Source organism: Lithobates pipiens, unplaced genomic scaffold (assembly GCF_037356315.1).
Source record: "Lithobates pipiens isolate NorthernLeopardFrog02 unplaced genomic scaffold, aLitPip1_a1.2 Scaffold_22, whole genome shotgun sequence".
In the NCBI taxonomy this organism is placed as follows: Eukaryota; Metazoa; Chordata; class Amphibia; order Anura; family Ranidae; genus Lithobates; species Lithobates pipiens.
In genome coordinates, this window is record NW_027507784.1 from 118902294 (window position 1) to 119479009 (window position 576716).

Here is a 576716-nt window from a genome sequence, read left to right on the forward strand (position 1 = left end):
CCCCCTCAGTGAACCACCAGGCTTTCGAGGAAAACGTCTATGGAAATCCTAGAGGAGAACAGAGGCATGTACGTCTGAGGATGAGACCCAAGAGCATTCCTCCAGATGGTACCCTTTCCGTGCACCTGGTACTGTATGAGCCCACGGAACCTACGGGATTCAACCACTGGACTGTAGTTCATACTCCTCATGGTTCTCAACCTGTACAGTGTGAGGACGAGGGACCGAGGTGGTAAAGCAGTTGCGGACCAAAGGTTTTAATAAGGAGACATGAAATACATTTGAGATGCGCATATTAGAAGGAAGGTCCAATGCGTAAGCCACTGGGTTAATCCTGCAAAAAATACAGAAAGGCCCAATAAACCGAGGTGCGAACTTCAGAGAGGGAACACGAAGTTGGGGGTTGCAAGATGACAGCCAGACCCTGTCCCCAACCTGATAGGAAGGCGCAGGCAGGTGTCTGCAGTCAGTATGGAGTCTCTACCTATCATTAGCATGTCGCAAAGTCTCCTGGACTTGTGCCCAAGTGGAACGAAGACCACGGAGATGCTCCTCTAATGCAGGAATACTCTGCGGAACAAATGAATCGGGCAACATTGAAGGTTGGAAACCATGATCCACCATAAACTGGGACAATCGGGAAGCAGAATTCAAGGCACTATTGTGAGCAAACGCCGCCCATGGTCAGAAATATAGAAACGTAGGAATTGGCTCGTTTTGTGGTCCCATTACACTGCGGGTGATACATAAAAGAGAAAGCAAGCTAAATTCACTGTGCACAAAAGACTCACTAGAACTGGGACACAAACTGACTACCCCTGTCTGAGACAATCACCTTGGGTAGCCAATGTAAGCAAAAGATCTCCCGAGCAAAAATGGAAGTCAGTTTCTTAGAAGTAGGCAACTTCTTAAGTGAAATACAATGGGACATTTTCAGGAACTGATTAACCACCATAAGGATAACTGTGTTGCCCTAGGAGTTGGGTAACTCCACAATGAAATCCATAGACAGGTAGGTCCATAGCCTCTCTCCATTGGGTATGGGTTATAGGAAGCCCACTGGAAGCACACACGGAACAGGCAGCTACGAATGCGGTTACATCAACACGTAGAGTAGGCCACCAGAATTATTGAGAAATGGCCCAAAAGAGTTGATTCTTCCCAGGGTGGCTAGTAGCCTTGGGAGAATGGTAAGTCTGGAGCACGGCAGTATGGAGACTCTCTGGGACAAAGCAGCAGTCACAAGGTTTCTCAGGAGGAGCATGGACCTGAGTGGCAAGAATTTTGTCCCCCAAAGGAGAAGTGAGACTGGTGCGGACCATAACCAGAATATGATCAGTAGGAATCACACGAACCGGAACCATCTCAATCTTGGAAATGGAGGAAAATTGTTGTGACAAAGCTTAAGCCCTTACCTTCTTAGTACCAGGGAAGAATGAGACAATGTAATTGAAACTAGACAAGAAAAGAGTCCATCGCGCCCTTCTGGGAGAGAGGCATTTAGCCTCAGACAAGAATGTGAGATTCTTATGGTCAATAAGAATGAGAACTGGCACAGTGGTACCTTCGAGGAGATGCCTCCATTCTTTCAGGGCTAAAATTATCACTAAAAGCTCTCTGTCACCAATCTCGTAATTGCACTCCGCAGGTGACAATTTCTTGGAAAAGTAGCCACAAAGATGCATAGCGCTCTCAGAGGTGGGACATTGAGACAGAAGGGTACCAACTCCAGGAAGCATCAACCTCAAGGTTTAGATTAGAGCCTGTATCTGTTAGAAAGTTTCTTTAATCTAATATCTAATATTTATATTTATTAACAAATAATAACAAATTAATGAATGGATTAGAGCTTTACGGAATAATTGAGATGTGTGTGTGAAAATATACATTTTGTCATAATTCCATAAGCATTCCTATGGAGAGCCAACATGTGGTAGTAGTTAAGGTTGAGCTGGTTTCTTACCATTCTCCCATCAGAAAATATATAAGGTTACACTTTTCTTGAAGATACATTGAGATATATAGTTCTTTATACTACAAAATTTATTGATTAGGATATTAATAAGAACATTGGGTTTTCAATGAATATATATATATATATACCGTATTTATCGGCATATAACGCGCACTTTTTCGCCCTGAAAATCAGGGGGAAAATGTGTGTGCATGTTATACACCAATCCTTGCTGTCTCTGAGGGAAGAGGAGTGAGCGCAGCTGAATTACATACCCGCAATCTCTGTACCCAGCACTCTATCATGCACAGCCCCTCCTCCTGACGCCGCATTGGGCCACTGTTCTGTCTATCATATGAGCGGCATGGCTGTGAGTGACGGAGCGCTGGGCACACAGGAGATTGTGGCTCTGTGTAATTCCGCGGCGCTCCCTCCTCCCCTTCCCTTCGAAGACAGCAGGGTTAATCCAACACTGTGTAATCCAACACTGGCGAGACTGCAATGATGGGAAAGGTGAGACTACACTGAACAGGCTGCATTGTTGGGCAATTTAATGGCTGTAGATGGGCATTGAGTAAGCTGCATTTTTGGGCAATTTAATGGCTGCAGATGGGCACTGAGCAGGCTGCATTGATGAGCTATGACCCTAATTTCTTCATTTAAAATGTACGTTTTTTTCCTGTAACTTCCCTCTTAAAATGAAGGTGCGTGTTATATGCATGTGCGTGTGATACACTGATAAATACGAGATACATATTGGTATATGTAGTATTTGATTTAGATGCTAAAGAAAGTTATATCGTATAAGCTTAAAACTTTTAAAGCTTAACTTAAAGCTCTTCTTGCCCATCCCCATGGAATGTTGTGAATAGAGGTGGTGTTGTATTTCAACATCTTCCGTTAGACTGAAAGTTCGAAAACCATTTGCCACTAAGTCTGTGGGACTATAAGACAAAGCAACCCTTTTTAGGAAGGTGGGGGCTATTTTCATGGGTTTGATTTGTGGAGTAAAAGCTTTAGAACAAAAGGTTTGTTGGGCAGATTGATTCAGACTGATTTTGCTGCAGACACACCACGAGAAATTGTAGGAAGCTGCCACAGCTTCACACACACACACAAAGATACACATCTGATTCAATCTTCATCTTAAGAATATAATAAATTATTGATGTTATTTTTTACATTATTTTGATACTGTTCTTGTAATATGTTGCTATTTTATTATTAAATCAATTTTTGAGTTTTTACACGAGAACTTGTAACTTTCCTCATCGATATAATTTACAGAATATCGGTATTAATACCATAATAACGGTATTTCAACAGTGGCGATCTTTAGTCAGTTTCATTTTGTCTGACTAGCGAACATTTTTGATTTATTTCTCCTTCCGCTTGAAAAGAGGGAAGATAAGCAAGACAAGCATTGATTATGCAGTCAAGCTTCCAGGAGAAATAGAAATAGCAAATTACCTTTCGGCATCATTGAATGAACCTGGAATCATAAAATCATCAGTATTGGTGAGACGTTTGTGCACGTGCAAGAAAACTCTGTTTCTTGATGACTTCATTTCCTGCCAAGAGAGGGAACGCGTGTTACAGGAAGGAAATCTGTCCTAAATTGGTAAGTAAATTATTTTGATTTTTAAATTTATTAGTGAGAGTAAATTAGAATTCAAAAATCTGTCAAAATTTGTTAAAGATGATGAATTATGGTGTTACATGTTCAATGAATGCTTACAGGCTAATATTAAGATACAAAAATCAAAATGTACTTTTAAGAGATTCAGCAAATAGGTTAGAAATGTGGTTAAGTTAGTTAAAGTTTTTGACACAATGATATTAGAAGTGTTTGTACAAAAGGGGGTTTCAAATGACGGATTTAATTTATGAATTACAGAATAATGTAAAAAGGATTCGTGTAAATTCTAAAGCACAGTCAAGCAAGTGTTTAGAGATTAATGATAGTGCAGACAGAAGTCTTTTGTACCAGATGTGCGGTCAATAGAGATTGATGACCAGGATCAAGTTTTGCTTAAAACAAAATTAATGAATAAAGATTCAGTATGCTCACAAAGTTTCAATGGACAAAAGCCAAATGGTGATCAGAGAGTTGCCACGTGTGTGGCCACACCCAGATATGGTGAGATACATGTCACAGGCAGAACCAAAGTTTCAGAGCAGACAGGAAATGTTACTTGCTTACATTGTAAGAAATGTGACCATGTACAGAAAGAATGTTTAAAATATATATTAGATTCCCAAAGAAAAACTTTGGAATTAGAAAATGAGGAAATTTCCGAGCAATTTATTCATCCTTGTCCAAACAATAGGTTGATTGATTTGCCTTATGCCTCCAAAGTCAAACAGATCAGTACACTCACTATTAATGACAGTTCAATCAATATGGCTAGCAATGCTGTCAATGAGAGAGGTGGATTACTTCCATTGCCAAAATCGGGATTAAAAAAGTATTGACTTTTCCAATTGTCGCTGACATGTCTTCAGATTATAATTGGCCACATACAGGAGCCAATCTCATATTGGAACAATTGGCTTGATCACATTAGTCTTTGGAGTCAGACCAAAATTGATACAGGTTTGTTTAAATATATTGAAATAAAAATTGAGGGAAGAACTTGAACCTCAAATTCAATATAAATTGCCACAAGAATCAATAGGTCCAGTTTCTGACATTGCACAAGAATTTTTACAACAAGGAAAATTAACCACTTCAGCCCCGGAAGAATTTACCCCCTTCCTAACCGGAGCACTTTTTGTGATTTGCCACTGCATCGTTTTAACTGATAATTGCGCAGTCGTGCGATATTGCACCCAAACAAAATTGTACTTTTTTTCCTCCACAAATAGAGCTTTCTTTTGTTGGTATCTGATTACCTCTGTGGTTTTATTTTTTGTGCTAAAAACAAAATAAGAGCGACAATTTCGAAAAATACACAATATGTTCTCATTTTTGCTATAATATCCCCATTTTTTTTTTTTTTTAAAGCACATTTTTTCTTAGTTTAGGTCAATATGTATTCTTCTACATATTTTTGGTAAAAAAATTGCAATAAGCCTACATTAATTGGTTTGCGCAAAAGTTATAGCATCTACAAAATAGGGGATAGAATTATAGCATTTTTGTTATTATTTTTTTTACTAGTAATGGCAGCGATCTGCTATTTTTATCATGACTGCGACATTATGGCAGACACATCGGACAATTTTGACACATTTTTGGGACCATTGACATTCATACAGCGATCAGTGCTATAAAAATGCATTGATTATTGTAAAAATTTCGCTGGCAGTGAAGGGGTTAACACTAGGGGCGATCAAGGGGTTAACTGTGTTCCCTGGAAGGGGATTCTAACTGAAGGGGGAGGGGACTGATTAGAGAAAGTGACGGATCGTGGTTCCTAGCTAATAGGAACACACAATCTGTCACTCCTGTCAGAACAGAACAGGGAAGTGTGTGTTTACACACACTAATCCCTGTTCTGTGTCTCCTGCTGATGATCGCCCCTAGCCAGTGGTCATCACGACCATCGCTACGAGCATCAGCACCCCTGCTGTGCAGGGTGCGCCTGCTATCCCGCCCTCACGAGCCGATTGTATAGCTACGACTGGCTCGTGCAGGGGAGCCAACCTGCCACAGTAAAACTGAGGCGGCTGGTCTGGAAGCAGTTAAAGAAAGCACAATTAGTGGTAAATAATTGTATTTGGCCTATCAAGAATGATGATGATTCATATTCTTTATCAGTTGGTTTAAGATCACTGAATAAATGTATTACAAATAACAAACCTATTGTTCCTAATTTAAATTTAATGTCACACTTGGATGCCAAGCCCAAAGTATTTTCTGTACTGGAAATCGCCAATAGTCATTTTTCTATATCATTAGCTAAAAGCTGTCAATATAAACTTGCCTTCAGCTTTAATAAAGAAACCTATGCATTCACTAGAATAATTCCAGGATTGGACATTAGTGACAGTATAGTGCATGAGTGTTTAAAGAAAGTATTATCAAAATTCTCTAGACCAGAATGTATTTTCCAGCATGTGGACAAGTTTTTGTTGTCTACACAGAGTATAGAAGAACATGTCACTCTTTTGTCTGAGTTATTTACTATTTTACAAACAGCAGGGCTGAAACTGAACACAGGGCCAGTTCAGTTGATGAAAAGTCAGGTAGAATTTCTTCATATGCAAATTATTCATGGACAGACAGTTATTACAGGAAAAAGTTAGAAACATTTCTGCTATTCCAATTCCAACATCTTAAAAGGCATTATATCAATTTTTGAGCAAAGTAAATTGTTGCAAAGAGTTTTTACAGAAATGTGATGACAAAGGTAAACCATTATTAGATTTTTTGAGACAAAAAGATGTTGTGTTTGATCAATAGGGTCTAACCCAGACAGATGCCTTGGAAATGTTGAAAAGGGATCTGCAGAATGTTCCTTCATTGAATACAATTGAAGTTGGTCCATCAATGCCTGAGAATTCGATTTCAGTAACTTTGTCTCAATTAAGAGAAGGTGATCAGAAAATAATAGGCTTTTTCTCCAGAGGTTTGACAAATATGGAAAAGGCCTTTGACACACATATTAAGCAATATTGTTAAAGCAGTGCTCCGCTTAAAAAAAAAAAAATAACAGTCAGCAGCTACAAATACTGCAGCTGCTGACTTTTAATAAGTCCTACATGTTACCCAAAGAATGGTTATGCTATTCAGCAAAGATTCTACAGAAAATGCTGAATTGGAAGATGCCAAAAATTTGAGTACAGCACGCATGATTCTAAATCTTAAAAAGGAGAAGTGAATGGACACAGCTTTAATCTTCTGGGTTGATTTGAGACCTTTCTTTGTGTAAATTAGGTTTCAAATCATGACAAAAAGGAGAAATTGCGTCCTGTTATATTTAAACTTCACAGAATAATAGCATAAGGAGTATAGGCCAGTTTAAGAAAAATAGAGCAGGTAAGGTAATTAGAGATGTTATTACAAAAAAAGTCTTTGATGTCATAATATAATATTAGGATTGTGGTATGTAAAAATGAATAAGTAAATGAAGGTATATTTTGCATAAGTAAATTCAAAATAATGATCCTGCATTCTGTTTCAGGATCTGACTTATACCTCACAGAAAAAAATTTATTGGATGCCTGGATCAACCAAAATTAGTAATTATCAAAAATGTATTAATTTAATCAAAAACTTAATTCTGAAATAAATTCATCAGAAACGCACCCCTCCCAACCTTGCAGCATACTGAACAACACAGGGAGAAGGAAAGATCCCCCCAAGAAAGGCAAGGAGGGTCCTGTAATTGATTGTTAAATTTTTTTAAAATTTTTAATAAGTATCAAAAAACCACAAAATCACCTCTATAACACAAACACCAGAGACAGCAATAGATGTATACCACAAAGGGTTAAAAAAGACAACGTCGTCTGATTAAAAATGGGAAAGATTCAGCTGCACTACACACATACCTCACCGACACTCATCCACATTAGTAACTATAAATTACATCAATTTTAATTATTAATTATCAATGGTAACTTTCCAATGTATAGGTGGTTGGAAAGGGCGGTCAAGACAAGCAAAGCAGATGGACAGTCCAGCAGACTAAAAGCAGAGGATAGAGCACAGTCCAATACTTGTTTAAACTGTATTAATAATTCCGTCATAATTTGCAAGTCAGCTTTATTTAGTAGGTGGCTACACAGCGGAGTGTGTGTTTCAGCCCACAGAGCAATCAAACAGCGAGCAAGCACAATTGCTATAAGAAATTAAAGTAGATCCTCAGTTAGGTAGAGCAAAGTGGAGGAAAAAGCAGAGGCAAAGCGTTATAAGCAATTAACATCTATGTCCATAATGCTCTCACACCAGTTCAATGGCTTCTCACCTCTCTCTGCCATCCAAACCTCTACCCATCCATCACTCCACAGCCAAGTTGTATAATCAAACATGAAGACCGCTGTAGAAGCATTCAGTGGCAGTAATGAACACTCCAGTGTATTTGAAGTTCCCGCTGTCTGTCTGCATAGGGCTGAGGGCTTCCGCTCTGCAGACCGCGCTAGTGTGGTGAGCTTGCAGGCCCCCTAGGTGACGCATTGACGCGTTTAGCTAGCCTATGGGTCACTAGCTTCCTCAGAGCTAATATACATCACAGAAAGAAGAGAAATGTAATAATTCTAGACCTTCCAGATGAAAAACAGACCCTTGAAGCTTTAAGAATATCAGTTGTGGGAGAAGGTTTGAAACAAGAGATTCAATCGTTATAATTATTGTTGTCTCTTTATGTTCAATAAAGTTTTTCCAATCTTACAGAAACATGAAGACCTCTAATAAGAGAGACACTTATAAAAAAACAACTGATTTGTGATTTTTGACTACTGGCGAAATAATTTATCCATCAGATATATTGCATTTGATTTGTAGCTGTGAAGTGTCCACGTGGTCAAGCACTCTCTCCTGAACAAACAGGATTAACTGCATTCTTGTTCACCTAAATTAGGACACTATTTCATGCTTTGGAATTTCTGGTCACATGTAAATGCACTGGACTTTTGGGAAAGATGTCAATTCTGTCAACTAACAAATAATTTTTTTATATAAATTGTTCACTTTATTTGGATTCACTAAACACTTAGGTTTTTTTATGATAGTTTATTCATTTATACTTAGTCACACGATACTTTACTTAGTGATAAGCGCTGCACTTTCATTCTTTATTTTGTTGTGCCCAGTATCCTGGTTATGGTGTTCAGCTGCTGTTTTTTAATTTGATTTTAAGTTTTTTACCAAGCGCAGATTTTTTATAATTTTTCTAGTTAAATGTATATATACATTTTTCTGTGACGTGATATGTTTATCATATCAAGATGAGTTTTTTTACACATCAGCTTTTACAGTCACATATAGTGTATTTTCAGAGTTGAAAGGGTTAAACATCCTTACAATAGAGTCATTTTGGTTAGGAGGAACATCTGGTGTTAATTAAGAATATATATGTATATATATATATATATATATATATATATATATATATATATATATATATGTATATGTTGTTCTTTATATTACAATATTTCTTGATTAGGATATTAATAAAAACATTGGGTTTTAAATGACTATATATATATATATATATATATATATATATATATATAGTATTTGATTTGGATGCTAAAGAAAGTTATATCATATACGTTAAAAACTACACATAGCTCATCTTGCCCTTCCCCATGGAATGTTGTGAATAGAGGTGGTGTTGTCTTTCAACATCTAACGTTAGACTGAAAGTTAGAAAACCATTTGCCACTAAGTCTGTGGAACTATAAGACAAACTAAGCCTTTTTAGAAAGGTGGGGGCTATTTCATGGGTTTGACTTGTGGAATAAAAGCGTTTAAACGAAAGGTTTGTTGGGCAGACTGATTCCGACTGATTTTGCTGCAGACACACCACTAGACATTGTAGGAAGCTGCCACAGCCACACACACAAACAAAGATACACCTCTGATTTAATCTTCATTTTAAGAATATAATCTATTATTGATGTTGTTTTTACATTCTATATTTTGATATTGTTCTTGTAATATTTTGCTATTTTATTATTAAATCAATTTTTGAGTTTTTACACGAGAACTGAACAGATTTTCTTGGAACTTTCCTCATCAATATAATTTACAGAATATCAGTATTATTACCATAATAACAGTGTTTCAACAGTATCTCAACAGTATCTCGACGGATGACTCAGGCCAAGAAAGGGTAACCAAAACCAGGGGCTTATCCTTCTGGATAACTGTACTATTATTTTATTTTTTTCAAAATTCTTGGTCTATTTTTGTTTATAGTGCAAAAAATTAAAACTGAGGTGATCAAATACCACCAAAAGAAAACTCTATTTGTGGGAAAAAAAACAACATCAATATTGTTTGGGTACAGCGTCGCACGACCGCTTAATTGTCAGTTAAAACGGCACAGTGCCGTATCGCACAAAAATGGCCTTGTCAGGAAGGGGGCAAATCTTCCAGTCCTTAAGTGGTTAAAAATGATATAAGCACTATTTGGAGCTCGTTTTCTCTACTATATATTGAGTCATAATGGAGGCACAACAATGGAGCAGGTGAATAGATACAAAGCACGGATTTTTGAGAGTTTGTGAAGACAAGTTACAACTTTTTTCTGACATTTTCATTAATTAAATATTTGACTGCACTCAAGCACGGGATTTATATTTTTACAAAAAGAAATATACATGAATGTATCATATTTTTGTATATTCACATGTTATTATGTTGCCACTCATACTGTATTTGCACAGGAGAATTGATACACTAAGTGGTTGTTTATTATCACTAGCGCAGCATTATTTTTTGTAGTTAAAATCCATTCTTTTAATAAATCCCTAAAATCTAATTGTATTTTTCTTGCAGCAATACAATTTCAAAGCAGATATATGAAAGCCCTTTATTCAACATGTTTCATGGTCAGTTACTGCTTTCCCAGGACCGAGTACTTGATAATATGTATTTGCAATTTATTGTACATTGCATACTTCATCCATTTCCTCAACAGTTTCTGGTTCCAAAGCACAGAGCATACATCATGGAAGTGTTTCATTTTTTATTTTTTTTTCTAGAAATTTCATTTTAAAAGAAAATATGGGTACAAAAAACTGGGATATGTGAACCATTCATACAGCAACTGGGTTCATGTTTTATTTAACTATGGCTATTAAAGCCTCACCAACTGTTGTTGCAATTTGGCTACACCTAATATCTCACCACAATTAATTGATACTCTCCTTGTATAGTCCAAAGATTCCCCAGGTCTTTTACAATCCTGCCAACACCCCTGTAAAAACGAATACAACCTTTATCTTCCTTTTATTTGCAGTAAAGTGGGGCCACATTTTATTTGTTGTCTCAAACCCAGAAATATATATTGTCTATACCCTATTCCTCCTACATCATGTTGTCTGAGAGCACTTTTAAAGCACAGCAGGGTTGTGAACACTCCCACTGCACCATACTTTTTTTTTTGTACCAATTAGCAGTTCTCATCTTTTTATTTCTCCGTATGTATCTCTTAGAAAGGTAGGCGCCCCATAAAAAGCATTTTTTTTTTATTTTACTTAATTTTCTTTTAAGTTGCATTGTTTTTTCCTATGTGGCCATTTTAGATGCAAATGCGGCTTAGCAGAGTTTAAATCTAGCTGATTATCCACTTCATATATTGCTGTAACTGGCATATTTTATTGTCTGTTAGTGCCTATTAAACAACGCCTGGTCTTTGCTCTGCATGTTTCCTTTCAGGTGGCCTCTGTCCAAAATATCCATCTAATGTCATAAAAGCAATTTGAATTGCAGGTTACGAATCTTTCACTGTGAAGTCTGACTCATGAATTTTACCTTCTAAACAGCATCACATTATGTGCAGTGATAAATCATTATAAGTAAGTATAAGTATTGCATGCATCTCAATCATGAATTATTGCAATGTCTGCATTAAATTTCACGGTGCTTAAAGCCCAACTCCAGGAAACTTAGAACCGATTCCCTTACAGTGGGGTTGTGCCTGCACTGCCTGGGTTAATTCCTCCTTTAGGTCTAGGGGGCAGTGTAGAATAGAAGATTTATTTATCTGATCCTCTGCTCTTCCATGCTGTTAGACCAGTCCCCACACCATAATGTCCCATAGGCCTCTCTTACATGGCCTTCTGATCAGGTCCGTATGTCAGTTTTTCAGGTGGACCTGATCGGAGTCTCCATCACTGCTATGGAACGGTGGATGTCAGCGGTGATATGTCCGCTGACACCCGCTGCTATCCAATCCGAACCTGTCCATGAGATCCAGATGGATGGTGACCCCATTTTCCATCCGTTTGGTGGATCTGGTGGGCTCAAATTAGCGTTGCCACCTTTCCAGAATTCACCCGGACAGTCTGGCTTTTGAATCATGTGTCCAGGTCTGAAACCTGGACACATGATTCAGACTGGGCTGTGGCTCCCCAAGTAGATGAGATAGTCACACATAAATCTGTTGCCTTCTGGAAGCTGCTGGTGGCTGTCTGGAGGCAGGTTTAGTATCACTGAAGGGATGTCAGCAAGAGAAATTTAGTCACACTCACTGTTTGCCACATTACTACTCTCATTGGGGCACCCAAATATGTCCCAGGTCTTTTATAATGCTATAGTATTTACTGCAAAAAAAAATAAAAAATTGCCCTGTGCTGCTAAAGTGTTTAAGTTTGGCTTGAAGTAAAGATGGCAACCCTAGATCAGATGAAAACGGACAGGCGGTCCATTTTCATCCGATCTCCCCATAAAGGAGAGAGAGGCTCTGACAGGTCCGTCTCTGCACGGTGAGCGGAGAGGGACCAGTCATGCACCTGCTCAGTGAGGATTAAAGGGGTTGTAAACCTTCTTGTTTTTTTCACCTTAACCACTTAAGCCCCAGGCCATTTTGCTGGCCAAAGACCAGAGCACTTTTTGCGATTCGGCACTGCATCGCTTTAACTGACAATTGCGCGGTCGTGCGACGTGGCTCCCAGACAAAACTGACATCCTTTTTTTGCCACAAATAGAGCTTTCTTTTGGTGGTATTTGATCACCTCTGCGGTTTTTATTTTTTGTGTTATAAACAAAAATAGGGCGACAATTTTGAAAAAAAAACACATTATTTTTTACTTTTTTGCTATAATAAACATCCCCAAAAAATATATAAAAACATTTTTTTCCTCAGTTTAGGCCGATAAGTATTCTTCTACATATTTTTGGTTAAAAAATCGCAATAAGCGTTTATTGATTGGTTTGCGCAAAAGTTATAGCGTCTACAAAATAGGGGTTAGTTTTATGGCATTTTTATTATTAATTTTTTTTTTTACTAGTAATGGCGGTGATCTGCAATTTTTATCAGGACTGCGACATTATGGCAGACACTTTGATGCATTTTTGGGACCATTGTCATTTTTACAGCGATCAGTGCTATAAAATTGCACTGATTACTGTAAAAATGACACTGGCAGTGAGGGGTTTAACCACTAGGGGGCTAGGGAGGGGTTAAGTGTGTCCTGTGGAGTGATTCTAACTGTTAGGGGGCTTGGCTACGAAGGACACTTCACTGATCATAGCTCCCGATTACAGGGAGCAGAGATCAGTGACAGTGTCATTACCCTGTTTCCCCTAAAATAAGACCTAGCGTGATTGTCGACGATGGCTGCAATATAAGCCCTTCCCCCCAAATAAGCCCTAGTTAAAGTCCTTCTATGTCTTATTCTCAGGGTAGGGCTTATTTTCGGGAAAAGAGGGTGGGGTTTATTTGGGGGGTAGGGCTGATATTGCAGCCATCACCGACACTCACGCTAGGTCTTATTTTAGGGGAAACAGGGTAGGCAGAAAAGGGGAGATGCTTGTTTACATTAGTATCTCCCCGTTCTTCAGCTCCGTAAGACGGTCACGGGTATCCCCGCGGAGATTGAGTCCATAGGCCCTGCGATACTACTCACGGAGCTCCCTGCAGGGTCGGGGAGGAGCTACTAGCGCCGCCGGAGGACCCCAGCAGAGGATAAATGACGGCGGCAAAGTGGTTTTGATATCCTGACTGGATGTCATATGACGTCGCCAGGATATCAAGCAGCTGAGTCCCCCCGGGGGGTGCGCATCACAGCGATCGTTGTTGCAGTGTGTCAATCTGACACACTGCAACGCCGATCTAGGTAAACAGCCTCTGACGAAGACTCTTTACTACATGATCAGCCATGTCCAATCACGGCTGATCACAGTGTAAACAGGAAGAGCCGTTGATCGGCTTTTCCTCACTCTTGTCTGTCAGACGACACAGAAGAGAGACGATCGGCTGCTCCTCTGACAGGGGGGTCTGTACTGATTTATTATCCCCCCTGCTCCTCTGACAGGGGGGTATGTGCTGATTTATTAGCCCCCCTGAGGATGCCCACACTGGACCACCAGGGATGTCACTAGGATCACCAAGGATGTCACCACCAGGTATGCCACCCTAGACCACCAGGGATGCCAATTAGTGCCCACAATGGATGTCAATCAGTGCCCACAATGGATGCCAATCAGTGCCCACAATGGGCATCACTGATTGACAGGCATTATTGTTTGACACTGATTGGCAGCCATCAGTACCATCTATTAGTGTACATCAGTGCCACCTATCAGTGCCCATCCATGCCCATCCGTGCCACCTTTCAGTGCCCATCCATGCCACCTATCAGTGCCCATCTGTGCTGTCTATCAGTGCCCATCCATGTCTCCTATCAGTGCCCATCTGTGCTGCATTTCAGTGCCCATCAGTGCCACCTATGTGTACCCATGAGTGCTGCATATCAGTGCCACCTATCAGTGCCCATCCATGCCCATCCGTGCCACCTTTTAGTGCCCATCCATGCCACCTATCAGTGCCCATCTGTGCTGTCTATCAGTGCCCATCCATGTCTCCTATCAGTGCCCATCTGTGCTGCATTTCAGTGCCCATCAGTGCCACCTATGTGTACCCATGAGTGCTGCATATCAGTGCCACCTATCAGTGCCCATCCATGCCCATCCGTGCCACCTTTTAGTGCCCATCCATGGCACCTTTCAGTGCCCATCTGTGCTGCCTATCAGTGCCCATCCATGTCTCCTATCAGTGGCCATCTGTGCCGTATTTCAGTGCCCATCAGTGCCACCTATGTGTACCCATGAGTGCTGCATATCAGTGCCACCTATCAGTGCCTATCAGTGCCGCCTATCAGTGCTCCATCAGTGCCACATATTAGTGCCCATCATCAGTTCCACCTCATCGGTGCCACCTCATCAGTGCCCATCATTGCCTCCTTATCAGTGCGTGTCAGTGAAGCCCCATCAGTGCCCGTCAGTGAAGGAGAAAACGTACTTATTTACAACAAAAAACAAAAAAAATGTTTATTTTTTCAAAATTTTCGGTCTTTTTTTTATTTGTTTAGGAGAAAATAAAAATCCTATAGGTGATCAAATACCACCAAAGGAAAGCTCTATTTGTGGGAACAAAATGATAAAAATTTAGTTCGGGTACAGTGTTGTATGGCCGCGCAATTGTCATTCAGAATGCGTCAGCACTAAAAGCTGAAAACTGGTCTGGGCAGGAAGGTGTATAAGTGCCCTATATTGAAGTGGTTAAATAAAAAAAGGGACAATGCATTTTCCTTACTAACTGGACAATGTAGCAGTTAAAGTAACATAATATTAATATAGTAACTACTAGCCTACCGCCCACCGTCATATGACGACGGGACGGTAAGGCTCTTGTTCTGGGAGGACGTCATATGACGTGATCCCATTTAAACAGGGCATGCGCGCGATCGTGTGCATGCAGCCCTGTACTGTCGGCGGCGTGTCACCGAGACACTGCTCGTCACCATCAGGGGTGAACAGCCACTGGGCGTAGCTGTTTACCATGTGATCGGCCGTGATGAAGTCACGGCCGACCACAGGTGGTACCGCCCCACTTTGCACGGCGCAAGTGCGATCGGGAGCGAGCGTGAACGGGAGCGAGCTGCGCATGCACGCCGGTGGCGGCGTGTTCCCGGGAACACTGCTTGTCATCGACGGTGGTAAACAGCCATTGGCCGGTGGCTATTTACCACGTGATTGGCTGTGATCCTTTCACAGCCGATCACTAAATGTCAACAAACCGCGGTAACTTGATGTTACCAGGTTCTCCTCCTCACACATTGATCGTGTGTATGAAGGAGATTGCGGTAACATCTCGTTACTGCCTACAGTGTACACCAACACACACTGATTGCCCCCCATAAAGAAGACCTGTCACCCCTCATCAAAGTACTTGTCACCCCCATCAAAGTACCTGTCACCACCTATCAAAGTACCTGTCACAGTTCATCTGAGTACCTGTCACATTCCATCAGAGTACCTGAGTACCTTACACAGAGCATCAAAGTACCCGAGTACCTGTCACAGTCCAACAGAGTACCTGAGTACCTGTCACTAGGCCATCAGAGTACCTGGGTACCTGTCACCAGGCCATCAAAGTACCCGAGTACCTGTCACCAGCCCATCAGACTAACCAAGTACCTGTCACCAGCCCATCAGAGTACCCGAGTACCTGTCACCAGCCCATCAGAGTAACTGAGTACCTGTCTCCAGCCCATCAGAGTACCCAAGTACCTGTCACCAGCCTCACAGAGTGCCTGAGTACTTGTCTGCAGCTCATCAAGTTACCTGAGTACCTGTATCCAGCCCATCAGAGTACCCGAGTACCTATCTGCAGCCCATGTCTCATAGAATATACATTGGGGTGTTTGCTTTCCAAAGGGGGTAATTTCCAAGGACCTTCAAAAGTGTGAATGAAATGAGATGTGTAATTTATGCTCCTAGAACGCCTGAAGGTACTACTTCAATGTTGGTCCTCTGTATGTGGCCAGGCTGTGTAAAGTCTCACACATGTGTTATTGCCATACTCGGGAAAAGTAGCAGAATGTATTTTGGGGTGTAATTTTTGCTATATACATGCTACGTGTTGGAAATATCTTATAAATTGACAACTTTGTGTAAAAGAAAATGCGTTTTCATTTTTTTCCACATTTTCCAAAAACTTCTGGAAAAAAATGAACCGTTCAAAAGACTCATTCTGCCTCATAGATTAAATGTTGGGGTGCTTGCTTTCCAAAATGGGGTAATTTTGTGGGCAATTCCATTGTCCTGGTGCTCCAGGGCCTTCAAAAATGTAATAGGTGGTTGAGAAATGAGATGTGTCATTTATGCTCCTAAAACGCCTGAAAGTGCCACTTCAATGTTGGGCCTTTGTATGTGGCCAGGCTGTGTAAAAGTCCGACGGATTAATTCCGGAAGAGGTCCGGAAGTGATGTTGCATACACACGGTCGGACTAAGTTGTCGGAAAATCTGATTGTACATAACGTGATAACGTGATGAGGTTATTTCGTTACGACGGGACTACGTTCAGGCTAGTAGCCAATAGCTTTGGTCTAGGAATTTGATCTGAGCATGTGTGGCACTTTGTCCGTCGGAGTAGGCTACACATGATCGGAGTATGTACAATAGGAGCATTTTGTCAGAAAATTTGGAAAAGTTGGAAAACTTGGAATATCCGACAAAACGGTCCGATAGGAAACATTCCGGCGGAATCTCCGACCATGTGTACAAGGGCTAACACACTGTACTCAGGAAGAGCAGCAGAAAGTATTTTGGGGTGTAATTTGTTGTATGCATATGATGTGTGTGAGAAATAACCTGATAATATGACAATTTTGTATAAAAAAAAAAAGAAATCTTCATTTTGCAAAGGATTGTGGGAAAAAATGACAACTTAAAAAAACTCACCATGCTACTTACTTAATACCTTGGAATGTCTACTTTCTAAAAAGGGGTCATTTGGGGGATATTTGCTCTTTCCTGACATGTTAGTGTCTCTAGAAATGAGATAACCTGATGTACTGAAGGCCTGATCAGATGTGATACATTTTCAGTGATTGGCACCATAGTTTGTAGACTCCATAACTTTCACAAAGGCCAAATAATATACACTAATCTGGGTTATTTTTACCAAAGATATGTAGCAGTATTTTGGCCAAAATTTATGAAGAAAAATTACTAATTAGCAAAATTTTATGACAGAAACAAAGAAAAAAGCATTTTTTTCACAAAATGGAGTATTTTCTTATTTATAGCACAAAAAATAAAAAACCCACTGGTGATTAAATACCACTAAAATAAAGCTCTATTTGTGTGAAAAAAAGGATGCAAGTTTCATATAGGTACAGTTTTGCATGATTGAGTAATTGTCATTCAAACTGTAAGAGCTCTGAAAGCTGAAAATTGGCCTGAGCAGAAAGGGTGTGTAAGTGCCCTGTAGTATTGAGGTGGTTAAAGGAGACGTTTGGGGTATATAAAAAAACAAACATCCATATTCACCCCTAAGCTGTAGGATCTATGTAATGCTGGAGCTGCCCCACGATAGCTCTAAGGGTTGGCTCACACTAGATGTGGTGTGAATTCACAGCCAATTTGCAACAAAACTGCACCGCATCTAAATCGCAACCTGTACATGTGAACTGATTGCGGAGTGTATGTTAAAGAGGGGGTCCAGCCTTCGTAAAAAAAAATTAAAGTCAGCAGCTACAAATACTGTTGATTTTTAATATTAGGGCACTTACCTGTCCAGGGAGCCCACCATGTTGGCACCCCAGCCAATCTTCGGATCGACTCCTGGGTACTGCCACTGCCATTCCTGGTAAGGGAACCCGGTAGTGAAGCCTATTGCGCATGAGTGGAGCGTGCTGGGCTTTCGAATTGGCCTGGTGGCGGGGGAAGGAGAAGGGGAGCCGAACTTCTGGGCAATCGGGCCACGGGCCATCTTTGGAAGTGGGGGAGGGGACAAGTCTAAAACAGGTCCCCCATTCCCCCCTCCCTACTGAAAGGTGCCAAATGTGGCACTGGAGGGGGGAGGATGCGTATAAGTTCCACTTTTGGGTGGCACAGCATTGCGGTGCAATTCACATGCGATGTCTGGCATTGCATTAGTGTGAACTGGCCCTAAGGCCTGGTTCACACCAATGCAGGTTGCAGTTGATGCATATTCTAGGTGCATTTTGTGTTTTTAAATACACATTTTTGACCCATTGAAGTCTATGGAACCAAAAACACAACCTGTAGCGTGTTTCTGCAAAACTGAAAACGCACAAAAAAATGCATACAGTAGGTGCAAACCAGGCCTTAGATCAAGAACTGAGTGGTCACATGACCGCTGATCGCTCAATTCTTGGTCCACCCAAGCAGAGAGCAGTGACTGTCAGTCACCTGCTTTCCAGTGTTCACTGGAGTGGCCGGTTAGAAATGGGGCGGACACAGCTGGCTTCAGCTTTCAGCCGCATGCTGGTTAAATTAAATGGAGAACTACACCTTTAAATAAACTGTAAAGAGAGGAATACTGAGATTAGACATGTGCAGTTTGTTTCATTCTGCATTGAATTTTTGAATGATAATAGTATCGAATTTAAACAAATTTGAAATAACGAAAAAAAATTGGACAAAATCCAAATTTGGATGGATTCAAATCAATTTCAAATAGTTTTCAAATTTGAAAAGGTTTTCAACTTGAAAAGTTTTCAAATTTGATTTGTTTTCAATTTTTTTTTCCAATTTCCAAAGAGAATAAAATAGAATAGACAATGAAGGAATAGAATAGAAAAAAATTGAATAGAATCGAAAATAATAGACTAGAATAAAAAATAGAATAGAATAGAATAAAATAGAATAGAAAATAGAATATAACCATCTTCTGAAATTCGAATTTCAATAGAATAAATTTGAATACATAAGAAAAAAAATTAATAGAAAGAAAGAATAGAATAGAATAGACTATAATAGAAAAGAAAAGAAAAGCATTCAAAAAACAATAGAATAGAATAAAATAGAATATAACCATTTCTCTAAAATTCAAATAGAATCAATTCAAATTTCAATAGAATAGAAAAGAATAGTTTAGAATAGGAAGCTGGTTATATTCTTTCTTTTCTATTAAATTTTGTTGTTTTTTTTTCTATTCTGTTATTAGAATCTATTCTTTTTTATTCTATTCAAATTCAAATTGATTATATTTGAATTTTTGGAAATGGTTATATTCTTTCTATTCGATTCTATTTTTTTTGTAATTCTGTTTTTTTGTATTCTATTCCTTTCTATTCAAATTTCAGAAGATGATTATATTCTTTCTATTTTATGCTATTCATTTTTACTCTATTCTATTTGTTTCTATTCTATTCTGTTCTATTCTATTTCTTTTATTTTCTGTTATATTCTTTTCTATTTTGTTCTATTCTAATGCCACTTTCACACTGAGGCGCTTCTAAACTGCCAGTAAAAACACTGAGCGCTTTTGAAGAGCTTTTCAGGCGTTTTTGAAGAGCTTTCCATTCATTTTAATGGAGAGGGGAGTTTTTTTCACAGCCTTGCCAGCACACTGCCCCAGTGTGAAAGCGTTCATTGATTTCAAGGGAAATAAGTTTCTGTGAGCATGAAAGCGCCTGCAAAGCACCTCAGTGTGAAAGTGGTCTTACTCTTTATCTTCTTTTCTATTTTATTCCCTAATTGTAAAACAAATCAAAAACTATTCAAATTCAAAAACTTTTCAAATTAGAATTTGGAAACTTTTCAAATTAGAATTTGGAAACTTTTCGAATTAGAACTTGAAAACATTTCAAATTTGAAAACTTTTCGAATTTGAAAACAATTCAAATTCGAAAATTATTCAAATTCAGGAAATTCGAATTGATTTGAATACGAATAAACAAAATAATTCTTAAAATAAATTAAACATATTTAACTAAACTAATTTATGTAAATAATGAAACTAAACGGAACAAAACAATTTTTTTTGTTCTGCACATCCTGTTACCTGGAGCCCAGGACCACAGCTGCTGGCTTCTGGAGGAAGAGACATGTGAAAGCAAGGTATATCCATTGCAGGAGCTGGCTAATATCGCCTGTCTTACCAGGAGACATTTTGCAGTACTTACTGTAGTGAAACTGTTCCTCTCTAGTGCCCAGCTTAGATTCTTTGTTATCACATTCCTGCCAGATCCTGCTGGGCAGCAGCGCAGCTTCATACAAGAGCACCATCCCTTGAGCCAGGCACTGCAGAGGCCAGTTGTGGAGTGTTCACATCTCTTCCCATCATGAAAGATTGTTTTCGGAATTCGTTTAGTTTATTTGTATTCTAATCAATTAGAATTTTTGAATTCAAATTGATTTTAAAATATTTGGAATTTGAATATTTTTGCAATTTCCAAAGAGAATAAAATAGAAAATAATGGAATAGAATTGATAAAGATATTATAGTATAGAAAAGAATATAACAGAAAATAAAAGAATAAAATATAATAGAGTAAAACAGAACAAAATAGGATTGAAAATAAAAGAAAATAATATAATTGAATAGAATAGAAAGGAATAGAATAGAATAAAAAAATGACATAGAAAGATTATAACAATCTTCTGAAATTCGAATAGAATAGAAAATAATATAATAAAAAAAATAGAATAGAAGTAATATAACCATTTTCCAAAATGTAAATAGAATCAATTCAAATTTGAATAGAATAGAAAAGAGTAGAATAGAACAGAAAATAACACAACAGTATAGTAAAAACCACAAACTAGAATAGAATTGAATGAATATAACTAGTTCCCTTTTCTAATATATTTTTTTCTATTCTGTTTAAATTTTAATTGATTCTTTTTAAATTTTGGGAGTTATATTCTATTGTATTTTTTTTTAATTATATTATTTTTCTATTTGTTTATGCTATTCTTTTTTATTATATTCTATTATTTTCTATTCAAATTCAAATGTATTCTATTTGAAATTCGAATTTCGGAAGATGGTTATATTCTTTCTATTCTGTTGTTTTTTTCTATACTATTCTGTTCTTTTCTATTCTATTCAAATTCAAATTGATTCTATTTAAATTTTAGGAAATGGTTATATTTTTTCTATTCTATTATAGTTTATTCTATTCTTTTTTTTCTATTCTATTCTATTCTTTTCTTATGTATTCAGATTCAAATTTATTCTTTGAAATTTGAATTTCAGACGATAGTTATATACTTTCTATGTTATTCTTTTCTATTCTATTTATTTCTATTATATTACAGTCTATTATGTTCTTGTATTTTCTATTCTATTTTGTTCTGTTTTACTCTATTATAGTCTATTTATTTTCTGTTATATTTTATATTTCTATTCTATTATTTTTTTTCTATTCTATTCCTTTATTTTCTATTCTATTTTATTCTCTTTGGAAATTGCAAAACTATTTTTGCACATGTTTAATCGTTAGGACTGGTGAGCGGGCACTTGTCCACCCTCTTATAACAAGGGACACTGCATGCAGACAACGTTGTCTTCCTATTTGCCTAAACCTGTAGAGCCCTGTGCTACACATATACTCCCTGCCACGCAGCGCCAGTGTTCATTCTGCTTCAGTACACCACAAGCACACTTTACAGGACACAACCACTTGCCGACCAGCTACCGCAGTAGTACTGTGGCAGAAACTACATCATGTAACTTCGCTTCGCTCTGTGGCCACTAGGGGCACACGTGCCCCCACTTGCCCCCGATCACACTCACGGTCCCGCGATCGCCGTTGACACACGGAGAACTGGGATCTGAGTGTGTAAACTGACTCTTCTCTGAGGGGAGAAGTGACAGATCATCTGTCATCTCACCTGTACAGTCCCCCCCTTCAGTTAGAACAAACACTAGGGAACACATTAACCCCTTGATCGTCCCTAGTGTTAACCCCTTCACTGCCAGTGAAAATTTTACAGGGCACTTTGGGAGAGGACAGAGCTAGATCTAGCAGGGCAAACTTAGATATGTGGTGGGGGTGCTTTGGGAGGAGAGAGGGCTAGTGCTAGCAGGGGGGTTGGATGTGTTCTGGGGATGCTTTGGGAGGGGAAAGGGCTAGTGCTGCAGGGGGGTCAGATATGTGCTATGTGGTGCTTTGGGAGGGTTGAGAGCTAGCGGGGGGGTCAGATATGTGCTGGGGAGGCGCTCTGGGAGGGGAGAAATCTAGAGCTAGCAAGGGAGGGTCAGATATGTTCTGAGGGGGTGCTTCGGGAGGGAAGAAAGCTAGTGATAGCAAGGGTGGGTAAGATATGTACTGGGGCACTTTGGGAGGGGAGAAAGCTAGAGCTAGCAAGGGCGGGTCAGATATGTGCTGGGGAGCTTTGCGAGGGGAGAAGGCTAGAGCTAGCAAGGGCGGGTCAGATATGTGCTGGGGAGCTTTGGAAGGGGAGAAGGCTAGAGCTAGCAAGGGCGGGTCAGATATGTGCTGGGGAGCTTTGGGAGGGGAGAAGGCTAGAGCTAGCAAGGGCGGGTCAGATATGTGCTGGGGCGCTTTGGGATGGGGAGAAAGCTAGAGCTAGCAAGGGAGGGTCATATAAGTGCTGGGGGGCACTTTAAGAGGAGAGAGGGCTAGTGCAAGGGGGTCAGATATGGGCTGGGGGGCACTTGGGCATTTGATATGTACTGGGGGGGCGCTTTGGGAGAAGAGAGGGCTAGTGCAAGATGGGGGTGGGGTCGGATATGTGCTGGCGGGTGCTTTAAGAGGGGAGAGGGCTAATACAAGGGGGGTGAATATGTGCTGGGGGGTTGGAAGTCTGATATGTGCTTGGGGGGTGCTTTCTGAGGGGAGAGGCCTAGTGCAAGAGGGTGAGGATTAGCTATATGCTGGGGGGAGCTTGGGGGTCTAATATGTGCTGGGGGCACTTTGGGAGGGGAGAGGGCTAGTGCAAGATTGGGTGGGGGGTCGGATATGTGCTGGGGGGGCGCTTTAAGAGAGGAGAGGGCTAGTGCAAGGGGGGATCGAATATGTGCAAAGTGCACCCCCCCCAGCACATATCCGACCCCCCCCCCCCCCTTGCACCACACTTTACATTTTTCTCCTTCTCAGCCACTCTCCCCCTCCTCCCTGTCCATCTACAGAGCATAGACAATTATCTTTGGTCACCACAAGAATTTCTGAACCAAGGGTGTCAGAGAACCAAGGTCAGGGCCCTCACGGGGATAGCGCTACACATGAAAGCAATGAAACTGGAAGTGAATATGATTTTATCACTTCTGGTTTTAGATCCACCATTTCCTCTCTGGTACAGCCAGGGGACACATTTAGCCATGCAGATCTGTACCTGATTAGATCCTGTAAAGGGCTGGGGAGAGATTGGGGGTCTATTAGACCCTTAACGTCTCCATAAAAAGTACCTGTCACCTGCCCAGTGCTATCACATAAAGGTTTATTAACCCCTTTTAATAATAATCAAGTAAAAAGAAAGAAAGAAAAAAGTAAAAAAAGGAAATATAATTACAATAAAATTGCCATAACCCCTGTTGCCCCGCACTCATGTGCAAATGTAAACACACATCTAGTGTACACACACATACAGTATCTCACAGCGCATCATTTTAGTGTTAAACAGGGACTCGTGTGCTAGAAATATCGTTCACCCTCTGATGTCCATGGAGATGTGTCACACGCGTGGTCTCCACAGTCTACATGCAGTATCTCACAAAAGTGAGTGCACCCCTCAAATTTTTGTTTATATATTTTCATGTGACAACACTGAATGACACTTTGCTACAATGTAAAGTAGTGAGTTTACAGCTTGTATAACAGTGTACATGTCCTGTCCCCTCAAAATAACTCAACACACAGCCATTACTGTCTAAAACAAAACAACAAAAGTGAGTACACCCCTAAGTTAAAATGTCCAAATTGGGCCCAATGTTTAAATATTTTGTGTGGCCACCATTATTTTCCCAGTACTGCCTTAACCCTTTTGGGCCTCCAGTTCAACAGACCATCACAGGTTGCCACTGGAGTCTTCTTCCACTCCTCCATGATAACATCACGGAGCTGGTGAATGTTAGAGGCCTTGCGCTCCTCTGCCTTCCGTTCGAGGATGCCCCCCAGATGCTCAATAGGGTTTAGGTCTGGAGACATGCTTGGCCAATCCATCATCTTTACCCTCACCTTCTTTAGCAAGGCAGTGGTCATCTTGGAGGTTTGTTTGCGGCCATTATCATGTTGGAATACTGCCCTGCGGCTCAGTCTCTGAAGGGAGGGGCTCATGCTCTGCTTCAGTATGTCACAGTACATGTTGGCATTCATGGTTTCCTCAATAAACTGTAGCTCCCCAGCACCGACAGCACTCATGCAACCCCAGACCATGACACTCCCACCAACATGCTTGACTGTAGGTAAGACACGCTTGTCTTTGTACTCCTCACCTGGTTGCCGCCACACACTCTTGACACCATCAGAACCAAATAAATTTATCTTGGTCTTATCAGACCACAGTAATCCATGTCCTTAGTCTGCTTGTCTGTTTGTGGGCTTTCTTGTGCATCATCTTTAGAAGAGGCTTCCTTCTAGGACATCTTCACTTAGGGGTGTACTCACTTTTGTTGCCAGCGGTTTAGACATTAATGTCTGTGTATTGAGTTATTTTAAGGGGACAGCAAATTTACACTGTTATACAAGCTGAACACTCACTACTTTACATTGTAGCAAAGTGTAATTTCAGTGTTTTCACATGAAAAGATATAATAAAATGTGTACAAAAATCTGAGGGGTGCACTCACTTTTGTGAGATACTGTATATAGACCGCGGACGCACCACGCATATGACACATCGCCATGAACGTCAGAGTGAGAACGATATTTCTAGCACACTCTAAGCGGATGAGCTCTAAAAGCCTTTAAAGTGGAAGTAAACCCATCGATTTAAACAGTTTAAAAAAACAGCATGCCGGGAATGCTAACTGCTGGCTGTGCTCTCAACCAAACTGTCAAAACCACCCAATGGCTGGTGTCATAACGGATCACATGTGCAGCACCGTGGCAGCTGAAGATTAAACAGAGGCAAAGATGGCAGCTTACATGGATGAAAACGACAGGGGAGTTGAGACTTGGCATGTTTGGTATCTGTTTTCTTGGCGACACCTTATCTTTTATATTTTACCAACAACTGGGTAGTATATTGTGTGTGCTTTCACTAAATGTAACTTTATTACATTTATTTCAGAAAATCTGCATTTGATAAACAGTTGTGCAAATATTTGGCATAAAAATTTGCAACGATAACCTTTTTTTTTTCTACAAGGCCTGCTTTCAGAAAATATATAATGTTCTTGGTATTTAGGTAATTATATTGCCAAAAAAAGTTTACGCGTGTGCAAAAAAACTAGCTCTAGAGCCAAACTGGTTTAAAGTGCTATAGCTAATGGAGCATCATAACAGCCAGGAAATTGGTATTTTGATTTTAGCAGCACAAACAGAGCTGAGTGTTCCATGGGGCATCCCTGGTTAAGTGGATTTTAGGATAGATTGTAGAAGCAGCCAGCACAGCCACTGTCCATATCTACTGTACATATCCACTTTCAGTATATTTTTAACTGATTAAGCCTGTTTTTTAAAAGGGCAGGGCATAGAGTTTGGTGGAAGGTCCACTGTAACGGCACCCCTAATATAAAGGGGGTTAACGCCATTTACGATGTTCCCTCTCCTAGACACACATCCACTCGCTACCAATATCCACAGCTAAACGACCCTTTCCTATAGGAGCCGACCCCTTTGGCAAAAAGACGAGACGCACTCTGTCTCTTCTGTAGTAGGAATGACTTTATTAATGAGAAACATTGTACCTTTATACACAATTCAAGGCACATGCTTTAACATGAACAAGGGCCCAGCTCCACCCACACATCCCAAGACTCAACACCTCATCCTGACGTCTGCTAGGCTTCAAACGATCCCACCCAATACACATCTTTTCACAAAGGGTTGGCAGCCAGTCTGTCTGGCACTTTACAATACACACAAGGACAGACTTAAATGAACAATAGAAATGCAAAACAACTTAATTCCTCACAGCAATGATACTTAACCCCCATATACAGTATACATCCAATCTATATACAATGTATATACAGCCTTGAATATGGCTATCACAGACCATATCGGGGGTTTCTTTTATTCACCCTGTGTCCAAAGTGACCCCACTGTCACATCCACTTTAAGTAATTTTTAATCTTTGTACTATGTTTTGTTCATGTAAGTCACGGTGTCTGTAAAGCGCAAAGCCCAGACAGACGGGGAGAGGTGATTGCTGACTGGTTTCTATGAGTACTTTGTATTACAAGATGTCACATTGATGCCCAAGGTTATTAGACCCAGTAACCAGAGGGCAAAGACTGTTCACTGACTAGCCGACTGAACCCCTTAGCTTGGTTTTTTCATGTTAAAGCTGCTACTAAGGATTGACTTTTCTGTGCATGAAAGTGATCTGATTCATCAAGTTGGCATGTACTGCTGATATCTAAGCCCTAGTGAACTTAAAGAAACAGATGAGACATTCGAAGTTCTTTGTAGAATCAACAGTTTCACTTTTATGTTTTTTCCTTTTTACAGTTTCTTACTGCATTACACTAGATTTTACCTGACCGTTTTATCTTTTGTCTGCATAGTCTTTTGTCTAATATTATTTCATACTATGTTATTTCATACTTTTTCATACTTTTATTCAACTTTTTTTATGCTTTTTCATAGAACAGGAAAGGTCAAACTTTGTTTATTTTTGCTGTGTCCCATTATAAAGATTTATTTTCACTTCTATTTCTGGAAGCCACAATTGCCAAAAAGCCAGAAAATTTGATTTCTTTTTTTTTATAGGTGAGAATTCCCCTCTTAAGCTGGCCATATAATTTTGTCTCGTTCCTTAAAGCGGGAGTAAACCCAGTTTCAAAAAAACTCTTACATTCCCGGCATGCCGGAAATGCTAACTTTCACATTGGTTGTGCTCTCAACCAAACTTTCAAACCATCCAATGGCTGGCTTCATAACTGATCACATGTGCAGCATTATTGCAGTTGAAGAATCATTAGAGGCCAAGATGGCAGCTTCCTTGACTGAAAATGATAGAAGGGTTTACTTACACTTTAAATATGCTTCTCCCACCCCATATGTCCCGTCGGCCTCTCTCCTCCAGACATCATTTGTTTGAAAAAAATTGAAGGAGCCAGGGTGGAAAATTTTCATCTGAACAGCTTCCAATCATTTGCCACCATTGTTTGAGCATTCTGAGAGCCACTGGCATTGACTATCAGTATGATCTTCAGCCTGTAGTGTGTCTTCGGAAGCCAGTGTGCAGATGCCACTGTCATGAGCTGAAACAAAATCGGAATTCCCAGAGCTGCCACAGAGCCCATAATCTACGGAGGATCGGAAGTGATGTCATACATAATGTAGTGCTATTCTTGTCATTCCCTAAAGCCACTGATGTATGATGGCACCACCTGTATAGTAGTTAGGAGCAGTGTCTTTATAATCTGTGTGATCAGGCAGGATCTTTAACAAGCGCCAGTGCCTCCACTCATTTGGGGCTTATGAATAGCAAGTAAAATCCCAATTGACAAATGTATCATCCACATAGACAGTAATCCACATAGTATTGTATTTGAAAGTCCATATATTGAAGAAATAATATTCATTGAACCATCCAACATAAGGTAATTTTCCAAACAGAAACATGAAATCATTAACAGTCTCTATGTATGTCTCAGTGAGGGGAAGCTGCAGCACTTACAGTCTATTTTCTCAGCAGGAATCCACTGTTCTCTCTGCCACATGTGCTCTCTCCTCCTCCCACTTACCCAATAACCCTTGCTATGCTTCTGCTGTTCTTGATGACCTCATCCTTGGTGAGAGAGAGAGACAGAGAGCATAGCAGCCATATTGGGAAAAGGCAAAACAAACACTGCATAACTAGGGTTGCCACCTGTTCCGGGATTCACCCGGACAGTCCGGGTTTAGAATCATGTGTCCAGATTTCAGACTGAAACCCAGACACATTATTCAGACTGGACTGTGGCTTCCTTAGTAACCAAGATAGTCACACAAAAATCTGTTGCCATTCTGGGAGCTGCAGGCTGCTGTCTGGGGGGCAGGTTCGGCATCACTGGGGGAAGGGATGATGATGATGATGTCAGCAAGGTCAATTTGGCAACACCCAATGTTAGCTGCGGCATGCTATGCGCACAGCATTACTTCTGTCCCTGGGGCACCCAAAGGTGTCCCAGGCCACTAAAGTGTTCGGGCTTGGCTTGAAGGAAAGGTGGCAACCCTATGCATAACAGGAGTATATACTTGGCAAAATGGGCAAAGAAATTACCACATCACTACTATAGGAAGGCCACAACCTGGGATGGGGGGGGGGGGGGGGGCGACTGGCTTCTTAAGGCACATTGCAGGCTGAACATCATACTGCACTGCGTGGTTTACATGATTTTATTGTCATACAGTATTTTCTGTGAATTTCCACTTGTTATTTTTAATAAAGTCTTCTTTTATATGCTACACTTAGTTGGCGCCCCTCACCACCTCCTCTCTTTGTGTATGACCTGTATTGGCTGTATCTAGATGACGATTGCCAAGCTCCATGTTTTAACTACCTTAAAACCAGCATGTCTCCTAATTTCACCAAATTTTGGGCAAAAAATTAGCTCACTTTTGGCTGTCTACTTTCCATAAAGGGGTCATTTTAGGGGTGTTTGCAATGTCCTGGCATTTTTATTTTAAAAGCGTTACTAAACCCAGGACCCTGCATTCACCATATCTGGTCTACCACAGTACACAGAACATGGAAATGCAATTATTTTAGTAAAAATAAACTGCTAAATACTAGACATGTGCATTCGTTTTCGTCCGAACGCATTTTCGTCCGAATTTCAGCTATTTTCGTTTTCGTTTTGACAAACGATAACGAAAGCACAAAATCCGAAAAACGAAAATCCGACATAAATAAATGCTTTATTTTCGTTCGTTTTCGTTGTTACAACAGTTCGATATAGAATAGGAGATTGGGTCCTGCCCCAGGGGACATGTATCAATGCAAAAAAAAGTTTTAAAAATGGCCGTTTTTCGGGAGCAGTGATTTTAATAATGATTAAAGTGAAACAATAAAAGTGTAATATTCCTTTAAATTTCGTAGGGGGGGGTTGTCTATAGTATGCCTGTGAAGGGGCGCATGTTTCCCGTGCTTAGAATTGTCCCTGCACAAAGTGTCATTTATGCAGGAAAAAAAGTCCTTTAAAATCACTCGCAGCTATAATGAATTGTCGGCTCCGTAATACAGAGAACACTCATTGAAAGTCATTGATAAAAAAATAAATAAATAAATAAAAAAAGCGTGGGGGTCCCCCAAATTCAATTACCAGGCCCTTCAGGTCTGGTATGGATATTAAGGGGAACCCTGCCTCAAATTTAAGAAAAAATTTGACGTGGGGTTCCCCTAAATATCCATAACCAGACCCTTCAGGTCTGGTATGGATATTAAGGGGAACCCCGCATCAAATTAAAAAAAAAATTGACGTGGGGTTCCCCCTAAAAATCCATACCAGACCCTTTATCCGAGCACGCAACCTGGCAGGCCGCAGGAAAAGAGGGGGGGACGAGAGAGCGGCCCCCCCTCCCTCCTGAACCGTACCAGGCCACATGCCCTCAACATTGGGAGGATGCTTTGGGGGTCTGTGACCCCTCAAAGCACCTTGTCCCCATGTTGATGAGGACAAGGGCCTCATCCCCACAACCCTGGCCGGTGGTTGTGGAGGTCTGCGGGCGGGGGGCTTATCAGAATCTGGAAGCCCCCTTTAACAAGGGGACCCCCAGATCCCGGCCCCCCCCCTGTTTGAAATGGTAAGGGGGTACAAAAGTACCCCTACCATTTCACAAAGAAAGTGTAAAAAATTGTTAAATAAAACAAACACACTTTTGAAAAATTCCTTTATTAAAAATAAAAAAATAAAAAAAAGATTCCAGCGGCGGTAATCCACTCTTGCTATCCAGTGATGGACGGTCATCTCTCCAGCGATGTCTCATCTCATCCAGCGCAGCGATCCATCCTTCTTCTGTCTCCTCCACGGAGACACTACAGGCATTCCGGCGGCTGACGTTTCTTATATACGGAGGGCGGGGCCACCCGTCACCTGACCCCGCCCCCCTCTGACGCAAGGGGAAACCCGGGGTTCCCTGTGACGTAGGGGTGACCCGCACCCCTCTGATGTAACACAGGCAGGTTTCTGTTACATCAGAGGGGGGGCGGGGTCACCCATACGTCACGGGGAACCCCGGGTTTCCCCTTGCGTCAGAGGGGGGCGGGGTCAGGTGACGGGTGGCCCCGCCCTCCGTATATAAGAAACGTCAGCCGCCGGAATGCCTGTAGTGTCTCCGTGGAGGAGACAGAAGAAGGATGGATCGCTGCGCTGGATGAGATGAGACATCGCTGGAGAGATGACCGTCCGTCGCTGGATAGCAAGAGTAGATTACCGCCGCTGGAATCTTTTTTTTATTTTTTTATTTTTAATAAAGGAATTTTTCAAGTGTGTTTGTTTTATTTAACCATTTTTTACACTTTCTTTGTGAAATGGTAGGGGTACTTTTGTACCCCCTTACCATTTCAAACAGGGGGGGGGGGGCCGGGATCTGGGGGTCCCCTTGTTAAAGGGGGCTTCCAGATTCTGATAAGCCTCCTGCCCGCAGACCTCCACAACCACCGGCCAGGGTTGTGGGGATGAGGCCCTTGTCCTCATCAACATGGGGACAAGGTGCTTTGAGGGATCACAGACCCCCAAAGCATCCTCCCAATGTTGAGGGCATGTGGCCTGGTACGGTTCAGGAGGGAGGGGGGGCCGCTCTCTCGTCCCCCCCTCTTTTCCTGCGGCCTGCCAGGTTGCGTGCTCGGATAAAGGGTCTGGTATGGATTTTTAGGGGGAACCCCACGTCAATTTTTTTTTAAATTTGACGCGGGGTTCCCCTTAATATCCATACCAGACCTGAAGGGTCTGGTTATGGATATTTAGGGGGAACCCCACGTCAAATTTTTTCTTAAATTTGAGGCAGGGTTCCCCTTAATATCCATACCAGACCTGAAGGGCCTGGTAATTGAATTTGGGGGACCCCCACGCTTTATTTATTTATTTATTTATTTATTTTTTTATCAATGACTTTCAATGAGTGTTCTCTGTATTACGGAGCCGACAATTCATTATAGCTGCGAGTGATTTTAAAGGACTTTTTTTCCTGCATAAATGACACTTTGTGCAGGGACAATTCTAAGCACGGGAAACATGCGCCCCTTCACAGGCATACTATAGACAACCCCCCCCTACGAAATTTAAAGGAATATTACACTTTTATTGTTTCACTTTAATCATTATTAAAATCACTGCTCCCGAAAAAACGGCCGTTTTTAAAACTTTTTTTTGCATTGATACATGTCCCCTGGGGCAGGACCCGGGTCCCCAAACACTTTTTAGGACAGTAACTTGCAAATTAGCCTTTAAAATTAGCACTTTAGATTTTGAACGTTGGAGTCCCATAGACTTTAATAGGGTTCTAAAGTATGCTATGTAGTTAGCTCCGTCAAATCTTCTTTATACATTGACAGACACCATAAGCCTTCCAAGACAGATTCGAACGTAATTCATGTGGATTTTCGGACGAATGCAATTTTTGAACGAAAACGAAATAAATAAAAACGAATTTCGGGAGTAACTAAATAAATTAAGTTTTCGGACGAAAACGAAATTCCGAAACGAAATATTTTACTCTGCACATGTCTACTAAATACCTTTTATCATCAGCACAGTAGTATATAACAGTCTTGTAACTTCTATCAGTGTCTGGCTGAGCACTGGTTAAAGCTTATAGGAGGAGTTTTCATTCTCCTCTGACTGCATAACCCCTGACTTTCTGTCTGGACAGTGCTGATTGGCCCTTTGCTGATCACATGCACCCTCCCAAAAAACCTCTCTAGCAATACACACCAAATTGAGCATGTGCAGAGTGCCCCTAAGGATCTGTGCTATCAGCAGATGGATTGGGGTCTGTGGAAGAAAGAGAGGATTAGAAAAGACAGGATCAAACAGCCTTTTTACAAAATGCGGACGATTAACCATTTAGGTTCCACAGTGAGTATAACAAGCATGCTGTATGGCATATACAGACTGATTTTACTTTTGGGGGTTTAATAACACTTTTACAGAAAATGAGGGAATTTGTTTTTTTACTTTTATTTAAAATGTGAAAATAAAAAAAACTCAGCAGTTATCAAATACCACCAAAAGGCTCATTTTGGGTACAGTGTTGCATGACAGAGCAATTGTCAGCCAAAGTCTCCCAGTGCTGAAAACTGAAAAATGGCCTTGTAATGAAAAGGTTTCATAGGCTGGTAAACAAAAACAATAATTGCCACACTGAGGATCATTAAATTTGAGTTTAACAGTACTTTTGTTTATTGTAGGCAAACATGTTTTTCTTTCATGTCTCTGCTATGCTTTCACATAAAATAGAGTTCAGACTCTACTTTTCGATCTCATCATCTCTTACCAAATTTAAAGCTACTTGAATCTCACACCAACAGACCGCTTTCCTGGCAAAATACTGGATGCAGCTGATTGGCTATGATTGGCTATGTGATATCCCTGTCTCCTGCAATCTCTTTATCCCCATGACTGTCTGTCTGTGATTGGTGGAGGAGAATCTAGTCACTGAAGTCACCAATCATAGGGAACTAACAGAATCTTTCTAGAACTCTAAAACGATTGCCATGTAGAGCTGCATTAAAAGTTATTATGCTTTTCTGATAGAACCTGCCAAGCTCATGAGTAGCTATGGAGGTAAAATATATTTTCTTATACACACAATATTCAAAGAAATGTTGGGCCGATGCCCTTACAACTGCAATCCATTGACAAGGCATGATTCATGTATACAATTGCTAGGTAAAGACATCTTGCTATTCTTCCACAGTTTACAAAGTATTTTGGGGAAAGTTGCCAAGGCAACAGACTAGGTGAAAGAACTGAAGTCATACATAGAGCTTAGGTGTTGTGGGAGAAGTACTGATAATGAAATGAATGGATATAGTACTGCTTAGATTTTATAAGCATATCCAGTCAAGCAGGCTAATTTGCAGAACATCCGAAGCGAATATAGAATCCTTGTTTATATCGGGCTATAATGCAAACATCTTGTTGAGCATGAAATTGGAATTTTGCCTTTTGACTCCAAGCAGAGTGATGCTATTTAAAAATGACATTATTTTCTAGTCAACTTTGTCTGAATGATCTAAATACAGTGCCTTGCAAAAGTATTCACCGCCCTTGGCTTTTTACCTATTTTGTTACATGACAGCCTTTAGTTCAATGTTTTTTTTTTATCTGAATTATATGTGATGGATCAGAACACAATAGTCTAAGTTGGTGAAGTAAAATTAGAAAAATATATACATAAAACTATTTTTCAGAAATAAAAAACTGATAATAGGCATGTGCGTATGTATTCACCTCCTTTGTTATGAAGCCCATAAAAAAGCTCTGGTGCAACCAATTATCTTCAGAAGTCACATAATTAGTGAAATGAAGTCCACCTGTGTGAAATCTAAGTGTCACATGATCTATCATTACATATATACACACCTTTTTGAAAGGCCCCAGAGGCTGCAACACCTGAAGGAAGAGGCACCACTAACCAAACACTGCCGTGAAGACCAAGGAACTGTACAAACAAGTAAGGGACAATGTTGTTGAGAAGTAAAATTCAGGGTTAGGTTATAAAAAATATCCAAATCTTTGATGATCCCTAGGAGCACCATCAAATCTATCATAACCAAATGGAAAGAACATGGCACAACAGCAAACCTGCCAAGAGATGGCCGCACACCAATACTCACACACCGGGCAAGGAGGGCATTAATCAGAGAGGCAGCACAGAGACCTATGGTAACCCTGGAGGAACTGCAGAGTTCCACGGCAGAGACTGGAGTATCTGTACATAGGACGACAATAAGCCGCACGCTCCATAGAGTGGGGCTTTATGGCAGAGTGACCAGAAGAAATCCATTACTTTCAGCAAAAAACAAAATGGCACATTTTGAGTTTGCAAAAAGGCATGTGGGAGACTCCCAAAACTTATGGAGGAAGGTGCTCAGGTCTGATGAGATTAAAATGTAACTTTTTGAGCACATGCGTGGCTCGTAAGATGGTGGACGCATAAGATCAGAGCTCCAGCCTTCGTTCCTTAATCCGTAGCTCCCACTCCGCAACAACAGCATCCACAGCCCCGGGAGCCTTCTCACTCGACCCAGGAACCATCCAGCTATCCCGAAGACACTTTAGGGGTAAGATTGGTGATCAGAGACACATCTACCAGAGGCACAAGTTGCAGGCCACACTCAGGCCTTCCCAACTTATGGATCGTTACCTGCGTAGACAGCAATCCCCGGCCTCAGGCACTCCGGTTGATGCCGCGGAGTTAGCAGACACCCTCCCGCTCGTCAATCCCTCCTTGTTCGCTGAACGGCCCCCACACAAACCACAATCACCCGATCAGCCTGCTACAGCAATGATGTTGACTGTGGAGGTTCTAGATTTAAAGATGCAGGCCCTACTTCATATTTTAACCCAAAACATCGCCAAAGAGGTAGGAAAGATTGCACGTGAACTCAGGGGGGAAGTTGATCAACTGGGAGAAAGCACAGACACACTGGAATCCAAATTTGAAATCCAAATTTGATAACATGGTACAGTATGTCCATGTTTTAGAGGAAAAAAATGCTAACCTCAAAAATGCAGTATCTCAATTGCAAATGCAACATGAAGATTTTGAGAATAGGGAATGCCCCCAGAACCTGCGGAACCTGCTTTTATGAAAGAAAATAAGCTCTCACTATAGCCACCGGCAACAGAACAAGGGTTGATTTTAAAGGTGCAAAAATCCAAATCTTTAGCGACTTATCACCCATCACCCTGGCTATATGGCGTAACCTGCGCCCTGTCACCACACATCTATAAACCACCAGGTTCTATACTGCTCGGTATCCAAAGATGGGACACAATTCTCCATGAGAGATCTCCTGGAAAGTGAGACTTTTATTCGGAACCTGGGTCTTCCACCTGTTCCTGAGGAGGACCTACAGGCACACGCTCCAGCTTCCAGACCACTCTCTACCCCTGGGAAGATCTGGACCCCAGCTCGTCAGAGATCACGGAAAGCTCCCCTCACTCCCCAAAGAGCTGAATCATCCAGAGACCCCACCAGAGGATCATTACTGGACTGCCTCACCTCTTTACCCCACACAGAAGTCTTGGTTTCTACCTCTGTGTTACAGGACTCAGGGTCTGGACCTCATCCCTACTCTGTTTTGAGAAAACCACCCTTATTATCATATCAATGTACTCACTGAGGCCAAGCTGCCGAGAGTAGTCACTGTTGCGACTCGGCGCAGACCACCCCTGAAAGTGGCACAGAGGGTGGTTGCACCAAGAGGCACAAGCTACCAGTAGGACAGTCACTTGCTAGAAGATCAGCAGGTAGCTTGAGCAGAGCTGAAAGGTGATGTCCCGTGGGAAGGTCCAGAAGCAATGGTAGCAAGTCCGTAAGGCAAAGGCAGAATCCAGGAGGCAATCCAGGGGTCAAACACAGTCCAGATCAGAAGACAAGAAGTACCAGGAACACTGAGACAGAAGGATAATCCAAAGACAAGCCAGGGGTCGAACACAGGAGATAGCAGGTAAGTCCAGATGCAGGCTGAGGGTCAAACACCTTCAGAAAGCGGGAGTCCAAGGTCAAGCCAGAGGTTGGGTCAGGAGAAGATCAGCGAGGTCGATGAGGCAATTTGGGTCACAACGGGTAATACAGATCACAGGAACAGACATGGGAATCACAGGAAGCTGAAGACGAACCAGCAGTGTGTTTGGATGACCACACTTCCTTTATAGGTCAGCGAGGGGTCACACCCTGTGAGTGTGTGCTTGTGTGCTTTAGCTTATTCCTATTGCACACAGCTGTGCGCCAGAGTGCTTTACCCGTGCGCATCTTATGACACTTATTGACACCTATGAGAAAGTTACCAGTTCAGATGCTTCCTACCTACCTCCTACATAGGCTACTCGGATTGGAATGAGGCCTGTGAGTCGGATCTTGCGGGCTGGACCCCTGAGGTGCTCGCTCTACTCAGTCCTTACACCTAAATGGTCTATGTTTTTTGTTTTTCTACCATGGATCCTTTTTGATCCTGGCTATGTTTCTATTTCTACTTTTGATCTTTTTACTTTTACTTTTCTTTTTTTTTATTAGATCTTTTTTTTATCTATTCTGGAATCACAATTGTGTTCTAACTACAATGTCTCAACTCTTTTTGGTTATTTGTTTTATAATGGTTTATATGTTCCATACATCATGGTATATGCATATTCTCCGGTCTACCTATGCAATGTATGCATTGTCTACACGGCTCAGTTATGGCTGTCAGTATTGTCTCATGTAATGAGCCTAAACTTTATTCATATACGCTAGTTGGCACTGAGGGAGTTCAGATCCTCAAACGCAGATGTGGTCATAATTCAGGAGACACATTTCAGAGCAGAGGGATCATTCAAATTTGCATCTTAATACTTCCCCACTGCCTATGTAGCCTCTGATCCTTCTGATAAAGTTGGAATAGCAATCCTTTTCAAATGTTTATCCTCCATACGAGTCAAATCTTCTCCCTTAGACCCTCATGGCCATTATGTCCTCCTGAACTGTGATTACATGAATACCTCTTTTACCCTTGCTAACATTTATGCACCCAACTCGAGACAAATTGGGTTCCTTGAGGAGGTTTTTGAGAAAGTTCAATCTTTCTCTCAACCCTTCATGATCATAGGTGGTGATTTTAATCTATGCATGTCTCCGACTAAGGATAGATTTGCCTTATTTTAAAATACCCCATCTTTCCAAGTGCTAATAATTTCCTCCTTGTTTCGAAAACGAGTCCGAGCCCACAATTTATTTGACACGTGGAGGGTGAAACATCCCACTGCCAAACAATTTACGTTCTATTCCTCACCTCAAAAATTATACACAAGACTTAATCACTTCTTTGTTTTTGCAACTACTGACACATGTAGTTAACTCTGACATAAACTCAATCACCTGGTCAGACCACGCACCCATAGTACTTGATCTTCTCTTTTCTGCTCCAACCCCCAGGAAATGTCACTGCCACCTTAACAAATCCCTCCTCAATACCCCTAATGTCAATCTCCACATACAACAAAAATGTACTAAATTCTTTCAACTCAACGAGGGTACAGTATCTAAAATCTCCACTCTGTGGGAAGCCCATAAACCCTTTTTCTGGGGAAAATGTATCTCCTCTGGTTCTCGCCTAAAGGTGGACTCCGCCCTCCAACGCTCATCTCTTTTAACTCAATTATCTACAGAAGTGAAATGCTTATTCAACTCTCCCACAGTGGATTGTCTTTGTGCTGTAATTGCCCTGCGTAATCGCATTAAATCCCTAGACATGAACAAAATCTCTAAATCATTGCTATGGTCCAAACAAAAATTCTATGAATATGCTAACAAGCCTCATAGAATGCTGGTCAATATACTGAAACCAGGACCCTACGCTTCTGTCCCTGACTTTCTGCTACAACCCCATGGCAACCCAACTTACTTCCCTCAGACTATGTCTTAAGTCTTTGGTAAATTCTACCAGAAACTTTATAATTGCTTATCCACAGACTCAGACTCTCAGTTCACTCCGGAGAAATTTAACGCTTTTGTTGATTCCCTAAACCTTCCCATCATTATCCCTGGACAATCGCTATGGGTTAACAGTTATATAACAGCTGAGGAAGTCACAGAGGTTAATAATCACCTCCCATCACATAAATCCCCAGGACCTGATGGACTCCCCTATTCATACTATAAGACGTTCCTCCAGACCCTCGCTCCACACACAGTAAAACTGTACACTTCGCTGATGAAAAGGAACACCCCCCATACTCAATTTTTACATTCTTTGATAACGGTTAAACAGACAAGGATCCAACGATACCTGACAACTATCGTTGCATAGCCCTTCTAAATTCTGATTATAAAATATTCACGAAAATATTGGCAAATAGACTATCCTTACTACTCCCCTCGCTAATACACAAAGATCAGGTTGGTTTTGATCCCACTAGACACACAGGGCACAACACCAGATGCACTATTGCCCTTATTGACCTTTTGACCAAAACCAAGAGACCGGCAATAGTGTTGAGCCTAGATGCTCAGAAAGCATTTGACTGCCCAAACTGGTCATTATGTTATGTGTCGGGGCCGGCAGGCCCGAGGCCTCGTCACTGAAAGTAGGCCCAGAAGTTCTGGGGCCTTCTGATCCAGGGGTGGTCCTGTGCAGTCTTGCCTGGGGGGAGAAGCCGAGCAATTGGAGAAATCAGGGGAGGACTTTTCTCAGAGAGGACTGAGCAACATGGCTGGTATCTCAAGAAGAGGCCTGGTGACTCAATTGGAGGACGCATCCTGGGTCATCTACCTCACAGTACCGCTGGCTTGGCTGAGAGAAACTGGTACCGCGTGACTATACTTTGCAAAGGTTATTGGTTACAATATCCTGTGGCAGAAGATTGTGCAACGATTCTACTATATTTCTTCAAGTCTGTGGCAGAGACTATGACCGAGCATTGTACCGGCTGCTAGGTCAGTGAGAGACGCCTATCCGGTGGTTGCTAGATCCAGTCTGTGGAAGCTGTTTGTCCTCTGGATCAAAGAAGTACCCTAGATCCGCAATACAAGGTACCTGAATCTCCCTAACCCTCCATCCCTAAACTTGAATTTTGTTAATGAAAGCATTGAAAAAAGAAACTGTTTGGAGCTGACATCTGTGAACAACTTTCCAATGGGACCCCTATGATGGACACGGTGGAACTGTGAGGTAACGGTAAGCCCAAAAGAATTAAAATATCAACAGCTCCTTCGGGGGTAAGTGCTACACTAGGTTTGCCTCTCCCGAATGAATGCTGGGGTAAAGGGTGCTCTCAATGCAATCATTAGAATGCAAAAAGTGATTTATACAAATAGTATGTACACATTCAAAACTGTGTATAAACATGTATTAGTGAATGGCTTCACTTTATGTGCACAAATGTCTCAGAAAAAATTATTAATATATTTATGAGTGCTCAAACAAATATATCATGAAAAGTTCAAAACAGCTCCAAAATTCTTTCTAGATGATTCCACTCCAACACCATGTGAGAAATAAAATCTGTGTTCCAAATAATATTTGTGACTTTTCACCCAAAGTGACTACAAATTGCGCTCACCAGATGTGATCATAAAGCCCCGTACACACGAGCGGACTTTTCAACATCCAAAGTCCGACGGAATGATTCCGTCAGACTATTCGATCGTGTGTGGACTGCAACGGACTTTTGATTCGCAAAAGTCTGACAGACTTTAGAAAATGGAACATGCTTCAAATTTTTCCGACGGAACTCCGCCGGACCCAGTTCCTACCGAAAAATTCGCTCGTGTGTATGCTATTCCGACGGACTAAAACCGACGCTAGGGCAGCTATTGGCTACTGGCTATGAACTTCCTTATTCGAGTCCAGTCGTACGTCATCACGTTCGAATCCGTCGGAGTTCGGTGTGATTGTGTGTGGCCAAGTCCGCTCAGTCGAAAAGTCCGTCAGAACTCTGTCGGAACTCCGGCAGAACTCCGGAAGAACTCCTTCGGAAGTCTGTCGGACATAAGTCCTCTCGTGTGTACGGGGCTTAAGACATGAAGTACCTCCTTGAATCCTGGAAACCGCTCAGCGACCTTTTTCCAATCGATCATTCACATGTATGGTGAATTTGGTCGAATGAGCCCGGGAACAGCCAGATCAAATCTTTGTTATCTATCCTCCGCTTCAATTTCCCACATCTGAAAATCAAGCTCCACCAAAAAGAGCCAGGGAAGGCAGATATAGTGCATCAATATATCGGAAATACCTAGTGCAGTGGAAGTCCGTTCAGACAGCGCTATCTGACCAGCGGTGTATGCTATGCATTAGGCAACCCCCCAGCGGAAGTGACGTAGAGTGTATGTCAGACCTAGCTTCTGTGCATTTCACGTTCCAGCGAGCGTCTGATGGTTTTATCTCTGTTTTCAGAGAACTTGTCAGACCGAAACGGCAGAAAGACACAGGATTCAGGGCTTTGGAGAGAGATAAGTAAACACTACAGATATATGTGCATAGGTCAAATTTTATGAATCGCGTTTACATCCACTTTAAGAAAATGGGAAGGGATAGCACTGACGTCGCTTTCCAATTATGACAACTGTCAGTGGGCATTGTGATTGATAATGGATTTATGACAAGAGACTTTTTCAATTCTAGATTTTTTTTAAATAACGGCCTTGTCAAAATTTTTGTTGTCTTTATTTCTTGGTTACAATTCTTTTTTTTGTGTAAAAGTAGGGGTATTCTGTACCCCTACTCATTCACATGGGGCTTCCAGATTCCAAGAAGTTTCCCATCTTCAGACCCCCTCAACCCCCAACCGGGGCTCTGTTCAAAGAATTGTAATATTGTTTATCATTATGTTGCAATTTTATTCTTTAACCATTTCGATGTCACCTCCCTGCCTCTGCACCTTATCCAAACAGAGAATACCTAGTGTCCACTGAAAGAATTCAAGGATTTTTGTGCATGGAACAAGCAACCACCCGTGGTAAGTATGCAGCGGGAAGCCAATTGAGACAGGACCCTGGAAGATAGTGGCAATTACTTTAGTAGTGCCAACTACTACTGAGATTGTCAGCTTCCCTAGCAATCTATCGTGTATGATATACTGTATGCATACTTACATTGGTCCAAGCTAGACCAATGTAACTATGACATTAAAGTGATTGTAAATGATCACCTTGAAAAACAACCCATTCAGTTTAAAATAGAAATGAAAGGCAAAACATTTTTGTACAGATATACAAATACATTATAAGTACCCTTTTTACCTTTTTTATCAGTGATCACATGCTACAACAGCCACATATCATGAACAAGAAATTTTTGGGTAACAAACGCTTTAAGATCATACCTGGTGTTCAGCATTAATCTTTTTTTTCAGAATACAGTGATTGCTTAATAAAATTTTATGTCATTTAACCCTTTGAGAAAGTCACGTGACTGTGACGCAATGTGTGAGGGAGAGGAGACTGTGACAGCACAGATCATTTGGTGATCTGACCATTTCAATGCGCTCTGATATTACTCTACATGTAAGTGGCTTTGTTTATGCTGATCCTGCCTTTCTCTAGCAATACTGTGCAATGTTTTCTTTCTTCCTTCCTTTATGAAATATTCGGATTTAGAGTGGAAGAAGCAGGAATATTCTCCCCTTTGTTTGGTCTAACCTTACTGAAGGAAGAAAAGTGTGACAACCTTTCCTGGGGTATTCTGATTTATTTGAGGCCTTTCATGTGCCCAGGACGAGTCACCCCCCTTTAGTTTGGATTCCTTTGGATAAGTGCATTCTATGCAATACCTTATTAATATACAAATATCTTTTTTTATATTAATGTGGACCTTTTCTGGACGATTAGTACCTATTATTTTATTTTAGTCGTATTGATCATTTATCTGGTACCTTGATTAATTGAGCTGCATCTATTTATCTGGCACACTGGTTGCGTGGCTTTTTACACCATTAATTCATTTATTCTATTTATCTCATCTGATTAACTACTTAATTGGTGTCTCTTTTAATTTAATTTATTTTATTACATATATTTTGTTTTGTTTACTGCCCTTATTTATTATTATTTAATTTTTGGTTAATATTATTAGGCTGCTTTCACACTGCAGCGGGAGCGGTGTCGGCGGTAAAGTGCCGCTATTTTTAGCGGCGCTTTACCGTCGTTTTAGCGGCGGTGTGCGGGCGCTAGCGGGGTGGTTTTAACCCCCGCTAGCAGCCGAAAAGGGGTTAAACCCGCCCGCAAAGCGCCGCAGCAGCGGCGCTTTGCCGGCGGTATTGCCGCGGTGTCCCATTGATTTCAATGGGTAGGAGCGGTTTAGGAGCGGTGAATACACCGCTCCTTCACCGCTGCAAAGATGCGGCTAGCAGGACTTTTTTCACCGTCCTTCCAGCGCATCGCTCCAGTGTGAAAGCCCTCCGGCTTTCACACTGGAGTTAAAGGGGCCGGTTTTTTTCAGGCGTTACACAGGCGCTATTTTTAGCGCTGTAACGCCTGAATACCGCCCCAGTGTGAAAGCAGCCTTAATGAATTCATGTTGTTTGTAAGGGGCTGTTTTTTTATATATTGATATATATTAACACATTTAATTCCGTTTTTTTTTCACATTTATTAGAAGAGTGGAATTTTTCAGGGAGACATGTTTGCTCCTTGTCATCTTTGAACACTTAACCACTTTCAGACCGGACCATTTTGCTGGTCAATGACCAGAGGTCTTTTTACAATTTGGCACTGCGCTGCTTTAACTGGTAATTGCGCGGTCATACAATGTTGTACCCAAACAAAATTTGCGTCCTTTTTTTCCCACAAATAGAGCTTTCTTTTAAAGGTATTTGACTGACTCTGCGATTTTTATTTTTTGCGATATAAACGTAAAAAGACCGCAAATTTTGAAAAAAAATGATATTTTCTACTTTTTGTTATTAGAAAAATCCAATAAACTCAATTTTAGTCATACATTTAGGCCAAAATGTATTCAGCCACATGTCTTTGGTAAAAAAAAAGTCAATAACTGTATATTTATTGGTTTGCGCAAAAGTTGTCACATCTACAAACTAAGGTACGTTTTCTGGAATTTACGCAGCTTTTAGTTTATGACTGCCTATCTCATTTCTTGAGGTGCTAAAATGGCAGGGCAGTACAAAACCCCCCCAAATGACCCCATTTTGGAAAGTAGACACCCTAAGGAAATTGATAAGAGGCATGTTGAGCCCATTGAATATTTTATTTTTTTGCCTCAAGCGATTGAATAATGACAAAAAAAAAAGTTGTCACTAAATGATATATTGCTCACACATGCCATGGTTATATGTGGAATTGTACCCCAAAATACATTCTGCTGCTTCTCCTGAGTACGGGGATACCACATGTGTTCGACCTTTTGGAAGTCTAGCCGCATACGGGGCCCCAAAAACCAAGCACCGCCTTCAGGATTTCTAAGGGCGTACATTTGTAATTTCACTCCTCACTACCTATCACAGTTTTGAAGGCCATAAAATGCCAAGATGGCACAAAACCCCCACAAATGACCCCATTTTAGAAAGTAGACACCCCAAGCTATTTGCTGAGAGGCATGTTGAGTCCATGGAATATTTTATATTTTGCCACAGGTTGCGGGAATATTACAAACTTTTTTTTTTTTTTCACAAAGTTGTCACTAAATGATATATTGCTCATACATGCCATGGGCATATGTGAAATGACACCCCAAAATAAATTCTGCTGCTTCTCCTGAGTACGGGGATACCACATTTGTGGGATTTTTTGGGAGCCTAGCCGCGTACGGGGCCCCGAAAACCAAGCACTGCCTTCAGGATTTCTAAGGGTGTACATTTTTGATTTTACTCCTCACTACCTATCGCAGTTTTGAAGGCCATAAAATGCCAAGATGGCACAAACCCCCCCCCAAATTACCCCATTTTGGAAAGTAGACACCCCCAAATTTAGGGGTACACTAGTGAGACTCACAGGTAAAAAAGCACCTAGGCTGTCAGCGACTGTATCAAAACGCTACAAAAAAAACTGTTAGCGATCGCAGGGATCAAGCCTGACTCTGCGAATGCTGCAGTTATGTGTGTTGTGTTTTGTAAGTGACAGTGATCGATCGATACTGCACTTGGGTGGGCTGGTCTGGGCTTGGCGGAGGGGCTAAACGCAGGTGCTAGCAGGTATCTGGGCTGATCCCGCTAACAATGCGTTTTGGGAAACCTAAACTGCTGGCGACGCTAATATAGATCTGATCAGATACTATATTACTAAGGGAGGTGTATGCTTTGCGCGTGGGTGTTAGCGGTACTGGCACTAACCTGCCGCTGCCTGGGGAGACGCAGACCTTATCTGACCCTCAAACTTATATCACCCGCCGGGTGATCAGGGGGTTAAACCTTTATTAGGTAATAATGGCGGGTGCCCTGAAACTATAAAAAAATAACTAACCAACCAGCGTCACCTGTAACGGTTATATGGTGATCACTGGTGAAAGGGTTAACTAGGGGGCAATCAGGGAGCCTTTATGCGGTAGTATATGGGGGTCCCTGGCGCTATAAAAATCTGCGGCGAACCTAAATACCTACCTGCCTAACTAGCGTCACCTGTGACACTAATACAGCGATCAGAAAAACGATCGCTTATTAGGCTGGGTTCACACTGGAGCGATGCGGGAACGCCACGAATCCGCGGCGGGTTCCCGCATCACACTGTCCTATGCGAACTGCTGGGAGTGTCAGTGAAATGTTAATGACACCCCCAGATCAGTTCGCATATCGCAGTGCGATCTGCAAACTCGGACAGGAATCGGATCGCATGGTGTGAACACCCATGCGATCCGATTCTGCTGCGGACCAAAAAAAGGGTCCCGTGCGAGTTTGCGGCGGGTGCGACGCGAATTCAGCCATACTATCTGTATGGCTGAACTCGAATCGCACAGAGATCGGATGTGATTTGCACTGCAGTGCGGTGCGAATCACATCCGTTCTCATAAACCGCTGCAATGTGAACCCAGCCTTAGTGACACTGGCGACGGGGGGTGATCACGGGGTTAAACCTTTATTGGGGGGGTTAGGGGGGTACCTTAGAACTAAAGGGGGCTAACCCTAACTGCCCTAACAGTTATTACAGTCACAAATGACACCAATGCAAAAAAAAAAAATGCAATTGGTGTCACTGTGACTGGGGGTGCAGGGGTGATTGGGGGGGTGATCGGGGGGTGAAGGGGGGGGTGAGAGTATGCCTGGCATGTTCTACTGTACGTGTGGTGTGTTGGTGCTACTCACCGATCCTCTCTCCTCGGTGCCGGAACGAAAAATACCGACACGGAGGAGAGATTACATCACTTCCTCTGCCTGTGTTTACATTACAGGAGAGGAAGTGATGTCACGCTTCACTTCCATTCGTCAGGAGCGATCGCGAGGGGGTGGCCATAAACGAATGGCCGCCCCCTCATCCCGGATCGCTGCTGAATGGATACCGACCGCCGCTGGCACCGGGGGGGGCCCGATCGGGCCCCCCACCCACGGGAAGGCAGGGACGTACATGTACGCCCATATGCCTGCCCGTGCCATTCTGTCGACGTACATCGTCGTGCGGCGGTCGGCAAGTGGTTAATATATAACTTAAGCTTTTTTCCGGTACATGATACTTTCACTGTATATTTAGCCCTTTCCCTTAGCACTTTAGTAGGGCAATATATCATAATTTATAATTTATTAATTTATATTTATATTTTATTATTGGATATATATTTTTCAATTTGTGATAATTAGGCACGTGGCACTTTGTTAGGGGATTTGATTACGGAAGAGAGCACAACACTATTTATAGTATTATTTTCATTTACTATTGTCTGTCTCAGAATTGTGAGGGTGTCACAAGACCTGCATACTTAAAGTGATTGTAAAGCCTCTTTTTTTTTTTATAAAATAACAAACATCTTATATTTAGCTGCTTTGTGCAGTTGATTTTGCACAGAGCAGCCTGGATCCTCCCTCTTCTGTGCTCCTGGCTCCTCCCTCCTGTTGAGTGCCTATACAGCAAGCAGCTTGCTATGGGGGCACCCGAGCTTAGCACCGCAGCATTACAGACCTCCTCAGATGACCGTTCAGAGCACTGTGCAGAATTTATAGGCCTCCCAAGAATCCAGAGCACTGTGTGTGGCATTATTACAGGCCTCAGACAGACAACTATCCAGAACACTGTGTGCGCCATTACAGGCCTCCTTAGATGATGTCCAGAGCATTGTGGGCATTACAGGCCTCCTCAGACCACCGTCCAGAGCACTGTGTGCATTATAGGCCTCCTCAGTGTTGTAATATGTTGGCCGATTTATGTAGGATATTATATGATTATATATATATATCTACACATACAGTACAATATTGACATACTGACCAGGCCAGAATTCAGTTGATAATAGTTGAGTTGTCCAAGCCAACTCAATTTGAACACATCAAAAGGATAGCCGATGACCCTTTGATATGTTGATCTTATGCAAGTCTACCTAGATATGTGAGCAATGGCCTAATAATCAAAGGGTACATTGTTTACATACTTAAGGATGATAAAGGACCATAGAAGAAGTATTTATTGATGGTAATTAGACTTGAGGGGGTATCCATGGGAAATGGTTAACCTAGGTGGTAGTTTTATGACTGCAGCTGTTTACAGCTAGGGGTCATTATCTGTCACTCTGAAAGACAGAAGAAGATCAAAGGCCTAATAGAAACAGCCAATCAAATTGCTCAGCTCTTGTCATCCATGGGGTGAGGAAAGGTGTATAGGAGCCTTTAGGAGCTTTTTTGCCTTAGTTGTGTGGTTTAGTTGTGGAACATACTAAAACCCTCCAGAGTAACACCATGTTCATGCCCTTGCCTTCTTTGAGCTATTCAGCCACCTTGAGGACTTTCAACAGACCTCTAGCTACCAAGACCTTGCCACAATTATACAGAAAATGAAAGGAAATATTAACCATCGTTTTGCTTCATTCTTAGATCCAACTGAAATGTTCTAGCCACTTGCAGCAGCTGCTTGTTTTGTAAACCCTACTGTCTGTGATGCGGCTGATGATAATATTCAGGAACTGCTTAAAAAGGCAGAGGTGTATGCCCTAAGAAAATTCCCATTGCCCCACACACAAGATGAGGATCTGTCTAAAGATGATGTGTAAGAGGATAATATTGAAAAATAACAGGATGTAGAAGAAGCACCATTCACATCAAAGCAGCCAGTCTTTCGGTTTCTTTCAAAATGTTGCAGAAGACCAAGCCAGAGGATCTCCCCAAACAGCATAGCACCACAGCAAACCAGAAACCTCAGAAAATAAGAAGAGAAGGCACCTGTGCAGCACTCCTCTATGGAGGGCGCTTAGGCACGTGCCTACTCTCTCTTATTATAAATCTGGCCCTCCCGCTTATAGGTTTGTGGAGTGCTGTCAATAGCAGTAAATACTCTTCACTGCTATTGACAGCATTCATAGCAACAATATGCATCTAATTGACAGTTACTGGACTATTTTTATTTTTCATTAGTGTGATATTTACCTCTATTGTCAGATTTGTCAATCCCAAGAGAGAGACAAGAGTTGATAAAAAGTGGTGGTTGTTATAGTTCCACATACTAATGGCATTTGTAGCCTGCACATTTTTTTGAATGAATTTAACCACTTCAGCCCGGAAGAATTTACCCCCTTCCTGACCAAAGCACTTTTTTGCGATTCTGCATTGTGCCGCTTTAACTGACAATTGTGCGGTCATGCGACGTGGCTCCCAAACAAAATTGACCTTGTTTTTTTCCTCACAAATAGAACTTTCTTTTGGTGGTACTTGATCACCCCTGAGGTTTTTATTATTTGCGCTATAAACAAAAAAATGCGAACATTTTGAAAAAAAATACATTATTTTTTACATTTTGCTATAATAAATATCCCCCAAAAATATTTTTAAAACATTTTTTTCCCTCAGTTTAGGCCGATACGTATTCTACATATTTTTGGTAAAAAAATCGCAATTATCGTTTATTGATTGGTTTGCGCAAAAGTTATACCGTCTACAAAATAGGGGATAGTTTTATGCCATTTTTATTGATAATTTTTTTTTACTAGTAATGGCGGTGATCAGCAATTTTTATCATGACTGCGACATTATGGCAGACACATTGGACAATTTGACACATTTTTGGGACCATTGGCATTAATACAGCGATCAATGCTAAAAAATTGCATTGATCACTCTAAAAATGTCACTGGCAGTAAAGGGGTTAACCACTAGGTGGCGCTGTAGGGGTTAAGTGTGTCCTAGGGAGTGTTTCTAACTGTGGTGAGGAGGGGCTGTGTGTGACACGTCACTGATCAGCACTCCCGATTACAGGGAGCTGTGATCAGTGACACTGTCACTAGGCAAAACGGGGAGATGCTTGTTTACAATAACATCTCCCTGTTCTTCCTCACCGTGAGACAATCGCGGGTATCCCCGTGGACATCAGGTCCGCGGGACCCGCGATTGCGGTCACGGAGCTCCCGGCCACCTCTTAAAGGGCAGCATACAGGTACCTTAATCTGTCTGTATGTACCCTTCTGCCGCAGTATATCTGCGTGACACGGTCAAGAAACGGTTAATTGACAATTAGAACTGTTGTTGAGTTATTGATTCTTCCTACCGCTATAAGCACAACTCACAAGTATTACCGTATTTATGGGCGTATAACATGCACTTTTTCCCCCTTAAAATCAGGGAGAAATCGTGGGTGCGTGTTATACGCTGTTCCCCTTCTGATTGTGAGCTTCTCAGCGGCTTTCAGCCGCCCTCGGCGGCTTTCGGGCGAGAACAACAGAGTTCGGCCGAGGGCGGCCGAAAGCCGCCGAGAGCTACCAAGCGCCACCGAGATACACAGGACATCCGCTCTGTATCTCGGCGGCACCATTTTTAAATGGCAAGGCTACAATTCAAGCCTACAACGACACTAACAAGGTTGCAATCAGAGGCGGCTCTTTAATTAGGCAAATTAGGCGATTGCCTTAGGCCTCGCCCTCAGAAGTGTGCGGACTCGGGAGTGGAACGGCCAGTGTGTTGCCGGGTGAGCGAGCGGGCGGGTGCTGCACATAGACGCCGCGCCGGCTGTCTGAGCTGATGAGCCTCCACCGTCGCCGCTGCGGACGAGTTAGATGACATCAATCATCTCGGCTCAGTCAGGATGCATCCAAAACACAGCTCCACCGCTGCGGCGCTGTCCTAGCCTTTTCCCAGTCGGCGGCCCCAGTGCATGGCGGGAGTTGTAGTTCTTCACAGCACAGACAACAGACTTGGGCCTCTGGTGCCTGTGCTGTGCAGAGACTACAACTCCCAGATTGCATTGCATGAGGCCAGGGAGCGCAAAGACAACATCACCTGTCGCCGGCTTCGTTCTTATGCTGCCTTTAGTAGTATAGAAGACTGAGGAGCAGGTATAGTACATGCATCTTCATGCTGTCAGCTGTCTGTACATAATACATTACCCAGTCTTGCTATGGTCTCATGGCCAGTACCCTGACTGTCACAGTCTCATGGTCTGTCTCTGTCTCACAGTCTACCCCCAGTACCCTGTCTGTCTCACTGTCTACCCCCAGTACCCTGGCTGTCTCTCACTGTCTACCCCCAGTACCCTGTCTGTCTCTCACTGTCTGCCCCCCAGTACCCTGTCTGTCTCTCACGGTCTGCCCCCCAGTACCCTGTCTGTCTCTCACGGTCTGCCCCCCAGTACCCTGTCTGTCTCTCACGGTCTGCCCCCCAGTACCCTGTCTGTCTCTCACGGTCTGCCCCCCAGTACCCTGTCTGTCTCTCACGGTCTGCCCCCCAGTACCCTGTCTGTCTCTCACGGTCTGCCCCCCAGTACCCTGTCTGTCTCTCACGGTCTGCCCCCCAGTACCCTGTCTGTCTCTCACGGTCTGCCCCCCAGTACCCTGTCTGTCTCTCACGGTCTACCCCCAGTACCCTGTCTGTCTCTCACGGTCTGCCCCCCAGTACCCTGTCTGTCTCTCACGGTCTGCCCCCCAGTACCCTGTCTGTCTCTCACGGTCTGCCCCCCAGTACCCTGTCTGTCTCTCACGGTCTGCCCCCCAGTACCCTGTCTGTCTCTCACGGTCTGCCCCCCAGTACCCTGTCTGTCTCTCACGGTCTGCCCCCCAGTACCCTGTCTGTCTCTCACGGTCTGCCCCCCAGTACCCTGTCTGTCTCTCACGGTCTGCCCCCCAGTACCCTGTCTGTCTCTCACGGTCTGCCCCCCAGTACCCTGTCTGTCTCTCATGGTCTGCCCCCCAGTACCCTGTCTGTCTCTCACGGTCTGCCCCCCAGTACCCTGTCTGTCTCTCACGGTCTGCCCCCCAGTACCCTGTCTGTCTCTCACGGTCTGCCCCCCAGTACCCTGTCTGTCTCTCACGGTCTGCCCCCCAGTACCCTGTCTGTCTCTCACGGTCTGCCCCCCAGTACCCTGTCTGTCTCTCACGGTCTGCCCCCCAGTACCCTGTCTGTCTCTCACGGTCTACCCCCAGTACCCTGTCTGTCTCTCACGGTCTGCCCCCCAGTACCCTGTCTGTCTCTCACGGTCTGCCCCCCAGTACCCTGTCTGTCTCTCACGGTCTGCCCCCCAGTACCCTGTCTGTCTCTCACGGTCTGCCCCCCAGTACCCTGTCTGTCTCTCACGGTCTGCCCCCCAGTACCCTGTCTGTCTCTCACGGTCTGCCCCCCAGTACCCTGTCTGTCTCTCACGGTCTGCCCCCCAGTACCCTGTCTGTCTCTCACGGTCTGCCCCCCAGTACCCTGTCTGTCTCTCACGGTCTGCCCCCCAGTACCCTGTCTGTCTCTCACGGTCTGCCCCCCAGTACCCTGTCTGTCTCTCACGGTCTGCCCCCCAGTACCCTGTCTGTCTCTCACGGTCTGCCCCCCAGTACCCTGTCTGTCTCTCACGGTCTGCCCCCCAGTACCCTGTCTGTCTCTCACGGTCTGCCCCCCAGTACCCTGTCTGTCTCTCATGGTCTGCCCCCCAGTACCCTGTCTGTCTCTCACGGTCTGCCCCCCAGTACCCTGTCTGTCTCTCACGGTCTGCCCCCCAGTACCCTGTCTGTCTCTCACGGCCTGCCCCCCAGTACCCTGTCTGTCTCTCACGGTCTGCCCCCCAGTACCCTGTCTGTCTCTCACGGTCTGCCCCCCAGTACCCTGTCTGTCTCTCACGGTCTGCCCCCCAGTACCCTGTCTGTCTCTCACGGTCTACCCCCAGTACCCTGTCTGTCTCTCACGGTCTGCCCCCCAGTACCCTGTCTGTCTCTCACGGTCTGCCCCCCAGTACCCTGTCTGTCTCTCACGGTCTGCCCCCCAGTACCCTGTCTGTCTCTCACGGTCTGCCCCCCAGTACCCTGTCTGTCTCTCACGGTCTGCCCCCCAGTACCCTGTCTGTCTCTCACGGTCTGCCCCCCAGTACCCTGTCTGTCTCTCACGGTCTGCCCCCCAGTACCCTGTCTGTCTCTCACGGTCTGCCCCCCAGTACCCTGTCTGTCTCTCACGGTCTGCCCCCCAGTACCCTGTCTGTCTCTCACGGTCTGCCCCCCAGTACCCTGTCTGTCTCTCACGGTCTGCCCCCCAGTACCCTGTCTGTCTCTCACGGTCTGCCCCCCAGTACCCTGTCTGTCTCTCACGGTCTGCCCCCCAGTACCCTGTCTGTCTCTCACGGTCTGCCCCCAGTACCCTGTCTGTCTCTCACGGTCTGCCCCCAGTACCCTGTCTGTCTCTCACGGTCTCATGTACCTTGTCTCAGTGCTGTGTCTTGGCCTAGGCCGACAAGGCCCAGGCCTAGGGCAGCACTTTGCAGGGGCACCAAAATAGCCGCCCCGCACAGTGGCGGCTGCATTTGATGGGGCACAGCGGCGGCTGCATTTGATGGGGCACAGCGGCGGCTGCATTTGATGGGGCACAGCGGCGGCTGCATTTGATGGGGCACAGCAGCGGCTGCATTTGATGGGGCACAGCGGCGGCTGCATTTGATGGTACAGTGAGGCTGCAATTTGTTTTTGTTTTTTTAAATTTGAGCACCAGCCGCTACTGGGTGGGATCATCATTGTGCCGCTTCTCCTTACTCACACAGTCTCTGACCGTCTCCTGTATCATTGTCTGCACAGTCTCTGACCATCTCCTGTGCACAGTCTCTGTAGATCAAACAGAAGTATCTTCCTTGGCTGTAAAAGATAGGAGAGTTTAATTCCACTTTAAGGCTGTCAGCAGATTGGCCTCTACAAACTGTAGAGTGAATGGGGCCTCATGCCTAAGTTTTGCCAAAGTTTTGCCTAAGGCCTCACAAAGTCTAGAGCCGCCTCTGGCTGCAATGCAAGCCTGCAACGACTCTGACAAGACTGCAATGACAAGGCTGCAAATGACACTGACAAGTCTGCAATGACAAAGCTGCAAATGACAATGACAAGGCTGCAAATGACACTGACAAGGCTGCATATGACAGTGACAAGGCTGCATATGACAGTGACAAGGCTGCAAATGACACTGACAAGGCTGCAATGACAAGGCTGCCAATGACACTGACAAGGCTGCAAATGACACTGACAAGGCTGCAATGACAAGGCTGAAAATGACACTGACAAGGCTGCAGATGGACACTGATAAGGCTGCATTGATGGGCATTTAAATGTAAGTTTTTTTCCTTAAACTTCCCTCCTAAAAGTTTTTTCCTTAAAATTCCCTCCTAAACTTGGGGTGCATGTTATACAACGGTGCGTGTTATACGCTGATAAATACAGTAGGTATGTTTCTTATGTTATAAATAATTGAGGAATAAAACACTTCTATTTGGTTTGATTAATTTTAGGGGGAGCACTTAGTTCCTACATGACCCTTGCTCTATTCCATCAGCCTCTAGAGAGGCACCCGTGACACTGAATACCCTCTCTGCAAAGGCTTAAGAAGCTGGCATAGCCAACAGTTCTAATGCAAAATGTTTTAACTGATGATAAAATGCGTCAATCTTTGCCAGCCAAAAATCTGTTCTGGTGTCCTCAGTGATGGCATCTTGTTGCAAAAGCCCTTCCTTATATTTTGTGATCTGGTGCTCATTGACAGGACACCCAGTGACGGGACAAGGTCATCTAGAGCCTAGGGCACACATGCTAAATTGTTCCCCTCGAAGATGAATGACCATTATGTGCCAACAAAAATCTCCCCACAAAAACACTGAAAAATAATCTGCAAGTTTACTCCGTAAGCATTTAATCCCCTTCCTCCCAGTACAAATACATCCCCCCTGCTAAAATCCTCCCTCTCAGCATAAATCTCTGCCCCTCTTCCCCCAAATACCCTCCCCCCTCTCCTAGCACAAATACTCTCCCCCTAAAAATATCCCCTTCTAGTACACATCTTCTCCCCACCACTTCAAATCCCCCCCTCCCAACACTATTCCCCCCAAATCCCCCTCCTAGCATGAATCTTTTTTCCCACCACCCCCCTCCAAACACAAACACCATTAAATCACCACTCTTACCACTCCCCCCCACCAAATTTCCCCAACTAGAACACTATTTACCCCCTTTGGCCCCACCTCACATTATACCATAGCACCCAGGGCAGCTGCCCCTCCTGCCTACCCCTTGTCCTGGCCCGGAGGACACCACATACCTCAGCGTAAGGCTGCCCTAAACAATGTCTGCCCAGCATGTTGTATAGCGCAGCCTTACGTCGGGGTCCTGCCCTTAGTGGAGCCGGAAGGACATGAGCTTTACACCTGTTAATTGTGTCCACGATGTGGTGCCAGAAATGTAAATCCAGAAGTAGCAGTGGCTATAGGTACTCTTCCTGTGCTGTCAATACACTGAATGATATTCTCTGCTATCGACAGCAACACTTCCTATAGCAACAATAATCATCTCACTATACAGTAAGTTAATGGGGTGTTCTTAGTGTGATATTTACCTCTATTGTCAACGCTAAGATAAAGATGTTGATATAAAGTTGTGATTGTTATAATCCACACATTAATGGCATTGTAGACTGTGCACTTTTTTCTTTGAATGTATCTGAGAATTAGAATGGTTGAAATAATAAACTGTGAACAGCAAATGGATTCTTATTGTAGAAATAAGCATTACCCTTGAATATTGGTTTTTATATGCTGTGCCAGTGGCAGTGCTTGTGCTTGTAGCTGCTGAATTTTTTGTTGTGTTTAGTTACTTAAACTGTTAAAGTTCAGGTAAATGTGCTTGGAGGCATCACAGGCAAAGAATTGTATTTTTTTATTTTTGTTTATTTTAACGTTACACTTTTGTTATAAAAGTAATAATCTTGTAACAAAACTTGGTTTTACAATTTAACTAAACCAAATTGATTTTAGTTGACTAAAATGTACAGGCGATTTTAGTTGACTAAAATGTACTGGAAATTTTAGTTGACTAAAATTTACTGGAGATTTTAGTTGATTAAAATGTAGGATATATTAATTGACAACTAAATACCACAAAAACAATAACAATTCAGATGACTAAAATATGACTAAAAATAAAATGGCATTTTAATCAAAAGATTATAACTAAATCGAAATTTGAAAAGTCAAAATTAACACTACCAGTGCCGACCCCATGTGCACACACTATTAACTCTTCTGTACCATACAGATAGGTCCCTAGGGTCTCCGTCACAAGGGTCAAGTCCCGGTTGTTGATGCCAACTGGCTGTCATATCATCTTGCACTTGTCACCATTATATTACAGGCCCTATTCTTCCATATGCCATTACTACCATGCACCCCTTTAAGTAACTTCAGACCAGACATGGACAAATTTCAACATTTTACTTGATTGGTGCAGTATGATGAAACATACAAGTGTAGCACTTGTATAAAGGAGCGGCTGATTTTTTTCTGGGCTTACCGATTACCTCCTCCAGCTCGTAACTCGTGGTTATTGTCTAGGGGTTCCCAGGGTTGATGGCCCAGTAACTGCAGAGACCACACTTGATTCCTTTTTTTTTCACACAGTTAACCCCAAGACTCAACTACAGTCTTGGGGAAAAAAATGTATTTACATACATACCACGTACTCATCAGGTGTACCGACGCTACACACTACCCCAGGTCATTTAGACAATGTCCTCATCGCCTCGCTAAAAAAGCTCCTAACACTGCAAAAAATGTTTAAGTACCTGAGCTTTTTGGGGTGTTAGGATTAGGAAAGGAAGGGAAATAACAAACATATTTTAAAATTCGTCACATAAACAGTTCACATTAATAGACTGCACACATACCACCCAATCCTATCTATTTACACCACCCATTCTCCGGCAGCTTGACAGATGATCTCAGTGCATCCTGAAAAGAAAACACGACAGCAATAAAACATATATTACACTGTTTGTTAGAAGGCAGAATTCTATCCCAGACTCAATAGAACTCTCTCTTCTAAGTCTAAAACTTTTTTCCCTAAAACGACTAAGTGCTTTACTTTTTTTTCCCAAAAACAATAGAACCACTGCGCTTTGCGCCGACCAATGCCACCTAGTGTTCAGAGCCACTGTAACTGCGAGTCCTTCCCTAAAAGTAAGTACTGTGACCCATGCGGTAATCTTGACATGCAGCTCTCTGGTAACTGACCTGTCTAAATACCCACAGTCCTTATACTTTCAAGAAAAAGTGCAACAAAGAGGGAGAGAAACTCTTCTTGCATTCAGGGACTCAGTTCAAAGAGCGGTTCACCAGTAAAATCGGGGATCTGGCAAAACTAAATCTCTTCCATGTTCATCCACAGTAGTGATAAAGTACACTTCATTGTTTTTATCTGGCCTGCAAATGACAAACTTGTCTGCGTAGATATGCCGACCATAGCTCCAGTGTTGTGGACATCCCAGAAAACGTTCATACATCTCCCGGTAGAATGGCTTCTTACGAAGTGACTTTGGAACTTTAAGGTAGTCCCGAACATCTTCCTCGTACCACTTCTCACGATTTTCCTCAATAATGTCCACGATCTCCCAGGGCACATAAGGAAACTCTAGTCCATACTCTGTGCCACCCGTTTGTTCAAGAGTCTCTGAGACCTGGCGAGTCTCGTCATTATCAGGCATTTTTATCTTTCTCAGGCAAGTACTATTCTGTTAAAAATAGAAAACAACTCACGGTAGCCGAGGCTCAAAGTACTCATCATCTCCCGCATCGGAATTGGAGACTATGTCCAAATCCTGTAACTCCTCTGCTGGCAAATAATTCTTGGTAGTGGTGCTCACGGCTCTCCAATGCTTCTCTGTAGCTACCATTTTCCACTTGTTGGGTCCAGCAGGGCTTGGCGGTGGCCTGCCACCTCGACGATAGGGGGTTCTTTGCTGTTCTCCCTTCTCTGGACCAGGCACAGCGGCAGCAGTACCTACAACCGAAGCCATATCCACGACTTTCGGGTTAGACTCTCAGAATCGAGAGGGGGTAATATCCTTGATTAAGGTGCCGGCAACAGTGGATGATGCCAAAGCCTACTCACAGCTGGAGCAAAAAGGATAGCCTCCTTGGTGGCCACGCCCATGGCCCAGTCCATATGGTAAGCCTGAGGCGATTCAGTAGGCTGCTCCACCTTGAAAACATAGTCCCCACATCTCTAACACCGAGCAAACGGTCAAGGACTTGCAATCAGACCGTCACATCCTCCACAGAGCATACCGAGGGCCTCAACGTCCCCAGCGGTGTAGAGTATAAACCGCCCCTGCGGCAGCAGGCAGATTCCCGTGTCGGTCAACACTGTGCCGGGTATCTGCATACTCGTAGGACCTCTGACCAATGGCATCCTGGGTCCTGGAACAGATTGTGCACCCGGAACACGAAACATGGTCACTCAGAAACGTCCTTTTCCGCAGCAAAGAAAACATGACTAGCTTCTCTCTCCTCCTACACGGTGCCTCGTGTAGGAAGACAAAACAGGTGTAGACTCCTCTGGTTGCACAATTTCGCTGGCTTTCGCGTCCTCCCACGCTTATGCACCACAGTGAAAGTCCTTGCCTTAGTCAAAATGACGCAGTCCAAAAAAACTTCACCCTCTATTCCAATAAACTCACGTGTATGTCCTTTCGATTGTGAGAGGTAGCGGAAAATCCCGAACGAGCCCCCACGTGTAGCACTGACCCCCGAAGGAGTAGCTGATTTTTCTGGGCTTACTGATTACCTCCTCCAGTTCATAACTCGTTCTTGTCCAGGGGGTTCCCAGGGTTGATGGCCCAGTAACTGCTGAGACCACACTTGAATTCCTTTTTAGGGTTTTTATATGCATAAAACAGTTGAACAGAACTCAGTCTCTCAGTTAAGAATGGAGGGTATAAGGATGAAGTATAGCTCAGGTACTTTGGAACTGCTGACTTCAATAAAAGTCTCTCTTTACATAATCCAGGTAATAGCCACTCGCAACTGGATTCTTTAACTGTTGGATAAATCCTTGGTTTTGGATACTAGCAGCCAACAATACATTTTAGCTTAGCAAAGTCTCTGCCACAGACTTGGTTGAAAAACTTAGTTGCAAACGGAACGATAGAGGTAGAACTTTCTTACTGTACTAGTATCTTGTAGCCGGTCCTGTGATACCATAAGAAATACAAATTCAATTAGTGTCCTTAACAGCTCAGCTTCCAGGCTCTTACCAAGCAGCCAGCCTCATGCGTGGCCCTCTTACTGTAGAGTACTCCTCTGGTCGCATGTAGAGTTGCTGGGCCTCTCCAAACCCGAGACGGCATCAGAACACCTTAGAATCATCCTTCCAGTTACTGTGCCTTGGACTAGCCAGTTCTGAGGCTCTGAAACTAATGGATCCACACCCCAGGCCATGAGGGCCTCTGTGACAGTACTAGAATCCCTTTAGGACCCAGCACAACTCACCTGAAACAGCCTTTGCCTGGGAAATAACAGTGATTGGCCAACTCACCCATAAATCACCTGTATCAGAATTCAGTCAGTGCTTGTGTTAGAGTCCAATCACACAGGGGCAACATGACTTCGAGCGAGACTTTGGGAGGCAACTTGGGCACGACTTGAGTATGAATCATAGCACGACTTGAGGCAACTTACAAGGCAACTTGAAGTTGCTTCCAGGACAGGGGACTTTACCAGTGGTCAATCACATAATAATCAGCTCTGTGGGAGGGAGGGGTTTGCCTAGAAAACTATTTTTACTTCCTGGAAAGTTGCTTCAGTTAAGACAGGGGATCAGACTTGGAGGCAACTTCTATTGAAATCAATGGGTATAAGTTGCCTAGAAGTCAGATTGAAGTAGTACAGGAATCTTTTCTGAAATCGGAAGCGACTTCAGTAGTGTACATTAAGACAGCTCTCATTCACTTACATTGATTTTATCATGTTGCGCGACTTGAGGCAACTTGGGATGACTTCAAGTCAGATCCAAAGTTGCTCCTGTGTGAATGGACTCTTAGAGTTTATGTTTGATCCAGCTGATATCTGCTCTGTCTCTTTCGTGTATGACCCAGCTTGTTTGACCCTCCTTGCTCGCTTCTGATTCGGTACCGTTTTGGACTCTGATCTACCTGTGTATGACCCAGCTTGCCTAGACTACGCTTTGCCTGATTCTACTGTAGTACCCTCATCTGCAGCAATGAACTACAAGGTCCAGCAAACATCTACCTTCATCTGCAGCGGTGAACTACAAGCATCAGCAAACATCTACCTTCATCTGCAGCGGTGAACTACAAGTATCAGCTAACATCTATCCTCATGTGCAGCGGTGAACTACAAGGTCCAGCAAACATTTACCTTCATCTGAAGCGGTGAACTACACGTCCCAGCTGAACTGCTCTGCTTAGACCTGCTCATGGTATGTGCTCTTTGTTCTTTGAACTCTTGTATAATCAGCACACCTGAACTGTTACCTGTTATCTACTCCTAGCCTGACACTTTGGGGGTTGGTCAGGAGTAGGGATGAGCCGAACACCCCCCAGTTCGGTTCGCACCAGAACTTTCGAACAGACCCCAAATTCGTACGAACTTTAGAACCCCATTGAAGTCTATGGGACTCGAACGTTCGGAATTAAAAGTGCTAATTTTAACAGCTAATATGCAAGATGCTGTCCTAAAAAGGGTTTGGGGACCTGGCTCCTGCCCCAGGGGACATGGGTCAATGCCTAAAATGTTTTTAAAAATGGCCGTTTTGGCGGGAGCATTGATTTTAATGACGATTAAAGTGAAAAAAAAAAAGTGAAATATTCCTTTAAATATCGTGCCTGGGGGGTGTCTGTAGTATGCCTGTGAAGTCCCACGTGTTTCCCATGTTTAGAACAGTCCCTGCACAAAATGACATTTAACGGAAATAACATCATTTAAAACTGCTTGCGGTTTTAATGTTATATCTGGTTCCTGCAATATGGTTGAAAATCATTGAGAAAAATGGCATGGGTAGCCCTCCCTGCCCATTACCAGCCCCTTTGGGTCTTGTACGCATATTAAGGGGAACCCCGTACCCATATTAAAAAAAGGAAATGCGTGTGGCCCCCAGGCCCTATATACTCAGAACAGCAGTATACAGGCGGTGCAAACAAGACAGGGACTGTGTAGGTTTGTTGTGTTAAGTTGAATCTGTTTGTAATTTTCAACTGGTACATTTTTAAAGTGTAGCTCCAGTCAAAAAAACTATTTTTAAGCTTTTTGGAAAACATAGGGAAGGGTTATCACCCCTGTATAATTTGTTTTGTCGTCCATCTTTTTTCATCTCACTTGCTGTTGTCTCCTTCCGTTTGCAAGTAGGAGATGTTTGTAAGTTGGATGTTTGAAAGTAGGGGCCTGCCCTATATGCTCTGCAGAAATGGCGGAACAAGGTGTTGGTTTTGCCACAACATTGTAAGCCCTGAAAGTGACTCTTGGTGGGCGCTGGAGCGCCCTGCTGTGAACGATTATATCAAGAATTGTAATTACATGCCATTGTTGAACAGTGGTAGAAAAATTGACCTTTGGTGGTTGTGGTGCTGGTGCCACAACACTATAAGTCCTCACAGTTACTCTGGGTGGGCACAGGAACGGGCCCTCCTGTGAAATATTATATCAAGAATTGTAATTACATGTCCCTGTTAAACAGGGGCTGAAAAATTGGGCCTTAGGCACTGGTGCTGGTGCCACGACACTGCAACCTCTCCCATATACTCTAGTTTTATTGCAGGAATTAGCCCTGCTGCAAAGCATTGCATCAAAAATTATAACTAAACGCCCCTGTTAAACAGGGGCAGAAAAATTGGGCCTTAGGCACTGGTGCTGGTGCCACCACACTGCAACCTCTCCCATATACTCTAGTTGTAGTGCAGGAATTAGCCCTGCTGCAAAGCATTGCATCAAAAATTTTAATTAAAAGCCCCTGTTAACCCAGAACCAGAAATGTTCTTCCAACATATCAGCGGAGGAGGAAGAGGATAGACAATCAACATAACAGGACAGTCACTCAGCATCAGCATAGGCAGTCTTGAAGGGATGTGATATTTCCAAAAAAATTATTCCGTTACATCAGCTTCAGGTGCTTGGTAGCTGTGGGTGATCCAAGACTGATTCATCTTGATGAAGGTCAGTCGATCAACTGATTCGGTGGACAGGCACACCCTGTGATCGGTAACAAAGCCACCAGCAGGACTGAAGGTGCGTTCCGAAAGAACGCTGGATGCAGGACAGGCCAGTAGCTCAATTGCATACTGTGCAAGCTCTGGCCAGTGATCCATCCTCAAGACCCAGTAAGCCAGAGGATTTTCGGTGGGAAAGGTGTCCAAGTCTGACCTTGCCCCTAGGTATTCCTGCACCATGTAAATCAGACGCTGGCGATGGTTGCTGGAACCGATCATACCTTGGGGCTGCGAACTAAAAAATTGTCTGAAAGCATCCTCCTTCTGACCGATGCCTCAGCAACACGTTGTCCAGGACCAGGCGTTTGTAACCTCCCAGTCTCTGGGAACGCGTTGCACAGACCTTTCTGCAAGGCCTCCCGGAGATGTCTCATCCTCTGCTCCCTCTGCGATGGCAAGATAAGGTCGGCAACCTTACCCTTGTACCGTGGTTCAAGGAGAGTGGCCAGCCAGTAATAGTCCCTCTCCTTGATCCGAAGAATACGAGGATCCTTCCGCAGGCTTTGCAGGATCAGGGAGGCCATGCAGCGTAGGTTAGCTGAGGCATTCGGTCCGGAGTCCTCTGGGTCACTAAGGACAACATGATCCACAGCTACCTCCTCCCAGCCACGTACAAGTCCACAGGTTTCTTGGGCCTGTAAATCATCCCTACAAGACTGCTGCTGCTGTTGATGCTAAGTGCCAGCCTCCACCTCCATGCTGACACAATCCTCCTCCTCCTCCTCCTCCTCCTCCTCCTCCTCCTCCTCCTCCTCATCCTCTTCCTGTGTGATGGGTGGCACAGCAGGAACACTGTCTGGATAAAGGGGGCCTTGAGAGGCAAGGAAGTCCTCCTCTTCCTGCCTCTGTTCTGCCTCAAGTGCCCTGTCCATTATTCCACGCAGCGTATGCTCCAAGAGGTGGACAAGAGGTACAGTGTCACTGATGCATGCACTGTCACTGCTCACCATCCATGCCATAGTCGCACAGGTACTCATTGATTGCCCTCTGCTGCGTGTGCAGCCGCTACAGCATGGCCAACGTTGAGTTCCACCTGGTGGGCATGTCACATATAAGGCGGTTCTTGGGCAGGTTCAACTCCTTTTGGAGCTCAGCCAGCCGAGCACAGGCATTAAATGATCGGCGGAAATGCACACAGACTTTCCTGGCCTGCTTCAGGACATCCTGTAAGCCCGGGTACCTGCCCAAGAACCGCTGCACCACCAGGTTAAGGACATGAGCTACACAGGGCACATGGGTCAGTTGTCCCTGTCGGAGGGCGGAGAGGAGGTTGGTGCCATTGGCGCAAACCACCATTCCTGGCTTAAGCTGGCGTGGCGTCAACCACCTCTCGGCCTGCCCCTGCAGAGCTGACAAAACATCCGCCCCAGTGTGGCTCCTGTCCCCCAAACAAACCAGCACAAGCACGGTATGGCATAGTTTTGCCTGCGTACTTGCGTAGCCCCTGGAACGCCTACGGAGCACCGCTGGTTCTGAGGACAGAGCACTGGAAGAGGCCATGGAGGAAGAAGAAGAGGATGGGGTGGAGGAGAGAGGTGTGTCACAACCAATAGTAGCATTTTGGAGGCGTGGTGGCGGAACAACCTCCAACACTACTGCACCTTGTCCTGCATCCTTCCCAGCTGCCAGAAGAGTGACCCAATGGGCCGTGAAAGACAGGTAACGTCCCTGTCCATGCCTGCTGAACCATGAGTCAGTGGTAATATGCACCTTACCGCTGACCGCCCTGTCCAGCGAGGCAAGGACATTGCCTTCCACATGCCGGTAGAGAGCCGGAATTGCCTTCCGTGAGAAAAAGTGGCGTTTGGGGACCTGCCACTGAGGAATCGCACATTGTACAAACTTACGGAAGGGGGCCGAGTCTACCAACTGAAAAGGCAGCAGTTGAAGTGCTAGCAATTTAGCCAAGCTAGCATTCAACCGCTGGGCATGTGGATGGCTGGGAGTGAACTTCTTTCGCCGGTCCAGCAGCTGGGGCAGGGACATTTACCTGCTATAATCGGACGTGGGTGTACTGCTAGCAGAGTGCCCGGAAGCACTTGGCTGTGACACACCTAATTCTACACCTTCATTCTTCTCAGAGCAGGTTTCAGAGAGGACTGAAGGGCTAGTGGGGTTGGAGATCCCAGCTGATGAGGAGCAAGGAGAGGTCCGCTTTGTTCTTTGGTGTGGGTCTTTGAGGTACGCTTGCCAACGAGCTGCATGGCAGGTCAACATATGTCTGGTCAAGCATGTGGTGCCCAAGCGGCTGACGTTTTGGCCACGCGAGATACGCTTGAGACATATGTTGCAAATAGCGGTGCGATCTGATGCACTCATCTCAAAAAAGGCCCACACCAAAGAACTTTTAGAATAACGCGCAGAGGCAGCGCCCTGCACAGGCGGAGCTCTGCGGTGTGATTCAGTCGGTGTGCTGCCCCTAAGCTGGCCCCCGAAGGGCATCCTGCCTCGTTGGACATGTGCCTCCTCCTCTTCTCTCCTACCAGGCACCCACGTGGAGTCAGTGCCCTCATTATCCCCTCCCTCTTCATCACTGGAGCAAACCTGGCAGTATGCTGCAGCTTGTGGAACATGACTGCCAGATTTCTGTCCTTCTTGAGCATCCCCTCTCTCTGCATTCACGCTACTGCCTTCCTCTAGCTGAGTATCATCATCAGAGCCTACAAAACACTGGGCATCCTCCTGGAGCATGTACCCAACACTGTGCTCAAAGAGTTCAGGAGACTCCTCAGGAGGACGGGGTGGGTCTAGGGAAGGAGTCACTGATGATGACATTGAGAGGAGGGAAGATGATGCGTTTGCAGCTGCTTTGCTAGTACCCTGAGACTGGGTGAGAGAGGATGAGGAGGATGAAGAGGGCTTGGTCATCCACTCTACCAAGTCGTTGGCATGTTGTGGCTCAACATGTCCAGCTGCTGAAAAGAAGGACAAGCGTGTCCCATGGCCACGTGCTGATGATGACGATGCACCGCGTCCACGACCAACACTGTTGTCTCTAGACACAGAATCTGATTGCCCTCTTTTTATCGGTTCGCGCCTGTCTGCCTCTCCTTGCTGGCCTTCCAGACATGGTAATGGCCTGAAGGGAGTTGGGAAAAACAGCAATTGGGTAGTGTATATTGTGCTGGAGGCACACACAACTTTCACTAACTCCTGCAGATGGCAGATGGCTCAAATAGAGAAGAGCTATGTAGGTGGATATAGCGGTGTATACTGGGTTCAGAGCACCCAGACAGCACGCACAAGCTCCTACCGCTGACTGCAAGCTCTATTTAAAACGAGCAAGATAGTTTGCTATATAGGTGGATATAGCGGTGTATACTGGGTTCAGAGCACGCAGACAGCACGCACAAGCTCCTACCGCTGACTGCAAGCTCTATTTAAAACGAGCAAGATAGTTTGCTATATAGGTGGATATAGCGGTGTATACTGGGTTCAGAGCACGCAGACAGCACGCACAAGCTCCTACCGCTGACTGCAAGCTCTATTTAAAACTAGCAAGATAGTTTGCTATATAGGTGGATATAGCGGTGTATACTGGGTTCAGAGCACGCAGACAGCATGCACAAGCTCCTACCGCTGACTGCAAGCTCTATTTAAAACGAGCAAGATAGTTTGCTATATAGGTGGGTATAGCGGTGTATACTGGGTTCAGAGCACGCAGACAGCACGCACAAGCTCCTACCGCTGACTGCAAGATCTATTTAAAACGAGCAAGATTGTTTGCTAAATAGGTGGATATAGCGGTGTATACTGGGTTCAGAGCACGCAGACAGCACGCACAAGCTCCTACCGCTGACTGCAAGCTCTATTTAAAACGAGCAAGATAGTTTGCTATATAGGTGGATATAGCGGTGTATACTGGGTTCAGAGCACGCAGACAGCACGCACAAGCTCCTGACACTGACTGCAAGCTAGATATATCGCTAGCTATATAGGTGAATATAGCGGTGTATACTGCGGTCAGGGCACGCAGACAACAACCACTACAGAAGAGCAAGAACGAAAAATCGGCCGTTAACGATCAGTGTATACTGTGTTGAAGGTACACAGAACACCCACTAACTGCTTCAGACGCCAACACACTACACAAGGCCGCCGCGCTGGCGGCCTTATATAGTGTGGGGCATGTACTATACAGCCTGAGCTATGATTGGCCACAGGCATCCTGCCTGTGGCCAATCATGGCTCTCCTCGCTGCCGTGTGATTGGCCAAGCATTCGGGGTCACAGTGCATGCTTGGCCAATCATGATCCAGCAATGCACTGCGCCATCGCAGTGCATTGTGGGCCGTGAGCGCCACACAAATTTGGCGCGAATGGCCCATAACGTTCGGAATTCGCCGAACGGGCAAACAGCCGATGCTCGACTCGAACACATGTTCGACTCGAACACGAAGCTCATCCCTAGTCAGGAGGACCAGGACCATGGAGTCAGCAACAATTTCTGGACTGGAACCCAGAACCACGTGACTTCAGCACCTTAAGTACCCTCTGGAATACACAGTGAAACAAACGCGCCCACTGATAGGCTCAGAGAGAGAGATTGTTACCCAATGCGTCCAACCAGACTGCCTTCTGATGCCTATCAAAGGTGCAAACCCCACCTATGACCAGACAGAACCTTGATACAGCCCAGCCAAACTGATGCCAAAGCATAATTTCACACAATTAACCCCAAGACTCAACTACAGTCTCGGGAAAAAAAATTATTTAAATACATATCGCGTACTCAAGACAGCAGCAAGACAGCAGTTCAGTCTTTTCCTAACATCCCTAATCCCTAACTGTCCATTTCTGACATCTTCTAGGGATTGCAAGTCCCAACAACCCATACATGGAAGACTCCAGGACATAGAGAGCCCACGTGCTTTCGCACTGGGGCGGTGCGCTTGCAGGACCTTTTCTAACGTCCTGCAAGCAGCATCTTTTGGGCGGTGTGGGAGCAGTGTATACACCACTTCTCCACCGGCCCTGCCCATTGAAATCAGCGCCAGCTGCGCTTTGCGGGTGCTTTTAACTGCTATAACAGCCACCCCAGTGTGAAAATAGCCTAAGTGAAAATTTACAAATATTTTGTGTGGCCAAAATTATTTTCCAGCACTGCCTTAACCCTCTTGGGCATGGAGTTCACCAGAGCTTCACAGGTTACCACTGGAGTCCTCTTCCACTCCCCTATGATGACATCATGAAGCTGGTGGATGATAGAGACCTTGCGCTCTGCCACCTTCCATTTGAGGATGCCCCACAGATGCTCAATAGGGTTTAGATCTGGAGATATGATTGACCAGTCCATCCCATTTACCCTCAGCTTTTTTAGCAAGGCAGTGGTCATCATGGAGGTGTGTTTGAGGTTGTTATCATGTTGGAATACTGCCCTGCGACCCAGTCTCCGAAGGGAGGGAGTCATGCTCTGCTTCAGTATGTCACGGTACATGTTGGCATTCATGGTTCCCTCAATGAACTGTAGCTCCCCAGTGCCAGCAGCACTCATGCAGCCCCAGACCATGACACTCCGACCACCATGCTTGACTGTAGGCAAGACGCACTTGTCTTTGTAGTCCACACCTGAATGCTTGACACCATCTGAACCAAATAAGTTTTATCTTGGTCTCATCCAGTTCCAGAAATCCTTAGTCTACTTGTCTTCAGCAAACTGTTTTCCGGCTTTCTTTTGCATCATCTTTAGAGGAGGCTTCCTTCTGGAACAGCCATGAAGACCACTTTGATACAGTGTGCGGCGTATAGTCTGAGCACTGACAGGCTGACCCCCCCACCCCTTCAACCTCTGCAGCAATGCTGGCAGCACTCATATGTCTATTTCCCAAAGACAACCTCTGGATATGACGCTGAGCACGTGCACTCAACTTCTTTGTTCGACCATGGTGAGGCCTGTTCTGAGTGGAACCGGTCCTGTTAAACCACTGTATGGTCTTGGCTACCATGCTGCAGCTCAGTTTCAGGGTCTTGGCAATCGTCTTATAGCCTATGCCATCTTTATGTAGAGCAACAATTCTTTTTTTCAGATCCTCAAAGAGTTCTTTGCCATGAGGTGCCATGTTGAACTTTCATTGATCAGTATGAGAGAGCGATCACGCCAAATTTAATACATCTGCTCCCCATTCACACCTGAGACACTAACGAATCACATGACACTGGGAGGGAAAATGGCTAACTGGGGCCAATTTGGACATTTTCACTTAGGGGTGTACTTTTGTTGCCAGCGGTTTAGACATTAATGGCTGTGTGTTGAGTTATTTTGAAGGAACAGCAAATTTACACTGTTAGGCTTCATTCAGATGAGGCGGATCTGCTTGCACGGAGTCCGCCTCTGTCCGCCGGCTCAGCGGGAGTTCTCTCCGTTGATCTCCGCCAAACCGGCAGATTACAGGTCCGTTTCTGCTCACTGAGTGGGGAGGAACTTGTCGAGCGCTGCAGGATTCTATGGAGAGATCGGATGAAAACGGACAGCATGTCCGTTTTCATCAGATCTCACTTGATCCGATCCGCCAGTGACGGATCCGGACGTAGGACCATCCGTCTGCTTTTGGCGGATCGGACCGGGTCAGATGTCAACGGACATGTCACCGCTGACATCCGTCGCTCCATAGACTAGCATGGAGCGCCCGTTCAGGTCCGCCTGTCAGTCCGACAGTGTGAAAGGGGCCTTATACAAGCTGTACACTCACTACTTTATATTGTAGCAAAGTGTCTTTAGTGTTGTCACATGAAAAGATATAATAAAATATTTACAAATATGTGAGGGGTGTACTCATTTTTGTGAGATACTGTATGTAAAGTCCATCTAAATCTACTACTCCATCTAACACTACCCTCTTCAGACAGTGCTGCTGTCCAAGGGTGACTCAGTTGCTCCTCCACAGATAGAGGTGACACCCTAATATAGGAAGTCTGTTGCAGGCCGAATCTACGAGTGCAAATTTGAGGGTTTAATATTGCTTTAAGCTTACATTGGTTACATCTAATTCTCCATATTTTACATCTGGAGGGCTGCTTGGAACTTTTTTCAACAAATAGAAGGTTTTCACTGAGTGGACAAAGGAGAGAGGAGGGGTGGATGATGTCACAATCTTTGCCTCATCCGATTATAGAACACCTTATATTATTTGAAAAAAAAAATGTTTTCCGAATGGTGGAAGTGGCAAACGAGTCACTCTTTGTGTTTATACAGATGACAAGTTGCTCAAACATTACCCAGGGAGAGACCAGCGCTGACAGTGGGTAGTACAGGCTACTAAAGCAGCTCTCCAGATCTCAGATATAAAGAATTCTATGTAGCAAAGCTGGACCAATGTATGTTTAAAAAAAAAAAGATAGTTCTTGGGGTTCACCTTTAATTTGTCTACTATAGTACAGATTAACTTTAAATACGTACACCTACGCTGTACTGACTTTATACTACTCAGCTTACAAATGCTGACTGTTATATTAAAAATGAATCTTTAAAACACCAGTCCTCTGACATAATAAATTATAATCACAAAGGTCAGTTTGAACATCTTTTAATCTCAACTTCACATCATTATGTCTAGGGTCAAAATTGCATTCAGCGGGAATAAGTACCATGATGAAAGCCTTTACTGGCCTTCTGCGAAGAGCAACTTCATAAAATGAGGCACTCTGTAAAAATAAATATGTATTCCATTATTTCTTCAAAAGAATGTAATATTAGAGAGGATTCAGTGAGAACAAACATCTTGGACAACAAAGAATGATAGGATGATGTGCATTTTGTTTTTATCTTTTCTCTATTGTTTAGGTTCTTTTTGTAAATGATTGTTTCTTTTGTAATCCTGAATATATAATATATATATATATATATATATATATATATATATATATATATATATATGTGTATGTATGTGTGTGTGTGTGTATATATATATTCAGGATTAAAAAAGAAACAATTATTTACAAAAAGAAACGAAACAATAGAGAAAAGATAAAAAAAATACATATATATATGTAGCGCCCTGCTCCTGATGAGCAGACGCTATTGCCTTTTTCAAATTTAATTATCTGAAGCTGTAGTTTGGCTCAGACTCATTTCTCTAAAAGTTCTGGTTTCTGTACCAATCCAGCTGGGTTGCACTGATTCCCACCTGACAGTAGGTGTCGCTGTCACCGTCAGTGGGTGTGGAACAGCAGCAGGTTGGATGCATTGAATTCCGCCTCTTGCTCGGAAATGGTTCAGTGGGTGTGGTTTCCCTACTGTGCATTCTGGGAGAGAGCATTTAAGGTACCTGCGCCATTTTTTTGGGTTCGTTTTCCGGGGTCCGTGATCCCAACCCCAGGGCCCTCCTGGGCTGGAGTCTTTGTCGCATGGTCTTTTTTGCATCTCAGGCCGGCTGGCCTGAGGCCTCGCAACTGAGAGTGTAGGCCCAGGAATGTCTTGGGGCCTACTGATCCAGGGGTGGTCCTGTGCTGTCTCGCCTGTGGGGAGAAGCCAAGAAAAGCTGGAGGATCCAGGGGATGACTTCTCAGGTGGAGCACTGAGTACAAGGCTGGTGTCTCTGGAGGAGCCTGGAAACTCAGTTTGAGGACGCAACCCGGATCAATGTCCTTACAGTATCGCCGGGTCGGCTGAAAGAACCTCTTACTGTATGGTACCCTGTTTCCCCTAAAATAAGACCTAGCGTGATTGTCGACGATGGCTGCAATATAAGCCCTACCCCCCAAATAAGCCCTAGTTAAAGTCCTTCTATGTCTTATTCTCAGGGTAGGGCTTATTTTTGGGGAAAGAGGATGGGGTTTATTTGGGGGGTAGGGCTTATATTGCAGCCACCACCGACACTCATGCTAGGTCTTATTTTAGGGGAAACAGGGTAGTTCTTCCTAAAAACTCTCAAAACCACTAAGTTCAATTAACAAGTCTGTGACAGAGACTTTGTTGAGCATCTACTCTCAAAAATCTCTAAGTTCGGTTAACAAGTCTGTGACAGAGACTTTGTTAAGTTCATCGGCTGCTAGGTCAAGTGAGAGGGGCCTATCAGGTGACTGCTGGATCCAGTCTGTGGAGTTGTTTGTCCTCTGGATCCAGGGCTCAAGTCCTGCGGGAACGCATGGGAACGGAGTTCTTGTACTTTTTCCACAACAGGAACTCAGTTCCCGTTAGCAGCCATGTTCTGCAAGACTTTGAAGTATGCGAGCTGTGTAGCAGGTACTGACACAGCTCACAATAGTAAGTGCCACACACCTGACCATTCAGGCATTGCCAGTAGGGGGCCCATGACAGCTTCCGCTTCAATCTACCTGTCAATCACAGCTAGCTGGTGAGTAGATCAGGTCCCTGCGGCTAAGAGATTGTATTTAGTCAGACCTCTCATAATGCGCTCCTCCCCTCCGGCCCTCCTGATTTTCTGTCTCCTCACCCCCCCCCCCAGTCTCCTGCATTCTTGCTCTGTGTGTCCTGCTGAATCCCCCCACCCCCTCTCTATCTTCAATGCCATATGATGAGAGAACCTGCAGGAGCACAGCTATTCTGCTCACAGGACATGCAGGGAGAGAGGTTAGCTGAGGGAGGAACATCAATTTGGGGTGGTAAGCTGAGCACAATACCTGGCAAAGTTTAATGCCAGAAGGGAAGTTTATGTGGAAATATGTGAAGGGTTGGAATAGCAGCGAGTGTGTGTTGGAGCCCTGCAGAGTTTGCAGCCCCCCAAGCTAACATACATCTCCTAAGCAGGAACACATCACTATCTCCCCAAGCATTCTGTCCAGATAATGTGCAGTTCATTTATGACCTTTCCGTTTAACCCTGTGTTATCCAAACTCTGTTCAATGAAAAGTGTAAACTCACCACATACACACTCTATAAACACTCTATACACAAAATAAAATTCCCCAATAAAGATCAGAACATGAACACATTTGCATGGAAGCACAATTGAATGAATGCTGATTATTCAGAGAATTACCGTATTTATGTTTATTGATGATTGTCTTTTTATGTACTGACAGTTAAGCTTCATACACACAATACGAAAATTGGATGAAAAATACCACTTTTGACGCGTTCGTGGATATGAGCGTATCATTTTAATTTTTTTGGTGGGGGAGTGGATCTTGGGTGGGAGTTCCCACACTTTTTTCCCCAGGACTTGACCCCTGTCTGGATCTGACTGATACCTCTAACCCACAATTACTAGGTGCCTGAACTCCCCCTTATCCTCTAACCCTCTATTGAAAGACTGTGTCCTGTGTCTTTCTTTCGTGTTACCCCTAAATAAATCTTCAAAAAGGACCAGGTGTCTGATCTATCATCATTTGGGCTACTTTCCAATGGGACACAACACCGGAGCCCGCAAACCCAGAAGAAACACCAGAGAAGATGTTAGCTGTCTCAGTGGTGTGTGGGTGCCGTTGGAGGGCTTCGTTCTAGGGTAAATATTTCATAATGAGCTAGTATGCCTATGCAAAGCATACTAGCTCATTATGCCTTTGTCTTACGAGTTTTTTATATTGAGGTTTGCAATCTCTTTAAAGAGAAATGGGTTTGAAGCACAGAGAATAATATTTATTGTTTATTGACCTGTTCCCGCTGGCATAACACATTAATACGGCAGAACTGTCACTCAATTTGCATCCAGCTGGCACGCTATTCCCAACACAGTGACTGAGCTGTCACTGGCAGCTCCCGGTCACTGTTTATAATCAGGAGCCAGTGGGATGGTCTTTTGATCATGTAAACACTGTGACAACCAACCACCGGTGCCAAGAGATCAAACAGCATAATAATGGAGCAATGTTTCAGCCACCCCTTATCTTTAAAAAGCTGACGTTAACTTAAATGTTTCTAGATTTATATGCTGTTATATAATGTGCCCTCTGCTGCAACTCTTCTTTCTTTTTGTTTACTTCTGGTAACTGCCGGGAACACACCTGGTTGCATGCATGGATTTTACGTGGTTATCTTGCTGGTCTGTCCACTCTCATAATCTATATGTATATATTTTTGGAAGAGATCCAGAGCTTAAAAATGAAACCATGTACTGTACATTTTGTGAATAAAATGATAAAATATTACAATCATCAGGGTATGAGGATGGAAGTGAAAGTGCACATGTACCCATAGCAACTATCATTTTTTGTAATACAGGTTAGATGAAACCCATGCCAAATGTGGCTGGCTGCTCTTGGAGCCGCATATAATATCTATTTTATGATACCCAATCATATTAGGTATCTGGATATTTTATGATATTTTATGATATGATATTTTATGACACTAATATGCATGTTATGGTTAAAAGCAGTGATTTTGTAAAGATAATCGACTTTTTGAATTTTTCATTTAAATGTTTGTGTAAATGAGCTCGGTAGAAATAATGTTCTCAATCTGTGTTAATTTTTTTTTTTTTTAATACCTTGTTTATGTTGTGAGGCACTGGCTGCCAGGATTGTGCCAGGATGCCAGGATTGTGGCTAATGTGTATGTCTCATGCACACATGGTGAGGATTAATGACTGATATGGAGAAAAGTGCTTGTTGTTTCTCTGAATTTTAATATTTTCTGTTCTAAGTCCTGGAGCTCACAGGCTTTGTAGCAGAGGCATAGCTTGAAGCTTGTGGGCCCCGTTGCAAAAGTTGACATGGGCTTCCCCCCACTACCACCCACCACTTCCGCCGTGCTTGCAGATACACCCACCGCATGCTCAAAGTGGCTTAAGAGTTTTGAGTTCCTCCTTACATCAGAGCACAGGGATCACCGCTGAAGAATCAGAAGACAGGGATCACCGCTGAAGAATCAGAGGACGGGGATCACCGCTGAAGAATCAGAGGACGGGGATCACCGCTGAAGAATCAGAGGACGGAGATCACCGCTGAAGAATCAGAGGACGGGGATCGCCGCTGAAGAATTAGAGGACGGGGATCACCGCTGAAGAATCAGAGGACGGGGATCACTGCTGAAGAATCAGAGGACAGGGATCACCGCTGAAGAATGAGAGGACAGGGATCACCGCTGGAGAATCAGAGGAGAGGGGCCCCTAGCAGGTCATTTGGCAGAGCTCCTTTCCCATCACAGCACTGTCGGGATGGCAGTGTAGTTGCAGTAGGGAGATACACCCTGTGAAGGTGGCTGACTGGCTGTGTTGTAAAGGAATGCGATTTCAGCCCTGCAGGGAAGGAGCAGTATAGAGTGCTGTATTGGGAAAGGAGCTCAGCAGCAGGGCATAGCATCCTGGGTGGAGGGGGTGGTCAGATGGCTTTGTAGCCTGCAGCCTGCAGCCCCTCAGGGCACCCTTAGGAGGTGTTAAGGGATTTGTTTTAGAAATTTTTGAAGGTTTCTTTGTCAGTGTTGGCAGGTGTGGGGGGAAGATCACCTCACAGGGGTGTGTGTCTTTTTCCCAGTTGTCAGGGAAGTGGGGTAAGCAGACATCTCTGGGTGGGGGGTACAAAGAATCCCAACTGGTGACTGGTGTCTTACCTCACCAGTAACATCCGTCCCATGATGGCTACCGGACGGCACTCTTTTCCTCTTAACTCGCTGAGCTTGGTTACCATTCCATGTTGCCAGTACACAGCAGAGATACTTTACTCATTCTAGGCTGTTCTCGCCCCATGCTCCTCTCCATTCAGGAAAAGGATCACAGCTTCACCCCAGGCAATGAGAACAAAGGGGTGTTGCCAACAAAGGGGTGTGGACTGTGGAAGGCAAAGTGGAAGCCCAGTATGGGAGCATGGCTGTAGGGCCCTAGGGCAGGTTGGAGCTGGACTTTGTGGAGGATATGATAATATGACTGGGAGGCTGCAGGGGCCCCTGGAGGTAGGGGCAGGTTTGTAAATGTGACCCCTGCAACCCCCCATGCTTTGTAGAGCTTTTGGATGAGAATAAGCTTTTGTGGCTACTACATTTCTGTTGTAGTAGCCAGACCTCACTATTAGTCTCTGCACAGGCCTTTATATACTGTATACATGAGCTGACCGCTGCTAAGGGCTCTATTCCTTGCTCTCTTTGCTGTACTGAGTGAAAAGGCTGACTGTTGACAGAACACTAAAAGGTATGTGTTCTGCTTTTTTGCTTTGTGGAAATTATTATGGAGTACCCAGCTAGACAGGGAATGACTTGGATTTAGTTAGTTAGTTACTTGGACAAGCAGATGTTTTGCTTGCTTTATGCTATAACTTCCTGTACACAGCCCTCCTGCATTGAAACTGTGTTTCCTGCCTAGCTGTATACAATGCAGGAAAAACCTGTTTGGACTGTTCCTGGGTGCCCCAACTCTTGTATGGTTTGCCAATGCCACTACCAGGTGTACCTGTTCCCCTTAATACTTGGTGGAGGAGGAAGAGAAGGCACACAATCGAGACGGATACAGGAATCCTCCAAGCTCAGACATTGTTTTCTGACAGCAAGGACTCTGCACTGTCAAAATACACTGATCAGTGGCTGCATCTCATTGGCTACAGCCGCTAATCCAGAAATATTTTCCAACATGCCTGTCAACAATCAACTTCTGTCCACACATGATCATGCTTGGATCAAAATTTGGCTGATCTGCTGAACTGGCTAAATTTTGGTACATCTATGGCCAACTTAAGTCTAGGAAGGAGACAGATGCTTCATAATGGGGTACCCGCACATCCTCCCCAAAAGTGGCACCAGAGAGGGAGGGGAGACAGATAATTTTTTCTTATTTTGATAACAATTTAGGCTATACAATCAATTTAACCAGGAGTTCAGTAGTCAATAAACATGAGGCCAGTAGTGAGTAACACAAAGTTCAGGAGTCAGCAAAGAATAACACAGAGTTCAGAGGTCAGTAGCAAGTAATTCAGAAATCAGTGGTAAGTGACATTAAGTAAGTAAGTAGAGTAAGTAAGTAACGTAGAGTAAGTAGCGTAGTAGTGAAAAAACCCAGAGAGTTCAGAGGGCAGTATTTAGTAAGTAACTCAGGGGTCAGTATTTAATGATGCAGAGTTCAGGTGGCTGTTGTAACTACATTACTACTAGAGGTCAGTATTAAAGTAGAGTACAGGGGTAAGTAGTAGGGATCGCCCGTTTTTATGGTGCCGATACGATACTAATATTTTGACCACCTTTTCAGGCCTATAGCCAATATTCTCTGCCGATATTCTGTACATTTAAAAAAATATATTTTTACACTGTCCTTTTACATTTTTTTTTTTTATCACTGTTATTGCTGTCACAAGGAATTTAAACATCCCTTGTCACAGTAATAGGTAGTGATAGGTACTCTTTATGGAGGGATCAGGGGTTTATAAAACCCCAAACCCCTCCTCTGCTCTTGAAAGTATTCAAAACGTCAAGATCGGCTTTCAGGTCTTTGGGCCAGCCAGCGGACGTTGCGGCTGGTCACTCGGGCCTCTCGGTGGGATGGAAGAGCCTGGGCGAGTGGGAGGGGGGCTGTCCCCTCTGGCTGCTTGCAATACCAGCCGAGCAGCTGCTGAGCCGCATTGGTTGTTGTTATAATAAAGCTGACTGTCCACTCTAAAGAATGGTATTAGTGTGATGCATGCAGCTGCATGCATCACCCCAGTAAAACCCCTTGAAGCAATAACGGTAATATCGGGCACGTTTGTGACCGATACCGATGCCTCCAAAAAAAGTAGATATCGTCCGCCGATAATCAGCCGCACCATTAATCAGTCAGTCCCTAGTAAGTGGTGAGCAATGCAGTGTTCAGTATCAATCAATGTAGAGTTCAGAAGCCAGTAGTGAGTGTTGCAGGTCAGCAGTAAGTAATGCAGAGTTTAGAAGTCAGTAGTTTAAGGTGAGCCAGTATTAAGTAATGCATAATTTAGGGGTCAGTAATAAGTAATGCAGAGTTTAGGAGACAGCAGTGAATAATGTAGAGTTCAGAGGTCAGTAGTAAGTAATATGGAGTTAAGGTGTCAGTAGTTAGTGATGCAGAGTTCAAGGGTCAGTAGGAAGTAACACAGAGTTTAGGGTGAGTCAGTATTAAGTAATGCAGAATTTAGGGGTCAGTAGTAAGTAATGCAGAGTTCAGGAGACAGCAGTGAATAATGTAGCGGTCAGAGATCAATCGTATGTAATGCAGAGCTCAGAGGTCAGGAAAAAGGAGCATAGAGTTCAGGGATCAGTAATGAGTAACAAGTTTAGAGGTCAGTAGTAAGTAACACAGAATTCAGAGGCCAGTGGTACGTAATTCAGAGTTCAGAGGTCAGTAGTAAATAATGCAGAGTTCAGAAGCTAGTAGTAAGTCATGCAGAGTTCAGAGGTCAGTGGAAAGTAATGCAGAGTTCAAGGGTCAGCTATGATTAAGTACCATTAACTGTGCAAAACGCGTCAGTATCATCTGGACCTGTGTCTCTGATTGATGTATGGATCAAGCTTCATTTAATAAAGGCAATTATTTCGGAGTGTGGCCGTCCTTTCTCAGTAGTAAGTAATGTAACATTCAGAGGTCAGTAGTAGGTGACACAGTGTTCTGAAGCCATTAATATGTAATGTATAGTTTAGAAGCCAGGAGTAAGTAATGCAGAGTTCAGGGGTAAGTAATAATTAATGAAAAGTTGAGGTGTCAGTAGTAACACAGAATTCAGGGATCAGTACTAAGAATCACAGAGTTTAAGGGTTAATAGTAGCGTAGAGTACAGGGGAAAGTAATAAGTAATGCAAGGTTCAGTAGCAGCTAATGCAAAGTTCATAAGTCAGGAGTGAGTATTGCAGAGTTCGGAGGACAGTAGTAAAATACAAGGGTCAATAGTAAGTAATGCAGAGTTCAGAGGTCAGTAGGAGGTAATGCAGAATTTAGAGGTCAGTAATACAGAGACCAGAGGTCAGAAGAAGGTAAAGCAGGGTTCAGGGATCAGTAACAATAAAGTAACATTCAGGGGCAATAGTAAATTATGCTGGGTTCAGGAGTCAGTAGTATATAACGCAGAGTTCAGGATTCAAAATGAGTGTGTCATATGATGTGTTTCTGGTTCCTCACTTCCACGGGCCCTGGAGCTCAGTGTATAAAGTTCATTAGCAGGCCAAGACAAGCGGACCCCTTGCAGTGTGCAGACATCCCTGCAAGAGTTACTCCCTTCATCCATCTAACCACCCACAGCTGCTTCCACACCTCATAACGGTCAGTCACCCAAAGCTGGGGGGGGGGGGGAGCAGTGTTCTACTCTAGGGTTCCTGGTGATGTCCCTGGTGGAACATAAGGAAAAAAATGTGATAAAGGAGCAGCTGCCTTCATTTGACTGACCCTCATTCACTGCTCCAGGGGACACTTGTTTGCCATAAACAGAACTTTCAAAACAGGGACAAATGGTAACTGTACGTGGGGACACTTGTTTTCTGGAGACAGGCCTGTGAAAACAAGGACAAATGGTAACTGTACGCTACATTAGACTAGTTACCTTTAGTACCACAGTATAACAGGAGTGGACATCATAACCACACAAGGCATGCTGAGGCTGGTGGTGGAGTGGCTGAGACAGCTTGTCCACTCTACATGAGTACATCCGGGGCATTTCTTTTTTTTTTTCTTGAGGTTTTGGACTTTTTTCTGGAGGTTTTGGACTTTTTCTGGAGTTTTGGGACTTTTTACAACTTCTTTTTTTGTCACTGACCCTGTTCAATTTATCACAATAGCCAGCAGATGGCAGAACATTTTGTAGTTCCGTAACAGTTAGAGCTGCAGAGGCAGTTATATCTACTATAATAACTGCTCTGTGAAGAAGTGTTTCTGCATTAGCTTAGTAGCAGCTTCTAACTCCCAAGAGGTTAAGTCTGTAACTGCCAGTAAGGAATTTACTTGGCGGGCAATGAAAATAATAGTAACTGTGAAACCAATGACTTGGCAAAAAGCTTATTGATTTGCTATTCTTCTTGCAGTCTTTTAACGTATTGCACTTCATGGTAAAGCTGATTTTATCACAATACACATACATCTAATGTGTTTAGTGTAATAAGCTAAATTACTGGTACCAGGTAATATAAGGTCAGACAAGACAGTGAAACAAAAATATGACACTCAAAGGAAAAAGATATGTTTTCTCTCTTTGCTAAATGATGTATTCTGTGCCTCTCTGAATGCTGATTCTGTAGCTATTGCTTTACACCACACTGGTTTTCCATTCTTCTAAAGAGCGGTGGAGAATACCCACTGTTGCTAATGGAATGAACATCCAGAGGAGTTAATCGTCTCGCATGTCAAAGCTATTGTTTCTTGTGTTCAAAATTATTTTGTCATCCGCAGTTATTCATTTCAACCAGATTCCCTGCAATTGTTGTCAGTAGATTTATTATATCAGTTCTTAGTGTTGTTGGAATGAAGGAGGGAGAGGGAGATCGTCAGGGACATAAAGAGAAAGAGACGTGGGTGGGGGTAGAAGGCCCAGAAGAATAGATGGGGAAAGAAGATAAGAAAGAGAGGGTAGAAGAGATACAAGTAGAATGACAGAGGAACAGAAATACAGAGAGAGAGAAATTAAATATATTGTTACACTTAACAGTATGGTTAGAGAGGTAAAAAGAGAATTAAGTAGAAAGTGAGAAAGACAAGGAGAAAGTGATATATCCCCCACTAATATAATTAAATCCCTCGCCATCACTACCATTATAATATCTCCTATCATCACAATGATATCCATCAGTAGCACAATGCTATAACAAAGTAGAATATTTTAATATATTTAATCCCATACCTAATATTATATTATTATACCTCCTGGTAGCATAATACAATTATATTGCTCTATAAAATCCTTATTATATCCCCCAGCTCTCAAAATCCCCATAATATTCTATTTCAGGGTCAGAATAATAGTCATATGCCACCCAACAACAGCAATATAATAACACTTATTCCACAGCCAGGGTTATATTAAATCCTTCACCCTCAACCACCATTATAAACCAGAAAATCAGTCCACCCAGAATTGACAACACTTAGCACTTGAGTCTAGGATTGTATGATTATGAAGTGTTTAGTAGGCTTGGCTTGGACTACTAAAGATACTATAGATGTTGCCTAATTTCATTGTGGCCCCCAACCGGCTACCAAATCACTGTGGCTTGGGGTTAATTTTCAGTACCAAAAGCGGTAACCATGTGCCACACTTGGGATTACACCGCAGTAACCCTATACTGTTACTTATATTGTCCCTACGATCCCCTGTTGTTTTCCCGCTGTGTCCACTGGCCGTGTCCTCTGGTCGATGCATCCGTCTTCTGGGCTCCCTTCCCTGTGAGCATCGAAACGCAGGGCGGCGGAGCAGGCGAGAAATTCAAAAAAGTTCAAAACATAGCATACACACAATATATTGTAATCTGTATATTACATTACTGTATCAAACCATTTCATCTTCATTTTGTCCCTAGTGCTTTGTCCAGTGCCCTACTTGTACGTTTACCATTCTTTTTGCCTGGAAACTTGAGAACGTCCATGGCATCCAAAAAGCGTCCCTTTAGGTCAAAATCGGTTTTAGACCAGCTAGAAAACAGTGATAGTGAATTAGAATCACTTGCAGAATTATGCGATAGTGATTCTTGGGGAAATTCGTCATCGGACACTGAAAGTGACAACAGCGTTGATTCTGCGATTGAGCTGAAGTGATGTGTGAACTTGGTGCTCTATTGACTGTGGTACGAAATTATGCTTGTGGTTGTGGCATGAAAGTAGACATTGAACACGACAACCCCTTTGCATACTTACAGTTATTTCTGACCGATAAGGTTATTGAAGAAATTGTTACTGAGACAAACCGGTACAAAGAGCAACACTTAGCTACTACACATCGGAAGTTTCCAAGAAGCAGAAAGTGGAAACCAGTGACCAAAGATGACATTTGGAAACTTCTGGGCCTAATAATACTTCAGGGAGTGATGAGGAAACCCCTGCAGAATGTTGGACAACTAATAAATTAATTGCCACTCCATTCTTTGGCCTGGTCATGTCAGAGTACAGATTTTCCCTGATCATGAAATATTTACACTTCGGAAACAACGAAAAATTTAATGAAACTACTAATTTTGCACCAAAATTAAAGAAAATTTGGGAAGTATCAAAAATTATTCTAAAAAATTTCCAATGGAGCTATGTGCCAGAAAGATATCAGAGTAGATGAAAGTCTAATGGCCTACAAGGGAAGGCTCCACTGGGTACAATACATTGCATCAAAGAGAGCACGATTTGGCGTAAAATCCTACATGCTATGCAACTCGTCAACTGGCTACATTTGGAATTCAGTCATATACATTGGAAAAGGAACAAAATTAAATCCAAAATACAGCAACTATGGAATGGCAACATCTTCCATTCTTTCACACATTGAGCCATTGCTAAATCAGGGCTATTGATTAACAACCAACAACCTTTTTTATGTCTCCTGAGCTTTATGAGTTTCTTCTGCAAAACAGATGCCTATGGAACCGTTAGAGCTAACCGAGGCGACATGCCACCAATGTTTGGCAATAAGAAGCTGAAGACCGGAGAAATGGTTGCCTGGCAGAAAGGCAAAATGATGGCACTGCGATGGCGTGACAAGAAAGATGTGTGTCTAATCAGTAAAGTTCATAATACCTCCACTGTTATGGTACGCACGAAAGGTGGGAAAGGAATAATGAAGCCACAAGTAGTGATAGACTACAATAACACCATGTGAGGTGTCGACATAGCTGATGTCAGGGCTGGCTTAGCCCTTCCTTCTCTGGGCTGGCTGCTCAGCTGTCGGCTAATTTCCAGCTCTCATCTCTCTCCACAGTTACCAGCTGTTCCTTATCCAGCTCGTCTGACCTGCCTACTTAAAGCTGTCCAGCTCACTTCATATCTGCCTTCGCCTTGGTCACATCACAAGAAACCATCTCCTGCGGTTCTGTTTAAAGACTGGATTGCTGACATCCCTTCTGGCTCCTTATCCTGCTTGCTGTTGCTCTACTTGGATCCCTGACTTCTGGCCTGGCTGATTACCCGATCTGGTTATTGAACTCTGGATTGGCTGACTACTCGATCCGGTCACTGGACTCTGGCTATGCTTTGAATACGCTAAATCTATTTATCTTTTTATTTTTATTAATAAACAAGTGTGATTTAATTGTACTTCTGTCTCGGTCTGATTCTGACAGCTGACCAAGCAATGACAATCTACCCATCAATGAGGAAACAGCAAAAGAATTATTACAAGAAAATCTTCAGTCATCTTCTTGAGCAATGCTTATGGAATGCCTACATTTTGCTCAAAAAAAAGAGGGACAAGCCTGTGATTCATTCTGACTTAATTTTCAAAGTTGCCGAACGTATCTTTGTGAACCACCAAACACCATCAATGGCTGTGAATAGAGCTGAATGTCATGCTGTTGGTGTTGTCAACCTGGAACGCCTGAATGGTCACTTCATGGCCTACATCCCACCAACCAAGAAAAAGTCAGCACCTACAAGGATGTGCGTGGTTTGTTACTCGAAGCGAGATGACAGTGGAAAGAAAGTCAGAAAGGAAACCAGGTTCCATTGTCCTGATTGTGATGTCGGACTTTGTGCAATCCCATGTTTCAAAATTTTTCATACCCGGGATTCTTTTTACTAAACCAATATATGGTGTCTAGTATTACAGTGACTAGTAATATTGCACCCTTGTTTGGACAAATTTCAGTGCTTTGGTTTGATTACATTATTGAATAAAATGTATTATTATTATTATATTATTATTTTTTTATAATTATTAATAATTATTTATTATATTATAATTTATGATTTGATTCAAACTTTATCATACGAGATGTCTACTAGACTATTGTTTGGACAGATTAAATACGTTATTCCTAGGAATTACAGGCCTACAATATAAAACAACAAATTTCCATGCAAAACAATGTACCGCAATTCAAAAAAATAACATAATCAGACCACCAGGGAGGTTAAATGACCCTTGTTTTCAAAAGATTCAGCACCCCTGCTTTAGTCCAAATGTTTCCTCCCATGACACAGTGAACCACAGAAAAAGGGAAAAATAGTTTCAAGCATCCCTGGCCTTCCTCAAATTTGAACTTTGCGGAAGGGCAGTGCCTCTACCATATGTAGCACCCTCTAGAGTGCAACTAGGATAGGTAAATTTGTTTTTGTGAGTTGTGTGAGTCTGTAATTGGGTTGGGTTACTCTAGGTCAGGCTGGAGGGCTCTACAGGGCAGGTCTATGGTACCTCCCCCTGGTTTTAGAGGCTTAGTGAACCTTCTGGAAGATAGTGAGTTGAGGCCAAAGGGTCCTGATCTACATACTTGGGAGAATTTACCAAATCCCCAGGCATTAGCAGGGTAGCTGGGTCAGCCCTTAAATATGGTGGAGCCTGTCCAGAACAGGGAGTCGGATGGAAAATGGAGTGAGGAAACTGTGTCGTGTGGCCGGGGCGCGGGGGGGGGGAGACCCTGGGTTGAGAGAGGCTCTACCTCCAGACTGGGAGCTGAGAGATGAAGGAGTACTGAGGGATCTCCACTATCACATGGTCTCGGTTGGGGGATACCCTGGTTTGTGGAGAAGGACCTGTAGAGTAGGAGGCCTGAACAGCCGTCTCTTCTAGGGCAACAGGATTTCTGGGGACAGTGTGAGTACTTCTACACCACAGGGCAGAAGGAGTTAAAGCTGCCCGATGTTAGAAAACTTTTCTGGGACTGTGCTAGCAAGCTGTGATTCAATCCCTTGTTTTGGGACATTTCGCTAAGCAGACAGGTGGGCTGGTATTTTCAAGAAAGGATTCAAAGGGCTCCTGTAAATGAGATTTTGCTGCAATTCTACTCTGGGAAACAGAGCTCCTGAAAAGGGGGATTCTTTGCCAAGGTCATGGAGACTGTTCTCGTTTTGAAGAGAATACAGCCAAGTGTTAATTTTTCTGGATCACATAGAGAAGGAAGTTGTCCCCATCATTGTTCTTCAAGTTGATTTGGGCATTCGATAAATCTTATACCCTATCCAAGTTGTTTTCCTCAATAAAACCAAGTTCCTGGACTTTTTGAATGAAAGCTGAAGGTATATGTTGTCTGGCTGTGCAGGAATAGGGAGACCCAAAATTCAGCAGCTCATGCAGGGGTAGGTAGAGCTTCACTTACATTTATATATTTCATTAAAGAACATCTTGAAAGACTGTTGTTTTCATAACCAGAACTCTGAGTAAAGTAATTCACCTGTAAGAAAAATCTTTGTAAAGTAGTTATTTCCCTGGCAGACAGGCAGAGTTTGTTTCCTATCTTTCCCACTCTTATGTTACTTTTAGATTCAGTATGTCTCCTGATGGGTTTATCCTGTTAATGCTGTATCCAGATCAGATTGGGAGGTTTGGGGATTATAGACTGCCAAGCAGCAAAGAGATTAAAAATCAGAAAAGATAGATAACAGATGTCAAATACACTATGATTTACCAAGGGGAGGAGTGCGGCTCACAAATCAGTTTTACCAGGAATCAGGCATCCAACACTCTTATATGATCATCCTTGCTTGACTTTAATGGGCTGTTTCTTTTGTTTTGATTTATTTTGGTTGGAATATTTCTCTTTCACTCTCATAGATTTACAATTCATATTTTTAAATAACTTGCATTAAGTGAAAAAAATTGACTTTGCACAGCAGTAGTGAACTAAACTAAATTTGCAAGCATGAACGTGAAAAATCACTCAACGTGTAAAATAAATTGGATATGCTAAAAAAAAAAAAAAAACAATAACATAAAATTCCAAATTAACATAAATCAGAATTGTGCTAGTATAAACGTGTGTAATTATAATCTGTCATCACCGCATAACAGTCCTTCATCTAAATATCCATGACTAAAACTGATCAATTTTGACACTGACAATCCACCAACTGTGATCAAGTCCACATAGACAGTTCAATTCAATGATCAAATTGCGTGATAGCTAGAAATTCCCCCCACTGATCATGGGATTGAAGATGTAGAGGCAGAAGGACATTAGTTCCACAAGGATCACTGAGAAACTACTAGAAAACCTCTGGGTCCTCTATTTTTAATAGGTAACCCCATTGCAACATTTTTTGCTCTGTCACTTTTCTCCTTACACTAACTATATTATCTATTTAGTAGACATGTGCTTCTTTTTTCTTTTTGCCAATGCCAGGTGATCCCAGTGTATGTCTTTTTGAATCACCCTGCTGTACAAGGAGGCCATCATTTATATGCTATGTATGGACATTTTTAATTGCACTTGCTTTTTAATAATTTTTTGATACCAATAAATATTGAATTATTAATATTTTATAGGTTTGTACACTCATTGAGCCTGTTAAGTCCCGTGATCGGTGGGGGATATTTCTATCTTCTACAAACATAAGGGATGTGGCCGTAATAAGCAGGTCAATTAAACCTCACATTTTTGTACATTGTGTAATAGCAGACACCTCCAACAGCTTTTGGGCACAAGCTCAACTCATGGATTGACCCTCATTAACCACTTAAGGACCAGCCCACGTATATATACTGTAGCAAGGTGGCCCTTAAATGCAAAATCACGTACCTGTACATGATTCTTTCCTTCGGCTCTTGGGTGTACGCGCGTGCCGCTGAGTCCCGTTCTGCCTGTGATTGTACACAGCGGGAGCGAATCAGCGGGTTTGTTAGATGCCAAGTACACAGAACCCACCAATCATTCTGAGGAGAGGCAGAGCGGCGGTCAGCATATGTAAACAAGGCAGATCATCGTTCTGCCATAGGGGAAAATGGAGATCTTGTGTTTCTGCTAAGCAGAAACACGGATCTCAGTTTTCCTTTAGTCAAAGCATGTCCCCCACAGTTAGAGCCCCCTAGGGACACACTTAACCCTTTAATCACCCCAGAAGTTAACCTCTTCCCTTTCAGTGTCATTAATACAGTAACAGTGCTTTTTTTTAGCACTGATCACTGTAATAATGTTACTGGTCCCCAAAAAGTGTCAGTTAGGTGTCCAATTTGTCCACCGCAATGCTGCAGTCCTGCTAAAATTTGCTGATTGCTGCCATTATTAGTAAAAAAAAAAAAAATTACATAAAAATATCCCATAGATTGTAGACACTATAACTTTTGCGCAAACCAATCAATATACACTTATTGGGATTTTTTTTACCAAAAATGTGTAGCAGTATACATATTGGCCTAAATTGATGAAGAAATTAGATTTTTTTTTTAAAATGTATTGGGTATGTTTTATATCAGAAAGTAAAAATTTTTTTTTTTTTCTAAATTGTCACTCTTTTTTGTTTATAGCACAATAAATAAAAGCAGCAGAGCTGATCAAATATTGTGGGGAAAAAGGAGACATCAATTGTATTTGGGCACAGTGTCGCACAACCACATAATTGTCAGTTAAAGCAACGCAGTGCCGTATAGCAAAAAGTGGCCTGGTCAGGAGGGGGGGGGGGGTAAAACATTCCAGAACTGAAGTGGTTAAAATGTTTTATTTTGCCTTTAACCAAATAAATCAGACTCCATAAACCCAACTTGATTCTCCCAGGGCTCACCAACCCCCCTAGAACTCTTCACTGGTAGCTTCAGCAATCCTCCCCGCTCAGGGGATAAAGCATGGATCAGTGCTCAAAAGGATACAAAAGCTCACATAGTTCTCACTGAGGTATTTTTATTAACCACTTCCCGACCGGCGCACGCCGATGTACGTCGGCAGAATGGCATGGGCAGGCATATTGGCGTACAGGTCCGTCCATTTTTATATGCTACCCTGCCAACGCGTGCGCGCCGCCGGCGGCACGCTCGCATGCTGGTCGGGACCCCCGTGAGTCTGGTCGCGGGTCCCGACCAGCGGACTCGATCGCCGTTGGGATACCCGCGATCGTCTCATGGGGCAGCTGAACGGGGAGATGCCGTTGTAAACAGCATCTCCCCGTTCTGCCTAGCAACAAGTGACAATGATCTTTGCTCCATATGATTGGAGCAGAGATCAGTGTTCACTAACACAAAGCCTAGCCCCCCACAGTTAGTAACACACCCCTGAGAATACTTAACCCCTAAACTGCCACCCCCTGGTTAACCCCTTCACTCCCAGTGTCATTTACACAGGAATCAATGCATTTATATAGCACTGATTGCTGTATAAATGACAATGGTCCCAAAAATGTGTCAAAAATGTCTGGTGTGTCCTCCATAATGTCGCAGTCACAATAAAAATCCCTGATCGCCGCCATTACTAGTAAAAATAAAATGATTAATAAAAATGCCATAAAACTATCCCCTATTTTGTAAACGCTATAACTTTTGCGCAAACCAATCAATAATCGCTTATTGCGATTTTTTTTACCAAAAATATGTAAAAGAATATGTATCGGCCTAAACTGAGGGAAAAATGTTTTTTATATATTTTTGGGGGATATTTATTATAACAAAAAGTAAAAAATAAATTTTCCTGCTCCTGACAATTACAGAGTTGTGTATATTATTTGTTGGTTGTACCTGTAGCAGAGCCCAGAAACAATAGGGAGGATTTTGCTTTATTTTATTCTATCTAAAACATGGAGACACTAACATTAACCTCCCTGGCGGTATGATTCAGTCTGGAATTAGGTGCTGAAAGCGGTACAATTATTTTGCAAGGAAATCTGGCGTTTTATTTTGTAGTCCTGTAATTTTTAGGAATAACGCTCTTAATGCAGGCCATACACGGTCGAATTTCGAACAAATTTTATTTTCAAAATCAGAAAATTCATTTTTTTTGTGATCCGATGATGCCACCATTGATTTTCGAAATTCGGCCGACCAAGCCTTCAATTTTACCTCATGTTGCTACAGAAAATAATTTTCTTGGCTGGGAATCTTCTTTTCTCTCCGTAAATTTTCTTTTCTTATTACGTTTCTCGCACGATTCTCCCATCATTGATTAGAAAATCATTAGTTTTTCTAAAAATTTCCAACATGTCCGATTCCTCAAATTTTATTTCCGCATGAAAATCGGCTGTTGCTGCAGCCCACTAATGGTGCGAAATTCATACGAAAATTCTTAGATACGATTTTTGAAAGAAAATTCTTTCGAAATTCGAACCGTGTATGGCCGGCATAAATCTCTTCAAACCAGAGTCTAGCAGACATCCCGGGTATGATAAAGTTTATAATATAATAAAAAATTATTCAATAATGTAATCAAATCCTAAAACACTGAAAAAGGGACACTTTCTGGTTGCTATGGACAATCTCCAAATTCCAGGCAGAAAAAACTGTATTTATAATATAAAAGTGCATGCAGGGCACTGCACAGACCACTAGGGACAAAGGGGGTGTGTAATTTTGTAATACAGTACTGTAATCTGTAAGATTACAGTGCTGTGTGTGTTTTGTGTGTTTTTACTTTTTTGAATTTGCTGCCGTTCTCCGCTCCCGTGCGCCGTAACGCCGCAGGGAACGGAGCTCGGCGGCATTCGGCACTGTGAATCGAGCGGAGGACAACTCGATCACACAGTGCGGGGAACATCGCTGGATCCAGGGGACAAGGTAAGTAAGTCTCACTATGTCCTCTCTGCATCCAGCGGTGCGATCCCGAGTCTGGCTCGCTAGTAAATTCCCAACCCGAGCCAGACTCGGGATTACCGCTAGGGAGGTTAAATAAAAAAAAGTTTTTGTTTAACCACTTTAATACTGAGCACGTTCGCCCCCTTTCTGGCCAGGCCAATTTTCAGCTTTCAGTGGTGTTGTACTTTAAATGACAATTCTACAGTCAAGCAACACTGTACCCATATCAAACTGTTGTATTTTTGTTAACACAAGTAGAGCTTGTTTGGGTGTTGTTTAATTAGCACTGAGTTTTTTATTTTTTGCTAAATTAATTTTAAAAAAAAGACAGAAAATTTTGAAAAAAAAAATATTTTCTTTGTTTCTGTTACAAAATGTAAATACATAATCTTTCTTCATAAATTTAAGCAAAAATGTATACTACTAAATTTATTGGTGCAAATAACCCAAATCAGTGCATATTATTTAGTCTGTAGGATAGTTATGGAGTACACAAACTATAGTATATACAGTATCTGAAAATGAATCAATCCTGATGTACTGACAGCCTTGCCTCATTTTTTAAGGCCCAAAAAGGACAGGACAGTACAAATATCCCTCTAATGACCCCGTTTTGGAAAGTAGACAGTCCAAGCAGTGGTGGCTGGTGCTCAAAATTTTTGGGGGGGGCGCAAACAAACTGAAAGATGCTGAAAAAAAAACCATCAATTGCAGCCTCGCTCTGCCCATCAAATTCAGCCACTGTGCCATCAATGGCAGCCACTGTGCCCATCAAATGCAGCCACTGTACCATCAAATGCAGCCACTGTGCCCATCAAATGCCGCCACTGTGCCATCATATGCAGCCACTGTGCCATCAATTGCAGCCACTGTACCATCAAATGTAGCCCTAGTGCCATCAATTGCAGCCACTGTGCCCATCAATTGCAGCCACTGTGCCCATCAATTACAGCCATTGAGCCCATCAACTGCAGCCATTGTGCCATCAAATGCAGCCACTGTGCCCATCAAATGCAGCCACTGTGCCCATCAAATGCAGTCACTGTGCCATCAATGCAGCCACTGTGGCCATCGAATGTAGTCACTGTGCCCATCAAATGCAGCCACTGAGCCCATCAATTGCAGCCACTGTGCCCATCAAATGCAGCCACTGTGCCCATCAAATGCAGTCACTGTGCCCATCAAATGCAGCCATTGTGCCCAACAAATGCAGCCACTATGCCCATCAATTGCAGCCACTGTGACCTTCTGGTGGCATTTAACCAGCACCCCCTCCACCAGCTCGTTGTCTGACCATCACTTACCCCATCTTGGTGGCGGGTCAGGCAGTGGGTGAAGGGGGCGAGCTGTGGAACAGGCAGCAGGTCAGGCGGCGGCTCCTGTGTCCTCCATGCTTCCGCTGTGCATCTCTTCTTTCCTCCTGCTAGGCGTCAAATAGGATTGCCTCCCCTTTCAGCCAATCAGGTGATGGATAACAGACCTGCGTTTCCTGATTGGCGGAGAGGCAGTTCAGTGTTAGAAAAGTAAATATTGATTTGCTTATCTTACACACATGGCTGGGCTACGAGCTCAATGCTGTGCGCTCCGAGTCCACCCTATTTTGAAGCCTATTAGAGCATATGGCTCTAATCAGGTGCTTTGAAAAAACACCCCTGCTGCTGTAATTCACGTGTCCGGCGTCCTGAAAGGGGCTGGACGCATGAATAGGGGGTGGCCGTGGTGGCCATGGATAGAGTCGTGCTATGCATGATCCTATACAATACTCATATAATGGACAGGCCGCCACTGCCTGTACCCAGCATTCACTGCGTCATACACTCCTGGGCTTTACATTCTCTGTGTTACCTAGTCCAGGTCCCTGTACTCTGTGTGTTACGCACTCCTTAGCCCTGCATTCTTTGTGTTACAAACACCTACACCTGTGCCCATTATTCTCTGCATTACACTCTTCTGTGCCCTGCATTCTCTGCATTACAAACTTTTGAGCCCTGCATTCTCTGTGTTACGCACTCCCTAGCCCTGCATTCTCCGTATTATGTTCTCTTGTGCCCTGCATTCTCTGTGTTATGCACTCTTGTGCCCTGCACTCTCTGCATTTCCCACTCCTGAGCCAAGAATTCTGCATTATCCACTCTTGAGTCCTGCACTCTAAGTTACCCACTCTTGAGCTATGCACTTAGTGTGTTAGACACTCCTGAGTCCAGCATCATCTGTATAGTGCACCCTGAGCCCTGCAGTCTCACACACTTGCACACTCTTGAGTCAAGCACTATAGACAATGTTGTACAATTCATACTCCTGCCTACTGCACCCTGTATGCTGGGCTTTATATGACATACTCCTGGCCACTGCACTCTAAATATATAAGTACTAAGTTCTATTTTAAGGTAGACCGTATGTAGAAAAGCATATGTAACGGAACGGTTCTATTTTTTTTTAAATGAGTGTGCAGGAGCCCACAATTTGGCATGGTGCAGCTTTATTACTTTTTTATGGGTGGAAGGATGTTAATAAATGATCTACCCCAGGTGCCAGATATGCAAGGTATGCCACTCCTTTTTTTTTTTTTGCATTGTTACAGTGGCACAGCTTGGACCAATGTACAGTAAGTGTAGATATTCTATACCTGGGTAATCCCTGTGGAAGCAGAGAATCAATGTAGTAACCTGGGCTTCTATAGTGATCTTTGCTGTTTCCAGGTTACATGCTGAGTGACTGCTCTGAAACATAGTAGCCACAGGTGGTTACTCAATCTGGCACAGTGCCATTCAGAGAATACCTTTCATTTTCCTCAAAAAATGCAAAAGCGTTCTCGAATTGGACAAGGTGGGGAGTCTCCTTCCCATCCCTCCCTCTCTCTTCCTTCCTCGCTTCATCTCATCTTGATTGCTACACACTATATATTGAGTCATCTGTTACATACACCTGCCCCCCTGCGCATTATACACTATGTTGTTATGTTACATAGGGGTTTATTTACTAAAGGCAAATCCACTTTGGAAGCGCAGTCACTATAAATCCGAGGGGGACATGCAAGGACAATAAAAAACAGTGTAGCGGATGACATTTTGGACAAAGTGTCATATGCATGTAATTTTAGTTTTTGCCTCAGAACAGTAGGGGTTCTGATGGTTAATTACATAGGTTGGCCTTGACATCAGTCTGGCTGGGCTGTGTTAGAAGTTCTGCCTGGTCATGTGAACAGTGAGGTGCACATAACAGGCCAGAACCAGGCCTGGTTGGACGTTTTGAGTATCAGCCTTCTCAGAACCAATCAGTGGAAGTGCGGGGCCCCGCTGGGGAGTCTGGGAAGGGGTACTTAAGATGTGTGGGTCACGTGGTAAAAGAGAGGAGTTCGTGAGGCCCGTGTGGTCTGGTCTTGTTCCAGGACCGGGGTAGCCCCGTGAGGGGTCCCGCTCATGGGGTGTTCGACATCCCGCAACATGTTCCTGTTAGAGGCCCCTAATAGACCCGTCTGGTCTGGGGTAGGGATCCGTCTGTTCCCGAGTCTTGGAAGCGGCTGGTCCTAGGTGCAGTAACTGAGGTAGGATTCAAGGTGTCCGGGTGTGCTTTCAGCTTGGAGGGGTACCACAGCTCGTGGAAGTGACCGGGGGAGGACTCTTCGGAGGAGTGCCGACAAGTGGCATCCTGAGAAGTGCCTGGTTACTGAGTTGGGAAGGACATTGACGAATCCATGCTTTTTCCAGTACTATTAAGGAGACAGAAAACGTTCCAGGTACTGAGGAAAAAGGTTCCTGTTCACCCTTAGTTACAACCTGTACACGTTCATAGGATTGTTTCAAGTTTTGAGTCAACGTACTGACTGCCATGATCTCTGGCTAGAGGTCTGTTCAGCCTTGAAGTACCCAGCTGCGAGTGGCTACTCTCTGGGTGGAATTGGAGACTTTGTTAGATCTGCAGTTCAAGGTGCCTGAGTTCTTCACCCGTGCCCTCTGTTCCCATGAGTGACTGTGTTATTGGATGTTATCACTGCAAAATAAAACCTTTCAAAAGGACTTTATTTGTGTCAGCATACAAGTTGTTGGGTATCAACCCTGGGAACCCCTAGACGTGGAAGAACAAGCCAAGTGGAGGTAACTGGTAAGCCCAGTAAGTTAAGGCTGCCCTACAACAGCATTTTTGCTTGCACATGATTGGATGATAAAATCAGCAGAGATTCCCCTAATTTCAGATCTTCCCTTTTACAGCAACTGCACTTTCAAGTGCACTTGTAGTGTAAAGTGGAGCTGCCTTTAGTAAATAAACCCCATAGTCTTGAACAAAGTGTTAATTGTTTCAACAATTGCTGCTTTTAATATAGTTGATTATATTTTTTATAAAATAAAATTATCCTTTGTTCTGAGGTTTATATGTGTCTGTGAGACTGTCATTTGTAGCACAGTAATAAGGAATATTTTGTGGTATAAAGGCTGTTGATCTGTGTGTTTTTTAAATCCTCCACTTTAAGCCACTACCACTGTTACGTACACTTTGACTATGTCTCCTGTTCACCATGGCATGCTCTGTGGCAAATCATGTTTCTTTATGTATCCCTGGGGGGCCCCAGGTCATTCATAATCATTTCAATGCTCACATTTTTTTACACTCTATTGGCTTTTTTTAACTGAAAAAGCAAGGAAGATTACCTATGGGTATTGGTAACATTATTATATAGTTTAAATGATTTACATTTTGTTTGAAATGAGGGTAGTGGTTTTGTGGGTGTGGTTAACCACTTGCTGCCCGCTCCTGCAGATGTACTGCAACGGGGTGGCACAGGTAGGTTCAGTTGTGTATATTTATGGGACTGAGCCTCTTCCGGGTTATGTATGTGTAAATAGCCCAATCAGGAAAATGCTGCATTATTGCCACTATATGGAGCAGATAATCATAGGAAATACCCATATTAGGCACATTACAGGGATTACTTGCAATGGCTGTGCCAATACTGTGACATTTGGACAGCTACACTATATTGTCAAAAGTATTGGGATGCCTGCCTTTACACGCACATGAACTTTAACCACTTCCCGACCAGCGCACGACGATGTACGTCGACAGAATGGCACGGGCAGGCATATTGGCGTACATGTACGTCCAATATTCGTTGCCGCCGTGCCATCGGGAGCGCGCCGCCGGCGGCGCGCTCCCGCGCTGGTCGGGACCCCCGTGAGTCCGGTCGCGGGACCCGCGGACTCGATCGCCGCGGGCATCCCCGCGATCGTCTCACGGAGCGGCCGAATGGTTACTGAGTTGGGATTGGAGCAGAGATCAGTGTACACTAAATGAAAGCCCAACCCCCCCACAGTTAGTAACACACCCCTAGGAACACTTAACCCCTACACTGCCACCCACTGGTTAACCCTTTCACTGCCAGTGTCATTTACACAGGAATCACTGCATTTATATAGCAGTGATTACTGTATAAATGACAATGGTCCCAAAAATGTGTCAAAAATGTCCGATGGGTCCCCGACAATGTCGCAGTCACAATAAAAATCGCAGATCGCCGCCATTACTAGTAAAAAAAAAATAATAAAAAATTATTAATAAAAATGCTATAAAACTATCCCTATTTGTAAACGCTATAACTTTTGCGCAAACCAATCAATAATCGCTTATTTCGATTTTTTTTACCAAAAATATGTAGAAGAATACGTATCGGCCTAAATTGAGGGAAAAAAATGTTTTTTTATATATTTTTGGGGGATATTTATTATAACAAAAAGTAAAAAATAATGCGTTTTTTTCAAAATTGTCGCTCTATTTTTGTTTATAGCGCAAAAAATAAAAACTGCAGGGGTGATCAAATACCACCAAAAGAAAGCTCTATTTGTGGGAAAAAAAGGACGTCAATTTTGTTGGGGAGCCACGACGCACGACCGCGCAATTGTCAGTTAAAGCGACGCAGTGCCGAATCGCAAAAAGTGGTCTGGTCTTTGACCAGCAAATTGGTCCGGTCTGAAAGTGGTTAATGACATACCAGTCTTAGTTTGTAGGATTCAATATTGATTTGGCCCACCTTTTCAGTTATAACAGCTTCAACTCTTCTGGGAAGGCTGTCCACAAGGTTTAGGAGTCTGTCTTTGGGAATGTTTGACTATTCTTCCAGAAGCACATTTGTGAGGTCAGGCACTGATGTTGGACGAGAAGGCCTGGCTTGCAGTCTCCACTCTAATGCATCCCAAAGGTGTTCTATCGGGTTGAGGATAGGACTCTGTGCAGGCTAGTCAAGTTTGTCCACCCCAAACTCGCAGGGTGGAGGAATTTGACTGGCCTGCAAAGAGACCTGACCTCAACTCGATAGAACACCTTTGGAATGAATTAGAGTGGAGACTGCGAGCCAGGCCTTCTCGTCCAACATCAGTGCCTGACCTCACAAATGTCTGGATGAATGGTCAAACATTGCCATGGACACACTCCTAAACCTTGTGGATAGCCTTTCCAGAAGAGTGAAGTGGTTATAGCTGCAAAGGTTGGGCCAATATTGAACCCTACGAACTAAAACTCGGATGCCAAGCTGTTCATGTGCGTGTAAAAGCAGGTGTCCCAATACTTTTGGCAATATCGTATATGTTTCAGCAGATGTAATTTATTATAATTTTTTTTTAAATGATCCTTTGTTCTGAGGTTTATACTGTTTGTGTATGTAAGCCTGTCATTTGTAGCACACTAATAAGGAGAATTTTGTGGATGCAAGGGCTGTGGATATGTGCTTTTTTTTTAATCCTCTGCTTTAAGCCACTACCACTGTTAAGTGCAATCTGGCTATGCCTACTGTTCACCATGGCATGTTGATCTTGTTTCTTTATTTTATGCCTGGGGTCCCCAGGTCTTTCACGTTCACTGCCATGCTCACATTTCGTCACGCTTTGTTGACTTTTTTTAACTATCAAGCAAGGAAGATTACCTTTATGGGTCTAGTTAACATGTTTAAACAATTGAAATTTAGATTGAAATGAGGGTAGTGGTTTTGTGGGTGTAGCTAACCACTTTCTCCGCCCCCTTCCTGCAGATATACTACTGAGGGGTGTAGCACGGGCAGGCTCAGTGACTGGTTATGTACAGTGTGTAAGTACCTCAATCAGGAAAATACTGCATTATGGCCACTAGATGGAACAGATGATCAAAGGAAATACACAAATTAGACACATTAGTGGGATTACTTACAATGACTGTGCCAATGCTGTGACATTTGGACAGTTATGTTGTAAATAGTCCCATACTGCATCATCAATTGATCTTGAACTAATACAACCGATTTAATTGAAATAATTCTGCTAGGTCTGACTGTCTGATTCATCAGAATGAATGAAAATCCAGTTTTTGGGAAAGCAGCTAAATTAATAAGAGTGCAGGTTTGAATTAAAACCCCCCCTTTTTTTATAAAGAAATCCAATTCCTAAATGCAATCCAACAATCCAAAAAATAAGGCGCCACATGCCATTTTGGTAATATTTTTAAAGGGTGTGAATTAACTATTATTATTTGAAGTTACGTGAGTATGCGATTGTTCAGAAAGGCTAGATTTAAATTTTTATTATAATCAATGATAATAATTGTATGCTATTATATTTTTAGCGTTTCATTGTAGGGTTCCATTACTTTTATCCAGCATTACCTGTATTGATTGCCTTTAAAGACAAAGTCAATTTAGAAAGTAATACTGTTGCTGCTGTGGAATCCCTGTTCATAATTAACGAGTAAAGTTCAAGAGTAGCAGGAAGAATAGCAAACATTCATAACGATCGTTTAATGACAGCGCTAAAGAAGTTACTTCGTATACCACTGATAGAAAAAAAAAACTGTTATGAAGCTGCTGATGATGCACTTTCTAATTATTGCAGCTTTGGCTTGCATTAATGTTCATCATTAGCAGGAGGAGAGGATGGATCGCATTGAGTGTGGTATGTGTTATTAACCTGTGGGTGAAGTCCCACAGTAAAACGTGGGTCATCACGATCCCCCCTCCTATAAATAAAAATTGTATGGCGCATCAAATTTTTCTCCCGGATAGTAAATTGAGCGAAAATGTGATCAAATATAAAATCATTCCATGTATGGCCAACGTAAAAGTAATATATTCTTGTTATTGTTTTTGCTGCAATCATTTCGGAACATGTGGCAGGGGTGGAATTCAGAGAGGGAATTATGCAAAGCTCTGTGTTCTATCAGGTTTAAAATCCATAAAGAGACCGTTAAGAAGAGATTAGTTACATGGGTATGCAGATACGGGTAATGGTAATCTTTTAGCCATCATTAGGAAATGAGTATATTTGCAATGGTTGGATAATAGTGCCCCTTTAAGCAGAATGGCTGTTTGAGATGAACACGAGATCACTTGGCCAGCCTTAAAGAAAATCCCTTCGTAAATTAGCTTCAATCTCTCCTTAACTGGTGCTGTAAATCCAGCACGCAGCTAACAGACTGCGAGAAAATGCTCTGCTAGCATCTTTGCCTTGTGCAGACTCCCCACAGCAGCATCCAGCATTGTCCTACCGAGCAACACATACATCAAAAAGCTTTACTAGAAGACGCATGTGATGGATTGATGAAGCTTCTTAGTAGTAATAATAGGATGGGGGAAAAAAAAAAAAAACATGCTTAATGCACAGATGCATGAGCACGCCAGCTGTAGTGAAATAAACATGGAGCTACAGTGCCTCTTAATCTAAAGTGGTGAGGGAAAATCAAAGCAACGTGTGACATAAGCTCTTTCCTGACGGCTCTCGTTTTTAGCTAAGGCGCCTCCCTTTCATTGGCTATGTGCAATGAAGCGACAGAGCCCTCCTGTATAATAAGCAATTCAGGAGCTCCCAGCCCATCAGAAAGAGAGAAATCCTCATGCAGCCACTGATGTGAGGCATCTTCTCCGCACGCTGCTAGAGACTTTTTGTTTTTCTCTTTTTTTTTTTTCCTGCCAGCAGACACTACATAGGATCCCACCTTCCCTCAGTATATGGGCATTAGGATCCGTCTGCCTGGCAGCAATCACTGCATGCTCTTTTGCATGAGAAACCCAATCTAATGGAGTGCTACTACATAGTCATCAGCTCCGCACACCTGAGCAAAGGCCACTTCCGAAACATCAAAGGAGTTTTTAGAGGACCTCTCACTGGAAGCAAAAGTCTGGTGAGCATTATGATCTCGCTGTTCTACCCTGCATGCTTCTGTCTATGTTTGCTTTTGATGTGTAGATCACTGGACTTCCAGGATGCAGGTTTGAATTAAAACCCCCCCTTTTTTTATAAAGAAATCCAATTCCTAAATGCAATCCAACAATCCAAAAAATAAGGCGCCACATGCCATTTTGGTAATATTTTTAAAGGGTGTGAATTAACTATTATTATTTGAAGTTACATGAGTATGCGATTGTTCAGAAAGGCTAGATTTAAATTTTTATTATAATCAATGATAATAATTGTATGCTATTATATTTTTAGCGTTTCATTGTAGGGTTCCATTACTTTTATCCAGCATTACCTGTATTGATTGCCTTTAAAGACAAAGTCAATTTAGAAAGTAATACTGTTGCTGCTGTGGAATCCCTGTTCATAATTAACGAGTAAAGTTCAAGAGTAGCAGGAAGAATAGCAAACATTCATAACGATCGTTTAATGACAGCGCTAAAGAAGTTACTTCGTATACCACTGATAGAAAAAAAAAACTGTTATGAAGCTGCTGATGATGCACTTTCTAATTATTGCAGCTTTGGCTTGCATTAATGTTCATCATTAGCAGGAGGAGAGGATGGATCGCATTGAGCGTGGTATGTGTTATTAACCTGTGGGTGAAGTCCCACAGTAAAACGTGGGTCATCACGATCCCCCCTCCTATAAATAAATTGAAATGTACTGTAAATGCATGAATTATTTACCATGTCAATACCTTGTGTATGTCCCTGATGTTTTATGCCTTTGACACTAATATACCTGAGTTATTCAACAGAATAAATTGCTAGTAATGAGTTCACACACTTCTCGAATACGTGCTCTGTTCAGTTGTCTATTCAATCTAAAGGATTGCCTCTAGTGAGCATGTCCTTGCTATAAAGGAAATAACTTTACTTAAAGGACAAGTGTACTTTTAACATACAATCCTCCAACCCACTCCTCCTGAACTAACCTGCACTAACTCCGGCCACCCGAACCTCTTCCTTACCTCTGTAGTAGAGCTGTCTCCTTTTTTTTTGTTTTTTTGTTGTTGTTCTTCACCATTAGGTAGAAATTCTCTAAGTATTGTGCCTGCGTACTGACCCTTATAAACTTGTTTAGGACTTATCTGAATGCCGGAGCTACATCTTGTGTAAACATTGCACGGACACTGCTCCGCTACAGAGTAAGGGTCTGGGGTTGGTTATTTCAGGAGATATAGGGCGGTGGGTTTGAGTTTTTTTTTAAATTAATTTAAACAGGGAATGTTTTATTAGGCTTCCTTAGATATACAGAGTGCAAAAGACATCAAAGAAAAGTCAGGATCACTTCACGACATGCAATACAGTGTACAAAGTAGTACATTTCAAGTAAGCAATTCAATAAAGCCAGAGTGATGGGCATATTGGTGTAACATTTTGCATTGTGCTTTGGCACCCAGAATGGTAGACTCGGGCCACCAATGTGAGCAGATGGTTGGGCGCTCTCAAGTGACCCATAGGAACTGGGTAGATAGAGAAAAGGGAAAAAAAATGGAAGGGGGGGGGGCAGGATTTTATCAGGAAAGTACAGTTGTATATACAGTAAATGAAGGCCACTGCTAAATCCTACTTACCGTACATTCAACTGGTAACTTAACCTAACTAAAATGCGTTCAGAATAAAGAAAACATTTCTTTATTTATTTTTTTGTAAATCTTATGACTCATTATATATTTACCTGTATGTGGCAACTCCTAAGCCCCAGATTTATTTATTTTTATTTATTTAAGGTACTTATATAGCGCTGTCAATTTACGCAGCGCTTTACATATACATTGTACATTCACATTGGTTCCTACCCTCAAGGAGCTTACGATCAATAAATAAAAAAAATTGAGAATGCATTCGGGGTTCTCCTGTTTTCTATGTGTACTCAACATAGGGTTGTGTATAGGATGGTCTAGGCTTAATCTAACATCTGTCTTAACTATCTCCTGGTGGCAGGATCTCCAGTTCATATAGGCTTATCATCATTATGGTATAGCTTTGTATCAAGTAGGAAAATCCCTATCAAAAGCGTGCTTCCGAAAATGTTAACTAGCTGCTTACTTCATATGTTTAGGTAGACCTCTGCCTGTCAAGTATTTTTTCTGTCAGGGCTGGGGAGATTTCCCCTCAACTCTCCCCAAAGAGAGCAATATAGAAAGAAAAGTTTACAGGAATTCGACTTTAAAATTGTACTTACTTACCTTTTCTGCACTGAGGGTAAATCCCAGTTGCCTTGCTACAGTTTGACTGTGTAAGGAGAGCCCCTGCTAATAGTAGTGTGGAAGCCATTTAGTAGAACAAGAGCTGCTGCAAACAGTGGCAGATCAAGTATACCTTGGGCCCTGGGTTGTTTCTGATTCAAGTAACATCCTCTATGTTACCCTCAGACATGTTAGAATGATTATTTGTGTCTGTCACATACTACTTACAAATTAAGTATTTATTGCGAGATACTGAACAATAGCAACTTCCTAGCATGTTACTGGACTACTAGCACCAGCATTATATGCTATCACAGTTAATTAAAAAATACAATGCCATAATTGTTTAAAAACTAGTGTGCTACTTTCCAACTCGGTTTCCAAATGCAAATCCATGTGCCACCTCCTTCACCCCACTTTCGCTCTCTGTGCCTCCTCCTGCACCCCACTCTTGTCCTCTGTGCCTCCTCCTGCACCTCACTCTTGTTCTGTGGGCCTCCTCCTGCACCCCACTCTTGTTCTCTGTGCCTCCTCCTCCACCACACTTCAATACTCTGTGCCTTAGCCCTAACTCCACTCTAACTCTTTGCTCCCTTTTGCACTCCTCTCTAGCTCTCACTGCTCTCTCCTGCACCTCATTTTATCATTTCTTTTCCAACCCTTCGTTCTAGCTCTATCTGCTCTCCACACTAAAGCCTAGTACACCCTGCTAGTTTTTGACAGCTCAGGTTGAAACCACTGTACTAACTATGCGATGTTAGTACAGTGATCTCCCCTGCTGTTCTATTGTGTTCTGACAGTGGGATGACCCCTCGCCAGAACACTTTGGTAAATGCTCTCAGCCATTGGCTGAGAGCACTGAGCAGGAGCCAGTCGGCAGACCTTTTTCAGTCATGCCCCTTTGACAGAAGCCGGCCGAACAGCTGTCAGACCAGTTACAGTACACATGGGCCGAATGTCGGGCGGTTTCTATTGAACCGGCCGATGCAGCCCGACATGTGTGTACAGTGCTTAGCTCTTCAGATCCCCTCTCCTTGACTTCCATTCTCCATCCTTATTCACTTCCACAGAATGGGGTTGATTTACTAAAGGCAAATAAGCTGTTCAGTCTATCTGAGGTGAAGCTCTGCTGACATTCATCATCCAATCATGTTTAAGCAAAAATGCTGTTTTTTATTTTCCTTACATGAGATTGCTTATTCTTTGCAAACTGAAGTTTCAACACATTCATTAGGCTAAAGGGAAAAGTCATCTTTCAAAGTGAACAGTCTATTTGCTTTTAGTAAATCAACTCCAATGTTTTAATCTCAATCCTAGCCATTTAAAAAACGCCCAATTGCCACTGCATGATATAATGAAGCAAGTAGTTGGGCAGGTATTGCATAAATCATGGTATGCAGATTTCTCTCTTTGAGCTTATGTTACTTCCTCTCTGATTGACTGGTTGCATAAAGACCAAGTTTTACAGTTACACTAGAGACAAATTAATGTAAGTCCAGGGAGAAAAGCAGATAGCTCACTAACCTTTCTGCCTTCTTGTATATGCCAGAGAGGTAATGCATTTTTCATTAATGGGTAGCACCAGACAAGGGTACTAGTGAATATTAATAAGTAAGCATGGGCTAATTTTGAGTTGAGTCTTGGACCATTGGTCATCACTGCAAACATTCCTGATAATGATAATAATGTTTCCAGGACCTGACTTCCTACAATCTAAAGGTGTGCATGCTCTTTTGACCTCTTACAAGCTGCCATACCAAAGGACATCTGCACAGATATTGAATGACCATGATGGAAGATGCAGTTACATAAAGGGGTCTCACTGGCACATTGCTTCTATTACTCTCTGAACAGTTGGTGCCAAGCACCTCTATTTGTAATATTTGTCGCTTTCCATCACTTGAGGCTTGGAGAATTTAATCAACCCAGATTAACAAACTATGAGCAACTTAGTTGCAAGGGAAGTGGTGGAGTTGATGGCATTGTATGCACTTGTATCTAGATCTATGTAATCATCAATACACTTATTAATAATTTGTTATTTAAAAAGTATATAGAAATATGGAAACCGGCAATTAAAAAAAAAGTGGTGGGTTTTAAAATGTGCATGCCACCAGATGTCACTAAGTAGGATACTGCCATAGGTCCATAAAAAAATCCTATGGGATTATACTATCAGATTTAAAACTGCAAATGCTAAAGTGGGTTTGATCGACTGGTAATGCTTTACAAGTGCTGGCAATTCGGGGACTGGCAGTTTTTTCCACCTATCCGCCTTTTATGCTTAACAAGTTTCACTTTAACCTTACTGCCATTACTAACAACAACAAATTAATTTCTCAGAACTGAGTAAGAATGTCTCTATAATTTACCTGGGAATGGTAATCGCTGAAAACCATATTCAAAAATAAAAGCCATAAACCGGTTGGCAAGCCAGATGGAAAATTAAAAGATTTAGAATCCTATGCACCTTCATGTTTGAAAATATTCAAGAATCAATAGTAAGGCATTAAAGACCAGATCCACATTACTCATATTAATGATAAGATGAAACAATCAGCGCCAAAAGTAAAAAATATTGTGATGTTTAAATAAGATAACCTAATAATCAACATGCACAGCTGCTAAACATTCCAAGTGGTACACAACACTAATTTCAAAATAGATAGTAAATAAATTAATGTAGCGCTATGTGTAAAAAAAAAAAAAAAAAAAAAAAAAAAAATATATATATATATATATATATATATATATATATATATATATATATATATATATATATATATATATATATGCAAATCTCTAAAACAAATAAATCCTACATATAAGTGAATAGTCCATAAAATGAAAAAATGAAGAAATAAAACATGAAAAACTCCTCCTGTGATCAGTGTATCCACTCAATTCCACCACAGTGATTGTTCGTCCTCAAAAGGGGTGCACACCATCACCAGTAAAAATGCCCGCTCACCTCCCATATGAGTCAAAACTCATATGCGGATCTCCCCACGAGCTCTTTGCTCTCACTTCCTCTTCCCAATCAGTGGTGGGTAATCCAGATGGCTCTTTTCTCAATGGTAACTCAGCTCATTAACATCCAAAGAATCTTGATCTACTGAGGAAGGCCTGCGATTGGCTGATACGCAGAAGGGAAGTGCTGATAGTGATGTCCAGCCAGGCACTGTGCACGCGGACACAACGGTGCTACTCTGGAGGTTTATATGTGATTTTAAAAGTTTTTATCTTGTAAGTGCAACTTGTCTGTTTGGGGGCTTTGAATAAATTTGTATACGGAGAACACTATGGTCTCTATACTTATTAATTACATGTCCTGAACTCATGGAATCTTGAGCCAAGCTGGGAGGTGATTTGTTTCTTTGGATGTTAATGAGCTGATGATTTGGAATATTGACTTGGTTAATGAACTGATTGGGAAGAGGAAGTGAGAGCAAAGAACTTGTGGGGAGATCCGCATATGAGTTTTAACTCATGTGGGAGGTGAGCGGGCATTTTTACTGGTGGTGGTGCACTCCTTTTGAGGACGAACAATCACTGTGGTGGAATTGTGTGGATACACTGATCACAAAAAGAGTTTTTCATGTTTTATTCTTCATTTTATGGACTATTCATTTATATGTTGGCTTTATTTATTTTAGAGATTTGCACTTTATATTTATATATATTTTTACACATAGCGCTACATTAATTTATTTACTATACATTACTCATATTGTCTACTTGGTTGTTCCCTGATGAAGTAGTGCTAAAACATTCGATTTTACTGGTCACAATTTTTTTTTTTTTTAATAGAAACTGGTCACAAATTAACAGATGTGCTGAATTCGGCTATTCAGGCTTCTATCTGGCTTGCCAATTCGTTTTCAGTACTTGCATAGTTGGTTTGATTGATTATGTTTGGAATTCCAACTGCTCATTTAATGCGCTATATGTCAATCATGAGTCAATCATGAGTGGAATGCAGTGTGTGCAAGGGCACCCATAGATATGAGATGGGGATCTTCTATTGTGGCAGTTCTTAGATGCATGAAGCAGCAAATTCATGTCCATAGAGGCAGGTTACAAAACTGTTGTTCCAAGTGATATACGGTAAGTGGCACCTTCGATGTCTGACTTATGCCTTCCCCTGCCATAGACATGACCATTAATGTTTTCCTGAAAACATGAACATTGTTCATGGATTTCCAGCTAATGCTTCTGCCTGAGGGCGGCCACATTTTTCCTGCACATCCACCTGACCTGTAAATCTTACGGCCGTCCTAAGTGGTGGTCCATTTTATTTGATGATATGTACATTTCAATGATGACTTCTATTCTGATTATTGAGATTTTATTCACATGGTAAAAGCAAAGTATACTAACCCAGAGCAACCAGTAAGAATGAATCTCTCATTGATCTGCCTTTGGTAAACTGAAATCTGTTGATTGCTAAGTGATATTACACTTTGCATTTTGCAGTATAGCTTTTCTGAATAATACCATACAATTATTTTCTTTTCTAATGTGGATTAACCTTTAGACTGGTGGTCAGTGGGTTATTCTATAGCACAGTGAAGACCAACAACCTGAAGCAGGCCAACCTTTCATCGCTATAGTGATAGCAAAAGTAATCTTCCCTTCTAAACTTCCTTGGCCTTTTATGAAAAGCAATTTTCCAGGAATGAATATGCATTTCTGTTCATATATTTTTCAGCTCTTTTTCTTGGCTTTGCTCCCCTAATGACTGCTAAATGCCTTTGACAATATAAATCGCACATTTTCTGTTACTCTCGGGGGATTGGCTAATGTGCTATTTGCATTTATGTAACACTAAACAATGTCAGTATTAGAATTAGTGGGTGTTATTTGCCTCTTGAAATATTAAATATGTTCTGTGGTGCATTAGTTTCAGGCAAATGTTTGTCAAAAGTGCTGCACAGTTGGTCAGTGGGATACTTGTGGTTAATTATCCATTTCATTTATTCATAAAGCCAAAGCTAAGGAAGAGATATTTGAGTTGTTTCTGTATAATTGCTCAAGATAAACACTTCAGTAGAACCGTTACTTTCCATCTTAAGGCAATTATTTTCCGTTAAGAAGATTCTATATAGTGTTTCTCCAGCCAGCTAATAGTTGCTTTTGATTCAAGCTCAGTTTTCTGTAAATACTTAGTCCTGGATGAGAGTGATATTTCATTTATAGGTGGAGTCTGGCGGGCTATGTCACCCCTTCGCTTTTCATATCACTTGGGGGCTCCAGAGAAGAGATCTCTTTGTAGTCTTATATTATAAGGTAAATTAAAACCTCACAAGAACAGAATAACTATGTTACAGAAGCATGTAGATCTCACACCAAGAGCCCCGGAGAGTTATAGGAAGCTGCTGAGTTGCTTGAATCTGTAAAATTTGCCAAAATCTGAAATAGAGCTTGTGCAGACGGCCTTCAAATGCATCCTTTTCCATTTGAACACAGCACTGCTGAAAATCATGCATTTGAATACAAAATGCAGCATTTGACAAGAACCCGCTGCATTTAACCTGCAATCCAAATATATCTTAATAGGGCCTGCTGCATCCAAAGAAACACAACGCCATGTATTGTAGGTCAAATGCAGTATCTGAACTTGTCATCCTCACTACTGCATTGAAGTCAATAGTAATCTGCTGACCTGCATTTGATGGGCATTGAAAATGCATGTCAAATGCAGGAAAACAACACCTGTATGCACCAACTTAGTCTTGTTTTATTTGTGCTGGGAGCCCTTGGATTGAGACTTTCAATACCAAAACAAGCAATAACTTACAGTGCAGAATAATGGCCTTGAGCTTTTCAACAGAATGCAACACTGAAGCTAAACCCTAAAATGAAACCTTAAAAACACTTAACCTAGCCTTTAAAATGAACCCTCAGGACTTAAGTTAGCTAATAACCTGACGTTCAGGACTCTAAATCTTCAAATTAGTCCTTAACCATTAACCTAAAACTTGGCACTTAACCTAACCATTCAAATTAAAGGACATGTTAATCTGATTTACCAGTGGCAGAATCAATGAAGTGTGACTGACACTTTATTTTATTAAAGTTCCTTCCTGGGTGAAATGCTGCATTATCACAATTGCTAACAAGCAAGCAGTGGTTGAGTGACATCACACCAGCAAGGCAGCAACTCCCTAGGACATGGGGGCTTAACCTGTGGCATTCCAGCTATTGCAGAACTACAAGTCCCATGAGGCATTGCAAGGCTCTGACAGTTACAAGCATGACTCAGAAAGGCAGAGGCATGGTGGTATTCCCGAAACAGTTGGAGGGCCACAGGTTGAGCACCCATGACTTAGGAGAATGTAAGTGAACTCTAAGCATGTTATCGCCAATCAGCACCATGACTTGGCCTAAGGACATGTAAGCCCCTGTACACACGGTCGAAAATTCAGACGGAAAAGATCCGATCGGTCCATGTTGTCGGATAATCCGACCGCGTGTAGACTACATCTGACTTTTTCCGTCGGAATGTCCGACCAACAAAGTTTGAGAGCTGGATATAAAAATTTTCGTCAACATGATCCGATCGGACTTTGTCCGATCGTTTGTAGAAAATTCCGATCAGACAAAGTGCCACGCATGCTCAGATCAAATTACGAGACCAAAGCTATTGGCTACTTGCCGTAACGTAGTCCCGTCGCAACGAATGAACGTCATCACGTTCCGAACAATCGGATTTTCCAACAACTTTGTCCAACCGTGTGTATGCAACACCAGTTTCGGCCAAAATCCGTTGAAAGGATTTTGTTGTCAGAATGTCCGACCGTGTTTACAAGGGCTAAGACCTTCGCAATTCAACTTCTACTATACTTTCTCAAATGTTTTGCTTATTTGAGCAATTTCAGCATATTTTGGAATCACTTGCTCATTGTCAGGTATGTTCAAGTGTCCACAGGCATTTTGACCCTTTGTTAGAAACAACACAACTCTTCTTTAAATGCCATAAATCTTTTAAAGTAGTTTTCCACAGTGCTTGAGATGGTGTGGCACCAGTGATATCTCTCATCTTCAAGAAAAAAATGTTATTCCACAGATGGTAGATTGTTATACAGAATTATTTGCTTTCCTGGTCTTCCAGCTCACAGGTGTAAAACAATGTTCTCAGTCATGACATTGTAGGTATTTTGCTGTAGAGCTGTTTTAGATACTTTACAATGTTGTGGTTGTCTTGGTAGGCAGCAAAAAGAGGACATCTTGCATCTCCTTCTAAAGACTATCACATTCGATTAATTTTGTAGGCTTTAGGAACTTGATAGTCTAGCGGAAATTCTCAATCTTTCAGCCTAGTTGCCAGAGAATTTTTATTGTAGCCATCAAACTTAAGGATAGAAGCTTTGATGTTATCCATGAGCATGTCTGACACTGTGATTCACCCGAATTATCACATGGTACAACTGAGATTAGAATTTCACACATATTTCATACACAATTTAAACATATCACAAGTACCCTCTGAGGTGCGTCTTCTCCCATTCTCTCTGGAGACTTGGTATTGATAAATTGGCTCAATTTCTATATCACTTCTAAAGGAGGCTAAGGCTGCTTGAGGAGTCTCCAGTGTCCACCCCATACCAGAGTTTGGTTCCTAAACCTGGCCATACACTAGTAGATTGCTGAACGAAAGTTTGTATTAAGATTTACAAGGAAATTCAGATCAGTAATTTTGGAATGGATGCACTTTCACAAATGAAAACCATATTCATTGTTTGAAATGTGTTCATTCAAAATGTTTTTTCCATCCTGTTCCTTCAATATTTCTTGTCACTGTGGTCAAAAGCAAATATCGATTTGACCCCACTTACCATTAAAAAAAATCAAAATTTTCTAACAAAAGTCTACTAGTGTATAGACAGCTTAAGGCCTTCTTCTCCATTCGATAAAATAACATAATCCCAAAGGTGATTCAATTATCATTCTTATTATTGCACTCCTTCCTCAACCTCGGGCTGTCACAGAGAATCTGTAAAATTGTACCTGCTCACTGAGCAAGCAGCTAGGTCTGATTGGCCGACAGGTATCCAATCAGCACCCTGTTGCTAAATCTTCACAGAACTGCCTGCGCAACTAGTTTCTCTACAAATGGGTCCCCAAAGCTTATTCGGTATCACATTGTAATGGCGATGTGCAAGTCTCCAGTTTACAGTGGTCCAAGGCATCAGGAGGCCACTTATATTACATGAAAAGCCCTATTAGGCGATAGACATATTTTAATGCCTTTCTAAATCACTGTGCTGTGTTCAAGCATTTAGTGACTTTCGAGTCACGTTAGTAAAAATTAATTTCCAGCTGTTTTCATCATCATCAATTTGCGCTTGATGGAATTTTACTTTAATTACTGTCGATTTAACATCTTTTAATTAGCACATATTACACTTCTAAATAAAGCAATAATACAATGGAAGAAAGGGAAGCAACAAAGAAGATTACACAGTAAATGTTCACACTTGGAATTTGAAATTTTTTATTTTTAGCCGTACACGCCTGAACATCTCCTAGCCCAATATTCACACATGAGTCGTTTTTATAATTTTCACACTTGTCAGAGCCTCAACGCAGTTCCATTTGTTAAATTAACATAGTTTTCAGTTGGGACCCTTTGACATGCTATGTGTTAGACTGCTTGTCTGGGCAAAAAAATGCAGATCTGCTGTGCTCAGCATGAATTGGAAAATTGTTTTGATATAATTACTGGAGATAGACACTTTATGTAATTAAGGGGTTTCAAAATTGCACATGTAAGCTTTAATAGTGCAATAAAATATAATGTGACAATGCAGCAGTAGTATGAAATGTAAGAATGATGTAAAGACATCCGTTCAGGAGGGAGGGTGATTGTTTCTGGATGAGCACACATAGGGCAGACACACGTGAGATTATTTCATAAAGCAGCTAAACTAAACTGCAAATTTAAGATTTTCTGTTGATGTGTTTACATTGATTACTGCTGGGTACTTTTAAGAAAGCCTTTGGTTATACCATCTACTCTAACTGACTTGCCTTCATGTCCTGTAAAGGGTTGGTGTTTCTGGTCAGACCATTCTGTCTTAACAAAAGGTAAAGGTTTAGGAACTTAGCTTGTCCATTATAAGTTGACGAGAAATTTTGGGACAGATCTTGGCCTTGACACCTTCTCATCAGCAACATCTAAAAGGTAAGAAATGTATGAAAAAAAAGAAAACATTTTTAGGATTGTTGTATGAATAGGAACACATAAGAGTTGATTTACTATAGGCAATAGACTGTGCACTTTGCAAGTGCAGTTGGACTCTTTCTTCTTAGTTGATGTCAATGTAGTAAAGGTTCACTTTGTAAAGAATAACCCAAGTCAGGTACAAGGAAAAGTATAAAAAAAAACATTTTTGCTTGCACTTGGCTGGATGATGGAAATCAGCAGACATTTACGAAGCTCTGGGGAAAGTGAATGCAACTGCACTTGTAGTGTGCACAGTCTATTTGCCTTAGTAAATCAACCCTATAACAAACATCTATTGTAATTTTCTCAAATTTAACTGAAATAAGGGAAAATACTAGTAAGCAACAAACAAATTAAAGCCGAACTCCAGCTTACAATTTTCTAGCAGTTACAGCAAACGTTTTTTTTTTGTTTTTTTTGCAGTAGTCATGGTAGCATGCTTCAATGTTTCATTTAGACAGGTATTATGCTTAAGGTAATTGTAGCTATATTAGTGCACTTGCCACAACCACTTGTTCAATACTGTCTGTGATACTTTGTTTCTGTACTAACAGTTTTATTTTTAAGCTTTCAGGGGTCTAACCCCTTCTTTTTGGTCCAGATACACAAGGTTTAGTAAAAACAAAAACAAAAAAAAACATATACGCATTGTAACAAAGTACTGTATGATAAATTAGTAAAGACAAAGAGTATGGTGGGCTTTGGAATTTCAGGGGTGCGGTTCAAAAATGTGATAGTGATTTAGAAAGTTGAGGTCCACATTCAGTATGTTATCTATTGTGTCAAATGTAATCATCATTGTAGTTCAAAGGCTTTCCTTTCTTGACCATTTTTAACACCTTCCCACCTGGCCAATAGCAGAATGAGGGCCTGGCGGTGGCTTTCCCATCCTGAATGGACATCATATTTTTCTATTTCTTAATTTTCGAAAAAAATGATGACAAAAACTACAACTTCAAAAAAACTCACCGTGCCTCTTACTAACTACCTTGGACTGTCTACTTTCCGAAAAGGCATCATTTAGGGGGTATGTATACTGTACTGCCATTTTCAGGCCTCAAGAAATGAGATTGATCATCAGAGGTTTAGATATATACCATAGTTCCTACAAACTAAATACTATACACCAGGGATATGCAATAAGCAGACCTCCAGCTGTTGCAAAACTACAAGTCCCATCATGTCTCTGCCTCTGGGTGTCCTGCTTGTGGCTTTCAGAGTCTTGCTATGCCTCATGGGACTTGTAGTTCTGCAACAGCTGGAGGTCCACTAATTGCATATCCCTGCTATACACTGATTTTGGTTATTTTTACCAAAGAAATGTAGCAGAATACAATTCGGCCTAAATTTTTGAAGAATAATTACTTATTTGCAAACTTTTATAACAGAAACCAAGAAAAATGTGGTTTTTTTTGTTTGTTTAATTAGCAAAAAAAAAAAAAAACCCAGTGGTAATTAAATACCACAAAAATAGAACTCTAGTTGTGCGAACAAAATGATAAAAATTTAGTTTGGGTACAGTGTTTCATGACCACTTAGGTTTGGGTGACAGTGTTGCATGACGCAATTGTCATTCAAACTGCGACAGCGCTAAAAGCTGAAAACTGCCCTGGGCAGGAAGGGGGTAAAAGTGCCCGGTACTGAAGTGGTTAAAGCCCCATTTAACCCTTCTCCTGCCAGAAGGGTTATTATGGAGGGATTTCCTCTCACTTCATGTTTTGCCTGTGATTACTGGAGGTACTTGCCTGTTAGTTTTTACTCTTTGTATTTAAGAAATTTTCTGTTTGGATTTTCAAGGCCGCTTTATTACTTGTACCGATGGTTTTGTTGTTGTAACCTTTCTTTTGGAAATATTTAGCTAGGCTGTTTATTTCTGTCTTCTGGTACATATGTGGTGTTATCTAGTGGCCTGGCTGTGTTTGATGATTCATCTTGTGTGGTGCGGGTGAAAGCTGGGACTGTGGAGATGATTGCATTGGTTAATAGATTTCCTGTATATTAAGGAGTGCATTGTGTTATTCCTAATAGATATAGTGGTAACATTTATTAGGAAATGAGTAACCTTTTTCAGATTTGTTTCCTATTCTGTCCATTGATGTAAATATCATATCAGTATAGTGGTAGTATGTGCAGGTCTGCCATTAATAAGTTAGAATATTATGATGCCATCTTACTCCCTATAGCAGTATCCATACATTGAAGATAAATGTTGTTATCAAAAGTGAAATAGTTGTATGTGAGAATGACTTCAATGAGCTGTTTATAATCCTCAGTACTGTATTTGTGGCTTAGTGAGAATGATACAATTCTGTGACTTGCAGCAATCCCATCCTTGTGAGGTATGTTGCAATACAGAGATTCTACACCCATAGTTACTAGAAGTTTATTTGGTGGTTGGTGCTTTATATTGTCAAGGAAATCAGTTATATTTTGCAAGAAACAAGCAATACTGTATGTGACTAACAAAATTGCAAAAAAAAAGTTATATATAAAAAGTTCTGTACTTTCTACTGTTTTTGTTGACTGAAAATATAGAACATCAATGCAAACATTTCCAAACTTCAAACTTTAAGTGGTAGTAAACTGCACCAATTTTTTATTTTTTGTAAAACCCTGCAGAGTAAAGGCATAATGTGCTAGTATGCATCGCATACTAGCATGTTATGAAATACTTACCGTAAAGTGAAGCACGGAAGTGCCACGCTATCAACTCTGACAGATGCTTCCATCTTCACCTGGTCTTCCATCTAAGATCACGTCTTCCGGCAGTCTGGCGCGGGAGTCACAGACCACGGTACGGAGCTCTAAAGGAGCGTCCCTTCAGAGCGAGGTGACATGCCCGGCTGCATGACGCGTGAATATCTCCTAAACCATGAAGATTTAGGAGACATTCACAGTACCTACAGGTAACCCTTATTATAAGCTTACATGTAGGTACAAGTTTACAGAAAGGGTTTACTTCTTTAAGCACTTGCCGACCAGCCACTGTCATTATACGGCGGCAGGTCGACTCGTTCCTGCAAATTGCCGTACTGGTATAGTGGCTCCTTTAAACGCCATTGCAGGGGCATGCGTGTGCGCCCACTGCACGCCACGGGACCTGGTGTGTGTGGTCGGCAGCCATGGTGTCCACCAGGTCACCCACGATCGCAGGCACGAGAGCCAGATCAGGGATCTGTGTATGTAAACACACAAATCCCTGTTCTGGCAGGGGAGGAGAGACAGATCTGCTGTTTCTGATAATTACGGACAGCAATCTGTCTCCTCCTCCAGTCAGCTCCATCCCCCAAAGTTAGAAACACGCATTAGGGAATGCATTTAAGCCCTTGATTGTCCCCTAGTGTTTACCCCTTCCCTGCCAGTGACATTTACACAGTACTCAATGCATTTTTATAGCTCTGATCACTGTATGAATGTCAATGGTTCCCAAAGAGTGACAAAAGTGTCCAATCTGTCCGCCGCAATCTCGCAGTCCCACTAAAAATCTCAGATCACCACCATTACTAGTAAAAAAATAATAATAAAAATGCCATAAATCTATCCCCTATTTTGTAGATGCTATAACTTTTGCACAAACGAATCCATATACCCTTATTGCGTTTTTTTATATATGTAGAAGAATACATATTGGCCTAAACTGATGAAGAAATTTGTTTTTGTTTTTTTTCAATTTAAGCAAAAAGTTAAAAATATATATTTTTTTTTTAAATTGTTCCTTTTTTTGTTTATAGCGCAAAAAATAAAAACAGCAGAGGTGATCCAATACCACCAAAAGAAAGTCCTATTTGTGGTAAAAAAGGGCATCAATTTTATTTGGGTACATAGCTGCACGACTGCTCAATTGTCAGTTAAAGCGATGCAGTGCCGTATCACAAAAAATGGCCTGGTCATTAAGGGGCAAAATCCTTTCAGGGCTGAAGTGGTTAAATTGGCTTATTCTGTGGCTGCTTAAGGTTCCAGAGGTCTTTCTTTATGTATCATTTTATGGATCTGTCAAGCATATTATTATTTCATGCCGCAGTTTGTTCCATTAAGCTGGCCATAGATGGTTCAGTTTTTTTTCAGTTGAGCCAGCAGGCTGAATTAGAAAAGCAATCAGGTTCCCCTATCCACACAAACAAGGTGGAAAGGGGAATCCCTCGACCAGGACATTGTATTCCAACAGCAAAACTATCTACTGTCAGAATACACTGATCAGTACTACTGATCAATAAAAGCTCTCTAGTTTGCCTGTTCAACAGAAATGATTGACTTTTGTCAAACAGGAACAGCATCACAAGAATCGAAATTCAGCTGTCCCCAACTGAACCTGTTGAATTTCGATTCTGTCTATGGCCAGCTTTACTCTCTTAAAGCGGAACTACACTGCATCGGAGCACCACAAACCAAAAACACGAATTAATTTAAATTATTTAAAGCAAACTAACCCATTCATATCTCCATCCATGTCACTGCCCCCCTCCCCCCCCAGCCATCTTGAGTAAGGGCAGATTATTCTTGTAGGACTTTTTTTCCGAAATCCATCTGCCATTAGCTCAGGCATGCATGTAGGAAGGTGTAAATTGCTGAAAAAACCCCTCCTCCCCTCCTGAAGACTCCTGGGGTGTATGAGTAAATGTTAATGAATACTAATTTAATAATAAAATGTTAACAGCATACATATTGACAATACTAACCATGGTGTAGTATTTATTGGTGACTCCAAAAGAACATTAAAGCGGGATTCCGCTGCCGAATCTTTTTTTTTTATTCTGTGTCTTTGTTATGCATTTACTAATGTGTTTTTGTACTCACTACTTGTGGCTTTTTACTCCCCGGCTTGCCGATTTCTTGCAGAAGAAACAGTTTTAAAAATTCATGCCGGCTGTTTCCATGTTGCTTGTGGGCATTTGAAGCCTACAAGCATTTCCTTCCGGGATGCAGTGATGCTGTGCTCCCAGCATTCACCGCTCGATCCCACGCATGCTCATTGTTAGCAGCGAGCAGCGCCGTAAAACTTCGGGTTGCCATCACAACGGGCGGCGTCCTTGGAAGTTCCCGCCCTGTTGTGATGGCAACGAAATAAACAATGGTGCCTTCTGACACGGCCTCGTCACATGACTGGCGTCATGTGACGCCGAAATCTCACGAGATTTCGGCAGGACAGCGTTCCCCACTGATTCATGGGAACAATGTGAGAAACCTCCCAGGGGACTTTGCGGAGCTGGGGAAAAGCGGTAACCACGCCTACTCCCACGGGAGGAGAGCCTGGAAGTCACCTTTGAAATGTAAATTAAAAGTTAATTACGGCGAACGGATTTTTATAAAGGTACGTTTTGGCATCTATGGGAGAAACACTATGGCCTGTGAGGTTTTTAAATTGTACAACACCGCTTTAACAAGATGAAAAAGAGTAAAAGCAATAAAAAGTCTCCTCAGATATTATAAACATATACATATATGCCGCTTGTGTAACTTACATCCTCAGCCGCCATGACAAATCAAAGTGGCGGCGGGACCTCAGGCAGATAACCTCACTTGCTCTAAAGTGCATCCTGAACTGATTTTGGGGTGCTGTTAACTTACCATACACACTCGCAACGGCTTGCATGAAGAGGTGCGATTTGGATGAGAAGCGGAATCCGCACTGAATTTGCAGCGAATTTGCACCGCAATAAGAATGAACTGGGACTAAGTCTTTCCTCTGCTAGTGCAACTTGCGTCAGTGTTTTTGTTTGCTTTGCTATGCTAAGTCAGATGCTTCTGCCCCTGCTCTTGCCTTGCATACTGTACCCTGCACACCACTACCTTGTATCTGCTCCCCCTGTTTCTGATCCCAGTCCTGATTCCCCCTTTCCTTGCATCTCCAGTATTCCCTGTCACCTGTGTTCCTCATCTTGTATATATTCTATTATAGTTAGGCTTCCTGTCACTTAGTTGGGCATTCTGGTTATATGGCTGTTGTTCATCTTCATGTTTTCTTGCTTTCTATTTGCCGGCGTTTGGATGTCTTTTGTTCTACTATTATTAAATTCACTTTATTATATATATATCTCTCTCTATACCTCTTCCCTGGGTCAGTTGATAACCTCCCATGGCTTCCAAAACCATCTGTATGCTGACGACACCCAGATCTATCTCTCCACTCCTCAAGTTATTCCCTCAATCTCCTCATGTATCACAAACTTACTGAAAGACATATCAGTATGGATTTCACGCCACTTCTTTAAATTCAACCTCTCGAAAACTGAGCTTGTAATATTTCCTCCTCCCTGATCCCCTCCCCATAACTTTGCTATTAAGATCAATGGCACAACCATTGGTCCCTCCACACAAGTCAGGGTGCTGGGTGTAATCCTTGACTCTGACCTTTCCTTCAGCCCCCACATCCAATCACTGGCTACATATTGCTGCCTTAACAACAATTACAGAATCTGCCCCTTCCTGACTAACGACAGCACAAAACAACCTATTCACTCCTTGGTTATTTCCCGCCTTAACTACTGCAACTCCCTCCTCACTGGCCTACCTTTACACCTTTACTTTTCCCCTTTCAGTCTATTGTGAATGCTGCTGCTAAACTAATACACCTTACTAACCAATGTATGACTGCTGCCCCTCTCTGCCAATATTTTTACTGTCTTCCGCTACCCCACTGTATAAAATTCAAAATTCAAAATACTAACCACAACATACAAGGCCATCCACAACATCGCCCCAGGCTACATCACCAACCTCATCTGCCGATATCGCCCAATTCGTCCTTTCCGCTCCTCCCAAGACATCCTGCTCTCCCTTGTTACCTCCTCTCATGCTCACCTCCAGGACTTTTCCAAAGTCTCTCCACATCCTCTGGAACTCACTGCCCCAGTATGTTCGGTCAGCTCCTACGCTGTCCGTCTTTAGGCGATCCCTAAAAACTCACTTATTCACCTTCACCTAAGAATTGTACCTAAGCCACCTCCATCAGATCATCCCTGGCAGTTATTACCTTTTATACCACCCACCCCCTTTAGATTGTAAGCTTCATGAGCAGGGCCCTCCTATTCCTTCTGAACTGTATTGTAATTGTACTTTTCACCCTCTACATTGTAAAGCACTGTGCAAATTGCTGGTGCTTTAGAAAATCCTGTATAATAGTAATATTATTCGGTTTGGTCTAAGTTTCTAAGTGTAGCCATGCAGATCTGGTCATCGCTGCTGCAGCTTCCTGACAACAGGAGAGCAACTGGGAAGCAGAGAGGGATCTATGTTACCCCATAACAGGAAGTGCCTAAAAGAGAACTTTCATGGTAGAATCACTAGGTAATAGTTTAATGAAAGCTGTAAAATTTTTAAAATTACTTTTGAAATGACGGTAACATATTAAGAATTTTACTGTGTAGACTTTATTTACTGGGATTACATCTACATTTAAAAAATCTTTTTGTCATCTGCTGCTGTTTTGGTGCTTTTCTATTTTGTAAATGATGATACCTGTGTGCCATTGCATCTCAGAAGTAATATTTTCAGAAGACAAAGAATTTTATATTAACCTTATTCTCCATCTTTAGCCTCCCTGACTGATAGAATACACCAGTTCTGTTGTAGTAGTGTTGTATCTCTGGGGAAAGAAAGAGTCACATCAAAGAATTCCAATTTTGTCACCTACACCGCCCTGTCCATGATCCTATTAATGCATTGCTGCATCTTGGAAAAGAAAGAAAACAATATTCTAATTTGGACTTCTTTATTCTTTTTCTGCCTGTTTGGACTGTGAACCATGCTGCTTAATCTGCTGTGGCGCTGCTGTGTCCAAGAATTTTAACATCAGCCTCCCATCGTGGTCCAATATACCGATACTGCTGGCTATCACATCCAAACAAAACAATACAATATATCTCTTTAACTGGTTATATTAAGGGCAAATTTTTTATTTAAAAAAAAATAACAAACATGTTATACTTACCTGCTCTGTGCAGTGGTTTTGCACAGAGGACCCCGATCCTCATTCTCTTGGGTCCCCTGCCAGGACTCCTGGTCTCTCCCTCTTGCCTAGTGCCCCCAGAATAAGCAGCTTGCCAGGTAGTCACACTCCTGAGCCACTCTATTTGTCCATTCACACATAGATACAATGAAAATATTTGCCAGCACACCACTGATCTTCAATCAAGTTGCAACGTTTTTTATGGAAGCGTGCTGGTGTGCTGATGAATATTTACATGTGTTGTGTATCCTCCAGTATCTAGCTAGTGGCCGCTGCAGCACCCAATACTTTTGAGAGCCCAATCCAGAAATTTGTGTGATGGGAATATTGACTGCATTCACACACAGAGCCGTAGCTTGGTCCCATCCCCTCTCCCTTCTCATTGGCTCACTGGCTGTGATAGACAGCCATGGCTTATGCTGCTTTCTCAGCCAATGAGGAGGGAGAGTCCCCAGTGAGCCGAGGCTCTTGTGCACATCAAGCCTTTACAACCACTTTAAGTCTGCTACATTTTTAGATAAAAATGTAAATGATCAATTATTTTTCATCTCTTCATCACAGGTGCTGTTGCCTGATGTTGATCTTGATGCTGTCTGGAACGAATTAGTGCTACTTACATGTTTGGTTTCCTTCTCATGCTATTTCAGTTCTACTGTTTTAAACTAACATTTAAAAACATTTTCCCTTGTCAGTTAATGAATTGCACGCTACGTGTTCCTTATAAAAAGTCCTTAAAATAGTTGCAAAAAATGTGTAATCTACCAATGCCCTTATTAAAACTTGCCTTGCATTTGTCCTATATAATTTTCTAGCGGGCATCTGCCAAAGCAGAGAAGGATTGCAGAATAGGACTCAAGGCAAACCAGCAGCTTTGACCCCATATCCTTTTGATTGACAGTCATTAAGAATTGTAAAAGACACAGAGGAGCCACCTAATCTACATTGCCGTTAACAAGGAGATTGTGTTTCAAAAAGAAAAATAATTGTTAAAAAATCCTATAGTGGGAAAGTTCACAACATGCAGAAAAAAAGAAGAAAAAATGCACCGCATTTGGGTCGAAGAGGTGAAGAGCATCTTAAGTGACTGTCATTAGTGGGGCACTAACTGCAGATTTTTTTCCCTTTTCCTAACCATGTCTATCACTCATAAGAAATATGTTTACAAACATATATTTCACAAATTTACAGTTTATCAGTAAATATAAGTCTCGGGTTGCCTTTTTTTCTTTTTTGCTGCATACGGAGAACTCTAAACCACTTTGGCCATAACCTTACCTAATTCCCCCTGCCCCTGCGATCTTTCACACATCTATTGCTACTAGGCCACATACCCAAAATAGTGAATTCCAACCTTGTAAAACTGCACACTGCAGCACTCTTGGTTATTAGAAAATAATGAGATGACAATGTAAAATTAGTGGAGTATCCTGATTTCCACTGAGAGGTGGTAAGTTTTGATCACACTTATTACTGGAAAGACTTCCACAACATGCAACATAACAAATCTCTTATGTAGGTACAAAGGTCCAAGACTGCAACTTTTGTTACCCCCCAGCTTTTACACCCCTGTGCAAAAGGACACATACACTGGCAATTTTAAGTTATATGCATAAGTGTCACAAATGCTTTTGTTGTGTCAAGCATTTGGCAGTTCAAAAGAACAATGTCTGGGTTAGACGTGGTAGGTCCAATACATATCTTCGAAAAACAGGCACTGGAAAAATTACAGCCAGATAATTTTATGAATTTGAACATTAATATTACTACTGCTTACTTTTTTTCTGGCTGGAGTTTTGCTTTAAGGATTATGCACTTCTTGGAAATGTTGGCAGCAAGTTCTGGATTAAGATAAAGAGATTATAGAGGAAAAAATTAAAACTATGGATTTTTGAATTAACACACATTTCCAAAGCCGAACGTGCAGCCACATATATGTTTACTAGCTACAGCTGCATTCACTTATTTCTTCTTGGCTAATCAAAGTAGTGCAGTAAAATGTAGTTTAGCCTTAATTTTCTCCTTTTTGTATACTGCTAAATGATGTCCTTAATTATCAAAAGCCCTGGTGCACAGCTCTCTACATGTATAGCAAGCACTATAAAATAGAAATTATACGATCCACAATTTAGAGTATATTGTGAACTGACTATCTGTACAGTAAACTTTGTATTTTCTCTGTGTACATTTAAACCAGGCATGTCCAAAGTCTGGCCCACTGGCCAATTGTGGCCCACGTGTTGGTTTCAAATGGCCCCACTTGTATTTTGGCTATATTTATCAAGGGGCCCACAAAAGATATATATGCCAATTCCTGCTGTCATTGAGTGGAGGGAAGGGGCGGGCGCCACCAGATTACACAGAGTGGTAATCTCCTGTGTACCCAGTGATCAGTCACACACAGCCCCTCCTCCTGGCCCAGGATTGGACCACTGTTCTGTCTATCACAGGCGGGACTGTGTGTGATTGATCACCGGGTACACAAGCGCTGTGTAATCTGCCACTGACGAGGCTGCAGATGAGCAAGGCGGATTCATTTACAATGGTGAGGCTGCATTAATGGGCAATGGAGAGGCTGCTGATGGGCACTGTGCAGGCTGCATTCATTTGCAATGGAGAGGCTGCTGATGGGCAATGTGCAGGCTGCATTCATTTGCAATGGTGAGGCTACTGATGGGCAATGTGCAGACTGCATTAATTTGCAATGGAGAGGCTGCTGATGGGCACTGTGCAGGATGTATTAATTTGCAATGGAGAGGCTGCTGATGGGCACTGATTAGGCTGCATTGATGGACTGTGACCCTTATTTTGATTCAAAGTTCTTTATTTAAAATGTAAGTTTTTTTTCTGAAACTTCCTGCTTTAAATGAAGGTGCGTGTTATACGCCGAAAAATACGGAATATCCAAATAACACGCCCAAGCTCATCCTTAGTCCTGAGCCAAAATATATAAATATATATATATCCAAATATCACACTTGAGCTCATCTCTATACCACACAGCCACAAAGGCAAAATAATTCTTATTGGGCAGTGTATTAGTGCTGGGATTAACACACTTAGACTAAATTTTAATGTTTCAAAGAATGTCAGGCAAAATTGTCGGCCCTCACGCATGTTCACTTCATCAAATCTGGCCCTCTTTGAAAGAAGTTTGGACACCCCTGATTTAAACGGTAAATGCGTTATAGTTGATGTACAAAAAGACCCTGATCATTTTGACAAATATTCCCAGATCAACATATTTTTGCTATATCCTTGCCTTTAGCCTCAACAAATAAATATATTTTTTCTCAATCAAAGGTTTTATTGAAAATAAGATCAGGTTTACAGTCAAAGTCTGAATACAAATATCATTGCAGTCAATCTGTAAACAGTAAAACACATAAATACATCTCCACTGTGTTCAAATGTGGTTAGCGGATAAGTTGAAGTAAGTACACAATTGAAGACGCTAAGTAGCGTATGATGTTTGGGGACAGGTGAGTATGGTGTGGAGGGTGTGGGGGGGGAGGGGGAGGTAGGGGGCAAGGGGGGGGGGGTGTGGGGTGTGATCAGCCTATTGCTATCATTCATAACTCCGTTAATTAGAAAGGTTCTATGTTGGTTTAAGCTTTGCTCCCACCATGATGAGGGTCAAAAGATGCGAAAGATTTTAATCTCTAAGCGTGCGGAATTCAGGGGAGAGTGTGAAGATCAGCCATGGTTGCCATGTTTTGATAAAGTTTGTGCTATTTTCATGTTTGGTAGCCACGATCTCCTCCATCTTGTAGATATATTGTACTCTGTCTAACCAGTCTGTAATGCTCGGTGTTTTGGTTGTTTTCCAGTGGATTGGTATCAGTGTTTTAGCGGCCGTGAGTAAGTGTCTGGACAATGATTTTTTGTAGCGGCTTAAATTGGTGGGGACCAGATTGATCAAGCATGTGGCCGCAGTCAATTCTAGGCGAGTTTCTGTTATGTGTTTTATTCAGGATTTGATTGCATCCCAATAGGTTTGTATTTGCGGGCATTCCCACCATATGTGCAGGAAGGTACCCTTGTGTGTTTTACATCTCCAGCACATGTCTGAGGTGGAGGGAGACCATCTCCTGGTTTTTTGTGGCGTAATATACCATTGAGCTAAAATTTTGTAGGATATTTCCTGGTATTTGGAGCTTAAGGAGCACTTGTGTGCCAGCACGCATGCCTTATTCCATTGCTCCTCAGATATGCTTGTCTTGAGATCACGTTCCCACTTTGTTTTGAATTTATTTTTGTCAGCTTGTGACGCTTGAATTAGCATTGAGTATGCAAGAGACGTGGTGTCCGTTATTGGTGATCTCTGTAGACATATATTCTCAATCTGAGTCAATGGGAGGCGAAATAGATTTTTGTGTTTGTTGTTTACCAGGAAATCCTTTAGTTGAATGTAAAACCAACTTCCAGGAAACAGTTCCCCCACCTCCTTGTCAATGTTTTGAATGACTTAACTTGTGTACCTGATATACAAGTGTGCACTAGAAAGTCTTGTGGTAGGTTGTGGTGCAGGCCAGGGATGAATTCGGGGTTATTCGCGAGGGCGTCAGGGGACCTGGGCTGTCTGGAATGAAGCGACCATGGGAGGTAGAGGGTGCCGCGTTTTGCCAAATTGTTTTCTATTTGAACCCAGTCCTTATTCAGGCCATGGCAATGCCAGTCTATTACTCTTGTGACATGGGTAGCCTGGTGGTACTTTTTGAAGTCCGGCATTCCTATACCCCCATCTCTTTTAGCAAGTGTTAAATGTCGGAATTGGATTCTAGGTTTCTTATCAGCCCACAAGAATCGCCTCTGAATTTGGTTTAGTGTTTTAAAAAAGAGTTCTGGGATTTTAATTGGTAGGGCGTTAAATACATACAGAAGTTTAGGGAGTACCGTCATCTTTAATATGGCGGCCCTCCCAAACCAGGAAAACATTTTTGCATTCCACTTGAGGAGGTCCTTTTTGATCGTGGCAAGTAGGGGTTTATAGTTTGCATCATATAGTTTTTCAATATCACTGGATAAATTTATACCCAAATACTTAAGGGCACCCCGTTCCCATTTATAGGGGTGATTGGTTTGTAGATTTTCGAGGAGGTTCTGTGGTAGGGTGAGATTCAGGGCTTCTGATTTGGACTGGTTTATTTTAAAGTTGGATATGTACCCAAAGGTTTGAAATACTTTGTGTAGATTGGGTATCGAGATGTGGGGGTTGGTGAGAAAGAACAGGAGGTCATCAGCATAAGCAGCAATTTTATATTCTCTATCCTTTAACGTAAATCCCTGGATGTCCGTGTTTAGGTTAATAGTAATTAAAGGCTCCAGGGTTAGAATAAAGAGGAGGGGTGACAAGGGACAGCCTTGGCGTGTACCGTTATGGATGGATATAGGTTCCGAGAAAATATTGTTAATTTTGATTTTGGCTTGGGGGTTCCGATAGAGAGCTGAGATCCATGACAACATGTTTCCTCCAAGGCCAATGTGCGAGCATGTAGCCATCATGTACTCCCAGGAGACCCTATCAAAGGCCTTCTTGGCATCGGTAGAAAGCAGCATGCCCTTGGTGCCGGATTTGCGCGCAAAATGTATCAAGTTCAAGGCCTTAATGGTGTTGTCACGGGCCTCCCTCCCCGGCATGAACCCCACTTGTTCAGGGCCGATTATGTTCGCTAAAAAGGGTTTTAGTCTATTGGCTAGGATTTTGGCTAGGAGTTTGAGGTCTATGTTAAGGAGTGAGATGGGTCGGAAGTTTGCGCAGTCTGTGTGTTCTTTGTTGGGCTTGGGAATCACAGCTATATGCGCCATGAGGAAAGATTGGGAGTCGTGTTGGTTTTTTGCCAAGAAATTAAAGGCTGAACGGAGGGGCTTTATTAGGGCAGTGGTGTAAGTTTTATAATATTGTGACGTGAAGCCGTTGGGTCCGGGGCTCTTCCCTGCTTTCAGGTCTGCAATCGCGTTTGAGATTTCAGTGGCAGTTATGGGGTCCTCAAGTGCGTTTGTATCCTCTACTGTCAGTGATGGAAGTCCGCTACAAATAAATATATTATGCTCTTTTTTAACTTCAGTAAGGTAGGCTAGCTTAAAAAAAAAATGTTAAGGGGCTTAAGTACCTTTTGTAGTTTGATTTTACAATGGTCACATGACCTCTATCACTGCATTGAGTTTTGAGCTATAAGGGGTGTAGGCAGAGATTACAAGCTTCTTGCACCTTTATCACAGCCTTGTACAACTGATAGCTTTAAAGTCGATATATGTGAACAAAGACATCAGAATAAATGTACTAAATGTCAGTGTGTTTTTTATATTTTTGCAAAGTAGGAAAAAATATGTATGGAAGAATTATGTCATTCACCCTCTTGGTGGGATCCTGGAAAAGCATAGGTCGGCTTTAATGTTTTTATGTAATTAATACTTTTAAAACTGCAGCTTCCACTAAAAATAATATATGTTGATCCTGCCATCAAATACCTTGTTCTGGCACTTCCTGTTGGGCTTCTGTTTTTCATCCCATGGGATTCCAATGGACCATTTCAACAAACATTACAAGTTATCCATTGCTGTCACTATCAAGAAATCTACCCTTAGATATCATCGGAGCATTTTGTTTTATAAATGGCAACTGTTTATCATACACAGTGCTTTTACAATCTTAATGTCATTTAGTTACTACTATTTAGTTTACTACTTTAAAGCAAACCTGCCATTAATGAATTATGAGCCAGGGAAGGGGGTCTGTGGGCATTTCTGACCCCTGCTAAAAATTTTAGATGCTTGGCTAGGTAGACCAGCTTGTTTTTATACTCTAGGAGTTACAGACCTGAACAGGTATATAGCTTTGGAAAGGTCTATATATGCATCCTTGTTTTGGGTTATTGATTCAGAGCAATTAAAAGAAGGTCTCTCATGATTTAATTTTTCTTTTTACAATGGGAACCAGGAGTTGGAGTGATCTTGCTATAACATCGAGCTAGATGTGTTTAAACATATCGGGAGATGCAAAGAGTTAATTAATGTTGTATATTGCATAGAAAAAGCAATATCTCTTTATTAGGAAGTTCCATATTAGCTCATAAAATACTGTAAATGTTCTATAAAGACATTGTACTTGTTGCTTTGTTAGTAAAACCATTAAAAGCTACAAGAGTCGAACGTCTGGTTTTCAAGCATTGATTATTTACATTCACAGACAAGGATGCTGTCTGAGACTTGGCTCTAATGATTCAGTATGAAGCTGATTTTTCCTGTTTTCCTGTCAATTGGTTGCAGAAACTGCCAGTGGCAAAACTCTGTACACAGAGATAATATGAAATTCTCTTGTGCTAAGCTGGTAGAGCATAATTCACTACAGGTTGGTATTAGATTTTTTACTTGTATCCTCCTGTAATGTAAGCAAATGTATTGGTTTACATTAATGGTTGAATCTGGAATTCTGGAAGTAATAAGAGACTTTTTACTTTTCCACTTTCAATTTTCAATATTCTCAATTTTGTAGAATGCTGTTCATATGCTAAACTACATATTTTAATTGGGTGCTTACTATGTCAGCTTTTAGTTGCTAAATCTTCTAGGAAAATTAAAGAACAGGTTTTGTTACATGTTACATAGAATTGCCCTGGTTATTTGTAAGTTAGCTGGTCTTGCATGCATAGTCATTGGCCATAAGGGTTCCGGCATTTGACATTTGAATTGTAGGGGGTATGGCTAAGTACTGGGAGGGGTGGGGCTTAATCTTGACTAACAAAGAAGTTCAGGTAGTATCCACAGTCTGTCAAGACCACAAAGAAAACAATTTAAAAGCATGACAGGTTACCAATCAGATTCCAACCTGAACTGAAAACAGTTTTGCGACAGATAGAGAATCTACTTGTGAAAGTGATTGCAAGCTGCGGGGAAGCAGAACAATTTTCTGTACTATAGACAAGTCAATGCTTAATCAACTCTACTGTAACTCACACAGGAACTATCTTAATAGCATATTTTCCAACATATAGTTACTATTTACCCCCTAGGGATAGTCCCTGTTTTTAGGAATCTGTCCCTGTACACTGTGCAGGTGCCTTGGTCACGCCAAAATGGAAGCACTCCACTCTGTAGCCAGGTGCACATTAGTGACAATACTACAGCAGAAAGACAGCTTTCCTTTTACAACTTTTGGTCACAGAGCCCAGTAGCAACATTCTGGGGTGGCCTAGGTACTGGCAGGTCAGTCTACAGATGAGGAGATTGATCAGGTCGTCAGGAGGATATCTTAGTCCATGAGTGAATCAGAGTAAATAAACTAAATATATTATAAACAGCATAGAGCTGGTTACTACTTGCATTCTTACTGGTATCAACAAAAATGAAGGAAGCATTTTTGCTGCAGAGGCAAGATCCTGGACCTAGAGCTGTCTGTAGCAACCAATCAATTTACAGCTTTTCTTTTTATCTCGTTTATGTGGGAAAGTGAAGACCAGCAAATGGTTACTTAATAACTCAGAAGACAGTTACTGAATAACTGTAGGCTGATCTTCACTTTTCTAACATGAACTAAGAAAACAGAAGTGTTATTATTTGATTGGATGCTACAGATAATTCCAGGAGCTTGTCTCTGCAGCAAACAAATGGCAGTGAAAACAGGAACATTATTGCCAATAATGTGTAAACTGCCACTGTTTCAAAGGTGACAGCCAAAGGTGTCATGTGTAGGAACCTGAACGTGCATGCTATGTACTATATAAGTACCAAAAACACAAATTTTGAGCCCCTCTTACACCTTACCTCTGCAAACTGTGTTACTTACTTCTGACCTCTGCTCTCCATGCATTACTAACTCTTGACCTCTGCTCTCCATGCATTACTAGACATGTGCATTCGTTTTCGTCCGAATGCATTTTCATCCGAATTTCAGCTATTTTCGTTTTCGTTTTGACAAATGATAACGAAAGCACAGAATCCGAAAAACGAAAGATCCGACATAAATAAATGCTTTATTTTCGTTTTCATTGTTACAACAGTTCGATATAGAATAGGAGATTCGATGTGACTCTGAACATAACAATCTGTGTCTATAGAACCTGTGGTCGAATGTGCCTAACCTTACCTCTATTAGTCCAAGATTATATAGAGAAAATATTCGACAGAGAAAAAGGATTTGACAGAGAGAAAAGATTCTGCAAGTTACTGTCCTAAAAAGTGTTTGGGGACCCGGGTCCTGCCTCAGGGGACATGTATCAATGCAAAAAAAAGTTTTAAAAACGTCAGTTGTCTATAGTATGCCTGTGAAGGGGCGCATGTTTCTGGTGCTTAGAACTGTCCCTGCACAAAGTGTCATTTATGCAGGAAAAAAAGTCCTTTAAAATCACTCGCAGCTATTATGAATTGTCGGCTCCGTAATACAGAGAACACTCATTGAAAATCATTGATAAAAAAAAAAAAAAAAAAAAGCGTGGGGGTCCCCCAAATTCAATTACCAGGCCTTTCAGGTCTGGTATGGATATTAAGGGGAACCCCGCGTCAAATTAAAAAAAAATTGATGTGGGGGTCCCCCTAAAAATCCATACCAGACCCTTTATCCGAGCATGCAACCTGGCAGGCCGCAGGAAAAGAGGGGGGGCGAGAGTGCGGCCCCCCTCCCTCCTGAACCATACCAGGCCACATGCCCTCAACATTGGGAGGATGCTTTGGGGGTCTGTGATCCCTCAAAGCACCTTGTCCCCATGTTGATGAGGACAAGGGCCTCATCCCCACAACCCTGGCCGGTGGTTGTCCTAAAAAGTGTTTGGGGACCCGGGTCCTGCCCCAGGGGACATGTATCAATGCAAAAAAAAGTTTTAAAAACGGCCGTTTTTTCGGGAGCAGTGATTTTAATAATGATTAAAGTGAAACAGTAAAAAAATTTTTGATGTGGGGTACCCCCTAAATATCCCTCTCAAAGCACCTTGTCTCCATGTTGATGAGGACAAGGGCCTCATCCCCACAACCCTGGCCGGTGGATATAGGTTCCGTGGGGGTCTGCGGGCGGGGGGCTTATCAGAATCTGGAAGCCCCCTTTAACAAGGGGACCCCCAGATCCTGCCCCCCCTGTTTGAAATGGTAAGGGGGGGTACAAAAGTACCCCTACCATTTCACAAAGAAAGTGTAAAAAATAGTTAAATTAGACAAACACACTTTTGAAAAATTCCTTTATTAAAAATAAATAAAATAAAAAAAAGATTCCAGCGGTGGTAATCCACTCTTGCTATCCAGCGACGGATGATCATCTCTCCGGGGTCCAGCGATGGCTCATCTGAATCAGCGCATTCCGGCGGCCTGACGTTTGTTATATGTGGAGGGCGGAGCCACCCATCACCTGACCCCGCCCCCTCTGACGCAAGGGGAAACCCGGCCTTCCCCATGACGTATGGATGACCCCGCACCCCACTGATGTAACACAGGCAGGTTTCCGTTACATCAGAGGGGGACGGGGTCACCTATACGTCACGGGGAAGCCCAGGTTTCCCCTTGCGTCAGAGGGGGGTGGGTCAGGTGACGGTTGGCCCCGCCCTCCGCATATAACAAACGTCAGGCCGCCGGAATCCCCGCAGTGTCTCCTCCGTGGAGACAGAAGAAGGATGGATTTGCTGCGCTGATTCAGATGAGCCATCGCTGGACCCCGGAGAGATGATCATCCGTCGCTGGATAGCAAGAGTGGATTACCACCGCTGGAATCTTTTTTTTATTTTATTTATTTTTAATAAAGGAATTTTTCAAAAGTGTGTTTGTCTTATTTAACTATTTTTTACACTTTCTTTGTGAAATGGTAGGGGTACTTTTGTACCCCCTTACCATTTCAAACAGGGGGGGCAGGATCTGGGGGTCCCCTTGTTAAAGGGGGCTTCCAGATTCTGATAAGCCCCCCCGCCCGCAGACCCCCACAACCACCGGCCAGGGTTGTGGGGATGAGGCCCTTGTCCTCATCAACATGAGGACAAGGTGCTTTGAGGAGTCACAGACCCCCAAAGCATCCTCCCAATGTTGAGGGCATGTGGCCTGGTACGGTTCAGGAGGGAGGGGGGGGCGCTCTCTCACCCCCCCTCTTTTCCTGCGGCCTGCCAGGTTGCGTGCTCGGATAAAGGGTCTGGTATGGATTTTTAGGGGGACCCCCACGTCAATTTTTTTTTACATTTGACGCGGGGTTCTCCTTAATATCCATACCAGACCTGAAGGGTCTGGTATGGATATTTAGGGGGAACCCCATGTCAATTTATTTTTTACTGTTTCACTTTAATCATTATTAAAATCACTGCTCCCGAAAAAACGACCGTTTTTAAAACTTTTTTTTGCATTGATACATGTCCCCTGGGGCAGGACCCGGGTCCCCAAACACTTTTTAGGACAGTAACTAGCAAATTAGCCTTTAAAATTAGCACTTTAGATTTTGAACGTTGGAGTCCCATAGACTTTAATAGGGTTCTAAAGTTCACACGAAGTATGCTATATACTAGCTCCGTCAAATCTTCTTTATACATTCAACAGACACCATAAGCCTTCAAAGACAGATTCGACCATAATTCATGTGGATTTTCGGACGAATGCAATTTTTGAATGAAAAACGATATATATAAAAACCAATTTCGGGAGTAACTAAATTAATTAATTTTTCGGACGAAAACGAAATTCCGAAACAAAATATTTTACTCTGCACATGTCTATACATTACTGACTCTTGACCTCTGCTCTCCATGCATTACTTACTCCTGACCTCTGCTCTCCATGCATCACTGACTCCTGACCTCTGCTCTCCATGCATTACTGACTCCTGACCTCTGCTCTCCATGCATTACTGACTCCTGACCTCTGCTCTCCATGCATTACTAAATCCTGACCTCTGCTCTCCATGCATTACTGACTCCTGACCTCTGCTCTCCATGCATTACTGACTCCTGATCTCTGCTCTCCATGCATTACTGACTCCTGAACTCTGCTCTCTGTGCATTTTGTTTTCTGGATTCATACTTACCTTGGGGGATACAGCATTGGTCCGATCCTGCATCTGGCCCCCGCCACCTCTGCACTGAGAACTGAGCGATCGAACAACGCTGATGGCTTGATTCTCACAGCTCCCCGAGCTGAGAGCTGCTGACTGCCAATCAGCAGCTCTCTGCTCTACCACCCCACGCTCACTGGAGTGCTGAGCTGTGGAGGGCCGGGAAGCTCTCAGGCTCTCAGCGGCTTGTTGAGAGGCTTAGATGGGTATCAATCCAGGCACCAGACTTCCATTGTCATGATGACGCAGTACCTGTACTGATTCCTGTGACGTCAGCAGAGAGGGGACTTCAGTCCCCTCTCTGCTGAAAACGTGTTGCAGGAGTGCAAAATGAATTGCACTCCTGTGACCCATAGGAGTACCTCAGCCAAATGAGCTCAGGCTGGACTTCTCCTTTAATTGCTCTTGTCTTGTACTCCTGAACACTTAACTCTGTGCATTGTGTAATCTTCACCCATAACAAAAGTATGTTCAGGTCTTATTTAGCCTTACCCGCTTAAGATGACCCCACTGTTACTTTAATTTAGCCACGCCCACAATTTGCCATGGCACGCATACTTCTTGACTTCAAATGTCTGCCTCTTGTTTCAAAAGTCTGTTAAGAATTTTTTCAGTGCATGTTAAAAATTGGGGTGTGATTTTGTGGGTGTGGCTACAAAGGGCAGTGCCATTTTGTGGGAGTGGTTAAGTAGGCTGTCCCCAAATTTCATTTTGAAAATCTGGTAGCCTTACTTTAGCAATGTGATCTCACCATTTGCGTCAAGTTTACAGAATTCTATCATCTAAAGTAGCAATACCTTAGTTTGAGCCAGACAAGATGATCTAATAGTAGTGCTGAAAAGAGCTGTTAAATTTATTGCATCTGGCCACATCATCCTCTATTAGCATGCACTATAAGAGTGATTGCTTACCCGACACCCATAGCACTTAGGAGGTGGCCTGAGGTCTAACAACAATTCTGCTCAGAGAAGGTTCAAAATAAGTAAAGAAAAAAAAGGTTTAAATCTTTACTTGGCAACTTTGAAAGAGATTTGAGCCCCAGGGGAGGAGTGAAGGACAAATGTACCTCCATACAGACTGTGCCCAGGAAATGGAAACTAATGGTAACCCTTAGCAAAGAAATCACATTATTCCTAACTCAGTGAAAGACTGAAATCGTTTAAGCTACTTGGAGTCTAGATAATAATTATACTTTATAATTTAGTGTAACAAAAGAAAAAAATCCAAAGACTGTTCTGAAGTTTGATGCATTTTCATGTTTACTGGCAAAGTACATTAGCATAATGCATTGTAAAAAGTGGTTATTTGTATAGATTACACAGGAGAGCTAATTATTTTGGCTGTTTTTGGCATAAAATGAATGGGCAGAAAAATGCCCTATTAAAATATAAATAATGAAAATGGACACGTTTTTAAATTCAGGATCTCAATTAGGAAAATAATCTTGGTTCATAATATATTATATGTCACAAATATAATGCAGCATGTGTTGCTGTTGGCAAATCTTTAAAGTCTCTTAGGTAATCTATTTAAATCCCTGTAAAGAAGGATATGAAGTATCACTGGATGCTTATGATTCGAGCGCTTATGCTGTCCTGTTTCTATAACCCCGTTAAAGAATTTGGTTTAATTAAAAAACATAATGAGAAGGCAGCTGATAAAAATGTTCCCATTTAGCACTTTCCCATACTTTACAGTTAGGGCAAAGTCCTTTCGGCACATTTGCGCATTTTTGTATGTGCATTGACGTGGATTACTTTAAGAGTGCCCATTTCACAGGCTAAATAAATACCCATTAATAATTTTTTACAGTGCACCTAAAGGTAACAAAAGCAATAAAAATACACACTAAGGGGCAAGTATTTATCTTTTGTTTATGTAAATATAGTACATTAGTGTGCCATTAATAATTAGTGGCACCGAATATCATAGCACATGTGATCGTAGCAATGAAAATTATATTCTACTTGCAGTCCAACCAAATGACAAGGTAAAATACCTTGTTCCCTTTACGCTTGGTTCACACCCCTATCTTGCAGGGGTGTGCGGGTGGTGTGCACTGAAAAAAAAATACTGCATGCAGTTCAACAGAGGACATATCTCATGACTATCATAGCCTGGTTGTATCAAATGTTACCACGTTTTAGGTTCCTTAATATGCAACACATTACTTTAAATGTGTATGTTATATTACCAGATTTTTTTTTTTATTCTTGTGGTTCCATGAAAGGATAGATTCAATTTGAATAGTTTACCTCTTTTCTCCCTGGGGACTCCCTGGGCACTTTATCCACTTTTGGGGTGGCTAGTGAGTCAAATGTATTTGGTGCACCTAGTATAATATCATGTTTGGGGCAATATGCATACCATTAGACATGTGCATTTGTTTTCATCCGAATTTCGGGTATTTTCGTTATTGTTAAAACAAACGATAACGAAAGTGTAGAATACAAAAACCGAAAGATCTGACACAAACAAATACTCTATTTTCGTTGTGACAACAGTTCGATATAGATAGGAGATTCGACATGATGCTGACAATAACAATCTGTGTCCATCGAACCTGTGGTCGAATGTGCCTAACCTTAGCTCTATTAGTCCAGGATTATTTTCTAGAGAGAAAAGATTCAACATAGAGAGAAAAGATTCCTCATAGAGAGAAAAGATTTGACATTATAGAGAAAATAGCAAAAAAGGTTGAATGTGCCTAACCTAACTCTATCAGTCCAAGATTATTCGACATAGAGAGAAAAGATTTGACATGAAGATTTTACGAAGCAGTTACTGCGAGTGGACATTTATGGTCAAATGCTCTGCCCATAGGCTATAGAAGAATTCTAATGTTGGTTGACTAGTAATAATAATTAATAAATATAATTATTACTAGTGTCATACAACATTAGAATTCTACTATAGCTTGTAGGCGGAACATTCGATTGCAATGTACGATTCCAGCGTTGTACAGTTTTAGCTGCTTCCATCGAATCTTCTTAGAACATTCGACAGACACCATAAGCCTTCAATGACAGATTCAATCTTAATTATTTCGGATTTTCGGATGAATGTACCTTTTAACTAAATTAAATAAATAAAAACGAATTTCGGGAGTAACTAAATAAATTTATTTTTTGGATGAAAACGAAATTCCGAAATGAAATATTTCAGTGTGCACATGTCTACCTACCATCATGCCTTTGTAGCATGGAAGAAGTCAGAGAGGAGATCTACACAAGCACAAGGAGAATATGCAAATTCAGGGCAGCCACTGCGCTGCCAAAGTACTTACAAAGTATCTGGTTAAGAAGTCCTTTGTAACTTAAAGCGTAGTTACACCCATAATATCATGTTTACATCAATCAGCAGGTTTCTGCATGAACAACAACAACATTTGGGCCAAATTTTAATTTTTTTACTTACTCTGTCTGCATGGTTACCATGGGGTGCCTTCTAATCTGCCACTTCCGAACAGTGGAGATTTACTTTATATCATGTGGCACCTGTGCTCCTGGGAGATGTGTGTCATTGCTTCCCAGCAGTCAGTGGGCAGCGCCGAAGAATAACATTATGTTCTTTCAAAACAGGAAATTACACGATCAAAGGTGGATTTACACACTGTCAGCTGTACGGCTACCTTACAATGCGCATGTGTGAGATCGGGATGTCGGGAGGTGCATGCTAGGTAGCCAGCATGCACCTTATCCTGGAAGAGAGTCTTAGTGGGCTTCACATGCCCACAATCAAGATGGAATCACTCAGGAAGACAAAAATAAGGTAAGTAGAAAAAATGTACTGAGAACGAGATTGAAATATATACATGCGTTAATGTATATTATCACGTACAAGCAGAGGGGATCCCGAAAAAAAAAATGTAACGCTAAATTCCAGACAAAGAGCAAATGCACCCAAAAAACAGATAATGGAGGTACATTACCTCCAAAAGGAATTGTATTTATTTCCATCCAGTTCCAGAACACAGCATACCCAGGCTGCTGACCTGACTTTTCTCTTCTGCAGTTAATGTGATTGTAAACCTCTGAGATGAAGAAGGAACAAAGCACATACTTCTGTAGTGTATACTCGTCTCTATCCAAAACAGAGTGTAATTTCTGGTATTTCTCTCCTCCTTCTGCTATCTGCAGAGTCACTACTAAACATTTATCCTGACACACAGCAGGTCTTAGCTTTGCATGGTTCCCTATGTGACTTTTAGGAAGGGTGTGCCCATTCCCTCCTCTCAGATTACATCACTTCCCTGCCCTCTGCCTGCCAAAGCTCAAAAATGCCTTGAAAACGATGCACTTTGAATATCTGTAGATGAGAGAGGGCTGCAGATAAACTGGTCCAATTTATGTAGGAGGACTTGTTTTAATCTCTGTGTATAATCTGAGGCTAGTTGATTTATTGGATATATGTAACGTTTTACAACCACTTTAAGAAAAAATGCAGCTAGGTCATATTCCTGCCTATGATTGGGCAATCCTTTGCCTATGACCTTCCCTATGATCCCTCTGTTTTGGGAAACAGTGGCTGATGCTCTTAAAGCAAAGTTCCACCCTAATTTACAGTAATGGCTGCAATTATTGCTGACCCCATTCATTTTCATTTTTTTTCAGCTTTTACTTTTTGTTGAGGGAAAATGCTGTCCTTCCGTCCATCCTCACCATCACGAGGTACTTAATTTTCCTTTTCCCATTGGCTCCTGGGATAGCAGTGTCATCAATCCCAGAAGTCAATAGGCATTCCCCGTTGGTAGCACAGCGTTATTTCACAACCGTAAATGACGCAATGCTAGGCAGAGATAGGCAACTGTTGCACCTAATCCCGTGGGGTTGGTGAGTACCAGCAGATTTCAGATGCCCACAGTCAGGACGGCTCCTTGCTTTATTAGGACTTCCAAGAAAATCCTAAGATGTTCACAAAGGCGGGAAAAACGATATAATATATAGCACAAGCCGATTTTTAATGCACAAGCAGCGACTGTCACTGGGGTTATTTAAAAAAAAAACAACCTGGGACTCCGCTTTAATGATACATGTGACTTGGCCTTGATACCTGACCCACTCTTTCTTTTACTAGATATAATGGCGGACACGGAGACAATCAGACATACTAAGTTATTTCTCACCTATGTGACTTTTTACGCAAGACAGGAAATCTTGTTGCACTGGAAATTGCCCAGGCCTATGACTTTGTCTACTTGGAAAAAGGCTATTAACTCGGTTATGCCTCTTTAAGATAATGTTTGGAAATAGAAACTGTCCTAAAAAATCTGATAAGTTATGTTTGGTTTGGATAGATACCAAACAGACAAGATGCGCCTGCTGAAATGTAATTTAATTGAAACCCCCGTCCCCCCTTCCCTTGCCCATCCCTATCTTCCCTGCTCCTTCCCAGACCTATGTATAACTGAAATGGCTACCTCACACTTGCTTTTGGCCTCAGAGCGCTCTGCCTGGACAACTAAATTACCTTTCCACTTCCCTATTACATATGTATGTTTATGTATGGTACCTACTACTGTTTATGCCTAGTTGCCCCCCCCATGCACAATCCTCTGCCTCAATCCATTGTAGTATCATATCTAGTAGTAACATATCCCACTGTACCAGCTGAATTATTCTTGTCTTTTACACTGTTGACTGTAACCTTGCAAAACATTTATTAAACCTTCTTCTGTTAAAAAAATAAAAATAAATACACTGCACAGTACACCAGGGATGGTCCTGGGTGGGAGATATGTGTCCCTCTTATTTGGGTTATGGACCCTTTAAAGCGGTAGTAAACCCGCAATTTATTTTTATTTTTTTTAACACCTGCAAAGCAAAAGGTATAATGAGCTAGTATGCACCGCATACTAGCTCATTATGAAATACTTACCTTAGAACGAGGCCCCGACATCTGGCCCGATCCACGCCGAGGGAGCTGACATGCTCCCTCGGCATTTCTTCCGGGTATCGCGGTTCCGGCGCTGTGAGTGGCCGGAGCCGCGATATCGTCACTCCCGCGCATGCGCGTGGGAAATTTCATTCCAGCCGGCCGGCCACTGACGGATTTTCAGGCCGAGAATCCCCTTGTGCGCATGCGCCGCTGCAGTCAGCGGCGCATATGGAGGGGAATATCTCCTAAACCGTACAGGTTTAAGAGATATTTTTTTTACCTACAGGTAAGCCTTATTATAGGCTTTCCTGTAGGTAAAAGTTAAAAAATTTAGTATACAACCACTTTAAAGAGGATGGCTTGAATACAGCAACAAAAAATTAAAATATCAGTTTTGGTTAAATTGTTTGCAAAGGCAGAAGTTTTTTTTTACCTTAATGCATTCTCCGTATTAAGTTTAACCACTTACGGACCGCCCGCCATAAAACGTTTTACGGCCGCTGTTGGAAGGAGGATATTGTTGTTATGGCAGCAGCTAGCTGTCATAACCCCGGTATTCCCTTCTTCAGCGGGTGGTCTGCTACAAGATAAAAGTGGTCCCTGCGGTGGATTCGCCGCGAGATACCTTTTATCGGTGGCGGGAGAGGGCCCCCCCCTCCCGGCGCAATCCGGTGCCTTCCGCCGCTTACCGAAACTGTCGGCAGCGGCGGAGGTGATCACGTCCTCTTGATGGCTCAGTATGGAGACGAGTGAGGGGATGATGGCCCCCACCCGTCTCCATACAATTGCTGGGCGGAAGCGACGTCAAAACGGCTCTTAAAGGGCCAATTTTTTTAAATTCATTTTTTAAATTACAAAATTAAAAAAAATTTTTATTGCATTTTAGTCTAAATATGACATCTGAGGACTTTTTGACCTCAGATCTCATATTTAAGAGGACCTGCCATGTTTTTTTCTATTACAAGGGATGTTTACATTCCTTGTAATAGGAATAAAAGTGAACAGTGTAAAAATAAAAATAATAATAAAAAAATTTAAACGTGCACTGTCTCGTCAAGCTCGCACGCAGAAGCGAACGCATACATGAGTAGCGCCCCGCATATGAAAATGGTGTTCAAACCACACATGTGAGGTATTGCCATGATCGGTAGAGCAATAATTCTAGCCCCAGACCTCCTCTGTAATGTAAAACATGCAACCTGTAGAATTTTTTAAATGCCGCCTCTGGAGATTTTTAAGGGTAAACGTTTGTCACCATTCCACGAGTGGGCGCAATTTTGAAACATGACATGTTGGGTATCAATTTACTCAGCATAACATTATCTTTCACAATATAAAAAATTGGGCTAATTGTACTGCTGTCTTATTTTTTTATTAAAAAAAAGTGCATTTTTTTCAAAAAAACTGTGCTTGTAAGCCCCTGTACACACGGTCGGAGATTTCGACAACCAAATCCGTCGGATTTTGTCCGACGGATTTTGTCCGTCGGATTTTGTCCGTCGGATTTTGTCCGTCGGATCTTGTCCGAAACTGTTGCATACACACGGTCGGACTAAGTTGTCGAAAAATCCTATCATTCAGAACGTGATGACATAATTTCGTTACGATGGGACTACGTTCAGGCTAGTAGCCAATAGCTTTGATGTAGGAATTTGATCTGAGCATGCGTGGCACTTGGTCCGATACAATTTCTCTACACATGATCGGAGTATGTCCGATCAAACCAGTTGGTCGGGAAATATTTCCAACATGTTGGAAAATTGGGTCCGACGGATATTCCGACAGAATCAGTCCGATGCATACTACACACAGTCGGATTATCCGACGACACGGTCCGATAGGACACATTCCGACGGATTCTCCGACCGTGTGTACAGGGGCTAAGACTGCTGCGCAAATACGATGTGAAAAAAAGTATTGCAACAACCGCCATTTTATTCTCTAGGGTGTTCTAAGTAATGTTGGGGGTTCTAAGTAATATAAGTAACTTTCTAGCAACAAAATCAGTTTTAAACATGTAAACACCAAAATCTCAAAACGAGGTTGGTCCTTAAGTGGTTAAAAACCTTCTGTGATCAGTTTCCCTTAGACCCCCTAAATACTTACCTGATCCTGATCTTGATCCAGCGCTGTGCCCGAGAGTACCAACGCTACTCTCTCTCTCCTCACTGGACATAGAGGCAGCAGTGGGAGCCATTGGCTGCAGTCAATCAAATCTTGTGAGAAGGGATCTGGGGGAGGGGCTTACCTACCCTGTGTGTGACAATGGACACACATAGCCCACGTCAGGATCAGCTTGCTATGGGGAAGGGAGGAGGAGCCAGGAGCACTGGTAGGAGACCCAGAAGAGGAGGTTTGGGTTGCTCTGTGCAAAAGCATTGGTAGACAAGTATGAACTGTTTATTATTTTAAAAGAAAGAACCGATAGAATCACTTTATTATGGTCTATAAAACCAGCAGTATCACCAACTTGATTTGGTTTATAAAGTTTGGACAGAGGCATCTTAACTGATCCTATTTATGCCAACTTTAAGAGCATGTGATCAATTGCCATAATGCTGTAGAATTCCACATGCCCTGACTGGTATTAATTGTGAAAAATATAGCAAAGTTTATGATTCGGTAGATCAGAAACCGTAGAATGACTAGCACAGTTAACATGCACTAAAAAATACTGAAATGTGTGGGAGTAAGTTATAGCAGAGATAAAAAGTCACAATTATTAAATGCTTAATATAAGTATTTTGCAAGCTATAAACAGAAAACTTATACAAATCAGGTCAGACATTTGTCACTAATATTGCATTAACAGACAAAACTGGAGGAACGCTACACAATAGGATGCTGCAATTATAAGACAATAGCAAAATAAAACTGAAGCTTTTGGGGCCTCCATATAATCCATGGTGTTGTTGCTTCAAGGGCTGTTTTAAGCAATGAAATTGAAAATTAAGTACAGTCATGTAATATTAATGTGTGACTCTTTTTTCATTTTTCTTAAATTGTGTTAATAATTTTAGATGATTTGTGTTAATACTACAGTTATGAATTCAGATTAATATATTTTAGTATAATGTTATAGTATTATTGTTGTTCACCCCTCATCTTTGTAGATAATGTGATTTTTTTATTTTTTATTATTAGAGTCACTTTTTTTAAAAAAGCCAACAGACTCAATTCTCCAAGATGTATTGGTTTAATTTAAAGGCCCAGTATTTTCAAAAGTATATGTTAGCTATTGGTAGAACATGGTGGACATATGAACCCTTGGCTTTACCCCAAAAGTGCAATATCCCTGCCACAGTTTGTAGCAGAAATAGTGTTAAACTCCTGCAAAGGCAATGATTTATTAACATTTGAGCCTAAGCAGCTCATGACATAAATGTATGAGAAATGTCTTTTTCTTTTGTCATCTGCCTCTAGAGCAGCAAACCATCCTTGTTTTCTCACCCAACCTTCAGTCTGTCTGGACATACCATACTTTCTATGGCTGTGATTTCACTCAGTGTCAGAATCAGGGGTCAGGCTGAGACCAATAGGTATAGCAGTGGAGAGGCTCCCACCGACCAGCTGAACAAATTAACTAGCAGGTCACCCTGGCAGAAGATGCAAGCTCACTTGAGGTGTGCGGTCTAAGCCAGTGATGGCGAACCTTGGCACCCCAGATGTTTTGGAACTACATTACCCATGATGCTCTTGCACCCTGCAGTGTAGGTGAGCATCATGGGAAATGTAGTTCCAAAACATCTGGGGTGCCAAGGTTAGCCATCACTGGTCTAAGCACTAACTGGTGTTCACTAGATCTCCGGATGGTGGAGATGGGTTTTGCTTCATGTTATTACCAGGCCGTGGTCCTCAGGCTTCCCCCACCAGGAGATGAGCAAGCTGGTGTCCAGTAACAGATATAGCAGGTAGGGATCAGGCAGAAGCTTAGTCAGTAAACAAGCCAAAGGTCGGTAACAAGTGTTTGCATGTTGGGCTCAAGCAGAAGCATAGTCAAGAAACAAGCCAAAGGTCAGTATTGAGTGGTAGCAAAGACATGGAGGGCAGCAGGAGTGACAAGAGTGAGATATTGGCTGCAGAGAGTACAATAATCTGGCAAACAGTGCAGAGACATGGCTTAAATCAGGAAGTTCATTGGAGGAGCAAAAAAGTTCAAGGTTCATGAGGAGCAAGTCATAAGGCAAGGTTGTCTAATCAATCAGGCAGAGAGCTGCCCAGCTTCTCAGCGAGAAGAGTTACTGCCAGATACAGCAGAGATCCCGGGTTAAGGTCCATGCCCTGACACTCAGTGTTACACCACTAGGGTTAGTGTAACAGCCCAAGGCAGTCAGAGACTTGTCAACGGGAGAGGAGTCAGGTTTAATTTACCACTACCACTTCCTGTCTCATAGCTAAAGCAGGAAGTGAAGATAAACCCCTCCAAAGTGAGGGAATCCTGATGAGTCACCATGATCAACAGAACTAGTGTCCACATTGGAAGATTTCCCCTCTATAAGAGTTCTGATGTCAACACAAAATTTTACATTTTCTTTGACTTTTGCTGTCAGGGCCGAAACTAGCGGGGGAGAGCATGTGCCCCAGGCGCCGCATTAAGAAGGGAGCTACTGGTCTTCTACCACTAACACTCACCTAGCACCCAATGTCCTCCACATCACAAGTGCTAAAGCTGCAGCAATAATTCATGCAGGGGAGATTGGGCACCAGGGGACATTGTAGTTACAGTACGTTCTTCTTTCACTGACATATAGTGCAGATCCTTGAACACGCACTGGACTGTCAGTAATGGCCTGCCCCACTTTCCCTCACAACACAAGCCCCACCCCTTCTAGAATGTCTCTCTGTGAACCCTGTGGCAGTACCACCATTAGCCGGGGCAATGAGGCAGGAAGTTTGCCTGTTACCTGGCTTCCTCAGCGAGTGTCCTGGTGGCTTGGGGAGGATGGGAGCACCACATAGCAGGAGCACTAGAGGACAAGGGTGGTGCCCAAGAAAAGAGAGGTCATGTTATGTTAAGAAATCCCAGCCAGCTGAGATGAAGTCACGGTACTAGGAGGAGCTATGTTTCTGCAGGCTTAACCAAGAGAGAAACCTTCAAATCTCACAATCTTTTCACACTTTTATGTTTTAGTCCAGTGTGTGTTCACCAACCTGCACTGGATGTCTGTAGAAGGACATGGCGCCAATGTTGCTAAAGACTTTGTTACACCTGCTTGCCTATAAAGCACCATAGCAACCTGTTCTAATACTGACACTATCCACTGCCCTACTGACACCAACCTCTGCCCTACTGACAATGTCAACTGCCCTACTGACACCAACCTCTGCCCTACTTGCAATGTCCACTGCCCTACTGACACCCTCAACTGCCCTACTGTGGGGGGGGGGGCCTGCTGAACTAAATCCCCCCCCCCCTCCCGGGTGAGGGAATGTCTATCTTTGCTACTGTTCTCAATGGTAAACAGGACATGAGATGAAGAATCTCCTTAAAAGGGGCACAGACAGCAAAAAAAAAAAAAACTGACAGGTATTCTAATCCCTCTCCACTGTCCTAAACTAATGAAAAAACTTACCTTTAGTTACACTTTAATTTGTTAGTTAAGTCTAAGTCGGCATTTGCATGTTTGCATCATGTGAATGTGTATATTTTTTACATTTAAATGGATTACCCTACACACTGCACCTTTTTAAGCACTGAGCTTTGTGTGTTTTCATATGTGCAAAACTGCGTTTGGGCTGCATTTGGGGTGCCATTAACAATGAACAGCATGTTCATGGAATGCTTACATATGAATGGAGCCTTAGGCTGGATTCACATATATGCGAATTGGATGCCGGCTTCCAATTTGCATGTCAGTAGATTGTGACCGACTCTCTATAGAGCTGGTTCACACAGCTCCTGGAGGGCTTCGGAGTGAATTGCACAGGAGTCCTGTGCCTCTTCTGGTCTGTTTTAGGTCAGCCAAAAATTCATACTGAAATCAGACCTGAAACGGTGAACAGGGATGCTGCTGTGAGCCGATCCACGTGGCAGTGTGAAGCCAGCCTTAATCTGCAAGTACACCTAATGCCATGTACACACGGTCGGACTTTCTGGCAGCAAATGTCCGACAGGAATCATTTCATTGGATATTCCGATAGTGTGTGGGCTGCATAGTACTTTTTCTTTCAAAAATTCTGATGGACCTAGAAATAGAACATTTAAATCTTTCTGACGGAATCAATTCCTATTGGGAAAACCGTTTATCTGTATGCTATTCCGACTGATCAAAAACGACACAAGGGCAGCTATTGGCTACTGGCTATTGAACTTCCCTTTTCTAGTTCCGTCTTACTTGTTGTACGTCAACGCGTTCTAAATGAGCGGACTTTGGTGAGATCATGTGTAGGCAAGTCCGTTTCAGCGGAACTCCGTTGGAAAGACCGTCAGAGTTTACTCTGATGGAAAAAACGGTCGTGTATATGCGGCATAACACTACCCTCCCCTCAGACTGACAATGCTGCTGTCCAAAGGTTGCATAGTTAGGTTGAAAAATAACACAAGTCCATCTAGTTCAACCTCTGTTAGGCCCCTTTCACACAGGCTTTCTGATCAGGTCCACCTGTCAGTTTTTCAGGAGGACCTGATCGGACGCTCCATTTACCTCTATGGGACAGCAGATGTCAGCGGTGACATGTCCACTGACATCCGCCAATATGGCCCTGTCCATGAAATCCAAACTGATAGTGACCCTATTTTCCATGAGTCTGGTGGATTGGATCGGATGGGAATCGGATGAAAACACAGGCAGTCCATTTTCATCCAATCTCCCTATAGAGGACATCGGGGCTCTGACAGGTCTGTCTCTTCACAGTGAGTGGAGACTGACCTGTCATCTGCCTGCTCAGCAGGGATCAATGGAGCGATCCCCCACTGAGCACAGTGGAGTCCGCCGGGTGGAGCACTTGTGTGAAAGGACCCTACTTCTCCATCCAGATTGGAGACACCCTGAAAATAGTTAAATATAAAAATAAATGAAAAAAGCATAAAAAAAATAACACTGATGCAGGCTTTTGATTTAAGGATTGGTAAGCATCAATTTATTATTATTTTTTCTTTTTGGGTTTAATGTTACTTTAAACCACTAACCAGGAACAAGTTTGCAGCAATTGAAGTTAAGATGAAGTTATAACTGCTGACAAACTTGTTCCAGGTCAGTGACAGCGGATATATTAAAGCTAATGGATTGACCTGATGGCCATACATTTTCAAGGGATGAGCTAAGCGATGGCAGCTTGGATATTTCTATTAGTAAATGAGTTCCTTTGAAAAGTAGTCAGAGATGTTTTATATTGATGCAGTGCTACTTTGAGCAGCACAAGGAGTAATTGGTAATTGTGTAGAAAACTTTTGCAGCAAAGTTGATATATCGCTCTTCAGAAGGTGCAGCATCAAATATATAAATAATGTAAATAATGCTTTGTGGCATAGTTCTGAATTCAAATTTTAGGTTTTCAATGCTTGGGGGCTAAGAAAATCACAAGAAAGTTAACAGAAGGTACTCTGGAATGCTATCTAGGTCAGGTTTATGTAAAGCACATTCAATTCCCATAATCCTTGAGTTTCACAAAACAAGCAAAGTATCTAGGGATGAGCCGAACACCCCCCGGTTCGGTTCGCACCAGAACTTTCGAACGGACCCCAAATTCGTACGAACGTTAGAACCCCATTGAAGTCTATGGGACTCGAACTTTCGAAATTAAAAGTGTTAATTTTAACGGCTAATATGCAAGATACTGTCCTAAAAAGGGTTTGGGGACCTGGCTCCTGCCCCAGGGGACATGGGTCAATGCAAAAAAAACTTTTAAAAACGGCCGTTTTGGCGGGAGCACTGATTTTAATGACGATTAAAATGAAAAAAAAAAGTGAAATATTCCTTTAAATATCGTGCCTGGGGGGTGTCTATAGTATGCCTGTGAAGTGCGATGTGTTTCCCGTGTTTAGAACAGTCCCTGCACAAAATGACATTTAACGGAAATAACGTCATTTAAAGCTGCTTGCGGTTTTAATGTTATATCTGGTTCCTGCAATATGGTTGAAAATCATTGAGAAAAATGGCATGGGTAGCCCTCCCTGCCCATTACCAGCCCCTTTGGGTCTTGTACGCATATTAAGGGGAACCCCGTACCCATATTAAAAAAAAGAAATACGTGTGGCCCCCAGGCCCTATATACTCAGAACAGCAGTATACAGGCGGTGCAAACAAGACAGGGACTGTGTAGGTTTGTTGTGAATCGGTTTGTAATTTTCAACTGGTACATTTTTAAAGTGTAGCTCCAGTCAAAAAAAATATTTTTAAGCTTTTTGGAAAACATAGGGAAGGGTTATCACCCTTGTATAATTTGTTTTGCCGTCCGTCTTTTTCAGAGCATGCAGACAGCACGCACAATCTCCTACCGCTGACTGCAAGCTCTATTTAAAACGAGCAAGATATTTAGCTATATAGGTGGATATAGCGGTGTATACTGCGTTCAGAGCACGCAGACAGCCTAACACTGACTGACAGCTCTATTATAAAAGATAGATATATCGCTAGATATATAGGTGAATATAGCGGTGTATACTGCGGTCAGGGCATGCAGACAACAACCACTACAGAAGAGCAAGAACGAAAAATCGGCCGATAACGATCGGTGTATACTGTGTTGAAGGTACACAGAACACCCACTAACTGCTTCAGACGCCAACACAGTACACAAGGCCACCGCGCTGGCGGCCTTATATAGTGTGGGGCGTGTACTACACAGCCTGAGCTATGATTGGCCACAGGCATCCTGCCTGTGGCCAATCATGGCTCTCCTCACTGCCGGCGCTGTGATTGGCCAAGCATGCGGGGTCACAGTGCATGCTTGGCCAATCATGAGCCAGCAATGCACTGCGCCATTGCAGTGCATTGTGGGCCATGAGCGCCACACGAATTTGGTGCGAATGCCCCATAACGTTCGGAATTCGCCGAACGGGCGAACAGCCGATGTTCAAATCGAACGTATGTTCGACTCAAACATGAAGCTCATCCCTAAAAGTATCCAACAGATGTGCTCTGTGGTGTATATTTGGTACAAGTCAGGCCTGCAATGTATATTACTACCCTCAAATAGTACCAGACACTAAATTATTACATACAATCCTTTTGCTTTTGCTAGAAAGCCTAATCAATGAGGCAAGTGCCTGTATCCTTTGCTGTACATGACACTTGGGGGGCCCCAAGGGATTCCCTACATTTGTAGGGATTTCCTCTCACTTCCTGTTTTGCCTTTGGGACAGGAAGTGAAGGAGAATCTCCCCAATGGAAAATAGATGGCAAAAAAATTGGACAGAGGTAATAACCTCTTTTACTCTATCCAACAAAAAAAAAGCCTATATTCCCTTTAGCATACAAGTTTGGAAGGCCATCTCACTAAAGTGTCAGAAAACCTAGACGTGCACATTGGAACATTGGCGACAAATGCTGGGGCATTGGTACAGTGATAGCGAGCTAACAGGCTGGCATTGAAGGTCGGGGGTGGTTGCAGATGGTGTAGGCCACTGGGTTTAAGATTACAGTGCCCATGTAACCTGCAAAAGAACCTAGAGTGTAGGGGGGTAGTGTGAACTGATGGGACCAGAAACTGAAAGTCATGTCCCATGACCTGCTGCAGGGACCATTGATGTGCTTCCCAATGTGTATGCAATAAACAGAAGTTGTAGCGTTCCAGGTGTCGGTGTCACTCACATGATGTCATCCCCATTGTGGGTGCTTGCCCAGTGTGTATGGCTGCTGTGGATGGTGCTGGCCTACATTTAAATGTTGCTTTGCACGAGTAGTAGCTACTGCACCAGGTATTGGTGCCACTTTGGCTGTCATCCGAAGACTATTAATATTGCCACAGCAGACCTGGCATTCAATAACAGTGTGCTGATCTACTCCAACCTGCAACATTCTTCTCAGATTGCAGCAATTGGCTCCTAGCATAGGAAATCTCCCAGGACTAATAATTTATTTGTGATTTCTACATGTCACATGATGTGCCAAGAAAGCTGCAAATAAGTTATTATTGATGGGAGACCTTTTGCACCAGCAGCTGATTCCTGGAGGTTAGAGGAGTTTAGCAGCACTATTACTATATGCTGGGTTGGGGTTCTTCCTATACACTTGCAGTAGAAGCTCAAACACATATGCGTGTATATATACTGACAGTGTCAGTAGAGCAATGAATGGTGTCAGTGGTACAGTGGACCGTGTCAGTAGTTTTTATTAAATTTTTTACAATTTTTTTTTCTTCATTTAGGCGCCCCATTAGGGGGCTTTGGTGAAATATCAGGGGTCTAAACAGGGGGAATCTGGGCCACACTGAGTGATTAGGGTAAGCCCGGGCACACATGGCACACATGGCTGACCGGAATCCTTCAGATAATTCGATCGTGTGTTGGCTCCAGCGGACTTTTTTTTCCCAAAAGTCAGACGGACCTAGAAATAAAATAAAATCCATCCGACGGACTAAAAATCGGGAAAACCGTTAGTCTGTGTGCTAGTCCGTTCAGAAAATCCGTCGGACCTCCGCCGAAAGTCCGTCAGGAAGTCCGGTTGTGTGTACGCGGCATAAGGCGTTCTACTACATATGCAAAAGCCATAGGTAAATGCTGTGGAAGGATGCTGGTGAACTCAGTGCCAAAGCTGTAGGAGGGCAGTGGAGGAGGGGTAGGGTGGGTTAGATCAGCACAGTGGAGAGGGGTGAAATGATATGTATATACAGAAAGAGAGAGAAACAGGGAGAGGGAGTATAGTCTTTACCACTACGTTATTTTATAGAGATTGATGGGCAGAAAAAAGAGACGTTAGCTTACGCCAGGGGCGTTGCTAAGTCTACAAAAGATCTGGGGCTAAAGCCCATAGCAGCGAAGTAAAGAAAGGCTTATGCTTGGGCGGGCATACACATGTATATAATATATGTGTGTCTATATACACAGCTGTGAAAAAGTATTTGCCCCCTTTCTGATTAAAATTTCTTTGCATATCTGTCACACTTAAATTACTCAGATCAGCAAACAAATTTAATTACTACACAAAGATAACCCAAGTAAACACAAAATGCAGTTTTTACGTAATTGCCCCTTAAACCTAATAACTGGTGGTGCCACCCTTGGTGGCAACAACTGTAATCAAGCATTTGGGATAATTGGCAATTACTTTTTCACATAGTGCCAGGCATGTTTGAGCAGCTTTTTTTCCGTTAATAAATGAAATAATAATTAAAAAACTGCACCTTGGATTTTCTCGGGTTATCTTGTGTAATATTAAAATTTGTTTGATGATCTAAATCATTTAAGTGTGAGAAATATGCAAAAAAATAAAAAATCAGGAAGGGGCAAATACTTTTTCACAGCACTGTATATATATTACATTATATATTATCATTACATCAGGGTCCCCAGAGAGCCCCCCCCCCAGGGTGGAACCCTACGGACTCAGACTGGGATGCCATGTAAATTTCATGTGTGTGCAAAGGCAGGCATCCCAATACTTTTGGTAATATAGGGTATCTATCTATCTATCTATCTATCTATCTATCTATCTATCTATCTATCTATCTATCTATCTATCTATCTATCTATCTATCTATCTATCTATCTATCTATCTATCTATCTATCTATCTATCTATATATCTATATATCTATCTATCTCTGCCTTAGCTGTGTTTTTCATCTATAACATTAGGTAACAAAGTGAAGTAAAAAGTCAGCCTCTACCTTTGATTAGTAATTTATTGGAAGAAGATAACCTTGTCAAAAACAAGACAGGAAATAAATCTAAGTTAATAATGAAATCATAGAATTGACTACTGCAGCAATATCCTTTCACAGTGATAACCTTTTGAAATCAATAAACTGACTCTGACCTGGTATTTCATATGCAAATAAGTTTATAAATTTAACAATGCAAATGTAGAATTTTATAACGTACATTATGTGAGCTGATGCAGGTGACCTGTTGATATGGACTGACTTGAATACAAAGGCAACGAAGATGTAGATTTATATTATGGCATACACATTACACAACAAACATTGTACTGATCTGCACAATGGTTATTGATAAAAGTTTGTATATCTGAGAAGAGAATTAAATATAGTAGATTTGAAGTGAATCTATGCCTAGGACATTCACGAATTGCACTGTTCTGAACAAAAGGTAGACTACTCATAAAACAAGCCCACACTGACAATTGTAGCTGAAGGCACTGTGGAGTAAATCATCCCCAAAGTTCACTGCAGAATCATTGAAGTCATTAAATTTTCTCTGTCAGTGGATCATTCCGCCCTGGTCTTTACTTTCCTTTCCCTATGTTCCCTTTCCAGCAGTGACTCAGTAGTCTTACATACAGTATCTTTAATCCCGTGGTGCTCAATTTTAGTAAATATAGGGAGACTTAAGTGTAGCTCCTAACAAGAACAGAGGGCCACACAATTGTAAAATATTAATATAATGTTAAAATAAAATTGACAGGTACAGAAAGTAGCATAATAGTGACATTTTCATGGGGGGGGGGGGGGGGGGGGCAGAGGGGAGGGGGGAAGGGAGGGAAAGGGAAGAATAAGGAACAGAGGCACTGGGAGGGGAAAGGGAACAACAATCCAATCAGAAGATTAACCCACCTGATAGATAGCATGTAAGTAGCTAGCGCCTGACATCACCGGGTCCATCTCGCCCACTGCGCATGCGCGATGTGCGCATGTGCGTGCCAGCGCAACCTGTGTTGTGTCTTTTTGACCCCGCATCTCTCCATAAAGAGGACATGTCATGCACCATTCCTATTACAAGGGATGTTTACATTCCTTGTAATAGGAATAAAAGTAATCAAAAGTAAAAGAGAAAGTATAAAAATAAAAAAAAATTATCACCACGTGCATAGAGCACGAGCAACAATTCTAGCACTAGTCCTCCTCTGTAACTCCAAACTGGTAACCTGTAAAGAATTTGAAAGCATCGCCTATGAAGATTTTTAAGTACCGAAGTTTGGCCCGATTCCCTGAGTGTGCGCAACTTTAAATCGTGACACGTTGGGTATCTATTTATTCGGCGTAACATCATCTTTCACATTATATAAAAAAATTGGGCTAACTTTACTGTTTTGTTATTTTTTAATACATGAAACTAAAAAAGGGGATTAAAAAATTATTGTTCAAAGACCGTGCAAGATAAAAATTCGCAACGACCGTCATTTTATTCCCTAGAGTGTCTGCTAAAAAAACACATATCATGTTTGGGGGTTCTGAGTAATTTTCTACCAAAATAAAATGATGATTTTTACATATAGGAGAGGAGTGCCAGAATAGCCCCGGTATGGAAGTGGTTAAAGCTGATATCCATAAAAAAAATAAAAAAAATGGAGCTCCCTTTGGACTGCAAGGATTAAATGTTTGTTTAATCTAGAGGAAATAAAAAAGCAACCATATTTATCTTATTCCTCGCCTTTCTCCTTTCTCTGACACTCATGGTTATGGGCAGTCTGGTTTCTGCAATGTACATAATGACATTGGAGTGCCTATGACTAACAGGGCTAGGAAATCTAGATTCATAAAATTTCTAGTTCATTTTAACAGCCTTTTCAACCAGCTCACACCGATATATGTCGGCAGAAGGGTGCGTAAAGGCATATTAATGTACCTGTACGTTGCCCCTTAAGAAGCGGTTTGCGCATGCGCAGCGCCCACCATGAGCTCCGTGAGTGTGATCGCTGTAATCGGGAGCGGTGATCAGTGACGTGTCACACATGACCCCTCCCCCCACAGTTAGAATCACTCCCTAGGACGCACTTAACCCCTACAGCAACCCCTAGTGGTTAACCCCTTCACTGCCAGTCCCATTTACACAGTAATCAATGCATTTTTTATCGAACTGGTCGCTGTATAAATGTAAAAAAAATCGCCAAAGGTTTATGATCTGTCCGCCATAATGTCGCGGCCACGATAAAAAGCGCTGATCGCTGCCATTACTAGTAAAAAAAAAAATATTAATAAAAAGGCCATAAAACTATCACTTATTTTGTAGACGCTATAACTTTTGCACAAACCAATTAATAAACACTTATTGCGATTTTTTTACCAAGAATATGTAGAAGAATACGTATCGGCCTAAACTGAGGGAAAAAAGTTTTTCTTTATATATATTTTTTGGGAGATATTAATTATAGCAAAAAGTTTTAAAAAAGTGTGTTTTTTTTCAAAATTGTCACTTATTTTGTTTATAGCGCAAAAAATAAAAACCGCAGGAGTGATCAAATACCACCAAAAGAAAGCTCTATTTGTAGGGAAAAAAGGACGTCAATTGTGTTTGGGAGCCACGTCGTAAGACCGCGCAATTGTCAGTTAAACCGACGCAGTGCTGAATTGCAAAACGTGCTCTGGTCTTTTGCAGGCCAAATGGTCCGGGCTGAAGTGGTTAAGGATTAACATTCCACATCATACTTCACGTGGTATTAAACACAAAAGCAAACATTTATTATATTGCAGCTTACCAGTTCTTAGATGTGATGACTGCATTCGTCTTTTTTTCCTTTATTTTCACCACGTGATCTAACCAGTAAGTCTGTTGTTTTTAAACAGAGCAAGCAGTCTGCAGATGTAAAAGAACAGGCACTTTCCAACAAGCCCTCATTCACCTCTGTAGCTAAAGGCATTGTGGAGAAATCCAGCTTAAAATTCACAACAGAGGCACTTAAAGTGTCATTAAAACCCCAAATAAAACATTTATTATATTACAGCTTACCATTTCTTAGATGTGATGAGTGCATTTGTTTTTTTGTTTTGTTTTTTGGGCTTTCTTTCTTCTATTTGCACCTGGTAATCCAGCCAGTAAGTCTGTTTTTTAAAGTGTTAGTAAAGTCTCCTGATCTACTCTGCACCTTGAAAAGCATTGTGACATGTCTTTCATAGTATCCCAATCTTTATGGTTTAGGAGATTTCATCTGATTTTTGATGGAATGACATCACTGGCGCATTCTGGCCACCACGTGATTGAGCACGCTCAGAGTACCATCAGTCTCTTCATACAGATGCTGTGCCTTCATCATTAGCAATCCACAGCATTGCATAGCAATCCCACGGGAGTTCAGACCCATCTCTTTTACTGGTCACTGCGCATGTGCGATATTATGTCTTAGATGCAGGAGGAAAAGCGGAAGTATACCGCTGTAGAAAATCAGTAGACCACCGCAAATATGGTGCCAGCTTAGTCTGGAATACAGGCCGAAGAAATCAAGCAGAAAAAATTGTAAGAATACTTTGGGGATAACTACTGTTAATGTGTGTGCGGAAATGTTTAGCGTAGTGGTCCTATGATTTCTAAAGATTTTTAGTTTACTACCGCTTTAACGGATCAAGCTCTCCAGGGGAACGTAGTATTTACAAAGATTAGACAAACCATTTATCACTGACTGATGGCCAGATTTTACTTATTTATGTAAAACCTTTATCCGGAAAGGAACAAAAAGAAAAAAAAATGCTGTAACTGCTTATTAAGGCCTCATGCACACTGGACGTTTTTGGACGTTTTTACAGCAGCTGTCTTTGGCAGTAGACGTTTTTTCTACAGTCATTAAAATCCCCATCATGTTATCCTATGTGCCCATGCACACATAGGCTGTTAGCAGCAGTTTTGGGCAGTGGTGTTTTTGAGCAGTAAAAAAACCCCAAAACTAGTGGGTTCTAAGAGACGCGATAAATGCTCAAAAACATCGCTCACTAACGTTTTTAAACGTTTTTTGATCCACTGAAAAATAAATAAATAAAATTTTTCTTAAAAAAAACAAAACGCTAAAAACTGCTAACGTGGAAAAAACGCTATTGAAAAAACGTTGAAAAAAGCTGAAAAAAGTTGAAAAAAGTTGAAAAACTCACTGCAAAGCTACTGCCATTTTTATAATGTTATTTTAACGTCCAGTGTGCCCCAGTTGAAGACTTAGCAGTCAAAACGCGTTGGTCCAGCACCTTCTGCTTCCCATATTGCTTTTTAAGATTATTTGTGATCACAATTTTTATCTATACCTGCATTTCATTGTGTGGTATTTTTTAAATAAACCTTCTTTGGTTGATCTACGCCATGTGGAGCGTTTATTCTTTTTCCTCCCTCATGTTTGAGTACTGATGAATGCCTTCTGACCATCATTCTGCGGTTTGGTTCGGCTGTCTGTCCGTTTTGAAACCATTGATTTTGAATCACTATCCATCTGCTTGCGGATTGGAGTTCCAGCCTTCATGCTACCATCCAGTTGGGCACTTTCCATCATCGGTTATCCAGCACTATAAGCCTGTATGACGCACCGCCGTATGGTTTGTGCATCCACCTGTTGTGGTAAGAGTACCCACCCTCTTATCAGTTTATGCTTGTTACACCATTACAGTTTACTTGGAATATATGTTCCCTGCTCCAGCTTGGGATTGAAGAACAAGTTATCCATTTTTTGGCCATTTGACCCTCGTTCATTGCTGATCTACTGTATATGCCACATGGTTTGTTTTGTTCACAGTATGTTTAAATGTATTTTATTGTGATTTTATTACTCACTGTGGCCTTTGTTTTGTGGTCCTATTGTAGCGCTACACTATCTTGCTTCATCTGCTTATATGAGGCCTCAAGTGTTAGCTGGAGTCTGGCTTCAATTTGCTGGTGTATCTAAATTTGCTTGTATATCTAACATTCCCTTCCCATCCCCAGACTGACAATGTTGCTGTCCAAATATATCTATGTTGCTCCTTCATCCAGAGTTGGGGCACCCTAATACGCAAAGTGGATCACCAGGTAAAAACAGAGGGAAAAGGCCTAAAAAAAAGAAAACAAATGCAGCCACCACATCTAATGATTGGTACAGTAAACTGTAATAGACATTTTTGGTTTTGGGTTTACTACCGCTTTAATACTCATTTATATTTAGGTAAAAAAAATATATATTTTATTTTGTATGTTTCATTTATTTCAGCTTTTGGACTTTTCCCCTTGATGCGGGTATAAGGAAACATGTTCTAGTCTTTTCCAATGTAAAAAGTACGGTATGTCAGGAAGTATAACCTTAATAGTCTGTAGTGCAGATTGGATTCTCCTTCAATTTAAATTTCTAAACTAGCTGAGAGCTGCAAGGAATGAGTAAGACAAAACACGCTGTCACTTTTAAAGCTTTCATTGGCCTAAAGCGAAACTAATGTGCAATAAAGTTATATAAATGTCAAATAGCTAATATTACTCTGCAGATTTAGGCATATCACATACATGGCAGTGATACATTTGTTCCCGGCATTGTAAGTCCATCGCTGTTCGTTTTCTTCACCATTTCTTGGCATACCGAAAAAAAAAACAGCAGCCTCCAAAGACTTTTTTTTTTTTTCAAATTCTTTGTGTTTTGGATGGAAGAGGGTAACGTTACAATTTCTGTAGTTTTTTTTTCCCCCTTTCTGTGACCCTGTCAGACTATTAGAAACATTTATCTTACTTTCTTTTCGTGATGCTTCAGCAAGAAATGGGGGATGCCGATGTCACCAGGACAAGAGCGATTTCCCATCACTTCCTGTCCTGAGGAAATCACACCAACAATGACAAAAACCTGGCAGAGGCTCCAGAAAGCTTTGAGCTTTAACCTAGTTATCAAAGTGTTTGATTAACTACTTGAACTCTGGAGGATTTACCCCCTTCATGTCTAGGCCATTTTTTGTGATACAGCACTGCGTTACTTTAACTGACAATTGTGCGGTCGTGCGACGCTGTACCCAAATAAAATTTATGTCCTTTTTTCCCACAAATAGAGCTTTCTTCTGGTGGTTGATCACCACTGGGTTTTTTATTTTATCTCGGCGGCGCCATTTTTAAAAATAGAATCACTGAGGGGACAACGATGCACAAGGCTGCAATGACGGACAGGCTGCATGACGGACAGGCTGCATGACGGACAGGCTGCATGACGGACAGGCTGCATGACGGACAGGCTGCAATGACGGACAGGCTGCATGACGGACAGGCTGCAATGACAAGGCTGCAATGACGGACAGGCTGAAGGCTGCAATGATGGACAGGCTGCAATGACAAGGCTGCATGACAAGGCTGCAAATGACACTAACAAGGCATTTAAATGTAAGTTTTTTTTTCTTAAATTTCCCTCCTAAAAGTTTTTTTCCTTAAAATTCCCTCCTAAACTTATACGCCGGTGCGTGTTATACGCAGATAAATACAGTATTTATTTGATTTTATATACTAGTAATGGCAGTAATCAGAGACTTATATCAGGATTGTGATATTACGGCGAACAATCAAACAATAACTGACACTTTTAAAAACTTTACTTAATCCAGTGACACTAGTACAGCAATCAGTGCTAAAAATATACACTGTCACTGTACTAATGACACTGTCTGGGAAGGGGTTAAACATCTAGGGCGATCAAAGGGTTAACTGTTTGCCTAGCCAGTGTTTATGTGTACTGTATATACTTATTTTACTAGGGAAAGTAATAGATTCTAGTCCCTGCTTTTCAGGAACACAGCCCTTCCACCCTGTTAGAACGGCGATCTTCCTTGTTTACATAGGCAGATCCCCATTATGTGTAATTTACCAATGATTGGTGGGTGCTGGAGGACATAGAGTGCCCAACACCCGCAGATTGACTTCTGCAGTGAATTATCACAGCAGAAGTGACCTGTCCGTGGCATGCATGCCCCCTGCAGGCTGAAGTGCAGGATCATAGATATATACCTGATCCTGCACAGAGCTGCCCACCTGTAGCAGTAAAAATGCTAAAGGGTGGTTAGCTAGTGGTTAATTTCCCAACTTAAAGGCATGATAAACATTCCTACCTGCACTTTGTGTTTTTCACCTTCATAAGATCTGCATTGACCATGTAGTTTCATGGTGTCATGTGTTATCCTGTACACACAGTCTATAGCAGAGTAAATCTTCACATTATTGAGTCAGCAGTTTCAAACTGCAGAAACATGACACTTCTTGTACAAAAACTACATATCCCACAATCCATGGGTCTTTCAGTCTAGCACTGGCACAGGTGAGAAATAAACTGTAAGTAAAGCTGGCAGACATGAGCAGGCAGAATATTCACAGACATCCAAAAGCAAAACAAAAAATAAGTGAACACACAAAGGTTACCTCATATTGTTTTATTGAGTTAGTAGAACAGCATCACAGGGTATATATAGTGTAATCCACAGTGTCCATTTCCACTCCGCAAAACCTCCCACCCCCCCACTAACCAAAAATACACCCCAGGACCTACACCATCAGACTCCCCATCTAGTTACCCCCCAGGGCCCACACCCACTATTTCCCCATGGGACCCCTAATCAAATAGAACAGCCAGCAGGGACCAACCCTAGGAGCTGGGACAGCTTTGCTGCAACTATCTGCCCCCCCCCCCCCGATGTAACCCAGGTAAGTCTAGGAGTGCAGGGACTCCAGGAACTCCAATGGCCACCCAGGATCCTGCCACAATTGGCAAATGCAGTGCAATCCATTATACCAGGTATCCCTGGGATTAGAATATAGCCCCACTGGTGACTGTCCTTGGAGCAATATATTGATCAAAAATACCAGGCCCATAATGTCAGGTAATGGTAAGTGCCTGCAGAACCTGGTTGGAGAGATAAATGGTACTATGGAAATTTGCGTGTCCAACAGTCTGCTAAATCGATGTATATAAGTAACCACTCCATAGATGAAAGAACCCTACTGATCACTCCATATCTGTGTAATGTCATATAGTAAAGGAAATAAAAGGACATCAACCATGCATCTCAGCAAGACCTAGGACAGTGCGAACATGGAGATATCTGTAAACTGCATTTTATCTGACCAGTGATAGGAATACTGGGTCCCATACAGTCTGGGTACCCACGTAATACCGCCTATGAGATCAATGTGCATGTAGTTAATTTACTCACTGACAACACAGAGGGTATGACAAGAAATGCATTAGATGCTGTGTGACCCAGAACAGGAAGTTGTCTTGTCTTCTTGGCAAAAAGGGACAAGCTAGCTGAAGCAATACATGAACACAGGGGAATCAATCTGCCATGGCACAACAAACTGCCACCAAGTAATACCAAGTTAAAACAACAAAAACATTTGAAAGTTTACAATGTTTCTTGAACTTAAAAGAGAACTGCACTTTCATAAAATTAGAAAATTAATATAACATATAAGATTGCTAAACAAACCATTGTTGTATTCTATGTTCTTAAAAATGACATTTCTAGTTCAATCTTAGGCCTTTTCAGTTTTTTACAACTATCACAAAAGTCAATGCCTATGGCAAACTGAAGGTGTTGTCTACACAATTAGTGTACAGAACACCCCCCAGAAATGTAATTTCCTGCCTGTGTGATTGGCTCATTGATTTTGCCCGAAGTCTGCACTAAGGTACAAGAAACATTTTAGGCTATCAATCAAAATCAAATTTTGGTTAAATGCTTCCTAAGGGTTAAATGCTTCTAAAGTAGTGCAGCCACTGTAATTTTCCTCATTAGAACACTTAAAGCGTAACTCCACTTTTGTTGAGAAAATAACATTCACCCCTGGGTGATGTACATTGCAAGGATTATAACAACCTTTGTTGCCGATTCCTACCTTTTGTTATTCTGAAGTAATCCATGTGTGTTTGTCTGTACCAAGTGGGTCTAATGGGAGTGATTTCATAATTATCAGTCAGCTGTGGCAGCTGCAGAGCACTTATGATGAAATCCGCTGGCCCTGCATCCCTTTAGATGTGTTCCTATTGGAAAGATCTCACCAAAAATGACATTTTTGTTGCAGGGAATGCCTGAAATCTGACTTGTAGCTTAGGCAGACTTCTGCGAAAATTGGTGAGCCAATCACACAAGCAGCAAATGATTTTTCTGGGGAGTGGTCAGCAGGGGCGGACTGACCATTCGGTCACTCGGTCGCCGACCGAGGGCCCCGAGGTGGGGGGGGCCCGGCTCCGTCTGCCCCTTGAGGTGCCCGCATGATCGCATCTTAAAATGCAGAATTGGAGAGAGAGTGAGACTAAGACTATACCCCCGAGGAACCAGTGTGAACACATCCTTGCTAGCACTGGCATTTGCTCATGCAGAGCGAGAGGAGAGGAGCGAGCTGGCCGGGAATGGAATAGATGATCTTAAGACTTAGTGCCATGATGGATGATGGATCCCTATCACGTCAGCCGTGCGGGGATAATTGCAGAGACAGGCGCTCTGGCCACCTCTCTCCCCCGAGGAATTCAGCAGAGGGGGCGGGGCCACACACATCACTGCCGCACGGGAGATATGGAGCTGGAGCCTGCAGAGTGCACACAGAGGACAGAGCCCACAGGCACACTGAGTTAACTCCTCGTGGAATTGGCCACCCACACTGACCTGCCTTGTGCACAGCAGCAGGTCAGTGTGATAATGACAGCACAGACAGCAGTTACAGTTAGTGTAGTATGAATGTGTTCTTTTTCCTTTCCTCTTGCCATGTGCCTATTTACCAGGTGCTATTCACTAGTGCACACTGATATCTGTTACACTGAATACCACTCAGTGTATAGATATCAGTGTTATATATAGCGAATAGCACTTAGCCTTGGTTCACATTGTAGCAATTTGGCATGCGATTTAACATGTGAAATTGCATGCCAAATTGCCGGCAATGGCACTACCTGAATCAGTGTGACGCTGCATTTGCAGCGTCACACTGATTCCCAAAAGTATTTTCTGTACTACTTTGGGTGACTTCTGGGTGCGATTTCCATAGACATCTGTGCAGCAACCCGCACAGATGTCTTTGAAATCGCTGCCAAACTCATACTGACATGCGGTTCTGAAATTGTGCGAGTTAAGCTGAACTCGCACACTTTCTTTCCCGCTGTCAGTGTGAACTTGGGCTAAGTGAGTGTTATTCCATATATATATATATATATATATATATATATATATATATATATTCACTGAAATGTATACACTGGGTGCTTATCCCTAAGACCCCTTTCACACTGGTGTGCTCTGCAGGCGCTATAACGCTAAAAATAGTGCCTGCAAAGTGCCCTGAAAGAGCCGCTCCTCACACTCCAGTGTGAAGCCCCGATGGCTTTCACACTGGAGCAGTGCACTGGCAGGACGCTAAAAAAAGTCCAGCTAGCAGCATCTTTGGCGCGGTGAAGGAGCAGTGTATGTACTGCTCCTCCACCGCTCCTGCCCATTGAAATGAATGGCACAGCACAGCTATACCGCCAGCATAGCGCTGCTGCAGCAGCATCGCTTTGTGGTGGTTTTAACCTTTTCGGCTGCTAGCAGGGGGTAAAACCCCCCCAGTGGCGGGCAAATATCGCTGCTAAAACGACGGTGCAGTGGTGCTAAAAATAGCACCACTTTACCGCCGGCGCGCCCACGCCACCCCAGTGTGAAAGGGCTCTAACACTGTCATCTGTACACTAAGAATGTCTCTTAAATTGGTGGTCAGTAGAAGAATGTTCCTTACATTGGTGGTCAGTAGAAGAATGTTCCTTACATTGATAGTCAGTAGAAGAATGTTCCTTACATTGATAGTCAGTAGAAGAATGTTGCTTACATTGATAGTCAGTAGAAGAATGTTCCTTACATTGATAGTCAGTAGAAGAATGTTCCTTACATTGGTGATCAGTGAGAAGAATGTTCCTTACATTGGTGATCAGTGAGAAGAATGTTCCTTACATTGGTGATCAGTGGGAACAATGTTCCTTACATTGGTGATCAGTGGGAACAATGTTCCTTACATTGGTGATCAGTGGGAACAATGTTCCTTACATTGGTGATCAGTGGGAACAATGTTCCTTACATTGGTGATCAGTGGGAACAATGTTCCTTACATTGGTGATCAGTGAGAAGAATGTTCCTTACATTGGTGATCAGTGAGAAGAATGTTCCTTACATTGGTGGTCAGTGAGAAGAATGTTCCTTACATTGGTGATCAGTGAGAAGAATGCTCCTTACATTGGTGATCAGTGGGAAGAATGCTCCTTACATTGGTGATCAGTGAGAAGAATGTTCCTTACATTGGTGATCAGTGGGAAGAATGTTCCTTACATTGGTGATCAGTGAGAAGAATGTTCCTTACATTGGTGATCAGTGGGAAGAATGTTCCTTACATTGGTGATCAGTGAGAAGAATGTTCCTTACATTGGTGATCAGTGGGAAGAATGTTCCTTACATTGGTGATCAGTGGGGAAGAATGTTCCTTACATTGGTGATCAGTGAGAAGAATGTTCCTTACATTGGTGATCAGTGGGAAGAATGTTCCTTACATTGGTGATCAGTGGGAAGAGTGTTCCTTACATTGGTGATCAGTGGGAAGAATGCTCCTTACATTGGTGATCAGTGGGGAAGAATGTTCCTTACATTGGTGATCAGTAGGGAAGAATGTTCCTTACATTGGTGATCAGTGGGAAGAATGCTCCTTACATTGGTGATCAGTGGGGAAGAATGTTCCTTACATTGGTGATCAGTGGGAAGAATGCTCCTTACATTGGTGATCAGTGGGAAGAATGCTCCTTACATTGGTGGTCAGTGAGAAGAATGTTCCTTACATTGGTGATCAGTGGGAAGAATGTTCCTTACATAAGTGATCAGTGGGAAGAATGTTCCTTACATTGGTGATCAGTGGGAAGAATGCTCCTTACATTGGTGATCAGTGGGAAGAATGCTCCTTACATTGGTGATCAGTGAGAAGAATGTTCCTTACATTGGTGATCAGTGAGAAGAATGTTTCTTACATAAGTGATCAGCGGGAAGAATGTTCCTTACATTGGTGATCAGTGGGAAGAATGCTCCTTACATTGGTGATCAGTGGGAAGAATGCTCCTTACATTGGTGATCAGTGAGAAGAATGTTCCTTACATTGGTGATCAGTGAGAAGAATGTTCCTTACATTGGTGGTCAGTGAGAAGAATGTTCCTTACATTGGTGATCAGTGAGAAGAATGCTCCTTACATTGGTGATCAGTGGGAAGAATGCTCCTTACATTGGTGATCAGTGAGAAGAATGTTCCTTACATTGGTGATCAGTGGGAAGAATGTTCCTTACATTGGTGATCAGTGAGAAGAATGTTCCTTACATTGGTGATCAGTGGGAAGAATGTTCCTTACATTGGTGATCAGTGAGAAGAATGTTCCTTACATTGGTGATCAGTGGGAAGAATGTTCCTTACATTGGTGATCAGTGAGAAGAATGTTCCTTACATTGGTGATCAGTGGGAAGAATGTTCCTTACATTGGTGATCAGTGGGGAAGAATGTTCCTTACATTGGTGATCAGTGAGAAGAATGTTCCTTACATTGGTGATCAGTGGGAAGAATGTTCCTTACATTGGTGATCAGTGGGAAGAGTGTTCCTTACATTGGTGATCAGTGGGAAGAATGCTCCTTACATTGGTGATCAGTGGGGAAGAATGTTCCTTACATTGGTGATCAGTAGGGAAGAATGTTCCTTACATTGGTGATCAGTGGGAAGAATGCTCCTTACATTGGTGATCAGTGGGGAAGAATGTTCCTTACATTGGTGATCAGTGAGAAGAATGTTCCTTACATTGGTGATCAGTGGGAAGAATGTTCCTTACATTGGTGATCAGTGGGAAGAGTGTTCCTTACATTGGTGATCAGTGGGAAGAATGCTCCTTACATTGGTGATCAGTGGGGAAGAATGTTCCTTACATTGGTGATCAGTAGGGAAGAATGTTCCTTACATTGGTGATCAGTGGGAAGAATGCTCCTTACATTGGTGATCAGTGGGGAAGAATGCTCCTTACATTGGTGATCAGTGGGGAAGAATGCTCCTTACATTGGTGATCAGTGGGAAGAATGCTCCTTACATTGGTGATCAGTGGGAAGAATGCTCCTTACATTGGTGGTCAGTGAGAAGAATGTTCCTTACATTGGTGATCAGTGGGAAGAATGTTCCTTACATAAGTGATCAGTGGGAAGAATGTTCCTTACATTGGTGATCAGTGGGAAGAATGCTCCTTACATTGGTGATCAGTGGGAAGAATGCTCCTTACATTGGTGATCAGTGAGAAGAATGTTCCTTACATTGGTGATCAGTGAGAAGAATGTTTCTTACATAAGTGATCAGCGGGAAGAATGTTCCTTACATTGGTGATCAGTGGGAAGAATGCTCCTTACATTGGTGATCAGTGGGAAGAATGCTCCTTACATTGGTGATCAGTGAGAAGAATGTTCCTTACATTGGTGATCAGTGAGAAGAATGTTCCTTACATTGGTGGTCAGTGAGAAGAATGTTCCTTACATTGGTGATCAGTGAGAAGAATGCTCCTTACATTGGTGATCAGTGGGAAGAATGCTCCTTACATTGGTGATCAGTGAGAAGAATGTTCCTTACATTGGTGATCAGTGGGAAGAATGTTCCTTACATTGGTGATCAGTGAGAAGAATGTTCCTTACATTGGTGATCAGTGGGAAGAATGTTCCTTACATTGGTGATCAGTGAGAAGAATGTTCCTTACATTGGTGATCAGTGGGAAGAATGTTCCTTACATTGGTGATCAGTGGGGAAGAATGTTCCTTACATTGGTGATCAGTGAGAAGAATGTTCCTTACATTGGTGATCAGTGGGAAGAATGTTCCTTACATTGGTGATCAGTGGGAAGAATGTTCCTTACATTGGTGATCAGTGGGAAGAATGCTCCTTACATTGGTGATCAGTGAGAAGAATGTTCCTTACATTGGTGATCAGTAGGGAAGAATGTTCCTTACATTGGTGATCAGTGGGAAGAATGCTCCTTACATTGGTGATCAGTGGGAAGAATGTTCCTTACATTGGTGATCAGTGAGAAGAATGTTCCTTACATTGGTGATCAGTGGGAAGAATGTTCCTTACATTGGTGATCAGTGGGGAAGAATGTTCCTTACATTGGTGATCAGTGAGAAGAATGTTCCTTACATTGGTGATCAGTGGGAAGAATGTTCCTTACATTGGTGATCAGTGGGAAGAATGTTCCTTACATTGGTGATCAGTGGGAAGAATGTTCCTTACATTGGTGATCAGTGAGAAGAATGTTCCTTACATTGGTGATCAGTGGGAAGAATGTTCCTTACATTGGTGATCAGTGGGAAGAATGCTCCTTACATTGGTGATCAGTGAGAAGAATGTTCCTTACATTGGTGATCAGTAGGGAAGAATGTTCCTTACATTGGTGATCAGTGGGAAGAATGCTCCTTACATTGGTGATCAGTGGGAAGAATGTTCCTTACATTGGTGATCAGTGAGAAGAATGTTCCTTACATTGGTGATCAGTGGGAAGAATGTTCCTTACATTGGTGATCAGTGGGAAGAATGCTCCTTACATTGGTGATCAGTGAGAAGAATGTTCCTTACATTGGTGATCAGTAGGGAAGAATGTTCCTTACATTGGTGATCAGTGGGAAGAATGCTCCTTACATTGGTGATCAGTGGGAAGAATGTTCCTTACATTGGTGATCAGTGAGAAGAATGTTCCTTACATTGGTGATCAGTGGGAAGAATGTTCCTTACATTGGTGATCAGTGGGGAAGAATGTTCCTTACATTGGTGATCAGTGAGAAGAATGTTCCTTACATTGGTGATCAGTGGGAAGAATGTTCCTTACATTGGTGGTCAGTGGGAAGGAGGAGGAGGACACACCCAAAGAGCTCTCTGTGAGAACCACCCATTTTTCAAGCCTGGGCCTTGCCTGCTAGCTCGGCCCAGGAATAATGCCTGATCCTGGGGGAGGCCCTGAGATGGATCCCCCTGATGACACGGGGCCCAGTGAGGAGGAGGTGGAGGATCTGTCTGTGGGTCCGGGCCCTGGTATGGATGCCAGCGTTTTCAGCCTTAAGGTTGTTAATCGCTTTAGGGCGATTGGGAGAGCGGAGGAGAAACTTAAAGTTTTGAGAGTGGAGCTTAAAAACTTCAAAGCCAAATACTTCCAGGCCTGGAGTAAGAATCGCACCGCCATGAAGCCTGAGCTACAGGAATTAGAGGAAAAAGTAAAGCAGCAAACTTTATTGTTGGGAAAACTAAAAGAAAAAAGTGGAGCATTTAAAGAAAAGTTTGAAAACGAGAGAAGGTTTGTCAGCCAGTCCTCAGCGTGTTCAGTGGATCAGCCTCAGCATATGGATGACCCGGGTCCATCTGCCTCTGCTCCTCTCCCCCCATGTAAGGCCTTGGAGTCGCCGGCGGCAACCAGCCAGGGGGTTGAGAGTGAGAATGGCACCCTGACCTTCATCCAGAGGATGGAATCCCCCCTGAGAGGAGACAAGCTTGTAATGTCTGATAATCCATCAGAGGTCCCGGAGGATGTTCAGAAGAATCAGCCAGGGAATGAGGATGAACCTGCACCAAATCCCCTGAACATGGATGTTGCTGCACCCGCATGTGCTGAGACCTGTAGTTCCACTACCACATTTGCTGCATGTGTTTCACACACTGTGTCTGACACCTGCAATGTGATTGCTTCACCTGAGCCTCTCTGTGTTCCAGCAGAGCTGATTGATGCTGGTGGGGGAGGGGGTCAGAATACTGCACCATGTGCAGTGGAAGCCATGGATGTGTCAGTCCAGCCTGCACTGTCCTCTGCAGAAAGTCCTGTCCTGATGGAAGAGAACAGGCCAGCTGAAGATTCCACCAGCACAGCAATGGGAACTGACACTGCTGGGAAGACTGCAGGACATGTGAATATACCAGCAAGTATTAACAATGGCAGTCATGATAAAACAATGAATGTGGTGGGTGGTGGTGGTGATGGTGGAGGGGTTAATACTGCTGGGAAAAGCAAAGATGACATTTCTCTCTCTGCTCAGAGGAAAGACTCATCGATTGTACGGACCAAATCTGTACAATCGATATCTGCTAAAGATGTCTCAGACAGTTCAAAACACACAAATATCTCTTCTGCTGGGAGGAATATGGGGAGTTATGCATCTGTTGTGGGGAGTCGCACCAAGGAGGGTGGGGGGAATACTGTAAATATTGGTGGTCACAATATAGGGGGGTTTGGTGGTGGGTATAGGAGGAGGAATGTGGTTCAGTTCAAGTGGGAGGGGGAGGGGACCCCACCAGTGAGGGGGAGGGTGGCAGAGTTGATTTTGGAAATGGGGTTTAAAGCTGTGGATATTTTTGCTTTGATTTGCCCAGTGGGGAGTTATGAATTTGATTTATCTTTTGTAAAACCTGAGGGGTTGGATTTATTTTGGGAGCGACATAGGAGGTGCCAGGGCCTTTCGCAGTGGAGTGGTTTGGTGCCAAAGGTGATTTCCAGGCAGCCTCTGATAAAATCGGTGACCATCCTGGTGCGTAACGAATCCATACCAGAGGCTGATTTGATAGTATGGCTACGCCGATATGGTGAGGTCCTCACTCCACTGCGGAAGGTCCTGGATGAGCATGGGATATGGACAGGGGCCTGGACGGTGTCACTAAAACTGGGGGTGCTGGGCAATGTAGTCCAACATCTGCCCTGCTCAGCTTTTCTGGGAAGAGATCGGCTGACTATTTTCTACCAGGGACAGCCCAAAGTCTGCAATAAATGTGGTGAAAAGGGCCATTTTGCCTCTACCTGCACCCGTAAAAAGTGTTCGCTATGCCAGGGTCTGGACCACTTGGCGAAAGATTGTACCCAAATTCGGTGCAATCTGTGCCAACAGCTTGGCCATCCTTACAGTAAGTGTCCAGAGGCTTTACATAACCTGCAAGGATTGGAGGCTGAGCTGCAGAGGCTGGATAAGGAGGATCAGGCCGCTGTAACTGTTGTTGTCCCTCCTGTGTCAGTTCCATCTGTTTCCCCTGGTAATGTTGTCCCTGAGTCTGTCCCTCCTGTGTCTGTTCCATCTGTTTCAGGTTCTGTTCCCCCTGGTAATGTTGTCCCTGAGTCTGTCCCTCCTGTGTCAGTTCCTTCTGTTTCAGATTCTGTTCCCTCTAGTGATGTGGTCCCTAAGTCTGTCCCCCATGTGGTTGTCCCTATTCCTGCTGTACGTAGGTCCTCCAGACTAGCGGAGGCTGCTGGGGGGGCAGGTTTAGCGGATCTTCCTTCTCAGCCTCCAGTCCCTGTCCCTCGGCAGCGCAAACGTGGTCAGGGGAATGTGGGGGTGCTGGATGGGGGTGGGGCGGATGGAAGGGTGTCCATATCCCATGTCTCACCCTCTGTTGAGGGGGATTCAGATGATGAGGGGTGGGAGACGTTTAGGAGGAAGAAAAAGAAGAAGAGGAAGACAAATAAAGTAGTTATTTCTTCCTCAGAGTCGGACCCAGGAGGGGTTCCTCCTGGTAACCCTTTTTCAGTTTTGTCAGGTGATGGGATGTCTGATATATCTTTTTCTTTATCATCCATGGATGAGGGGGAGTCACATAGTTTGAAGAGAGTTGTTTCTGGTGATGAGAGTGTGGCAAAGGTTAAGAAACGACTACCCCAATCATCCTGATGGCAGTTCCCACTCCGATAAAGGTGGCGACCATTAATGTCGCCAGCATGAAATCTGCAAGAGCTCGTGATATTGCCTTATTTTTGCTCAGCGAGTTTGATGCCGAGATTTTATTTTTGCAAGAGACCTGGCTCAATACTTTGGCCGATGTCCATCTAGCAAAAAGGGAGTGGAGATGCGGTCCCTCCTTTTGGTCTCTTGCGGCAGAGCCCTGCAGCGGAGTTGCGGTCCTTTTTAAAACCGATATGGTAACGTGCCGGCGGGTAATTGAGGTAGAGATTGGGAGATGCATGGTCTTGGACGTCTCTGTTAGGGGGCAGGACTTGCGTCTGATTAATATCTATGGACCGCAGTCAAGATGGGGCAGGAAATGCCTCCTCACAGAGATCAAGCCCTTCCTTTTTACATCCCAGCAGGTTGTCTTTGGAGGTGATTTTAACACCATAATTAGGCCTGAAGACAGGAGAGGCTCCATAGACAGGCTGGCGTACGATAGCGTTTTTCTTAGAGATATGGTGAGACAAGCAGGCCTGGTAGATGTGCATATTAAGCACTGCCCTGGCAGCACGGGATTCACATTTCAGAGAGGGAATAGTCAGAGTAGGATAGATAGGTTTTTTTTAAAGGAGAACTCTGCTTTCTCGGCTCCTGAGTTGAGGGCGGTGGAGTTCTCTGACCACTGTATGCTGTCTGTGACTCTGAATGCCTCGGACACTCCACCCAGGGGAAGGGGTACCTGGAAACTGATTTCGGCTCTCCTGGAAGACGTAGAGGTAAGACAATCCTTTGAGGATTTTTTCCAGGCACAGGTTTCTATTCTGGACTTTTGCAGCACTAAGTCAGAGTGGTGGGAGCTTGTGAAACAAAGGGCGATTGGACTTTTCAAGGCCATAAGTAAGAAGAAGCAGCTTGGTATGTACATTGCCTACCAGCATTTGCGGAGGAAGCTTGATCGTCTTGTCTCGTATAGAGGAGATCCAGGGGAGATCTCTGAGGTCAAGTTTCTTCTTAGAAAGTGTCAATACGACCGGCATGCCTCCTTGGTTCTGGAGAGGGATTATGGAAAATATCACTCGCCTGATCCTTACCAGAACTGTAAGCAAGGCATAGCAGTTAAGACGGTCATAGGCCTGAGGGATAGTACGGGTTCCCTGGTGAAGTCCAGATCAGGGATCCTGGAGATCTTCAGATCATATTATGCAGACCTTCTGGGAAGAAAGGACCTTTGTCGGGACAAGATGGAAAGCTTTCTGGATTATACTCCAGGATTGGGAAATGGTACATTGCCTTTGATGGATTTGACAGAACCAATTTCAGTGGATGAGGTAGTTCATGCTATAGAGAAGCTGGCTACCAAAAAATCGCCTGGGCCAGATGGGTTGACAGCTGAATTCTACAAGTGTTTTAAGTCCATTCTGGCTCCCTTTTTAGCGGAGGTTTATAACAGCTGTCTAGAAGAAGGTTCGCTCCCTCCCTCCATGAGGCAATCCGCTGTGATTCTTCTGTCAAAAGGTAAAGACCCCTCAATGATTGAGAACTGGCGCCCCATCAGTCTTCTCAATGTTGATAGAAAGATCTTGGCGAAGATTCTTTTTTGGCGCTTGTCGTCAGTGGCAGGCGATTTGTTGTCCAGTCATCAGCACTGCTCGGTCCAAGGTAGAAGTACCTTTTCAGCGGTTTTAGCTGTCCGGGAGGCTTTGGAACGATGCAGGGCTGCTGGATGGAGAAAGTACTTGCTGGCATTGGATCAGGCGAAGGCTTTTGATAGAGTCAATCACGAGTACCTGTATTTGCTACTTGGTAGATACGGCCTGCAGGGGAGGTTTATAGATTGGCTGAAGACATTATATAAAGGGGCTGAGAGCTTCCCACTGGTTAATGGTTGGGTTGGACGGCCTTTTGAGGTTGGCTCTGGTGTGCGCCAGGGATGTCCTCTGAGCCCCCTGTTATATGTATTCGCAATCGACCCCTTCATAAGAAGGCTAGAGAGTGGATCTTTGTGCGGGGTGCCTTTGGGCATTGCTGGTGTGCCACCTTTGAAGGTCGTGGCCTATGCCGATGATGTGTCTGTTATTGTCTCTGGAACGGAGGAGGCGCAGGAGGTGGTCTCTATGATAGAGCAGTACACGGAGGCTTCTGGTTCTAAAGTCAACCATGAAAAGAGTGAAGTTTTCTGGATGGGTGAGGAAGGTGAAAGCTTCGAACTTCCGGATGCCTTCCCAGAGCCCCAGCAGGAAATTAAAGTGTTGGGCATCAAATTTGGTCCTGGTGACTATGGTCATCGAAATTGGGAAAGCAGGTTGGTGTGTGCCAATGCCAAAGTAGCAAGTTGGAAGAAATGGAAGCTTTCATTGAGGGAGAGGGTTGACTTGATCAAAACGTACCTGGTCCCAATTTTTTTATATGTCAGCTTCGTCTGTATCTTGCCAGTATCTCTCTATGCAAGGGTGTACAGCTGCTTTTTCCAACTGTTATGGGGAAGTAGGCTGAACCTGATCAAACGCAATGTAACTTACCTGTCTAGGCGGGAGGGTGGCCTAGGAATGGTCAACCCAATAGTTTTCTTTTCTCTGCTGTTTTTAAAGTACAATCTTGGTAACATGCTAGCAGAGAACCCGCCGGGATGGGTGGGTATTTTTCAATCTTGTTTTAGGCCTTTTCTGCGATCCTGGGAAGATGGCGGGCCAGTGAAAAGTCTGAGAGTCCGACATGGCAAGCTCCCGGCTTATGTTGCCCCGTGTCTGAAAATACTTCGGCAGTGGCAGGTGACAGTGGAGGATATCAAGTCCCTCCCCAGGAAGCTTCTGGAGAAGAGGATTTTGGGCTCTGCTTTCAGTGTGTCACTGGCCTTAAGGGATTGCCCAGGCTCTGTAATGAGGGAAGGGTTGCGTTTAATCAATTTAGAAAGAATCCCCTTGAAGTTTAGGGATCAAGCCTGGCTCGCCTTCCATGGAAGGCTCTATGTGAGAGGGAACTTGAAGCATCGCCCTGTGGATGATCGGGATTGTCCTAGAGCGGAGTGTGTTGGTAAAGTGGAGTCTATGGACCACTTTTTGCTCCGGTGTCCCTTTAACATAGAGGTGTATAAAAGGGTGGGGAGGGCTCTAGGCATCCCCTTTTTCTATCGCATGAGTTATGCGGAGTGGGTGTATGGGGCATTCCCGACTCACTGGGATTTTGATTTGGATACACTGTTTTTAGTTAGTATAGTTGTCCGTTACTTCACATGGAATGCACGGTGCCAGATTACCCTGCGGAAGAAAGTCCTCTCTGTTGAGGTGGTGGTGCACGATATTCTGGGTGAGGTTGGGAAAATTCGGGGTCTTGAGAAGGGCAGGGAGCCTCGGGCAGTCTGGATAAGGGCGTGGAGGAATATCAGACCTGCCTTTGGTGAACTGCCCATCTCTGGGTGAGGAGCTCTTTTCTTTTTCTGGTTCTTTCACTCCCTTAGCTTTTTTTGGTTAGTATCTTCTTTTTGAAGAAGGGCTGCATGCATAATGGGTACAGGTTTGTTTCTTAACCTCACAAGTTTGATGTCTGGTGTAATGGTGTGAGTCGTAATAGGATTTATGTTATTGCTGTAAAGTATTTTTTTTTTTGGTTTGAGAGCAGTTTTGCTATATTCATTTTAATTTATGTAAATATGTATATATTTATGTATATTTATATATTGTGATTTTATGCTTAATGATTGCAAGACTTTTAATAAAGAAAAATTGGGAAGGAGGAGGAGGACACACCCAAAGAGCTCTCTGTGAGAACCACCCTTTTTTCAAGCCTGGGCCTTGCCTGCTAGCTTGGCCCAGGAATAATGCCTGATCCTGTGGGAGGCCCTGAGATGGATCCCCCTGATGACACGGGGCCCAGTGAGGAGGAGGTGGAGGATCTGTCTGTGGGTCCGGGCACTGGTATGGATGCCAGTGTCTTCAGCCTTAAGGTTGTTAATCGCTTTAGGGCGATTGGGAGAGCGGAGGAGAAACTTAAAGTTTTGAGAGTGGAGCTTAAGAACTTCAAAGCCAAATACTTCCAGGCCTGGAGTAAGAATCGCACCACCATGAAGCCTGAGCTACAGGAATTAGAGGAAAAAGTAAAGCAGCAAACTTTATTGTTGGGAAAACTAAAAGAAAAAAGTGGAGCATTTAAAGAAAAGTTTGAAAACGAGAGAAGGTTTGTCAGCCAGTCCTTAGCGTGTTCTGTGGATCAGCCTCAGCATATGGATGACCCGGGTCCATCTGCCTCTGCTCCTCTCCCCCCATGTAAGGCCTTGGAATCGCCAGCGGCAACCAGCCAGGGGGTTGAGAGTGAGAATGGCACCCTGACCTTCATCCAGCGGATGGAATCCCCCCTGAGAGGAGACAAGCTTGTAATGTCTGATAATCCATCAGAGGTCCCGGAGGATGTGCAGAAGAATCAGCCAGGGAATGAGGATGAACCTGCACCAAATCCCCTGAACATGGATGTTGCTGCACCTGCATGTGCTGAGACCTGTAGTTCCACTACCACATTTGCTGCATGTGTTTCACACACTGTGTCTGACACCTGCAATGTGATTGCTTCACCTGAGCCTCTCTGTGTTCCAGCAGAGCTGATTGATGCTGGTGGGGGAGGGGATCAGAATACTGCACCATGTGCAGTGGAAGCCATGGATGTGTCAGTCCAGCCTGCACTGTCCACTGCAGAAAGCCCTGTCCTGATGGAAGAGAACAGGCCAGACCAGCACAGCAGTGGGAACTGACACTGCTGGGAAGACTGCAGGACATGTGAATATACCAGCAAGTATTAACAATGACAGTCATGATAAAACAATGAATGTGGTGGGTGGTGGTGGTGATGGTGGAGGGGTTAATACTGCTGGGAAAAACAAAAATGACATTTCTCTCTCTGCTCAGAAGAAAGACTCGTCGATTGTACAGACCAAATCTGTACAATCGATATCTGCTAAAGATGTCTCAGACAGTTCAAAACACACAAATATCTCTTCTGCTGGGAGGAATATGGGGAGTTATGCGTCTGTTGTGGGGAGTTGCACCAAGGAGGGTGGGGGGAATGCTGTAAATATTAGTGGTCACAATATAGGGGGGTTTGGTGGTGGGTATAGGAGGAGGAATGTGGTTCAGTTCAAGTGGGAGGGGGAGGGGACCCCACCAGTGAGGGGGAGGGTGGCTGAGTTGATTTTGGAAATGGGGTTTAAAGCTGTGGATATTTTTGCTTTGATTTGCCCAGTGGGGAGTTATGAATTTGATTTGTCTTTTGTAAAAGCTGAGGGGTTGGATTTATTTTGGGAGCGACATAGGAGGTGCCAGGGCCTTTCGCAGTGGAGTGGTTTGGTGCCAAAGGTGATTTCCAGGCAGCCTCTGATAAAATCGGTGACCATCCTGGTGCGCAACGAATCCATACCAGAGGCTGATTTGATAGTATGGCTACGCCGATATGGTGAGGTCCTCACTCCACTGCGGAAGGTCCTGGATGAACATGGGATATGGACAGGGGCCTGGACAGTGTCACTAAAACTGGGGGTGCTGGGCAATGTAGTCCAACATCTGCCCTGCTCAGCTTTTCTGGGAAGAGATCGGCTGACTATTTTCTACCAGGGACAGCCCAAAGTCTGCAATAAATGTGGTGAAAAGGGCCATTTTGCCTCTACCTGCACCCATAAAAAGTGTTCGCTATGCCAGGGTCTGGACCATTTGGCAAAAGATTGTACCCAAATTCGGTGCAATCTGTGCCAAAAGCTTGGCCATCCTTACAGTAAGTGCCCAGAGGCATTACATAACTTGCCAGGATTGGAGGCTGAGCTGCAGAGGCTGGATAAGGAGGATGAGGCCGCTGTAACTGTTGTTGTCCCTCCTGTGTCAGTTCCATCTGTTTCAGGTTCTGTTTCCCCTGGTAATGTGGTCCCTGAGTCTGTCCCTCCTGTGTCTGTTCCATCTGTTTCAGGTTCTGTTTCCCTTGGTAATGTGGTCCCTGAGTCTGTCCCTCCTGTGTCAGTTCCATCTGTTGCTTCAGATTCTGTTCCCTCTAGTGATGTGGTCCCTAAGTCTGTCCCCCATGTGGTGGTCCCTATTCCTGCTGTACGTAGGTCCTCCAGACTAGCGGAAGCTGCTGGGGGGGCAGGTTTAGCGGATCTTCCTTCTCAGCCTCCAGTCCCTGTCCCTCGGCAGCGCAAACGTGGTCAGGGGAGTGTGGGGGTGCTGGATGGGGGTGGGGCTGATGGAAGGGTGTCCATATCCCATGTCTCACCCTCTGTTGGGGGGAATTCGGATGATGAGGGGTGGGAGACGTTTAGGAGGAAGAAAAAGAAGAAGAGGAAGACAAATAAGGTGGTAATTTCTTCCTCAGAGTCGGACCCAGGAGGGGTTCCTCCTGGTAACCCTTTTTCAGTTTTGTCAGGTGATGGGATGTCTGATTTATCTTTTTCTTTATCATCCATGGATGAGGGGGAGTCACATAGTTTGAAGAGAGCTGTTTCTGGTGATGAGAGTGTGGCAAAGGTTAAGAAACGACTACCCCAATCATCCTGATGGCAGTTCCCACTCCGATAAAGGTGGCGACCATTAATGTTGCCAGCATGAAATCTGCAAGAGCTCGTGATATTGCCTTATTTTTGCTCAGCGAGTTTGATGCCGAGATTTTATTTTTGCAAGAGACCTGGCTCAATACTTTGGCCGATGTCCATCTAGCAAAAAGGGAGTGGAGATGCGGTCCCTCCTTTTGGTCTCTTGCGGCAGAGCCCTGCAGCGGAGTTGCGGTCCTTTTTAAAACCGATATGGTAACGTGCCGGCGGGTAATTGAGGTAGAGATTGGGAGATGCATGGTCTTGGACGTCTCTGTTAGGGGGCAGGATCTGCGTTTGATTAATATCTATGGACCGCAGTCAAGATGGGGCAGGAAATGCCTCCTCACAGAGATCAAGCCCTTCCTTTTTACGTCCCAGCAGGTTGTCTTTGGAGGTGATTTTAACACCATAATTAGGCCTGAAGACAGGAGAGGCTCCATAGACAGGCTGGCGTACGATAGCGTTTTTCTTAGAGATATGGTGAGACAAGCAGGCCTGGTAGATGTGCATATTAAGCACTGCCCTGGCAGCATGGGATTCACATTTCAGAGAGGGAATAGTCAGAGTAGGATAGATAGGTTTTTTTTAAAGGAGAACTCTGCTTTCTCGGCTCCTGAGTTGAGGGCGGTGGAGTTCTCTGACCACTGTATGCTGTCTGTGACTCTGAATGCCTCGGACACTCCACCCAGGGGAAGGGGTACCTGGAAACTGAATTTGGCTCTCCTGGAAGACGTAGAGGTAAGACAATCCTTTGAGGATTTTTTCCAGGCACAGGTTTCTATTCTGGACTTTTGCAGCACTAAGTCAGAGTGGTGGGAGCTTGTGAAACAAAGGGCGATTGGACTTTTCAAGGCCATAAGTAAGAAGAAGCAGTTTGGTATGTACATTGCCTACCAGCATTTGCGGAGGAAGCTTGATCGTCTTGTCTCGTATAGAGGAGATCTAGGGGAGATCTCTGAGGTGAAGTTTCTTCTTAGAAAGTGTCAATACGACCGGCATGCCTCCTTGGTTCTGGAGAGGGATTATGGAAAATATCACTCGCCTGATCCTTACCAGAACTGTAAGCAAGGCATAGCAGTTAAGACGGTCATAGGCCTGAGGGATAGTACGGGTTCCCTGGTGAAGTCCAGATCAGGGATCCTGGAGATCTTCAGATCATATTATGCAGACCTTCTGGGAAGAAAGGACCTTTGTCGGGACAAGATGGAAAGCTTTCTGGATTCTACTCCAGGATTGGGAAATGGTACATTGCCTTTGATGGATTTGACAGAACCAATTTCAGTGGATGAGGTAGTCCATGCTATAGAGAAGCTGGCTACCAAAAAATCGCCTGGGCCAGATGGGTTGACAGCTGAATTCTACAAGTGTTTTAAGTCCATTCTGGCTCCCTTTTTAGCGGAGGTTTATAACAGCTGTCTAGAAGAGGGTTCGCTCCCTCCCTCCATGAGGCAATCCGCTGTGATTCTTCTGTCAAAAGGTAAAGACCCCTCAATGATTGAGAACTGGCGCCCCATCAGTCTTCTCAATGTTGATAGAAAGATCTTGGCGAAGATTCTTTTTTGGCGCTTGTCGTCAGTGGCAGGCGATTTGTTGTCCAGTCATCAGCACTGCTCGGTCCAAGGTAGAAGTACCTTTTCAGCGGTTTTAGCTGTCCGGGAGGCTTTGGAGCGATGCAGGGCTGCTGGATGGAGAAAGTACTTGCTGGCATTGGATCAGGCGAAGGCTTTTGATAGAGTCAATCACGAGTACCTGTATTTGCTACTTGGTAGATACGGCCTGCAGGGGAGGTTTATAGATTGGCTGAAGACATTATATAAAGGGGCTGAGAGCTTCCCACTGGTTAATGGTTGGGTTGGACGGCCTTTTGAGGTTGGCTCTGGTGTGCGCCAGGGATGTCCTCTGAGCCCCCTGTTATATGTATTCGCAATCGACCCCTTCATAAGAAGGCTAGAGAGTGGATCTTTGTGCGGGGTGCCTTTGGGCATTGCTGGTGTGCCACCTTTGAAGGTCGTGGCCTATGCCGATGATGTGTCTGTTATTGTCTCTGGAACGGAGGAGGCGCAGGAGGTGGTCTCTATGATAGAGCAGTACACGGAGGCTTCTGGTTCTAAAGTCAACCATGAAAAGAGTGAAGTTTTCTGGATGGGTGATGAAGGTGAAAGCTTCGAACTTCCGGATGCCTTCCCAGAGCCCCAGCAGGAAATTAAAGTGTTGGGCATCAAATTTGGTCCTGGTGACTATGGTCATCGAAATTGGGAAAGCAGGTTGGTGTGTGCCAATGCCAAAGTAGCAAGTTGGAAGAAATGGAAGCTTTCATTGAGGGAGAGGGTTGACTTGATCAAAACGTACCTGGTCCCAATTTTTTTATATGTCAGCTTCGTCTGTATCTTGCCAGTATCTCTCTATGCAAGGGTGTACAGCTGCTTTTTCCAACTGTTATGGGGAAGTAGGCTGAACCTGATCAAACGCAATGTAACTTACCTGTCTAGGCGGGAGGGAGGCCTAGGAATGGTCAACCCAATAGTTTTCTTTTCTCTGCTGTTTTTAAAGTACAATCTTGGTAACATGCTAGCAGAGAACCCGCCGGGATGGGTGGGTATTTTTCAATCTTGTTTTAGGCCTTTTCTGCGATCCTGGGAAGATGGCGGGCCAGTGAAAAGTCTGAGAGTCCGACATGGCAAGCTCCCGGCTTATGTTGCCCCGTGTCTGAAAATACTTCGGCAGTGGCAGGTGACAGTGGAGGATATCAAGTCCCTCCCCAGGAAGCTTCTGGAGAAGAGGATTTTGGGCTCTGCTTTCAGTGTGTCACTGGCCTTAAGGGATTGCCCAGGCTCTGTAATGAGGGAAGGGTTGTGTTTAATCAATTTAGAAAGAATCCCCTTGAAGTTTAGGGATCAAGCCTGGCTCGCCTTCCATGGAAGGCTCTATGTGAGAGGGAACTTGAAGCATCGCCCTGTGGATGATCGGGATTGTCCTAGAGCGGAGTGTGTTGGTAAAGTGGAGTCTATGGACCACTTTTTGCTCCAGTGTCCCTTTAACATAGAGGTGTATAAAAAGGTGGGGAGGGCTCTAGGCATCCCCTTTTTCTATCGCATGAGTTATGCGGAGTGGGTGTATGGGGCATTTCCGACTCACTGGGATTTTGATTTGGATACACTGTTTTTAGTTAGTATAGTTGTCCGTTACTTCACATGGAATGCACGGTGCCAGATTACCCTGCGGAAGAAAGTCCTCTCTGTTGAGGTGGTGGTGCACGATATTCTGGGTGAGGTTGGGAAAATTCGGGGTCTTGAGAAGGGCAGGGAGCCTCGGGCAGTCTGGATAAGGGCGTGGAGGAATATCAGACCTGCCTTTGGTGAACTGCCCATCTCTGGGTGAGGAGCTCTTTTCTTTTTCTGGTTCTTTCACTCCCTTAGCTTTTGTTGGTTAATATCTTCTTTTTGAAGAAGGGCTGCATGCATAATGGGTACAGGTTTGTTTCTTAACCTCACAAGTTTGATGTCTGGTGTAATGGTGTGAGTCGTAATAGGATTTATGTTATTGCTGTAAAGTATTTTCTTTTTTTGGTTTGAGAGCAGTTTTTCTATATTTATTTTAATTTATGTAAATATGTATATATTTATGTATATTTATATATTGTGATTTTATGCTTAATGATTGCAAGACTTTTAATAAAGAAAAATTGGGAAGAATGCTCCTTACATTGGTGATCAGTAGGGAAGAATGTTCCTTACATTGGTGATCAGTGGGAAGAATGTTCCTTACATTGGTGATCAGTGGGGAAGAATGTTCCTTACATTGGTGATCAGTGGGAAGAATGCTCCTTACATTGGTGATCAGTGGGAAGAATGCTCCTTACATTGGTGATCAGTGGGAAGAATGCTCCTTACATTGGTGATGAGTGGGAAGAATGCTTTTTTACATTGGTGATGAGTGGGAAGAATGCTCCTTACATTGGTGATCAGTGAGAAGAATGCTCCTTACATTGGTGATCAGTGGGAAGAATGTTCCTTACATTGGTGATCAGTGAGAAGAATGTTCCTTACATTGGTGATCAGTGAGAAGAATGCTCCTTACATTGGTGATCAGTGGGAAGAATGTTCCTTACATTGGTGATCAGTGGGAAGAATGTTCCTTACATTGGTGATCAGTGGGAAGAATGTTCCTTACATTGGTGATCAGTGAGAAGAATGCTCCTTACATTGGTGATCAGTGAGAAGAATGCTCCTTACATTGGTGATCAGTGAGAAGAATGTTCCTTACATTGGTGATCAGTGAGAAGAATGCTCCTTACATTGGTGATCAGTGAGAAGAATGTTCCTTACATTGGTGATCAGTGGGAAGAATGTTCCTTACATTGGTGATCAGTGAGAAGAATGTTCCTTACATTGGTGATCAGTGGGAAGAATGTTCCTTACATTGGTGATCAGTGAGAAGAATGTTCCTTACATTGGTGATCAGTGAGAAGAATGTTCCTTACATTGGTGATCAGTGGGAAGAATGTTCCTTACATTGGTGATCAGTGAGAAGAATGCTCCTTACATTGGTGATCAGTGAGAAGAATGTTCCTTACATTGGTGATCAGTGGGAAGAATGCTCCTTACATTGGTGATCAGTGAGAAGAATGCTCCTACAGGGGCGGACTGACCATTCGGGCATTCGGACGCCGTCCGAGGGCCCGCGGCCAGTAGGGGGCCCGTGAGAAGCTCCTATGCTGCTGGCAGTGCTGCGGTGGAGCCGTTCTGCCGCTGCGGGGAGGGGGGGGGGCGGCGAAGACACAGCATCTCCCCTGCACCTCTGGCTTTCAGTTCAGTAGGGGCCCGGGAGATGGGAGGCGGCGATCGAATATGTCGTTACAGCGGCATCTCCCTCGGGCTTGTGTTTCTCCATTACAGTGTATAGAGTGGAGAGGGGAGGGGCCTCTGACCTGGGCAGCTACAAGTTTCACTCTTCAGTGAGTTGCTCGGCTTGTACACTGTTGCCGACTGCTGCCCGGGTCAGAGGCTCCGCCCCTCTCCACTCTATACACTGTGAAGGAGAAATACAAACCCCAGGGAGATCCCGCGGTCCACAGGCACCATAGAGCTGCCAATCGCCCCTCCCACCTCCCCGTGCTGGGGGTTGGATGTGCACAGCCAGGTACAGGGGAATCTGGGGGGGGTTTAAGTCTGGGGACCCTGAAATATGGAGGGGGGCTCTCTGGGGACTCTGATGGAGGGGGGCTCTCTGGGGACCCTGATGGAGGGGGGCTCTCTGGGGACCCTGACATATGGAGGGTGCTCTCTGGGGACCCTGACATATGGAGGGTGCTCTCTGGGGACCCTGACATATGAAGGGTGCTCTCTGGGGACCCTGATGGAGGGGGGCTCTCTGGGGACCCTGACATATGGTGGGGGGCTCTCTGGGGACCCTGATGGAGGGGGGCTCTCTGGGGACCCTGACATATGGAGGGGGCTCTCTGGGGACCCTGATGGAGGGGGGCTCTCTGGGGACCCTGACATATGGAGGGGGCTCTCTGGGGACCCTGACATATGGAGGGGGCTCTCTGGGGACCCTGATGGAGGGGGGCTCTCTGGGGACCCTGACATATGGAGGGTGCTCTCTGGGGACCCTGACATATGGAGGGTGCTCTCTGGGGACCCTGACATATGGAGGGGGCTCTCTGGGGACCCTGATGGAGGGGGGCTCTCTGGAGACCCTGATGGAGGGGGGCTCTCTGGGGACCCTGAAGTATGGAGGGGGCTCTCTGAGGACCCTGATGTATGGGGGGCTCTCTGGGGACCCTGAAGTATGGAGGGGGCTCTCTGAGGACCCTGATGTATGGGGGGCTCTCTGAGGACCCTGATGTATGGGGGGCTCTCTGGGGACCCTGATGGAGGGGGGCTCTCCGGGGACCCTGAAGTATGGAGGGGGCTCTCTGGGGACCCTGATGTATGGAGGAGGCTCTCTGGGGACCCTAAAATATGGAGGGGGCTCTCTGAGGACCCTGATGTATGGGGGGCTCTCTGGGGACCCTGATGGAGGGGGGCTCTCTGGGAACCCTGACATATGGAGGGGGCTCTCTGAGGACCCTGATGTATGGGGGGCTCTCTGGGGACCCTGATGGAGGGGGGCTCTCTGGGGACCCTGCAGTATGGAGGGGGCTCTCTGGGGACCCTGCTGTATGGGGGGAGGGGCTCTCTGGGGACCCTGATGTATGGGGGGTTCTCTGGGGACATTGATGTATGGAGGGGGCTCTCTGGGAACCCTGATGTATGGAGGGGGCTCTCTGGGAACCCTGATGTATGGGGGAGGGCTCTCTGGGAACCCTGATGTATGGGGGGGCCTCTGGGGACCCTGATCTATGAGGGGACTCTCTGGGAACCCATATCTATAGGGGGGGCTCTCTGGGACCCTGATGTATGGGGGGGCTCTCTAGGGACCCACATCTATGGGGGGCTCTCTGTGGACCCTGATGTAAGGGGGGATCTCTCTGTGGACCCTGATGTAAGGGGGATCTCTCTGGGGACCCTGATGTAAGGGGGGCGATCTCCGGGGACCCTTATGTATGGAGGGGGCGATCTCCGGGGACCCTGATGTATGGAGGGGGCGATCTCCGGGGACCCTGATGTATGGAGGGGGCGATCTCCGGGGACCCTGATGTATGGGGGGCTCTCTGGGGACCCTGATGTAAGTGAGGGAGGCTCTCTGGGGACTTGTTTACATCGGAAGAACCCCGTTCTGCCTTTGTTGGAAACAATCGTCGGGGCCCGCCGGACCCACTGATTAGCTCTCGGTGTGTCCAATCAAACAGCGTGCAGACCCGCAAGTGCAGAATCAAGTACCTGTATGTGATTCTGCTCACAGAAGACGCAGCCCCGCAGTAAATGTACGTGGTTAATGTGAGTTTATTTTTCTTTATTTTCCTAACTCTTTAAACCTTTATTTTGAACATACAGTAGAGAAATTCTGTCACCGATGCATATGATGCACCAGTGCAATATATACGTGGTGCTTTGTGAGGGTGTGGCTTGTGTTTGGGTGGGGACAAAGGGGGCCCCATGATCCCCTACTGCCCGGGGGCCCCATGAGTTGTCAGTCCGCCCCTGGTGGTCAGTACACATTCTGTGTACAGAACAATTTCATGTAGCCATATTGCTTTGCATTTATAGAAAATTACACAGGCTGCAGATTGAAAAGGAAAGGTCATTTTTAATAACATTCAATTACAATATGACTTGTATCGCAATTATACACGTTATATTATTTTTTTACTTACTTGCTATTTTTTCCCCCACAAAAGTGGAGTTACCCTTTAAAATTCACCAACTTATAATGAACACAGACTCTCCCTTTCAGGAATTAGTCTACAAAGGGCATACAGTAATGATACAAACAGTTTTATCCTCAGAACAGAAAAAGGTAGGGATCCGATACAAAGTTGGTTAACACCCTACATTGATCCCCCTAGGGGGGGTTGTTTAAAAAAAAAATACACTTTAACTACCCTGCTAAAGTATAACCTTAACCCTCTGATTACTGATCCTAACAGATAACCTAAAACCTAACATAAGCCATAACATAAACTAACCCCATTCTGCAGTTTACTCACCTTCTACAACAGAGGTAGCCTCGCTGAAACCAAGCCTGTCCTGCCCCGTCTGCAAGCATCAATTAAACTGACATACTTGAACATAAATGGTGCTTTTGGACAAGATAACTTTTTTTATTTAGTTACCACTAAAACTGATATTTCATTTGTGGGAAGAAACCAGCTGCCTGCCAGCTTTTTATATCTCTCCAGTGGTGATATTTCCCTTTCCCCCCTCTTGCACAGTATGTGGAGGCATCAAATATATTGTAAATACACTTCTAGTGTCTATTAATACAAAAATAAATGGCATAGTTGTTAGTCCAGCGATTCTGAATGTACATTTTTGTGCTAATTGGATAGAAACGAATGTACTTTATTTCTATTTTCTCTTATGAAAGATTGTTCTTTTAATATGGGTATACTTAACACTTTTGTATCTCTTTATTTAAAAAAATACATAGCAATTCTTCCAGCATATTTGCCAATTGGGCAAAAACAATTTTTTTTTAGGCTATTTTCTCTTCTGAATGAATGTTCTTTTATTATGGGCAATAGTAAAATACCAGTAAACTATTGTATTATGGCCACTAGATGGAGTTGAGGAGCATAGGAAATACATATATCTTTATACCAACATAATCTATGAACTCTAGAGAACATTAGGTGAAATTAGCAAATACATGTAACCAATGTTTATATTTATTTGCTAATTCTCTCTAGCAATCTTTAGAATCTTTTGTTACAAAGACGTATGCTCCCCAGCTCCATCTAGTGGCTGTAATGCAATATTTTACTGGTATTTTACTATTGCCCATAATAAAAGAACATTCATTCAGAAGAGAAAATAGCCTAAAAAACACCATTTCTTTTTTCCCAATTTGCAAAGAACGAATGCATATATGCTGGAAGAATGGCTGTGCAATTTTTTTAAATAAAGAGAGACAAAACTGTTAAATATGCAATATATAAATAAATATAAATATTTATATTATATTTATAAACAGACGCCCTAACCCTTTCTTATACCTGTATTTTATACTGTACTTAAAGTGTATTTAAACTCATAAATAAACATTTTGTATGTAGTGCTGGCTCCCGACGAGCATGCGCTATATGTTTTTCAAAGTTAATTCTCCTGAAACCACAGTTGGGTTTTGGGGCTAATTTTACTACATTCATGGTTTCAGTACCAGTCTGGCTAGGTTGCACTGGGTTCTCCTTGACTACAGGTGTCGCTGTCACCGCCGGAAAGTGTGAGAATGCAGTCTAGGTGAGTGTATTGAATGCCATGTTTTCTTTCAGAACCAGCCCAGTGGGAGTGTTCTCCTGCTGTGCATTCTGGGAGGTGGTATTTAAGGTACTGACATGACGTGGTGCGGGGTTCCGGTCCAGAGAGGGTTTTCTGTCTGTTTGGTTCTGGTCCTCCTGACCAGCCCCCATGGCCCTCCTGGCCTGGGGTGCTGAATCATGCATTTCCAAGTCTCTGGGCTGGCTGGCCCGAGGCAAAGCAACTGCAGGGACAGGCCTGAATGGATATCGGTATCCTATTGATTCAAAGGTGGTCCGGTGTCGTCTCGTCTAAGGGAGAGGCCCAGCAACTGGAGAAGCATCCAGAAGAGGACTCTTCAGGAGAAGGCTGTGCACAAGGCTTGCTTCTCTGAAGGAGCCTGGAGGCTCAGTTGAAGGACACTTAATGGATCTACACTCATACGGTATCGCCGGACTGGCTGAGAGATACTGGTACCGTATGATAGCTCTTTAAATCTGTCTACATCCCTCAGTTACATTCAAGTCTGTGGCAGAGACTTTTTCTCAAGTATTCTACATTCAAGTCTGTGGCAGAGACTTTACTCCTTAAGTGTTCTACATTCAAGTCTGTGGCAGCGACTTTACGTAGCACCCCGATGGCTGCTAGGCCTAGTGAGAGGAGGTCTATCCAGGGGTTGTGAAATCCAGCTGTGAATCGATCATTCTCTGGATTTCTTCTATAAAAGACTTATCATATTTTTTGCAGTCCAAAGTATCTCTACCCTAAACTGAGAGACTCTGTTTATACTTCAAATAAATAACCCAAAAGAAGATTCAGTGTCAGTTTCCACATTTCTTTGGGCCATCTACCACGGGAAACCCTAGACGGAGAAACAGTCAAGAAGGTAACGGTAAGCCCAATAACACCAGCAGCTCCTTCGGGGGTCAGTGCTACATATATATATCTTGGCAATAATAAAAAACATTCATTCAGACGAGAAAATAGTCTGAAGAACATTTGTTTTTGCCCAATTTTAAAAGAACGAATGTACAGATATGCTGGATGAATGGCTATGCAACACCAAAGTGTTGAGTATGCAAAATAAATATACATAAATAAATAATAAAGCTGTTTATGAACAGAAGCTCAAAGCCTTCTATATTCCTGTATAGCGATGAGCTCCGAGTTCGAGTTGAACTCATGTTCGACTCGAGCATTGCCTGTTTGCCTGTTCAGCGAACAGTGAACAATTTGGGCTGTTCGTGGCAAATTCGAAAAGCAGGAACACCCTGTACAGGTCTATGGGAGAAATCTAAAGTGCTAATTTTAAAGGCTAATATGCAAGTTACTGTCCTAAAAAGTGTTTGAGGACCTGGGTCCTGCCCCAGGGGACATGGATCAATGCAAAAAAAAGTTTTAAAAACGCCCCCTTGTTAAAGGTGGCTTCCAGATTCTGATAAGCCCCCTGCCCGCAGACCCCCACAACCACCGCTCAGGGTTGCGGGGATGAGGCCCTTGTCCCCATCAACATGGGGACATGGTTCTTTGAGGGGTCACAGACCCCCAAAGCATCCTCCCAATGTTGAGGGCATGTGGCCTGGTACGGTTCAGGAGGAGGGGCACTCTCTCGTCCCACCCTCTTTTCCTGCGGCCTGCCAGGTTGCGTGCTCGGATAAAGGGTCTGGTATGGATTTTTAGGGGGACCCCCACATCAATTTTTTTTTTTAATTTGACGCGGGGTTCCCCTTAATATCCATACCAGACCTGCAGGGCCTGGTAATTGAATTTAGGGAAACCCCATGCTTTTTATTTTTATTTTTTATCAATGAATGAATTGTCCGCTCCGTAATACAGAGAACACTCATTGATTGTATTAAGGGGGCCGACAATTGAAAGTGATTTTAAAATACTTTTTTTCCTTGCGAAATAACACTTTGTGCAGGGAGAGTTCTAAGCACGGGAAACATGCACCCCTTCACAGGCATACTATAGACACCCCCAGGTACGAAATTTAAAGGAATATTACACTTTTATTGTTTCACTTTAATCATTGTTAAAATCACTGCTCCTGAAAAAACTACAGTTTTTAAAACTTTTTTTGCATTGATCCATGTCCCCTGGGGCAGGACCCAGGTCCCCAAACAATTTTTAGGACAGTAACTTGCATATTAGCCTTTAAAATTAGCACTTTAGATTGTGAACGTTCGAGTCCCATAGACTTTAATAGGGTTCTAAAGTTCACACAAAGTTTAGGTCTGTTCGCAGGTTCTGGTGCGAACTGAACAGGGGGGTGTTCGGCTCATCCTTATTCCTGTACTTACCATGTACCTGTACCATTTTAGTGTACTTAAAGTGTATCTAAACTCATACACAAAAATGTAATATATATTGCAGCTTGCAAGTCCTTATACAGTATCTCACAAAAGTGAGTACACCCCTCACATTTTTGTGAATATTTTATTATATCTTTCCATGTGACAACACTGAAGAAATGGCACTTTGCTACAATGTAAAGTAGTGAGTGTACAGCTTGTATAACAGTGTAAATTTGCTGTCCCCTCAAATAACTCAACACACAGCCATTAATGTCTAAACCGCTGGCAACAAAAGTTACGTGAAAATTTCCAAATTGGGCCCAAATTGTCAATATTTTCTGTGACCACCATTATTTTCCAGCACTGCCTTAACCCTCTTAGGCATGGAGTTTACCAGAGCTTCACAGTTTGCCACTGGAGTTCTCTTCCATTCCTCCATGACAACATCACAGAGCTGGTGGATGTTAGAGACCTTGAGCCCCTCCACCTTCTGTTTGAGGATGCCCCACAGAGGCTCAGTAGGGTTTAGGTCTGGAGACACGCTTGGCCAGTCCATCACCTTTACCCTCAGCTCCTTTAGCAAGATAGTGGCCGTCATGGAGGTGTGTTTGAGGTCGTTATCACGTTAGAATACTGCCCTGTGGCCCAGTCTCCGAAGGGAGGGGATTATGCTCTGTTTCAGTATGTCACAGTACATGTTGGCATTTATGGTTCCCTCAATGAACTGTAGCTCCCCAGTGTTGGCAGCACTCATGCAGCCCTAGACCATGACACTCCCACCACCATGCTTGACTGTAGGTAAGACACACTTGTCTTTGTACTCCTCACCTGGTTTCCACCACACACACTTGACACCATCTGAACCAAATAAGTTCTTGATCTAATCGGACCACAGGACATGATTCCAGTAAGCCATATCCTTAGTCTTGTGCATCATCTTTAGAAAAGGCTTCCTTGGGGGGCGACAGTCATGTAGACCAATTTTATGCAATGTTCTGACCATACCCCCCCCCCTGCCCGTCAACCTCTGTAGCCATGCTGGCAGCATTCATATGTCCTTTTCCCAAAGACAACCTCTGGATATGATGCTGAGCATGTGCACTCAACTTCTTTGGTTGACAATGTTCTTAGGAAAAATAAAAATTAATGCATCCTCCACATCTAAGGAGTGGTAGGCTAGAATATATTACATGCTTGTTTTTGGATTTAGAGATCTTTTAAACTCTTTGTCACTCTTCCCTGTTCGGCTACCAGGAGCAAAGAGACATGCCCGAAGCTTCTAAGTATTGAGAGCATGTTGCTCACTTTTCTTCCTCCCTTTATGTAGCACTGGTTTTTGAATTCTTCACATGGAGGATGGGGGAGAGACCTTAGCCCTGTGTAAGCTCTGACCAAAATAACTTGGAGCTTAGACAGAGCGCCTTATCCTCATTCCAAAGGCTGAACAACAGGCATGGGGAGTGAAGAGGAGGCAAGTAGAAACATACTACTAATTAACAACAATACAGACCTGATCACGGATGTGGAAATATGGGGCAATTTAGGAAACAGCGATCACATGTCAATTAGTTTCAGCATAAATCACACTAATAGGAAACATAAGGGGAATTCAAAGACACTGCATTTCAAAAGAGCCAACTTCCCTAAGCTGTGAGCCTTGCTAGAAGATACAAATTGGGATAAAATCTTAGGAACAAGGAACACAGAGGAGAAATGAGAATGTTTTAAGAGTATATTAGATAAGGGCATCAGCCAGTGCATCCCAATGGGAAATACATTTAAATGAGCTAAAAAAAAAGTCCCAGGTGGCTTAACTCCAACGTAAAAATGTATATAAAAGCAAAGGAGAAGGCCTTAAAAAAATACAAGGCTGGGGGATCATCATCAGCATTACAACTTTACAAAGAATGCAACAAGAAATGTAAGGGTGCAATCAGGGCAGCTAAGAAAGGCACATAGCGGAGGAGAGTAAGAAAAATCCCAAGAAATTCTTTAATTACATATATAGTAAGAAAGGGTATCCCACACCCACCTAACAACTGTCCCTGAGCCACCCCCATCAAATCATTCTCTGCAGCTATTACCTTTTGTATCACCACCCCATACCTTTAGAATGTAAGCTCTACAAACAGGGCCCTCCTGTACCTTTTGTATTGTACTGTAACTGTGTTGTCCCCCCTAACAACCCCTAACAACCTGCAGGATGGGATAAACAATTCAATCTCTGTATTTGCGGACGATACTAAGTTAAGCAGGGCAATAATTCCTCCACAGGATGTGGAAATCTTGCAAGAAGATCTGAACACATTAATGGGGTGGGCAACTACATGACAAATTAGGTTTAACATGGAAAATGTAAAATAATGCATTTGGGTGGCAAAAATATGAATGCAATCTACTCACTGGGGGGAGAACCTCTGGGGTAATCTAGGATGGGAAAGGACCTGGGGGTCGTAGTAGATGACAGGCTCAACAATGGCATGCAGTGCCAAGCAGCTGCTGCAAGCAAAGCAAACAGAATATTGGCATGCATTAAAAAGGGGATTAACTTCAGAGATAAAGCGATAATTCTCCCATTCTACAAGACTCTGGTCAGGTCGCACCTGGAGTATGCTGTCCAGTTCTGGACACCAGTCCTCAGGAAGGATGTGCTGGAACTGCAGAGAAGGGCAACAAAGCTAATAAAGGGACTAGAGGACATTAGGTATGAGGAAAGATTACGAGCACTGAACTTGTTCTCTCTGGAGAAGAGACGCTTAAGAGGGGATATCAATTTACAAATTCCATACTGGTAACCCCACTATAGTAATAAAACTTTTCCACGTAAGGGAGTTTAATAAGACACATGGCCATTCACTAAAATTAGAAGAAAAGTGGTTTAACCTTAAACTGTGTAGAGGGGTCTTTACTGTAAGAGCTTTAAGGGTGTGGAATTCCCTTCCACAGGCGGTGGTCTCAGTGGAGAGAATCGATAATTTAAAAAAAACTATTAGATCAGCACCTGAACGACCACAACATACAGGGATATACAATGTAATACTGACATAAAATCACACACATAGGTCGGACTTGATGGACTTGTGTCTTTTTTTTAACCTCGCCTACTATGTAACTACTACGCAACTGGTGAGGTTGGCCCATATCCACTTTAAAAGCCATGTGAGTACTTGTGGATTCATCTGCTTATTTTCCAATTATAAATTAAATTTATTTTTATGAAAATAAAACTGCACTTAGTATTCCAGGTAATAAAAAAAAGTATGGTTCTTTAAGAGAAATATCAAACATACCCGACTCAATCATAAATAAATCATTATCTCTCCGACATTAAAGAAGATTGTTTTTGTTGGTTCAGCAATTAAATCAAAGCAGATGCTTTATTTCTTAAATAGGAAGCGTTTGACACCAACACCATAAGCTTGTTTTGCTGGATTTTATTTAGCAGTCATTAACTACTGCAGTGGAACTACTAATTACTACACTTCAATATGCTATATTTATCATTCTCATATTTAGCTGTGATAACTTCACCAAGTGCTATTTTAGAAAATATTTAAGTTTTTACAGCGCACGCTTTTATTTTATTTAAGTGTTATAAGAACTCAATCATGGAAGAAGGGTTATTAGTAAAAAACAAATCTCAGTTACTGAACCATCTGGAATATTTAAAGACGGCTTGTACTTCATTCTTTATTTAATATAATTAGGACTAAGAGCTGGATCTCACCAAAATTTCTGTGTTCCTGATATGTTTTTGCATATACATTTACATGCATTTTCAATACGTTCGTGTGTGTTTTTTCTTCCTTTGACACTTGCAGAAAAAAATGCAGCAGGCTCTCCTTTTGTTGACTGCACTGAAACTAACTGCACTGCTGTGAACTATGGCCATTGAATGGCATGGAAAACATTGTGCACGCATTTTGATGCAGATTAAAAACGAATTGGACTGCATCTGGTATGAACCAGCCTGAAATGTCCATCCATTCATCCCTTTCCCCCTGTCAGAATGAAGATCTTGCTGTCAGAATTGAGATCTGCCTTGTTTACATAGGCAGATCCTCATTCTGTGTGTTTTACTGATGATCAGTGGGTGCCAGAGGACATCCAGTGCCCGGCACCCCCAGATCGGCTTCTGCTGTGAATAATCACAGCAGAAACCACCCGCCGGCAATGCGCATGGGCCCCCTGCAGGCAGAACTGCAGAATCACACACATATATATATATATATATATATATATATATATATATATATATGATTCTGCACAGGAGAGCTGCCCTGTAGCAGTAAAACTGAAGTGGTTAAGGTACATGGGATGGATCTGAGATGAGACGCAAGGATGAAAAAGGAAACTCGGAGCCCCCAGCAGGATGATGGGCTTCTGCCAAGCTGCAGACTCTCTGGGAGCACCTGCTCTCCATTAGGTGATGGTGAGAATGGAATGCAACAAACGCTCCAAGAATGTAGTCCCTCGGATGGCTTCACATTTGGTGAAAAATAGCTAGACAATCTAGGCATCCTATGGAGCCTGGTAGAAGCAATATAGGAAGGTGGGGGAGGGTGACATACCATGCTGATCCCTAAATGTAGTGAAGCAGCCAGCACAGCAAAAGCCAAAAGTGTGTAAGGTTGGAAAAGGTATGTACAGCACTTAATAAAAATGCCAAAATTAAATACTCGTGTGGCTACAGGATGATCTAGTGAATAAACCAAACATTAAAATTCAAAGTGCCTTGTGCAATCACTGTGTCCATGTGAAAGACATATACAGTACCATACAAGATATACAGTATGACCTTATGTTATATATATATATATATATATATATATATATATATATATATATATATATATATATATATACAAACATGTGGTCTAAAAGGAGTTGACCTCAGAAAAAATATGAGACAAAAGTGCAAAAACACAAAGAAAAAATGTCCAATGAATCCACAAAGTGAAAAACAAATGTTCTATTAAGTGATCCAAAAGAAAGGAAGGTGAGTCCCAATGCCAGCAACAGGAATCACATGAGTGAAATGGATCCACCACCACCAATATTGAAGAGGCTTACCGGAATATGTGGACTCAATAAGGCTTATACTCAATGAGTCAACCAGGCAGGAGATGTAAAAACATTGATATGGGAAGCTGCCACACCACTTCTTCTTGGCCACAATAGGAGATGATCTTTTCGTCCTTGATACAGCTCAGTTTTTGATGACTGGATAGGACCGGCAACCTGGACAAAAAGGGGTGGACAGTGTCTCCTGGTGACACTCAAACAAGAAAGCTCCACATAGCGTAAAACCATAAGGTATAAAATGTATTGTAAAAATTAGGAACACTCACATGTCCACGGATAAAAAAAGTGCTTGTATACAAATGACAGTCAGTATAACGCAATGGCACCAACAGTGCCATGCCCCTGAAGGTAAACAGGACACCTGCTTGCTAATTCAGAGAAAGGAACTGAAGACTAGTAAAACCAAGAAAGTGAACCAGAGTAGAGGGAACGGCTGGCAGAGTTCCAAAGAATAAACTGGCAAAAAGCAAGCATTTCATGGCCAGAATCCAGCTGTCTGGATAGATATGAGCCCTGCAGATGAGTTCATGACAGTAGACTTTGATAGTCAAGTCTATTTAGAGGATGAATTGATTAGCTATGATGTTTTTTTCCCAGCAAATAACTATTGCCTCTCCCAATAACCTTAGCTGGCTTCTGAATCTTCTAATTCATCTTCTCTAAATGCTCAAACTTCTATCTTTAATTCATGGGAAAATGTGTGCTGCATGGTGTTCATTCATTAGAAAGCTTGTTCCGCATTCAGATCATGCATGCGTAGCTGGCCCCCATCCAGCATCAACACCAACCGTTACTCATCAAAACTTAAACATAGCTGGATGCTCTCTGGATCACTACAATCTGATGGTATTGTCCACACAAGGTACGTCTGTGGTGATCTGATGTTGTCATGTAATCGCAGATCAGCCCTGCAATGTACTAAATAGACTCAGCTATACAGTATATTATTTTATCTGCTAACGTATGATGGGTACAATAATGTATCAAAGAGTACAGAAATGTCAAACCTTGTCATATGCTTTGATAATTTTTTTGATTATCTATGTGAATAAGCCACAGAAGTGGACAATCAGTGGAGATCTTGATGGTTGTCTTAAACACTCAATGCAGAGTAAAATACAGTTGTGCTCATAAGTTTACATACCCTAGCAGAATTATTCATTTCCTGGCCATTTTTTAGAGAATATGAATAACACAAAAACTTTTCTTTCACTCGTGGTTAGTGTTTGGCTGAAGCCATTTATTATAAGTCAACTGTGTTTACTCTCTTTATATCATAATGACAACAAATAAAGAAGGTTTTTTTTGGGAAACAAAGTGATTGACTTTATAGGCATATATAAAATTATAACAAAATGTATTCAGAGTTCACACATTTATACACATAGATAAAAAGGGGTTCCATATAACTTATAAGAAAAAGACAATAAACGTCAAAAAATGAAAAAAGAGAAGAAAATGAAAAAAAAGGGGACCCAGGGATAACCCCCAAGAACACAGAAAAAGCCACTTTGTAGTCCTTCCTGTGGAGTCCATAGCTCTACTTTGCAAATGCCTCCACTGGGATGTGGCATAACATAGCGGGTGTCCACTTGTCCCGTTGATTAAAAAGCGCAATATGCTCTGCTCAACATGTTTTGTGATTACAGAATTGCTTCTTCAAGAGCTTCTATGCAATTTAGAAAGAAAAACAGTGTATATAATTTGTAAGTCTATTTATACAGTACCATGCAAACACTCACATCTTATCCATGTTATACGTCATATTGGAACTCACCACTCTTAATATTTGGTGCGCTTCATGGAAAACCCCATATCAGAAAGGCCGCCGCTGCCATCCCCATAGGCCACCATAGCCCACTGCCAGGAGGACCAAGGAAGGGAAAGACCCCCCAGCGGACCCCCAAGGAACAGGGGGGTGGGGGGGAGAAAAGGGGATGTTTTTAATTATCTATTTTGCAGATAAGCAATGTGGGGATGTGTCGGGTAGCTAAAAATAGAAAAAAGATACAAACAAAAACTCCTTTAAAAAATTCTCAAAAGGAAAGATAAACAGGCTATGGTTGTAGAAGAAAAATGTAAGTACTTATGCCTACCTGAAAGACTCACTCTCCGACCCAAGGGAAAGGTCCTTCCGCATTTGATATTGGCGTGCGTTCCAGGCCTACAGACCGACGAACCAGAGGGCTGGAAGTAGCATCGAATAGCGTGACCAAGTACCGCTCAGACGTACATTTAGTTATTAACGTTATTAACGTCTTCAGGAAACGTTAATAACGAAACATACATCGGAGTGGTACTTGGTCACGCTATTCAATGCCACTTCTGGCCCTCTGGTTCGTCGGTCTGTAGGCCTGGAACGCACGCCAATATCGAATGCGGAAGGACCTTTTCCTTGGGTCGGTGAGTGAGTCTTTCGGGTAGAGCGAGTAGTCCCAGTGCCAGGTCAGGCACCTAACCATGTAAGGAGCCTTTTGGCTGTCTGTTTTTTACTTATTTTGTATTAGACCCCTTTCACACCAGGGCGTTTTGCAGGCGCTATAGCGTTAGAAATAGCGCCTGCAATCCGCCCTAAAGAAGCTGCACCATTGTCTGTAGTGTGAAAGCCCTGAGGGCTTTCACACTACAGCGGTGCGCTGGCAGGACGTCAGAAAAAAGTCCTGCCAGCAGCTTCTTTGGAGCGGTGAAGGAGCGGTGTGTTTACCGCTCCTTCACCGCTGCTGCCCATTGAAATCAATGGGGCAGCGCTGTAATGCCGCCGGCAAAACGCCGCTATTGCGGCGTATTGCCGGCGGGTTTAACCCTTTCGCGGCCACTAGCAGGGGGTAAAAGTGCCCCGCTAGCGGCCGAAATCCGCCGCAAATCCAGCGGCAGAACGCCGCTAAAAATAGCGGCGTTTTACCGCCGACGCAAGGTGCGGTGTGGTGTGAAAGGGGTCTTAAAGTCAGTATTATGCTATGGATCTTTTTGTATTTTTCCACATTTACCGCTTGAGTCTGTGAAGAGAGACATACCATCTACTATCATTTGCATCAGTATCCATATGAGCAGGCATTATCCTGTACAAGCGTTATTTGACTTACTTTTTAATTAAAGTTGTCAAACGGATCTGGTAAGCAGTTTGGACTTGCATCTTCACAACTGGTGTAGTGCTGCGTGTATGGTGGAGGGAGTCGCAAGCCTTTTTCCCGACTTGTTGCTATATCAGATTAATACCTGTTTTCCACATGCTGGATTGGTAGAATTCATTTTTGTAGAGACACGTCATTGGGACTTTACATTGCTAATTATTATAATGATTTTTGGTGGTTCACCAATGTTCACAATTTTTTCAGTGTAATTATTGTCATCATATATGTGCATATTTTTACTCTGGTGATTATTATATTGTTTTAAGCATTTTTGCCACAGTTATTGTAAATTAGTGGTTTAGAAAATATTTTTTGCAGAGCGCCCCTAATTATTGTTATCACTCTATAGGTGTCTTTTTCACTTTTCCAGGGAGCTGCTTTTTGTGTTTGTTTTTATTTGTTTTTTCACATGGCGCAGAATTTGAGCAGTTGAATTTCAACTGTTTTGTCCACTGCTCATAGGTATGTGATGGAAGATGTTCCTCTGGTAATGCAGATTCACACCTATGTGCATTAGCTTCTTGTATGATGTAGGGAACAGAACTAGTTAAACCTTTGACATTTGTTATATATTTCTTTCTGCTACTGCAAATGACATTGAATTCCACATGTTGTCATCTTTCCTTAGTTACAATGCCATCCCTTTCATCTAAGTCACATAATCAGTGTTGCTAATTTGCAGTAAATAGATTACATAATACTTAGTCAACAGCGTCTTGTGATATTTGCAAATACGCACACCTTTTGCCCACTTCAAAAAGAGTCTGGAAGTGTGAAATTATACAGTATATGTGTATTAATTATTATTCAGAGCTGAAGAAAACTTCACATTGTCTTTCTTAAAGTGAACCTATGCACAGATTATGCAAAGTATTTACACATTCTAAACAAACATCAAAAGCTCTTAAAAAACAAGTCCCCATTCATCTCTGTATCTGTAAGCATTGTGACTTCAGAGTCTTTGTTGTCCTTTTTGAGAAAGAATATTTTCACATTAAAAGCAGCTAGAGAGGTCAGGGGTGGCTATTTTCCTGTTTTCCAAGCTGCACATCATAGTGATGGGTAAAACAGAAACTGGAAGCTGCCTTGTTTAACACATATGGCAGCACACAGCTGTGGTCTGCACATACTAAGGCCAGCCATACACGGTTCAAATCTCGGCCAGTTCAGCAGGAACCGGCTAAGGTTCGAACCCATATGGGCATACTGAATGTACCAAGTTGGTTGATCAATCAACCAGCCTACCAGATTCTTTTGCGATTAGGGCTAGTGGCTGTTATAGCGGCTAGCGATAATCACTGTCTTCTCCTGGTGGGGTAGGTTTCCCCTGCCGAGAGCAGACAATTGCTCGGGAGGAAGGATTCCCCCAGTCAGCACTGTCTGTGTTGATGGGAGAATCATGTGAATTTCTTTCCAGCAAACCTGTAGCTGCAGGAAAGAAATTTGCACTGTGTATGGCTGGCCTAAGGTGACAACACTACCCCTGCATATGCACAGGCTCTGACAGCGTTGTCACCCTAGGACAGAAAATATTTACTGGCAAGATCAATAGGAGGTCAAAACCAAGAGAATAAAAAACAATTTAAAATAGGGTGTAGTTTCCTTTAGTCAGCAGTGGCGCTTGGTGTTTTTTTGTTTGGGGGGGGGCGACCCCGCTGTTTGGCGGGGATCATCGGGCAGGGGGAGACAGGCTGCAGCAGGATGGCGTCTTCCTCTGAGATCACGGTGGCTTCCGCCATGCCTCTCCTTCCATTCTCCTAGGCATCCAATACGATCGCCTAAGCTTTCAGCCAATGGAGAACCACGTAACAGACTCACGCTTCCTGATTGGCGGAGAGGCAATTCAATGTTAGAAAAGCAAATATTCATTGCTTCTCTAACACATCTGGATGGACTGCAAGCGTAATGCTCTGCGCTCCAAGTCCATCTTTTTTGAAGCCTAGTAGAGCCCATGGCTCCAATGAGGTGCTTCAAAATAACACCCCCACCACTATAATTCAGGCACCGAAAATGGGCCGGATGTCTAAATAGGGAGTGGCAGCAGCGGCCATGGATAGATTCATGCTATGCTTGAATCTATCCATTATACATAGAGGGGGATGGCTGGAGAAAGGGGGCAACGCCCGTGCACCCTTAATGCACTGCCTCCATTGATAGCCAGGATTATCTGCCTTACAGAGTGATGTCCCCTGCCACTCAACTGATTTGGCCAGGAGGAAACTTACAGTGATTGTAAAGGCAGAAGGTTTTTTTATCTCAATGCAGCTCAGTGCTCAGTATCCCTCCAAAGCGAAGCCAAAGGGAGCAGCAATAGTGTTATACCATAATTAAAGTGGTTGTAAACCCTTACAACCAACTTTGACCTACATGTAAGCCTAGATTAAGGCTTACCTGTAGGTCCAAGAAATATCTCCTAAACGTATACGGTTTAGGAGATATCTGACGAAAGACAGCCACCGCTGTCTACGGCGCATCAGGGTTTACTTCCTCTTTAATACTTTTTATTAAAAACAGACAGGTACTTACAAAAATTAAAAGATACAAGAACACAATAATACAAATGCTGAGACCGAACTCAGCATGCAAGTGGCATCACCGGTTACGTCCCGCCCAACATGTTTCGCCACCAATCAGCCAATCAGGGGATGTGGAGTGTGTGTGGTTATTGTGGTTACTCTACAGTTAAAGTGAATGGTGTTGGTTATATTTTATTTCTTAATTACAGTCAGTATTACAATTTTCAGGAATTAAATAGTACAAGGTTATATAGCAGGGTGAGGAAAGACACCTATCCAGGGAGATTTTGAAAAACTGCATATAAATATTTAACATTGTCTCATGCAACCAGCAGCTGGAACTAGTTAGAGTGGTTTTCCAGCCAGCAGTCCACATATCCTAAGCTGACAATGCTACCCCTGCAGAGGTACAGGGGCTCAGTCAGCATTGTCATCCTAGGACAGGATGTTTTTTCTGGTCAAAATTGAGAGAATACATACCTCCTACAAAAAAAATACTCCTTCCGTGCCATCAAGGAAAATTAAGCTACCAGACATTTTTGAGGTGATGGCGGTGGGAAAGGGGGGGTTACATAAACTTTTATGTAGTTTAACCACTTAATGACCAAGCCTCTTTCTGAGACTTGTTGTTTAAAAATTTAAAAAAAATTTTGCTAGAAAATTACTTTTCTAACACCCTAGAGAATAAAATGACGGTTGTTGTAAAACTTTCTGTCACACCATATTTGCGCAGCGGTCTTACAAGCTCACTTTTTTGGGAAAAAATACACTTTTTTGAATTAAAAAATAAGACAACAGTAAAGTTAGCCCAATTTTTTTTAAATTGTGAAAGATAATGTTACACTGAGTAAATTGGTACCCAACATGTCATGCTTCAAAATTGCGCCTGCTCGTGGAATAGAGACAAACTTTTACCCTTAAAAATCTCCATAGGCGACTGTTAAAAAATTCTACAGGTTGCATGTTTTGAGTTAGAGGAGCTCTAGGGCTAGAATTATTGCTCTCACTCTACCGATCGCGGCAATACCTCACACGTGTAGTTTGAACAACGTTTTCATATGCGGGCGCTACTCACGTATGCGTTCGCTTCTGCACACGAGCTCGTCGGGACGGGGAACATTTAAAAAAAAAAAAATATTTTTCTTTAAATGTGTCACATTTATTCCTATTACAAGGAATGTAAACATCCTTTGTAATAGAAAAAAAAGCACGACAGGATCTCTTAAATATAAGATCTGGGGTCAAAAAGACCTCAGATCTTATATTTACACTAAAGTGCAATAAAAAAACAAAAAAACAAACAAATTGTCATTTAAAAAAAATATTTAAAAAATGTCCCTTTAAGAGCTGTGGGCGGAAGTGATGTTTTCACGTCGTTTCCGCCCTGCATTGTTATGGAGACGGGTGGGGGCCATCTTCCCCTCACTCGTCTCCATGCCCAGCAACTGCCGACAGCTCCAGTAAGTGGCGGAGGGCACCGGCGCCGCCGATAGAAGTGATCATGCGGTGAATCCGCCACAGAGACCACTTTTATCTTAAACCGGACCGCTCACAGAAGTAGAGGATACTGGGGTTATGGCAGCTAGCTGCTGCCATAACAATGATATTCCTCTTCAAACAGCCAACGTATAACGGCGGTGGGCGGTCTGGAAGTAATTAAGATATGTCTCCTGCATAAAATATCCCTAGCTATAAACCACCTTATTATCCACTGCTTAAGATCAAAGCACAGGAATACCCTACAATATGGTTTTCATCCTTGGTGAAATATTTTCAGTCCTACAATCTACATAGATACTGGAACCGCAGCTTTTCCTGTAATAACGTTTCCTGAAATCCTTGCACTGTACCAAGCTGTAGATGAGTGGATTGTCTTTTCTCACAATACCTTGAGAATGCTTTAATTATGTTTTAGTCAGTTCTTTCCTCAAGCTTTCTTCTCTAAAGCTGAATCAATAATGCTATGGATGATTAATAAACCCTTGATCCAATGTAGAAAAACAAAAAAGTTTAAGGGGTATAAAATGGCATGATGGTACCTCCTGGGGTTCATCAATGCAACAATGCAAAGATGGATATCGCCATGCACTTGTGGTCCTAAAATTCATATTAGTACTAACCTACTTTGTGTGCAGAGAAGTTACATGAACAATAATATTGTGTGTGTGTGTGGATAGCTTATATACATCAGATGTCCAATATCTATCTTCAGTTCTGACAAATTCTGGCAGTTATTGGACCGTGAGCTATGAAAAGCTTTGTCCTCTCGTGACTGCTGTCAGGGGATTGTCAATTATCTTGCCTAGAAATTTTTGGATGCCAGCCTATTGTTCATCATTAACATTTCAAAGATAAGCAAACCACCATGGTACACACAGAACATGCTCCCTCATTGCATAGGATGTCAATGCAAGATGCAAGTTTTAGGAGAGAAAGGAAGATATTTGGCTGATTGGATAATTGCACTCTGTCTAACTGCCATCTATTATCCATTGCCAATTTAGTGCGTGTTTACTGAGCATGTACCATGCAGCGTGTTTAATATACAGCTAGGACTCATTTACGCTTGCTTCAACTTTAACATACATTAAAGCGCATACCTCTTCAACATGCTTTTTTTTATTTGTTTTTTTTTGTTTCTCTGGTGCTTTTTTGAAGCTTGGAAAAATGTCCTATGTGTGTTGAATTTTCTATTTATTTTAAAGGGGTTCAGTAGTACCCCCAACCCAGTAATGCTCCCATCTCATTAGTACCCCTATTCAGCAGATCCCAAGAGCATTAGTACCCCCATTCAGCAGCAGGGCCGTCTTTTTTTTTTTTTTTTTGCCACGTCAGCAAGTTTTTCACGAGGCGCCAATCAACTTTACGTTCATTTACATCTTCCTCGTCTTCACATCATTGTAGCATTATATTTTTACATTTAATAATCTTTATTCCATTTTTTTTTTTCTCCCTTTTTTTCCTTACGTCTTAGTGTACATAAACACTTTAAAAAGACAATAATATGTCACAATTACAAAAATAATTTCTCATGCAATTTACTGTTATCCTTATTAGTGATGGCCGAACGGTTCGCCCGGCGGTCGTTTCGCGGCGAATTTCCGACTTTCGCCGTCCGCGGGTTCGAACGCCTTTTTCCGTCGTTCGCCCCGGCGGACTTACGTGTTTAATGTATACAAGAACTTTAACCTTTCGTGACACGTTTATCATGTGTTACAGGACAACCAATTGAGACATGACAGCTCATGGACACTTGGACATTCCCCCTAACCTATAAATACACCCGATCCGGTGGCCATTTTACATTCTTTCTTCTGTCACTGTAGGGAAAGGATCCTGTGTGGAGTAGGGACAGAGAAAACGCTAGCTATTTGGTACACAAAAGTTCTTTTCAGGACTGGTATAGGTGTTAGGTCAGCAGCCTGAGTTTCTTTTGTCAGTTTAGATAAAGGGACAGAGCGCTGTATGCTGCTATTTTAGGGACAGCTCAGCCAGATTAGTCTTTCTTCATCATCATCATCATCATCATCATTAGCTGTTACTATCAGGTCCACAAAAGAGCTGTTCCAGCTAATCGTTCCAGCCTACTCTTTTTTGCCAATTTGTATAGGGACAGGCAGGAAGCAGTGTGTCAGGCAGTGAGGATAATTTTAAAGACTTGCTGTTACTATTAGTTCCACAAAGGTTCTTTTCAGGACTGGTATCAGTGGTACGGTAATAGGCTTGTACACGTATAATATTCTTTCTTCCAAATATAGAAAGAATATTATACTTGACTGCTGCCCTTCTGCTGCAGTCTGCTAATCATTCACAACTCACTTGTTCCACAAAGCTCTTTATCAGGACTGGTAACTTGGTCTGTCTAGGGTGCTACGGTACATAGGCTTGGGTGCGGTACAGTCTGCTGTTCTGTAAGGACCGCTATCGGTCCACAATACATAGGGTTGCCGTGCACTACTGCTGACCGCTGCCCTATACTGCAGCAGTCCTTCAGCGGTATAGGGACTGACGCACAGTCTGCTAAACACTAATACACAACCTGCTTGGTCCACAAAAGTTCTTATAAGGACTGGTAACTTGGTATAGGGTGCTACGGTACATAGGCCTGAGTGCGTTACAGTCTGCTGTTCTGTAAGGACCGCTATCGGTCCACAATACATAGGGTTGACGTGCACTACTGCTGACCGCTGCCCTATACTGCAGCAGTCCTTCAGCGGTATAGGGACTGACGCACAGTCTGCTAAACACTAACACACAACCTGCTTGGTCCACAAAAGTTCTTATAAGGACTGGTAACTTGGTATAGGGTGCTACGGTACATAGGCCTGAGTGCAGTACAGTCTGCTGTTCTGTAAGGACTGCTATCGGTCCACAATACATAGGGTTGCCGTGCACTACTGCTGACCGCTGCCCTATACTGCAGCAGTCCTTCAGCGGTATAGGGACTGACGCACAGTCTGCTAAACACTAATACACAACCTGCTTGGTCCACAAAAGTTCTTATAAGGACTGGTAACTTGGTATAGGGTGCTACGGTACATAGGCCTGAGTGCAGTACAGTCTGCTGTTCTGTAAGGACCGCTATCGGTCCACAATACATAGGGTTGCCGTGCACTACTGCTGACCGCTGCCCTATACTGCAGCAGTCCTTCATTGGTATAGGGACTGACGTACAGTCTGCTAATCACTAACACACAACCTGCTTGGTCCACAAAAGTTCTTATAAGGACTGGTAACTTGGTATAGGGTGCTACGGTACATAGGCCTGAGTGCGTTACAGTCTGCTGTTCTGTAAGGACCGCTATCGGTCCACAATACATAGGGTTGCCGTGCACTACTGCTGACCGCTGCCCTATACTGCAGCAGTCCTTCATTGGTATAGGGACTGACGTACAGTCTGCTAATCACTAATACACAACCTGCTTGGTCCACAAAAGTTCTTATAAGGACTGGTAACTTGGTATAGGGTGCTACGGTACATAGGTCTGAGTGCGTTACAGTCTGCTGTTCTGTAAGGACCGCTATCGGTCCACAATACATAGGGTTGCCGTGCACTACTGCTGACCGCTGCCCTATACTGCAGCAGTCCTTCATTGGTATAGGGACTGACGTACAGTCTGCTAATCACTAATACACAACCTGCTTGGTCCACAAAAGTTCTTATAAGGACTGGTAACTTGGTATAGGGTGCTACGGTACATAGGCCTGAGTGCGTTACAGTCTGCTGTTCTGTAAGGACCGCTATCGGTCCACAATACATAGGGTTGCCGTGCACTACTGCTGACCGCTGCCCTATACTGCAGCAGTCCTTCATTGGTATAGGGACTGACGTACAGTCTGCTAATCACTAACACACAACCTGCTTGGTCCACAAAAGTTCTTATAAGGACTGGTAACTTGGTATAGGGTGCTACGGTACATAGGCCTGAGTGCGTTACAGTCTGCTGTTCTGTAAGGACCGCTATCGGTCCACAATACATAGGGTTGCCGTGCACTACTGCTGACCGCTGCCCTATACTGCAGCAGTCCTTCAGCGGTATAGGGACTGACGCACAGTCTGCTAAACACTAACACACAACCTGCTTGGTCCACAAAAGTTTTTATAAGGACTGGTAACTTGGTATAGGGTGCTACGGTACATAGGCCTGAGTGCAGTACAGTCTGCTGTTCTGTAAGGACCGCTATCGGTCCACAATACATAGGGTTGCCGTGCACTACTGCTGACCGCTGCCCTATACTGCAGCAGTCCTTCATTGGTATAGGGACTGACGTACAGTCTGCTAATCACTAATACACAACCTGCTTGGTCCACAAAAGTTCTTATAAGGACTGGTAACTTGGTATAGGGTGCTACGGTACATAGGCCTGAGTGCGTTACAGTCTGCTGTTCTGTAAGGACCGCTATCGGTCCACAATACATAGGGTTGCCGTGCACTACTGCTGACCGCTGCCCTATACTGCAGCAGTCCTTCATTGGTATAGGGACTGACGTACAGTCTGCTAATCACTAACACACAACCTGCTTGGTCCACAAAAGTTCTTATAAGGACTGGTAACTTGGTATAGGGTGCTACGGTACATAGGCCTGAGTGCGTTACAGTCTGCTGTTCTGTAAGGACCGCTATCGGTCCACAATACATAGGGTTGCCGTGCACTACTGCTGACCGCTGCCCTATACTGCAGCAGTCCTTCAGCGGTATAGGGACTGACGCACAGTCTGCTAAACACTAACACACAACCTGCTTGGTCCACAAAAGTTTTTATAAGGACTGGTAACTTGGTATAGGGTGCTACGGTACATAGGCCTGAGTGCAGTACAGTCTGCTGTTCTGTAAGGACCGCTATCGGTCCACAATACATAGGGTTGCCGTGCACTACTGCTGACCGCTGCCCTATACTGCAGCAGTCCTTCATTGGTATAGGGACTGACGTACAGTCTGCTAATCACTAATACACAACCTGCTTGGTCCACAAAAGTTCTTATAAGGACTGGTAACTTGGTATAGGGTGCTACGGTACATAGGCCTGAGTGCGTTACAGTCTGCTGTTCTGTAAGGACCGCTATCGGTCCACAATACATAGGGTTGCCGTGCACTACTGCTGACCGCTGCCCTATACTGCAGCAGTCCTTCATTGGTATAGGGACTGACGTACAGTCTGCTAATCACTAATACACAACCTGCTTGGTCCACAAAAGTTCTTATAAGGACTGGTAACTTGGTATAGGGTGCTACGGTACATAGGCCTGAGTGCGTTACAGTCTGCTGTTCTGTAAGGACCGCTATCGGTCCACAATACATAGGGTTGCCGTGCACTACTGCTGACCGCTGCCCTATACTGCAGCAGTCCTTCATTGGTATAGGGACTGACGTACAGTCTGCTAATCACTAACACACAACCTGCTTGGTCCACAAAAGTTCTTATAAGGACTGGTAACTTGGTATAGGGTGCTACGGTACATAGGCCTGAGTGCGTTACAGTCTGCTGTTCTGTAAGGACCGCTATCGGTCCACAATACATAGGGTTGCCGTGCACTACTGCTGACCGCTGCCCTATACTGCAGCAGTCCTTCAGCGGTATAGGGACTGACGCACAGTCTGCTAAACACTAACACACAACCTGCTTGGTCCACAAAAGTTTTTATAAGGACTGGTAACTTGGTCTGTCTAGGGTGCTACGGTACATAGGCCTGAGTGCAGTACAGTCTGCTGTTCTGTAAGGACCGCTATCGGTCCACAATACATAGGGTTGCCGTGCACTACTGCTGACCGCTGCCCTATACTGCAGCAGTCCTTCATTGGTATAGGGACTGACGTACAGTCTGCTAATCACTAATACACAACCTGCTTGGTCCACAAAAGTTCTTATAAGGACTGGTAACTTGGTATAGGGTGCTACGGTACATAGGCCTGAGTGCGTTACAGTCTGCTGTTCTGTAAGGACCGCTATCGGTCCACAATACATAGGGTTGCCGTGCACTACTGCTGACCGCTGCCCTATACTGCAGCAGTCCTTCAGCGGTATAGGGACTAAGAGTTTTGTCACAGGGTGATTTAAAAAATGACAGGCAGAGGAAGAGGCAGGCCCTTCCGCAGGGGTGGTAGGGGTAGGGCAGGAGCAACAGCCTTGAGCCAAAGTGGGAAGTTGCAGAAGGTGCGTTCAATTACTTTAAAGGACGCACCAGACTTGGTTGAGTGGCTCACTCAGCCTTATTCTTCTGCACCCTCCTCATCCTCTCGATCTGCACCCTCTTCTTCACTCTCTGCTATGTGCACCCCCAAAGACACTACCACCAACAACACCACCACCACCACATACCTTCCGCTTGAGTGCAAATGGGGGCCTTCATGCTCCAGTGTTTTAATAGGGACCCCCGTATAAAAAGCATGAGGGTCAAGGACCAGTACTGGGTGGCAACGTACTTAGATCCCCGGTACAAACACAAAATGGCGGAAATGTTACCGCCGTCGCAGAGGGCTGTCAGAATGCAGCACTTCCAGGCCTTGCTTCGAGAAATGCTGCATTCTGCTTTTGCGTGCGCTGGCAGAGGAGCAATTCCCACTCCCAGAGAAGGATTTGCGGGTACCAATCCAACAGCGCCTGCAAGAAGAGGCCGGTTTGAAGATGTGTTGGTGACTTCGGATATGAGGTCATTCTTTCAGCCGACCCATCGACAGGTGTCATCCGGATCCAGCATCAGGGAACGCCTAGACCGTCAGGTGTCCGACTACATTGGGTTAACGGCCGATGTGGACGCTCTGAGGAGTGATGAACCCCTAGACTACTGGGTGGGCAGGCTTGACCTCTGGCCAGAGCTTGCCCAATTTGCAATCGAACTGTTGGCTTGCCCCTCATCCAGTGTCCTGTCCGAAAGGACGTTCAGCGCAGCAGGGGGGATTGTGACCGATAAGCGTACTCGCCTAGCTCACGACAGTGTTAACTACCTCACATTTCTAAAAATGAATGAGGCATGGATCTCGGAGGAATTCAACACATGTGATCAGTAGACCATGTATATGTCTATAAACAATTTTTGGAATCAAGCACACAGACCTTCTTAATTCATTTGGCTCACTTCCCTGACCCAAAAAAGCACACCGTACTATATGCCCCTACCCTCCTCTTTGAAGAGGTTGAGCGGTGTCATATTTCTACTGGGGCTGCTTATTATGAGGGGTTCCCACCATCCCTGTGCTGTGCTGACTTCCTCCTGGGTGTTCTTATTATGAGGGGCTCCCACCATCCCTGTGCTGTGCTGACTTCCTCCTGGGGGTTCTTATTATGAGGGGATCACACCATCCCTGTGCTGTGCTGACTTCCTCCTGGGGCTGCTTACGGTGCTGCTGTCAGCGCTGTATGTCACGGAGCTGCTGTCAGCGCTGTATGTCACGGAGCTGCTGTCAGCGCTGTATGTCACGGAGCTGCTGTCAGCGCTGTATGTCACGGAGCTGCTGTCAGCGCTGTATGTCACAGAGCTGCTGTCAGCGCTGTATGTCACGGAGCTGCTGTCAGCGCTGTATGTCACGGAGCTGCTGTCAGCGCTGTATGTCACGGAGCTGCTGTCAGCGCTGTATGTCACGGTGCTGCTGTCAGCGCTGTATGTCACGGAGCTGCTGTCAGCGCTGTATGTCACGGAGCTGCTGTCAGTGCTGTATGTCACGGAGCTGCTGTCAGCGCTGTATGTCACGGAGCTGCTGTCAGCGCTGTATGTCACGGAGCTGCTGTCAGCGCTGTATGTCACGGTGCTGCTGTCAGCGCTGTATGTCACGGAGCTGCTGTCAGCGCTGTATGTCACGGAGCTGCTGTCAGCGCTGTATGTCACGGAGCTGCTGTCAGCGCTGTATGTCACGGAGCTGCTGTCAGCGCTGTATGTCACGGAGCTGCTGTCAGCGCTGTATGTCACGGAGCTGCTGTCAGCGCTGTATGTCACGGAGCTGCTGTCAGCGCTGTATGTCACGGTGCTGATGTCAGTGCTCTGTATTACGGTGCTGCTGTCAGTGCTCTGTATCTCCTGCACCCTCTTGTTTGCCTACCCTGGTCCCTGACCTTCCCTCTCCTCCATTGCCTTCATTAGCTCCATAGTCCTGAATTGTCAGAACAATTTCCCAAATAAAAAAAAAATGCTTGTAGTTATCGATCCCAAATTCACCTCATACATGTATTATGCTATTGTCCAGGTGGTGGGACTACGTGCTACCCCCTAATAATTACCCCGTGGCCGCAAATTCGACCTAAAGGTTTGCGAAATTCGCCTCCCATTGAAGTCAATGGAGCCCGCGGCGAACGGTCGTTTTCGCGAACGTTTGTGTCCGTTCGCGTTTCGCGTTCGCGAAACGTCCCGTCGGAAGTTCGTCCATCACTAATCCTTATCTTCTATAAATTATCATCCTTTTTATCATTAACCCATCCCTCCTCTCCCTTTCCCTTTAACATTACTAAACTACTGCAATCTTCTCTTTTTCTTTCTCTATTCCTTCCCCTTCCTCTCCTCTCCTCCCCTTCTTCTCCGACTCCCTATCTCTTTTCCTCTACTTCCCCCCTTCTTTCCTTCCCTTCCCTCCTTCTTACTACCTTCACCTTTATTACCTCATCTTTATGTTACTTTTTGAGAGGTTTACTCATAGCATAAATTAGAGTCTACATCCCCTTTCTTAATTTTGATCTTAATTCTCCGACTCATTTCTAATCTAAGGGGTATCCCATCTCATCAGCCCATGGTCTCCATATTTTTTCAAACTCTCTCAAATTCCCCCTTTTTACATATATTGTCTTCTCCTTCCAAATTAGTTCATAAATATCTTGGATCCATTCACTCACCAATGGGGCCCTCTCCGCCTGCCATCTTTGTGCTATTATTCTACGTGCTTGGAACAGGCAGCGCACAACTGCCACCGTAGTGCATTTTTGTTCTCCCCGCGCCTCCCCGTATCCCAGCACGCAGATTATCAGGTCCATTTCTAATTTTACCTCAAAGACTTTATTTATAGTTTCCACCACTCCCCGCCAATATCGAAACAGTTTCGGACAACGCCACACCATGTGCATAAGATCTCCCTGTCTTTGGCACCTAGGGCATCTATCATCATCTCTCCTACCGAACTGATATAGTCTCTTAGGGGTATAGTAAGCCCTTTGCACCAGCATCAGATGCGAGATTTTTTGTGAGGGGGAGACTGATGTCATTGGCCCTAATTCCATTATTCTCCTCCACTGCTCATCTGATATTTCCCCCAAATCCTCTTCCCATTTCCTCTTCTGTTTCGAGTGGTCCCCTTCCTGGTTGACATTTAAACATAATTGTTTATATATTGCCGATATACACCCGCTGGCCTTATCCATTGTAGGTAACTCCCGAAGTAGAAGTATTTTATCCCACACTGGCATGTGTACCCCAAACTGGGCTGCCAGCGCGTGTCTCAGCTGAAGGTATCTAAAAAAGGATTGTTGTGGTAAGTTATATTCCTCCTTTAGGCCCAAGAATGACCTTATGGTATTGCCGTCATAGAGTTGGATCAGCCTCGTTATACCCTGTCTTTCCCAATTTTTAATCTTTCCTATTGAGATTAGTTCCGGGAGATTTTTATTATCCCATAGCGGCGTAAATTCTGACAAACCCGTATACCCCATTAATGTTTTTACTGTTTTCCACACTTTACCCATCATAAGAGTTACGGAATTTTTATGCCGAAAGGAGTCAACCTCTAATACCTCGGCCACTGTTTTGTGAGGGGCGCCTATCATCATAATCCCTCTTACTAAATTACTTCCAGTTTCCAAGTCACAACCTGCCAGGTGCTGCAGCTGCGCTGCCAGATAATAATTCCTAGGCTGCGGCACCGCTAAGCCCCCTCTATCTATTGGAAGCTGTAGCGTCTGGAGCCGGATCCTAGCTGTGCCCTTCTTCCAGATGAGTTCCCGAAAGAGGGCTTCCAGTTTCTTAAACCATTTTTTACATATCCCTACTGGAGCGTTGTGCAAAATGTACAGCAGTTGAGGCAGCCATATCATCTTAATCAGGCTACACCGGCCCGCCACCGATAAAGGAAGCCGGCTCCAGACGTCACACTTTTGTTTAAATTTATTTAATAGAGGCAATACGTTTTTATTAATATACTGATCGGGATTTACTGTCAAGTATATACCTAAATATTTCATAGCTTCCACCACCTTTACCTGGGGAGCTCCTGGCGCAGTCACATCAACTAGGGGATCAACTCGGAGCAGTTCTGATTTCCCCCAGTTTATAACAAGCCCCGTAAACCTTCCGAAACCTTCTACTAATTTAACTGCCTGCCCCAGGGATTGATCGGTATCCCCCAAAAAAAGGAGGACATCGTCCGCATATAGAGCGATCTTTTCCTGTCTCTCTCCCTTTATTTGGAACCCTGTTATCCCCGGGTCCGACCTAACAGCTATTGCCAATGGCTCCATAGCAAGCGCAAAGAGCAGAGGAGACAATGGGCAGCCTTGCCTTGTCCCCCTGCTCATTTCGATCTTTTCGGAAAGCTTGTTATTGACCCTTACCCTTGCACTAGGGGCATAATACATCATTTTGATCCATCCTATAAAGGAGGGCCCGAATCCTATTTTCTCCAGTACACACCATAAATACTCCCACTCTATACTGTCGAATGCCTTAGTTACATCCAATGACATTATAGCTCTTGCCCCCATATTCTCTGACGGAGTCTGCATATTCAAGAAGGCCCTTCTAATATTCATACCAGTAGTTCTTCCCTGAATGAATCCCGTTTGATCTGGATGAACCAATTTAGTAATAAATTGATTCAGTCTATTTGATAAAACCTTGGCTAGTATTTTAACATCCGAATTCAATAGCAAAATCGGCCGATAGGAGGCAACCTCTAATGGATCTTTTTCTGGTTTGGGAATCACGATAATAATAGCTTCTGTCATCGAGGCAGGCAGTTTACCCTTCTCCGCGGCACCCCTTAATGTCTTATACAGTTCTGGGAGCAGCGTCTCTCCATAGTATCTATATATCTCCCCCGGTAACCCGTCAGATCCTGGGGCCTTTTGGTTAGCCATCCCGGATGCTGCTTGTTGTAGTTCACTGAGGGTTATCGGGGCGTCTAACACTTCCCTCTCCTCTTGGGTAAGGGTCACCAACTCCACTCCCTCCAAGAAGTTATCCATTTCCCTTTTCTCCCGCATCCCTTGTGATTGATACAGTTCTTGATAATAAGCTCTAAAGGTTTCTACTATGTCTTCACCACTTAAGGACAGTGCCCCCATCCTAGTTCTAATTCTAGTAACAACTGACGGCGGTGAGTTTGTTTTCACCAGCTTGGCCAACATTCTACCGACCCCCTCCCCCTCCCCAAAATAACGCTGCCTCTGACATATACGCTTACTCTCTTCCTTTTTTGTAACTGCTATCTTATACCCTTGTTGTTTAGTTAGCCATATTTTTTGATTTTCTGGGGTTGGGTCTTTTACATAGTTATTTTCAGCCTTGATCAGTTCCTTCCTGATACATTCCTCCCAGACCCTTGCTTTTCGCTTGAGTCTTGCTACCTGCTGGATCAGGATGCCCCTAAGAAAAGCCTTTAGGGCATCCCATGTTACACTAATTGGAGCAGTACCTGTATTAAACCCTATAAACTCTTGAATTTTTGACGAGATCTCCTCTACGTCTTTTATTAGTTCAAGCCAGAATGGGCTGATTTTCCATCCTCCTTGTGTGCTATTTTCCCCGGTGTTTAAGGTCACCACCAACAGTGAATGGTCAGAAACTCCTCTGGGCATATATGCTATGTTCCTTATATTTTGTACTAATTCTGCGTTTCCTAAGACCAGGTCTATTCTAGAGAGGGTAAGATATAATCCTGAAAAACAGGAGTATTGTTTATCTCTCAGGTTTCTCTCTCTCCATACATCCATTAATCCCATTTCCTTCAAAAAACAACTCAACCTGGTTACTCCCGTATTCCTGGTTCGCATCCTGGGGGGAAACCTATCAATCTCTTCATCAAGGACCTCGTTAAAGTCACCCAGCGCTATAATTGGAATATCTTCCTTGTCCCCGATAAATTCCATCAATCTATACATAACCTCCATTTTAAACGGTGGAGGGATATATATATTTGCCAAGATACAACATCTACCCTCCAATACGCCATACAGAAAAATATATCGGCCCATTTCATCAATACTGGCCTGCCTGCAGGAGAAGCTCACTCCGTCTTTTATTATCACACTCACTCCTCTTGAATAAGAAGTATATACTGAGTGATACTGCTGTTGAAATTTCCTGTGTTTTATTTGCGATATAGACAACTTTGTCAAGTGTGTCTCCTGCAAGCAGGCCAGTCCCACATTGAACCTCTCTAACATGGAAAAGACAGCCGCTTTCTTAATCGTACTACCCAGACCCCTCACATTCCATGACCCAATATTAAGCGTTTTAACCTTTATCATCTATCGGGGAAAAAAGAAAAGAAAAAACAAAAGGGAGAAAACTGGCCAAAGGAGAAGAGAGCGGAGCGGGCAAACAGAGCAAATATACATAACAAAAAAAAAAAAAAATCCTGCAAATATCACCATAATCCAAGTGCACTCGTATACATTTCTCCTCCTTTTGATAATTCAGTGCTCTATTTACTTGTAAATTAACTTTAACCCTTAGGTGTATATCTTTATCAAAGTGCAAACTAGAGTTAATCTCCTTCTTCTGATCATGTATCGTGCAGTATTCATTTTTTACCTTCTCCTGATATTTTACAAACATTTTACCCTTCCCCCCTCCCCCCCACATCCCCCTCCCCCCATCCCCTCCCACCCCTACCACCCTCCCCTTCCACCACCTACCTAGGTGCTCCCTAGGGGGATTATACGTGACCTTACCCTCCATACACCTTCTTTTTTTCCCAAACACCCATGTGCCGCCCCCACTGTCTCCCTTCCAACATTCCTCAAATTTACCTCCCACTTCCCATTATTTTTAATCAAACCACTGTGCCCCTCCCCTTTTTCTTATATCCATTTTTGCCCCTCTTCCCCTACTCTCGCTCCCTTCTCCCCTCCCGCTCTCCCCCTCCCACCCCCTCTCGCTGATTTCCCTCTGATTCCCCCTGGTTTCTCTGCAGGGTCTCCTTATTAGCTTCCAACCATAGTGATGCTCCAGTCGGGGAGCCAAATATCTGAGTCCCATTCGGCGTCATCACCCGCAGTCTCGCTGGGTATAAAAGTGCATATGGTACTCTATACATCTGCAATGTAGATTTAATTCCACGGAATTCCGCCCTGCGTCTCTGCAGTTCAGGAGAATAATCTGGATAAAGTGAGATCTTCGTGCCTTTAAAAGAGATGTCCACCATCTCTCTCGCTTTACGCATCAATGTCACCTTGTCTTTGTAATTAAAGAACTTTAGCAGCATAGGTCTAGGATGGCCTCCTGGAGGCGGAGCTCTAAAGGGAACCCGATGGGCCCGTTCTAGCGAAAAAAAGGGTGAGAAGCTTTCCCTACCAAAAAGTTCAATAAACCAGTCTTCCAGGAATTTTATGGGATCAGGGCCTTCGTTTTTCTCAGGTAACCCCATCATCCTGATATTATCTCGTCGGGATCTATTTTCTATTTCATCCATTTTAAGGGCATAGCTGCCCAGTTGCTTTCCCAAACTCTTAATCTCTAATTGTATTGGATAAACGTCGTCTTCCAACTGGCTTATCCTTGTTTCCAAAGCAGTAGTTCTCTCCACTACTTTTTGAATGTCTTGGCGGACCATTACCAATTCCTCCTTCATTCCTGTTAATTGAGCGGCCATTTCACCCAGTGCAAATTTACATGCATTAACCGCTTGTAAAACATCCTTCAGTGTTGGGGATTCCTCCGCAGGTGTACTGGTGCTCAAGGTGAGTTCCAAATCACTTTGGGTATCCCCCTGATTTTTATTACTTTTACTCTTGTGTCCGCCAGCTACCAAAGCCATTGTAGATGGTTGACCTTGGCTTTTTCTATCAGCGGGGACCCCCTGTGAAATTTTTGATTGCACTGTCTGTCCTCCCTTTGTTGGGGTTTGACCAGGTGTATGAACATACCGCTCTAACTTTGCTGCAGCAGCAGCTGCTGTCTGATTATTTTTTTCTTTAGAGGAGCGCAGTTGTTGTGACCCCACATTATCCTGCGCTGATTCCTCTCCTCGACGCCTCAACATATTAACTTACTGTTAGAATATATTAAGAGGAGAAAAAAAAAAAAGGGGGGGGGAAATCTAATGAGACCCTTCCAAATTCCAGGGGGAAGAGAGGAGTATACGGGGAAGAACGAACAAAAAAAAAAAAAAAATTTATTTGTAAGGTTATCGGGGTTAATAACAATTCAATGCTGAATTTCTTTCTTTTTTTTTTTTCCTTTTCCTTTTCCCTTATTAAAACTGGCTGCTAGGTGCCGGCCCTCAGTAGAAACATGCGGCTGTATATATAATTGTAGAATTTTTAGCTGGGTTGTTCATCCGAAGGAAAATACTTTATAAATCACTTATTTCAAAAAGACAAATAAAAAGGCGCTGCTAGATACAAACATAGATACAGTTTAACTCCCAAATATCTGCAGCGCTCAGCTTGATAAGATATATACAGTTCAGTTCAGTATATGCAATGTAGTATATCCTAGGAACTTGATATCCTCAGCATCAGATTGTTTATAACAGTAGTTTAATAGGACAAAAAACAACTGACCTGTTGCCGTTTTATTCCGACCGTCTCCTATATCCCCAATCCAGATTAATCAGGTCTGTCTCTGGCAAGTAGAAGGGGAAATAGCAGGATACCAGGAACCAAAGAACACTAGGCACACACTATGCCTCCCAGCCCCCCATCTCACCGCACAAGGTACTGACCCTTCCGGGAGCGCTCCGCCACTCTCTGCCACTCGGAGAACGGCGTCTCCGCTCTCCACTCCTTCGCCTCCTTCCGCCGGGTTGCACAACCTCGGCCGACTTCGGGCGTTCCCGGGGCGCTCTTCGGCTCCTCAGCGCCACCCGAGGCTCCACAGACAGTCTCAGCGCTCGCCGTGTTCTCTCACCGCTCGCTCGGCACCTCTTCAGTCAGCAGCCCTCAGCACTTTCGACGTGGGAGAGACAGCGTGGGGCGACTTACTCACATCTCCTCACACACTCACATGCCGCACACCACTCACATCCGGCCACTCCCCCCGCAGGGCCGTCTTTAATATTGATTACTGGGCAAAAATTTTCTTGCCCCCCCCCCACACACTCAGAAATGTGCTGCCCTTTAGTAGATACACAACAGTTCCATTAATTGTTAATGAAACACTCACGCATCTGCTGATGTGTCTTGGCACCGTGTGATTTTGAAAAAGGGTTTGGGACTTTCTTCCACATTTCTAGCACATAGAGCAACCCATTGAAATGAATGGTCTGCCCTACACGCTACCTACATCTTTATCCACCCTGACAGTACACCTTTGCATCATAAAACCCCTGCTAATCTCTGCACCCCAAACTTCCCCCATCCTCTCCACTCTAATCCCCCTCCCCTTTAACTCTACCTGCCTCCTCTACTCATCTTTGCACCCACCTTCTATACCCCTCCTTGCTTAACTGTGCACCCCAAACTGTAATTCCTTCTCTCCCTACCTCTGCACACCCCAAACTACCCTCCCCTACACGAAATTGCTTACCTTTGTAGAACAGGCTGATGTTAGACTGAATGACCACAGTTGTAGGCAGGACTTTCAAGCATGTCCCTTCAGTGGGCAGCATTCAGAAGAAGTGATGGTGAATATGACCTCAGGGGGGCATGATATACATATGAATGCCACCTATATTTACATATGAATGCCGCCAGTCTTCCGCTATTTGCATATGAATGCCGGTATTTACAAGTAAACACAGGGTCTACGGGTGAGTCATCTGTACACAACAATAGGGCTGGGCATCTTTAGTGACATAACTTCACACTGAGATATCGGGACATAGCACAGGACTGAAACCTCAAGGGACGAGGGAATTTAAACTGGGATAGTTGGCAAGTATGAGGCAGCTGCTTGGGACCCACGACAATGACAGGGCCCAGGATAGCTGCCCCTTTTGCCCTGCCTTAAAAACAGCCCTGCTCAGCAGGTCCCCAGCTCATTAGTACCCTTGTTCAGCAGATGCCCCACTCACTAGTACCCCCAGTTTTGCTGATTCCCCGCTCAGTAGTAACACCCAACTCTATTAATCCCCCACTCAGTAGTAACCCCAAGGTGTGCTCATCCTCCTCTCTTTCCAGTCCTTGCTCATATTCTGTTATATTGCTCCCATGCTGCTGACCATGTGTGACATGTGCTAGTTTCTCCTGCTCTAGTCCCCCAGCTCTGCTGATCCCCAGCTTCTCAATCTTATCTCTCTGGTCCCCATTCACTTTCCGCTGTAGAATTCCAACGTTGCGCACCACGTGTGCCACCTGATAGTTGATCTGCTCTTGTCTGGACTCCACTTACCTTTCTGCCTGCTGTGCATCAGATATGATTTCTGCAACAGCCATTCCTACAATATATACACATGTCCCGGAAGTGACTACCGATGATATCTTTCTAGTAGTAGGTTTCCCAGTGGATCCTGAGATATTTCATGCCTCCAAAATAAAGTAAAGCTAACTCTGAATAAAAGCCCCTCAAATGCTGCAGTTGCTGTTAGTGAGCATTGTAAAAGGCTTCTATGGAGGCTTTGGAGAAAGCAACATGGGGTATATTTCTGAAGCAAAACAAACACAACAGTGTGAACAGGACTGTAAGCTAACCATTTTATTAAGTGAGATGTGCTTTGATTGGCATTCAGAGTGCTTAAAAAAATTGTGTCAAATGCCACATTTTGAAGCAAGCATAAATGAGCCCTAAAGCTGGGTTCACACCATTGTGAATTGGATGGGGATTCCTTGCACCCAATTCGCAAGCCGCATCCAATTCGCAATAGCAGGAGATTTTGACAGACTTTCTATGGAGCCAGTTCACATATCTCCACTGCGAGTCCTGTGCAAAAGTCACAATAATGCTGTGTGTCTTTTGGTCCATTTCAGGTCCAAATTCAGCCCAATATTGGGCCTTAAATCAGACATGAAATGCTGAATGAGGACGCACCGGACCCCTTCTGTGAACCGCATGCGGCTCATATGTGAACCTAACCTTAAAGTGCATGTATAGTGGTTTTGTATATTTTGCTGTATATCTTTATTCATTATAGTCAGGATTAAAATATCCAGGAACACAATATTACAGTACATTGCAAACAGCCCCTGGAACTTTTGGTGTATGTTTTCCATTCTCTGCTTATACCCTATGTTGTGAAAGTAAATTGTTTACAAATCACAATAGCTTAGTTACTAAACCCAGGACCCTGCATTAACTATACCTGGTATCCCTCAGTACATATGTAGAGCCGGCTCCTGAAGAGCACACGCTATGTGTTTTTTCCATTTAATATTCCTGGAACCGCAGTTTGGTTTTGGGTTTAATTACTCTAAATTTTGGCCTCAGTACCAGTCTGGCTGGATTACATTGTGTTCTGTTTGTCTATTGGTGGCGCTGTCATCCCTGGCAGGTGCTAGAACGCAGTCTAGTTGGGTGTATTGAGTGTTATTTCTCTCTCAGAGCCAGCCCAGCCCGTCACGTACTTCAGGGTTCCGGTCCAGAAGTGCTTTCTGACTATTTGGTCCTGGTCCTCCTGACTAGCCCCCAGGGCTCTCATGGCCTGAGGTGCGGATCCACCCGACTCCAAGTCTCAGGGCTGGCTAGCCCGAGGCAGATTAACTGAAAGAAGGATTCAAAGATGGTCCAGTGCTGTCTCGGTTTGTAGAGAGGCCCAGCAACTGTAGAAACATCCAGGGGAGGACTCTTCGGAGAAGGCCACACAAATGTTGGCTTCTCAGCAGGAGCCTGGAGGCTAAGTTGAAAGACCCCAAGCGAATCTAATCTTGTGCGGTATCGCCAGACTGGCTGCAAGATACTGGTACTGTACGAGGGTTCTCTGAGTTGTCTACATCTTTCAGTTTTATTCAAGTGTTCTACAACAAGTCTGTGGCAGAGACTTTATTCAGGTGCTCTACAACAAGTCTGTGGCAGAGACTTTATTCAAGTGTTCTACAACAAGTCTGTGGCAGAGACTTTGTTTGATTTAAGCACCCTATTGGCTGCTAGGCCTGGTGAGAGAAGGACTACCAGCTGTGAATGGCTATTCTCTGGATTTCCTAATGTGAGAGACTCCTTTGTCTGCTTGATTTAGTTCAAGAGTACCTGGACTTTTCCTACCTAAACCCTCTAACCCTACTTTGACAGACTGTGTTCGTTTATCCTTTTTTGCAAATAAAAATCCCTTAAGCGCATCTGGCGTCAGTCTCTGCAGTTCTTGGGCCATCTACCTCGGGAAAACCCTAGACATACACAAGGTCAAGAAGGTAACAGTAAGCCCAAATCAATCCAGACGCTCCTTCGGGGGTCAGGGCTACACATAGAAATGCAATTATTTTAGTAAATAAAATGCTAAATACCTTTTCTCATAGCAGTCTTGTGACTTGTATCAGTGTCTGACAAAGCACTGGTTAAAGCTTGTAGGAGAAGTTTTCATTCTCCTCTGACTGTCCTATGAGACTGCATGACCCTCTGTCTGGACAGTGCTGATTGGCCCTGTGCCGATCACATGCACCCTCCCAAAAAATAAACAACTCTCTAGCAATACACACTAAACTGAGCATGTGGATAGTGCCTCCTAGGGCTCTGTATTTTCAGCAGATGGATTGGGGACTGTAAAAGAATGGGAGGGTCAGAGAAGACAGGATCTAGCAGCCATTTACATAATGTAGAGGATTAACCCCTTAAGTTCCATAGTTAATTTACCAAGCATGCTTTAATGCATATACAGACAGTTTTTACTGTTGTGGGTTTAGTAATATTTTAGGCTGAAATTTACAAACATAGCTAAATTTCAGAAAAGTGAATAATACTATTCCCAACTCCATCCATACAGCTCTGTCCAAGGTTTCAATCAAAGACAGCTTTAAATGGTCTGTAACTGTCCTAATAGACATCTGAGTTGTTTCACAAAAGGGAATTGGGCTAGCTAGCAAGGGTCTATCCTTCCTGAGAAGAGTCATGCTGCAGGGAGCAGTGTGTGTACAGGCATGCAGGGAGTGTATGTCCTGGCCTTAAAGAGGAACACCAGGCTCCTTCAGATAAAAATAGAAGTCAGCAGCTACAAATACTGTAGCGGTTGAGTTTTAATATTAAGACACTTACCTGTCTAGAAATTCAGAAGTATCCTCACCCAGACTGATTTTTCAAGTGGCTAGTGGGTATTGCTGCCGTCATCTCCACTACGGGCTTCACAGGCAGTTCCCTACTACACTCTGTGAATGGGCTGGCTGCGGAGGAGGGGGGCCAAAGCCAGGTACCCGCTCCACCCAAAAGGTGCAAAATGTGGTGGCAGAGGGGGGGGAAGGACGCAGACAAGCGGAGCTTCCCCATTTGGGTGTAGCTCTGTTTAAGGACAAGCACTAGACATGTGCACTAACAAAAAAGAGGTAATTTTCATTTCATTAATTTGTTTGATTTTTTCAGAAATTCGTAAATTCGTAAAATCAAAAATTCGCAAATTCAAAAACTCTGAAATTTTCACATTTAGATTTTTTGCATTTCCGAATTTCTGAATTTTCGATTTTCCAAATTTCCGAATTTCCGAATTTTTAATTTTCGGATTTCGAATTTACGAATTTTCGAATTTTAGATTTTCCGAATTTACGAATTTCCAAAATTCCGAATTTTGGATTTTCACATTTTCGGAACTCCGAATTTCCGAATTTTCAGAATTCGGGAATTCAAAGATTTGAAAGTCTAAAAAATTTGAAAACCTGAAAAAAAGAAAGAAAATCTGTTTAATTTATAACTAACTATTAAATTAACGAGTACGAATTTATCCGAAGTTCCGAATTATCTGAAATAAATGCCGCATCTAAACAAATGGAAGGGAACAAATTAATAATAAATAATAATCTCCAAATGTATCCCAAGCTATGAGTTATCATCTGCAGGCTCCATGCAATGATAAGCCAAAGTACACTATATTACCAAAAGTATTGGGATGCCTGTCTTTACACGCACATGAACTTTAATTGCATCCCAGTCTTAGTCCATAAGGTTCAATATTGAGTTGGTCCAACCTTTGCAACTATAAAAGCTTTGACTCTTATAGGAAGGCTGTCCACAAGGTTTAGGAGTGTGTCTATGGGAAGGTTTGACCATTCTTCCAGAAACGCATTTGTGAGGTCAGGCACTGATGTTGGAGAGAATGCCTGGCTCACAGTCTCTGCTCTAATTTATCCTAAAGGTTTTCTATCAGGTTGAGGTCAGGACTCCATACAGGTCGGTCAAGTTCCTCCACCCCAAACTTGCTCATCCATGTCTTTATGGACCTTGTTTGTGCACTGGTGTGCAGTCATGTTTGAACAGGAAGGGACCATCCCCAAACTGTTCCTACAAAGATGGGAGTGTGAAATTGTCCAAAATGTCTTGGTACGCTGACACCTTAAGATTTCCCTTCACTGGAACTAAGGGGCCAAGCCCAACCCCTAAAAAACAACCTTGCCCCATAATCCCCCCTCCACCAAATGATTTGGACCAGTGCACAAAGTAAGGTCCATAAATACATGGATGAGCAAGGCTGGGGCGGAGGAACTGGCCTGCATTCCTGACCTCAACCTGATAGAACTTCTTTTGGATGAATTAGAGCGGAGACTGCGAGCCAGGCCTTTTCGTCCTCATCAATGCCTGACCTCATAAATGCGCTGGAAGAATTGTCAAACTTTCCCATAGACTCATTCCTAAAGCTTGTGGACAGACTTCCCAGAAAAGGTGAAGCTATTATAGCTGCAAAGGGTGGACCAACTTAGTATTGAACCCTACAGACTAAGATTGGGATTCCATTAAAGTTCATGTGCGTGTGAAGGCAGGTGTCCCAATACTTTTGGTAAAACAGTGTATATACAGTAATTTTTTTTGAATACTGAACATAGACCAAACACTATAATCCCTTTCAATCCTATACTGTTAAAGCTGGCATGGATATATACACATCAAATCATCTGCACACAAGATGTGGCCAGCTGTCATTTGCTATGGAAACTCTGTAGTGCAGAATACACATAAAGAATGTTGTACAATGCCTAAAAAATCAAAACCAAAGGTATTGTATACCCTTCATAAAGCAATAAAACATTTCTGGGAATGCATATCATTTGCTTCTTAAACTGATTCAGCATTAATGTAAATATTTGCTTTTGTTTTGTCAACTCCATAATTTTAAGGAGTTTAATGTTGTAAAAATCCTAGATTTTTTCAGTAGATGTTCTGCACATTTGGGGGTGTGCCAACCGCCAAGCTGCGTTTACTGAATTGAAGCATTTGGCACGAATATTATGTTAATGAAAAAGCCTGTACAAAACAGATGCATGAATTTTCCAAATACATAAAGAGATTATGTGGATTTAATGTTTGGATTAGTCATAAGGGTTAAACATCACTCAACCTAAAAAAACTGGATTGTACCCAAAGTGAAATTAGTTGACTGCCTAGATCGTCCATCTGTCCAGAAATGTTTTCTACGCAAAAGCTAACAGCAGAGCGATGACTTGAATTAATGTGGATATGCATTCCTTGTCCAAAACAATAGCTGGAAAATGTGCATAGGCTTCAGAAAGAATGAAGTCAAGCAAACAGGACTTATATTTTCCCTAATATAAATATATATATATATATATATATATATATATATATATATATATATATATATATATATACTGTGTGTGTGTGTATATATATATATATATATATATATATATTATAATACTTCTGCACATACTGTATTGATAACACTTGTGAAATGAAACCCTCAGGTAGGTTTTTAGGCATTTTAGCTACTGATTTCCTAAGCATGTAACATCTTTCTCTTTTAATCCTTGCCTATGTTCTTTGACCAATGCCTCAAATTTCCTATTTCAGGGTAGTTCTTTTCTCTTTGAGTATCTCATGGAGCCACCCTGGCATGCAGGGAATGTAGCTGTGTCTCCCTATACCAGCCTTAGGCTTTTCCTCAGGCTTTTTACTTCCTAAAATAATTTCCGGTCTCAGGGAACCAATACTAAAACCAGTTTATTGGGGGTCAATGACAAAAATGCCCCTTACATTAGTGGTCAGTATGAAGAATGCAACTCTTACAACAGTGATCAGAAAGCCACAATTACAGACAGCTGAAAAGATTATTAGTTCATGCTGCTGGCTTTGCCAAGTGGTGTTGGTCCTTGAAATATTCAGTGTCCATCAAGTGGGAGGTCAATCAGCCACATCTCAAGAAACCCCTGGCATGACCTGGAAGAACTCAAAGGTTCCACAGAACCATGGTTGCTAATGTCTGCCCTACACTGTTTGCATCAATAGAAACACACAGCCTCGTAGCCTAGCTTGGCAAATCACTCCTCTGCTCCTCCTTCCCGCTCCCCCTTCCCCTTTCTACAATTAACTTGAAACTGCACTGTCCACAGTTAGCTTTTTCCTGTGAAGACCAGAAGTTCAGGGAAGAAGCACTGATAGGCGAGAAGCCAGCAGCATTGACATTTGTAAACTGCAAGTTTTTGGGGTATTCATTTAACAACTGGTCTACTGGGGAATGATTATGTTGTTCTGCTCAATGTATCTGGCTAAAAATGCTGAGGGTTTAACGCTACTTTAATTTTGTACATGATGTAGACCTAAGTCAAGGCTAGTATAGGCTGTTTTTTTATTCTAGTTTGATATTTTTTCTTCCAGTTTGAATGCCCCTCTGGCTATTGATTCACAAAGACAAAATATACTCAAAAAAGTGAATGTGACTTTCCATAAACATCCTCTGGTGAAGAATCAATCACTTCATTTAAAACACAATGAACCTGGAAGATTTCCCTGCAAAGAATGTTTGCTGGATGTCCGCTAAAAGCCCCATGTATCATAAGCAATTGCCATGATTTTAGATATTTATATCTAAAATACAGTTTTTGCCTTTTTACCTTTTTATCCTTTACTGTAGTGTTGCTGATCTGCTCCAACCTTTTTAATATTTTTGTCAGTTACACCAACTCACTCCAGCCTCTGCTGCAAAGATTAGCTCTGGACCCGTGTTTATCTCCAAACCAGTTTCTATAGGCTTGGGAAGTACTCCTGATCCCAAAGTGTAAATAGAGCTCTGACCTGTCTAAAAGGACTTGACTTGTCAAGCTGACCATAGACAACATTTTTTTTTTCATTCGGCCAGAGTGCTGAACGAATAAAAATCAACATCTCAGTCACCTTCTTTGCGTAAATTCTCACCAATTGGGACATTGTATTCTGACAGCAGGGACCCTCCGCTGTCAGAATGCACTGATGAAAAGTTGCAGCTCATTGCCTGAAATTTTCCAACAAGCCTGCATGACAAAAGTCATCTAACAATCAACTTCTGTTGAACAGGCATGACCAAACGTGAATTGAAATTTGGCTGAACTAGCTGAATTTTAATACAGCTATGGCCGGCTTCACCCTCAATGTTAAGCTATGCCCCACCACTTAACAGTCCAACAACCTAGGGAAGTAGACATTTTGGTACTGATCTATTAGCTGGTGAATGGGTTCTCTTTTGAACCTAAATTGTAACGTGTTAATCTCCCTGGCTCAGTGTGATACCCAGAAACAGAACATTATAAGAAAGAAATCATCAATGGCAGCCTGCATAGTTTTCTTAGCACACGATACCTACAATTAAATTTCTTTAGTAAGGCTTGGAGCCATAATGGTGTACAAAAGCCAAGTTGGATAGAATTTAGCTTCCATTGGTCCACAGAAGTTGGATGGGTAAACGACGTATGCTGCTTAACTGATCTGAATTTCTGCACTTTGTACAGTTTCCTTTTGTTTTAATAAAGGGAACCCATTACATTTTTTGGAGACACAAAACTATAATGGTGACTTAACACATTTTGTAACAACATAACAACTTGTAAAATTCATCAGTGAAAGCTCTTTTACTACCAATTGATTTGAGCTGAGTTCCACTTTAAGGCAGAAGATTTAGGAGGATGCATTCTGATGAGGTGATTGTTTATGCCCCCTCTGTTTGGCTCCTTCCCACATTCCCTCTCTTTCCTGACCACGATGCACCATTAAGTGACCACCACATATCCTGCCGGTTGCTCTTAGAAAAGCTATGCAAGGGAGGCTTTCACTGTCTTTTCTCTGTAGTGGTGATACGCAGTTTGCTCTACTCAGCACTCTGCATTGAATATTAGCTGCCAGGGATAAAGTGATTTATAAGGCACTTTCTGGCTGCCTAGGCTCAAGATACTGATATCATTTGCTCTGCAGTCTTGTGCAGCTCCATTGTAATAAAGTGAAACTACGCAAGACCATAGAGCAGCACCCTAGTAATACAATTGAATGGGTTGGATGCTTTGTAACTTTATGGTATATATATATATATATATATATATATATATATATATATATATATATATATATATATATATATATATATATATATATAAATATAACTACACCATAAAGTAGATGCAGTAAGGCATCTGAAGTAATATGATAGATCCAGTAGGGCATCTTGAATAAAATAGATCCAGTAGGGTATCTGAAGTAATATGCAAATTCTAAGTTTTCCTGTAAAAATTAAGCTTTGTTCTGCCATCTCCTACTTATCATTGGTTAGTGAGGCAGTCCTTAACATTAATGAACCTATAGGAAGGCTCAGTCTACAGGAGAGGGCAAGGTCAAATCAAGATCTGCTTATAATTATAGTTGCCTAAATCAGGTTTCTCACTAAACTTAATCTCGTTTTATGTCTTTCTTGATGTAGATTTTCACAGTTTAAACCCAACTCCAGCCAAACATTTTCTTTCCTTTTTGATAGTGCAGAGAAGGATTACTGCTTCTGCTTAGATTTTGCCCCTTGCAAAATGTCCCATCACTTGCTGTCAGAATTTTAGATGAAAAAAAACTCTTATGCCCTGTACACACGGTCTGACTTTCTGAAGGAAAATGTGTGATAGGATCGTGTTGTCGGAAAATCCGATCATGTATGGGCTCCATCTGACTTTTTCCGTTGAAATTTTTGACACACAAAGTTTGAGAGCTGGATCTAAAATTTTCCAAAGTGCTACGCATGCTCAGAATAAATTACGAGACGAAAGCTATTGGCTACTGGCCCGTTTATAGTCCCGTCTGAACTGCGTTCAGAACAATCGGATTTTCCGACAACTTTGTGCGACCATGTATATGCAAGACAAGTTGGGCCAAAATCAGTCGGAAAGTCCGACCATGTGTACAGGGCATGATATTAGCAGAGAACAGATTAAGGACTTCAGAAAATGTTTTTATTGCTATTTTTGCCTTCCAACCCTATTGGCCAACACATCCCCAATTTGTGCATTGGTTACAGGGACAGGAAATGAGGGAAAATCTTTGCAGTTGGGTAACAGATAAAAATAAAAACCTCAAGAAGTAGATGAAGGGTGTTGGGCACTGGATATCTTAAAGTAGCAGGTGTTCTCAGTTAGGTCTTAAACAATAGAAATTGAATGATTCTTTTTAGGCAGCTCTGAAGGCTGGCTCTTTGCTCACTTAGGGACTGGGCATGCAAGGAGTGCCAAAAGCAGAATGTCTAAAGTCTAGATTGATTTTATTCAGATTCTTATATCATAAAAAGCATAGCCAGCCTAACTGGAGCAATCATTCTAAAAGCCCCTCAGAATTTGTCCAGTTCTATCAGTCTAGTGCACATTTTGTACAGTAGTACCAAGTCTTGATGAATAAGGGCCCTTTGAACTCCTGAAACACATTGTTTTTTTATGATATAAGAATCTGAATAAAGTCAAATCTGGACTTGATGTATTCTGTTTTTGGTGCTTTCTTTCTTGCATGCCTAGTATCTACTTGAGAAATAAAATCCTGACAGAAATTGGAAATTTTCCCCACTCTATCCAAAACGTTAAAAAAAAGTTATGGATTTAAATGTACTTTAAAGTGGTTGTTAAGCCACTTAGGAAATTACATGCAATGCACCCTGTTAGAAAGAGTCTTAAGCTGCAGTGTCTGTATTTTGTAAAAAATGTGCCCATTTCTACCTGAATTCACAGCGCCGCTTGTCGCTTACGTGACTCCTCATTGCTCCCTCTCCTGATCTGACAGCTAGAGCGGGAGGGGCCGAAAATCCCCCGCTGATGATAGTCTAGAGCAGTGATCATCAACCCTGTCCTCAGGGCCCACTAACAGGCCAGGTTTTATGTATTACCCTGGAGAGATGCAGACTAGAATACTGCAATCCCCCGCTGACATCAGTCGGGAGGAGAGGAGGAGAGAGCTGAGATATCGGTCAAGGAGGACGGAAGCAGCGAGGAGTCACGTGAGCGCCGAGCGGCGCTGTGAATTCAGGTAGAAATGGGCATATTTTTTACAAGGCACAGACACTACAGCATAGGATGCTTTCTAACAGAGGGGACTGCATGTAATTTACACTGTAATTTCAGCAGCAGGAAGGGGGGCGGGCACTGTCACTAGCTGACAGGTAGAGAGGGGAGGGGGAGAGGATGGGGGAGAGCAGAGAGGTGAGCTCAGCAGCCATGATAAACCGTGGACAGTTTACAGAAGGGGGGGCAGAACCAGACAGGATCAGTCAGGTATTTCAGGTGATACAGGGGGACAAATTACACAGCACAAGCACTGTGCTGTTTAACCTCCCTGGTGGTATGATTATTTTGGATTTTAGGTGCTAAAAGCGGTACAATTATTTTGCATGAAAATATGGTGTTTTATATTGTAGTCCTGTAATTCTTAGGAATAACTCACTTATATCTGTCCAAACCAGAGTCTAGCAGACATCCCGGGTATGATAAAGTTTGAAAAATTAAATCATAAATTATAATATAATAAATAATTATAAATAATTGTACCAAATAATAATATAACAATAATAAAAAATATTCAATAATGTAATCAAATCAAAAACACTGAAATTTGCTCAGTTGCAGAATTGTCACTGTCATTACTTTTCAATATTTGATAACGGATCTCCCCACAAATCGCTATCGCTCAATTCTGCAAGTGATTCCAATGTATTATCGCTGTTTTCTAGCTGGTCTAAAATCATTTTTGATATAAAGGGACAGTTTTGGTTGCTATGGACAATCTACAGTTTCCAGGCATAAAGAACCGTTTTTATAATATAAAACTGCATGCAGGACACTGGGCAGAACACTAGGGACAAAGGGGATGTGAAATTATTACATACAGCAATGTAATCTGTAAGATTACATTATACTGTATGTATACTGTGTGTTTCACTTTTTGAATTTGGCGCCGATCTCCGTCCCCGTGCGTCGCAACGCTCGCAGGGAATGGAGATCGGCTCCGTGATGAATCGAGCGGAGGACAAGCCGCTCGTACAGAGGGGGGACATCCCTGGATCCAAGGGAAAAGGTAAGTAAGCGTCCTCCTGGATCCAGCGATGCGGTCCCGAGTCTGGCTCGCGGTTACCGCTTTTGGTATAAAAATTCCACCCCGAGCCAGACTCGGAAATACCACCAGGGAGGTTAACATGCGTTAAAGTAACAGGATCTATTTTTTTCTTATATATATATATATATATATATATATATATATATATATATATATATATATATATATATTTTTTTTTTTTTTAACAGAGACCCTAGAGAATAAAATGGCGATTGTTGCAATATTTTATGTCACATGGTATTTGTGCAGTGGTGTTTTAAACGCAACTTTTTGGAAAAGGGACACTTTCACGAATTTTAATAAAACGAAACAGTAAAGTTAGCCCAATTTTTTTGTATAAGTATAATGTGAAAGATGATTTTACGTCGAGTAAATAGATACCAAATATGTGATGCTTTATAATTGCACGCACTTGTGGAATGACGACAAACTACGGTACCTAAAAATCTCCATAGGCGATGTTTTAAAAGAAAATTCCGGTTACCAGGTTAGACATACAGAGGAGGTCTAGTGCTAGAATTATTGCTCTTGCTCTGACGGCGATACCTCACATATGTGATTTGAACATCGTTTACATATGCGGGTGTGACTTCTGTATGCGTTTTCTTTGCTGCGCGAGCTTGCGGCGACAGGGGCGCTTTAAAAAAAAATGTCTTATTTATTTAATTTTTTATTTTAAAATTAATAAATTGTTTCTAAAAAAAAAAGTGATCACTTTTATTGCTGTCACAAGGAATGTAAACATCCCTTGTGACAGTAATAGGTGGTGGCAGGTACTCTTTATGGAGGGATCGGGGGTCTAAAAGACCTCCAATCCCTCCTTTGCACTTCAAAGTATTCAGAATCGCCATTTTCAGTGATTCTAAATACTATATATTTTTTTTAAACCGGCGCCACTGGCAGCCGAGTAAACAGGAAGTGACGTCATGACGTCGCTTCCGTGTTTACAATTAGGGAGGCGGCGGGAGGGGGTCGCCCCCTCCCGCTCCTCTGGTATAACAGCCGATCGGCTTTTAGCTAGATGGGTTGTTATATCTGAAAAGCCAATCGCTGACTCTAAAAAAAACAGTACCGGGATGATGCCTGCAGCCTCGGGCATCATTCCGGTATAACCCCCGACAGCCGAGTACACATATCTGCGTACGCTCGGCGGCAAGGTATACTATGCTGTCTCCATGGGCACAAGTGTATATATGTTTACATTGCATTTATTTTACAGTCCTAAGATTTACTTTTCTTCATAAGTAATTCATTTGGCAGACGAAGGGAAAAAATCCCAGCACAGTAAGTAAGAATTTGACATTTAAACTACTTAAATCATTAGGATGCTTGACCTGGTTCAGCAGCTTTTTACTTCTGGCTCATAAATATTTTGAATCACCAGCTTAAAAGGATAAAATTACTGAATCTTCTCAATCTGTTAATCATATATTAAGAATATTCCTGGAAAAGATAATTAAAATAAAACATTTGGTAAAACATAGAGTGTACTTCATTCAAAGCAGCATAGCTGTCTCTGCAACCACAACAAGTTATACTAAGCTGACATTTTGTCACGTAGACACATGAAGTCACATGGCCTGTAAAACGTAGACATCTTGTGCTGCTTTTAGAATAGTCTAGAGCAGTGATCATCAACCCTGTCCTCAGGGCCCACTAACAGGCCAGGTTTTATGTATTACCTTGGAGAGATGCAGGCTAGAATACTGCAATCACTGAGCAGCAAATTATATCACCTGTGATGTATTTCAGTTATCTTGCAAACCTGGCCTGTTAGTGGGTCTGAGGACAGGATTGATGACCACTGGTCTAGAGCATTCAATCTTGTGTTTGTATTTTATTAAGAAAATGTATTCAAGTTACATTTGTGTCTCCTCATCAGGTACATGGAATGGGCGGAAGGGGCACCTGTCCTGGGGTCAGTGTCTCTGTGTAGAGGCAAGGGGCGCACATGGAGCTTTAGCAGGTCCCTTCTCCTTTCCTAGAGTAGCGAAAAGCAAATACATGGAAATAAAATTTTAAATCTTCTCTCCTCACATGATAAAAGAAAGCTCTCTGCATTGCTGAGCTGACATCGGTATCTCGATCTTCCTATCTTAGGTTTGCCATATGAATTACACAGGTTCTGAGGCCAATTTAATTCAGATAAGGCACCGAGTGTGTATAATTACCATCTTAATGAGCCACAGAACCTGTGTAATCATTATGTGTTTGGTTTTAAAGGGATGAGGTGGCAACCCTACTTCCGCTGCTCCAGCGCTGCTATCTTCATTTATCTGGGCACTGCTTGTTGAATGTGTCAACAGTTGCAGGACATTTCAGTGTAAAATGTAGCTGGGCAGTAAAAAGCTGAGCCTGAGGGGTGTATAGTGAAGATCACTAGATCACTAATCAGGTGAGGAGATTCTTCCCTGTATTTGTTTTGTTGGCTGTAGGTAAGGAGAAGGATCACCTCTTAAAACCAGGGCTAGTGCTCCATGCTTGTAAATTAGAAGTAGCTACATTGAGGAATTTTCTGTCTGACTATCTTTTGACTGGATTTTTTAGGTGGACTTGCATGATGAAATGAAGTATCACATTTTTTTCAATGACAAGAGAGAAGGGTTGTCCAGGTCCTCTCCTAAACAGTTCAGTCCTCACCTAGGCATCATAGTATTTCTCAGTATTGGGGTTCAACTGGGATATTTTTCTTTGAGGGTTTGTTCACATAAGTGGAAGTGACTGTTGCTCCTCTGAAAAGCTATATGATGGTGATTCAACTTGGTAATTGCCCATGCCATAGTTAGATGTGGGGCAGCCTCAATGGACTACATTATTTGCATTGAGGTAGCACCACCAACCAAAAGCAGCATACTGTTTAAGCTCAGCATGGTGGCTGTGGCATGTGACCGCATGACTGTATGTTTTGTGTTTATGTTGGGTGTCTGGAGCCCTACAGATCCTTTCACACAGAGCAGAGCCCACTTCAATCTGCTGGGGATCCATGAGCAGATCCCTTGCTGAATTAGAGCTTTAGGGTTAGTTTACAATTGGAATGGCCCTCTGAAAAGTGGTCCACATTGGATTGCTTTTCAGAGAGAGGGCATTATATCACCTCCTCACCATCTATTTTAACTCATTAAAATCCTGCACAAAATACCAAAACCACATGCATTGCATGATGTTGTGGAGGGACTGCAGCTCAGCCCCTTTCACTTGCATGAATCATGTTCAGCAGGATATCTGCCGGTCAAATGTGACAGGGGATACAACATTGTAGTTTTTGCAGCGCATGTGTATTCCCACTATATGACTGTGTAGACAGGTGAGAGGCAGTAAAACACATCTTAGGCATCCGTTTTTAGCCCCCCCCCCCCCAACCATAAGTGTAAACAGTTGAGCCAGGTTTTTACCATGCCCAACCACTGACTTGAACAAGGAGATGCAGCTGTTTTGTTTACATGCCATGGCCACAACACTTGGTGAATGCGGCGAGACTGTGTGTTTCTGATACATTGGCGGTCGAGACGTCCTCTGACTATCAGAGAATGGTACACTAGACTTTCTAAAATAAAAGAGATGGAGGAACTTAATTATATTTCCCAAGAGTGGATACAAAAATTTCCGAGTACCTGGGCATGTTGGACTCACTTTAAAACTACCGAACGTTTCTGAACCTCTAAGCCCTTGTACATACAGTCGGACATTCCGACAACAAAATTCGTCTGATTTTGTCCGATGGATTTTGTCCAAAACTGGTGTTGCATACACACGGTTGGGCAAAGTTGTCGGAAAATCCGATTGTAATGTGATGACGTTTTTTAGTTACGACGGGACTAAGTTCAGGCTAGTAGTCAATAGCTTTGGTCTAGGAATTTGATCTGAGCATGCGTGGCACTTTGTCCGATCGGAATTCTCTACAAACGATCGGACGTCTGATCGGATCATGTTGTTGGAAAATTTTATAGCCCAGCTCTAAAACTTTGTCGGTCGAATATTCAGACGGAAACAGTCCGATGGAGCCCACACACGGTCGGATTATCCCACAACACAGTCTGAACAGACATTTTCCATCGGAATGTCCGACCGTGTGTACAAGGGCTAACTCTTATGCCTTGTACACAGGATCAGAAATTCCGATGGAAAAGGTCCGATCGGATTATATTGTTGGAAAATCTGATCGTGTGTGGGCTCGTCGGAATTCTACTGGAAAAAATTTGAGAGCAGGATCTAAAATTTTCCGACAAAAAAATCCGATCTGACTTTTTCCGATTGTTTGTAGAGAATTCCGACAGACAAAGTGCCACGCATGCTCAGATAAAATTACGAGACCAAAGCTATTGGCTATTAGCCACTACATAGTCCCGTCGTACGCAGCGAATGTCACCACATTCCGAATGATCGGATTTTCCGACAACTTTGTCCGACCGTGTGTAGGCAACACCAGTTTCGGATAAAATCCGTGTGAAAAAATATGACGGATTTTGTGGTCGAAATGTCCGACCATATATACAGGGCATTAGACAATGGATTGTTGCACATATTATCTGTGGAGAGTGTGACGGTTCAAATTGCACCAAGCGGAGGGGGAGAGGGGGAACAGGTACAACCATTCCCACTTTCCTAATCCCCACACACATGTTCCCCCTTGATCTCCTCTCTTTCTTCTCCCCCCCCCCACCCCACTCCCTCATATTTTTTTTGACCCTTTCTTCCTCTGTATATATAGTAGTTATATAGCAGTATAAATAGACTTTGAACTGAGTTGCTTAACGGAGATTGTGCTTATATGAATCCCTGAACATATTGTTATATTTTCTGTTACACTGTATGGCTTGCAGGACACTGGTGGTCCGTAATATATTTGCATGGTATATATGATGTTCGAAATGTAAGCACTTACCTCTTTTTTACTTCAATAAAAAATGTATGGAAAAAAAAAACATGACCATACTTGTGTAAATGTTGTGGCACCACAGCAAAGTATAGTCATCCCTTGCACAGAGATCCCATTTAGATTCTTCCATTATTTCTTCCTATTGCTCTTCATTATTATTGTAGCACATCTGGTTTGAAGAACCTCAGGCCAAGAGAATCATTATACCAGAAAACAATTACCAATCTGCAGCACATACGGGCCTCCTAATTGACCTTATTGGTCAGTGACTTTCAGTTTATTTGCAGTAAATCTTTTAGGTCTGCAGTTTTTCGTTATTTCTCAATCAGCTTACCACTTCTAGCTAAAAGAGAAGCAGATGAAATAGAGGTCCCGGAGTTTGGAACAAAGACTGTAAAAATTATGAATGAGGTTACTAAAAAGTGGATTAAGGCTGCTCTCATTGTGGTTCACATAGCACTGGTTCTACAATAAAAATCCATGAGACAAATGAGATGTTTTCTCTCAGCTGAATTTAAAGCTATAAAATTCTTACATATATATTGTAAAGAGACTAAACCTAAGGGCTGGATAAAAGGAAAAATAATTATTACAGCTATACAAATATTTCAACCAGTCTGTTTAGTCAAAGGCTTTACTGTTTTGTTTGTTTAAGTGTAACTCCACAAAACATTAAAAAAAACATGAATTCACAAACTCTGACAGATGGAAAATAAAAATGAAACAGAAATTCAGAATCAGAAATCTGAATTCTATCCAGTAATCTGAATTATATGTGTAGCGGTTAGTTAACAGGTATAGTAAGCACAATTTTGTAAGGGAGGTCTTGGGTTGAGGAGTACTAGTATCTTCTGCTAGAAAACGTTGGGGCCCTTTGAAAAGCAAGTAGGTTTAATCAAGCAAAGTGAGACAGTAATCCTCTAGGAAATCCCATTAGGTAGTGGTTGGTAAGAACAGAATGGCTAAAAGTGGTAGCTCCAAACAAGCATCCTTTGACACTAGAATAGGGAATAGGTGTCTGCATGCAATGGCTGTACTGTGTTAAGAAGGACATTGTGGGTTTTCACCCACTCACCAATCCTCTGTGCAATGACACGATGGAAATTCCAAATGTTGCTTCAGGCTCTTAGAAATGTTGTAAGACACTGAATCACCTCCTGTAGGCCGATCAGGATGGCTGATAGCTAAACTGGCAAGGTGACGGGACAGTGGCCAACTGTACACCTGGATGGATATTGCGATCCCTGAAGCGATGGGGATTGTCTCTCCTGGGTGGCACTGGGTTACTGAGCAGGGTGCCTGGGCTGAACGGTGGCAAACCATGTAGTTGTCACTGTTCCTGGCCCCCCTCAGCCTCCTTTCAGCACTCACAGTAGTATCAGGAAAAGCGTGGCTAGCAGGTGCCGCTAGACAGTGTGGCTCTTTCTTCTTCTTTCAGATGGAGTTTCACCACACAGTCCTGTCACCTCTCCTCCACTCTCTCTTCTCCTGCTGACAGCATTTGCTATGTAGTGCTGTGTGTAAAACCTGTCTCTCTCCCTTTCAATCACTGGAGCACTTCCCTGTCAGCACTATCTCCATATTGCTGTGTGGAAACCCTGTCTCTCTCTCTCCCTTAATCACCTCAGTACTTTCCTCTCTTCCATCACCTCAGCACTACCTGAAACTCCCATTTTTGCCAGTGTGCCCTGTTTTCTAGAAGGACAAGTCAGCATCTCTCTGTCTCCAACTTGTGGCCAAAATGAGAAATTGCATTACAACATGCCTGCTGCACATGCAATAAATGTAATGTCCTAGTCAGGAGACCTTGTCTCAGCTCAGGTATAATGCCCCAATCTATCTCACAGTCTTGACCTATAGATAAAACACCATGTAGAAACACATATAGTGTTACCTAGGTGTCCCCGTAGATTAAAACATTTCATATTCCTGAAATGAAAAAGTACATTGTTTTCTTTGTATTTGTTCATTCATTTAGTTTTCTAGCTGTGCTGGTAGCTAATCCAATGATCGGACTTGACTTGTGACTTGTGCACATTAATTTTCTGGAAATACTTGTGTGCTGCTGTTTCTCCTCTCTGTGGTCCATATGCAGCTGAGAACAGAGGGTATGTGATCATAAAAGGTGTTCATACACATATGAAGAAGAGGTTACAATCAGACAACTATTGCAGGAGGTCAAACATGAATTGTAGTCATATAACAGTCAGAAGGACTGTCTGTGCAGCAACATTTCTAAAGTCAGAGTAAGTTGAAAGAGAAGGGTGAGATTAAAAAAAACAATCATATTCATCTAGTAGGATGCAGCATCTCACAGTGCAAACTTGTATCCCAAAGCAGAAGCAGGGCTAAAAGAGCTTTGGCCCTTTTTTCCCTTATGTCTGGTGCTGCAACTGTCCCCTGCTGCACCTAAGACCGAGAACCAAGTGATCAAAGACTGCACTGAGAGGTTGAGCTATACACGAAAACTGAACCCATGATTATGGAGTTGACCTGTATCACAGTAATATTTAAAAAAGAGACAGAAGTGTGGTCATCTCGTGATACAATATTCAGGAAGAAAAGAAGAAAGTTCAGGTCAGCCCGCAATATCACCTACAAATCATTTTTGCTTAAAGCAGTGCCAAGAATGCACCTGCGTACTATAGGGCAACCTTGGAACTCATTGCCATGCCCCTCCATTGCAAATACAATGAGGAAACAAGAACACAGATCCCACAATTACCATAGGGTAGCATGAAGTCAGAAAGACGTGTATATATTTATATATATGTGTGTGTGTGTATATATATATTATACGTAGCGCTGGCTCCTGAAGAGCACACAAGATGTTTTGTTCTCTATTACCGCAGTTTGGTTTTAGACTTAATTGTACCAAATTGTGGTTTCAGTACCAGCTGGATTGCACTGGGTTCTGCTTGACCACAGGTGTGGCTGTCACTTTTAGCAAGCACAAAAACGCAGTTTGGCTAGGCGCATTGAGAGCCATTCTTTCTCAGAACCCGCCCAGTGGGAGTGTCATCCTGCTGTGCACTCTGGGAGAGGGTACTTAAGGTACTGACATCACGTGCTTCTGCGTTCCGGTCCAGAAGATCTTTCTGTCTGTTTGGTCCTGGTCCTCCTGACCAGCCTCCATGGCCCTCATGGCCTGGGGTGCGGATCCATCCAATTCCAAGTCTCCGGGCTGGCTAGCCCAAGGCAAAGTAGCTGGAAGGAGGATTCAAAGGTGGTCCAGTGCCGTCCCATCTGTGGAGAGGCCCAGCAACTGAGAAAGCAACCAGGGGAGGACTCTTCTGGAGATGGCTACGCATAAGGCTGGCTTCTCAGAAAGAGCCTGGAGGCTTGGTTGAGAGAAACCAAGTGAATCTGCACTCATACGGTATCGCCAGACTGGCTGCGAGATACTGGTACCGTGTGAGGGCTCTCTAAATTTGTCTACATCTTTCAGTTACAACAAGTGTTCTACAACAAGTGTGTATCAGAGACTTTATTCACCAGTGTTCTTTTTTTTTTTTTTTCAAAAAAAGTTTTATTGGAAGTTTCACATAAAAGGAGGACAGCAACATGGGGTTACATAAGAACATAATGATTACAAAACAGATGACAACTGCAGAATACAGAGAGTTTTACATTAACAACTGCTACGGTTTTTTCCTATGAATTCTTAAGTAGGTCGGAGTACCTCCAATCTGAGATGGTGTTTCCATGTGAGGAAGTTTTAATGATCTCTCATCAAGGCTCTAGGAGCAACAGGTGACTGTATAAGTGAATCTGTTGGAGAAATATTTCTGATGGTGGGGTATGAATCGACATGGATATCATCATCATGCTAGGGACTGTCATATGTGGGCGATAGATGAGATCGTCGGAGTCAAATTGGGGTATAGTTTCAATGTCATATGTCGTCGGTTAGCTCTCCACTGGTTTAGAACGTCTGTATTTGTAGTGTCATGACTAGGAAAAGGGTACAGCAGGGGAAGAGAGTGTTGGTCGGGAATAGGGGGATAGTAGGAGAGAGGGAAAAGAAGAGAAAGAAGAAGGGGGGATAAGGAAAGTAGGAGTGGGAATAGGAGTTGATGGGAAGGGGTAAGAAGTAGGAAGAGTGGTTGGGGTAAGGAGGTGTCTCCTCGGTCTACCCCAGGCCCCAGGTGCATAGAGTGTAATACGAAAAAGGGAATCTGGCTTTGGGTAAGTTATACTGGTCTGAGCTTCTGTTCCATTAGATGCAGGGAAGTGAACCATTTTCTGTTCAGGGTCAGTTATGTGGATCCGAAAGAAGTAGCGAAGTGGGGGATTAGTTGGACGCGTTGTGTGAATAATGGGGAAGCCTCACAATAAACAAGATACCATCATCCCATTTAGTATATAGAGAAAAAGAGAGATGAGCATAAAGCTCGAAAGCTAGGAAAAGGCTCTGGAGGGGATTTTCCTAAACTAATTTTTGTGGGAATAATAGGGACTATTGCGGTATCATATAATAAACCAATGATTAATTAAGACTAAAAATTCAATAACATTTTATTAAAGTTACCTACACAAGGAAAATGAAAAATACATAAGTACATATAACAAAAACAATTAATATAGTCGATCCAAGAAAATTGGAAACCATAATATACAGAAAGGTTGAAAAACCCCCACAAAAAGAGGGGATTTTTTACATAGATATGGGGTTGACGTATAAATCGACCGGTTTCGCGGCACTGAAAACGCCGCTTCTTCAGGAAACGTCACCTATAAATTTGGTATAGACAAGAGAAAAAGCATGTATACTAGTATAGCAATTCAATAGATACAAAAGTCAACAGATAAGTAAGTACAACCAGAGTTAATATTTATAGTGAAACGTCATGACTCACCTGGAGCCCTTCAGACCCCTTAACCCTGGAGCGACCAAAAACGAGACACCCAACGTTTAGGGTGCCCCCCCTGTGGGCGGACACGGGGGGTGTGTATAAAATATGGGGAGGCGCACTATGCGGTGATCAACTAGAAAGATATGATAACACAGTCCTTGTAAAGATATATACCAAACAATTTAATAGACCATGAATGAAGGACTTGGAAAGAGATTTAAAGAGATTTAGGATGTAAAGATTTGGTAAAGTCAGTCAAGCCAAAGCAAGCACCCGGTGGTTCATGGTCTAAAATGTTAAGTGATCAGGACTAGAAAAAAAGAAGGAATCAAATATATAAATAGAGCCTACCACTGTTTCTATAAAGATGGCAAGGGGATTAAGTCAAGGATAACACACTGCCTTGTAATTTGGAGATCCAAGCAAATCTTCAAAAATTACTCCAAAATATATGTGGAAGTTTGTTCTAGATAAGGAGTCTGAAAAGTGACAGTGTATAAATAACAGGACGATATAGATCTAAGGAGCGAAGATGGCAGTGCAGTGGTTAAGTTTACCTTAAAGACAGAATCCCAATGTCTATGTGCGTCTCTCTCCCAAAACGGCGCCGCTCTGAAGAAATCATTCAAACAGCGGCGCCTTAAAACACCCCCAACCCGGAAGTGATGGATCATTGTTGTGCGCACCCAATCGTGTCCCCACCTGGTACTGCGCAGGCGCGAAGACCGCGCATGCGCAGAACAACGTCCGCTCGTACCGAGAGCTAGGATGTAGGGGGAGGACGCTTAGTGGGCGTGGCGGGGCGGGAACTCCGACAACAGACAGTTCCCGTCCATCGCCCCCACAGTTCTGAAAGGGGGAAACAAACTTCCGAGTCAGGCAATCAGCACAGCGCACAGCTCCGTGTGCGCTGCTTCCTCCCCATCGGGACAGACTGTCCACGGCGGAGTAGGTGGGATATGACTAGTAGAACATCTCCCCTGAAAGCCACATGTCCGCCCATGGGGGGGAGAATAAACTCCTCAAGTCGTCTCAGGTGGGGGGAAGGACCAGGTAGAGCCATGATGTATACAAAAAACGAAATGTAAAAAGCAAAACAGTACAACAACAGCGGCAGGCACAGGTCCCCAGCGGGACAGTCCAAAATTACAGTCCCACAGGGGTAACCGGGGCCAGCCGCTGGAAGCACCAAATTAAAGTCAATGAAAAACTAAGAGAGAGAACCGACCCATCAGAAATTGGCTATAATCCCAAACATTGGTAGCCTCTCAGTAGAAGCTGGGGTTACAAGTTGGGGAAAAAAGTTTGACAGTAATAAGAATACTGGGTGTATCCAAAGGGATCTAAACCCTGGTGAGACACAATGAAAGAAAAAATGGAGGAAAGAGGAAAAAGGGGAGAGGGGAAAGGGGGGGGGGAGGAGGGAGGAAAAAGGGGGAGTAAACAAATGACAAGAAATGCATCAGGATCAACTTAAACAATAATTAGAGAAAAAGGGCATAGAAGTTGGCTATCCTGTGGCGAAAGGCCCAAGGCCCTTTATGGGCAGATACCCAATAAATATACGAGAGGACCTCAAAGGAAGCATTTGTAAGAGTGGGCCTCATTGAGGCCAGGGGGGATAAGGGCGTTTAGCCGTTCAATCCATACCGTTTCTCGTCGCAGGATAGCCCTATCCCAATCCCCTCCTCTGGGGTCCTGTGGGATGACCTCAAGGACAAAGAATTTTACCATTTCAAAATTAAATCTGTGGTATATACCAACATGGCGACCAACCGTGGTCATTTTACCGTTGGTCGAATAGTATAAATGGTCACCTAAACGCTGACGTAGTTCCCTGATGGTCTTCCCTACGTAGAAGGCTTGGCAGGCGCAGACCATCAGGTAAACAAGTCCTCTAGTGCCACAGTCGGCATGATGTGGGGGAGAAAAGGTCTCTCCATTGGGCAGAACTAACGTCCCTCCCTCTTGGATCCATGGGCACTTAGAACAGTGTCCACATTTATAAGTGCCTCTTGGTCCTTCCAAGGATTTGGAATAGACTTTATAATGGCTGCTTGTCAGCCTGTCACGGAGGGAAACTGCTTTTCTAAAGACTAGTTCAGGGGTGGATTTAACATAGCTACCTAAGACATGATGTTCAGCCAGGAGGTGCCAGTGTTGGGATAAAATGTGCCGAAGTTGCTGATGATGTGAGGAATATTTAGTGATTATTTTAACAGAAGATGGTTGTTGTTCACGCGGAGGGCCATATAATAATGACTGACGACTCCGAGAGAAGGCTTTGTTAAAAGCCCTTTTGAGAGTAGTATGGCTATAACCTCTGGCCAATAGACAATCTCGTAAAAGATTAGCCTGCACGTGAAAATCCCCGTCCTCTGAGCAGTTCCGCCGCAGCCTCAAATATTGGGCGTAGGGGATACTGCGAACTAGAGGACGGGGATGTGCACTAGAGGCGTGTAAAATAGTGTTTCCAGCGGTAGGTTTGCGATATAAATCGGTCATAAGGATACCAGAGGGGTGTTTAAAGATATTTAAATCTAAGAAGGAAATGTTGGTATTATCCGTCATATAGGTGAACTGCAAATTAAAGTGATTAATATTGAGGGTCTCAATAAAAAATTTTAAGGCCAGTTTCGTGCCAGTCCATACGATAAACAAATCATCGATATAACGGTACCAGCATAACACTGATTCCAAAAATTGCTGTAAAATGTCCTCACTGAAAACGTATCTCTCCCACGCACCAAGATAGAGATTTGCGTAGGAGGGGGCACACGAGGTGCCCATGGCTACCCCCTGTACTTGTAAAAATAACCGGTCCATAAACAAAAAATAATTTCTCGTTAAAATGAATTCCAACAATTTCAAAATGAAACTGTTGAGGGGCCAAGAGGTGTGGTCCTGTTCTTTTAAAAAGATTTCAACCATCCGGATGCCCTGCTCGTGGGGGATGCTCGAATAAAGAGCCTCCACATCAATAGCCACAAGCAGGGCATCCGGAGGGATCTGAATATCCTCAATATGTTTGAGAAGATCCGTGGTATCTTTGATGAACGAGGGTAGTCCTAGAACATGAGGCATAAGGAAGGAGTCCACAAAACGACTAGCATTCTCAGTTAAAGAGCCTAGGCCTGAGACAATTGGTCGGCCTGGTGGGTTAGAAATGTTTTTATGGGTTTTGGGTAGTGTATAGAAGGTAGGTGTGCGTGGGGTGGACGTATTGATGTATTTCAGGGTTTCCTCATCAATAAGGCCCGCCCGAAATGCACCAGTCACCAATTGACGAAATTCAGAGATGAAGGATTCAATCAAAGGAGGTTCAATGGGGGCATACCAAGACACATTGTGCAACACCAAGTTACACATTGTTTGGTATTGCAAGTGTGTCATGAGAACCAGATTCCCGCCCTTGTCCGATTGCTTAATGACTAGATCTGGGTGGTTGTGAAGTTTTTTAATCGCTAGTTTTTGTTTGCGAGTTAAGTTGGAAGGTTGTTCAGCCCAATTAGTTTGTTTAAGAGATTTTATCGATGCATGTAGAAATGCCCAGATTGTGGGACATGTCATCAAGTCGGGAAAGGCACGGGACTTGGCCTTAAGTTTTGATTTGTTAGAATCGATGACCAATGGCCTAGAGGTTATAGGGTTCTGACTACTGGTCGGTGGATCCTGACCAGGAGTGTTGGCAAGTTCAAGGTCAGTGGCACCTTCGTCATACAGTAGCATGAGATCTCGCAGTGCCCGGAACTCCTGCATGGTAAATTGTTTGGTGCGTTCGGCTAGTTCTTTTTCTAAATTTAATTTTTTACGTTCTGGGTCAAAAATAAATTTATAGGTAAGGTTTCTAGCAAACAGGTAGAGATCTTTTATCGTTTCGAAGATATCGATTGGTTCAGATGGGCAAAAGCCCAGACCCAATTGAAGAACAGATTCTTCCTCAGATTTAATGGGTGTTAAGTTAATAATATTTAATGAAGAAATCTGATCAGGGGAAATTTCGTTACCATTTGGGGGAGGCGACTCTGTGCTCAAACTTTGTGCACATAAGCGTCTAGACTGCCTCTTCTGGTGGCTTCTGGGTTGGTTGGGATTAAAAGGTTGGACGGAAAAAGGGATTGAATTTGGGGCTGTAAGAGTTTCGGGATTACACTATGAAGTGTAGATGCCGCCGTTTCAGTTTTACTAGAAGCAGGAGAAGATACTTGTGTGCGTAAGGTTTGTGAAGTTTTGACCGATTTGCCAAATTTCTTGTCTTTTTTTGGTTCTTTGTGGGGATGACCATTCCCTGTGAGCGATCTTTTACGTGGAGGGTTAGTCGTTTTGTGGACTCCTTCCTTATGCCTCATGTTCTAGGACTACCCTCGTTCATCAAAGATACCACGGATCTTCTCAAACATATTGAGGATATTCAGATCCCTCCGGATGCCCTGCTTGTGGCTATTGATGTGGAGGCTCTTTATTCGAGCATCCCCCACGAGCAGGGCATCCGGATGGTTGAAATCTTTTTAAAAGAACAGGACCACACCTCTTGGCCCCTCAACAGTTTCATTTTGAAATTGTTGGAATTCATTTTAACGAGAAATAATTTTTTGTTTATGGACCAGTTATTTTTACAAGTACAGGGGGTAGCCATGGGCACCTCGTGTGCCCCCTCCTACGCAAATCTCTATCTTGGTGCGTGGGAGAGATACGTTTTCAGTGAGGACATTTTACAGCAATTATTGGAATCAGTGTTATGCTGGTACCGTTATATCGATGATTTGTTTATCGTATGGACTGGCACGAAACTGGCCTTAAAAATTTTTATTGAGACCCTCAATATTAATCACTTTAATTTGCAGTTCACCTATATGACGGATAATACCAACATTTCCTTCTTAGATTTAAATATCTTTAAACACCCCTCTGGTATCCTTATGACCGATTTATATCGCAAACCTACCGCTGGAAACACTATTTTACACGCCTCTAGTGCACATCCCCGTCCTCTAGTTCGCAGTATCCCCTACGCCCAATATTTGAGGCTGCGGTGGAACTGCTCAGAGGACGGGGATTTTCACGTGCAGGCTAATCTTTTACGAGATCGTCTATTGGCCAGAGGTTATAGCCATACTACTCTCAAAAGGGCTTTTAACAAAGCCTTCTCTCGGAGTCGTCAGTCATTATTATATGGCCCTCCGCGTGAACAACAACCATCTTCTGTTAAAATAATCACTAAATATTCCTCACATCATCAGCAACTTCGGCACATTTTATCCCAACACTGGCACCTCCTGGCTGAACATCATGTCTTAGGTAGCTATGTTAAATCCACCCCTGAACTAGTCTTTAGAAAAGCAGTTTCCCTCCGTGACAGGCTGACAAGCAGCCATTATAAAGTCTATTCCAAATCCTTGGAAGGACCAAGAGGCACTTATAAATGTGGACACTGTTCTAAGTGCCCATGGATCCAAGAGGGAGGGACGTTAGTTCTGCCCAATGGAGAGACCTTTTCTCCCCCACATCATGCCGACTGTGGCACTAGAGGACTTGTTTACCTGATGGTCTGCGCCTGCCAAGCCTTCTACGTAGGGAAGACCATCAGGGAACTACGTCAGCGTTTAGGTGACCATTTATACTATTCGACCAACGGTAAAATGACCACGGTTGGTCGCCATGTTGGTATATACCACAGATTTAATTTTGAAATGGTAAAATTCTTTGTCCTTGAGGTCATCCCACAGGACCCCAGAGGAGGGGATTGGGATAGGGCTATCCTGCGACGAGAAACGGTATGGATTGAACGGCTAAACGCCCTTATCCCCCCTGGCCTCAATGAGGCCCACTCTTACAAATGCTTCCTTTGAGGTCCTCTCGTATATTTATTGGGTATCTGCCCATAAAGGGCCTTGGGCCTTTCGCCACAGGATAGCCAACTTCTATGCCCCTTTTCTTTAATTATTGTTTAAGTTGATCCTGATGCATTTCTTGCCATTTGTTTACTCCCCCTTTTTCCTCCCTCCTTCCCCCCCCTTTCCCCTCTCCCCTTTTTCCTCTTTCCTCCATTTTTTCTTTCATTGTGTCTCACCAGGGTTTAGATCCCTTTGGATACACCCAGTATTCTTATTACTGTCAAACTTTTTTCCCCAACTTGTAACCCCAGCTTCTACTGAGAGGCTACCAATGTTTGGGATTATAGCCAATTTCTGATGGGTCGGTTCTCTCTCTTAGTTTTTCATTGACTTTAATTTGGTGCTTCCAGCGGCTGGCCCCGGTTACCCCTGTGGGACTGTAATTTTGGACTGTCCCGCTGGGGACCTGTGCCTGCCGCTGTTGTTGTACTGTTTTGCTTTTTACATTTCGTTTTTTGTATACGTCATGGCTCTACCTGGTCCTTCCCCCCACCTGAGACGACTTGAGGAGTTTATTCTCCCCCCCATGGGCGGACATGTGGCTTTCAGGGGAGATGTTCTACTAGTCATATCCCACCTACTCCGCCGTGGACAGTCTGTCCCGATGGGGAGGAAGCAGCGCACACGGAGCTGTGCGCTGTGCTGATTGCCTGACTCGGAAGTTTGTTTCCCCCTTTCAGAACTGTGGGGGCGATGGACGGGAACTGTCTGTTGTCGGAGTTCCCGCCCCGCCACGCCCACTAAGCGTCCTCCCCTTACATCCTAGCTCTCGGTACGAGCGGACGTTGTTCTGCGCATGCGCGGTCTTCGCGCCTGCGCAGTACCAGGTGGGGACACCGATTGGGTGCGCACAACAATGATCCATCACTTCCGGGTTGGGGGTGTTTTAAGGCGCCGCTGTTTGAATGATTTCTTCAGAGCGGCGCCGTTTTGGGAGAGAGACGCACATAGACATTGGGATTCTGTCTTTAAGGTAAACTTAACCACTGCACTGCCATCTTCGCTCCTTAGATCTATATCGTCCTGTTATTTATACACTGTCACTTTTCAGACTCCTTATCTAGAACAAACTTCCACGTATATTTTGGAGTAATTTTTGAAGATTTGCTTGGATCTCCAAATTACAAGGCAGTGTGTTATCCTTGACTTAATCCCCTTGCCATCTTTATAGAAACAGTGGTAGGCTCTATTTATATATTTGATTCCTTCTTTTTTTCTAGTCCTGATCACTTAACATTTTAGACCATGAACCACCGGGTGCTTGCTTTGGCTTGACTGACTTTACCAAATCTTTACATCCTAAATCTCTTTAAATCTCTTTCCAAGTCCTTCATTCATGGTCTATTAAATTGTTTGGTATATATCTTTACAAGGACTGTGTTATCATATCTTTCTAGTTGATCACCGCATAGTGCGCCTCCCCATATTTTATACACACCCCCCGTGTCCGCCCACAGGGGGGGCACCCTAAACGTTGGGTGTCTCGTTTTTGGTCGCTCCAGGGTTAAGGGGTCTGAAGGGCTCCAGGTGAGTCATGACGTTTCACTATAAATATTAACTCTGGTTGTACTTACTTATCTGTTGACTTTTGTATCTATTGAATTGCTATACTAGTATACATGCTTTTTCTCTTGTCTATACCAAATTTATAGGTGACGTTTCCTGAAGAAGCGGCGTTTTCAGTGCCGCGAAACCGGTCGATTTATACGTCAACCCCATATCTATGTAAAAAATCCCCTCTTTTTGTGGGGGTTTTTCAACCTTTCTGTATATTATGGTTTCCAATTTTCTTGGATCGACTATATTAATTGTTTTTGTTATATGTACTTATGTATTTTTCATTTTCCTTGTGTAGGTAACTTTAATAAAATGTTATTGAATTTTTAGTCTTAATTAATCATTGGTTTATTATATGATACCGCAATAGTCCCTATTATTCCCACAAAAATTAGTTTAGGAAAATCCCCTCCAGAGCCTTTTCCTAGCTTTCGACGCGTTGTGTGAGTCTACAGCATTTGTATCGTTGAATAACGGCCTATTAGCTAAGTAGCGCGTCCATTTTTCCCAGGTCTGGGCATATTTGTGTGGGGAGTCTTTTGCTGTGTGTATGAGTTCCTCCATCTCAGCTATCTTCTCTACTCTATGGAGCCATTCGCGAATGGATGGGACATCAGAGGAACCCCAGTGGGCTGGGACGCATAACTTGGCAGCGTTCAGTAAATGTAGGCTAAGGGATTTTCTGTAAATAGGCGCTGGGGTGTGTGTATGGTGGAATAGCATGCGAGCTGGTGAGTACTCTATGTTAAGGCCCGTAATTGAAGAAGTAATGGTGTGTACTTGGGTCCAGAACTGTTGGATCTTTGGACAAGTCCACCAGATGTGTAAGAGTGTCCCCACTTCAGTGAGACACCTCCAGCAGTGGTTTGGAACTTCCGGTGAGAATTTGTGGATAATGTCGGGTGTTCGATACCATCTGGAGAGGAGTTTAAAATAGTTTTCTTGGATATTTACATTTAGGGACCCTTTGTGAGCAATCATTAGAATTCTTTCCCAATCCTCCTCAGGGAAGTTTAAATGAAGTTCCCCTTCCCAGGCTTGACAGGCTTTTCCTTCTTTTGGGGAGAGGGATGAGAAGAGTAAAGAGTGGACTGCTGAAATTAAATGTCTTTGAGGTGATGATTGAGAGCATAAAGTCTCAAAGGGAGTCAGCTGCCTAGATAGCGAAGCATCTCGGTCCGTGGTCCTGAGGAAGTGTCTTAGTTGGAAGTAAGTCCATCTAGGGATAGGGAGACTGTCCGGATTAGTGGAAAGAGAGACGTGGTCTATGAGTTCTCCATTTCTGAAGAACTGACGGGCTTGGATTTCCTGAGATGGCCATATTCCTTTAAGAAAATCTCTGGACATGCCGGGAAGAAAAGCGGGGTTCAGCCTAAGAGGTGTTAAGGGTCCTGGGTTAGAGGAAATTTTAAATCTCCTAACCGCATCTCTGAAAGTATTTAACGTTGCTCCTATCAGAGGGTGATCTTTTAATGTTTTAGGGATATGGGAGGGTAAGATCCAGGGTGTGGAGTTAAGTGGAATATTTGAGAATGAATCCTCTAACATGACCCAGTCTTTGTTTGTTGCATGAGTCGTCCAGTCTACTACTCTCATTAAATGGCAAGCTAAATAGTAATTCTTAAGGTCCGGAAGGCCAATTCCTCCTTTGTTTTTAGGCTTCGTAAGCTGGGTATAGTTTATTCTGGGACGTTTGTGATTCCAAAGAAATTTAGTAAACGCGCGTTTAAGTGTTAGGAAAAAAAAGGATGGGATTTGGATTGGGATAGTTTGCAGGAGGTAAGGAACCCGTGGGAGTACATTCATTTTAAGAATGGCTGCCCGGCCGAACCAAGAAAAATGAGGTTTATCCCAGTTGTGTAGGTCTGCAGTTATGGTACGTGATAGAGGGAGGAAATTAGCTGAGAACAAATCTTGGAGTTTCGCGGGCAATTGTATCCCCAAGTAGGTAATGGAATCCTTTTTCCAAGTAAACGGGAAAGAGTTTTGACATTGCGTGACTAACTCCTTTGGCAGGGATATGTTGAGGGCATTTGATTTCGAGAAATTTATTTTTAAATTGGAAATGCGGCCGAATAATTCAAAGTCTTTGAGCAAATTAGGTATTGAGGTCAAGGGGGTCACTTAAAAATAGCAGAATGTCATTCGCGAAGGCCGCTAATTTAATGGTGTGTCCGGGCATTGGCACCCCCTTAATATCTGTGTTACTTTGGAGCCTTCTCAGGAGAGGTTCAAGCGTTAGAATGAATAAAATGGGGGAAAGCGGGCAGCCTTGTCTGGTCCCATTTCGGATGGGGAAGGCATTTGACAGGTGGCCATTGACTCGTATTCTTGCCGATGGGATAGTATAAAGAGACATAATAAGATTAAGCATCCTGTCTGGTAGACCTAAGTGTCAGAGTACTTCCTCCAGGTAGTCCCAGGCCAGCCTGTCAAATGCCTTCTCCGCATCCAAGGATAGAAAGAAGCCTTTGCATTTCCGGGACGATAGCCAGTGGTGAAGATTGATAGCTTTTATAGTATTATCCCTGGCTTCCCTGCCAGGGACAAATCCTACTTGATATTTTCCAATAAGTGAGGGCAGGAGGGGGAGGAGTCGGTTCGCTAGGATTTTGGCAAATAACTTTACGTCAAGGTTCAGTAATGAAATCGGTCTGTAACTAGTGACTGAGGATGCATCTTTTCCAGGCTTAGGAATCACAGAAATGTGTGCTTCCAGGAGTCTGGGGAAAGGGGTAGGTTTTTCGTTTAGGGAATTAAATGCTTTAAGGAAGGGTGTCGATAAGGAATCAGCAAAGATTTTGTAGTAAGGAGCTGAGAAGCCATCTGGGCCCGGGCTCTTACCCGGCTTTAGTTGTTTTATGGCCAGTTTGAATTCTGATTCTGTAATAGGGTTATCCAAATCTAGGGATACTTCCCTGGTTAACGTTTGGGGACTATGCTTTGTAAGAAATTGATTAATTATCTCTTTCCTCCTATTTTGGGACGTAGAGGGGTCTGCATGACTGGGTAGATTATATAGGTCTTTATAGTATTGTTCAAATTGGGCTGCTATATCTTCTGAGGAGGTGTGGTTTTTGCCCTTCACGTCTTTGATCGTGTAAACATTTGTGGCACTTCTTTGCGAACGAATGGCTCGAACAAGTAAACTACCACATTTATTGCTTTGCTCGTAAAAGAGCTTTTGTGTGAGAACAAATTTACGGCGTGTTTTGCGACCCAGGAGTTCCAGAAGTTTCTGTCTCGCGTCAGATAGTTCTTGCAGGGTGCTCTGAGCTAGTGATCGTTTGTGGATGCGTTCTAGACGTTGGATTGCAAGAATTAATTCAGACATCATGGTTTGATTTTCCCTCTTCTTGATGGCTGCTAGTCGTAGAAGCTGACCCCTAATAGTGCATTTATGAGCCTCCCAAATAGCAATGGGCGGGGCAGAGGGGTTGTTGTTTTCTAAAAAGTATTGGTGGAGGCTGGATTTAATCATGTTAATATCAACTTCTGATGTGAGAAGTGAGGCGGACAGACGCCATGTTTTTGTTATCCGCTTCTGAGTGGGGAGTGTGAGGAGAATCAAAATCGGGTGGTGATCAGCAATGAGAAGGGGTTCAATAGAGGCAGATTTAAGGAGGGGGAGGTCTCTCTGGGAAAGGAACAGGTAGTCAAGCCTGGAGTATCTGTTATGTGGGTTGGAAAAAAAGGTGTAGTCCTTGGTGTTTGGATATAAAGTATGCCATGTATCGTGCAGTGAGAGGCTTTGTAAATGGGATCTAATCCGCTTCAAGGTTCTATAGGGGAGGGAGGATGTACCTGATGAGGAATCTAGAAGAGGTTGAAGTGGCACGTTAAAATCTCCTCCGTGGATGGTCATTCCTATTTGGAAGTTCGTCAAGTTATCGATAACTGATCTGAAGAAGCTTAATTGAGCGGAATTGGGGCTATATATATTTGCTAGTGTGACTGGGCGATTATGCAAGTGCCCTTTTAAAAAAATAAAGCATCCTTCCGGGTCAATTAGTGAATCTTCTAGTTGCCAGGGAATGTTTTTTGAAAATAAGATCGAAACTCCTTTAGTTTTAGCTAGAGGGTTCGTAGCGTGATATGCCGTGGGAAATTTGGGATTTGCAAGTTTGGGGATGTTTTTAGAACAAAAATGGGTTTCTTGTAAAAAGATGATGTCTGCTTTCAACGTAGACATCAATTGTAAAACTTGGCTTCGTTTTTCGGGAATGTTAAGACCCTTAACATTTTGGGAGATTATTTTAATATTAATCGGCTCTGAGTGTGGGTGTGGAGAAGTCATAATTGCTAGTTATGATGCGGGATTTACTACTGACCAGATAAGCGTAAACAATTTTTTTTTTTTTGGGATACAGCGAGGGTAGACTGGAAAAGATTAGGTGTTTAGCCAGATCAGAAGCACTCTAAGCGTAATGAGATCTGTAGGTCTGGGGGGGACCGAGGAGACTAACAGGCAGGGGGTAGGGGAAAGCTAAAGGCAGAGGGGGAAAAGAGGAAAAGAAGAGGGTATAGGGGGGAGGAGGGGTAGGAGACAAGAGGAAGAGAAAAGGGGAAGTAAAGTGAGAATATTAGAAACAGAGGAGATGTGTAACACGGTTACCTTACCCTGAGAAGGGTCGTCAGGTCCGGGATAGGTCAGCGGTCGAGGGATCGGGGCAATCTTCCGCTGTGTGTGGGCGTGTGAGGTAGTCCCGGTCAGGTCTTCATGGGTGTCTGTCCTGCGGGAATCCTTGGGTGATTGTATGTGAGCGAGTAGGAGCCTGTTAGAAGGGGTAAAACATAAGAGAGAAATTGGACTATATCTCATGATAGTCTCATTACATTACATGCAAAAAGGGTTGAGCTGAGGAGAGGAAGTATTAGTCACCAGCGGAGGTTGAGTATGAGGTCAGCCCATAACATTGGGAGTAGGATCATAGTTGCTAGCAAAATCAAATTATCTCTGTTTCTTCTCCCAACCACAATAAGCCTAATACAGTGTTCTACAACAAGTCTATGGCAGAGACTTTTGTTCAAGCGTTCTATCTGTGGCAGAGGCTTTGCTTTATTTGAACACTCTATCAGCTGCTAGGCCTAGTGAGAGGAGGTCTATCCGGTAGCTGTGAGAATCCAGTTGTGAGTGGCAATTCTCTGGATTTTTATAGTGAGAGACTTCCTACCTTGAGCAGTTCCAAGAGTACCTGAACTTTCTACCTAAAGCCTCTAGCCTTCATCAAGAGACTGTGTTTTGTTTACCTTTTTCTGCAAATAAAAATCCCAAAAGAGGATCCAGTGTCAGTCTCTGCAGTTCTTTGCGTCGTCTACCTCAGGAAACCCCTAGACGCATACGAGATCAAGACGGTAACGGTAAACCCAACAAAACCAGCCGCTCCTTCGGGGGTCAGTGCTACAGTGCTATCAGTGCTATATATATAAAATGTTTTTTTTTATATATATATACATACACGTGTGTGTGTATGTATGTATGTATGTGTGTGTATATATATATATATATATATATATATATATATATATATATATATATATATATATATATATATATATATATATATATATATATATTAGGGCTGTTACTGATTAAAATTTTCATGTTCGATTAATAGATTTTTAATCAACTAATTTTGCGCATACAGATCCAACTACTTTTAGCGTATCTCCTTGCAGCGCAACTCTGCATTAGTCAGTGGTAAATGTGGTATACACAATATACAATCACCCGACGCTAGTTAGTTTCCACAGTCCATGACTTAACTTCACAGTTCACACAAATACATTTTAAATTCAAACTGTAGCACTGACGTAAGTAATTTTTTTCCACAGTAGCGCGACAATCCCTCCACCTCCGGTCTAACTAATCACTCTCACCTTATGGCATGGACCCCTGTGCAAACAGTTGGTCATGCAAGCGGGTATCAAAAGGGTTATCACAGACCATAAACTTCTCTCACGTCTCCTTAGATCTCAGCGAGGATGCCAGGTCATGGGTAGAAAGAAAAGAAGTAAGTAAGTAGTAAGAAGTGCTCACCGCTTAAGTATAAGATTTAATTTTTGTGTTCAAACACAAACTACTCACATAAAGATGATAAAAACGCAGCATGTAAAGCCCACAATCGTGTTAGTTCCGTAGGGCAGCAGCGGATGATGTCATGCGTAGCTCCTCCCCTGTATGCGTTACGTTCAATGAGAATGTAAGAACAAAAGAATTTTGATCGCTCAAAAAAATTCATCAATTAATTGAGGAATTAATCTTTAATTTCCATAGCCCTAATATATGTATATATGTGTATGTGCATATATATATATATATACAGTATATAGACACGGGCAGCTGTGCATAATACCCTTTGATATTTATCTCCTAGTGTTTATACATTTATTGCTTAGATTTCAGGTTGTTCTGCACTTTTTTTGTTTTTTGTTTGCAAATACAGTGATTCTTAATAAGGGAAACTATTCTGTAATATGGGAAAATCATTCTCTAAATTAACTTAATGATTGATATTAAAAAGAAATCCAATGGCAGCACAGCTGATATGCTCTTCTTGTGAGATAACTGACGCAGACATACTGGATAAGGCACAGTAAATCTTCTTTTAAGCTTTGTATTTTTTTTCCACAACATGCAGAAGAATTTCATGTATATGCTTTAGAAGAAGCTAAAACTCCATTCAATATTATGGTTAATAAAGCCTACTCCTGTCAATATGGAATAGCATGGTGAATTAGGATGTTTATGGATTATTGGTAGAGTTTATAGTACCAGGGTTATATGATCTTGCACATACAAAGAAACAAGATTGTTTGTCATTTACATTCTAACAACTTCTTAAAAATGAAAACTGCATATTTGTAAAGTGTTAGGTACTAGCACTTAGGTATCTGCCAAATGTGTAATTTTTTTTCTGACTCTTACTAGGCTATGTCTATAACAGGGATATGCAATTAGCGGACCTCTAGATGTTGCGGAACTACAAGTCCGATGAGGCATAGCAAGACTCTGACAGCCACAAGCATGACACCCAGAGGCAGAGACTTGATGGGACTTGTAGTTTTGCAACAGCTGGAGGTCCGCTAATTGCATATCCCTGGTCTATAACATCATAGGATTCCTCCTTGTTAGCTTGCGTAGTTTACCTACAAAAAATACAAAATAAGCCCAAGGAACATTATTTACCTTCAGTGTGATGTTTGCCTTGCCCTTGTTTTTCTTTCATCTAGCTCAGTAGAAATCATCGGTCCTCCAATTTCCCCCCACCATAATTTTCAGTGGGTGGGAGCTAATAGAACCAAAGAGCTGTCAAGGGCTCTCATCAAAAGTTGCAGACTATGATTGCCTTTCTGTCCAGTTCCTTCACTTATAGAAGTCATAGTACAGCTTCTTTGATTCAATAAAGGGGGCAGAACTTTCATTCATCCTCCCATCCCCTGTTCATAGATTGTGATTCATTGAAGTTGCAGTAATGGATTCTATGAATGGAGCAGCTGGATGGAAGGAGTTGGCATAGTCTGGCACTCTTGATGAGAGCTTATGACAGCTCACTCAGTTCTATTATCCTCTTCTACAGGATAGAATATATTTACCTAACTAAAAGTAAGAAGCATAAGGGACACATCATACTGAAGGTAAGTAATGTCCCTTATTCAGATTTAGAAATTTTTCATAGGTAAACCTAGGCTTTATATTTAAAATGCATAATGCGCTAATATTAACCTCCCAATATAACACGGTGTAACTTCCTAATGTTTAATCAGTGAATCATGTGCAAAATAAGCAAATGGAGCCTATTATAAATAACATAACATCCTTCACCATAACAAAGTCCTAAAACTAAATATCGACGTGATGATAAATTATTAAACACAATAAAAAAGAAAGAAAAAGGAGATATAATAATGTGATGAACCACAGTGCACAAATATCTCAATAGGACAGCATACCCCTGTTAAGAAATGTAACGTCTTTAGTGATTGATGGGTTTAGACAGGTTTCAATGAGTAACCCCAATGATAGAAATAGCTTGCTCATATATTCAGCTGCTCATTAGCATGGGCTGGCTTCTGGCTTTCAAAGAACTTCCGCAGTATGAAACAACAAAAGAAAAAGACCATTGTGCAGATAGTATATTGAATATTCCCTATAAACTAAGGGTAAACTTCACTCACACTTTCCAGCAGAATGAATCGCATATGGTAAGGTCAGTTGCATGTAGCTAACAGCTGGGATCTCCTCACACACCAACAGTGCACACACAGCACTGCGCGTCACTGGCTCCTCCCGACCGGTTTCATCACTAGCTAGACACATTACTTTTTCAAAACCTAGGCTTTACCCACCTTTACAACCTAACACAGAACATCTCTTAAAGGGGAGTTCCAAGCAAATGTGGAACATTCGCTTATTCATTGCCCCCCCCCGGTGCCACATTTGACACCTTTTAGGAGGGAGGGGGGAATGGGGGCTTGTTTTTGACAGGTCTCCTTCCCCACTTCTGGAGACGACGTCTCTTGGAAGTTCGGCCCCCTCCTTCTTCCTCTGCCGCTGGGACAATTAGAAAGTGCAGTAGGAAACCAACTGTGAAGCCAAAAGGCTTCATTGGCGGGTTCCCTTACCAGGAATGGCGGCGGCTGCACCCGACAGATGATCCGAAGATCGGCTATGGTGTCGACATTGTGGGCTCCCTGGACAGGTAAGTGTCCATATATTAAAAGTCAGCAGCCGTTCTGCCTTTCTCGGGCAGTATTTGTAGCTGCTGACTTTACATTTTTCGTGGGGGGGCGGACCTCCGCTTTACCTGATAATTGAAAAGAAAACTGTTCTTGCTAGAAACTCAGTGCTGTCCTGTGTCATCTGCACACTTCCTGTGTTATGTAAAAGAGTATTTTTATCCGTCCCAGTTATTATCATGGACTACAAAATTATTGGCCTTTATGTTGTAGGTATCAGAGAGTGGAAATGGTTGAATAGTTTAGCAAAGGACACTGGATATTGCTAACACCACACAGTCAACATAAATGTTGCGTGTTGTCAACCCATAACAGGACTTGGCAGCTGAGTGCATTTCTGGCAAATCAAGAGGTGTTTTATGTGCTTGCAAAGTCTTTAACCACTTTAGCTCTGGAAGGTTTACCCCCCTTCATGACCAGGCCATTTTTTGTGAAACTGCACTGCATTACTTTAACTGACATTTCTGCGGTCATGGGACACTGTACCCAAATAAAATGTATGTCCGTTTTTCCCACAAATAAAGCTTTCCTGTGGTTTTTTTATTTTTTGTACTAAAACAAAAAATACCGACAATTTTGAAAGAAAATAAAATTAGTTTTTTTACTTTGTGTTATAAAACATATACAATGAAAAAAAATCGAATTTCTTCATCAATGTGGGCCAATATGTATTCTGCTACATATTTTTTTATAGTGTCTACAAACTATGGCATTGATTTATGGATTTTTTTTTTTATTAGTAATGGCAGTAATCAGCGACTTGACATTGCGGTGGACAAATTGGACACTAACATTGGGGACCAGTGACATTATTACAGTGTTCAGTGTTAAAAATATGCACTGTCACTATACTAATGACACTGGCAAGGAAGGGTTTAACATCAGGGGTGATCAAAGGGTTAAATGTGTTCCTAGGGAGTGCTTAGTAACTGTGTGTGTGTGGGGGGGTGCGTGTACTGTGGGAAGGCAGAGATCTGAGTTCCTGCTTAGCAGAAACACAAGATCACTACCTTCCCTACTGACAGAACGGCGATCTGCCTTGTTTACATAGGCAGACTGCCGTTCTGCCTTTCTCGGGAATGATCAGAGGGTCCCGAACTCTCTGATTTCTGCTGTGTCCAATCACAGCGGGTACGGGTTGCTGGCAGCACATGTGCGTGCCCCAGATGCGGAAGAGCAGGATCAGGTACAGGTACGTGATTCTGCGCAGAGAGGCCCTCCCCCGCAGTACGGAGGGTGGTCAGCAACAGTTTAAAGGGATAAAAAGTTGGGAAATGTGCATGTATTGAAGTGATATACTGCATAAATTTTTTCTATTTTGCCTTGGTGTACACTTTAAAGCTGGGTTCACACTAGTGCGAATTGGATGTGGATTTCAATAGAGACGTTTCACACATCTCTGAAGCAGCTGTGGAGCAAATTGCACAGGAGTCCTGTGTGTCATTGGCTCTGTTTCAGGTCCGAATTCGGGCAAAAATTTGGGCTTGATTTGTCCCTGAAACGGAGAACAGGGACACACCAGACCTCTGCTGTCAGCCGCATCCGTCTGCAGTGTGAACCCAGCCTCATAGCTGAAAAATTCCTACTGTGATATCAGATCAGCTTTCACAGCTAGAGACAAATATTTAGCATATAGTCAAGTAGGTCTGTTCTAACAGAAAATTATGCATCATTTTGTATAGCAAACAAATATTTACATTGCTGAATATGTGGTAGGTGGGATCTTTTTCCTTTTTCTTGGAAGATTAGAAACCTATCTAATGTGTTTTTTTTCTACAGAAACCAATGCTTCTATTTAAAACATTCACACCATCAAAAGTGATAGACACTTGTGGTATAGAAGCCTGATTTTGTTTGCTGAGTGGAGCCTCATGTTGCACAAGTGTCTTTACCCTCCCTGGTGTGTTCTTGCATTGGGCAGCCTTGAGCAACCTCTGTGTCACCAGTAAAAAAAACACAAAGAAGCTCTTATAACATTTAGTTCCCCTAACATTCAGCCTCAGGTCAGAGCAGCGATGTCTGCTTTGGAAGAAAATTCAAAATTCAACTACATTTTTACATTATCGCAGTCAATGTGTTTTTTTTTTTTTTTTTTATATTTTAGTTGGGTTGGAAATTCATTAACTGCTGTTAAGTATTTTCCTGTTGTGCCAGGAACTCCTGAGTTGTCACAGCGGACCCTACCTAGTAGATCTATATAGTATATAGGATATATTCAGGTGGTCGGACATTTCCTAAAAGCATAGAACACGGTGAACAATATTGTAGGGAGTCTTTATTCCATTTACTGCAACTGACATAAAGGTTACGGTGGTGCAGAACTGTTTGTAGTAGGCTGTCTCTGTAACCCTCTTGTCAGCTGCATTCCCTTAGGGTTTTAAACTGGTGGCCCTCCAGCTGTTGCAAAACTACAAGTCCCATGAGGCATTGCAAGGCTGACAGTTACACGCATGACTCCCACAGGCAAGGGCATTTTGGGACTTGAATTTTTGCAACAGCTGGAGGGCCGCCAGTTTGAGACTTCTGTCTAAGCCCTTGTACACACGGTCGGAGATTCTGACAGCCAAATCCGTTTGAGTAATTCCGACAGATTAATTCCGGAAGAGGTCCGGAAGTGATGTTGCATACACACGGTCGGACTAAGTTGTCGGAAAATCCGATTGTACATAACGTGATGATGACGTTATTTTGTTACGACGGGACTACGTTCAGGCTAGTAGCCAATAGCTTTGGTCTAGGAATTTGATCGGAGCATGCGTGGCACTTTGTCCGTCGGAGTAGGCTACACATGATCGGAGTATGTCCGATCGTAGCATTTTGTCGGAAAATTTTACCGGCAAGTTGGAAAAGTTGGTCCGTCGGATATTCTGACGGAAACAGTCCGATGCAGACCACACACAGTCGGAATATCCGACAAAACGGTCCGATAGGACACATTCCGTCAGAAACTTCCGACCGTGTGTACAAGGGCTAAGGCTATAAGGGCATGGTTGTTCCAACAGAAGAAAATTTATGAAAGAGATGAGCTGTTGATATACTAACCAATGTACTGAGGTCAGGGTGGCAGATGATAGGATAGTCTAAAGAGGTGGTAAGCATTTTTGTTGTAGGACTTGGGTCAGTCAGTGGTGGATTGTTTTTTTCCCATGTCAGAAAATGGGATTGGGTCAGAGGTGGGGAAATGCTGAATTTCGAAAGAAGTGGGTCTTGTAGTAGAAGGAATCTCGAGTTTGGAGACAGTTGTTCCACCTGTTTCATATAATGAGAATATAGAAATATGTAAAGATGGGGTAATTTACCTTTGAGTAAGAAAGTGGCGCATGAGAATAGGCATAACTTTCTCCTGAGTTTCGATTTGATCCATGGAAGGGCCCCGGGGGTTGTGCTTGGTAAGTGCTTGTTCAGTGAAGAAATATGGTTTGAAGGGCTCTTGTGGAACCAGTCAACCTGTCTAGTAAGGAGTTAGGCAATATAATAGAGAGATATATCCGGGGCATTAGCTCAGAATTAAAAAAAAAGTAAAGAAAAGTAAAAAAATAACAAAAATGGTCTAGGCACCTAAGGTCAAAAAAGAAGAGCACGGCCTAGCAACAAAAAGGTTAAAAGATAACTACACTCTTGTCGGGAAAAAGAAAATTGCAAATAAAGAAAAAATAATATAGCGTGTACAATTGAGATACAAGTCATATTGTAGTTGAATGTTATTAAAAATGACATTTCCTTTTTAATCTGCAGCCACTGTAATTTTCTATAAATGCAAAGCAATTTGGGTACATGGAGTTTTTCTGTACACAGAATGTGTACTGACCACTCCCCAGAAACATCATTTCCTGTTTGTGTGATTGGCTCACCAATTTTCCCAGAAGTCTGCCTAAGATACAAGTGAGATTTCAGGCATCCCCTGCAAGAAAAATGTAATTTTTGGTTCGATATTTCCAATAGGAGCACGTATAAAGTGATGCAGGACTAGCAGCTTCCTCATTAGTGCCCAGCAGCTGCCACAGCTGACAGATAATTATGGAACCCCTCCCATTAGAATCACTCAGCCCAAAGGCACAGAGGAATTCACAGGGATTTCTTCAGAATAACAAAAGGTAGGAATCTGCAACAAAGGTTGTTATAGTCCTTGCAATGTACATAGATCACCCAGAGGGGAATGTTTTGTTCTCAACAAAAGGGGAGTTACACTTTAACTGCTTGCCAGCCACCTCACGCTGATATACGTTGGCAGAAGGGCTCGTACAGGCAAACTAACGTACTTGTACGTTGCCCTTTAAGAGTTGGCCTGTGGGCACACACGCACTCGCAGCAAGCTCCATGAGTCAGGTCATGGGTCCCATGGACTGGATCGCTGCAGGGATACCCACGATCGTTTTACGGAGAGGATGATCGGGGAGATGCTAATGTAAACAAGCATCTCCCCGTTCTGCCTAGTGACACTGTTACTGATCTCTGCTCTCTATGATCGGGAGCAGAGATCAGTGATGTGTCACACGTAGCCATGCCCCCTCACAGTTAGAAACAATCCCATGGACACACTTAACCCCTTAACTGCCCCCTAGTGGTTAACCCCTTCACTGCCTGTGTCATTTAGACAGGAATAAGTGCATTTGTATAATACTGATTGCTGTATAAATGACAATGGTCCCAAAAATGTGTCAAAAATGTCCAATGTGTCCGCCATAATGTTTCAGTCATGATAAGAATCGCTGATCGCTGCCATTACTAGTAAAAAAAAATTATTAATAAAAATGCCATAAAACTATCCCCTATTTTGTAAACGCTATAACTTTTGTGCAAACCCATCAATAAACGCTCATTGCATTTTTTTTTTTTATCAAAAATATGTAGAAGAATATGTATCAGCCTAAACTGAGGAAAAAAATGGGAGATATTTATTATAGCAAAATGTAAAAAATAATGAATTTTTTTCAAAATTGTTGCTTTTTTTTGTTTATAGCACAAAAAATAAAAACCGCAGGGGTGATCAAATACCACCAAAAGAAAGCTCTATTTGTGGAAAAATAAACGACATCAATTTTGTTTGGGAGCCACGTCACACGACTGCGCAATTGTCAGTTAAAGTGACGCAGTGCCGAATTGCAAAAAGTGCTCTGGTCAGGAAGGGGATACATTCTTCTGGGGCTGAAGTGGTTAAAGGAAATGTGATTATATCCTATGTATAAAAGGAAAGCAGTTGCTTCAATATATAGATTAAAATCTTTTTTTTTTCCAGGTGTACTGGATGTAGACTTTATCATTATCATTTTCTGCATAAGGTTTATGATATATTTCTCTGGAATCCCCACATTACCTTAATTTTTTTGTTTTTTTTAGCATGAATGCATGGCTGATGAGCTTTCAGTGACACCTGTATCTCTTTTGTTATGCTTTGTCTACAATTTGTTTGCACTGTTACCATAGTTTCTATTAGTGTCACTTCAAGCCTGCTTGAATTTAAAGTTCTTACTGATGTAGCACCCGGCCCTAGGCTGAAGAAATTTCGGAAATTTCGTTTTTTGGCTCTGTTGTACCAATCTGGGCAGCAATATATACTGTGTGTGTGTGTGTGTATATATATATATATATATATATATATATATGTATGTATATATATATATATATATATATATATATATATATATATATATATATATATATATATATATATATATATATGTATGTATATATATATATATATATATATATATATACACATCATATATACTGTATGTATATTAGTTCAGAATCTTGAAAAGGGTTGCATTCTTTAGTTTATATTTAAAGTCATTAGGCATTTTGCAGTTTTTACAAAACGTTCAAATAGCATTTGAAAAATCCGAATTATATTAAGTTACTGTGTGATTCACAGCCTGCACCAGTACATAAAACATTGAACATTGTGAACGCTGTTACTTCCTTGTAAGCTGCCAAAGGACTTCCCAAGGACTTTATAAAAGTTTTATTAGACAGAAATGTATTATGAAGAGGCAGCAGTAAATAATGACGAGGATCCACCTCCAGGGGATGCTTACCTAACTAATATTGATTCACAATGTGATGGATCTCTTCACTCTTGTCAAATGCACAGTTGTGGAAGCGTATTTAATTTTTTATAAAAAAGAGCAGATCAGTTTGGTAACTTTGTCCATATGCAAATAAGGCTCTGTTTTACACCTGGACTATACAGAGAACGCTCACAACAGCAGGAGTCACACTAATTGGCTCATGCTCGCTCCCCTGTTCTGAAGACTGTTAAGTGTCATCTCTATGTGAAGATATCCTAAGCACAGTTTTCTAGAGCTCTATCTTGCATAGATGTTTACTTTGTGGAGTCACTTGCTGATTGTCTCCAAGTACAGAAAATCTCCTTCACGTAGGGCAATAATTGCTATGTATCTGGATACAAACATAGTCTAGGCAGGATGTTTTTGACCAGTTAGCACTGAAAATGTTCCACCATTGCATTAACATGGAAGATAAAAAAGGCTTGTGGTGGGAATTTGTCCTTACATTGGGCCGCCACCTGTTTTGTATGGCTAACTTAAAACACAATTTTGCTAAAAGCAAAGATTGCACTGGTAGGCCCCACCAACTTTATGTTCTTATCAGAACATCATGACTAGTACCTTCTGTACCTTCTGTTACTGCTGATGAATATCTAATATATGGAGGGATTAGTATATCTAGCAATGTGAACTTTGAAGGTGCTAGGTTTTATTTTACATGACTATAAAAACACATTTAGTATATTCACAATTAAAAATAAATTAAATTGATTGTAAAGTATTTTTTTTTTGGAATAGCAAACATGTCATACTTACCTGCTCTGTGCAATCCTCCTCTTCTCTATCCCCTGCTGATGCTCTGGGTTCTGCCCCTCCTCCCTGTGCCACCATAGCAAGCCACTTTCTATGATTGCATAGGTGCAGGCTTGATCCTGAGCCTTGATCTGTGTGTCCATTGATACACACAGGGGTTGATTTAACTACTACTGACTAAAACTGGAGAGTGTAAAATCTGGTGTAGCTGTGCGTGGTAGCCAATCAGCTTCTAATTTTAGCTTGTTCATTTAAGCTTTGGCAATAAAACCTGGAAACTGGTTTCTACGCAGAACTGCACCAGATTTTGCATGCTCCAGTTTTAGTAAATCAACCCCGCAATGAGGCTTTGCCCCACTGCCCGCTCCCTCATCATTCAATTTGATTGACAGCAGCAGGATCCATTGGCTCACTAGTGACAGCACTGGGAAGAGGCACACATATCTACCAAATCACATAGACCCAGTTCCTGGGTCGACCTTAAATCACTGAAAGAATTATAAACTAGGATAACACCAATACAATGACTTGTGTACAGTGGATCGGTTCCTGGTGACAGGTACCACCAGATAGAGTGGCCCAAATTACTATAACACTGAGTTGACCATCTCTACAACAATACAATCTGAAGGATATATGAGCTGAAAACCACTGCTTTTGGCACTCCATGCCCTAATTTACTCCTGTGGAGTGCTCATAAGCTCACCCCAGGGGAGTTTCAGTGGGGGGGGGAGAATTTTTGTCCCTCTGATTTGAGTTTGTGGTCATTTGGAGTTGGGACTCAATCTTATACCCTTTGAAGCCCTCCTGAGAATGCAGGGCTGTCCCTCAAAACATGTAGAGGCACACAGAAAATGTGTATAAAGACTTGCTATTTACAGTACATTATGAAAAGCTATAGCATATATAATAAAGTTAACTTGTAGTGGGGTCCAATACAACCAAAAGTTTTTCTTAACACAAACTGATCCTTAATTTCATTTTAAATGTTATTATATATGTGCTCATAAAGTGATGTAAAATAACGTTTGTGAAACAATATACATATACAGTAAGTTTTACCCCATTCATCCTCCAACACCTTAATCCATAGGGCCCTTTCTTTTTTTCTTTTTCTTTAGTGTTGGCGTTTATGGTATCTTATTTTGATAATCATTGGCTGTAATGCAAAAGATCGCTTAGTCTTTTAACACTTCACCATGCTGAGCTTAAAGGCCCTTTCCTATTCTACAGACTCCTATTACCTTCTTATTAAATCTACAGACACTAATCTTACTGACAAGTTGCAGTGTATGTTATACTAGCTCTTTTATGGTAAACCTAAGGGTTACTACAAATCAAGTTTTGGACCTGATACAAACGATGAACCAGGGTCACTTGACATGTTTTCATTATTACTGTAACAACCATATGCAAAAATACCTTGCATAGGATAACAAACCTGTGAGCATGAAAGTGACAACTCTGATGACAGTTGATGCAGTAATATGTGTTTTCAATGTATTTCTACAGCATTCATCTACATCGTCAGTGTGATTTATAATTAGGGATGAGCTTTGGGTTTTAAGGAGTGTGAGGATGATCCAAACCCAGTTTGTTATCAGTTTCACAAACTGCTGCACAAACATATTTGGACAGTTTGCCCATGCAAATCCCTGTCTGCTGTGTATAAACAGTGCCAGCCAGGGATCCTGGGCAACGTCAGTGACCAAGTACGATCATGGCCATATTTGCTGCATGATGTCACTTATTACAGGTTGAACTGGATGGGCTGGTGTCTTTATTTAGCCTTACCAACTTTGTAATAACGTAACTATGATCCCAGGCTGGTTGATTTACAAACAGCACGCAGGGTTTTGTCATTTAGTAGCAGTAGTGCGTAGCCAGGCCCCATTGTTGGTCATCGTGTCAGTGAGGCAACATAGTCAAGTGGTGGGTTGTGTTAACAAGACTTGATGCTTGATTTACATCATGGGATGTTATTAAAACAGTTTTGTAAAAATGTTTTTCATGTTGGGAGCATTTGACATTTTTGGGGAATGAGTAATAAGTATGAATGCCCATTTCTCTGGTGTGGGAGCAGATATCTGGGCCCCATCTTTATTATAAAGGGCGCTTAGAGCTTCCACTAAGCCGCCCCATAACCTTTGCAAGTGGAGTGGCTTTGCTAGCTCCTTGCAAAGTACGCCCCTCAGTATTGAAATGCATGTGCCCTGGTACAGTTCAAGTATGCTCTCTGCCCTCCCTTTCCTGGCCACCCAGGCTGCATGCCATTGAACACAATTGAATGGTAACCCCACAATGGTTTTTAAAAGATATATTTTTTTAAACTTTGCATTGTTACATGTCTGACATGGCAGTGCTGAGCTACCCATTTTTTAATGATATAAGCCTGAAAAAAATGCCAAAAAAATAAGATGTATTTCTCATAACATTCAGTTGGATTCTGCACTATGTTTGGAGTTATCCAACTTCCCTCTAAGGTCACCTAACCTTCAGTGCACCAAACTTTGCTTGGTTCTCTCATCTATAAAGTATACAGGTCTCAGGCTAGGGGACAATATGTCTAAATCAACAAGATAAGACATATAAAACATATTGTTTCACTGTGCTTGAAGTAATGTGCTATTCACTTACCTGCACTCTGTACATTAAAAGTGCCCTATCTTCTATCTTCTGCTTTAGCTCATTGCTGACTCTTTGTCTGTACTACTAGAGAAGGCATTTTTGTAATTTAACCATTTGTTAGGGTTAGATATCAACACTGGCCTCAAACAGAGGGAGGATTCACCTTACAGACTAACACTCAGCCTGACAGCTCAGAGTTAAAGGGTAAAAAACACAGGGAAACAAAAATAAATGAATACAAAAAAAAAGAAATAATAATAATTAGAGGCAATGCCACTGTACCCTAATATTTAAGGACCCGAGATTCAAGAATACTGGAAATGCTCCTTGATGATTGGTTCTTTGTAAAAGTAAGTCAACCACCCCAGGCATTAAAGCAGTATTATACCCAAAACTGTAATATATTGAAGTTTTATTTTTTAAACAACAGACTTACTGGCTGGACCACCAGATGAAAATAAAGGAAAGAAAACCTAAAAAAGAAAACAAATGCAGCCATCGCATCTAAGAATTGGTAAGCTGCAATATATATATGTTTGCATTTGGGTTTAACACCGATTTAAGCCCTACTTCTTATAACCTTGTCTGATTGGGTATTGTGGATAATAAGAATACAGGAAAAATTAAGTACCATCTCATCTCCCCTCTTACAGTACAGAAAGAAAATCCTTATTTGTCTCATCACAACATTTCCCTACCTATGAGTTTGTAATATTTTATGGAAACTAGTTTATATGAAAGCAGCCAATCTATTTGCACATCTTTTCTATTTTTCTGCTTCTATTATAATGCACAGCATTATATTAAGTAACTCTTAAATCCCCCTATGGACTACAGATCCTCTAGAATAGATGCTATAAAGAGGAGGAGAGTGGAAGCTTTTCTGTGGTCCTAACACTTCTTTTCCTAGAATGACAGAATTTCTGTTCCATACATACAACACATTGGTGAGTCTTGTCACCTTGGGATAGGAAGTGTGCTGCTGGCAGGATCACCAGGTGAAAACAAAGCAATACAATCTGAAAAGAACAAAAGCGGCCACCCCTCTAAGGACTGGTAAACTGCAAGAAATTAAAATTTTGTTTGAGTGTCTAGGTACGATTTATTGTATACATATGTGCATAGGTGTGTTTGCAGCTTGTACTGCTAGTGTTTTGCCAGGTGTTTCATTAATTTCCATATTATAATTACCCTAATGGATTACCGTAAACTGTGTTTCTATTTGTGAACCCAGAATAATGAGAAAAAAAGTATATTATTTTCATTTTCAGATAAATGCAGAATAGTTTACAAACAACAATAAATGCAGACTATTGCTGATTAGACCTCCTGGGCACATACAGCCAACATCCTTTACCCTGGATAATTATCCACCAGTTTGTTTTCATATCATAATTGACATTTTTTAGCAATTAAAGTTATACAAGGGTCTCAGGTTCAAAATGTTATCCTTCTTGGACATTAATTGCAATTAATAAAATCCAAATTCTTATACAGCTGAACCAAATCATACAAAAACAGAGTAGACTAAGCCAAACGCCAGTAGCAACATCTCAACACGTTTTATACATTTGCATATATTTCATAATAATAATCAGAATAATCATAAATATCCCTGTAGGTGGGAGCTAAAAATAAAAGTGGATTGGGTCAAGGGTATACATTTGTGTATTTGGTGTGGTTAGAGATTATTTGCTAGAGCCAAATTTACTAAAGATTTGATATTAGAAATATTCTGTTATGCTATAGTCATAATGCTATGGTTTGGTGTTGCTGACCATGTGTGGCTCAGCTTCCACAATCTCTCCAGCACAAGGGTGAGTTTGATGTATACATAGTGTCAGTGCCATCTTTAATATTGATTGGACCCTGGGCAAAACTTTTCTTGGGGCCCCCCATGCAATTTAGCTCTCCACCTGCTCTGAGAAATACAATAAATAGCAGCTAGACTCAAAATCAGTTTACTGAATCAGATCAGGCAGCTATTGCGATTTGTTGCCAGCGGTTACAGTGTATCATTACCGCTCACTGACTGGTTTCTAGAGGTTACAGCACACATTACAGCTCACTGATTAGTTGCTAAAGGTTACAGCACATGATTTCTGCTTGTTGATTCTCTGCAAGAGATTACTGTGGATATGATCTCAGGGGGCAAGATATACATATCAATGCCGCTGCTATTTACATATGAATGCCCGTAATTTACATACAAACACAGGGTCTGCAGGTGAGTCATCTGTACACAACAAAAGGGCAGAGCTGAGCAGCATTAGTAGCAGCACTTCACATTGAGATATTGGGACACAGCACGGGACTAAAACCTCAAGGGAAGAGGGAATTTAAACCAGGATAGTTGGCAAGTATGAGGCAGCTGCTTTGGGCCCCACAACAATGACAGGGCCCAGGGCAGCTGCCCCTTTTGCCCTGCCTTAAAAACAGCCCTGCATAGTGTGAAGTTTGACTGGTGTAAAATGCCAGCGAGTAAGAAGTTTATATTTAACCACTTCCATTCTAGAGAAAATAGCAGACACAAAGGAAAGTCGTATAACCTTTTTTCTTTTGTTTGTCTGTAACAGTAGATTGCAAGTCTGATTCCCAACGACCAATATAATCCGGGTAGTCTGGACTTTGTAAAGTCAGAAGAGCTTTAAAAATTGAGAAACAATGTTATGTAGGTTCTTTAAACCACAGGATGGATTCAATAGGGGGCAGTTCATTCAAAGAACGAATAGGTTGTGGTAGACGCTGGAAAAATCGGGACAGTTTGTTTTCAGCACTGTAATTGTTTGATTGATAAATACCGGGTCATGCAACACTGTACCCAAATTTATGTAATATAATTTTATTGAGGCAGATAGAGTTTTCTTTATGCAGTGTTTAATAACAAGTTTTTTTTAATTATTATCTAAAAAAATATATAAAAATAGTTGGGTAAAAAGTTTTCTTTATTTTATGTTTTATTTATAAAAATATATCATAAAAGTATGAAAGTTCCCCAAATTACCTCAAACAAGATGCTTAGCAATGGTGTACTAGGTAGATTAAATGTACAGGTCATACATAGAGGGATCAGAAGGTTATGGGGTTAATGTACCGGTCATACACAATCGAAAAAATGGAGACGAGGGGGTAATGTACAGATCAGTGACAGGATGGGGCTGACATTTAAAAAAAAAAACTGAGAAAAAAATGGTAATGCCTGGTGGTCAGGATGCTTTCTTTCCTCTTACACACTTATTGGTGTGTGAGAGCAAACAGTGCTTCCTGATCAGTAAGTGACATGCAGCTGCTAGCTGCAGCATGTGTTTACATTCTTTTGGTGTTGTGATTAGTCAAAGTGATTGCATGGTACAGAGCCACTCCCATTAGCTCTGTATCATTTTCTTGTGATCCGCTGTATTCAATTACAGCATAGTCACAAGAGGTCAGTTGCTTGAGAACATACTGGCGTATCTTCCTGGAAAAATTGGGGATTGGACCAGTTGTGTATGTATAGTGAGTGATCCAAAAAAAGTTAAGCTACATAAATACAGGGCCAGAAAATTAGGCCTCACCTTCCATGATAGTAAAGTTCCCCCCTCTTTGTATAAGGCAGCAGTAGAAAAGGTTAGATTAAATGTTTTAAAGTGTATCTAAAGCCAAAACATTTTTTTCATTTTGGATGGAGTAGGGAATGGTTAAACCCTTGTCAGTTTTTTTTCTGTACCCCATTGGAGGGATTTCCCTTTACTTGCTGTCATTTACATATAACAGGAAGTGAGAGGTAATCTCTCCAAAGAGAAATCCCTTCTTGGACAGCTGTCACCATAACAAGTTTCCCAATGAAAGATTTCCTTACTTCCTGGTGACAACTTGAAACCTCGCTTTCTGTCCTGGTGACAGAGGTCATCAAGACAGAGAAACAGTGAATGTCCTTAGCAGTGGCTTAGACATCCATAAAAACCTGGCAGGGTTCTAATGCCCTTAGAATGCTATTTAAAATGAAACAAAAAGATTTTGGCTTGGAGAAGTGTCCATTGAATCTGTCACGCTTCCAGGATTTTATATACTAGTACGTGTAACAGGCAAACAGTTTGGAGGTGCATAGAAGAATTGGAGTAGGGCTTAATATTACACTTTCAGCGTACACCGAAACCTTGATCAGTGGAGGAAACAAGTACACCATTTACCTTCCCTGAACTCGTTCTTCATGTCCTTCACTTTAAAGACAGAACAAAATTGTTTTTTGCAATAATGGAACAGTAAAGAAAAACTACTGCTAATAGTTATTCAATGGGCCAGTTAATCTAAAGCAATCTGCTATCTGTGAATGTCATTAGCCGAGTTTACAAAAAAGTTAAGAAACCTTTTCAGCCACTTTGGCCATAAACATGACTGCACTTTGCAATTAGGATTTTAATTTTTTCAATTAATTCGTGTAAAACTACGTTTAAAGTAAGTTATTAGAACAAGGATCTACTAATAAGGGCAAGAAGTATGGCACTTCAATAGTAATTAAGAACTTTTAGCTTATCAATTCTCCGTTAAAAACCTCTCTTCTAATGCATCTTTCATTACATATAACAACATTTTATTTTCAATTATTTAAATTGCACTTAATTTGAACATTTAAATAGAATGGCACAGGAAATGGTATATGCAAATGAAATAGCTTATGTTAATGAAGACAATTTAGTGTGTCATTTTGCAAGGCTTTCATTTGATATGGCAAAATAGCAGTTGTTTTCATGTGCAAAACATTCTGGCATTTGCCTTGATTCTATACTCCGCATTAAGATCATTTTAAACACAATTGAATATGTGTGCTGAATTCTAATAAAATACGCCTGCCATCAAGAGTTAGATAGCTGACAAAATGGTAACAATAACATTTTGCCAGAATTGGAAGTTAAGATAAATTACAGTGAGGTTTTTTTTAAATACTGAGAAACAGAATACAAATAAACATGCTAAAAGCTGATCTTATTAGGAGGCACAAAAATGTGTCACATTTACAATAAAATCTGTTGGTAGGAAAAAACAAAGTATCACCACATTTTGGACGGAGAGGGCAATTAGCTCACAAGAGGCCATCTATGTTAAACTGGAACAACCTTCCTTGAACAAGGTCAGGTTTCTTTTGAGAGATAGAAACATAATTATGTAAGTCCATATTAACAAAGTATACGTGTTTACTGCGTTTATCTTAATTGACCATTAGTGTTGGCCTAGAAAAATCTAAATATGTGCAAAAAGAAAGAAAACATTGCGCTAAACCCCAAAATGTAAAAAACTAGAAAGAAAAAAACAGCTAGCACTCAAAGTCTACAGCAATAGGTACAAAACATAGTGCAGCGCTAAATGATGTAACTAAGTATATAAAGGCATATATAGCTCATCGACGCACAGTGGTATGTGAGGATGTGGTGAGTATGAACCCACTTTATTGCATGGATTGTATGGATTACATTACAAGGACTAGTGGAGTCTATCACTAATAACAAGTGTAACTGAGAGAATGTGTGAACATACTATATCATGTAAGTGATATATTTATATAAAAACATCATGGTGGAAAAATGGGCACATGTGAAAAAATTATTATTATTGTTCAAAAAGTTGGTGACAAAATATTGAACATGAGTGTCCAAACAAAAAAGTGAAATGAAGTGAAGCAACTTCCAGGTGGAATTAGAGCCTGGAATCTGGGTAGTCCAGCCGAATATCAAAGTACACCTGAAAGGTGTTCAGATAAAAAAAGGTTGGGTACTCTTACCGGATCCGATGGACACACATACCATACGGCAGTGGGTCAAACAAGCTCACAACACCTTGATTCCTGGTGTTCACACTGTATGTAGTAGTCCTGCGACTCCAAACCATGTGTCTCTGGATAATGCGTCAGAGCAGCGAGGAAACCGACAGCCTGGTGTTTACCCTGGATATAGTGGTCTTATGGCTCCAAACCGTGTGTCTCCAGACCATGTGTCAGAGTAGCGATGGAACCGACAACCGGATTGGTCCAAAAGGTAATAACGTAAGGAAAAAGGGATTCACAAAGAAAAGAAAAATAGGCTCCATATGGTGCAGGTCAACCAAAAGGTTTTAATATAAAAAATATACCATACAACTCAATGTAGGATAAAAAGGTGATCACTGGATAAAAATGAATGAATAAAAGCAACGTGGGAAGTGAAAGAATGCTGGCCCAATGTATATAAGCAAATTCAGGGATTAGCTGAACATATATGCCCCTGATGATGGCATATATAATGAAACACATAGGGCAAGCTAGGATGTATGATACACTCGTGGCCATTTTGGAATCTGGAGTTTGGAGAACATCTTCTGTATGCTGTACAGGCTTCTCTTTTACCGGACTATTGTTAGTGCAATGCATTTTTTAATAAATATACTAATGGACTTCTCTATGGGGAATGATTTGTTTTATTTCTATGTCTGACGTTTTATGAGACCTATTTACTTGGCCATGAACCGCTCCTCCGTGTCAAACAGGGATGGCCTTGGATCCTTTCTGCTGACACTCCTGCATTGAGAGCTATAAAGACTTTTTCTCCTATAGACTTTTTTCCTGTGAACTGACATTAATCTCAACTGGTTCTGGGGATTTTTATATTCTAAGTTATATGTTCAGCTAATCTCTGAATTTGCTTATATACATTTTTTGCACATCATAGTTGCTTTTATGGTCTATATATACGCGAATTCACTTTGCACATTCAACACTTCTTGTACATTAAATGCTATAGAAGGGCTGCACGTTTATGTTTCCATACTGTTACATTTTGTACCTGAGTATTGTGCTAGCTGCTCCATTTTTCACTATCATATAGGACAGCCCTCAAATTTTCCACTCGCCTACTTGCATTTTGCGAATGGAAAATGAGTGCTGGAGAGCATAGGCTGCCTGGGAGTGGGGGGCAACGGCGGCAGGGGGAGTTGAATTGGAGCTCTTCTCCCAGTGATCTCCCAGTGGAAGAGAGAAGAGAGAGATGGCCGGATCATCAGAAGATGGAACATTGCTGTAGCAGCTTTCATTTCAATTGCTGTGTGTTACCCGCACTCGTTGTCACATACAGCCCCGCCCCCTGGCCCCAGTACTTTGACAGAAAGATCACCCGTCTAGTCCCAGGGGCCAGGAGGCAGGGCTGTATGTGGTGGCTAGCGTGAGGAATACAAGGTAATTGAAATGAAAGCTGTTACAGCGATGTTCCTCAGCACTCTGATGATCCGGTCAGTAATCCTCTTCCTCTCCTCTCTTCCCCTCCACAGGTGGGCTGCATTGATGGACACATGTTGGTTGCATTGATGTACACAGGATGGCTGCATTGTTGGGCACAGGTGAAGCGGCATTGATGGACACAGGTAGGCAGCATTGATGGACACAGGTAGGCTGCATTGTTGGGCACATGTAGGCTGCATATATGGACATAGGTAGGCTGCATTGTTGAGTACAGGTAGGCTGCATTGTTCGGCACAGGTGAAGCTGCACTGATGGACACAGGTAGGCTGCATTGTTGGGCACAGGTAAAGCGGCATTGATGGACACAGGTGAAGCTGCATTTATGGACACAGGTGAAGCTGAATTTATGGACACAGGTAGGCTGCATTAATGGACACAGGCAAGGCTGCATTGTTGGGCACAGGTTTAGCAGAATTGATGGACAGAGGTAGGCTGCATTGTTGAGCACAGGTGAAGCAGCATTGATGGGCACAGGTAGGCTATATTGTTGGGAACAGGTGAAGCAGCATTGATGGACAGAGGTAGGCTGCATTTTTGGGCACAGGTGAAGTGGAATTGATGGACACAGGTAGTCTGCATTGTTGGGCACAGGTGAAGCGGCATTGATGGGTACAGGTTGGCTGCATTGTGGACACATGTGAGGCTGCACTGATGGGCAGCGATAAAGTTGTTGTTAATATTTATTTTTTAACTTAATTTTGCATAAAACATTTAAGTGTAATTTCATGAGATAATTTATCCACAGGTTAAATTCCTTTGCATAGTACAAATTCCGTTGTAAAGTGAACAGCCTTTTTGCCTTTAGTAAATCATCTAATAAAGTTCAACTCTCGTTGCACTAGCTGCACTATTATTATTGGATCACTACTGATAATAGCTTGAATGCATTGTTGTTGGACTTTAACCACCCAGTTATTTGGGGGGGGGGGCACTTTGAGGCACAGTAATTTCACTACCACCATCACCTAATGTGTTATTTTGGAAGCTTTTACTGAGAGTTACATGTAATTGGGTTTACTTTGCCAACTGATATTTCACCACATTCCCTTTATTTAAAACCCCTATGAGTAAACACTTTGTCATATGTAATACTTTAGCAATCTTTTGCTATTTATATGTATACCATTTTAATATAATATAATAAAGGATTTTGCATCATATGCCGGAGTGTGCGATGATCTGTTGTTTGACTGAAACAGGTGAAGTGTGTTGCTAATGCAAGATTACTGCACAGATCTTGAAGGAATACACAATGGAAACCAAGATTTAAAAAAATAACATACATACTGTAGCTCTTGTATCTAAACAATATCAGCTTAGCCTGGATTTTAGTTTTAAAGTGTATCTAAACCTAAACATTAAAAAATATACAGTACATATTATACATTGATTTGAAATTAAAACAGATGTTTTATCTATATGCTTATTTTCTGTAAAAAAAGATTTTTTTTAAATAATTGTGCCCAGGCACTTCCTGTTCGATGGTGACAATGCTTCCTTCGTGTATGTCCAGCATGCAGGAGAAGGATTGTCATCCTCATCCGCACATTTACATTGTAGACTGAAATATGTGCAATGCACCCACACAGAGCTGCCCTCTGCCCTTGCTGCTAAGCAGTGCCCACTACTTGTCAGTGGATAAAGATATGTGTGCAAGTCACTAATGTGTACTGGCATCTACACTAAACCAGTAGCTCAGTAGATTGGGACTGAGCACTGAGCACAATTCTACACAAAAAATAAAAAAATAATAAAAATAAAAAAAGGTTTGTAAGGCAATACATAAATAATAAATTAAAAAAACCTTTAAATAACAACTTGGTTATTTCTAAACATCCTCATTGTTACATAAGGTTTTAATTATACTTTAATGTATGCAAAAATTCTAGTTCTCATATCATAGGTCTCTATCCAGTTATTTTATACCCTTTTATAAGTAAAGTTAATATAACAAAATGAATTCATTTTATGCAGTTCCAAGGAGGTAGCAATCAGTCAGATTAAATGTAGTATGAACCACGGGCAATTTTTCATTGAAAAAGTAGAGGTGATATTTCAGCTAGGTGATAACAGCTGCCAAGATTGACAGTGCCCGAAGTAAATTCAAAGACAAAATTAGAAGCAAAATATAGACAGAGCTAGATAGCCCACTAGACGCATAAAGAATTAGTCAGGGGAATGAGCTTTGTCAGGATCCTGGTCAAGAACAGCAAAGTGCTGGAGCAACAAAGTGAATCGTGTTGGTCTGACTAGCCATGGATGAATTAAAATACAAATTAGAGGAAAGGGAAAAGGGAACCGGAGGGTGTCAAAAGTTTTTTTTATAAACTTAAAGTATTACACGGGTTGGATATTTTTTTTTGACCTAACCTACTGTATTGTATTATCTATAGTATGTAAAGTAAAAGCTAGTTTGCTATTATATTTGAAAATTTTTATCTGCAGCAGTGCAGCAGGATATAGAGCTGCCCATCCACCAGCATATACAGGTTATTTAGCCAACTGTTGGGTGAATAGATCTTTAGCAGATAAACCATATATACAAATATCATGTAAAAGATGTGTATGTCCAAGCACAGTGTTTATATCCTGCCAGCTTTAAAAGTACCAATGTAACAATGACAGCATTCACAAAAAGTTTTTTTTTTCTACACTGTATTTGCCATCCCAGCTTTAAGTTGTTGATTAACAATCGATTTCCACTAGGAATCATTTTCCTTTTATTCCCCTGCCAGGTTTTTATATTTGTATTCCCACTGGGGAGATTTCTCATAACTTTCTGCCCGAAGAAAAATGGTTTTGGCTGGAGCTTTACCTACCTAAAGGCAGAAAAAAAATCATAATATGTTGTAATAATTGTCTCCTTTGTAGGCATGTTAAGACAATTATTACAAAAGTAAAAAAGGAAATTCCAGAGCAGAGCTGCCAGCCACCTGAAAAATGTATGTACAATCCATTGAAAATGGACAGAGTTTGTTTAATAATGTTTTTACCCAAGATTCACACATTTTCTAATTGAATTTAATTTAAAAGTGTGCATACTGGGTGAAAGTTGAGTGAATCATGAGTGATAACATTGATAATTAGATGTATTCACAGGTTCTTTAAAATAAAGGCCATAGGCATTTGTAAAGCAGTGAAAATAACTTTCAACGAACAGGTGAATTAATCATTGTCATTTACAACACATACACCAGGTAAATTCACTTGCACTGAATGTTTTGTGACTGTCGTATTTTCTGCATTATAAATATACACACCATAGCGTTGTTTTTTTCTTGCTTCATAAAAGCTAACAACAACCAGACATTTTTTTTTGTTCGAATAGAGCAGAGTCAAAGTTAAAATTGTTGTCATTTTTATTTTTGCCTATAAGCATATTGGGGATATTTTCCCAAAGTACATAAATAAAATGTGTTATGGTTGGCGTTACACTAACCATACACTAGTAGAATTTTGTTCAAGAATGTTTTAAGAACATTTGTTTGGTTTTCATATCATGAGTGGGGTCAAACTGATCCCTTTGGACCACAATGGCAAGAAAATTCAAGAAAGCAGGATAGAAAGTTTTTCTTGAATAAACAAATAAAAAAGAAAAAGAAAAATAAGAGCTACGCTAATTAACGAATTAACTTTATAATGTCCATAGTGAAATGAACTAACAAAACTATGTAAGGAAAATAATGAAAATAATTGTGTGTCACTCTTGAAAGTGAAAACAAAAGAAAAATATGTAATATCGTCCGTGGTGAGATTAAACAAAAAGATCTCTGAAAAGGAAAATTATGTGTATCACTCTTGAAAGACTTTGAAATCACTTTTCAAAGTCTTCTCATAGTGTCAATGGTGAACAGACATAACAGAGCAATCCCTCCAATACATAGACTGCACGCTTACCAGATAGCAAGTATCCTCAACCATGGAGTCAGATGACAGCTCTTGTCTGGAAAGTCTCTCTTACGGTGGAGCAAAGCAGGTAAGGGATCCAAAGTGGCCTATTTCGATCAAGAAGTTGGCTCAAAATGTGACCCAGAAAGGAAAAACACTTGCCATAGTATAAAAACCAATGTAACATTTATTAAAAATATAGTATTGCCCCTTACTCGTAAGAGTATATCAAATTTCTAATAGTGAATGTAGTTTTTGCTCAGGGAAGTCCATTCACTCCAAAATTGAATGTTAAAAGTGAACATTTATTGAAGTACATTAACAACATTTGTCAAGTCTTTGAATGTATAGTTGAGAATTTTTGTGTGAATATTCATGCATATGTGCAAAATAAGTGTATGGCCAATTGTAGGCTATTAGTATTATACAATTACTGCTTTGGTATGAAGGTCATCCGATACAGGATGTATTTGGTGCTTGTTTCCTAAACAGAGAGTTATCTGTATGTATCCATACATAGTTAATTCACAAAAATGAAGCTCCCAATTTTAACATTGATTGGGAAAAACAGCTAAAGACTGGGTTGTGTAGGCCCTTTCATGGGGATTATAAGAAGTTGTGTCAGTCAGAAGTTCTTATTACTGCACACAGTTTGGTTCACTAAAGACAGAGAATGCAAAATCTGGTGCAACTCTACATAGAAACCAATCAGCTTTCAGGTTTTTTTTGTCACAGCTTAATTGAACAACCTGTAAGAGCCTGATTGGCTACCTTTCACAGTTTCACTAGATTTTGCACTCTCTAGCTTAAGTAACTCAACTCCACTGTCTCCTGCTTGTGGGATAATGTCTTTTCAGAAAGGTGAAGGGGATACTTTTTCTACTAAGAAAAGGAAAATAAAGTATGACAATACATGTTCCGCTAACATTTGCTTGACTTGTTTGCCAAGTCACAGAGAAGGTCACGGTGGTCCTTACATTCTAGCAACAAGGTTGATGAGTATACCACACTGTATAGAGTGATTCCAGCTTGCCTGAACATTTTTTCTGGTGTGCAGAACTGTTTAAGTCCATCTCCAATGTCCTCAAGTGTTCCCTCTCTCACATACCTTCCCTTCCCCACTTTGATGGTGTGTGAGTGCCACTTTGTTCAAGAGTACTATGAGCCGAGACCTCCCTGGCTTGTCCATGATAGCTTGTCCATGTGGTTTGTCCATGACAGCCTGGGCTCACCAAAAGTGGGTTAAACAATGTTTGTTGGCTGTCATTTAACCTGAAAATTTCCGAATGTGTTGGAGAGGATTTTCTGTACTGCACTGAAGTTGAATATTGCAGCAAAAAGCTGTTTTTTTCCTGTCTTTACGACTACTAGGCTTCTTCATTTTTAATAAAAAAATAACTAGAATTGTGCTTTAAGTGATCATTTATAATACCAGGACTAAATTATTGATACTAAAGTAGCACTTCTATAAATTAGACAACACAGTGATGACACTAATATGCAGTTAAGACAAATAACATTGTGCAATAACCCATGCAGGCTATTGATCTGGGCATGCCATCATTTCTGTTTGTTCTGCTTTATTAAATAAATCTGAAAGTTTTAGAAAAATTAGATTGTCCATTGCCTCCAATAAAAGTTAACAGTTATCTGATATTCCTACAAGTCTCAGTCACAAGCTGCAAATTAAAACACGCTAATAACCGCTGATGTTTTGTGATATTGTCATATACAGCCACATTGATTGCAGGAAGCATTGATACAAAAATAATGAGGAAGGTAATGCCATGGGCAGTTCGAACGAAAGCAATTTTTAGTGACATTGACTTTATTTTTAAACACATCACTCCATATCATGGAGAAAACACATTTTAGAAATTCCAGGTCTAGGCATTCTGGGTAGTAGATTTTATTTTTATGATACAAGAACATTTTCTAAATTGTGTACATGTATCTTTCTAAATATTATTAGCAACTTGTTTTTTCCCTGGGGCTAGTGCTTGTGTCAGCGTTATAAAAATAGTAAGTTACAGAATCAGTTAGACTTGTCAGCATAAATAAAGGAAACCTGTCATAAAGGACTAATGGAGGCTGCTGATATCCTTCTAAAAAGTTTGGCTGTCACGCTGATATTGAGTCCCTTACCTGGAACAAGTATGTAACAAGTGAAGTCAGAGATAAGTTAAAACTTCTGCTAAAAATAATTGTTCCAGTTCTGTGACTCAGTAGCGCAAGGATCACCATGAAATCCAGGCACAAAGCATTTTCTTCTGGAGGTCAGCAGTGGGAGTCTATATGACCGCTTCCCTTGAAAGTATATACGTAGGTATTTTCATGTATATTGTCTTTATATTGGCATCTTTTATGATGTTCAGTGAGAACAATTAAAGATTATTTTAAATAAGTTAGTAAAAGATATTGCAGATGAATATTTCATATCTACAGCTTGCAGACAAAAATCGAATTAGTTCCCCTCTAAAGTTGGGCATACTGTAGGTGGGTCATTTCTTTGGTTCAGCCACCGGATACCTCCATCCACACAAATGAGGTGAATGGAGGAATCGCAGGGACATTGCATTCCGAAAGCTCCCTGTTCTGGCTGCAGCTGCCAATCAACAAAAGTTTATCAATAATCTGTTCCACAAAAGTGGATCCAACAATTGACTTCTCACAAACAGGGAAAGCCACACATGGATGAAAATTTCAATCCATCTTGGGCCAACTTGGACAACTCCTCCTCTGCCAGCCCAACAAGACATTTCTGTAGTGATACTCTAACAGGGACCATTGATATTACTGGTTCTATAACAACAAGTACAAAAGCTGCAATTCCTTGCAAGCAATAGTCCATTCATACTGGCTCCAAGAAACAGCCTAAGGGATGTCTTTTATAGGTTTATTGCTTTAAGAACTTTAAACAGGAGAGGGGTTACGGCATGGGATACTCCAAAACAATCAGAAGTAGTAACTAGAATTGGACAGTCTAATGCCCCACAGCAATTCCATGGGACATGTCTTTTGGCATCTGGTTGCCTTGTGCCAAAGAACAACTGCCTCTACACAGTACAGTTTCCAGTGTACTACCTTGTAGCAGGAATCAGCTTAAGTTCACTACTCACAAGTCCCTAGGACAGCTGCCTCCTCCCAGTTTTCTTCAGACATGGCCCAGTGAGTGAGATAGCACCTCTTAGGTTCAGATCCCTTGTGGTGTGGCTTTGCAATCAACTCCAAACAAAGTCTAGGTCTGGCACTGATGAGTCCTCAAGCGCAGCTGTTCAGTCCATGGTCTGTCTAAGGGCAGAAGCCCCTCTGGCTTTGGAACCTTCTTGGGCCTTTGGAAACCTGCTCTCCAGTGTTTCAGACTATTTATTACCAATTCAGCCACCTACTGAACACTTTCTCCTCCAGGGATTAGCTTGAACCTGATAAATATGCAGGCTGGTTGTTTTGAAAAGAAGAAGAAGAAACAACCACCTCTCCCGTGAATACAGAAGGAGCCATGAACCAAATTACCTATCATCCTATGTTAAGAGGGTGCTAAATATCATTCAGGCAAAGACAGAAATAGAATGGTTACTAACAGAATTCTTATTAGAAGGTTCCCAGAAGTAAATAAAGTAGTTAATAATAATATAAATGACCAGTTCAAAACCTGTAAACAATAATTAAAGAAGAACTGAACTCTAAAAGCTATGCTCAAACAATGAGAGGTCGAGGGCAAGGACCTAGTCACCAGTACTGCCTGTTGTCTCCCTGTAGTTGATCTTCTACATTACTGACTTGCCATGTCTTGTTTTGCACTGTGTCTCTATTATGAGGCAGCCATCATGGTAGTGGCAGGAATTCTTATGACAGAGTTTCCATGAAAGGAGAACAGTAAAGAGCACATTTGTGACATCACCAAATCTTCTGATGCCAGCAGTCAGGGGTAGTAGTGCCTTAGATATCACCCTGCAAATATTAGGCTATGAAAATGTAGGCACAGAAGTGCCTAGGCACACTCACATACCAGGAAGTGCATTGAAAACTATTACTAGAATGTGGAGGCAATACATTGTTAATTTCTCTGAAGTGAAATGTAGGTTAAATAATTTCATGATTAATGAAAAACTTTCTAGTATTTCATCTGACTAATAACATTTTTCTTTGCAAATCTGGTCATTTAGAGTTTATTTTTGACACGTATCTGCTCCATTTCATGGTAATTCATCACTTAACTTCATAATTCATGTTCCTAGACTCTCCTATACTTTTACTTATTTTTTTTTTATTTTAACCACTTCAATACTGAGCTCTTTCACCCCCTTCCTGCCCAGGCCAATTTTCAGTTTTCAGTGCTGTCACATTTTGAATTACTTGGTCATGCAACACTGTACCTAAATTCATTTTCATGCAGCTTTCCTTTGATGTAATTTATTCACCCCTGGGTTTTTTATTTTTTGCTAATTTTTTACCTGCACTGATGTGCGCAGATGAGGCTACACTGATGGGCACTTATGAGGTGGCACTGATGAGGCGGCACTGAAGGACACTGATAAGGAGGCACTGATATACAGCACTGATGAGCACTGATAGGCGGCACTGATGGACACTGATAGGCAGCATAGATGGGCACTGATAGGTAGCACCGATGGGCACTGATAGGCAGAACTAATAGGTAGCACTGATGGGGGCTGATAGGCGGCACTTATGGGCAATGATAGGTGGCACTGATGGGCGGCACTGATGGGAACTGATGGATGGCACTGATGGGAACTGATGGGCACTGAAAGGTAGCATTAATTGGCATAAATGATGGGCAAGGATTGGCCTCACTGATGAGCACAGACCAGTGTCACTGATGGTCACAGACTGGTGTCACTGATGGGCACAGAGTGGCATCACTGATGGGCACTGTTGGGGCTGCATTGTAATCAGGACACTGATGATCAGTGCCCTGATTACCTTTACACATTTTTCATGTGAGGAGATGCTGCTTATCAGCTCTCTTCACCTCACACTCTGTCAGTGTGAGAGAGAAATAGCCAATAAACATCACTTTCTTGTTTACATGTGATCGACTGTGATTGGACACAGCCGAGATCGGGGTTGCATCATGTGACGTCATCCCAGAACGAGAGTTGTACTGCTCCACCGTCATTTCACGGTAGGCGGGCGGGAAGTATTTAAATTGAATATTGAATATAAGATTAGGCTTTAACAATATTTATATATGGACTCCAAATTTTAGAAATCAATATAATATACTGTTATAGTGATACCATATACTGATATTCATGCTTTCTTTCTATGCCTAGATTTCTCTGCTATACAATAATCTGTCCTGTGACTTGATTTGATACTTGTTACAAAAAACTAATTCAAATTTGATTGAAAAAGAAATTGACAAAAAAATTCTAATTTCTCTTTAAAGCTAGACACCAGGATGATATATAAGACAGACAATAGTGCAGCTCTGCATTCTTTAATATTACATTACATGTATTTGTTAAATGCAAGTGCCAGAATTTGATGTAGAACCCATCTTTTGCAATCCCTATATAGCAGAGCTCTGGGGGGAATTGGAAGAAGCAGCACAAGAAGTCAGTCAGTTGTAATGCAGTGCTAGCAAAGTGCATGCGGATAGAGGGAGAGAGCAGAGTGACAATGAGATAAGCAAGTTTAAACGTTATACTTTTTCTCTGTTCTAGTCACAGGCTAGGGTAAGAAAGAAACCTGTAAATGTTTCTTAACTGCAGTAGAGAATAATCAGGTCTCCTGCAATATCAGAAAAGTACGGTGAGGCTGAGCTGTGTACATTTTAGGACTTGATGGACACTAATATGAATCTTTTTGCAGATAAACAGCTCCCATATATGTATTTCATCGGTTTATTTAGCTGTTTTCTATTGCCACATGTGTCGCATTAGAGAGATTTCTCTTCATTTTCTGTCCTGTGTAGATACAGCAGGGAGGGAAGGACAGGAGGTATATCAATGTATTGTTGTTGCTCTTGGAAAAAATAGAGACTGGAAAAAAACAAGAAGGTGGAAAGAAAGAAGTGCCTTATATAGTTTGGTTTCTTTGATTGTTCATAGCTGCAAATGGAAGAAGATAGTGGAATGACATTACTTACATCTGGGTAGGTTGGAGCAGACCATCAAATTGGTACACAACCTTGTCCTCACACAAGGTCCTGAAATGCTTGTGTTGTAGAGGTGGCGGGTGTTGGTGGATTTTGCACAAGGTACATGCAATTAGGAGGCTCATGTGCCCATGATAAAGTCTATTTTATTGTTGTAAGACCATATAAGATGTTTTGTGGCTCCTCTCTAGGTCAGAACTGATGCACTTCAGTCCAGGCTTTAAATGAAGGTGTCTGCAGTGAGAAGAGGGTGTTATGGTTCATGTTAATGGGCTGTAATGTAATTACAGCAATAAAATAGATTTAACAAGAGCTCTCTAACCGATTGCTCCATGCCCAAAATTCACCAACACCAGGTACCTCTGCAACACAAGCATTTCAGAATCTTTTTTTAGTAAATCTCTCGAGGTGGTAAAATGTTCACTCTAATGTTCACTATTATTCCTATTCTGGGGCAAAGTTAAAGTTTATAATTGACCTCCCTTAGATTGATGATAGTGGTAACCAGGCAATCAGAGAAGTTGAATCTCCCAAGTGGGGACATGAATACAAACCCAATAGGGGGATCTAATTTCTCACTCCTATAACCAAAGCTACAAAAAAAAAGGTTTGTATTTAGATACACTTAACATGCTACAGGGTATCTGTAAATAAACAATGAGAACTAAGATTTCTAGGCAAGGTTAATAAGAAGAAATATCAGGATACTCTATCATTTTGCATGAAAAGAGCTGGCACCAGTAAAATTTTGATTTTTGCTAAACAATTTAATATTTTTTAATTTTTGTTAATTCTTATATTTGCATATATTTTCTTTTTATAAACATTATTTGTAATATGTAATTGGGCACACATTATAAAATATTACATACAAAAGAACATTGTATTAAAAACTGCATATTCTAAGCAGGAAGCACCAGCAGTGCTGTAGTGCTTTAACAATATACAGTATTATAACTTACCATTTGTGTCAAGGAATTGATGTCTTAATGCACTTAGATGCATTCAGCTGGGAGAATAAGAATTTGAAGATAATAATCTTAAGTGGCAAATGCACATGGTAAGTATATCGGATGCATTATGACACAGAACATCACATTAAAATAAAATACGGTGTAAGTTTTTGGATTAGTTCTTATAAGACCTGCACTTCAAACTTGTTAGATGATACCAACACTAATGAGAAATAATGCATTTGAGGGACTGAAGAAATCCAAGCACCAATGTTTTTAACTGATTGTTCAGTTAGGAATGATCAGACTCTCTGAAGATCAGTTTGTGCACAACCGCCAGACAGCGCAAGTTGAGTAATGTCATCTAAAAAAGTTACAGGGTATTAATCTGATTGCCACTGAGGTTAGGAAAGATTTGTTTTTATCTTTCTCACCTTGAGGATACATTGACGACAGCCTCAACAAACTAACAACAATGCTGAAGTGTAGAGACTTTGTAGTACCTAGAAATCCCCATTTTAGTCTTCAAATTGATTTCTTATTTCCAGTGGAGTCTTCTTGCATCCAAGGTGCATGCTGTACATTGCGCCCAAACCTCTGGAGTAGAGATTTGGTAATTTTTTCTGGTGCACCCCCCAACCATTGTCATTCAACTGTAAAACTACAGAACTTTAGTGGACAATAGAGGTGGGTTTATTTCTATAAGGGTATGGGGCTTACAGTGGCTATATTAAGGCTTACCTATAGGTACTGTATATATCTCATAAAGGAGCACTATTTAGGAGATATTTACTGTACATGCAGCCAGTGACATCACCGGTGCATGCGCTGTAAAGGAGCAGCATACCTGTGCTGTTTCTTCAGAGTCCTATGCCGCAAACTTCGACACCCATGCATGTGTGAGAGCGACGTCATCATGGCGAGCCAATCAGATGGTCGGAGGACACAAACACTGAAGAAAGACCCGGGAAATATAGAAACGCCTTCAGCAGTGACAACATGCCGCTGGAATGCTTTGTTGTAAGGTAAGATTCACATAATGTGCTAGTATGCAGGCTTGAGTGTAAATTAGGGTCCTAGGGACTTAGATGCTTGCAAGCACGCCAAGAGGTTCGCATATTAGCATTTTTAGCATTTTTGCTATTAAAACACTATTTATTAGACAAATCTTTCACTGCCTGAGTTTACCAGATACCATCAAGTTCTCTTGAAGACAATTAATAAATGTAGGTGTTTCACTACACTGATATATCATTGACAGTAAGAAGACCTTCCTTTCTGCAAAACAAGAAGTTATAGGAGTTGTTGCTCTGGGCAGATAACTATGGTTTCCAAATTTCAAACAGAAATCATTAAGGTCCTCTACACACAAACTTTAAAATCATTTGCTTGATTTGCTTTCCTCAACCATGCCAAGGACTGCATGATGCCTGGGGCAAAATATGTTTCACTGAGCACAAGCTCTAGGTGAAGGGATTGTGCTGCATTGCTCTTACCAGCATGACTGTGAATTGGAGCATCTGTGTTTGTTCGATGCTAAAGGTTTGGATTATTTCATGTGCAACTTTTTCCATCCAGCATATGTGTAATACCAAAATTTCTTTCTGGATGTACAGCAAAAACAAATGGAGCAAGTATGTAGCTGTTATCAAGACAGTTGGTTTAATTAAAAAAGTGTACATTATTGTAATTGCAGGTGCAATCAGGGCAGGACTTAGGGTGGTGGGGGCCCCTGGGCTTGAGTCACTTTCGGGTCCTACCTTCTATACATTACCTTATTTATCGGTGTATAACATGGTACGGCGTATAAAATGCACCCCAAGCTTAGGAGGGAATTTTAAGGAAAAGATGCCTATCAATGCAGCCTTATCAGTGACCATCTGCAGCCTTGCCCATCCATCTGCAGACTCGTCCAGTGTCATTGCAGCCTTGTCAGTGTCATTTGCAGCCTTGTCAGTGTAGCCTTGTCATTTGCAGCCTTGCCTCAGTGTCATTTGCACCCTTGTCATTTGAAGCCTTGTCATTGCAGTCTTGAAGTTTAAAAATGGCTCCGCCAAGATACAAAGTCCTGTGTATCTCGGCGGCTCTTGGGTCCTCTCGGTGGCTTTCGGCGGCTCTTGGGTCCTCTCGGCGGCTCTCAGGTCCTCTCGCAGTCCCGAGAGGAGCCGAGAGTAGCCGAGTGCACTTGGCTTGGCTCGGCTCACAGTCACGCCCAGTCCCCGTGTTATGTCCATCATAATGCGGGACTGGGCATGACTGTGTGCGAGCTGAGCCGAGTACACTTGGCTATGTATCTCGGTGGGGCCCATGGGCTTGAGCCCAGTCAAGCCCAATGGTAAGTCCGGCCCTGGGTGCAATGCACAGACTCCTGCAGAATTCTTCATTAGCTCCTTTTCCATATGGACATTCACTTAGAGAGTTGGAGCTAGTGTCAACGGAGTACAAGTGGAAAAATCACTGCACGTGTGTTCTATTGAGAACTGCAAGTCTGTCAAACAAAAGTGACAGCTTCCGCAGGGGGAAGAAGAGCCCCCAGAAGCTTTTGGAAGGGGGAGAGGTGTCTTGCAACCATGTTACACCCTAAATATGGGTGAAGCATGGAACATGGCCTAAAAGATGGAGTGAACTTTTAAAGCTGGACAGAAGTTTTAGCCCTTTCCTCTTCTATCAGACTATCTGAGGCCTACAGCATGTTTGGCTGAAGTTAAACATCTCTAAAGATATTTAACACACAAGTACCCCAGAAGACACAGGGATTGATTTACTAAGGGCAAATAGACTGTTCACTTTGCAAGGGAAGTTGTACTTTGCAAGGCTTTAGAATGGAATTTTCTTCAGCTAAGTGAATGACGTGAAGCTCTGCTGACTTCCATCATTCAATCATGTGCAAGTGAAAATATATTTTTTAACATTTTCCTTTAGGCTGGGTTCACACTTTTGCGAATTGGATGCGGCATCCAATTCGCATGACAGGAGACTGTGACTGGCTCTCAATAGTGTTGGTTCACACAGCTCCGGGGCAGTCGGCTCAGTTTCAGGTCCAAATTCAGGCAAAAATTCCGACCTGATTCTCCCCTGAAATGGAGAGGAGGGACGCTCCAGACCCTCTACTGCGAGCCACGACCACAGCTAGTGTGAACCCAGCCTTAAGGTGATTGGGTATTCTTTGCAAAGTGAAATTTCAACACATTCACTGGGTTTTGGGAAACTTGACTTGCAAAGTGAATGAATCAAACCCACAGAATTCTCACCTCTCTGGCCACCCTTTGTCCTTTGTGTTAATTTGAGTTCTTGGATTTTGTAAGCCTTTTCAGCAATTGACACTTCTGGGAATGTCACATTCCTGTGTGCTTTTTTCTGTCATCCAACTTCTACATCGCTGCAGGGCTTAATGGTGGTATAGTGGTAGGAGAATAGAACCACAGCATTTGTCAGGGGAAACATACATTTCCCACTTATACAAGTGTTGAATGCTAAATAGATTTAAGAAGGTTACAGGGATGAAATGAAGGGGGGGGGGGGTTGGACAAAGGGGCCATATCTTCTATTACAGGACACTACCATTTGTATATCTTTGAAGACCTGACAGATGGGGATGAACTAGGTTCAAATCCAAACCCATTTCAACCAAATACACACAAATCTGTCACATAATTGCATCCCCTAGACCAATGAGACCAATGTAATTGTCCTAATATGGTCTAATATGGTCTAATATGGTCCTAATATGTCCTAATATGTGGACCATATTAGGTCAATGATGTCATGAGCATCCCTGCCCCTTTGTATATGTGCAGCTGCAGGGAGTCTTCTGTCCACAGCTCACTGCCCCAACAATACATGGCCTGCGGGTTTAGGCCAGACCCACTTCAGGCTGAACCCAAGCTAATCCCCGCTGACAGCATCTTTCTTTTTTGTACATCACGGGACACACAGCCACAGTATTTACTGAATGGGTTATATAGGCACCACTAGGTGATGGACACTGGCACACCCTAGACAGGAAGTTTAGCCCCCGATATCACCCCTCCCCTTACTGGGAGTACCTCAGCTTTTTTGCCAGTGTCTTAGGTGTTGCTGTGCTGAGCTCCGCTGGAGAAATCTTTGCTGGGGCAGGCCATGCAACCAGATCCATTCAAAGTGCCTTTTCCAGGCTGAATTGAATGGTTCCTGGGCCTTGTGTCCGAAGAGACAAGGTTTTGCCTGTAACGCTTCTCTTTTTAGAGAGCTGGACCCCGGGATCCAGTATTTGTTTTTTACAGCCATATTTTCCTGGCGGTGTGCTTTACAGCCCCAGGAGTATGGATTCCCCAATAAAAAAGGGACCCCGGTTCCTGTAGCTTTTTAGCAGAGCTCACCGTGAGCGATGATGATTGGGTCTGTTACCACAGAACCCTGCAGCCAGATACGGTAAGGGAGATTCCTAAGGAATTTTTCTGATTCTTGTGGGTTTTCTCCTTTAAATAATTAGCGTGACATTAGCGTGATGTCGGTGTGGTTTAACACCCACAATGTGGGATATACAAGGCTATAAAGGTGCACTCTTTTGCAGGTGCACACAGCTCAAGGAGGGACACTAAGCAGATGGATGGTATGTAATTGTGGGTGATACAGGCATTCCCAGGCAACATTTACTTAGCATCAGACTGATCCTTGATAGCAGCGGCAGCTGGGTACATTTCTGGTATTACCTCTGCATTTGTGCTTAGCACAGAGTGAGCCGTCGGGGTCAGGGGCTGCAACTGCTTCTGGCATTTCAGCCCCTGTATATATTACTAAGAAGGTTTTTCCTCAACCATAAGTGGATTAGAGGAAAGATTAATGGCTTTAATCGCAACTCCAAAAAGTGGAAGAAAGCGCATTAGGTCCCCTTCTACCACCCAGGACCCTCAAACAGAAGAACTCTGGGAAAGGGGAGACAAATCCGAAGCATGCTTTTCCTGTTCATTTCTTGCTGGAACAGTTTATTTATTCTGAGTGCGATCACCCAGATAAACTTTTTTTCCCTCCTAAAAAGTTTTCAACACTTTATGCTATGGAGGAAAAATTCACAAAGATGTGGGGTATACCAACAATTGGTGCCGCTATATCCTCTGTGAATAAAAGCTTGACTTGTCCTGTTGACAACACTCCAATGCTTAAGGATCCAACCAATAAAAAATTGGAATTCCTTTTAAAAACATTTTTTCCTTGACAGGTTCAGTAGCTCAACTGCAGTGGCAGCAATTGGGTTATGTCAATCCTTGAGAGATCACTTGAAGCAGGTGCTCAAGGTTTTCCCTGAACAGCAGGCCCGGGACTTAGCCAACCTGCCAGCGGCTTTGTGTTTTGCAGTTGACACAATCAGAGATTCTATCCTTCAGACCTCTAGCCTTACGCTTGGGTTGGTGCATATGCGTAGAATCTTATGGTTTAAAAATTGGTCAGCCAAAACGGCATGTAAAAAGCTCCTGGCTGGTTTTCCCTTCCATGTTGTAAGGCTGTTTGGGGATGATTTGGACAATTATATCCAAAAAAATCTCAAGTGGGAAAAGTACCCTTTTGCCAGTTAATAATAGGAGTAAACATCCCTCATTTAAACAGGCTCTTTCTCCAGTGCCAGGGTCATCAGCCTCCAGGCAGTAGCGACGGCCTCCACCGTCAGGTTCAAGAGGTAAAACTCAGAGTCAACCCCAGGGACAAAAGAAGTCCTGGGGGAGGAAATCTACAAGACAGAACACTAAAGCCTCTTTATAAAGGGGCACCCCTGCTCGTTTGAGTGGGGGGAAGACTGTTACAGTTCCCAAGGGTCTGGCAGGAGGATTTTCAGGACAGATGGGTGGTCTCCACAATAATTCTAGGTTAAAAACTAGAGTTCCCAGAGTGCCTGTCTCCTCGTTTCCTCAGATCAAATGTTCCCAAAGACCCAGAGAAAAAGAAGTCTCTCTTTCAAGCATTGGAGCGACTTTTGTCGCAAAAAGTAATCATGGTTCTTCCCATGGAAGAGCAGGGGTTGGGGTTTTATTCAAACCTTTTCACGGTGCCAAAGCCAAATGTAGATGTCAGACCCATCCTAGATCTCAAAGATCTAAACCGGTTCCTAAAGATTTGATCTTTTCGCATGGAATCAATCCAATCAGTAGTCTCCATCCTACAAGGAGGAAAACTTCTGGCATCAATACCTGCATGTACCTATTTTCCCCACTCATCAGAAATATCTGCTTTTCGAAGTGAAAAAACGTAATTTTCAGTTTGTAGCGCTACCTTCCGGTCTAGCTACTGCACCTCGGGTGTTTACAAAGGTCCTGGCTCCTCCTCTGACCAGATTAAGGGCTCAGGGTATACCGATTATAGCGTACCTAGATGACCTGCTCTTAATAGACCGGTCAGTAGTTTGCTTAGACCAAAGCTTGGTCACCACAGTCAACTACCATACTGGAATACCTAGGTTGGGTCCTCAACCTAAAGAAGTCTTCTTTAAAACCAGTAAGAAGACTAGAGTACTTGGGTTTGGTTATAGATACAAGCCAGAAGAGGGTGTTTTTACCCCAGGCAAAAATCAGCGCCATAAAGGAGCTGGTTCAGGTAGTCAGGGCAAAGAAGGGTCCTTCTATTCGCCTTTGTATGAGGTTGTTAGTAAAGATGGTGGCTTCATTCAAAGTGGTTCCCTATGCTCAGTTCCATTCAAGACTGCTGCAAAATAGTATCCTTTCTGCCTGGAACATAAAAAAGTCCAGGCGTTAGATTTTCCAATGCGCTGGTCGCCAATAGTGCATCAGAGCCTCAGTTAGTGGTTGGTACCCGAGAATCTGCAGAAAGAGAAATCCTTTTTACCTGTTACCTGGAAGGTGGTAACAACAGATGGTTGGGGAGCAGTTCTGGAAGAGACGACTTCCAAGGGAAATGGTCCAAAACTGAGAGGACCTTACCCATCAACATCCTAGAGATTCGGGTGGCGTACCTAGCCCTAAAGGCCTGGACATTCAGGTTGCAGGGTTGTCCTGTCAGGATCCAATCCGACAATGCCACAGTAGTGGCTTATATCAATCACCAAGGGGAACCAGGAGTCGTGCAGCTCATGGAGAGGTAAACCAGATCCTAATCTGTGCATAAACGTATGCGCCATGCATATCGGCAATCTTCATTCCAGGAGTAGAGAACTAGCAGGTGGACTTCGCCAGCAGTTGTTTCCGTGGGAATGGTGTCTTCACCCCGACATCTTCCTGGCTATATGCCAAAGATGGGGGATCCCGGATGTAGATCTGTTTGCGTCCAGTTTCAACAAGATCGACAACTTTGTGTCAAGAACAAGGGATCCACTTTCATGTGGGACAGATGCGTTGGTGACTCCGTGGGATCAGTTTTCACTTTATGCATTCCTTCTGTCACGCTACTACTTACAGTGAACCCACAGGCGAGCAGGTGACAAGGGATCCCCCAGAGCGTGTAATCTAAGAGCCAGCCGGTGTTCCGCCAGGGACCCTCTCACAAAGGTTTGGACTTAGCTGCGTGCTGACCCCAGGTCACGACCCCCGGGTTCACCCTTCTTGCTAGGGAAGTACCAGAAGACACTGTTAGACAAGGATGGATGGATGAAGCAAGGAGAGCCAGATAGTAAGCCAAGGTCAGGGCGGGCTGCAGACAATGTAATCAGAACAAGCCGGGTCGGTACACAAAAGATCAGTTCACGAGAGGTAAGGTAAAACAGGTTACACAGGGGAGCTTCAGAAACAAATGTTGCTCAAGCAATGGTAGCTGGTTAGGAAGGGATTTAAATAGAGAAGCGCATGAGGGGCTGGACAGGAAGTAGCAGGAAGGAAACATATATTAGGCAAAAGGTGAAGGGCGGTGAGACCCATAGCTGCAGAGTGCACAGAGCTGAACACCCGACAGTGGAACAACAGATGCCAGCCTACCCACTGCAGTAAAAGTGAAACACAGATCAGCTCCGCAGCTGATCTGTGACACCCTCCTATTCTGCTGCTACCACGACTTCTTCGCAGGATCAAGCAGGAAAAGAAGTCGTGCTTCTGGTGGGCCCAGCGTGGCCCAGAAGATCTTGGTTTGCAGAAATAGTAAAGTTGACTATAAGACCCAATGGACCCTGCCACCATGTCCAGACCTGCTATCGCAGGGACCAGTGTTCCATCCTATCTTAAAAACGCTAAATTTAATGGTTTGACTGGTGAAACCCACATTCTGAAGGATCATGGGCTTTCAGGCTCAGTATTTTCTACCCTGATAAATGCAAGAAAGCCAGCTTCCAGGATCCATTTATTATAGAGTCTGGAAGGCATATGTCTCCTGGTGTGAATCCAGGGGTTGGCATCCCAGAAAGTATATCATAGAGAGAATCCTTGCTTTTCTGCAAATGGGGTTAGAGATGAAACTGGCCTTGAGTACTATCAAGAGGCAGGTCTCGGGCTTGTTGGTATTGTTTCAAGGTCCGCTTGCTTCGCATTCTTTGGTCCGAAGCTTTATACAAGGGGTAACGAGGTTTAATCCACCGGTTAGAGCTCCCCTGAACCCTTGGGACTTGAATTTAGTTCTGTCGGCATTACAAAAGCAGCCTTTTGAGCCGATACAACATATTGGTCTTCAGTCCATGCATTCATCAGATTCTATCAGGTGGATGTTGGAAGGCATGAGAGTATCGCCTTTGGACGTAGTGTGCTGCAGGCAGTGGTATAAGGTCCTCAGGTCTGATTGCACCCTACTTTTGTTTGTGTCTCCCTCCCCTCAGATAGCATTGCTCTGGGACATCCCATTCAGTAAATACTGTGGCTCTGTGTCCCGTGATGTATGAAAAATAAAAATAGGATTTTTATAATAGCTTACCTGTAAAATACTTTTCTTCCAGTACATCGAGTACATCATGGGACACAGAGGTCCCCCCCCCCTCTTCGAATACACATATATTGTTTTGCTACAAAACTGAGGTACTCCTAGTAAGGGGAGGGGTTATATAGGGGGCTAAACTTCCTGTCTAGGGTGTGCCTGTGTCCATCACCTAGAGCCTATATAACCCATTCAGTAAATACTGTGGCTCTGTGTCCTGTGATGTACTAGAAGAAAAGGGTTTTACAGGTAAGCTGTTATAAAAATCAGTTTTTTTAAAACTAAAGGTAGCATTGCAGAAAAGTGTCCTGTTGCAGCAAAAGGGTTTAGTATGCCGACAGCTATGAGAACTTACTGTGTTTGGAAGTGACAGGTTGGTCCTGCAAACAGTCTCTACAAATGCTATGGAAAAAAAAGTTTAAAAATAGATAGAGTAACCCCTATCATGCCAAACACATCCAAATTCCCTCGTCTTCATATTTGCCTGTGTGTGACTCCTGGAGCTTGCCATTGCAAACTGTCTACAAGCATGCTTCATGTACCCCATTCACAATGCCATCTGCCAAAACAAGCTTATTTTACACTCTGCTACATTTCTGCTGTTCCTAAATGACTCATGTGACAACCAGAATAAAGATTCAACTCTTAGAGAAAAAAAGTTACATTAAATAGAGTGATTATATAGTAATTATTTTGTTTTAATTACAAAAGTGCAAATAGTGCATTATGTTCAAACAAGCACAGCGTTTGTTAAAAGGTGTGAAATTTCCCTCCAGCTGAAGGTAATTACAAAAGATATTTTTAATTCATATACAATGGATGAATTAATTGCTGCAATAGTTAACAATATGCTAGATTATAAATAGATTGTTTTGCTCGTGCTGTATGTCTGAGAATCTTTATACAACTTTAACCACTTTCAGACCGGACCATTTTGCTGGTAAATGACCAGAGGTCTTTTTACACTTTGGCACTGCGCTGCTTTAACTGGTAATTGCGCGGTCATGCAATGTTGTACCCAAACAAAATTTGCGTCCTTTTCTTCCCACAAATAGAGCTTTCTTTTGATGGTATTTGATTGCCTCTGCGATTTTTATTTTTTGCGATATAAACGTAAAAAGACCGCAAATTTTGAAAAAAAATGATATTTTCTACTTTTTGTTATTAGAAAAATCCAATAAACTCAATTTTAGTCATACATTTAGGACAAAATGTATTCAGCCACATGTCTTTGGTAAAAAAAAAGTCAATAATTGTATATTTATTGGTTTGCGCAAAAGTTGTCACATCTACAAACTAAGGTACGTTTTCTGGAATTTACGCAGCTTTTAGTTTACGACTGCCTATCTCATTTCTTGAGGTGCTAAAATGACAGGGCAGTACAAAACCCCCCCAAATGACCCCATTTTGGAAAGTAGACCCCCTAAGGAAATTGATAAGAGGCATGTTGAGCCCATTGAATATTTTATTTTTTTGCCTCAAGCGATTGAATAATGACAAAAAAAAAATTTTTTTTTTTTTTTTACACAAAGTTGTCACTAAATGATATATTGCTCACACATGCTATGGGCGTATGTGAAATGACACCCCAAAATAAATTCTGCTGCTTCTCCTGAGTACGGGGATACCACATATGTGGGACTTTTTGGGAGCCTAGCCGCGTACAGGGCCCCGAAAACCAAGCACCGCCTTCAGGCTTTCTAAGGGCGTCAATTTTTGATTTCACGCCTCACTACCTATTACAGTTTTGAAGGCCATAAAATGCCAAGATGGCACAAAACCCCCACAAATGACCCCATTTTAGAAAGTAGACACCCCAAGCTATTTGCTGAGAGGCATGTTGAGTCCATGGAATATTTTATATTTTGCCACAAGTTGCGGGAAAATTACAAACTTTTTTTTTTTTTTTTTTTTTTTCACAAAGTTGTCACTAAATGATATATTGCTCATGCATGCCATGGGCATATGTGAAATGACACCCCAAAATAAATTCTGCTGCTTCTCCTGAGTACGGGGATACCACATATGTGGGACTTTTTGGGAGCCTAGCCGCGTACGGGGCCCCGAAAACCAAGCACCGCCTTCAGGCTTTCTAAGGGCGTAATTTTTTGAGTTCACTTCTCACTACCTATTACAGTTTTGAAGGCCATAAAATGCCAAGATGGCACAAAACCCCCACAAATGACCCCATTTTAGAAAGTAGACACCCCAAGCTATTTGCTGAGAGGCATGTTGAGTCCATGGAATATTTTATATTTTGCCACAAGTTGCGGGAAAATTACAAACTTTTTTTTTTTTTCACAAAGTTGTCACTAAATGATATATTGCTCACGCATGCCATGGGCATATGTGAAATGACACCCCAAAATAAATTCTGCTGCTTCTCCTGAGTACGGGGATACCACATATGTGGGACTTTTTGGGAGCCTAGCCGCGTACGGGGCCCCAAAAACCAAGCACCGCCTTCAGGCTTTCTAAGGGCGTTACAGTTTTGAAGGCCATAAAATGCCAAGATGGCACAAACCCCCCCCCCCCCAAATGACCCCATTTTAGAAAGTAGACACCCCTAAATTTAGGGGTACACTAGTGAGACTAGGTAATAAATGGCGGGTGCCCTGAAACTATAAAAAAATAACTAACCAACCAGCGTCACCTGTAACAGTTATATGGTGATCACTGGTGAAAGGGTTAACTAGGGGGCAATCAGGGGGCTTTATGCGGTAGTATATGGGGGTCCCTGGCGCTATAAAAAGCTGCGGCGAACCTAAATACCTACCTGCCTAACTAGCGTCACCTGTGACACTAATACAGCGATCAGAAAAACGATCGCTTATTAGGCTGGGTTCACACTGGAGCGATGCGGGAACGCCACGAATGCGCGGCGGGTTCCCGCATCGCATGCCTCCCGGCGGCAGTTCACACTGCCCTATGCGAACTGCTGGGAGTGTCAGTGAAATGTTAATGACACCCCCAGATCAGTTCGCATATCGCAGTGCGATCTGCAAACTTGGATCGCATGGTGTGAACACCCATGCGATCCGATTCTGCTGCGGACCAAAAAAAGGGTCCCGTGCGAGTTTGCGGCGGGTGCGACACGAATTCAGCCATACTATCTGTATAGCTGAACTCGAATCGCACAGAGATCGGATGTGATTTGCACTGCAGTGCGGTGCGAATCACATCCGTTCTCATAAACCGCTGCAATGTGAACCCAGCCTTAGTGACACTGGCGACGGGGGGTGATCACGGGGTTAAACCTTTATTGGGGGGGTTAGGGGGGTACCTTAGAACTAAAGGGGGCTAACCCTAACTGCCCTAACAGTTATTAGTCACAAATGACACCTGCCGGGTGATCAGGGGGTTAAACCTTTATTAGGTAATAAATGGCGGGTGCCCTGAAACTATAAAAAAATAACTAACCAACCAGCGTCACCTGTAACAGTTATATGGTGATCACTGGTGAAAGGGTTAACTAGGGGGCAATCAGGGGGCTTTATGCGGTAGTATATGGGGGTCCCTAGCGCTATAAAAAGCTGCGGCGAACCTAAATACCTACCTGCCTAACTAGCGTCACCTGTGACACTAATACGGCGATCAGAAAAATGATCGCTTATTAGGCTGGGTTCACACTGGAGCGATGCGGAAACGCCGCGAATCCGCGGCGGGTTCCCGCATCGCATGCCTCCCGGCGGCAGTTCACACTGCCCTATGCGAACTGCTGGGAGTGTCAGTGAAATGTTACTGACACCCCCAGATCAGTTCGCATATCGCAGTGCGATCTGCAAACTCGGATCGCATGGTGTGAACACCCATGCGATCCGATTCTGCTGCGGGCCAAAAAAAGGGTCCCGTGCGAATTTGCGGCGGGTGCGGCGGGTGTGGCGGGTGCGGCGGGTGCGGCGAATGGCTGAACTCGAATCGCACAGAGATCGGATGTGATTTGCACTGCAGTGCGGTGCGAATCACATTCGTTCTCATAAACCGCTGCAATGTGAACCCAGCCTTAGTGACACTGGCGACGGGGGGTGATCACGGGGTTAAACCTTTATTGGGGGGGTTAGGGGGGTACATTAGAACTAAAGGGGGCTAACCCTAACTGCCCTAACAGTTATTACAGTCACAAATGACACCAATGCAAAAAAAAAAAAAAAAAAAAAAAAATGACATTGGTGTCACTGTGACTGGGGGGCAGGGGTAATTGGGGGGGTGATCGGGGGGTAAAGGGGGGGTGTGAGTGTGCCTGGCATGTTCTACTGTGTGTGGGATGTGTTGGTGCAACTCACTGATCCGCTCTCCTCCGTGTCGGAACGAAAAATACCGACACGGAGGAGAGAATACATCACTTCCTCTCCTGTGTTTACATTACAGGAGAGGAAGTGATGTCACCGGGGATTTCCATTCGTCGGGAGCGATCGCGAGGGGGTGGCCATGAATGAATGGCCGTCCCCTCGTCCGGGATCGCTCCCGAACGAAAACCGACCGCCGCAGGCACCGGGCGGGGGCCCGATCGGGCCCCCGACCCGCGGGAGGCAAAGGACGTACATATATGTGCTTATGCCTGCCCGTGCCATTCTGATGACGTAGATCGGCGTGAGGCGGTCGGCAAGTGGTTAAAAAATAGAACAAAAAAAAAAAAAAAGACCAATGTGTGTTTACCATGTTTACTCTTTTTGGCCATTATCGGTGCAGTGTATGGAAACCGTGGCTTCTTTGGAGTACAATGCACTGATGATTATTAAAAAGCCTGGGTTATAGGACATAAAGCAATAATTTGCATTGCTCCAACTGCTGCCATACCAAGGAATAATTCTCTTAATTTTAAGATATGTGATGAAAAGAATGTGATATGTGAATACCTTCTGTTTCAAGAAAGCTTTACTGTTTGCTGTGCACTGATTCTATTGGAAGGCTTTTTGGAGGGATTTGTGTGATTTGAGGGCTTTTTTTATTGATTTTGTGCCTTATAACATCTATAGTTATCTTTTTTATTACATTTTTATACGTAATGGATGGATGGATGCATTCAATCATAGGTGTGTTTAGCTTAATGCATTAGGGTGTGCAGTGCTAAACTCAAACACGTGTGTGTGTATATACACTGTATATATATATATATATACACACACCACATCTCAAAAAAGTGAGTACAACCCTCACATTTTTTGTAAATATTTTATTATATCTTTTCATGTTCAAAACTGAAGTAATTACACTTTGCTACAATGTAAAGTAGTGGTAGCTTTATAACAAAAGGGAGAACACCCCTAGGTGAAAATGTCCAAAATGGCCCCAAAATGTCAATATTTTGTGTGGCCACCATTCTTTTCCAGCACTACCTTAACCCTATTGGGCATGGAATTCAAGGGAGCTTCACAGGTTGCCACTGGAGTCTTCTTCCACTCCTCCATGACAACATCATGGAGATGATAGATGTTAGAGACCTTGGGCTCCTCCACCTTCCATTTGAGGATTCCCCACAGTTGCCAGTGGTTTAGACATTAATTGCTGTGTTGTTATTTTGAGAGGACATCAAATTTACACTGTTATACAAGCTGTACACTCACTAATTTACATTGTTGGAAAGTGTAATTTCTTCAGTGTTGTCACAAGAAAAGATATAATAAAATATTTACAAAAATGTGTACTCACTTTTGTGAGATACTGTATATATATATATATACATATATATATATATATATATATATATATATATATATATATTTATATTTATTTATGGTATATTTATGGTTCAGAGCCCTATGTCCGATACGTATAACGATGACAAACAGGGTAACTTACCACTTGAAATAGACCTGAGGGTGTGCCCTGGTCTAACGTACGGTATACCAAAATAAGGGGGCAAAAACATACTGGTAGGGAATTGCTCTTTATCGATTGAGTTTGATCGCTGAGTGAGTCTAACAGATGCCTGAGCTATTTCCACCTGAGGATTGTGGCTGTACTGGGTGAAGCAGGCAGACTCCTACCTGCCTAGCTATTCAATGACATTGTCTGGGGACCCGCTGTTACCGATTCTGTAAAAGTGGATGTCTACGCTGGAGCTTACTTGCTGCTCTTTGAAACCGCTAGGGGGAAGTACGAAGTGATCTTTGTATCAGGCTAAGTAGCGTCTACATAGCTCTCGGCCTGCTGGATTACCGCAGGGGAACTTTCCAGGTCACAGGAACCTGTAGTAGGCCAACACCTGGCTGCTTGTAGGACCATGCTAGGGGAGAGAACAAACGAGGGGATAGTCAGGATGGTCGGAATACCCTTAAGGATGTCACCCGTTCGGGTAAGCATTTGTCACCGACCATCGGTTGGATTTCCTGGACTTCACGAAGCACGGTTCAACCAGCGTGGGACATGAATAAAGAGGTTTGCGGGGTCCGGCAAGGACAAGAAATGTTGCCTGCCGGCTAGGTATAGCCGAACAGTGTTATGGGATAGGCAGTTGAGTATGACAGTATGAGGGAAAGGCCGGTAACTGCCTGATGTTGGAGGTTTCATAGGAGTGGTGTATCCGGAATTTCTGAAGGCCCTCCAGGCCGTCTGGTAGTTTAAGCATGTTGCGAGAAAGTGAGACGTTTACGAGTTTGGTCGCTGTTTGTAGATATTGTACTAAACCGGGGTTTAGGTGAGACCGACCAAGGACAATGGCTGACACTGGATCGGCTCCAGTCAAATACGACAGCGCATCTGCTACGAGATTGCTCTAGGCCAGGAACAATGTATAGTCAACTTTAACTGAATTATAACGACAGCTGTACCAGCCTACCCAGGCAGGACATGACTGCTAGGGATTTAGACCTATCTTGCAATAATCTCTGCTGGTTGCCTGATGGTGGCCAAAAATTGCAGCGAAGCCTGTGATGGTCGCTACATCTGTCCCTAGCTGGGGTGATAGGGGCGAGATAGACGGTATAAACATGAAATACCGATCTACGTAGTACGGAACCTCTGGTATTGAAAGATCCGTGGCATCCAGATTAAGGGTCTGACAGGGGCCCTGAATCTGGGAGGGGAAGACGAGGATGCACGACATAAAGACCAACCCTGGGGAATGACCATATTGCAGAACTGAGCATACCCGAAACAGACTGAAGCTGCTTCTAGGTATACCCCTGTGTGTGGGTGAAGTGTTTGAAAAACTGACCTGATAGGGTCAGCTTGTCAAGGGGGAAACTGGCGTGCGAGGATGTTCTACATGTCCCTAAAGATGGCAGTTGTGATGGGCAAGCGTCTAGCGTTGGCTACGGGCAGATGTTTCTGGATACCCGTTAGAGGGGATCTTACTGTATGGGCCATCAACAGACGGCTCACCGGGGTCCTGTAAGGATAGAAATGTCGGGTGCTGGCTAGATATAGCCTGACCGTATTACGAGAAGAAGCCAGCTGCGTGTGGCAACTCGACCTCTGGTGTAGGATGGAAGCTGAACTCAACTGCCCAACGGGAGGAATGAGCGTCAGGAATGGCGAGTGGCGTAGTCACTGGGGCTAAGTGGCCAAATGAGTACCGCTGAAAATGATGTGTGGCTGAGTGCCAACAAAATGCTTGCAACGATCACAAGTTATGCTAAGTTGCACGCCTAGCCGTGATAGCAAGTGTTGCGCTTAAATGTGTGCACACAATGATAGCAAGGGAGTTAACGTCACTGGAGATGTGTTTGTGGTGGCTGGACTCGGTGGTGTCGCAGACGTCCGAACACAGGGCTGTGAGCAGTATGACCTGAAAAGGCTAAATAAGTTATGCCAAGATGTGTGCTTGCTACGATTGCAAGAAGTTATGCTAGGATGCGTAGTTAGCTGGGTTGAAAAGACAAAGTCCACCCAGCCCACGACAAAATCAACAATTTAGACAAACAACATTGCACAACCCGACACACCCAATGCTATCCCCACAGCTGATCCAGAGGAAGGCAAAAAACCCCCGCAGAGCATGCTCTAATTAGCTACAGCAGGGGAAAAAATTCCTTCCTGACCCCTCAAGCGGCAATCAGATTTCTCCCTGGATCAACCTACCTACAATATAGCACCCCGTTATACTACGTACGTTAGGAAGATATCCAGGCCTTACCCAGCAATGCACTGAGCCAGCCAGAACTGCCTGCCAGCAAGGATAGTACTACGTTTGTGCCTGGGGCTTGCTAGCGATAACTGCAAAGTTTATGCTAGGATGTGTGCTAGCAACTATTGCAAGAAGTCTATGCTTGGATGCGTGTTTGCAACGATTGCAAGAAGTTTATGCTTGAATGTGAGTCTGCCACGATTGCAGGAAGTTATGCCTAGATGTGCTTGTGGTGACTGCAGGATGATTGTGATTGGATGCGTGCTAGCAACAAGCTTGCACAGAGTTGTACTTGGATGCGTGGGAAATTAATCCGATATGAACCGGATGTAGGTGTGAAATGAATCCTATGAATTGGATATGTGATAATCCGACCCAAACGATCGTGGAGTAGATGACAATGAATCCGATATGAATTGTTGAGTTATACCCATAAGGCTGAAAAGACGGGTGCGGATTAATGCGTTGCTGGTTTGAGGGATTTGAGTTGGTAAGTGATGAATATGTGGAATGAAATAAATGAAATGTTTGCCGTGATGTAGACAAGAATTGGTATGTTTATGATTAATGATGAGTTGGAACTGCGGAGCACAGAACGAAATGAGGTCAAGACACCTGGGGCATGCCTCGATGAATCAGTGCATGGAGGGTGCTACTGGACTTGACTGACCTGTTAAACACAAAGGCCAAACCAGTTGAGGATTCCATACCTGTCATAGACAACTGGCCAAATGGTGACTCCTAATGGGAGTGGTGAGCTTTGAAATGAAACGAAATGACATAAAATAAAATGAAATGAGACAAACAAACACAATGAAATGTTTTTTTTTTTTTTTTTTTTTTTAGATATATATATATATTTTTTTCCTATTATTATTATTTCTTCCTTTCCCCCCCTTTTTTTTTTTTTTTGAAATGAAATGAAATGAAATGAGACGAACAAACATAAACGAAATGTTGCCTTTGATGAGAACCTGCCATGGCAGAAGCGCAGCTCGGTCGTGTCACAGGCGCCACTGACAGCGAGCCGGACTCTGGAGCATGTACTGAAATGAGGCAATTAGTGAAATGAGGCCAAATGAGCATGGCCCCCTGTCCAGAACCCGAATTTGTAAAACAACTGGGTTTGAACCGAGGTGCAGGAGGTGACAGTGAGATGGGTGAAATTAGTGAATCCGCCATGACAGAGGCCCGAATCGCCATGCCGTAACTTTGCGACTGAGCACGAAACGGACTCTGGAGCATGTACTGAAATGAGGCCAGTCCTGGGGCACGCCGAGACGAATTAGAACATAGGTGTGACTATTCGTGTCGGAGCGTGATAGGTGAAACGAAATGATACGCATGACAAAGACAGGGATCAACGGCTGCGCTCAAGAATCAACAGTGAACCCTGTCTCTGGAGCATGTACTGAAATGAGGCGAAGCAGCTGGGCACACCGGAACGAATCGGTGCACATAACTGCGACAGGATTCGAATCGGAGCATAATAAGTGACATGCCATGACAGAGACCGGAATCAACGAGTGGCCCACCGATTCGGTAAAGAATCCGTCTCTGGAGCATGTATAGAAATGAGGCCAAACAACTGGGCGTACCGAGGCGAATCGGTGCATCGATATAATGCGACTGGATTCGTAACGGGGCGTGATAGGTGACCAGAAATGATATGCCATGACAAAGACAAGAATCGAAAACCGTGGCTGAACCTGCGAATGATTCTGTCACTGGAGCATGTATTGAAATGAGGCCGACAACTGGGGCACACCGGAGCGAATCGGTGCATCGGAGATGCGACTAGATTCGAATCGGAGCGCGACTCGTGACCGAAATGAAATGAAATTATTGAAATGATCGAAAATGATTGAAATGATCGAAATGATAGAAATGATCGAAACGATTGAAATGATCGAAACGATTGAAATGATTGAAATGATTGAAACTCTCCGGTTAGTTAGAATTTAGGACGTCTGGGAATTTTCGAAATGATCCGAAAGATTCAGACGTAGGGACCCGTGATTTGGTCGGTATGCGGAAGGTTTGAAAAATGAAATGCTCGATGTGGAGTCATGAACGAGTGACCACGACTTCTTTCGAGAAGAATGAAATGAAATGCAATGATTAAAATGATTAAAATGAGTCGGTTAATTAGAATTTAGAACATCTGATTGGGAATTTCGAAATGAACCGGACGATTCGGACGTTTCAGTAGAGACCAGTGATTTGGTCGGTATAGCGGGTTTGTGAAATGAAATGCTCGATGTGGTGTCAGGAACGGATGACCACGACTTCTTTCGAGAAGCAAGGAGCACAAATGTTTAGAGGTAACGGATGCGTGAACGATATCGGAAAAATACGAAGGTGATATTTCAGTGAGTGGTTCGTGAGTTCAACAGATCACAGTTTAGTGACATGAAATAACATGAAATGAGAAATGGGAGCCGAAGCCCTACCCGTGACCGCCGAACCAGATGCGTTGCACGATACCGGCAAGTTTCGAGTTGTTGCGCCTCAGACAATACACGAACGCTCACGACGGCAAAACCGACTGTAACACGAGGATGAAGACAGGACTTCAATGAAGACGGAACTCACGAACACTGCACTCCTTCTATCGAACGGTCTCGAATAGTCGGCCCTAGATCTGTTGTATTGCACACAGGAACCGGCCGTATTGCACAGGAACACAGCAGAATGGGCTGATTAAATACCCCTCCGGGCTCCTCCCATAAATTCCGGCCACCGTACTGGCTGATAAGGAACACAGCTGAACGGGCTGATCAATTACTCCTCCGGGCTCCTCCCATAAATACAGGCCACCATACTGGCCTTTCAACATATATATACATCATTATTATTATTATTTTAACTTACTTAAAATGCAATGAGGACAACAAGACAGTGAGCAGTGTGGGGTGAGGGCAGCCAGTCTACGAGCAGTGGAATTCAAGGGAGCTTCACAGGTTGCCACTGGAGTCTTCTTCCACTCCTCCATGACAGCATCATGGAGATGATAGATGTTAGAGACCTTGGGCTCCTCCACCTTCCATTTGAGGATTCCCCACAGTTGCCAGTGGTTTAGACATTAATTGCTGTGTTGTTATTTTGAGAGGACATCAAATTTACACTGTTATACAAGCTGTACACTCACTAATTTACATTGTTGGAAAGTGTAATTTCTTCAGTGTTGTCACAAGAAAAGATATAATAAAATATTTACAAAAATGTGTACTCACTTTTGTGAGATACTGTATATATATACATTATATATATATATATATATATATATATATATATATATATATCATTATTATTATTTTAACTTACTTAAAATGCGATGAGGACAACCAGTCAGTGAGCAGTGTGCGGTGAGGACAGCCAGTCTACGAGCAGTGTGTGGTGAGGACAGCCCGTCTGCGAGCAGTGTGTGGTGAGGACAGCCAGTCTGCGAGCAGTGTGTGGTGAGGACAGCCAGTCAGCGAGCAGTGTGTGGTGAAGACAGCCAGTCAGTGAGCAGGATGTGGTGAGGACAGCCAGTCATTCATCAATGTGTGATTAGGACAGCCAGTCAGTGGGCAGTGTGCAGTGGGAGGAGTTCTTCAGTTCTTTGTGTGCAGTGTAGGGGCTTACATACATACAGCTAATGTCATTAAAGTGGAGCTCCAGGCTCCCCCCCAAAAAAATGTAATTTAATATAAGGACACTTACCTGTCCAGATTCATCAATCTGTGTGGCTTCAAAGACAGTTTCCTGCTGTGCATGCTTGAGCCGCGCTGTGCCTTGTGAAAGGTCCCGTAGTCTTCTGGGACCTGTGATGTTTCACCGAAGAATGCAGGGGTGTGGGTCAAAATCAGGTACCCCCCCAAAAAAAAGTGTTAAATGTGGCACTGGAGGAAGGGGGGAGGGGTGGGTACAAACAAGAGCAACATGTATTCATGCAGAATTTTTTTTTTTAAAAGATCATTTTTAAAGGAGCAGTGATTTTAATGATGCTTAAAGTGAAACAATAAAAATGAAAAACTCTTTTAAACATAGTGGTTGGTGAATCCCCTTAGTCTGCCTGTAAATTGACGCATCTGTACTGTGTATAGAACCTGCTGCAGCAAAACAAACAAAATACTTTTTTAATGATTTTCCCTGCAAGCTTTCTTCATTTTGCAAACAACAGCTTTGGGAGCTAGTCTGCATGATGAGACCACAATTTAGTGCACTCTGAACAAGATCAAAGATTTTTTGGATAAATTCTGGCATCTCTTTGGCAGAATTTGGATGGAAATAACAAATGTTTGCACCACAATGAGCAAGCCTTATGCGAAGAAACCAAATTATAGTACACTCAGGCCAAGATTAACAATTTTTTTTTTAGATAGTCAGTAACCTCATCATCATCATCCTCTCCATCCTCTTTATCACTGGAGCCAACTTGGCAATACGCTGTGGGTGGGGGAACGTGACTGCCAATTTGTTGTTTATCAGCGTTCTCCACTCTCTGTAGGCTCATGTTACTCCCTTCAGGGAGGCAGGCAGCAGTGTTGCCAACCTACCAGATTGAAATTTACTGGCACGATGCCCAAAATTTACTGGCACAGCCAAGTTTTTACTGGCATTTCAGGAAAGTTACAAAATTACATTTTTAGGTGCAAATTTCAGTATTTAGGCTACAAACAAATACGCTAGGCATATGGCAAAGTGATTTAAGGTAGATATTAAGGTTAAAAAACATATTTTTGTTATTTTCGATTCTAATGAGGGTGAATTATTTAGTCCAATACCCTCCTGCCACCCTACTAATGTAGCCCCTAAAACCACCAGCCAACTAGCACTTTCAGACAGATCAATGGCAGGTTTTCTTTTTTATATATATATTCTTTATTTAAACTTCAAGGAGGTTACAGAGTCCAGTTACACATAGCTTCATAATTACATATAGACATTCATCATTTCACAGCCCATTTTAATCTCTACCAAAAGATGCTGTTTCCCTGGTTTGAGTACCTAAAGACCCTTTCTTATTTATCTCTACTGTTCTTTAATATTCCACTTTCCCTCCTTTTATTTTATTTTTTTTCCACCCTACCCTCCCCCCTAACCACAAAGAAGAAAAAAAAAAAAAAAAAAAGAATTTTTCCCCTCCTGCCCCCCTTGAATACATATTTCTTAATCCCTCCACCTGGTGATTTCCTTATCTTTCCCTGTTCCCCAGCAGTTTCTTTCCCTCATCTGAAGAGAGAAAAGCATTCCATACCGCCCATATCCTGGCGTACTGCTCACTTCTGTCTTGGGCCGAGTATATTAAATCTTCCACAGCCCCCACCATCCTCACATTATTTAACCACATTGCTATTGTTGGTGGTTTAGAGTCTTTCCAAGAGCGGGCAATACATCCCTTGGCCTCATTAACCAAGTGACACAGTACCGAGCTCTTATATTTTCTTATTGGGATATGTGAGAGGTGCAACAGAAAAAAAGCCGGGTCATCCAGTATTCGATATTCTGTGAATTTTTGCATAATTTTTTGCACGTCTCTCCAGTACTGTTTGATCCTGGGACATGTCCAGAAAATATGTAATAAAGTCCCCCGACCCCCGTTGCACCTCCAACATTGATCTGAAGCTCCAGGGAAAAACCTCTGGAGCTTCGATGGAGTATAATACCACCTCGTCAACAACTTATAATTTAATTCCTGAATTCTAGTACATATTGATGTATTTAACGAGAGGTATATCATCTTCTGACGTTGATCTGATGAGAATGTCCTGTCTAAGTCCCTTTCCCACTTTGCAAAGCATGGCATCTCATAATTATCTGGGGGGGCTATAAGCATTGTATATATCTTTGATATCGTTCGAGACAGAGGTTCCTTCTCTTCACAATATATTTCAAATCTAGTTAGATCTCGTTTGTAGTTTATTGCTGGACCTAGTGACTCAAAGAAGTGCCGTAGCTGCATTGCCTGCCAATCCGTCACTTCAAATTGGCCCCCCTGTTGAGTCAGTATGGTCACTGTTGGCCAGGAATTAGATTGCAGAAAATGTGATACCTGCCCATACCCCCTATCCCACAGACTCTTAAAGTACCTCCTCTCCATTCCTGGTTCAAAACTGGGGTTGCCTAGCACCGGAACTAATGGGGATTGTGCTGATGAAAATTTTGGGTTCTGACTAATTTTAAACCCTATTTGCAGTGTTGGACCTATAAGAGGATGTTTTTCCATAGATTCCGGTAATTTTGTATAGCACCAGATCGCTCTTCGGAGAGGTACTGTACACATTTCTTGCTCTAATTCTATCCATATCTTAAATTCTGTATGTCGGCACCAGTCAATAATCCTCCCAATATGAACTGCTTTATAATATTTAAGTAAATCTGGTACTGCTAAGCCTCCGTCTTTTTTTAGCATAATCATTCGGTTTCTACTGATCCTCAGTCGCTTACCTGCCCAAATAAATTTCGTAAAAACCGTGTCTATTTTACGGAAGAAAGCAGGTGGGATTTGTATCGGTAAAGCCTGTAATATATACAGAAATTTTGGCAAAATACTCATTTTGATGGAATTACAGCGACCAAACCATGAATGCCGTCCCAATTGCCATTTCTCTAAGAATGTTCTGACTGCCTTAAGGAGCGGGGGGAAGTTCATCTTAAAAGTCTCCTCTATCTTTACTGGGATCAATGTACCCAGGTATTTTAAGGCCGTCCTTACCCATTTAAATTTAAAATTGGGTTGTAACACTTGTTGTTTTTCCCGGGGCAGAGCTACCCCCATTGCCTCTGACTTTGAATAGTTAATTTTAAAATTTGCTAATGCTCCATACTCTTCTATTTCCTCCATTAAATTTGGCAGTGAGATATGTGGGTTAACCAGTGAAAACAGCAGATCATCTGCATAGGCAGAGATTTTATAGCTCCTATCTCTAACTTGCAGACCTCTAATATCTGGATTTAGTCTAATTTTATTCAATAACGGTTCTAATGAGAGGGCAAACAGCATAGGAGAGAGTGGGCACCCTTGCCGTGTTCCGTTTGAGATTTTAATCGGCTCTGAGAGTACCCCATTAACTTTCACCAGAGCTTGCGGGGAGAAGTATATTCCAGATATCCACTTTATCATATGCTCACCTAGTCCCATATGCCTCAGTACTTCAAACATAAACCCCCAATTCACCCTATCAAATGCTTTTTCTGCATCTGTACTTAGAAAGATAGAGGGTGTTCTAGTTTGATTGGCATAATGGACCAGGTTCAGTACCTTAACCGTGTTGTCTCTCGCCTCCCTAGTAGGGATAAACCCTACTTGATCTCTATGTACCAGTTGGTTTAATAATGGTTGGAGGCGGGAAGATAGCAGTTTGGTAAACAGCTTCAAGTCACAGTTTAGCAATGAAATAGGCCTGTAACTCCCACACTCCGCGGGGTCCTTCCCCTCCTTTGGAATTACCGAGATATGCGCTCTAAGTGCATCTTGTGGGAAGGCCGTGGCTTGGCCGATCGCATTAAAGGCCTTTAACATATGCGTACCTAAGATTGGGAGGAAACTCTTATAATACTGGATTGAAAATCCATCTGGCCCCGGTGCTTTCCTCTGTTTGACTGTTTTCATTACTGCATTTAATTCCTCTATCGTTATAGGGGCTTCCAGTCTACTTCGTTCCGTGGAGGAGAGTCTACATAGGCCTGCTGCAGATAGATACTCCTCCATTTTAGCCCGGGGTACTTGGGGTAGTGACAAGTTGTATAACGAAGAATAATATTCTCCAAATCTCTTAGCTATCTCACTGGGTCCAGAGATCAGACGTCCATTTTCCCCTTTAATATGAGGGACATAAACCATCTTCCCCTTTTCCTTAAGTTTCCCTGCTAGTGCTTTACTACACTTATCTCCTAGTTCATGCGTTATTTTCTTACCGAACTGAATTGCCGCCTTCGCTTTACATCGGAGGAGATCAGTCAACTGTCTCCTCAGATGTGCCAACTCATTTCCTATAGATGTAGTTTGTATTTTCTTGTGGAGAATCTCCAACTTCTGAATTTCATCTACTAGTTTTACCATCTGTTCTTCTCGTATTTTTTTTAATCTAGAGCCATGTTTAATCAGCACTCCTCTCATTACCGCCTTATGTGCCTCCCATATCATGCCCGGGTCACTCCCCGGGGCGTCGTTTATTTGGAAGTACCCTTCCATTTCTTTCCCTACATCTTCCCGTATTTCGGGAATCTGCAGCAGACTTTCGTTTAGCCGCCATTGACGCCCCTTGGATAGAGCCGGGCCCGATATGGATATCTGTAGTGTCACTGGTGCGTGGTCTGACCAAGTTATATTTCCTATCTCTACTTTCTGTACTGATGGCAATAAGTAATGGGGTATCAGAAAGAGATCAATGCGGGAGTAAAGTTGATGCGGGTTTGAGAAGAATGTATAATCTTTCTCTCCTTCATGTAACAACCTCCATACATCCACCAATTGCATCTCTTGCAGCTTCCGCACTATCTTCCCTCTGACACCCTTAGGGACTGATGAGGTTCCCGATGACGTATCTTCCTTAGGGTTTAGTGGTATATTAAAATCTCCACCTAAAATCACCTTCCTTTCTGCAAATTCCATTAATTTAGTCAGAGTTTTACTTATAAAATTGTCTTGATGTACATTTGGCACATATATAGTGGCTAACGTAACTTTTGCCCCCCCTATTTGTCTCTTTATAAAAAGGAAGCGTCCATCTACATCTTTCCGCATATCCAGGAGAACCCAGGGTATCCAGTTTGAAATTAAGATGGACACTCCTTTAGACTTCGATACTTGGTTGTGTACATGGTATGCACAGGGGAAGAATCTATTCTGGAGATACGGGAGATCACTCCTTTTAAAATGTGTTTCTTGTATGTACGCCACATCTGTACTGGATCGTTTTAATTCATTAAGGAGCATCTTCCGTTTCTCCGGTATGTTCAATCCTTTTGCATTTATGGAGGTTACCCTTATCCCCTCCATATTCAGAGGGGTATAGAAAGGCAGTAGTGAACAACAACAACAAAAAAAAAAAAAAAAAACTTTTCTAATCTAACCCTAACCCACCCCCTGTCCTACCGGCCCCTAAGAGAGGCACCCAACTCTGAACCTCCAGTTATACAGCTCACGTGGGTGCAAACCTAATTAGGGGGTTGACTTGAATCAGCCAGAGTGCTCTACTCCTGTACCCTCCCACCAGTCTCCCCCTTTCTCAACCTTTATCGCTTTCTCCAACTGCCCAGCGTATTTTATTTCCCTAATAGGAATAGTTCCCTTCATTTACTGTCGCAGTCCTCCTCTCTCCTTTCTTCATCTCTCATCTTCCTCCCCCTTCTATTCCTCTACCCCTTTTTTTTCCCTTTTTTTTTTTTCCTCCCCTCTTCTCTTCCCTTCCTTTCCTTCCCCTCCTCCTCATTCCTAGATCCCCTTCTATTGTCTTGTATTCTTTTATCCTTTCCCCTGTCCCTTCTATTTCCTCCTTCCCCCCCTCCCCCCCCCAGAACCCCCCTCCGACATTTCCCTCCTTTTTTCTGGAATTTTACTTCCTTCTTACTACATCCCTTTCTTTGACTTCATTCCTCTTATCCCCTATAACTCCTACTCCTTCTATTTAACTACTCCCCAGGTCCACCTCATCACATGAACCAACTAAACCCCCCCGTGCAGTGAAAACGTGAGTAAAAAACCCCTAGCCCCTCACCGCCCTCCCCCCTTCACTTTCTTCTACATTATTCCTCCTCCCCTCCTCTTTACCCCACCCCTAACTATTTCTCTTTCACACTATTTTTCTCATAGTTTATTAAATGACCGTGTTATTTCCCCCAAAAAAAAAAAAAGAGAGAAAATTTCTTTTTCCTTCCTCTCCCCTCCCCTTTTCTCCTTTAGTGTCCTATATGTGTTTCTTACCTTGCCCCTTCCTGTGTAACAATCTCAATTTCCCGAACAATAAAAGTGACTAAATATCCAGACCCCAAAAAAAAAAAAAAAAAGAGTGGAGTTTTCTTAATGGGTATATCTCATTAATCATTTGACCTACTGCCTATTTCCAGTTTTTTAAAAATAAATTCTTTGGGGGCAAACTGGGGAGGGAGAGGGCCATCGTTCCCTACTTCTCTATTTTACCAAGAGGTCTATACCAAGGGGTCTATACTTACTTCTTTATTACCTTCTACTTATTAGTATTATATATCCTTCCCCCTTTTTGTTACCCCTTTTATAGACTTTTATACCCCCTTCAATCTAAGTCCCCCTCTACCCTAATAAAAAAAAAAAAAAAAAAAACCCCTTGCCTCCATAGTGCCAGTATTACCCATTATTACCCCTGTATATTCTCAAAATAACGTGACAAAAAAATTATTATATATTTTTCCCCCCGTGCTAACTCCCCTAGGGAAGAGTGGACAGGGAGCACCCCTTTATTTTGGATGCTCCCACCAAACTTCTCTCTCATCTCTAAACATCACAGAACCTCCCAAAAAAAGAAAAAAAAATAAGAAACAAAAAAAATAAATAAATAAAAAAAATCAATCAATCAAAATATCATTTTTCATTTCTCTACCCCCTCAAACCAAAACCAAGTGTGCAACCCCAACCCCCTCTCAATACCCACGCAGTAACCTCCGTATTTCTGTGGAGGAGAAAAAAAAAAAAAGAGAGAAAAAAAAAACCCAATCACCATCTTTCCATCCCCCCACCCCTCCCCCCCTCCTTCCCCCTCTCCCTCTCCTTCTAATAAAAAAAAAAAAAAAAAGGGGGGGGACCTTCTACTAATTTAATTTGGAGGGTGAGGTGAAGACCCCCCCCCCCAAAAAAAGGAGGAAGGTTGAGGCATTTCTTCTTAAAACAAAAAGGGTTACACAAGGGGAAATACTTTTTTTTCCCCCAAAAAATCCAACAAAGAGAGTCCAGAAAAGAGGCCCCTAGGCAGAGTCTCATCCCCCCTCCCCTTATTCATCAACTGAGATTGCTAATTTCCCCTCTTCTCTGGGGGTTTGAGTCCAGGTTTTCTTTTAATTACTCTTTTACATTTTATAATGCATGAATAGCTGAAGGAGCAAAGCGCAGTACCAATCAGAATCCTTGTATAGCACATTCTACTTAGTTACTATGTGATATTTCACCTTCGAATACAGTTTATATAAAAACACCACAGTCTATGAACTACATGTTACCGGTCCCTCTGCCATCATCACCTCCTGCCTCCACCCCCATCTGCCAAAATCACCTGCTGTACCATTGGTTGGGCTGTCACTCTGTCCCCGTCACCCCCATGGATTCTGGATTGCCTGGATGCAGGTCTCCTCAGCCTCCGAGTCCTCTGGTTTTAGTGCTTCTGGTTACGGGCGGTTGGCAACAATGGCAGGCAGGCAGGGGACCAAAGAAAAAACACGAAGCATCCAAAAAAAGGGGGTAAACAGCCCTAAATGGTATGTAATACTGTATTAACCACTTCCCGACTGCCGCATGCTGATATAAGTTGGCACAATGGCAGTGGTGGGCAAATGTGTGTACAGGTATGTCCCCTTTAATTTGCGTGCTAGTGGGTACTCACACGGTGCGTACTGCGTGACCATGCTCGCGAGACCCACGGACTCGATGTCTGCTGCTGTCCTACAATCATGTCACGGAGTGGCAGAACGGGGAGATGTAAACATGGCATTTCCCTGTTCTGCCTAGCAACATGACAGATATCTACTGCTCTCTGTCACTGGGACCAGTGATCTCTGTCAAGTTGTAGTGAGCCCATCCCCCCTACAGTTAGAATCATTCCCTAGGGCACACTTGATCGCCCCCTGGTGTTTAAGTCCTTCCCCACCAGTGTTGCTCCCAAAATAGTATCAAAAGTGTCCGATGTGCCCACCGCAATGTCGCAGTCATGATAAAAAAAAACGCATTACTAATAAAAAAGAAATTATAATAAAAAAGCCATAAATCTATCCCCTATTTTGTAGACGCTATAACTTTTGCGCAAACCAATCAATATACACTTATTGCTATTTTACCAAAAATATGTACAAGAATACATATCAGCCTAAACTGAGGAAAAAATATTTTTTTTATATTTTTATGGGGATATTTATTATAGCAAAAAGTAAAAACATATTGGGGGTTATTTACGAAAGGCAAATCCACTTTGAAAGTGCATTTGGAAGTGCAGTCGCTCAAATCTACGGGGTAGAGCTGAAATGAGTGGAAGCTCTGCTGATTTTATCATCCAATCATGTACAAGCTAAAATGCTGTTTTTTATTTTCCTTGCATGTCCCCCTCAGATCTACAGGGACTTTACTTCCAAGTACACTTTCAGTGCACTTTCAAGTGCACTTGCAGTGCAAAGTGTATTTTCCTTTAGTAAATAACCCCCATTGCTTTTTTTTCAAATTTGTTACTTTTTTTTGTTTATAGCGCAAAAAGAGGTGATCAAATACCACCAAAAGAAAGCTGCAGTTGTGGGAAAAAAAGATGTCAATTTAGTTTGGTGTAACGTGGCACGACTACACAATTATTAGTTAAACCAACGCAGTGCCGATTCGCAAAAAGTGCTCTGGTCAGGAACTTTCAGGACTGAAGTGGTTGAACACTACATTACACTATACTATACTGACACATTATGCTCACACTGTACTAACACTACACTAACACGCTATACTCAAGCTTTATTTGAAAAGGATACCCAATCACGTGCAAGGAAAATAGAAAGAACAGCATTTTTGCTTGCACATGATTGGATGATGGAAGCCAACAAAGCTTCTGCTCATTTACTAAGCTCTGGAGCAATTGCTCTTGCGGAGTGCAACTGCATTTTGAAAAGTGCACAGTTCACTTTGCCTTTAGTAAATCTACCCCTCAGTGTCACAAAAAGGGAACACACTGGGGGTTATTTACTTAAGGAAAATACAATTTGCACTGCAAGTGCACTTGAAATTGCACTGAAAGTGCACTTGAAATGAAAGTCGTTGAAGATCCAAGGGGGACATGCAAGGAAAATAAAAAACAAAATTTTAGCTTGCACATGATTGGATGATAAAATCAGTACAACTTCCACTCATTTCAGATCTACCCCTTAGGCCGCGTACACACGGGCGGACTGTTCGCCCAACCTTGTCCGCTGAACAGTGTTTGGGCGGACAGTCCGCTCGTGTGTGGGCTTTCAGCGGACAGTTTCAGCGGACAGTTGGACGGACAAAGTCTTTCGGAAATTCCGAAAAACTGTCCGCTGAAACTGTGTTTGAGCGAACAGTCCGCCCGTGTGTGGGCTTGTCCGCTGTACTTTCGAAATGAGCGGACTGTTCCCGCTCGGAAAGTCCGCCCATTTCGAGCGCGTGTACAGGTAGGCGGGGCCCGCGAAGGAGACGTCGCGGGCTCCGCCGCCTGGAATGGGCTTAAAGGGGAGCCCCAACGCCGAAAAAAATCGGCGTGGGGGTTTCCCCCAAGTCCACACCAGACCCTTGTCCGAGCACGCTACCCGGCCGGCCAGGAAAGGGGGGCGAGCGAGCGCGCCCCCCCTCCTGAGCCGTACCAGGCCGCGTGCCCTCAACATGGGGGGTGCCTTGGGGAAGGGGGGGCCGCGCGGCCCCCCCACCCCAAAGCACCTTGTCCCCATGTTGATGAGGACAAGGGCCTCTTCCCGACAACCCGCTCGCCCCCCTTTCCTGGCCGGCCGGGTAGCGTGCTCGGACAAGGGTCTGGTGTGGACTTGGGGGGAACCCCCACGCCGATTTTTTTCGGCGTTGGGGTTCCCCTTTAAGCCCATTCCAGGCGGCGGAGCCCGCGACGTCTCCTTCGCGGGCCCCGCCTACTTGTACACGCGCTCGAAATGGGCGGATTTGCCTCCGCCTTACGTGGGCGAGTCCGTTCATTTCAAAAGTTGAGCGAACTGTTTGCCCAACCTTGTTCGTCAAACAGTCCGCTCGTGTGTGGGCAAGTCCGCTCATGCAAATTTTGAGCGGACTGTTTGATGAAACTGTTTGCCGAACAAGGTTGGGCGAACAGTCCGCCCGTGTGTACGCGGCCTTAGATTTAGAGCAACTGCACTTCCAAGTGCACTTGCAGTGCAAAGTGTATTTTACTTTTGTAAATAACCCCAACTAACTCGCTAATAGCAAACTGAGCCACTATCTCCACTCCAACAACACTGCAAAAGGTTCCTATGGGAAGGAACCTTTTATAGTGTGGGGTGGGACTATGAGCACTGAGCCGTGATTGAGCAATTACATCATCACTTTGTCCAATTAGGGCTCTGACAGCGCTCTGTGCCCTAATTGGCTTCATCCAATTAGGGCCCTAGAATGTATTATGCAGTGTGCGGTGCATTGTGGGGCATTCAGCGGGTGCCCACCGTGCATCCCGCAAATTTGAGTGTTCGCTGAAATAGGAGAACAGGCAATGTTCAGGCTGAATTTTTGCATGACCCGAACAGTTCACCCATCACTAGCTATGTTGCTCCAGTCTTTCTTGAAAAACACCTTCTACGTGTGCTGGAGAAGTGGGAAGGGGATGTGGGCCAGCTTACTGGGGATCAGTGGTATAAAGCCCTCCTATCAGTGGTGACTTGTTCATTAAATGTGACACAGAGACTGACTCAGTTATATATTCTTTTGAGGGTGTACTATACTCCCCATAGGTTACATGCCATGGGTCTTCTACCAATGCCAATACGCGGCAGATGTAAACACGATCCCAGTGACCTAATCCATTTACTGATGCCCAAAATTGCACACATACTGGCGGGGGGTGGTGGATACCATGAACAAGATATTCCAGGAATCTATTCCTTTAGATCACAAACCCTGCTTACCAATTTGAATGGGAGAACCACACCAGAGAGGCCAGTTTTATTTTTACCCGTATGTTAATAATGGTACATTGGAAGTCTGAAGACCCTCCTACAGTTGGGGAATGGATTACTAATGTTGGTGACACAGTACGGATAGAAAAAGCTATGTATCAGCATAGGGGCTGCCTGCGAAAGTACGAAAAGCTATGGGCTTCAAGGTTAGCTGTACCCGGGCTATCATAGACAGATTACTTAGGCTCAATGTTGGGTGAAGCTGTCTTTTGACACGATAATAATGATGTACCGGTTATTCTTGATAATGTCTGGCTATGAATATAATGTTAATGTTTTCAATGGCGCACACTTTGTAGATACTGGACTTATTGGCCTTGGATGTCTTTGTAAAATGTAAAATGTTTAACATCGTTAATATATGCTTTCATTAATAAAACTTTTTCTGGATGAAAAAAAAAAAAGTGGGAGTATGGATATACTGTTAATTACAACATTTTGTAAAAAGGAATTTATAATTTAATTGATGAATGCTAGCATTATGTTTAAAATAAGAAATGCATATCTAACAGACATATTTCTTTATATTACTTTCCCATCATCCTGTGCACACCACCTAAAACATTTAAATGAGGCTTGCATTTGATGTATCAGCATTGGATAATGAAATAGAAAGGCTGAAATAAGATCTGGGGTCTGTTACTTTGTTTTATATCCCTCTCTGTGACACCTTTCTTTAGCAGGGGGTAAAATTTTTCTGAAAGTTTCCAGCCTCTTTATTGTCTCCAGTAAACAGGACATTCCACATTTAACTGCACTCATCCTCTACTGCACATTTTTAGCATTAAATGAAGATCACAGAGAAAATCTTTGACAGTGCCATGTCTTAAGCTGGCCATACACTGTTTGAACCTGGGCCCATTCCCGATGAACTGACTGGAATTTTCTTAGTGAATGGTCCTGTTGGCTCCCTCCTGCCCCACACCATTCAATTAAAAAATTGAATGAGCCAAGTGGCTTTTCCGGTATTATGACAGCTGCTGCTGATCTGGGTCTTATAGCTGGATTTCCCATAAAAAAAAAAAAAAAAAGGGAAATGACACAACCTATCAGATTTCACCTATAGGCAAAGAATTACTGCTAAATGGACAAGCCCTTCAAACTTGTGCATGCATACTACTGCATCTCCATTAAACAAAGTATGGACCGAATCCTGGAACAAAAGTAATGGTCTGAAGGTCCCCCCTGGCACAAAATGCTCTGACAATTAAAAAATAAAAATTCTTCTGTGGGTTGAAGTTGCTAAAACTCCACTTACTAAATTGTATATATCATGAATGAAACTTGCTCCCTGTTTAGTTAATACATAAGTCGGGTGGGATATGGGTCCAAGACCAGATTGCCATGCTTACACCTCTAACATTTACCAGAATGGCTACTATATCTGAGAGCACTTGTGGACTGGTTGGAATTAATATGAGCTGCTCAGGCTCTTTGTGTAATTTTTATGAAAAAGCAAACCTAACCACAGTCTATGTGTATTCTAATCTTGCCAAAAAAGGAAGTACTGAACCAGCATTACTGTCGGTGCCTTACGGAAATGCTCCCTTGAGTTTAGCAAAGTTTGATGATTTGCAAAAATGAAGGCTGCAACTTTATACTGTATCCCAGACACCATTTTCATGTTATCATTTATAGTATTTTAAGCTATTAAATGCAACTGTAGGGATAGAAATATGGAAGCTTATATATCCAACTTTTTATTGGTTCGGTCTCAATAGCTGACATCCTGATCCCATAGAAGTAAATCCTCTGTCTTAATTTCAGACTTTCAGGTTGTAGCTATTAAAGAGTTATTAAAGGTGAAAGTTTTAAATTTTTAATTAAAATAACAAACATGTTATACTCAACTGCTCTGTGCAATGTTATTTCAAAGGGTGGCCCGATCCTCCTCTTCATGGGTCCCAGTTCAGTGATATTGGCTTCTCTTCTTCATCGTGTTTCCCATAGCAAACAGCATGCTATGGGAGCACACGGTGTCTTCTCACACCCGACCTGTGTGTCTATTGAGCCACGCCTCATAGACACACACAGAGGGGCTTAGTCCTTCCCCCCGCTTCCTCCTCACTGCTTTTGATTGACAGCAGCAGGAGCCAAATGCATTAAGGTAAAAAATGTTTTTTAGCTTTAGTATCACTTTAACTGGTACCCACCAGCCCCAACTATCCCTTATATTCTTCCACCTTTATCAATGCATCCATCTTGCTGAGTCCTTACAAATGTTGATGACTACATATATTAATATGTAGGTAATTAAGTGGTTTAAAATCAGGCTGGCATTTTTCTAGCAGACGAGCTCCAACCTTGCTGTCACCTAGCTTATTTCCATCCTAAAAATACCAACCCACCTGGCTCTCATATCCAGGTTGCTACCCATGCAGATATTGCAGATATTGTCATGTTAAGTTATAGGCCGCGTACACACGGGCGGACTGTTCGCCCAACCTTGTCCGCTGAACAGTGTTTGGGCGGACAGTCCGCTCGTGTGTGGGCTTTCAGCGGACAGTTTCAGCGGACAGTTGGACGGACAAAGTCTTTCGGAAATTCCGAAAAACTGTCCGCTGAAACTGTGTTTGAGCGAACAGTCCGCCCGTGTGTGGGCCTGTCCGCTGTACTTTCGAAATGAGCGGACTGTTCCCGCTCGGAAAGTCCGCCCATTTCGAGCGCGTGTACAGGTAGGCGGGGCCCGCGAAGGAGACGTTGCGGGCTCCGCCGCCTGGAATGGGCTTAAAGGGGAACCCCAACGCCGAAAAAAATCGGCGTGGGGGTTCCCCCAAAGTCCACACCAGACCCTTGTCCGAGCACGCTACCCGGCCGGCCAGGAAAGGGGGGCGAGCGAGCGCGCCCCCCCTCCTGAGCCGTACCAGGCCGCGTGCCCTCAACATGGGGGGGTGCCTTGGGGATGGGGGGTGCCTTGGGGAAGGGGGGGCCGCGCGGCCCCCCCACCCCAAAGCACCTTGTCCCCATGTTGATGAGGACAAGGGCCTCTTCCCGACAACCCTGGCCGTTGGTTGTCGGGGTCTGCGGGCGGGGGGCTTATCGGAATCCGGGAGCCCCCTTTAAGAAGGGGGCCCCCGGATACCGGCCCCCCACCCTATGTGAATGAGTATGGGGTACAATGTACCCCTACCCATTCACCTGTGAAATAAAGTACAAAAAAAAACACAACACAGAGAAAAAATATTTTATTGCACAGCTCCGGGGGTCTTCCGTCTTCGGGGGTCTTCTCGCCGGACTCCTCCGCTATCTTCGTGTAGCTCTTTTACTAGCGGAGGAGCCCGGCTTTCTTCCTCCCCGCCGCCGGCCTCTTCTCCCGACTTCGGGGGTCTTGTCCCCCTCTTCGGTTCTTCTGCCGGGCCACCGCGCCTTCTTGTAGCTCTTTTACAGGCGGTGGCCCGGTCTTCTGTCGCCGCTGTCGCTGTCGCCGCCTTCCGTTCTTGTTCTTCTTCTTGTTCTTCTTCTTCTTCTTCTTCTCCAGGCGATGTTGACACGTCGCTCCCTCCGGCCGGAATGCCAGAGCCGCGCTGTGCGGTCACTTATATAGTGACAATGGGGCGGGGTCACATGGTATATGTCACATGGGTTGGTCACATGGGTTGATGTCACATGGGGACTATGACATCGTAAGGGGGCGGGGTCACCATGTGACCAACCCATGTGACATATACCATGTGACACCGCCCCATTGTCACTATATAAGTGGCAGCGGAGCGTGTCCCTGGCATTCCGGCCGGAGGGAGCGACGTGTCAACATCGCCTGGAGAAGAAGAAGAAGAACAAGAAGAAGAACAAGAACGGAAGGCGGCGACAGCGACAGCGGCGACAGAAGACCGGGCCACCGCCTGTAAAAGAGCTACAAGAAGGCGCGGTGGCCCGGCAGAAGAACCGAAGGCGGCGACAGAAGAACGGAAGGCAGCGGCGACAGAAGACCGGGCCACCGCCTGTAAAAGAGCTACAAGAAGGCGCGGTGGCCCGGCAGAAGAACCGAAGAGGGGGACAAGACCCCCGAAGTCGGGAGAAGAGGCCGGCGGCGGGGAGGAAGAAAGCCGGACTCCTCCGCTAGTAAAAGAGCTACACACACATAGCGGAGGAGTCCGGCGAGAAGACCCCCGAAGACGGAAGACCCCCGGAGCTGTGCAATAAAATATTTTTTCCCCTGTGTTGTGTTTTTTTTTGTACTTTATTTCACAGGTGAATGGGTAGGGGTACATTGTACCCCATACTCATTCACATAGGGTGGGGGGCCGGTATCCGGGGGCCCCCTTCTTAAAGGGGGCTCCCGGATTCCGATAAGCCCCCCGCCCGCAGACCCCGACAACCAACGGCCAGGGTTGTCGGGAAGAGGCCCTTGTCCTCATCAACATGGGGACAAGGTGCTTTGGGGTGGGGGGGCCGCGCGGCCCCCCCTTCCCCAAGGCACCCCCCCATGTTGAGGGCACGCGGCCTGGTACGGCTCAGGAGGGGGGGCGCGCTCGCTCGCCCCCCTTTCCTGGCCGGCCGGGTAGCGTGCTCGGACAAGGGTCTGGTGTGGACTTTGGGGGAACCCCCACGCCCCTTTAAGCCCATTCCAGGCGGCGGAGCCCGCGACGTCTCCTTCGCGGGCTCAGCCTACCTGTACACGCGCTCGAAATGGGCGGATTTGCCTCCGCCTTACGTGGGCGAGTCCGTTCATTTCAAAAGTTGAGCGGACTGTTTGGCAAACAGTTCGTTGAAACAGTCCGCTCGTGTGTGGGCAAGTCCGCTCATGCAAATTTTGAGCGGACTGTTTGCCGAAACTGTTTGACGAACAAGGTTGGGCAAACAGTCCGCGCGTGTGTACGCGGCCATACACTAAATCTTTCAATTCAGCAACCACTGGAGAAAGCCTTGACATTAAGCAATATATTCATTGTGAAACCAAGTACAGTATGTGGTGTATCAGATCTGCTGCATTTCTTGTAACCTGCAGTACATTGGATGTACCACACATGCTTTAAGAACAAGAATAGGAGAACATTATCATGACTCTGCTAATCCAAACACAAAGCACATTTCAAATGTCTCATGTCACTTTAAAGAATGCCATTCTGGTAAAATGTCCTCCTTTAGGTTTACTGGCATTGAGAGATTGATTCCTATGTCCAGGGTGGTAATAGTAACAGACGGCTTTTAGATAGAGAGGCATGGTGGATATTTAGATTAAATTCAATTTGTCTGTCCATGGTGGTTCACCTCTCCAAGTAACTGATTATCTACTAATTGGCAAATTAATGACATGTGCTGCCAGGAGGGGTTTATACACTATATAATGTGTTTTGTGCATGGCATTTGTAGTGAACAAGGCCTGCAAGGCTGAAAGGTGTTTACATCTGCTATCTGTGTCTTTTATGGAGAATCAATACATTTTGAACATTTTAGAGTACAAACAAATTTCATATGATTATTACTGCAGCTGTGCGACTGCCTTTCCACACCTACGTAGCTCTAAATAATAATTTTCTGATCATATTGGGTAGCAGCACCCTACTTCTGCTCTATTTAATGAAGTGGTTAGGTCTTGGTCTCTGCTCTCCACCCAACTCTGCTTTCTTAGAGCTTATATCCTTTACTTTAAAATTTGTCACTGTGGGTCATATGTGGAAAGATGCCCAGGGCACAATAGAAGTGGGAGATTGAAAAAAAGAGGGGGGGAGGTAGTGGTGTGAAAATGTTAATTTTAAAACACACATGAAACTTGTAAAAGTTCTTTGATGAAGTCTCTTGGATAAAATGCAACAAGGAAGCATATTGGGTGAAGGGCATAAAATGAAATATAATGAAGTTTATGACCCACATATTGATATACTGTATGTGGTTAATAACATGTTTAACATATGAGAAGTGCCCAGGGTGCTTAGTGTATTTGTGGAGGTGGAAGACTAAAGAGGAAGAAGTGTGACAAATGGTAAGGAGCATTCAAATCCTTGCTTCCTACTGTAGCAGAGCGTCCCAGAGAGAGCCAGGAAAAGTCCTGTTTGGGGTTTATACCTCTCCCAGGCTCCTCTCATACACGTTCAGAAATCTGTGATCCATGATCCAGTTCAGATCTTGGTCCTCTTCACCAGGCTAATTTAATCTCTTTTGATTGTGAAAAAAATTTTTTTATCTCACCTGAGCAGACAGCCTTTGCTCTCTGCCTGGGACACACACAGACAGTTGGTCTGTGAAGAGAGTAAGGTTGGTAAAACCTGTTAAGCAGTTCTTTGTAGAGACTGACAAGCAGTAGGCTTGTTCAGCCTGGTAGTGAGAGCCTGCAGACTGTATAGCTAGAGCCGTGACACGGCTAGGTTTTGTGTTTTGCTACTTTGCCCTTTATTTTGGTTTTCTGGAGCACTGTACAGCACCTGTATATGGACTTGTATATACCACAAATAAACACAGCACTGTTGGTCACTTCATTTCTGGACTTGGTATCTGTGCCTGAGAAACAGCTCATCCCAAGGAGCTTTATACCTGCTACCTGTCCCCCAGGTTACACTACCTAGAATTAACAGTATCAACTTTAGTTCAGGTTTATCCTAATTAAAATCTAATTGTTGATGGACAGTTGCCATGCTTTGGATAAAAAACACCAGACCCAGAGGTTTTTTAGAAGTTATGGTCTAAAATACCCCTATCTCCAGGTATATTGGAAAAGATATACTGTAATGAATTTCCAGTCAAATTTCTCATATTTTTTGCTGTACATTCACGTACGTGTTGAAAATCTGTTTGTACCCATGATATTCGAACATACTGATAGTAAACAAATACAGACTTACACATGACGTCATAATTTTCCACACACTGCAAAAAGCTGACAGCAGAAACTAAACCTATGAATACAACAATTCCCAAATAGCAGGCAGCGTGAAAGATCTTCTTCACAAAACCAGATAATATGTTTTCTTCATTGCAGAAGATAACATCCATGTCTACTAGAATAGCTAAAATAACAAAAATGAATGTAAAGTTTACTCAAATGAAATGTTTTAAAATTAAAATGTCATGATCATTTAAAAAAAGTTGCATCCAAGCTTACTTAATGCTCAGTGTGCTTGTAGTGTGGCAAGATATACATTGTACATTAGACAAGTATGCTGAAGACCTACTATTATGTATATTGCAGCTGCCCTTCCCTGTCAGTATAGTAAAGCATATCAGAGAACAGATATACATAATCTGAACTCGCTGCTGTCTGAGCTGAAATTCAGGCTACTGAAATATAGGATCTGTTTGTATTATGTCAAGTGGGCTATTATTGTCACTCAAAGCAAACCTTTTCCACACAAACGAATAATAATTTTCACGTGCATGGAAAAAACAGATGACACATCATGGGAGACTAATACGGGAATTGGTACTGAACATTCATGTTCGAATTTATCAGCTAATTATTTTTTTTAGAAATGAATAGAATTAAAGAAAGTTGGGTTTTCCATTTCTGTCTATTAGGATGTGATGGGTAGTTTGCCACATGACATGATAAATCAGGGGTCTTTAAACTATGGCCCTCCAGTTGTTCAGGAACTATAATTCCCATCATGCCTAGTCATTTCTGTGAATGTCAGATTTTAAAATGCCTCATGGGAAGTGTAGTTCCACAACAGCTGGAAGGCCGAAGTTTAATAGTGATCCCCGTGCTAAATGGTCAAGTCTGGCTGAGGTTCTCATACATACAAGCAACAAAGCAGGGACGAATAAACATCCCACTGCTACGTATTGCCTGTACTAAAACTTTGAGACTTTATTCAGGCTTTGGACTGATGCCTTTCAATAACACAGGTCTGCCTATTCAAATAAGCCTTAACACCTTTTGGGTACGTAATGTTGCAGTGCTTATGAGTGTTTAAACTGACTCTATTTAAGCATCAAGTTCAGGATCCATCTTAGCTCAGGTACACATTCATATATTTTCAGCCTGAAAGAGCTTGGGCTGGAATGCATAAGTCATCTAGCACTATTTTGGCAAAATTGTAGAGAGTTGGGGCTGGCCTTGTTAATGTGCACACCACTAGCACAAGGTCAAAACTGCCCATTCACATGAGATGACCACTACCCAATCTAGCTGACAGCAACTGTGAGACAGTTGTATGTTTCATAGTTTCATAGTTAGTAAGGTTGAATAAAGACACCAGTCCATCCAGTTCAACCTGAGTGTCTACAATTGTCCTTATCCCTGTACATTGCACACTCACATTGGTCCCTACCCTCAAGGAGCCCACAATCCAAGGTCCCATTCATATACTAGGGCCAATTTTTGGAGAGAAGCCAATTAACCTACCTGCATGTCTTTGGTTTGAAACCGGAGTACCCAGAGGAAACCCATGCAGGCACAGGGAGAACATGCAAACTCTAGGCAGGTAGTGTCATGGTTGGGATTTGAACCAACAGACCCTTCTTACTGCTAGGTGAGAGTGCTAACCACTACACCACTGTGCCGCCATATGTCTATGGGCACACTGTGACCTCTGCAGATACCCCTTGGCTGACTATTTTTTTTATTTTTATTTATTGTCTTTATTTATGAGTTCACCTCCAGGGGTGCCCAGCAAGTATATAAACATCTACACTAGGTTAAACAATGGATTCTGTTTATGAGGTCAGATCTTCATACTGCTATCTTGTTAACAGTTTTAGTAATAGAGCAAAAGTGTGTCTGAAAATAGAGATTTGTGACTTAAACTACAGAGAATATGTATACAAGTTTGTTCAGACACTGGTGGTTACAAATAAGGCACCGCGGTTTACAGAAGAAAATTTTTAAAGCAGGGAGTTATCAGTTCACTGATAAATGCTATTTTGCTACTGATGGGGACTGTACTTTTCTGTAGCTTATATGTCTGCCCCAAAGGTACAAAATCTTTCCTTTGATGAACTGATATAGCAAGCTAGCAAAACGTAAAAAATTATACTCAGACACAGGTTTACCAACCGCCAGTAAATTTACTGATAGTTTATAAAAAATCTTGATTTTTTTTACAACTGCCAATAAATATCAGGGTCTGATAATTTCATGCTGTGTTGAATTTTTAAGTGTAAATCAAGCAAATTACTTTGTTATAGGTCAGTGTTTTCATATAATTTTTATACTGTTCAAATATTCACTGTGTTAGTTTTCAAAAGGAGTTAATTTCTCAGATTGCAACTAAAAAATTAGCTTTTTTCCATGTTTTGTCAATAAAAAATGCTGCGGGAGGTTGGCAACCCTGCTCAGGCACCAAATTTTAACAAGAACAATATTCTGCGTAAGGATTAACGTAATATCTCCACCAGTTTATAAAAAAAAGTTCATTATCAGGGCCTTCTATCTTACCCACCCAATTGTAGGCCACTCCTTCACTGCTACATAGTACGAGTCTTAGGCCGCGTACACACGGGCGGACTGTTCGCCCAACTTTGTCCGTCAAACAGTTTCGGCAAACAGTCCGCTCAAAATTAGCATGGACGGACATGGCCACACACGACGAACGAACAGTTTGCTGAAACCGTGCGCGATGACGTGAACGGCACGTACGACGGGACGAAAAATACGACGTCCTATACACTGCATTATAACTTTCGGCGTGTAAATCCTTTCTGAGCATGCGCGGAACTTAGTTTGACGAACAAGCCTACACACGGGCGGACTGTTCGCTCAAACAAGGTTTCAGCGGACAGTTTTACGGAATTTCCGAAAAACCTTGTTCGTCAAACTGTCCGCTGAAACTGTCCGCTGAAAGCCCACACACGAGCGGACTGTCCGCCCAAACACTGTTCAGCGGACAAAGTTGGGCGAACAGTCCGCCCGTGTGTACGCGGCCTCAGAGTTTCCCATGTTGCAGTTTACATGCTATGATTATATAATTATTTCATTTATTCTTAGGGAATTATTTAACAAAGCTTTTCACAATATTTCCTGGGTAGAGAGAGAATGCTTTTATAAACAAATAAACCCAATCTAGGAAAGATCTTGAATCTCTCCTATCTTTTAATTTATCTCAGTTTCCTACCACTCTCTTACCCAACAATGGCATGGCTATAAGCTCAGTCTTTATTCTTCACATTCTAAAATGTAAACGGAAACCCATTAAATAGACTTAGGATCCCATATTTCCATCCAGTACTTATCCCTATGTAATCATATAGTTTGAAGCTTTGTAATTCATCTGAAATCAAATGACAGTGCAAGGCACTCTTTGTCAGATACATTAAATGTTGTCCAACAATGACATTGAAAACAAAAAACAGGTTTAGAATTTAATGAAAGCGCAATGCATTTTGTAACACACTGTGACATATTGTTTTAGTTCCATTTCAATGCATCATTTGCCACTTATCGTACAGTGCACATATAAAAGCTTTTCCAAATGCCTACCCAATTCCCTTTCATTGTCGTTCTCTCTATCAAACGTGAGAGCAGATTCTACCAGGCTTGGAAGTAAAATGGCAAGTTAATATGTTCAAGATAGAAGTCTTTCTGGCAACAATACTCATCAGTCATTTAAAACATTTTAGTGACAAGAAAATAGCAAATAACTACAAGTTTCATTTCAACAGCATAAAAAAAAAACTATTGCGTATAGAAAAGTAAATGGCCACAGCGCTATTGTGTTGTACCATTTAATCTTTACAAAAGTTAGCAGCTTAGATGTTTCAGAGGAAAAACAATTATTATAACCAAAAGTGGCGGGTACTTATAATCCTTTGTATGGGGTTCTGGAGGGTGGAAGAAAAATCTGTTGTACTGGTAGGAAATTAAAGAAATTATGGTATTTTCTTGGTGACACCCAGCAGAACAGGGAGCGCAACCTTTCGGTCTTACAGAGCTTTTCAACTTTCATTTAGGTAATGGAAAACGTTAGGCTCCTCTCTCAAATTTTTCGTCTGTAAGTTATTCTAAAACATTTGTGGATTTTCATAACACATTCAAATTGTTTTCAACATTTTCATTCTTGAAACTGTAAGCCCTTGTACACACGGTCGGAGATTCCGACAACCAAATCCGTCGGATTTTGTCTGTCGGATTTTGTCCGAAACTGTTGTATACACACGGTCGGACAAAGTTGTCGGAAAATCCGATGTGATGACGTTATTTCGTTACGACGGGACTATGTTCACGCTAGTAGCCAATAGGAATGGTGTAGGAATTTGATCTGAGCATGCGTGGCACTTTGTCCGATCGGAATTCTCTACACATGATCGGAGTATGTCCGATCGGAGCATTTTGTGGGAAAATATTTCCGGCAAGTTGGAAAAGTTGGTCCGACGGATATTCCGACGGAAACAGTCCGATGCAGACCACACACACTCAGAATATCCGACAAAACGTTCCGATCGGACACATTCCGATGGAATCTCCGACCGTGTGTACAAGGGCTAAGACTCGTCCACCAAAACCACACCACCTACTACATCTCACCTTTAATCTGCCAAAACAATACTACCTAATACTTTCTTCCTCTGATTTAATAAAACCACACCACCTACTACAACCCCACCTCTAATGGACCAAACCATATCATCTACTACACCTCATCTTCAATCCCTGAAAATGGACCACCTTCTACCCTACACCTTTGATCCACTAGAACCATATCACCTTATACACACACCACCTCTGAATGACTAAACCACACCACCTCTGATCCATAAAACCGAATAACCTGTTTCACCCCACTTCTGATCTACAAAAAAAGCACATTATTATACGGGGGCCATTCAAGTCAAACCTTTTATTTACAGGTATAAAAAGGGATGCAAGTGTGGCGGTACTGCACACAGTAGTAAGTGGCAAGTGTGTCCTATTACTGACAGATGGCACACATGTCTCAGGCCAGTCTAGAGCCCCTAATGAAGATGACAGACAGCAGTGTTAGTGTGTGCATGGAATAATGTGTGGTGATAAAGTTTCTTGTGAACGAAGGCGTAAAACCTGCGAAATCTGCAGAATACTTCAAGCACAGTACAGTGATGAGATGCTCAACCACAGTAAGACATTTGAATGGTGTAAATGTTTCAAAGATGGCAATATGTCCACCAGTAACAATCCCGGACCCGGCCATGGTGGTTCCCAGCCCATAGCAGTCATTCCTGTGAACATTCAGTGGATGGAATGCCTGATCCTCGATAATCAACACATAACCTGTCATGAAATTGCACAAGAGACAAATCAGCATTTCAGCACTGATGACGAAGTGAAGTAGGCTGTCCTAGGATTGCTCAGGTGTACTGACAAATCTTTCTATGCCAAAGCTTTCCAGGCATTAGTTAAACACTAGGATAAGTATACAAATGTAGCAGGGGAGTAGGGATGAGCCAAACACCCCCCCCCCCCCCGGTTTGGTTTGCAGCAGAACATGCGAACAGGCAAAAAATTAGTTCGAACATGCAAACATCGTTAAAGTCTATGGGACATGAACGTGAAAAATCAAAAGTGCTAATTTTAAGAGTTAATATGCAAGTTCTTGTCATAAAAAGTATTTGGGTATCTGGCTCTTGCCCCAGGGGACATGTAGCAATGCAAATAAACGTTTAAAAAAAAGCTGTTTTTTTGGGAGCAGTGATTTTAATAATGCTTAAAGTGAAACAATAAAAGTGAAATATTCCTTTGAATTTCATACCTGGGAGGTGTCTATAGTATGCCTGTAAAGTGGCCCATTTTTCCGTGTTTAGAACAGTCCCTGCACAACATGACATTTCTAAAGGAAAAAAAGTTATTTAAAACTACTCACGGCTATAATGAATTTTCTATAGGAGAAATCAAAAGTGCTAATTTTAAGAGTTAATATGCAAGTTATTGTCATAAAATGTATTTTGGGACCTGGGTCTTGCCCCAGGGGACATGTAGCAATGCAAAAAGCATGCAAAAAAAATTTTTACATTTCGTACCTGGCGGGGGGGGGGGGGGGGAGGGGAGGGGGGTTGGGGGTGTGGTGGTGTCTATAGTATAACTGTAAAGTGACGCATTTTCCCATGTCTCTGCACAAAATGAAATTTCTAAAGGAAAAAAGTAATTTAAAACTACTAGCAGCTAGAATGGATTGTCAGGACCTGGCAATACAGATAAAAATTAATAAAAATTATTTAAAAAAATGGCTTGGGATCCCCCCAGTCCATTACCAGGCTATTTGGGTCTGGTATGCATATTAAGGGGAACCCCGAACCAAATTTAAAAAAAAATTGCGTGGTGTCCCCCCAAATTCCATACTATACACTTTAGGTCTGGTATGGATATTAAGGGGAACCCTGCGCCAAATTCTTTTTAAAAAATACCATAGGGGTCCCCCTAAAAATCCATACCAGACCCTTATCCAAGCATACAACCTGGCAGGAAAAGAGGGGGGACGAGAGAGCGCCCCCCCTCCTGAACCCTACCAGGCCACATGCCCTCAACATGGGGAGGGTGCTTTGGGGTAGCCCCCCACATCACCTTGTCCCCATGTTGATGGAGACAAGGGCCTCATCCCCAAAACTCTTGCCCGGTGGTTGTGGGGGGTCTGCAGGTGGGGGGCTTATCGGAATCTGTAAGCCCCCTTTAACAAGGGGACCACCAGATCCCGCCCCCCCGTTTGAAATGGTAACAGGTACACTGTACCAGTACCATTTCACAAAAAAAACCACAAGACACACTTTGGGACAAGTCCATTATTAAAAAATTAAAATGTTCCACGAAGTCCATTCATCTTCTTCATTCAACCGGAAAAAAAACCACACCACCGCTCCTGCTCCATTGGCGGCTCCCACCGTCTGACGCATCCTCGCAGGTGACAGTTCTTATATAACTGAGAGCAGGGCTACACGGTGACGCACCCAGGTGACCCCATCCCCCTCTGACACACGGGGACTTCCCAATGGCTTCCCCGTGGCATCAGAGGGGGCGAGCCACCCGTTTATGTAACTGGGTAGCCCCGCCCCCTCTGACAGCCCAGGAAAGCCATGGGGAAGTCCCAGTGTGTCAGACGGGGGTGGGGTCACCTGAGTACATCACCATGTTTCCTTGCACTCAGTTATATAAGAACTGTCACCTGCGAGGACGCGTCAGATGGTGGGAGCCTCCCATGGCAATTTTTTTTCGGTCCGTCCGCGGAGCCATAGAAGAAGATGAATGGACTTCGTGGGACATTTTTATTTCTTTATTTTTTAATAAAGGACTTGTCCCAAGGTGTGTCTTGTTACACGGTGCGCTCTGTAATTACCGAATATGAGACTCAGCTGATCACAGATCCAAATAAGCGGACGATTTCGACTTCTATACCATATGATCAGCTGTCAGCCATTAATGGCTGATCACGTGATGTAAACAGAAGCTCGGTAATCTATATTTTTTTCTCTCACTCTATCAGCAAACGGAGAAAAAATAGCCAATCACTGGCTTCTGTCAGAGGGACATTGGTCCTCCACACAGAAAGTTGGGGCTGCATTTTCTGTGCCCACCGGTTTCAGCTGCCAGTGCCTACATTGCCACCTACCAGTGTCCTCAGTGCCATCCATCAATGCCCACCAGTGCTGCCAATCAATGCCCATCAGTGTCTCATAATCAGTCCACAGATCAGTTCTGCCTATCAGTGTCACCTACCAGTGCCCATCAGTGCCACCCATCAGTGATCATCAGTGCCACCTATCAGTGCCCGTCAGTGACACCTATCAGTGCCCTTCAGTAGCACCCATCAGAGCCAACCATCAGTACCAACCATCAGTGCCACCCATCAGTGCCGCCTCATCAGTGCTTATCAGTGGCACCTATCAGTGCCCATTAGTGCTGCCTTATCAGTGCCTATAAGTTCCCATCAGTGCTGCCTATCAGTGCCCATCAGTGCAGCCTCATTAGCACACATCATTGCAGGAGAAAAAATTAAATTTTTCAAAATTTTATAACAAACTACGAAACAGGTTGGTTTTGTTGTTTTTTTCTAAATTTCTGGTCCTTTTTTTGTTTTAAAAACCCAGCAGCAGATAAATACCACCAAAAGAAAGCGCTATGCCCTTGTACACACGGTCGGACATTCTGACAACCAAATCCATTGGATTTTGTCTGACGGATTTTGTCCGAAACTGTTGCATACACACGGTCGGACAAAGTTGTCGGAAAATTTGATCGTTCATAACGTTATGACGTTATTTCATTACGACGGGACTACGTTCAGGCTAGTAGCCAAAAGCTTTGGTCTAGGAATTTGATCTGAGCATGCGTGGCACTTTGTCCGATTGGAATTCTCTACACATGATCGGACAAAGTCCGATCGGATCATGTTGTCGGAAAATGTTATAGCCCAGCTGGAAAACTTGATCCGTTAGATACTCCGACGGAAACAGTCCAATGGAGCCCACACACTGTCTGATTATCCAACAACACGGTCCTATCGGACATTGTCCATCGGAATGTCTGACCGCGTGTACAAGGGCTTTCTGTGTGAAAAAAATGCTAAAAATTTAATTTAGGTACACTGTAGCATGATCGCGCAATTGTCATTCAAAGAGTGACAGCGCTGAAAGGTGAAAATTGGTCTGGTCAGAAAGGGGGTTTAAGTGCCCAGTAAGCAAGTGGTTAAAAAAAAACCCTATTACTTAAGAAAAAAGTTTAAGGAAAACACATACTTGTAAAGGAGAAAGAAAATGTTTGCTGCTCCTGCAACTCTTTCTGGCTCCTCTTGCGGACCTTCAGGATAATACAGGGCTCAGAAGTAGGGAGGAACAGTGAGGAGCTCTGGGGGCAGTTGAGTTCAGTAGTGGGGGGCAGGAGAGATATTTTAATATTTAATTTTAAGATGTGATAGGGTCTCTTTTAGAACACTCTAGAAGACATTCCACTGCTTTGTACCAGTTTGCTTGTTTTTTATTTTTTTAAATAATGCGTTGCCTAAAAAAATACTTCTTCACAACTTTCAAAGATCTGTTCAACGTCTTTATGAATATCCCACTATTTATAGCTGAAGCTTGCACTTCACATAACAGGCTGCAGCGCCATGCCATTCAGGACCTTGTGAAACTGTAATTGTAAAACATGTTAGATAGCAGAGATATGATTGAAGTCATTCCTTTTTGTATACTGTATAATTACACAATGACATTTTCAAATTAACACATATTTGACATTACCTGTAATGGTGAATTTAAAATAACCTTAGACATTAAGTTTTATGCTTTTTTTTTTACTTAGTTTTACCCTAACATAAAAATAGTTTTATGTTTTCAGTTTTACCATAGTGAGGCAATTGCTGGATTTCCTACTGAGATGAGACAGTTAAATAGAAATGTTAGAAACCCTGGGTTGTGAGAAAATGTTGGAAATATTGGAAATTTTTAGACCATATACTTTTGTTTCCACTCTCTAATTCAAAGGCAGTTTCCTTTGGTGATGTATAATATTAACAACTTTCCAAATAGTTAGGAGCTGTGTCATCAGGTCTTGCCGTTGTGTTATTGGTCTTGGTTTGACATCTGTTTCAGAAGCTTCTGAGATCCTTCAGAATTCATTATTAGGTGATTTGAATAGCATTTTACCTACTAAAAGTAGGTTTTGCATTTCAATAGACTTGTATGGGAATTTAAAACCCACCTGGACTGATCAAAGCTAGTCAGAACGGTCATTAAAGAGGTTCCCAAATTATGCAGATTTATTTTATGCAAATATATTTGACAAATGCTTTTGCTACCTTTATAAACTGCTGTGTAGCCAGGAAGCTCTTTATGTCCTGGGCTTCTAGGGACCGCAACAGCTGACTTGCCTGGTACAGCTATAGTTAGACCGTTGTACCTACCTGTCTTCATTCCAACTGCTGTTTGTATACAATAACTTTTTTACTTTTGCAACCTGGCACACTTTATGCTTTTATTAATTTTATACATTTTTACATGTGTAAATATTTTATTTGGCATCGGCATCATGTGGTAGTATAAAATATTCTACTTGTTGTGTTGTGTTTAATTTACTTTTTAATAATTTAAACCTTGTGTGACAAATTAATCAGCTTTTGTCATGCAATACAAGATAGTGGAAGTAATCCATTTTATAAGACCGACTTACTGTAAGTCTAGAAAAGGTATGTACATCTTGGCACTGGCAAGGTCAGAGGTGTAACAAAATCTGGTTCGCAGTCACAGCTAATGTGGAATATCATTTTGACTGTGAAATTACAGCTTTCAAGCTTGCAAACATGTCCCTGACCAAATCTTATAGTGGTCACATATGTTATGATTGTTTACTTGATAATTCAATGTGACTAAGCTCAACAAATAATATAAAAAAAGCAAACCAAAGACCCTCCATTTGATCAACTTGGAAGAACTTAGAATCTTGATAGCTTTTAAAGGGGTTGTAAAGGCAGAAGGTTTTTTTTTATCTTAATGCATTCTATGCATTAAGATAAAAAACTTTTTGTGTGTAGCAGCAGCCCTGGCACCCCCTAATACTTACCTGAGCCCATCTCTCTCCAGCGATGTCCACAAATGCCTAAGCCTTCCGGGACACTCCTCCTGATTGAGACACAGCAGCAGCGCCATTGGCTCCTGCAGCTGTCAATCAAAGTCAGTCAGCCAATCGGGGGAGAGAGGGGGCAAGGCCAGTTGGGATCCGCGTCTGAATGGAGACACAGAGCTGTGACTCAGCTCCAGTGACCCCATAGGAAGCTGCTGACTGTGGGGGCACTTGATAGGGGGCCAGGAGCATCAAAGAGGGACCCGAGAAGAGGAGGGTCCGGGTTTCTATGTGCAAAACCAACTGCACAGAGGAGGTAAGTATGACATGTTTGTTATTTTATTTTTTATTTTTTATTTTTTATTAAACAAGATTTTACAATCACTTTAACTCTGCCAAGTTGATTAGCCAAAACATTATCTGAATTCTCACTTCAGTCCAATTGAACACATATCTGTGTTTTAGTGATACAGATAAATTAAATGATAATTTTTATTAGATTATTTTGATTTGTGACTAATAGTCAATCACAAAGTTCAGGACAACACTGTGTGTTGCATTGTTCGACATTTTAAATCATAAAAATTCCTTTTTTGCGATTGATAGTACCCACATCAATGTCAAATTACCATTAATACTAGGTCACCAATGGCCAACATCAGGCTTACATATATTTTATGTAGTAAGTGAATGGATTCACATGGAACAATTTTCTATTGCTAACATTTTTTGATTTGCCTAATCACATATATATATAATATATGTATACCGGTGTGTGTGTTTGTGTGTATATATATATATATATATATATATATATATATATATATATATATATATATATATATACACACACACGCAGTATATACTCTGGAGCTCTAGGTACTACTATACATTATTTAATTTTTTTTTTTCTTAACGCAGACTGATATTTACGTGATGACAGGATCCAGTAGCTGGACAGCATATTTAGTTAGCGAAGGTGTACAAAAAGACACGCAACCTTGTGTGAGCAACACTTATGGCAACCATCATAGAGCAGAGAACATAGTACTTTGAATCCTGAAACCTGCAGCTACAGTATTTGACTATCCACCATAGTTGTTATTTTTCATAGATGCATGAGATAAAGATAATTGTCATGGCAGTTATTAATCCTAACAGACAATTTTTGACTAGTCTTAAATAGTATGGAGAACATCTGTCAACAATGGCTTACCACTTCATGGTTAACATTTGCAGTAATAAACTTGCCATCGGTCATCATATTTTTACTTCTTGATATTTAAAAAAAAATGCATAAACATTTCTTAACAACCTAAATTATAAAATATAGAAATACTGTTGATAATGCAGGCGTTTGGGCCAACTGAATATTTCCGTAGAAAGGTAAAAGTGTTTTATGTGCCAATATATCATGCTGTCACAGGAAAAAATACCCAATCTGAAAATTTCCACGCCGAGAAAAGTATGAAGGTTATTTTGTATTCTCAGAAGCACTGTGTTCGTGAATAATAAATATTATTTACTTTTGGTGTGAATTAAATCATTTGGGGGAGACGCATGTGGTTGTAAACATGTCAATATGCAGAAGTCGAGTTTCTCGAATACAATTTTGAAGGACCTAAATCTTTAAAATTGCTATTTTATAGTGTAATGGTAAAAACTAATAAAACAAACACTGTGCAAAAATGTTGAGAAAAGTTACCTGCTTAGTTCTGTAAGTCATATAAATTCTAAGCAAGCTCACTACTGCTAGCAGAATAGTGGTTGAAAAATTGGCTTTTTTGTGTTCGGCATTCTAAAGAAAATATCTACTTCTTTTTACATCTATCTTGCTATTCAGGCTACAATGAGCGAATGTGCTAATGAATAACATTTGTTTGCGCTATAGTTTACCTAGATGTAATTGATTTTCTGTTTATTTGCTTCTGGCTGACGTTGAATGAACTCTTTTATCAGAAGAACTTTTTTATTTATTTTTTATTTTGAAAGCCTACATTTGTGAATGAACCAGAAAAATAATGTCCCCGTCCTTATTTTATAAAAGTGTCTCTGTTTCATACAAGGTGTCAAAGTGTATACAGGCATATCCCACTTTTAAGTACACAATGGGGTTTATTTACTAAAGCTGAAAAGTTCAAAATCAGGCTCACTTCTGCATAGAAACCAATGAGCTTCCAGGTTTTATTATCAAAGCTTAATTGAACAGATTTGAACAATTGGGGTTAGACGCTTGTTGGTTTCTATGCAGAAGAGAGACGGATTTTGTACTTTCCAGCTTTAGTAAATAAACCTCATTGTGTACTTAAAAGTGGGGTATGCCTGTACTAAGAGTCATGTCTAGCTCTTAGCTGATTTAGGCAGCTGGACAAATGTGGTTAGTTAGAATCAACTGATTTACATTATATAGAGGAATTTTTAAGGGATAACAAACTCTTGCTAGCCCAGCTCATAAATACCCTACACTACTGACCTGAGATCAGTCATTGTCCTCTTCTACTAGCCACCATTAAGGCTGATTTGTGTAGTTTTTCAGTCCTTTTTAGTGAGCCAGAAGCCATGACATATAGTTTATATACAGCTTATCTCCATAGGCTGTAATAGAGAAGCCCTCTACTTGCAAGCCTCCATGAGTATGGCTTCTCTGTAGGTCAAAGATGGTGCAGGAGGGCATCAGTTCATCTCAGGTCATTACTGTTGGGTTAATATGGGACAGGGAGGGTGAGGGATTGTAGACAGCCCCAAGTTGTTTAAAATGTGTGTTATCCTTTAAAAAAAATAAAAATGCAGCAATGAAAACAAAAACAGCAGTAACATGTTAAACATTGAAATCCATGTTCATAGTTACATAGTAGTTACACAATTACAAAGGTGTCAATTCAAGAACGTTTACTGCATGCAATAACACAGTTATATGACTCATGGCTCATTTGCATAAATTATTGCATGCAGTAAATAAAGTCCAATTCACAAAAAAAAAAAAGATTATGCGGTATTTACTGAAAAATGAAAATGTACCAGTAAATATTGTTTAAAACCATGCATAAAAAAACATGCAATATTTATCACCAGGGTTTTGCTGGTGGTATCACATGCTATTTGTCCAAAAACAGTGGTGGTGGGCCCCCAATAGCTGGTTGCTTTCTTAACAACAGATGACTCCGTTAACCTGCTGACAGCTAAAAAAAAAAAAAAAAAGCTATTAAAAATCATGAAAAAAAGCAGCATGGGGTCCCCTTCATACATACCAGGCCCTTCGTGTCTAGTATGGATTTTAAGGGGACCGCACTCCAAAAAATCTAAATGACTTTTTGACACTTTTTTGGTAAATGGGTAGAGGTACTATATACTCCATACTCATTCACATAGGGGTGGCCCGGATCAGGACCCCCCCACCCCCAAAAAAAAATGGCAACAATGAAGACTTTGGAGCAGAGTATGTAGGTTGCATTGAATTGTCTTGCCTTATTAAACTTAACATGTCACAAAAGCTCTCACTTGTTCAAGGAGACACCAAGAAATTATCATCTCTTCTGCATCTACCAGAGTTGACAGATTACCAGTTCAGGCCTTATGGAGATAGTGTACACCAGGGGTCTCAAACTGGCGGCCCTCCAGCTGTTGCAAAACGACAAGTCCCATTGTGCCTCTGCCTCTGGGAGTCATGCTTGTAACTGTGAGCCTTGCAATGCCTCATGGGACTTGTAGTTTAGCAACAGCTGGAGGGCCGCCAGTTTGAGACCCCTGGTGTACACACACATAGCCATTTTAGCTTTAAACTGTAGAGAAAGCCTGTTATATATACATATACATTGGCAAAATGGTTTGTTCCCACAAGTCGCTGTAACCCATACGTTGGCTCCTTTAAGAGCCATAGCAGGTGCCCACTGCACGGCAGGGGACCCTATGCCCTTGGCCAGTGGGCGAGATCGCCATCAGCCACCCATCAGTCATCGCGGGCACAAGAGCCAGAACGGGGATTTGTGTATGTAAACACACAAATCTTCGTTCTGACAGGATAGAAGAGACAGATCTGCTGTTTGAAGTAGATTACAAACAGCAATATGTCTCCTCCTCCAGTCAGTCCCATCCCCCCACAGTTAGAAACGCTCACGAGGGAAAACATCTAATCCCTTGATCACCCTATAGTGTTAACCCCTTCCCTGTCAGTGACATTTACACAGTAATCAGTGCATTTTTATAGCTCTAATCGCTGCATAATTGTTAATGGTGCCAAAAAAGTGTCAAAAGTGTCCGATCTGTCCACCACAATGTCGCAGTCCAGCTAAAAATCGCATATTATCACTATTACTAGTAAAAAAAAAAAAATTATAATAAAAATGTCATATATCTATCCGCTATTTTGTAGACGCTATAACTTTTGCGCAAACCAATCAATATGCGCTTATTGAGAGTTTTTTTACCAAAAATATATAGACGAATATACATTGACCTAAACCAGTGATGGGCAACCTTTTTGGCGTGGTGTGTCAAAAATCTGCAAAAAATCGAGCATAACTCGCGTGGTGTGTCACTTCGACAAAAAAACATAATTTTGCGCAATTTATAGTTTAAACTACAAAAATGTATAATTGCAATATATAATTGTATTTAATAAACCAAAAACAAATTATTTAACATACCTGCTTAGTAACTTCTTTGTTCATCAGTCGATTTCGTATGTTGTCCTTGATATTATTGAACTTGTTTGGGGTGCCGTGAACCAGGGCTGTGGAGTCGGCTGCTTCCAGCTCCACATCCTCATCAACATGCCGCTCCAGCCCGCCCCTGCTATGAATATTCCTAGTGACGCGAGGGCGAAGATGATCTGCCATTTTTTTCTATAATGCCATACATCTCGCTCCATGTCTCTTGAAAGGGTCGGCCACTGCTACTACCACTCCCTTTACTTAACCTTTGTTTTTTATTTTTTGGGTGCTCCATCAGTGGGCCAGTGACAGCAGATAGAATTATAGATAGCTTGTTAGGCTAGTTAACCCCTAATTGGCTAACACAACCTCCCCCTCACTTATCTCAGTTATTGTGGGCAATTACAAGTCCATGGCACCCCAATAGTTGCTGCTAATGGCGCTCACAGTTCCCCCCGGCACTCCGCTGTTCCCTGCTGTGGTGCGGTCGTAACCGGAAGTCCCAGGCCGCGTACACACGCGGGGACTGTTCGCTCAACTTTGTCCGTCAAACAGTTTCAGCGGACAGTCCGCTCAAAATTAGCATGGACGGACTTGCCCACACACGACGAACGAACAGTCCGCTGAAACCGTGCGCGATGACGTGAACGGCACGTACGATGGGACGAAAAATACGACGTCCTATACACTGCAATGCAAACTTCGGCGTGTAAATCCTTTCTGAGCATGCGCGGAACTTAGTTTGACGAACAAGCCTACACACGAGGGGACTGTTCGCTGAAACAGAGTTTCAGCGGACAGTTTTTCGGAATTTCCGAAAAACTTTGTTCAGCAGACTGTCCGCTGAAACTGTCCGCTGAAAGCCCACACACGAGCGGACTGTCCGCCGAAACACTGTTCAGCGGACAAAGTTGAGCGAACAGTCCCCGCGTGTGTACGCGGCCCCAGGAGTAGACTCTCTGTGCCGGAGTTCAGGCCTACAGACAAAAGGGGTTGAAACTTTTATTACTACATGACTACAACTCCCAGCATGCCTGTATACAGCCTACGGCTCTGCAGCTACGCCAAATCTAAAACTCCCAGCATGTTGCACTTGACTATATAATAGTATAGGTTATGGTGCAACATGCTTGGAGTTGTAGTTTTGGCTCAGCTGCACTGCTGCAGAGCCATAGGCTGTATGAGGGCATGCTGGGCATTGTAGTTACTAACTGCCCCTCCCAGCATGCCCTCATACAGCCTATGGCTCTGCAGCAGTGCAGCTGAGCCAAAACTACAATGCCCAGCATGCTCTTATACAGCCTATGGCTCTGCAGCAGTTCAGCTGAGCCAAAACTACAACTCCAAGCATGTTGCATATAGCCATTTTAGCTTTAAACTGTAGAGAAAGCCTGTTATATATACATATACATTGGCAAAATGGTTTGTTCCCACAAGTTGCTGTAACCCATACGTTGGCTCCTTTAAGAGCCATAGCAGGTGCCCACTGCACGGCAGGGGACCCTATGCCCTTGGCCAGTGGGCGAGATCGCCATCAGCCACCCATCAGTCATCGCGGGCACAAGAGCCAGAACGGGGATTTGTGTATGTAAACACACAAATCTTCGTTCTGACAGGATAGAAGAGACAGATCTGCTGTTTGAAGTAGATTACAAACAGCAATATGTCTCCTCCTCCAGTCAGTCCCATCCCCCCACAGTTAGAAACGCTCACGAGGGAAAACATCTAATCCCTTGATCACCCTATAGTGTTAACCCCTTCCCTGTCAGTGACATTTACACAGTAATCAGTGCATTTTTATAGCTCTAATCGCTGCATAATTGTTAATGGTGCCAAAAAAGTGTCAAAAGTGTCCGATCTGTCCACCACAATGTCGCAGTCCAGCTAAAAATCGCATATTATCACTATTACTAGTAAAAAAAAAAAAATTATAATAAAAATGTCATATATCTATCCGCTATTTTGTAGACGCTATAACTTTTGCGCAAACCAATCAATATGCGCTTATTGAGAGTTTTTTTACCAAAAATATATAGACGAATATACATTGACCTAAACCAGTGATGGGCAACCTTTTTGGCGTGGTGTGTCAAAAATCTGCAAAAAATCGAGCATAACTCGCGTGGTGTGTCACTTCGACAAAAAAACATAATTTTGCGCAATTTATAGTTTAAACTACAAAAATGTATAATTGCAATATATAATTGTATTTAATAAACCAAAAACAAATTATTTAACATACCTGCTTAGTAACTTCTTTGTTCATCAGTCGATTTCGTATGTTGTCCTTGATATTATTGAACTTGTTTGGGGTGCCGTGAACCAGGGCTGTGGAGTCGGCTGCTTCCAGCTCCACATCCTCATCAACATGCCGCTCCAGCCCGCCCCTGCTATGAATATTCCTAGTGACGCGAGGGCGAAGATGATCTGCCATTTTTTTCTATAATGCCATACATCTCGCTCCATGTCTCTTGAAAGGGTCGGCCACTGCTACTACCACTCCCTTTACTTAACCTTTGTTTTTTATTTTTTGGGTGCTCCATCAGTGGGCCAGTGACAGCAGATAGAATTATAGATAGCTTGTTAGGCTAGTTAACCCCTAATTGGCTAACACAACCTCCCCCTCACTTATCTCAGTTATTGTGGGCAATTACAAGTCCATGGCACCCCAATAGTTGCTGCTAATGGCGCTCACAGTTCCCCCCGGCACTCCGCTGTTCCCTGCTGTGGTGCGGTCGTAACCGGAAGTCCCAGGCCGCGTACACACGCGGGGACTGTTCGCTCAACTTTGTCCGTCAAACAGTTTCAGCGGACAGTCCGCTCAAAATTAGCATGGACGGACTTGCCCACACACGACGAACGAACAGTCCGCTGAAACCGTGCTCGATGACGTGAACGGCACGTACGATGGGACGAAAAATACGACGTCCTATACACTGCAATGCAAACTTCGGCGTGTAAATCCTTTCTGAGCATGCGCGGAACTTAGTTTGACGAACAAGCCTACACACGAGGGGACTGTTCGCTGAAACAGAGTTTCAGCGGACAGTTTTTCGGAATTTCCGAAAAACTTTGTTCAGCAGACTGTCCGCTGAAACTGTCCGCTGAAAGCCCACACACGAGCGGACTGTCCGCCGAAACACTGTTCAGCGGACAAAGTTGAGCGAACAGTCCCCGCGTGTGTACGCGGCCCCAGGAGTAGACTCTCTGTGCCGGAGTTCAGGCCTACAGACAAAAGGGGTGGAAACTTTTATTACTACATGACTACAACTCCCAGCATGCCTGTATACAGCCTACGGCTCTGCAGCTACGCCAAATCTAAAACTCCCAGCATGTTGCACTTGACTATATAATAGTATAGGTTATGGTGCAACATGCTTGGAGTTGTAGTTTTGGCTAAGCTGCACTGCTGCAGAGCCATAGGCTGTATGAGGGCATGCTGGGCATTGTAGTTACTAACTGCCCCTCCCAGCATGCCCTCATACAGCCTATGGCTCTGCAGCAGTGCAGCTGAGCCAAAACTACAATGCCCAGCATGCTCTTATACAGCCTATGGCTCTGCAGCAGTTCAGCTGAGCCAAAACTACAATGCCCAGCATGATCTTATACAGCCTATGGCTCTGCAGCAGTTCAGCTGAGCCAAAACTACAACGCCCAGCATGCCCTGATAGGTTTGGGGTCTGCTGCAGACCCCAAACCTAAGGCCGTGTACACACGGGCGGATTGTCTGCCCAACTAAGTTCGTCAGACAATCTGACAGACAGTCCATCCAAATTTTGAATGAACGGACTTGACCACACACGATGAACAGACAGTCCGCTGAAAACTTGCGCGATGACGTGTACAGCACGTACGACGGGACTAGAAAAACGACGTCCAATACACTGCAATGCAACCTTCGGCCGTGTAAATCCTTTCTGAGCATGCGCCATACTTAGTCTGTCCAACTTGCCTACACACGAGCGGACTGTCCGCTGAAACCAAGTTTGGACGGACAAAACCAAGTTTGGACGGACAAAATTACGGAAATTCCGAAAGACTAAGTCCATCAGATTGTCCGCTGAAAAAGTCCGCTGAAGCCCACACACGAGCGGATTGTCCGCTGAAACACGGTTCAGCGGACTAAGTTGGGTAGACAATCCGCCCGTGTGCACGCGGCCTCAGTAGCATTATTGCTAATAATGATAATCTTTCCCCACTTTCCTTCCCCTGCTTACTGTGAAGGTCAGTCTGGCAGCGACTGCATTGCGGCCTGACTGGAGAGAGGCGCTCCTGCGGGTCCTCCCTAACGTCCTCGCCGTGCTGATGACGTGTGTGCGCACGGCACGCACGCCTTACCAGCAGCCCCTGCGCTCAGAAAGGGGCTGTGCTTCACTGTCAGGCGGCAGCGGCGGCGATACAGTAAGTGAGTGTGGGTGGGGGAGATCACACGTCCCGCCCCCCCCCCCGTTCCTCCAGCACAGATTCTTTCATCCTCGGCGGCCGTGCAGGCGCCGAGGATGAATCGCATGAAATCCTGCACGTGTCACCCCAAATGGCTACGCGTGTCAGCACTGACACGCGTGTCATAGGTTTGCCATCACTGGCCTAAACTAATGAAGAAATAAATGTATATTTAATTTGCTTTTTGGGGGAGGGGGGATATTTATTATAACAAAAAGTTAAAAATATTGTGTTCAAGCACCTCCAAAAGAAAGCTCTATTTGTGGGAAAAAAAGGATGTCAATTTTGTTTGGGTACAACGTCACAGCAACGCAGTGCTGTGTCGCAAATAATGGCATGGTCATTAAGGGGGGGGGGGGGAATCTTCCGGGGCTGAAGTGTTTAATCCTTGTTTTTTTTTTTTTGTTTACTTATCAGATACAGTATATCTATTTCTAGTACATCAATGCCAGAAGCTCAGAGGCCTCACTGGGCTCTTGGCACCCTCAAATATTGTACCCAACAACCCCTTAGGAGATTCATATCCTTTAAAACCTCAAGGACATAGCTATAGCTATGATGTCTAGATAAACAAAGGACTGTACTGCCTGATTGAATAACGATTTATCCAGGCAACATCACCATCTGGCCAGTAATTTGGATAAAAATCACTGTATACAGTTTAGCCACCTCAATCAGATTTGTATTGAAGCAATAAATATATGGCACTATTATGTATTGTTTTAGAATAGCAAAGATCTCAATTTAAGAGAATTTTCAATGTAGATTAAGCATAAAAAATGTTTAATAAATATATCCTACTAATATGAATAAGTACTGCCTAAAGCTAACTGCGATGCAAACCTTTGGTACAGTCTCTTGTGCGGTGTCATTTTGCCATTTGTCAGCAAAGATTTGGGACCCTGCTTTACTTCCGCTAACAGATTGAAATGTATATGGTTTCGATATTTTATGTAAATCTGCTTCCAAGACAAAATTACTGTTTTTAATTTAAGATGGGTTTTTCAATATTTTATATTGACTCAGGAACAAATCTTACACACAAATAGCCCTGATGAAGAGGACACAGTAATTGCTTGGAAACACGGTGGATAGCCACCTCAGTGAACAATAAACATATCACCCATCCAACATGGAGTTTAATATTTAATGGTATTGCTTTTTATTTTAGTTTCAGACCTTCTGGTGTCAAAGGCTTTTTTTGTAACTTATGTTTAGATTATCAAACTTTTCACTTTCTATTGTATAGGGAACAAACACTCAATATGCAATCATTCACAATCACTAAGCCACTCTTCTTACTAAGAGCGCTTTCACACTGGGATGGAGGGTCCGTTAGGGGTAAAGCGGCGCTAGATTTGGCAGTGCTTTACCACTGTTTAAGCGGTGCTTTTTGGACACTAGTGGGGCACTTTTAACCCCTGCTAGCGGGCGAAGAAGGGGTTACAATCTCCCGTGTTGCAGCACTTCCAAAATTGCTATTCGGGCACTTCAGAAGTGTTGCCCATTCATTCCAATGGGCAGGGGCAGTGAGCTAGCTCCGCCTAAAAGATGCAGCCTGCAAGATTTTTTTCCCATCCCACAAGTGCGCCACCCCAGTGTGAAAGCATTCAGGCTTTCACAATGGGGAGGCATGAAAGGCAGTTTTCAGGTGCTATTTTTCACGCTAAAATGCCTGAAAACTGCCTCAGTGTAAAAGAGGTCTTACTATTGACATGAGATATTAACCACCAAGAGAGTACATTGCTTTCAGTGATTCTGCCAAGTAATCATATGGCAAGGAGACTAGACTAAACTAAGCTAGACTGAGAAGGAGCGGTAAGGAAAAACTAGTGTGCCGCACTGCAAAGCACAAAGCATAATCTGCAAACATGATAAACAAATAGCTTGTATATCCCCTTGTGTACATTAAAATTATACTTAGGAATACTGTTTTTAAGACATCAAAATGCTTAGTATTATTGATAACATTAATTATATCGTATTGGTCTTTTTTACATATTATATATTGAAATTATTGACAAGACTATACTGTCCCTTTCACTGAGCTACAATGATTGTGTCAGGAACCATGAATCAGACTGAGACAGAAAATGCAGTAAAAATCACACATTTATTGTAATAGTGAAAATAGTACAGATCAGGAAGCCAAAATGGGTAATCAGACAAACTGGTGACCAGGAAGCCAGGGATCAGTGTAGTCAGAAGCCAAAAATCTGAATCAGGAAGCAGAAGGCACGTCAACTTGGCAAAGTCTTTAACAGGAACTGTAGGCTTGACTGACAGGTAGGTAATGATAACCAGGTGAGCCACTGTGGAAGCAATGAGTTTGGACAATCTTTTCACAGCTGAGCAGCCTGAGCACTGAGAAAAGAGCTGCTAAGAGCCCAGCCCTGATAGTGACCCCTCTCCCTCATGCGGCACCAGGTTTGAGGGGAAAACGTCTATGGAAAGCACAGAAGAGGAGAGGAGCATGTATGTCCAAAGATGAGACTCAAGAGGGTTCCTCTGGACCGTAGCCTCTCCAGTGAATAAGATATGTGCCCACTAATCCTACGGGAGTCAATGTTAGATTGTATCTCATACTCCTCATGGTTGTCAAATTGAATCAGACGAGGACATGGTACTAAGGTGGAAAAGTGATTGCACACCAACCAAAGGTTTTAGTAAGGTAACATGGAATGCATTAGAAATACGCATGTTGGAAGAAATGTCTAATGTGTAAACCACTGGGTTGATCCTACAGAGAATGCACAAAGGCCATATATACCGCGTTGCCAGTTTCAGCGAAGGAACATGGAGTCAGAGGCTACGGGATGACAGCCAGAACCTCTCCCAAATTTGGTAGGAAGGCGCTGGTAGGGGTCGGCGGTCAGCATGAGGTCTGTACCTATCACTGGTGCATTGCAAGGACTCTTGGACTGGCATCCAAATGGAACAGAGATCATGGAGATGCTCATCTAATGCAGGAATTCCTTGAAGAAAAAATGTGTCAGGCAACATAGATGGCTAGAACCCATAATTCACCATAAATGGAGACAATTGGAAAGAGGCATTGATGGCACTATTGTGAGCAAACTCCACTTAAGGTAAAAGGTCTGACCAGTTATGATAGTGGTCAGAAATATAGCAACGTAGAAACTGTTCCAAGGCTTGGTTGGCTTGTTCTGCGGCCCCATTGGACTGCGGGTGATACGCCGAGGAGAAGGAAAGCTGAATTCCCAACTGTGCACAAAAGGCTCGCCAAAACCTGAACACAAACTGGCTGTCCCTGTCCGAGATGATAACCTTAGGTAACCCATGTAACTGAAAGACCGCCCGAGCAAAAATTTATGCCAGTTCTTTGAATGTAGGAAACTTTTTAAGCGAAATACAATGAGACATTTTCAAGAACCAGTCAACCAACATAAGAATAACTGTGCCCTTCTGGGAGATAAGCATTTTGCCTCAGACAAAAATGTGACATTCTTATGGTCAGTCAAAATGAGTACCTGCACAGTGGTACCCTCGAGGAGATGTTTCCATTCCTTAAGAGCTAAAATGATAGCTAACAATTCTCTGTCCCCAATCTCATAATTGCTTTCTGCAGGAGACAATTCCTTAGAAAAGTAGCCACAAGGATGCATAGTGCTCTCAGGGGTATTATATTGAGACAGGAGGGCGCCTTCTCCAGTCTCAAATGCATCAACCTCAAGAATGAAGGGTAGTGTAAGATGAGGATGTGCCAGCATAGGAGCTGAAAAAAATGCAGCCTTGAGAGACTCAAAGGCTTTAAAGGAATCTGGAGACCAATTCAGTGGGTTTCCGTCTTTCCTCATCATATCAGTCAGGGCTTTGACCAGAGAAGAGAAATTACAAATAAACTTCCGATAATAGTTGGAAAAGCCAAGAAAATGTTGCAGCAGACATAGACCTACAGGTCAAGGTCACTGTAAAACTGCAGATGGTTTCTCTGGGTCCATGGAAAAACTATCAGTGGAAATTACATAACCCAGAAATGTAACCTGTTCATGATGGAATTTAACCTTCTCCAACTTAAAATACAGGTTATTTTCTCTCAGCCTCTGTAGCACACATGAGATGTCTGTGTGGTGGTTCTATACGGATCTGGAATACATGAGAATATCGATAGAAATAGAGAAAGCACTCACATTGCACTCACAATAATTATGGAAGTACAAAAATAACTGGTCCTAAAGAGTGACCCACAGTCAGACTTTAGCGGCACAATAAACAGTGAGGATATAGAAAAATAATGTTAACGTTTAGTGAGACATAGAAACATACATATTTAAAAATGGTGTGAAAAGACAGAAAAGGTTAAAAAAAAACATATATAGAGAGAAATATACAGTATAAAATGTGAGCCCTAGTGCGTAACATGAGAATATAATCGAGGTAAGCCACCACACATTGCTGCAGCATATCTCAGCGTATATAGTTAATGAATTCCTGAAAAACTGCGGGAAAATTGCAGAGACCAAATGGGATTATGAGGTATTCGTAATGACCGGTCCTAGTATTAAAGGCAGTTTTCCATTCATCACCCTCCTTAATCCTCACAAGATTGTATGCCCCTCTAAAATAGAGCTTAGTGAAGACCGTTGTTCCTTTGAGGTGGTCAAATAATTCTGTAATCAATGGGATCAAATAAGCGCTCTTAATTGGAACACAATAGAGATCCCTATAATCGATACAAGGTCTCAGTTCAACACTCTTCTTTTTCACAAAAATTAAGCCAGCACTGGTAGGAGACGAGGATTTGCAGATGAACCACCAGGAAAGTGAATCTGCAATATAGTCCTTCGTGGCTTTATCCTCTGAGACAAAGGGGAGACCTGGTCATGAGGAGGAATAGCACCAGGTTAAAGGTCAATTGCGGAATCATAAGACCGGTGTGGAGGAAAAAAAACAGCCTGACCTTTCTTGAAGTATCACTAAATTCACAGTATTCCTCTGGCAATGAGGAAAGTGAAGATGTGCACATGACCTTAATCACTTTCTGAAAACATGTTTTACTGCATTGTGACGACCAAGAAAGAACCACAGCACGATGCCAATCGAAAGAGGGATTGTGCCTCTGTTACCAAGGGTAACCAATGACCATTGGGTAATGAGGTGAGGAAATTACTTGAAATTCCATTATCTCATTAGGAAGAGCCCCAACTACCATGGTCAATGGAGCAGTTTCATGAGTCACATGGGCAGGCTGTAAAGGTCTCCCATCAATAGCCTCAATGGCAAGTGCAGTGACACAAAGCTGCGGCAGAATCAAGTACTTCAACACAAGGGCACTATCTATGAACAGACCTGTAGCCTCAGAATTGATTAGAGCCTGTGTATCAATGGACAACTCAGACCAATAAAGGGTAACTGGAACTAGAGGCTTATATTAAAAATGGCACTTAAGGTCTGTTCTCTACATGACCTCAGGTGTGGGCATCCTCCCAGAAGGGTAGGATGAAATTTCAATAAATGACCTGCCTGGCCACAGTAAAGGCACAATCTCTCCCTCCTCCTAAAGCCTCTAACTTCAGCAGAGAGAGGTGTGAAACCCAACTGCATGGGCTCTACTTCACTGGCGGACTCATTACCAGGAGGCATGGAAGGTGAGAAAGGCATGGGGGGGAATGCAAATTTCAGAGCCAAGCGTACAGTAGGCTTACGCAAGTGCTAATTAAAGTAAGGTCTCTCTCCGAGTCTAGAATCAATTTAGAATGGCAAACTCCTCAAGATTCCTAGGTATGTTTCGGGCTGCTATATCATGTTATCCGAGAGACCATGAGAAAAAGCAGCCACGAGGGCCTCATTGTTCCAATCAACCTCGATGGCGTAAACAGCAACAGTTCTCGTATTCTGTTTGATGGACATCAGGTATTTGGCAGCAGAAATGGAGTGAGTGGGTCACAAACTCAGGGTAATTCTGGACAACAGATTTTTGCTTCTCCCATACAGGGTTTGCCCAAGCCAAGGCTCTATCAGAAAGCGAAGAAATAATGAAGCCCACTTTGCTTTTGTCCATAGGGAATGTCTGGAACAGCATCTCAAAGCATATTCCAACCTGGTTGAGATGTCCTCTGCATTGAACTGGAACTCCCCCAAAACACTAGGGAAGCGGAGTGGAACCAGACATACCTTCTATACAGGTAACGTTAGAGGCAGGTGCCTGCACATAGACCGGAGCAGCAGCGGGGATGGTTTGCAACACAGGTTGTACCTGAACAGCCAGAGTGGGAAGATCCAGGTGAGCAGTTGGAATCAGGAGCATCTGTAACGCTATGGCAAACTGATTCATGCAGTAGTTCTGCTTATCAATCTGGAAAAAATATTACAGCCAGGTGGATTGTCTGCATCTTCTGAATTCATGGCCTTCGCCTAATGTCAGAAAACATGAATCAGGAACCATGAATCGGGAATGAAAGCCAGGGTTTGGAAGCCAAAATGGGTAATCAGATGAGCCAGTAATTAGAAAGCCAGGGATTAGCGAAGTTGGAAGCCAAAGATCAGGATTAGGAACCAGAATGGACGTCAGCGGGGCAAAGTCTTTAACAGGAACTCATCAGAGACATTCATGATATGTTGACCAAAGCGAAGGCATGAAAGGAATTAACAAGGCAGTTTAAATAGCCAGAAGGAGCTGGCTGTAGGCTGTTGGCTAATTGCCAGCTCCTATCGCTCCACAGTGACTCACCTGTTGATTATCCTGCTCGTCGGTCCTGCCTACTTAAGCCTTCCAGTCCAGATGATCTCTGCCTTCGCCTTGGTCACATCTCTAGAGATGATCTCCTGTGTTCCTGTTAAAGACTTGCTTGGCAGACATTCCTTCTGGCTCCAGATCCTACTTGCTGTTTTACTATGCTGTTCTCTGGCTCCCTGACGTTTTGTCTTGTCTGACTATCCTGAACTCTGGCAATGTTTTGACTACATTTACTCTGTTTACCTTTTTTTTATTATTATTAAACAAGTGTGATTTAACTGTCTCAGTCTGATCCATGGTTTCTATTTTTCCCGATTGGATGAGCAGGATCCTGCATGGATCAGTTTGCCATGGTGTTACACAGCTCGTCACACAGCTCACCTGGAATCTCCCACTGTGGCTGCTCCAGTACAACCTGTGTTGCAGGCCATCCCTGCTGCTGCTCCATTGCCTTGAGTATTACCTCTATAAGAGGTATGTCTGGTCCCGCTCCGCTTCCCCAGTGATTTGGGGCGATCCAGTCCAATGTAGAGGGTTTCTCAACCAAGTTAAGATATACTTTGAGATGCAGACCCAGGCGTTTCCCACAGACAGAAGCGTATGAGAACTGTTGCAGATTACGTCATTGAATTTCATGCTTTGGCAGCAGAGGTTGCTTGGAACAATGAGGCCCTCATGGCTGCTTTTTCTCATGGTCTCTCAGATACCATCAAGGATGAGATAGCAGCCCGAGATATACCCACTGAGCTGGAGAAGTTGATCACCTTTGCCATCCTCATTGACTCCAGACTCAGAGAAAGACTCTCTTTTAAGGAGTGCTTACAGTCTCCTGTAGATTTGTCTCCAAACTTTGCAGTCCCTCACCTCCCATGCCTCCTGGTATTAAACCTTCTTTCTAAAATGCGTATCTCAAATCTATTTCATGCCTCCTTATTAAAACCTTTGGTCTGCAACCTCTTTACCACCTCGGTAAGGTTGAGAACCATGGACTATGAAGTACAGTCCATTGTTGACTCTCATAGACTCCGTGGACACATACAGTAGCTGGTCAATTGGAAAGGGGACAGTCGGGAGGAACGCTCTTGGGTCCCATCCTCGGACGTACATGCCTCTGTCCTCCTCTGTGTTTTCCATAGATGTTTTTCCCTCAAGCCTGGTGGTCCTCCGAGGGGCAGGGGTCGTTGAGGAGGGGGTACTGTCAGGGCTGGACCCAGCCTTTCCTTCTCTGAGCTGGCCGCTCACTGTCGGCTAATTGCCAGCTCCCAATGACTCACCTGTTGATGATCCTGCTTGTCGGTCCTGCCTATTTAAGCCATCCAGTCCAGATGATCTCTGCCTTCACCTTGGTCACATCTCTAGAGACTCTCTCCTGTGTTCCTATAAAAGACTTGCTTGGCTGACATTTCTTCTGGCTCCAGATACTTGCTTGCTGTTCTACTACGCTATTCTCTGGCTCCCTGACATTATGGCTTGATTGACTATCCGTTCCGGTTCCTGAATGGCTAAGTTTTGACTATGTTTACTCTGTTTACCTTTTTTTATTATTATTAAACAAGTGTGATTTAACTGTTATTCTGTCTCAGTCTGATTCATGGTTTCTGACAGATGTACTGATGAGCAGGTAATGATAACCAGGTGAGCCACTGTGGAAACAATGAGTACTGAGTGCTGGAAATCATCAGACAGCTGAGCAGCCTGAGCACTGAGAAGAGAGCTGCTAAGAGCCCAGCTAACAAGATTGGAATTTAATTGTTATATTCAGTAGATGAAGGCAGAAAACAGTCACCAGGCTGAACATAACAACCATTAACACAGATAACTATTTACAGCATAATGAATTTACACTTTTACTCATGACGTTTTTATTATGTATCAAAATCGAATATGTGACAGATTCTTTTAAGTGTAATTATACTTTTGTAAATACCTTTTGTTTGACTACCAGGCAAACTATACCTCTTCCATAATTACACAGCCAGTCATTTTTATACGCATTCACTATTCTCTTTTGCATTACTGGTACCTGAAATGTTAATTTAAAGCTAAACAAAACCCTTCTATTCTTTACAGCCCAGCATGCTGCCATCTTAGTCTTTGTTTGATCTATAGTTGCCATGATGTTGAACATGTCATCAGTTATGACACCAGCTATTTGATGTCTTCACTATTCAGTTGAGAGCACAAGTAACTGCGATAGTTACCATTCATGGTATGCCTTAAGTGCAAACGTTTTGGAAAACAAAACATACCAAAAAGGAAAAAAAATAATAAATAATTTTTAGAGTTGACATACACTTCATGTTAGCATTTGAGTAGGGGCTAGTTTAAGCTTCAAATATAGCAGCAAACCTTTAAAATCACTATACAGTATTTGCATGGTATTGCAATTTCTGGTAGGACCTTTTTAATTCCTCATGACCTTGGTAATTTTGTGCCTCTGGAACCAGAGAGCCTCCAGACAGAAATATTTTATTGACTTTCATTTTTCTTTTATCTAGCCCCACTACATTCATACACACAGAACGTGTTCATGTGTGCAATAGACAACATAGATAAACTAAAGCTGACCTATGTGCTGGTACCTATTGTGGTGCTTTTGTGGGCCTTATGAGTTAAAAGCTGAAAGCATCTCAGATAACATGCACAGCTAGTCCCCCTGGTGTAAACTACAGACTTGAGATCTTCGGCAAAGCATGGTGAGTAAGTGTACTATGTCTTAAAATACACTTACCCTTCAAAGTTAAACTGTAGGTATAACTAAGATTTGACCCAAATCCAATGTGCCCTTCCTGCAAACACACACATACCCACACAAATTTACACACACTGCATAATGTTTGTTTTGTCTAGGGAGATTGTAATAAGCACAATACGCACCTTATTCCTCACTGCCTGGTAGCTGGCACTCTCCTGTGCTTCCAAGATGTTAGTGAGCCCTTGTGGTCAACATGTACAAAGCAGTTCTGCTGGTCCTGCATCTGAAAGATGTGACTGATTGAGCAGAGAGGAACAGCTTCAGGGGACAGAGAGGAGGAGGTTGTACAGAGATGAGGAAGGTAAGTATTTGACATTATCTTTTACCCTCTAAACAAAGCAAGTATTTACCTCCTGCAATGCATGGGAGAAGCCCACTGCAAAGTGCAATTATAGAAATGCTAAGTTCAAGTTTACTGTTTTATAGATTTGTTGTTATTATTAAAGTAAGATAACAAAGATATAAGCAGGAATAACAGGAATAACTTAAAGTGTTTGTTAGCCTAGCACTTCATATTCCAGATATGTGGCTGCTGTATCATGTACTTATATGAGAAAGTCTCCGGTTCTCTTTGTATTTCTTCCTTTATGAGAAATCCCTGGTGTCCCTGCTAGTCCCCTTGCTTTCCTATGTAAAACTAACCACACTAAGCAGGAAAGAACACCATGGTCAGTTCTCTAGCTGTGCTGGGAACTCAGCCTGCTCTCCTCCAATGATCCGACTTGTCCTGACATGCCCCCGCTGCACAGAAATTCACTGGCAAGCTCAGTGTGCTGCTTCTTCTGCTCCCCCCCCAGGTCTCATGTAGCTGAGAACAGAGGGAATGTAATCACTTATTAAAAAAAAGGCAAAAAAGGTCTTTATAATGTTTTTTTTTTATATATCTATACAAAAATGTTTTGCCTTTCATTTCTATTTCAAACTGAATGGGCTGTTTTACAAGGTGATCATTTGCAATCACTTTAACCAAACAGAAACATTAAAGTTCACAGAATGCTAATATTAGTTATGATATACATTTTATTGCTTATTCTCTATTAATTTACACATACCTGTTATTTTCACAATATGCTATTATTACACTGGAGGTTGGGTATCCACAAGTTGCTTTTAATCTTTGGACAATTTTATAAAAATAGAAAGAGGTCATTGCAAAACATAGCAATTCTGTAAATGTTTGTATTTTCAACTTTCACAACATGAAGCTACAAGCCCCCATTGATCATTTCTTTGAACTCCAATTCCTACAAGCATAGATGGTATTCATAGGAAAATATGAAATATAAATTCCCTGCTGAGCTTGTTTTCTGTATCAGTCTCCTCTGACTTCCTGCTTGGAAACAATACACAGGCACTATCACTTTAGAAATGATAAATGACAACAGCTAGGAAACAATTTAATATCTATTGTCATTCCAAGGAGAAGGCAGTTTAACTTATTGATAGAGTCTTGGCTTTATAACATATATAATATCAAACCTTGTGCATTGGCATGCTTGTAGCAGTTTCGAAAATACTCCACAAAGTGTTACAATTTGTCAAAATTATTTCATTTTCAAGAGTAGTGTGCTAAGGGGAAAATATACTCCATTTGTTACTAGGGCTCATTTGCATTTCATTTTTCAGTGAACACACTGTTTAGAAACGCTGTTTAGAAATGAAAGTGTATTTTCCATAAAGAATCTCATGATTAAACATAACTGTATATTGACCTGCACCAAACAATTAATAATAAACTCTCAAGCACCTGCTTATTTACCTGCTACCTACACAACAGCAGCTGCTGCTCCAGAGCTACTGTTCCAGTCAGTGGCTGTTCCAAGGGTGCTGCTGTGGCTGAGGACTCCAGAGTCATTTGATGCCAGCTTGGGGGGGGGGGGGGTCATACCTCTTGCCAGGTCTCAAGTGGACATACTGAAATCCTTGGGAGTGGTGAGAGGCTTGTTGGCCACTTGTACAGCACTGACTATGTCACTGGTTACTGCAGTTATGATGATGTAGGGATGACCTGCAGTTTTGACCTTTGACTCCTTGAATTGCAAGTGTTCTCTCTCTCGAGAAAGCGTTCCTACGAAATAGCCATACTGAAGGTACAGATGTCTCAAATGATGGAAAAAGTAAACCCACTATCCACGATAGTCAAGGCACTACTTGGAGATTTTTTTATGAGCTTCATAGAAACTTTAGGTAGGAAAGAGCTTCCAATCCCAAGTACAAGGACTCTTGCCATGAAAGGGCTAACCAGCCTGCAGGGAAAGCCTGAAAAGGAACAGGAAGGAGTCAGCATCTGTCTGTGAGGCAGATGGCAGTGGTTCACAGCTGTGAGCAAGTGTAAGCAGATGTGAATCTTAAACCATGGCGTAGGATTGGTATACTGGGGGTGAGCCAATGTGTTATCATCATACCAGAATTATGAACTGTTTTCATTTGTTTTGCTGAAGAAAATTATTTTCTTTACTTGTTTTTGAGTGAATGATAACATGGGATTACTTTTACTAATAGCTGGTTGATAATTCTGAGCTCCCCATATTACAAAATAAATATGTAAATATACTGTATAATGCAGTCTGGGGTACCCAGGTCAGATGTCACATACTAGCAGCTGCAACCCCATCTCCCCCTTTCCCAGATGAATAAAGTACAAATTCTCCAATGGTTAGTATGCTGCAATGTAACTTATCCAGATATTAATACACAAGCAGTGTGCTATGATTCTGAATTATTTTAGTTCAGAACAAAGTGGTAAACTGTTATATCAGAGGCAGGACAAGAGGAGTCTAGCAGAATCTCTTGCTCAAAGAGAACTGGTTCAGAAATAAAACAGAACAAGACAGAAAAGAGCAAAAAACATCCTTATTTTCTCCTTACTTAGTGAAAGAGCTGGATACTGTACACTTGGCAACAAAGCACACAGTTCCTTTCTATGTGATGGGTGAGGCAAAAGGGCCTCAGTCACCCCCTCAGGGGAAAGGCACAGTGCGTTGCATGTTTTGTGATGTCTCCTTAGCTATTGCCTGCTCTCCCTTCCAGGCTATTCAGAACACAGTGTGCTTTCAGTCAGGCATGTGCTCTGCCCCTAAGCAGATCAGATGCTTGATTGACTGCACACCCCACTCTGAATGGCCTAGAAGGGAGGGCATGTAATGGCTAAAGCAACGTCATGTGACATGTGGCTTAGCTCCACCCCCATCTGGGCTGTGCTGCAATGATGATGGAAACCTTGATCACATGACCCAAGGAGAATTATAAAAAAAAACAGTAGAGACATCATGATTTTTTGAAACTATTTGTATATAGATATGTGACTGTGGCTGTGATCCAGCTATGTAAGGGGTCAGATATCTTGGGTTTAGAGCCTCTTGAAGGTTATTTTAAAGTGTATCTAAGGCCTACATTTTTATTTTAGTTTTAGATTTAGAGTGGTGAGGGGCTATATGCCCTTTAAGGTTTTTAGTGCTGTTGCTATTAGGGTGATTCACTCTCTCTAATTGTACAAGAGACCATTGTCACTGAGGCTGAAAATACAAACTTCTGAATTGTCACTAATGGGAACACTTCTTCTAGTGACAACTAAAAGGGAATTTTCTGCTCAGTTTCTGCCGAATCTACCAGAAATGGAAATCTCTCGCTAGATACAGATGGCAAAAAAAAAAAAAAATGAACAGGGGTTTTAAACATTTTATACTCCATATAAAGCTAAGAATTCGTTTTAGCTTTAGATATACTATAAGGGGTCAGGTTACAGTTAAGAGATATGGTTTAGATTAGAATTAAAAATTAGATATAGGCCCTAATTTGATAGTATTATCTTATAGATTTGGGGGGCTAGACTCTGTTTTAAGGTATTGCTTGAGACCAATGGTTAGTTTTAAGGCTTGGGTTAATGTTTAATTTGAGGTAAGGTGTATGCACATTTCTTGATATTAGAGTGGTCCTAGACAGAGAAATCTTTGTATACAGTATATACTATTATTATACCTGTCTGGTCTCATACAAACTATCTAAGTATCATGCCTACTGCAATCCTCACCCAGCGTTTACATTGCTGAATGAGCATTACTTTGACCCAGGGTTCTGATCTACTCTCTGTGAGACCTTCCAGCAATTTGGAAAATCTCCCTAAGCAATAATCCTTAAATTACCAGATCTACTCATTTTTGAACCTTGAAACCAGCCCAATAATCACAAACCATGTTTTTAAACACAGGAGCATCGCTTGTAATTGTCGATGGATACCCATATTTTGATAAATTTATTTTAAGGTCTCTAAATGTTCTCTGGAATAATATATAGGTACTAAATTCTATAGGAGAGGAATAGTGACATACAATTTTTGCAGCTAAAAAAGTTGGCAACTCTGTCATTCTAAAACTAACCATGGCACTTTCCAGAGACAAGAAAACAATGTACCACCCCAAATTGTCAAATCAGTTGTGCTGTGGCGGTAGCTGTGGGGGTGGCTAGAGCTTGTAAAGGTGGACTTGATGGAAACGTGTGCATGTATTTTTCTTACTAGTTATGTGAATATCATGAAAATAAAAAAAATCTGCCTACCAATAGAGTGGACACAGTAGTAGAGTCTGAAAGATAAGATTATCTACATAAATCCTCTTTATAGCCACATTTTACCTACTACATATTTTTCTGTTACAGCATTGTCTTGTCTGTTATTAATAAAAATAATAATTACTTTAGGCTTGCTTTCTGATTAAATTAAATTCAACTTCATGTTTCATTAAAGAAGCCCTAAAATTGTATTAACTTTACCTAATTTAAATTCTAAAGCATCCCAGTAATTGCCTGGACAGCATCCATAACAGATTGTTTTTTTATATTTATTAATAATTATGATAAGTCAGTAGGTCTGTGTCGCACAATACTATATCAGACTCTGATGTGGTTTAATATGCTGTGTAATCATGTCAGCCCAAAATTGTATATTGATTTTCATCTAGAAATTATTCAATTATATATCACTAAATCAAAACACAGCTTTCAGTATGCAAGGCTGAATGTATCAAGTTTACCAGACAAAATGCTATGTCCTATTCATTTTAATGGAAATGTTTTGTCTGATTTATATTGAACTGTTAAAAGGAAGAATTGCAAATGTTTTATTTCCATATATTACCATAGATTCTGGGTTCTTATCTTTTTATTCACAGTGTTTAGATTCATTGTGAGATATACATAAGGTTAGACAAAGGTCAGGTTTTTGGACCAAATGTCCTATGAAGATGGAATTTTAAATTTGAGATGTACAGTACTTGTAGGGGTATTTCTGGTGGTGTCATGGGGTGTTTCCATGTAGTCAAACAATCTATTTATGCTGGTTTACAGTATTTGCGAGTCTAGAAATTATGCCTGCAGTTTTAGTCTGTAGAAAAGGAGGATTGAAGCCTTTTGTCCATTTTGAAGGATCTTTTGGGAGGGTAATGAGGCATTTTTGACTTTTCATCTGCTAATGTTAGTTTTCTACTTGTCATGCTATCTTTCTGGCATCAAAAGTCCAAGTTAGACTTCCGTATCTGGCTCCACATGTGGAGGAGGTGAGCTGAGGCAGCTCCTGATGAACTCCTCACATATTCTGCATGTAAAGGTTGCCAGAGCTTCAGGGTGACTCCCCTCATCTCCGCTACCTAGTGGGACCCCCATGAATCGCTCTGTATAGCGATCACAAACCAGCTCGGTCTCCTCCATGCTGTAGCTGGCGGGAGACATGGCCACGGATACAGTCAATATGGTGGACGCTGCGCACACATAAGAGACACTGCAGTCTCTAGCAGCACCTGTTCCAGCAGAAACCGACCCTACCTCCCCTGCTGGTATAGCGCATGCAGCTGTCTCCCTCCCTGCTCCTACACTAGCAGCCACAGTAGATGCTTTGGTGCCGAGGGGACAGGAGCAGCTAAATATTGAGCTCCGGACACAGGCTCAGAGGATCTCTGACACAAAGGAGTGGATTTCTTCATTAGAGAATGAGGCCATGGCTAACTCAGCTTCGCTGACATACATATCAACTGCTAACAGAGACATCTGGGAAAGATTAGATGACCTGGAGAATCGTTTGAGAAGAAATAATCTGCGCATTATAGGTCTGCCAGTCTCTAATACCCAGCTTACGGATCTCTGAACTAATATCATCCCTGAACAATTAGGCCTTCGAACGTGCCATCGCATTAGCCAGCGTGCAGAAAAGCCAATCAAACCCCGTCTGGTCATTGTCAGATACCTCAACTATGCTGATAAAAATGCCATTATGCAGAAATTTCGCTGCTCGCATTCTCTATCTGTTGATGGTGCAAAACTACTGCTCTTTGTGGCCACCTTTTAAGCTAAGGGAAGCTAGCCAGCTCCTTGTTCCCATTATAGGTTGAGCCCTGGATCGCATTCTCTCTCTTTAACCCCCCCCAAAGCTTTTTCTTCACCTCTAGGGGAGGAGCAAGCGCTTGGCATGAGATCTACTTGTAAGCCGGTCTACTGGTAAGCAGATTGGATTCACTTAGGTGTGGTGTGCTTTTTCATACACACTGAAGCTGGTGAAGGGTCCTTCATATTCCCTATCCCTTCACTGACAGAACTGTCATATGATTAATGACAATTTGAAGCGCTGCATTTTGGACTTTTTATTAGTAGGGTTCCAGACCAAGATGTAGCTATCATCTCACTTGATGCCGAAAAGGCTTTTTGACAGTATCGGTTTGTTGTGGCTATTCAAAGTATTGGAAGTATGGAAGTATTCGGTTTCTCCAGCCCGATTGTACACTTTCTACATCAAATGTATGCGTCCCTGACAGCTCACCTTGTCCTTCCTGATTTTGTCTCTGACACAATCCCTTTGACAAAAGGAAGGAGACAGAGATGCCCCCTCTCCCCTCTAATCTTCAATATAGCTGTTGAGCCCCTATCCAGGATACTCAACTCATCTGACGGAGTCAGTGGCATCACTGTAGGCAACCAAATATTTCATTCCGCCCTATTCACGGATGACACATTACTATTCTATACTATAACTCTTTGCGGCCTTTTCAATTAATCTGAGAAGGTACTGGAGAGGTGGAGCAGCTATAATCTCAGGATTTTTAGACCAAAAGGATGTCAGTAAAGGGGACATTTCAGAGACAGATGTAAAAAAAAAAACACAGATTTTTACATACTGTCCCTGCTTTTACTGAGGCTGCCAACCCTGATGGGGCCTCCTAGTGGCCCGGGCCCTCGGGCAGGGCCCAAGTGGCCGAATGGTCAGTCCGCCCCTGATGGACAGTGATGGATGAGCATATTGTATCCACGGGGTTCTAATCCAGGCGAATTTGTTTAGCATGTCCAGCAGGATGCTTGTCAGTTTCTCATTAAAAAATAACCCATCGATCCGCTGACGAACTTTCTCAAAGGAAACAAAATGTTTCTTCCAGAATTTGGTGATAGTCTGTTTTGCTGCTAACAAAATGTAAGCCACCAATTAGAATTGGGTTTTAGTAAAATTATGGGGTTTAAGGTATAATTAGACATACCAAGAGTCTTTGGAAAAAAGGGCAATTGAACAAAGAATGTATGAGCTTCAAGACCTTGGTCCAAAACTGGGTGAGCATGGCACATGTCCACCAGGTATGTAAAATGTCACCCTGCATTGCGCAGCCACGAAAGAACAGACCAGTATGGGAAGGCTGGAGATGGGCTACAAGTGATGGGACCAGGTAATATACTTATCTTTTTACAACGTCTGATGCCCAGGCATGTGACATGCTGGGTTTTCTTCTTCTTCTTCTTCTTCTTCTTCTTCTTCTTCTTCAGAGAACCAGACAGAGTCCAATGAGTGAGAGAACATTGATTAATGTTCATATTTGGTGATTTCAACTGTTTCTGCTTTTCCATTAAACAAGAGTGCCTTCAAATTCTCAGATGATCAGATGTTTCTATAGCAAAACTTTTTTCTCCTGCAATTTCCTGAAAACTTCCTCTTGTTCTAAATGCTATATCCATCATGACACATCAGTGTCAAACCATCAAACTCAACCCATTCAGCAGCCCTTATGCTTTCCATTCTCATAATTAGATTATTATGCAGTAAGCATAGATTGATAGCTTTGGCTGTGCTATGTGTAAAGCATAACTAATCTGGCTGCATAATAAATGTAATTACCTTATGGGAAAATGTTGCCAGTGTTTAATCAGAAATTTTGGAACTTGGCTCAAAAACACCCTTTACGATAAGGTAAAAGGAGCCAACAATTTATTTCATGGTTATTGGGGTGACCAAGAATACTGCTAATAAATGTGTTCTGGGCTCGTAGAAATTAAATCATATGGTTGTTTAAAGCTAAGCTTCAGACAGGCATACAAGTTTACCATTTAATACCATTTATGTATTCATTAAATAGCTATTTAATGTATTTTTAAATACAGCTTGTAAAAAGTAAAATACCATTTATGTATTAATAAATCAGTCAGTAAATTTATTTTCAAATACAGCTTGTAAAAGTGCTTCCGTTCCTGTTTATATTTGCTTCCTAAATCCCCATTGCATAGCTCTGAAAGAGACAGCATTGTAAGCCTAAATGGAAAAAGTAAAAAAGCCTTTGCGGGCTACCATATGTGTTCACTATATACAGTGTTGTGAAAAAGTATTTGCCCCCTTCCTGAGTTTTTCTTTTTTTTGCATATTTCTCACACTTTTAAATGATTCATATCATCAAATACATTTTAATATTACACAAAGATAACCCAAATAAATTCAAAATGCAGTTTTTAAATTATTTAATTTATTAAGAGTTTAAAAGCTGTTCAAACCTGCCTGGCCCTATGTGAAAGAGTAATTGCCCCTTCCCATGCTGAATCATGAACTGCGATTAATCACAATTTTTTGGAAAGCTGAGTTAAATTTCACTTGTCACAACCAGGCCTGATTAACGCCAGACCTGTTGAATGGAAAAATAATTTAAATAGAAGTTGTCTGACAAAGCCATGATCTAAGGAAACTCAAGAACAAATGAGAAACAAAGTCATTGACATATATCAGTCTGGAAAGAATTATAAAGCCATTTCTAAGGCTTTGGGACGCAAGCGAACCACGGTGAGAGCCATTATCCACAAATGGAGAAAACTTGGAGCAGTGGTGAACCTTGCCAGGAGTGGCCGGCCAACCAAAAATGACTCGGAGAGCACACCGACGACTCATCCAGGAGGTCATAAAAGAAACCAGAACAACATCTAAAGAACTGCAGACCTCACTTGCCTCAGGTAAGATCAGTGTTCATGAATCAACAATAGGGAGAAAATGGCATCCATGGGAGAGTTCCAAGGTCAAAGCAACTGCTGACCAAGAAGATTACAAAGGCTCATCTCACATTTACAAAAAAAATCTTGATTATCCCCAAGACTTTTAGGCAAATATTCTGTGGATTGATAAAACAAAAATTTAACTGTTTGGAAGGTGTATGTCCCATTACATCTGGCATAAAACGAATACTACAATGATCTGAAACATAACAGCAAATCCACCTCCCAATAGTTCAAACAAAGCGAAACTTAGGTTTTGGAGTGGCCTAGTCAAAGCCCAGACTTAAATCCAATTGAGATGCTGTATCATGAGCTTACACAGGCAGTTCATGCTGAAAAACCCTCCAATGTGGTTGAATTAACCACTTCCTGGCCACCGCACAACGATGTACGTCGGCAGAATGGCACGGATAGGCATATGAACATACAGGTACTTCCCTTTAAGAATGGTGACATGCCATCGCGCACGCGCCGGTCAGGAACCCCGTGTGTCTGGTCGCGGGTCCCGCAGACTTGATCGCCACGAGGATACCCACGATCGTCTCACAGGGAGGCTGAACGGGGAGATCTGGAAGTAAACAGCATCTCCCCGTTCTGCCTAGCAACAAGTGACATTGATCTCTGCTCCCTGTGATTGGAGCAGAGATCAGTGTTCACTGACACACAGCCACGCCCCCCACAGTTAGTAACACGCCCCTAGGACACACTTAACCCCTACACTGCCACCCCCTGATTAACCCCTTCACTGCCAGTGTCATTTACAGAGGAATCTGTGCATTTGTCTAGCACTGATTGCTGTATAAATGACAATGGTCCCAAAAATGTGTCAAAAATGTCCAATGTGTCCACCATAATGTCGCAGTCACAATAAAAATTGCTGATCGCCGCCATTACTAGTAAAAAAAATTATTAATAAAAATGCCATAAAACTATCCCCTATTTTGTAAACGCTATAAATTTTGTGCAAACCAATCAATAATCGCTTATTGCGATTTTTGTTTACCAAAAATATGTAGAAGAATACGTATCGGCCTAAGAAAGAAAAAAAGAGTTTTTTTAATATATTTTGGGGGGATATTTATTATAGCAAAAAGTCAAAAATAATGAGTTTTTTCCAAAATTGGCGCTCCTTTTTTTGTTTATAGCGCAAAATTTTGTTTGGAAGCCACGTTGCATGACCGCGCAATTGTTAGTTAAAGCGACGTAGTGCCGAATCGCAAAAAGTGGTCTGGTCTTAAGCCAGCAAAATGGTCCGGTCTGAAAGTGGTTAAAACAATCCTTCAAAGAAGAGTTGGCCAAAATTGCTCCACTGCCATGTGAAAGACTCATTGCCAGTTATCACAAACGCTTGATTGCAGTTGTTGCCGCCAAGGGTGGCACAACCACAGGGCCGTCTTTAATATTGATTGGACCCTGGGCAAAAATTTTCTTGGGCCCCCCCCCCATGCAATTTCACTCTCCACCTGCTCTGAGACATACAATAAATAGCAGCTATAATCAGTTTACTGTAACAGATCAGGCAGCAATTGTGATTGGTTGCCAGAGGTTACAGCATATCATTTCCGCTTACTAACTGGTTTCTAGAGGTTACAGCACACATTAAGGCTCACTGATTAGTTGCTAAAGGTTACAGTATATGATTTCTGCTTGTTGATTGGTTGCTAGAGATTACTGTACAGTAATACTGTTCACTTATTGGTTGCTATAGGTTACAGCACATCTTCTCCTCACTGGAGGGGGGCATGAAATACATATGAATGCTGCCTTTATTTACATATCAATGTTGCCGGCCTCAGCTATTTAGATATGAATGACAGTTATTTACATGTAAACACAGGGTCTGCTGGTGAGTCATCTGTACACAACAATAGGGCAGAGCTGGGCAGCATTAGCAGCAGCACTTCACACTGAGATATCAGCACACTGCGCAGGACTAAAACTTCAAGGGATAAGGGAATTTAAACTGGGATAGTTGGCAAGTATGAGGCAGCTGCTTTGGGCCCCACAACAATGACAGGGCCCAGGGCAGCTGCCCTTTTTGCCCTGCCTTAAAGACGGCCCTGCACAACCAGTTATTAGGTTTAGGGGGCAATTACTTTTTCACATAAAGCCAGGCAGGTTTGGACAGCTTTTTTGCCTTAATAAATGAAACCATCATTTAAAAACTACATTTTGTATTTACTCGGGTTATCTTTGTGTAATAATACAATTTAATGATCTGTGTCATTTAAGTGTGACAAATATGCAAAAAAATAAAAATCAGAAAGGGGGCAAATACTTTTTCACAGCATTGTATATACCAAGGTCAGCTGCTGACACTGTTCCCAATCTCATATGCATGTGCTCAAAATAATACAATTTATATTAGTGTAGCGCTATACCCTCCCTTCAAATGTAATCTGTAAGTAATAAACCTAATATCAAAAATAATTACTTATGTGTACAATAAAAAATTCAATAAAAATATATATAAAGTGCGCACAAACAAAAATGCCAATAGTGCAGTTCATCAATGTGAGTTCATCAGTGAATCATATATTATGAGTGCTGCCTAATCCATTTCATTCATGCAATGGTGCTCCAAAAACAAAACCCAAAAATGATTGTGTCACCGCTCTCGTGCTCCCCACACTACCAGAGGTGAGGATAAGACCACAGAGTGGGGAGCATGAGAGTGGTGACACAATCATTTTTGGGTTTTGTTTTTGGAGCACCATTGCATGAATGAAATGGATTTAGCAGCACACATAATATATGATTCACTGATGAACTCACATTGATGATCTGCACTATTGGAATTTTTGTATTTTTATAGATTTTTTTATTGTACACATAAGTAGTTATTTTGGATATCAGATGTATTATTTACAGATTACACTTGAATGGAGGGTATAGCACTACAATAATATAAACTTTAGCATTGTAAGCAGCTCTGCTGCATGTTAATTCAGCAGACTGGGTTGAATTGTTGCCCAAACTCACTTAACTGCTGTTTGACAGGTTTCCTTGGTCACCAGTTTTGCAGGTAAAACAATTTACATATATAAGTATTTAAATAGTGCATATTGTTATTATCCTGAGGATCAGCTGTAACAACTCATTATAATCTGGTTATACAATTTTCTAATTGAATTGATTTACTCAATCAAATTCTTTGATATTGGTGTTTTCTAAAGGATACAATTATAATTTCCAGTGCAATGTAATAGAATATCAAATGATAGAGGCAAACATAATTTTTTGGATAGTGCATGGGGTTCTTTTTAGAGATGGTGCTATGTATGCTATGTTAATGTGTAATATACAGTATTAAACCATTAGTACAATAGATTTAGTTATTTCACACCATTTACTTTTAGGTTGGGTTCACACTGAGGAATGGAGCGACTCACAGCAGGGGGTCCGGTGCATCTTCATTTACTGTATCAGGTCCGATTTGAGCCCAAATTTTTTTCTGAATTCGGACCTGAAATGGACCAGAAGATGCACAGGACTCCTGTGCAATTCACACCAGAGCCGCTCCGGAGATGTGTGAACCGGCTCCATAGAGAGCCAGTTACAATCTCCTGACATGTAAATTGGATGCGGGGAAACCCTCATCCAATTCGCACTGGTATGAACCCAGTCCCAGACTTTCAATGCAGGTTTTACTTGTTTGGAGGCCACGATAAAGTAACTAGTTTGAACTTAGGTCCTGTTCACACCTGAGTGACACAGAGCGACGCTGCAGTGTCATGGAGGGGGATGCTTGATTTTTGTGGTGCATTTTTGGCATGGCACCACTCCCTTTTTTTTTTTTTAATAGCTTTTTATTGAGTTTTCAAATTTACAGCCAGAGGAAAATGTATGGGTTATAGAAAACTTGTATAAAGGTATATAAAAAGGTATACAAGGAATGTAACCACGAAGGGCTTGTAAGCAACCAACCAGGAAAGTGTGCATGCAAGAACATAGGCTATATAAGGACTTTATCGTGCACCACTCATTTTGAATGGGCCTTTCTCCAGTCCAAAAATGTGCCAAAAAAAACTCATGTACCAAATTGTGGCACAGAGCCAGGCACGTTTGGCATTGCATTTTTTTCTGACACTTTGATACCTCAAGATTTCACAATGTGAAAGACAGCAGGGGGTGTGTTTGGGAATATCCCCAAAAAATGTACAAATAGGTAGACCAATGATGTTCACAGATCACTACATTACTATTTATAGTGACCATACACGCTTGCATTTTATTATCCATTCAATGTGCGAGTCAATCAAAACAATAAAATTCACTAACAATTTAATAGCCATAACTTCCCATTTGACCAAATTAGACTCAATTTAAATCAGATTCACTCAAACTGAGTTGATTGGCCAGGGAGGAAAATGATTGATCGTTTTTCATCGATTAGCAGCACTGAGAAACTTTGTTCATGAATATGATTGTATTTCAATCAATCAGACTATGAGATTACATGGTGGAAACGAAGATGCGATCAATAATTTACGATTGAATCTTAACTATCGATCGAAATCCACTGAATGGGTAAGAGATTGATCGGAAAAGTAATCAGTGATTTATCAAAGCATGTATAGCCACCATAAAAGGGACTGCGGTAGACTGCTGCATTGCGTCTACAGCTGGATGAAAAACTGAAGCTCTAAGCAGGCAGTTTTTAAATCTGACATTTTAATGTTAACTACTTTGAATCGGTGTCGGTATAATTGAAGCAGAGACATTATACAGTAGAATTCTTTGGATTGAAGGACAGATGCAATTGGTACTATTGTATGTATTCTGTAGAGCACTGTACACTACAGTATATGCTGTCGAAGCGTTGGAAACGTTTCTATTGGTTCCCCAGAATTATGATACAATTGCAGTGAAGCCTCTTCTTATATCAACTGGTAATAATCAAAATGTTTGAAAACTGGACTTTTAGGCAAACCACATCTATTCCTAAAGTGGAACTCCAAACAGTTTGAATAACCACTACAGCCCCGGACCAATAAACACCTTAAGGACCAGAGGTCTTTTTCCAATTTTGCACTGCGCTGCTTTAACTGGTAATTGCGCGGTCATGCAATATTGCACCCAAACGAAATTTGCGTCCTTTTCTTCCCACAAATAGAGCTTTCTTTTGATGGTATTTGATTGCCTCTGCGATTTTTATTTTTTGCGATATAAATGGAAAAAGAGCGAAAATTTTGAAAGAAAAAGATATTTTCTTCTTTTTGTTATAAGAAAAATCGAATAAACAAAATTTTAGTCATACTTTGAGGGCAAAATGTATTCAGCCACATGTCTTTAGTAAAAAAAATGTCAATAAGCGTATATTTTTTGGTTTGCGCAAAAGTTATAGCGTCTACAAACTACAGTACATTTTCTGGAATTTACACAGCTTTTAATTTATGACTGCCGATCTCATTTCTTGAGGTGCTAAAATGGCAGGGCAGTACAAACCCCCCCCCAAATGACCCCATTTTGGAAAGTAGACACCCCAAGGAAATTTCTGATGGGTATGTTGAGCCCATTGAATATTTATTTTTTTTGTCCTAAGGGATTGAATAATGACAAAAAAATATTAAAAATCATGCCATAGTTATATGTGGAATTGCACCCCAAAATATATTCCGCTACTTCTCCCGAGTATGGGGATACCACATGTGTGGGACTTTTTGGGAGTCTAGTCGCGCACGGCACCCCGAAAACCAATCACTACCTTCAGGATTTCTAAGGGTGCAAATTTTTGATTTCACTCCTCACTACCTATCACAGTTTCAAAGGCCATAAAATGCCAAAATAACACAAAATCCCCCAAAATGACCCCATTTTGGAAAGTAGACACCCCAAGCTATTTACTGAGAGGCATGTTGAGTTATATTTTGCCACAAGTTGCGGGAATATTACAAACTTTTTTTTTTTTGCACAAAGTTGTCACTAAATGATATATTGCTCACACATGCTATGGGCATAAGTCAAATTACACCCCAAAATAAATTCTGCTGCTTCTCCCGAGTACGGGGATACCACATGTGGGGGACTTTTTGGGAGCCTAGCCACGTACGGGACCCCGAAAACCAAGCACTCTTTCCCGGATTTAAATATAAAATGCTACCAAAAAAACTGTTAGTGATCGCAGGGATCAGGCCTGACTCTGCGATTGCTGCAGTTATGTGTTTAGTGTTTTGTAAGTGACAGTGATCGATCAATACTGCACTTGGGTGGGCTGGGCAGAGGGGCAAAACGCAGGTATCTGGGCTGATCCCGCTAACAATGCGTTTTTTTGGAACCCTAAACTGCTGGGGACGCTAGTATAGATCTGATCAGATCAGATATTGATCTGTTCAGATTCTATACCACTACGGGAGGTTTATGCTTTGCGTGTGGGTGTTAGCGGTACTGGCACTAACCTAGCGCTGCCTGGGGCGACGCAGACCCTGACCCTAAAACCTAATTGATATCACCCGCCGGGTGATCAGGGGGTAAAACCTTTATTGGGTAATAAATGGTGGGTGCCCTGATGCTATAAAAAGCAAACTAACTAACCAGAGTCACCCGTAACACTTATACGGTGATCAGTGGTGAAAGGGTTAACTAGGGGCAATCAGGGGGTTCAAATTTTTATTAGGTAGTATATGGGGGTCCCTGGCGCTATATAAAAACCTGACGGGGAACCTAAATAACTTACTGGCTAACCAGCGTCACCAGTGACACTTATACTGTGATCGCTGGTGAAAGGGTTAACTAGGGGCAATCAGGGGGTTAAAACCATTATTGGGTAGTATATGGGGGTACCTAACGCTATAAAAACCTGGCGGTGAACCTAAAAAAATAACTATCTACCTAACGACACTAGTGACACTAATGCAGCTTTGGGGGGTTTGTGTGCCTGTGTGTACCTACATGTCAGTGTAGTGTTGGTGCACACTTACTTTTAGTCTTCTCCTCGTAGTCCGGTCAAAAAGACCGCCCCGAGGAGAATGACATCACTTCCTCCTTCCTGTGTAAACAATACACAGTGGGAGGAAGCTTCTCATTGGCCAGGAGCGATCCAGAGGGGGTGGCCAGAAACCAACGGCCATCCCCTCATCGCGGATCGCTCCTGGAGCGAACCGGACCACTGTATCCAGCGGGAGGGGGTCCGATTGGACCCCCCACCCGCTGGAAGGCAGGCACGTACATGTACGTGCTTGTGCCTGCCTGTGCCATTGCGATGACGTACAATGGCAATACGGCGGTCCTTAAGTGGATAAAGTAAAATTTAAAACCTTTGTTCCTATTGGATACATTTTCTTTCAATTCCAAAAAACTGCACACAAAGTAAGGGTAAGCCTCTCCATGGGAGATACAAGCAACAGTAAATCTTGTGGAAAGGTGGAACCCATGTCATTTTTTATTGCTGTTGGTGACTTTATTGTGACATTCTACTTTCTTGTGGTCACTAGAACAGGAAGACAGGGCAAATATCAACAAGGACACAACAATTCAACAATGATCACCATGTATAAATATATAAGAGGTCCATATAGTGAACTTGGTGTTGAGTTATTCACTTTACGGTCATCACAGAGGACAAGGAGGCAAGGAAAAGAGATTTCATCTCCAAATACGGAAAGGTTTCTTCACAGTAAGAGCTGTGAAAATGTGGAATAGACTCCCTACAGAGGTGGTTCTGGTCAGCTCAGTAGATTGCTTTAAGAAAGGCCTGGATTCTTTCCTAAATGTACATACTATAACTGGGTACTAACATTTATAGGGAAAGTTGATCCAGGGAAAATCCAATTACCTCTCTGGTATCAGGAAGGAATTATTTTCTCTGCTGTAGCAAATTGGATTGTGCTTTTCTGGGGGTTTTTTCACCTTCCTCTGGATCAACTGTGGGTATAGGATTGGGTATATGGGATTGTATTATATTTTTTATTTATTTTTTTATTTTTTTATGGTTGAACTAGATGGACTTGTATCTTTTTTCAACGTAACTATGTAACTATGTAACAACAAAATAAATCTTGCAGAGGATCTAATCCTTCACATGCTCCTCCTGAACAACTAAAATCCACATTATTGTCCTGAGATTGTTTAGTGACTGGATTCAACATTTTACCAATTTAACATAATTGTTTGATCATGTTTTTAAGGACTTGGCTGACAAAGAAAGCACACAAGAAAATGCTCTTGAAGCTCTGAAGGCAAATTTCTATTGTGAGCTGTGTGACAAGCAATATTACAAGCACCAGGAATTTGATAACCACATTAATTCCTATGATCATGCACACAAACAGGTGAGCAAGCTAGTTATACAGGTATGAATTTAACATAAGTTCCCATTTCTTTTGTCACAGAACTGTAAGCCAAAAATTTGATGGCGTAGCTCATGTAGCTTGATTACATTGTATAATAATGGTAATTTGTTAATGTGCTTTTGAAGGTACATTCTCTAAGGCTGTTATCTTTATCCTTGCTTCCCCCATTTGTGAGTCACTGAATAACAACAAGTATCTGATTGTCCTGACACTTAATATACACCTGTGTGATGTATGCCAGATATACACATGCTTGTTCCAGGTCAGTGACTTACCAAGTGAGGAGGAAAGCATCAGGGTGACAGTCATACAGCAAGTACTTTCTAAAAGGATTCAGCAAAGACTGCTACCATTTTTTTTTCTGTGGAATTCTTTTTACCTTAATGAGTTTTATTTCCAAAAGCTAGTGCACAAAAAACTGGAGCAAAGGCCAGCAGGTGCCCAAAGCAACCCACCTGATATTCTGTTTACAAACTATTTTAATATAATAAAGGTCATAATACAATATACTCAAGTTTAGATACATTGGTAGTAATGTTACAGTAATTAAGTCCACATATGGGTGTAATCAAAAAGCAGAAAAATATTAATGGTTAAAAAAATAATACTTACAATGTTTGATCTTTTACTCTATCATAAATAAGGATGAGCCGAACACCCCCCGGTTCAGTTTGCACCAGAACCTGCGAACAGACCTAAACTTTGTGTGAACTTTAGAACCCTATTAAAGTCTATGGGACGCGAAAGTTCAAAATCAAAAGTGCTAATTTTAAAGGCTAATATGCAAATTATTGTCCTAATAAGTGTTTGGGGATCTGGGTCCTGCCCCAGGGAACATGTATCAATGCAAAAAAAAGTTTTAAAAATGGCCGTTTTTTCGGGAGCAGTGATTTTAATAATGCTTAAAGTGAAACAATAAAAGTGTAATATTCCTTCAAATTTCGTACCTGGGGGGGTGTGTATAGTATGCCTGTAAAGGGGCGCATGTTTCCCATGCTCAGAACAGTCCCTGCACAAAGTGTAATTTCTGCAGGAAAATAAGTAATTTAAAAGCACTCGCGGCTATAATGAATTGTCGGCTCCCCGTAATACAGATAACAGTCATTGAAAGTCAGTGATTAAAAAAAAAGTGTGGGGTTCCCCCAAATTCAATTACCAGGCCCTTCAGGTCTGGTATGGATTTTAAGGGGAACTCCACTCCAAATTAAAAAAAAAATGGCATGGTGTTCCCCCCAAAAATCCATACCAGATCCTTTATCCAAGCACGCAACCTGGCAGGCCGCAGGAAAAGAGGGGGGGATGAGAGATTACCCCCTCTCCTGAACCGTACCAGGCCACATGCCCTCAACATTGGGAGGATGCTTTGGGGGTCTGTGACCCCTCAAAGCACCATGTCCCCATGTTGAGGGGGACAAGGGCCTCATCCTCACAACCCTGGCCGATGGCTGTGTGGGTCTGCGGGTGGGGGGCTTATCAGAATCTGGAAGCCCCCTTTAACAAGGGGACCCCCAGATCCCACCCCCCTGTTTGAAATGGTAAGGGGGTACAAAAGTACCCCTACCATTTCACAAAGAAAGTGTAAAAAAAATGTTAAAAAGCACACACACACACACCATTGGGAAAAGTCCTTTATTAAAAATAAAAAAAATTAAAAAAAGATTCCAGCGGTGGTAATCCACTCTTACTATCCAGTGATGGATGATTATCACATTATTTTTTTTTTTATTTGGCATGGAGTTCCCCTAAAAACCTTCAGGTCTGGTATGGATATTTGGGGGGCCTGGTAATTGAATTTGGGGGAACCCCATGCTTTTTATTTAATTTTTTATCAATGACTTTCAATGACTGTTATCTGTATTATGGGGAGCCGACAATTCATTATAGCCACGAGTGCTTTTAAAATACTTTTTTTCCTGCAGAAATGACACTTTGTGCAGGGACAGTTCTAAGCACGGGAAACATGCGCCCCTTTACAGGCATACTATACACACACCCCAGGTATGACATTTAAAGGGATATTACACTTTTATTGTTTCACTTTAAGCATTATTAAAATCACTGCTCCTGAAAAAACTGCAGTTTTTAAAACTTTTTTTTGCATTGATACATGTCCCCTGGGGCAGGACCCAGGTCCCCAAACACTTTTTATGACAATAACTTGCATATAAGCCTTTAAAATGAGCACTTTAGATTTCTCCCATAGACTTGTGTAGGGTGTTCCGTGGCTTTTTGAATTTGCTGCGAACACCCCAAATTGTTCGCTGTTCGGCGAACAGGTAATGTTTGAGTCGAACATGAGTTCGACTCGAACTCAAAGCGCATCCCTAATCATAAACAGTGTTCTGTTAGCAAGATATGTATTATATACATTTGTTAAGACGTTATAGGTATAAGAAAAAGTATGCAAAATATGACTTGTATAGTCAGTTGAATATATATAATTTTTTATAAGGAAGAACAAATGTTAGCGCAAAGAAATTTCCCAAGAATTATTTTTTTTTTCAAAAGATACAATATGCATGGTATCAAAAAGTGTATGATGAATGTGTTCTGAAAATTTGATTTGTTCCATTCTATTCATGACCTGAGGACATGGGATGGAGGCAGAGTGCCAGTTGAATGCTATAGTTCAATGGATGGAACTGAACAGTATATGAATGAGTCTGGTTCAGGCAATTGGTATATCTGGTATAGATGTGAACAAAAGGCATATGTGGTGACAATGGCATTTTCCTACCCGTTATTTGTTCAATTTTGACTTTAGTTTGATGCCATGAGGATTTGAGATGCTTGCAAGTCCAGAAAATATGTAAAATGGTACCTTGATTAGGGCAGTCTCTAAAACAAAGGGGGTATGTTGATGGGTAGAAAGAATTTATTTTGTCAGGGGTTAGATACCATTAGATATGAAGCTTAATTGCTGATTCCCTAATTGAAATTGTTTTATTTTTTGTTTACAAACAATTTTTATATGTTATAAAAAGACCATAGTTTGGTACAGATGTATAACAGAAACAAAGGTACATCCGATATATATCAAGTTTGAGCTTAATATGAGGTAAATGGTATGTATAACAAAGAACATAGCAATACAACATGTGTTGTATAGTGTTGATATCTAAGAATTTGTTTTTCCTATGAGGTTGCATCAGTTATATTATGGTTTTGATCTAAGCAGATATTTATTATTAGGCTACATTAAGTAATATTTAGGGTTGTGGTATATCCCAAGGAGACAATTTTTTCTTGAAAATGTGCATGGTATCAAAGAGAGTATGGTGAATTTGCTCTGATAGTTTTATTTGTTCCATTCTATTCAATACCTGGGACCAAGGGACTGTTGGTGAATGCCAGTTAAACGCAATCATCCAATGGATTAAGTTGAACAGGGTGTGAATTAGATGAATATGCTGTAAGGGTATGTTATAGGTGCAAACGATAAACATATATTGGGAGTGAGGGAATTTTTTTGCCTATGATATGTTCAATCTAAGCTGCAGCGTGCAACCAAATGGGATTCAAAATTTTGCAGCTCCAGAAGGTATTCAAGATGGTGCCTTTATCTGAGCATCCCCTAAAACAAGTGGGGGATACAGACGGATAAAATTAGTTCATTTTAATGGGAGTCAGGTACCATCTGGTTTGTATTTTAATGGTTGCTTCTCTCGCCGAAATTGAGACAGTACATTTCAGTAGGTTTTGTATCATAGTGGTCCATTCTGGTAGTGTAAAAGATTGGTTCAAGTCAATTTACCCATTTCAGCATTGGTTTTGATTTCTCTGAGAGAGAAAATTCATTTAAGCAGCGGTAAATATGAGAGATCAAGCCCCTATCTCTTGGTGAGGAAATGCAGATTTGTTCAAATAGGGAATAAGGGGTATGCAAAGTTAGAGAGAATTATTTTTGGTAGAATGTTTCAATTTGAGTATAATGGGGTAATTCTGAAATTGGGAAATTATATAGTTCACACAACTCAGAAAAAGTGCGAGATTTGTTATTTAGTGATAGAGATTTCAGAGTAGTGAGGTTGCACAACTTCTAAATACTGAACGTATCTCTATTTCTAAAGGCCGGAGGGAAGTGGGGGTCTCCTATAAAGGATGCTAAGGGGGGGGGGGGGGGGGGGGAAGACATCAAGTCAAATTTATCTTTGTACTGGTGCCATAGCTGATATGAGTGGGACACTAGGGAAGGGAAAGCTATCTCTTGGTTGAATCGACTTGGAGCATAATATTCCTTGAAGATGGAATGGAATGATTGATTGTTCTTCAAAATGTAACTATGCAACCTGATTCGAAGGAGCAAACCATTGAGCTAACTGTGTAAATCTTGCTGCTAAGTAATAACATCATAAGTTAGGAAGGCTCAAACCACCATTGGATTGAGATCTGTGCATAAGAGAGTAACCAAATCTTGTTTTTTTTTATTGAGTCATATAAATTTGTTAATTTCTCTCTGTATGGAGTCTAGAGTATTTTTGGGGATCAGTATGGGTAGAGCTCTAAAGTGGAATAGTAGTTTAGGTAAAATCACCATTTTAGTAGCAGTTATTCTCCCCAAAAAGAGATGTGATAATTAGACCATCATTTTAGTAGTTAAAATGTTTTAATAGATAGATACATATATATTTTTTCACCATGGACTGTGTCATATAATCTGCTGTTTTTTATATAATTTTTGTTCTTTCACCTACACTTTTTTATGCACTTTTATAACAGTATTTGCATTTTCATATTCATTCTTCACACTCAGCAATTGAGCTATATTCTCATTAACATATTTTAGGTGGTAGATTGTTGGTATAATTATAATTATAATTTAGCACCGATGCGATTTTAAGGTAAAATCGCATTTAACAATATATAATTTCTGTTATATCTTTTGTTAATTTTTGTTATTTAGTTCTTTTGTCACTGGATTTATTTTTCACATTCAAGAATTAAGTTGTATTTTTCACTATTATACCCTAGTGGGGAGAGTGTTGGTAAATATTAGCACTGATGCGACTTTGTGAAAAATCGCACCGAGCACTATTTTCTGGTATTTAGTTCTTTTCTTCACAGGATTCATGTATGATCTGCTTGGGATTATATGATACTTACCATACTCACTAGGGCTGTGTGTGAGACACATTAGATAATTTGTGTGAATGTACAAGATTCTGGCAGGAGTTGTTCCTTGATTTTTTCTTGGTTCCAACAGAAATAAGTAGTTGTCAAAAGGATTTATGGTTTCCCGTAAGAAGGAATAATTGTCATTTAGTTGGAATAAGAATCATTATTGGTTCATGGTAAGCAGGTAGCGCCAGTTACCCCGGTTGTTATATTGTTTCTATTGTTGGAAGAAACCCCAAATGGGGATTTTCTTCTTGTGGGGGGCAGCAACCTAGAATTATATATATATATACATAGGATTTGTATTGAGCCGTTTTATGTTTTATGTTTTTTGTTTTTTGTCTACCCAACTCCCGGTGTTGATTAGCGCGGTTTTTCTATTTTCATAATTACTATTTTCATCATTTTAGTAGTGTTTTAATATTTGTGAATAGTTGTGGATAATTGGTTTGAAAAAGGGTTTTATACGATGGGGTAAGGAGGATGCCCAAATATTTAAAAGAGTGTGATGTCCATGCGAAAGAGAATCTCTCCTGTAAAGAATCTGTTAACAGAGGTGGGATATTTATAGGCGTTACAGTACATTTAGCTAAATTAACCCCTAGACCGGTGAGATCCTGGAATATTTCTAGTTCTTTGATGAGGATAGGAAGGGAAATTAAGGGGTCTGAAAGGAATAGCAAAATGTCATTGGCATATAGGCTTAATTTGAAGTCTGTAATGCCTTTGGAATAGCCTTTAATACTGGCATTATTACGTATGGCACAAGCGAGGGGTTCTATGGCTAGAGAAAAGAAGAGAGAGGAAAGGGGACATCCTTGTCTAGTTCCTCTACCCAATGCAAAGAACTCAGAGTTTTCTCCAGGGAATCTAATTCTGGTTTGTGGATTTTGATATAAGGCTCTAAAGCCATGCATGAATTCATTGCAAATACCGTATTTGGGGAGTAATAGATCCAGGTAAGACCAACTGACACTGTCAAAATTGTGTTGAAAGTTGTTGGGTAATAGTGGGGTCTGTTAAAAGAGAGTCATTGATACGCCACTTATATGGGGTAGGGGCCATGCCTATGTGGGAGGTAGTGAAAGAAACTGTGAAAATGTGATGGTCAGGCCACGGGCATTTATGAATGTCTGCGTTAAATGAATTAGCTAGGAGGATTGGGGTTCCAAAAATGTAGTCCAGTCTTGCATAGCTTTCATGTGGGTGAGAGTAAAAAGTATATGCCCTTATACCAACATTATGAGATCTCCATGTATCTATTAATAGGAGGTTATGTAGAGAGTGAGTAAGGGATTTGGGGAATGCCTTTGACGAAGGGACATCTCTACTTCTATCGAGAACAGAATTTGCTGCCAAATTGAAGTCTCCTCCTATTATTAGGTGTGGGGAATGATCTCTGTCAAGAATATCACAAAATGTTTTAAAAAATGTAGATTGTGCCTCATTGGGGGCATAAATTGAGGCTATAGTGATTCAACGACCATTAAGGATGTCTGTCAGGATCAGGAATCTACTTTCTGGGTCTTTGTATAAGTTTAGTATTTCCATAACTAGTGATCTCCTTATAAAAATGGCGGTACCGCGAGTCTTGGAAATGTAGTCTGTATAATAATGTTGATTATAAGACCTATCAAAATATTGTGGGTGATTATTGGTGGCAAAGTGGGTCTCCTGTAGTAAAATAATATCTGCTCCTAATCTTTTATAATTACGGAATGCTTTTTTATGTTTGCTGGGTGAGTTGAAACCTTGGACATTGTGTGATAACACTTTAATTCCTTATAGAGATGTCATAGATATAGATTGGTCTGATAATATAGAATGTGTTATTGGGTTTGTTATTGGGTTCTTGGGGCCATAAAGACAAGATTTAAATAGCCAGAGTAATCGCCCAAACTGATCACAAACTTGCAAAAAACCCACCTGATATTCTAAATCACTGAACATATGGAATCTGATTGGTTGCTCTGGGCAACTTGTAATAGGGTGTTAGTCTCCCACTGTATTCCTACAGTGAGATTTTGGTGTAGTTCTCACTTTCTACCACCACAAGTCCTTAGGTAAATCCCCATGACTAAGTTCAGAGGGGCGGAGTGAAACACATTGGGGGTGTGGTCTGATTGGAGTCCAGGCTGAGGTTGCCATTTATACACTCAGCATAGGGACGGCACAGATGTGTGGCTCCAGGGAGTCCTTCCTTCATTACAAGTCCTTAGGTACTTAAAGTGTTTGTTACTCCAACATTTCTTATTCTTGATATGTGCCTGCTGTACCATATACTTGTATGAGAAAGTATCCTGTTCTCTTTGTATTTCTTCCTTTGTGTGAAATCCCTGGTGTTCCTGCCAGTCCCTCTGCTTTTCTATTAAAAACTGACCACACTAGGCAGGCGAGCACAGCATGGCTAGTTCTCTAGCTATTCTGTGAACTCAGTGTGCTCTCCTCCAATTATCAGACTTATCCTGACATGCCCCCACTGCACAGCCATTTACTGGGAAGCTCAGTGTGCTGCTGCCTCTCCTCCCACCAGCTCTTATGCAGATGAGAGCAGAGGGAATGTGATCACTTATAATAAAAGGGAAAAAAGATATTTATAATATATATATATATATATATATATATATATATATATATATATATATATATATATACTGACAATTGTGCGGTCGTTCAATGCTGTACCAAACAAAATTTGCGTCCTTTTTTCCCCAAAAATAGCGCTTTCTCTTGGTGGTATTTGATCATCTCTGCATTTATTTATTTTTAAATGTCTTCATCAGTTTAGGCCAATATATATTCTTCTACATATTTTTGGGAAACAGAAATCACAATAAGCGTACATTGATTGGTTTGCGGAAAAGTTATAGCATCTACAAACTATGGGAAAGAATTATGGCATTTTTATGGCATTTTTACTTTTTTACTAGTACTTTTTTTTTACTAGTAATGGCGGTGATTTGCGATTTTTAGAGGTATTGCGATGGACAGATCGGACACTTTTAACACTTATTTGGAACCATTGACAATTATACAGCAATCAGTGCTATAAGTATGCACTGATTACTGTGTAAATGTCACTGGCAGGGAAGGGGTTAACACTAGGGGGTGATGAGGGGGTTAACTGTGTGTTCCTTTACTTAATAGGAACAAACAATATGGCTCCTCTCCTCTGACAGCACAGGGATTTGTGTGTTTACACACACAGATCCCAGTGCTGGCGCTTGTGCACATGATCGCACGTGGCCGATAGTGATAGTGCCTGCTGGGCACGCGCATCGGGTCACCCGCCGTGCAGCGGGCACACCGGCACCCTCTGGTACCGAAAAGCGGAAGGACGTATCCGCACGGGATTTTGCCCAGGGAAGCCCTTCTGCCACACTTTATCTGTGTGAGGCAGAAGGGAACCGGTTAATAACATTTTTCATTTTTAATGTTTCACTTTAAACATTACCAAAATCACTGCTCTCCACCAAATCGGACTGAAAAAAAATATGTTTGCTTTGGTACATGTCCCATAGGACAATGCCCAGATCCCCATGCCATTTGTTTGAAAATTCCTAGGCTATTAGCCTAGAAAACAGACAGAACTAATTTTTTACATGTGGATCCCATTGACCCCAATGGGGTTCAGATTCGGCACCCAAACTTTATCCTTTTTCACCAAACCCCGCTTGAACTGAACCCAGATGTCAGAGGCGTAGTTTGAAGCTTGTGGGCCCTGATGCAAAAGTTGGCCTGGACCCCCCCCCCCCACTACCACACCCCACTATGTGCAGATAAACCCAAGCATGCCACGATACTCAAAGTGGCTTAAGAGTTTTGAGTTCCCAGAGTTCCTCCTTACATTAGAAGACAGGGATCACCCCTGGAGAATCAGAGGACAGGGATCACCGCTGGAGAATCAGAGGACAGGGATCACCGCTGGAGAATCAGAGGACAGGGATCACCGCTGAAGAATCAGAGGACAGGGTCCCCTGGCAGGTCATTTCGCAGAGCTCCTTTCCCATTCCAGCACGGTAATGCTGGAATGGGAATCTACCCCCCCCCCACACACACACACACACACACAATAGACAAGGCTGAAATCACATTCCTTTAGACACAGTCTATCAGCCTTCACAGGGTGAAATCTGGATTTTATGTTGCCGTTCCGACCTGTGAAATCCCCTGGTTGGAACTGCAGTGTATTTGCAGTAGGCAGATGCACCCTGTGCAGATCATGGCTGACTGGCTGTGTTGTAAAGGAATGTGATTTCAGCACTGCAGAGAAGGAGCAGTATAGAGTGCTGTACTGGGAAAGAAGCTCAGCAGCGGGGCATAGCATACAGGGTGGAGGGGGTGGTCAGGGGGCTTTGGGGGGGTACAACTTAGATCTGGGGGACAAAGTGAAATCTGGAGCCTGCAGCCCCTCATGGGACACCTTAGGAGGTGTTAAGGGATTTGTTTTAGCAATTTCTGAAAATTTCTCCATCAGTGTTGGCAGGTGTTGGGGGAAGGTCACCTCCTAGAGGTGCGTGTCTTTTCCCCAGTAGCCAGGGAAGGGGGGTAAGCAAACTTACCCTGCTGGGGGGTACAGAGAATCCCAGCTAGTGACTAGAAGACACTGAGTGGTGTCTGACCTCACCAGTGACATTGGTCCCATCGTGGCTACAGGACGGCACTCTCCTCCTCTTAATTCGCTGAGCTTGGTTACCATTCCATGTTGCCAGCACACAGCACAGACAATTCCCCATCCTGGGCTTTTCTCACCTCGTGCTCCTCTCCATTCAGGAAATGGCTCACAGCTTTTCCCCAGCCAATGAGAACAGAGGGGTGTGGACTGTAGAAGCCTAGTACTGGAGCATGGCTGTGGGGCCCTAGGGCAGATCGGACCTGGACTTTGTGGAGAATATAATAATAAGATGGGGAGGCTACAGGGGTCCCCTGGAGCTAGGGGTGGGTTACGATTGTGACCCCTGCAACCCCTTATGCTACGCCTATGCCAGGTGTGTTTGACTTAAAACTAATCACCAAAAATAGTGTCCCCATTGGAAGATTTCCCCTATAATCCTGTTCTGGTGATAACCACAAATTTGGGATTTTCTTTCATTTTCAATTTCGATGATAATGGTAAAGAGGACAAACAGAGGTTAAATCTCACTAATGGGGGTACAGACAGCAATAAAAATCTCACAGGTTCTAATCCCTCTATACACTTTTCAAGACCTAAAAAAAAGTGCCTTTGGGTATACTTTAATAACAGCGTGTAGTGCCAACCTGCAGTTTTTAAAGTAAGCTAAATATTTATTGTATTGAAAAAAAGGAATGACAAAATCTTGCCCCTGTACAAAACATTAGTATGATCTCATCTGGAATATGCAGTTTAGTTTTGGGGAACTGATGAGAGTGCAGAGAAGGGGCAACTAAACCGAAGCAAGCCATAGAAACCATGCAATTTTCTTTCCTCCAACCACAGGAAGGCTCCCTGCAGAACACAACAGCGCCTAGGGATGAGCTCAGTGTTCGACTCAAATGCATGTTCGACTCGAACATGGGCCGTTCGCCTGTTCGGCGAATTCAGAACTTTGTGGACCATTCGCACCACAATGCACTACGCCATTGCAGTGCATTGCTGGCTCATGATTGGCTAAGCATGCACTGTGACCCCGCATGCTTGGCCAATCACATCGCCGGCAGCGAGGAGAGCCCAAATTGGCCACAGGCAGGGTGCCTGTGGCCAATTATAGCTCAGGGGGTTTAGTACATGCCCCACAATATATAAGGCCACCAGCGCAGCGGCCTTATGTAGTGTGTTGGCGTGCAAGGAAAGAGCAAGATAGGCAGGGACAGTGTCTTTTTGCTTGGGAACCTAGCGCTGTTACAATGGGTGTTGTGTGCCTCCTGCACAGTATACACCTGAAGCTACCCCTTATTGCTGGTGGTGTTCTTTTTCTGTAATGCAGGCATCTGCAGCAGTTAAAGTGGGTGTTGTGTGCCTCCTGCACAGTATGCACCTGAAGCTACCCCTTATTGCTGGTGTTGTTCTGTTTCTGTAATACATACATCTGCAGCAGTTAGAGTGGGTGATGTGTGCCTCCTGCACAGTATACACCTGAAGATACCCCTTATTGCTGGTGTTGTTCTGTTGCATATCTTGCATATTAGCCTTTAAAATTAGCACTTTTGATTTTGAACGTTCGAGTCCCATAGACTTTAATAGGGTTCTAAAGTTCGTACAAATTTTAAGTCCGCTCGAAGGTTCTAGTGCGAACCGAACCGGGGGGTGTTCGGCTCATCCCTAATAGCGCCGGGGGAGAGATTCCCCATCAACACTTGACTGCTATTGTGTTCTGCCTGCAGGGAGCCTTCCCTGCCAGCAGAACACAATGATTAGTGTTGCCATCCATAGCCGGTGGCACTAATCGTTCAGGAAAAACCTGACAAGGGATCCTATACATGAATCGAAATTTGGTCGGTCTCTGATGAACTAGTCGAATTGCAATCCATGCCTGGCCGGCTTTAGAAGCATGTAGGAATGATTAGTTGGACTAAATGTATTCTGCCTTGAGAGGAGGAAATTAAGGGGGAATGTATCTCTTAGTATAAATACATAAATGGTCCATATAGTGATCTTGGTGCATTGCTATTCACCTAAAGGGCATTGCAGAGAACATGAAGGCACTATCTGTGTCTGAAAGTAAAGAGAATTAAAGTAAATGTAAACCTCATTCACAAAATTTGAGCTAGGCACATACTGTATATCTGCAGTATTTTCTTATCTCTCTTCTAAGCTCTGTGGCTTTCTTCTGCTCTGTTCTTCTGTTATTACCATGATAACTTCAGACAAGTTCTCCATCAACTGTGATAACACCAGGCTAAATTTTGTGTCAGGGTGGGTGCTATAAATAAATTAGCAAAGAGCTGGTCTATTTAAAGCACAGCTCTGCAAGTCTCTGCCTATATGGAATGGGGGTATGTCCTCAAATCAGCTGTCTCACATTGTATGACATAAATCCACACCCACAGGTGAATCAGGAAGAGGAAATTCTAATACAATGTACACATTCTAAACAGTATATAAAGCTGGAGACAGCAGATATACATGTAAAACTTATGTAGGGAGATTTGTTTCATCCCTGTGTATCATCTGAGGCTGTTCACTTCACTGGGTATATGTGAGGGGTAACATCCACTTTAATTTATGCATATAGAAAAGGCTTCTTCACAGTGAAAAATGTGAAATAGATTATCTCAGAAACTATTTCAAGCCAACTTAACCGACTGAGTAATAAAAAGTTGAATACAATTCTAAATGTACAGGATATACTGTAACTTCATATTACCATTTATAAGTAATAACACCAGTGATCGTTGATCCAGGGATTATCTGATTGTCTTAGGGGATCAGGAAGAATTTTTTTTTCCCCTTTAGGAGAAAATAGGACCATGCTTTGCAAGGGTTTAAATGCCTTCATCGGGATCAACTGTGGGAATAAGGTTCGGTTTATGGATGTTTTCTTGTATTGGTTGAACCCAATGTACTTGTGTCTTTTTTCAACCTAAGTATGTTACTATGTCAGGAATTTATTAATGCAGAGTTACTGAAAAGTTATCAGAAAGTCAATTTTTAGTAGTAGCTTTGTCTTATTTTCAATTTTAATAGTAAAAGTTATGTAGTGGCGGGCTCCTGAAGAGCACGAGCTATGCGTTTTTCAAAGTTAAACTTTACTCAAACTACAGTTTGGTTTGGGTCTTTTTGCCTAAATTTGACTTCTGTGTCAGTCTGACTGGACTGTGAGATGTTCAGCCTGGCCACAGGGGGCACTGTCTCTTGTGGCAGGCGTGAAACTATGGTCTGGTTAGGAGCTTAAATTACTCTCTCTCGGAGTCAGGTCAGTGGGAGTGGCCCTCTTTCTGTGCCCTCTGGGGGAGGGTATTAAGATGCGGACGTCACATGGTTCGGGGCTCTGGTCCAGTATGAAGTGCTGATTACATGGTTCTGGTCCTCCTGACCGGTCCCCAGGAAGGCTATGGCCTGGGGTGCGGATCCACCTGACTTTAATGCCTCGGGGCTAAGTAGCCCAAGGCAAGGAAACTAAAGGAGGATTCTGAGATGAATGGGTGCAGTCTCCAGATTGGGAGAGACCCATTGAACGTTGAGCATTCCAGGGAGGACTCTTTAGGAGAACACCACGTATGGGTTGGTTTTCTTAACAAGAGCCTGGAAGGGCTGAAGTAACCGAGAGAATCCAGTCTTGTGGATATCGCCAAGTGGGCTTCAGGTCCAGGTATCCTACAAGTGTTCTACAGCTTAGTTTCCTATGTGTTCTGCAACAACGTTGGTGACAAAGACTTTGTTCCTGAGTGAGCCCCTTGTTGGTTGCTAGGCCTTGTGAGAGAGGGACTGTCCAACCTGAGTGTTCATTCAGCTGCAAATGGCTATTCTCTGGATGCAGTCAAAGTAAGCAAGTTCTTTAACGTTTATAGATTTTGACATTAAGAGTACCTGAACTCCTTTCCAACCCTCTGATCCCAAGTTGAAAGACTGTTCAATGGTTTAAGTTTGCAAATAAAATCCATTCAAGTGGATCTATTGTCAGTCTCAAGTTACTGGGCCATCTAACACGGGACATCCTCTAGACGTGAAGCAAGGAGAACGGACGGTAACGGTAAGCCCAAAAATAACCAGCAGCTCCTTCGGGGGTTAGTACTACATGTGGTGGCTCATAGTCTGGGATTTTTTTGCCATTACCTCGCAAAGGAACTGTACACGTGGTAAAGCAAGGACAGAGGGTTGTGTTTTGTAACTGGGCAATCTGCGCCATCTTTACTCGGACTTTCACTGAGGTGCGTAAGCGTGGGAGAAGCCCTTGCCGAAAAGCCCACAATGTTGCGCAACCCGAGCATTCCAGTGGGAGGAGTCTGAGTTGTTCTTTCCTGCACAAAGCACCGCGTGACAGTGTGCTGCGGAAAGAGGAAAGACTAGTCGATACTTTCTCAGAGTTTGGAGAAAACTTTTCTGGAAAATGTACCATGTCCCAGGAATGCAGCCTGTGCCAGGACCCAGAATGCCTCTCAGAAGGGGTCCCACAGGAATACAGTTGCCTGGTACTGTACTTACGGACAGGGGCATCCGCCTGCTGCCGTAGGGGAGGTTCATTCTGTACACTACTGGAGACATCGAGGGCCTGGGTATGCTGTGCGAAAAGTGCGACGGCCTGGTCGCTAACCCTCGGCCATTCTCCAGGTGCAAAAAGTGTGGATAGTACACTTTTAAAGTGGAGCAGTCAGTCACACCACCAAGGGCCTACCACGTGGACTGGGCCATGGGAGTGACAACCGAGGAGTCGACCATCTTCGCCCCTTTGGTAAAGCCTTCCACCATGGTGACACCTGTCGTTGCTGACATCCCAGAGAGAGATGCTGCTACGTCTGCTACCGAGACTGCTGAGGAAACTACTTTGGAGCAGATGAGCAGATGAACACTGCTTCTACCACCGCTACGGAAATCACTATGCCTCCTTTGGAGAAAGTGGGGCGCCCAAAATCTTCCTGGAGCCGACATGGAGGTCCGTCACCGAATACGGCTGGATCCAATCGGCGGAAGAAGGTTGCTTCGGAAAAGAGTCTGACTGTGAATACACCTTTAGTTAACTATTTACCGACAGAGGAATATAGAGATTCAGAGTTAGAGTCTCTGTCAGATATGGAGGATGATGACATTTTGTGGACACTGTCTCAGGAGTTGTTGTGGGCTGGAGGGGATGATGTAGCCGCCACTTGTACAGATGTTTCGGACTGGTTATCTCTAACCTCAGGGGATGGAATGCTGAGTGCGGAAAATCCCATCACAGTAAACGTGACTCTCCCTAAACCTGTGAATTTTCCTACACTTAAAAGGGACTCTGCCACGTTGGTACAACGCTCCCCAAACTCCTGCATACCGCCCGGGGAAGGAAGTGCCCGTGCATTACCGAGACTTGCAAGGTCACAGAGACTCCTTCATAAGAGAGTGGCTAATGAGTACGGGTTGGAATTCCCCTATGTTCCAAGGGACATTATGACTGTCATTGAAAAGAACCATGAGGCCTGGTACGAGGACGATGTCTGGAGCTATTTAAAAGTACCAAAGGCTTTTTCACTAGAGCTTTATGAACGGTTTGTCGGATGTCTATGGCATTGGAGCTATGGTCGGCACATCTATGAGGACAAAGTTGTGATCTGCAGACCGGATAAAGACAGTGCTGTGTATTTTATCACTACCGTGGATGCACAAGTAAAAGATTTAATTTTGCCTGATCCTCGCTTTTACTGGTGAACTGTTCCTGAGTCAAGGCTTTAAAATTTGCAAGGAGGGTTTCTCTTGGTCTTTGCCTCTTTGCAATTTTTCTTCAAGCTACTGAACTTTGGGGTAGTTAGTCAGAGTCAGTCACACAGAGAATGGAACATTCACCATGTCAAGAATACTTAAACTGTTTTAGGTCAAAGACTGCATTTCAGCGACACATACCACTAGGTGGCATGAGTCGGCGCAATTAGTACTGTTTAGAAAGAAAAAAAAATGGTTTTAGAAAATTTATAGATTTTAGAGGAATCCACAGAAAAAAGTGGAATCCTGCCATCTAATAGTTAGGTGTAAAATATTGTATATATGTTTTTCATTTCCAGGATTCACCGGAGAGCATCTATCAAACCGCCAGAGAATGGGTGGGTTAGATAGACAGGCTTGGGTGGTAACTGTAATTCTGTGTTGCTGCAGTGTGTAAAGTGTAAGTTTTACTGTTGCTTTCCTTCCCTTTTTTCCCTTTCCCACCCCAACATTCAGGTACTCTAAAAATTTTTTTTTGTAGGATTAGTTGTTAGCTCTGGGTTTCTTTTTTCCTGTCTTTCCCAGACAATGAGGACATCGTCTAAATAAGCAGGGGGAGTGTGTAGCGGCGGGCTCCTGAAGAGCATGCGCTATGCGTTTTCCAAAGTTAAACGTTACTCAAACTACAGTTTGGTTTGGGTCTTTTTGCCTAAATGTGACTTCTGTCAGTCTGACTGGACTGTGAGATGTTCAGCCTGGCCACAGGGGGCACTGTCTCTTGTGGCAGGCGTGGTCTGGTGAGGCACTTAAATTACTCTCTCTCGGAGTCAGGTCAGTGGGAGCGGCGCTCTCACTGTGCCCTCTGGGGGAGGGTATTTAAGAAGCGGACGTCACATGGTTAGGGGTTCTGGTCCAGTATAAAGTGCTGATTACATGGTCATGGTCCTCCTGACCAGCCCCCAGGAAAGCTATGGCCTGGGGTGTGGATCCATCCGACTTTAATGCCTCGGGGCTGGCTAGCCCAAGGCAAGGAAACTAAAGGAAGACTCTTTAGAAGAACACCACGTATGGGTTGGTTTTCTTAACAAGAGCCTGGAAGGGCTGAAGTAACTGAGAGAATCCAGTCTTGTGGATATTGCCAAGTGAGCTGAAAGCTCCAGGTATCCTACAAGTGTTCTACAGCTTAGTTTCCTACATGTTCTGCAACAACGTCGGTGACAAATACTTTGTTCCTGAGCGAGCACCTTGTTGGCTGCTAGGCCTTGTGAGAGAGGGACTGTCCAACCTGAGTGTTCATCCAGCTGCGAATGACTATTCTCTGGATGCAGTCAAAGTAAGCAAGTTCTTTAACGTTTATAGACTTTGAAATTAAGAGTACCTGAACTCCTTTCCAACCCGCTGATCCCAAGTTGAAAGACTGTTCAATGGTTTACATTTGCAAATAAAATCCATTCAAGTGGATCTATTGTCAGTCTCGAGTTACTGGGCTACCACGGGACATCCCCTAGACATGAAACATGGAGAACGGACGGTAACGGTAAGCCCAAAAATAACCAGCAGCTCCTTCGGGGTAAGTTCTACAGTTAAAATAGTAGAGTTTTGAGAAGGGGCGTGTACAAGGGCTTAAGACTCTCATTCTAGTTTAGTCATGCAAGCATAAACTTTACAAAGATGTCTTAAGTACAGTTATCTTATGTTTCAATATATATAACTGTCCTGCTTATTGAAAATACATCAGCTGATTGCTCCACTGTTTAAAATTATTTGACTTCACATATAAAAATGATGACAGTTTTTAAAGGAGTTGTTGCACTCAGCAAAAATACAGAGCAGTTAAAGTTTATTTTTGCCATTGCATTAGCATTATCAGTGTAGTCTGTGACAGAGGAGAACTGAAAGCTTAGATTTATACTAGAATGTACTTACTCTTGGCAAAGTAAACCTGCATACTGCTAATGGAATCAGTGAGCCAAGGTGTGTGGACGTCAAGTGCTCAGGGCTGCTTCCAAAGTAATGAGTAGCACTGATCAGAGCATTGTGGAACAGCTCATCGGAACAAGTGCAATGTAAGCATGTGTTCCCTTAATAGACAGCATCCCAGGGGTACACAATCTTTCCTTATATTGAACAAAATAAACTGTGACCTGCTCTCCATTCCCCTCCAACTGCTGTGGCAGAACTGTAATGATGTCCTGAAAGATATTAGACTTGCCCCGTGTATCTTAAATGGACTATATTACACAAGTGTGTTAGGTGTGACCTCAACAAGTCACCTATTTGTCAGGTTATGTTACCGTTTCCCAATTGTTAGTTAGAGTTCTTATCCAAGCAAAGAGACACGGAGATATTATTCAGTATTTCTGCTCAGAAGTCCGTCGTTAACTCTGACTGTCTCTGACTGACTGTGGCTCTGAGGCTTCTTTATTACATCTTTTATAGACAGAAAAGGGCAAACATCAGCAAATGTAAAAAAAACAACATTTTTGCAAAGGAAAGACAATTCTCCGGGTGTTATCAGCTGATAAGACAATCTTCTGGGCGTAGACTGCTTTTTAGGGCTGATGCGGCCTCTTCTTGATGAGTACGTGACAATAGATGACGAATCCTTATTTTACAGAGAAGGATAGAAATACAAGTATTTAGTAAGACATAAGGTCAACCATTTTGTTTCAACATACCTCAATCCTTACATTTCCCCCTTTGACATCACCCCTCCCTCTTGCCCTGGGTCCACCTGAACAAGTTCTAGTCAGCCTATATCCAGAGTACTCTCCCTGACCGCGAGTTGTCAGAGGGGTATACACCCATCCCCCTGGACAGTACCAACATCTAAAATTCAGGAAGAGTGGCTTTTCTGACAGATGGGTGATGTCAAGAAACTAAATCTACCTATCTTCACAAAAGTTCCATCTTTTCCGCATCATTTACCTTGGCTTTCTTGCAAAAGCACATGAGCAGTTTAAAGCATACATAAAAGAAAAATACGAATAAGAGCACCACTATAATCGTCATTGCTGCCTTCTTAACCCAAGAGAATAACCCTGAGAAACTAAAAGTTCCACCAAACGGATCCCAGTCGCGACCAATATTTCGGGCCTTCTCTTGTAAATTCTTTACTTCCGTACGGTGTTGTGCAATGATGTCATAATAGTCAGGTACCTCAATGCTGGTGTTATGTATCCAAGTACAGCACTCATAGTCCTCAGTAGTTTCACAGAGTCCTGTCAATGCTGCACTCATACTTTCAATTGCTAATTCATGTAATTCTAATTGTTAATGCTACTGTTAGCAAGATCAGTATAGTTTATAGGAACTGCCATCAGTGGTATACTTGCTGTGCTGGGGTGTAATTTGCTACAAATCCAACATTTCTCATATCCTGACTTCTGGGCATAAGCATATTTAAACTTCAGTAATAACATTTTTTTAGAAAATCCTTCATCCTTGTGTATTTTATTCTGTGAGGTAACCAAACTATTAGCCAGAATTACTGAAACAATAAAAAGATACATGTTGTCATTTGCCAACTGGCTCCTTTTTACAATGAGAAGCGTGGATCCAGGTAGGTTTCCCTTCCAATTTCACTGAGGTTGCTGTAATCAATAGCACCTGGAAAGGACCTTCAAACCTTGGTTCCAGTGTCTTTCTGGTATGTTTCTTTACATACACATAGTCTCCTGGTTGTAGATCGTGTGTACCTGTGACAGAATTAGGGTCTGGAAGAGAAGAATACACACTCTTGTGGATTTTAGTCAGACGCTGTTGCAACTGTATTACATACGTAGTTAAACTATCACATTGTAATTGCATACTTTGAGGAAAATATAAACCTAATCTAGGTGCACTTCCAAACAGTATTTCATATGGGGATAACCCTGTTTTTCCTGTTGGGGTGTACCTAATAGAGAACAAAGCTAAGGGTAGGCACTCAGGCCATGGTTTGTTCAACTCCTGCATAGCTTTTTGTATTTTCAGCTTGATTGTACCATTTACTCTTTCTACTGATCCTGAACTCTGTGGGTGGTAAGGAGTATGAAAACTTTGTTGAACCCCTAACATTGCCATCACATTTTGCATTATTTCTCCCGTGAAATGTGTCCCCCTATCTGATTCTATTGTTTCTGGGAGACCAAACCTAGGTATCAGCTCAGTAATCAGTTTCTTGGCGGTGGCTTTTGCCGTAGCTGATTTCACAGGATAACTTTCGGGCCAGCCTGAAAATAGGCAGATGCACACGAGAACAAATTCAAAGGGGCCGCTCTTAGGCATTTGTATGTAGTCAATCTGCAGTCTCTGAAAGGGATATTGGGCCCGGACCTGATGTTTACGTGGGGTTTTCACTCTCTGTCCTGGGTTATTAATCAGACAGATTTGGCATGCAGCACAGTAGTTCCTTGCAGTACTACTGAATCCAGGGGCTAGCCATCCTTGGCTTACAATCCTATACATAGAATTGGAGCTGACATGAGTGGGTAAGTGAACAGCCGCTGCCATTGCGGGGTATAGAGAAGCGGGTAGACATATTTTGTCTCCTTCTCTCCATACATTGTCAAGGCCTGGTGCAGCTCCCTCCTTAACCCAACGGTCCTTCTCAATAGCCCCTGCTTGTTCCTGTAGTTCCATTAGCTGCTGCCATGTGGTTTCGGGCATACTCACCTGTACCGTGGCTAAGGTCTCAGGGCTTACTTCCCCTAGAGCTGCCTTCTTTGCAGTTAAATCTGCAAATGCGTTTCCTTTTGCCTCAGTTGTTTTTGCGCTCGTGTGTGCCGCTATCTTCATGATGGCTACTCTTATAACCTTTTGAAGATTGTTCAGGACTCTTTTGATTCCTTCACCATGTTTAACAGGTGTGCCTGCTGCTGTAAGGTAACCTCTAGCTTTCCATATGTGGCCATAATCATGTGCCACACCGTAGGCGTATGCGGAATCAGTGTAAATGTTCCCTTCTTGTCCCTCCAAGTGTTCTAGGGCTTTCTCTAGAGCGGTTAGTTCCGCTTCTTGTGCCGACATGTGTGCTGGTAATGACTTTGCCTCAATTACCTGTGTGTCCGTTACCACAGCATAACCTGTGTGATATTTACCTTTGTCATCGGCAAATCTACTACCATCTATGTACAGTGTGTGTTCTGCATTTGCAATGGGTATGTCTGTGACATGTGGGAACCCCGTGGTTTCTTGTTCCATAAGTTGGAAACAATCGTGTTCATCAGATGTTATGTCATGAAACGAAAGTGTGTCAGAATCCTGAGTATCTTGTGCTGTGTCTACACCATTATCATCATTACTCCCCCCTGTCAAATCTGTCTGTAATGGTAAAAGCTGTGCTAAGTTAAAAGAAGTGCATCGCTGAAAGGTAACATTGGGGGGTAGGAGCAAAGTGCATTGTAGACGCAGCTGCCTTGCCATTGATATGTGTTTTGGTTGGACCTGTGATAAGATGGCGTGTATGTCATGTGTGGTATGTACCACTACAGGATTGTCTAAGACAATTTCTGAGGATTTGTCAATGATAATTGACACTGCTGCAACTGCTCGTACACAGGACGGTGATCCTCTAGAGACAGGATCGAGAGCCGCCGAGAAGTATGCTACCGGCCTTTGTTTGATGTGTTGTTGTGTCAACACCCCTGTTGCGTGTCCCGTGATTTCAGCAATGTACAAATGAAATGTTTTGGTATAGTCAGGGATCCCGATCGCAGGTGCCGAAATTAGTAACCTTTTTAAGGTGCTAAAAGATTCATGACCTGCTTCTGTGAGTACATAGGGTACTATTTTCAAGCAATCATATAATGGCTGCATCAGAGAACTGGCATGTGGTATCCATTGTCTACAATATGATACCATTCCCAGAAACATACGAAGTTGCTTAAAGTTGCGTGGGATATTCATTTGTCTTATGGCCTGGACTCGGTCTTCAGTGAGATGTCGAGTACCCTGGGATATACAGTGGCCCAAAAAGACAACCTTTTTCTGACATACCTGTAACTTAGTTCTATTCACCTTGCACCCTTTTTCAGCCAGGAATTGTAACAATGATAGAGTGGCTTTTAAACAAGTCTACATATTGCAACAATACACAAGTGTCAGGCGGTTGCCATTCCCCCTATTTTTACTTTTAAAGGTTTAGTCAGTGGGGCATCAGTCAGGAGTCCGTCATAACCACTTATGGGTATGGTGTCACGGGACGTCATGTGTGGAGGGACTACTGAATCAGACAACAGACTGCGTGACGCTCCTGTGTCAACCAAACAAGGAATATGTTTACCTTCCACCTTCATCAACATGTGGAGCATTTTGTTCTCTGATTCAGCTAGGACTGGGGCAAGTCATGCGGTCGGATCGTCCCTATCATTGGTACGCCTCTGTCTGTAGTCCCTCGTGTCTCTGTCCGTGTTTCCTTCCTGTTCGTCTTTTATCCTTTTCCTACAGTCTCTTTTTATATGTCCCACCTTGTTGCAGTAATAACAGGTAAGAGGTTTACGGGAGGAATTCCCTCCTTCATTGACCCGGGCAACAGTGTTAACTCCCGGTGTCCTTCTGGGTTTAGTTTCTGCTAAATTAGCCTCTATGCCTTGTGCTTTCTGCAACAATGTTCCTCTGTCCCGTATGGCTCTCCATTCGGGAGTACATGCCTTCAGTTTGTCACCTATTTGGGGTACTAGTCCTTCCATAAACTGTCGATTGAAAGCCCTAATGGTGACGGGTAAGGCTAAATCTAGACCTTCGTCAGCCATCATGCTTTCCATGTTGAGGTAAAATTCTGTAACAGTCTGACCTGGGGCCTGTTTTATGGGCGCTGTCGAACCCCTTTCCTGCTGTTTCCCTTGGCAAAATTCTCGTAACTGAGCAATAAACAGGGGTCTAGAGTCTATATGACGGGGATGTACTCCTGGCGGATCTGCCGCTGGATCCCCTTGTGGTCTATGTGGAGCAATTTCATTCATAAATTGATTAAACATTGTTAGTGTCATTTTATGTCTACACAAATCTTCCCCATCTTGCCAAGTTGCTTCATGTGTGTCTAGTAATTGTGTCACGAATCTACAGAATGCGGCAGGTTTTGCTACGGGATCAGGAGCATTCTGTATTAATGCCATAAGAGTGTCAGCCGACCAAGGTGTCCATGTCCTCAGAACGACTTGTCGAGTCACTGTAGGTGGCTGTCCTGCTTGACCCGCATTTGGATTATTTACTTGTATTACCCTAGTCCGACTATGGACTGGAGCTACGGGCTCTGGTCTTTGAGCTCCGCAATGTACACATTCCTGTGCCCAGTCTGGGTTCTGGGTACCGCATACTCGGCATACCCATCCTCTTCCTCTTAAGGAAGGATAAAGTTTTGGTCTTTCATTACCTGGTGTGGTAGTGTTATAAGGAGGTGGAGTATCTCCCGTATTTACCCTATCGCCGGGAGCAGAAGGAAGACTTTTGTGTCGGACCTTCATATCCCATCCACCCTTTTCCTGACAATACTCCCATCCCTCCTCTTCAGCCCTGTTGGAAACCTTAATTAAACATTGTATTTGTGATACCCATCTGTTCTGCAATATCTCTCCCTGTCTGTCTTTCTTTATTTCTTCCCAACCTTCTACACTTAATCCATTTTCTCCATCCATCCCCAATTTCTTGAGAATCCTATTTGTGCCCTGTGCCTTATCCTTCCCATACAACATTGTAATTATGTCTTTAACAGCATAACATTTCTGAGATTCCTCCTGGGGTTTACCATGTGTCTGGCCCATTTTGACAGTCCTGCCTAGGTGGCGTTTGGATCACTTACTAAGTGTCTCGTTGCCTTCTCCTCCTAGGGTGCCAAAATACTAAAATCCTCTCCTGGATGAGATCGAATTACTTTATATGCTAGCCAACTGACAAATATTATGACCAGACTGACAGCTACAACATATACAAGCATTCCCTTTTGGTGGCCAAACACATATGACTAGGTCTCCGGGCTTTGTGGAGACCTTATTTCCTTCCCATTACCATGGAATCTCTCAGCATTCGTTTCTTATTCCTGCTTTATTGAGGCAGTCAGGACTTATACTTTCAACCCGTTTTTAGGCTCATGAATCAAAAAGCGTATATCAAACTTAAGTGTCGGACCCCCAAAGTACTCTTACGAGTTAAGGGCGCATTCCGTTACCCATTGGGATGATATATGTTTCAATTCACACCATACAAACAGGGCTTATCTCATTCACAACAGACAGATGACAAGTAGACAGACAAGAAACAACGGTAACATAAGCCAAAATATTAAGTTCAAGACCCACTTACTACAGAGGTTGGTGTTTACCTGAAGAACAATTCAGACAGATCAGGTGGGCACAAATCTAAGAAGCACAGAGTTTATAAGAAAATAAAGCTTTTCTTACCTGCGCAGGATTTGTCTGTGGTTCTTTGATGTGCCCGACCATTTCGTTCCGTCCTTATGTTCGTTCGCCTCTTGTAGTTTCTTCAGCGAGTCCGTGTTCGCGGCGCCAGAAATGTTAGGTGTGACCTCAACAAGTCACCTATTTGTCAGGTTATGTTACCGTTTCCCAATTGTTAGTTAGAGTTCTTATCCAAGCAAAGAGACACGGAGATATTATTCAGTATTTCTGCTCAGAAGTCCGTCGTTAACTCTGACTGTCTCTGACTGACTGTGGCTCTGAGGCTTCTTTATTACATCTTTTATAGACAGAAAAGGGCAAACATCAGCAAATGTAAAAAAAACAACATTTTTGCAAAGGAAAGACAATTCTCCGGGTGTTATCAGCTGATAAGACAATCTTCTGGGCGTAGACTGCTTTTTAGGGCTGATGCGGCCTCTTCTTGATGAGTACGTGACAATAGATGACGAATCCTTATTTTACAGAGAAGGATAGAAATACAAGTATTTAGTAAGACATAAGGTCAACCATTTTGTTTCAACATACCTCAATCCTTACAAGTGAAATAAGTGATAGTGATACCCATTGAATTAAAATAAAAGAAGTAATTTGGTTTTATGTTACAAAACATCACAGTCCAAAGCATACCAAAGTAAACCGTAATCAGGACTCCTCATCTGCATTCTTGTTCCAGATGAGTGACTAAAAGTATTGAAATAAGAGGGTCAGTATGACAACCAAGCAATAGCAAGCATGGATTTTATGTTTATCTCCTGAAAATTTCCTTTAAAGCTGAACTCTATAATAAACCAACACTATCTGATTTTAAGAGGCATGTGTATTCTTCTATGTTTAGATTTTATTTGTCATGTATTCTTTTATGTTATAGATTGTATGTTTATCTCCTGAAAATTTCCTTTAAAGATGAACTCCATAATAAACAAATACTATCTGATTTTAGGAGGCATGTGTATTCCTATGTGAATCTTAGTGTGCTTTGGGTATTTCTTCCACATCTGTGCAGTAATCCAGTGTGAAACTTTACTTCTGTGCAGGAGCTTTCTGTAATAAAGACCGATCACTGCTGCCCTCTCTTTTTGTGCAGGGTGACTGGTCTTGTCTTTACCCCCTTCCTCTAGTTTTCTGTAGACAGCCTGTACTAGGTGGTGCCTGTTGGGTCTTTCCCACAGCTCTGCTCTCTGTACATGTTATGTGCAGCACAATGAGGATGTCTCTGCCACCTTTATATGGTATTATCTGAGTTTGTAAAGAAATTTGGTGCACAGAAATTAGATTTATATTCTTTTTGGCCATTGAGATATCAAATTAAAATGTTTGAGACCGGAGTTCAGCTTAAAAGCCCAATTGAAGCCTCATATCTTTCTTTCTCTGTATAGTCCGCTAGCACTTTATTGTGTGATTTTTTTTTAAAAGATTTCTGAAGCCAAACTTTCCTTCTAATTATTAGATAGAATCGTGAGGTTTGAGAACCTCCTTCATTTTGTTATTGCTGTCTGTGTTCCCGCTAGAGAGGTTTACACTCTGTGTTTGGTTTGGTAACTACTGTCATCGGGAATAAAGGTCAGGAGAAAATCCCAAATTTTGAGTTGTCAACAAAACAGGAATTAAGGGAAAAAAAATCTTCCTCTAAGCCCTTGTACACACGATCGGAGATTCCGACGGAATGTGTCCGATCGGAGCGCTTTGTCGGATATTCCGACTGTGTGTGGTCTGCATCGGACTGTTTCCGTCGGAATATCTGTCGGACCAACTTTTCCAACTTGCCGGAAATATTTTCCGACAAAATGCTCCGATCGGACATACTCGATCATGTGTAGAGAATTCAGATCGGACAAAGTGCCACGCATGCTCAGATCAAATTCCTACATCAAAGCTATTGGCTACTAGTGTGAACGTAGTCCCATCGTAACGAAATTACCTCATCACGTTCTGAAAGATCCGTTTTTCCAACAACTTTGTCCGACCGTGTGTATGCAACAGTTTCGGACAAAATCCGACGGATTTGGTTGTCGGAATCTCCGACCATGTGTGCAAGGGCTAAGAGGGAATTCACTTGCATTTGGAGAGATTTCCTCTCATTTTGTGTGTAAAAGACAGGAACGAAAATTCTGGTAAATGAGAAACGTATTGCAAAAACAATAAAATAACAGATATTTCCCTAATCTATCCAAAATGAAAAAATAAGTTTTGGTTTTGGGTAACTTTATTTTTGCCTTGAAATAATTTCAACTCAGTGAACCTCAGTGAACCATGAGCATGAATAATGGCAACATTCCTCATGACGTGTGTGCTTGTGCAAACTTGTAGTGTGCAGACGCAGAATGGGAGAGTTGTTTCTGAACAGCACAAATAGAAGAAAAATCCCCAGCAAACTTACCAGCTAGCCTGCAAAAAACATATTGGCCTTGTCTAACAAGTCACATTAAAAACAAAGGGTTTATTTGCACACATTTTCCAATAAATGTGGAAGCCGCAGTGCTTGCATCAAGTATCCTCTGTATACTGTGGTCCTAACCAGTGGTGGCCAGTCCACAAGGGGCGCAGGGACGCTGCCCCCCCAGCCCACGGCACCACCCCCATGCCTGGACCATCTGTGTGGCTGTGCACTGTGTGGGGCGCCTAACAAACAGGTCTCTACCAGGTTTGTCACCCCCCTCACAGACAGGTGATCACATCCTGAGGCCCCAATTGGCCAGTTTTATATTGCCCTTGGTTCACAGAGCCCTGAGCCCTCCCACCCTGCGATACCAGCGAATACTGGCGGCTTTCGGTTTCCCAGCCAATCAGGACCCATAACCCGGAAAGAATACCAGATGAAGACAGAGGCCACAGCGCTGGGCACCAGGAAAGCCGTGACAGCTTGAGGGCTCTGCCCTAGGGTGAGTGCGGACCTTGAGGGGCCCTCCCATGCCCCACCAAAATCTTCCAGCACCAGCTGCCACTGGTCCTAACTCTAAATTCTTCGGAGTCTTTAAGTTGGAGCATATAGAGAAGTGGACCAATTAAAGAGGAGATCCCGTCTCCTGTGAAAAAAATAAGTCAGTTGCTACAGAAACTGTTGAATAAGAAAAACAGAAAAGCGTCTCTAGGTGTAATATTTATTTTGGCAAGGGGTAACAGCCAAGACAATTAAAAACCCACAGGAAGGACATAAAAGTAAGGCTCATCTGTGGAGGTAAATATCCTGATGGAGTCAATGTAAACCACATCAGTCCAGGTCTGCAATGACCGCAGTGCGATAGGAAGAGATGTCAGCAAGTCCCATGTCATTCCAGGTGAATAGGATGGAAGGCAGCGTGGAACGCAGCACTGAGGATGGCGTTTTTGATAACATCTGGGATGCAGAGACACAACGCATGTCAAAGCATGCAAAAGCCCATTCTGGGCTTTTTCCTATGATCACAGTCTTTACTTGGACCCCTTTTTTAGAAAGAACTTTATGGACTGGTCTTTATTAGGCCTTATACATATTAACCCCTTTTGGATGGAGCTCTGCTTTAAGAGCAGGTTTGCCCGGAGGGGGCCCTCTCCTCCTTAAAGGCACAGTGTCTGAATACGGCCGTCAGACTGTACTGAACAGCATGGTCAAACACTGGTGCCTACTGGACTGAACAGTCGCATTTGGACACACAATGCAACTGTTATAATAGGATAGTGCAGGTAAGACAATGAAGTTAGAGGCTTCATGTACAGTGTCTATCCGAGAGTATATCTCTTTCTGTGATTTGAATTGGATCTTTAAAATGTAACTAAAGGCAAAACTTTTTCAGTTTTGGATAAAGTGGAGTGGGATTAAAACACCTGTTAGGGATCAACTAAAATAACTAATAGAACAAGATTATGGGAAAATCCTCAAGATGACACATTCCACGGCAATAGACAGTAACACCATATTATACATTTTTAGCACGCTGGTATATTACAACCGGGTAAGGCACATAAATTTCAAGAGGAAGTTGCATGACTATGCTGGCAGGAATGTGGGGAAGTGGGAACAATGGCCCACATATGGTGGAAGTGTCCAAAATTTAAAAACGATTGGAGAGAGGTGTTTGTTTCATGGCGTAAGAATGACAATTAAACATTACCTGAGAACATTGGTTCTAAATGGAGGGTCTGGAGAGAGTTTAAGCTGTCAAGGAGATATGTAGAATTAAAGAGAGCAGAGGAAGGGGGGAGGTCAGGAGTCACAGCAGAGGTTTAGTAATAAAAAGGGGGTGCGGGGTATAAATAATGGTAAATAGTATTTGGTGTTTGATAAGTGTTGTATTTTTATATTTGGATATATATTTGTCATAAATAAAAAACAATAAATAAATTGAAATAAAAAAAGAAAAAAAAGAACACCTGTCAGTTTGTATTGCTTTTGTGTCCCTGTTAGGGGGTGCCAATATTCAAAAAAGGGCAGCGATATATTCCTGGAAACTACAGGCCAGTCAGTCTAACATCAATAGTATGAAAACCATTAGAGGGGATGATAAGGGACTATATCCAAGAATATGCTGATGAGAATAGCATCATTAGTAGTAATCAACATGGGTTTATGAAAGTTTGTTCTTGCCAGACCAACCTGTTAACATTCTACACGGAAATGAGCTGCCATCTAGATAAATGTAGGCCTGTGAATGTGGTGTATCTGGATTTTTCAAAAGCATTTGATACAGTCCCCCATAGACGCATAATTTACAAAATTAGGTCTGTAGGCATGGACCATAGGGCTTGTTATTGGATATAAAACTGGTTACAGGGGTCGTGATCAATTATTATTATAATTATTATTATACAGGATTTATATAGAGCCGACATTTTATGCAGCGCTTTACAACATAAGGGTAGACAGTACAATTACAATCCGGTTTAATACAATAGGAATCAGAGAGGCCTATTCCTTAGAGCTTAAAGCGGAGGTTCACACAAAAATTGAACCTCCACTTTTCAGTACCCTCCCCCCTCCAGTGTCACATTTGGCACCTTTCAGGAGAGAGGGGGGCGCAGATACCTGTCTAAGACAGGTATTTTCACCCACTTCCGGGCGTAGACTCCAAAGGGAGTCTACTCCTCTTCTGGTCCCACCGCGTTGTCTGCTGGGACACACACGGGTCCCAGAGACAGCAGGGAGCATTCGGATTGCACAGAGCGACTCGTGCATGCGCAGTAGGGAACTGGGAAGTGAAGCCGAAAGGCTTCATTTCCTGATTCCCTTACCTAAGATGGTGGCAGCAGCATCCAAGGACCGCGGGATGGTTTGGCCTCAGGTGCCAACCACGCTGGACCCTGGGACAGGTGAGTGTCCTTATTTTAAAAGTCAGCAGCTGAAGTATTTGTATTTGCTGACTTTTAAAAAAACATTTTTTGCGGGACTCCCGATTTAAATAGCATGTACATGTTTCAGACAGTCACTCCACTAGCCGAGAAAGCAAATAACACTTCACTAAAACACCATAATGCACTTAGATCCACCTTACCAGATAATATAACCAGCAATAAAGGATGGTCAAACACGCTCTTAATATCGTCAGCGCCAGGATAGCCTTTTTTTTTCAATCAGATCTTCTTTTATTAATTTTATATTTGAACGATACAAAACACACATACATATCATATACATATTGATACTCACAACAATCATATATTTCAATATTAAACGAACTAAACAAGGTAAAAAAAAGAAACCCAAACCCCTTCCTTTATAGTCTCATATTATGTATCTTTGTCTATGTACTCCCGATCCATCTTTCAGTCCAGAATTTCTGATCACCTCTTCCTCACTTTCTCAAATTTCACCGGGCAACTTCTGTGTAAAAATATTTATTCCTCTTTGAGTATAGTTTCCTTTGTTTGTGTTTTCCATTCAGCTAGAATTGGGGGGTATCATGACATCAATTTTTGTGCTATAAGCTTTCGAGCCTGAAACAGACTCCTCACTATTGGTATAAGGGTGTTTTCTGGGATCCTAGTTACATCTATCATACTCAGAAGACATATACCTGGCTCTAGCAGCAGCTCCATCCCAAAGAGACCATTAATAGTAGACAGTATCGGTACCGCCAGTATCGGTGGAGTTTGGGGCATCTCCATAACATATTAAGCTGGCCAGACCCCATTTACACCTAGGACATGAAGGGATATCTCTACACTTCCATTTGAATAACTTCTCTGTTGTATGATAAGTCCCATGCAGGATGAATAGTTTGGTTAGTTTTTGTGTCGAAGATAAAGAGACCATGGGCACTACAGACAATGCAGCCTCCCTTTAGTCATCTGATATCGACCCCAAATCTCATTCCCAATGAGCTTTCTCTGGTATACCCACAGATTCTTGGAGTTTATTGTTAAGTACACCATATAATTATGATAAAAGGCCTTTCTTTGCCTCCCTTATGGACAGCAATGAAATTATTGTAGATGTATTCAATTTAATTTTGTGAGAATGGGCCTGCGCCTGTATAGCGTGTCTAAGCTGGAGAAATTAAAAGAATCTTTGATTTGGGATCCCATATTGATTACTTAAATGGACTATATACTTCAACCCTTTAGTCTTCCATATGTCAAACCCTTCTAATTTCTTTAATTCCCCATAACTGGAGTTATTGCATAGCGGAGTAAATAACGTATAACCCTTAACCCTTGTAAGCGTTTAAACCCTTGTAATATTTTTAATTTCCTGACATGTTTTATCAAATAATTTAGTTTCCAGTAAAGATATTTTTTTATCATTTAACCACTTCAGCCCTGAAAGTATTTACCCACTTCCCAGCCAGGCCATTTTTTGCGATACGGCACTGCATCGCTTTAACTGACAATTGCGTGGTCGGGTGACGCTGTACCCAAACAAAATCTACGTCCTTTTTATTCCAACAAATAGAGCTTTCTTTTGGCGGTATTTGATCACTTCTGCGGTTTTTATTTTTTGTGCTATAAACAAAAAAAGAATTACAATTTACAAAAAGATCTATAATAATAAATAATAATAATATTAAAATAATAAACATCTATAAGGTGGATCTACATGAACCCTAGGTGTTCTGGTGAAGTGTTTCTTGCTTTCTTGGCCATTGGAGTGATCATCTGAAAGGATTTAATACTCTTAGCTCCAGAACAATTATGGATATATGCACTCTTTGTGGTGGACTGTTTACACACAGTTTTAGGGGTATTTTTGTATTTGATGGATTTTTTCACTATATTTGATGGAGACTGATTTACACTTTTCATATGTTCATTTATAGCGCTGCACAATTTTATCACCAAAACAATAATCCAGCCACTTTATAACTTTGGTTCACCCACATCTGGAGTATTCTGCCCTGTTCTGGTCACCAATCCTCAGGAAGGATGTTTTGGAACTGGAGAGAGTCCAAAGAAGGGCAACAAAATTAATAGGGGGACTAGAGGACCTCAGTTACAAGGAACGACTACAAACATTAAACTTATTCTCCCTGGAGAAGAGACGCTTGAAAGGAGATATGATAGCGATATACAAATACCTCAATGGTGATCCCAGCATAGGAAGAAAACTATTCAGTCTCAAGGAGTGTAGAAAGACAGGGGACACTAATTGAAATTGGAGGAGAAGCTGTCTGACCTTAACCTCTAAGCCCCGGAAGAATTTGCCCCCTTCCTGGCCAGGCCATTTTTTGCGATACTGCACTACGTCGCTTTAACTGACAATTGCGCAATTGTGCGACGGTGTACCCAAACAAAATTGATGTCCTTGTTAACCCACAAATAGAGCTTTCTTTTGGTAGCATTTGATCACCTCTGCGGTTTTATTTTTTGCACTATAAACAAAAAAACACAATATTTTGTACTTTTTGCTATAATAAATATCCCAATTTAAAAAAAAAAAAATCTTAATCCCTTTAGGCCAATATGTATTCTTCTACATATTTTTGTTAAAACAAAAATCGCAATAAGCGTATATTGATTGGTATGTGCAAAAGTTATAGCGTTTACAAAATAGGGAATAGATTTATGCCATTTTTATTATTATTATTTTTTATTACTAGTAATGGCGGTAATCTGTGATTTTTTATTGGGACTGCGATATTTCGATGTACACATCGGACACTTTAGACACTTTTTTGGGACCAGTGACATTTATACAGCGATCAGATCTAAAAATAGCCACTGATTACTGTATAAATGTCACTGGCAGGGAAGCGGTTAACACTAGGTGTCGATTATTCCACAGCGCCGGCAGTTAGAGAGGTATGCAAGGGCTTGCTCAATATCTATTAACCTTATCTGCACTTGGCCATTTGTTGTTCATGTTAAGGATACGGTTATAAGGGTAATCTACCATCAAGAATTCAGATTTTTTTTTTGGTGTTGGAAGAAACGCTAGGTGATATCCATGTGGTCGATTGAAAGCTTGTTTACAGTGATTAAAATTAATGGATAAAACAACATAAAGGCTTCTTGGTATACTGTATTCATCTTTCCATTGGCTGAGCTCTTCAAATTATACAGTGTTGCGGATTGGATCTTTTTCTTATAGTTGACCAACTTTTATAACTCCTATTTATTTTTATTTTTGAAAAAAAAAAAGAAAAGAAACAAAACGAAAAGTATACACTGCTATATCTTTTCTGATTATCTTCTTTCTCAACAGAGACTGAAAGAACTCAAACAAAGGGAATTCTCTCGAAATGTTGCATCAAAATACAGGCGAAATGAACGAAAACAAAAGAAATATCTTCAGAGGCTCCACAGACTGCAGGATCACAAGAGACAAACAAACTGGTATGTAACCAAGGCTAAAATCCCCAAATCCCCATAAATCAGTTGCTCTCACTGGGAGCTGGAGGCATGTCATGAAAGGAGCTGCATGATCCAGTTCCACGTGTTCCAAAAACCAAGAATTGGGGAAAAAGCCGCAAAACTCAGGCATGGTTTCCATTACTTATTTCTACAAATGTAGGCCAAAAAAATAGACAGCTCAAACTTAAATGGACATACCACAATAACAGCAATCAGCAGGGCAAAATTACATTATTTCAATACAGTCAACATTTTAGTTATAGTGTTATTTGTATTAGCACTTCATACCTGTGCATTGCCCATACAGATCGAAACGACAGGTTCACTTTAATGCCATAGCTCCCAACTGTCACTGATTTTGAGCAGTGTCCCTCTGTCCCTCTTTCCTCCTCATTTGTCCCTCATTTGGTCTGATCTATATATTTGTACATTTTAAAGTGGTTTTAAACCCTTACAACCAACTTTGACCTACAGGTAAGCCTAGATTAAAGCTTACTTGTATGTCCAAGAAATATCTCCTAAACCGTATTTGCCGAAAAGACAGGCATGCGCTGTAGACAGCGGCGCACAGGCGCACTGAGCACACGAGCAGTGGCGGCTCCCATGCGCATGCGCAGGAGTGACATCATCGCAGCTTTGCCGAATGACAGCGGCGGAGCAGCGAGACCCACCAAGAAGATGGAGGCTCCGGACTACAGGGGACAACGGTGATTTTGCTGGCTCCTGTGTACGGTAAGTGACATATAATGGACTACTATGTGGAGCATAGTAGTCCATTATGCTTTACCTTTGCAGGGAATCAAAGAGTAAGTAAACTCATCAGGGTTTACTTCCCCTTTAAAAGCCAATATAAAGGAACAGTAGTGTTAAAAAAAAGCCCTTGTGGATTTAATTAACCTTTTTTTGGGGGGGTTAATTCTCCTTTAAGGGGGTGTGGCAAGGCGTGTGTCCTATGCCTACATACGCTTGTTAGTAGGTGTCCCTCATTCCCATCTCAAAATGTTGGGAGGTATGCAATGGCAGCCATCTGCTTATAGTATATTAAACTTCCGTTTACTTACTTATGCCACGTACACATGATCGGAATTCTCGTTGAAAAAAGCTCTGATGGTTTTCCCGTCGGAATTCCGATAGAATTTCGCTCAAACTGTCTTGCCTACAAACGGTCACTCCAAACTCCGATGGTCAATAACACGTTCGACGGTACTATAATAGGGAAGTTTAATGCTTCCTAGCATACGTCAAATTGTTTCCGAGCATGCATCGGAATTTTGTGCGTCGGAATTGCATACACACGATCAAAAAATCCGATAGAAAGGTTTTCTGTCTGAAAAATTAAGAACAGGCTCTCAATCTAAAGTCCATCGGAAATGCCGACAGAAAAAGACCGATGGGCATACACACGGTCGGAAAATCCGATCAAAAGCTCCCATCGGACTGTTTCCATCGGAAATTCCGGCTGTATGTACATGGCATTACTGTTCTGTATGGATGGTAGGAAAGAAAAGAAATAGCTGGTATTTCCACACATAGTGATTATATAAGTTCATCTTCCTATGTAACAGTGTTTGTGATTGGTGATTGTCACCCACTGCCTGCCAGGGCTCAGCCCAATGTAAGTTCCAATTTACAACTTCCTCTGTTCACTTTCAGTGATTAAAACCTGGAGCGAATAGAAGGTACAAATAAGAAGTTGGTTGGGCTGCCGTGAATAAACACCAAAGTCACATTTATATTTCTTACAATATACATAATAACGCCAAATATATGCTTATTGAACAACACACATACATAAAAAGTTTCCTGGGTGCCTGGAACAGTGCTTGAATAGGTTAAACTCTGTAGTGCGGGGGTCGGCAACCTGTTGATCGCGGTCCACTTGTCGACCACAGGCAGGTGACAGGTAGACAGTGAACAGGTTCCTGTGCCGGTCCTGGTCTCCCCTCCTAGCCTCCTCCGTGGCTCCGCTGCGCCATCTATGTCCCGGTCTCTCTCCCACCCTCACGTTTCCATCCTCCTCCACCGCTGTGATCAGTGAACAGCGGAAACTGGGAGGAAGCACAGCTCAGGGCAGAGGGTGGGAGGAGGAGCTGGCCAAATTAACTTTTTATGTTAAATCACTAGTGTTTGGTTGCTAGGACTCAGGGTGGTCCTAAGCAACCAATTACCAGCTTGCTAATATGAAAAGTGACTCTGCCAGCTCCTGCCCCCTGTCCAGAATTGTGCTACTTTCCAGTCCCCGCTGTGGAAAAAGGTAGGACCCTGTGCTATGGGAGGGAAGAGGTTACTGCTATAGAGGAAAGGAGGGGGGCAGAATACACCACTGTGTATGTGTGGGTGGGTGATTTGAAAGGGGCAGAGGACACTGTTATGGGCAGGGTCACCCCCACAGCAGTGTCCTCTACCACCCTTCACAACCCCCCCTCCCCACCTTGATCCCTGCATTCTGAGCATGACCCACTCCTAAACCCTGCATTCTGAGTACAACTCACCACTAAAGCCTGCATTCTGAGTACAACGCACACCTGATCCCCAGCATTCTGAGTGAAATGCACTCCTGAACTCTGCAATCTGAGTGTAATGGACTCTTGATCCCTGCATTCTGAGCACAACGCACTCTTGATCCCTGCATTCTGAGCACAACGCACTCCTGATCCCTGCATTCCGAGCACAACACACTCCTAAACCCTGCATTCTGACCGCAACGCATCCCTAAACCCTGCATTCTGATCGCAACGCACCACTATACCCTGCATTCTAATCGCAATACACCTCTAAATCCCGCATTCTGAGTGAAATGCACCCCTAAACTCTGCATTCTGAGTGCAACAGACTCCTGATCTCTGCATTCTGAGCACAATGCACCCCTAAAACCTGCATTCTGAGCGCAATGCTCTCCTGATCCCCTGCGTTCTGAGTGTAATGCACTCCTTAACCCTGCATTCGGAGCGCAGCACACTCCTGAACCCTGCATTCTGAGCGTAATGCACTCCTGATCCCTGCATTCAGAGTGCAACACACTCCCGATCCCTATATTTTGACTGCAACGCACTCCTGAACCCTGCATTCTGAGCGTAACACACTCCTGATCCCTGCATTCTGATTGCAACGCACTCCTGAACCCTTCATTCTGAGCACAACACACTCCTAAACCCTGCATTTTGAGCATAACACACTCCTGAACCCTGCATTCTGACCACAACGCACTCCTAAACCCTGCATTCTGAGTGCAACGCACTCCTAATCCCTGATGGAAATGTGGTAGTTGTGCGCTGCCACCTATTGGTGAATGAATATCATACAATTTCAGTGACACAATTGAAGTGCAAATGTAAAGAAGCTGCTGCTATCACCTGGATGATCTCAAAAAACAACAATGGATGCTATAAATGGGAAATGTGATAGCGCTGCTATAAATAATTGAAGTGAAATATTAACCAAGTAATTACAATAAAAGGACGTAATTTCCGGTTTAGAGTCCAATTGATGTCATTTCCGGTTTTGGTGGAACGCACGCTGGATGCAGAGTTTCCTGGTTTTATCTCTGCAACATGACATGCAATTTTAACAGTTCTTTCTTGTACCTATCCACGTTTGCGCAAATAAACCTATGTCAAAAAATATTTCACTATCAGCCCCCTTTTTTTCATTTTGGTGTCTACATTTGTCTGTGACCAATACGATTTGGGGAGATCCTCCGGGACCCTTCTGTGTGTTGCCTGTACGGCCAGCGTTCTAGCCTGAATGAGCCCTAGACTGCAAAGCTAGGGCTCCATTTCTTTCAGTGAGTGGGAACACAGGAGGGGTGTGTGAAGTTTGGAGCACTGCACTTTAATGATTGGAGCACATTGCACAATATACAGTATATGGATATTTTTATTTTGTTCCACATATCAATTTGAATATTTTGTGTGCACTGTATTTATCTGTATTTAATTTTATCCGGGTGAATAGCACCTTGTGTACAGCAGCTGCAAACACTAGATTACATTTTTTTATATGTAATGTTATTACTTCTAGCATGAGTATATATAGATATATATCTATATAAATCTATCTATCTATCTATATATATATATATATCTATATATATATATATATATAGCTATCTATCTATAGGTATATATTTTTTTCACAATACAATAATAATTTGAAGAAATACAATAATCATATAAAAACCAAGGTGCTGAATGTATAGTCCAAATGAATAAAAATAAATGAAAATATATATAGATAATCTTCTTATGAGAATAATGCTTAAAATTTCACTGTGAAAAAGGCATGCTTCTCTAACAAAATGACAATCTGTGATTAGTTTTCTTTTCACCAGGTGCAATGGAAGCTCACCTCCTTCATTGACCCTATTAGGGTCGATCACACTCAGAACTGAGAATGGTTCTTATCAGCAGTTAGTGGTCTCTGATGGTTCCTATAAAGACCCTGCAGGGATCAAACACGCTCTGCACATTGTGTGCTTCTCCTTTCATATTACTTTTGTGATGTTCACCAGCCAATCCAAACCTACATATAAATACAAGATGAAGGTATCCGGATAGTAGTGTAACGTGTAGAGGTAGAGCCTGGCCGTGATGCATGTGAGACCTGTTCGGTTTTACTATGCTGGATTTTATGTTGTTTTTTTATATATTTCAATGTGAGTTTTATGTATGTAAGTCGAGGTGGTGAGATTTTATTCCACTTACCTGGTACTGTACTATTGGAAACACTTTTGAAATTACTGTATATGTCGGTTTGGATTGGCATTCTGAACGTAACAAACTCCTGATCCCTGCATTCTGAGCGTAATGCACTCCTGATCCCTGCATTCTCTGCATAATGCACTCCTAAACCCTGCACTCTCTTGTAATACTTATTTTTGTTCTGAGTAAAAATATTTTAGCAAAAAAAAAAAAAGGTCAGTCTTACTGTCTTTTTGGGGGGGGGGGGCACTGCGCCCGGTGATCTCGGACTTCATCGGTGTTGTTCAAGTAGTAACATTGTAATTACGTTGAATGTGCTCTATATATATATATATATATATATATATATATATATATATATATATATATATATATAATGTATATTGTAATACTGAGAGTCCCTGTCCCTTTAGGAAATGGGGCAAAAATGGAACACAGAGTCTGCATGTTGGCAGACTGCAGAGCTACAGAAACTAGATTTGAAAAGGAGAGAACAGCCTTCTCTGGACCTTCCTAGTTCCGGATGGGACTCCGTAGTTTGGAGATCCCTCAGTGTCTTGCGTGGATTGAGATATCCAACCCTGTGTCCGGGTGTTGTGGACAGCCAGCAGGGTGTGTGCCCAGGTGCATATAATGAGGGGCTGGTGAGAGCAGGGGTGGAGGAAGGTGGAGTGTGAGCAGCTTGCTACTGCTGGTGCTGAGTGAAGACAGACCTGTGTCTGGAGAGTGGTCTGCCCTGTGGGAGACAGCAGCCTGTGTAAGGGGGATTCTTTGCCCAGGGACTGGGAAAGGCTGGCCAGCTTTGAGTCAGGAAGACTACGGAAGCTAGTGAGTCCTGGAATCAACTCTGTTGAGAACAAGCAGAGGAACTGCTGAAAAGAGAGCCAGGTGGCTCGGTATGTTTTCCTTATTTTGAGTGCTAAATTAAGTTACCCCCCTGCCTGAGGGAATCCTGGATGGACCTTTTTTCTTTTGTTTTTTCACTAAATAAAGGTGGGCTACCAGACCCCATAATGCCTGTCTATATATATATATATATATATATATATATATATATATATATATATATATATATATGTAGCACTGACCCCCAAAGGAGTGGCTGATTTAATTGGGCTTACCGTTACCTTCTTGCCCTTGTGTATGTCTAGGGGTTTCCTGAGGTAGATGGCCCAAGAACTGCAGAGACTGACACCAGATCCACTTGAGGGATTTTTATTTGCAAGAAGAATAAACGAAACATAGTTTTTCAAAGTAGGGTTAGAGGGCTTAGTTAGAAAAGTCCAGGTACTGTTGGAACTAAGTCAAGTAGAAAAAAAGTCTCTCTCATTAGGAAATCCAGAGAATAGCCATTCACAAGTGGATCCTCACCCTTATCCTTCTCTCACTAGGCCTAGCAGCCGATAGAGTGCTCAAACAAAGCCACTTGAATAAAGTCTCTGCCACAGACTTGTTGTAGAACACTTGAATAACTGAAAGATGTAGAAACTTAGAGAACCCTCGTACGGTACCAGTATCTTTCGGCCGGTCCGGCGATACCATACGAGATCAGATTTGCTTGGGGTCTTTCAACTTAGCCTCCAGGCTTCTTCTGAGAAGCCAACCTTTGCATGGCCTTCTCCCGAAGAGTCCTCCCCTCGATGCTTCTACAGTTGCTGGGCCTCTCCATAAACCGAAACGGCACCGGACCACCTCCGAATCCTTCCTTCAGTTACATTGTCTCGGGCCAGCCAGCCGCGAGACTTGAAATCGGGTGGATCCGCACCCCAGGCCATGAGAGCCCTGGGGGTTGGTCAGAAGGATCAGGACCAAACAGACAGAAAGCACTTCTGGGCCGGAACCCCGAAGCACGTGATGTCAGGACCTTAAGTACCCCCTCCCAGAATGCACAGCAAGAGTGACACTCCCACTGGGCTGGTTCCGAGAGAGAACTGGCACTCAATGCACCTAAATAGACTGCGTTCTGACACTTGCCATAGATGAGAGATCCACCTATGGTCAAGCAGAACACAATGCAATCCAGTCAGACTGGTACTGAGACCAAAATATGGTGTAATTGAACACAAAACCAAACTGCGGTTCCAGGAATATTAAATGACAGAAACACATAGCGCGTGCTCTTCAGGAGCTTGTGCTACACACACACACACACATATATATATATATATATATATATATATATATATACATATATAGGGTATACAGTATGTATATTTTAACCCTTTCCCGACCGCCGCACGACGATGTACGTCGACAGCATGGCACGGGCAGGCATATGGGCGGCGGTCGGTATCCGTGCAGGAGCGATCGGTGATGAGGGGGCGGCCATTCATTCATGGCCACCCCCTCGCAATCGCTCCTGACGAATGGGAGTGAAGCATTGCATCACTTCCTCTCCTGTAATGTAAACACAGGAGAGGAAGTGATGTGATCTCTCCTCCGTGTCGGTATTTTTCGTTCCGAGGAGAGAGCATCGGTGAGTTGTTTCAGCGGACAGTTTTTCGGAATTTCCGTAAGACCTTGTTCGTCCAACTGTCCGCTGAAACTGTCCGCTGAAGCCCCACACACGAGCGGACTGTCCGCCCAAACACTGTTCAGCGGACAAGGTTGGGCGAACAGTCCGCGCGTGTGTACGCGGCCTTACGCCCTTAGAAAGCCTGAAGGCGGTGCTTGGTTCTCGGGGCCCCGTACGCGGCTAGGCTCCCAAAAAGTCCCACATATGTGGTATCCCCATACTCAGGAGAAGCAGCAGAATTTATTTTGGGGTGTCATTTCACATATGCCCATGGCATGCGTGAGCAATATATCATTTAGTGACAACTTTGTGTAAAAAAAAAAAAAAAGTTTGTAATTTTCCCGCAACTTGTGGCAAAATATAAAATATTCCATGGACTCAACATGCCTCTCAGCAAATAGCTTGGGGTGTCTACTTTCTAAAATGGGGTCATTTGTGGGGGTTTTGTGCCATCTTGGCATTTTATGGCCTTCAAAACTGTAATAGGTAGTGAAAAGTGAAATCAAAAAATTACGCCCTTAGAAAGCCTGATGGCGGTGCTTGGTTTTCGGGGCCCCGTACGTGGCTAGGCTCCCAAAAACTCCCACATATGTGGTATCCCCGTACTCAGGAGAAGCAGCAGAATTTATTTTGGGGTGTCATTTCACATATGCCCATAGCATGTGTGAGCAATATATCATTTAGTGACAACTTTGTGTAAAAAAAAAAAAAAAGTTTGTAATTTTCCCGCAACTTGTGGCAAAATATAAAATATTTCATGGACTCAACATGCCTCTCAGCAAATAGCTTGGGGTGTCTACTTTCTAAAATGGGGTCATTTGTGGGGGTTTTGTGCCATCTTGGCATTTTATGGCCTTCAAAACTGTAATAGGTAGTAAGAAGTGAAATCAAAAATTTACGCCCTTAGAAAGCCTGAAGGCGGTGCTTGGTTTTCGGGGCCCCGTACGCGGCTAGGCTCCCAAAAAGTACCACATATGTGGTATCCCCGTACTCAGGAGAAGCAGCAGAATTTATTTTGGGGTGTCATTTCACATATGCCCATAGCATGTGTGAGCAATATATCATTTAATGACAACTTTGTGTAAAAAAAAAAAAAAATAATAATTTTTGTCATTATTCAATCGCTTGAGGCAAAAAAATAAAATATTCAATGGGCTCAACATGCCACTTATCAATTTCCTTAGGGGGTCTACTTTCCAAAATGGGGTCATTTGGGGGGGTTTTGTACTGCCCTGCCATTTTAGCACCTCAAGAAATGAGATAGGCAGTCGTAAACTAAAAGCTGCGTAAATTCCAGAAAACGTACCTTAGTTTGTAGATGTGACAACTTTTGCGCAAACCAATAAATATACAGTTATTGACTTTTTTTTTACCAAAGACATGTGGCTGAATACATTTTGGCCTAAATGTATGACTAAAATTGAGTTTATTGGATTTTTCTAATAACAAAAAGTAGAAAATATCATTTTTTTTCAAAATTTGCGGTCTTTTTACGTTTATATCACAAAAAATAAAAATCACAGAGTCAGTCAAATACCTTTAAAAGAAAGCTCTATTTGTGGGAAGAAAAGGACGCAAATTTCGTTTGGGTACAACATTGCATGACCGCGCAATTACCAGTTAAAGCAGCGCAGTGCCAAAGTGTAAAAAGACCTCTGGTCATTTACCAGCAAAATGGTCCGGTCTGAAAGTGGTTAAAGAGCTTATAAGAGCCAGCCTGTGTCTCCACTGTAAGCTGTGGTTCCAACTGACAACTTCTATGTCACTACTGTGTCCCTAAAACACATTTATGACATTGCAGCCAGCAGATACCTGAATCAGTAACCCTTTAGAAAGCACTAGTAAAATATATATTTTTAAATAAAAAATGGCCTGCTATGTTTGGAATTTATTGTTATTTATAGTTTATCAATTTTTGCATTTATGAGAAGTTAAAGCTGTTTTACTATTATGCTACAATTAGTATGCTTATGATTGAACAGTTTTAATTCAGTCTGTTTAGGAATACAAAAAAAAAAACGTAGTTAAAAAAATACAGAAAATATCTAAATACAGACAGTCACCGAGTTACATACATCCAACTTACATAGGACTCATACTTACAAACAGGGGGGAAAAACAGGAAGTGAGAGTAAATCTACCCCTAGGAAGGGAAATTCATTCTGGTAAAGCCTTGTACACACTACTAGTTTTTTTTTCTGGTCATCCCAGCGATTTGAATATAAAATACTGACAGGAGGCACATGGGCGGAGCATGACTGAGCAGACATGCCAGTTTAGAGCTCTGCTCCTGAAGGGATGTTTCTGCCGTATTATACCATGTCCTGGCTCAGCTTCACCCAGTAAATATTATTACTTGGTCTGCTAATAACCCTCTGCACTTAATGTAATGGTTCTAGGGATTTCTGGCCTGAAAATGGAGCCAAAAAAAAACAGAGAAGTGCACAAGAAGTGCTGCCTCAGGCTTCAGTCAGAATGGCACTAGCTGCATTCCCTCCCCCTTGTACCTCACACTCAGCGCTCCAAAGTATCTGTGGCAACACAGGGGAATAGGACTCAGATTCATCTATACAAACTTCCCAAATTACATCTATTACAGACGCTGCTCATTCTTCTGTTGTGGGGCAATTTGAAAAAATGGTTCACAAAGCCCTTAAACAGACCTCAGATTATATAACAAACAGTATGACTAGGGAATTCGGAGAACTGGGTCAACGCACTGCAAATCTTGAACTGCGGGTTGATGAACTTGAAAATAACACTCAAGCTTATGCAGTTGAAATTGAAAACCTCAAAGAGGAAAACATAGTCCTTCAATCTCGTTTAGAAGATTATGAAAATAGGGCCAGGCGTTCCAATATCCATATACGTGGAATGCCTGAATCTGTTACTGATTTGCAAGCCACTATGCTATCCCTATTTCAAGAACTACAGCCTTCCATACCAGTCGAACAAATGGAGATGGACAGGGTTCATAGATCCCTCACACCTTGCAAAGCTGATGGACCACCGTGCAATAGTATTGCCAAATTTCACGATTTCTGTACCAAGGAACAACTTCTAGCTGCAACTAGAGCAAAAGATTGACTGATTTTCCAGGGACATACCTATCAGTTTTTTGCTGATCTAGCACAGCTCACCATCTCTAATCATTTTGAGCTTTTTTGGCTTTGAATCCAAGTTTCAAGTTTGGCTTTGAATCCAAGTCTTCAAGTTTTACAGCGACATCAAATCACCTATCAATGGGGCTTTCCATTTTTAATATGCTTCACTTACCAAGGATCTAAATATGTCTGCAGTTCTGCTGAAGAACTCCAATCTTCTTTACAAAACACCCAGCTTCTAGAATGCCCTCTCAACCAAATTAAACTTAAGGAAATAAAATTCAAAACCAGGGGCAATCAAAACGTGGTTTTTCCCGTCTTTTTGCGGTTCCAGCGCTACATGTGAGGGAGTGAGGAACGGCGGCTCCGCCACTTTTCACATACAAAACATGCAACACTTGCGTACAGACAGTGAGCAAGTCCCGCTCCACACCTTACCCGCACAGAGAAGGTACTAGATGGGCAAGTACCTGGTCCACAGCCCCCCAGCACCACCGCATCCTCCGTATCTGAGCTCTCCCAGCAAAGCCTATTCACAGTCAATATGGTGGATGGCACTGATGCCTCATGCATCACAGCTTCTCCTACAGGCCCTGCACAATACTTGGCTACGACAGTTTATTTTTGATAAGCTGGATGACCTGGAAAACCGCTCTAGATGGAATAGCCTGTGGATTATTGTCTTTCCTGAATCCTTCAGTGCTGATTCACTGGCCAACATTCGCATCCCACTTGCCCTGGGAATTGCATCCACCTGCATAGTGGAGAGAGCACACCAACTAGGGGCACCTTCTAATGACAGGCGCACACCGGTCATTGCTCGTTTTTTGACCTATGCTGACAGAGTTAATATCCTGAAAACATTCAGAAATTCTAAATCTCTACAGCTGGATAGCAACAAACTACTTGGAAACAGGTGGGATGGGGGGCGCTAGACCACTAATTATTGCTTACATAAATAAATAGTGAATAAGCATATCTATAAATGAGGCATGCCAGGTTACGCGATCTGGTTCTCATTTCCAGTCCCTCTGGTTGTCGGCAGCTGGTGGTGGAACACACGCCAGACACCACGTGCAGAAACGAGTTTTTCTCACAGACGAGCGTAACAGCCTCAGTGCCGGGAGAAGGCACTTTTAAATGTAAGCAGCCATTTGGCCTTTGATTTTATCTATTCTTTCAATAAATGGGATTACACTATTCCAGTTTTTTGTACCCTTCCTACATATATTTCCTGGTATCTACATTGGGGGAGAGGAAAGGTTTCGCACACGGCTCATCCATTTAATTGCAGCAAGTCATTTCTTGCTAAAGGCTATATTTGACTTTCTTTTAATTAATAAGGTCAACAACGTCTGGTAAGCAGACATCAACTTACAGAGCACTTTTGGGTGTTACAACGTAGTTGGTGAAGGTGGTTTATCTCTACAGCGGAAGAAGCACTCTTTTATGTATTTTTGTGTTTTGCACATTGGACTTCCTTTTGTGATTATTTTTTTTTATAATTTTTTTTTTTTTTTGTTTCAGCACATGTAGTGAATATATGGTTGAAAACTAATTTTTGACATATGCACTATTTGTACACGGGTATGTAATATAAATGCACATATGTTTTTTTGGGTGGTTTAGATACACTTAAGGTATTTTTTCATTTAGGCTGCTTTCACACTGGGGCGGTATTCAGGCGTTACAGCGCTAAAAATAGCGCCTGTGTAACGCCGGAAAAAAACCGGCCCCTTTAACTCCAGTGTGAAAGCCGGAGGGCTTTCACACTGGAGCGATGCGCTGGCAGGACGGTGAAAAAAGTCCTGCCAGCCGCATCTTTGCAGCGGTGAAGGAGCGGTGTATTCACCGCTCCTATACCGCTGCTACCCATTGAAATCAATGGGACACCGCGGCAATACCGCCGGCAAAGCGCCGCTGCAGCGGCGCTTTGCGGGCGGGTTTAACCCCTTTTCGGCCGCTAGCGGGGGTTAAAACCACCCCGCTAGCGCCCGCGCACCGCCGCTAAAACGACGGTAAAGCGCCGCTAAAAATAGCGGCGCTTTACCGCCGACGCTGCTCTCGCCCCAGTGTGAAAGCAGCCTTATGGATATGTTTATTTACTATTTATTTATGAAAGTAATAATTAGTGGCCCCCCCATCACACCTATTTCAAATTTACATTTAGAATTTGTATATATATATATATAGTACGGGGGATAGCAGCTTTATTCATTTATTTATTTATCAACCCATTTTTTGGTATCAATTTATTTTCAACAAATTACTATTGTTTGCAGACTATTCCCAAGAGGTCTCTAGGAGACGCAAGTCATTCCAACCCATTCGTGTTGTTCTCTTCCAAAAGACAATAAAGTTTACTCTGGCCTACCTGGCAATACTTTGGTTATCAGACCTGTCAGGCAATCCCAAAGGTTCTCCCACACGAAAGAAGCTATGCAGTACCTTCAAGCCTATCTCCATATCCCAATGGATGCAACGGCGACCCCTACCCTCTCTCGTTTTGTCAACCAGAGGGAACAATGTAGCTCGAGGAAAGATCCAGCCAAAAAATTGTCATCCGGCCTTAACAGGATGCGCTGATCTGTGGGCTAGGCCTCTAACCTCATAATGCAATCATCTCTCTCTTAGCGATATTATGCTTTTAAAAGTATTAATGTTGAAGTTTCTTTATAATGTTTTCTGTTGTTATAGTCTATTCTAGACATGCACAACCTTACCGTGGGTCGGCTCCTCCTACTGAATTTCCTCATACACCACCTGAGCTGAAATACTGATCCGTCCATCTACCCTGATGGTTGTTCAAGGACGGGAGCTCGCTCTGCTTTCCTGTAGATGAGGATCGCAACTTCCCCCGGTAACGCTGTTCATTGGTACAGCTATTGCATGTGATAAAAAGAGAAGTACAGGCTCCATTGGGTATGTTTTTACTTTACTGCTTACTTAACCTACTTTTGCAATATTTTACAATATCAACCCTCCTCTCTGAGACTACAATATGCCCCGCTCCCTTCCTGGTTCTACAGTGACGTCTTCTTTAGCATTCATGATTTGGCTCCTCAGCGTGTTGACCAGACCTCCCTTCAATCCTAAAACTCTATGAAAGTAATCACTTAGAACTTTAAAGGGCTCCATTCATTCCAATAAACGTAGGGCAATCCTCCGCCATCTAAAGTGCTTGAAAGCAGACATTGCGATGCTTCAGGAAACGCATCTCACTACCCCCTTTTCCCTGCATGCAAAACTACAGGTGGGCCAGGTGGTTGGGTCTCCTGCAGTAAAGGGTAAAGCAGGGGTCCTCATCTTAATTAATAAAAACCTCCCCTGCAACATTATTTCAGCTCACACAGATAGAGGGGGACATCTCCTCACGTTGAAACTAAAAACGTCTAATCGTGAGTGGACATTAACTAATATTTATGCCTCAAACTCCCGACAAAATAATATTTCCAAAACCTTAGAGCTAGTTTAGCACCACACCTCCACCTGCCTCTACTGGTGGCGGGTGATTTCAATACAGTAGCAGATACTCAAGAAGATAAATCAGCTGACACCTGCAGGAATGCCCCATATCCCCCCAAGTCGCCTCTCATCTATTGCAATTCTCTGACAGCCTTCAACTTACAGATTTTAGGAGATTGGCTCACCCAGAGGGTAGAGAATACACCGTCCTCTCGCCCTCTCACAAATCACTCTCTAGAATAGATTAAACACTACCTGAATCCTCTCCTTATAGAACATGTGTCTGAACCCTGCATCCACGACATTGCCATCTCAGATCAGGCGGCGATCTCAGTTCTGCTAATGGGTCTAGTAAACCAGGACCCCTTAAGAATATGGCGTTTCCCTGCATACCTAGCCCATGATGATACGCTTAAAAAATGATAAATGGAACCTGGGATACATTTTGCCAATATATCAATATATAATGTAAACATATTTTAATGAAAAAATAGTGGCCCTAATGTCACAATATTAAAGTGAAACAAATGCTAAAATAATTTCAATAACACCATGTGATAGCGAAAATAAACAAATAACATAAACTACAATTTTGAAAAACAAAAAAGGTGAAAAAGAAATTTCAATTAAAGTCCGTAAGGGTCATAAATTCCAAGTGATTAAACCGTTGACAAATCTTCTAATACTCAAAATGAACTTCCTTTCACCACACCGTATGTGACAGTGATTCTGCTCCCTTTAAGAAACTCACTCACCAAATTTAAATGCCTTGCATTCTCATGCTCAGCATCCACACTTTTAAACGCACCAGGGCTAACAGTACTTCTGATTTTCGACCATGCACAACAGAAGAGCATTGCTCCACATGTGAATAAAAAAAGTGCTTACAATAGTGTAATAACGTAAAAACCATTTATTGTAAAAAGCTAAATCTTTAACCATTAAACTCACATTAATTCAATCACAAAAAAAGCCTCAAAGGCAAACTCCTGTTAGCAAACTGTAGCAGTGTATTGTGGTCACGGCGGACACACGATGTTAGATCGAGTTAGAGTTAGATCGACCAGGGTTCACTCCCCTCCCCTCCTCAATATCCATTCTGTTACTTTTGCCCCAAATTACCCCCCCTACCTCCCTCCCCCTCCTTGTCCCTTCCGCCCCCTCCTTTTCCCACATCTCTTCAATAGACTAACTCTTGAGTTTATTAAATTGCTTATGTTCACTAATCTGTATAACATTATGATTTACTGGTTTGTCTATTGTATTGTTATTTTGAAAAGCGAAATAAATTTTAATTGAAAAAAAAAACTTGTTTGTTTTTCTTCTCCTACGCCAACTCCTAAGGACTCTTTGGACTAACTTTTCTTTTTGTTTGACTCAACGTGAGGTATTTTTATATCTTTAACTTTCAACTAACTAGATGTTTGGTAAACTTTTTTTTTTGTCTTACCAGTTTAGAACTCGATGCAAACTTTTTATATTGCTTAACGCCTTACTTTTCTGCTGGTCTTTTTTTATTATTTTTTTTTTTTTTACTGACAGCAGCGAATTGTTCGCTATATTTCTTTTTTTTTTTCAATCTCTTTATTGGAGTTTCTCATATACAATCATAAAAGAACAGGTTCAATCTCAGTCAGATCAACAGTAAAAGTACATATCATATTCTTCATTAACAGACAATTAAAGTTGCAAGAGGTACACATATTCCATCTCCTAAGTAAATTATACTAAACGATGAGCATGTGTCTCAACATATCGGGATTGGGTTTACAGGTTGTCATTAATCAAAAACGAACTATAACTGTTCTTGCAGAGATATCTAAAGGCGCCCTCTAGATTTATCCCACAGAGCCCACCTGCGTGAGAAGGATTGCAGTCTACTTTCCTGATATGCTATTGTTTTTTCATATTCATACGAATCATCAACTAAAGTGATCACCTCCGCTAACGAAGGAAAGACATTAGATTTCCATTTACGCGCGATACTCAGCCGAGCCGCGAATAAAATATGTTCCACCAACGTGCGCCCAAGAGGAGGGTATATGTCTAAATCCACACCTAGAAGAGCTTGTTCAGCTCTGAGAGGATTCAAAATCCCTGTAATCCTAGCTATCAGCTTGCCTACCTCCTTCCAGAAACTTCGTAGTGAAATGCAGAACCAAAACATATGTGCCAAGTTTCCCACTTGGCCACACCCTCTCCAGCATACGTTTGTCTCCACTCCTGCATATTTCGCTATCGTGTAGGGTGTCCTGTACCACCTTAAGCGTAACTTTTGTGCTGCCTCTCTGAAGTTTGAGCATCGAGAGTGATTGTAACTGCCCTTAATTGCTCTAACCCATTGGTCTGGGGAAATGGCAACGTTCAGTTCTTCTTCCCATTTAGTCATCTGTTTGGATATCTCCAAATGAAGTTTACTATGCAGGATATTATAAATGGCCTTAATACCTTTCTTTTGTGCGGTTGCCACAGCTCCCAAATCAGTTCCGGAAGAGTGAAAAACTGTGATCGGTCATTAGGGATCAAGCTCGTTACCCTAGCATAGGTCAGAAATTCTGTCTTTGGGAGACCTAAGTTGGTCCTCAAGCTCTCAAACGTCTGTATTTCCCCCTGTTTCAGCAATTGGTGTAAGAAATGGAGTCCAAATTCCTCCCAGTGTGTCACTTTTAGGTCTGGAGTGAGAAAGGACAGGGCCGCTAGAGGAATAGGGAGGTTTTTAAGTTCAGAATGTTTATTCCGGTGTTTACTCATGTATGACCAAGCCTGTAGTGTCGCGTTTATAGTAGGGTGGTGTTTATATTGTCGAGGGTCCCCGATTGCCGTAGCGTATAGTAGCCCTGATAGGTCTCCCTGCTGCGTCTGTTCTAATTCACAAATATGCCATCGTTTCTGTTCTGGTGTGTAAAACCAAACTCTAAGTTGATCTAGTATGGCTGCCATATGGTAATCCTTCAGCTCTGGAACCCCCATGCCCCCCACCTGCCTATGTTTAATAAGAACCCCAAGGTTACATCTGGCTGGCTTCCCTTCCCATAAATATCTAACCAATTGGCGTTGCATTGCCTTATAAAATGAAGCTGGCAGCAAGACAAGGAGTGCTCTAAAAAGATATAGAAGCTTTGGAAGTAGGAACATTTTGTATGCAGCCAGCCTACCGGACCAAGAAAGATAAAACCTTTTAAATTTGGACAACTCCCCCTCAAAACTCAAAGGAATATGTTCAAAGTTGTATTTGTATGGCTGAGATATGGAGCTGGTTAGCTTTATTCCCAAGTATTGTATGGATTCGGTCGCCCAGGCATATGGTAAAGAATTTTGTATTCGGCTCCGCTGATCCAATGGAACTGTATACCCAGTATGCTAGACTTGGATGCATTCATTTTGTAATAAGAAATTTCCTTATAATTTTCCAACACCTCATATACAGTTTTCAGGGATCGTTCTGGATCAGCAAGAGACAAAATCACATCATCTGCATATAAAGTTATAGAATGCCTAGTAGACCCAGAGTTGATACCCTCATTGTTCGAATGAGTCCTTATCCTCTCCGCCAAAGGCTCCATCAGAAGGGCGAAGATCAGGGGTGACAATGGGCACCCCTGTCTTGTCCCATTGGTAATATAAAACTGTTTGAAGAACAGGCCCTCTGCGAATACATGCGCTGAGGGGTTGGAGTACAGACAGAGATGGCGGAGAAAACTTGGCCCGAGAATCCAAACTTCGACAGGACCGCCGAGAGATATCCCCAATGGACCCTGTCGAAGGCTTTTTCAGCATCCAGAGACAGGAGAACTGCAGGCCTCCCGCCACCAGACGCCGAGTGAATCAGGTTCAACACCCTCCTGGTGGCATTCGTAGCCTGCCTCCCCACAATGAACCCCACCTGATCGGGTTGCACTAGGTTAGGCAAGATCTCCGCTAACCTCTTAGCCAATATCTTGGCGTATTTCTTCAGGTCCACATTTAACAAAGATATGGGCCTGAAGTTCTGTACCCTGTCTGGGTCTTTCCCCGGTTTTGGTAAAGTAATAATAGTTGCAGACAGCATCTCGGGCGGAAAAGAGGCGGAGGAGGCAGCTACCCGGAACACCCTCTGCAGATAGGGACCCAAAATACTGGAAAAGGTCCGATAGTACTCCGAGGAGTATCCATCGGGACCAGGAGATTTATTTTTAGGAAGGGCCTCTACGTTTTTTGGGATTTCAATTAATGAAAATGGGGCATTCAACTCCTCTAATTGCGTAGGTTGCAGCTTAGGGAGATTAAGTTCCTGGAGAAAACGCTCTATGGCATCAGATATAGGCTTCGCACTAGAGTTATCTTCCTTTAGATTATATAAGTTGCTGTAATACCAACTAAATGCGTCTGCTATTTCTTTAGGATTAGTGATCCTGGAGCCGCTCTGCGGATGGAATATATAAGGTACCCTCTGCCTAAGCACTCTATCCTTAAGCTGTGTGGCTAACAGCTTCCCTGCCTTATTGCCATGTGTGTAGAAGTTAGCCTTGAGTTTGTGAATGTTCCGTGAATGTTGGACCACTAATAAGGAACGTAGCTCATTGCGAGTTTTTGCTAGGTTGTTGCTGATAGATAAAGAGGTGGCAGTTTTATTCAAGATTTCTAAGTCGGCTATCTCCTTCAAAAGGCCATCCAAGCGATGCCTCCTCCTCCTTGCCTCCCCCGCGCTAATCTTAATCAAGAGGCCCCTAATGAATGCTTTGTGCACATTCCATAAATTAAACGGATCCACCTCCCCTGCATCGTTAACCTCAAAAAATTCCTGCAATGCGGAGGTAACCTCGTTCACAACCTCAGAATTCTTAAACAGTTGTGGGTCACACCTCCACCAGTTCACCCTGGTAGTGAGAGTGTGATCCCCAACCATGATTGATATGGGAGCATGATCAGTCCATGAGATAGTTCCAATCTCCGACTGTGAAATACGCTGTAATAAAAACTTGTCAACCAGAAACAAGTCAATCCTAGTGTAGGACAAGTGGACCTGTGAAAAAAATGTGAAGTCTCGTTCAGTGGAATGCTGGCACCACACATCATATAGGCCAGCCGAGCCCATGAATTTAGCAATCTCAGGCCTGCACGACAGACGTGGTGTGGGGCTAGATACGTCCAAAGATTTATCTGGAACAGCGTTCAAGTCTCCGCATAGAATGATATGGCCTTTGGCTACCTTTTGTACCTTTTCCCACAACTTATTAAGAAAGTGTACCTGTCTGGCATTAGGGGCATAGGCATTAATTATGGCATAGGCCACATTGTTGATTTTACAGCTAAGAATCAAATACCTCCCTTCTTTGTCTTGCTGGTGAGATATATATGTAAATGCAACTGATTACTTAATCAGAATAGCGACACCTCTTTTTTTTGTTGGGGCGTTAGATAAGTAGACGGTGGAGAAGTGCTTGTGGAGTAACTTTGGATGGTTGCCTTCTTTAAAGTGGGTCTCCTGCAAACAGAGAACATCACACCGCAATGCCTGGGCCTCCCTCCACAGTATGTGCCGCTTTTGCGGGCTATTCAAACCGTTAACGTTCAAAGATGATATTTTGAATACCATGGCTGGTTAATGAAAAACCTATCTGGTAACTTAAAATAAACACTCTTAACACAGAATGGAAATTCTATCCTCGCAATAAACAGTCACCAACCAAGAGGACAGATGAACACTGTAATGCCCCGTACACACGAGCGGACTTTTCGACATCCAAACTCCGACGGACTGAGTCCGGCGGACTATCCGCTCGTGTGTGGGCTGCAACGGACTTTAGCTTCGCAAAAGTCTGACGGACTTTAGAAATGAAGCATGCTTCAAATTTTCCCGACGGAACTCCGCCGGACCCAGGTCCGATGTAGAAGTCCGCTCGTCTGTATGCTGTTCCGACAGTCCTAAAACGACGCATGCTCTGAAGCAAGTACGAGACGGAAGTGCTCGGTCTTGTAAAACTCCAGTTCGTATTGGAAGTAGCACATTCGTCATGCTGCAAATTCTGTGCTCGTTTAAATGTATAGCGCATCTTCTTTATAATGCTAGAAGAACGAAGCCTTTTTATTTATAATGCTAGAAGAACGAAGTTGCTTTGCTGCTCATATTCACTCACAGAGTTCTCACCAAACACATTTCTGTTTTATTTCTCCTCATCTCATGAATGATCTTGTTTTTATTTTAAAGCCCCATCTCAATATTTTTTATTTTTATTTTTTTTTTAATAATTTTTTTTACTCCATATTTTTGGTACAATTCTTTACCATGTTTTTCTTGTGATCTCCATATTTAATTATTCTGTCAATTAAAACCAAAAAAAAAAAAAAAAGTTGTTAACTTGACCGAATAATTAAATATGGAGATCACAAGAATAAAAATGTTCATGATTTCACCCAAAAATATTGATGAAAAAATTACTCCAAAAAAATAAAAAAAAACAAGAAAAAATGTTGGTGACTAATTTTTGGCCTACATATTTTTGGTACAATTCTTTACCATTTTTTTCTTGTGATCTCCATATTTAATTATTCTGTCAATTAAAACCAAAAAAAAAAAAAAAAGTTGTTAACTTGACCGAATAATTAAATATGGAGATCACAAGAATAAAAATGTTCATGATTTCACCCAAAAATATTGATGAAAAAATTACTCCAAAAAAATAAAAATAAACAAGAAAAAATGTTGGTGACTAATTTTTGGCCTACATATTTTTGGTACAATTCTTTACCATTTTTTTTTATTGTGATCTCCATATTTAATTGTTCCGTCAAGTTAAAACCAAAAACTTTATTTTATTTTATTTTTTTTTCATTACCACAATAACCTTTTTATTTTTATTCTGGTGACAAGTTACCACAATAACATTTTTATTTTGTTTATAACCTCAAGGAGGTTAGTGTCCCTTGTTAATTTCACATTGTCTTTTATAGAAAGGTATTTGACCAAAAAACACATAGGCAATTATATTTTCAAACAAAAATAGCCATTTATTCTGGTTCTACAAACAAAAAAATGAAGGCAACACTGGAGAAAATTGTGACATTTCTGTAGCCTTTTGGCCCCAGGGCAAACGTGAAACTATGTGGACAAGAAAATTCAAATATTACAAAATCCAATATGGTCCCAGAATCCCAGACATCAAGAGCAGCATCAGATGGTATATATGTCCCCAGGCTGTGGTTGGTCGGACCAGAGTGAAGCCAGGTCATCACCTTCTTCTCTTCGCTCCACCCTTCACTGCACCCTTCCCTGCAGACTTCCCTGTAGCCTTCCTGGGAGGCTGTGTCTCCGGTGGTGGACTCGTGGCAGGAGGAGGAGGAGGAGGAGGAACAGGAGGAACTTGCTCCACAATAGTACTGTTGGCCGATAAATCTCCACTGAGCCCCTTCTGTAACGACAGGAAAATGAGCCTTTCGCAGTGGAGACGTTGGCCCATCTCTAGTTGCTGGAGCCGGCTGGCAATGTAGCAGCCATAGGCCTCTTCTGCGTCAGGGGGGCTGTTTAAAATGAAATGAAGGCAACACTGGAGAAAATTGTGACATTTCTGTAGCCTTTTGGCCCCAGGGCAAACGTGAAACTATGTGGACAAGAAAATTCAAATATTACAAAATCCAATATGGTCCCAGAATCCCAGACATCAAGAGCAGCATCAGATGGTATATATGTCCCCAGGCTGTGGTTGGTCGGACCAGAGTGAAGCCAGGTCATCACCTTCTTCTCTTCGCTCCACCCTTCACTGCACCCTTCCCTGCAGACTTCCCTGTAGCCTTCCTGGGAGGCTGTGTCTCCGGTGGTGGACTCGTGGCAGGAGGAGGAGGAGGAGGAGGAACAGGAGGAACTTGCTCCACAATAGTACTGTTGGCCGATAAATCTCCACTGAGCCCCTTCTGTAACGACAGGAAAATGAGCCTTTCGCAGTGGAGACGTTGGCCCATCTCTAGTTGCTGGAGCCGGCTGGCAATGTAGCAGCCATAGGCCTCTTCTGCGTCAGGGGGGCTGTTTAAAACATTAGTCGCCTCTCTAATTAGTCGCAGGGATTCCTCCTGTGCCTGTGTATTTTTTTTGGCCCTTTTGGATGGAAGACGGAGGGGAGACACTTGAGAAGTCGTCATGCTTCTACTAGGCCCGGCCACCTCCTGCCTGACAGAGGGCATGGACTCCTCCTGGCTGAGAGTGGGCATAGCCTCCTCCTGCCTGCCACTTTCACCACCTTCCTCCTGGCTGAGCTCCTCCTGTGTATAAAAAAGGGACATTGTTTTAGTTTTTTGTTCATCAATCCTAAACATTTTTCAGCTCCTGACTTCAAAATTCTGTTAATACATATAAAAGAGTATCATTATGACACCACTATTTCTTGTTTCTGCTGGTGACAAACATTTGTGGCCACTACTGTAAATTGATATGTCAAAATTTTAACTATTTTTTAACATCAATAATAGCGTACAAATTCGAATAACATCTAGTTAACATCATTAATATTCTGAATATCACTATTTTTGGTAAAAAAATACCTGGCTCCAGCTGGGTGCATCCGCTTCCTCCAGGATGGAAGGCTCATCAGCCTCTGCTGAGGTGGAGGGAATGCTGCAGGGAAGGGTGGAGGGAAGGGTGGAGGGAAGAGTAGAAAGCGACTCCCTGGGTCTACACCGGTCGTCCAGGAACCGTAGCTTTTCAAAGTACCACAGCCTGGGTACATATACATCACCTGGTGCTGCTCCTGATGTTTGGGATTTAGCGATTTTCCTCTTTTCCTTTCGGAACATATTTTGCAATATTTTAATTTTCTTATCCACAAAGTCCACGTCTGCCTCTGGGATCCAAGTCTGCACAAATGTCACAAATCTCTCCAGTGTTGCCCTCCTTACTTGTTTATTAAAATAATCCTTGTGCTTGGTATGCCACAGATTAGACATTTCTTTATACTTGTCGATAAACAGACTTAAAAATTCTGGATCTCTGAATTTTTTATTCATTTTTCTGCAAGACAATACACAAGCCAAAAAACATAATGTTAGCTCAGACTCTCCTAATCTTAGCCCAAGATAGACTCCAGGATCTGCCACTTATTTGGGGAAATGGTTTAAACTTACCTTCGTTTTTCTTGCTTCCAACTTCTGTTCCTATTTTCGCAAACTAACATACGACATGTGATTTTTGTCGTTATATACAGTGCGTACGCGTAGAACTACGCCTGCGTTGCCCGCCCCTGACGTTCTTTTAGTCAAGTTCATGTTTTCCCGCCCTTTCTGCGCACTTAACGTACGTACGACGTGTGCATTTTGGCTTAAGATCCAGTGCGTACGCGTAGAACTACGCCTGCGTTGCCCGCCCCTGACGTTCTTTTAGTCAAGTTCATGGTTTCCCGCCCTTTCTGCGCACTTAACGTACGTACGACGTGTGCATTTTGGCTTAAGATCCAGTGCGTACGTGTAGAACTACGCCTGCGTTGCCCGCCCCTGACGTTCTTTTAGTCAAGTTCATGTTTTCCCGCCCCTTTCTGGGCACTTAACGTACGTACGACATGTGCATTTTGGCTTAAGATCCAGTGCGTACGCGTAGAACTACGCCTGCGTTGCCCGCCCCTGACGTTCTTTTAGTCAAGTTCATGGTTTCCCGCCCTTTCTGCGCACTTAACGTACGTACGACGTGTGATTTTGGCGTAAGATCCAGTGCGTACGCGTAGAACTACGCCTGCTTTGCCCGCCCATGACGTTCTTTTACAAGAATATTTCCCGCCCCCTTTTCTCTACGGTGCGCAGTAGGAGAAACATGGCGGAAACACAACAGGTGCTTGATATGAACGACTCCAGTAGTCAGGAATCCCCGGAGCCACAAACGTCCCGATCCGGAAAGAGGAGATTTAAGGCCTCAAATATGGCATTTCAAGAGATGGTGGAGATGGTGGGAATCTTGCGAAGTAAGGATTATGATGGCAAGCATGGACCATACACCCATCTGAACTTGCGCAAGGCCAGAATCATGGCCAAAGTAGTTAAGACCCTGCATAATCGTTTTGGGGTACGACGGTCAAAAGACCAATTGAGGAAATGGTGGTCCGACCTGAAATTGAGGGAGCCGGATCAATACAGAAGGATCAAGAAAGTTCTGAAAAAAAGTAAGTACTTGTCGTGTGTTCCTATTTTATGATTATTGCATACAGATCCATATGCTTTACCTTTGTACAATGTAAAAAATTGCTGCTTTCATGTTGTATACAGTAAAAGAATCGTATCGTTTTTTCAAACCCTCGTAAATTGTTCGTGGCAAACCTCGTTTATGATACAGGGTTTGAACAGCATTTTTTGGGTGTGTAATTTTTAGGACACAACAAATGATTAGGACATTGTGGTTTAGATGTGTTTCAAAATACAATGACTAGAAAAGAACATTCAGTGTAATTGAAGGAGAGGACACTTGGCAGCTGGGTAAAAACACATCTGCACTCATGAGCAAAGGTGTGGGACACCAGAGAACATTTATTAGGGTAAACCACACGCCACACGGGGTTCCCTGGTATACTTGGGGGGGGGGGGGGTTGGGCATGTGTGAACCTTGGCACAAAAAGCAAATTATTTGCTTTTTTGCCAAAGTGAATTGATTTCTCATGTCTTCACATTTTGCATCTCTTCATAAACCGACAATTGTACAACACTTCTAATCAAGGTTTCATCTTCCTAGTTCTGGCCTTAAATATCTGTGTGCTAAAGTATACCTTTTGGTTTGTTAATTTCTCATAGGGGAGAAAAGCCTCACAAAGCAGGATCCCAGGGACCGCCATCCTTGCCAGCAGGAATGTGAGGTTAGCCCCATCCCCCCCGTGGATGTGCATGTGGAGGAAGGAGAGGTGGAAGAAGGAGAGGAGATGGGCACCCCACCAGGTGAGTGTCTGACACCACAGCTTCAGGTAATCGATGTATACCTGCATATTTCCAAACACATGTTTTTACATCTATTTTAGGTGATGTTGTGGTTGTGGAAAGCGACACATTTCCAAGCACCAGTGCCCCCCCCGAGGATGTCGAGGAAGGAGAGGTTGAGGAAGGAGAGGTGGAGGAAGTAGGGGAGCTGGGCACCCCACCAGGTGAGTGTCTGACACCCCAGCTTGTTGAAATCCATGTATGACTGCCTAATTTTTGACCCAATTTTTCCCATCTATTGTAGGTGATGTTCTGTTTGTGGAAAGGGCCCCATTTTCCAGTGACAGCGCACAAAGGCTGATTGGCCAGATAATGGGCTGGAATGGGGAACTAGATGACATGCGAACTAGCCTGGATCTCATGAAGACTCAGATTGACAATATGCAGCTGGAAATGAAGAACATGATCGATATTTTGGGGAGAATATAATCCGTTTCTCCATAATATCGATCATGTTCTTCATTTCCCTTGTTTTAGTTCAAAGATTGTTTTACTTCACCAATTTTTACGATTGTGGCTGATTGTTGTTTTATACATTTTTCATATTTTTTCTAGAAAAATAAAAACCACCAAAAAAAAAAAAAAAAAAAAAGTTTATAAAAAATTGAAAAAAAAGGAAACCAAAAAATGTTTGGCAAAGAAAGTTAAATAAACCCCAAAAAATTTTTAGATCACTAAATATTCAATGGCACATGTGAATGTGGCCAAATTAAAATTTTGAATAATCAAGAATGTGTGGCGTATTCTTTCAATGCTTAATACCAGTTTGGGAAAAGGGATTTTGTGTATCCAGTGACAATGGGCCTTATTGAATTTAATGAAAATACACTTGGCACTACAAGTGCACTAGGATAACATAGGAGACAGCACAAACCAAAAGCAAGCAAGAAAACACATTTCAGATTTGAGGTTATTTTATTATTTTCCTCTTTTTTAAAATTAAATATTGGGTGGCATTGCAATGGCCCCCCTACCATTAAAATAAGTCACATATCTTTCACGCACTTCCCGTGCACTTTGGGGGGCCAAGCCAGTACGGCCAGTATCCAGGCCTGTCATGGATTCTGGCCCAACTCCAGCCTCCGGCATTATTCCTGATAAATATGTATTGGAATATTTGTGCAAAAAGTTGTGCAAAATGCAGCACGTAAGGATGACATAGTTCAGTTTGTATTCCGCTAGGTTGAGATCCGTCAGAAATACACGGAACCGGCTGGCCATTATTCCAAAAGCATTTTCCACCACTCTTCTCGCTCTGGCCAGCCGGTAGTTGAAAACCCTCCTCTCCGGGGTGAGGGCTCTTTGGGGGAATGGCCGCATTATGTGGTTGTCAAGAGCAAAAGCCTCATCCGCAATGAATACAAAGGGTAGTTCCTCCACATTCTCCGAATCAGGTGGCAAGCCCAGGCCACCTGTCTGTAGACGGCGGTAGAACTCCGTCTGGGCGAAGACTCCTCCATCCGACATGCGGCCTTTCTTCCCCACGTCCACATAGAGAAATTCATACTGTGCCGACACCACCGCCATTAACACAATACTGTGAAACCCCTTGTAATTAAAAAAGTATGACCCCGAATGGGGTGGTGGCACAATGTGGACGTGCTTCCCATCTATGGCACCACCGCAGTTAGGAAAGTCCCACCGGGTGGCAAAATGGGATGCCACAGTCTGCCATTCCTGTGGCGATGAAGGAAACTGGGGAGGCAAAAAGCAGAAAAAAAACAAAATAAGTACTTTGGCACATTAAACATTGTACATTACAACACAAACTTTATTTCACGCTTCTGCCTAGTCACATGACACCGATCGTCTGCTCCCTGTCATTGGGAGCAGTGATCAGGGTCATGTCACTGCTAGCCCATCCCCCAGACAGTTAAGAAAAACACTCACCCAGAACACACTTTAAACCATTCCTTGGCCCCCTTGTGCTTAATAAAACACCTTCACTGCATGTGACATTTTTACAGTAATCAAGACAATTTTGGACAGCATTGATCACTGTATTAATGACAATGGTCACAAAAATGTATGGAAATTGGCCAATGTGTCCGCCATAATGTGGCAGTCACCAGAAAAAAAAAAAAAATAAAATAAAATAAAATAAAAACGGTTAGCAACGCCATTACTATTTTCAAAAATGGCAAGATTTTACAAATGCCAGCAAAATAGACCATATTTACTAAACGATAGAACTTTAAAAAAAAACAATCAAGAAACGCTTAAATTGTGATTCATTTTAACACATTTTTGTTTACTAAAAGACTACGTATCAGCATCAAATGATGTCCCAAAAAATCATGGTGATATATTTTTGTGACTATCTTTCTTTAGAGCGAAAAGAGAGAAAAAAAAGCATATTTAGAAAAATGCATTTTGGGTTTGTTGGTGGTTAATCACCAAAACTAAAAAAGCAGAGGTGATCAAAGACAACCAAATACAAAATCGCTTTGTGCTAATAAAATGAAGATAATTTACTAGGAGGAGCCATGTTACAAGGACGCACAATTGTCAATTCAAACAACGCACTGCCAAATCACCCAAAAAAGTGATGAAGGTCAGGAAGGGGGGAAAATCATTCCAGGGTTGAAGTGTGTTAAAAATACAATATATAATTCAACATTAATTTAAGGACACACAGACTCGTTGGAATTATATTAAGTGTGTGTGGGGGGGATCCAGTTAAAGGACACACAGACCATTTGGGATACTATTAAGGGGGGGGGGGGGGATTCAGTTAAGGGGACACAGACCATTTGGAATAAGCTTTAAAATGTTTGGTTTTAGGATAAAGCAATAGAATGGAGCTGACAAAAGACATTTTAAGTGACTAGACTAGGTGGATATGGGCCTACCATAGCATGTTGGTGAGGTTTAATGAAGGCAAATATGCATGAAAAAGAAAAAAGGAGCATTAAAAGATTGCAGCATGCATGAGGACAAAGGGGACATTCACAGCATATTGCAATCATGGTAATTAGAGATTGAGGAAAGAAATACAAGGCATTAGCAAACATTAAAGACAATAAAATGTGATGTTAAATGCTAAAATCTTACCTTAATATAGTCCTCCTGCAGGACCTGTATAATGGCAGAACAGGTCTCTGGGATAATGATCCCCAGAGCCTGGGGGGAGATGCCTGTCGAGAACTTCAAGTCCTGAAGGCTTCTCCCTGTCGCCAAGTAGCGCAACGTGGCGACGAGCCTCTGCTCCGGAGTGATGGCTTGCCGCATGCAGGTATCCTGCCTGCTGATATAAGGGGTCAGCAAAGCCAGCAGACGGTGAAAAACGGGGTCCGTCATCCGGAGATAATTCCTGAAATCATCAGGATTATTCTCCCGGATCTCACGAAGCAAAGGCATGTGCGAGAACTGGTCACGCTGGAGCAACCAATTCTTCGTCCATGAACTCCTCAACACCCCGTCCAAGGACTGTTCTTGGGTTGCAGAATGAACTACAACACCAAGCGCAAGCAAAGCACGAACTCGACGACGAGTACGTACACGCAACATGGCTTCAAAACGGTCGGATTGTCAGAGCGAACTTAACAGACGTCACTGAAGAACAGCAAGGCCTGTGAAGAGCGAGCTGAAAGTCAGCGAGCGCAGTTAGATCGCACTGCAAAATACAGACACGAACTGACTACACGCACTAAAAAACAGATACAAACCTCACAAGCACAAACTGAAAAGCAGTGAAAAACGTTCTGAAAAATACGAGTCTGAAAACCGCGAATCGTCTCTCACCAAACTTCTACTAACACGAGATAAACACGAAATTAGCAGAAGGAGCCCAAAGGGTGGCGCACTTGGTATTGAACTTCCGTTTTATAGTCTCGTCGGACCTGGTGTACGTCACAGCGGACCAGACGGGCGGACTTTAGTGTGATCGTGTGTAGGCAAGTCCGTTGCGTCGGAACTCTGTCGGAACTCCGGCGGAACTCCGGCGGAACTCCGGCGGAAACTCCTTCGGATTTAAGTCCTCTCGTGTGTACGGGGCATAATAACTTGATGTGAAAAGTTTTATCGCCAAGAAAAGAAAAAAAAAAGAAAAGGGGATAAAAGGAAGAAAAAAAAATAAAAGGGTTATAAAAAAATAAAAAATACAAAAATCGATTCCCAGGGAATCTGAGCCAACGATGGCTGTTAAGAACGGGGGAAACACAAGTCTTGATGCCGAAGGGGTCATCCAGATTCAAGTGTGTTTAGACAAAAGCAAGACACGGTATGCGGCTGGGGTCGCGTCATCCGTGTAACTTGGTGGGCCGTGGGGGTAGACGGGTCCGGAGCGATGATTTTCCATTTCTCCAGCAAGCGCAGGCCATCCTCCAAAGTGCTTATGCGATAATCCCGATCTCCTTTGGATATGACCAGGGTAGCTGGGTGATTCCATTTATATGGAATCTTATGATTCCTAAGCGGTTTGGTGATGGTCAGAAGATTTCGCCTCCGCTGCATTGTGTGGGCTGACAAGTCCGCAAAGAAGGTGAGCCCCTGCAGACATTCTGGGGGTTGAACCGTTTGCCTTATAGCAAGCATTAGCTTTTCCTTCACTTTATAGTAGTGTATCCTTGCTATAGTGTCTCTAGGAAGCTTCGCCTGTATGTGCTGCGGCTTTGGTAACCTATGTATCCGGTCAATGGCTAATTTCTCCAGAGAGACATCCGGCAGAAGCTTACGCATAATGGTAGTGAGGTATGCCATCAAATCTTGGGTTTGACCATCTCTGGTATGCCTCTAATTTTTACATTGTTCCTCCTGGAACGGTCTTCCAGGTCCGCCACTTTTGCTTTAAGCCAAGATATGTCATCATCATGTTTTGCATTGTGTCATTAGCTGCAGCATGTCAGTGTGGATCGCACCTCTCAGTGTAACCAACATGTCCTTGAGTAGAGTCCATGACTGGCTAGTTGTTAGTGGGGAATGCTGCGATGGCATCCTGAAACTCCAGTGTGTCATCAATAGCAGCAGCCATGCCTCTTTCTCCCCTGTCTGCTAACTCCTGTGACAGCTTGGGTTTTGCTTTAACGGGGCTGTTTGAACTAGAGGAGGATTGGGACACAACTTGTGGTGATTTATGCTTGTGTTTATGCCTACTCACTGTTTCCTATCCGTCCGCTGCGTCCTCAGTGTAGGAGCTCCCAGCAGCATGCGGACCTCGTGTGTCGGCCGTGCCATCTTGCCCATTCGAGCGGCCCGGCCGCCCGAAGAAATCTGTCATCTTTCCGGGCTGGGGTCGCTCCCTTCTCCTCCTTGACATGACCGGGCACCTTCCCCGACCTTCCGGGTGAGTTAATCGCTCTCCGTCGCTGTGACAGCCTCTGGATGTCCCATGTAGCAGGGAGCTCAGGACTCATGCGTCCATTCTCCTTGCCCACCGGCTCCGCCCCCGTTCGCTATATTTCTTTACATAGCCTCAAGCTATTATTATTTTTTTAATGTTTTCTGTGATGTTTTTTGTTACTTGCCCCATCCCTTTCATTCCTCTTCATATGCCTCCTCATGACATATTGACATATCAATGACATATTGATGGGTATGGAACTTTTTGGGACAATGGAAGAATGGTATCATTTCTATTTATGTATTCATTTTCATTGTTGGCAGTGTTCCCTTTAGTGGTGTTTTTGTGCCTCTAGTTTGCTTCACTCATATGCCCATTATTATGTGGGCTTCTGGCGGTACCTCTTTGGCCTATGGTGGACCGCTTGTCGCTCCCCCAGTATGCTGTTTTGTTGAGCTATTAGCTCTCTTTATTATTTTACAAATCTTAGTAATATCTGCTCAGTGAGAGCCAATACCTTTTTCTTTCTTCCAGCCTTTCCTTTTTCCTGCCCCCTATACTGAATTGTATGCGATCCTACTGTCAGAACTTTTTATTATGCAACTCCTTATATTACCAATATGGCCTCCTCAAACATTTTGACCCTAAATGTCCAAGGTCTTAATATACCACAAAAATGCACTAAAGCATTCTGTTAATTTGCAAAAGCTAAAATCCACATTCTTTGCCTACAGGAGACCCATTTTACTGAACAATCTACTCCTAAGTTTTTCAGCTCCTCTTATCCACAGGTATACTGTATACAGCCTCGGCAGCTACTAAACAAGAGGTGTTCTTATAGCTATTCACCATACAACCCCATTTGTACTTTCATCTGAAATGAAAGATCCTGAAGGTCGCTACCTCATTCTTATTGGGCACATTTCTGATGTTGCTGTAACCACTGTAGCATATTATGCGCCTAGTAAACATCCCTTATCATTTCTTTCCCATGTTTTTAATATAATTGATTCACACCAGTTAGGTACGGTGATATTATGTGGAGACTCAAATCAAGTTCTTTTACCCTTCTTGGATAAATCTCCTTCTTCTCCCTCCTTCTGTTCCCCTAAGCTTCCATTTCGGCAACCTTTCTCTAACCAAAGCATGGTACACTCTTGGCATGAGCTCAATCGAGATCGTAAATGCTTTACATATTACTCTCATCCACACAAATCATTTAGGATTGATCATATCTTCCTTCTTGTTAACAGGGCCCCAGAAATCCTATCATCAGTTATTACACTCTTTACTTGGTCGGATCATAGTGCAGTTTGTACTACCATCTCCTCCCCTTACCGAGATTCCAGGATTTGTCTTGGTGCACTAATAATTCCATTCTAACTCACCCATCCCATTGTCTAGATATTAAACATGCTCTCAATGACTATCTTATTAATAACACTTCTGCAGATATTTTCCCTCTCACTCTTTAGGAAGCCCATAAACCTGTAATTCGAGGTACGCTTATCCTGCAAGCATCATATCTCAAACGCGAGAGTAAGCTCCTTCACCAAAAATTTGAAAATTACTTCAATCTGTGTCACGATGCATTCCAAAATTCTTCCAAACCTTCTACTAAAGCTAAGCTTGATAGAGCCCGCTTAGAATTTGACCTGTTTTTAACTGACCCTGCAGATAAATGATTACTTAAATCACAACACTTGTGTTACCTTAAAGCATACAACCCAAATACCCTATTAGCTTGAATCTTGCGACTCAAAATAAACTGTGATTCATAAACTAGTAACCCTGTCAAAATTCTACACACATTCTGCTCAAATCTTGCTAAATTATATTTGCCCAACCATAATTTTGGCCATGCTGCTGCTGATTCTCTTTTTTTACAAATTACCCTTCCAACACTCTAACAAACCCACCATGAAAGACTCGAGTGTCCCATCTCTGCAACAGAAGTCATCTTAGTTATCAAGGCTTTAAAACCTAATAAACATCCTGGCCCAGATGGATTATCTGCTTCCTACTACATGACATTTTCTGATACGTTATCTCCTATCCTAACTGAGGCCTTCAATATGTTTTTATGGGGACACTCTTTGTGTTCAGAATCCTTAATGGCCATAATTTCAATGCGTCCCAAATCTAAATCTGAAACGACCTCTTGGAGAAATTACCGTCCTATTTCGCTTCTTAATACTGACCTTAAACTTTTAGCTAAAATACTTGCGACCCACTTGAATCAAGTAATAGGCGAACTTGTTCATCAAGATCATGTTGGGTTTGACCCCTCATGCCAACCAAGTGATATTATTCGTAGAGTTTCTTTACTCACACATTTTACTAAATCCAGACGTCTACCTGTGTGTTCTTTATTGCTCAATATAAGAAAAGCATTTGACACTGTTTCACACTGTCTCATGCCATACTTACAATATATTCTTCAAGAATGGGGGTTGGGACCGCATTTCTTTAAGTCGATTTCATGCTTATACGACAAGCCAAATGCATTTAACAAATACGCTGGCTTTAAATCAATCCCTACTGGAAGAGGCACCCGTCAAGGATGCCCCCCCCCCCCTCCTATTTGCACTCCTTATTGAACCCTTGGCCCATTTAATTAGATCTGATCCAAACATTAAAGGAATTGAATTAGCTGGCTGTCATCATAAAGTATATCTTTTCTTCATGTCATCTCCCCATATCACAGCACCTAATCTTTTTTCTGTCCTAAACCATTTTACACACATATCGGGAGTTATAATGGGAAAAAAGTGTCTCCACTGAAGCTTTATCCCCAATCCTTTTCATATTCAAATCTCACAGGGACACAGACAACAAAACAAACATTACAGGGGTGTTACCGTATATACTCGAGTATAGGCCGACCCGAATATAAGCCGAGGCCCCCAATTTACCCCCAAAAAAACTGGCAAACTTATTGACTCGTGTATAAGCCGAGGGTGAGACATGCCTGTCCATCCCTGTGTGTGTGTCCGTCCATCCCTGTGTGTCCGTCCATCCCTGTGTGTCCGTCCATCCCTGTGTGTCCGTCCATCCCTGTGTGTCCATCCATCCATCCCTGTGTGTGTGTGTGTCCATCCATCCATCCATCCCTGTGTGTGTGTGTCTCCATCCATCCATCCATCCATCCCTGTGTGTGTGTGTCTCCATCCATCCATCCATCCATCCCTGTGTGTGTGTGTCTCCATCCATCCATCCATCCATCCCTGTGTGTGTCTCCATCCGTGTGTGTGTGTGTGTGTGTGTGTGTGTGTGTGTGTGTGTGTGTGTGTGTGTGTGTGTGTGTCCAGCCTACCTTTGTCCCGAGCCTCCGTCCCGTGCCTTGCCTCCTTGCCTCCGTCCCGTGCCGTGCCTTGCCTTGCATCCGTCCCGTGTCGTGCCTTGCCTTGCCCCCGTCCCGTCCCGTGCCGTGCCGTGCCTTGCCTTGCCTCCGTCCCGTGCCCTCTTCGTCGGCGGCCATTGTAAAATTCAAAAGCTGCGCCGCCGCCTTCGCCTGTGATAGGCGGAACACTGAATTTCCCAGCAGCCTGTGTTCCGCCTATCACAGACGTCGTATCATCCTCGTCCGTAGTACGAGGATGATACGATGTCCGTGATAGGCGGAACACAGGCTGCTGGGAAATTCAGTGTTCCGCCTATCACAGGCGAAGGCGGAGCCGGAGGCGCGGCTTTTGAATAGAATGGCCGCTGTCTGTCTGCTCGACACGCTGATCGAGCGGGCAGACAGCGATGACTCGAGTATAAGCCGAGGGGGGCACTTTCAGCCTCAAAAAAGAGGCTGAAAATCTCGGCTTATACTCGAGTATATACGGTAATCCTTCTGTATGCTATCTATCCAAAACTTAAAAAAAAAAATTTGAGCTGGAGTTACACTTAAAAAAATTTACCTGTTCCAACTTACATACAAACCAAACTTAAAGAGGAGTCAGCAGCTACAAATACTGCAGCTGCTGACTTTTAATAAATGGACACTTACCTGACCAGGGTGCCCACGATTCTGGCAGCAGATGATGAGCATTCGCTCGTCTCTCGGCTGCCCCCACCACCATCCTCAATCAGGAAATCAGAAAGTGAAGTGTTGCGGCTTCACTGCCCAGTTCCCTACTGCGCGTCTTCACTGGTCCCCGTTGTGTTCTGGGAACTGTGTGTTTCCCAGAACACAACGGGGGGGGGGGGGGGGGAATCATGTGGGCAGCTGCGGCTAGCTATTCCGGGAAGCGGGTGCAGATACCTGGATTATACAGGTATATGCAACCCCCTCCCCCCTGAAAGGTGCCAATTGTGGTACGGGGGGGGGGGGGAATCCGATGAGCGGACGTTCCATTTTAGGGTGGAACTCCGCTTTAAGAACAAACCTACAGAATCTTGTTTGTAACCCAGGGACTGCCTGTAATAATAATAATTTAGATACATAAAAAACATAAACATAAAACATAAAATACACCACTAACGTGAGTACAATTTTAACAAAAAATTATGATCAAATAAAAAAAATCTGAATAAATAAAAGTCAATACGATGTGTTAGCTCGTGCCAACACTGGTAAACAAAAGCCTTATGTTTTCTAGATTGCTATTTTTGCTATTTCTCTGCACAATGTAAATTCATTAGTCAGGATAAATATTTTAACATTCTATTCACAGAGGGTGAAATTAAAATTAAACCACTATATTAACTGTAATTATGCCTATGTGGTTTATGTAATTACCTGTATGTTTACTTTTTACTTGTATAAGATGTGCTATTTGCAAAAATGTAACAATACATCACTAAGGAAATTATACATTTGTGGTTCATTGAAAAGAGACTTGACACCAGGTGGTCTTATAGCATTATGCCTTATCCTCCTTCATATGTGGTAGTAGATACTTAAACTGCGTATCTCACTCCATCGATTTTTTATAAGATGCTTTGGACTCTAGAGCATTATGTGTGAAGAAAACATTCTCTACAAGAAGGGAGATTTCAGATTGGTTGGAAGTAGTTTACCTACTTATGTAGAGCACCACTTCTCTTCACATGGGAAATGCCTGTCAGTTGTTGCTCTCCACTACAAACTAGACCCAGCTAGACCCAGCTGAAACATAGAAAATGGCCAGGGCTAAAGAGCTGCAAACAAGTAGGGACAAGCAAAGTTATTTAACACTAATCGGACAGCACTGTGGTTTAGTGCTTAGCAATCCTGCCTTGAGCTCACCAAACATGGAGAAAATTTTGAGCTGTGGTTGGTCCTATCAGTACCCTTCTGCCTGACATCCTTTGATCTGAAAATCAAAGGAGCCAGGCATACAGTTATCAGCTTAACAGCTGATGTATTCTTTTGGATGTAACCACTGTTCGCGGATAGAATAGCCAGCATGAGAGATTTCTCCATCTACATTTTAGTGGGGTGGGGGAAATCAATAGATTTCTCGCATTCAGCCTGTGGGGTTGAATAAAAGAAGTCTTGTAGTGTATGACCAACTTTACAGCCCTAGGGTACTTGGATTGAATCCAGGGCACTAACTGCACAGAGTTTGCATATTCTTAGACATGCTGGTAGGTTATTTGGCTTTTGCTTAAATTAGCCCTAGGATGTGTAATTTTGTGAGAGTTAGGAATCTTACATTGTAGGCTTCTGGAGGCCAGGGACTGATATAAACGTACAGTATGCAACATGCTGCAAATATTACTAGAGCTACAGTATAATATTCCCTATAATAAATAACTCATTCACACTAAGAGGAACTTTGCTTGACTCTTTTCTTTCTTTTTTTATTTGGAGGGTGTGTAGTTGGCATATTTGTAGTTTATTTCATTTAGTGTTCTTTTCCTTTGTGTTTTTTTTCGTGTGTTTAATCATTATTTTGTGTACTGTCACTTACAATGATTTTTTTTTTGTGTGAAAAAAATCATAAAGTACTGGATTTTCCAAAAGCGTTTGACAAAATTTCCCACACACAGCTAGTATGTAAGTCTAAATGGAAAATTTAGTCTGTAAATGGATTGAAAACTGGCCAAAAGACCATATTCAAAGAATAGTGATCAATGATTCATACTGAGAATGGTATAATGCTATTAGTGGTGTATTCCAAGGTTCAGTGTTGGGACCTGACTTTTTTTATTGTATTTATAATGATATAGAGCACATAGCTAATGTGTAAGATAAAGGCTACTAGGAGAATGTAGTCTGTAAATGAATAGAAAACTGGCCAAAAGACCGTATTCAGAGAATAGTGATCAATGATTCATACTGAGAATGGTATAAGGCTATTAGTGGTGTATCTCAAAGTTCAGTTTTGGGACCCTTACTTGTTATTTTATTTATAATGATATAGAGTTTGGGAATTGGGATTAAAAGTACCATTTCAGTATTTGCAGATGGCACCAAGCTGTGCAGCAGAATAATGTCCTTACAGGATGTCCCCAACTTACAAGCAGACCTCAATGCACTGCTCAACTAGATAGCTATGTGGAAAATAAGGTATAATGTTGGTGCATGTAAAGGTATGGACTTGGTGGCTAAAAACACGCATGCATCCTACATTCTAGGGGGAGTAAAACTGAGGGAGTCAATGGTGGAGAAGGATCTGGGTGTTCTGGTAGATCACAGACTTATTAATAGCACGCAATGCCAAGCTGCAGTTTATAAAGCAAGCAAAATACTTTTGTGTAATAAAAGAGGCATAGGCTGCAAACCTAGAGACATAATTTTGCCCCTGTGCAAATCATTAGTAAGACCTCAGAAGACCATCTGAAATATGCAGTTCAGTTTTATGCAGTGATCCTCAAAAAAGGATATTGGGGAACTGAAGAAAGTGCAGAGAAGGACAGCCAAACTGATAAGAGGCATGGAAGAACTCAGCTATGAGGATAGATTAGAGGAACTGAATTATGTTTTCTCTTGTGAAGGGGGGTATGATCACCTTGTATAAATACATAAGTGGTCCATATAGATATAGTCAGTGCCGGGACAAGGTCATCTAGAGCCCAGGGCAAACATAACTTCACCCCCCCCCAAGATGTATGAGATGTGTCATAAAAAATCCCCTCCCCCCCAAAAAAAAATATTTATCACTAATCTGCATGCTTAACCCCTAAGCATAAATTCCCCCTCCACCCAATACACATCTCCCCTTCCATCACTAATTGTTGCTGCCCCATTTCCCCATCCCCCTCCAAGCTCAAGTACTCTCTCTCCAAATCCTCCCAGCATAAATCCCCCCCCCCCCAAAAAAATCACCCCTCCTAGCCCATATCCTTTACCCCGCAGATTTCCCCATCCAAGCACAAATCCTCTCCCCCACTCCAAATCCCCCCTCTTAGCACAAATCCCCCCCAATTTCCCCTCCTAGCATAAATACCCCAATCACCCCTACCAGCACAACCCCCCTAAATCCCGTCCTAGCACAAATTTCCTCCCCCCTCTACCATATCACCTCTTCTAGCACAACCCCACAAATCCCACCTCCTAGCACAAATCCCCCCCCCCCCCCTTTACCATACTGTATCACCTCTTCTAGCACAACCCCACAAATTCCCCCTTCTAGCACAAATACCCTCCCCAACTATATCGCCTCTTCTAGCACAACTCCCCTAAATCCTTCCTTCGAACACAAATCCTCTTCCCCATTCCCCCTCCTAATACAAATTGCCCGCAAATGACCATTCTTCGCACACACCCCTACTTTCCCCTCCTAGAACAATTCATATTCCCTGCCAACCTCCAAATTCCCCCTCCCAACACAAATCCCTCCAATGTCCGGGAGGTGCCCCTCGATCAAACATGATACTATAGTGCCCAGGGCAGCCGTCTTTTGCCCACCCCTTGTCACGGCCCTGCATGTAGTGAACTTGGTATAGAATTCTTTAATGTAAGGTCACCACAAAGGACAAGGGGGCACTCTTTAGATCCGGAGGAAAAGACCTAACCTCCAAATGCAAAAAGTCTTCTTCTTTGTAAGAGCTGTTAAAATGTGGAATAAACTCAATCAGTAGATTGTTTTAAAAAAGGCCTGTATTCTTTCCTAATTGCATACAATATTAATGAATACTGATCTTTAGGTATTAGCACCAGGGGTAGTTCAGGGAATATTGGATTGCCTCGTGGAAAACCAGGAAGGAATTTTCTTCTTCCGCTGGGTAAATTTGATCATGCTTTATTAGGTTTTTTTTTTTTTTTTGATCAGCTGTGGGTAAAGAATTGTGTATCTGGAGGTTTTCTATTTCTGTGTGTTTGTGTGTTTGTGTGTTTTTTTTTTCCATTGTTTGAACTAAATGGACTTTTTATAACCAGACAATCTATGTAACTATGTAACTACTGAGGCTAGTTGAAAGAAGTAAGAGAGAGCACTAGAGAGGCTCCTCTAAGTGCGGGCTGTTAAGAAATGCATTAAGTAAAAAGCGTAAAATACACTCACATTTGGTAGGATAAAACAGGCACATAAAGGTCAAAGCCTGGTGAAGCAGGAGTCAGCACTCATGATGTTGGTGTAACCACCTCTGCTCGGCTGGATCCAGAAGCCGGCTGTTTGTACATGAGAAACCTCTGTGAGTGATGTTTTCAGGCTTCAGCAGAGCTTAATGGTCTTACAACTGGTTTCTGTGGTGTGCAATGGATGAAAAGCATATCTAAACTATAGTGGGACTGAGGCCCACTCTCACAAACTTAACGACCAGCGAGTACAATGTGGCAAGATCCTTGCTCCCTGGAAGCTAATGCTGCAGAATAAAGCCAGTGGAACTTGAATCCCCACCTTAAAGTTATAGGGATGCACTGAACACCCAGCAGTAGCACAATGGCAACAAAGGTATCCAGTGCATCCAATCACCAATTCACTAATCATGCCTATACCTTTAACCACTTCAATACCGGGCACTTAGACACCTTCCTGCCAAGGCCAATTTTCAGCTTTCAGCGATGTAGCAATTTGAATGACAATTGCGTGGTCATACAACACTGTACCCAAACAAATTTTTTATCATTTTGTTCCCACAAATAGAGCTTTCTTTTGGTGGTATTTGATCACCTCTGCCATTTTTATTTTTTACGCAACAAATAAAAAAAGACTGAAAATTTTGAAAAAAAAACAAGCTTTGTCTTTGTTTCTGTTAAAAATGTTTGTAAATAAGTAAGTTTTTTTCTTGAATGATGGGCACTGATATGGCTGCACTGACGGGCACTGATAAGGCGGCACTGATGTGCACCAATGAGGGGGTACTGATGAGGTCGCAATGATGATGGGCACTGATAGGTGGCACTGATGGGCACTGATAGGTGGCACTGGTATGCAGCACTGATGAGCACTCATAGATGGCACTGATGGGCACTCACAGGCGGCTCTGATGGGTACTCATGGGTGACACTGATGGGTACTTATGGGTGGCATGGATGGGCACTGATGGGCACTGATAGGTGTGCACTGATGGGCACTGATAGGTGGCACTGCTGGACACTGATGGATGGCACTGATGACACAGATGAGTGGCATTGCTGGGCATCACTGTTTTTATTTTGATACTTGATGGTGCGAGTCAGTGCCCTTTTGTAGGCACTGACTGGCACAGATTGGGCATCATTTGCACATGTGGATGGCCATGGAGTACATACCTGGCCATCCACATGTTGTCTACTTTGCTGGTGGTCTAGGCAGCTTCCCTAGTGGTCTAGTGTGGGCATCTGAGGGGGGCTGTGCTGATAAACAATCAGCGCAGCCCCCCCTCCCGTCAGGAGAACCGCCGATCGGCTCTCCTCTACTCATGTCTGTCAGACACGAGTGAGGAAAAGTCGATCAGAGGCTTTTCCTGTTTACATCGTGATCAGCTGTGATTGGACGCGGCTGATCATGTGGTAAAGAGCCTCCGTCGGAGCTGTGTGTCAGACTGACCGCTATGCGTGCCCCCATATGACACCCAGTCAGGATAACAGAACCCCTTCTCAGATGTCAATTTGCTATTGACTGGGCGGGAAGTGGTTAAGGAGGGTATTGGCTCCCTCCAGACATACCTGCCCTCAAACTATCCATTATTACATATGTGCTCCAGCTCAGGAGACTCTCAAAATTATAGAGTTAGGACTGCAGTTGCACATGTACAGTATGTGCAAATGTGTGCAAATGAATGTGAACTGTTAGACAAGCTCAATTCGGTTTGTTGCAGGCTGGCTGGTAAGCGAACTAGGAATTTTTGTTTGTTGTTTTTTGACATGTGTTGCCCTTCCAAGTGCTCTTTACTGCAAAGGCCATTTATAGGTTGAGGTGGTTTTCATTTGTTTGTACTTCTTCAAATTATCAGATATGCCTGGTGATCATGCCAATTCACCTTCTGTCTTTCTCATTCTGACCACACATAGTTAGTAAGGTTGAATAAAGACACCAGTCCATCCAGTTCAGCCTGAGTGAGTGTGTGTGCTTGTCTACAATTGTCCCTATCCCTGTACATTGTGTCTCATTAGGATGCTCAACTATTATATTATTATTTTTATTTTTTTATTTAAGGTATCCATATAGCGCCATCAATTACGCAGAGCTCCACACATACATTGCACACTCACATCAGTCCCTACCCTCAGGGAGCCTACAATCCAAGGTCCCCAACTCACATTCATATACTAGGGCCAATTTTGGACAGAAGCCAATTAACCTACCAGCATGTCTTTGGAGTGTGGAGTGGAAGTAGATCCATGCTAGTGTGGTCAGCTTGCACGTACCTGTTTCCCCTATGTAGATTTAGGACGCTGTGCCAACATACAGGGTGCCTGTGTCTCTTGTAGTCAGTTTAGTTGCCTTGGCCAGCCCTGTTGTTTTTACTGACAGTGGCTCCCAGTGCTAATAGTGTGTGTATCAAAATCCAAAACTTTTTAAAGTATTGCATAGAGTGGCATGGGGATTAGAGCCCCATGTCAGGTTTTCATTGTTGTTCTTGTCCACTTTTAGGGAGAGTCACTCTTTCTATTACTCCTGGTGAAGTACGTCATCAGGATTGAAAACAACAGAAAATACAGTATTTTGAGTTGTTATCAGAACAGGAATAGAAGGAGATCTTCCAATGGTTTTGTGTATCATCTATCCAAAACACCCTTTTCCTTACTTTTTAGAGATTTGTTATTACTTCCTGTTATGTCTACAGGCCAGGAAATGAAGGGAAATCTCCCTAATGGGAATCAGATGTTTTAAAAAAAAACTTGACAGGGATTTTAACCCTTACCTATTTTACCCAAAATATAATATTTTGTTTAAAATAATCTTTAACAGATATTGGTAAGCCATGAAGTCTGTTCTTGCTTTTCCCTTATGATCACATGACCAGTTGCAGGTGATTTTGTATCTGACCGGTGACTTAATTATCTTAGGCCTCTTTCACACAGGCATACCGAAAGTGATTGTAAATGATCACTTTGTAAAACAACCCATTCAGTTTAACCCTTTTATGTTTAAGACTATTTCTGACATTTGTTGCTTACAAGTTAAACTCCGTATTTTTTTTCAAACGTAATTTCTGGGAAAAAAAGACACTTTTATGAATAAAAAAAAAAACTGTAACCCAATTTTTTTGAATGAGGTGACAGATGATGTTACACCGAGTAAATGGATACCTAACATTTCATGCTTTAAAATGTACGCACACTTGTGGAATGGCGACGGACTACGGTACTTAAAAATCTCCATCGGCGATGCTTTAAAAATTTCTGCAGGTTACCAGTAGTGATGGACGAACTTCCGACGGGACGTTTCGCGAACGCGAAACGCGAACGGACACAAACGTTCGCGAAAACGACCGTTCGCCGCGGGCTCCATTGACTTCAATGGGAGGCGAATTTCGCAAACCTTTAGGTCGAATTTGCGGCCACGGGGTAATTATTAGGGGGTAGCACGTAGTCCCACCACCTGGACAATAGCATAATACATGTATGAGGTGAATTTGGGATCGATAACTACAAGCATTTTTTTTTTATTTGGGAAATTGTTCTGACAATTCAGGACTATGGAGCTAATGAAGGCAATGGAGGAGAGGGAAGGTCAGGGACCAGGGTAGGCAAACAAGAGGGTGCAGGAGATACAGAGCACTGACAGCAGCACCGTAATACAGAGCACTGACATCAGCACCGTGACATACAGCGCTGACAGCAGCTCCGTGACATACAGCGCTGACAGCAGCTCCGTGACATACAGCGCTGACAGCAGCTCCGTGACATACAGCGCTGACAGCAGCTCCGTGACATACAGCGCTGACAGCAGCTCCGTGACATACAGCGCTGACAGCAGCACCGTGACATACAGCGCTGACAGCAGCTCCGTGACATACAGCGCTGACAGCAGCTCCGTGACATACAGCGCTGACAGCAGCTCCGTGACATACAGCACTGACAGCAGCTCCGTGACATACAGCGCTGACAGCAGCTCCGTGACATACAGCGCTGACAGCAGCACCGTGACATACAGCGCTGACAGCAGCTCCGTGACATACAGCGCTGACAGCAGCTCCGTGACATACAGCGCTGACAGCAGCTCCGTGACATACAGCACTGACAGCAGCTCCGTGACATACAGCGCTGACAGCAGCTCCGTGACATACAGCGCTGACAGCAGCACCGTGACATACAGCGCTGACAGCAGCTCCGTGACATACAGCGCTGACAGCAGCTCCGTGACATACAGCGCTGACAGCAGCTCCGTGACATACAGCGCTGACAGCAGCTCCGTGACATACAGCGCTGACAGCAGCTCCGTGACATACAGCGCTGACAGCAGCTCCGTGACATACAGCGCTGACAGCAGCTCCGTGACATACAGCGCTGACAGCAGCTCCGTGACATACAGCGCTGACAGCAGCACCGTAAGCAGCCCCAGGAGGAAGTCAGCACAGCACAGGGATGGTGTGATCCCCTCATAATAAGAACCCCCAGGAGGAAGTCAGCACAGCACAGGGATGGTGGGAGCCCCTCATAATAAGAACCCCCAGGAGGAAGTCAGCACAGCACAGGGATGGTGGGAGCCCCTCATAATAAGAACACCCAGGAGGAAGTCAGCACAGCACAGGGATGGTGGGAACCCCTCATAATAAGCAGCCCCAGTAGAAATATGACACCGCTCAACCTCTTCAAAGAGGAGGGTAGGGGCATATAGTACGGTGTGCTTTTTTGGGTCAGGGAAGTGAGCCAAATGAATTAAGAAGGTCTGTGTGCTTGATTCCAAAAATTGTTTATAGACATATACATGGTCTACTGATCACATGTGTTGAATTCCTCCGAGATCCATGCCTCATTCATTTTTAGAAATGTGAGGTAGTTAACACTGTCGTGAGCTAGGCGAGTACGCTTATCGGTCACAATCCCCCCTGCTGCGCTGAACGTCCTTTCGGACAGGACACTGGATGAGGGGCAAGCCAACAGTTCGATTGCAAATTGGGCAAGCTCTGGCCAGAGGTCAAGCCTGCCCACCCAGTAGTCTAGGGGTTCATCACTCCTCAGAGCGTCCACATCGGCCGTTAACCCAATGTAGTCGGACACCTGACGGTCTAGGCGTTCCCTGATGCTGGATCCGGATGACACCTGTCGATGGGTCGGCTGAAAGAATGACCTCATATCCGAAGTCACCAACACATCTTCAAACCGGCCTCTTCTTGCAGGCGCTGTTGGATTGGTACCCGCAAATCCTTCTCTGGGAGTGGGAATTGCTCCTCTGCCAGCGCACGCAAAAGCAGAATGCAGCATTTCTCGAAGCAAGGCCTGGAAGTGCTGCATTCTGACAGCCCTCTGCGACGGCGGTAACATTTCCGCCATTTTGTGTTTGTACCGGGGATCTAAGTACGTTGCCACCCAGTACTGGTCCTTGACCCTCATGCTTTTTATACGGGGGTCCCTATTAAAACACTGGAGCATGAAGGCCCCCATTTGCACTCAAGCGGAAGGTATGTGGTGGTGGTGGTGTTGTTGGTGGTAGTGTCTTTGGGGGTGCACATAGCAGAGAGTGAAGAAGAGGGTGCAGATCGAGAGGATGAGGAGGGTGCAGAAGAATAAGGCTGAGTGAGCCACTCAACCAAGTCTGGTGCGTCCTTTAAAGTAATTGAACGCACCTTCTGCAACTTCCCACTTTGGCTCAAGGCTGTTGCTCCTGCCCTACCCCTACCACCCCTGCGGAAGGGCCTGCCTCTTCCTCTGCCTGTCATTTTTTAAATCACCCTGTGACAAAACTCTTAGTCCCTATACCGCTGAAGGACTGCTGCAGTATAGGGCAGCGGTCAGCAGTAGTGCACGTCAACCCTATGTATTGTGGACCGATAGCGGTCCTTACAGAACAGCAGACTGTACTGCACTCAGGCCTATGTACCGTAGCACCCTATACCAAGTTACCAGTCCTTATAAGAACTTTTGTGGACCAAGCAGGTTGTGTGTTAGTGATTAGCAGACTGTACGTCAGTCCCTATACCAATGAAGGACTGCTGCAGTATAGGGCAGCGGTCAGCAGTAGTGCACGGCAACCCTATGTATTGTGGACCGATAGCGGTCCTTACAGAACAGCAGACTGTACTGCACTCAGGCCTATGTACCGTAGCACCCTATACCAAGTTACCAGTCCTTATAAGAACTTTTGTGGACCAAGCAGGTTGTGTGTTAGTGTTTAGCAGACTGTGCGTCAGTCCCTATACCGCTGAAGGACTGCTGCAGTATAGGGCAGCGGTCAGCAGTAGTGCACGGCAACCCTATGTATTGTGGACCGATAGCGGTCCTTACAGAACAGCAGACTGTAACGCACTCAGGCCTATGTACCGTAGCACCCTATACCAAGTTACCAGTCCTTATAAGAACTTTTGTGGACCAAGCAGGTTGTGTGTTAGTGATTAGCAGACTGTACGTCAGTCCCTATACCGCTGAAGGACTGCTGCAGTATAGGGCAGCGGTCAGCAGTAGTGCACGGCAACCCTATGTATTGTGGACCGATAGCGGTCCTTACAGAACAGCAGACTGTAACGCACTCAGGCCTATGTACCGTAGCACCCTATACCAAGTTACCAGTCCTTATAAGAACTTTTGTGGACCAAGCAGGTTGTGTGTTAGTGATTAGCAGACTGTACGTCAGTCCCTATACCAATGAAGGACTGCTGCAGTATAGGGCAGCGGTCAGCAGTAGTGCACGGCAACCCTATGTATTGTGGACCGATAGCGGTCCTTACAGAACAGCAGACTGTAACGCACTCAGGCCTATGTACCGTAGCACCCTATACCAAGTTACCAGTCCTTATAAGAACTTTTGTGGACCAAGCAGGTTGTGTGTTAGTGTTTAGCAGACTGTGCGTCAGTCCCTATACCGCTGAAGGACTGCTGCAGTATAGGGCAGCGGTCAGCAGTAGTGCACGGCAACCCTATGTATTGTGGACCGATAGCGGTCCTTACAGAACAGCAGACTGTAACGCACTCAGGCCTATGTACCGTAGCACCCTATACCAAGTTACCAGTCCTTATAAGAACTTTTGTGGACCAAGCAGGTTGTGTGTTAGTGATTAGCAGACTGTACGTCAGTCCCTATACCAATGAAGGACTGCTGCAGTATAGGGCAGCGGTCAGCAGTAGTGCACGGCAACCCTATGTATTGTGGACCGATAGCGGTCCTTACAGAACAGCAGACTGTACTGCACTCAGGCCTATGTACCGTAGCACCCTATACCAAGTTACCAGTCCTTATAAGAACTTTTGTGGACCAAGCAGGTTGTGTGTTAGTGTTTAGCAGACTGTGCGTCAGTCCCTATACCGCTGAAGGACTGCTGCAGTATAGGGCAGCGGTCAGCAGTAGTGCACGGCAACCCTATGTATTGTGGACCGATAGCGGTCCTTACAGAACAGCAGACTGTAACGCACTCAGGCCTATGTACCGTAGCACCCTATACCAAGTTACCAGTCCTTATAAGAACTTTTGTGGACCAAGCAGGTTGTGTGTTAGTGATTAGCAGACTGTACGTCAGTCCCTATACCAATGAAGGACTGCTGCAGTATAGGGCAGCGGTCAGCAGTAGTGCACGGCAACCCTATGTATTGTGGACCGATAGCGGTCCTTACAGAACAGCAGACTGTAACGCACTCAGGCCTATGTACCGTAGCACCCTATACCAAGTTACCAGTCCTTATAAGAACTTTTGTGGACCAAGCAGGTTGTGTGTTAGTGATTAGCAGACTGTACGTCAGTCCCTATACCAATGAAGGACTGCTGCAGTATAGGGCAGCGGTCAGCAGTAGTGCACGGCAACCCTATGTATTGTGGACCGATAGCGGTCCTTACAGAACAGCAGACTGTACTGCACTCAGGCCTATGTACCGTAGCACCCTATACCAAGTTACCAGTCCTTATAAGAACTTTTGTGGACCAAGCAGGTTGTGTGTTAGTGTTTAGCAGACTGTGCGTCAGTCCCTATACCGCTGAAGGACTGCTGCAGTATAGGGCAGCGGTCAGCAGTAGTGCACGGCAACCCTATGTATTGTGGACCGATAGCGGTCCTTACAGAACAGCAGACTGTAACGCACTCAGGCCTATGTACCGTAGCACCCTATACCAAGTTACCAGTCCTTATAAGAACTTTTGTGGACCAAGCAGGTTGTGTGTTAGTGATTAGCAGACTGTACGTCAGTCCCTATACCAATGAAGGACTGCTGCAGTATAGGGCAGCGGTCAGCAGTAGTGCACGGCAACCCTATGTATTGTGGACCGATAGCGGTCCTTACAGAACAGCAGACTGTAACGCACTCAGGCCTATGTACCGTAGCACCCTATACCAAGTTACCAGTCCTTATAAGAACTTTTGTGGACCAAGCAGGTTGTGTGTTAGTGATTAGCAGACTGTACGTCAGTCCCTATACCAATGAAGGACTGCTGCAGTATAGGGCAGCGGTCAGCAGTAGTGCACGGCAACCCTATGTATTGTGGACCGATAGCGGTCCTTACAGAACAGCAGACTGTAACGCACTCAGGCCTATGTACCGTAGCACCCTATACCAAGTTACCAGTCCTTATAAGAACTTTTGTGGACCAAGCAGGTTGTGTATTAGTGTTTAGCAGACTGTGCGTCAGTCCCTATACCGCTGAAGGACTGCTGCAGTATAGGGCAGCGGTCAGCAGTAGTGCACGGCAACCCTATGTATTGTGGACCGATAGCAGTCCTTACAGAACAGCAGACTGTACTGCACTCAGGCCTATGTACCGTAGCACCCTATACCAAGTTACCAGTCCTTATAAGAACTTTTGTGGACCAAGCAGGTTGTGTGTTAGTGTTTAGCAGACTGTGCGTCAGTCCCTATACCGCTGAAGGACTGCTGCAGTATAGGGCAGCGGTCAGCAGTAGTGCACGTCAACCCTATGTATTGTGGACCGATAGCGGTCCTTACAGAACAGCAGACTGTAACGCACTCAGGCCTATGTACCGTAGCACCCTATACCAAGTTACCAGTCCTTATAAGAACTTTTGTGGACCAAGCAGGTTGTGTATTAGTGTTTAGCAGACTGTGCGTCAGTCCCTATACCGCTGAAGGACTGCTGCAGTATAGGGCAGCGGTCAGCAGTAGTGCACGGCAACCCTATCTATTGTGGACCGATAGCGGTCCTTACAGAACAGCAGACTGTACCGCACCCAAGCCTATGTACCGTAGCACCCTAGACAGACCAAGTTACCAGTCCTGATAAAGAGCTTTGTGGAACAAGTGAGTTGTGAATGATTAGCAGACTGCAGCAGAAGGGCAGCAGTCAAGTATAATATTCTTTCTATATTTGGAAGAAAGAATATTATACGTGTACAAGCCTATTACCGTACCACTGATACCAGTCCTGAAAAGAACCTTTGTGGAACTAATAGTAACAGCAAGTCTTTAAAATTATCCTCACTGCCTGACACACTGCTTCCTGCCTGTCCCTATACAAATTGGCAAAAAAGAGTAGGCTGGAACGATTAGCTGGAACAGCTCTTTTGTGGACCTGATAGTAACAGCTAATGATGATGATGATGATGATGATGAAGAAAGACTAATCTGGCTGAGCTGTCCCTAAAATAGCAGCATACAGCGCTCTGTCCCTTTATCTAAACTGACAAAAGAAACTCAGGCTGCTGACCTAACACCTATACCAGTCCTGAAAAGAACTTTTGTGTACCAAATAGCTAGCGTTTTCTCTGTCCCTACTCCACACAGGATCCTTTCCCTACAGTGACAGAAGAAAGAATGTAAAATGGCCACCGGATCGGGTGTATTTATAGGTTAGGGGGAATGTCCAAGTGTCCATGAGCTGTCATGTCTCAATTGGTTGTCCTGTAACACATGATAAACGTGTCACGAAAGGTTAAAGTTCTTGTATACATTAAACACGTAAGTCCGCCGGGGCGAACGACGGAAAAAGGCGTTCGAACCCGCGGACGGCGAAAGTCGGAAATTCGCCGCGAAACGACCGCCGGGCGAACCGTTCGGCCATCACTAGTTACCAGTTTAGAGACACAGAGGAGGTCCTGTGCTAGAATTATTACTCTCGCTCTAACTATTGTGGCAATACCTCACATGTGTGGTTTGAACACCATTTACATTTGGGGGTGCGACTTGCGTATGCGTTCACTTCTGCGCACAAGCACAGAGGGGCACTTTAAAAAAAAAAATTTTACACTGCTTAAAAAAAATACAAATTCTGATCATTTTTATTGTGTCACAAGGGATGTAAACATCCCTTGTGACAGTAATAGTCAGTGAGAGGTACTCTTTATGGTGGAATTAGGGATCTATAAGACCCCAATCCCTCCTTTGCACTTAAAATTAAATCGGCAGCTGCAGGCATCATCTGAGTATAACCCCTTCAATCCGAGAATGCAAATTTGCATACGGTCGGCGTTAAGGGGTTAAAATAGAAATGAAAGGCAAAACATTTGTGTATAGATAGAAAAAAATCATAAATACCCTTTTCCCCTTTTTTATAAGTGAGCACATAATCTCTGTTCCCAGCTGCATAAGAGATGGGGGGAGGAGAAGCAGCAGCACACTGAGCTTCCCAGTGAATGGCTGTGCAGGGGAGACATGTCAGGACATGTCTGATCATTGGAGACCATGCTGTGTTCTCTTTCTTAGTGTGGTCAGTTTTTAATAGGAAAGCAGAGGGACTGGCAGGAACACCAGGGATTTCACACAAAGGAAGTAATACAGAGAGAACAGGATAATTTTTCATACAAGTACATGGTACAGCAGGCACATATCAGGAATATGAAATGTTGGGGTAACAAACACTTTAAGTGTACACCTGTATAAGGGCTGAGTTTTCCCTGCCCAGTGCTCTGCAGCCCGAGCCCACCCTTTTTTGAAGCCAATTAAAACCTCAGGCTCCATTCATGGCCTTATAAAAAAAAAAAAACACATTGACATCCATGCATCCGGCAACCTGCATTTAGATTAGGGGCCAGGTGCATGGATTAGAGGGGCGGCACCCCTGCAACCCCTAATATGGACAGGCCGCCACTGGTGGAGGTCCGTGTAGCTAGTCTATTGACTTGAAGAGAATTCTCTGTGGGTACTGTGTATCCTGTGCAGGCAAAACACAGCCCTCACTCGGGTGTAAGCTTAAGTATGCCCATATGAACAAGGCCTTAAATGCTCCCTTCACTTATTTTCCCTGGAAAAGTTTACTATGGCGCAGTGTTAGTTTAGTCGACTAAAATGACCAAAACATATTAGTCGACTAAATAAATATTATTTTAGTCGACTAAAATATGACTAAAACAACTGAAATGACTAAAATACCACTAAAACTAAAATGGTATTTTAGTCAAAAGACTAATGCCCCATACACACGATCAGAAATTCTGCCAGTTCTGCAAGTCGGATGTGAGATTTTGGTCAGAAATTCCGACCGTGTGTATGCTCCATCAGACTTTTGCTGGATAAAAAGATTGCTAGCAGGTTCTCTATTTTTCGGTCGGAAAAAGTTCCTATCCAAAAATGCATTCGTCTGTATGCAATTCTGATGCGCAAAAAAACATGCATGCCTGGAAACAATTCGACGTATGCTCGGAAGCACTGAAATTCATTTTCTCAGCTCGTCGTAGTGTTGTATGTCACCGCGTTCTTGACGGTCAAAAGTCCAGAGAACTTTTGTGTGACCGTGTGTATGCAAGGCAAGCTTGAGCGGAATTCCGTCGGAAAAACCATCTAAGTTTTTTCTGACGGAATTTCTCATCGTGTGTATGGCTCATAAGTTGAAAAAATTATTTGAAATTTGACTTCAAAATTAACACTGGTCTGTAGTGCATGTTCAAACCTCAATGTAATAATAAATAACATATTCGATTTTTCACTCCAGCAGTATATAATGAGTTTGAAAATTGTAGAGATTTGTTAACTAATGCATTACAATTGAATTACACCCATTTGATTTTAGACAACTAAAATGAGTTTTAGTCGACTAAAATATACTGGAGATTTAGTCGACTAAATACGACTAAAACTAAAACAATTGCAGAAGAATAAATGGGTCTAAAACTAAAATGCCATTTTAGTCCTAAGACTTATGCCACGTAAACATGATCGGAATTTCAGCCAGCAAAAGACCGATGAGAGCTTTTCATCGGAAAACGTGACCGTGTGTATGCCCCATCAGAATTTAGCTGGCTGAATTCCCACCTGCAAAAATTTGAGAGCATGTTCTCAATTTTCCAACAGAAAAACTTTCTATCGGAAATTCTGATCGTGTGTATGCTATCCGACGTGTCAACTTGCCAACATATAGCCATGGTGACATCTGTTCTTGCTTTTAATTTGTGATCATGTGATCAGTTGCATGGGATTTTGGACTTGGCAACTTGATTAAAACATCACCCATATAGTTTATTTTTGGGTAGATGCGGGCAAAAACATAAAACACATACTGTATAACCTTCATTTCTATGTGGAAGATACCTAACTTAAATATACCCATCTCCAAAATTGTCTAGTAAATTGTCTTAAAGAGCAACTGCGTTTTTGTTGAGAAAAAAACATACCCCTCTGGGTGATCTTTGCATATTACAAGGATTTTAACAATCGTCATTCCTACCTTTTGTTATTCTGCAGATATCCCTGCAGGTTTGTCTGTGTCCATGTGGTAAGTGAATCTGTATGGGAGTGGTTTCATAATTATCAACCAGCTGCTGCATCTGCAGGGCTCTAATGGGGAAAATTGCAGGGTCTGCCTCCCTTTAGGTGTGATTTTCTATTGGGAGTATCTCACCATGACATTTTTGGTTTCAGGGGATGCCTAACATCTGACTTATATCTTAGAGTAGACCAGTGGCGGCCCAATCCATGAGCCTGGCTCCTAATCTACATGCAGGGTTCCGGACTCATGGATTTCAATGTTTTTTTTTAAGCACATGATTAGACCCTGAGGCTCTAATTGGCTTCACAAAAGGGTGGGCTCTGGGCACAGAGCACAGAGCACTGTGCCCAGAGCCCACCCAGTTGTGTGACAATAGCCAATTAATATGAGCTATTGTCTTCCTGCTTCTCCTCCCAGCCAATCAGGAAGAATGTCCTGAAATCCAATCGACCAGGAAGTCTTGGGGTGGCCCTGGAGCGAGGAGTAGCAGCAAGGAACAGCGGCCCTACTCGGATTCTTGTCATCTGCCTCTGGTAAAGTAAGGAGACCTCTGATCATTCGTCTTCCATGGGGTGGGGGGGTGTTGCTCCCCGTCTTTCTCCCACATGGGAGGTTGGGATCGCTGCCTTCCCATCTGTCTCCCGCGGGGTGAGGGGGGGTTGTGTCATTGATGTGTTGCCCCCACCGCAAAATAATGAGCACCAGCCACCACTGGTGTAGACTTCTAGGAAAATTAATGAGCCAATCACACAAGCAGGAAATGATGTTTATAGGGGGCATTCTGTACACATTCTGTGTACAGAACACCTCCAGGTAGCCATATTGTATTGCATTTTATATTACAATTACAGAGCTGCAAAGTGAAAAGGAAAGGTGATTTTTAATAACATTCAATTACAATATGACTTGTGTCGCAATTGTATATGCTATATTAGTTTTTTTCATTTGCTTTTTTTTTTCAGTGAAAGTGGAGTTACCCTTTAATTAGTAATACTAATTGTCTATGGATCTATGTTTTGGGCCAAAACAAAAACAATAGCATGGCACACAATTCAGCTACATTTTGCAGATCTCCGATATAACGAATGTAGACGATAATGCTGCAGATACATAGCCTCCTCTAGTGGGGGCAAATCTGTACTGTAAAAGAGAAAATAATTTCATAAAACAGAAGATAAAGCTAAAAACGTGACCATTGATCCAATTGTGCCTGTGTAGCAGCTCTTTATTCCAGATATTGGGACACAATTCTACCAGCATTTGATACCACATTTTGAATCTTTCCTGCACAGTGCGGTGAGTTTGCTTTATGGCTATAGAGCTAGGTTTCCTATTGATCGATAAGTCTGTGGTGTTCCTGGTAACATCTCGTTTCTTCGGGAAGCCCACACACAGTGATTTTAAGTAAAAGCACAACAGATCTTATTTATCAAAGTCACTAAAGGAAGAAATGATTTTGCTGCACCTAGTAACCAATTTATTTTTGTTCTGCTTGAAAAATAGAAATAAAAGCCTTTTTTCTCAGATTATTTAAAAAATAAAACTTTCTGCTCATTAAAGTAGATCTAAAAGCAATGTTTTTTTTTTCTTTTTAGTTTGAATAAAGTGGGATCGTGTTGAAATCCCTGTTAGGTTTTTATTGCGGCCTGTGTCACCACGGGGAAGATTCATTTGTTCTGGCAAGTCTGTTCATCTTGACAGAAAGTATATGAAACAAAAATGTAGTTGTCACCAGATCAGGAGGTTTTAGTAAGGACATATGTAATGGTGACAACTTTTATTTTTTTTTATTTTATTTTTTTTAAGTAGAAGGGATGTGTATTTTGTACATTTATTTTATAGTTGTATTTTATGTATTGTATTGTAAATAAAGGGAAACTTATTTTTGTATATATATATATATATATATATATATATATATATATAAAACCAAAGTATTTGGACGCCTGCTGTTACACGCTCATGAACTTTAATGGCATCCCAATCTTAGTCTGTAGGGTTTAGTATTGAGTTGGCCCACCCTTTCCAGCTATAACAGATTCAACTCTTCTGGGAAGGCTGTCCACAAGGTTTAGGAGTGTGTTTATGGGAAGATTTGAGCATTTTTCACTAATTACTCACACCAAGCCGCCCATAGCGTCGGCGGTAAAACGCACTATTTTTAGCTGCGTTTTACCATTGGATTTGCAGCGCATTTCGGCCGCTAGTGGGGTACTTTTACCCCCCACTAGCGGCTGAGAAATGGTTAAATCCACCCACAATACGCCGCAATAGCGGTGTTTTGCCAGCGGTATTGCAGCGCTGCCCCATTGATTTCAATGGGGAGCAGCAGTGGAGGAGCAATAAACACACTGCTCCTTCACCACTCCAAAGAAGCTGTTGGCAGGACTTTTCCTGACATCCTGCCAGCGCACCGCTCCAGTGTGAAAGCCCTCGGGCTTTCACACTGGAGACAACGGAACAGCAGTTTAAGGGCGGATTGCAGGCACTATTTCTAACGCTATAGTGCCTACAAAATGCCCTCAGTGTGAAAGGGGTCTTAGACTCTAGGCAGGAGTTTTCTTTCACGCAAAAATCAGCATTACTCCAGACCTAGAAGAGAGCTACCCTGAATACAGTTATAGTGGTCCTAAAGGCTCAAGTTTTTTTTTTTAACTTAATGCATTTTATGCAATAAGGTAAAAAAAAAACTTCTGGATACAGCTCCCCCCCTCAGCCCCCCTTAAACTTACCTGAGCTCCATCTCAATCCAGCAAGAGCAGCGGTGTCATGGTTATGCAATAGAGTTCGTCTGCTTACCTGTCTCCATGTGTTCATTTCTAGAGACCAGCCGACCCTCACCTGACTGCTTTCATAATCCATCCTCTGGCATGGCTCCACCCTAGCTCCTATCAGAGAACTCTATCTTAATCTGTGTACTGCAGGCCAGCCCTGCTGATCAACCTTTGTGTGTTAGCTTCCTGTTACCTGCCGTGTGCTCTGCTGTTATTCCGTTACCGACTTTGGCGTGTCCTTGACCATCCCTGTTTGCCTGTGATCCTGACCTTTTGGCGTGTCCCTGACTATTCCTGTCTGCTTGTGGCCCCGACCTTGGCTTTGTCCCTCACCATCCCTATCCTCCTGTTGCCTACTGTGGGTGTGAGCTGGGGGACCCTGGGGGTCGCGACCTGGAGCCAGTTGCAGCCAAGTCCATCCTCACCACTCGAGGCTCTGGTGAACACCTGCTGGCTCTTAGACTCTGCGCCCCAGGGAATCTTATGCTCTAACCCCGGTGGGATCCATCTTGGTGTTCTGGCAGCCCTGCCTTCCTATCAGCTTGACCCATGTCCGCAGCAGTCAGCCGTAGGGTCCACAACCTTGCTGTGCACTCCTAATCCCTACGGTGTGCATCTGTCACCTGGCCTCAAGGTGACCTGACAAGCGGCTCTCCCAGGTCTCTCTCTCCTCATTGGCTCACACAGCAGCAGGAGCCATTTGCTCCTGCTGCTGTCAATCACAGCCATTGAACCAAGGAGGAGAGAGTGGGGGAGGAGCTGAGCAGCACTCTGGAGCAAGCCTGCTCAAGTGCCCTCATAGCAAGAAGCTTGTTATAGGTGGCACTGGGCAGGGGAGAGAAGCCAGGAGTGCCAGTGCAGGACCCACAAGGAAGAGGATTGGGCTGCTCTGTGCAAAACCATTGCATAGAGCAGGTAAGTATAACATGTTTGTTATTTATAAAAGTATTTTAACCCTCTATCAACCCATGACTAACTGACTGTACTGATAACACTAAGCACACTGGACACCACTTAAAGAACACCAATTTCCAAGCGCGAAGCATTTAGAAACTGGTGCTGCAGAGCCTGCACTGGCATCCACTTACCCAGCAATACTTGTCACCCCATTCCGAGGGACATGTCCACCATTACCAATGGATACAAGAAATTAACCTCACTCTCTAACTACGCGCTCGCTCTCTCTCTCAGGGGACCCTCTACATCTCTCCCGAGACTCCTAGGCTAGGTCCCTAAATAATTTTGTGCCGCAGGTCAGGTCCCAAAATGCATGGAGCTGGCTGTTAGTGAAGGGGACGAGCACAACACCCCTTCACTACCAGAGTACCTGTCACCCTACGCCAAGTAACCCATTCCCTGACTTCATTAAGCTGTGATACATGTACGGTTGTCCCAAGCAACGGCAATATCACCTAAACTAGACAACAATCTACATGCTGGACTAAAATGTACTGTATCAACTCTAATAGACAATCCGCTTGCTACAAGCCCTCTTCTTTGGATATGCCATGCAATACACCACTTAAGAAGAGACTTCAGACCAGGCATTTAACAGTTAAAGAAAACAGTACTGAAGAAAGGCAACATACAGGAACAGTTTTTATCAGGCAGCTACTCACATGAATTCCTGTACAAGGTTCTTTCATGCCCATAGGGTACTCATACCTAACAGTGTCATGGAATTATTTCTGATTGGCACTCTAAAACAAAAATTAACACTGCAGCTGCAGGAACAGATTTACAGGACGCATCACTGTGTTTAAAATGTCCGTTCAGTATCAAAATGTATTATTACGTGTCATTTTATACATAGATAAGAAAGGGGTGGTGTGAGATGTTATTAAAAATGAACAAATAGAAATATGTTATTAAAAGCTAGCGAATAGAAGTAAAACCTTGAGAGGGGAGGGGGAGTACAGACAGAGAGAGCTTTAGAAGAGAAGATGTGTCTGTGTGTTCGGTGAAGGTTACAGAACACATTTCAGCAGTGAGAACCAAGTGGAGTCTCTTGTGCTTAAATGAACAATACAATGAATGTCCATGTCAACAGCAAAGTCCATCATCCTTTAGTGGCAAGAGTCCATAATTCATAAATAATCCATAAGCGGTGGCACAGAGTCCATACAGTCCATGTTTGGGTAAGATCCTCAAATCAGTCCATCCTTGGTAGTTAACAGTGCCCAGGTTCTCAGACTCTCAGGGAACCCCAAATGGCTCTCCCAGCTGGGGGGGGGGTGTCATTCGGCAACATAATGGCCTACATCTTGTCAGTATATTTCCAGCAGCTCTCTTCCGTGCCACTGAAGTACCTCTTTTTATGTGGATATGTGGAAAATTGGCAGAAAAATCTAGTCAGTCAATCAATCCCTCAGATCCACCACACATCTAAATTGTAAGGGTTTCACAGGAAAGACAGCAGACTTGACCCAGATAACTGCAAAACATGGGTCAACATAGAACTTTCTGTAGGCACCTGCCTACAAGCTGACCACACTCCTAAGAGTGGTCACTTCACCTGGAGATATTTTAAGACCTCTGTCGCAAGTGGGGAATGCCAGACGTGGATCTCCTGGTTTACAGGTTAAACAACAAACTTAGCAGGTTTACCTCCAGGTCTAGGAACACTCTAGCCATAGCAGTGGATGCCCTAGTGATTCTGTAGGATTAGTTCAAACTGATGTTTGGCTCAGGAGCTCCTTTCTTGCCTGCTTTTCTGCAAATTGTGTAGATTTACTTAAGCAGTGGCGAATACCTGCATACAGCCGCATACAGCCATTTGTTTAAAGTGGTTGTAAACCCTCAGATACATCTTTAGCTTGTCAGATAATACTTTTCTCAGGCAGCTGATCGCTGCCTGAGAAAGTGCACTTACTTGTTTACTTTTCATAAAAATCGCCGTTTTATAGTCCATGACGTCATGCGCGATTGCGCAGTATGGACTTTCAAGCGCGGCAGGTATCCTATGCCGCGTGTGTTTTCCTGCTTGTCATAATTGGAATGTATGTGAGATTCTCCTCAGAACGCCACAGAGGAGAAGTCTCACGATGTAGATATCAGCCTGCTCTTCCTGATTGAGGCTTGTTACAACGCTACGGCGCATGCGCGAGATTTCGTGAGGGAGTCCAACTAAGGGCGGAAATGACGTCCTCAAAGGATTCTAAAATCAGCAGTAAAAATGGCGCAGGCGATACCCGGAAGACTGTGCTTTATAAAACTTCTCAAAAAGGTAATTCTAAGGCCGCGTACACACGCGGGGACTGTTCGCCCAACTTTGTCCGCCAAACAGTTTCAGCGGACAGTCCACTCAAAATTAGCATGGACGGACTTGCCCACACACGACGAACGAACAGTCCGCTGAAACCGTGCGCGATGACGTGAACGGCACGTACGACGGGACGAAAAATACGACGTCCTATACACTGCAATGCAAACTTCGGCGTGTAAATCCTTTCTGAGCATGCGCGGAACTTAGTTTGATGAACAAGCCTACACACGAGGGGACTGTTCGCTGAAACAGAGTTTCAGCGGACAGTTTTTCGGAATTTCCGAAAAACTTTGTTCAGCAGACTGTCCGCTGAAACTGTCCGCTGAAAGCCCACACACGAGCGGACTGTCCGCCGAAACACTGTTCAGCGGACAAAGTTGGGCGAACAGTCCCCGCGTGTGTACGCGGCCTCACGCTCGTTTTTGGAAGATTTATAGATATTATGAATGCTGATATTAATTATTATACAAAAATGTGAAAATTAGAATTTTTTTGGTGGGGTTTACTTCCTCTTTAATGGTCGACTATACATAACAGCTATGTATTGCGGGGCGCAGAAATACACCCACAATTTATGTTATATGCCAAAAAGTGCACATGTACATGAGCTCTAAAACTGGTCATATACAGCCTTGTAATGTTCATTTGTTATCAACCATGGAGTTGTCCCAAAGTACCTATCTTTCCCTTTTCTCAATGAGTCCATCAGTTTGGAACTAGGCAGATGACGGACTTCTGAAAGCAAAATCCACCCATCTTTGGTCAAACAGATTACTGAACCAGATCAGTTATGCAGCATAAAAAATAGAGTAAAGCTAGAATTCTTGATCTGCATACTTATTCTAGGTCCATGATAGAGTATTAAAATTATTTAAAAGCCATTCGGTCAGCATAACAAGCCGACTAACATTTCCAGATGGGGCAGGAAGAGAGGGTTCCACAATAGCAGCCTAAACATTTCAATCATTAACTTTAAATCTAATGTTTACTCACACATTACATTACTTCAGTATGTGTAAGGCCAGCCATACAAGGTTCAAATCTCGGCCGCTATAGAAGGAGTACAGCTGAGATTTGAACCATTAATGGGCAGGCTGAATGTACCAAGTTTATCGATTGTTCAACTTGGGTACAATCGGCCTACCAGATTTGCTTGCAATTATTGCTACTATATATCGCTGCTATAGTCGCTAGTAATAATCAGTGTCTTCTCCCGCTTGCTCCCAACCCCCCTGGCGGGAGAAGACAATTACTGATTCCACTGTCAACCCTGTTTGTGTTGATGGGGAAATTGTGCAAATTCGCACCATGTATGACCAGCCTAAGGTATGCACACACATGTCATTTTAGGCTCATACATTTGGGTGTTGATACCATGCTCTACTGATAGAAATCTGTATTTACACATGATTTGTAGTCATATTCTCACACATTTGTAAGTGCACTCTTATCACGGGTCTCTGTCTTAATAAACATTTTCATTAAACTTAAACTTTTTTTTTTAACAATGGGATTTTTTAGGTGGTCATGGAGAATGCCCTGTCCATAAAAAGTGGATTTATGTTTGCATAAACGTGAAAGAAGTTTGTTTGCAATCTTTGCAAATTTATTAAAAATAAAAAACAAAACAAATCACATGTACATAAGTTTTCACAGCCTTTGCTCAATACTTTGTTGAAGCACCTTTGGCACCAATTACAGCCTCTAGGCTTTTTGAGCATGATGCTACAAGCTTGGCACACGTATTTTTGGGCAGTTTCTTACATTCTTCTTTGCAGGATCTCTCAAGCTCCATCAGGTTTATTGGGGAGCATTGTGGATTTTCAGATCCCTCCAGAGATGTTCAATTGGGTTCAAGTCTGGGCTCTGGCTTGGCCACTCAAAGACATTCACAGAGTTACCCCATAGCCACTCCTTTATCTTGAATGTGTGCTTAGGGTTGTTGTCCTGTTGGAAGGTCAAGAGCACTCTGGAACAGATTTTCATCAAGTACATTGTACCTTGCTGCATTCATCTTTCCTTCTATCCTGACTAACTCCCAGATCCTGCCACTGAAAAACATCCCCACAGCATGATGCTGCCATTGCCATGCTTTGCTGTAGGGATGGTAATGGCCAGGTGATGAGCAGTACCTGGTTTCCTCCAGATATGATGCTTGCCATTCAGGCCGAAGAGTTCAATATTGGTTTCATCAGACCAGAGAATTTTGTTTCTCATGGTCTGAGAGTCCTTCAGATTAGACATGTGCACACTGAAATATTTTGTTTTGGAATTTTGTTTTCGTACAAAAAATAAATTTATTTATTTACTCCCAAAATTTGTTTTTATTTATTTAGTTTTTCGTTAAAAAAATTGCATTCGTCTGAAAATTCAAATGAATTAAGGTCCAATCTGTCATTGAAGGCTTATGGTGTCTGTCGAATGTTTAAAGAAGATTCAACGGAGCAGCGAAACTCACTGTATGATGCTGCAATCATACATTCCCGGTCGAACATTTTGACTACAAGCTATAGTAGGATTCTAATGTTGTACGTCTTCTATGGGTTTTTTTTAAGGCTATTTGCATTGCACACAGGTCATTAGCATTAGCATTAAGAAAAAAAAATTAAGAAAAAAAAATGCGTGAGGGTCCCCGAAATTCCATACCAGGCCCTTCGAGTCTGGCATGGATTTTAATGGGAACCCCGCGCCAAAAAAATAAAATAAAATGGCGTTGGGGTCCCCCTCAAAATCCATACCAGGCCCTTCAGGTCTGGCATGGATTTTAAGGGGAACCCCGCACCCAAAAAAAAAGATGTGGGGTCCCCCTCAAAATCCACTACCAGACCCTTATCCAAGCACGCAACCTGGCAGGCCGCAGGAAAAGAGGGGGACGAGAGAGCGCCCCCCCCCCCTGAACTGTACCAGGCCACATGGCCGGTGGTTGTGGGAGTCTGCGGGCGGGGGGCTTATCGGAATCTGGAAGCCCCCTTTAACAAGGGGGCCCCCAGATCCCGGCCTCCCCCCGTGTGAAATGGTAAGGGCCTACCATTTCACCAAAAAAGTGACAAAAGTGTTAAAAATTACAGGAGATGGCCTTTGACAAGTCCTTTATTAAAGTTTTCTTTCATCTTCTTTCTTCTGGTCTTCTTCCTTTCTTCATCCTTCAGTTTCTTCCTCCATTTTCTTCTTCCTCTGATCCTCTTCTTCCTCCGATCCGCTTCTTCTTGCTCCGGTGTTCTCGTCCGGCATCTTCCTCCAAGGCGTCTTTTCTTCGTTCTTGGGCCGCTCCGCGCAATGGGAGGCTCCCTCTGTGTGACGCTTCTCTTCTTCTGATAGTTCTTATATAACGGAGGGCGGGGGCACCAAGTGACCCCATCCCCCTCTGATACATGGAACCGTGCGTCAGTGCGTCTATTACATAAAATCCCAATAAAATACATTTACATTTTTGACAAAATGACAACATGACAAAATGTGTAAAATTTAAAAAAAAGGCACTGTACATGTGATTTGTTCGTTTTTTGTTTTTTTTTATGAATTTGAAAAGATTTCAAACAAACTTCTTTCACATTGTCATTATGGAGTTGTTTGTAGAATTCTGAGGAAAATAAATTGAATACATTTTTGGATAAAGTTGTAAGATAGCAAAATGCGGAAAAGTAGGGGTAGCACAGTGGTAAAGTGGTTAGCAGTTTCACAGAAGGGTCACTGGTTCGACTCCCAACCACGACACTACCTGCCTGGAGTTTGCATGTTCTTCCCGTGCATGTCTGGTATATGAGTACCTAAAATTAATAAAAAAGTGAAGCTATATGAATACTTTCCGGATGTACTGATGCTGATAATTTTGATCTGGATGTTGAGGGTTCAATGACCTCTGGTTAAGGGGGTTTAAACAGAGGAAATTAAGTTAGGGGGCTTCTAAAAAGATAACAGAACAGACACAAGACTTTAGTTAAATATAAGGTAAACATAACAGTACAGGACCGTGTAAAATAATGTATCTAAATTTACCATGCATTCTAATCTGTTTAAACGGTGCCTTTCCTGCATGCAAAACGCACCTGAGACCCATGCTATGACAAAAGTAAGGGGGGAAGTGCTTCTTGATCACGGAAGAAAAAACATTTGTGTAATACCTATCTGCAGTTTAATAAAAATACCAAATCCAGGTTATAAAATGAAGATTGAAGCAAGGAAAATTAGCATTTCACAGCCAAAAAAAGACATAGGCTTAATCTATCCGAAATAGAAGAGAATTTACAAACCATAAAGCATATATTTATATAAGTGGGACTGCAGCATATGTATACAGTATTTAACACTGAAATACACAAAGAGATTAAATGGGTTAAAGCAATAAAACTAAAAGAAACAAAAATAAATGTGCCGCAGCTTGCCAGTCCTTAGATGTTGACCGGGGTAAGCTGAAATAACTGCATTTGATTTCTTTTTTTTCCCCTCTTATTTTAACATGGTAACCCTGCTAGTAAAACACATCTCTCTAATGCTGCATACACACGACCAGACTTTTCGATGGACTTGGTCCGGCGGACTGGAATCCATCGAACAATTCGATCTTGTGTTTGGGCTCCAGCTGACTTTTTCTTCCCAAAAGTCCAGCGGACCTAGAAATAAAACTTGCTTCAAATCTTTCCGAAGGATTCGAGTCCGGTCAAAAAATCCGGTCGTCTGTGTGCTAGTCCGATGGACTAAAACCGACTCTAGGGAAGCTATTGGCTACTGGCTATGAACTTCCTTATTCTACGTTATCCCATTTGAATCTGTCAGACTTTTGGAGTGATCGTGTGTGGCCAAGTCCATTCGTTTGAAGACCTCAGCTGCAAAGTCGGTCGGATTGTCCCCCGGACCAAGTCTGTCGAAAAGTCCAGTCGTGTGTACATAAGGGTGACAGCACTTGCTCCCTCCTTAAATATATGCACAAACAACATTGTCACAATAGGCTGCTTACTTTTAATTTAAATTACAGCCTGGTGTACCAATGTCTGTACATTCAACCTGTCCCATCATTGGTGTCATATTAAAATTAAGGTGGTTAGTATGTCTATATGAATGAAAATCTATTTCTGACTTCAATTGAGCTTTAATATGTGAATGTCTTATTTTAGTAATGTATTTACTAGACTTTATTTTTTTCTTTTAGTGCTCCAGGAAGTGGTCCTATGTTCAAATCAACCACAGTTACTGTTCATGATCATGTCCACGGCAATCTTCAAAGTACCATTGTCCATTCTTTAGAAAGAGAAACTCCGCAGATTGCCTCCTTCACAAACCTTCATAACAGCACAAATATGGCATCCATACTTTTATCAAGCTCAGAAAGCTCAGAAAACAGCAGCCAAAACTTTCACCATCAGATTCAAAAAGACAAAAAACAGAAAATAAGCTTCTCTTTTGCATTTCGAAAAAGGACTCCCATTAAACTTGAAGCCTCAGCTGCTGTATTCTATGACTTCAATGAAGACATTTCAGGTGCTCGTGGGTTAACAAAGAGAAGCAGATTTCTCCCAGCTTCATTTAGTGTTCAATCATCTTTGCCAATAGAAGGATCTTCATGCCCAAATGACGATCAAAAATCTATATCAGCTTGTGAAAAACAATCACCTAGAAGAAGACATGCTTCCCAGGACACAAATCAGAAAGAAATGGATGAAACAGAGTTAACAGCATTTTCAGCTCCTGATGTTTGCAATTTAAAAGTGCCTTTAGACTATAATGTCCACGCACAACCAATAAATTCAGATATATTTCTTCAGTCAAATGAAAAAGGAGGCGAATATACTTCTGAAAAGAAGGAATTGGCTGTAGAATGGTATAAATCCAAGGCAGGTGAAGGAACACCAGTACATTGTGATGAGCACAGTTTTCTGGTTCAGTCTGTGGAAGACACCATGCAGAAAGAGGAAAGCACAGTAGGTGATCTATCATGTGACAGTAATAAATGTAACAAAAATCCAACAGACAGTTTATCTATTGATGATGGAACATTGCAAACAAAGAATATGACCCCTAAAAGGCCAAACAAGGACTTTATACCAGTGCAAAGCAAAAATGGTTCCAAAACTTTCCAATGGCCTTCTGAAATGATGATGTACACCTGCACACAACCATCCATTTCCTACAGCTGCAATCCTCTATATTTTGATTTCCGGCTTTCAAAAGGTAAAAAAGTCCCGGCAGCTAGCCCAGACAACCGTCTGCCAAACCAGACAGATTATTGCAGTAACAGTTCCAGTACGGAATATAAAACACAATTAGACTATGACTCTTTTACAAAGAAAGATGGGAAAGATCCATGTCAGCAAATACCCAGGACTCAGAACAGTTTGAAATGCTATAATCTAATTTGTAGCTTTAAAGAAGATCAAAAGCACAATATTTCAAAGTATCTTCTGGACAAAGATTTTGACTCAAACATGAACCAGAGACGCAAAAGTAATAGAAAATATTCTACAAGAAAAAGAAGGCTTAGAGACTGTAAATGTAGAAAACGTGTAAGAACATCCAAATGCAAGCACAGGCAAAAGTGTCATACGAATGGAAATTGTCAAAGTTTCTCAAAAAAATTCGAACAACATGTGCAATCAAAAGACTCGCTTTACTCATTAAAAAACTTGACATTTCCACATCAACTGTCACATGCTGAGAACGATCACACAGAATCGGAATTGTTAAGAACACCAACTCTACAGATCAAACAAGAATGTCTGGCTTGGAAAGCTAATCATAAAAGAACATTTGCCAATCAAACAGAAAACAAACACAGCAAGAACACAGGCTCTTTCAACTACCAATCAAATCTCTTACAACTTGATCACTGCTCTCAAAACATTGCATATTCTCAAACATTTTGTAGCTGGACTTCAGAAAAAATTGTCTCTAATGATGAAAAACATGAAACCTTTTTAAAGCAAAGCTGCACTTTCAAAAGGCTGCGCCGATCTGTTACAGATGAGATTGAGTTGTCCTTTAAAAGACCCAGGCTATGTAAATCTTCCTTATCTTTCCAAGGGGCCATTTTTCCAGAAGAAAGCTTTTTCATTTTATGTAAATCTATACAAATAAGAGAGACTCAGGTATTAAAAGACACCTTCGGTAGGAATCCAGGCAAACAAATGCCTTGCAAAGAGAAACCTGATTTGGTTAAAATAGGGGAATTTCCATCTGACAATTTCGGTAAATTAGAAGAGGAGTCGCTGAAAGCAAAGCAGTTACTTGAGAAAATAGAAAAGATAAAGAAGGTGGTAGAAAGCAGATTAGACCAGTTATGTAAAAGTCTAATAGAACTCAAAGGAAATGAAGCAAGTCCACTTTGTTGTACTGAAAATGTTCACAATGTCGCAAGCAAAGTCAAGTGCACAGTGGAAAACAGTATAATGCCTCCAACAGTAGTCAATAATAGCAGTGAACAACATGGAACCCACCTACCGTGTTTTAATAATCTTGAGGAGGAATCCCAAACTCCATTATCATGGGATATATTAGCTGGACAAACTTGTCAAGAGCCAAAGAAAAATGATATGCAAACTAAACCACAGACTAAAAGAAGCCAATTTTCAAAGTACAAAGAAGCACACAAGGATCCCAAAGCATGTACAACTGAGCAGCTAATGTCCCATGTCACCTTACCTTGCCAACAAACACATCTTCCAGAAATATATTCAAAGAAACAGAATTATCATTGCAACAGATACGGAAACCCAGTACAATCCAACACACACCCCAATATGTTTAAATTTGTTTTTCCTACATCAGCAATCCAAACCTGTCCTTCAACCTATCCAGTGCAGATAGAGGCACCTGTTTTTTCTGGATCTATAGCTGCCTTACAGCATAGCATACCACAGCATCTTGCGGCTCCTTTTCCCTCTGTCTCAGTTGAAAATGTTACATTTATTGGTTCGCAGCAGCAATTTTTATGTCCACAGACTCATGGGATTTCCAGAACTCCTTTTTACCAATTAGCGATGGAACCCGCATCTATACCCCAAGTACCCATTGCAGCAAATTCTATGTTATGTCATTTTCCTGTTCCTCTTCCACATGTGTCACATCCGATATTCACACCTGTTCATTCCCAGCTACCATCTCTTATTCCTTTACATCCTCTTTTTTAAGCAAAGAAATATATAACTTGAAGCCTAACTCCAGACTTTTTTTAGTTTTGGTGGAGTGATGATGAGTTAAAATTTCCTTTTTTGCCTTTAACTGCTGTAGTTGGAAATCTCTCACTTCTGGGGCAGAAAGGTGCAAACAGCAATGAAACAATGTCAGATGGTCTAACACTTCTCTATTCTACTAAAAAATCGTTTTTCTTTGTTTGCATTTGAGAGATTTTTAAGCACTTTCTGTACTCTTCCCAAAAGAAAAGCAATAAAAATACAATTTTTGGCTGGAGTTGGGCTTTAATTGTAATCCCTTCCGGTATATGGAAGTTTCCATTGCTGACCTCCTTTTGAAACTTGGTAGGTGTCTGGCTGGTATGCTAACCTACTGGGCTCAATACTTTCTTGGTAAAGTCATAAGTACTTATCTACATACTCGTTCTGGGTCATTGACTTGGATTATTGAAGCAAGAAGATCAGCAGGATAAGCAGGCAACCAGCATATGCAGTCAGCACTGGCAGCCACCATATACTTATATACCCTAAATCAGTGGTCGTTAACCCTGTCCTCAGGGCCCACTAACAGGCCAGGTTTGCAAAATAACTGAAATACATCACAGGTGATATAATTTTCTGCTCAGTGATTGCAGCATTCTAGTCGGCATCTCCCCAAGGTAATACATAAAACCTGACCTGTTAGTAGGCCCTGAGGACAGGGTGGATGACCACTGCCCTAAATAAATACATAGCATTTGCCAAAGGTTACAAACATAGAAGATAAAGAGATCATGCCATCCATCTGAGTATAATTAACACTAGGAATGAACCAGGTATATTGCCCATAAGGCCCTTTTCACATAAGGTGTTTTGAAATTGCAGGCAGAATTAATGTCAATCTGTCTGTGATTCCAAATCATGACAGAACGTGTGACACGCATTTGGTGCCATTATTCTTAATACCTAAACATGGTGTGATTCTGTCACGATTGTCGCTTAACAGAATTGTGTGGCAAGCTTGTCGCTCAAAAAAGGAGCAGGAGCTTCTTTTGGTGGGTGACAGACATGCACAGAGCAACCCGTTGAAGTGAATGGACTTCCCCGTGAGCGACACGCATTTCTTCATGTAAATCGCGCTTTAAAAACCGGGAGCGGGAATGCTCATTCACACTACGTGAGGTCTGAACGGGGGTTAAGTGGAGACTTGAAGTGTACCAGTCAAAGCAGAGCTTCAGGACCATTCATAATGTTCAGACTTAATTATTGAAGATATTTATTGTTCCTTTATTTAGATTTTTTCGTGTGCCTGCGTCAGACTTTTAGGCTTAAAAGAGTGAAAATAGCAAAAGGTCCCTTTCAGAGTTGGTACCTGACCTCAGCCTTAAAAGTGTTCCCCAAATGAGGCAAAGGACTTGACAAGGTAACAACTAGCAGATATCAGTTGACTTTTCGCCCCTTAATCAAGCTAAAGAGTTAGGCATGGACGAGTACAAAGTACAAAGCTAAATGATTGGGCAAATATAAATCTTTAATGGGTTAGCCTACACAGATAAATTAATTTTTACATACAATACACTTAATTGTCATTGGTTCTATTTACTGTTAAAATCTAAGTTTACCCACATACACTAAATAAGACAATAATAAACTGGTCACCTGTCTGCATATTGTGTCTCTGACAGCAGAGTCCCTAGTGAAATTCCTGGCGAAAGTTGAGCAAGAACAACTCAGAAAGGGGTGGACCTGGAAATGCCAGCAACAATGGACTGCTACTGTATATTAGTCATTGTAGTAGGGCACCATTCTGTTAGTTCCCACCAACAATGAAATATTCATTTTTTAAGAACTTTTTTTTTTTATGATAGTATTAATACCAGTACATTGACTCTAGAAGCAAGCCAACACCAGTTAAGCAAAAAACTAAAGCAGGATACAGTACTAATTTGGTGAAATTCAGATCTGGTGTTCATGTGTTCTTTTAAATAGGTTGGTTGTCTATTGCTCTGAGCCTTAAATTTTCTGTACCCATTAGGGTTAGCTGCCTGTACTTCTTCCTTTATTCCTTTCTTTTGTTCATCAATGTCCCCAGGTCTTAGTTCAAGTCTTGCATAGAAGTAATAATTTATAAACCGACCTGCACAGCCAGCAGGTATTGAAAGATGGTGACAGGGGCAGATCGGGGTGGGGGGGGGGGGGCAACTGGGCAATTGCTCCCCCTGAGAAAATATTACAGACACAGAGGCTGAGCGTGCCCCAGGTAAACAGAGCTGTGGTCGGGGCAACTCACAGCCATTCTAAGCATGAATTACTGCTCAGAAACCTCGGAAGTGCACTCTCCACCCCCTGTACCTCCCCTAGCAGTTTTTCAGCCTCTCTCCTGCAGGCTGCTGCTTGAGTGGGCGGGATGGGGATCTGCCTTTTCCCCGAGATCACCCTCGTCTGGAAAAGAGAGGTGTGAGCAGCTGAGCAGAGTGAGCCGAGTGTATGTTCCTGGAGGTGAGCTTTGCTAGCAGTACATTGCGGATCAGTTTACAGCCACCTCTATGCTGAGTCTGCTGAGTTACTTCAGCTTAGCACAGAGGTGCTGTTAGCTGACAAATAGAATTGCATTTTCTTTTCATGTAGACCAGTGAGAAATGAAATTCATTAAAGCATTATGACTACCCCCTGGTATATGCCCTCCTGATCCCCCCCCAGTGTATGCCTGTATGCCCTCCCGATCACCCCCCAGTGTATGCCCTCCCGATCCCCCCACCAGTTTATGCCCTTCCAATCACCTTCCCCAGTGTATGCCTTCCCGATCCTCCCCCCAGTGTATGCCCTCCCGATCCTCCCCCCCCAGTGTGTGCCCTCCTGATCCTCCCCCCAGTGTATGCCCTCCCGCCCCCCCAAGCGTATGCCACTCTGACCCTCCAGTGTGTGCCGTTCTGACACCCCCTGGTGACACATAGTCCTTTGCTCTACTGATCCCCTTACACTGTCCTACATTCTAATGACCTCTGTATAATGCTCTTCATCCTACTGCTCTCTGTATATTACCCTGTTGCCCCCTGTCTTCCATCCTACTTACCACTTATCCTCTGTCCTTTCATCTCCTGTCCTCTGCCCTGATGACCCCCTGTTCTCTGCCCTACTGACCTCTGTACACTAACCTACATCCTACTGACCTCTGTACACTGCCCTACATCCTACTGACCTATTTACACTACCATATCCACTACTGACCTCTGTAAACTACCCTACATACTACTGACCTCTGTACACTGCCCTACATCCTACTGACCTCTGTACACTGCCCTACATCCTACTGACCTATTTACACTACCATACCCACTACTGACCTCTGTGAACTACCCTACATACTACTGACCTCTGTACACTGCCCTACATCCTACTGACCTCTGTACACTGCCCTACATACTACTGACCTCTGTACACTGCCCTACATACTACTGACCGCTGTGCATTGCCCTACATCATACTGACATCTGTACACTACCCTACCTACTACTGACTGCTGTACACTGCCTTGCCTACTACTGACCTCTGCACACTGCCCTACATCCTACTGACCTCTGTACACTACCCCCCTACCTACTACTGACTTCTGTACACTACCCTACCCACTACTGACCTCTGTACACTACCCTGCATACTACTGACCTCTGTACACTGCCCTACATCCTACTGACATCTGTACACTTCCCTACATACTACTGACCTCTGTACACTTCCTTACATACTACTGACCTCTGTACACTGCCCTACATACTACTGACATCTATACACTACCCTACCTACTACTGACCTCTGTACACTGCCCTACATCCTACTGACCTTTGTACACTACCTTACCTACTACTGACCTCTGTACACTACCCTTCCAACTACTGACCTCTGTATACTACCCTACAAACTACTGACCTCTGTACACTGCCCTGCATCATACTGACATCTGTACACTGCCCTACATCCTACTGACATCTGTACACTACCCTACATACTACTGACCTCTGTACACTGCCCTATGTTATACTGACATCTGTACACTGCCCTACATCCTACTGACATCTGTACACTACCCCCCTACCTACTACTGACCTCTGTACACTGCCCTACATCCTACTGACATATGTACACTACCCTACCTACTACTGACCGCTGTACACTGCCTTGTCTACTACTGAAAATTCAGTTTCGTAAGCAACAACTTATTTTCTGGCAGTACCCCTCCTAAGACTAGACTCTGTATCCACCCCTGGAGGGTAGAGAAATGAAAGAAACATTTCTGCAGGTGCAATTGCCTTTCTGTAGCATCTTCAGTATAAAAGTAATAATAAGAGAACTCTGTGAATTATATGAGAATCTGTATGCCACCAAAAGTAAAATGGGATAGATTGAGAACATATGTGCACAGTCCCAGGTGTGCTTTTGCGTTCGTTCTGAGACCACAAAATGTATAGTATTTGGCTACAATCATCACAGAAACATGTAGGCTGCAATTGCTGAGCTCCATTTTATATTGCTAGTTCGCTGGCTTTCTCTGGATTCAAAGCAAGATTCAGTCCATGGTGTGCTGGCAGTGAGGAGATGATGTGATGTTACCTCTAGCAACCAATCAGTAAGCGGTAATGATGTGCAGTAACCAATCAGTGAGCAGTATTGATGTACAGTAATCTCTACCAACCAATCAACAAGTAGAAATTGTGTGCTGTAACCTCTAGCAATTAATCAGTGAGCCAAAATGTTTGCTGTAACCTCTAGCAACCAGTCAGTGAGTGGTAATGATACACTGTAACCCTGTAACCTCAATTGCCCAGGGTCCAATCAATATTAAAGATGGCCCTGGTGGCCACTGATTGGCACCACTGATGGGCACTGTTGGGACTGCACTGATTATCAGTGTAGATGTCCCTTTAACCACTTCAGCTCCAGAAGGTTTTAACCCCTTCCTGACCAGACCATTTTTTGCAATACAGCACTTCGTTACTTTAACTGACAATTGCGCGGTCGTGTGACGCTGTACCCAAATAAAATGTATGTCCTTTTTTTCTGACAAATAGAGCTTTCTTTTGGTGGTATTTGATCACCTCTGCGTATTTTTATTTTTTTTAAACAGCAATTTTTTTAAAAAACAATATTTATTACTTTCTGCTATAAAACATACCCAATAAAAAAAAATCAAATGTATTCAATTTAGGCCAATTCGTATTCTTCTTCATATTTCTGGTAAAAAAAAAAATCCCAATAAGCGTATATTGATTGGTTTGCGCAAAAGTTATAGCTTCTACAAACTATGTGATAGATTTATGTATTTTTTTTGTTGTTGTTGTTTTTAAGTAATGACGGCGATTTTTAGCAGGACTGCAACATTGCAGCGGACAAATTGGACACTAAGTGACACTTTTTGGAGACCAGTGACATCAATACAGTTATCAGTGCTTTAAAAAATGCACTGTCACTGTACTAATGACACTGGCAGGGAAGGGGTTAACATCAGGATCAAAGGGTTACATGTGCTCCTAGGGAGTGATTTCTAACTGTGGGGGGGGGGTGTGCTTTGACTGGCGGAAGACAGAGATCCATGTTCCGTGCAGAAACACAGGATCTCCTTCTTCCCCTCTCACAGAAGGGTGGTCTGCCTTGTTCCAACTCTCCTCAGAAAGGCCGCATGTTGCTGGCAAACATCGGGTCTGCCAGATTGGCACTAATTGGCTCCCGTTTGGTCCAGTCACAGCAGGAGTGGTACGTGATTTTGCGCAGGAGGGTCACCTTCGGACTCACAGATTGGGGTAAAGAGCCAATCACAGCAGTACTTTACCATGTGATCAGCTGTGTCCTATGAAAGTTGATCACGATGTAAACACAAGCTGGTTATCAGCTCTCTTCTTCTCTCCTCACGCTGTCAGCGTGAAGAAAGGAAAGCATCGGCTTGTATTTACATCACGTCATTGGACACAGCAGATCATGTGGTAAACGACTGCTGTAATTAGTTCTTTACCCTGATCTGTGATGGGCTTTGGACTCAGATTATCACAGAGCTCACTGCCCGTGGGCCGCAGCGAGATCACAGGAGGACGTCATATGACAGCTACAGCGCAGGCAGGAAGTGGTTAAGCTGGCCATACACTAGAAGATTTGTGAATAGGAAAATTTATATTGAGATCCTCAGTACATTCAACGACTTCATGAAAGTCATTCGAAATTACGTCAAAATTATGTTTGCATTTCACATTTGGAACTAATGGACTTTACGTATGTAAATCACATACATTGGTGGGAGTTTTTTCTCAAATGTATTCATTTCTGTCTCGGCCTTTGAATTTTCTTATCACTGTGGTCAAAACTGAACGTCGATTTGACCGCACTAATGATCAGAGAATGGAACATACATTCTTACAAATTAGAAAATTCTAACAAAATGTTACTAATGTATGGTCAGCTTTAGTCTGCCGGGGATTATTAGGATGGTAAAAAATCCCGACAGTCTCCCCCTCCCCCGAAATATAAATGAACGGCACCTAATAACTCAGACTGAGCCACACATACAAAACGAATAAAGATGGAGTCCGGTCAGTTGACTCAAGTTCTGGCCTGTTCTGATGGATTCTGAAATTCACTTTTAATAAACACAAACAGGGATCAATATAAAGAAATCACTGGTTTATTGGTTCTATTTTTAAAATAATGGAGATCATAAGATACAAGAAAAAAAACAAATCGAGCAAATCGAGAACAGAGTTGAAATAACTGTTCCTGGGTGCGGGATGGAGCGCTCATCCCACAAAGGACTGGGATCCAGGGGGAGAACTGTGCCTGGGTGTGAGTGTACCCTTCATAATTCTGACAACCAGGTGGATGGACTCCAAATGATCCTTTGATAATGATATGCACTGATGAGGCTGCACTTATTGACACTGATGAGGCTGCACTGATAGGCACCAATGAGGTGGCACTGATGGGCACTGAAAGGATGCACTGATGAGACTGCCCTGATGGGCACTGATAAGTTGCACTTATGGGCACTGATGAGGCTGCACTGATGGGCACAGATGAGGCTGCACTGATGGGCACGGATGAGGTGGCACTGATGGGCACCGATGAGGTGGCACTGATGGGCACCGATGAGGTGGCACTGATGGGCACTGAAAAGAGGCACTGATGAGGCTGCCCTGATGGGCACTGATAAGCTGCACTTATGGGCACTGATGAGGGTGCACTGATGGGCACCGATGAGGAGGCACTGCTGGGCACCGAGGAGGTGGCACTGATGGGCACTGAAAGGATGCACTGATGAGGCTGCTCTGGTAGGTGGTATCAGGGCCACTGATAAGGCAGTACAGCTGATCCTGTAATATTGGACCCAAACCTCATCAGCTAAACAAGGGGCCCTGGGACCCTTGATCTTACTATTCCATACCCCCCACCCTCCTACTTGCTTACCAGTGTATACACTACATTTCCCTGGGCCCCATCAGGTCAACAGAGGGGCAACAGAGGGGCAACAGAGGTTGGGAACAAAGGAGAGACATTTTTTTGTTTTTGGGGCGTAGGCAGATAAAGTCAATGTCGCTTTGTTAACTGCACCACTGAAGGGCAGAGGAGTTGAGGGGCCTCATCAGGAAGCCTGTACGAGCCCCCAAGATTTCTAACAGCGGCCATGGGTGGCACTGATAGATGACACTGATGAGGAGGCACTGATTGGCAGCACCGGTGGGAATGCCCTGACAATCAATGCACTGATAATCAGTGTACATGCCCCTTTTACACAAGTTGGTTATCAGCTCTCCTCACGCTGTCAGTGTGAGGAAATGAATGCCAACAACCAGCTTCTGTTTACATCCTGATCAGCTGTGATTGGACCACTGATTGGCTCTTTACCTCAATCTGTGATCAGCCGTGTCCGGAGGACATGGCGATCACAGAGCGGGTTTGCGTGATCACGGGAGGAAGTCATATGACAGCCTCCCAGAACTGGAAGACCGCACTGCAGCCATCATTCGGCTATAGCGTGGTTGTCAAGTGGTTAACACGCACACACCACACGTGTGTGTCCATGGGCAGCAGAGCTCAGAGCATGCTCCCTGCACAGTGACTGAGCGATCGCAGACAGATCTCCATCTCCAGCAGTGATTGGGGACTGGTGGGAAACGCAGCCACTGTGCCCATCAATTGCAGCCACTGTGTCCATAAAATGCAACTAATGTGACCCCCCCTCCCCACGGCTGCATTTAACAAGATTGCCTCCCCCTCAGCCCGATTGTAGTCTAGCTGGCACTTACCCCATCTTAGTGGCGGGTCTTGCAGCAGGTGACAGCGGCGAGCTGTGGGACGGGCAGCGGGTAAGGAGGCGGCTCCTCCATGCTTTTCCTTCTGCTAGTCGTCCAATAGGAGTGCCTGTCCTTTCAGCCAATCAGGTAACGGGTATCTGCCTCTAATCAGCTGCTTCAAAAAGAACTCTCCCGCTGCTGTAATTCAGGCGCCCGGCATCCTGAAATGGGATGGGTGCATTAATAGGGGGCCATGGCGGCCATGGATAGAGTTATGCTATGCTATGCATGATTCTATCCATTAAGCATACAGAGAGGGGGTGGAGCCCGGGTGCCCCTAATGAGCTGCCCGCCCCTGGTGCCTGACAAAGGCGTGGCTCTGAAACGTTTCCAACATATGTACCATGTGACCAAAGCACTGGACCGGTTAGAGGAATTCCTGGTGTTCTAGCGAGTATTTCACAAGTATGCTCCCGATGCCATACTTTGCATCCATACAAAATGAATGGATGCATGTATCGACGTGTACTTGACCGAACGATCGTGATTTTTGTCGTCTCTACTCGCACTCACCGATAAAAAAAAAGGTATCGGTGCAACACATATAATACATGTACAATATAACACAGATATATACAAATAAACACCCTGCTACCCTGGAGGGGACACACGGACGTCTTTCCCCCGGTGTGATATTTGGGAGCTGAGACTGGATAAAAGCATATTCCACTCGTTTGTGTTAGCATGGCAGCAGAGTGTTTATTTATGTTTTTTCTTCTTTGTTATATTATTCCTGTGTATTGTATTCTCACAGCATTCGTAATATTTTGTCACTGTTGAAGCAATTTCTCATCTCATTGTTATTTAGGTCATTATTCGGTTGCGGGGGTTTGGTGGTCTGGCGGGTGTTTCCATGAGATTATTATTATTACGGTATATTGTACTGTGTGTATTGTTTTATTTGTTATACATTTATTGGTATCTTTTCTCTTATATGAAAAATGATGAAATTATCACACCGATTGCTTCAGCACCCATGCGCAGTACGATCAAGATTTTTGCCGTCTTTACTGCAGTACGATTGGGATTTCGGGTGCTCCATAGCGCATGTGTGGGCCGGGAGTCCGACGCATGCGCAGTACGATCAGGATTTCGGGTGCTCTGTTGCGCACGCGTCGGCTGGGAGTCCGACGCATACGCAGTACGATTGGGATTTCGGGTGCTCTGTTGCTCACGCGTCGGCTGGGAGTCCGACGCATGTGCAGTACAAGTGGGTCGGTATTGGATTGTGGCAGACACAGCAGCGAAGGGATGACAATACACACAGTCAAAGTTTTTGGTTGGTAGACTGCAGTGGAGGAATGGGGAAGGCACAATCAGGGTTGGAGCCACTGTATTGTGTAAGTTATGCTCTCACCAGTCTCCTTGGTAGTTCCAACACAGAGAACTAGCCGTATTGTTTCCAAGTTATCCTACTTGTAGTTGCCAATATTACCGGGGCCTGAAACTGTCACTGACAGCGACGTGTAATTCAGAGGACAGGCGAGGACTGCGGACTGTCATTACATGAGAAAAAAAGTAATGGAAGCCAAGAAGTCTTCCTGAGAGCCGTACTCCCTATGATCGCTATGGATGGTGATAATACTACCCGATGAATAAAGTACAGATATGTTGTGTGCAGCGAGATGGCAGAGGCCTCTGATGGCAGAGACCTGTGATGGGCATAAAAATAAAAGTGTATTCTAATATTAAAAATGTACACAGAAAGACTTATTAAAAAAGATAAACATGCCTTTCATTTTGTTAACAAATGTACATTTATTTTGTCCTTAGATACTTGCACTACATTTTGTACTATATTCTTATGAACCTGGATATTTATTGTTAATACATCTTGCAAGACTCAGTGTTATGTACCAAAATATGTCGACAAGTAAAAAGTTTTGATTTACTATTTGGGTGATGTGGATTTATTTTTCATGAAATCATGGCCACGTTTATACTTTCTGCCTCCCTTAGCCAACTATGATGTCTTCCTCCTACAGTCAACTGTTGTGTTAGCTATTGTTTAAGGCCTCCTATAGGGGTACCCACTGCCCAATACTGGACAAACACACATATGGCTGAGAGCATGTTTATGTGACAGTCACTCTACAGAACAATTGTTCAGTGACATTGGATTTCACAAAAGTCATTTCTGTTATGGCTGTTCGTAGTCTTAATATAAACAAGATGAGGATCATAGATGTAAAGTTCACATCAATACCAAATCAAAGGACAAATCCATGTTTACATTACAATACTGACACCAGAGCCAGACTCAAAAAACATTCTCCACAATCATACTGATGCAAGCAGAAAATAAATTGATTTACAGAGAAAGAATCTGCTAAATTAAAGTGGACCTCCTCCCCTCATCGGAACCCTCCCCCACTCCGGTGCCACAATTGGGACCTTTCAGGGGGGAGGGGGGTGCAGATACCTGTATAATCCAGGTATCTGCATCCACTTCCGGGAATAGCTAGCTGCAGATACCCCAACCCCCCCCCCCCCCCCCAACAGTTATGTTCTGGGAAACACACAGTTCCCAGGATACAACGGGGACCAGTGAAGACGCATCTGCTGCCAACATCGCTGGACCCTGGAACAGGTAAGTGACCATTTATTAAGAGTCAGCAGCTGCAGTATTTGTGGCTGCTGACTTTTAATATTTTTTTTTTTTTAGGTGGCCCTCCTCTTTAAAGGTTCTGCATCTGTGGATCATGCTAGATGTCATTAATCCTGGATAATGAGCAGTGCTGGGGTGGGGGGGTATCTAAACCGCTCCATAGAGGAGGTAAGTATTGCATCCAAAGCTGTTGAGCCTTACATTTTTTCAACCACGTGACAGCCAGCAATGTACAGGTATGTTGCTGGACTTCAAGTGGTCATACCGGAATGATGGCTGCATCACCCTGGTACAATTTTTTTTTTGAGGCGACGGTTGGCTCTCTTGTAAAAGCAATTCTAGCAGCTAACTAACCACTGGATTACTATTACTGACAGCATGAGGGGGCATCTCCCCCTCCCACCGCCTTCCGTGGCTTCATCCCACCGGGACATCCGATCGACCAGCCGGCTGGTCAGACAAACAAAAACCCAAAACAATCTTGTTGGTCTCTTTAATATAGGGAATTGCAAGCGATGACCTTACATCACTTCCTGTTTACCTGAATGTAAAACTACACCATTTAAAAAAATGAAAAGCATTTGATCACACCAATCCTGGTGTGATCAAATGCTTTTAAGGGCAGAGGAAGGATCTGGGGTCTTGTATAGTGTATTTTTTCCAAAGAAATTGCGTTTGAAAAACCTCTGCGCAAATACCATGTGAGATAAATATAAACACCCAGCAATTTATTCTCTAGGGCAGGGGTCTCAAACTCAAATTACCTGAGGGCCTCAAGACAAGTTTTCATATCCCATGGGGGGCGCATGCAAACTTTCAAACTTCAAAACCAACAGTATTGGTGTCAGCGGACTCATTATTAACCCCCAGCACTGGTGTTAGCGGACGCATTATTAAACCCAGCACTGGTGTCAGCGGACGCATTATTAAACCCCCTCACTGGTGTCAGCAGATGCATTATTAAACCCAGCACTGGTGTCAGCGGACGCATTATTAAACCCCATCACTGGTGTCAGCAGATGCATTATTAAACCCAGCACTGGTATTACCGGACACATTATTAACCCCCATCACTGGTGTCAGCAGACGCATTATTAAACTCCACACTGGTGTTAGCGGACGCATTATTAAACCCAGCACTGGTGTTAGCAGACACATTATTTACCCCCATCACTGGTGTTAGCGGACGCATTATTTACCCCCATCACTGGTGTCAGCAGACGCATTATTAAACCCCAGCACTGGTGTTAGCGTACGCATTATTAAACCCCAGCACTGGTGTTAGCGGATGCATTATTAAACCCAGCACTGGTGTTAGCAGACGCATTATTAAACCCCAGCACTGATGTTAGCGGATGCATTATTAAACCCAGCACTGGTGTTATTGTACGCATTATTAAACCCCAGCACTGGTTTTAGCGTACTCATTATTAACCACTTCGTGCTCGCCCTATAGCCGAAAGACGGCTACAGAGCGGACGCTAACTGCCGGGAGGCCATCCCTGGACGTCCTCCTGTTTACTTCCCCTCTGCGCGCCGCTGCGGGCGCACAGAGGGGAAGTTCTGTGCTGGCCGTGTCCCCCGGACACAGCCAGTCACAGATCGCTGTAAACGGCCAATCACGGCGGCCGTTTACAGCGCGATCGGTGTGTCCAATGAGAGATGATCTCATATGTAAACATATGAGATCATCTCTCATCGCCGCTCTCCCTCCTCACACAGACAGCGTGTGAGAAGGGAGAGATGAACCGCTGTGAGATCTCACAGCGGTTAGTGTAAAAAAATAAATAAATAAATAAATAAGTACAGGAAAATAAAGTGCCCATCTGTCCCCTATGCCACCTGTCCCCACTGCCCCCACTGTCATCTGCCCCCACTGCCACCTGTCAGTGCCATCTGCCCCCACTGCTACCTGTCATCAGTGCCATCTGTCATCAGTGCCACCTGTCCCCAGTGCCACCCGTCATCAGTGCCCTCTGTCCCCAGTGCCACCTGTCCCCAGTGCCATCTGTCCCCAGTGCCACGTATAAGTGCCATCTGTCATCAGTGCCACCTGTCATCAGTGCCACATAGTGCCATCTGTCATCAGTGCCACATAGTGCCATCTGTCATCAGTGCCATATCAGTGTCACGTGTCATCAGTGCCACATATTAGTGCCATCTGTCATCAGTGCCACATATCAGTGCCATCTGTCATCAGTGCCACCTGTCAGTGTCACGTGCCATCTGTTATCAGTGTCACGTGTCATCAGTGCCACGTATTAGTGCCATCTGTCATCAGTGCCATGTGTCATCAGTGCCACGTATAAGTGCCATCTGTCATCAGTGCCACATATTAGTGGCATCTGTCAGTGTCACGTGTCATCAGTGCCACGTATTAGTGGCATCTGTCATCAGTGCCATGTATCAGTGCCACGTATAAGTGCCATCTGTCATCAGTGCCACGTCAGTGTCATGTGTCATTGTCCTGGTGCTCCAGGGCCTTCAAAAGTGTAATAGGTAGTCAACAAGTTATAGGTGTCATTTATGTTCCTAGAACACGTGACTGTGCTCCCTGCATGTTGGGCCTCTCTATGTGGCCAGGCTGTGGAAAAGTCCCACACATGTGGTATGGTAATACTCAGGAGGAGTAGCAGAATTTATTTTGAGGCATTATTTGTGGTATACACATGCCACGTGAGAGAAATAACCTATTACAATGACAATTTTGTGGAAAAAATTAAAATAAAAAATCTTCATTTTGCAAAGAATTGTGGAAAAAAATGACAACATCAAAAAGCTTACTATGCCTCTCACTAAATACCTTGGAATGTCTTGGAATGTCTATTTTTACTTTCTTGGCTTGTTCGGGTCACAAGAAATGAGATAGTCCACCAGTACATCAAATGTGATCAATTTTGTGCGATTCGCACCACAGCTTGGACTCTTTAACTTTCACAAAGACCAAATAATATCCACTCATTTGGGTTATTTTTACCAAAGATATGTAGCAGTATAAATTGTGGCCAAAATTTATAAAGAAAAATTAATAATTTGAATTTTTTTATCACAGAAACAAAGAAAAATGCGTTTTTTTCCCAAAATTTTTGGTCTTCTTTCATTTATAGCGCAAAAACTAAAAAACACAGAGGTGATCAAATACCACCAAAAGAAAGCTCTATTTGTGGGAAAAAAAGACAAAAATTTCATTTGGGTACAGTGTTACATGACTGAATAATTGTCATTCAAAGTGTGAGAGCACCGAAAGCTGAAAATTGGTCTGGGCAGGAGGGGTGTTTAAGTGCCCAGTAGGCAAGTGGTTAAACCCCAGCACTGGTGTTAGCGGACACATTATTAAACCCCAGCACTGGTGTTAGCAGACATATTATTTAGCCTCAGCACTGGTGTTAGCGGATGCATTATAAAAACCCCAGAACTGATGTGAGCGGACGCATTATTAAACTCCAGTACTGATGTCAGCAGACGCATTGTTAAGCCCAAGCATTACCCCCTACACTCCACAAATACCCCCCTACATGCCACAAACACCCCCTACACTTCATGAATACGCCCCACACTTCACAAATAACCCCCCACCCACACTCCACAAATACCCCCTCTTCACAAATCTCATTCAGCCTCAGTGTGGTGACTCACTTATCTCTCCTCCTGGCAGTCAGCTGGTGGCCTGATCTGCTGCCTCCCGAGTCATCTCCTCCTGTCAGGTCCTGGCTTCAAACACAGGGCACCCAGAGAACGCCATGATTTCCCACCCTGAGGTGACTGCAGGACCCTGGAACCGGGGCTCTGGTCGATCATCAGTGCCTAGGTTGGCGGAGCAATGGGCAGATCCTCCCTCCGCTCTGTTCTCTCTCTGCTCTCCTGTGTTGTGTCTGTATCCAGCTGGGCTGCAGCAGCATGCGGTGGAAAGGACACAGGAGATGGAGAGATAAACTTTTCAGCGTGGCCCCCCCCCCTTGCGCGGAGACCCCCCCGCCTGCAGGCCATTTGTAACCGGTCAGAATTTTTTTCTAGAAAATTTCTTAGAACCCCCAAATATTATATATATTTTTAAAGCAGAGGCCCTAGAGCAGGGGTCCCAAAGGGCCTCAAGACAAGTTTTCATATCCCATGGGGGGCCGCATGTAAACTTTCAAACTTCAAAAACAACAGTATTGGTATCAGCGGATTCATTATTAACCCCCAACACTGGTGTCAGCGGAGTCATTATTAACCCCCCCCCTCCAGCACTGACGTGAGCGGAAGTGGGGGCCATTTGCAGCCTGCGGGTCGGTACTTTGAGACCCCTGCTCTAGGGCATATGCTATAAAAATATATTTAATGTTTGGGGGTTCTAAGAAATTTTCTAGCAAAAAATTCTGATTGTTACAAAATGTGCCAGAAAAGGCCTGCTGATCAAGTGGTAGAGTTAGGTTTTTAATGTTTATTTGGAAAATGAAATATTAAATTTCAGTTTAAAAAATGTGTAAAGAAAAATATATATAACATTGATCCCAAATCATTATAGTTTCATTTTCTGAGCACCAATCAAATGTCTGAAATTAATAGGGAAATTGCTAAAATATTAACAGAAAAAAAAATATTTTAGGTGTGTTTCCATGCAGCATATGATGCAGTTGTCTGCATCCTATACTGGATTGTATTGAATAAGAGATCACATGATCACAGCTCACAACTGCATTGTGTGTCTAGCGCTGGCCATACACCAGTAGAATTTTATTCTAAAATATTTGTTTTCGTAATGCTCGTTCCATTTTCTAATGGTTAATGGGGTCCAATGTACAATCACTTTTTACATTGTTATGCCCTGTAAACACGGTCGGACATTCCGACCACAAAATCCGTTGGATTTTTTCCGACAGATTTTGGCTGAAACTTGTGTTGCATACACACGGTCGGACAAAGTTATCGGAAAATCTGATCGTTTAGACGAGGTGACGTTCGTTAAGTACGATGGGACTACGTAGAGGCCAGTAGCCAATAGCTTTCGTCTCGAAATTTATTCTGAGCATGCGTGGCACTTTGTCCGTCGGAATTCTCTACACACGATTGGAAAAAGTCCGATCGGATTTTGTTTTTGGAAAATTTTAGATCCAGCTCTCAAACTTTTTTCCGTCGGAAATTCCGACGGAAAAAGTCTGAAAGAGCTCACACACAATCGGATTTTCTGTCAACACAACTTTTTCCATCTGAATTTCTGACCGTGTGTACAGGGCATTAGTCTGGTTGAAAAAAGACATAAGTTCAACCAATAAAAACTTGAAATATGAAACATCTATCAGACACGCAAAACTCTTACTGTAAATGCGTTTTTTAATTTGGGAAAAATCATACTTATTGCAATAGTACATCCTGAAATCAAACATAGAATTCAAAACATTGGACTGGTAATCAAACATACATGTTTAGGGTTTTTGTATGAAATGTGTTGAGTCCATAAATATACTATATAATGGATGCTTGGCAAATAATTTTTTTATAAACGTCCATATGAACAACAGTTTGGTGGATATGGTCACCTTTACTTCTCCCCATAGATTTCATGACAATACTTTTTCCAGTTTTTTCCCTTCTCTCTCTCTCTTGTGATTGTGTTAAAATGTGTCAATTCCACCAGCAGGAAAAGTAGTAAATGAGTCAAATGATTGACAAGCGTGAAGCGCTGTCTATACACTGTAAATATGAGCTACAATAACTAAAACATAACGGATCTCCCTGACTGTGAACCTTTAGCAGTCTCTTGACATCCTTTTATATTGTGTTCACACAACTAAATAAGGATATAAATGTATTTTGCAGAATATACAATACACAGCTGACAATTTTATGACAAAATAAGTGTGACAGCTCATGCAGGCTGGTACAGAATTCACTACCAAGGCCCCCCAAGACGTATGTCCTCCGATCCCACCTTTTATCTAAAAATTATGGAAAGTATTAGAAACATACAAAACAATATCTCCTCAGCTGGGAAAGTTCTTGTCTTTCTCACAGCTTTCACTTAGCCCCGGCTCAATTCAGCCAGGCTGAAAATAACAATTTCTGGGATAATAGCATGACACTAGGTGACCATTAACCTAGTCACACCACAAGATCACCCAATGTCTGGAGCAGGTAGGATCAGGACTGGATTTCTGTATAGCTAACATATGCCACAGCCCGGGGTGACATGGCTGCCAGGGGTGCTACACATGTTGCTGATAGTCAGTAATACATTCCCATGTATGTCTGTGAAGGTTCTCAGGTTCTAATCCAGGTCAATGTATATCTAGTAGTAGTTTGTCACATTTAACGTTAATGTTGAAGCCGTTTCATAGCTTCTTCAAGCCCCTTATATCTTCAGTTCTAATGAACTAAAGAAGTGGCTTGGAGAAGTTATTCCATACGATCCTGCCTGGTATTAAAAGGCCTTCTATCATGCCTGAAGGGCCTTGCAGCTGGACCCTCGTTGTTTCCATCTCTAGAAAGTTTTTTCTTTTTTTAGGTGGACTAATGTAGCGCTACCTCCGAAGGAGCTGCTTGGAAATTTGGGTTCTCTTCTTTTTGCCTCGACTCCAAGAACAACCTCAGCCCCTCTGATACAACTGGTTAAGTTAAAGTGACCACAAGCACTTATTGGAACACAAGTGTGGATAATTTACCTTAACCACTTAAGGACCGCCGCATGCCATTGTACGTCATCACAATGGCATGTACAGGCACAAGCACGTGCATGTACGTGCTTGCCTTCCAGCGGGTGGGGGGTCCGATCGGACCCCCTCCCGCTGGATGCGGCGGTCCATTTCGCTTCAGAAGCGATCCGGAATGAGGGGATGGCCGTTGGTTTCTGGCCATCCCCTCGCGATCGCTCCTGGCGAATGAGAAGCTTCCTCCCACTGTGTATTGTATACACAGGCAGGGAGGAAGTGATGTCATTCTCCTCGGGGCGGTCTTTTTGACCAGACTACGAGGAGAAGACTAAAAGTAAGTGCACCAAACACTACACTAACACATAGGTACCCGTAGGTACACAAACCCCCCCGATCGCCCCCCGCCCCTCCCCCCCCCCCAGTCACAGTGTCACTGATTGCAGTGATCATTTATTTACTGATCACTGCATTCAGTGTCAGTTGTAAAAGTAAAAACTGTCAGGGCAGTTAGTGTTAGGTCCAGGGTAGCCCCCTACCACCCCCCAATAAAGGTTTAACCCCCTGATTGCCCCTAGAGTTAACCCTTTCACCCCCTTTTGCCAGTGTCACTAAGCGATCATTTTTCTGATCTCTGCATTAGTGTCGCTAGTGTCGCTAGGTAGCTAGTTATTTTTTTAGGTTCACCGCCAGGTTTTTAAAACGCTAGGTACCCTGATATACTACCCAATAATGGTTTTAACCCCCTGATTGCCCCTAATTAACCCTTTCACCCCCTTTTGCCAGTGTCACTAAGCGATCATTTTTCTGATCGCTGCATTCGTGTCGCTAGTGTCGCTAGGTAGCTAGTTATTTTTTTAGGTTCACCGCCAGGTTTTTATAGCGCTAGGTACCCCGATATACTACCCAATAATGGTTTTAACCGCCTGATTGCCCCTAGTTAACCCTTTCACTCCCCTTTTGCCAGTTTCACTAAGCGATCATTTTTCTGATCGCTGCATTAGTGCCACTAGTGTCGCTAGGTAGCTAGTTATTTTTTTAGGTTCACCGCCAGGTTTTTATAGCGCTAGGTACCCCCATATACTACCCAATAAATGTTTTAACCCCCTGATTGCACCTAGTTAACCCTTTCACCAGCAATCACCGTATAAGTGTCACTGGTGACGCTGATTAGCCAGTTAGTTATTTAGGTTCCCCGTCAGGTTTTTATATAGTGCCAGGGACCCCCATATACTACCTAATAAAAATTTGAACCCCCTGATTGCCCCTAGTTAACCATTTCACCAGTGATCACCGTATAAGTGTTACGGGTGACTCTGGTTAGTTAGTTTGCTTTTTATAGCATCAGGGCACCCACCATTTATTACCCAATAAAGGTTTAACCCCCTGATCATCCGGCGGGTGATATCAATTAGGTTTAAGGGTCAGGGTCTGCGTCGCCCCAGGCAGCGCTAGGTTAGTGCCAGTACCGCTAACACCCACGCGCAAAGCATACACCTCCCTTAGTGGTATAGAGTCTGATCAGATAAAATTGATGGCACAACCATAAGCCCATCCCCTCATGCCAAGGTTCTAGGTGTAGTCCTGGACTCTGAACTCTCCTTCAAGCAACACATCCAATCACTGTCCAAATCCTGCCGCCTCAACCTCCGCAACATCGCCAAAATACGCCCCTTTCTAACCAATGAGACAACAAAGCTCTTAATTCACTCGCTTGTCATCTCTCGCCTTGACTACTGCAACTCCCTTCTCATTGGCTTACCTCTACATAGTCTATCACCTCTTCAATCCATTATGAATGCCGCTGCCAGACTCATCCACCTTACTAATCGCTCGGTGTCTGCTACTCCTCTCTGTCAATCCCTCCACTGGCTTCCGCTCAACCAAAGAATTAAATTCAAAATACTAACAATTACATACAAAGCCATCCACAACTCTGCCCCCAGCTACATCACTAGCTTAGTCTCTAAATACCAACCTTCTCGTCCTCTTCGTTCCTCTCAAGACCTCCTGCTCTCTAGCTCCCTCATCACCTCCTCCCATACTCGCCTCCAGGACTTTTCCAAAGCCTCCCCAATCCTATGGAATGCCTTACCCCAATCTGTCCGCTTATCTCCTACTTTATTAGCTTTTAGACGATCCCTGAAAACACTTCTCTTCAGAGAAGCCTACCCCACCCACACCTAATTGTATTTTCATTTTCTCCATCAGCTCATCCCCCACAGTTATTACCTTTTGTTTCAACTTGACCCTCCCTTCTAGATTGTAAGCTCTAACGAGCAGGGCCCTCTGATCCCTCCTGTATTGATTTGTATTGTAAGTGTACTGTCTGCCCTCATATTGTAAAGCGCTGCGCAAACTGTTGGCGCTATATAAATCCTGAATAATAATAATAATAATAATAATCAGATCAATATCTGATCTGATCAGATCTATACTAGCGTCCCCAGCAGTTTAGGGTTCCAAAAAAACGCATTGTTAGCGGGATCAGCCCAGATACCTGCTAGCACCTGCGTTTTGCCCCTCCGCCCAGCCCACCCAAGTGCAGTATCGATCACTGTCACTTACAAAACACTAAACACATAACTACAGCGATCGCAGAGTCAGGCCTGGTCCCTGCGATCGCTAACAGTTTTTTTTGGTAGCGTTTTATATTTAAATCCGGAAGGCAGTGCTTGGTTTTCAGGGTCCAGTACGTGGCTAGGCTCCCAAAAAGTCCCCCACATGTGGTATCCCCATAGAGAAGCCGCAGGATTTATTTTGGGGTGTAATATGACTTATGCCCATAGCATGTGTGAGCAATATATCATTTAGTGACAACTTTGTGCAAAAAAAAAAATTTTTAATATTCCTGCAACTTGTGGCAAAATATAAAATATTTCATGGACTCAACATGCCTCTCAGTAAATAGCTTGGGGTGTCTACTTTCCAAAATGGGGTCATTTGGGGGTGTTTTGTGTTATTTTGGCATTTTATGGCCTTCGAAACTGTGATAGGTAGTGAGGAGTGAAATCAAAAATTTGCACCCTAATGCCGCGTACACACGACCAGACTTTTCGAGGGACTAAGTCTGACAGACTTTCGACGGAGTTCTGACGGACTTTCCGAATGAACGGACTTGGCCACACACAATCACACCAAAGTCCGACGGATTCGAACGTGATGACGTACGACTGGATTAGAATAAGGAAGTTCATAGCCAGTAGCCAATAGCTGCCCTAGCGTCGGTTTTTGTCCGTCGGACTAGCACACACACGAGCGGATTTCTCAGTAGGAACTGGGTCCGACAGAGTTCTGTTGTAAAAATTTGAAACATGTTCCATTTCTAAAGTCTGTGAGACTTTTGCAAATCAAAAGTCCACTGCAGCCCACACATGTTCGAATAGTCTGCCGGAATCATTCCGTCAGACTTTTGATGTTGAAAAGTCTGGTCGTGTGTACGGGGCATTAGAAACCCTGAAGGCAGTGATTTTCGGGGTTCCGTACACAGCTAGACTCCCAAAAAGTCCCACATATGTGGTATCCCCGTACTCAGGAGAAGCAGCAGAATATATTTTGGGGTGCAATTCCACATATAACTATGGCATGTGTGAGCAATATATCATTTAGTGACAACTTTTTGTAAACTTTTTTTTTTTTTTGTCATTATTCAATCACTTGGGACAAAAAAAAAATATATTCAATGGACTCAACATATCCCTCAGCAATTTCCTTGGGGTGTCTACTTTCCAAAATGGGGTCATTTGGGGGGGTTTTGTGTTATTTTGGCATTTTATGGCCTTTCGAAACTGTGATAGGTAGTGAGGAGTGAAATCAAAAATTTGCACCCTTAGAAATCCTGAAGGCAGTGATTGGTTTTCGGGGTGCCGTACGCGGCTAGACTCCCAAAAAGTCCCACATATGTGGTATCCCGGTACTCAGGAGAAATAGCAGAATATATGTTGGGGTGCAATTCCACATATAACTATGGCATGTGTGAGCAATATATCATTTAGTGACAACTTTTTGTAAACTTTTTTTTTTTTTGTGTCATTATTCAATCACTTGGGACAAAAAAAAATATTCAATGGACTCAACATGCCTCTCAGCAATTTCCTTGGGGTGTCTACTTTCCATTTGGGGGGGGGGGTTTGTACTGCCCTGCCATTTTAGCACCTCAAGAAATGAGATAGGCAGTCATAAATTAAAAGCTGTGTAAATTCCAGAAAATGTACTCTAGTTTGTAGACGCTATAACTTTTGCGCAAACCAATAAATATACGCTTATTGACATTTTTTTTTACTGAAGACATGTGGCTGAATAAATTTTGCCCTAAATGTATGACTAAAATTGAGTTTAATCGATTTTTCTTATAACAAAAAGTAGAAAATATCATTTTTTCTCTAAATTTTCGGTCTTTTTCCATTTATATCGCAAAAAATAAAAATCGCAGAAGCAATCAAATACCACCAAAAGAAAGCTCTATTTGTGGGAAGAAAAGGACGCAAATTTTGTTTGGGTACAACATTACATGACCGCGCAATTACCAGTTAAAGCAGTGCAGTGCGAAATTGTAAAAAGACCTCTGGTCCTTAGGCTGTTAATTGGTCCGGGGCTGAAGTGGTTAACTGTGAATTAGACACAAGACCTTTAAATTAACTGAGTGTATTGGTATGGGTTAGAATAATAATCATTTTAATAATAAAAGATATATACTTATAGTTTGCCTACTTATGGTTCTGTAGACCTTAGTACTACACTGCTAGCAGAGTAGGATAGTTCGACATACTATTCCATTCACAAGTTCTAGGTGTACTGATGCAAAGAGTACAACCTGACCCTTTCAGCCTATATATATATATATATATATATATATATATATATATACAGAAGTTCATTTTATATCTATTTGTTTGTTTTGCTTATGACAAATATACACAAACCAAATTCTGGCCGTCTCCTGAGAAAGTTGGCGCTGTTCCATGAAACGCGTAGAGACTACATTCCAAAAATGCACCAATTCAAGTATCCTTGCAAATTCGTATATAAGTAACTAACAGGAATATATGCATACTGTGCTTTTTTATCATTTTTTTTTTTAGTTTTTTTATAACATAATATAATTTTATTTGGCACAACTCATAAAAGTCCCAGGGGTAAGACATGTAAACTGAGCCCCAGGCTGAAAACATATACACCCAACCCTAAGCAGAAATCAAAGCACAAATAAAATCATACGGTTCTAACTTGAGAAGCTGATCGTACGGGCATTTGTATAGATGTAACTATTTAGATAGTTTGTAGTAAAAGATAATGTTCCATAAATTTGTGAGACTGCAACATTAAAGGAGGCCTGCACCAATTTAGTGTATCTCAGAGGCGGCCTGTCCATTAAGGGTGTACGGGCGCCGCCCCCTCTATCTACGCCACCCCCCTATATGGTTAATAAATAGATTAATGCATAGCATGAATCTATCCAGAGCTGCCGCGGCCACCCCCCTATTCATGCGTCCGGCCCCATTCAGGATGCCAGGTGCATGAATTACCATGGCGGGGGTGTATTTTAGAAGCACCTGATTAGAGCCACAGGCTCTAATAGGCTTCAAAATAGGGTGGACTCGGAGCGCAGAGCATTGAGCTCAGAGCCCACCCAGGTGTTTTAGAAAAGCAAATGAATATTCGCTTTTCTAACACTAAATCACATCTCCACCAATCAGGAAGTGTGGGTCTGATACCCGTTTACAGATTGGCTGAAAGGTCAGGTGATCCTATTGGATGCCTAGAAGGAGGGGGATGCACGGCGGAAGGCACTGTAAACTGATCCACACCACAGGAGGAAGAAGAAAGCTGCCGGACACGCTGCATGCCATTTCCTGGATGAGGAAAGTGCCAGGCTTTGATGTCCTGGCAGTCCTCCCAGTGGGGGTTGCCGCTGCCACCGACCCACGGGGGTTGTTGTTTGCCCATCGCCCAAAAGAAAAAAACACCAGCCGCCGCTAGTGTATCTGTTGGTCTAGCCAATGACTAGATATAAGGTGTTGAATTTCTGTGCTACGATACTTCTATTCCAACTGCATACCACTCTTTCAAGGACACAAGAATGCTATGTTCAGTGCCCCTTATTGTTAAATATAAAAGCAGAGCTCTCTCAGTGGTGGCAATGTGGTAGCACGCCCCAAATTTTACAGGCAATGTTTAGGCCAGAAAAATTGCTAAAAGGCAAAAGTGTATAATGTGCCATTCAACTCAGTCTATACTGTGTTGAAGGCTATTCAGCCCTGGAACACTAGATTTTGAAGATGTTAATACTGAGTCTACACTTATATTAAATGTGCGCCTACAATCATTAAAGATTATATCCTAAGAGCAGCAAACAATAATTACACAGATGGAATAATCATTGGTGTACACAAGCAGTGATGCCTGGTGGTCATTTTTTGGGGGGGGGGGGGGGTGGCAAAACCGGCAGCACCTCCCCTGCCCGCATGCCATGACCCCATCTAGGTGGCGGGTGACAGCTGCTCCTGCGTCCTCTTCTCCATCACAGGAGCTTCCGCCGCATGCCTCCTCCTAGACCTCCAATAGGATCGCCTGTCTTTTCAGCCAATCGGGTGATGGGTTTCAAGACCCACTTCCTGATTGGCTCTGCAAACTGGACTTCTTATGCCTTTCTTTCAACAATGACTTTCTTTTTGCCACTTCTCCATAAAGGCCAGATTTGTGGAGTGCACGGCTAAAAGTTGTCCTGTGGACAGATTCTCCCACCTGAGCTGTGGATTTCTGCAGCTCCTCCAAAGTGACCATGGGCCTCTTGGTTGCTTCTCTGATTAACGTTCTCCTTGCCCAGCCTGTCAGTTTAGGTCAGGGATATGCAATTAGCGGACCTCCAACTGTTGCCAAACTACAAGTTCCATCATGCCTTTGCCTCTGGGTGTCATGCTTGTGGCTGTCATGCTATGCCTCATGGGACTTGTAGTTCTGCAACAGCTGGAGGTCCGCTAATTTCATATCCCTGGTTTAGGTGGATAGCCATATCTTGGTAGGTTTGCGGTTATGCTATACTCCTTCCATTTTCGGATAATGGATTGAACAGTCCTCCGTGAGATGTTCAAAGCTTGAGATATTTTTTTATAACTTAACCCTGCTTTAAACTTCTCCACAACTGTATCCCTGACCTGTCTGGTGTGTTCCTTGGCCTTTAAGATGCTGTTTGTTCACTAAGGTTCGCTAACAAACCTTTGAGGGCTTCACAGAACAGCTACCTTTATACTGAGATTAAATTACACACAGATGTATTTACTAATTAGGTGACTTCTGAAGGCAATTGGTTCCACAAAATTTTTAATTAGGGGTATGAGAGTAAAGGGGGCTGAATACAAATGAACGGCACACTTTTCAGATATTTATTTGTAAAAACTTTATCATTTTCCTTACACTTCACAATTATGTGCCACTTTGTGTTGGTCTATCACATAAAATCCCAATAAAATACATTTACGTTTTTGGTTGTAACATGACAAAATGTGCAAAATTTCAAGGGGTGTGAATACTTTTCAAAGCATTGTAATAGTGATTAATTGCACATTTTTTATGCATTGTGCAATCATACTGCCATCAACTTGGACAGGGATGGGAGGTGATGGGATGCCCACTTGACTTCAAACAAACTTCAGGGACAACTTTTCCTATATACAGTCCTACATACATACAGTCCTTCTTCCTCCAGCACACACTTGCTTGCAGAACCCAGCTATGCCACCCTGTTGTGGTTTTTGTAGCAAAGGCCCATTACAGGCAGGTACTCGCAGCCTCTATACTGGGAGAACAGATAGGGTGGCACAGCTCACACTTTACAGCACTTCCTCTCTGTGGTCACTGATCTCAGCACCAAATCTTCAGGCACTGCCCACCCACCAGGCTGCAGCTGCCCTTTTCATTAGCCCTCCAGGATAACTTCTCCACACAGTCCACCAGACTTACAATCTCTCCACAATCCTCCAGACTGACACTCAACAGCCTCCCCGGCTGACTCTCAGAAGATCTTCTGGACATGCTGACCTGCTCCTGCTGTCCACTCCTTGCTCTCGTGCTTCCACAAAGGGTTTCGTCCTTGTGTTTTAGGGGGGCCCTAAAGGGCCGCCAACAGCCTCCTCAGCACTCCATCTCTATCTTCTATCTGACTGTGCTGCTGGCATGACTCATGGCTATTTATGAAGTGGTCTGCTCCCTGCCAGCCCATTTGCTGGGAATTGTCTGGGGCCCCCATAAATAATATTCCACACAGCCCCTCCTAACCTCCACCCACTGCATCTGGAAGCTTCTCCAATGTTACAGGGGGATTTTGGGTGGAATACATGGTTGCACATTCCACATAATATGTTTGACCTGTTTTAGATAAGGATATGAGTAAAATTACTATTTTATATGGGAATTTCATGCTTACACTTAAAAAGGAACATTTTTAACCTGTTTCAGAAAAATATGGGTATAATTCCTTTTTCTACATGGGGATTATGGGTGGAATATCATGGACAACCACGCCTAGCAACACATTTGACCTGTTTCTGACAAGGAAATGGGTATAATAGGGATTATGGGTGGAATATCATGGATACAGATCCTATAATACATTTTAAATTTTTCTGATAAGTATAAAGGTATATATACTGTTCTTCATGTGGTTTATGGATGGAATATCATGATTACACTTAAAGTGGTTGTAAAGGTTGAATGTTGGTTGAACCCTCACTCATAGAATGCATGAAGGTAAAAAAAAACTTTAGTATGCAGCTCTAATACTTACCCATGCTCGATCCAGCAATGTGTACAAAAGCGACTGTTCTCCTGAGACTCTGCCTCATTGGATGAGATACAGTATTGGGAGCCACTGGCTCACGCTGCTGTCAATCACAGTCAGAAACCAATGAAGAGAGAGTGGGTGGTTGATTACAGAAGCTGTACAATGATACCGGATTAATACATACCGCTCAGTAGACATGAATCTGGCTTCTTCGGGATCTTCTCTCTTTCTTCCCAGGGATCGTCACACACTGTCAGTTTCAGACGATACAGAGTCCCTCTTACCTTATAGTGCAGGAACCACCAGGAGACAGGAAACGGGAGCCAGCGTTGGGGGCAGAGTTGGAAGGACGAGACACTCTGTATGGAGGTTGTTTCCTCCTGCTAGGAGTACTTGCAAAGCGTGTCATTGGTTGCTAGAATGTCGGCAGTCCTAGCAACCAATGATTGCAAAGAAGATTGAAGGGGGCAGAAGGAATTCCCCGCTGACCAGAATCCTCACTGGGTGCAGTGTGTGAGCACACATTGCACCCACTGATTATACTTACACTGAGTGGAGCCCAGTGCCGGAACATATTTCGGCACTGGGCTCCGGGATTCTAGCCCAGATCCACAGGACCCCAGGACTTACTTGAAATCTTGTCTAGTGGAATCCAGGATGGTTGTGAGGTGTGCATTCCTAGCACACCCACAGTGCTGGAAAGGTGGGCATTTGGTTTGGTTTGTAGTACCCAAAATAATACCACAAAATCGCAGAAAAGGGTTACTTAAATTATAAGAAGTGCACATTAAAATGTAAACTTTTATATATTTATCCAGGTCATGGTATATCTAGTAGCAATTAGTGACATTCTGGATTTATTCTGCAATTAGTGATGAGCTCTGGTATATTTGGATTCTAGTCTGAACACACCTGAGCAAGCCCACCAGGAAGCTGTCACTGCAGTCCCACACTATAGAATAAACGTCTATATGCATGGCTGTAAAGCAGGGAATGCTTTGGTTGTTTATGATTGGCTCAGTAACTCTCTGGCGGGCTGAGGTGGGTTGGGACTCAGATCCGAACACACATGAGCTCCTTCCTAATTGTAATGATGCATAAAAAGAGGGATTTTTAGTTCACATGCATTGTAATGCATGTTTAAGCTGGCCAACTGCGTCAAAGTAATCCCTCTCTGGCCAGTCCTAAACGACTCTATCTGTGTGTAAATCTGACAAGCCAACTGTTGGCTGTCAGATGGAAGAAATCTCACAGCTGTGTAGTTGCCGGATCGCTTCCACACACCCCTGTAAATGTCGGTCCGCATCCGACACAAGCCTCTGTCATGTTTCCTGGGCTCCATACACCAATCGACAGTCTTGGGACCAACATGACAGGTACTGCTTCTTGCTCCAGATGTAACTTAGCTCATACAGACTTACTTCACATGTTCTGGTGCTGCCTGGGGCTGGCCTCTTACTGGAGGGATCTGTTCGGTTTATTTGAGATCCAACTAACACTTCCTATACCTCAGACTCCGGAGTTTGGACTCAACTCGAGTCCAACTCGAGATCACAATCTTTTAATGATTAATTTGCAGCTCTAGTACAAATGCATGGAGCTTTCTATAAAAATAACATCTCTGTTAGAATAGGGTACAAATGCATATTGGTTTCTATAAAAAGAACATTTTTGTTAGAACAGGGTACAAATGCATGGTGGTTTCTATCAAAAGAATGTCTCTGTTAGAACAGGGTATAAATGCATGGTGGTTTCTATAAAAATAACATCTCTGTTTGAACAGTTTAAACATTTTTAGCGGTTTCTATAAAAAAAACTTCTCCGTATAACAGAGTGCAATAGGCTTTGAAGTTTCGCCCAAAAGAACGCTCAGTAACAGCAGAACAGCTGGGACCACTGTGGAAGAGAAAAAATAGAAACATAACACAATATGTTACTGTGTCTGGGGTGGAAGGTCCACATCTGTGATCTGCTTGACTTCAGCCATCTCTGTCTGTTAAGTGATCTCTTCACTCGGACTAAACATCACATACAAACTCTATATGAATTTCTGTATATAGTCAGTACATATCTAAAGGGAAATGCAATGGGGGTTTCTTATGGTTTAAATGTTATATATTTTTAACTGATGTTATATTTATTTGTTCTACTATGGTATATATATATTTTTTTCTTTTAAAAATGCAACTAATGATATGACATAAGATTCACAGAGTGCTATGGGTTTTCTAAATCAGAGAGAAGTAGATGATTCTTCTCAGACTCTCTCTCTTATTAAAACTTTGTACGGCCTATCTGAATAGCAAAGTGGGAGTTATGCCGCGTACACACGATCGGACTTTCCGGCAGACTTGGTCCCGCGGACCGGAATCTGCCAGACAATTTGATCGTGTGTGGGCTCCAGCGGAATTTTTTTCCCAAAAGTCCGATGGACCTAGAAATAAAACATGTTTCAAATCTATCTGACGTACTCACTTCCGACGGACTAAAAATCGGGAAAACCGTTCGTCTGTGTGCTAGTCCGGCTAGTCCGACAGGCCAAATATGGTGCAAGGGCAGCTATTGGCTACTGGCTATTGAACTTCCTTGTTTAGTCCCGTTTACGTCATCACGTTCAAAACGAACTGACTTTTCTAACGGACTTAGTCCGGTCGTGTGTGGCCAAGTCCGTTTCCACCTAAAGTCCGTCTGGAATACCGTCGGACCTAGTCCATCGTATAGTCTGTTCGTGTGTACGCGGCATAAGGGGGAAGGGTCACTGTTCTGATACTTTTGCTTATATTTCTAAATCTGGGCTTACGTTAACAACAGGTTCACTTCAGCAACGCAGACAAGTAAAGTTTTTTCTGCAAAATATTCCATATTTAAACAGAAAAGAAAAGAAAATATTACTCCTTAGCCCTGACAAATAAAATCTAAATGAGGAATAAACAGTATATTTATGCCACATACACACGATGGGACATTCTGACAACAAAATCCATGGGATTTTTTACAACGGATGTTGGCTCAAACTTGTCTTGTATACACACGGTCACACGATGTTGTCAGAAATTCCGAATATCAAGAACGCGGTGACATACGACAAGCCGAGAAAATTGAAGTTCAATAGCCAGTGTGGCTCTTCTGCTTGATTCCAAGCATGCGTAGAACTTTGTGCGTCAGAATTGTGCAGACGAGATTGGAAATTTTCGACAACGGATTTTGTTTTTGGAAAATTTGAGATTCAGATCTCAAATTTTATGTGTCAGAAATTCCAATGGAAAATGTCAATGGAGCCTACACTCGGTCAGAATTTCCAACAAAAAGCTCCCATCAAACATTTTCTGTCAGAAAATCCGACCGTGTGTACGCGGTATATGTAAGCTAAAGCACTGTGTATCAAACACTTGCACTTTTCATAGCTAGAATTCCTGATGGTGATAACAGTGGAAAATGCCTGCGCAACATGTATTGTTACAGCCACTGCACAACTGGGAGACAGGGACAGAGTGCTGCCACACTGTAACAAAATGTTCCTAAACAAGGACTTTCTTGGCAGAATAACTAGGTGTTTTAATAAAAGCAGCTGATTTAACCACTTAAGGACGGGAAGGATTTTCCCCCTTAATGACCAGGCCATTTTTTGCGTTACGGCTCTGCGTTACCTTAACTGGCAATTGCGTGGTCGTGTGACCTTGTACCCAAACAAAATGTAGGTCCTTTTTTCCCACAAAGAGAGCTTTTTTTTTTAAGGTATTTGATCACCTCTACAGTTTTAAATTTTTGCTCTATAAACAAAAAAATAGCAACAATTTTGAAAAAAAAACTTTGTCATAATAAATATCCCCCCTCCCCCCCCCCAAAAAAAATAAAAAATAAAAAATGTCTTCATCAGTTTTGGCCAATATATATTCTTCTACCTATTTTTAGTAAAATAAATCCCAATAAGCATATATTGATTGGTTTGCACAAAAGTTATAGCGTCCACAAAATAGGGCATAGATTTATGGCATTTTTGTTATTTATTTATTTTTCACTAGTAATGGTGGCGATCTGCGATTTTTAGCAGGATTGCGACATTGTGGCGGAAAGATAGGACACTTTTGACACTTTTTTGGGACCACTGACATTTATACAGCCATCAGAGCTAAAAAAAATAGCCAATGAATACTGTATAAATGTCACTGGCAGGGAAGGGGTTAACACTAGCGGGGCGATCGAGGGGTTAAATGTTCCCTCGGGAGGTGTTTCTAACTGTGGGTGGTGGGAACTGACTGGAGGAGGAGAGAGATCCCTGTACCTGATCACTAGGAACAACAGATCTCTCTCTACTGTCAGAACTGGGATCTGTCTGTTTACAGATCTCTGAGGAGTGATTGCGGGTAGCTGGCAGACATCACAGCCACTGGCCACGCGCATCGACTCTGACGTTGTGCCCCCTATAGCTTCTTAAAGGGGCCGACGTACATTGACAGAAATTCGCACAGCCGTGCCAACCTGCAGCAGTACAACTGCAGGGGCTGGTTGGCAAGTAGTTAAAAGACCTGGACCCCTTCCCTTCATCCCTGGTGACAGTGGGCAGGGGATCCTCAATTCAAAAACAGCACGGCTGTGCTGTCATTAGGCGGTTCTCCTGATTTGGAATACAAACATGTCTCACGCTCTTCATCTTTATTATGGGGGGTTACAGTACATAGTTACATAGTAAGGCTGACCATAGATTATACAATTTTTATACAACTTTCCTTTAGATTTACCAAAATCATATAATATGAGGTCAAACCTAAACACATTCAATTTGTATGTAATTGGGCAGGCCCTTGCACTGAATAGTTGAAGGCAAATCTAAAAGGAAAATTAATAAGAAAATTGTATAATGTATGGCTAGCTTTAGACTGAAAAGTGACACCAGTCACCAGCCCATCTAGTTCAACCAATAATAATAATAATAAAAAAAAATGACACACACACGCACACGCACACGCACACGCACACGCACACACACAAATAGGAAACCTCCATATAGACCAGTGATGGCGAACCTTGGCACTCCTGATGTTTTGAAACTACATTTCCCATGATGCTCCACTACACTGCAGAGTGCATGAGCATCATGGGAAATGTAGTTCCAAAACATCTGGGGTGCCAAGGTTCGCCATCACTGATATAGACTATCCTACACCTACAGTTGACCCGGGGGAAGGCAAAAAAAACAAAAAAACAACGATCCTGGGATTATTAAAAGTTATTTTGTGTGTTTAGAGGGGTGGGGGCAGATGAATTGTTAATTTACAAAAGATATCTTAAAATGAAATAAGTTTTGAATTCACAGGAAGTTACAAGGGCACTGCATTACTTACAGTAAGACCATCAAGTTATTTTCTGTACCTGCTGAGAATGTTCTTAGCCTGAAAAAATGAAAATTACTGCAGCCACATCTAATGACTTGAAAGCTGCAATATACATTATTATATTTGTTCTTGGGTTTAGATATTCTTTAGAATTTGAAACTACAAACATTTGAAACTACAAACATACTTTAAAGTGGATATAAACCCAATTCATGAAATTTGAGCTGTGCACATATATCGGCAGTGTTTTCTTATCTCTTTTTAAAGCACCAAGTCCCATGGCTTTCTCCTGCTTCTTACTTCTTTTAGTAGCATGATAACTTCTGACAAGTTCTCCGTCAACTGTGATAAGCACAGCTCTGAAAGTATATGCCTATGTGAAAGGGGGGGGGGGGTGCCTTTCCTCCAATCAGCTGCCTCCCAGTGTATGGCAAGTATCTACACCCATGTGTGATTCAGGAAGAGAAAATTCTAACAGGACGTGTTCTTTCTAAACAGTATATAAAGCTGAAGACAGCATATATACATGTAAAACTTATGTAGCGAGATTTGTTTAATCTCTGTGTATCACCTTAGGCTGTTCACATTACTGCGTATAGGTGTCAGGAACCATGAATCAGACTGAGACAGAAATACAGTTAAATCCCACTTGTTTAATAATAATAAAAAAAGGTAAACAGAGTAAACGTAGTCAAAACAAAGCCATAATTCGGGAATCGGAACGGATAGTCAGACAAGCCAAAACTTCAGGAAGCCAGAGATAAGTGTAGTAGAACAGCAAGCAGGATCTGGAGCCAGAAGGAATGTCAGCCAAGCAAGTCTTTAACAGGAACACAGGAGACCGTCTCTAGAGATGTGACCTAGGCGAAAGCAGAGATCATTTTGACTGGATGGCTTAAATAGGCAGGACTGACGAGCAGGATATCATCAACAAGTGAGTCATTGTGGAGTGACAGGAGCTGGCAATTAGCCGACCAGCTTTGAGAAGGAAGGTCTGAGCAGAGCCCTGACAGTACCCCTTCCTCAATAACCCCCCCTCAGAGGACCACCAGGCTTGAGGGAAAAATGTCTATAGCAATCACGGAGGACAGGGACATGAACATCTGACGATGAGACCCAAGAGAGTTCCTCCAGACCGTACCCTTTCCAATGCACCAGGTACTGTATGAACCTACAGGAGTCAACAATGGATTGAACTTCATACTCCTCATGGTTCTCAACCTGTATAGGGTGAGGAGGTGGCACCTAGGTGGTAAAGTGGATGCAGACCAAAGGTTTTAATAAGGAGACATGAAATACATTTGAAATACACTTATTAGAAGGAAAGACTAATGCGTAAGCCACTGGGTTAATCCTGCAAAGAATACATAAAAGCCCAATAAACCTAGGTGCAAACTCTAGTGAAGGAACATGAAGTCGAAGGGTGCGTGATGACAGCCCGACCCTGTCCCCCACCTGGTAGGAAGGCGCTGGCAGGCCTCTGCGGTCAGCATGGAGTCTGTACCTATCATTAGCATGTCACAAAGCTTCCTGGACTTGTGCCCAAGGGGAACAAAGATCACAGAGATGCTTCTCTAATGCAGGAATACTCTGCAGAACAAAAGAGTCAGGCAACATGGAAGGTTGAAACCATAGTTCGCCATAAACAGGGACAATCTGGAAGCAGAATTCAAGGTACTATTGTGAGCTCACTCCATCCACAATAAGAAGCCTGACCAGTTGTTATGATGGTCAGAAATATAGCAACATAGAAATTGCTCCAAGGACTGATTGGCTTGTTCTGCAGCCCCATTAGACTGCGGGTGATACGCAGAGGAGAAAGCAAGCTGAATTCCCAACTATTCACAAAAGGCTCACCAGAATCGAGACACAAACTGACTACCCCTGTCCAAGACAATCACCTTGGATAGCCCATGTAAGCCAAAGATCTCCTGAGCAAAAATGGAAGCCAGTTCCTTAGAAGTGGGCAACTTCTTAAGTGAAATACGAGACATTTTCGTGAACCGGTCAACCACCATAAGGATAACTGTGTTTCCCTGGGAGTTGGGTAACTCCACAATGAAATCCATAGACAGGTGGGTCCAGGGCCTCTCCACTGGATATAGGTTGTAGGAGGCCCAGTGGAAGGTGTAGTGGAGTCTTACTCTGAGCACACACGGAACAGGCAGCTACGAAGGCGGTTATATCAGCCCGTAGACTAGGCCACCAGAATTGATGGGAAATGGCCCAAAAGAGTTGATTCTTCCCAGCGTGGCCAGCAGCCTTGGGAGAATGTTAAGTCTGGAGCACGGCAGTACAGAGACTCTCTGGGACAAAGCAGCAGTCACAAGGTTTCTCAGGAGGAGCATGAACCTGAGCAGCAAGAATTTTGTCACCCAAAAGGAGAAGTGAGACTGGTGCAAACCGTAGCCAGAATACGAACAGGAGGAATCACAGGAACCAGAACCAACTCCATCTTGGAAGTGGAGGAAAATTGTTGTGACAAAGCGTCAGCTCTTACATTATTAGTACCGGGTAAGAATAAGACAATGTAATTGAAACTTGACAAGAAAAGAGCCCATCGCACCCTTCTGGGAGAAAGGCGTTTAGCCTCAGACAAGAATGTGAGATTCTTATGGTCAGTAAGAATGAGAACTGGCATAGTGGTACCTTCAAGGAAATGTCTCCATTCTTTCAGGGCTAAAATGATCACTAACAGCTCTCTGTCACCAATCTCGTAATTGCACTCCGCAGGTGACAATTTCTTGGGAAAGTAGCCACAAGGATGCATAGTGCTCTCAGAGGTAGGGAACTGAGACAGAAGGGCACCAACTCCAGTCTCAGAAGCATCAACCTCAAGGATAAAAGGTAACATAGGAACAGGATGTGCCAGCACAGGAGCTAAAACAAAAGGCATCCTTCAGACTCTCAAAGGCTTTAATGGACGCTGGAGACCAACTCTGTGGGTTACCGTCCTTTCTGGTCATATCAGACAGGGGCTGGACCAGAGATGAGAAGTTATGAATAAACTTCAGATAATAGTTGGCAAAGCCCAGGAAATGCTGCAGAGGATATAAACCCACAGGTCGGGGCCACTGTAGGCCCGCCGAAAGTTTCTCTGGGTCCATCGACAAAACCAGCAGTGGAAATGAAATAACCCAGGAATTTAACCTGTTCACGATGGAACTCGCACTTCTCCAGTTTACAGTAGAGATTGTTCTCTCTTCGTTTCTGAAGCACACGACAGACATCTGTGTGGTGGCTCTCCAGGGACTTGTAAAATATGAGGAAATCGTTGAGATAAACCACCACACATAACTGCAACAAATCTCGGGGGACATCATTAATAAATTCCTGGAAAACTGCCGGGGCATTACGAGGTACTCATAATGGCCTGTTCTGGTATCAAACGCAATTTTTCACTCGTCGCCCTCCTTAATCCTCATGAGATTGTATGCTCCTCTCAAATCAATCTTTGTGAAAACCATTACTCCCTTGAGGCAGTCAAATAACTCCGTAATCAACAGAATTGTATAAGCATTCTTAATAGTGAAATGATTGAGACCACTATAATCAATACAAGGTCTCAGTTCACCGCTCTTCTTCTTCACAAAAAACAAACCAGCACCAGCAGGAGACGAGAATTTGCAGATGAAACCTCGAGAAAGTGCGTCTGCAGCATACTCCTCCATGGCCTTATCCTCCAAGTCCGACAAACCCAGCCAACAAGAGGGTATAGCACCAGGTTGAAGGTCAATTGTGCAATAATATGGCTGGTGTGGAGGCAAACTATTGGCTTGACCTTTGTCAAAGACATTGCTAAAATCGTGGTACTCCTCAAGGTTCAAGCGTTCCCTGGAAGGGTAGGACAAGACTTAAAAAAGTCACCTGCCTGGCCACAATAAAGTCACAATCTCGCCCTCCTCCTAAAGGTTCTCCCATCTGCAGAGAGACACGTGAAACCAAAGTACATGGGTTCCCCCTTCACTGACCAACTCGGTACCAGGAGGCATGGGAGGTGATAAGAAATATGCAAAGAATTACAGGTGATATCGATGTTTGCCTTGTTCCTTATATGTACTTTGTGTAGCTAAAAAGGCGCTGGCTTATTGTTTATGCAAGGCCTGGGGCAATACTTGAGAAACTAGCAGATATTACCAAATATTACTAAAAGCTTGTAAAAGGCACTCTGGCTTTGGCAATAAAGCTGACAATGCACCATGAGTCACCAGTGTGCCTTAGCCAATGGCAGGTTGCCAAATACTGCTATAAAATGACTGTGTACATATTTCCTGGTATGACTTTGCTGTGGACCTCCTGCTAGAAGGGTCCCTCATCCGTTTGTACTGGTACATCTGTAATAAATCTGTCTTCTAATCAACATGACCGGAGTTGACTGATCAGTAAGAGGAATGGAATTTTACTGACATCATGGTCCTTTCGAGCCGGAAGCAAGGATTAGGTGGTGGATCGAACGGTTCCGTCCAAAATATCGGTGAGTATCAGACTCCCTCTCGCTGAGACCTAGGTCCTCCCACTCAAGTTAAGTGGTAAAAAGAGGCTGGTCGGTTCCGGAACCACACCTAAGCTCTGCTACTGGACTTATTTGGTCCAGTCCTCCGTCTGTGAAAGGTAAGACAGATCTTTTCTTTTCTCTTCTACTCAAGGTGATTTGGGTTTGTTTTATTTTTATTTATTGAGAATGCCGGCACTGTGGCTAGGTGGCACAGTGGCCAAAAACAGAGGCACTTGGGGACGTTGCCTATGGTAAATAGACGTAGCCCGCTGTCCGAGACAGATTACAAAAAATATAAGGTACCGGAAGATGATTGATAATTGTTGTGAATAGTGACTACAAGTATTCTGGATAGATTACAGAGAGTCACGGTGGCCATTTCAGGTTTTTGATGGTTGGGACAAAATAGGAAGTGAATGTGCGAGTAACTTTCTCAGCAACACTTCCCCCCATAGATCAAATCTATTATAATATTTCTAGCACTGTTCCTTTTGCTGCATTTGTTAACACATGAGACTAACTCTCTTGGTCTTTCTTCCTCATGTTTAACCTTACTGCAGCTTTTTTTTGGATTCTCTACTGAGTGTGGAGTGTCTTGATATTTTTGCTTTTCTTGTATTATTATTGTTCATGATCCAAGGGTTGCTAGTCTGGTGGTTTACAAATTGATAAGAGGCCCGCTTAAATGCTAATGGTAGGGAATTTGTTTGCTAAGGCAGATATATATATATATATATATATATATATATATATATATATATATATATATATATATCTGTGTCCCTGCAGATTTGTGGTTAAAAAAAAACAAAAAAAAACACTGGACTCACCCTCCCCCCCCCCCCCCCCCCACGGACTTCTAGTGCACTTCCCTGTTTGTTTGGTGTGTGTGTGTGTGTGTGTGTGTGTGTGTGTGTGTGTGTGTGTAAAAAAAAAAGAGAGAGACAGACATGGGGAATAGACTCTGCAAAGGTATTTATTGTGCTTGTTTGTGTTGTTGCTGTGTACCAAATGTACCATTAGAAGGTGATAAGAAATGTATGCATGGTAAAAGTCCAAAGCATGTTAAATATTGCCGTAAGTGGGAAAAGGACTGTGGGTTTAATGGAAAACTAACAGTGAGCGGTTGTCAAGCTTTAGTAAATAGAATTAAAATGTTTGGACCAAAGGATCAGAAGCGATATGGACTTCAAGTAGCAGAGGAATGGTTGCAACAAGCGTAGAGTAGAGCAGAAAGTAAAGCTAAATCAAACCAAAGGAATAAATCCCAAATGCAGTTGCCTTTGGTTCATGGAGAAGATGATACTATGTGTATAGTGCAGCAACCACCGCCCTATCATGCCCCGCCCCCTCCACAGCCAACATATCCCACCCTGCCGCAGGGGGCTGGAACTAACCCCTTCATCCTGCAGTCACACCCTCTTCCCCTTCAAGCCTCCACCCCCAAGAAGGGACCCAACCAGCCCCCACAGGAAGGCTTGGGCGTCTCCCCTATTGCACAAGCAGCCCATGACAGCCCTAGGTTAAACAGATCCATGATAGAGACATTAATGGAAGCCATTGCTAAGGGGTGGGCACAGGGGGGGAAACAGCCCGAAATCGAAGAGCTCCCACAAGATACCCTGGGGAGGACGAGGAGGAGAATATGTGCCCTCTGATTGAGGTCCCTAATCCAATGGCAGGTCAAAACATAAATGGACAAGTCCAGCCTCTTACTATGACTGTATATCGGCCCTGGACTGAAAGTAATGTGCAAAAAGCCACCAAACATATTAAGCACCCCAAATTAGGTCCAGCAGAATTTGTTGAAAATATTCAAGAGCTACGAGATAGCTATAAATTAAAATGGGGTGGAGGTAGAGCGGGCAATCAGACATGTATTGGGGCCAGATTGGGCCTCAGTAAAAGGTGACTGGAAACCATGTGCAGTGGACCACCAAGGGAATAGGGGACTCCCTCTTGCTCCAAATCACGCAGATTTAAATGCGAGAGTAAATAATCTTCTCCAACAAATAACTAATAGATTCATCCAGCGCACAGATTGGCAAAAGATCAATATGACTGAACAAGAGGATAAGGAAAACGTTAACGATTATTTAAATAGATTAAGGGAAATTTTCAAATCATACTCTGGGTTACCGGAATCAGTGGACGTTAATAGTGCAGATCAGCAACATCTGAAGATTACTTTTGTTAATGGATTAAAACCAGAGCACAAAGAGTATATCACAAAAAGTATGATGGGTGAGTGTAGAGAATACAATGAGTCAAGCACTTTTAGGACGCACGATATGGAATCCTCCACACTTTAGGTCCATCGGACCAAACGTACACGAGATAACACGTTTAGCTTTAAAGATTTGGGATCGAACACATTCACAAAATAACTGGGGATACAATTCACCCTTGATTTTTCTCAAAGAAAATGATTATTTCACACCGGGTAAACAGGAGGTGGGGGGTAATTGGATAAGGAAAGATAACGCACAATTAAAAGACATACTAGTTAATGGTAAAATAGCCTCATTTCAAGCACTGTGTGCGGACACAGATCTCATGAAGATCGATGTATGGCGGTTCCTCCAGCTAAGCCACTTTATTTCAAACTTACCTCAGCCAATCCGCAGTGAAGAGGAATTGAGACCTCTGGAGCGGCTATGCCTGAGAGAAAAATCAAAAAAAAACATAACTCATTTATATAAGATTCTCTCAGAGGGAGACGAGCTGGAGGACCCGCCATACATCCAAAAGTGGGAAACAGAGTTGGGGTCACAATGTAGCACACAAACCCGTAATAAGATATTTAAATTAATTCACTCGGGGGTAGTAGATAATAAACTGATAGAAACGAACTATAAGTGCCTTGCAAGGTGGTACGCGACACCCGATAAAATGGCCAAATATGTAGCAGAGCAATCTTCGGATTGCTGGCGTGGGTGTAAAAAATCTGGGACGATGGCCCACATTTGGTGGGACTGCCCCATTATTAAAAAATTTTGGAGAAAAATCTTAGAGATAATCAAAGTTGTAACTAAAAAGGAAATAAGAGAAGATCCGTGGACGGTCCTATTTCATGGGACAGACGAACCCATAAAGCAATATAAAACCTCGTTAATCCCCATACTGCTAGACACCGCCAAAAACTTAATCCCCAAAAAATGGAGAGAAATTGAGAGCCCTAAAATATCGGATTGGATTTTCCGTATAAATGAAATACAAAAAATAGAAAATTATAATGAAGGGGATGTTGACCTAATAGTAGAAGAGGGAGGCTCAGACAAATGGGCATCGTGGGAAGAATTTAAATTGTCCTGGAGATATGTGGAGGAAATTACACAACAAATTTAAGAAGAAAACAATACCCGGCCAGAAACAACGGTTATAAATAGGAAACCCACTAGTAATCCTGCAAGGAAAGGGGGGGGGTGGGTAGGGGGGGGGGAGGGGGATAGCAGAGGGGTATTTAATATTATGATGGTGTAGGTTTAAACCACAAAGAAATTAAGGAATGAATGAATATATGTGTAACCAGGTTTTTTTTTTTTTTTGTTTTTTTTGTTCCCTCTTGTTGGAATTTGTTTTAAATATACTCTGTTGGAAGAAAAAAAAGGAAAGAAAATTTTCTGATAAATAAAGAATTTATAATCACAAAAAGTATGGTCACATATAGAACGGCTGGAGTGTTAGACACATTACAATGGGCAAAACATAATGAAAGATGGCTTAAGGAGAAAGGAAAGTGAAAGTTTTCTTGCAAGGTGACAATAATGAGGATGATGGGGAGGAATATACTGTTGATGCCGCGCCCGAGAACAGAGGGAGAGGTCGGGGCGGCAACAGGGGGAGAGGCAGGGGCAGGTATAGAGGAAGAGGTAGGAATGAAGGGAACAGAGAAGGATGACATACAGTGGAATGATGAAAGTGAGACAGCTTTTACTGAATTAAAAAGAACATTAACAAGCACCTCAGTGCTGGGACTACCCAACTATGAGAAACTGTTTGAGCAAACTGTAGATTCAAGAGATGGTCACATGACATCAGTACTGACACAGACACATGGGGGTAAACAAAGACCAATTGCATATTACTCCACTAAACTTGATAATGTGACAAGAGCACTTCCCCCATGTGTGCAGGCAGTGGTCGTAGCAGCAGAAGTGATTAAGGCTTCAGCCTCCATTGTACTGTATCACCCGCTCATATTAAAGGTCCCACATGCTGTACCAGTAATATTACTACAACAGTAAATTTCACACCTTAGCCCAGCAAGACACTTAACCTGTATGACTGTGCTTTTGACACAACTGCATATAACCATCCAAAGGTGCACTACTTTAAACCCATCCACACTTCTGCCAATACCAACAGACGGTGAAAAACATGATTGTACGGCCGCTATTGCTGAGAAGGTATTACCTAGGATTGACTTTAAAGACACCCCATTACCATATTCTGACATGACACTTTTTGTTGATGGATCCAGCAGAAAGAATCCTGATGGCACGAATGCTACTAGATATGCAGTCGTCACACAAACAGAGGTACTGGAAGCTGAAATGTTACCTAGTCATTACTCAGCACAAGTAGCAGAATTAATCGCTCTTACAAGAGCATGTACCCTAGCTGAAGGGAAAAAGGCCACCATCTACACAGACAGCCAGTACGCATTCTCTACAGTACATGTATTTGCCCAGCAATGGAAAAACAGGGGAATGGTCACTTCTGGGGGCAAACCCATTTCACATACTGATTTCATTTTAGGATTACTCGATGCTATCCAGCTTCCAATGGAGCTGGCAATATGTAAATGTCAGGCCCATACAAAAGGCAAAGACCCAATATGTGAGGGGAATAAAAAAGCAGACAAAGCTACTAAACAAGCAGCTAATCAATCTACACAAATTTTAGTACAACAGGAAGATATACAATTAGATCACACAATTTTGAAGGATATGCAAAGTTGTGCACCCCCATCTGAAAAACAACTTTGGGTCACAAAAGGATGCACCCTCCAGGAGGACCAGTCCCGCCAAAGACTTTATTTAAGTATGCAGCATTCTTGACCCATGGAGTAACACATGTGTCAAACAGGGGGATGAGTGAGATACTAAATAAAGTGGTAGCAGCCTATGGCTTTACAACTACTCAAAAACTTTTTGTTCTCAATGCATTATATGTGCAAGACACAATGCTCAGAGAGGCATAAGACCACAGAAAGGGAATTTCCCCACACCTCAATATCCATTCCAACACATTTGCATGGATTTTATTGAATTAGACAAATGTGAAAGAAAGAAATATTGTTTGGTAATCATTGATGCATTGACCAAATGGGTATAGATATTCCCCACAGGAAGTGCTGATACCTTAACAGTAGCCAAAGCCTTACTAAAAGATATCATTCCACGATTTGGGATACCAAAGAAGATTTATAGTGATAATGGTCCACATTTTGTAAATCAGACCATAAGACACTTGACAGAAGTGATGGGTATAGAAGTAAAGAATCACTGTGCATATCACCCTCAGTCAGCAGGGCTCGTAGAAAGACATAATGGGATATTAAAGAGCAAGCTAAAAAAGGCTATGGCAGAGACAGGGAAAAATTGGATGTACTGTCTCCCACTAGCTATTTTAAGCATGCACATCACCCCCACTAAGGAGGGGCTGAGTCCATTTGAAATGATGTATGATAGACCTTATTAAATACCTTTATTACCAAATGAAACCCACATAGAGGAAGTGGAGAGAACCTTAGCAGAATACATGTCAAGGTTATTAAAAGAGAAACAAATTAACCAAGTGTGTTCCATTCCAGAAGGAGAGCCCATAGGAGAAGATAAAGTACAAATCGGAGACTGGGTCCTCATCAAGGTGATCAAAAAGAAGCACTGGCACTCCCCTAAGGGGGATGGTCCATATCAAGTACTCCTTACTACTCCCACCACAGTAAGAATTTCTGAAAGGTCTACCTGGATTCACCAATCCCACTGTAAAAAGGTAAACATAGGCAGAGTAGGGACAGAAAGACTGAAGGAGGGGGAAAGTCCAACTACAAAGGGAGGCAGATAAAAGGTCTGTTTGTCTCAACCTTGGTGAAGAAAAGGCCCTATGTAGGCCCCCCTCACTTCAGATAGGATGGTAGGGATTTTGTTCCTCGTGGCAGCATTGGTGACTCTAGGTGAGGCCTCTATACAGGGAGGTAGGAGACATGGGAGGATAGTGGAACCAATCAATTGGGAAGAGACAGGAAGAGCATTGAACCTCACCTTTGATGAGGGAACCACCAGTACTATACAGGTGGATTTCTGCCAGATGACAGATTGTGGAGATAAGGTAGCAGGTAAGCTGACCTGGGCAGACAAATACGTGTGCTACTTGACTGGAACTACCGGGTGTACTACTTGGGATTCAGTCATGTGGACAACTGCAGCCCAGGATTGGGGATATAAGATCCCAGCAGCAGGAGATTTAAAGAATAGATTAATCATAACTAAAGCGGCCCACTCTCCCTGTACAGAACCAAAGAATTGCAATATATTATTGATTTCCCTGAAGGACCCCAAACTAGAAGATCAGAGGTTACACCGTATAGGAGCTTGGATATCAGGAACTGACCCTTTTGGAAAATTGTTCCTTGAAGTCAAACCCAAGAATGAGACAAACAAGAAGAAAGAATTAGCTAATGAGGACCAACTTACAGTAGAGGTATTAGGACCCACAGTGAGATTCACCAATCTCACAGTGGAAGAAACTATAACATTAGAAACAGGATACCAGGATAAGAATGAATGGCTTGAATGGTTAATATATACTGCTAATACCCTTAAAAAGAGAACTGCTTGGTCTGTGCAGGGGCCAGACCCCAGCTAGCTACAGTGCCCTTTCCCTTAAATAATAATACAGATCCAGATGGCTTAGGGCAGGGGTGTCCAAACTACGGCCCTCCAGCTGTTGCAGAACTACACATCCCATGAGGCATTGTAAAACTCTGACATTCAAAGACATGACTAGGCATGATGGGGATTGTAGTTCCTGAACAACTGGAGGGCCGTAGTTTGGATACCCCTGGCTTAGGGTGTATGCTAAAGCTGTATCAAAAAACATACAAACCTGACACCAACACTTCCTGTCACACGTTAAGTTTGTTGTTTCCCCAGGTTCAGAGACCTCAGATACCCCCAGCTGTCATGGCATACCCTGGCAACTTTACTTGTTTTGCACTTCCGGGGAATGAGAGTGGCACAGATTTGGGGTCTTTACCGGATGACGACTACTGCATGGAGAGGATTAACAAAATTGTAAAGGGAGAGGGTGACGACTGGGTTGAGCACGACACCCAGAGGGCGGACGTCTGGTGCTTATGCGGAGATAAGAGGCTCAGAGCTTGAATCCCAGCCAATTCCCGAGGGGATTGTGCCCTGGTATAGCTGGCAATGCCTCTGCGCTTACTGTCAGAGTCCCCTTGGAAGAAGGGTCACCAGAGGAGCAGAAGGGACACCTCTCCTGCAGGGTCTTTTGACCCCCAGATCTACATGGATGAGATTGGGGGTTCCACGTGGAGTGCCGAGCGAGTTTAAGGCTAGGAATCAAGTGGCAGCTGGACTTGAGTCTTTTCTTTGGTGGGTGACAGTAAACAAGAATGTTGACTAGATTAACCACTTGCCGACCGCCGCACGACGATATACGTCGGCAGAATGGCACGGGCAGGCATATGAGCGTATATATAAGTCCCTGCCTGCCCGCGGGTGGGGGGCCCGATCGGGCCCCCCCCGGTGCCTGCGGCGGTCGGCATTCCTTCGAGAGCGATCCGGGATGAGGGGGCGGCCATTCATTCATGGCCACCCCCTCGCGATCGCTCTCGACGAATGGAAATCCCCCGTGACATCACTTCCTCTCCTGTAATGTAAACACAGGAGAGGAAGTGATGTATTCTCTCCTCCGTGTCGGTATTTTTCGTTCCGACACGGAGGAGAGCGGATCAGTGAGTTGCACCAACACTCTACACACACAGTAGAACATGCCAGGCACACTCACACCCCCCCTTTACCCCCCGATCACCCCCCCAATTACCCCTGCCCCCCAGTCACAGTGACACCAATGTCATTTTTTTTTTTTTTTTTTGCATTGGTGTCATTTGTGACTGTAATAACTGTTAGGGCAGTTAGAGTTAGCCCCCTTTAGTTCTAATGTACCCCCCTAACCCCCCCAATAAAGGTTTAACCCCGTGATCACCCCCCGTCGCCAGTGTCACTAAGGCTGGGTTCACATTGCAGCGGTTTATGAGAACGGATGTGATTCGCACCGCACTGCAGTGCAAATCACATCCGATCTCTGTGCGATTCGAGTTCAGCCATTCGCCGCACCCACCGCACCCGCCACACCCGCCGCACCCGCCGCAAATTCGCACGGGACCCTTTTTTTGGCCCGCAGCAGAATCGGATCGCATGGGTGTTCACACCATGCGATCCGAGTTTGCAGATCGCACTGCGATATGCGAACTGATCTGGGGGTGTCAGTAACATTTCACTGACACTCCCAGCAGTTCGCATAGGGCAGTGTGAACTGCCGCCGGGAGGCATGCGATGCGGGAACCCGCCGCGGATTCGTGGCGTTCCCGCATCGCTCCAGTGTGAACCCAGCCTAATAAGCGATCATTTTTCTGATCGCTGTATTAGTGTCACAGGTGACGCTAGTTAGGCAGGTAGGTATTTAGGTTCGCCGCAGCTTTTTATAGCGCCAGGGACCCCCATATACTACCGCATAAAGCCCCCTGATTGCCCCCTAGTTAACCCTTTCACCTGTGATCACCATATAACTGTTACAGGTGACGCTGGTTGGTTAGTTATTTTTTTATAGTTTCAGGGCACCCGCCATTTATTACCTAATAAAGGTTTAACCCCCTGATCACCCGGCTGGTGTCATTTGTGACTAATAACTGTTAGGGCAGTTAGGGTTAGCCCCCTTTAGTTCTAAGGTACCCCCCTAACCCCCCAATAAAGGTTTAACCCCGTGATCACCCCCCGTCGCCAGTGTCACTAAGGCTGGGTTCACATTGCAGCGGTTTGAGAACGGATGTGATTCGCACCGCACTGCAGTGCAAATCACATCCGATCTCTGTGCGATTCGAGTTCAGCCATTCGCCGCACCCGCCACACCCGCCGCACCCGCCGCAAATTCGCACGGGACCCTTTTTTTGGCCCGCAGCAGAATCGGATCGCATGGGTGTTCACACCATGCGATCCGAGTTTGCAGATCGCACTGCGATATGCGAACTGATCTGGGGGTGTCAGTAACATTTCACTGACACTCCCAGCAGTTCGCATAGGGCAGTGTGAACTGCCGCCGGGAGGCATGCGATGCGGGAACCCGCCGCGCATTCGTGGCGTTCCCGCATCGCTCCAGTGTGAACCCAGCCTAATAAGCGATCGTTTTTCTGATCGCTGTATTAGTGTCACAGGTGACGCTAGTTAGGCAGGTAGGTATTTAGGTTCGCCGCAGCTTTTTATAGCGCCAGGGACCCCCATATACTACCGCATAAAGCCCCCTGATTGCCCCCTAGTTAACCCTTTCACCAGTGATCACCATATAACTGTTACAGGTGACGCTGGTTGGTTAGTTATTTTTTTATAGTTTCAGGGCACCCGCCATTTATTACCTAGTCTCACTAGTGTACCCCTAAATTTAGGGGTGTCTACTTTCCAAAATGGGGTCATTTGGGGGGGGTTTGTGCCATCTTGGCATTTTATGGCCTTCAAAACTGTAACGCCCTTAGAAAGCCTGAAGGCGGTGCTTGGTTTTCGGGGCCCCGTACGCGGCTAGGCTCCCAAAAAGTCCCACATATGTGGTATCCCCGTACTCAGGAGAAGCAGCAGAATTTATTTTGGGGTGTCATTTCACATATGCCCATGGTATGCGTGAGCAATATATCATTTAGTGACAACTTTGTGAAAAAAAAAAAAAAAAAAAAAAGTTTGTAATTTTCCCGCAACTTGTGGCAAAATATAAAATATTCCATGGACTCAACATGCCTCTCAGCAAATAGCTTGGGGTGTCTACTTTCTAAAATGGGGTCATTTGTGGGGGTTTTGTGCCATCTTGGCATTTTATGGCCTTCAAAACTGTAATAGGTAGTGAGAAGTGAACTCAAAAATTTACGCCCTTAGAAAGCCTGAAGGCGGTGCTTGGTTTTCGGGGCCCCGTACGCGGCTAGGCTCCCAAAAAGTCCCACATATGTGGTATCTCCGTACTCAGGAGAAGCAGCAGAATTTATTTTGGGGTGTCATTTCACATATGCCCATGGCATGTGTGAGCAATATATCATTTAGTGACAACTTTGTGAAAAAAAAAAAAAAAAAAAAAAAGTTTGTAATTTTTCCGCAACTTGTGGCAAAATATAAAATATTCCATGAACTCAACATGCCTCTCAGCAAATAGCTTGGGGTGTCTACTTTCTAAAATGGGGTCATTTGTGGGGGTTTTGTGCCATCTTGGCATTTTATGGCCTTCAAAACTGTAATAGGTAGTAAGAAGTGAACTCAAAAATTTACGCCCTTAGAAAGCCTGAAGGCGGTGCTTGGTTTTCGGGGCCCCGTACGCGGCTAGGCTCCCAAAAAGTCCCACATATGTGGTATCCCCGTACTCAGGAGAAGCAGCAGAATTTATTTTGGGGTGTCATTTCACATACGCCCATAGCATGTGTGAGCAATATATCATTTAGTGACAACTTTGTGTAAAAAAAAAAAAATTTTTTTTTTTTGTCATTATTCAATCGCTTGAGGCAAAAAAATAAAATATTCAATGGGCTCAACATGCCTCTTATCAATTTCCTTAGGGGGTCTACTTTCCAAAATGGGGTCATTTGGGGGGGTTTTGTACTGCCCTGCCATTTTAGCACCTCAAGAAATGAGATAGGCAGTCGTAAACTAAAAGCTGCGTAAATTCCAGAAAACGTACCTTAGTTTGTAGATGTGACAACTTTTGCGCAAACCAATAAATATACAATTATTGACTTTTTTTTTACCAAAGACATGTGGCTGAATACATTTTGGCCTAAATGTATGACTAAAATTGAGTTTATTGGATTTTTCTAATAACAAAAAGTAGAAAATATCATATTTTTTCAAAATTTGCGGTCTTTTTACGTTTATATCGCAAAAAATAAAAATCGCAGAGGCAATCAAATACCATCAAAAGAAAGCTCTATTTGTGGGAAGAAAAGGACGCAAATTTTGTTTGGGTACAACATTGCATGACCGCGCAATTACCAGTTAAAGCAGCGCAGTGCCAAAGTGTAAAAAGACCTCTGGTCATTTACCAGCAAAATGGTCCGGTCTGAAAGTGGTTAAATATATATACACTATAACCAACAAAGGTTTATAAACTACACTAGGGATGCAGTTAAGGGATTAGCAGGGCAATTAGCCCCTACCTCTCTGATGGCATGGCAGAATAAGATGGCATTAGATATGATCCTAGCAGAAAGAGGAGGGGTCTGTAAAATGTTTGGCGGTATGTGTTGCACTTTTATTCCTAACAATACAGCTCCTGGAGGAACCGCGACTAGAGCCCTCGAAGGATTGACAGCTTTATCAAATGAATTTGCAGAAAACTCGGGTATTAATGATCCATTCACAAATTGGCTTGAAGGTTGGTTTGGGAAATGGACTGGACTTGTCACCTCATGTTTGATCCCTATCGCCGTGGTTTTAGCCATCTTAGTCATTTGTGGATGATGTTGTATTCCCTGTATTCGAGGACTCTCTCAAAGATGAATTGAGACAGCCATGACCAGGACAATGTACCACACAGTTCCCCAAGGAGAAGATATCTGTGATGATGAGAGTACTCCTCTGAATGAAGTAAGGTCTGAAAACCCAGTTGTGGAACGGACCTGCACTGAAATAATAAATTGAGGAGGCAAATATAGATATCAGAGGAGGGAATGATAAGAAATATGCAAAGAATTACAGGTGATATCGATGTTTGCCTTGTTCCTTATATGTACTTTGTGTAGCTAAAAAGGGCGCTGGCTTATTGTTTATGCAAGGCCTGGGGCAATACTTGAGAAACTAGCAGATATTACCAAATATTACTAAAAGCTTGTAAAAGGCACTCTGGCTTTGGCAATAAAGCTGACAATGCACCATGAGTCACCAGTGTGCCTTAGCCAATGGCAGGTTGCCAAATACTTCTATAAAATGACTGTGTACATATTTCCTGGTATGACTTTGCTGTGGACCTCCTGCTAGAAGGGTCCCTCATCCGTTTGTACTGGTACATCTGTAATAAATCTGTCTTCTAATCAACATGACCGGAGTTGACTGATCAGTAAGAGGAATGGAATTTTACTGACAGGAGGTGAGGAAGGCACGGGTGGGGCTGCAAAGCTTGGAGACAAGCGTACAGGAGGCTTCCACAAGCTCTCCGTAAAAGAGAGTCTTTCTCTGAGTCTGGAGTCAATGAGGATGGCAAATGTGATCAACCTCTCCAGCTCAGTGGTTATATCTCAAGCTGCTATCTCATCCTTTATGGTATCCGAGAGACCATGAGAAAAATCAGCCACAAGGGTCTCATTGTTCCTTGCAAACCTGATGGATATGAGGCACTTGGCAACAGAAGCGGAGTGTGTGGGAATGTCAAACACCCTTTTAAACAAAGTCACAAACTCAGGGTAGCTCAAGACAACAGGTTTTTGCATCTCCAATAGAGGGTTTGCCCAGGCCAAGGCTCTCTCAAAAAGCAAAGATATCACAAAACCTACTTTGCTTTTGTCTGTGGGAAACATCTGGGTAGCATCTCAAAGTATATATCAACCCAGTTGAGAAACCCTCTGCATTGGACTGGATTGCCCCCAAATCGCTGGGGAAGGGGATTGGAACCAGACATACCTCTTATAGAGGTAATACTCGAGGTGGGTGCCTGCACAGAGACAGGAGCAGCAGCAGGGTGGGCCTGCAACATAGGTTGTACCGGAACTGATCCATGCAGTGATCCAGTTCATCCAATCTGGAAAAAATATTACCAACAAGTGGATTGGCTGCATCTTCTGATTTCATGGCCTACTGTCAGAAACCATGAAATCAGACAGAAGTACAGTTAAATCTCACTTGTTTAATAATAAAAGTAAAAAGAACAAACATAGTCAAAACATAGCCAAAGTTCAGTAACCGGAACGGATAGTCAGCCAAGCCAGAAGTCAGGGACCAATGTAGTTGAACAGCAAGCTGGATCTGGAGCCAGAAGGGATGTCAGTAAAGCAAGTCTTTAAACAGGAACGCAGAGGGGGCGTGGCCGGCCGGGACCGAGGACGGACGCTTTTCAGCAGAGCTCCGCCAGGCCTCTGTTAATCTGGTGCCATCCTCCGCTCCAGAACGCCCTAAGTGCCAAGAAACCGCTTTGTTTTACTCCTCGGAAGCTTCTCCACAGGCCAGGGTACTTTTGTTAGCCATTTCTGGCTCGGGGACCGCAGGATTTAATCCGTTCTGGCCGCTGGAGGCCGCCGCGCCGGGCGCCATCTTGCGGCCTACTAGGCCTCCATAATCCCCGGACTTTCCTGCGGGGCTGCCCGGCGGCGGAACCAGGCATCCCGGAGGAGACATACTCGGCCACCGCACTGCTGCACCGCTGCACACAGGAGGCTCCTGGGATCATCTGCCCTGCACCCCTCCGGCCTGGTGAGTCCCCTGTGGGGATACTTGAACTTACACCTGCCTGTCCCCCTCCAATTCTGTCTCCCCTCCCTCCCCACACCGTCAGGAGGATCCCTTGCTAGGCCACCCCTGGGGGCTTATGAGGACTGGTTCCTTCATTGCTATCCTTTTATCATTGCACCAGGCAACAATCATCCCTGGCAACACCCTCCAGGTGAGACCCTGGCTTCGGCCTAAACTGGTTCCTGGTGGCCATCTTGCTACACCCTGCTACACCCAGGTTTTCACAGCTCCCATTGCCACAGATCCACAAGGTGAAGGGGTTAAAACAAAATAACCCTCCTGACATTGACTGTACCTGTCGCCAGTAATTAATATGACCACGATCAACTTTAACCTCCGTGGCTCCTAAATGAGTTAGGGGGCCCATCTACTCTCCACGACCCCCGCTAAACAACGCTAGCTACTAATAGATCCGGGGGTAAGCTCTTCTTATCTCTACAGTACCAAAACACCCCATGGGAAAAATCGGTCAGCAGCAGGAACATTACAAGCACATCCCTGAACAACAACAGACAGGGCCTATTATGGATCGTTTTGTCACCAGATCTCAACTTGCGCCCTCTCATTCTCCGCCGGATCCCTTTGCCATTCTGGATTCAACTCTTGGGACTGAGGGCTCTGGCTCCTCTTCGGCTAATGCTCTCCAGGCCCCTGAACCGGGTCCCCCCTTAGCGCAGGGGGTTCTTACCCCTGCTATCTTGGATGCCAAATTGGACGCCAAGCTCCACCTATTACTTCAACAGATCACGACAAATGTCTCGGCCGAGGTAAATAAGCTTGCGGTGGAACTGAGAAAGGAGATCAACCAGCTGGGTGAGTGTACAGACACACTTGAAAATAAGTTTGACGAGATGGTTAGCTATGTCCAAGCCGTTGAAGAAGAGAATCACAACCTCCGCCTCTCTGTCTCCCAACTACAGCTGCAACAGGAGGACCTGGAGAATAGAGAGAGACGCCAGAACTTACGCTTTAGGGGTATCCCGGAGACTGTGGGTGACTCTGATCTACGTTCTTACCTCCTGGGCCTTTTTAACGCCCTGGCCCCCACGGTCGTGGACATAGACTGGCGCCTTGACAGAGCACATCGCTCCCTGGCCCCCAAACCTCCTGCTGGAGCCAGACCTAGGGACGTTGTTGTCCGGTTTCACTTCTTTGAAAGCAAGGAGGCACTGATCCGCTCCACACGCAATAAACCTCAAATAACCTACCAAGGGGTGAAACTGCAAATCTTCAGTGATCTTTCTCCCATCACTCTGGCTAAACGCAGGAACCTCCGGCCGATCACCTCCCACCTGCAACACCACAAGGTCCCATACTTTTGGGGGTTTCCCTTTCGCTTGATGGTGTCAAAAAATGGAACTCAGCACGTCTTACGGGACCTTCCGGAAAGCGAAACCTTCTTGAAGAACCTTGGTCTTCCTCCCCTCCCTGAGGAGGACATACATCCCGCTGAAGTCCAGATTCGTCCGTTACCCAACACTCCAAGCCGCATCTGGACGCCCGTGCGAAGCAAGACCAGGAGGCACCTCTCTACACCTCAGCGCCCACGGTTCTCCAAGCAACCTCCATGATCCCTCTCGACACTTCTCTTGTGATTCAGTTTATTTGCTACTTTGACCCTCCCATTTCTCCCTTCCTCCTGTGTATGGGAAGGGAGAAGTTCCTGTTGCTGTGGCATTAATCTGTTTGTCCTTTGCCTTGACTCGTCAAGCTGGGACTTTTTTCCCCACCCCATGGGGCTCCGTTTGTTTTTTGTTTTTGTTTTTTCTACGAGAACTATAGGTTGTTGATGCTATTTGTTCATCTACGAATTCATACGGAGAGTTGATGGCCCTTCCATTTTTTCAGTCCGACCACCCCTGGTGCTCGTCCGGCCATGACCCTCTTGACCTGGGTTGACTCCCTAGGTCCCCTGAGGCACATGACGCCCTCAGGTCATGCTAATGTTTTTTTCTTTTTTTCTGCTTTTTTTCTTTTTATTTTTGTTGTTTATTTTTTGTTGTTTTTGTTACTGTATTTTATTAATGTTTTATGTTCTACTGTGTCCACTTGTAGAGCTCAGTTTCATTACTCTCCTATGCACTACAAAGGTTGGTTAGGCCTCAGGCTATCCTGGCTTTGGGCGCTCCTATTTTTTTCTCTTTGCCGGGGTATATCTGACGCCAAAGTCGCATTTTCTTCAATGATGCCCCAGTATAATGTTGTTTACTATAATGTTGTTTACTATAGGCTGTGCCACTACTCTCAGGTACTTACCATTGCTTATCTTAATAACGCATCCTTATGGCTTTAAAAATTCTGTCCTATAATGTTAAAGGCCTAGGTTCCATACGTAAGCGCTGGTTGGCCCTGAAGGAATTCAGGTCTTCCGGCGCGGACGTGATTATGCTGCAAGAAACCCATTTTAGAGCGGATGGCTCCCTTAAGTTTGCCTCCAAACATTTCCCTACCTCCTTCCTGGCCTCTGACCCCACAGGCAGGGCAGGGGTTGCAATTTTGATTAAGAAGACGTGCTCTATTAAGGTTACAAAGTCCCATGCAGATCCCCATGGCAGGTATCTAGTTTTAGAATGTCAGCACTTGAACACCTCCCTAACCCTTGTCAACCTGTATGCCCCTAATGTTGGGCAGCTTGACTTCCTTAGTACCTTGCTTGACTCCCCTCATTGCCCATCCCAGCCTTTCATGATAGTTGGGGGGGATTTTAACTTGGTCATGTCTCCCTCCAGGGATAGGAAAACTCTGTTCTCATCCACACCCTCCAGGAAGTTGGCTTCCCAAGCCACCTCTTTCCGTCAGCTCATCAGGTCCCATCGGCTCTTCGACTCATGGAGGATCAAGCATCCCACAGCTCAGCAATTCACCTTTTATTCTCCAGCCCATAAAATGTACTCGCGGCTCGATCACTTTCTTATTTCCGCCCCTCTCATCCCTCACGTGGTCGACTCTGAGGTGTTACCGATTACCTGGTCCGACCATGCCCCCATTACCCTAAACCTCTTGCTCACTCAGGCTCATCCTAGATCCTGTCACTGGAGGCTTAACAGCCACCTCCTACATTCTGAAAGCTCCCGCTCGGTCCTTGCGAAGAGTCTCACAGAGTTTTTCCAACTGAACACTGGGTCGGTCCCGGATTTTTCCACCCTGTGGGAGGCCCATAAGGCCGTCTTCAGAGGCGCTTGTATTGCAGAGAGCTCTAGATTGAAGAGGGATAGGTCCGCACTTATCCGATCACTAACCTCTGCTCTTCTCACGGCTGAACGGAAGCTCCTGGCCGCCCCCACGGTGGAAAGACTCCGGAGGGTCACTCTCCTTAGGGAACAGATTAAAACAGCACAACTCAACCGGGCGGCCAAATCGCTGCTTTGGATGAGGCAGAAATTCTACGAATTTTCCAATAAACCTCATACAATGCTAGTCAACAAATTACGCCCACGTGCATTCAATTCTTTCCCTGAGTTTCTTTCCCGACCTGACGGATCTAGGACCTATTGCCCTCGTGAAATTTCAAACATTTTCGGTAAATTTTACCATAAACTCTATAACTGTCTTTCCCCGGAAAACCATTTTCACTTTACTCAAGAGAAATTTAGAGCCTTCTTCTCTAATCTTAAACTCCCCAAACTCTCGTCGAGCGATCTAGAGAACCTTAATAAGGCGGTATCGGCAGAGGAACTTTCTAACGTAGTGCGGGATCTTCCATCGCATAAGTCACCTGGTCCTGATGGACTCCCCTATTTCTACTATAAAACCTATCTAGACATTTTAGGACCTCACATGCTCACTCTATTTGATACTTTACTACAGGGGACCCATCCCCATCCACATTTCTCGCATTCCTTCATCTCAGTGATCCCCAAACCGGGTAAGGATCCCTCCATCCCAGATAATTATAGGCCCATAGCCCTTCTGAATTCTGACTACAAAATATTTACTAAAATTCTTGCCTCCCGGCTATCGGTTCTTGCCCCCAAACTTATTCACAGAGATCAGGTGGGGTTTGTGCCTGGCAGACACGCAGGTGACAACACCCGCCGCACGATCAACCTGGTCGATCTTTTGGATAGGACCAACACATCAGCACTCCTACTTAGCTTAGACGCCCAAAAGGCCTTTGATAGGCTCAGCTGGCCTTATATGTTCGCCACGCTCAGGGTTTATGGGTTTCGGGGCCCTTTTTTGAGGGCATTGGAAGCTTTATACTCAACGGTCACTGCCCAGGTACAGATGTCGTCCTTTCTGTCGCCTCGCTTCCCCCTGTTGAATGGTACTCGGCAGGGGTGTCCTCTATATCCGCTAATATTTATTTTATGTCTGGAACCCCTGGCCGAGGCTGTACGCTCTCATCCAGATATTCGTGGGGTGGTGATGCGACAGGGAGAGTACAAATTATCACTTTTTGCTGACGACGTCCTGCTAACTATTACCAATCCCCTGATATCCCTCCCCTCATTGCACAAGCTACTAACATCCTTTGGGGGTATTTCTGGGTACAAGGTTAACACCTCTAAGACTGAGGCCCTCCCCATACACATCCCTACCACACAACTTTCTAGACTAAAAGAATCTTATCCCTACAGATGGTGCAGTGATTCACTCAAGTACCTGGGGGTTTTTCTGACCCCTTCTTATTCCCACCTGTTCCGTGCGAACTTTCCTGCCCTGTTTCAGGATATAAATAATTCACTACTGACCTGGTCTAAATACCCTATATCCCTGCTAGGCAGGGTCAACGTCCTTAAAATGTCAGTCTTGCCCAGACTGCTCTATCACTTTGAGACACTGCCAGTGGCCGTTCCGTCCCCTCAGCTTAAACTTCTCCGATGACGTTTCCTTAAATTTATTTGGGCTGATAGGTCTCATCGCTTTGCCAGCTCTGTGGTGTTTGCGCCCGTGGGTCGGGGGGGTTGGGTGCTCCGGATATTGTGAAATATTATCAAGCTACCCATTTATGAATCATTGCTACCTGGTCCTCTCTTAATGCCACGAGTCGGTGGGTTACTATTGAAAAGGGGGTCCTGTATCCGGTTCACCCATGCTCCTTGATCTGGGGCGCACCATCCCCACTACCCTCCACCCTCAGACGTCAATGTACGGCCCCAATGTCATTTACCTTGGACTTGTGGCAAAAGTGTAACAAAAAATACTCCCTCTCTTCGGCCTGCCCCCCCCTCACGAATGTCTTATTTAATCCTAACATCCCTGATGGACTGTCCATGGGTAGGATTTCCCCGTGGCTAGATCCCCCTCTTTTCCAACTTAGAAACCTGGTACACCCTGTCTCCCGTAGACTTCACGCCTTTGAGACCTTGCGAGAAAAATATGACATTCCCAAACATTCGTTTTACTTCTACCTACAGGTGAGACACTTCTTTAACTCTAAATCTCCGACCTTAATCCTTGACACTCCCACAGCTTTTGAGCATCTTTGCGCTCAAGGCCCACATCAACCTAATTTAATTTCCTCTATTCACCGCATGCTCCATGAGTCGACCCCTCTAACTGAATTTACGCATCTGTATATGAGTAGATGGTCTCAGTTGTTGGACAAGCCTATCTCCCTGCAGACGTGGGATAGGATTTGGTCCTCTACTTTCAAATCCTCTAAGTGTGTTACGCAAAGGGAAACAGCAATAAAAATCCTTATGTTTTGGTATAAGACCCCCGATGTCATCCACAAATACGATTCCTCAGTCTCGCCATCTTGTTGGCGATGTGGCCTTGACATTGGGTCATTGTTCCATATCTTCTGGACATGCCCTTTGATACGGCCTTTCTGGATAGCGGTGGGGTCTTTGGTGGTGGAGGTGACGGGGGTTTCCCTCCCGATTGATCCCCTATATTGCTTGCTGGGTCTCCCTATACCAGGTATACCTAAAAACACCAATCGACTGGTTTCCTACATTTTACTTGCTGCTAAGAGGCTTGTCCCATTGTGCTGGTTGTCCAATGCAACTCCCCCCTGGCCTAGGTTACTCCAACTGGTGTCTGAAATTCGGAGAATGGAGTATTTGACAGCCTCGGTGCATGATTTGGTCCCCCAGTTTGATAAAGTGTGGGAACCCTGGGATCGATCAGCATATGGGGCCCCCCCTGCCGGTACGTCCATCTGACTGCAGCTACCGACCGGGGCCCTTTGTTGATGGCTTCCGCCCCCCCCCCCCCTTCCCTACCCTGTCCTGTCCCCCTCCCCTCCCAGGGACATACTATGCTGACCATGTGAATACTCATTTGTTTTTTCTTTTTGCCTCTTTTTGGCCTCCGGCCTCTTGATGCTCAGAATAGTTTGTTTGCTTTACATTGACTATTTGTTATTTATTGTACGAGATATGGATACGCAGTTCACCCTTGTGCCTGCGTTTGTGGACATTTTTCTCTGTCTGTTGTAACTCATGCCTTACATCTTGATCTATATCTCTCTATATTTACTGATTTTTCTAATGTTCTCGTGTATTGTTTTTGTTTTTGCTTTAAAAATTAATAAAAATTACAATTATAAAAAAACAGGAACGCAGGCGAATGTCTCTGTGATGTTGACCAAGGCGAAGGCAGAGATCCATTTGAGTGGACGGCCTAAGCAGGCGGGACTGACGAGCAGGAAATCATCAATAGCTGAGTAACTGTGGAGAGATAGGAGCTGGCAATTAGCCAACAGCTGAGCGGCCGGCTCTGAGAAGGAAGGGCTGAACCCATTTTTTTATTCTCTCTGTATTTTTTTATCTTTTTTACTGCTCTTCTTCTCGTAAAAAATACGGAACCAAATTCCCTTTTATATAGTATTTTCTGATGACTCCTACTGATGGCCTTTTACATTTATATGATATTGTTAGTTGACACGGGTCTAGCTGTGGGCAATAGCCATTTAGCAGACTCACTACCTCATTTAACTATTTAATGTCATCTATTTGTTGTTCCAAATAAAATATTTTCAACTCTAAAATGACTGAGTTACAGCAACACTAAACGTCAGCTGTTGATGACCCGGGTCAAAAGCAGTGATTCATGGACTATTGCTGCCCCTAATGGAGACTACAGTATACTTCCTGATGATTGAGAAGGACAGCCTCTTATGCGTTTTCATTGGACATAGGACTAGGCAGCTAACCTACAAAACACTGAGGACTACTTTGCCTAAAGTATCATCTATGTTCTTTTGTTTTATATACCCTGTAGTATTCTTTTAGTGTTTTATGTTAGCATTTTTACTTTTTCAGTAAATAAACAATATCCTTGCTTATTAAGCAGTGTGTTTATTTTCATAGATAACATTATTGTATCATCACCATTAACCTTGTCAGAGCTTTGATAGACTAGCTAACTATAGGAATAGACAAGATAATACATACTGTATTTATAATAAATAAGAGAAATCCAAAATCACCTCATATTTATTTCAGGGCTCTTTAACACTTGAAGTATAGGTGTTGACGTTAAAGTCATATCTGCATATCTGAGGATAAGAGTCACCTTAACTGAGATGGAGTAAAGATTTCTGCTAGCAGTGTGCATGCATGAAGAAGAACAGAGCAAAGGCTGGGCAAACTGCCCACTCAATTTTCAATTTTAAGAGCGCTTACAGTATACGCACTTAAACCAATACTAAAGTAATAAAGTAAAAATTATATAAATAAAGTGAATATATAAAGTGACAAATTTTAATGTAAACTGGAGAGATTAAAGTCCAACTTCTATTGTAAAAATGTAATTTTCCAAAAGTGGTTCATCCAATAAACATCCATCTTCCAAAAAAGTGCTCGGTGCTCCAAAATTTATTAAAAGTGCAGAAGTGCTCCAGGTAAATATAACGTGTAGTGTAACCAGGGTGGTGGATCCGGAGGCTAGTCTCGGGAGACGCACTGCCATAAAATATGTTTTTTTTTTGCAGGAAATTTATTGGGGAAATGGCTGGTGTTGGCACTTCAATCATCCTAGCACCATGGCTGATATGGTGTCAGGATAATTGAAGCACATTATTCCTATTATTTCATTGTAATATAAAATGAAATAGTTCAACTCACCATAATGCAGAATCAGTAGGAGCCCTGTGTCACTTGGCACTGTCACCAGATGCAGATTGTCACTTGCCAAATCACCTACCATAAGTTGCAGATTGTCATTTGCCACGTCACCTGCCACAAGTTGCAGATTGTCACTTGCCACGTCACCTGCCACACATTGCGGATTGTCACTTGCCATGTCGCCTGTCAGCAGATGCAGATTGTCACTTGCCACGTCACTTGCAACAAGTTTTGCATTGTCACTTGCCACGTTGCCTGTCACCAGATAAAGATTGTCACTTGCCATGTCCCCTGCCACACGTTGCAGGTTTTCACTTGCCACGTCACCTGTCACCAGATGCAGATCGTCACTTACCATGTCACCTGCCATGAGTTGCGCATTGTTACTTGCCACGTCACGTACCAGAAGTTGCGCATTGTCACTTGCCACGTCACCTGCCACACATTGCGGATTGTCACTTGCCTGCTACAATTGGCACTTTCCTGCTAAGGTGGGGATTGTCACCTCCTATGTCCCAGAGTGAAGTCAGGCAGCAGAGAGATGATGTAATCTCTCTGCTGCCCGTGGCTGCCTGCGCAGTGAGGGCGGAACTGCAGGGATGCAGGGTGGGCGCCGAGCGGTGAGAGATGATGTCATCTCTCTGCTCCCCCACCGCCGGCCCGCTGAGTGGCCAGCCTCCCGCTCATCTGCCGACTGGCCCATCCTCTCACCAATAGAGCTGCCCGCTCGCTCACTCACCCGCCCACCGAGCCACCCGCTCACTCACCAACCCGCCGAGCTGCCCACCAGCTGAGCTGCCCGCTCACTCACCCACTGACTGGCCTGCCATTCACCCACAACTAACTTCTCCATGTGACACACTCCCCCTCTTGTACCCTTAATCACCAGAAAAAATGGACCCTCAGTTTTTCGGTCTGGAAGCAGACTCGCTTGTATCTGGTGGTGGGGGGCCACAGATCTTTTAGTATCCTTTTTGAGTCTCCAATTTGCTACTTCTAAGAGCAGCTTGAATCTCTACCAGGAAACTGTCAGAAAGAACAGACTTGTTCTTGAGTGATAAAATGGCTTTTCCGGGTTTGTCGTGGCTTGGCGCGTGTTCCACGGACAGTGGAAGTGACGTAGTTGGTTAGGGAACTGGAAATTACGTCAATGTGTTTCGCCTCTACCATAGGGCATCATCAAGGACATCACAAACTGCCCATTCATAAATCCCAAATAAAGGCAGGACTCCAGTGCAAGCAATTGGGATGGGGATTGTGTGGTTAATGCACAGTAGGCTGTGGTAGTGTCAACGGGAAAGTGTGGATCGCAATCAGTGCGGATGTTGCTATGCCCCCTGGCCACTGAGGATAGCTGTGCAACTGGGTGTCTGATACTGAGATACACAGCATCACTAAACCTCTGGCGCTAGTGCAGAGCGATCTGTGGGCCGTTGCGTGTGTGAGGCTGAATTCCTGTATCTCAGGGCAGCTGTGGCAGAACAGTAGCATCTGACTGATCTCTTAGGTATCCCCAAGCCAAGAGAGTGAGCCTGCCAGTTACAGCCAACTTTATAAACTATCGCAGCAACCTTTTGTTGCATCAGAATGCTGGGGTTTGTAGTTCTAAAGTAATTTTAGGTTTCAGAAAATGTTAACTGAATGACTACCAGTCTCAGGATCCTTGGCTTCAATACAGGAAGGGCGATCTCCACCTAGAAACAGGAAATGATGCAATGACCTTGCGCACAAGAAGGAATAAAAAGTCTATGGGGTTCCTTTTTTTAAGGTCTCCTCTCCTCCCTTTCTTGGTAGCCCACACCTTGCTACACTACCTATAAAAAGAAGTTCGGAAACACCCCACCTCTATATTAGAGGCTATATTATATTGTGGGCTCCTTGAGTTTAAGGACCAATATGAGTGTGCAATGTACAGGGGTAGGGACAATTATCGCTCAGGTTGAACTGGACGGACTGGTGTCTTTATTCAACCTTACTAACTACGTAACTATGTAACTATATTAGAACTGATGGACTCATCCGCCAGGATGTTGTCCTCCTAACCAATATAATTACACCAAAAACGAATATGACCTAAAAGGAGGTCACAAGGCAGGTTACAGTTGTGGACAAATGCAGAACAGCACAGTATAAATGTATTGATAACAGAAAAAATACAGTATATACAAAAAATAAATAAAAAATATTTGAATTCCATGGCCCTCCACCAGTATTAAAATGACAATGTTAAAGTCACATTCGTTGTTGTTATATTTATCTGACGCTACTTTAGACTTACACCAAGATCATTCGAATAAAACTGGAATACCAAGGACCCCTATATTCATACACTGCCATTAAGCAACATATTGGGACTATGGAGAGTTTTCAGGCTTTATGTTAGTTTGGAGGCAATCTGAGAAGTTTAATTGAATACTGAAAAGTGTAACTTTTATTCAAATTATACTCAATGACTTCAGAAGTGTTAAATTGCTGTAAAACATTTTGTCTCATCATTAGCAAATAAAGGCAACACTAATTATTTTGGGAAGAAGAATGTTATTAATTTCCAAATGTTTAGCATGTGCTAATCAGATTTCTTAGCATCTGGTGTATAATGAAAAGTACCCAACAAAGTAGTTCACGCAAGCCAACTGAAATACCTTTTTACTAATTAGACTACAGTTCTGTGAAAAAGGAACGTCACCTTACCTTTACAAAACTATACAGCGCCTTGCAAAAGTATTAACCCCCTTGCCTCACAATCTGGAATTAACATATATTGTTTGAGGGTTTGCATTATTTAATTTACAGATCATGTCCAAACTTTTTTTTTGTATTGTGAAGCAAATGACAAATAGGACAAAATAACAGAAAAAAGTCAATGTGCGTAACTATTCACCCCCCTAAAGTCAATACTTTGTAGAGCCACCTTTTGCGGCTATCACAGCTCCAAGTCGCTTTGGATAAGTCTCTATGAGCTTGCCACATCTTACCACTGGGATTTTTTCCCATTCCTCCTTGCAAAACTTCTCCAGCTCCTTCAAGTTGGATGGTTTGCGCTTGTGAACAGCAATTTTTAAGTCTGACCACATATTTTCTATTGGATTGAGGTCTGGGCTTTGACTAGGCCATTCCAACACATTTACATGTTTCCCCTTAAACCACTCAAGTGTTGCTTTAGCAGTGTGTTTGGGGTCATTGTCCAGCTGGAAGGTGAACCTCCACCCTAGCCTCAAATCACACACAGAGTGGTACAGGTTTTGCTCAGGAATATCCCTCTATTTAGCACTGTCCCTCTTTCCCTCAACTCTGACCAGTTTCCCAGTCCCGACTGCTGAAAAACATCCCCACAGCATGATGCTGCCACCACCATGTTTCACTGTGGGGATGGTATTCTTTGGGTGATGTGATGTGCTGGGTTTGCGCCAGACATAGCATTTCTTTGATGACCAAAAAGTTTATCTCATCAGACCAGAGAACCTTCCTCCATACATTTTGGGAGTCTCCTACATGCCTTTTCGCAAATTCCAAATGTGCCATTTTGTCTTTTGCTGAAAGTAATGGCTTTCTTCTGACCACTCTGCCATAAAGCCCAACTCTATGGATCGTACGGCTTATTGTTGTCCTATGTACAGATACTCCAGTCTCTTCTGTGCAACTCTACAGCTCCTCCAGAGTTACCAGGCCATCTCTTGGCAGGTTTGCTGTTGTGCCATGTTCTTTCCATTTGGTTATGATAGATTTGATGGTGCTCCTAGGGATAATCAAAGATTTGGATATTTTTTATAACCTAACCCTGACTTGTATTTCTCAACAACATTGTCCCTTACTTGTTTGGAGAGTTCAATGGTCTTCATGACAGTGCTTGGTTAGTGGTGACTCTTGCTTAGGTGTTGCAGCCTCTGGGGTCTTTCAAAAAGGTGTGTATATGTAATGACAGATCATGGGACACAGATTGCACACAGGTGGACATCATTTCACTAATTGTGTGACTTCTGAAGGTAATTGGTTGCACCAGAGCTTTATATGGGCTTCATAACAAAGTTGGTGAATACATAGGCACATGCCAATTATCAGATTTTTATTTCTGAAAAATAGTTTTATGTATATATTTTTCTAATTTTACTTCACAAACTTGGACTATTGTGTTCTGATCCATCACATATAATTCAGATTAAAAACACATTGAACTAAAGGCTGTAATGTAACAAAATAGGTAAAAAGCCAAGGGGGTGAATACTTTTGCAAGGCACTGTAAGTACAATAACTGCTGACTTTTAACGATACATACTTACCAACCTCTGAAGACCAGCGCTGCTTTCCTTGTAACCTCCATTTTCTATTCAGGCGGATGCTGTCTCTTTCTGTCTCTCCACTGCACATGTGTGTAAGATCACTGCCTAAGAAAAGACTGTCCTGAAGCCTTCTGGGATATGCGACCCAGCTTTAAGTACAGGTGGAGCCCGGTGGATTCCTTTCTGGCTTTTTATAGGGCTGGATATTTTGGTAGCAAGGGTGTTCTTGCCATAAAACTAAACACTGTTCCTGTTCATTTCGAATTTGGGTGTTTACCCTAAACTTTGTGTGTTCAAGCAATCCCTGTTGCATTCTGATAAATAGAAAAACCCAACTGGTGGAATAGGAAACATCTCACAGTGGCAACAGTAGATGACTAATCAGAGGTCTAATCAATAGAGTCTTTTATATTAGAAATTGTCAGATAGCTCAGCTCTCCAGCATCTATCAGAACTTTTTGTAGATTTGGATGAGGTGGGCATAAATTAAAACCCCTGCCGCATTTTTATACTTGGTAGATTTACCATTCTCACTGAGACATAAAATTATGCAAAATCCCAAATTTTAGAGGTGTCCCCAGAACAAGAGGTAAGGGGAAATCTGTAAGTGGAGACATATATTCGGGTAACAGCTGTCTATAAAGGGAATTCCCTTCACGTTGCAGATATTTCCTTTCACTTTCTGATGTGTCTCTGGGACAGGAATTGGAGGAATATTTCTGGCACCGGTTTTACCCCGTACCTAATCTATCCTAAACTAACAAAAATATGGGGCTATATATATACACTTTGATTGTTTGATTGATTGAATAAATGACAGTTTGGATAAATGATTTGCCCTCTTGCCTTGCAGCACTGAGGCTGGATTCTTACCATGAAGATGATCAACATGAAGTTTGAGAGTTCCTTAAATGTTTTTGGGTGTTTTCTCTAGCTGATCCACTTTCCCCCCCAGAGAAGAAACTCAACTGTCAGTTTAGGGGAAAGAGAAAAAAAGAGATTGTTTTAGCGGCATATCAATTTGTACATAATCTCTAAAGTACAGTATCATATGTCAGATTAATTTAAATATATATTTCATGGTCAATCTACAATATTGAAGACAATGAGCTTAGATACTTTGGATCATCAGGTAACTATCCTGATGGTGGAATATAAACTGCACTTTAAACATAATGATTTTTGCTCTTCCCTAAAAATGCTGTTTAAAGCCCCATATACACTATCAGATTTTCTTTCTAAATTCTTCCATCAGATTTACCAAAACCATATAATATGAGGTCAAACCTTAGGAGTTTCAATGTGTATTCAATCAGGCAGGCCCTTACACTACATGGTTTTGGTAAATCTGAAGAACAAAATCAGCAGAAAATCTGATAGTGTGTATGGGGCTTTATAAATACTAATCGTCAGACATCACTTCCAAATTTTCACTTTCTTTATCATTAAAGATTTTTTTTTTAATTTTCCAAACAAATAACAGAAATATTAAAGGCAGCAGGTTCCAATATATAACAATCAGGTATAACAGTAAAAACATTTACTGTACATACAAATCTCAATCATGGACAAAAGTCAAACAAATGATCAAAGGAATCATATATAAGCAGTATAGTAAAATCCCTGTTTACACATTGGGTTCTACCTGTAAACAGACATTAGCTAATATAATGATAACATTTTTTATTTTTATCATTGAAGAAATTTTATTGAAATTATTAACGCTTCCGGACCAGCCACCGCAGTTTTACTGCGACAGGCTGGCTCCCCTGCGCGAAACCACGTAACTATACATTGGCTTGCAGGGTCCGGATAGCAGGCGCACACGTGCCCGCTGCACAGCGGGGGTGCTGATGCTCGTGGCCAATGGTCGCAATGACCGCCGGCCACGAGCGATCGTGAGTTGGAGACACAGAACAGGGACGAGTGTGTGTAAACACACACTTCCCCGTTCTATTCTAACAGGAGTGACAGATTGTGTGTTTCTATTAGCTAGGAGCCGCAATCTGTCACTTCCTGTAGTTAGTCCCTCCCCCTTCAGTTAGAATCACCTCCCAGGGAACACAGTTAACCCCTTCACCGCCTCTAGTGTTAACCCCTTCACTGCCAGTAACATTTTTACAGTAATCAATGCATTTTTATTCGCACTGATCGCGTATTAATGGCAATGGTTCCAAAAATGTGTCCAAAAATGTGTCAAAATTGTCCAATGTGTCTGTCATAATATCACACTTATGATAAAAATCGCAGATCGCCGCAATTACTAGCAAAAACAAATAATAATAAAAATGCTATAAATCTGTCCCCTATTTTGTAGATGCTATAACTTTTGTGCATACCAATCAATATACGCTTATTGCGTTTTTTTTAAACAAAAATATGTAGAAGAATACATATTGGCCTAAACTGAAGAAAAAACTTTTTTTTATATATTTATATTATATTTTAAGATATTTATTATAGCAAAAAGTAAAAAATAATGCGTTTTTTTCAAAATCGTTGCTTTTTTGTATATAGTGCAAAAAATTAAAACAGCAGAGGCGATCAAATACCACCAAAAGAAAGCTCTATTTGTGGGGAAAAAAGGACATCAATTTTGTTTGGGTACAACGTCGCACGACCACGCAATTGTCAGTTAAAACGCCGCAGTGACGAATAACAAAAGTGCTCTGATCAGGAAGGGGGTAAATTCTTCTGTGGCTGAAGTGGGTAAAATATTTTTATTGAAACCAAAATTTTCATTTTCATCATGTTACAGTATATATACTGCATCAGTGCTTAGCAAATTAGCCTCTAGATGGCAGAATCTTCATTCTATATCACTGCCACGACAGCTTTTTTTTCCCCCTTCCAGTCACATAATAAGTGTGCAGTTTAGAGGGTTTAAATTGATATTATTTTTCATGTTTGCCTTTTTCTTACTTCGCAAAAGCAAAAATGATGAGGCAGAAATCAATTTCGTAGTTAATTAACAGATTTTTATTTTTTTTTGTCCTCTAGCCAATTGTACTTTTTACCACTTTGCATTCTGCTTTTTGATATCACAACTTTTCACAACAGACATGTATGATCTAAAGAAAACAGAGAAAACAGCTGAAGCACATCAGCAAAATAGCACATAATGCTGTAAAAAATAAAAATTTTATTAAAAAAAGCAATTATTTTGCCAACCGTTGTAATAGAAATGTTGTGATGCACAACACACTCAAAGAAGTTTACACTCCATGCGTCCTCAGGCGATAAAGACATGCTGCAAATGATGTCAAAGGAATTCCAAGAATGGATTTTGATAATACGTGTTTATAGCACCTAATAAAAGCAACGCTTCATTGTAATGGACTAGAAATGTGTTCACATTAGAACAGATTTTTCCTTTTCATTTCAGTTACTATGTATATAATTCTTATGACTCAATGTGCAAAACACTGATATGGTTGTATATTAACAGGGAACTGCTGGCAAACAAATGAATACAAAGTTCAAATGCGTTTATGTGAACTGTCTTATCTGCCGAAGGATTTTCAAATCTGTGCAGCAATCCTTGTGATTCACACTGAGCAGAAAAGCAGGTGACATCCTGTATTTTGGCTTTGAAGCTTTCTATATCACTTCTCTATCTTTTATTTGGCAGAAAACCAGAACTGCAGTACCACCCTAGTCCCATGAACAGACTGATGACACAGGTAATGTTGAAGTAGGTGGTGTCACCTTTCTGGCTATGAAGTATGGCTGAGAATTGTAAATTCCAAGAATGGTTCAACTGAATTACAAATCCACTGGCACGTGGGATAAGTAACATATTTGTTTTAACCATATAATTAGCTATTTGCCAGCATTCTACTTTAAAGTATTAAGTTAAAGTGGAAGAAAACTCACCTATCGTTTTCAGCCAAGGAAGCTGCCATCTTTGCCTCTGTTTAATCCTCAATTGCTATGGTGCTGCACATGTGATTCGTTATGACACCAGCCATTGGATGGTTTGATAGTTTGGCTGAGAGCACAGCCAATGTAGAGTTATGCCGCGTACACACGAGCGGACTTTTCAACATCCAAAGTCCGACGGACTGAGTCTGTCAGACTATTCGATCGTGTGTGGGCTGCAACGGACTTTTGACTCGCCAAAGTCCGAAGGACTTTAGAATATGGAACATGCTTCAAATTTTCCCGACGGAACTCCGCCGGACCCGGTCCCTTTGAAAACTCCGCTCGTGTGTATGCTATTCCGACGGACTAAAACCGACGCTAGGGCAGCTATTGGCTACTGGCTATGAACTTCCGTATTCAAATCCAGTCGTAGGTCATCACGTTCGAATCCGTCGGAGTTTAGTGTGATTGTGTGTGGCCAAGTCCGCTCCGCCGAAAAGTCCGTCAGAACTCCGTCGGAACTCCGGCAGAACTCCGACGGAACTCCTTCGGAAGTCTGTCGGACATAAGTCCTCTCGTGTGTACGGGGCTTAAGCATTCCCAGCATGCCTTTTTTTTTTTTTAATTGTTTAAATTGATGGGTTTACTTCCACTTTACCAAAGACTAATATTGAACCAACAAAGTTTATTTTTATATATTGCTCCAGATCTTCAATGGTGGCATCTGTGATCTTGTAAATGATCATTACTCCTGTCATTACTATGAGAGCTATGAGTGTTAAATGTGTTTTTTTTACTAGTAGGGGTGAGACTATCCAAAATTGCAGGGGCATAGCTGCCAACTATCCCTGATTTTGAGGGACTGTCCCTGATTTGGAGCAATGTCCCTCTGTCCTTCTTTCATCCTCATTTGTCCCTCATTTTGGGCTGAGCTATATAATTGTATATAAAATGCACTATCTTCGGGGGCGTGGCCAGCGCGTAGCGGAATGGACGCCTGACTCGAGAGCTCCGCTCCAGCATAGAGGGAAAACACACTCCGAGGCAGCGTATACCATCCTGACTCACGGAATCGTATAGCTGAATCACCGCTCGATCTCCGGAGATGACCCGCAAATGGAACAACGCTTCACAGCCGAGGAAACTCCGGGATTTCTTCACCACCATAGGCCGCGATACCCAAGATGGCGCCGGCGCCGAATCCCCGTCTCCCGCGGGCGGATCCCCTTCACAGACGCCGAGCCCGGGCTCGGACGGAGGCCCGATGCGGCAATCTCCGGCTGCCTCAACTCCTCTCTCCGGCAGTCCGGCAAAATCGAGACCCCGTTTGGAGACTGATCCACTGGATGATAAGGTCAGTGTACATAAGAGTTCCCTTGATGACACGAGGGAACTGGCTGACACCATTAACTCCTTCCCTACCACGAACCAGCCTATCTCAGACACTACCTTAAAAGATATGTTGATCTCTCTCCGTGAATCACTACACACAGACTTAATGGAGTGCATGAGAAACTTTAAGTCAGATATGAATGAATTGGGGGGTAGGATTGATCACGTGGAAAAAAAGATGGGGGAATATGCGTCCTCTTACAACACTCTGGTGGACTCTCATAATGAGCAAGCAGATGAGGTGGCCTGGCTTAAAACTAAAATTGCCGACCTCGAGGACAGATCTCGCAGGAATAATGTTAAACTACGGGGCATATCTGAAAATGTCCTACCTGCTCACCTTCATCAATACGCTAGAGATCTTATGCTAGCGTTTTTACCCTCAACACCGGATACCGAACTGGTTATTGACCGGATCCACCGCCTGCCTAAGCCATCCCATCTCCCAGACAATACCCCCAGAGATGTTCTAATAAGGGTACATTTTTACCACGTGAAGGAGCGACTCATGGCGGCTTACCGTAAAAACTCCAACCCCCCACCACAATATTCAACCATTCAGCTATACGCGGACCTTTCGCAGTTCACCATGCAAAAGCGTAAATCCCTCTTATCAATCACCAAAGCACTTAGAAATCACAACATCTTGTACAGATGGGGATACCCAACCAAACTTATTGTTACAAGAGAGGGCAAAGCATCCGTAATCTCCACCTTAGCTGAAGGTTTGGAACTGCTCCGCATGTGGGACATCCTTCCAGTCCCAGACAACACCCCAGCTGCCTCGGAGCTGAATACTAGTGAGGATTGGCAAGTGGTATCTCGCAAGAGACATAGCAAAAAAAACGACAAATAATTGCCTCGAGTATACCATTTGCTTAAACTTAGCAAATTGATCAACTAGATCCCTTTCGCTTTGGAGCTCTCAGCCTATGAACCTCCCTGTTACTAATATGTGCAGTTCATCTGCCACCGGATTCCGGACGGAGTCTATTTTTTTACTTCTTTGCCATTTGATTGTTGGCTCTCCTTTGACTTTTGTTTTTCTCTTGTTTACTATCTGTGTTTTCTCCCCCTACCCCTCGGAGATGGATGAGGACGGTTTATCCGAGAACAAGACCAACCGTATATCGACACTTCCAATCAACACATCTTGGATTGCCTGGAGCAGGTATGGATTCCTTAAGGATCTTTGTTTAACACTTTTTTTTGCTGACCAATGTCGTTCACACTAACATCCTTTAATGTCCGCGGCCTGAACCACCCAGCCAAGCGTGCCTCGCTGTGGAAGGAGGCTCTGAGGTTAGGCTCTGATGTATTGTGTGTACAAGAGACACATTGGGCATCTCCCTGTGAACCCACTTTTAAACACCACAGATTCCCTCATATCTTCCGAGCCTCTTTTTCCGCAAAAAAAAAGGGAGTTTTAATTGCCATAAAAGACTCGGTAATTTTCTCGCTGCAAGAGATGTACGCTGACCCTGATGGTCGATATCTGATCATAGTGGGCACCTTTAACCATAGACTGTATACTTTAGTCAACGTTTATGCTCCCAACACCCACCAATTGCGCTTCTTGAAAAAAAACCTTCGTAGAGTTGACCTGCTTAAGAAAGGCGAATTGATAGTTTGTGGGGATTTCAATATCACACCCAATTATACAATGGACACAACTTCAACCTCGAAAAGGTCCCTGCCTACTTTACAGCCTCTACTCCATATAGAGGAATTGTATGATGTCTGGCGCTGCCAACACTCAACTGAAAGAGACTACTCCTACCACTCTTCCAGGCATAACTCGTACTCACGTATCGATTTAATTTTGACAGACAAACTACTTCTGCAGAGACTCTCATCTTCGATCATTCATGACATTACATGGTTGGATCACGCCCCAGTGTCCGTCACAGTGGACGGGAAGCGCTCTTCGACGTGTACAAATACTTGGCGTGCCAACTCCCATCTTCTTCAGCAACCACAGCATGTAACTTATTTATCTAAGCATTTGCAACAATATTTTGCTTTTAATAACAACTCAGTATCTGATCCCTTCACTATGTGGTGTGCCCATAAGGCCTTTATGAGGGGCATTCTAATCCAATTGAGCTCACGGGTTAAAAGGCAGAGGACACAAAAAATGGATTCCCTTCTGTCTGATATCCGACGGCTAGAGGCCCACAATAAAACGTACAAAAACTTTAAAACGATGAATACATTGAATAAACTTCGTTCGGATCTCAGGCTCCTACTGCTAGAACAATATGACAAACATGTCCAGTACTTGAAATTGTCACACTACTCATCCGGCAACAGGGCTGGTAAACTGTTAGCTCGGAGATTAAAAGAGCACAAAAAACTAAATCTAACATCCCCTTTTTAATCCGCAAAAGTGATAACAGTAAACTATATAATCCTTTGGACATTGCAAATTCTTTTGCGGATTACTACTCCTCCCTATACAACCTTAAAAACGACCCGACCACCCCACAACCCACCGAGACTGACATTCAAAATTTTTTTACTGATCTTTCCCTTCCTACCCTGACGCAAGATCAATTAGATGTCCTCAACTCACCTATCACCGAGCCTGAGATCCGACGGGTCACTAAGACCCTCCCAAATGGGAAATCCCCTGGCCCTGATGGCCTTCCAAATTGTTATTACAAAGTTTTTTCTCAAATTCTATCCCCAGCCTTGAAAGAGGTTTACTCTGCAGCAGTGTCCTCTGCCTCGTTCCCCTCGGAGATGCTCAAGGCATATATAGTCACTATCCCAAAACCTGGAAAGGAACCCTCTACCCCGGCCAATTTTCGGCCTATCTCCTTACTAAACACCGATGTGAAACTGTATGCCAAGATTTTGTCTTCTAGGCTTCTCCCTATCCTCCCGTCCCTGATCGGACCGGAACAGACGGGCTTTACGAAGGGACGACAAGCGTCCGATGCCACTAGGAGGGTTGTGAATGTTCTACAGTTTGCCAAGTCCTGTCGGATGCCTTCTCTGCTGTTATCTTTGGATGCGGAGAAGGCATTCGACAGGATACACTGGGGCTATATGTCCCACACACTCAGTAGATTTGGGTTTTCGGGACCCATTTTATCTGCAGTTCTAGCCCTATACTCCTCCCCTTGTGCCCAGGTGTACACATCTAATATGCTCTCCTCCTCTTTCCATATTTCCAATGGGACTAGACAGGGGTGCCCCCTTTCTCCCTCTATATTCAACCTCCTCATAGAACCCCTCGCAGAAAAAATTAGAACCCATCCTGACATACCGGGTTTCTATTTGCAGATAAACCCCATAACATAAGCCTCTTTGCAGATGACATCATTCTTTTCTTATCCTCCCCGCAATCCTCCCTTCCGCAGGCCCACTCTACATTTTAGTTGCATATCTTATTATAAGGTTAATTTTACAAAGTCCCTTATTTTAGGCCTCAATCTTAGGCCGCGTACACACGCGGGGACTGTTCGCTCAACTTTGTCCGCTGAACAGTGTTTCGGCGGACAGTCCGCTCGTGTGTGGGCTTCAGCGGACAGTTTCAGCGGACAGTCTGACGAACAAAGTTTTTCGGAAATTCCGTAAAACTGTCCGCTGAAACTTGGTTTGAGCGGACAGTCCGCCCGTGTGTAGGCTTGTTCGTCAAACTAAGTTCCGCGCATGCTCAGAAAGGATTTACACGCCGAAGGTTGCATTGCAGTGTATAGGACGTCGTATTTCTAGTCCCGTCGTACGTGCCGTTCACGTCATCGCGCAAGTTTCAGCGGACTGTTCGTTCGTCGTGTGTGGCCAAGTCCGTCCATGCTAATTTTGAGCGGACTGTCCGCTCAAACTGTTTGACGAACAAAGTTGGGCGAACAGTCCCCGCGTGTGTACGCGGCCTTACCCCTCAACTTAAGCTTAGCTTACAAGACAATTTCCCCTACTCATGGGCGAAGTCTAACCTCCCCTACTTAGGGCTGCAAATTACAGATGACCCACTCACACTAGCGGACGCTAATTATATGCCTTTAATTGCTAAATTAGAAAAAGAAACACATAGACTTGCTAAAACGGAGCTTACCTGGTCAGGAAGATTAGCGTCTTTCAAAATGTTGCTACTCCCTCAAATATTGTATATATTCCGCACATTACCTATTCCACTCAAACACACCCATTTAAAGGCGCTTGATGCCATACTTAGGCGATGTATTTGGGGGACCAAACGACCCAGATGTTCCAGACATTTATTGATCAAACATAGGTCAGTAGGAGGAATGGGATTGATTGACCTCAAGGATTATCATAGAGCGGCCATACTTACCTCACTCAAACACTGGCTCTCTCCTTCGCCAGATATTCTCTGGTGTGGCATAGAGCAAGCCCTTAGCCCGACAAAGGATCTACGATTGCTCCTACTATCAGACATATGGGGGCCTTTCTCTTTACACCATCTTCCACTCACCCTGCAGGCCTCGCTGTTAGCGTGGAGGGACTTACACAAACTGTCGGACACACCCTCCGGCACTACAGCGGTCCCTGTGCCCATAGAAATCTTATCTCAATTGATTCCTAATGCAAACTATTCGAGGTGGAAGGCTAATGCCCCGTACACACGAGAGGACTTATGTCCGACAGACTTCCAAAGGAGTTCCGCCGGAGTTCCGACGGAGTTCTGACAGACTTTTCGGCCGAACGGACTTGGCCACACACGATCACACTAAACTCCGACGGATTCGAACGTGATGACGTACGACCCGACTCGAATAAGGAAGTTCATAGCCAGTAGCCAATAGCTGCCCTAGCGTCGGTTTTAGTCCGTCGGAGTAGCATACACACGAGCGGAGTTTTCAAAGGGGACCGGGTCCGGCGGAGTTCCGTCGGGAAAATTTGAAGCATGCTTCATTTCTAAAGTCCATCAGACTTTTGCGAAGCTAAAGTCCGTTGCAGCCCACACACGATCGGATAGTCTGACGGACTCGGTCTGATGGACTTTGGATGTTGAAAAGTCCGCTCGTGTGTACGGGGCATTAGGGTATCTCCTACATCTCTGACCTGTACCAGGATGATCACCTTAAAACTTTCGCAGTATTGCGAGATGAATTTGCGTTGCTTCCTAGAGATCACTATGGACATTTGCAAGCAACCCATTTTCTTAAATCACTAGAGTCCTCTCGAATTCATATTTATATCCCAGATAAATTATGGAAATATTATGCTGCATCCCCTCCTAATGCTAAAGGGATTTCCCTTTTTTACTCTGCATTTCAGGATAAATCTACATTCACCAACTCCCGTCCTTACACTAAATGGGCATCTGACTTCAACAAAGTTTTCACCCATTCTGAGTGGCAAAAAGCATTTCAAGCTATTTACAGATCTTCGAGGTGCGTGAACCACTGGGAGCTCTCACAGAAAATAGCTTTGCGTTGGTATTTGACGCCGTACCTTATGGCAAAAATCTCGCCATCTAACTCTCCCCTGTGTTGGCGAGGATGTGGTGAGGTTGCCAACATTTCACACATGTTTTGGTTTTGTAAACACCTTTCCAGCTTTTGGGGGAGCATGTTCCGGTGTATCTCGCGCATCTCGGGAATCTTAACACCAATGAGTCCTGAACTAGCGGTTTTGAATTTGGGTATTGAAAGCTTTCCCACCCAATGTCGTACAGTGATCACACATCTACTACTAGCGGCCAGGTTAGTGATCACCAGAAACTGGAAATCTGACCGTTCTCCTAACATCTCAGAAGCTCTCGATATCATTAGACAAAATTACAAATTAGAATCCTTACTAGCTGATAAGAATGGGTCTAGAATGAGTTTTGACAACCAGTGGAAGTCTTGGGTTGATTGGTCTACACTGAACTGATTGTGGAACAGATCCTTTCCCTTTCTTTGTTGTTCCTTTTTTCCTTTCTATATAATGCTGATTACGAATATTACCATCCTTACCAGTTTTTTTTTCTGACGAATATAGGGATATTATTATCCATGGGTCCCCTCCTTGCTCATCCAAACTCTGGCTTACTAACTCTACTTCACTGTTCTCCTCCATCTCATCTCTCCTCTTCCCCAACCCATCTTTTCTTTCTCCCTCCCCCTCTACCCTTGCTGATCATATGGAAATACACATTGTAAGCTAATTTCCCTTATTCTCGCAATGTAAGATCGGTACTTTGTCATTTTCGTGTACAATGTGTTGAATTGCTCACTATATGACTCCTTCTACTATGTGATCATTGTATACTCTGTATTCATACGTTTGCTGTAATCATATTTCTGTTAAAACTCTGAATAAAAATTATTTGAAAAAAAAAAATGCACTATCTTCCAAAAGTGTTTCCCAGTTATAAACATTTCATCCGATTTTTAAATTGCTAAATTTGTATTGTCAAACGCCATAGTAAAGCAATAATAGGTAAAAAAAAAAATTAAAAAGGCACTGTGGATTTAACTACCGTATTTGTCCGCGTATAACATGAATTGTTGTATAACATGGGTCGGCATATAATACGCACCCCAATTTAAGAGAGAAGTTTTAGGAAAAAAAACTTTTTAAAAAAAAATAAACTACTTTGAAGCAAAATAATGGTCAGTGAGAATCAATGCAGCCTGATTAGGTCCCATCTGCAGCCCAATCTGTGCCCATCTGCAGCTTCAGTGCAGCCTGATCTGTGCCCATCTGCAGCCTGTTCTGAGCCCAACTCCCCATCAATGCAGCTCACCATCTCTCTAGGAAATTATCAAGCAGTCATCTATTTACTCGGCTCTCAGTCGGCAGTCACATACACAGTCCTGCCTCCGCCATCGACATTGGACCAGCTCCTGTGATAGACAGAACATTGGTCCAATGCCGGTAGCAGAGGCGGGACTGTGTGTGTGACGTGCGAGCCGAGTGGAGAGGAGATAATGGCTCTGTGATTTTCCAGTGGCACTCGTTTCCCTCCTTCCCCTTTCCCCAGGTATGCTGTCAGCGTATAACACGCACCCGCGATTTCCCCCCTATTTTCAAATACGGTAATTTTTTATTATTATTATTATTATACAGGATTTATATAGCACCAACAGTTTGTGCAGCGCTCAACAAATTGAAGGTAGATGTTACAGTTACATTACAATTTGTTACAAGAGGAATTAGAGGGCCCTGCTCATTAGACCTTACAAAACAAAGGGAGGGTCAGTTGATACAAAAGGTAATAGCTGTGGGGGATGAGCTGATGGAGAAAGTAAAACAGCAGCATAGGCTTCTTTAAAGAAAGGGGTTTTCAGTGATTGTCTAAAGATGGATAGATTAGGGGACAGTTGGACAGATTGAGGTAGGGAGTTCCAAAGGATGGGAGAAGCTCTGGAGAAACCCTGGAGGTGAGCATGGGAGGAGGTGACAAGGGAGCTAGAGAGCAGGAGGTCTTGGGAGGACCAAAGAGAGCGTGTTGGTTGGTCTTTTGAGATTAGGTTAGTGATGTAGCTGGGCGCAGAGTTATGGATGGATTCAGAGTTATGGATGGATTTGTAAATTGTAAATTATTGTTAGTACTTTGAATTGTATTCATTGGGTGATTGGAAGACAGTGGAGAGATTGTAGAGAGGGGTGGAAGACAATGAATGATTGGTAAGGTAGATGAGTCTTGCAGCAGCATTCATTATGGACTGAATGGTCATTAGTTAAAAATGGGTGTATTCAAGAAATGTTGCGGAGGCTAAAACGGCATGATTTGGACAGGGATTGGATGTGGGCCTGAAAGGACAGTTCAGAGTCTAGGGTTACCCCTAGATTGGGACAGACTGATAGATGTGCCATTGATCTCATGTGGAGGAGGAAATATTAAGAGCTCAGTTTTAGATAGATTCAGTTTGAGGAAGTGGTGTGACATCCAGTCTGATATGTCTGTTAGTAAATCAGTGATGTGTGAGGAGACTGATGGGGTGAGCCGAGGGGTAGAGAGATAGATTTGGGTGTCATCAGAATATAAATGATGGCAGAAGCCATGGGAGGCTATCAGCTGACCCAAGGAGGATGTGCAGATCGAGAATAGTAGAGGTCTGAGGAAAGAAACTTGGGGGAACCCAATCTTTTTTGTTTAATTCTCCTTTGAGGGGGCATGGCAGGGGGCGTGCCCTATGCCTACATACTTTTGCTTCCCATCTCAAAAAGTTGGGAGGTATGCAAGGGTTCTGGGAATAAAGCCAGAAACTATGGCAGGGAGATCACACTGCTGGAGGTTCCAAAAGATATGAGAGGTAAGGGAAGGACTGGCTGAGCAAAGGCCACCTATAACTGAAATATCTGTTTTAGGTGGGCTAAATCTAACTATGATAAAAGGCATTTTAACCACTTGATACCACCCCTCCCCCCCTTTACCCCCCTTCATGACCAGGTCATTTTTTGCGATACGGCACTGCATTACTTTAACGGACAATTGACTGGTCGTGCAATGCTGTACCCAAATACCATTTCTGTCCTTATTTTCCCACAAATAGAGCTGTTTTTTGATGGTATTTGATCACCTCTGCATTTTGTTTTGTTTTTGCTCTATAAACAAAAAAATAGAGACAATTTTGAAAATAAAAACATTTTTTACTTTCTGCTATAAAACATATCCAATAAAAAAAATGTCTTCATGAATTTAGGCCAATATGTATTCTGATACAAATTTTTGTAAAAAAGAAATCCCAATAAGCATATATTGATTGGTTTGCGCAAAAGGTATAGTAAATGGCAGTGATCATCAACTTACAGTGGGACTGCAATATTGCAGTTGTGCCCAGCTAGTGTGTTTGTGTAGTGTAGGAGGTGCTTTCATTAGGGGAACACAGGATCCATGCCTTACCTTCTGTCAGAATGACGATCTGCCTTGTTTACATATGCAGCACGCCGTTCTGGCTCTTTAACTTCTTGAGATCCGCGCTGTAGCTTTGCTGGGACAAGTCTATTGACGTAGTCCCGTGCACGAGCGGCCTGCGGCGCACTCTGATCAGCGAGTCTATGAGACTCGCCTGATCACAGATCGGAGCAAGGGGTCAATCCCGACCCCTTACCACGTGATCAGCTGTCAGCTAATGACAGCTGATCATGTGATATCAACAGAGCCGGTACCGTGATCGGGACATCAGTATCAGTATCAATGCCCACCTGCCCCCTGCCAGTGACACCTAAAATATGTCAAAAGTGCCACCCATCAGTGCCCACAGTGCCACCCATCAGTGCCCAAGGTGCCACCTATCAGTGCCCACAATCTGCCTCGCACACACAGTGCTGCACCTCAGTGACACATATCCGTGCCAATCAGTGTCATGTACCAGTGCCCATCAGTGCCCATCAGTGACGCCCATCAGTGCCCAGCAGTGCCACCTATCAGTGCCCATCAGTCCCATCTATCAGTGGTACCTATCAGTGCCCATCCATGTCACCCATCTGTGCCACCCATCTGTGCCATCTTATCTGTTCCCATCTTTGCCCATCTGTGCCCATCAGTACTGCCTTATTTGTGCCTATCGGTGCTATCTTATCTGTGCCTATTAGTGCCGCCTTAACTGTGCCTGTCAGTGCCCACCAGCGCCGCCTATCAGTGCCCACCAGCGTCGCCTCATCAGCGCATTTCAATGAAGGAGAAAAATTACCTGTTTGCAAAATTTTATAACAAATTATTAAACATGATTTTTTTTTTTTTTTTTTGCGTCTTTTTCTGTTTGTTTAGCAAAAAAATAAAACTCCCAGCTGTAATTAAATACCACCAAAAGAAAGCTCTATTTGTGAGGAAAAAAAATGATAAAAATTTCATTTGGGTACAGTGTTCTATGGCCGCGCAATTGTCATTCAAAGTGCATCAGTGCTGAAAGCTGAAAATTGGTCTGGGCAGGAGGGGGGTTTAAGTGCCCAGTAAGCAAGTGGTTAAATAATGATCGGCGGGTGCCGGCGGTCATCGAGTCCATGGTACCCAGAGATCAGCTCCCACTGTGTATAATCACAGCAGGAGTGGGTTGCCGGTGGTGCACATGTGAGCCCCAGATCGGGAAGTGTCCGATCACGTACTTTATATGTGATATAGCGCAGAAGTGCCACCTTGCCACAGTATAAGTATGTTATACTGGCAGCAAGTGGTTAAAGTGCTTTTTTTTTACATGGATCCTAACTCCTTGGAGACAAAATCCCTCTCTCCATTACACAGCCTCAGTTGTCCCTCTTTTGGTCTGATGTGTACATCTCTACGCAAAATTTACTATTTTACTACCAAAAGTACTATGCTGTCCTAAACTTTGTATCCAACCTCTATATTATTGCATTTGTTATTTTGAACAGCCAATATAAATGGAAAACAGAGGTCAAAAAACATTTGTGTGGTTTTGCCAAATAATTTTCTGTATATTAGATCTTTGGGGATCATGTAATCAGGCCCGTGGTACATACTGTGTGCTAAAAGATGTCCCGCTTTATCATTTTAAAAAGTTGGGAGAAATGCTTTTCTGTTTAAGAAAATGCCTGCTTACACATGTGGGATTTATTTTCCATGCCCTTCATTCATTGGGTACACAATCACATTTGCATTTCTGGCTCTTCCACAGAGCTTGCACTCTAATGCCCTGTACGCAAGATAGGATTTCCCAACAACAAATGTTGGATGTGAGCTTGTTGTTGGAAAGTCCAATCGTGTGTATGCTCCATAGAAAATTTGTTGTCGGAATGTCCACCAACAAATGTTTGAGAGCAGGTTCTCAAATTTTCCAACAACAAAATCTGTTGTCGGAAATTCCGATCGTGTGTACATAAGTCGGACGCACAAAAGTCTACGCATGCTCATAATCAAGCAGAAGAGCATGTTGTACGTCACCGCGTTCTTGACATTCTGAGTTTCCGACAACATTTGTGTGACCGTGTGAATGCAAGACAAGCTTGAGCCAACATCCATCGGAAAAAAATCCACGGTTTTGTTGTCGGAAAACCCTATTGTGTGTACAGGGTAAAACTATGCTTTATCAAAATATCATATTGCCTTGGGCAGACCTACATGATAAACCCATTCATATAGAATCTAGCCCTTTTATGAACTATTCTTGTGATTTTAATAAATCCAGAGGCGGCTCTCTAATTAGGCAAACTAGGCGGTCGCCTTAGGCCCCGCGATCAGGGGGGCCTCGTGGCCGCCTAGTTTTCCTTATTGCAGAGTCGACTCTTCTAGCGCCAGAGATCTCCGCCACCAGCACAGCGCCGATTCTCCCAGTGACACCGAGGAAACCTTCCCGCGGGCGGGACAGATCAGCAGGTGATCGGAGCTCACTGAGAACTGGGCGTACCACAGCCAGCTCTGACACTTCTCCCCTCCCCCTGCTGCCCGCTCAGCCAGTCACAGGAGAGTGCTGCTTCTACTCCTCCCCCTCCTCCCGTCCTTTCTTCCTCTGTCTGCCCCGCTCACTCTCCCTAAAGCCCCGTACACACGAGCGGACTTTTCAACATCCAAAGTCTGACGGAATGATTCCGTCAGACTTTTCGATCGTGTGTGGGCTGCAACGGACTTTTGATTCGCAAAAGTCTGACAGACTTTAGAAAATGGAACATGCTTCAAATTTTTCCGACGAAACTCCGCCGGACCCAGTTCCTACCAAAAAATGTGCTCGTGTGTATGCTATTCCGACGGACTAAAACCGACGCTAGGGCAGCTATTGGCTACTGGCTATGAACTTCCTTATTCGAGTCCAGTCGTACGTCATCACGTTCGAATCCGTCGGAGTTTGGTGTGATTGTGTGTGGCCAAGTCCGCTCATTCGAAAAGTCCGTCAGAACTCTGTCGGAACTCCGGCAGAACTCCGGCAGAACTCCTTCGGAAGTCTGTCGGACATAAGTCCGCTCGTGTGTACGGGGCTTTACAGACACTGTTCTGCTGATTAAGAGAAGGGGATGTGGGCGGGAAGATTCAAGCTAAAGCCCAGCAAATGGAGTTTCATCCATCCATCCAGCCAGCGACTCCTGCCTCCGCGTGAGTACACTGATGTAGGGGTGCCCTTCTCTCTCCCTTTTTTCTATCTATCTATCTTTCTCCCTCTATCTATCTATCTATCTATCTATCTATCTATCTATCTATCTATCTTTTTTTCCCAAATATCTATCTATCTATCTTTTTTCTATCTATCTATCTATCTATCTATCTTTTTTTCTATCTATCTATCTTTCTTTCTTTCTTTTTTTCTATCTATCTATCTATCTATCTATCTATCTATCTATCTATCTTTCTTTTTTTTCTATCTATCTTTCTTTCTTTTTTTATCTATCTATCTATCTATCTATCTTTCTCCCTCTATCTACCTATCTTTTTTTTCCATATATCTATCTGTCTTTCTCTCTATCTTTCTCTCTAATTATCTGTCTATCTATCTATCTATCTTTCTTTTTTTTATCTATCTATCTATCTATCTATCTTTCTTTTTTATCTATCTATCTATCTATCTATCTATCTATCTATCTATCTATCTATCTATCTATCTATCTATCTATCTATCTATCTATCTTTCTTTTTTATCTATCTATCTATCTATCTATCTATCTATCTATCTATCTATCTATCTATCTATCTATCTATCTATCTATCTATCTATTTATCTATCTATCTTTATTTCTCTATCTATCTACCTATCTTTTTTTCCATATATCTATCTTTCTTTCTCTCTATCTTTCTCTCTATCTATCTATCTATCTATCTATCTATCTATCTATCTATCTATCTATCTATCTATCTATCTATCTATCTCTTTCTTTTTTCTATTTATCTATCTATATATCTATCCATCTTTCTCCCCCTCTCTCTCTCTCTGTATATATATATATATATATATATATATATATATATATATATATATATATCTTTCTTTTTCTCTCCCTCTATCTTTCTTTCCTTCTTTCCTTCTTTTTTTCTTTCTCTCTACCTTTCTTTCTCTCTACCTCTATCTTTCTTTCTCTCTACCTCTATCTTTCTTTCCTGACAGACTCCATGGCAGCCTACGTATGGGTTAATCCCGCCTCTCATACCTCATAGGACCCCACTCCCATAAATCTTTGCTTCTGAACAGAGACTGTGTTCCTTTTTTGTCCTCCTCCTAGGACCAAGGTGTTTGCTTACCTTATGAAGAGTTCCGGTCCAGTCCTGTTTGCACGAAGATCCTGAGGGTGATTATGGATTCCAGCAGTCCCAGCTATTAGCCGGGTGGAGACGGGCAGTATATGCGATGCCATGAAGAGCTTACTAACCTGCCATTGGCAGGCAAGCGGCAATTTGGCCATACATCCTTTGCTATTAGCAGGAGGCCTCTGTTTTGATGTCCCGTTCGTGCAGTGGGTGGAGTACCCCCAGTCAGGATGGATCGGGATCGTGCCGTGGCGGTATCGTATTGATTAGGGATGAGCCGAACACCCCCCGGTTCGGTTCGCACCAGAACTTGCGAACGACCCCCGCGTTCGGTACGAACGTTAGTACCCCATTGAAGTCTATGGGACTCGAACGTTCGAATTGGAAAGTGCTAATTTTAACGGCTAATATGCAAGATAGTGTCCTAAAAAGGGTTTGGCGACCTGCCTCCTGCCTCAGGGGACATGGGTCACTGCAAAAAAAAGTTTTAAAAACTACCGTTTTGGCGGGAGCACTGATTTTAATGACGATTAAAGTGAAAAAAAAAAAGTGAAATATTCCTTTAAATATGGTGCCTGGGGGGTGTCTATAGTATGCCTGTGAAGTGCCACGTGTTTCCCGTGTTTAGAACAGTCCCTGCACAAAATGACATTAAACGGAAATAACACCATTTAAAACTGCTTGCGGTTTTAATGTTATATCTGGTTCCTGCAATATGGTTGAAAATCATTCAGAAAAATGGCATGGGTAGCCCTTCCTTCCCATTACCAGCCTATTTGGGTCTTGTACACATATTAAGGGGAACCCCGTACCCATATTAAAAAAAGGAAATGCGTGTGGCCCCCAGGCCCTATATACTCAGAACAGCAGTATACAGGCGGTGCAAACAAGACAGGGACTGTGTAGGTTTGTTGTGTTAAGTTGAATCTGTTTGTCATTTTCAACCGGTACATTTTTAAAGTGTAGCTCCAGTCAAAAAAAATATCTTTAAGCTTTTTGGAAAACATAGGGAAGGGTTATCACCCCTGTATAATTTGTTTTGTCGTCCATCTTTTTTCATCTCACTTGCTGCTGTCTCCTTGCGTTTGCAAGTAGGAGATGTTTGTAAGTTGGATGTTTGAAAGTAGGGGCCTGCCCTATATTATAGCGGTATGTACTGGGTACAGAGCACGCAGACAGCACGCACTATCTCCTAACACTACTGACTGCAAGCTCTATTATTAACCACTTGTTAGCCCATTGTTTGCATAAAGTGAAAGATGAAGTTATGCTGAGTAAATAGATATCAAACATGTCACTCTTCAAAATTGCACATGCCCGTGGAATGGCGCCAAACGTCGCTACTTAAAAAATCCCCATAGGCGACGCTTTAATTTTTTTTTTACTGGTTACATGTTTTGAGTTGCAGAGGAGGTCTAGGACTAGAATTATTGCTCTCGCTCTAACATTCTCGGGGGGATACCTCACATGTGTGGCACATGCGAGCACATGGGGACATGGGCGCTTTAATTTTTATTTTATTTTTTTATTGTTCATTTTACTTTATTTATTTTAGTTTGACATTTTGTTTCCCAAAAATATATTTTTGATCACTTTTATTCCTATTACAAGAAATGTAAACATCCCTTGTAATAGGAATATGGGGTGACAGGTCCTCTTTACAGTGAAATCTGGGGGGTCAATATGACCCCACATCTCACCTCTAGGCTGGGAAGCCTGAAATAAAAAATAAAAAAAAGATTCTGGCTTTGATTGTACTGGCGAGTTGGTAGAAGCACCGGAGGGCGGTGAGGGGTGGGGGGCGTCTATGGCTGGGTATTTCAGGGTATCACCGAGTATGGCTGGGTATCTCTGAGTATGGCTGGGTATGGCAATTTATGGCAGGGTATTACAGAGTATTGGCCGGGTATTGGCGGGGTACTACAGAGTAATAGCAGGGTACTGCAGAGTATTGGGGGTACTGCAGAGTAATGGCGGGTACTGCAGAGTATTGGGGGGTACTGCAGAGTAATGGGGGTTACTGCAGAGTAATGGGGGGTACTGCAGAGTAATGGCGGGGTACTGCAGAGTAATGGCAGGGTACTGCAGAGTAATGGCAGGGTACTGCACTGCAGAGTAATGGCAGGGTACTGCACTGCAGAGTAATGGCGGGGTACTGCAGAGTAATGGCAGGGTACTGCACTGCAGAGTAATGGCGGGGTACTGCACTGCAGAGTAATGGCGGGGTACTGCACTGCAGAGTAATGGCGGGGTACTGCACTGCAGAGTAATGGCGGGGTACTGCAGAGTAATGGCAGGGTACTGCAGAGTATGCACTGGTATTGCAGAGTATTGGCAGGGAATTGAGGGGTTAAATTCGGTGAGCAGCGATGTGGGCACTGCAGATGCAGCCCACATCGCTGCTGACACCGATCTCTTTCCCCTCCGATGTACCGATCGGTACAGAAAGGGGAGGGAGGAACAGGCGTCATAACATAACGCCGGTTTGTTTCCAAGTGATCACTCCGTCATTTGACGGAGCAATCACGTGGTAAACGGCCGCTATGGACCCGGCGGTCACGGATGCTCTCGAGTGCGCACACCTCGGGGCACGCGAGAGCAGAATTCTGGGAGGCCGTTAATTAACGGCCTCTCTGAGTTAAACAACCGCCCTGAAGCCGTTAATCGGCAATGGGCATTTGTTAAGTGGTTAAAGCTAGATCACTAGCTATATAGGTGAGGTGAATATAGTGGTGTATACTGCAGTCAGGGCACAGACAACAACCACTACACATCAGCAAGATAGGAAATCAGCCAAAAACGTTTGGTGTGTACTGTGTTGAAGGTACACAGAACACCCACTGCTTCAGATGCAAAGTAACACACTACAGGAGGCCGCCTTAAAGGCGGCCTTATATAGTGTGGGGCGTGCACTACACAGCCTAAGCTATGATTGGCCACAGGCAGGATGCCTGTGGCCAATCATGGCTCTCCTCGCTGCCGGCGCTGCGATTGGCCAAGCATGCGGGGTCACAGTGCATGCTTGGCCAATCATCGGGCAGCAATGCACTGCGCCAACGCAGTGCATTGTGGTCCGCGCGCGCGTCACTCGAATTTTGACGCGAACGGCCAAAACGTTCGGAATTCGCCGAACGCACGAACAGCCAATGTTCGAGTCGAACGTACGTTCGACTCGAACACGAAGCTCATCCCTAGTATTGATTTAATCATTTATCATTATGGCAGCCTGTTTTTGTGTGTTGTTTGTCATCTCCTTTTTCCATTTCCTGGTACGTATGGCGGCTGGAGCGCATCTGCGTTCCAGTCCGCCGCCTCTTCCGTTCGTTCTGCGCAGGCGCATACCTCGTTCGGATGGAGGCTTGGTCCGAACGTTTTCGGGAGACGGTGGTGATCGCGCATGCGCGCGAACTCCGCTGACCGAAGCCGGGGGGCGTGGTGACGTCACCATCGGCGCCAACATTTAAATAGCTGTCAGATACAGCTATGGTTGGGATTGCTCTGCGGGAGAAAGGTGGCTTCCCGGTGTGCTGTTTGTCTTGCTATGTTCTGTTCGCCAGTAAGCTTTACTATTTGATTCCTGTTGGATGCTTATGGTGTTTCGAATCTCTCCAGCATACAGACTTTTTCATTATGGACGTATCATCGCCCCCCAGTGGCCAACCCTTACGCTGCAAGTAGGAATATAATTTCCTTCTGCTGGTTTTATTTTGGGTAATTACTTTTGTTTTTTCTTGCTGTAGTCTTTTTCTTCTCTATTTAGCCCTTCTAGGTCTGAACGTCATTTGTCAGCACGCAAAGATACTGACCAGTCTAGGTTACAACATCGTCATTCTACGTCAAGTTCTAGACGCTCTAGATTACCCTCCAGACACCATAGAGATCGGTCAAGATCTGGATCTGGTCATCATTCAACCCACCGTTCCAGCCGCTTAGAGAAAGCCTGCTGGGGTTGTAAATCTCACGTTCCAGAGGGTAAATCTCTCTGTGAGTCTTGTTATTCCAGAGCTATGAAGGAAAGAGGAGCCGGAGACCAGCAAGTGGAAGCATTGGTCAGGAAGGTGGTTCAAGAATCTCTGAACAAAGCAGAGTCTGATCGGATGTTTAATCCTCCTTCCGTTACAGCTCCAGTCGATGTAGACGCAGACCCTATAATTCCGGGTCCCTCCAGACACAGTGTCTCTCCAAGTGAGTCTTCGGACAGTGAGATTGATGAATCAACTGCAGGTTTTGATTTTTCTCTTATTCCGCAGCTGGTCAGAGCGGTCAAGGATGCTCTAAAATGGGAAGAGCCAGTTGAAGCACCCTCTAAACAGAGGAAGTACTTTAAACACCTTAAGAAGGATCGCCCGAATTTCCCCTTCTTGGGTGAGCTCGGTGAGATTATTTCAGACGAATGGGGAAAAGTGGAGAGGAAGAACTCCTTGATTTCCAAGATTGCCAAAATGTACCCGTTTAAAAGTGAAGACGTTAAATATCTGGATTCAGCCCCTCTTATTGATGCGGCACTAATGCGTCTGGTCAGGCATGTTACACTCCCTCTTGAAGATACCGTTTTGTTAAAGGATGGTTTAGAGAGGAAGATTGACACTGATCTAAAGCGCATTTATATCACTGCAGGCATGGCCTGTAAGCCAGCTCTGGCCCTTGCAGCATTATCTAAAGCCATGGAGTCTTGGACGGATGATGTTGGTGCGGCTTTGGGAAGCGTTTCGGAAGAACTTATCTGGAGTTCACCAGTACATGAACTGAAGTTAGCATCAGTCTTTTTGGGAGAAGCATCCCTTGATATTATCTGCCTAGTGGCACGTGTCATGCTCTCCTCAGTTACTGCGAAGCGCGCTTTGTGGCTTCGTCCGTGGGTTGCAGATCCTGCCTCTAAACAGGCATGGTGTAAGATTCCCTTTGAGGGGCCCTCCCTCTTCGGGAATAAGCTTGATTCTGCCATTTCCCGTGCTACTGGGGGTAAATCAGGGTTCTTACCCAGGATCGTCGCCTCTTGAGTCAGAGGAAAGTTCAGCCCAGACAAGAACAAGAGTGTGCTATAGATGCTCGCCGTTACAGGCCTGGTCGGGAATTTAGGAAGAACTGGAGAAGAACTCAATTCAACTACATCAGGGGATAGAGAGGCTTCTAAGTCCTTTTGATGTGGGGCCTGTCCAGACGGAGCAAGTAGGGGCTCGGCTACTCTATTTCCGGCACGTCTGGGCAGCCTCGATTCAAGACTATTGGACTGTCAAGACGGTCTCCTCAGGTCATTCCTGGGTGTTCAACAGTCCGCCCATTTATCAGTTTGTTCCTACAATCCTACCACTTGTGGAAGAAAAAAGAAAGGTACTCCTGTCTTACACAGATTCCCTGTTGGCCCAAGGCGCTGCCATTCCGTCCCAACCAAGGAGAGATTTCAAGGGGTCTACTCCCCCCTTTTTATGGTCCTCAAAAAGAATGGCTCCTGGAGACCAGTCATCGACCTAACGCATCTGAACTCCTTCATCAAGAAGGAAAAATTCAAGATGGAGACATTACTAACAATACGTCAGTCAATACAACCAGGCGACTGGTTGATTTCCATAGACTTGAAGGATGCTTATTTCCATGTTCCGATCGCAAAAGAGTTTCAGAGGTACCTTCGGTTCGCAGTGGGCCAATTACATCTTCAATTTGTATGTCTCCCGTTCGGGCTTACAACATCGCATCGAGTGTTTTCGAAGCTCTTACTGGGTGTGGTAGCACTAATCAGGATCAAAGGTATACGATTACACCATTACCTAGACGATCTACTGTTGCTTTCCCAAGACAGAGAACAGCTACTGTTACATTGAACTCAAGTCATCTCGACACTCACGGAATTCGGTTGGCTGTTGAACCGGGAAAAAAGTCATCTGGACCCCTCAGTCTTTGATTTTTCTCGGAGCCCAGTTCAACACGGTCGAAAGTACTATTTCCCTGCCGGTGGAGAAAATTCCAGTGATCCGAGACAGGATTCAGCCTGCATTGCATTCTCCTCTTCTCAGAGCCTCGCAGTGCCTCAAGATAATTGGCACTATGGTATCCACAGCCCCCATGATAAAGTGGGCACAATGGAGGATGCGTCCTTTTCAGAAGGGTTTTCTTCTACAATGGGACCAGGGGTCTCGAGACCAGCTGGTCAGGATAAACCCCTCAATGCGGGAGAGTCTCTTCTGGTGGCTCCAACGAAAGAACCTCCTCAATTGCCATTCCATAGCTCCCGTCTCTTGGATCACAGTAACGACGGATGCCAGCAACAGGGGCTGGGGCGCCCTGTGTCTGTCAGAAATAGCCCAGGGCGTATTGGAATTTCCAGCCCAAGATGTAGTATCCAATGTTCTAGAGCTTCGTGCGGCTCTCCGTGCTCTTCAAGCCTTTTCTCACCTGATTTCGTGGACCTCGGTTCTCCTAAGGATGGACAACACGACAGCAGTATCTTATATCAAGAGACAAGGAGGCACCCGCAGTCTCTCTCTGCTGAAGGAAGTAAGCCCGATCATGTCTTGGGTTCAGATGAACTTGTCAAATCTGACGGCGGTTTATCTCCCCGGAATTCAGAATGTCCAGGCGGACTTCCTATCAAGGTTCCCCCTGGACAACAACGAGTGGTCTCTCCATCCCGAGATATTCACATGGATTCTGTCTCTGGGGATCCTGTCAGAAGTGGACCTGTTTGCCTCCCCGTGCAATTTCAAGCTGGAGAAATATTGTACGAGGTGTCGTTGTCCCCAGGCCTTCGGTATGGATGCACTGACGGATCAGTGGAAGTTTTGCACGGCTTATGCCTTTCCCCCAGTTCCGGTCATCCTGCGATTCCTTTCAAGACTCAGGTGGGAGAAAGTCAAGGTGGTGACAGTTGCTCCATTTTGGCCCAACAGGCCGTGGTTTCCGCTCCTAATGCAGCTGAGTTTTCGGGATCCAGTTCCTCTCCCTTCCAGGGCAGATCTCCTGCTACAGGGAACATCTCTTCACCCATGCCCGGCCCATCTTCATCTGATGGTCTGGTTCTTGAAAGGGGAAGGTTGGAAGCATTAGGATGTCCAAGTACTGCTATTGCTACTCTACTGAATGCTAGAAGGCCAGGTACTAATAAAGTCTATCAAAGAATCTGGGCGAAGTTTGCTGAATATATTTCTTCCGTTGGCAGTTCCTGTAGTGATCCGAAGATTCAAGACATTTTGGGTTTCCTACAGACCGGACTAGACCTGTCACTATCAGTGAGTTCCTTACGAGTTCAAATTTCGGCAATTTCGGCATTTACTGGCGTTTCCTGGGCCAAACACCGTCTTATCAGACAGTTTTTCAGGGGAGCAATAAGTCTCAGACCCCAGAAAAAAACAAGATTCTCCTTGGGATCTTCCTTTTGTCCTGGATTTCTTTTCAGAGGAAAGGCCTGAGCATATGGTTCAATCATCTATCAAGGCTCTTTCTCTCAAAGCTGCCTTCCTGGTGGCCATAACATCGGCCAAGAGGGTCTCCGAGATCAGCTCTCTGGGTTGCAAAGAACCCTTTCTGACATTCTTTCCGGATCGTGTGGTCTTGGTTCCCATGTTAGGGTCAAATCCTAAGGTCACATCTGTATTTCATGAGAACCAGGAGATTGTTCTTCCTACTTTTCGGACTTCTAGAGATTCTAACATTCATCCTTTAGATGTTGGAGAAGTTCTAAAACAGTACTTAGAAACCACAGCTCCCTTTCGGACTTCTGACCATCTCTTTGTTTACTTCCATGGAAAGAATAAGGGATTGCGTGCTTCTTCAAGAACCATTGCAGCTTTAATTGTTCAGGCTATTCAAGGGGCTTATAAAGCTAAGGGTTTGGCTCCTCCAGAGGCGGTGACAGCTCATTCTACCAGGAGCGTTTCAACATCATGGGCGGCTGCTCATCATGTTTCTCCAGAAGTGATCTGTAAAGCGGCCTCATAGTCATCAATTAATACCTTTATGACACATTATTGTGTTGAGCCGGCTTCTTTATCTTCGGTTAATTTTGGTTTACGTCTTATCTGTTGACGGTGCCAATTAAACCTTTTTTGTCTGTTAACCAGCAATTTTCCCACCCGGGTGTGTATGGCTAGTTATTTCCCATATGTAGGCTGCCATGGAGTCTGTCAGGAAAACTGAAAATTTATATCAAATACTTACCGTAATTTTCCTTTCCTGATGGACTCCATGGCAGCAGGAGTTCCCTCCCATTTGCTGGAGTAGGCTAAGTTACGGAACACAGTCTCTGTTCAGAAGCAAATATTTATGGGAGTGGGGTCCTATGATGTATGAGAGGCGGGATTAACCCATACGTAGGCTGCCATGGAGTCCATCAGGAAAGGAAAATTACGGTAAGTATTTGATATAAATTTTCCGTTTTCTCTCTCCCTTTATCTATCTTTTTTTCTCTCTTTCTTTATCTATCTATCTATCTTTCTTTTTTTTCTATCTATCTATCTATCTATCTATCTATCTATCTATCTATCTATCTATCTATCCTTCTTTTTTTCTTTCTATCTATCTATCATTCTATCGTTCTTTTTTTTCTATCTATCGTTCTTTCTTTCTTTCTTTCTCCCTTTATCTATCTATCTTTTTTTCTATCTATCTATCTTTCTCTCTCCCTCTAGCTATCTCTCTCTCTCTGTCTATCTTTATCTATCTATCTATCTATCTATCTATCTATCTATCTATCTATCTATCTATCTATCTATCTATCTCTCTCTTTTTTCCTATCTATATATCTATCCATCTTTCTCCCTCTATCTATCCATCTATCTTTCTTTTTTTTCTATCTATCTATCTTTTTTTCTCCCTCTATCTATAATTCTATCTTTCTTTTTTTCTATCTATCGTTCTTTCTTTCTCCCTCTATCTATCTATCTTTTTTTTCCATATATTTATCTATCTTTCTATCTATCTATCCATCTATCCATCTATCTATCCATCTTTCTTTCTTTCTACCTCTATCTATCTTTTTTTCTATCTATCTATCTATCCCTCTATCTTTCTTTCTTTATCTACATTTCTCTCTCTCTTTCTTTCCTTCTTTCTTTATTCTTTCTCCCTCCCTCTATCTATCTTTCTTTCTCTCTCCCTCTATCTATATGTCTTTCTCTCTCCCTTTATCTAATTTTCTTTTTTTTATCTATCTTTCTCCCTTTATCTATCTATATTTCTCTCTTTCTTTCTTTCTTTCTCCCCTGAGCACTCCAGTTCTCCTCTACCCAATCCCCATCTCCTACCCACTACCCCCTTTTTCAACCCTCCTCCTACTCCCCTACTCTATGGTTCCCAGCTCCATCCTGACTCCCATTCTTTCAGGGGCTAAGAAAGAACCCAGAGGCAGAGCATCTTACTATTGATTTAGCCAAGTGACAGCCTGGCAGAATAGGTGGGATCTGTGAGAGCAGCTTCCCTGAGCAGCTCTGATTGAGGAGACCATATCTGTTACATTCATTACTGCCCCTGTACTGTGTCCACTTACCTACCCCCTGTACTGTGCCCTCCTGCTCCCCCTTTACAGTATCCTCCTACCCCCGTGCTGTGTCCACCTACCCTCCTGACCTGTGTACTGTCCACCTACCCTTCCTTTATACTGTACCCTACTAATTAATTTTTATCAATCACTTTCATTATTTTTCCTATTATGGGCATGAGTGGGGCCTCATGTCTTAGTTTTGCCTAAGGCCTCGCAAAGCCTAGAGCCGCCTCTGAAATCCCAAAAGAATTGTAAACTTTATTAGATATTAATTAATGTGATATATAACAGGGATGCTGGTGATGCCAAATAACAAAGGATGAGAATTTTCTAGGTTTTGTGTATTGAATATTAATGAATGAATTTTAATTAATGCAGAAGTGTGGAAGCCATCTTTAAGAAGACCACTTTGCAATGTTCATCTATGGAGTGCCTCCTGTTGGCTGGGTCTGGGTTAGGGGCCCTGAAATTAATCGCTGCATCGATGTATTGCGATTCAGGTGTTCCCAATGTGGCATTGATGCATGTGACCGTAAAAATTGATTACCAGGTGACGCCATCCTGACTTGCCCTGCCCCTCCTAGGGGATCACTGAGTGTATAGTTAAATAAATCCCATGTTGTGTGCGTACAATTCATGCCGCTCATGTGACCACCCGGCCTGCCTCTTTCCGGTCACGTCTCTCCTGATATCAGCGAAGAATTCTCAGCCCCACCCGCTAACTGTAGCTTTCAGATCACAAGAGAGGAGGGCAGGGCTGAGAATTCCCCGTTGACGTCAGGAGAGACGTGAAACGTGAGAGCAGAGAGGCAGGCCAGGCAGTCACATCAGGGGGTGCCGATGTTCGTGGCCGACAGTCATGATGACCACCAGCCATGAGTGATTGTGGGCACCAGTGGCAGAACAGGGACGTGTGTGTGTACACAAAAATCCCTGTTCTGTGAGGAGTGATAGATTGTGAGTTCCTAATAGCTAGGAACAGCGATCTGTCATTTCCTCTAGGTCAGTTCCCCCCCCCCCCCTTTAGTTAGAAACACACACCTAGGGAACACAGTTAACCCCTTGATCGCCCCCAATGTTAACCTCTTCTCTGCCAGTGGCAGTTTTACAGTAATCAGTGCATTTTTATAGCACTGATCGCTGTATTAATGTCAATGGTCCCAAAAATGTGTCAAAATTGTCCGATGTGTCCGCCATAATGTCGCAGCCCCAATGCTGTAAATCTATCCCCTATTTTGTAGACACTATAATTTTTGTACAAACCAATCAATATACGCTTTTTGCAATTTTTTTTACCAAAAATATGTAGAAGAATACTAAATACTACCTAAGCTGAGAAACAAATTGCTTTTTAAAAAAAAATTTGGCTATTTATTATAGTAAAAAGTACAAAATATTGTGTTTTTTTCAAAATTGTTACTCTTTTTGTTTATAGCGCAAAAAATAAAAACCGCAGAGGCAATCGAATACCACCAAAAGAAAGCTCTATTTGTGGGGGGGGGAAAAAGGACGTCAATTTTGTTTGGGTGCAGCATTGCATGACCACGCAATTATCAGTTAAAACTACGCAGTGCCAAATCGCAAAAAATGGCCTGGTCATTCAGCAGCCAAATCTTCCGGGGCTGAAGTGGTTAAGGGAGTGTAGTTATTTTTAATGCAATGCGGAGTTCCAGTCAATTTTTTGTTTATTAAAAGTCAGTATCTACAAAAAAAGTGTATCTTCTGACTTTTAATAAAAAGGCACTCACTTGTCCCACAATCCAGCGATGTGGCCACCCAAATACTACAGTGGGCATCCGGCTGTGACAGCTTGCAGCTTCACAGCCTTGTACGCATGTCCCACTGCGCTGTCCTGAATAACCGGGCAATCTTCTGGGACCTGTGATATGTCCCAGAAGATTGCAGGGAGGAAGGGCCACCTAGGCGGCCCAAGCAGAAGTGGGAGCTCATCAGTAATTGTGATGCATCGTGATCAAATCAAATAGTGGCCCAGATAATTGTAATCAAATCAAATCATGAGACCAGTGAAGATGCGCACCTCTAGTTTGGGTCAACCCTGAAAGGACGGTGATGTTGCAGCAAAAACAGGGGGAGGTGGGTCAGCAGCCTGCTGAAAAGAAAAGCAAGGACAGTCTTAAAAGAAATGGGGTGAAAAACAGAGGCTGGACTGCTGGCTGAATAGAGAGATCAGACTGCTGGCTGAACTGAACCCTGCCATAGCTGACCACACTTGGGTGAGACATCAGAGAGACTGCTCATCAGAAAGGCCCTTGTTTCTGAGACAGCAACTTTCTCCCTGTGAAGGTGTGAGGCATGATTTGAATTCCTGGTGAGATTAGACTGTACTAAAGAGAACTCTTGTATGGAAGGAAAAGAGGGACTGTCTCAGCAGGATTGAAAGTGAGAAATCACAGCAACTCCTATTTCTGTCTAAGGTCTTGAACTGAATCAGAGCAGGTGCCCTGGATCTGGTATGAGAATAGCATTGCACAAGTTATTTTTTTTCTGCTGGAAATTGTTGTGCTTTCTTTAAGGGCCCTAACTTTGCCAACCATTTTTTTTTTCTTCATCATTCACTGGCCAGTGGGATAAAACAGGGACTGTTATAACAAGTCAGAACTGTCTTAATATTTTTTTCTAGGTAAAAGCAATTCAATGTTTTTAGTTACTGTTAGTCAGAATGCTGCAGGTGTCTAGCCACATTTCTCAGAGTAAAGTTATTTTTTTATTGATTATTTGTATAATACACTTGCTAATCCTCTCTTCATTTAGGCTACACTTGGCCTAAAAAATTCTTTGAAATATTTCAAGGCTTGTCTGTACTGTACTAAGTGCTGGGTAAGTGAAGTGTGCAGAGAAATTACAAGACAATTCAGCAGCCCCTCTGTGAAATTATTGTTATTATTATTTAAAAAGGGTTTATATAGGGTACATTGTTTCACTGTTCAGGAAATCAGAAAATTAACATACAAAGATTATGGAAATGTAACAGACAATAACACTATGTGGAAGAGCTAACAATTCCCTATTATTAGGTGGGCTGAGAAAATCTAATGATCATTTTTACAATAGACCAATAATATGTAACTGTAATTGTGATATTATAATAATTGAACATGAACTAGTCTCCCAGATAGACTCTCTTATGTCATAGAAGAAAATATAGTTGACAACAGATGTTGATGAAATGGGATAGCACTGGCAGAAGGCATGACTATGAATAAGAGAAAGAAGAAGTAATAAGAACGAGTAAATATGATTACATTCAATTTTAACTGGAACCCATGTTTGTCCTAGGTGTGGAACATGGAAGCAGCCTGCTAAGGATTCATTGGGACCACTTAGCTAGTTTATTCTTAGCTAACAGTCAACTGTCAATTATCCAACCTCCTGAGATATTTACCAGTTATAAGTGGCCTAGTTAATTTGCTCCTCATCAATGGTGATCAAGATAACTGGTAAACAACAATAGGATAAATTCTAAATAATCTACCCCAGCATGAATGAAGGGGTGATTGTAAATTTAAATGGTATCTTTAGTCTTCTTGACTATTTACAACACAGTTTACTTTGCTAAATCATGAATAATTACTTTTTTTTTAGAGAGAGAATATTGTTTTACATTTCTTTCATCCTCCTGTAACAATGGGCCATGTTACGGAATTGCTGAACTTTCTTTGTCCACAAGATGGCGTTGCCAATTATGCCTTGCCTAGCTATGACTGGCTTTGTACAGGTTGCACAGGAGCAGTCTTGGAGATGTAGTCTTGAAGGATTCCAATTATAGCTTTACCTGGGCGGAAACTAGAAGGCCCATAAGCACCTGGGAGCGGGAGGGGTGAGATAAAAGCAAAACCCTGGGAAGAACTGAGTTAGGTGGAGTTAAGCACATCACCCAGAAGAAAGAGCGCTCGGTTGTGCCAAACTGTGCTGTGCTGTGCTGTGTCAAGCTGTGCAGTGCCAGAGAGAGAGAGAGTGGATTGCTATGCTGGACACTGGAACCAGGAGGCTGAACCGATTGGGGACTGTAGCAATACTGGGGACCCGGAACATTTGCATCAGAGTCGCCATGCATCAGCTGCTGTTTGTTGTATCGATGAATAAGGGAGCATCCCACCATACCGAGCACTTGTTGTCACCAGGGGATTCCTTAAAGAAGAATCCAGTGAGAGTCTTTAAACTGCATTTCCGTTATAACCACCTGTTAACCTTTTCTCCAGCCTAAACTTATTATGAGCCATTTCCTTTCCACTGACATTCTTCATCAAGCAATTTATTACACCTGCTGCTGCATCCGTCTCTAAACCACGGCCATCAATAGAGCAAAAGGCCATTAGTACTGCAGAACGCTGACCTTGATCTGCTTTCTACCTGACTCCCATTGCTGCATAATATTCTAGCCTGTTATACCCCTACTGCTACCTTTGGGCTTGCCCCACTTTCAGCATTGCTGCAATACAGGAGTTTATGTATCTACTGAACCTAATCTACTAGATTGGCGTTGAACGCCACTATCTGATCCATCTGCATCACCTTGTGCACCAACTGTTTTAAAGGGCCCCAATATAGCCAGAAAAAGATCACCATAAAGACTTGCCTAAGTCATTCCTTTCCTAGGGGCAGAACTAGGTTGCTGGGACAGAGTTTAAAATTGAAGGCTTAGGCCTAGACCCTTTGTCTGAAAGCTCTCAAGTCATCTCTTTGTAATTCTGGTCACTTGAGGTGAAATCTCTTATGCAGAGAGCTTCTGTTCTATGCTCCGTATACTACAATATAAACTGGGTTTGACTTTAGAAGTACCTCTGTGGAGTACACTGTACCCTTCACGGTTGTGTTTATGTGTACTGATTTTCTATGTACTAACCTACTTTGTTATTTTTGTGACTTTAATCTGCCAACACAGTCTGCTTATCCTTTTAAAGAGTGGTGTGTATATTTCTTGCATGTCTGCCGGGTGTTCTCATACAAGGGGTTCTGGTGGTGTCAGTGAAAGTGAGGCCTAGCAGAGGGCCTAATGAGAGCAGAGGACACTCCACTAAAACTCAGTGTAGCCTCTCTGCAGATACTTTGGGGTTGATTTACCAAGGCAAATAGGCTATTCACTTTGCAAGGGAATGTAACCTAAGCTTAATAAATGAGCTGAAACTCTAGTGACTTCCATCAACCAATAATGTGCAAGCAAAAAAAAATTAAAAAATTAAAATTTCCTTGCACTTGATTGGGTATTCTTTGCAAAATGAATCCTCACTACATTCACTAAGCCTGGGGAAAATGCCCTTACAAAATTAAAATACTATTTGCTCTTAGTAAATCAAACCCCTTGTGTCTACATAAACTCTACATGCCATAGCTGCATGTCACTGATTTTGGCAGATTTCCATGTTGACAGCAGTGGACCATACCTTCCATGGCCGCCTATAGTCTTCACTGGAAGCCCATGTAACAAGTTGACATCAGAGGAGCATAATTAACAGATAGAGACAGAATATTGTAATCCTAAAACCAAAATTGCCTGAGCAAGAACCTTAATGGCAAGATCACCCAGTATTATTTAAAAACAAAAACCAGTAGATTTAAAAAAACTCAAAGTGACTTTTGAAACGATATTAACAGGATGATTATATGATATTTTAGTTACTGTGTTTACATCTACTTTAGATTGCAATATTTTTTATTAATTTTAGGGACGAAATAAGAGGTCGCATTGAAACAGTGTATGCATAAGAATACATGGATCATGAAGAGAAATACAGACAAAAAGATCTCATAATTGTCAAAATATAGAATATTGTTTTGACTGACAAACTATGTTTATAAAAACTTGCCCAGTCCTAGTTCTAAACTTGTAGATTATAATTGGGTGTTGCCATGGCAAATATTAAATCCTGTTTGCCATAGCTACTTAGCGGTCACTAGCCTGACAACCCAAATCTCTGACTTAAACAAGAAACATTGCGTAGGTAGATCCAAACTCAAGTGGTAAGCTTACATATCAGCTCAAACTATTTATTTTTAGGCAAGTCACTTGTAAACAAGTACTCAATAAAAATAAAAATTAAAACAAGAATGGGGGAAAGGAAAAAAGGAAAAGAATAGAAAGGAGTCAATTAACTCCATAGCCAAATCCCTGATTTTATTTTAATAGGTCATCCAATGGAGTTGTATTGTATCCAGGGTTGCCATGTTTGTACCAACAGTTTTGAGTGCCATTTAAAGATACTCATTCATTTGTCATTATTCATAATCCTGAGAAATAAGCCTACCCTTGGGAACATCTGAAAATATACTGTATGCATCATGCTGTCTTCAGATGGAAACCCCCAATTTTACAACTCTGATGGGGACAGGGTACCACCTGAGCATCATCTTTTAGACGGCTTCGGTCAATGATGTATTTTTTTAGATACTTGCCATTTCAAGAGATCAAATTACTTGTTTAGATCAATTCCTATTGATTTACCGTATATAGGGTAATTTCAAGGGATTCAAATATAATGTATAAATATAACCTTTAACAGTGTCAATATTTTTGCACAATGTTTCAAATTAAGTGTAACCAGGATCAGATTGATGTTGAGGTACAAAATGATAAAGAGAAGATTGCATTTTGGTTAAAAACAAAAAATTTTTAGCAGGACTAGAACACAGGTAATTCTGGGATTTGTAGAAATCCATAGAATGTATACCGTCATAGCATAGAAAATCACCTATTTTTGTAACCCTTTAATAATCCACATTTGAAAGGACTGAATATTAAATCTTGGAGGAAAGGTTTGACTAACAAAAAAAAGGACCTAGTGGTGGTCATGGTGAGCATAAACTACATTTAGTATTCAGATACAGAACGTCTATACCTGGTTACCAGCCAAATGAACCTTCAAAAGATCTGGCTTGGCTGGCATGTTGAGCCATTTAGAACCTTTCATTTGAAGCAAATTAAGCACTAGTTTGGGCAATATTTCATTAGGTGTGACACTACCAGATTCCCAATGGCCCTGGGTAAAATTTTCTCTGCTTAATATTTTTTCTTCCTTTCTTCCCACAAACAAAGAGCACCAAAAGACTCTATAATGTATCCATGTCACCTTTATTGATAAGAATTTTCAGAAGTAGATTCATTTCCAAAGCATAAATCCTACCAAATCACAAAGGTCTCCTCATCCCTCTCCCCAATGATTTACCAGCAACATTGTTCCAAATCAAAAGGTGAATGACTGCAAAAGTAAGGAGCTCAGAAGTTTGAGGCCAAAGCCAAGTACTGCCCAGGCACCAGGATTTACAGTATGTGATGGTGTCAGTCCCAGTAATACTTGCAAACCCTAGATAGTGCCTGAACAACAATGGCTCCATACTTGAAGAAATTAAAATCAGATAACAGCCATTTAACAAGGAGTACAGTGATCTCTATGAGAGGTAATAAGCACAGTTATGCATACACTTAGTGTGCATTCACTTAAAGTGTACCTACACCCCAAAACAAAAATGTAATATATTGAATATATTAAAATGTTGTTTAGTTTAGCCATCCTTTAACCACTTCAGCTCTGGAAGGTTTTACACCCTTCCTGACCAGGCCATTTTTTGCGATAATGCACTGCGTTGCTTTAACTGACAATTGCGCGGTTGGGCAACACTGTACCCAAATAAAATTGATGTCCCTTTTTTCCCACAAAACAGAGCTTTCTCTTGGTGGTATTTGGTCAATGGTTTTTATTTTCTGAGCTATAAACAAAAAAAAACGACAATTAAAAAAAAATATATTTTTTTTTACTTTCTGCTATAAAACATACTCAATTAAAAAATAAAAAATAAAATGCCTTCATCATTTTAGGCCAATATGTATTCTGCTACATGTTTTTGGTAAAAAAATGTATATATTAATATATATATTTATATATATTCTATATTTTGACAATTATGAGATTATATTGTCTGCATTTCTCTTCATTGTGTATTGCTATCTCGCTGATCTATGTATTCTTATCAGCGATTTTTAGCGGGACTGGGACATTGTGGCAGACAAATCTGACTCTAATGCCCCATACACACGGTCGGACATACCGACCACAAAATCCGTCAGATATTTTTCCGACGGATTTTGGACCAAACTTGTCTTGCATACACACGGTCGCACAAAGTTGTCGGAAAATCCAATCGTTCGTAACGAGGTGATATCAAACACGTACGTCGGGAGTATATACGGGCCAGTAGCCAATAACTTTGTCCGGCGGTATTGTCTACACACGATTGGAATTTAAACAATCGGATTTTGTTGTTGGAAAATTTTAGATCCTACTCTCAAACTTTGTAAAATCCGACGGAAAAAATCCGATAGAGCCCACACACGATCGGATTTTCCGACCGTGTGTGGCATTAGTGACACTTTTTGGAGACCAGTGACACCAATACACATTGCGCCACTGGACCCTCTGTTTGGCTCCTGCTGTGTCCATTCGCAGCAGGAGTGGAGCTCCAGCGGCACGTCCCAGATTGTGTGCACAAAATCTTGTACCACAGTTTATATGCATTGAGCAAACCGGAAGTAGTTAAAGCAGAAGTAAACTTTGTCAATCAACATTAACTATTTTTAATTCTTAAACTGCTAGCCTAAATTGTAAATAGATAGATAGATACAGTATATTGTAGGCAGTATATCTGTACCAGTGCACATGGGGGTACCTCTTGTGCGGAACTTGCTCACCAATGCCCAGGACCAAGCAGAGACTGCGGTCAGGTGAAGAATCTAACATTAAGGCAGTTCCCTTACTTAGAGATGAGCTTTCACTGTGTGCAGCACTAAAGTGCAGAGTTCCTGTGAAAAGCGACCTGTCCCATGTCACTACACACTGCACCTTCCTAGCGTGGACCTCATGCATGCTCCCACTTAACCCTTTTCTTTCTGTACCTCATGACCGATTGCTAGGGAGGGAGCAAGGGCATCAACCCCTTCGCTACCAAAGGACCTGTAATCTTACCGGGTGCCATGCTTAACAACTGGATGCTTGTAGCCTATTCCTTCACTTGGTTGCCCCTAAAAAATGCACTCCTTTTCTTGTCTTGCTTATTTAACCTTTGTAGTCATTTATTGTATATTTGGAATAGGCCAGAACCAACCTGTGCCCCTTTAGTAACTTCAGACCAGGCACATAATGGTTAATATAACTTTACTGAACATGATGCTGCATACAGTTCTGTATGAACAATGTTCTTTCCCTGATGCTAACTGGAATAATGTAGTGGCCCAGGTATACCTCCATGAGGTGAGACCCTATTATGGCACTGTCCATTGCTTGAATGTCCTCCGTAATTTTTGGTTCCTTCAGCAGCTCCACAAAGAGCATGCAACACATGAAATCACAGATGGTCACATTCTCGTTCCCACTCCAGCAGTCTAGGACTGTCACATACATGGTTATGGTTGAGCTGACAGGAGGGCTTTCCCTTACACCTCCCGTTCTGTTTCTCCAGAAGGTTGTGACAGGATGTAACAGGGCATGGAGTGGCATGGGTGTCTGGTTGGAGACCCTGGTCGGAAGGTATTTGTAGCAGGTGCCAAGCAGCAGACCAGAGCAGGGTCAGAGATAAGCCAGGGTCAGTATCAGGCGAGTAGAAAAGGCATCAGAATGTTAAGCAAAAGGTAGAATCGGTCACAAGATGGGTCAGCAATAAGGTAGCAGGAATGAGCAGAGTCAAACAGGCCAGATATACAAAGGAACAGACACAAGATCAGATGACAGATGGTAGAAGCTGACGACCACTCAGCAATCTTCTGGTCTATGGAGCCACTTTAATTCGACAAAAGAGCGCCAAATATTCATGCTCTCTTACGCTAATGCGCACGGGTGCGGATACGCAAGCGAGTTAGAGAACTTATAGTTTTCACTTGAGAATTTCTATTAGCAGGTGCACATCTCTGTGCACATCAGACCTAAACCGTTCCCTCATTTTATAGCATAAGTGGGCCAGCTAGGACCCAATGCCAGGGAACTAAGTTAAAAAAACACGCAACCCCTTCCCCAGCCTGGGCCAGCTGCTGGTCAACTATACTGTACAAACTAAAGTGCATTCATGCAAATACAGACACATATCAAAATATACAAAATGTGCAGATAATCAACAGTATATAAACAATAATAACTGTGAATAAAGTTTGAAGACACATATGCTAAATTACATCACATGTGAATAAAGTGCAATTGTGCAAATAAAAAGTTCAAATCAAGCTGGATTCCATAAAAAAAGGTCTCATGGAAGAAGAGGGTGTTTAGAAATGACGATCATACACCTGAAGGCATGACATCCATCACCATAACAAAAATGGAGGCTTACCGGAAAGTCAGCAACCCCTTTTACCGAGAGAGGTCACACAAAGCTTGGTTGGCTCTCTGATCTACTGAGAAAGAAGTCTGGACATTCCTCTATTATGGCCATAGATGGTATACACCGGGAGGTTCACAGCAACTCAGGATGCAAGATGCAGTGTAGGAAGCCTTGATATCAGAATGTTCAGGAAACAAAAGGACTCCACATAGTGTGATACTGTCTCAACATCCGGTTTATTAACCACTTGCCGACCGGCGGAAGCCGATGTACGTCAGCATAATGGCACAGACAGGTAAATGGGCATACAGGTACATCCCTTTAAATTTGCCGCCATGCCATCGCACGCCAGGCGGGACCTCCACACGTCCCGTGGACTCGATCGCCGTGGGGATGCCTGCAATCATCTCACAGGGTGGGAGATGCTAAACAAGCATCTTGTAAACAAGCATCTCCCCATTCTGCCTAGTGACACTGTCACTGATCTCTGCACCCTGTGATTGGAGCAGAGATCAGTGATGTGTCATACACAGCCACCCCACAGTTAGAAACACTCCCCAGGGCCCACTTAACCCCTGCACTACCACCTAGTGGTTAACCCCTTCACTGTTAGTGTCATTTACATAGGAATCACTGCATTTGTATAGCACTGATTGCTGTATAAATGACAATGGTCCCAAAAATGTGTCAAAAAAGTCAGATGTGTCCGCCATAATGTCGCAGGCACAATAAAAATCGTTGATCACCGCCATTACTAGTAAAAACAAAAATGCCATAAAACTATCCCCTATTTTGTAAACGTTATAACTTGCGCAAACCAAACAATAATCGCTTATTGTGATTTTTTTACCAAAAATATGTAGAAGAATACGTATTGGCCTAACCTGAGGAAAAAAATTGTATTTTATGTTTCTTTTTTTGGGGTATATTTATTGTAGCAAAATGTAAAAAATAATGATTTTTTTCAAAATTGGCGCTCTTTTTTTGTTTATAGCGCAAAAAATAAAAACCGCAGGAGTGATCAAATACCACCAAAAGAAAGCTCTATTTGTGGGGGGAAAAGGACGTCAATTTTGTTTTGGAGCCACGTCACACAACCGCACAATTGTCAGTTAAAGTGATGCAGTGCCGAATCGCAAAAAGTGTTCTGGCCTTTGGCCTGCAAAATGGTCCAGGGCTTAAGTGGTTAAGAAGTACACTTACATAAAAGTCCAGGCTATTATCATGTCACAATCAACAGATCAAACAGATAAAATCCTTGTGAGATTCAAGCAGCGATCACGCAAGTGCAGCAGCATGTGTACGTAGCTATCCCAAAGATCGTTTCATCATAAATGACATCATCAGGGTACCCCGAATGGACATACATTTTGTTTGGGTACAACGTCGCCTGACCGTGCAATTGTCAGTTAAAGCGATGCAGTGCCGTATCGCAAAAAATAGCCTGGTCATTAAGGGGGCAAATCCTTCCGGGGCTTAAGTGGTTAAACATTTTCTTTTTTACATTGCTTCAATTGCTCCCCAGCCTCTGGCCCAGGCCAAAATTATGTCATAAATTCCAGAAGTCTTCATGGAATTTGCTTTCATTTCATCTGTAGGAGGGAATAAGGAGATTTATCAACCAAGAATACCCTCTTGCCTGCGTGCCTTAGATAAGGGCAGAGGGACTTCATGAAGTAAACAATACACAAATAATCTGCCCTCACTCAAGAAAGACTAGGTGGTGTTTTTCAAAGTAATTTATTTTCAAACATATTAGGGCATGTGGACATGGATGGATCAGTAATTTGTTTTGAATATTAATAAGGTATTAAATAGCTTTTCAGTTTCTGGTTTTCGGATACAGTTTAGTTCTATTTTAATAGGAAAAAATATTTCTGAAGCAAGGCGCTCTTTATATAGGGCAAATAAGAAATTTCTTATATCAATGGAGTTTGGAAATCCTACTCCAAACCTACTCAGCTGTGACATACCGGAAATAAGGAATGGCCACCAACCAGTAATGCAATAAACTAGCTTTCTGTTTGCAGCCATGCCCTCTTAGGCCGCGTACACACGGGCGGACTGTTCGCCCAACTTTGTCCGCTGAACAGTGTTTGGGCGGACAGTCCGCTCGTGTGTGGGCTTTCAGCGGACAGTTTCAGCGGACAGTTGGACGGACAAGGTTTTTCGGAATTTCCGAAAAACTGTCCGCTGAAACCTTGTTTCAGCGAACAGCCCGCTCGTGTGTAGGCTTGTTCGTCAAACAAAGTTCCGCGCATGCTCAGAAAGGATTTTCACGCCGAAAGCTATAATGCAGTGTATAGGACGTCGTATTTTTCGTCCCGTCGTACGTGCCGTTCACGTCATCGCGCACGGTTTCAGCAAACTGTTCGTCCGTCGTGTGTGGCCATGTCCGTCCATGCTAAGTTTGAGCGGACTGTTTGCCGAAACTGTTGGACGGACAAAGTTGGGCGAACAGTCCGCGCGTGTGTACGCGGCCTTAGGGGTTGCTGTGTGTAGTGGTTCATTTGTCACCCTGCCCAGCCAGACATCCATCCCAGTCACTCAGAAACCAGTCCATTGCTTTGTTTTGTTCATTTGAGGGGGATTAAACTTGGATGGGGATTTACTAATTATGGAATGGCCAGGAAAGTTTAATGCAAAGTTGCTTAGGACTCCTATATATACTCCTGTATATACGCTTAACTCTTCTCTCTCCAACACAAACATTTGCTGCTCATCGTTTCCTCCTCCAGCACTTCACTTTCTGCAGACTGTTCCGCCACCAGCACTTCCTTTGCTGCAGACTGTCACTCCTCCAGACTAGCTAGCACCTCATGGTGGGCCTGACACTACTTTAGTCAGGCCTCAATGAACTACCTTTTGCGTGCATGGACCTCGGGCCCCTGTGGTGTAGAAAAGTCCAGGTGCTGGCTGTCCTCTACTTGCCTACCACTCCCAGATAGCTCTCTTCAGGCCCTGCCAGCCAGCCTTTCCACTGCCCTTCCCCACAGTCCTCTCTCTACTGGTTCTGCACCCATCTTTCAAACTGCAATCTACCAGTTCTCTCAGGCATGCCTCCCCAGTCCGTCAGACTGTGCTCACTCACCAGCCCTACCGGCTGCAACCAGTAGTCCTCCATAGAGACTCTTAGAAGTGTTCTCTTCCGCTGTCCGCTACTTGCTCTCTCACATTTCTCTCCTTCCAGGATCTCGACACTCCTCCTGGATGCACCAGAGCCCAGCCCAGGCTCACCCCGTCACCCCTCCCCAGACTGGGGTGCTCCCCATGGCCCCCCGACAGCCTCCACACGTCTCTCACTCCTTCTCTTTCACCCTACAACTCCTCTCCAGCTGGGCTGACCCCAGGTATTTAAGGAGGCCAGCCCCCTGCTAATCCAAGTTGGGGATTGGTCAGGGCTCCTTAAGATACCACAGGCAGCTCCACCTCTCTTCCCTCTCCTCTCCTTCTAGAAAATGCCAGGAGGAAGAGGGAGGTAACCGAGAAGTGACACTGCCTGCGAGTCATCAGCTGCTGCCCTGAGCCATTCCCAGCCCAGAATGAAAAAAACAAGTCAAGCAGCCAGCTAGGCCTGCCTAAATTTACCTACACTGTCAGAGAAAAACCTCACTCTAGCACCTCATTAACTAGAGGGTGCTACATGTTGGCTGACAGCGCTACCAGGGCTGAATTGAAATATCAGTGTTGTCACCCGTGCTGGCTAGACTACAGAGCTCTGCCTTTCCAGCTCAGTAGATTGTTTTAAGAAAAAGAGCTGAATGCATTCCTACATGAACAAAATATAACTGGATATTATTATTTATAGGCAATAGCACCATAAATTGTTGATCCCAGGACTATCTGATTGCCTTTGGTGGGATCAGGAGGAAATTTGTATGCGCTGATGGAGCAAATTGGATCATGATTTTTAAGGGTTTTTTCCTTCCTCTGGATCAACTGTAGGTATAGGATTATGTAAAGTATATGAAATTTTTCTATTTTGTTTTCTATTGGTCGAACTAGATAGACTTATGTCTTTTTTTAACCAGATTAACTATGTAGCCATGTACCCGTCCCTGCCTCTTTTTGTCCCTCTCCACGTATATACATTGTTTTCTTTACTAGCAAAACAATTCTTATGCCTTGACTCCTAAAAGCATGCCGAAATGCCGTATGTAGAAAAAAGATCTCTTAGGAGATGTATTTCTGAGGGCTTTCATATTGTTGTGTTGTTCCTCCATATTAGAGAAATTAAAAGAAACAATAATGCTGCATAAATGCTCTGGGGGAGATAGAGCTTTAAAGAAGAAAGCTAAACTTTTTTTAATGGATTGGAGTAATGGAGGGTAATGAACCTTGTCAGTTTTTTTTTTTTTTTGGCCACCTCACCTTGTTCACTTCCTGTCCCAAAGCCAAAGCCTAAAGTGAGAGTCAGGAAATCCCTGGTTGTCACCAGGGTCACCAAAACATGTGTAACCATTGAAACATTTCCCCTCTTTTCCTGTTCTGATGACAGCTCAAAATTTGTGATTTTCTTTTATTTCGCTCTCGATGATAATAGTCACCAGGACAAGGGTGCTTCTTCCTTAAAGCAAAATTCCAGCCTGGGTGAAAAAAAAATAAAAGTCAGCAGCTACAAATACTGTAGTTGGTGACTTTTTAATGTAAAGACACTTACCTGTCTAAGGAGCTTGCAATGCCAGCACCCAAAGCCAGAGGGCGATGGAGGCAGGCACAAAAAAAACGTGGAAGTGACGTACCTTGCTACTATGCCATGGGATGGAAGTCCCGAAGAAAACATATCAAAAAGGTATGAAAAAAAAGTCAAAAAAAAATTTAGGGAGGGGTGTGGTGTATGGAGTGTGGAGATACATTTTTGCCTGAAGCTCTGCTATGAGGGTGACACAGACAGAAATAAAAACCTAACAGGCATTTTAATTGATCTCCATTCTATCCAAAACTAAATAAAATGTTTTGCTTTATAGGTAAATTTGGGTGAACAGAGTATTACATATACAAAAAAGTGCTTAGTTGAGTGTTTTGTTTTTTTAAGGCTTGCCAAGGTAGGCTATGACCTCTTACCTGTCCTTGTACTCAGGCCCGGGACGAGCGATGTGCAGGAGGGGCAGCAGCCCTGGCCACTGTGGTATAATGTGCGGTGGGGGGCACCACAAGGAGGTTGGGGGAGGGGAATTGTTTTGAGAAGGGGAATTTGGGGAGTGGCAGGAAGTAAGAATTCTTTTTGGAGGGTAAATTTGGTGGTGATTTGGGGGGGGATTTGTGTTGGGAGGGGGGATGGGGGATGAATATTTGTGCTAGGAGGGGGATTTGAGGAGTTTGTGCTTTAAAAGTAATGTAGTAGAGGGAATATATTTTATTTGTGCTAGGATGGGAAAATTTGTGAAGAATCTGTGTTGCAAGGTGAGGATTTGGAGGGGTGAGAAAGATGAGAGGGGTGAGAAAGGGATGAGAGGGGTGAGAAAGGGATGAGAGGGAATTTGAACTGGGGGTGTAGGGGGGCAAAAATGTGTGCTGGGAGGGCAATTTCAGGAGATTTTTACTGGGAGGAGGGCACATTTATGCCCAGGGGATGAGCATTCAAATACATTTTTGTGGGAGGGGATTTTCTCTGACACATGATGTTTATACATCTTGGGGGGGGGGGCACAATTTCGCACGTTTGTCCTGGGCTCTAGATGACCTTGTCCCAGCACTGCTTGTACTGTAGATTAAATCTTTGCTAGTAATGGAAATAAGATTCCACATAAACTCATCACACTCTATTCATGTGCATTTAAAATGAAATCATGAAGCATTTGCATATATTTAACTTTATTACAAGCTCCAGGGAAATTCCTTACATTTATGGTACCCAAGGCAGTAGACTCCAGTTGTCCTCAAAGCCTCCCTGTACATTTCCCTCAGTCTTGCTTCGTTCTGCTTTATCGTCGTGTTTTCAGCTTTCAGCAGCAGCCAACAATGGTCCAAACCTGTTCCTATTTCTGTTTTCAGTGTCATTCTATATTTCTGACTTTGTGATTCAAAAACACCTTCGAGAAAAGATATTTACTCTGCTTACTGGTCTTTAGATAGAATTCATATGCAAAGCAATTTATAAGTAAATTTAAAAAGGTGAACAGTTTGTAAAGTCCCAACTCCAGCCAAACCACTACAAAATAAGTCTACCATCTGGAAATAGTACATCTTGAAACTCATTAAGTCGTTTTGGCCAATAGGGATAAGTTTGTTTCCTATGGCAAGGAAAAAGTCAAAAAGTTAGCAGTTGAGTTTTGTCTCCATTTTGCTTTTGCAGTAGGAGTCAAAATTGTTCTGGCTTTTAGATTAATAATTTGCTGGGATTCTGAGAATGACCTTTCCTTATTTCCTCCTCTGCAATGGAAAGATGACATTATGACTCAGATCATTGGTTCGCTGGCCTTTTTAACAGAGAGATGTATTGAGGGCAAATAAATACAAACTTGTAGGTGGATAGGAATCCATTTCTATTATGTATTCCCCAAGAGCTAGGTTTCCTCACTGGAAAAACAAAATAGGACAGTCAATACATTTCTGAGCTTAGTTATTAAGGAGAAAGCTAAATCTATGAATAAAATACATGTGTAAGGGCTGCATTACTTGTCCATCCAGTCCTGAGACTTAAACAGCTTTGCCACAAAGCACAGTCCTGCTTGACAGGGATGGGGATCTGATCTTTCTCTGTTGCAGTTTCACTTTCTCTAATGCCGCGTACACACGACCAGACTTTTTGGAACAAATCTGTCGGAACAAATCGATCATGTGTGGGATTCATCGGACCTTTGCTGTCCAAAAATCTGATGGACTTTAGAAATAGAACATGTTTCAAATCTTTCTACTGGAACTCCGCTGCACCCAGTTCCTATGGAGAAAACCGCACGTCTGAATGCTAGTCCGACGGATGAAAACCGATGCTAGGGCAGCTATTGGCTACTGGCATTGAACTTCCATATTCTAGTCCGGTCGTACGTCATCACGTTCAAATCTGTCGGACTTTGGTGTGCTTGTGTGTGGCCAAGTCCATTCATTTGGAAAGTCCGTCGGAACTCCGCCGAAAGTCCGTCGGAACTCCGCCGAAAGTTCGTCGGGAAGACCGCCGGACCTAGTCTGTCAAAAAGTCTGGTCGTGTGTACACGGCTCTACAGGTCTCTTCTCCATCTGACAGTGAAAGGAGAAGCAGTACATTGATGAGCTCATCACTTTGTTTTTCTCCTTTCAGCATATTCTTCTCCTTCCCCCTCTCTGAGCCCTGCTGTACAGGGACTGCAAGAGACTGATACAAAGCCATAGTCAGGCACTTGCCTTCATTGCAAAAAATATATGTAAGGATACCATATATTAATAATCACAGAACTACATTAATTTGGGTCTTTTATATATGCTCGCAAGTCTGAATGGAGCCTATTGCATAAAACAGAAAAAGGGAAAAAGTCAGGTCTCTGTGTAAACTACAACTTCAAAAATGTTTCAGTTGCAAAATGTTTTGAGTTGTTTGGACCGACCTGAAGCTCTCTTTTTGCATGTTGTCCATTAGGCTCCATTCAGACTTCCAAATGAGGCCTTTACTGATTACATGCACAAGACCCAAAGGGGGTTCCCAGTGATTAGCTGTGGGCTCCACAGCTAATGTGTGTACGTACTAGGACAGTGATGGCGAACCTCGGCACCCCAGATGCTTTGGAACTACATTTCCCATGATGCTCAACTACACTGCAGAGTGCCTGAGCATCATGGGAAATGTAGTTCCAAAACATCTGGGGTGCCAAGGTTCGCCATCACTGTACTAGGACCTCCAGGTCCTTTTCCATCCTAGATTTCCCCAGATGTTCTTCCCCTAGTGTATAGCTTTCATTCATATTTTTGCTACCCAAATGCATTATTTTACATTTTTCTACATTAAACCTCAGTTGCCATATAGTTCCCCACCCCATTAATTTGTTCAGATCTTCTTGCAAGGTTTCACATCCTGCAGAGAAATGATTGCTCTGCTTAGCTTAGTATCGTCCGCAAATACAGAGATTTAACTGTTTACCTGTGAGGGCTTACCTAGGTTGGAGTCCATGGCACAGAGATGTAGGCTCACCCTTGCAAATAGACACAGCCCACAGTAACAAGGAGATAAGCTACCTGGGCTGTGAATCTGTGCAAGGGGGCTTGACAGGAATTAGCCAAAAGATTGTACAGGTAAAGCCGTGGTCAGGGATTCCAGAAGTCAGGATAACGATAAACAAAGCCAGGGTCAGTCTTGGAACACTGGAACTCTGCAACAGAAGACAGGAGCACAAGAACACTTGGCAAACATGACCAAATGAACTGTCAAAGCCCTCAGAGTGAGACAGGGTTTTATACCCAGCTAATTGGGTAACCTGCCTCAGCTGATCCAGGAGTGACAGGTACAAACAGAGAATTGCCCACAGTACTTTATACTAAACTAGGCATGGCTGGAAAGCAGGCTGAACAGAACTGAGGTGTGGCTCAGAGGTAAAGAAACAGGAGCAACGACTGACAGTCATGAGTTCAATACCACCCAGAGCAACTTGGGGTACGACCACACCTGGCCGTCTAAAACACATGGTAGGGACCGTGACATTACCCCATCCTTCAGGTTGTTTATGAATAAAATAAATAGGATTGGTGCTAGCACAGAACCCTGTGGGACCCCACTACCCACCCCTGACCATTCAGAATATTCCCCATTTAGCACCACCCTCTGAACTCGCCCTTGTAGCCATTTTTCAATCCATGTACTCACCCTATGGTCCATGCCAACGGACCTTATTTTGTACAATAAATGTTTATGGGGAACCGCGTCAAATGCTTTTGCAAAATCCAGATACACCACATCTACGGGCCTTCCTTTATCTAGATGGCAACTCACTTCCTCATAGAAGGTTAATAGATTGGTTTGGCAAGAACGATTCTTCATGAATCTATGCTGATTACTGCTAATGATGCCGTTCCCATTACTAAAATCTTGTATATAGTCCCTTATCATCCCCTGCAAGAGCTTGCATACTATTGATGTTAGGCTAACTGGTGTGTGATTATCAGGGATGTATTTTGGGCCCTTTTTAAATATTGGTGCTACATTGGCTTTTCTACAATCAGCTGGTACCATTCCAGTCAGTAAACTGTCAGTAAAAATTAGGAACAATTGTCTGGCAATTACTTGACTGAGTTCCATTAGGATCTTCAGGTGCAAGCCATCCGATCCTGGTGATTTATTAATGTTAAGTTTCCCAAGTTTAATTCTAATTCTATCCTCTTTTAGGCATGAGGGTGCTTCCTGTGATGTGTCATGAGGATAAGCACTGCAGTTTTGGTTACTAAAGCCCCCGGATTCCCTCATGAAGACTGAGGAGAAGAATAAATGCAATACCTTCGCCATCTCCCCATCCTTTGTAACCAGAGGTCCTTCCTCATTCTTTATGGGGCCAATATGGTCTGTCCTCCCTTTTTTACTGTTTACATACTTAAAGAATTTCTTGGGGGTTTTTTTTCTGAATGCTGATGATGATCCCTCAAACTTGTATTTTTTGAAGGCCTTCTCCTTTGCTTTTATATACATTTTTACATTGGAGTTAAGCCATCCAGGACTTTTGTGCACTCTTTTAAAAATTACCCAATTGGATGCACTGGCTAATGTCCTTATTTAATATGCTTTTAAAGAGGAAGTAAACTCTCCCACTCTGATGCTTCTTTTCATTTAGTCCATTATCTTAAGTAATTATCAAACTATAGCCACTGTAATCCAGCCCAAATTGCATATTACTTACTGTTTAAAGAAGCTTTAAAAAAATTGTTTCCAGGGGTTAGGCAGCGCCATCTTAAGTACTGTTTTCTGAGTCCACAGTGGAGTGTATATACGACCTTACATTGAGCACTTCCTGTACTGCTAACCAAGCCTCCTTCTCAATCCAACATTTTTATGGCAACCCTGCTTCCCTGCTCATAGCTGACTTGCTTTATTTCATAGTATTTACTTGTGCCAATTGTCTAATGTTTGTCTTTGTCAGTCTTATAAGCTTCAACTGATAAGACTGCAGTAATGGCCAGGTTTACACTGCATGTGAGGTCACATGGTCACATGGTGTGTAGGAGGAAGCTCTGAATGATTCTGCAGCCTCCTGGGATATCAGGGATGTGCCGTAGGAAGTTCTGATAACAGATAGACAAGCACATCAAGAGTGTGCCATAAATGAGGGGAGATCTGGGCATGCTCAGTGATGTCATTCTAAAGAACAAAAAGTATTACAACAGCACTAAGCAAGTAAGTAGATATCTACAAGCAGTGTTCATTAGGGTTTTTATGCTGATTTACATGGGACAAAGTTGTGGGGGAGAGTTTACAACCACTTTAAAGCAAACCCATCTCACCACTGTTTTCTCTGTTCCTAAGATTTTATCCCAATTTATGCCTTCTAGCAAGGCTTGTAGTTTAGGAAAGTTGGCTCTTTTGAAATTCAGTGCCTTTGTATTCCCCTTATGCTTCCTGTTTGTGTGATTTATACAAATCACAGTTCTTGCAGCTAATCACAGCTGCTCACATGAACTCAATCATGCAGCGATCACCTGCAATGATTGGCTCTGGACGCAGACCTGTATTTTGTGAACCATGTATTCTGTGAACAGAAGCTCTTTGGTATTCATCATTCATTCATTCATTCATTGGAGTTGGACTTTAACAAAGTTGTTTAGTGTTGGACTATGGCATCTTAGTGGATGGAAAGGCAGAAGATGGTGCATCTTTGGAGAAGCTTTGATCCTGGGATTTGTTTTGTGAGCACATTCCTTACTTCCCTGCAAAAGTAAATATACTGATTACTATCCACAGGATAAATAACACCAGCATGAAAAGCCTTTAGAGTAAATAACCCCAATTGCTTCATAGATTAGGACAGGGCAGTCATTTCAGTATACTTCATAGTAGGACAAACACGCAAAGAAGAAGAAGGGCAGACTTGAGAGCTATGGGGATGTAAATAATAAAAAAAAACAATTAGAGACCTCAGATGAAAATAATCAGATCTGTGTATCTCGGAGTCTGTGTATCAGTACAACTTTCAGACACTTAACCAACCTCATGTCAGGTTTTGTGAACCCTAAAATCACCCTCTATCCTACGCCACTCACCTTGTCTCCCTGCATATCGTACAAGTCTCATTTTACAGTAACCTGACCCAGGCCTTGTCCCTGCATAGTGGTCAGATGTCTTGCTTTTTGCAAGACACTCCCGGTATTTTCATATGTTTAAAATACAGTATATGTGTATGTTTCTGGTTTAGTTACTATGGGCAATGCATAGTATTACTTTTGTTATATGTACTGAATACAATACTCTGTTTTTGCATTTTTTTGTAAATAGGACACCAAAAACAAATTTACATCTTCTATATACTGGGTGTAACTCCCAGTATTTGTTCTTACTTATGCAGGTACAGTAGTATTTAATGCAGAGTGCAGAGGTCAGAAGTACACACACATCTGCATTATAGATGTCGAAAAATCCCAACCCCTGTATAACACTGAGGACCTGTCTTTAGAGCCTTTGTACATCCTGCTGTCCCCCTCACCACCACCACCTCCACACTGCCTTTTCATCCACTTCCAGTACAATAGTACACACCACCCCTGGTCTCCACCTGCTCTCCACATGGTCCCTGTGTGAGCTACTTACTCCTTCCAGCCATGCTCATAACACTCTCATTGGTCAGAGGCACATCTCAAGTATCTCTGGATACTGTAGGGTTCCAGTTGACAGAACTAGGACTACCCAATTCCTGCTATTTCCTGGAGCCGGTGTTCTGGCATATCCGGCCATCATATAGTGTCTGCCCCGTACTGCGCATGCGCAGTACGGGGCAGAAGAAGCTTCGTAAAATTTCCGAAGCTGAACGGCGCCTGCGCTGTGAGTGGAGGTGGTAGCCCCCCCATCCAAGCGGACATAGGGTTGTGAAAATTAGACGGCCCCTCGCAGGCGAGCTTCGCTCACCACGCTTCGAGCTCGGCCTCGCTGTGCTCGGCTCTTTTTTATTCCTACTCTATGTCCACTTGGATGGTGGGGCTAGAACCTGGACTCAGTGTGCAGGCGCCGTTCATCCTCGGCTATTTTCGGAATCTGTGTTGCTGTGTACTGCGCATGCGCAGTACACAGCTGCCGCTATCTGATGGGGGACCTTATATGATAAGACACCGGGAGTCTCCGTACCTAGACAACCATGCACTGCACAAGATAAACCGAGGCCCCGGGCCTGTCTGCTGTAACCCTCCTATTGATGGTCCCAATATTGGGTGTAATTCCCAGTATCTTTTCCTATTTGTATACAGTATATGGATGCTGCACAGTAGCACTTCTCTTGCCCTGCACGCTGAATGTAATTCTCACTATACCTATTCGTATGCATGGATGCTGCATAGTAGAACGTGTCTTGTCTTGCAAGTTAAACATAAATCCCAGTACTGTTCGTATGTGTGCACTAACACTACATAATATCACTTCTCTTTCATCTCCAAAGTAATTATTGGCATCTGTCATTTTCATTATCTAGGTGCAATGTAAAAGTACATCTTCCGATGTCTGCTCAGATCTGGTAGCTTGCTATGGACTCTTCAGTATTGTTCTCATATTTTTTCAGCTTCCTTGAATCTGCCCAATAGAATAATCTATTGTTTTCTAATTAGAATGATTACCTTGCCCTGAAAGACAGAGGAACAGTAGAGAACAATCACTGCAAACGCCAAAAACAAGAACTGTTCACATATGTAGTAAGCAAAAATGGCTGCCCAACATACAAATTATTTTTAAAAACAAGGTTACCCTAACCTGCCCGGCGATCTCTCAGGGTTTTTTTGTTCAGCCCGCTGGGTTGAAAGAAGAAAAAGGAAAGTGTATACCAGGCTTAAAGGTTAATTAGTCTTAAAGTGGTTGTAAAGGCAGACTTTTTTTTATCTTAATGCATTCTATGCATTAGGATTAAAAATGTTCTGTGTGCAGAAGCCCCCCTCACCCCCCCCCCCAGTACTTACCTGAGCCCCCCCTCTATCCAATGATGTCCATGAGTCCCTCAGTCTCCCTCCTGATTGGCTGTGACACAGCAGCAGCTACATGGGCTCCCACTGCTTTCTATCAAAGTCAGTAAGGCAATCAGGAGAGAGACGGGGCGAGGCCGAAACACAGCTCCGTGTCCGAATGGATACACGGAACTGCAGCTCAGCTTGGGTGCCCCCATAGCAAGCTGCTTACTGCAGGGGCACTCGACAGGAGGTAGGGGCCAGGAGCAGGGAAGAGGGACCATTGAAGAGGAGGATCCAGGCTCCCCTGTGCAAATCCAACTGCACAGAAGAGGTAAGTAAAACATGTTTGTTATTTTTAAACAAAAAAAACAAGACTTTACAATCACTTTAAGCCTTCAGCTTGCTATACACAGTGCTGGATGAAAGAAATCTCAAAATTTCCCTATCCACACTAAACAGCATAAATGGGCCAATCTCTATCTCCAGCTATTGTATTCTGATAGCAGCTGTCAGAGTACCAGAACAGTGGTTGCATCCACTGATCGGCCAACAATTTTCCACTGGGCTCCATCAATTTTCATGTCAACAGATGTCAGGCAGGAATGTACCAACAGGCCAACAGGGTTGGGTTGTGTTAGGCTTATTCAATGCTTAGAGGTTAACTGTTAGGGAGGTTAAATGTTAAAGGTACATTTTTGGGGTGGGGATTTTAAGTATAAACCATTTAAGGTTTAAGTTTAGATTTAAGGAAGGTTTGTGAAGGTAAGAGCTCATTATAGGCGTATGGGTAGCTGTTAGGCGTTGTGCAGTTTTTTCACTGGAGCCTGTGTGTGGGGCGTAGGGACTGCTAGATATTGTGGTCTACCTGTCACCCTGCCCAGCCCAACATCCACTTCCCAGTCACTCCTGAGACAATGAACAGTCCGTATGTTTGTTTTGTGTTTTATTGAGGGATTTTGAACTTGGATAGGTTAAGGGAAATTATGGGATGCCCAGAATCAATAATGGAATCAATAAGATGATCAGATGGAACCTCTATTTATACTTCTAAAGCCCCAGTCTCCTCCAGCACAACGCTTATTTGTAGACTGTTCCTTTCTCTCTTGTACAATACTTGGTTCCTGGTAGAGCTAGCACATGGTAGGCCCAACTCTGACTCTGTCAGGCCTTGGCAACTGTCATTTCCAGGCAGGAACCACGGCCCCTTTAGTGTAGCAACAAATAAGAAAAATCTTTAGTGCTAGCTGACCTTGGTGAACTACTGCTTCCAGTCAGTCCTCTTCAGGCCCTGCCTGCCCTCCTGGCTGCAGCTGCCTGACTCCACTGCCCATGACATCACAGTCTCTCCTGCTTGCTCTACATCCATCTCAGATTGCACGCTCCTAGTCTGCCGATCTAACTTACAGCTAGAATTGATTACATTTATCTGTACTACGAAAAAACCTACTTCTAGCACTTACCTAAAGTAGTGGGTGCTACACACGTTTCTGTTCCTTCAAGCAATATTTTTCTTTATTTTCATCTGCTGATCACACCAATATGTCTGTCATTTTTAAACTTCCTTTAACAGACCAAGCTCTCCAACAAAAGTGTCAGTTAGAGGATTGAAACAAAACATTTACCATTGACCCCTGCTTAGAATTGTCAACTTTTATTCATCCATGTAAAACCTTTATTACAAAAGATAGTAGAACTGTTAATGTAACTGCTTATAAAATCTTAGCTGAAATTTGTTAATGTGTAAATACTCTTTCATGCAATGACTTTTCCTATTAAAAGTTTTTCAGGAGTTATGTTTGACCCAAACAACGTAAATCCTTACAACAAACCTATCACAAATTTAGTTTAAATATGTAATTGAACAGGCTTTGGCTTATCTGTTCGATGCTTTAAACAAAATATCTGTTGCTCTTGCAGGAAGGATTGTAAGCTGATACATTTTTGTGCTTTATGCTTGTGCTGGCTCATTTCAGTTACATTGTTCTCAGATAGTGTATCTCTAAGCCCTTGTACACATGGTCGGAGATTCCATCGGAATGTGTCCGATCGGACCGTTTTGTCGGATATTCCGACTGTGTGTGGTATGCATCGGAATGTTTCAGTCGGAATATCCATCGGACCAAATTTTCCAACTTGCTGGAAATATTTTCCATCAAACTGCTCCGATCGGACATACTCCGATCATGTGTAGAGAATTACGATCGGACAAAGTGCCACGCATGCTCAGATCAAATTCCTACATCAAAGCTATTGGCTACTAGCCTGAACGTAGTCCCATCGTAACAAAATTACGTCATCACGTTCTGAAAGATCGGATTTTCCGACAACTTTGTCCGACCGTGTGTATGCAACAGTTTCGGACAAGATCCGTCGGACAAAATCCGACGGATTTGGTTGTCGGAATCTCCGACCGTGTGTACAAGGGCTAAAACCAGGTACACACTATTAGTTGAACGAAAATTAAAACTGTCAGCTCCAGTTGGAGCCGCTGTACTAACCATGCAAGGTTAGTACAGCGATCTCCCCTGCTGAGCTGTTGTGTGTCGTCCCCCACCAGAACACTCTAATCAGCACTCTCTGCCATTGGCTGAAAGCGATGATCGAGAGTGTGTCGGATGCTGCTTTTCCAGCATGCACATCTTATAAAAGCCAGGCAAACAGCCGGCTTCTGTTGGACAGACCCACACACACGGGCCAAATGTCGACCGTTTTTTATTTTTTTAAACCTGGCCGTTGTCTGCTGAGATTCGGCCCATGTGTACCCAGTTTAAGGCTACAGAACCTTGCCCTCTATGTTATGGAGAGCTTAAGAGGGGTACATTTCTGTAGTCCCATCTTGTTTCTGTTGTCCTTATAGAAAAGGGTGAATAAGCATTGTCATCACAGAACTGCAAGTGTTTTACTGGAAGAATTGCCAAGTGAAAATAAAGGAAAAAAAGCCTCAAGAAAGAAAATGAATGTAGCTAACACATCCAAGGACTGCAATAGATACATTTTTTTGTTTTTGGGGTTTAAATACAATTTTAATGAAAATGGAGCATTTTGACATTGCGGTGGCTGCAGATTTTTCATTTGTTCCAATACCAGACTGCAGGTGCCAAGAACAAATGTATCATATACTGTACAAATGTACAGATCTGTTAGTACAGATGCGCATGCAAGCCTTATCAAAATGTGTTTCATAAGAGGAGTTAAATCCTTCAATTTTCCAGTCTCATAGGACTTCAAACAAGATTTTATTTGAATGTAAATAAAGATGCTTAGATACAAGTATGACTATACAATATTCTGTTCCTGGAGGGTCAGGATTTCCATCTCATAAACAAGTCTGAGAAAAACAACGGCTCTTTATGCCATATTGTCTTAGTCTTTGACCCTTTCTTCTTTGAAGCCTGATATTTTGTCGTGGAAAAGGAAATAGGTAAAGAAAGTGTGTGTGGGGCCGTATAGGATGGACTTTATTATTAGCTTAGCTAATGCTGAGAGTTCTCTTTCAATGAGCTAGCACTGTGGGATCAGCTTAGGGTCACTGACCATAATCTTCTTTGTTATGTAAAGAAGGGCCTATTCAACCAGAAGTAACAATCCACTTCCAAGAAAATTCCGAAGGCTACCGAAGCAACTTACTTGTCAGCTCTAAACCCTTATATTTGCTTTATACATTTCAGACAGGGTTGATCGGTTAATGTTGTCATTCACAGTAGACTATACAAGGCAGGAAGAAGAAGCACCTTCATTGACAAGGCATGTCCAGGCGAAGATCTGACCTCATCCCTGGAACTCGTTCTGTCTACACGTGGGACTCTAGCCTCCAGGTCTTTTCCAATACAGAAAGTCGAAGCCTTCTTTCCAGTTTAGGGTGATTTTTAAATCACAGGCACCTGGAACATGTCCTCGGGCTTCCATCACAGGAGGGGAAACATAAAATCAACCGCACCCAAGTTAACTGACTGATGTTATTTCTGTGCACTGCAAGATACAAAGATAGCAGTTAAAGTATTCCTGCTTCTAAAACCTATTAAAAAAAAGCTATAGAAAACCTTGTATCCAGGGAGTCCCATATCATGGGACACTCTTATATGTAAATTTCAAGCAGCGTCCAGGGCTGACCAGTACCACTACCTGCTGCACTTTCTTGTAGGCCTGTTTATATTAATATGGGGTCCAACAGAAACTTGTAAGGGGCTGTTGAAGGTAATAGTAATTGTGTATCACACATGCATCCATATTATCAATCAATGCAATTATCATTCAGTGCAATTACACTGATCAATTTTTCAAACTATAGCCAAAACTTTTTCCTGGTGCCTCCATGGCAGCATACCCGTGACAAGCTCCACCTTGGCTCCTCCCTCAGGATCAGTGAATATCTTTAAAAGAGAGGGTTAGAGACCCCCCAGCATTCTCCTTTTTTTCCTCATACCTTATACACAGTGAATGATGGTTGAACGTCCTTACCTCTGCATTCCGCAGCTTCTATCTGGTTTCAGCCTCTTCCAGATGCGTTTTTTTTTTTTTCTTTCCCCTTCTCCCTTTCTCTCTCCTCCCTTCCTGACAGCCTGCTTTCTCTTATCTCTTCTTTTTGTTTGCAGTCTCCCTTTGGGCATGGCGCATGCCTCGCACTGGCTTTTAGGCCTGTTTATATTAATATGGGGTCCAACAGAAACTTGTAAGGGGCTGTTGAAGGTAATAGTAATTGTGTATCACACATGCATCCATATTATCATTCAATGCAATTATCATTCAGTGCAATTACACTGATCAATTTTTCAAACTATAGCCAAAACTTTTTCCTGGTGCCTCCATGGCAGCATACCCGTGACAAGCTCCACCTTGGCTCCTCCCTCAGGATCAGTGAATATCTTTAAAAGAGAGGGTTAGAGACCCCCCAGCATTCTCCTTTTTTTCCTCATACCTTATACACAGTGAATGATGGTTGAACGTCCTTACCTCTGCATTCCGCAGCTTCTATCTGGTTTCAGGGTCTTCCAGATGCGTTTTTTTTCTTTCCCCTTCTCCCTTTCTCTCTCCTCCCTTCCTGACAGCCTGCTTTCTCTTATCTCTTCTTTTTGTTTGCAGTCTCCCTTTGGGCATGGCGCATGCCTCGCACTGGCTTTTAGGGAGTCCTCGGCATCCCTTTGCACATGCGTGGTACATGGGAAGCTTTGGTGGCCATCTTGCTCAAGAGAAAGAGTGTAATTCTTTACCCTTAGTCACAAGTTAATGTCTGGCAGTTGGTTTTCAGCAAAACTCCTCCCCTATACTCTATTTAACCTGGGAGCCTCAGTAAGGCTTCTTGCTGGGTCCACAGTGGATTACCTGTTTAGAAGCTCCCGGAAGTCTACCAGTTCTTTGATCACGGTAGTTTTGAACTTTTTTTTCTCTCCTTTTTAACCTTTCACGGTATCTTACCTAGCCTGTTATACCATGTTATTAAAGTATCTTTTTTCCTCTAGCTGCTTTTTCTGTCTGCCGCTCAAAATGAGCTGCTCACCGCCCTCTCAAGACTTTCAACAACATTTAAGTTAAGGACCATCGTCCAGGTAAGTTCCAAAAAAAATAAAAGTGCACTTTTGCTGGTACATGTTATGTATTTCAGCTATGTATGCCAGAAGAAGTCTAAGAAGTCCTCAACCTCAAGGCATCACAATTAACACCATGAAAGCCCTAACCAGAATAGATCTTCAAGATCAAGATATCATACTCAGAGGGTGCAGCCATGAAATTACATCACTCATCGCATTCTCCAAGCTCAAGGAGTTCAAAATGTAAAGCTTGTGGGGCTCCTAGACAAATTGGTCTGTAGATCCTGCTTCATAGAATATACAGCAGATAGACAACAAGTGGCTGACCTTCTTAAAAAAGTGGTCAAGGACTCTATAGCGGAGCTAACAGTGGTAAATACCATACAGCCTTCAGCTCGACCTCCTACAGAGCCCCCAGTTCCTGGGCCATCATCAGCGGATCCCTCCATCCCCAAAGGGAACATTCTGTTAAGACAGAAACAGTCTGATGGCTCAGAGGATTCCTCAGATGACCAGGAGCCCTCCGGTTTCAGCTTTTCTTTGGTTCAGCCATATATACAAACTGTAAGGTCAGCCATAGGATGGGAGGAAGCTGAGACTACCTCTAAAAAATCTAAGAGCTTTTTTCCTTTTTTGAAGAAATAAATATCCTTTTTTCCCCTGATGGAAGAAATTAAGGATGTTATAGAAGACAAGAGGAAGAAGACCGAAAAGAGATTTTTCAAAGCAT

General features: G+C 42.9%; 1 protein-coding gene and 1 long non-coding RNA gene across 2 annotated transcripts; one reads left to right on the forward strand and one right to left on the reverse strand.

The window, feature by feature from the left end:
• Positions 1–95935: 95935 nt before the first annotated feature.
• ZNF804A (zinc finger protein 804A) lies at positions 95936–457402 on the forward strand. Its single transcript, XM_077448142.1, has 4 exons — positions 95936–96285; positions 359169–359312; positions 391750–391880; positions 454149–457402. The coding sequence occupies exons 1-4, from the start codon at positions 96181–96183 to the stop codon at positions 457120–457122; spliced, it is 3354 nt and encodes a 1117-aa protein (XP_077304268.1). The 5' UTR covers positions 95936–96180; the 3' UTR covers positions 457123–457402.
• Positions 377087–383667, reverse strand: LOC143924091 (uncharacterized). Its single transcript, XR_013261816.1, has 2 exons — positions 383118–383667; positions 377087–377344 (listed from the first exon to the last, which is right to left on the reverse strand). It is a non-coding gene; the product is annotated as an uncharacterized LOC143924091 (long non-coding RNA).
• Positions 457403–576716: the final 119314 nt, after the last annotated feature.

Excerpts from the sequence above, each read along its gene's own strand:
- ZNF804A (XM_077448142.1), top strand. The coding sequence starts at position 96,181 with ATGGAGTGCTACTACATAGTCATCAGCTCCGCACACCTGAGCAAAGGC. Across the intron at positions 96,286-359,168 it reads TCACTGGAAGCAAAAGTCTG|GACTTGGCTGACAAAGAAAG; the intron begins GTGAGCATTATG and ends CATGTTTTTAAG. Across the intron at positions 359,313-391,749 it reads ATGATCATGCACACAAACAG|AGACTGAAAGAACTCAAACA; the intron begins GTGAGCAAGCTA and ends CTTTCTCAACAG.